Genomic DNA, 576,716 nt, shown 5'->3' on the forward strand with positions numbered 1-576,716 from the left:
AAATCTCATATCCATCCTGAAGGATAGTGACTAGAATTGAATACAATATTCTATGTGGTGCCGTAGTCAGAGCTTTATACAAATTCAGCATAAATTCCCCAAATTTGTACAAAACACTTCTACTTATGAAGTTCAAAGCACAGAAAAGAGCAACAAAATTCAAACACATGACTTATGTTAATAATGGAACTTGTTCAAGGACAATTAATACTCTTTTAACTGAGATCAACCAATTCAGCATAGGCTGGGTACCGAACACGACAGCATCTGGTCCATGGGTCATTGGCACTTGGGTGATCATTGTTGATATGTTTGGTAACTTTAGAGAATTTGCTTGATGTTCATTTCAAGGATGGCTTTACTGAACTTTAGAGGGAATTGCAGTGAAAGTATTTTAAGACCGTAAACCAATAAAACACACAAAGGTTCAGGATAAGAGCTGCTGTACTTAAGAAGCTAAATCCTTTTTATTTTGCTTCTTATGATCAGGGGAGGTCAAGTTAAAATCACAGTGACTTCCAAAGACACTCAGCAGCTATTTACTTCACTAACTGCCGCGCTGAGAGGAAACACAAGGCCCAGAAATATACACCACCATTAAGGAGATAAAAACAGCCATGTTTACATACAGACTATTTTTGGAATGTTTTACATAAGGTATTGGTTGATGAAAGAAATGCAATAAAGGAGTGTGTGCACAGGCTAACGTTTCTGAAGGTGTATTTGGTTCTTGCATAGTGAACACATAACACCATGAATATTAATGCAGTGGGACCATACAACACTCAGCTGCAAGACTCTCCTGCTACTTTGTGATGGCTATTGCTGATTGATGTGGAATTCTTACAGAAATATGATCCGCTTCTGGTTTTGGATGTATATTCTAGCTGTCATCCATTGTTATGACTCTCTGGATGATACAGCAGTGCAACAACAGTATAATTGAAGGATTGTTATGATGCAGAAGGAGGCCATTTGACCCATTGTGTTTACATCAGCTCCCTGAGCATTTCAACATAACACCAATCCCCTACCATTTTCCCATAACCTCCACATTGTTTTTAAACTATGATGATTATGGAGCTTCTGATAGGGCCATACCATAAAATATCCTTAATCTCCACTCAGACCTGAAACTTTACTTAAAGTTATCAAGTTTGAAGATGACACTGGTGTCTACATGGGTATTGTTGTATATTTGATAAGTTGTTTTTCACGGTTGCATTAACAATGCCAGAAGGCAGGATTAAAGAGAGTCAAATAAGTCCTCTCAGTAGCTTTTTAGACTCTTCTCTATAAAATAGCTAGTGCACGGAATTAACTTAAAATCTGTCCACCATGAATGTTCACTTGTTTAATTTTATGGCTCTCCCTATCACTGTGGTGGATATCCTACCCAATTGAGTGGCATTGAAGATAACTTGAAATATGGGACTTTGGTGATTGGAAACCATTGCTGTTCCCCCTCTTTTCGCCACCACCTTTTCAGGAACTAACTGGTGAAATTGTAATTAATCTGTGGGGCAAGTTACATATTTGATAACTTTGTGCATTTTGTCTTTAAAAAGTTGAAAATGTGGTCTTTATTGAACAACAGGAAAAGTGAAGAAAGAAAACCCAAAGGGGTGGTAAACGGTGACTGCTTGTCATTTGTGCAGCAACTCAATTGCCGTGAAGGAATGGCCACTTCTCCCAGCTTGTATCCATGAGAATGAAATCCTGTCTGCTTATTGCATCTTCGGATGGAGTGCTCTTTCATGCAGAAGGTATTGTTCCTTTTGCTTAAAGTTCTCATTTTCTTCCTCACAATATTGCTGCTACTCTCTATTAGCTCTTCAGTATGTCATATCCTTCTTTGGCCTGGACTTGGTGTCTGAAATGTGCTGCAAGGAAGCCCCAGACTGATCCAAAAATCAGAATTTTGTCCTCAAGAGGCCTTTTATTTTCTTCATGATGTTCCTGGTGGAAGAATAGACTGTATTGCATGTACACTTGTCCTCAGTCAGAAGGCTGCATAAGAAATCATCAGTTGTGGGTACAGAGGATAGCACTTGTCCTCCAGTAACCATCCTTTTGTAAGACACTTGGACCTTGAATCAAAGCACGATCATGAGAATTCTCAAGTATATGGGCATCATGACAGTTCCCAAAAGACGTGGACAGACAACTAAGATGTGGTACTTCACAGATGACTTGTATATTGATGATGTTCACCACACATTGTTATACAGCTCTCTCAATGTGATGTGTGTACAGTCTGTAACACCCTCCTCTTTGGGACACCTGCATCAATCAACCACATCGCTCTGTGGCCCAACATTTCAACTCCCACTTGCACTCTGCCGAGGACATGAAGGTCCTGGGCCTCCTTCACCGCCGCTCCCTCACCACCAGATGCCTGGAGGAAGAACGCCTCATCTTCCGCCTCGGAAGACTTCAACTCCAGGGCATCAATGTGGACTTCAACAGTTTCCTCATTTCCCCTTCACCCACCTCATCCCAGTTCCAAACTTCAAGCTCAGCACTGTCTCCATGACTTGTCCTATCTGCCTATCTTCTTTTCCACCTATCCACTCCACCCTCCCCCGCCCCCAACCTATCACCTTCATCCTCTCCCCCACTCACCTATTGTACTCTATGCTACTTTCTCCCCACTCCCACCCTCCTCTCACTTATCTCTCCACCCTTCAGGCTCTCTGCCTTTATTCCTGATGAAGGGCTTTTGCCTGAAACCTCGATTTTACTGCTCCTCGGATGCTGCCTGAACTGCTGTGCTCTTCCAGCACCACTAATCCAGAATCTGGTTTACAGCACCTGCAGTCATTGTTTTTATCTTATATATGTTAGTACCTACCCAGTCTTAGATATCTTTAATCATTAATGCACAGAAATATTACGGTAAACCCCTGGAGCAGGTGGGACTTGATCCCATGCCCACTGGCTGAGAGGGTGGGATATTAGCACTGTGTCATAATGGCCTTTCTCCCACCTTTATGTATAGAACTGCCTACATCACGAATATTGTCCCTTCTGCTTCCTAGTATGCTGTCTCCAAACCCTATAGTTGACTTCTCCACAGCAGTGGCTTCTGATAATTCTCCTTGACTTTCAGTGAGTAGAGCCCTTGGACTGACAATGGTCCAGGTCCATGATGCTCTTAGAAGTACATCCTCGACTGACACAGTGACCAGAGCTCTGATTGATCTCTCTGCATATTCCTGGCTAACTTGCTGCTAAGCTGCAGGCTATTTTCCTTGGACCTTCAGTACTGACTGTGTCCCACTCCCCGGATTCAATGATATGGAATCCCTGACCCAAGATGCCCAAGTACTGACTGACTATGTTCAAACCCAATGGATGCTGCCCTTGACTGGAACTGTGATGACAGTTCCTCCTGACTGAGGTCATCTCCCCATAGATTTTGATGCACACGCAGAATGTTTGCTGTGTAAGTTGTTGACACATGCTGTGGGTGTGATGTTGATGTGGCAACATGAAGTATAACAATACGTCCACTACCTTGATTGATCACAAAAATGAAGAAAAGCCACCTGGTGTTTTGTCTGTACTAAAAGGCAAGGCAAGACAGATTTACAGTGAGCCTGCAAGTTTTGAAAGATGTATTACAGTCCATAAAGGCAAGACATGGAAAAGCAGAGATGCTGTGATTATCCAAATAGTTGTAAAGTGAGAGACTGCAAAGAGAGCTTGCGAAGAGTGCTGAGATACATTTTGCTCCCATGCATGAGATAGGTCCCAATCCCAGTACACAAAGTGCCCTGGCAACAGCAGCACAATGGAAGGTGACGGTGGACTCCGAAGTGCAGCATGAAGTGGAGAACTATATTGTAAGTGAGTTGGAAATGTACCATGAGAATGTTGGGAGGCTAATGCATGTTTGCTTCCAGTGTCTGTGGATGGGAGGTACAAGCAATCGCTATCCTGGAGTGTTCCCTGAAATGTTGAGACTGCTGCCAAGATGGATGTCTGGAGGAATAAACTCTGACTTTCTCTGTATTGCGTGGGAGAATAGCAATTTACATATAATGAAACAAGAGTATGTCATAGTGAAGTGTCAAAGAATAGGAATGGGTTTCTCACTGCTCAATCACAAAACTCTTGCCACCTTAGGTGGAAAATCAGACTTATTTTTCTTAATGTCGAAAGTTTCATTTTCTTGATCTTCCTATGTTTTTTCAGTTGACTCATTATTGCCCACATTATGTCAGAGGTTGGGAAAGTTCAGCCCTAGTGTTTCATTGTGTCTAACATTTCCTGGGTAACTACCAGGGTACACACGTTAGAACTGTCTGAAGTCTTTAAATCTAATTCAGATTCTGAGATATTCGCAGGAAGCATAAGACCATAAGACATAGGAACGGAAGTAAGGCCATTCGGCCCATCGAGTCCACTCCGCCATTCAATCATGGCTGATGAGCATTTCAACTCCACTTACCCGCATTCTCCCCGTAGTCCTTAATTCCTTGTGACATCAAGAATTTATCAATTTCTGCCTTGAAGACATTTAGCGTCCCAGCCTCCACTGCATTCAGCAGGGAAATTACCCTTTAAAAGTTGAAACTTTGTGGACAGTACTCAGAGAGATCAATGTGGACGGACTCTCACAGGGTCCCAATGTGCAAATTCATTCATACATCCTGTTTCTGATGATTCAGAGACTGGATATTTGGCCATCCTATTATTTTACTGCAAGGTACATGCAGTATCCCAAGTATCCACAAGAATGCAATGTTGAGCTACCTTTGGCATTGATGACTTGATGCAAAATTACACTGCAATACCATAAGAAAATGTTTTACACCTTTAAAATAATGAATAGATGAATTTCCAATACTGGCATTAATACTTTTTTTTACAAATATTCTATAATTTGATTTAAAAGATTTTTGTGAAATAGTGATATATTTAAACCAGGACAATAATCCTAATTTTGATACCAATTTGGGTATTATTTTACAAAGCACTCAAATAGGGTTGTTTATTGAGTTTGCCTAAGTGTTCTAAAGCATATGTTGAGTAGGTATAGAAAGGATGAAGAGAGAAAGACTGCCTACTCCATTTTTGCAGATTACATATATATGAATAGCACAAATCAGTAATTCTATGCACAATCGCCAACATTTTCTATTGATTTTGTCAGTATTTAAATGATGAATTGTTAGACTTGTATTACTTCCCTTTCTGCTCATCTTATATTTTTTCATCATCAGTTTACTTAATATCAGTAAGTCCTGTAGTGTAGTTGCACCATTTTGGCATATAGTTTACCAAATTTTGTCACAGCACATTGATTGACTTCAGCCCACAATTTAATTTAATGACCTGAGTCACTTTTCTGAAAAGTCACCTACTGGTCATCTCCATAATAGCTCTTTCTGTGCCTGAAGAACATTTTTCTCCATATGACTCTGTTATGCAGCTGTAGATGAATGGGTTAATGCTTAATTTTCAGTACAATAAATAATAAGCACGGGGAAGAACAAAAGGACTGTTTAGAAGAAGGAAGAAGACATATTGTTTAACATGAGATTTTTATTGTGTTAAATATAAAACAAAATGATCAAAGAAAACATTACTCCAACCTATATCCAAACCAATCATGATAGAACCTAATTGAGCTATAACACACAGATAATATGAGGGAAACAATCCCAAAACAATAACATCGACTGTTCTTTCCTAATATAACCCACCACCAAATTACCCATTTCACCAATTAAGCAAATAAATCAGATTAGATTTTTATTTAGCTAATCAACCTGTTCAGAGATATTATTTCACAGGGACTTGAACCCTGGCTTCCTGGCAAGGGACACTACATTCTTCGTTGCATCATTATACAGGGGCTGAATCTCCCTTTGATTAGTACAAGTAGTGCTGAGGCTTTTTAGAGGAATTGTTGCTGTGAGGCCTCATTCACCTCATGAACTAACTATTCGGCCCCCATGGTGTCCCCCATGTCTGATTTCATCTTCATCTTATCACATGCTGTTCCAGAGTAACTTGCTACTCAGCAGAGATCTGCTGAAAGACTGATATCAGTTACCATTTTTGAAAGGCCTCTGTGCGCTGGACAAGTGCAGTCTGACATTGTCCCTCATTGCCAACTTAATGGCACAGCAGCCACCAATTCACATTGCTCATGGCACATAACTGGCATGGCTGGCACTCCCTCACATGTACAACTCCATTGTCTCACCCTAGTCACTGTTTAACCACCAGGCCACACAGTTTATCTGTCCTCAGCTACACCCAATCTAAACATCCTCTCCAGGTCGCTGCTAATCTGTCCCCATTATCCACTGGACACACATCTTGTCATTGTCTAGTATGGGAACATCACATAAAGGCAAACAATTGAACAATTCCAAACATGAAATTTTATTCACAGGCGGCAAAATCAAACACAAACAAAATGAATAACTCATCCCCACAATGCTAACCGAATACTGGCATGATGGTAGGTTGGTTATGGTAGGGGATTTTAACTTTCCAAACATAGACTGGGACTGCCATAGTGTTAAGGGTTTAGATGGAGAGGAATTTGTTAAGTGCATACAAGACAATTTTCTGATTCAGTATGTGGATATTATTAGAGAAGGTGCAAGACCTACTCTTGGGAAATAAGGCAGGGCAGCTGACTGAGGTGTTAGTGGGGTAGCACTTTGGGGCCAGCAACTATAATTCTATTAGATTTAAAATAGAGATGAAAAAGGATAGATCAGACCTAAAAGTTGAAGTTGTAAATTGGAGAAAGGCCAATTTTGACCGTATTAAGCAAAAACTTTCAAATGGTGATTGGAGGCAAATGTTCGCAGGTAAAGGGATGGCTAGAAAATGGGAAGCCTTCAGAAATGAGATAATGAGAATCTAGAGAAAGTATATTCCTGTCAGAGTGAAAGGAAAGGCTGGTAAGTATAGGGAATGCTGGATGACTAAAGTAATTGAGAGTTTGGTTGAGAAAACGAGGATGCATATGCCAGGCATAGACAGGATAGATTGAGTGAATCCTTAGAAGAGTATAAAGGCTGTAAGAGTATACTTATGAGGGAAATCAGGAGGACAAAAAGGGGACATGAGATAGCTTTGGCAAATAGAATTAAGGAGAATCCAAAGGGTTTTTACAAATGCATTAATGACAAAAGGGTAACTAGGGAGAGAATAGGGCCCCTCAAAGATCAGCAAGGTGGCCTTTGTGTGGAGCCGCAGAAAATGGGAGAGATACTAAATGAATATTTTGCATCAGTATTCACTTTGGAAAAGGACATGGAAGATATAGAATGTAGGGAAATGGATGTTGACATCTTGAAAAATGTCCATATTACAGAGGAGGAAGTTCTGGATATCTTGAAACGCATAAAAGTGGATAGATCCCCCAGGACCTGATCCGGTGTATCCGAGAACTCTGTGGGAAGCTAGGGAAGTGATTGCTGGGCCTCTTGCTGAGATATTTGTATCATCGATAGCCACAGCCGGAAGACTGGAGGTTGGCTAACATGGTGCCACTGTTTAAGAAGGGTAGTAAGGACAAGCCAGGGAACTATAGACCTGTGAACCTGACATCGATGGTGGGCAAGTTGGTGGAGGGAATCCTGAGGGACAGGATGTACATGTATTTGGAAAGGCAAGGACTGATTAGGATAGTCAACATGGCTTTGTGCGTGGGAAATTATGTCTCACAAACATGATTGAGTTTTTTGAAGAAATAACAAAGAGGATTGATGAGGGTAGAGCAGTAGATGTGATTGACAAGGTTCCCCATGGGAGACTGGTTAGCAATGTTAGATCTCACAGAATACAGGGAGAACTAGCCATTTGAATACCTTTGGCTCAAAGGTAGAAGACAGTGGGTGATGGTGGAGGTTTGTTTTTCAGACTGGAGGCCTGTGACCAGTGGAGTGCCACAAGGATCGGTGCTGCATCCTCTAATAAATGATTTGGATGTGAGCATAAGAGGTACAATTAGTAAGTTTGCAGGTGACACCAAAATTGGAGGTGTCGTGAACAGCGAAGAAGGTTACCTCAGATTACAACAGGAACTTGACTAGATGGGTCAATGGGCTGAGAAATGGCAGATGGAGTTTAATTCAGACAAATGTGAGGTGCTGCATTTTGGGAAAGCAAATCTTAACAGGACTTATACACTTAATGGTAAGGTCCTAGGGAGTGTTGCTGAACAAAGAGACCTTGGAGTGCAGGTTCATTGCTCCTTGAAAACGGAGTCACAGGTAGATAGGATAGTGAAGAAGGCGTTTGGTATGCTTTCCTTTATTGGTCAGAGTATTGAGTACAGGAGTTGGGAGGTCATGTTGCGGCTGTACAGGACATTGGTTAGGCCACTGTTGGAATATTGCATGCAAGTCTGGTCTCCTTCCTATTGGAAAGATGTTGTGAAACTTGAAAGGATTCAGAAAAGATTTACAAGGATGTTGCCAGGGTTGGAGGATTTGAGCTACAGGGAGAGGCTGAACAGGCTGGGGCTGTTTTCCCTGGATCGTTGGAGGCTGAGGGGTGACCTTATAGAGGTTGACAAAATTATGAGTGACATGGACAGGGCAAATAGGCAAAGACTTTTCCCTGTGGGCGGGGAGTCCAGAACTAGAGGGCATAGGTTTAGGGTGAGAGGGGAAAGATATAAAATAGACCTAAGAGACAACTTTTTCATGCAGAGGGTGGTACATGTATGGAATGAGCTGCCAGACGAAGTGGTGGAGGCTGGTACAATTGCAACATTTAAAAGGCATTTGGATGGGTATATGAATAGCAAGGGTTTGGAGGGATTTGGGCCGGGTGTGGCAGGTGGGACTAGATTGGGTTGGGATATCTGGTCGGCTTGGATGGGTTGGACATTGTGCTGTACAGCTTCTGTGCTGTATATCTCTATGACTCTATGACCCACGACTATTCTTCATTTCATGATGGTCTGCTGCACCCAGAGCTGCATCTACTGGAACCGCGTATCAGTCAGGTCCTGTCTGGTTTGTACTGCCCAATGAAACTGAGTTTGCGATAGACAAAGACAGCTTCCTCCTCAACCAATATCCTTCCCCTACTCCTCAGAAGATTGCTTCTGTTCTCTCAGTTCCTCAGCATCCAGAATGTCGCCCCATTGCCAGCTCCAACTGTACAGAGTGCAGCATGCCACGATGATGTGGCACACTCTCTTTAGACTATACTGGATTAGGAGAAAGGATTAAGAAGGGCTCATGCCTGAAACATCGATTCTCCTGCTCCTTGGATGCTGCCTGACCTGCTGTACTTTTCCAGTGCCACCCTTTTCAACTTGTACGGCGGAGAGTTTCCACACAGGTCCCCATCGCTTCCTGGAAGGGGTCAGAGTGACAGCCACTGGGAGAGGATGGCCTCTCTCTCCTGCAGCCCTCAGGTCCTCCTCCAGCATTTGGCAATGTCCCATCTGTGTCCTGGGACAAACACAGCCTGCATCAACACTGCATCATGCCCATCCCCAGGAAATAGTATCAGGGTCAGAAAACTCTGATCCTTCGGTGGACCCCACAAATGTGAGGGTCCCCGCGGCAGTGACCTCTCCCTGAGCTGGGTGATTCTTAGCCTCTGTGGTGGCCCTGCTACTGCTCCTGGGTTTGTCATTGGCACTCGTCCTTTTGCATCTGGTCAGGTAGGCAGCCACAGGGGCCAGCATACCCTGCAGGTAAGGGTGGCATAGACCCAAGATAGTGAGGAATGCTGCATCATGGAAACAAGGAACCCGTCTCCAGCTTTGGCCTCAGCATGTGAGATCAATACACGACATCAAGAGAGTTTGCCTGTTGTGCTTTAAACCCCTTCCTATTGCAGACCTACATCCACCCGACAACTTTTCATTGAACTCAGTACAAATCATTATTGAACTTGCATGACAGATGATGGGACAATTGTACGCACACCTCCACAGCTCCCTTTCAAGTTGCACAAATAATGGTTCTTCTTTGGTCAACATTGGTCTCTTTTGAAGTACTTGCTGCTAACCTCAGCATCATTGAGATGTCAGTGTTCTGTTTGTAATCTCAGATGGTGTAATGTAAGTTGCCTTTGACCAGCATTTGAAGCCTAAGCACCTTCAATCTGCGTGCGTAACAAATGGACAATGAAATAAATGATAATTAAATGCAGCTGTAGTTTGCAAATTCCTGTATCATGTATTTGTGCCTTCAACATCCTAATGTCCATCAGATGTGGATCCTACGCTTCCCCCCATCAAACTGTCACTGACTGCACCCATCCTGGGCATTGTTCCAGCCATTTTCTGTTATATTTCATATCGAGAGAACAGCAAGTGATGACAGGAAACTCAGCTCATGGTGGACACCAGCAGTACCTTGTCACTAGATACACCCCCTCCATGTCCCTTTTACCTGTACTGCCCTGACAGCCCATTTCCACACTGAACACAACTTTTCCATCCATGTGGAGACCTAACATATTAAATTTTGCCTCCAGTGTTCCTCCCTGCCCCCGAGCACTGCCACTAAAGTTTAATGGTCTCAACCTGGTCCTGTACATTCCCCTGTGGAGGCCACAGTGGTGGTCACTACCATGGCCATGCCCTGCCCTGTTGTGGTCTACCATGCCCTCTGATGCTGCTCTGCCTACACGTCCCACGTACCTGGAGATTCCAACCTGTCCTTGTCCCCACCTCTACACGTGCCTCTACTTTCCCATTTTAGCCTTGACCTCCCCCCACCCCAACCTTTTTTTAATCAGTGATGCTCCGGCTATGCCTACAGGTCTCCCTTTCAACCTCATGAATGATCAATGGACAAGCCCCTACCTAACGCGCATGTACACAATGTAAACTGAAAATCAAACCTGACTTTATTAGAAAAGTGGAATGTTTTAATGGTGTTATGTTGTCACAATTACGTGTGTTGTTTCATGTGCCTATGAGAATCATATATTATACTACAGAACGGCTGAGGTTTAATATCAACACAGTCACCTTACCTTTGCTGTAGTCACTGGAAGATACTCAAAACTGGGTATATTTGGAAAAATACATACCTTACTATATGCATTGTGACACTGGGGTTATTAAAGGTAGTGAGTTCCATAAAATATAATTATGCAGTAACTTTATTAAATGCAAGTCAAAGATTCATAGACTGTTCAGATAAAAACATACATAACTCTTACGAGCATAAGGACACAAGGTAAATGAGCAGAATTCGCCCAGCCAGCCTGCACCTCCATTCAATAGGACCATGGATGTTCTTGAGCTTCAATGCCACTTTTCCTCCTGCTCCCCATTTCTCAAGATTTCCCGATGGATCAAAAATTTCTCTGTCGTAGTTTAAAACATAGCCAATGATGCAGATTCCACAACTCTCTTGAGCAGATAAAACAAAGATTATAACCTTAAATAGTTGCTCCCTTATCCTGAGATTACATCCCCATGTTTTACATTCCTTAACAAGTGGAAATGATTTCTCAGGATCTGCTATATAAGCTGTTTCAGAAATGTTCATGTTTCAATATAATTGCTGCTCATTCTTCTAAGCACTGGAGAATATTGATCCTGTTCTCATCTCAGCCACCTTGGAGGGTCTTTATGTTTCAAACTGGGGAGATATGGTGGTATACTGGTAATATCAATGGGCTATTAATCCAGAAACATAGGTTTGAATCCCAACATTGCAGCTGATGAAGTTTGAATTCAATTTTTAAAAATCTGGAATTAAAATAACTGGCCTAATGGCAGCCATAAAACGACTGTTAATTGTTTTAAAATCCCATCTGGTTCACCAATGTCCTTATCTGGTCAAATGTGACTCCAGACCTATAGCAGTGTGATTGATTTTTAACTGCCTACTGAAATTGCCTATAAAGCCATCAACATCCTGGGCAATTAGTGGTAGGCAATACATTCTGGCCAACCCATCAATGCCCATGTCCCATGAACAAATTAAAAAATAAACAAAGTATTTGGTGAAAATTGCACTTGTGATGATAGCCAGAGATGAGGTGAAGGTGCTGTTTTTTTGTTCCTATATATTTAGATTGATGAATGTGGGCAGGCATTTAATTGCATTAAGGGAGTTTTAATAATACAAGTTGATGATACAGGTCAATGTTGTTGTGAAGGTAGTTCCAGTTAGGAATGAGTGCTAACTCATCACTTGGCAATTTGGATCCAGAAGCTATTGTTTAATGGGTTCCTTTAACTTCTTGCATTGATCATTTATTGCAGGCTTCCCCTTTCCTCTTCTGAAGGCATCAATACTGATTTTCTTATTTTCTTTTCTGTTTTGGAGCATGCGTGGGCAACTGGAGATTGAAATGGGTCCATTTTGCATCATATTTCTGATCTCAGTTCACATTTCCCTTGTGAAGTCAGGTTGGAAACTAGATGCACCCACGCAAATACTGCCAGTCACATGCTATTCTACTTAGAGACTACTGTCACATAAGATATCCAGTCCCTTTTGGTTGTTTTCTATGCTCTTCCCATCATGAAGAATGTGGTATAATATTCAGTTGTGCTAGGCAGTAGCTGACAAATGAAATGGGATTTGAGGAGACCCTAAAGAGTGCACTGTAATTATCATAACTTTCCATCAGACTAATCACTGGAAGTACTGTAACATACTTCCAAAAGAACCTTGATGACAGACTTAACATTCATTTTGTGTTTTGAGATTTCCCTTCTCTATCATGAACTGCTCAATGAGGAGGTAATGGGGCTTCCCTCAGGATTTAACATTACTGCTGCTAGGCAGATAAAGAAGAGAATGAAAAGGAACAAAACATTCAGGGAAATCATAGCATATGTTAGAAAGCCATTGGCAAATCTGTATTACTGACCAAGGGTACTCAATTCCTGACTGAAGCATTGCATTAGAAGGCAGTAATCCCTCCTGGAGATGATGTAGGACCTGTGGCATTTAGCACTTGGCTTGAACGTGAAGCTCAACTCCATTAGACATGCGCCATTTTCTGTGCCTGTCAAAGTAAAATTTCAACATTTATATCAATGCAGCATTTGACATAGTTTGAATCAAGGAACATAAGCAGAATTGGAGTCAATGTAAATCAGGAGGAAGGTTTTCCACTCGATGCAGTCAGACCTAGCACAAAGGAAGTTGGCTTTGGCTTTTAAAGGTTAATCACTTTAGTGCCAGGACACCTTTGGAGGTGTTCCTCAGGATAGTGACCTAGGCTCAACCATCTTAGGTTATTTCATCAATGACATTCCCTTCATTGTAAGGTCAGGAATGTGGATGGTCACAGATGATTGCATTACATTCAGCACCATTTGCCACTTCTCAGACATTGGAACAGTCCAAGTCCATATGCAGCAAGAAATGAACAATATCCAGGCTTGGACTGATGAGTAGCAAGAAACATTCATGGAGAAGGCAATGGCCTCGCGGACTGTTAATCCAGAGACCCAGCCAATGTTTTAGGAACCCCGATTTGAATCTCATCATGGCAGATGGTGAAGTTTGAATTCAATTAAAATCTGGAATTAAGGGTCTAATGATGACTATGAAACCATGTCGATTATTGGAAAAACCCATCTGTTTCACTAATGTCATTTAGCGAAGGAAACTACCATCCTTACCTTGTCTGGCCTATAAGTCATTCTAGACCCACAGCAGACTGTAACTTGCCCACTGGACAATTAAGGATGGGTAATAAATGCTGGTGCAAACAGTGATGCCCTCATTCTGTGAATGAACAATAAAAAACAAGTGCCAGGTAATGATCATTTCCAACAAGTAAGAATCTTAATATGTGCCTTTGGCATTACCATTGCTGAATCTTCTATTATCAATATCTTGAGGGTTACCAGGAGTAAAAACAGAACTCAACCAGCCTTATGAATAAAGTGCTGAAAATGTGTTGCTGGAAAAGCGCAGCAGGTCAGGCAGCATCCAAGGAGCAGGAGAATCAATGTTTCGGGCATGAGCCCTTCTTCAGGAATGCCAGAAACGTCGATTCTCCTGCTCCTTGGATGCTGCCTGACCTGCTGTGCTTTTCCAGCAACACATTTTCAGCTCTGATCTCCAGCATCTGCAGTCCTCACTTTCCCCTTATGAATAAAGTGAGCATGTGAACAGCTCGGGATTCTGGCACGAGTAATGCATCTAGTGCCTATACTCCATTTACAAAGCATAAGTTCAGGGGTGTGACAGAATACACTCCACTTGCCTGGATGGATGTAGCTCCAACAATATACAAGAAGCTTGATGACGCCTAGAACAAAGCAGCCAAAGCAGCACCCCATCCACTACTTTCAACATTCATTCCCTCCACCACCGATACACAGTGTGTACCATCCAGATACATACTGCAGCAACTCATTCAGACTCTCGTGACTGCACACCCAATCCTGCAAACTCCATGACTTTGACAAGGGCATTATCTGCATGGGAACACCACCACCATCTCCAAGTCACACACTATTCTGACTTGGATTATGTTGCCATTCCTTCACTATTCTTAATCAAAACTGCCATAGTTCTTACTTTGTAAACAGTTAGCAATTCTATGGTTACTCCCCATCCCCAATTTTTCACTCTGGTGGGAGAGCATCGTCTCTGCCTACCTTGTTGAGTTTGATTAGAGCTAAGATCTCATGGAAATTCTAGTAATAGGCAGGAAGCTTTTTATGGATCCAGAAAGAGCATTTCTGCTCCTCATAATTCCTGTTATAAAGCACTTTGTAAGTATAGTTTGGACAGATTGTAGCTGGCCCATTAAGTACTGCTCCTATTGGCCATCCTTCCTTTTGTTCCACTAGGTTGCCATTTTGATCAGGCATGACCTGAAACATTTGGCTGGGCGTTACTTTTCTGGGTTAAGTGTGAGTTGAGTTAAGTTGTTTTTGGAGGTTTTCTGGCTATGTGGCCCAGCGACATTTCTCATTGTATCTTAACAAACTCTTCTCAGTAACTACCTACCTGACCCTTTTGGTGAGCCTCCAATTCTGTTTCCATCTTCCCACATGCCACTCAGTGGATAGCTGCCGAGAGACTGGTATCACTGTTGTTTGTCATTTGTATATAAATGATTTGGATGAGAATATAGGAGGTATGGTTAGTAAGTTTGTGGAAAACACCAAAATTGGTGATGTAGTAGACTATGAAGAAGCTGAAAATGTGTTGCTGGAAAAGCGCAGCAGGTCAGACAGCATCCAAGGAACAGGAGAATCGACGTTTCGGGCATAAGCCCTTCTTCGGGAATGAGGAAAGAGTGTCCAGCAAATAAGAAAAAAGGGAGGGAGGAGGGACTTGGGGGAGGGGCCTTGGAAATGCGTGTGGAGAGGCCCTGCATGGTTTTACACATTTACCGCAGATATAGTAGACAAGGGAAATGTGGGAATGGTGGTGCAGAAATGGACATTCTCTTCCACCAGGGCCAGCAGTGGAGGCCATGATGCTAAACCATATCGGCCTAGTCTGAGGTTGCCAGCTATATCAGTCAAGTCTCAGTTGTCTGGAGGAATAACCAGCAATGTAGGAAGAAGGCCAATGACCCTCACTATTCTGCCTATGTAACTGTCACTATGTTATCTCTGATACCTCACACTCACTCTATCTCTGCTACAGTACCCACCTTCACCAAGGCTCACACTTGACACTCTCACTACTATTTGTAACATTTTTCCTTACTTGCTGCCACCTACCTCAACACCTGACACGACTAACCCTGCATGCCCTCTGCACTACCTACTCACCCTGGATCTGAATCAAAAGTAATGGCTCTGCAACGCACTTTCATCTCTTTTAATATCTGCCTCTCTCTCAGTTCTAGAGGAAAATAGCCTTCAATAGGTCTGAAACTGTCAAGGAGAGATGGCACCTTTCTAATGTTCAGTTCCTCAATCTTCATGTGGACAGCATCTTGACTTACAGTCCTGAGGCCCCCTGAGCAAAGGGTTTCTCCCTTGACTTGATGGAAAACTGCTAACAACATGAGAAGCTTCCTGGCTTTGTCTCTGTGCTAAATTTCAAGGCAGGATGGAAGTTAAAGGAGCCTGTTACCTCTGGCTGAAGGGCTAAAGTGGAAAAATTCAAGGTAAGTCAATGCAAGTTAGGAATGCTGTGAACATCCAAGTAGGCTCAGAATGAGTGAGCACTATGTAAACAGTCTGGAGATGTGGCCTGGCTCAGTCCATGAACTGGGTATCTGTCCCTGGGAGCACAGTGTCTTTGCTGCACCATTGCAGTGAGGGTTGCCAATGCAGCCCAAGGACAGCATTGAAGTACAGAAGCATCCTGTAAGTGGATTGAAAATATATCATGAGGGTTCTTAGAGACTGGTTCATATCAGATGCCAATATCTACAGATTTGGCATGTATTTAGCTGGAGCTTGCAGAGCATGCTCTGAGATGTTAGTGCCGAGGTCCAACATGAAGGTCCTTTTGAGTAAGGAGTGAGATGAGGCTGCCAAGTACCCGCTGTGACTTCCATGTGGAGAACCCTTGATGGTTAGCTTGTTCAGCACGTTTGGTAAAATAAGAAGCTGAATACTAATGAAGTGAGTTGGGCTGTTACCAATGTGTTTTAACAAGTGATACTCCCCTTTAATTCGTAACTCACTGCTGCCGAGCAAGAAACTTGCTTCCCTGCTTGACAGATGCAGAAAAGATGCCCTGAGTTGTTCCCGATGTTGAGATAGGCCTCCATGGGTTTCTCGCCTGCTCCTGCCACAAATCTCACCAAAGCACACATCACTCAGTCCCCTGAAGGATTCTGCCCACTGGGTTTTGATGAAACAAAAAAATCACATAAGGAGACATTCATTGGAATGCAATGGCCTTGAGGTATTATTACTTGACTATTAATCCAGAAGCTCAGCTAATATTCCAGGAGTCTGAGTTCAATTCCTACCATGGCAGATGTCAGCATTTTAATTCAATAAATAGAGTCTGGAATTAAGGTCAAGTGATTATCATAAAACCATTGTCGATTGTCAGGAAAAGCCCAATTGGTTCACTAATGTCCTTTAGGGAAGGAAATCTGCTACCTTACCTGGTGTGGCCTACATGTGACTCCAGACCCACAGCAATGACTGTTTAAATGTCCTCTAGGCAGTTTGGGACATTTGCCTTTTGGACTTGTAACTGCCTTCTGGGCAATTAGGGATGGGCAATAAACATTGCCCAAGATAAAGTGAATAAAAAAAAGTCACAGTATGTGTGATCCTAATTACCCAACGTCTATGTACACGACTCATTAGGTAACATCGGGATTGCCAATTTTTCTTGATTTTCTCCTCTTAAGCTTCTAAAAATTTATAAAGCTGAATGAAAAATCTGTTTATCTGAAGTAAGAAATTAACATTGGGGTATTTTAGCTCCAGAAAGTGAGCCAACATGCAGAGATCAGTTGCTGAAGACCTTGTCAACAGTTTACAATTATATTTTTGATACACGTTCAGATTTTTGCATTGCTGAATAAGATACTGTAAAAAGTAATCCACAATCATAGCCTGGATTGTGTATACTCATGCTCACTTTGTTATATGTATCTTAAGGCATTGTTCTATTAAACACAGTTTTTGTATTTCCTTCTGTTGCAAGCTTAGAAAATAAACCATTCATGGACATGACAGGATGTATTAAACTTGAGACTCTGCTATCAGGCTATAGGAAGAGGTGTTTCTGGTCCTAAGAGACCAGATTTCTTTCTGTTGTAGACATTTTGTTCTAAGTATAAATTGTAAACAGAATTTTAAAGCATTTTAGTTTGAAGATTGAAGCTCCTTCCAATGAGCAACACATGCCAGGAAGTAATAGCTACTTTTGCTTTGTTTTGGCACTGTTCAACATCTACAAGCAATAAGTCAAAGCCTTTGCTCTGAGCAGTGTTGAGCATTGAGCCTGTCTGCTGAAATTTTTTATGGGCCAGGAACAGTTAAATGCAGTATTTTGATGTAACTTGCATTTATAAAAAGTTGCCGACATCCTTTGGAAACATCTGTGCAACAATGGTGTGTATCTTTAAAATGTTTGGACATTTGGCCAACAGGAATAAAGTTACAAAAAAACAAATGGTTTCATTGGCAATTTTCACGAATTCACTTGACAGAATCTTACTCACAGCTATGATCCATTGTGGCTTCATCATGGTCATTAAGGTGTGCCTGTGCAGTACCATCCCAGTGCAGCAGGCAGAGCAAGTCCAAATGGCTTCTCAAACGAAGATGATCAGACTTTTCTTTGAGCTACAAGTCAGGAACCTTACAGTCCCAAATCTTTCTTTCATGATACTTGGCACCACTATTGGTCATTCTGCTTGTGGGGAGCTGATGTGAGCATTGATTCCAAAGTCCTTCATAGCCAGGACTGATCAACAGTGCAGAAAGACATAGAGTCATAGAGTCATAGAGATGTACAGCATGGAAACAGACCCTTCGGTCCAACCTGTCTATGACAACCAGGTATCCCAACCCAATCTAGTCCCACATGCCAGCACCTGGCCCATATCCCTCCAAACCCTTCCTATTCATATACCCATCCAAATGCTTCTTAAATGTTGCAATTGTACCAGCCTCCACCACTTCCTCTGGCAGCTGATTCCATATACGTACCACCCTCTGTGTGAAAAGGTTGCCCCGTAGATCTCTTTTATATTTTTCCCCTCTCACCCTAAACCTATGCTCTCTAGCTCTGGACTCCCTGACCTCAGGGAAAAGACTTTGCCTATTTACCCTATCCATGCCCCTCATAATTTTGTCAACCTCTATAAGGTCACCCCTCAGCCTCCGACGATCCAGGAAAAACAGCCCCAGCCTGTTCAGCCTCTCCTTGTAGCTCAAATCCTCCAACCCTGGCAACATCCTTGTAAATCTTTTCTGAATCCTTTCAAGTTTCACAACATCTTTCAAATAGGAAGGAGACCAGACTTGCATGCAATATTCCAACAGTGGCCTAACCAATGTCCTCTACAGCTGCAACATGACCTCCCAACTCCTGTACTCAATACTCTGACCAATAAAGGAAAGCATACCAAACGCCTTCTTCACTATCCTATCTACCTGTGACTCCGTTTTCAAGGAGCAATGAACCTACACTCCAAGGTCTCTTTGTTCAGCAACAGTCCCTAGGACCTTACCATTAAGTGTGTAAGTCCTGCTAAGATTTGCTTTCCCAAAATGCGGCACCTCGCATTTATCTGAATTAAACTCCATCTGCCACGTCTCAGCCCATTGGCCCATCTGGTCAAGTTCCTGTTGTAATCTGAGGTAACAATCATCTCTGTCCACTACACCTCCAATTTTGGTGTCATCTACAAACTTACTAACTGTACCTCTTATGCTCACATCCAAATCATTTATGTAAATGACACAAAGTAGAGGATCCAGCACTGATCCTTGTGGCACTCCACTGGTCACAGGCCTCCAGTCTGAAAAACAACCCTCCACCACCACCGTCTGTCTTCTACCTTTGAGCCAGTTCTGTATCCAAATGGCTAGTTCTCCCTGTATTCCATGAGATCTAACCTTGCTAACTAGTCTCCCACGGGAACCTTGTCGAACGCCTTACTGATGTCCATATAGATCACATCTACTGCTCTGCCCTCCAATCCTCTTTGTTACTACCTCAAAAAACTCAATCACTTTTGTGAGAATATGATTTCCCATGCACAAAGCCATGTTGACTATCCTAATCAGTCCTTGCCTTTCCAAATATATGTACATCCTGTCCCTCAGGATTACCTCCAACAACTTGCCCACCGCCGACGTCAGGCTCACTGGTCTGTAGTTCCCTGGCTTGTCCTTACCACCCTTCTTAAACAGTGGCACCATGTTAGCCAACCTCCAGTCTTCCGGCACCTACTTGTGACTACTCAAAGTGACAGACAAGGGTGGCATCTCACTGCAATCTCCCTCAGTTCTCTTTCTCTATCCTGGGTGCTACCAAATCCCCTAGCATCTAAAAGTGGAAGTAGAATTACTGCATCTTCAAAATATTCATGCCACTTGTCTTGTTCAACCCCGGAACATCTTCTTCCCATTGCATTCACACATATTTGACTTCACACAAACAAATACAATGACCACACCATCCCTATGTACATAACCTTCCACCCTGATATTTTGCAATAAAAGGCATATCGTTTTGAAGTACATTGGAAACTTGTCTTGCCAGTTGTTAATTTATGAACAATACAGCAGATCAGGAAATACACCATCATATGTGCTCTTCATACAGCTGAAACTTGTTGGGTGCCGTTCTGCTGAAACAAACCAATCTTTTTTGGTGCCATGTTTTCCACGGAAGAAGGCAAGGGTAAAGTTTTGCCATTAGAGTTGATCAGTTAATGAGGCCATCCTGCAAGATCTGTTTTATGATATCCCTTGCAGTGGTGTGCCAAAATGTGACATGATTTGTAAAACAGCCCAGTTGGACTGGAACCCCATTCTTCTTTGTTTTATTTGTTTGTTCATGGGATATAGGTGTCATATACATTGAGCCCTGGTGTGTTGATCAGTGATGGTAGCATCATTGAATATCAAAATGAAACGCTTGCATCATCTTTGGTGAAGGTGAATATCTGGCACATGTGGGCGGCACGGTGGCACAGTGGTTAGCACTGCTGCCTCACAGCGCCGGAGACCCGGGTTCAATTCCCGCCTCAGGCGACTGACTGTGTGGAGTTTGCACATTCTCCCCGTGTCTGCGTGGGTTTCCTCTGGGTGCTCCGGTTTCCTCCCACACTCCAAAAGTGTGCAGGTTAGGTGAATTGGCCACGCTAAATTGCCTGTAGTGTTAGGTGCAGGGGTAAATGTAGGGGAATGGGTCTGGGTGGGTGCGCTTCGGCGGGTTGGTGTGGACTTGTTGGGCCGAAGGGCCTGTTTCCACACTGTAAAGTAATCTAATCTAAAAAAAATGTGTGCTGTGGATGATACTTTCCGTTTGTAAACCCTATTATGAATGTTTTCCAAGCCTGAGAAGTTGTGGATGGTGTCTTTTTGACATTCTTTCATAAACTGTGGGCATCACTGGCTGGTTAGCGTTTACTTCATTGCTCTTGGGAAAATAGTACTGAAGCATTGTGAACTGTTGCAATCCACCTGTCAATGTACTCACATTGTGATTAGGGAGGTAGTTCCAGGAGTTTGATCCTGTGGTAGTGAAATTACAGCGATATAATTCCAAGTCACTATGTTGTGTGGCCTGAAGGGGAAGTTGCAGATGATGGTGTTCCCAGGCATCTGATGCTCTTGTCCTCCTAGGCAGTACTATTGTGGGATTCGAAGATATTGTTGAGGGAACGTATTCATATCCTTCAATTGGTTGGTGCCTACAAGGTTATGTGTACTACTTCCTGAAAAATCTAGCAATCATATAAAATTGCAAACAGAAAATGCTGGAAATACTCAACAACATTTGGACAATATCAGCCAAGAAAAGGAAATGGAGCACTCAATGAATGGCAGGACATGAGGAAGCTCAAAGGAATAGTGGATCTTGGCTTATCCCTGAAGGCAGCAGAGTATGTTAATAGGGTAGTTAAGAAGGCAAACAGGACATGGTAAAGATTGTAAGACCAGGGAGTTACGCTGGAGGTGCACAAAACTTTGGTTAGGCCACAGCTGGAATACTGTATGCAGTTCTGGTCACCTCACTATAGGAAGGATATAATTGCACTGGAGGGGGTGCAGATGAGATTCACCAGATGCTGCCTGGGTTAGCGCATTTTAACTATGAAGAGCGCCTGGATAAGCTCGGGTTGTGCTTTTTTAGAGCAGAGAAAGCTGAGGATGGATCTGATTGAAGTGTATACGATTATGAGGGCAGGGACAGAGTGGACAGAAAGCAGTTATTTTCTTGAATTGAAAGGTAGGTAATAAGAGGGCATCATTTTCAGGTGAAAGGGAGGAGGATAAAAGCTTTGACAAAGGGTCAGTTAGACTCAAAACGTCAGCTCTTTTCTCTCCTTAAAGATGCTGCCAGACCTGCTGAGAATTTCCTAATTTTCTCGTTTGGAAAGGGAGGAGGATTTAAGATTAGATTAGATTAGTTTCCCTACAGTGTGGAAATTTAAGGACAATATTTTTACCTAGAAGTTTGTGGGAATCTGGAATGCACCATCCAGGAGGGTAGTTGAGGTGAAAATCCTAACAACTTTTTACATGGACTTGGATGATCACCTGAAATGTCATGACATTCAAGGCCATGTGCTGGAAGTGGAATTAGTGCAGGTTTAGAGTTGTTTTGCTGTTGCAGACTTGATGAATTGAATGACCTCTTTTGTACTGTTTGATTTTATGATTCTAGGACAGGCAGCAGCTGTGAGTAGAGAAACAGAATTAACATCCCATGTTGAGGACTTTTCTTCAAACTGCATCTATAGTATTTTGCTTTCATTATCCTGCAGAAATCTCTGGCTCTGGGCTGTGCTGCCTGGGTTGATGCTGCAGTATAGATACATTTGGCTGGCCTGTAAACGATGATACCTATCAATTGGTGGATCTTTGACCCAATAACATCCTGGATAATGTCATAGAAATAAATTGTGGCAGCTAGATCAATCTGGAGCTATAAAAATAAATGAGGACTGCAATCACTTTAATTGTCAAGGAGCAAGTTCAGAGAAGCACAGCCTCAGTATTGTTATGGTGCTGAAGGAAACTGAAGCATTGATACTTTGAGCTGTTCACTTTATCCCAGTCTCCTGCCTTTACCTAGTCCTTTTTCTGTTTTAGTAATCATCCAATGGCCTCTATAATGCCTCCCTGAATCCACCTCCACAACACTTGGAGATAGAATATTCCAGACCTGAACCTCTTACAGTGTCAAAAACGTTTTTTTTCTTCTCGTATTTTCTTCTTTTGATCCATTGATGAATAGTTGAACAGTTTTTCACAATCTACTTTGGCCAACCCTCTTAGAAGTTTGAAAACATTATCAAACCACCTCTCAGCCTACTCTTCTCCATGGAAAACAGTCCCAACTTCTCTAACCTTTCCTCAGAACTGAAATGTCTCGCCTCTGAAACCACTCTCGTTAATTTTTTCTGCACTCTCCAATGTATTTATGTCCTTCCCGTAGTATGGTGCCAGAGTTGCTCAAAATACTTCAGTTGAAGTCTAACCCATATCGTTTATAACTTCATGTAAAATAAAATTGTATAAACTTCTCAGTTCTTATACCCAACGCAATATTTATGAAGTCCAGAAATATTGTACAGGTCATTTTAGTATAACGTGTATTTTGTCAAAGTGAATTGGCTAGAATGTGATTGATGATTGTGGATACAGTTTGCATAACACAAACTTTCTGCTGAACAGGTATACCAATTTTCTATAGCAGTTTTTCAAAGCACAATTTTCTATAGAGCAAGGTTGCAGAGGAACGCAATTTTTGTATTATAGCAGAATGACCTGAACGCTTTATTAACTATTGCCTCTGTTTGTTATCTGTTATCTTCAATGATTAATGTATATATCCACCTAGATCTGTATTGCTGCACACCTTTACCTGTATATTCCTGCACACCTGATGATGATGATGTGGCTTTCTTTGTCCTTTATGTTTGAAGAGAGGTTGTAAGGCAGAGATGACGAGCTATCTCTTAGAAATTTATCTTTTAATGTCATTATGGATCAGACCAGACCCCCTCAAAATATTTAAAGACCAGGCTTTTTAGTTTTTTATTGTTTTTAAGTTTAGCTTTAAGAAGAAGCTATTGAGGTCTCAAAAGAGTTGAAAGCTTCAGGTGAATGTCTCCTGGCTGCCATTCTCTCTGATTTTTCTCTTAATGTTTTTTCCTCTTGGATTGGAGAACAGCATGTGAGAATCTGTGTCTGAATTTGCCTTTTTGCAAAGGGGCGTGTTTATGGGATGTTACTGTATTGAAGCAGTTAATTAGTGATAGTTACTGTATCTATCATTCTGTCAAGTTTCCAATAGTTAGGTTATTCTAATTTCCTCTTTTTTTGGTTGTATTTTAACTGCAGTTTTTAAAAAAATTAGGTTTTGCTTAACATTGAGTCGTTCGACCAGTCACATTGCATCAGGAGCAGACATTTTATGTTTGTCTTTAAATAAGAAAAAGTTAGGGTTTGGGCTGTCTTCTTAAAATATTTTGAGGGAGTCTTGCCTGAACCATCACAACCTATACTATCTCTGTATGTTCCTTGTATTAAGTGCATCACCTTGCACTTCTTCGCATTGAACCTCATCTGACACCTATCCAACCATGCCACCAACTTGTCAATGTCTTTTTGAAAGACTACATTGTACTGTATACAATTCTTCCAAATTTTGTGCCATTTGCCAAGCTTTGATATTGCTTCTGCACACCAAAATCTAGATCATTCATATATATTATCAACAAGTAGCCCCTTGGAAACACCACTCCAAATCATCCTCCAGTCTAAAGAACATCCTCTGATTATTTCTCTTTCCTTTCCATCCCTCAGCCAATGTTGTGTCTTTTTGCTTCTGCCCCTTGTGTTTCAAGATCTAATTGGTGAATCTGATTTACTGCCTGTATGGTAAGTAGATACCAAAGGAGGTTAAAACTGTCCTAATACCCCAGGTCTGTTTTCATCAAGGCTATGTGCAGTTGAAACAAAACACTCTTACACCTATACTCAAATCCTGTTGTGATGAAAGGCAACATACCATTTGGTTTCCTAAGTGTTTGGTGCTTGTTTTTGTGACTCATGAACAAAAAAATCCCAGTCTCTTTTGTCATCAATACTTCCCAATTTCTTATCACTTAAGAAATTATGAATAGGAAGGGTTTGGAGGGATATGGCCGGGTGCTGGCATGTGGGACTACATTGGGTTGGGATATCTGGTTGGCATGGATGGGTTGGACTGAAGGCTCTGTTTCCATGCTGTACATCTCTATGACTATGACTCTATGACCTATTACTTTCTTTACAGGTCTGTTGTGTGGTTCTGTATTGAATGCCTTTGGAAGGCTATGTCATTATGGATCAGACCAGACCCCCTCAAAATATTTTAAGAAAGTATCCTTGACCCTAACTTTTTCTTATTTTAAAAGTAGATATGAAGTGTGTGTTCCAGATGTGATGCAACTATCCAAACTACTCGACATCAAGAAAAACAAATTATTTAAACACTATAGTTAAAGTGCAAACAAAAGAAAGAGGTCTTTAGAATAATTTAACTATTGGAAAACTTAACAGAACAATAGATACAGTATCTATTACTAATTAACTGTTCAAGTATAGCAACATCCCACAAACACACCCCTTGGCAAAAAGATAAATCCAAACACAGATGCTTATAGGCAGGTTTCCAATCCAGAAGGGAACAACATCAAAGGAGATTTCAGAGAAAGTCACACTTAAAAATTACTTACTGAGGCTTGCAATGTTTTTGGGAACCAAAACAGCTTCTGCTGCTACAGTTAAAAGAAAGCGAGAAAGCCTGATCTGGAAGAACTAGCCACTCCCTTTCCATTGTACAACTGTTTTAATAAAATATAAAAGCCTCCTCTGATTGTTAGACTTAGGCAATCTCCCTTCGGCACTTCGGCCTTTACAACCTCTCTTTAAAAAAAGGACAAAATTACCTTTAAAAGTGACAGCATCTTCACAAAGTTCATCACATCAATAGCCTTCCCCTCATCAACCCACTTTGTTATCTCTTTAAAAACCACGAGCAAATTAATTGAACACAATTTTCCCTTTCCAAATCCATGTCAATGCTTCCAAATTAATCCACATATTTGAACTGTGATAGTTCAATGCCCTAGGCATTGTTATTAAGTGATCTCCCATTGAAGTAAAGCTCAGAGTGCATGGGTGCAATGAGTGATGCCATTGAATCTTAGAAGAATATTGCTGCTCTTATGTTACATGTAGAAATGTGTGGGCTTAGGAGAAGGGGTGACATGGACTAACAAAGCCCATTAAAGCTGGTTGGATTTCAAATCAGCACTCGTTATTGTCAGTAATCACTTGTTAATGAACAAGATTGTCCACCTAGGAAATTGCATGTTGTTGGTCATAGGTTTAGTAAGTCCTTGTGTGGCTAATGACCCTGATCCAACAGCCACATCTCTGACCACACATATGACAGACATTTCTGGGAGATGGAATTGGTCCTTAGCCTTGAGATCACTGTCAATTCTTTCTCCATGTTCTTTTCTGTACTTTCTCTAAGCACCATGTGTTCTCAAAGAATTATGTTCCTTCATATCAGAATTTCCTCCAAGTCAGTTTCTTCAGAGTGAGGGTCTCCCATGCACTGAAGTCTATGTTGCAATTCTTGAGGGAAGCCTTCAGAGAGGCTTTGTACTTTTTACTCTCATTAGAGTGCCTTTCTTGAGCTGGGCAAAGAAGATTTTTCTTTGGTTGTCGAAAGTCAGGCATTCTAAACACGTGGCTGGCCCAGCGGTATTGGTTTGGGATGATTATGGCCTTGAAACTGGTCTTGTTGGCTGCTTCAAGGACGTGGATATTAGTAAGCTTATTCTGCCAGCTAATGTGGAGAATCCATCTCAAACGATGTTGGTGGTACCTCTCAAGTATTTTGAGGTGGTGCCTATATATATAGTCCAAGTTTTGGAGCCATATAGGAAAGTTAGAAGATGACTGCCTTATACCTAAGGGTCTTAGCATCAGCACGGGTGTCACTGTTGTTGTGAAGATCTAGACCCCTCCAAAGGGGCCTCTTGGTTTGAGATTGGTTAAAAGAATCACTAGGAGTACAGTCTGCTTGAAGCAAGGTTACCAGTTTAATAAATTAAGGCAGCCTGATGCAGATTTGTCCAGCAACACGGAGGTTAAAAGCTTCTGTGTTCCGTGGAGAAATGGCGCCATTACATTTGAAAATTACACATTATTTATATGTTTTTTAAGAGACAGTACAGCCTTAATTACAAGAAAAGACCAATCAAATGTAATAAGGTGACATGATAGACAGCAGGCTAATCCAATGATATTCCCTGGGAAAGGGGTCTTAATTACATAAATTGTCATGTCATAGTAGCAGTTCAAGCTTAGTTTGAATACCAAATCACTGTCTTATGATTCATTTTATGAAAACTCCATTGTTTTGTCTTATCTCTAAATACAATCAACTTAGCAAAGCATCAGTTCAAATTCACAGAGTCAAATCATTACTTGCAGCCATTTTGTTGTGTTATTTTAAATTGAAGAGCCATTTTGTGGTTAATAAAGATCTACATATACTTGTTGCTTCTAACAACAACCTAAATTCAAATTTTAGATCTTCAGTTGTAGATTATTATCCTTAGTGCTCGGTGATTGGATGCAATGTTAAATATCAGCATTGATGCCAGCCTTAGAAGAGAGCTTCCTAGGTAAGTGAAATGTTCCACGATTGGGAGGATTTCTCCATTAGTCTTAATGGAGGGATGGACCAGAACTTGGCATCGATTGCTAAAAGATTTGAGTCTTCTTGAGCTTGAAGCTGAGACTAATTCTTCAGTATGATTCAACAAAGGCATTAAGTGAGACTTGAAGCTTCTTTTTTGCAAGAGCAGAGATGACATTGCCATTGCATAGTGAAGGTTCACAAATGAAGTCGGTGGTGTTTTCTTTTTGGATTTCAACCAATTAAGATTGAAATGCTTTCCATTGAACTTGTAGACAATGTCCACACCATTGGGAAGTTTGTTCTTAACAAGATGAAGACTGGTGACATTGAAGATGGAGAAAAGTGTGGGGGTGATCATACATCCCTGCTTGACCTCTGTCCTGTCCTCAAATTATTCTATCATATTACCATATGTGAGAATCATTGCTGATATCTTGTCAATGACGGATGGAAGATATTGATGAATTTTCACTTGACAATCAGCCTTTGACAGGCTCTTCTATAATACTTCACAATTTTCTGAATCAAAAGCCTTGGTCAGATCAATGAAGGCCAAACAGCATGGTTGGTGCTATTCTTGGCATTTCTTTTGGAGTGTCCAGCAGTGAGGAGCATGTCCATAGCTCCATAGTTAGGTTGAAAGCTGCACTAGCTTTCAGGAAGGATTTCTTCCATGATTGGGAGAAGGTGCTGAACAAAGATTCAGGTGATGATCTTCCTGGCGATGGAGAGTAGGGAGATTTCCCACAGTTCGCTTTGTTTCTTTTCTTGAAGACGGTGGTAATGGCAGCATCCCTGAGATTGGCAGGGATTTCTTTGTCCCAGATTTGCATGAACAGTTGATGGAGATGATGGCTGAGCTCTGCTCCTGCCAGTTTGAAACTCTCCACTGGAATCTCATCAACTCCTGCAGCTTTTCCATTCTTCATGCGTCTAACAGAGACTTCAGCTTCTGATGGGAGATTTTCTCAAATACATCCTTGTTGGACATCAAAATAACACTACACACTGACAGATGGCACAATCTGCCCGTGCAGACAGAAGCCTATTTCATTGTCTTTCAAATCAAGGTACTGCTGGAGAAAACCCTTTATTTGTTACCCTGTTGTTGTAGTGTTGAAATCTGTGTGGTATGTTGGATTTGAAGTTTATAACCATTGACAGTGCTCAAGATTTTGCTTCAAAGGACACTTACACTTAATTGAGAAAGGAGGACTCCATTTCAGAATTTCCATTGGGTCTGAAGTCAAGTCCTCAAAGTGAGGGGACAAAGCTTCTAATTAGCAGCTGAACTGAGCAAGGGTTAAAAGTAAAAACTGAGTGGAATACATTTCATTAAAAATTGGCCTGGCAATACCAGGACAGGCTTACTTCCAAAAATAACAAACTCAACTGTATGTTGGATGCTGTCAAGTTTATATCAGAGCAGATGGCTTGTCTGCTACATTGTGAACTTTTAAAAAACCTTTTCCACATAGTTTTTCCCCACTCTTTCTTGAATGCTCCAGCTCAAGCTGGGAATGATTCATCATTATGTGGTACCTCACTCAAATATCCTTCTTTCATTTATGAGCACAATGAGTATCAGCAGGTTTTTCATGGCCATCACAGTTCAATTCCATCCTGTCCTCAATTCAAATCTAACCCAACACACTTGCAATCAGGGCTTAAACCAAATCTGAATTATTTCTGATCCCGTACCCAGGGGCTTAGAACCCCATCGTTGTTTCTTTCCTGTTGCTCATTATGAGATAACCTAACACAATGTTAACTAATAAGTGAATGTTGGGGTCTTCCTGATTGCCTTATTGTTCTCACATTTACTCAGACCTTAAAAGTGGCTGAGATTAACCTGTTTTAAATCTCCTTTGTTTTAATTTTAGCAATTCTTAAAAATAGTAAAACATTTATTGTGTCAATATCATTGAAAGTGCAGTGATACAAATTACTTCCATTTCAACAAAATTGCTTTTAAAGTAGAATTTGTAATAGTGACCGCAATTAGCTGAAATTTGGAAAAGAATTGAAGTGGCATGTGGAATGAATTAAAAGCTACATGAACCATTGTTTTTTTTTAATCCATCAATTGGTATTATTTTAAATAGAACTACAGCCATAAAAAAAACACCTTGTGATCAATTAAGACATTGCGGACGTTGATAGATTTCCTTTAATGTCGATGATTGCTTAGGGTCCTAATACGATTTATTTCCGGGGTTTAGTTTATTTAGGTCATTGACTTCTTTTTAACCCTGAATTTTTTAATAGAAGAAATGGTCCCTTGAGACCATTAATTAAATACAAAAACAGTCATTTCCTTCTTTACACAGCAGGCGGGGCCAACATTTCTGCAGATCTGCACGTACCATAGCAATTTCAGACACTGTTTAATACTTGTACATGTAATCTAGATGTTAGCCAGAATTTGTTGATAATCATCATAACAAGACCATACAGGTTGTAGGTTCAGTGTTCGTATCAAGGGTAAAATATGTGACTTCCAGAGATGCGATGCTTGGAAGCAGGGTGGAACATTTAATCAGACAGGCTGATGACTCATCCATAACATGTTTCCTTCCTGCTTCAGCCAGAATTAAGGTTGTCATTTGGAAGTCCTGTGTTCAACGTTCCCACTTCCCACAAAGTGAGGTCTTTAACTCACTAATTCAGGGTGACTTCAGGGTGGCAGACCACTGCTGCTGGGCTTATTCCAGCTGTGGTTTGGCCTCTTGTATTGTGCCAGTCACGATAACTGTTGTCTTGTAGGCAACTCGTCACCTTGGGCATGGCTGAAGCACGGCTAACAAAAAGTGGATGCAGCTTTTCCACTCCCAGCTCCAGCCAAAATTGACAGCTTTTTCATGAGCATTTGCAAATTATGTAATCACAACAGATTGTTTAACAAACCAGCAGAGTTCAGCATCACTATGCTCATCACTTTTGGAAAGAGATGGTTTCAAATTGTATTCCATCTCAAACCTTTCTGAAGAACAGCAGAAGAAAACAGAACACAGAAATTTTGAAAGATTTGACGGCATGCTTTGAATTCTAAGTGAATGTAATTTATGAATGCTACATGTCCAATATTATAGCTCAAGATATAAACAGAGCCGAGTGACTAATATATGATGTCATTAGCTTAGCGCACACGCTCCTGTGAATTTGTACAATTAAAAATGACCTAATTAAGGATTGAGTTGCAGTAGGCACAAGAGATCCCACCAGGCAAAAGTGAGGACTGCAGATGCTGGAAATCAGAGTCTAGATTAAGTGGTGCTGGAAAAGCACAGCAGGTCAGGCAGCATCCGAGGAGAAGGAAAATCAATGCTTCGGGCAAAAGCCCTCCATCAGGAGATCCTACATTGAGAGCATGTCTACTGAGTGAGACAAAGCTCACTATCAGGAAAACAATTGGGGTGCTGAAGTGCTGAGGTTGTGAATAAACAGCTGGAGCATGCTCATGGCAGAACAGATCAAACAGTGCATTATGCTGATTGATCCTCCAGCCCCAACGGACAGAACAAAAACAAACAAAGGGCAGGATGCAAATGTTGCATAGTGCTTCACACAAGAGAGATGAAGGCATGACCAAAATTGGGAAAATTGTTTCTTCACTCCTAAGAACTGAATAATTTTGCACACTAGTGTATAGCTGAAAGGAAACATGACAAAATAAGTCCAGATAACTACTGGAGAAGTATTAGTGAAAGATATTGACAAATCAGTTTACTCTGTATAGCAGTTTGTTTCAGGAGGTCAGGCAGCAACCAAGGAGCAGGAGAATCGATGTTTTGGACAAAAGCCATTCGTCAGCTCCTCGGATGCTGCCTGACCTGCTGTGCTTTTCCAGCACCACTCTCTCGACTCTGCTGTCCAGCATCTGCCGTTCTCACTTTTGTCTAGCAGGTTGGTTCAGTCAGGCTGATAAGGTGATACATAGTTTTTGACTATTGGAATGATGATCACAAAAGGAGAATATACAATAATATCTCTGAGCAGGTTGATTAAAAAAATCTAAATTGTCAGATTGACATCGGTGCATCGCAAACATCATGACTTTCACAGTTTTGTATGCAGTTCATCAACATGCTGATTCAAGAATCAAGCCCTCGAAAGTAAGGTTGATGGCACAAAAATTGTGTTGAGGAACAGATTACACTTTGAGTACAATTCTAAAACAGGATTGAAGATGTGGAGATCTAGATCATAGATAGCAAGTAAACTTATCTCAACTGGATTAAGTTTAAAGATTAGATCGGTAACTCTCAAGGTGTCAAAAGAGATTTCAACATGTAACAGCACACTAAACCATTGACCATGCAACAGATTCTAGAGGAGTACTGATATAACAGTGCCATCCCGTATTCCCAATTCCTCCGCCTCCGCCGGATCTGCTCCCAGGAGGACCAGTTCCACCACAGAACACACCAGATGGCCTCCTTCTTTAGAGACCGCAATTTCCCTTCCCATGTGGTTAAAGATGCTCTCCAGCGCATCTCGTCCACATCCCGCACCTCCGCCCTCAGACCCCACCCCTCCAACCGTAACAAGGACAGAATGCCCCTGGTGCTCACCTTCCACCCTACCAACCTTCGCATAAACCAACATCTGCCGACATTTCCGCCACCTCCAAACAGACCCCACCACCAGGGATATATTTCCCTCCCCACCCCTTTCCACCTTCTGCAAAGACCGTTCCCTCCGTGACTATCTGGTCAGGTCCACGCCCCCCGACAACCCACCCTCCCATCCTGGCACTTTCCCCTGCCACCGCAGGAACTGTAAAACCTGCGCCCATACCTCCTCCCTCACCTCTATCCAAGGCCCTAAAGGAGCCTTCCACATTCATCAAAGTTTTACTTGCACATCCACTAATATCATTTATTGTATCCGTTGCTCCCGTTGCGGTCTCCTGTACATTGGGGAGACTGGGCGCCTCCTAGCAGAGCGCTTTAGGGAACATCTCCGGGACACCCGCACCAATCAACCACACCGCCCCGTGGCCCAACATTTCAACTCCCCCTCCCACTCTGCCAAGGACATGGAGGTCCTGGGCCTCCTTCACCGCCGCTCCCTCACCACCAGATGCCTGGAGGAAGAATGCCTCATCTTCCGTCTCAGAACACTTCAACCCCAGGGCATCAATGTGGACTTCAACAGTTTCCTCATTTCCCCTTCCCCCACCTCACCCTAGTTCTAAACTTCCAGCTCAGCACTGTCCCCATGACTTGTCCGGACTTGTCCTACCTGCCTATCTCCTTTTCCACCTATCCACTCCACCCTCTCCTCCCTGACCTATCACCTTCATCCCCTCCCCCACTCACCCATTGTACTCTATGCTACTTTCTCCCCACCCCCACCCTCCTCTAGCTTATCTCTCCACGCTCCAGGCTCACTGCCTTTATTCCTGATGAAGGGCTTTTGCCCGAAACGTCGATTTCGAAGCATCTTGGATGCTGCCTGAACTGCTGTGCTCTTCCAGCACCACTAATCCAGAATAACAGTGTGTTTACATGGTTATGGGATCATTTAGGATATATGATCTTAAAGATCAATTCAGCATCTGCTGATGAAATTTTCAGTTGCCCTAAGCCCAGCCTGAAAGACAAGATAAATCCTTAGACAGCACCTTCCAAACTCATGACCACTTCCAACTAGAAGGGCAAGGACATAGACATATGGGAACACCATCACCTGCAAGCTCCCTTCCAAGCCAATCACCATTCTGACATGGAAATATATCACTGTTCTTTCACTGTCACTGGGTCAAAACCCTGGAATTGCCTCCCAAGGGCATTGTGGGTCTACCTACAGCACATGGACTGGAATGGTTCAAGAAGACAGCTCACAACCATCTTCTCAAAGGCAGCTAGGGATGGGCAATAAATGCTGGCCACCCATGTTCCACAAGTGAAAGAAACAAACAGGATAGAGAAGAAGGGAATACTCATGAAAATGATAATTGCTACGAAATGGATAAGCAGCATGGTAGCAGTGAAACAGCCTGGAAAGCGGCATGCATGCATCAACCCAAAGGATGTAAATAAATATCTGAAGAGATATCAATTTCCCCTGCCAACTATTGAACAATGTTTTTCCATACCTTGCAAAGGAAAAGTTCTTCTCTGCCCTTGAGGCAAAGGATGGTTATTGGCAAGTGAAGCTGGTCGGATGTAGCAGCTTTCTAATTACACTCTGGATGCTCCAATGATTGTAGGTGCTGTTTAGCATATCCACTGCTCTGGTGGAATATCAATACAGACTACATGAGATAGCTGGACTGAATGGAAGAAACCATGGCTGTCCCCAATCAAAATCCAGTAGGAAGGCTAGACAGAGCTCACCATATGAACCTAAAGCTTAATTAGAAAAATTGTAATCAAAGAAACCCAAAGTCAGGTACACAGGCCTTGTACTGATAGTGAAATGTCTTTGCCCATATTGCAAAAAAGTTAAGGGTTGTAGAAGTAATGCAATGATGAATAGGTGTAAAAACTGTACACCAATTTGTTGGATTCATCAACTAGACAAATTGCTTACCTTATTTGCCTTGTGAGTGTGAACATTACATAAACTCATGGCCAAAGATGTGCGGTGGTCTTGTGTTATGGAACAAGAAATACCATTCATCCAAATTAAACAACTGGCAACAGCAATGCCAGTGCTGATTCACAGATATAAAGGACAATGTCACCCTGCAATGTGATTCCAGTAAGATAGGACTTGGAGCAATTCTAATGCAGCAAGGACAATTGATTGTATTTACATGTAGGGTGTTAACTCAGACTGTAGCCAGTTATCAGAATGACATAAACTTATCATCTGCACAGCCAACAAGTCAATTGTCCACAATGGAGGAGAAAGTGAGGACTGCAGATGATGGAGCTCAGAGTCGAGTGTGTGGTGTTGGAAAAGCACAGCAGGTCAGGCAACATCCGAGGCACAGGAGAATCGACGCTCTGGGCATAAACCCTTCCTGATGAAGGAATGCCCGAAATGTCGATTCTCTTGCTCCTCGGTTGCTGCCTGACCTGCTGTGCTTTTCCAGCACCACACTCTCGAGGTCCACAGCAATGCAACATTGGATGTGGACTATCAGCAATCAAAAACAAATAACACAGGAATGACACTCCCTGGTGAAGAAACATTACCCAGATGAACAGCCAACAACAACATACAAATGTATCACTTACAGACCAGCACACTGATAGAGTCATAGAGTCATAGAGATGTACAGCATGGAAACAGACTCTTCAGTTCAATCTGTTCAACAGACCAGATATCCCAACCCAATCTAGTCCCGCCTGCCAGCACTTGGTCCAAATCCCTCCAAACCCTTCCTATTCATATACCCATCCAAATGCCTCTTAAATGTTGCAATTGTACCAGGTTCAACCACTTCCTCTGGCAGCTCATTCCATACACGTACCACCCTCTGTGTGAGAAAGTTGCCCCATATGTCTCTTTCATATCTTTCTCCTTTCACCCTAAACCTATGCCCTCTATTTCTGGATTTCCTTACCCCAGGGAAAATACTTTGCCTATTTACCCTATCCATGCCCCTCATAATTTTGTAAACCTCTAATAAGGTCGCCCCTCAGTCTCCAACACTCCAGGGAAAACAGCCCCAGCCTGTTCAGCCTTTCCCTGTAGCTCAAATCCTCCAACCCTGGCAACATCCTTGTAAATCTTTTCTGAACCCTTTCAAGTTTCACAACATCTTTCTGATAGGAAGGAGACCAGAATTGCATGCAATATTCCAACAGTGGCCTAACCAATGTCCCGTACAGCCGCAACATGACCTCCCAACTCCTGTACTCAATACTCTGACCAATAAAGGAAAGCATACCAAACGCCTTCTTCACTATCCTATCTACCTGCGACTCCGCTTTCAAGGAGCTATGAACCTGCACTCCAAGGTCTCTTTGTTCAGCAATACTCTCTAGGACCTTACCATTAAGTGTGTAAGTCCTGCTCAGATTTGCTTTCCAAAAATGCAGCATCTCGCATTTATCTGAATTAAACTCCATCTGCCACTTCTCAGCCCATTGGCCCATCTGGTCCAGATCCTGTTGTAATCTGAGGTAACCCTCTTCCCTGTCCACTACACCTCCAATTTTGGTGTCATTTGCAACCTTACTAACTGTACCCAAATCATTTATGTAAATGACACAAAGTAGAGGACCCAGCACTGATCCTTGTGGCACTCCACAGGTCACAGGCCTCCAGTCTGAAAAACAACCCTCCACCACTACCCTCTATCTTCTACCTTTGAGCCAGTTCTGTATCCAAATGACTGGTTCTCCCTGTATTCCATGAAATCTAACCTTGCTAACCAGTCTCCCATGGGGAACCTTGTCGAACGCCTTACTGAAGTCCATATAGATCACATCTACCGCTCTGCCCTCATCAATCCTCTTTGTTACTTCCTCATAAAACTCAATCAAGTTTGTGAGACATGATTTCCCATGCACAAAGCCATGTTGACTATCCCTAACCAGTCCTTGCCTTTCCAAATACATGTACATCCTGTCCCTCAGGATTCCCTCCAACAACTTGCCCACCATCAACGTCAGGCTCACTGGTCTATAGTTCCCTGGCTTGTCCTTACCACCCTTCTTAAACAGTGGCACCATGTTAGTCAACCTCCAATCTTCTGGCACCTCACCTGTGACTATCGATGATATAAATATCACAGCAAGAGGCCCAGCAATCATTTCTCTAGCTTCCCACAGAGTTCTACGGTACACCTGATCAGGTCCTGGGGATTTATCCACCTTTACCCATTTGAAGACATCCAGCACTTCCTCCTCTGTAGTATGGGCATTTTGCAAGATGTCACCATCTATTTCCCTACATTCTATATCTTCCATATCCTTTTCCACAGTAAATACTGATGCAAAATACTCATTTAGTATCTCTCCCATTTTCTGCGGCTCCACACAAAGGCTGCCTTAATGATCTTTGAGGGGTCCTCTTCTCTCCCTAGTTACCCTTTTGTCCTTAATATATTTGTAAAAACCCTTTGGATTCTCCTTAATTCTATTTGCCAAAGCTAAGTAATGTCCCCTTTTTGCCCTCTTGATTTCCCTCTTAAGTATACTCCTACTTCCTTTATACTCTTCTAAGGATTCACTCTATCTATACCTTACAAATGCTTCCTTCTTTTTCTTAACCAAACCCTCAATTTCTTTACTCATCCAGCATGCCCTATACCTACCAGCCTTCCCTTTCACCCTGACAGGAATATACTTTTTCTGGATTCTCGTTTTCTCATTTCTGAAGGCTTCCCATTTTCCAGCCGTTTCTTTACCTGCCCCCAATCAGCTTTTGAAAGTTCTTGCCTAATACCATCAAAATTGGCCTTTTTTCCAATTTACAACTTCAACTTTTAGATGAAGTACAAGGAATTGCTAATGTATGAGAACAGTTGTATGTTTATTTTATCACTTTCTACCTCAAAATGTACAGATATAAAGATGCAATTATTTTGTATAGAAAGGGCCACGTTTGGTTTAAAATGTACATGATTATGTACAAATGTCCTTTCAGGTATTCTGTACTCACATGACTTCCACTGTGAGTGACACATTGCAGTCAACTATCTTACTGACATTGCAATAGAGAATTCACTCTGAACAGATTGCTATATGTCGTGCTCACAACACTGAGGCTACTCTTCCAGTCGTCGCCATGGTCTCCACTGTGGAATTGCTTAGCAAAAGCTGCTGGCATCTGATTGGCTGGCAGCTCCTGTTGGAGGGAGATCAGCCCCTGGTCTGATTCCAGAGGAAGGCCTGCACATAGCCTCACTTCTGCATGATGGACACATAGCCTAGTGGCCTTCTCAGGAAGAGGCAGCAAGGGTCTCTTGTTGGCTCTCCAGCTGGCAGACAAGAATTCCAATGCCTTGGCAAGGTTCTATCCCAAGACTCAAACACAAAAGAACTAATGACATGTTGATGAATGCCACGTTGTTGGGAGTGATAAAGTATGGGTGAGATGTTAAAACCACATTTATGTTTAATTCCAATGGTTCGGATAGAAGTCTAATGGTCTCACCCTATAATTTAAAGGAGGACAGTGCTTTTCCTGTAATCACCACTCCTTCCACAATGCACATCATCAAAAACAAATTAACTTACCATTCATCTTATTGAGGTTTGTGACATATTTCTGACTGGCACACTTACCTGCTTAATAACCGATGCACTTCAAAAGTAATTGATTGTGGGTTCAATCTGATAGAGTGAAGAAAATACATGCATTATTATTATCAGAACAATGTGATCTCTTTTGGACTATCAATGAAAACAGAGTCATTAGGCATTTGGGTTTAAGTAAACTGATTCTACTGACACCTTTGAGTATGTGCCAATATTTGAAAATTCCAGGAGTAATTTTGACTTACTCTGCTTGACAGGAAACTGACAGTTCATTTTACACTGCTCAATTTACATTTATCCAATTTTGATTATATCCCATTTGAAATGCATAAATAAATTTCTTCTAAGATAATTACCATATGAATTACTGCTAGACCATTGCTTTGTTTCAGTGAGATAAAGTCATCATGAATGATATAGTTATGAAATAAATTGAGATCCTTCAAAAACTGACATCCAGTTTTCTTCTCTCCTTAATTAAAGACATTGGTGTTTTCTGGGATTCAATTCCACAGGTGCCAGTTGGATCTTAGTAAGTTAGACATCTGTTCTTAGTCAAAATATCACTTGTAATGGTGTCTCTTTTGCTCTGGCACAATAACTTCTGGATATTTCCATATGGACACTGATGAAAGCCAGCTCTACCCCAACACAAGCGCCCTTCACTCCTTCACGCTCTTTAAATTGTCAAATGCTGGTCCAACACTCAGTTTTGGATTATCAGAAAGTAATTTCCACTCATTAAGTATTGCAAATATTTGGAACACCAAAACATTGATTTCAGAGCCTCTCTGGCCCTCTTACTAGCACCTGATTGAGGTTAAACTATTTAACACCCTGGTGTCATATATCTGAACCTATAGCTTCTAACACACATTCACCAGCTATTTGAATCTTGGAGTAATCTATACAGATTTGGTCCCTTATTAAAGAAAGGATACACTAGTCAAGGAGGCGCTTCACAGAGATTCATTTTTAAGATTCCTTGGAATAAGGGGTGACTTAACAAGAATGGCTAAACAGGTTAGGTCTTTTATCCATTAAAATTTAGAAAAATTAGGAAGATTTTCTTGTAAACGTACAAGATTCTGAGGGACCTTTACAGGGTAGATGGTGAGAAGGATTTTTCGCTAGTCAGGGAACCTCAAACTAGGGAACATAATTACAGAATAAGGAGGCACTCACTTAAAATTGAGATGCAAAGCAATTTTTCTCCCAGATGATAATGAGTATCTGGAATTCTCGACCTTAGACAGCAGTGGAAGCTAAATCACTGAAAGTATTTAAAGAGATCAAGATAGTTATTTAAAATATCAGGGAGTTGAGGGCATGAGGGCATCAGAGATGAACTGGCATGAAAGAACAATTAAGTGCTGGGGCACATCAGTCGTGAATTTATTGAAAGTGTGGCTGCTGGAGGATCCTGCCCCATTTGTCATGTTTTTATGTACTAGTTGTTGTTGTACTTGTGTTTCCCATATGTCTAGATAGTGAGCTCAAGCAGATCATTCTTTCATTAAATCTAATCCTATTCTCAAACTACCATTCACACTATCCATCAGAAATGTTGCAACAGTGGTAAGTCCCTGGTTGATCTTTTGTCCTTATTGCCTGAAGATATTTTTTGGCTTAATGTATCATTTATACCATTTGGCTGAGATTAGTTAATGCAATGTAGACTGCAGCAATAGAGTGAACTGGTCATTTATTTCGTTTGTTGGCTCAGCTTCATACTTTAGTTAAAAAGAAAGTTACCATTATTTATATTGCACTATTAGAGAGCTGTGGAAAAGATGTCCACCGTTCCAATAAGGTTGGATAAAGCAACAGCTGTTGCTAAGATGTAGCTCTATTTTCAGGATAATTAAGAGAAAGATAGGAATAAATGGGACACAACTTAGTGTTCAAAGATATCTAGTGCAGGGATTTTCTTTTTAATAATGCAGCATTTTTTTGATCTTGGGGAATATTACATTGCAATCATTTACTGTACTTATCATACATTGTCAGCACAGAACACTGAGGTCAGACACAAAACAACTGAATGCTATTCTACCTATTCTAATCATGTGCTTTTACCTTAAACTCATTTCTGGCAATTAATTTCTGAATATGGCCAATCCCAAAGAAGATAGCCATGTAGGATAGACGAATCTCACTGAAATGTGGTTAAATCAGAAGATTTGAGCCTTTTTACTACTCTTTTTTCTGACATTTGCATCTCTCTTGAGATGCTGTTCATAAAAAGAACTTAATGTGCATTTGTCTATGAACTTAAATCCATGCTAAAAGATTTACTCCTGTCTATTTCTGCTGCCCCATCATTTCACTGGTCATGAGGGAGCAGGAGCCACATCTTTAAAATTATGAGTTCTAATTGCCTTCGAACTGACCCCAAACAGAGCATTTTCAGATGGCAGGGAAGCACACCATTGAAGGCTGACCTATTTACACAGTACTGATGCAAGCATCTTGAAACAATGGCATCAGATATTTCCAGTGATTATATCATCAGAAGCCCACTCAACTATGTAATGTCAAAATTAATTATCTCATTGGCGAAGCGACATCAGCTGAAAACATTGTCATTTTCCCAAATTAAACTTCAATAAAGCAGCTGGATAAATCCTGGATTAATACCACTTGAAAGGTGGTTGTGAAAGAATCATACATATTCACACAGTCAGTGGAAAAACGTATCTGCGCTCAATGCTCATATTGCTCGCTTTCCACAGTAATTTGCATTGCAGGCTTGGTATGATGTGACTTGTTAGCACTGGAATGGGGAAATATCAGTGGATTTGTTAAGAAGAAAAAAAATTGCATTTATCTGCCTTTCATGACCACTAAATTTCTCAAGCATTTTACAGCTAATGAAGTGTGATCAGTGTTGTAGAAAACATAGCAACTAATTTACACACACAGCACTTTTATAAGCATCAATGTGATAATCACTAGATAATCTGTTTTTGTGATGCTAATTGAAGGATAATCATTATCCAGGATACCAGAGATAAAATCCCTACTGACCTTTAAATTGTGTCTTGAAAACTTTTATGTTCACCCAATTGGATAAATGGGACCTCAATTTAACTTCCCTTAATGCAGTGGCCTGGATTTTTGTGTTTAAGTTCTGCAGTGGGACATGAGCCTATAACTTTCTGGCTCAGATTTAAGAGTATTGCCAACTGAGCCACAGATAGTACCATTTTGCTGACATCTTTATATTATCAAATCAACAAAGCAACATTTTGCAATATTATATGAGATATTTTTGTGTACAGATAATTTTTTATGAAGGTGAAGTATTTGTTCAACATCACTTCAAGTGAACACGAACTGTCAATGGAGTAGTATTTTTGATGGGGTTCTCCAACACGGGCCCCTGCTTTACAGTGACCCCGGATTTGTGTTACATTTCACAGTGAGTATAAAATACACCTTTAGTAGATGTGATCATGTTGTCATCACTGCATCATGGCATATAACCTAATGTATAAAGGTCTCAGTCTCCATCTTACGGATGCCAACATGAGACCTGACAGAAGCGTGTAAGATTTTGTAAAGGAATTGCTCAGTATTAGCCCAGATACATCAGTGTCTCTGACTATAATGATAATTCTAAACATAGACATAATTAACGTCTATTGCTTCTTTCAGTACTACATTACGCATGTTTAGTTCTAATGGGAGCTAACACAACTAATGCCTCATCAGGTACAAATGCCCTGCTCAGGATAAAAAAACTCATCACTGCAATGTCAAATCATGACAGCAGATAAGATCAGAGTCTAGATTAGAGTGGTGCTGGAAAAGCACAGCAGGTCAGGCAGCATCTGAGGAGTAGTAAAATCGACGTTTCAGGTAAAAGTCGATTTTCCTACTCCTCGGATGCTGCCTGACCTGCTGTGCTTTTCCAGCACCACTCTAATCTAGACTCTGATTTCCAGCATCTGCAGTTCTTACTTTTGCCTGGCAGATAAAATCAGCTAATTGATGAAAAATATGCAGACTCATACTGATATACTTCCCGCTGGTTTTTTGTTGGAGTTATTGTGGGAGTTCATTTGCAGAAATTCCAGATAGATTGTTTCTTGTTGGGGATGGTCATGACCTAACATTTGTGTGATGAGATTGTAGTTTGTCACTTGTCACCCCAGGCCTGGATGTTGCCTGGGTTTTGTTGTATTCGGGCATGAACTGTTTCGGTGTCTGGGGGGTTACGAGTGGTGCTGGGCGTTGTGTGGTGTTGGTGAGCAACCCCACAGCTGGCCTTGGGATGGAGGTGGGGATGGTTGGACCTGGGACACAACCTTGAGGAACTCCTACGTGCTGGCAAATGGGACTAGATTAATTTAGGATATCAAGTCAGCATGGACGAGTTGGATTTAAGGGCCTGTTTCCGTGCTGTACAACTCTGTGACTCTATGACTCTATGACAAACCTGCCTTGTTTTGTTCCTTATGGTTTGAAATCAGACAACTTTTCATTGGCTGAGATGTCCATCGTAAGTCGTCTGCTGTTGAGCCTAAGCCTGCAGGAATGATCATCCTCAGAGTATTGCAGAAGACACGTGCCTTACAGATATGATTTATGGTGTCACATGGCTTGTGCAGTTCAGGTACTTCCAGATCAGATTTGGTCAATTCTATACCATCAAAACCATGAAACATTGCATTTGGATGCATATCCAAATCAAACCCCATCATTCATTTTATCTTCAATTGTTACCTGACTATTGAATGTCAGAAATTGAATTCTGACATGCCAGTTCTGTGCAGTTTGCAACTTGATATCTTATAGCTCCCTGGCCTACTGTGATAATTGAAATGGGAAAAATGCTTTTCATGTGTCAATTCTTTTCATCTGGTCCAGTTCTGTACAAATGCTACTCTTGATTCATTTGCAGCTTGATCCTTTTCTGATAACATAGGAGTTAACTTTTTTTTTGTGTGGACAGTTTAATACAAACATGCATTAACAATTAATAATAATTAACGAATGATTATTTAAAATTTGCATTAATAAAGTTCATAAATAATTGGAAGGCACTGAAATGGTGCAGTACATTTGCTATTAACACATCGTAAAAGACTGCTCACTTTAAGAGCTCCATCTCACACGCAGAAGTTTCATCTGTATTCATTCAAAATGGGCTTTGTAGGAATGTTCTCAAATACTCTAGACAAGCAAAATATTAGAGTTTAAATCAGGCATCGTGCTTTGCACAGCTGATAGGAAAATTGCAAGCAAATCCAAGTGTACTTGAATAAGTGAAATTGTTGATAAATAATTTCGCATTCATCCTTGACCCTCCCAGCCACCTAGGGATAGCCACTAGCTGACTGGACAGTGAGGATAATTGTGCTGTATCACAGGCATTCAGCAAATCTTTGTCTTGGCATTCAGTCAATGGTTGTGCACACATCACTACAATGGTGTCAGATTTTCACATCACCATTTTCTACTTCGTCTGTTTCAAGATCAGCTTAATCACAGCATTAATGTGTCACCCTAATCAACCTCAAGCTGAAACTACTCTGCTGACTGCTTAACAGTGTAATTATGACAAAACTTGTGAATACTATTGCACATAGTCCCTTCTTTCTGCTTATACATATTGAATACTTATAGCTGGGCAAAGGGCCATAGCCCTCCAACAGCTGCTTATAAAATCTGCAGCCAACAATGTGGGTTGTCTGTTCCTTTGATGACTTCTAGCTTTTTTTTATAGTTGGCCCTTCTAATAGGGCCTTATTCAGGTCAATTTACCCTCTGGGATGTACAGTGAAACTGGGATGGCCTCTTACTCCATGTGGAAAATCTTTATCATTACTGAGTGGTTGCTGAAAGAGTAGATCATTTAAAATGAGAAGTGTTAGATGGAGTGCAGTGAAGCATTATTTCCTCCTACTTTTCCTTAAACTCACTTGATTGGTGCTGCCCTAACAGAAGACGATCAGGTTATAGACAGAATCTCAGACATTCAGGGTTCCTATCATGGTTATATGTCTACAATCATGTACAATCCCGAAAAGAATAAAACTCCCGGAAGCGATGGCTTACTGGTTGAGCTCTATTCTGGTCTGTGGGACTTGATTGGCCAGGACCTGCTGGAGGTGCATGTCAGTATGTTTCTGGCAGGTACCATGAGTGAATCCATGAGGAAAGGCATCATCACTCTCATCTACAAGCGAGGATCTCAGAAATTGGAGACCAATCTCACTATTGAATGCGGATGATTACAAAATTCTGTCAAAGGTAATCGCCAACCGGGTCAGGTCTGTTCTGGGGTCGGTGATTCACCCTGACCAAACCTGTGCTGTACTGGGCAGGAAGATCGCTGAGAGTCTCGCACTCCTCAGTGATATGATCGCCTACGTGCAGGACAGAGGGTTGGACACCTGCCTGATCAGCCTGGACCAGGAGAAAGCCTTTGACAGGATATCACACAGGTATATGAGAGATGTTCTCTCCAAAATGGGCTTTGGGGAGGGAATCTGCAATTGGATCAGACTGCTTTACACCAACATTGTCAGTGCAATCTCAATCAATGGGTGGGAATCAGATAGCTTCCCAGTCAGATCTGGAGTCAGGCAGGGCTGGCCTCTCTCTCCTGCCTTGTTTGTGTGCTGCATAGAGCCATTTGCTGAGTGCCTGAGAGGGGTGACTATTCCTGGCAGCGGGGGCCTGCAGGTCAAGGCCTCCCTGTGCATGGATGATGTCGCCATTTTCTGCTCAGATCCGCTGTCCGTGCACAGACTGATGTGCATATGTGACCAGTTCGAACGGGCCTCGGGGGTCAAGGTAAACTGAGGCAAGAGCGAGGCCATGCTCTTCGAGAACTGGGCCAACCAATCCTCGATCCCCTTCACCGTCAGGACCGACCACCTGAAGGTGCTGGGTGTTTGGTTTGGGGGGGCTGGGACATGCGCCAAGTCTTGGGAGGAGCGTATCAGCAAAGTGAGGCAGAAACTGGGCAGATGGAAGCTACGGTCACTCTCCATCGCGGGAAAAAACTTGGTCATCAGGTGTGAGGCACTGTCATTGCTGTTATATATGGCACAGGTCTGGCCTATTCCCAGAACCTGTGCCGCTGCAGTCACCCGGGCCATCTTCCAATTTATATGGAGATCAAAGATGGAACGAGTCCAAAGGGACTCGATGTATAAAGATCTGGGCAACGGGGGAAAAAATACACCCAATGCCACCCTCACTCTGATGGCCACCTTTGTATATGGCTGCATCAAGCTGTGTGTGGTTCCCCGGTACGCAAACACCAAGTGTCACTACGTACTGAGGTTCTACCTGTCCCTGGTGTTGCGAAGGATGGGCCTGGCCCTGCTGCCGCGGAACGCTCCGAGTAGTTGGACCGTTCCATATCACCTGTCCTTCGTGGAGAAGTTTATGAAGAAAAGCACCTTTGACCAGAAGTCTATCAAGAAGTGGTCAGCACGTAGTGTTCTTGAGACCCTTCAGGAAAAGGAGAGGGCGGATCCTATTGAGCGGTTCCCTGAGCAGACTGTCAAAGTCATTTGGCAGAATGCCTCATTGCCAGAACTTTCCAACAAGCACCAAGACATGGCTTGACTGGTGGTGAGAAGGGCTCTGCCTGTGAGATCCTTTATGCCCGGACTCTCTCTCGCACCGCATGGTGCCGTCGAAGCGGCTGCGGGGGGGGGGGGGGGGGGGGGGGCAAGACTGTCACACACTTCCTTCTGGAATGTGCCTACGCAGAAGAAGTCTGGAGAGGAATGCAGTGATGTTTATCGAGGTTCGTCCCGAGCAGTTCCGTGACGTGGGACTCCATGCTCTACGGTCTGTTCCCCGGGACGCGCACCGAGACAAACATCAACTGTGCCTGGAGGATCACCAACTCAGTGAAGGACGCTCTATGGTCGGTCCAAAACTTGTTGATCTTCCAGCTGAAGGAGTTGACCCCGACTGAGTGTTGCAGACTGGCACATTCCAAGGTCCAGGACTACATGTTGAGGGACACGCTGAAGCTTGGGGCAGCTGCCGCCAAGGCGCAGTGGGGAAAGACGACCGTGTAACATTTGCCTCCCTAAGCACAGGGGTGCGATGCAGTAAGGGGGCTCCGCTGAAGCCTCAGCTAAATATGTAATCGTACAGACCTGTATATATGAATGATTTCTCTGTCTCTGTATACCAAGAAATGGGATGTTTACGGATGTATGGCATGACCAATTGTAAGATCATCAAAATATTTTATGAATGAAGTATATTTTTGAAATTAAAAAAAGATGTACAATCCTTTTATGCATGCCAGGACTCTCTGCAGCACTGCACTCTGCCCTCGAAGCAGCTGTGGAGGGGATGAGACTGTCACACACCTCCTTCTGGAATGTGCCTATGCAGAAGAAGTCTGGAGAGGAATGCAGTGGTGTTTGTCGAGGTTCGTCCCGAGCAGCTCCGTGAAGCCGGACTCCGTGCTCTACGGTCTGTTCTCCGGGACGGACACCGAGATGAACATCGACTGTGCCTGGAGGATCATCAACTTGGTCAAAGACGCTCTTTGGTCTGTCCGAAACCTGTTGATCTTCCAGCTGAAGGAGTTGACCCCGACTGAGTGTTGCAGACCGACACATTCCATGGTCCAGGACTATGTGTTGAGGGATGCGCTGAAGCTTGGGACAGCTGCCGCCAAGGCGCAGTGGGGAAAGACCACTGTGTAAGGTCTGCTCGCCAAAGAGGAGCAGGGGGCACATTCAGTAAGTGGGCTCCGCTGAAGCCTCAGCTAAATATATGGTTGGTAAATGCACAGACCTGTACATACGAATGATTAATTCCGATCTCTGTATGTAAAAGAATGCAAGGTGTGCTTATGAATGGCACCACCAATTGTACAAATCATCAAAATATTTTATGAATAATGTATATTTTTGAAATAAAAAAAAATCATGTACAATCCCAATGTGGATGGAATCCTTTTTTGGCACATTTTCGTTTTAACATCCAAGCACACAGATAACTAAGATTTCAAAATTCTTCTCTCCAGATAAAGGAGTTAAGATTTGTGACCCTGTTCTATTGAGGCAAATCTGCTGTTTCCTCAATTTAGTGTGTGTAGCTTTCCATGCAGTGGGAACTGTCCTGCTGGCTAGTTTATATGCTATCGGGGACCCAGCAACACGCAAGGTTAGCACATATAGACATTCCTGATGAAGGGCTTATGCTTGAAACATCAACTCTCCTGCTCCTTGGATGCTGTTTGACTTGTTGTCCTTTGCCACTGCCACACTCTTGACTCTAGCACATATACCAGGTGAAGAATCTCTTAAAGGCAGCCTGGTGCCCAAAAAAGGCAACTGCACTCAATGAGGAGAGCTACGATAAACTGTCTGTGGTCGAGTTGGTTGCAAATATAATCTGAACAATTGGAGCAGCAGGGAGGAGTGAAGGGTCTCAGCTTCACGAATGCGACACTGGAGGCTTTAGTCAGGAGTGTGATGAAATATTCCCCATTTACCTGGATGAGTGCAACTCCAACAACACTCAAGAAGCTTGACATTATTCAGGACAAAGTACCCGCTTGGTAGCAATCACAATCCATACACTCACTCATTCCACCACCACTGACTCAGTGGCAGCAATGTGTACCATCTGCTGGCTGCACTGCTGAAATTCAGCAAGGCTTCTTAGACAGCATTGAGTCATAGAGTCATAGAGATGTACAGCATGGAAACAGACCCTTCGGTCCAACCCGTCCATGCCGACCAGATATCCCAACCCAATCTAGTCCCACCTGCCAGCACCCGGTCCATAGCCCTCCAAACCTTCCTATTCATATACCCATCCAAATGCCTCTTAAATGTTGCAATTGTACCAGCCTCCACCACATCCTCTGGCAGCTCATTCCATACACGTACCACCCTCTGCATGAAAAAGTTGCCCCATAGGTCTCTTTTATATCTTTCCCCTCTCACCTTAAACCTATGCCCTCTAGTTCTGGACTCCCCGACCCCAGAGAAAAGACTTTGCCTATTTATCCTATCCATGCCCCTCATAATTTTGTAAACATCTATAAGGTCACACCTCAGCCTCTATGCTCCAGGAAAAACAGCCCCAGCCTGTTCAGCCTCTCCCTGTAGCTCAGATCCTCCAACCCTGGCAACATCCTTGTAAATCTTTTCTGAATCCTTTCAAGTTTCACAACATCTTTCTGATAGGAAGGAGACCAGGATTGCACGCAATATTCCAACAGTGGCCTAACCAATGTCCTGTACTGCCGCAACATGACCTCCCAACTCCTGTACTCAATACTCTGACCAATAAAGGAAAGCATACCAAACGCCTTCTTCACTATCCTATTTACCTGCGACTCCACTTTCAAGGAGTTATGAACCTGCACTCCGAGGTCTCTTTGTTCAGCAACACTCCCTAGGACCTTGCCATTAAGTGTATAAGTCCTGCTCAAATTTGCTTTCCCAACATGCAGCGCCTCGCATTTATCTGAATTTATCTCCATCTGTCACTTCTCAGCCAATTGGCCCATCTGGTCCAGATCCTGTTGTAATCTGAGGTAACCCTCTTCCCTGTCCACTACACCTCCAATTTTGGTGTCATCTGCAAACTTACTAACTGCACCTCTTATGCTCGCATCCAAATCATTTATGTAAATGACAAAAAGTAGACGACCCAGGACCGATCCTTGTGGCACTCCACTGGTCATAGGCCTCCAGTCTGAAAAACAACCCTCCACCACCACTCTCTGTCTTCTACCTTTCAGCCAGTTCTGTATCCAAATGGCTAGTTCTCCCTGTATTCCATGAGATCTAACCTTTCTGATCACTCTCCCATGGGGAACCTTGTCGAGTGCCTTACTGAAGTCCATATAGATCACATCTACTGCTCTGCCCTCATCAATCGTCTTTGTTACTTCTTCAAAAAATACAATCAAGTCTGTGAGACATTAATTCCCACACACAAAGCCATGTTGACTATCCCTAACCAGTCCTTGCCTTTCCAAATACATGTACATCCTGTCCCTCAGGATTCCCTCCAACAACCTGCCCACCACTGAGGTCAGGCTCACTGGTCTATGTTCCCTGGCTTGTTTTTACCACCCTTCTTAAACAGTGGCACCACGTTTGCCAACCTCCAGTCTTCCGGCACCTCACCTGTGACTATCGATGATACAAATATCTCAGCAAGAGGCCCAGCAATCACTTCTCTAGCTTCCCACAGAGTTCTCGGATACACATGATCAGGTACTGGGGATTTATCCACTTTTCATTGTTTCAAGACATCCAGCACTTCCTCCTCTGTAATATGGACATTTTATAAGATGTCACCATCTATTTCCCTACAGTTTATATCTTCCATATCTTTTTCCACAGTAAATACTGATGCAAAATATTCATTTAGTATCTCCCCCATTTTCTGTAGCTCCACACAAAGGCCGCCTTGCTGATCTTTGAGGGGCCCTATTCTTTCCCTAGTTACCCTTTTGTCCTTAATATATTTGTAAAAACCCTTTGGATTCTCCTTAATTCTATTTGCCAAAGCTATCTCATGTCCCCGTTTTGCCCTCCTGATTTCCCTCTTAAGTATACTCCCACTTCCTTTATACTCTTCTAAGGATTCACTCAATCTATCCTGTCTATACCTGACACATGCTTCCTTCTTTTTCTTAACCAAACCCCAATTTCTTTAGTCATCCATCATTTCCTATACCTACCAGCCTTCCCTTTCACCCTGACAGGAATATGCTTTCTCTGCAGTCTTGTTATTTCATTTCTGAAGGCTTACCATTTTCCAGCTGTCCCTTTACCTGCGAACATCTGCCTCCAATCAGCTTTCAAAAGTTCTTGCCTAATACCATCAAAATTGGCCTTTCTCCAATTTAGAACGTCAACTTTTAGATCTGATCTATCCTTTTCCATCACTATTTTAATTAGAATTATGGTCAGTGTGGACTTGGGCCAAATGGCCTGTTTCCACACTGTAGGAATTCTATGATATGAATTTCAAGAGGCAAGGAATGATTACCGATAGCCAGCATGGTTTTGTGCAAGGGAATAATGTCTCACAAGCTTGATTGAGTTTCTTGAGGAAGTAACTAAGAAGATTGATGAGGGCAGAGTGATAGATATTGTTTATTTGGATAAGGATCCATATCTTAGACTAATTAGTAAAGTTAGATCACCTGGGATTCAGGGTGAGTTGCCATTTTGATAGATAATTGGCTTTCAGGTAGGAGGTAGAAGGGTTGTTTTTTTGGACAAGAGGCCTGTAACCAGCGATGTTCCACAGGGATTGGTACTGTGTTCATATTTGTTTATCACTTATATAAATGGGTTAGATGAGAATATGGGAGACATGGTTAGTAAGTTTGTGAATGGCACCAAAATTGGTGGAATCGTGGACAGTGAAGAAGGTTATCTGAGATTACAAAGAGATCTTGATCAATTGGTCAGATAGCTGGGTGTGGCAAATGGACTTTAATTTCAATAAATGCAAGGTATTGCATTTTGGTAAAATAAACAAGGCCAGTGCTTATATGATTAATGGTAGGCCTGTGTAGTGTTGTAGAACAAGGAGACCTAGGGTTCAGATACATAATTCTTTAAAATTTGTGTCACAGGAAGTCAGGGCAGCTTAGAAGGCAATTAGCATGCTTGCCTTCATTGATCAGACCTTTGAGTATAGGAGGTGATGTCATGTTGAGGTTGTACAGGGCATTGGTGAGGCCTCTTCTGGAATTCTAGATGCAGTCCTGTTATAGGAAAGATTGTATTAAACTCAATAGGGTTCAGAAAAGATTTACGAGGATGTTGGCAGGAATGGAGGGTTTGAGTTATAAAAGGAGGCTGGATAGGCTGGATAGGCTGGAAATTTTCACTACAGCATTGGATGGTTGAGGGGTGACCTTATAGAGGTTTTTAAAATGATGACGGGTAAAGATAAAGTGAATTGGTCTTTTCCCTAAGGTGGGGAATTCCAAACTAGGGGCCATATTTTTAAGGTGAGAGGAGAAAGATTTTCAAAAGGACATGAGGGATAACTTTTTTACACAGAGAGTGGTTAGTGTGTGAAATGAACTGCCGGGGAAGTGGTGGATCTGTGTACCATTACAACATTTAAAAGACATTTGCCTAAATACATAAGTTGGAAAGGTTTGGAGGGATATGCATCAAATGGAGATAGGTGGGACTAGGTTAGTTTGGAAGCATGGTCAGTGTGGACTGGTTGGACAGTAGCCTCTGTTTCCATGCTGTACGAATCTATGATTCTATTACTCACATTGTTTTCACCACTACCACCACTCGTGACTGAATTAGTTCTTCATTAGCCACATATTTCAAAATTTATCATTGAGCGTTCTTCACATCCAAGAAGATTCAAGGACTTGTAGTTTCTAAGTCCGTCACCAAAGCATGCTCGATATTTTATTGTGTACAAGCACTCAGAAAATACAATCTCATGAAGACAGGTTGTTGAAGCCTGGTTTGAGAAAGAGTGACGTTTTTCATGAGGTTTTGGTTCCAGTTCTGGGACAAGAATGAGCTGGACCATTGAGTTCAGCTCCACCTGAACCAGAAAGGGGTCTGTGTCCCAGTGTAAACATTAAATAGGGAGGTGATAAAGGATTTAACCTGGTAAGGGAGAAGGAAGAGGGTTAGGAATCTACAAGAAGTAAAAATAGCCTGAATAGAAAAAGAACAGGGTGAAGAGCATAAGCAAAAATAAATTAAGAGAGGACTTTGATGCCTAGGGAATAAGTAAAATGATAAAATACAAGAGGAAATCTTAAAAATTAGTTTAAAAAGCTCAACAGTAGCTCACACAAGTGGTCATGATAAAACGCGGGGCTGGAGGCAATCATGAGTGAGATATGGGATCAAAGAGATAGGGCAACACAAAAATTGGGACTAGGAATTAAACTTTGCAGAGTATAATGTATCTAGAATAGACAGAGTGGAAAAAAGAGAAGCTGTGCATGATGGCACTCATCGAGACTCTTTCAAAAGCACCTTTCAATCCTGTGGCCTCTACCACCTAGAAGGACAAGGATAGCAAATGCATGAGAAAACATAATAACAGTGGAGAAAAAGGAAACAAGTAACAGAAAGACAAAAATATAATCCATATGGAGACAGATAAAAGAAAATAAGTTAGCAATCACACTAGCAGTTGCAGTCTGCAGACCATCTTATCGTGGACAGGAGATGGATGAAGAAATATGAAGACAAATTAGGGAATTAAGTAAGAAGCATAGAATAACAGTCATGGGGATTTCAATTACCCTGATATTAATTGGACAGAAGTCGATGTAAAGGGGATAAAGGAACACATTTCATATAATCTCCGGATTACTGCCCGAGCCACGAGCCAATTGGCATAGGGATAAGAAAATTAGGGAAGTAAACACGTGGCTAAGGGATTGGTGTGGGAAAGAGGGATTCCACTTCATGGGGCATTGGCATCAGTTTTGGAACCGGGGGGATCTGTACCATTGGGACGGTCTCCACCTGAACCGATCAGGTACCAATGTTCTCGCAAAGAGGATAAATAGGGTGGTCAGTAGGACTTTAAACTTCTGAGTTGAGGGGAAGGGAAAGTGAAAGCGACAGGGAGTATGGAGTTAAATGGAAAGATAAGCAGCAGGCAGATTTAAACTTGAGACAGACTGGGAATGCAACAAAAAGGAAGGATAACTTATGACATCTTATGACTTCCAATACCTCTAATGATAAGAAAGTTAACATTAAGGCACTTTACCTGAATGCTCGTAGCATTCATAACAAAGCAGACAAACTAATGGCACAGATCATCGTGAATGATTATGACGTGGTAGGCATCACAGAGACGTGGTTACAGGGGGGTCAGGACTAGCAGTTAAACATCCAAGGGTTTTCAACTTATCAAAAAGACAGGGAGGTGGGCAGAGGGGGCGGGTGGCCTTGTTAGTTAAGAACAAAATTAAATCTATGGTGCTGAATGACATAGCGTCGGATGATGTGGAGTCTGTGTGGGTGGAATTGAGGAACCACAAAGGCAAAAAAACCATAGTGGGAGTTATGTACAGACCTCCTAACAGTGGTCAGGACCAGGGGCGCAACATGTGCCCCTGAAATAGAGAAGGCATGTCAGAAAGGCAAGGTCACAGTGATCATGGGAGACTTCAATGTGCAGGTGGACTGGGTAAATAATGTTGCCAGTGGATCCAAAGAAAGGGAATTCATGAAATACTTACAGGATGGCTTTTTGAAACAGCTTGTCATGGAGCCCACAAGGGAGCAGGCTATTCTGGACCTAGTGCTATGTAATGAACCAGACTTTATAAAAAATCTTAAAGTAAGGGAACACTTGGGAAGCAGCGATCATAATATGGTAGAATTCAGTCTGCAGTTTGAAAGAGAAAAGGCAAAATCGGATGTAATGGTGTTACAGTTAAATAAAGGTAATTATGAGGGCATGAGAGAGGAACTGACGAAAATAGACTGGAAGCAGAGCCGAGCAGGGAAGACAGTAGAGCAAAAATGGCAGGAGTTTGTGGGTAAAATTGAGGACACTGTACAGAGGTTCATCCCCAAGAAGAGAAAGATTATCCGGGAGGGATTAGACAGCCATGGCTGACAAAGGAAGTCAGGGAATCTATCAAAGAAAAAGAGAGAGCCTATAAAGTGGTCAAGAGCACTGGGAAATCAGAAGATTGGGAAGGCTACAAAAACAAACAGAGGATAACAAAGAGAGAAATCAGGAAGGAGAGGATCAAATATGAAGGTAGGCTAGCCAGTAATATTCGAAATGATAGTAAAAGTTTCTTTCAATACATAAGAAACAAACGACAGGCAAGAGTAGACATTGGGCCACTTCAAACTGATGCTGGAAGCCTAGTGATGGGAGATAAGGAAATAGCAGGAGAACTTAATAATTACTTTGCGTCAGTCTTCACAGTGGAAGACATGAGTAATATCCCAATAATTAAAGGGAGTCAGGAGGCTGAGTTGAGTATGGTTGCCATTACAAAAGAGAAAGTGCTAGAAAAGCTATGAGATTTATCAGTGCTACTCACTTTATTCAAAGCAATTCTCTTGTTTACTTGCTGCTTACTTACTCAGAGAGAAGGTTATCAATTTAAAATGGAGGAATAAAGGCCAGCAACCAGTCAAAGGACAAGGAAGCCATGCCGGGAAGAGCAGATGGCATCAGAAGTAGTCTACACACAGTGGTACACCACTATTCATATCTGCACAGCTCAGCACAACTAATTGCCAATGATTGAGAATTGTTTCCACAAGATCAAATTGAGCCAGGAGGCAGTTACAGAGCTGTGTAATTTAAATTAGGGATTTCTATGAAAACATTTAGCCATATGGTAACAGTTGGGGTTGTCTCCTGTATCACACTGGTCCCACCAGATTCATACGAAACAGGAATTTCTATTGTATGAGTTGTTTTTAAAAGAGATCTGAATACCTTGGCCTTTTACTACTCTTTCATTTTCTTAATTATTTTCACAGATACAATTTTGCACATGTTTGTCTGTGGCATTCCATAACGCACCTGCAAGAGGGGAACAATTCCAAAAACGTTTTAATCATATAACGTAGGATTTAGTAAAATAATAAACATCACTAACATTTTAAAAAATCCAGGTCCTTTCAGCATTTTGATGTATAGAGTTGAAATTTAGCAGGCATTTAATAAGGATGATCTATGAACAGTTTCTGGGAATTGATTAGAGCCCGGACACCTGAGCCTTTCCAAACAAAATATAGAAAATACCCAGAATTGTTTTTGACATCATTTTTCTCTTTGTTTGTGAGGTTGTGAAATAAATCACCAACGTAGCATAAAAAGACTAATTAAATGGTATTCAACCCTAAAAGTAAAGAACATTGTGCTGTGATTTATTACTTTGGTTCTTCTGCATGGTTGAAAGAATTGTTTGTTTAGTGTTGGTGCTTGGATTCAAACTCTCTAAAGCACTCCATGATGAATATATAACATAAGTCAGACAAATGGTTACTGGTCTAAGTATTTACCTGCGGAGAACATATTTCACATTGTGATTATGGTGAAGAAATCAGATACTGATTACAGCAATGCTTACTGCAACATTACGGCAGTATCAATTGATTTTAGTGATCTGCTGCCACAATTGTAACAAAGGAGAAAAAGATAAAAAAATTTATTTACTACTGCTTGACCTCTGAAGGTTTAGATAAATGTCTGTTTCCCTTGACCCATGGTCTCATTATCCTATCATCCCTTCTCCATGTATATGTACCTGAATCAGCCCTTTTATTCCCATCCCCATGTCTTCATCTTTGATTCCCTATTTCAGGCTTCTCTATATATTTATCTCTTTCACTGCACATCCTCCTCTCTCCCTCACGAGCATGTTTTCACCTCTCTCAACAGCGCCTCCCTCCCTCCCAATCTCTTCTCTTGCTTGTCTGCACTATACCAACTATTTTGTTGTCTCCCTTTGGATAACCATTTAGAAATCGGCCAATTTTTCACATCTTTCAGGGTCTAGTGGCAGATAAGAGTGCATTCATTTTTTCTGTCATCTCTTCCCAAGCTACCTTTGAGTTGTTCTCTGTAATGGTTGTAATGAGCTCAGCGAGGCCTACCTCAAAGAATATGAGTTCCCTGATTGGGGCTATTGACTTGGTCCAAGCAGAGAGCCCCGGCTGACAGATAAGAACAGGAGAGTCAGACATCCTGCTCTTTCTGAGAGGTGGCTCTGAGGGAGCTGGATCAGTGTCAAGGACTCGCCATATGTAAATAAAGGGGGACTTGGTGATGGGATACTGGCCTCTGTGGCGTTATTTCACTTTCCAAGGGGAATTTACCTCTGTTCAAAATGAATTCACTTTACCTCCCTCATTTGTTACTGCAGGAGCCTTCAGTACTGCAATTGGAGGCGTGTTACATTCATCATTTTAATAGCAAGATTAAGAACTAGAATATGAGAAACATGAGCTGGAGTAGGCCATTCATCTACTCAAGTCTGTCTTGCCATTCAACAAGATCATGGCTGATCTACCTCAGATCTCAACTCGTCTTTGATTCCAGCTCAGCATGGCAGTCAAATCCCTGATATTTCAAAAATCTATCTACCTGCTGCTTAATTGCTTTCAGTGATCCAGTCTCCGCAACTTTCTAGGGTAAACAATTTCCAGACACTTATTACCATCAAGATTTTCCTTTGTATCTCGGTTTTAAATGAATGTTCCCTTTATTCTGTAAATATGTCCCTTTGTTTGAGATTCCCCCACTGACGGAAATATCTTCTCAAAATCTATACTGTCAAACCCTCGTTTGCAGCCCTTTAAAAGCTAGCACGAGATAATGTTGTTTTAGTTTCATACATAGCACTATAACTTCATGCAGCAATTATAGTGGGAAGTCAGCTGATATTACTATTTACATATTGAAGCCAAAGGCAAGTGCTCCGATAAAGCTTGGATCAAAATATTGACCTTTGTATGCATAATTTTCACTGTAGAAATATCCCTGTGTATATTGTAAGTAGTTTTGCTCAGATCCAATATGTTGTCAAATTAAATTAAACCCTATTTAATTAAATTTCTGTTTGATTGTATCTGATCCAATGCAGCCATTCCATTTTCTACTATTTATATAAAATTTAGTGGAGACTAATGGTGCTGAGATATATAAGAGGAGTCTGTTTTCCCTGAATGAGTGCCTTTGAAGATAAAGGTCAGAGATTGAAGATGAATGGCAAAAGAAACTAGCGGAAAATGAGGACAACTCTAAGTGATGCATGGTTATTATTCAGAATGCACTTTTTAAAAGGATGGTGGAAGCAGTTCACTTGTTACTTTTAAAAGGGAATGGATATATAATTGAAAAATAAATGTCATGCTGCAGTCAAAGTGGGCCTAATTGTACAAGTCTTACAAATAACATTGCTCCCAAATAGGCATAATGTGCAAAAACCAACTTCCATGCTGTAAGATTCTATAATTCTGACCATAAAATGTCTTCGCAATTGTCTTTCTTGATGATTAGATTAGATTACATTACATTACAGTGTGGAAACAGGCCCTTCGGCCCAACAAGTCCACACCGACCCGCCGAAGCGCAACCCACCCATACCCCTACATTTACCCCTTACCTAACACTACGGGCAATTTGGCATGGCCAATTCACCTGACCTGCACATCTTTTGGACTGTGGGAGGAAACTGGAGCACCCGGAGGAAACTCACGCAGACACGGAGAGAACGTGCAAACTCCACACAGTCAGTCGCCTGAGGCGGGAATTGAACCCAGGTCTCTGGCGCTGTGAGGCAGCAGTGCTAACCACTGTGCCACCGTGCCGCCCACATGATGTTGTATAGCATCATACTGTTTGAAGCACATGTATTTTAGGAAACCAGAACAACATTTATAATTTAGAACAGTGTAGATTTTCTTTAGTTTTCTTTTTATAGTCTTCAAAAATGCAACTGTGTTAAATAAAGCAAGAAGCAAGTTGTTGTATCTTCAAAGAGTAGGTAGGGCATTAAGTAGTTTAAGGGGGAGGATGCCAAGTGGTCAGGTACCAGGTGGTTAAGGTACCAGGGTGCAAGATAGCACAGGGCCAGATAAATGATGGTAGGTTTATGGTCAGTCAGGAAGGGTGGGTAATCAGTGGAGTATGGGATGGGAGGAGTTGGGTTCCAGGGCTTTTGGGAGAGGATGTCAGGTCCAGTGATGTGGGTAGGTGTGTCGGGTCTGGAGCTTGAGGGAACGATTATGTCTGGCAGTGGAGGAAGATGTTGGATCTGGAGCGGGTGGGGGCTTGGTTCCAGTGGCAGGGGAAGGGGAAAGGGTCAGGTCTGGAGCAGGAAAAGCGAGTATGGATCTTTGGGGTGAAGGGGTGGGGGCTATGTGGGACATCCAAAGTGGGGTAAAGGGTGTGTTGGGTCCAGAGTCGGTTAAGGGGGATAGTGTCCTTTCCAGGGAGGCAGGTGTCATCAGTGGTGAAAGAGGTTTGGTTTAGTTCCAGGGCACAAAGGTTGGATATTGGGTATAGTAGCAGGGTGTTGTCAGGTCCCATTGGTAGAGCAGAAGGTACTGGGTCTGGTGTTAGGGCAGGGTGTTGGGTCGCGATTACTGTGTGGAGAGAAGTTCCGACTTGCTGGTCAGGCTATAAACAGTGAGTTTGGTTCAGCTCTCCCACTCCAGTGGAGTTGCCCTAGTGTGACATTTCGGGTTGTTAAAGTTTTAGAGCCTGCCACAGTGATCAGAGAACCCCAGACACCGGCCCGAGTGTGGAGTAAAGGAAAGAGGCCCTTCCACAGGTCCCATGTGCAACTTGCATCAATGCTATGGAACTGATTATCTAGCTATCAGAAAATTTGGGCTAATATTTCAGAAATTTGCAAAGAAAACCATCAAATTTATCTCAATGGTTTGTGTGCTTATTATTGGGAGGTTCGTAACTTTTATTTAGAAAACTATTTCTGTTTGCAAGGGATCTCCAGATTAGATGTATTTAAAAATGAAATCCTGCCTAAAGTGCATGGACAATACAATAGAACACAGGAAATAATATGAACAAACATAGTCAAGATGTTTTTGTTGACATTTTGCATGATTTGCTTTGTTGAGTGTTTGTCAACTCTTAATAAAGTGCAGTATTTGTTTGAGTTTGTGAGATAAGCTATTATGTCAACAATTTATAAAACAATTTTTATGCAGTCACAACAGAGGGAGGCAAGATGGCCCAGTGGTTAGCATTGCTGCCTCACAGTGCCAGGGATCTGGGTTTGATTCCACTCTTAGGTGACTGTGTGAAGCAGATGCTTCAGTTTCCTCCCACAGTCCAAAGAGGTGCAGATTAAGTGGATTGGCCGTGGAAGTGTGGGGTAATTTATGGGCGGCACGGTGGCTCAGTGGTTAGCACTGCTGCCTCACAGCACTAGGGACCTGGGTTTGATTCCAACCTTGGGTGACTGTCTGTGTGGAGTTTGCACATTCTCCCTGTGTCTGCGTGGGTTTCCTCTGGGTGCTCTGGTTTCCTCCCACAGTCCAACAGATTTGCAGGTTAGGTAAATTGGCCATGTTAAATTGCCCATAGTGTTCAGGGATGTGTAGGTTAGGTGCATTCGTCAGGGGTAAATATAGAATAATAGGATAGGGGAATGGATCTGAGTGGGTTACTCTTCGGAGGGTCAGTGTGGACTTGTTGGACCAAATGGCCTGTTTCCACGGGGATTCTATGATGTGACCATGATTTCACCCAACTTTGAATAAATTCTACATTTAACAGTTTATGGCATTTTTATGAGAGTGCAGATCCATATATGGCTCAGGAATACGCCACACTTGTCACCCTACTCAATCATGCAGTCCACACTATGAAACTGAAATCTTTTTTAGCATACAAAACTAAATCTCGACATTTCCCTAAGATACATACACCTGCTCTATGACGTTGCACATGTAGATAAGCTGAAGGTATTGTTTTGGAAAAAAGAATGTGTGATGTGTTTTCACCACTGCCCATCCTATGCAATGTCTTTATCAATTATCATGTGAGTTTACTGTAGGAATGGCATTTCCAGAAATTTCTAACAATACTTCTAACAACACTTTCTAACAATAATAGGTAACTACAAAGACATGAGGGAGGAGCTGGGGTGAGTTGGTTGGAAGGGGAGCCTAGCAGGGAAGATGGTGGAGCAACAAGGGCAGGAGTTTCTCTGGGTAATTCAGGAGCCACAGCAGAAATTCATCCCAAGGAAGAAGAAACGTACTAAGGAGAGAATGAGGCAACCATGACCGACAGAGGAAGTCACAAACACCATTAAAGCAAAAGAAAAAGCATTCACGTAGTGAACATTAATGGGAAGCCAAAGGATTGAGAGGATGACCAAAAAAAAGCAATAAGGAGGAGACAATGAAATATGAGGGTAATCTGACTAACACAGAGGAACCTCGATTATCCGAAGAACACAGGTGGGAGGTATTTTGTTCGGTTAATCAAATTCTGGATAATTGAATGCCGGATAACATTGTTTAGCCTTGCATTGGGACTTGTGATCTTGCCGGACAATCCAATATTCAGATAATCGAATGCTGGATAATTGAGGTTCTTCTGTAATTTAGAAGAAGGTTACTAGAGTTTTTTTTAAGATATATAAAAGGTAAGACAGAGACAAGATTGAACATTGGACTGATGGAAAATGAGGCTGGAGAAGTATTAATGGGGGGCAAAGAAATGTTGGGTGAACCGAATAGACACTTTGCATCAATCTTCAAGCGGAAGGAACCAACAGCATACCAGAACTTCAAGAGGTCAGGAGAAAGAGATGAATGTAGTGGCCATCACAACACAACAGAAGGTGCTGGGAAAGCTGAAAGGTATGAAGGTGGATAAATCACCCGGACCAGATGACTGGTGCTGAAAAGACACACGGTCAGGCAGCATTTGAGGAGTGGAATATCAACATTTCGGTCATAAGCCCTTCATCAGGAATGTAAGCAGGTCCGAAGGAAATAGCTGAGGAGATTGTAGAGGCATTGCTGTGATCTTCCAGGAATCACTGTAATTAATAAGGGTCCTAGAGGATTGGAAAATGGCTAATGTAACACTCCAGATTAAGAAGGGAAGGACGGGGAAGACAGGAAATTATGGGCTGGTAAAATAGTGCTGAGTCAGCATGGCTTTGATAGTTGGGGGCTGGTCATGTCTGACTAATTTGTTAGCATTCTTTGAGGAGGTAATGAGCAAGTTAGACCAAGAAGAATCAATGAACAAGATCCACTTGGATTTCCAGAAAGCTTTTGACATCCTCATACGATGCTGCTAAATAAAACAAAAGCCCCTAGTGTTAGAGGCAAGGTACTGGCATGGATAGAGGAAAGGTGGCAGACTGGCAGAAGGCAGAGAATGGGATAAAAGGATGGCAACCAGTGACTAGTGGAGTTCTGCAGGAGTCTGTTTTGGGATCACAACTATTCATTATATACATTAATGATCTGGTCAAAGGAACTGAGAGCATTGTTGCTAAGTTTGCAGATGACACAGAGATTGTTGAAGAGACAGCAGAGGAAGTGGGCAGGCTGCAGAAGGACTTGGACAGGCTAAGAGAGTGGGCAAAGAAGTGACAGATGGGATACAGTGTGGGAAAGTATGAGGTTATGCATTTTGATAGGAAGAATAGAGGTGTAGACTATTTTCTACTTGGGGAAAGGCTTCAGAAATCTGAAGCATAAAGGAATGTGGGAGTTCTAGTTCAGCATTCTTTGAAGGTTAACATGCAGGTTCAGTGAGCATCTAAGAAGGCAATGCAATGTTAGTATTCATTTTGAGAGGGTCAGAATACAAGTGCAGGGATGTGCTGCAGAGGTTGTATAAGACTCTGGTCAGACTGCATTTGGAGTATTGTGAGCAGTTTTGGGCCTCGTATCTAAGGAAGGATGTGCTGGCCTTAGAGGGGTTCAGAGGAGGTTTACAAGAACGGAACGAAGACCTTGTCATATGAGGAACTATTGATGACACTGCGTCTGTACTCAATGGAGTTTAGAAGGATGATGAGAGGATCTGATTGAAACTTACAGGATATTGTGAAGCCTCGATAAGTGTGGCTATGGGGAAGATGTTTTCACTAGTAGGAGAAACTAGTGGAATGCATTGACACAGAAAGCTGCGGAGGCAAGACCTTAGAGTGTATTTAAGGCAGAGTTAGATAGGTTTGTTATTCATAAGGGTTACGGGGAGAAGGCAAGACAATGGGGTTGAGAAACATATCAGCCATCATCAAGTCATAGAGTCATGGTGTTTACAGCATGGTGGATTGACATAATTCTGCTCCTATATCTTATGATCTTATTGACTTATACTTCAGCACACCTTTTCATTAAAGTTGTTACTTCTGATAAAAGCAAGCACTTTTCACAAACTCAGGCTAAGCTTTGTGATATGGTAGGATCTAGTGATATTATGATCTTATTAGGTCCAAGAAAGAACCTCAAAGCTCTTGATTGGGAAATATCTTTTCTAATGTTTCATTCATATCACCTGGATTTTCTGGTGGTTACCAACTTCAACCTGGACACAGAATTCGAAGTGTCACTGAGAATGCATGAAGGATACTTTGGTGTTTTCAGTCTTCTTACACGCAAAGTTCTAATACATGCTAAGATTATAACGTACAAAACATTTGCCAAGACAGTTCCATTTCATTGTTGAGATCTTAGCACTCAATACATAGCTTATCTCTGGACTAAGTTCAAGATTGTGTACTGAACTATGAGGTAATATGCATTGAAAGTAGAAGTAATGGTTCCAGACCTCTAGCCTGTATTAGGCTGTTATTGAATTCCATGGAGAACAGTCAAATTCTCATGAGACATACCTTGTGTCTTAATAATAAGGCCTGGAAGAACAGATCTGTTACTGAGGGCCAGATTCTACCCACTTCTTTTTTGATAAATCTATAATTCAGTACTCAGTTGGATAGGGTACAAAGAATGTGCTTTTGATCGGTTAAGTGTCAATAGTGCCCCTGTTCACATATGTTCACATCAAAGTCTCTAAGCTAGGGCAAACGAAATGCTTCTGTATGAGGAGAAACTGCATACTTCATATTGGGCAAACATAAACCATAACACTGTCGATTAGATTTCCCAAGGCTTGAACTGAGAGATTTGAATACATTGACAGGTTCCCAAGGATGTCAGATGTCTGGCAAATGAGACAACAAAGTGTACAGTACGAATGCTATATAAATTTTAAATAACCACAATTTGACAAAACATTAAACACTTACTGACAATGGATTCTGTTAAACTGTGCTCAGTTTACTTATGGTCAAGATTTATTATCAGGGATAAGATCAGTTAAGTCCTCAACTCTCATTTTGCAAAAACTGAAATCCAAGAATGAGATGACAGCTCTGATAGTCCTGTGAGCATGCTGTACTTATGGAAGCAGTATTCCTACATACACCACATTCAAATCCATCACATTACATCACTCCAGTTTCCTCAGAAACTTGAAACAAGCTGAAAGTAGAAAAAGGGATCAATCTTAAATCACTTTAACAGCAGGAATATTGCCAAGAAATGGAATGAATTGAAGCAATGAGAATTAATCTACCAGATCAGATAAACATCTGCTGTACATCTGCCATCCACTTTGAGCAAGTGATTGTTTAAAATAACATATTTTCACTGACACATTTTTAAACTGATGTTTGTTTTTCATTACCTGTTTCTATTTCTGTTCATTGGTGGTTTAGGATTTATTTTTTAATGTGTGATCTTCAAAACATTTATTGATTTATCCATTGCTTGTCCCACCTACAATCAGGAAAACAACCAAATTTGGAGTTGCTATTTATTAATTGAATCACCTGTAAGGAAAATATGCAAGACTGACTTGAACCCTCCATTTGGCACTTTCCAAATTGCACAATTGTGATGGGATTTGGTGTGCTGGGGGAGAATAGTCCTTAGCACAACATGTAATCCTCCTGGCATGAATGGACCGATATACCATATACAGGTGGAAAGTTGGAAATGTTGCAGGGCTAGGATGCAGGTTTGATCAGTGAGAGGAGTTACCACTAAATAAGGATTACCACCCAGGTCCAGTCCAGTTCACAGCCGCATGTGCACAGCAGACCAGCAATGAAAGCCATACTGCCATATGCAAATTTTCAAGGCATACGATTCTCAAGCAAAACTTCTTTTATGAATGACTGGAGGAGTCGGTTTTGAACTGGCATGGACAAAGTTAAAAAATCACACATCACTAGGATAGTCCAACAGGTTTATTTGGAAGCAATAGCTCTTGAAGTGCTGCTTCTTTGTCAGGTGGTTGTGGAGCAGGACCATTTGCAAAAAATTTCATGTCTTACATCCTGCTCCACAACCACCTGATGAAGAAGCAGCACTTCGAAAGCTAGTGTTTCCAAATAAACCTGTTGGACTATAACCTGGTGTTGTGTGACTTTTAACTTCTTTTATGAAGGTTGAAACATGAAGGTGAACTTGTTCTCCTCCATTTTAGCAAACTGCTAACTCTAGCTACATGCTATTTTCTTGGAGAAAATATTATTAAATGATATGATTGGGTAATGTGGTTGGCATAGCTGAGTAGTTGCCAGTTTCAGAGCTGTGTAAAGCTTGTAACAAGCGAGTTTGAGAGTGTGGGGTTGTGTTGTATTAAGCAGTTATCTGCATCCACCTATCGCCTTCCCAGCTACCTTTCCCCCTATCCCCAACCCCACCACAACCCTCCTAGTTACCTCTCAGCCCTCTTCCCCCTCTCCCCACATTCCTGATGAAGAGCGTATGCCCGAGGCATCGACTCTCGGATGCTGCCTGACCTGGTATGCTTTTCCAGTGCCAGGCCTTTCCGACTTTGATGCAGTTCGTTGGCTATTGCTATGAATATATGCTATATCAAGTACAAATTTTTATGGGGTGTAGGTTTGCTCGCTGAGCTGTAGGTTTGATATCCAGACGTTTCATTACCTGGCTAGGTAACATCATCAGTGGCGACCTCCAAGTAAATTTTTATGTTCATCAATTCATTTCACATATTAAACTTTCTAAAATGGACATTATAGGATGGCAACCAGACCTTTTGCAAATTCAAACTTGTAAAATCTCTGAAAGTCCACAGTGTATTGAGAAGGGACAAACCAGACAACCCAGTGTCTTTCCCACTTGCTAATATCAAGAATTACTTCAAGAACAATGTAATTTTCCTGGGTGGCACGGTGGCACAGTGGTTAGCACTCCTGCCTCACAGCACCAGAGACCCGGGTTTAATTCCCGACTCAGGCGATTGACTGTGTGGAGTTTGCACATTCTCCCCGTGTCTGCGTGGGTTTTCTCCGGGTGCTCCAGTTTCCTCCCACAGTCCAAAAGATGTGCAGGTCAGGTGAATTGGCCATGCTAAATTGCCCATAGTGTTAGGTAAGGGGTAAATGTAGGGATATGGGTGGGTTGCGCTTCGGCAGGTCGGTGTGGACTTGTTGGGCCAAAGGGCCTGTTTCCACACTGTAAGTAATCTAATCTTGACTGAATGCTTGTTAGATACAGTGAAAATAAAGATCTACTGACTCCTTCATTTTAAAATGCAAATTTGCCTTACTAAGGAACAGATGATTGGGAAGAACCCAATTACCTGATTGAATGATCATAATAATTTATTTGAGACCATGACTTTGCAGTTTGGAAGCCAGTTACATAACAATTATCTTTACAACCAAGTATAGAAAAGGCAGGTCAAATAACTCTCTTACCAGAAGGTAACTTCAATTTAATATCTAAGCTTTGAGCTTTGTCTGCTGTGTTGTGTCTCATTTTTTCAGGTAGTTCCTTGAGTCCGAGGGTGACCTTCTTGGTCTGCAGAATTGTTGGTCCTGAGGTAACTAAATAGTCTGAAACTGGATCTGCAAACGCTGTTGCAAGTGATGCTTGAAGAGGTGGGTGGGTGGGATTCATGAGCTTTTGCGCACTCCTGTAGTTTGCACTTGATCTCCATCTGAGCTTGTTGGAGATTCCCACATTCATGGATCCTTCTTTTTCAGTTTGCATGGCCTAAAGCAAGAGATTCCCATGGTTCAGTAAAGATGCAGCATTTTATCACGGAGACTTTGAGGAAGACCTTGAAGTGTTTATTTGCCCTCCTGTTAACTGCTTGACATGATGCACTCAGAATAGAGAGCTTGATTTCGGAGAAGTAAAGCCACTTGTTCTTCTTACTGGCAATCTCTACTGCAATGGTTGCAGACTCAGCTATTTATTCCCAGACTGATCAGTATATCTGTTTATTTTTAATTTATCTTCTTGGACTTACCTCTTCTGTCTAATTTCTGTGTTTGTGTGCTGTGTTACTAATTCTTCTCATGTTAGATAATTAATAATATCATTCTTTATTAATTCAAGTATTCTGGTTAAATTGCCTCCTTTTAAACCATAAATTTAGGCGAAGTCTGAGAGGAAGTATCTATGAGTAAAGGGTAAATTAACCTTGTTGCAACCAACTAAAAGGATGCTTGAATAAAGAAATGGAGCCAATTCATTCTCCATTACACAGGAGCTTAACAGTTTGGTGCATCCCATCTGAAATAGTAAAAGACTGGAGAACCTCACCCAGAGTCTGTGGGTATTGCTGTATCTTAGCACGTCACCTGAAAGTATGAAGAGCTTATACTCTGTTGTACCTTGAGATCACTTGAAGCATCACACACCATTGGATACAGCCGCACAGTTGGAATCTATTAGTTTAATTTTGTGCCCTGACACTGTTGCGACTATGAACGTAATATTTCATTGTCTGTTGGATTTTGTAATTCTATGACACTCATGCCTAATTTCCTATATAATGGTGGATAACATAGACATTGCCACATTGGGTAAAATACTCTGCTGGAGGTGAAATGAAACCAATTCCAGCCAAGCTTTGAAACATCAGAACTGTCTTTGAAGTACAATGCAACCAGGATTAACTGAACTAATTATTGTATTTTTATGACACATTTTTGCCAAGTATATGGACAACTAATTTTAATCTATAATCGTTTAAAATACATATGTTGCAGGAGCTACATTAACCATTTAATGTCTTTACCCAGATGTCAGAACCAAAACTTGACCTCTTACTTTGTCTGCCTAACCCTTTACAGTCAGTTAAGTACATAGACTTGAAGGCAAACCCACCCTTCAAACTTTAAACATACTGGTAACAATCAAATGGAGAAGGAAGATGTAAGTGAGCCATTCCTTTCCTCTTCACTTGATCACTACAATACACCACTTTGAAGGTTGAATCTTGGCAACACATGTTCAGTCCGTAAATTTCTTCTTGCACAGCATTCATGTTTTTTTTTCAGATTACATTACAGTGTGGAAACAGACCCTTCAGCCCAACAAGTCCACACTGACCCGCCGAAGCGCAACCCACCCATACCCCCACATTTACCCCTTACCTAACACTACGGGCAAGTTAGCATGGCCAATTCACCTGACCTGCACATCTTTTGGACTGTGGGAGGAAACTGGAGCACCCGGAGGAAACCCACGCAGACACGGGGAGAATGTGCAAACTCCACACAGTTAGTCGCCTGAGGCGGGAATTGAACCCGGGTCTCAGGCGCTGTGAGGCAGCAGTGCTAACCACTGTGCCACCGTGCCGCCCACATGTTCTTGGAGCTACAGTCTTGACATTGATCTCCACCACTACTTTCTGGATTAGTGGTGCTGGAAGAGCACAGCAGTTCAGGCAGCATCCAACTAGGGTGAGGTGGGGGAAAGGGAAATGAGGAAACTGTTGAATCCACATTGATGCCCTGGGGTTGAAGTGTTCTGAGGCGGATGATGAGGCGTTCTTCCTCCAGGTGTCTGGTGGTGAGGGAGCGGGGGTGAAGGAGGCCCAGGACCTCCATGTCCTCGGCACCCTAGTTCCAAACTTCCAGCTCAGCACTGTCCCCATGACTTGACCGGACTTGTCCTACCTGCCTATCTCCTTTTCCACCTATCCACTCCACCCTCTCTTCCCTGACCTATCACCTTCATCCCCTCCCCCACTCACCCATTGTACTCTATGCTACTTTCTCCCCACTCCCACCCTCCTCTAGCTTATCTCTCCACGCTTCAGGCTCACTGCCTTTATTCCTGATGAAGGGCTTTTGCCCGAAACGTCGATTTCGAAGCTCCTTGGATGCTGCCTGAACTGCTGTGCTCTTCCAGCACCACTAATCCAGAATCTGGTTTCCAGCATCTGCAGTCATTGTTTTTACCTCCACCACTACTTGCATGTCTGGAGGATCTCCTGGCCTTCTGCTGATGGCAGATGTCTTTCCTTGTCTCTCCATCTCTTTTGTTTGCAAATACAGATTTGCATGAGCTCAGTTGATGTTGTACAATATCTTGCAAAATAGCAGATTGTCAACCTTTTGTTTAGGGACCTTTGTATAAGGTGTTGCTATCTTAGTTGTCTGTTATTTTGGGTGTGGGGAGAGGCTTGATTCACCTTCCACTTTCAAAAACTGAGCAACTGAAGCTATCTCTACTCCCCTCTTTGCCCTGTCCAGCCTCATAGCAAAGATTTGTTTGTGTCATTTGAATTTTACAGTTGTTACTAAGTCTGCTTTTAAAAGTGAAAATAAATTGCAAATGAGAATGACTTAAGTATATGAATGGGTTTTGATTCATAGTGCCAAATGTACGTTCTGCTGACAGCTTTTTCTGTTTGCATGATTAATCTTGCACTCTGCTGACCACTTGGGAGTGGATGAGAGCAGCCCAGTTAAGTCAATAATTCTTCTCAATAGTCTCTTAATTTGAGTTGTATTGGGAGGCTTGGTCCATTGTATTGATGCTAATCAACTTGAAGCCAAGTAGAACAACATAAAACTCACATCTTAGTTTTGGATAATCATTCTGAGCAGGTGAAAGTAGTATCAATGGGACTGCATTGTGGTAGTAGTGATTATAATTTGGTTAGATTTAGAATGATTAAATAAAAAGAAGATATAACAATCTTTTAAATTGTGAAAAGATCTGTTTTACCAAGCTGAGATGTGATTGGGTAAAAATGTAGAAAATAGCTATTTGAAGGCAAATCAGTATAAGAATAATGACAAGAATTCAATGAGTAGCTAACGAGAGTTCAGAGAGTTATGTCCCCACAAAGAAAAAGGATGGAACACACAATGAGAAAGTTAAAAAAAAGATAAAAATACAGAATGCTATAAATATATGTAAACTTTATTTTTTGTTAATAGCTCCAGTAGAACATAGGCTATATGAAATACAAAGGTTCTCCAGTGCATACATTCTTAAACAGATAATACATTGACATTCTTAATTGCTTTCCCACAGAATAAATGGCAGTTCTCTGCTGTTCCTTAAGGAATAAAATAAAATGCACTGTATGAGCACTTTAAAACAAGTGGTTCTTTGAGAAAAAAGTTGCCTTTACATGAATAGAGGTCCATCTTTAATGCAAAGGATTAGCCCGTCCTGCAAGCATTAGAATAGGAATCAGAAGCAAATCTTTAACTCTGCATCGTATGAAGATAATCTAGAATGTCAAAAAGAATCTTGAGCAACGAGTTTGATACCTTATAGCATAACATCAAGCTTTAGAATAGGGTTCTCTATGAAATACTTGTGTTCCTAATACACAACCTGTTAGTCAATTATGTATGGAAAGGAAATTTTCAGCATTGTTGAAAGACTACATTAGTTTCCTGTAAATTTGTTAAATAGTGTTTTCTAATTTATTATCTTAATATTAATTTTCTCTGACAATTTAAAGATATTTAACAAAAAAAATCTTGTAAGCAAAAAGTGAAAGAAAGAAACAACATCACGTTCTCATGTTAACAACCAAAGTGGTGTAATTCTTTAAGTATGCCATAATACTGCTCCACTTGTGTTGATGAAACATGTACACCCTTGCACTGGCATGAACTAGAACTTAATAAGTAAAGTCTCATCAGGACTAATACATGGAAAATGGATTAAAAGAATACCATTTTAAATTTTGAGTACTAAGACCTTTCTCTCTGAATCTGTGAGAATTACATAAGTTTTAATTTCAGAACACTGGAAGTAACTGAACTGAATACTCAAAATATCTGTGCCAGCAAGATAATTATGCAACTTCAACACCTCGGTGCTGAAACTAGCCATTACATTCTGCAGAGATGCTGTGCAGATATAAAAATATAAAGAAAGCCTTGAGCTGAAGGAGGAACAATGGATTTAGTAATTTAAAGAAGCAAATTGTTATTGGTGCTTTGCATGTGCAAAATAATGTTCATTAATATTAGTTGTTTCATAGAGAAAATGAAATTATCACATTTTGAAAGCATATATGCCACCTTAAGATTATTGATTTTTCAAATAATACTGCCCATTACCTAATGCAAAATGAACATATTTCCAGTTAATTGTAAAAATATAAGCTACAACTAAGTGCAACTGAACATGTAGGATAATCAACAGCTGTCAGGAATCTAGTTACAAATTTATAATGACATTTGAGTATTAATGAATGTTATCTGGATTACAAGTTTAATGCCTTGCCTGAAGCTCATTCAAAGACATTAGATATTCTTTTTATTGCATTGTCTGCAGCTTTAGTTCTAAAATAAAAAATTCTGAGTAAGAATTTTAGAGAAAATATTAACCTGCATCGAGAAACGGCAAGTTAATTCATTGAGCTTACCCTATCTGGAGCCCATGTGTGATTATTTCACCATGGTCATGCACCACCTCTACACTACAACCTTTTGATATTCTGCTTTAATAAAACATATCACAGTCTTGGAAGTACATTATGTGTTAATAGTGCAGTAATGCTTCATAGATTTGTCTAATGTTTTTCTGTCCAATATTTCAACAGTGTCATTGATCTATTGATTTGAAATAGTGGAACATTATGATATTATTGAATAATGTCTGGTAAATGGAGTTGAGGTACATTTCAATCAATGACAGATAGGGTAGAGGTTTTGAATGGTCTATGTTTGTTCTTATAGGCAAAAGTGAGAACTGCGGATACTGGAAACCAGAGTTTAGATCGGAGTGGTGCTGGAAAAACACAGTAGGATTCCTGTTGAAGGGCTTTTGCCCAAAACGTCAATTTTCCTGCTTCTCGGATGCTGCCTGACCTGCTGTGTTTTTCCAGCACCACTCTGATCTAAACTATGTTTGTTCTTATGTCATGCTATGTTCCTTAATGAAATTGTACTATAAAAAAATGCAAGGCAAAATTCCTCATTCTGAATTTACAGTGAAGCAGATTTCTCTGTTCCATTCATTTACTTGGCCATGGTGTGAAGAACGAACAATATGAATTAGATCATAGGAAACTAGAAAATAGATGAGGTGATGAATATCAGATGCCTTTAACTCTTATATTGCAACATAGAATGACTAGATTTGTTACTATATATTATGTAACATAACTCAATAACATTATGCATCTAATTATACTTGTAACATTCACAGTAGATGATATGGAATCTGACCTATTCAAATTGCTCATAGGACATTTTAAGGGGTTGACAGCTCTCTGGGAATTGTCATGAATAATAAACTTCTTCTTATTGTTTCCTCACAGAAACAGAAGTCCAACTCCAGAGTTTTTAAAGAACTGTAAGTTCACAGTAAGCAAAGTATTCCCTGCTTTGACTTGCAACATCTCTTTTTCATTTTAATAAAAGCAAAAATATTAACTACCCATCATCCAGGGACATTTCTTAATATACTTGTAATGGTTTGGACTGTTAACTGCCTTTAGTTTGCTACAGCAAATACCTGCGCAAGATCTAAAATAAATGGATATTTATGAGATTACCTGAGATGTTTATTACTGTAATTACAATGACTGATATAAAGGAGGACGGCGATTAACAACAATAACAGTTCTTCTTAGGCATTCTGGATACATTTTTGTTAACATCCTCATGGTAGACTAGGAAGATGTGAGAACATTAACAGTCTGACTGCTTTATAAAATATATAAATTCAGTTTTAGAAATCATAGGATCAAGCACCCCCACAGTGTGGAAGGAGGCTATTTTGCCCATCAAATCTGCCCCGACCCTCTGAAGAGTATCCCATCCAACCCCTTCTCCTTATCCCACAACCTCATCTACCCTGCCTAATCCACCTAGCCTACACATCCCTGAACACATTGGACAATTTCAGTTTGGCCAATCCCTCTAACTTGCACATCTTTGGACTGTGGGAGGAAACTGGAGCACCCAGAAGAAACCCATGCGGACAGGTAAATGAAATTAATTTTTGCTTTAACAACTATGTTTTTGATATTTTATTTTACTGTCTTATTAAATTCAACAATGAAATTAAACTGGTACAGTCCATTAAATTAGTGTATACTTTGAAATAGATACTGGAAATTGTAGAATATTAGTAAATTGATAAAACCTATCAGCAGAATACAACATGTTTGAATTCAAAAATTCTCCATGAGAAAGGGAAAGTAATGGAATAATTTTCACTTAAACACGTGTTTCTCCCCCAGTCTCCACCAGTGCCCCCATTATGAAAACCTGAAAAATGTTTTCCTATTTTTGCATCAGATTTAATGAAAATTAATCAAAAGATGTGAGATGTTTTGTATCTAAATGTAAAACTCGTGTGCTTTAAGTTAAAGTATGGGTGGGAATGCAGAATCTCAATTTTTGATTAACCTTACAAAATAGTTTGAGTTCCTAAAGTAATTGAAATTGTATTTTATATCATTGCTGATCAGTCACATTCCTGCTATTTTATAGTTGTTGCGTTATTATTGAACATTAGCCATTAATATTTCCAAAACATGATTTCAGACTTGTGACAAAGCTGCTCCTTTAACAAGACTATGCAGTCCTTGGCTTTTTTTTCAGAGGTTGTAAATGACACAGACTCTGAAAAGTCTGGGGTTGAAGGGTTTTAGGGGAAACTTGATAATAACTAACCGATACTGACTCAAGGTTTAAAGAAAACACTTGTCCAATGAAAGGGGAGTGGCCAGTTCTCCCAGCTCAGCTTTTCTCTGGCCTGGTTTGGTTTTAAGCAGTAATGTGAAAAAAGCTGCTGGACCCAAAGAAGCAGGTCCAGGCTGGTACTCTCTGACTTCTCTCCTGTAAGAACCTGTGTTTGATCTTACCTTTTGTGCCAAGGGGTGTTTATGGGGATTGTTGCAAATATTTGGAATAGCATCATTAGATTGGGATGATCTGTTGGGTTTTCATTTTAGGTTAAGTTATTTGGTTTTCTGTTGTTGGTATTTCATTCAGTAATCTTGTAAATTTTGTTTTGCTTAAACTAAGTGGTTTGACCAGTGGCATTTCCCCTGGAATATCTACTATACACCTGCTTCAAACAACCAGCAAAGTTAGGGTCTGGGCTACTTTCTGGAAATGTTTTGAGGGGGTCTGGCCTGGTCAATAACAGACTATTTAGAAGTCATTATTTCTGGAGATTGGATACATTCAATCTTACCTTGAGGGAACAGACTTTTCTCCTTCTTAAAATATATACCCAGTTTCCTCAATAATGGAAATATTTTGTGCCTTGTTAAATGAGAATGTACAATATACAGGGGTATAGGCCAAGAAGTGGCAGATGGAGTTTAATTCAGATAAATGCGAGGTGCTGCATTTTGGGAAAGCAAATCTTAGCAGGACTTATACACTTAATGGTAACATCTTAAGGAGTGTTGCTGAAAAAAGAGACCTTGGAGTTCAGGTTCATAGATCCTTGAAAGTGGAGTCGCAGGTAGATAGGATAGTGAAGAAAGCATTTGGTAAGCTTTCCTTTATTGGTCAGAGTATTGAGTACAGGAGTTGGGAGGTCATGTTGCGGCTGTACAGGGCATTGGTTAGGCCACTGTTGGAATATTGCATGCAATTCTGGTCTCCTTCCTATCGGAAAGATGTTGAGAAACTTGAAAGGGTTCAGAAAAGATTCAGAATGATGTTGCCGGGATTGGAGGATTTGAGCTACAGGGAGAGGCTGAACAGGCTGGGGCTGTTTTCCCTGGAGCATCGGAGGCTGAGAGGTGACCTTATAGAGGTTTACAAAATTATGTGGATAGGGTAAACAGGCAAAGTCTTTTCCCTGGGGTCAGGGAGTCCAGAGCTAGAGAGCATAGGTTTAGGGTGAGAGGGGAAAGATATAAGAGAGATCTACGCGGCAACATTTTCACGCAGAGGGTGGTACGTATATGGAATCAGCTGCCAGAGGAAGTGGTGGAGTCTGGTACAATTGCAACATTTAAGAGGCATTTGAATAGGTATATGAATAGGAAGGGTTTGGAGGGATATGGGCCGGTGCTGGCAGGTGGGACTAGATTGGGTTGGCATATCTGGTCGGCATGGATAAGTTGGAAAGAAGGGTCTGTTTCTGTGCTGTACATCTCTATGACTCGATTGAGATGGGAGACCAATCTAATTATTGTTTAAAATTTTATACTCATCTTCTTGATTTTTGAACACGTCAGTCATTCTTGAGCCTACAATATCAATGCTGTATGTGTCCATATTGTGCGGGGGGTGGGGGTGCAGGTGGTGGGGGTGTGGGTTCAATGGTGGATGTTTTCAGCTTGTCTATCCACAGTGTTACAGGAATGAGTTCTAACAGGGTCACTGACAAGCCAATTCATTGTTTTTCTACTTGCCATTTCTTTCCCTCCACCCTGGCAATCCACCTCTCCATCCACCACCCAACCCCACCAAACCCCCCACCCCTGTGGAAATCAGACTCTCTCTTCCACACTGTGTACAGTTTGCTCCCAGTTATCCATGATATATACTTGCTCTTTTCTACCAGATATATTTCACTTGGTGGGGGGCGGGGCATCCAACTGAAATTCACCTGGCAAAACCCGCAAGTCCTGACATTTGAACTTCTCAGGGAGTTTGTACTGTTACATTGGTCCGACTTCATTATGGTTATATAATTTCACCATCTCTTTAATCAATTTGGAGGTTTAAACAAAAATATGGCACCTTAACTTCTTGTGTTGAGTATCACACAATAGCAACACTAGATCTCCTACTGACTAAATTACGTCAGAGCTGAACATTGGGCAATATGTAACAACATCCTCATTTCAACAAAGGAATCAAAACATTTAAGTAAAAATACTGCAGATGGTAAAATAAGAACAGAAAAGACTGTAAACAAAGAATAAGTCAGTCAGCATTTGTGGAGAGAACAGATAGGTTTACAGTTCAGGCACTGAACCTTCTTCAGAACAGTCAGTTAGCAAATCAGTTGACAAAAATATATTTTATATACTTTTTCCATGACAAGCCCATGATTGGCTAAGATACTTTGGACATATATTTCACTGATACAATTTGAGTCAGAATACACACTACAGCTGTGAGATCCCTCGCTGTACTCACCACCATTCAGCCTGACAGTAGTAATGATTATACAGTGTTTTCCACAGACATCAAGACATTAAAAAAAAATCGACACTTTCATTTTGTAGAGAATGTATAATGGGGTTTTAATATATGTGCTGATGGTAGATTTGACATCCATCCTAATATGGCTTTCTCTATATCTCTTTGCATCATAGAAGAGTTCAACTTACAACATTTGGGATATTGTGCTGTTGTATAATTCCTCATTCAGAAGCACAATTGTGGTGCATTCTCAAAATTCAGATCATTCACACTGGCGGTGTGGTGTAGCGAACAACAGAATTGTAATCTGGTGGTGGGCTGTGGCATTCTAAAGTTTGATCCATTGGTAACAGGACTGAATCTTCCAGAGCAAAATCCAGGCCTTCATCTTCCGTTCCACATACAGCAGGCTGCAGTGGATTAGCATGGTTTTCAGCCTCCGACAATACAGATTCTTTGCTCTTACTCATGGCCCTCATTCTATTTTAAGAAAGAGAACATGGAAAACACAATTTTTATGGAATCTTTTTACCTGAGTTTACTGAAGAGAGACAATGATAAATAGACTTTGTGAAAAATAAAATAATCAGGTAATTGTTACAATTTTTTTAGATAAATTCTAAAAATAAATGTGGTCAGGTAAATAGCATTTCAGGAAGGACATCATTGTAATGTAGAGCACTTTAAATGCAGAGTATATGGAAGTGAAGTGAAAAACTCTCTTCTATATCATGCTGCAAAGATGCACCTCTGAGTGCTCCTTATTTATGGATAGCTTCACTGATCAGTTCTCCCAGCAAGAAATTAAAGTTAAAAGGGGGCATGAGTCAGGGAATCAGTACAATGTTACAAGCAGTCCTCTCTCCAACATGTGTTGTGGGACTGATGAAATTCATCAATAATAAATACTTTTGAATGCAGTGCCTATTATGTAGATTAACATAGCAACTACATTAGACACAAACAAACAGTAATGAGATGAATGATCAATGATTCAATGTAAGAATCATTTTTTGAAGAAGGAATACCTTGGTTAGTTTAACATTCACTGGTATATACTGAGAAGCTAGTATCATGAAAGTGACATCATAGAGGTGGCATAATATTACTTTTGTATTTATCCTGCCATAAAGACTGTCTTTAGTTCAGGCTGCTAATTGCTTTGAATCCAAACCTTCCTCAAAACATGTAATTATAAAACTGCAATTAGAAAATCAGTGCACAAATGATATGTAAATACTGTACAGCGTTATAATACCTTAGAACAATCTAAAGTTCAGCTTGCAGATAAACTGGCAGTTAGGGCAAGAATATCAGGTGACCCTTATTTAGATCCAATGCCTAGTTCCAGAATAATAGTCATAAAACCTGAAAGTATTCTGTTATAAATGCTTCCTGATGAGGTGTGAGAAGGAACAATAAAAGAGAGAAGGTAACCTTTATTAAACTTGAAGAGAAAGGGTGACAAAACTGTACCTTGTAAACAGGGGCAAAAAAAATTTGAAACTTTCACCAAATTCCTTCTCTCAAAAAATCTTTTCTAAATACCTCCAGTGAACTATTCTGAAGTGCTGCGATACATAGAAAAATATGCCACAAATTATGTGCAAGAGTCTAGCATCGAGATGAATAATCAAGTAATTAATTTTGGTGGCAATGGTTGAGAAAGGTATGTTGGCGAGGGTAATCTTTGTGATAAAAACAATGACTGCAGATGCTAGAAACCAGATTCTGGATTAGTGGTGCTGGAAGAGCACAGCAGTTCAGGTAGCATCCGAGGAGCAGTAAAATCGATGTTTCGGGCAAAAGCCCTTCATCAGGAATACAGGCAGACAGCCTGAAGGGTGGAGAGATAAGTGAGAGGAGGGTGGGGGTGGGGAAAAAGTAGCATCTTTGTGTCCATTCAATATTGGTTCAGAAACCTTTTACATACCTATTAGGAAATACAACACCTCTGACATATGGTGCTCCTTTGCACTATACTCTATCGGCCTAAATAATGTGCTCAGGTTTAACACTAAGGCTTTGAACTCACAATATTCTGACCTGAAGTATTACTCATCCAGCTAAGCTGTCAACTGACAAGTTAAAAATAAAGGTGTTGTCAGTGACATTGTAATGATTAACCATTAGCTTTTAATACCTTGTTTTCTTGATAGTGAGCAACAATGAACAAAAGTTTCTCGAGAAAAAGGGACATGCTGTCAAAGCTTTTCTTTGCCTTGCGCTTATGAGAACAGACAAGATTACCAAACTTCAAAGGGAACAACAATTTATACTGCATAAAAAACTGGGAGCTGATTGTTTGTCAAATGGACTCTGATTGGTTGAGGACTTGCCATGGACAATTCACCACGGATCAGTTATCTCAAAACCTGATAGATATTCAAAAAAGAGTGGCTGACTGATTGTTCAGGACAAGCCATGGGGGAAAACATCAAGGAACAAGTTTTGTTTCCTGTAAAAGGCACTATATCTTTCTCTGGCAGAGGATCTGGTCCTACATAAGAATATATTTAGGTTATAGAAAGCATAAATGGGCAAGATTGAGAGTCCCACTGATAATCCTAAATTGATTGTTAGTGAAGTTATTTGCACGTATTACGATTATTCAGTTAGTTTTGTCTAATTGTGGAATATTACCTTTTAAATTTTTCAAGTACATATTGATTAATCACGGTTAGTACTGTAATGATGAGCTGAAGGGATGTGCTATTTGATATATTTTACAAATTTGTGCGGTGTACATCTAACATACCTGACATCACACCCACAATGAAATTTGTGTACCACTGTGAATATGGTAGACAGAACATCTTTTTGGCTTGACAGCAGCATTGTGTTCAGCCATTGAGTGTATTCAAGACATATTAATAGATTTCTAGATATTAAAGATATCAAGAGATATGATAATGTCAGAAAATAGCTTTGAGGTGGGTTCGAATATTGATTTATTGTTGTCACATGTATCGAGGTACATTGAAAAATGTTATTTTGCATGCTGTATAAGCAAATTGTACCAGACAAAATGCATCAGAGTAGCAGAAAAGAATGCAGAATACATTGTTACAGCTGCAGAGGTGCAGAGAGAGATAGAGAGAACAGAATTAACATTTGAAAGGTCTGTTCAAAAGTCTGATAACAGTGGGGAAGAAGCTGTTCTTGAATCTATTCGTATGTGTATTCAAACTTTTATATTTTCTGCTCAACAGAAAAGGGTGGAAGAGAGTATAACCAGGGTCAGAAGGTCTTTGATTATATTGGTCACTTTTCCGAGGCAGTGGGTAATATAGATGGAGTCACTGGATAGAAGGCTGGTTTGCGTAATAAAGTGGGCTGTGTTCACTACTCTCTGTAGTTTCTTGCGATCTTGTGAAGAGCAGCTACCAAATTGTAGTGGAGCAGGTTTTAGGGGCTGAATGGCATACTTTTGCTCTTATTCCCTTTGTTTTAATGTTAGAGGAGCATACCACTTGCATTTCTACGACATAGAAGCATGAAACTAAATTTGTGAACTGATGGCTGACAGGAATCAAATCAAATTGTTCGGAGTACATTCCTTATGGCAATGTGGAACCAATCAGAGCTCACTTGCCAACCAATCTCATAGGTTCATTGCACCCGTTTCTCATAGGTTACATTGTTGTTCCCTTTGAAATTTGGTCTTTGTGTGTCTGTCCTGATAAGTGCAAGATGAAAAGTGTCAGCAGCATGTATCTTTTCCTTTAGCAATACACAAGTTCTATTCTATCAAGCAAATAAATGAGCAACTAGTTTATTTCAATGACCTCACTGAGTCTTAATGTGGTCACATCAGCTTGAAGAAATGCCTGGTCATATATTTATATGATTAATTGTCATGTAGATTATATTATTTCTTGAAGCAGCTTTTAACAGTTGTCAGAGTTCACATATCTAGGCAAAAATCACTAACAGGGCAAAACATGGCAATTCAGATATGAAGTTTATAAAATAATTACTGAATTCATTACTTTCTAATTTGCTTATGAACTTGCAAATATACATCTTCTTGACACAACATTATTACAGTACATTTTCTGCCCTTTAAGTTGAGATGAACGGAAATAGCCAGTGGTCACCCCTGAAAAGATTTTATTTTCTACTTTCTTTCTTTGGCAAATTGGGTTCTATGCAAATTTTTGTTGATTCTCAATAACTCACCTGTTTTTAATTTTCATCTACTAAAGTAGTCAAGCGATTCAAGAGAAAACATTCTCTTTTTCTTGGAAAATATCCAGATTACTGTGGCATGAGATAAAAGACATAACAGTAGGAACAGTTGACCACAAAATAAGAGATTATGTGAGCCTGACAGATATACAGCTAAAAGTCCTAAGGGTAGACATTAGTTGGGAAGGTGTGTCCATCACTTAAATTACACTCCCAACCAAAGTTTAATTGTTGATTTTTGACAGAAAGTTTGTTGCAGCCAAGATTAACTACCAAGTTTAACATCATTTATTCACTTGTGGAATATGGGTATCATGACTGGTCAGCATTTACTGCCCATTCCTAGTCAGAGTTATAGAGATGTACAGCAAGGAAACAGACGCTTCGGTCCAATTCATCCATGCCGACCAGATATCCTAACCTAATCTAGTCCCATTTGCCAGCACTTGGCTCATATCCCTCTAAACCCTTCCAATTCATATATCCATCCAGATGCCCTTTACATGTTGCAATTGTACCAGACTCCACCATTTCCTCTGGCAACTCTTTCCATACATGCACCACCCCCCTGGGTGGAAAAGTTGTCCCTTTTTATATCTTCCCCTCTCACCCTAAACTATGCTGTCTTGTTATGGACTTCCCCACCCAGAGAAAAGACCTTGTCTATTTATCTTATCCATGTCCGTCATGATTTTCGAAACCTCTATAAGGTCACCCTCAGACCTCCGACGGTCCAGGGAAAAACCCCCAGCGTATTCAGCCTCTTCCTATTGCTCAAATCCTCCAACCCTGGCAACATCCTTGTAAATCTTCTCTGAACCCTTTCAAGTTTCACAACATCCTTCCGATAGGAAGGAAACCAGAACTGCAAGCAGTATTCCAAAGGTGGCCTAACCAATGTCCTGTACAGCCGCAACATGACCTCCCAACTCCTGTACTCAATACTCTGACCAATAAAGGAAAGCATACCAAACACCGTCTTTACTATCCTGTCGACTTGTGACTCTACTTTCAAGGAATTATGAACCTGCACTCCAAGGTCTCTTTGTTCAGTAACATGACCCACGACCTTACCATTAAGTGTATAAGTTATGCTCTTATTTGTTTTTCCAAAATGTAGCACCACACATTTACCATGGCCTTGAGAATGCTGTGGTGTGCTGCTTTCATGAACAGCTGCATACACATACAGTAGGTTGAGCCACAATGCCCTTAAGGAGGAAATTCCAGGTTTTTGACCCAGCAACAGTGAAGGAACGACAATATGTTTCCAAGTCAGAATGATGTGTGGTTTGGAGGTGAACTTGCAGATGATGTACCAATTTATCTGCTGCTCTTGCCCTTCCTGACAGGTTGAGGGTTGGGAAGGTACTATCTCAGAATCTTTGAATTTCTGCAGTGTATCTTGTAGATAGAACATACTGCTGCTACTCAGCATCAGTGGAATTGATGCTGGTGGATGTGATACCAATCAAGCAGGCTGCTTTGCCCTGGTTGGCATCAAGCTTCCTGAGTTATGAATACCACAGTAAAATTATTTGTGAAGGAAAATTCAAGGTAGTATTATAGTTACGAATAATTCAATCAAGTAACTCTTTAACCACTGGTACCTATTTGGAAAAAGTACATCCCTCTGGACAAATATCAGCAACAGTGTCATGATACAGTTAGTGGCCAATTAAGGACTAAAGGGTCTCAATTGGCACAGGAGTAGGAAAGCCTCAACCTTCCCCATTTTTGGGTAAGAGTTAGGAAGGCTCTCCACCTCTTACCTTCCCACTTGATTATAAGCCTCCCAAACTGTTTTCATTGGGGGACTGGGGGCATTAAATTCCAGTATTAGTACATATAATGATGCTCAAAATAATAAGTGAGCAGAGTCCGGGCATGGTGGGTGAATGCAATTCAGTGCAGCTTTCAACTTGTGGGTACTTTGTTTCTGGCAAGCTTGTGGAAAATTGAAAGTAGTAGTTATGTTTCAATGGGTTTCACTGCATTTGTTAAAGCAATGGGATCCTCAGTGTTCTGTTCTTATGGAATAATTCTTACAGATTGTGAAGAAGTGTTAAAGAAGAGCTACACACCAGTGTGTACAGAAATGTTTGAAAAAAATTAAAACACCATAAACTCAAGAAATTATTTAAACAAAAAACACACTAAGGTAAATTTCAGTCAGAATCACAACTGAAGAAGCTGCAAAACAACACACAATTCATGGCTGTTAAATCAACAACAACAAAAGCTTTATGCCACTGACCTAGGTAAGGCCAATTAAAAACAGCAACTAATCAACAAGCGAGATTAGAGTTCAGTCCAAATATCCATGGCAACGGTTTATTTGTAAAATACGGTGTGAGTCATTAAATAGTACAATAGAACCATTGTGCCAGAGTCTCACATATCTACACAAGAAGTTAAAGTGATCAGTAATAAGCCAATTGTTGATTTGTGTGGTGAGCAGCACAAAGAAGTCAGGGAGCAGCTTGCCAACACCTAACTCAGAAGGAGAAATTGTATGAAGCATCTTGAGGGAACAGGAGGCATAAATTGACCTTACGGGAGGCATGAATAAAAAAGCTTACACTGAATATCAGCTTCTTTACCCATTGACTTTGCTTGGCTATAAAGCCACCAAGACTTTCTTGCCTAGGCCAGAGGTAAAATTTACTTTTTCAGAAGAAAGAGGGTGTGTTCTGAAGAAGGGCCGCTGGACCTGAAATGTTAACTCTGCTTTCTCTCCACAGATGCTGCCAGACCTGCTGAGTTTTTTACAACAATTTGTGTTTTTGCTTCTGATTTCCAGCGTCTTCCAATTCTTTTTTTTTTGCTTAGTACAAGAACCAGTAGGCTTTGTGATGCAAGACCATTAAGGAATTAGGGGATTTGGGAAAAAAAAATCAGCAATCTGCTTTGGCTTCTAGACAGATGTGATATCCACAACCAAATCAATATATTTGATGCATTTATGTACTGCTGGAAGCTGAGAGGATGGTGTCATCATCTCAGAATGTCAATTAGATATGTGTATAATGAAAGATAAGCAGAATGTTATGAATGCTAGAAATGTCAAAAATAGAAACTGCTGGGAAAATGCAGCAATTTGGGCAGCATCTGTGTGGAGAGTGAGAAAACCAACTTTAAAGTTAATGAAAAGTTGCACATTTGGTAACTAATTTGCTGATTTTTCCAGTTTTTTCTGATGTTATGTTATAACTCAGACCACAACCTCTCTCACTGACCCCTAAGGCACCTGATCCCATCCCCACACATAGAAGGCCAACCTCCCCAAAACCTGAATAACCCAACATTTGATGTCCCCAAATCCATGACCATCACCAATACCTGACCATTCCCAACACACTCGGCGAACTGAAACTCTGATATCCTGACCCACTTCACTCCCTTTCCTACTTACTTACCACCTGTACCCCTTCACCCACCTATCTACCACCCTACCACCTTACCCATCCATCTGCCATCCTCTTTCTTCAGTTATTTACCTACCACTCTACTTTCTGATCCAGCTACCTGTGACCTTCCATTCTTAGTCAAGTAGCTGCCATCCTGCCAATTCACCCACCCACTTGCCACTGTAACCCCCTCTCCCACCCATCTGTCACTCCACTTCCTCACACTGAGAAAGTAAGAGGATAAAGTAAGTGGATAAAGTAAGTTGTCAAAAGAGGTTTAAAACCATAGAATAAAACAGTTATTACAGTGACAGTGTAAAAGGGGGGATATGTTCTGACCCCAGCATTGATCCCAACCTGTGCTGGTAGATTCCCACACCAGCTACACTCTATGTTACTCAAGAGGCTGGAATCAGAAATTCAGGCCTGAAACACAGGCTTCTGGGGCAGGATAAGTTAAAAACGGACCAATGGAATGACAATCTGATTCTGATTTTAATGGTTGGGAGCTTCAAAACTATGTGTAGAATAGACTTTCTGTCATATTGTTTGCCACTTTGCAATTCAGGAGAAAGGGAAGATAGGAGGTCCTGGAGGAAGTGCGAAATTGACTATAATTCAGAATTTCAGTGTGCAAATATGCAATGAATTTTTTAAAAATCAGTTTACTTTTAGAGAACTTTGAACTTAGCTAAATATAATTTTCTGCTGTTCTCTTGCAGTGAATGTATTCTGAAATTTCCAAATACAACATGAATACAAGCCAACAACTTTAGTTATTGATATAGGGAAGGTCTTAATGCATTCTGAAACTTCCACGCAATTCATTTTGAAGAACTGAGTGTACTCACGCTAATGTAATTAGTCCAAAAGGGCGGGATCTAGTTTCTAGACGCTTCAGGGACTTCAGTTCGTCAGAGGGCAGCACCATCCCACTGTCAGTTTCGCTTTCCTGTGGACCAAAGTACACCTATCAGAGACATCCAGGGACACAAAGCCATGCAGGAAGTAGGGTGATGCTAGCCTTTCATTTGTTCTCATCTCCCTTTTTTCTTCTTCGTCCATGGGACAAGATCCTCGCTGGCTGGGCCAGCATTTATTGCCCATCCCAAATTGTTAAGAGTCAACCACATTGCTGTGGGACTAGAGGCACATGTAGGAGAGACCAGGTAAGTTCCTTTCCTAAAGGAAGGGACATCAACGAACCAGATGGGACTTTCCCCAACAATTGGCATTAAATTTATGGTCATCATTACGTTCTTAATTCCAGACTTTTAAAAAAATGTCAAATTTCACCATGAAATGTGGTAGGATTTGAACCTGAGGCACCAGAATGTTACCTGGGTCCCCTGGATTGACAGTCAGGTGATAATGCCATGGGGCTGTCACCTTGCTGTTGATGTGCTTATATTTTATTAGTATATAAATAACACTGAAGTGAAATGTTTACTGATTTCTTGTGCTAACATTTAGTTTGCAACCAGCTAAAACAAGATTTTGAAAACAAGCAAACATATTTTCACAGATCTTATAGACTGTCCAAATCCCAAAAAACCCTTTGTTTCAGGATGAGTCAAACTTTTATTTTCACTATCTTATTGGAGATATTAACATACTTAAATTAAACCAGTTACAAAGAGAGCAGAGAGAAAAATTCATACAAAGTGTTTGTATAATAAGATTCAAGAGTGACTGAGAATAATGTTAATGGTTGTGGATTATTCTTAACAATTATAAACCAGGTGATAACTCAGGGGTCTGTGCGGTGTGGATTGAACGTTAAGCTTGTTCTGCTGCTGGTTTAATTTTAAACAAATAAATAGATTATTCTTACTGTTGGCAAATTTTGAATGAGCAACCCAGACTAGAAGTCTGATCTGGGAATGAGGCTGGGGAATGGGGAAAGGTGATGCCCATAAAGTTTGATAGGAAGGTATATTGGGGATGTGTGGTGTGCTGGTGTCTGGCATTTTCCATACACCCATTGCTTTCCTACATCAACTGGCATTTTACCAGCAGCAGTATGAACAACCAGATGAAGGGCTTTTGCCTGAAATGTCTATTTCCCTGCTCATCGGATGCTATGTGACCGGCTGTGCTCTGGATTTCAGCATCTGCAGTCCTCACTTCTGCCTAGTATAAACGACCAATTGATGGCGACTTATGTGTTTGATTCCACTGCTGCTGGATTCTTTTTTACCAGTCTATCCTCCTTCATTTGCCAGCTTCAAGGGACTGAGTCTAGTCCCAGCAGTACCCACTACTCTTGGGTGCACTGCAGAGACTGAAGAGCCCATAATGTTTTACAACATGGAAAGAAGCATTTTTGTCCATTGTGTACATGCTGGTCATCAAGCATGTATGTTTTCTAGATCCATTTCTAGCATTTGGCCCATAACATTGTTTGCTATGGAGTTTCAAGTGTTCACCTAAATACTTCTTGTGATGGTGTCTGTCCTGACCATCTTTCAAGCAGTAAGTTAGAGGCACCTAAGACACTCTTGTTGAAATTCCTTAAATTTCCTTTAAACTTCCTGACCATTACGGTAAATTTATAGTTGCTGGTTATTGACTCCTCTACTAAGGGGAAATGTTTCTTTCTATCTACTCCATCAATGCCCCTCACTTTTTTTTAACGCTTCAATGAGGAACCCCTCACACGTATCTGCTCTAAGAAAATCAAGCCTATCTCTTCACAGCTGAAACATTGCAGTTCAGGCAATGTCTTGTCAAATTTCCTCTGCGCCACTCTCTAGAGCAATCATTTTCTACCTGTAGCATAGTGATCAAAACTACACATTGTATTCCAGCTGTGGCATAACTAACATCTTACATAACTGCATCATAAACTCCCTGCTCTTGTATTTAATACCTTGAGTAATAAGTATCCTATATCCTGATGGAAAAGATATTTGAATATTTGGAAAAAACAAAGCTCAATTCATCAATTTCAGCATGGTTTTGTGAAGAGCTTGTTGTGCTTGACAAACTTGCTGGAGTTCTTTGAGGATGTAAGCAACATGATGAAAAGTAGGAATCTGGTGGATGTGGTATCTCTAGATGTCCAGAAGGCATTTGACAAGGTGACATAGAGAGTCATAGAGTCATAGAGATGTACAGCATGGAAACAGACCCTTCGGTCCAACTCGTCCATGCCGACCAGATATCCCAATCCAATCTAGTCCCACCTGCCAGCATCCGGCCCATATCCCTCCAAACCCTTCCTATTCATATATCCATCCAAATGCCTCTTAAATGTTGCAATTGTACCAGCCTCCACCACTTCCTCTGGCAGCTCATTCCATACACGTACGACACTCTGTGTGAAAAAGTTGCCCCTTAGGTCTCTTTTATATGTTTCCCCTCTCGCTCTAAACTTATGCCCTCTAGTTCTGGATTCCCCCACCCCAGGGAAAAGACTTTGTCTATGTATCCTATCCTTCCCCCACATGATTTTGTAAACCTCTATGAGGTCCCCCCTCAACCTCTGACACTCCAGGGAAAACAGCCCCAGCCTGTTCAGCCTCTCCCTTTAGCTCAAATCCTCCAAACCTGGCAACATCCTTGTAAATCTTTTCTGAACCCTTTCAAGTTTTACAACATCTTTCCAATAGGAAGGAGACCAGAATTACATGCAATATTCCAACAGTGGCCTAACCAATGTCCTTTACAGCCGCAACATGACCACCCAACTCCTGTACTCAATACTCTAAAAGAATGCATACCAAATGCCTTCTTCACTATCCTATCTACCTGTGACTTCACTTTATAAAAGACTTATCCAGGAGGCTAGATCTCAGGAAAATGGGAAGCAGATTCAAAGTGCGTCAGTGGTAGCTGGGTCTCCTTGTGCACAAATCACAGAAAGTGGGTAAGCAAGTGCAGCGTATATTAAAAAAGGCTATACTCACTGGAGATCAGAAGAATGAGGGGAGATCTGATTGAGGTGTATAAAATGCTAAAGGGAATTGTTAAGGTGCACATTAAACAGATTATCCCGTTGTGGGACAGTCTCAAACAAGAGGTCATACATATAGAGTGAGAGGAGGTACGTTCGAAACTGAGATGGGGAGAAACTGCTTCTTTCAGAGGGTTGTGAGTCTGTGGAACTCACTGCCCCAGACTGCAGTGGAGGCAGAGTCAATTAACAGATTCAAGAAAGAAATAGATATGTTTCTGATGAAAAGCAGGATAAAGGGCGATGGGGAGCATGCAGGAAAGTGGATTTGAGACCAGGATAGGATCATCTTTGATCATATTAAATGGTGGAAAGGGTTCAAACGGCTGAATTGCCTACTTCCGCTCCTAATTTCTATGCTCCCATTCCATTTTAATGACCTTATACACTTCTCGTTCTGCCTTTAAGTGTCAGTGCATGCCAAGGTCCCTCTGATCCTTTGTGTTTCCTCGGACACACCATTCAACATGCGTTGTCTTGCTAGTCCTTCCAAAATGTATCACCTTACTTCTCTGGATTAAATTTCATTTGCCACTGTTCTGATCATCTGACCTGCCTGTTTACATTGTCCTGTAGTTTAAGGCTTTTCCCCTCACAGTGTTTACCACACCATCAACTTTCATGTCATCTGCAATGTTCTGATCAAACCTTCTGCATTCATGTCTAAATCATTAATGTCGACCACAAAGAGGAAACAATCATTGAGCCCTGCCGAGTACCATTGGACACAGATTTCCTGTCACAGAATTAACCTTCGAAATTGGCTTAGTATAGAAAGTAATTTTTGAACTCACTTTGCCAAATTCACCAGTATCCCATGTAACACCTTGTGAAGAGCTTTAATGAAGTTCATGTCGGCTGCATCAACTTGACTACCCTCATCTACGCACATAGTATTCTCCTAAAAAAATTCAGTTAAACCTATCAGTCATGATCTCTCCCTGAGAAGACCATGCTGACTGTCTTTGATTAATCGCAGCCTCTCCTAGTGGTGAGCAATTCTATCCCTCAGAATTTTTCCAAAAGTTTCCTTACTTCTGTGATTAGAGGCATTGGCTGAGTCCCTGGTTTATCCCCATCAATCTTTTTGAATAGTGGTTCCACATTAGCCATCCTCCAGTCCTCTGGCACCTCTTCTGTGGCCAGAGACAATTTAAAAATTAATTACAGAGCCCCCTGCAATCTCTTCCCTTGTCTCCCACAGCAGCCTGGGGTATATCTCACTTGAGTCTAGGAATTTATCCAATTTTAAATCCATTAAAATCTTGAATATCTCCTTCCTGTCAGCTGTAATTTGTTCAGGTATATTATAGTCCTCTTCCTGATTTTTATACCTACATCATTTTTCTCTGTCGTGAATACAGATGCAAAAATATTCAGTTAAAACCTCACCTGCATCTTCTAGCCTCGTACATATAGTTTGCCATTTTGGTCTCTAACAGCCCTACTCAATGCTGGATTATCCTCTTTCTGTAAAATGCCTATGGATTTCTCTTTTATTTCACCTGACAGTGTTGCTTTGTGGCCCAATTTTACTTTCCCAATTTCTTTTTAAGCAAACTCTTGCACTTCCTATATGTCTGTAGGAGTCTGTTGTTCGGAGTCCTCAGTATTTACCATAAGCTTTGTGTTTTTTCCCTCATATGAACCTGTACATTCCTTGATGTCCAGTTTCTTTGGATGCATTGAGCCTGCCCTTCACCCTTACAGAAACATATTGCTCTTCATTCTTACTTTCTCTTTTTGAAAGAGCCCCACAGCTTGAATGCAGACTTTTCTAAGAGTAGTTGCTCCCAGTCCACTTTTTAATATGATAAGACAAGATTTGGAAAATCAGCTTGCCCAATATTGTGATGATCCTTAATTCCAGACACTTACTGAATTCAAATTCTGCAAATCTATGATCTCTGACTGCTTACCCTCCCCTTTCAGAATACCCTGCAGCATTCAGTGACATCTTCTCCCTGGTTCAAGCAGGCAACACACCATCGTTAGGTCACGTCTACAGCCACAGAAACATCTATCAGTACCCCTCACAATTGAGTTTTCTACCATTTTAGCTCTTCCATTCTTTCTCCTCTCCTCCCTCCTTGTGCAGCTGGGTTGTGGCTGCACTCCTCAGAGGGACCATCACTCTCACCATTTTCCAACACAATAAAAATGATTCTTCAGTGAGGCGCACTCTTGGGCTTCCTAACTACTGGTTTACTTCCCTTCTTAGATTAGATTAGATTAGATTACAGTGTGGAAACAGGCCCTTCGGCCCAACAAGTCCACACCGACCCGTCGAAGCGAAACCCACCCATACCCCTAACCTAACACTACGGGCAATTTAGTATGGCCAATTCACCTGACCCTGCACATCTTTGGACTGTGGGAGGAAACCGGAGCACCCGGAGGAAACCCACGCAGACACGGGGAGAACGTGCAAACTCCACACAGTCAGTCGCCTGAGGCGGGAATTGAACCCGGGTCTCTGGCGCAGTGAGGCAGCAGTGCTAACCACTGTGCCACCGTGCCGCCAATTCTGACTGGTCATCCATTCCCTCTTGGACTGCACTTCTTCATGCTGTGGGATGACCACCACTGGAAATGAGATATTTGTAAAGCTTTCGGCCTCAAGGATGCACTGCTGTTAAACTCTATAAACTGGCTCTCAAGCCAATCAACCAAGGATACTTCTGCAGACAGGCCATCCAGAATGCCAGAGTGCCTAATATTTCCACATACTACCACAGGTTGGGGAACACGCACCTCCCCTACCTTCAATTAAACTTTCAATTAAAATATCCTGAACCAAAATTTAAGCTAATTAGAAACAAGTATTTAGGCTTCTTGTATTTGAATGGTAAAATGTCAGATAACCCACACCTCACTATCTCCTCTCAGTGGTACTGACTCCACACCTCACCACCTCCTCTCAGTGATACTGACTGCCTCTCACATAGCCCATACCTCGCCATCTCCTCTCAGTGATACTGACTGCCTCTCACATAGCCCACACCTCACCATCTCCTCTCAGTGGTACTGACTGCCTCTCACATAGCCCACACCTCACCATCTCCTCTCAGTGGTACTGACTGCCTCTCACATAGCCCACACCTCACCTGCTCCTCTTGAGGTTCAGTAGTTTCTGGAGGCAGGAAACCTGCCTCAGTGGGGTAGAAGTCAAGACTGTAGGCAATTAATTACCTGAACAAGTCAAATAAAATTGTTGCCTCCAGGACCAGCTGGGTGGTAATGGGTTACTTGCTACTAACTTTCTGGCCAGCAGTTATGGTTTCTGACTCCACTTAAAAGGACATTCCCAAGTCCCAATTTTCATTAAACTCACTGGGTTCTATATAAAGTGTCAGTCTCTGATGGCCTAATATGTATCACACAGATTAAAAAAAAGGTAACTGAAACACTCATATCGGATAGGACTCTACTTGAGCTTCACCAGTGCCCTGAGCCTGATATAGACATCAGCATGCTTCTGGCTTGACTTAATCACAGTAGAGATTATTTCAAAAGAATGATTCCATTATTTATCCTTTATTGGTGAGGTGGAAAGAATTCTAGTTGCATAACTTATATCAAATTAGTTCAATATTACTATGCCAAACAAACTCTTCTTATCTGATTAAACTTTAACTTCTCTGATGTTATGATCCATTTGTTATTCACATTGGATTATGTCCTACCCAATAACTATTGCACACTTGGATAGTATTTGTTTTGTAAGGTTCTGTGAGGGTAGCTTTTCAAGGAATCCTGACATTGTTTGCATTCTACATGTTACATTAATTAAGAGACTTAGCAGTAAGTAAATAAAGTGCTGTTGAACAGTGAGATTTGTCAAATCTGCTCTTAAATGTGATTTAGTGACAGTAATTCAAAGAGGAGTTTTTATTAATCTCAAAAATATTTTCATGTTACATATTAACAGGATCTACAGATAACATATCCAGCACTCCGTATTTTGATCTCCCTTACCTCCACAATGTGGAGTTAGTTCATTTCAAATGTGTATATATATGTTAATTGCACAATAAATGGAGTTAACTTTTATTCTTTTTGGGTGCTGTTATGTTTTGCAGCAGATGTGTGATTTACCTTTAAGAGCACTGCTCATGATTTCATCACCATTTGATGGCATGTGACCTATTGGTATAAACCTCCACCTTACTGAACTCTGTCCTTTTGCAGCATGACATGCGGAAGGAAATTTGTGAAATTCAAATTGCTTAGCTTGAGACCAAACAAGCAAGTGCCCGTGATTGTAATGTAAATGTATAAATCCAGGTACAGTAATAAAAGTTAATGGAATTCTTCAGTACTACTTGACACATAGCTCACAGTTTATGAAGGCATTTCAGTAAGCAGTCAACCAAATTACTGTGGATCACATATAGACCTGAACAAGGTAGTTAGAATTGCAGATTTCCTTCCCTAAAAGGCACAGGTGAACCCGATAAGTTTATCATGGATGTGACGTATTTGGATTTCTGGAAGGCATTCATTAAGATATCTCACAAAAGATTGAATCATACGACAAGAGCCCACACTTTTGGATGTCGCATTTTGGCATGGATAGAAAGTTGGCTAATTGGCAGGAAACTGTGAGTGGGAATAAGGGGCTCTTTTTCAAATTGGTGGCCTGTGACCAGTGGGGTCCCACAGGGATCAGTGTGTGCAACCACAACTATCTACAGTATGTATTAATATATTGGAGGGAGAAAGTGAATGTAGACAACACAGAAATAGGTGGAAAGATAGGTTGCAAGAGGGCTTCAAGCAGATTACAGAGAGATATTAATAGGTTAAGTAGAATTAGAATCCCTACAGTGTGGAAATAGGCCCTTCGGCCCAACAAGTCCATACTGACCCTCCGAGGAGTAACCCATCCAGACCCATTCCCCTACATTTACCCCTGACTAATGCATCTAACCTACACATTACTGAACCCTCTGGCCAATTTAGCATGGCCAATTCACCCTAACCTACACATCTTTTTGTATTGTGGGAGGAAACCAGAGCACCCAGAAAAAATCCACACAACCACGGAGAACGAGCAAACTCCTCATAGACAGTCGCCCGAGGCTGGAATCGAATCTGCGTCTCTGGTGCTGTGAGGCAGCAGTGCTAACCATGTAGGTAGGCTAAAAGCTGGCAATGGAGTACAATGTGGGAAAAAGTGAAGTTGTTCATTTTGGAAGGGAGAACAAAATATTATTTATTGAAGAAAAACTGCAGAAAGCTGCAACACAAAGCAACTTGGAGAAAAACACAGAAAACTAACACACAGGCACAGCAGTAAGTCTGACTGAAACTGTTCAAGGTGTCGGTGAGACCACACCTAGAGTGCTATGAGCAGTTTTGGTCCTGTTATTTAAAGAAATATCATTTCATTGGAGACAGTTCAGAGAAAGTTCACTCAGATGGTCCCTGGTATGGAGGGATTGTCTTTTGAGCAAAGACTAAATAGATTGGGACCTTACTGGAGTTTAGAAGAATGAGAAATGATCTTATTGAAACAGTTAAGGGGCTTGATAGGATAAATGTTGAGAAGATGTTTCCCCTCACAACAGAATCTAGGATGAGACGGCGTAGTCTCAGAATAAAGGGGTGCCAATTCAGCACTGAGATTAGGGGTCAGCAGGCTGAGAGTCTTTGGAACTCCTTGCCACAGAGAGCTGTTGGGCAGAGACCTTGTGTATTGTTAAGAGTCATAAGAGCCATATGGCACAGAAACAGACCCTTCAGTCCAACCAATCTGTGCTGACCATAATCTCAGACTAAACTAGTCCCTCCTGCCTCTGCTTGGTCCTATCCCTCCAAACATTTCTCATTCACGTACTTATCCAAGGTTGAGATAAAATTGTCGATCAGAGGGGGAATCAAAGGTTATGGGGAAAGGGAAGAAAAGTGGAAGTGAGGAATATTGGATCAGCCATGATCTTATTGAATGGCCGAGGAGGCGCGAGGAGTCGAACAGCCTACTTCTGTTCCAATTTCTTATGTTCTTGTGGTCTTAAGAACAACTGATGATAATCATCATGGTCACCATTACTGAGACTTGCTTTATGTACTAGAATTCAAGTTCCATTGGCTACACTGAATGTTAACCAGATCTGTATATATCAATTGCATTTGGATGCATTAAACAGCTTGAATTCTGAACTCAAGGTGGGTTTAATGTAAGATTTCTCTCACCCCGCCACCTACCCAAGCTAGCCTTTCATTGAACAGTAAACAGAAGAACGCTGGAGACCCGAAACAAATATAAACAGAAATTGCTGGAAAAACTCAGCAGATTTGGCAGCATCTGTGAACAGAAAAAAATTAACGTTTCATGTCCAGTGACAATTCCAGAATCTCAGTTTCCCCAGTGATTTCTGTTTTTTGTTTACGACATTGGACCTGGTGGGGTAGAGGTAATCCCCTGATTCTTCACTCAGTTTCTTTGCTCTTGTTTGTGTGCTTCCTGTGGTGGCACTGGGTAAGATCAGGGGCCTAAACCATCGTAAGAAAATTTGGAAATGACTATCTATGACATAATGGTTCATTAATGTCACCCTGTAATATGTTTAATTCTGTATTTGCAACATTCAATGAAGAGAAGCCAGTGGAAAAACTCGAGGCATTATTCTATAGGATCTCCAGTGTGATGGAATAAGTTAAATCCTGCATTGGAAAAATGAACACACTTCCTGTCAAATTCTTTACTAGGTCCCAGCTGTCACCTCGTAAGTAGATACTACTATTACAATCATGGGACTGTAAAATTAAAAAAAAATAGGTAGTTATCCTTGTAATTTTTTATTGGAGGTGTCTGTCTATCTATTTGATTAACAGTCGGTCAACCATGGCCAGCAGTCTGAAACTTTTGTCAAAATAACCTTCTGGAAAAGAATCAGAGCAAATTTCACTTAATCTGACCTCTACTGACAGTTTCTGCTAACATGGGAATGCATATTAGCATTAGCATTGGAGACTAAGTCGTAGCATTGGAGAAGTGATGTTACCCCAATGATCCCTCCCAGATAAGAAACAGAAAAAATTCCATGTGCCAAACAATGTCCCTTCATAATTCAAATTGTAAAAACCTTTTTTCATAACTTTATACTGTCTTTTAATAGTACCATTATATATTTTGTGTACACATTTATAGGACATAAAAACAGATATATTACCTTGTGCAAAATAATATATGAATGTTTAATAAGGTTGTATAAAATTACACTAAAATTATTGTAGTTGTTAACTAGTTCCTTAAAATGGATTTTAAGGACATCCAAATTAAGACAAAAGACAAAGCATATATACATTAATTATTACACTGTTTAATTTTTTAGGATAATTCATCTAGTAAAAATGCTGTACTTGCTGGCATATTGTCTCAAACTCCAAAAATCAGGACATTTTGATCATGAAGAACAGGAGATGGGTGGAGGTGGCGGATTCTTGAGAATCTGTGACATGTTAGTAGATTGATGCTTTTGTGAAGATGATGTGGTACAAGCCACTTTCAATTGCACCTTTGGAAGGGAACTGGATCAATTCTTGTCAAGAAAATAGCTGCTCGGTCACAGCAAAATTAAAGGGTTAGTTTGATTTAAATGGAGTTTAAAGACAATAAAAAAATCTTTAGTGAGGTGGATTGTTGTGGATTAACCCAGGAATGAGGTCCCACAATGACTGTGGCAGAGCATTTTGCCATTTGACCTGTCAAATGCCCCTCTCGCATTCAAAGCTTCTTTTGTCTGAAATTAAGTGAGTAATTTTAGATGTCATTCAATTCTAGATTGACACGGGCAGAATAAAAACTTACCTCATGTATCACAGTGGTCTTATTTTCTACAGGAACCTCATCAAAAGTTTTTACACTCACTGGCCTCTTCTTTGCATTATTGCTGTTGCATCTATCAGCAAAAAGAAGCAAAGAATAATGACTTAGTGCAAAGCAGATTGGTAATGTGGAACCAGACATGACACAATAGAACAATTATCAGGCTAATTTTCCTCTACAGAGGAAACAAATTTTGTTTTCTTTTGTACAACGTAATGAGCACTTCTTGATTACTATAATAAAATTGACCAACCCGATGACTCCTGTGCAATTGTAATTAACTTTTGGATTTGTTATGTCTTCTGTGAGGTTGGGGTCTGCAGAAAAGTTGGAATCACCATCTGCTGGCAGCATAGTATTCAAAGGAATATAATCCTTTCCATCCTATAAAAAAAAGATCAGAAAGCAAGTAAGAGAATGAAAGAAGGTGCTTAGGACTCAGCACCAGTCAGCTCAAACTGTATTCTCTTAATCGTTTTCATTGCTCATTCATTTAATTTGAACCTTTGCACACAATAACTTAGGTCTAGTTTGGTCTTATTTTTGGAGGAAGAGAAAGCTGAAGTACTTGGACTTGGGAAGACAGGAGGAGCTTGTGGTGAATAATCTTCTAGAGATGGACCCTATTTCTAGATGGAGAATGGACAACACTTTACTTTCACTCTTCCTTCACACTTCTGGATAGACTGAGAAAAAAAAATCAATTTTTTAAAATTAGATTAAAAAATAGTTCACTTTAAATTTAAAGACAGCATCTTATACCAACAAATTGAATTGTAAAATTATTTTTGCACCAACTATTCATAGATGTGGCACTCACAATAAAACCGCAATTGGTGCCTCACCAAAGTTTTGGCAGATTTGATGTGGTGTATTTTTTAATCTCTGTTTATGGCTTATTCAGCCACAATGTGTCTCCAGAACATTCAGAGATGGCAGTCAAGGAGGTGACTGTGGTGCTTGGAATCAGATTGACCTTATTGTTTATGAGGTCATTGATTGGGCTTGTTAACCTGGGTCAATCAGGAAAGCCCTGGCTGACTAATATAACCATATTAGTGTCTCACACCTGCACACACACGACATGGGTGCTGGGGGAAAAAATAAGCACTACCGCAGTGAGGCAATAGTGTGGGGGTAAAAATAAAAAAAAGAGAAAAAAACAAAAAAAAGCTTTTAACAGGGAAAAAAAACATATTAGTGTCTCACACCTGCACACACACAACATGGGTGCTGGGGAAAATATAAGTACTACTGCATTTAGGCAGTACTGTGGGGGTTTAAAAAGTACTGGAAGAGTGGACCTAGCCCCAGGGAAAAAAAAAGAAAATAACCAGGAAATTTAGAATCTCCTCAGTAAAAAAAAAGAGAAAGAAAAAAACATATTAGTCTAATTTTAAACTAATTCAGCAGGGGGATGGGTACCTAAATTGTAGCTCCAGTATACAGGAAGTTGACTGTAGTGAGGTCAGAAATAAGGTTTCAAGGTTACAAAAGTGCACCAGCAAGCAAGAAGGTGATTTGAAGTGTGACTACTTCAAAGCCAGGAGCATCTGGAATAATGTTGGTGAACTTGCAGTGTGGGTTGGTACCTGGAACTTCGATGTTGTGGCCATTTCAGAGACATGGATAGAGCAGGGACAGGAATGGATTGTTTCAGGTTCCAAGATTTAGATGTTTCGATAAGAACAGAGAAGATAGTAAAAGAGGGGGAGGTGTGGCATTGTTAGTCAAAGACAGTATTATGGTGGCAGAAAGGAGGACTTGTCTCCTGAGGCAGTATGGGCTGAGCTTAGAAACAGGAAAGGAGGGGTCACCCTGTTGGGAGTTTTCTATAGGCCTCCAAATAGTTTCAGACATGTAGAGGAAAGGATAGCAAAGATGATTCTGGATAGGAGGGAGAGTAACAGGGTAATTGTTAAGGGGGGCTTTAACTTTACAAGTATTGACTGGAAATATTATAGTTTGAGTACCTTATATGAGACAGTTTTTGTCAAATGTGTGCAGGAGGGTTTCCCGACACAGTATGTATACAGGCCAACAAGGGGCAAGGCCACATTGGATTTGATACTGGGTAATGAACCTGGCCAGGTTTAGATTTGGAGGTAGGTGAGCATTTTGGTGATAGTGACTACAATTCGGTTATGTTTATTTTAGCGATGGAAATGGATAGGTACATACTGCAAGGCAAGAATTATAGTTGGGGGAAAGGCAATTTTGATGCGATTAGGCAAGATTTAGGATGCATAAGATGGGGAAGGAAACTTCAGGGGATGGGCACAATTGAAAAGTGGAGCTTATTCAAGGAACAGCTACTTCATATCCTTGATAAGTATGTGCTTGTCAGGCAGGGAGGAAGTGGTTGAGCAAGGGAACCGTCATTTACTAAAGAAGTTAAATCGCTTTTCAAAAAGAAGAAGAAGGCTTATGTAAGGATGAGATGTGAAGGTTCAGTTAGGGTGCTTGAGAGTTACAAATTAGCCAGGAAAAACTTAAAGATAGATCTAAGAAGACCTAGGAGGGGACATCAACACTCATTGGCAGGTAGGATCATTAAAAACCCCAAAACTTTCTATAAGTATATCAGGAATAAAAGAACGACTAGAGAAAGATTAGGGCCAATCAAGGATTGTAATCGGAAGTTGTGTGCGGCGTCCGAGGAGTTAGGAGAAGTACAAATGAATATGTTTCATCAGTATTCACACTGGAAAAAGACAACATTGTCGAGGAGAATACTGAGAAACAGACTACTAGACTAGGCAGGATTGAGGTTCACAAGGAGGAGGTGTTAGCAATTCTGGAAAGTGTAAAAATAGATTAGACCCCTAGGCTGGATAGGATTTATTCTAGGATTCTCTGGGGAGCCAGGCAGGAGATTGCAGTATTTGGCTTTGATCTTTATGTTATCATTGTCTACAGAAATAGTGCCAGAAGACTGGAGGATCGCAAATGTTGTCCTCTTGTTCAAGAAGAGGAGTAGAGACAACCCTGGAAATTATAGACCAGTGATCCTTACTTCAGTTGTGGGTAAAGTGTTAGAAAGTATTATAAGAGTTAGGATTTATAATCATCTAGAAAGGAATAAATTGATTAGGGGTAGTCAACACGGTTTTGTGAAGGATAGGTTGTGACTCACAAACCTTATTGAGTTCTTTGAGAAGGTAACCAAACAGGTGGATAAGGGTAAAGTGGTTGATATGGATTTTAATAAGGTGTTTGATAAGGTTCCCTACAGTAGGCTATTGCAGAAAATACGGAGACATGGGATTGAGGGTGATTTGCTGGTTCGAGTCAGAATTTGGTTAACTGAAAGAAGACAGAGGGTGGTGGTTGATGGGAAATGTTCATCCATGAGTTCAGTTAATAGTGGTGTGCCGCAACGATGTATTTTGGGGCCACTGCTGTTTGTCATTTTTATAAATGACCTGGATAATGGTGTAGAAGGATGGGTTAGTAAATTTGCAGATGACACTAAGGTCGGTGGAGTTGCAGATAGTGCTGAAGGATGTTGCAAGTTACAGAGGGACATAGATAAGCTACAGAGCTGGGTTGAGAGGTGGCAAATGGAGTTTAATGCAGAAAAGTGTGAGGTGATTCACTTTGGAAGGAGCAATAGGATTAAAAAGTACTGGGCTAATGTAAGATTCTTGGTAGTGTAGATGAGCAGAGAGATGTCTGTGTCCATGTACATAGATCCCTGAATATTGCCACCCAGGTTGATAGGATTAAGAAGGCATATGGTGTGTTAGCTTTTATTGGTAGAGGGATTGAGTTTCAGAGCCATGAGGTCATGTTGCAGCAGTACAAAACTCTGGTGCGGCTGCACTTGGAGTATTACATACAGTTCTGATCACTGCATTATAGGAAGGATGTGGAAGCTTTGGAAAGGGTTCAGATGAGATTTACAAGGATGTTGCCGGGTATGGAGGGAAGGTCTCATGAGGAAAGGTTGAAGGACATGACACTGTTTTCATGAGAGAGAAGTGAGAACCTTTTCCCTCGGATGGTGACGGCTAGCATGAGGGGATATAGCTTTAAATTGAGGGGCAATGGATATAGGTCAGAGATAGTTTCTTTACTCAGAGAATAGTAGGAGTGTGGAATGCACGGCCTGCAAAAGTGGTCATTGGATAAACATATGGATGAAAATGGTATAATGTAGTTTGGTTGGCTTCAGATTGGTTTCACAGGTCGGCGCAACATCAAGGGCTGAAGGGCCAGTACTGTGCTATAATATTCTATGTTCTATAACCAAGAGTTTCTCCTCAAAACAAAGAGATCAGAATCTGCTCAGTTCAGGCGACTGACTCTGAGCTGGCTGGTCGTAGCCAGTGTGTTCCAGCCAGGAGAACTGATTTCTGTGCTGGCTGAGTTACAGCCAGGTATATCCTGTTGTTTGTTAGAACTCGTTCCTGAAATGGCTGGCTAAATGGCCAGTGGTACTATTAAAGACACATGTGAGTTCCAGGATGAGTCGACAATGCGACCCAGCCTTATGTTGTTGGTTTGTGGGCTGCGACTTTCCGCGTAGGGCATTCTCCTATGTGTGTGGACCATGCTTCTGCAGGTGGTATCTGTTCCCGTGCGTGAACTTTGTTTTTGTGAGTGGATTTGCTTTTGTGTGGGGACTCTGCCTTCAGGCGTGGACTCTGACTTTGGGTGTGGACTCTGCCATCGGGTGTGGACCTGCCTTCGGGCATGGACTCTGCCTGAGTGTTGGGAAGTTCTGTTGTGTGAGGCCTTTGTAAATTCTGTTACTGTATGTGGGTCTGTAATTGATTGTGCAAGGGGTTTTTGTGTGTGTAGTTGGGTAGTTAGAGGTTAGAAGGTCGGCTGGTGACCGTGAGGTGTTTGGGGCTCAATGGCCCTCAGGTGGCCTGTGCAATGGAAGGCAGACTACAGGCCAGTTATTGCATGGGGCAGACATGGCGCTGGGTAGCCGATAATTAACCCATGGGATGCGGGCTAGATTGGGCTGGTCAATACATGGGGTGGCTGGGAGCTGGAGGGTTGATAACCAGCCTAGGGGAATGCAAACTGGGGGAGGTCTGTTAGTACACAGGGTGGACGGAGGCCAGGCAGCAGACAACTTACCCGTAGATAGGCTGGCCAGGAAAGGACCAGAAAGTATACGGGCTGGCTGGGGGCCGGAGGGTTGATGACCGGCCAGGGAGTTGTCTGTTAGTACATGGGGTGGTCAGCGGTGGGGCAGCCAGTACACGGGATGTCTGGGGGCTGGAGGGGCGATAACCAGCCTGGAGAAAAGTCGGCCAGGAGGAACCTGTCAGTACGCGGGGTGGGCGAGGCCAGGCAACTGATAATATTCTCGCAGGAAAGTGGGTATAGGGCAGGCAGACAGTACGTGGGGAAGCTGAGCCAGGCAGCCTGTAGGAAGGCTGACCAGGGAAGGAGCGGTCAGTACGCAGGGAGGCTGGGAGCCAGACAGCCGATGGCCGGTCCGTAGGAACACTGGCCAGGGGAAAGGGTCAGTCCGTACGTAGGGAGGTTGGGTGCTGGAAGGCCGACAGCCCGAATGGAGGAAAGCAGGTACGGGTGGTTTGGTTCGAACACGGGGTGACTGGGAGCTGGGGGCCCAATGACCGGGCCAGAGGAAAGCGAGCCTGGGGAGGATCGATTAGTACGTGGGGTGACCGGGAGTTGGGTGGTCGATGACCAGTCTAGAGGAAAGTGGGCCTGGGGAGGGTCGGTCAGTATGCAGGCGGCCAGAGACCAGAAGGCCAACGTCTGTCCTGCAGGAAAGCCAAGGGCAGTCTGGTCAGTAGGTGTTGGTGTTGACTGGTATGTTGTATGTCGGGTACCCAGGCACAGAAGGGTATCAGGGGTGGGGGGGTGGGAGAGTTGGGGGGAGGCGGGTTGAGTTATGTAATCCGTGGTTTGAATTGTTGAAAATTGTTTTGCTGTGTTTTGTGGACGGCTTTTCTTTGTGCCTGGGTGCAGGCGATGTGTAAAGTGTTTGCAGTTATATATCGTGGTCTTCAGTCTGCTGTAAACTTTAACCTTAGGGGCTGAAATGGATTCCTTTCTGGATCTGTCATGGTGGTACCTTTCAGAGGACAGTGACTTGAATGAAAATTCTGAATTTTATGTAGTGCTATTTGTTTTGTGAAATTTCAGGCACCTTATGGTTGTGTCCCTATTTCTCTTGTGTATTGTTATTGTTGTATTGTATTTTGTGTATTAATGAATTAAAAAATATATAATCAAGAGTTTAGAATCTCCTCAGTTCAGGCGACTGACTCTGACTCTGAGCTGGCTGGCTACAGCTGGTGTAATGGTATATAAATAAATAGTGACTTTGTGTCAGGATGCTGGTCTCTGTGCAGATATTTCAGTGACTCGCTGTCATCTTCTCAAAATGGGTAACAAATAGTGTCTTTCCGAGCAATTCCACATCTAATGGAAAAATAACCAAAACACTGAGAGCAGCCGACAAGCAAGCCATTGTACGTGATTGGGAATTCTTATCAACAAGCAAGCAACGCATTCCAGGTGATGCTGACACATGTGTGATGATCTTATGTTGCCAGTTTTCTTATTCTTGAAATTGTTTATGAAAACATGAGCTTCTAATTTCACATATTTCTGCTGAAGCTGTACCAAAGGAGATTTCAGTCAACTACAGAAGTTGTCTGCTGTAACAACAAAGCTGTTGATTTGAAAAATGTTGAAAGGAGTTGAATGTCATTGTTTGATCCTGGTAACTGAAGTGCATATGTATACATATGAAATTCCTTTAGTATTTGATGCAGGCACTAAAACACTTGAAACATTTGGAATAATGTTCCATCTAAAGTAACAGATAATAATCTAATATAGATAACTTTAATACATGTACAAAATCTCAATTTATGAGGGGAAGCTTGACATTTACAAGCAAACATTATTCTGTTTTAACAGTAATATAACAATATCTTGCACTCAACTCTTTTATAAGTTGAGGAGAAAGTGAGGTCTGCAGATGCTGGAGATCAGAGCTGAAAATGTGTTGCTGGAAAAGCGCAGCAGGTCAGGCAGCATCCAGGGAACAGGAGAATCGACGTTTCGGGCATAAGCCTGAAGAAGGGCTTATGCCCGAAATGTCGATTCTCCTGTTCCCTGGATGCTGCCTGACCTGCTGCGCTTTTCCAGCAACACATTTTCAGCTCTTTTATAAGTTGCCCAGGCTAATTTTGAGGAATTTTGAGGAATTTTGAGGAATTCTGGTCTTTTTCAGAGAAAGGGAAACCAAGAAAGTTTGATAATCCATTTATAAAATAGGATTTTTGGCAAACAACAACATATGGGCTCTTTGTTAAAAGTATTTTCATAAATCATGTTGATGAGGTTTACAGCATATGGACATGTTCTGCTTGCAAAGCAGTAGATTGTAAGTAGAATCTCAAGCACAGTTTAAATATCACGGTTCATATCATCACAATCTCCAATTATGGATCAAGAGTTCTGTGAACAATGTGCACAGAAGTTTTATTTTACAGAAAACTGACCAAATAATATGCAATTCTGCAAATAACCAAGATGATTTTTTTCAGACAGGAGAAGATTCTATGTTGTATTAATTGGATGTGAGGGTTATAGTGGTGTTTGGTAATGCTTTTGGGGAAGATGGTGGATTACTGATAATGTCACTGAATGAGCAATCCTTTAGGATAGATTAATGATCTGACAATAAAATTCAAAACCCACCATGACAGCTGGTAGAATTTAAGTTCAATAAATATGGAAGTAAAGGATAGTCTCAATAATGGTAATGAATAAAGCATCACTGATTTATAGTAAAACCCCATAATTTCCTTTAGGGAAGGAAATTTGCCATCCTTACCAGTATGGCAAACATGTGACAGCAACTTGGTTGAATCCTAATTGTCCTTTGAAATGATTTGCAAGCCACACAGTTCAAAGAGAGTTAAAGATAGGCAATAAACTTTGACCTTGCCAGATATGTTTGCATTTCATTAGAGAAAAAAATACTAAACCACATATTTAGAGTTAGCTGAATGCAAATATTTTTGGAGGTGCCAACTTCTGTAAAATTGTTTTTCTGCTCACTAACCTGATAATGTTTTACAAATTATTACATTACACACTGACAGAGTCATCTGTGAAAAATAAAATATTTTTCTTCCAAAAGTCCCACTGTTCTTGGAAATATAAATCACTTTTAAGAAATATATTTACTTTCAGAATTAGTTTACCCAGGGATTAGCCATGTTATTGAGATTTGAACCCCACCATTTTCACAGCAGCATGTATCAATTAGAATCCCCACAATTTTTTTATGCACACAGTTGCATGCTGCATATCTGAATTACTGAACATTTCATCAATTCAGCCAGTTATTCAGTTATGTAGTAAGAGAAATGTTATAAGATCAGAATTACAGGTCTGGTTTTATAGTTTAATTTCAAGTTTTCTTTTAAACAATGTCTGCCATTAAATTTGCATGTCAGGACAACATGAAATGACAATCTTACAATAAAGGGTCATCCTTGGAGAATTAAAAAAAGTTAAATCCTTGTTGGTAAGGTCATGAATTAGGTTGAAACTTTATTGCTGGAACAGCACAGCAGGTCAGGCAGCATCCAGGGAACAGGAGATTCGACGTTTCGGGCACAGGCCCTTCTTCAGGAATGAGCAGAGAGTGTTCAGCAGGAGAAGATAAAAGGTAGGGAGGAGGGACTTGGAGGAGGGGAGTTGGAAATGTGATAGGTGGAAGGAGGTCAAGGTGAGGGTGATAGGTCGGAGTAGGATGGAGGCGGAGAGGTCAAGAAGAAGACTGCAGGTCAGGAAGGCGGTGCCGGGCTGGAGGGATCCGGCTGAGACAAGGTGGGGGGAGGGGGGATGAAGAAACTGGTGAAGTCCAAGTTCATCCCCTGCGGTTGGAGGGTTCCCAGTCGGAAGATAAGACGCTCCTCCTCCGACCGTCGGGTTGTTGTGGTTTGGCGGTGGATGAGTCCAATGACCTGCATATCCTCGGTGGAGTGGGAGGGGGAGTTGAAATGCTGTGCCACAGGTTGGTTGGGTTGGTTCGTCCGGGTGGCCCAGAGGTGCTCTCTGAGGTCGGCGTGGGGGCGGAGTTGGACATGGTGATGGAGACCGGCGGGGGGGCGGGGTTAGGCGCGGTGACGGAACGCGGCGTGGGGGCGGGGTTAGGCGCGGTGACGGAACTCGGCCGGGGGGCGGGGTTAGGCGCGGTGACGGAACGCGGCGTGGGGGCGGGGTTAGGCGCGGTGACGGAACTTGGCCGGGGGGCGGAGTTAGGCGTGGTGGCGGAATGCGGCGTGGGGCGGGGTTAGGCGCGGTGACGGAACTCGGCCGGGGGGCGGAGTTAGGCGTGGTGGCGGAACGCGGCAGTGGGGCTGGGTTAGGCGTGGTGACGGAACGCGGCGGGGGGGCGGGGTTAGGCGTGGTGACGGAACGCGGCGGGGGGGCGGGGTTAGGCGTGGTGACGGAACGCGGCGGGGGGGCGGAGACACATGCGGCGATGTGGTCCAAATGCCGAGTTCCGTCACCGCGCCTAACCCCGCCCCCCGGCCAAGTTCCGTCACCGCGCCTAACCCCGCCCCCACGCCGCGTTCCGTCACCGCGCCTAACCCCGCCCCCCGGCCGAGTTCCGTCACCGCGCCTAACCCCGCCCCCCCGCCGGTCTCCATCACCATGTCCAACTCCGCCCCCACGCCGACCTCAGAGAGCACCTCTGGGCCACCCGGACGAACCAACCCAATCAACCTGTGGCACAGCATTTCAACTCCCCCTCCCACTCCACCGAGGATATGCAGGTCATTGGACTCATCCACCGCCAAACCACAACAACCCGACGGTCGGAGGAGGAGCGTCTTATCTTCCGACTGGGAACCCTCCAACCGCAGGGGATGAACTTGGACTTCACCAGTTTCTTCATCCCCCCTCCCCCCACCTTGTCTCAGCCGGATCCCTCCAGCCCGGCACCGCCTTCCTGACCTGCAGTCTTCTTCTTGACCTCTCCGCCTCCATCCTACTCCGACCTATCACCCTCACCTTGACCTCCTTCCACCTATCACATTTCCAACTCCCCTCCTCCAAGTCCCTCCTCCCTACCTTTTATCTTCTCCTGCTGAACACTCCTTGCTCATTCCTGAAGAAGGGCCTGTGCCCGAAACGTCGAATCTCCTGTTCCCTGGATGCTGCCTGACCTGCTGTGCTGTTCCAGCAATAAAGTTTCAACTTTGATCTCCAGCATCTGCAGACCTCACTTTCTCCTCATGAATTAGGTGCTTTGTTATTTGCAAAGTAATGCTGACTAAACTCCAAGTACATCAATTGAATATAATCATCTTCAAATGAATAAAAACTCAAACTTGGATTCCATATTTGCAGCTGATAGTGCTCAGAACAATGAACATGTGGGAGTTGGACTTCTAATTGGAGCAACAACTAGATTATCTTAACTGGAGATGAATTTGGTGTGAGCCTTACTTTAAAGTAAGCATAAAGGTTTAACCATGAAAAGATAATCTCTGAAGGTAACATTCTCACTGTATTTACTCATTGTTTTCATCAACTAACTTCCATGTTAGTTCAGGGATATATGAAATACACGTGCTGATACATCTGAACCTGTTCCAAAATATTAGGAACAAGGTTGGGGCATGTTACAATGTTTTCAACAGGTCATTCAAAATGGTTCAGGGGTCACTGAATTATTTAGTTGAAATAGCACTCAAACTAAAGATCTCTTTCCATACAAAACATACTAATAATGGGCAGTAAGAGAGCACATACATTTCATCTGTGGTAAACCCCAATGATTGAATATTAAACCGAATTATTCAGTCCCTCTGACACTTCTACTTTTGACAATTGTTGATTTTATTTCATCTCCTTCCCCAACTTCCCTGATGACCTCCAACCTGCTTGGTTCTCCTACCTGCTGAACATTGGCTTGTAAAAGGTCTCCCAACTGTTCCACCAACTCATTGAAGGTCGGCCTTTCTCCAGGCTCCCCATGCCAACAGTCTAACATTGTTTGATAACTAAAACAGAAACGTAACAAGAGTATTAGCTGACTGGATTAGTAATATATCAAATCTATTTACCCAGGTCTAACAAGTTTGGACTTTGTGCAGCGTTTGCTGTGTAATCTACCGTAGCTGATTTATTTGCATATCATTAGTTTTATTTGTGTAAAAAGGAGTTTTAGGAACACTGTGTTTGAAGTGATATCTTTGGATTCCCATCATACTGGCAGCTGGTAAAGGCATGTGTAATTGAATTGTAAAATGGCCAAAAAAAGAACCTAATGCTTCTATCTTTTATTGTGGACGCTTGAGTGATGAAGTTTATTTCAAATTTAATGCCTATGTTCTGCTGACAGTGAATATTGCAAAGCACAGTTCATCCACCAGAGGGCAGAAATCACAGAACCATTCAAGCTGTTGGAAGATTGAGACAGGAAATGCTTCAGCCATGACACTCAACCAGTTATTGACAGTTGCTCACTGTCCTGACAGAGATGAACCTTATAAAAATGGTGAATCAGGGAGCAGAACTGCAGTATTATTAGAAGCGTATAAAACAGGTCAAATGCTGAAGAGACCACCTTTTAAAAAATACTTTAATGAAGCCAAAAACAACAAATCCTGGAAATCACAATGGGTCAGGCAGCATCCATGGCGACAGAGAGCAAGCTAACGTTTTGAATCTAGATGACTCTTTATCACTGTCATGTAATTGAATAAACCTTTCTTTGACCTGGATTTTACCTTTCAGCTTCAGGCCCAAATTCAGGTTAACAATTGAGTTCAGCTCTCAACAGGTATTGGTCTCAGTGGCTAGGAGTCTTGGAGGAGATACGGAGCAAACTAGGAACTCTTCTGCCATTTCATCAAACTGTAGGGGTTGGGCTGGGTAGATTAATAACCCACCTCTTTAATGTAAAATCACAACCTCATTTATTAACCAGTGAAGTATAAACTTGGTGGTATGGATTCTGCCATAGATTATTTCACCCTCCTGCAACTTTTTTGTGCTTCACATTTCACTTCCATGAGATCATATTTTATTTAAGGTTATCTCCAGTCTTGCCAACGTATCTTCAAAAGCTCACCTAAACAATGGAATTTCGTTATTTATAATTACTATTACAGTTGGAACAGTTCTGCTCCAAAAAGAAGAGATTGGTAGATAAATCTTACACTTCTGATGTGGAATATTCAGGGGGCTTCATCCTTGTTCCTTCTTTTAACTTGTGGCAAAATTCTTCATCTATTTGTACTCCTGGGTATGGAGAAGCACCTACAGCCGAGGAACACAACAGACAACATTCAGTTATTTTACTAGAAACCTTCTCCCATTCATAGGCTCAACAAGTATTGTGATTTTTAAACATCTTTTCCAAATGATCATTGTGAGCATGTGCGCTTTAACAATCGCTATCGGCAGATCACTTTGCCACGATAGAAGATGCAATCTGGCCCATTGTTGTCCTTCATGAACTTTTCCTCCACACCTTTAGAAGGCAGGGACATCAGTAATGCTCCATGCAGCCTGTTTTATATTGAAATCAATGAATATGTGACAGATAGGCAATTGAATCTAAACTATCCAGATTGGTCATGCACTAAGTAGCTGGAGATAGTAGCGCCTGCGTGGTGGGTAGCATTCAAGGTCCTGAGCTCATCTGTACCAGGCCAGCGGCATCTTTCTCTCTCTCTCTCTTTTTTTGTTTTTTTTTTTGCTTTTCTTTCTTCATCTTTGAGGCTGGAGCGGTGTCTTCGGGGCAGTAGCTGCATGGATTGGGATTCCTGGTGGCAGTGGCAGTGTGCGGAGTAGAGACTCTTGGTGGTGCCTGGAGCAGGGATTTCTGGTGGTGTTAGGCCTGGAGCCCAGACTCTTGGTGGTGCCTGGAGACTGGAATCTTGGTGGTGGCAGTGCCAGAGCTGGACTCTGGGCAGTGGTAGGCCCGGTGCCTGAACTCTTGGTTATGGCGATACCTGGAGCAGGGACTCTTAGTGGCAGTAGGCCTGGTACCTGGATTCCTGGTGGCAAAACAGGGTACCAGCTGTGGGGGATGGCAGTGCCTGCAGTGGGAATTCATGGCAGTCTTGATGAGGTGGTGGCAGCAGCAAAGCCAGGGTCTCCTGGGGCATCAGTGTTGTTGCTGTACCTAGGGCAGGAACATCTTGAAGCCCAGAACACCTTGCAGAGACTTTGTAGAAGCTCTGAAGCTGTGCTTGAGATCCAATTTGAACAGGAGATGAACTCTAATTAAGTACTTTCCTTTTGTAACTCAAAACGGCGCCATATTATGGCATCAAAACACATTTGACTGTATCTTCCTACATATGTGACAATAAAATCATTCTTTCAGCCATTCAGTCATTCATATCAGGATTATTATAGCAATTCCTGTTATATCACTCCTTGACCTATAAAACCTGTATCTATAAAGGAAATTTCAATGGAAGTCAAAAGGAAGTTAAATATCTATCTACAAAGGTGTCATTCTCATCATCCTAATCCCACCTGGGACACAGCTGGGAAGTTAGTACTGTCTGCCAATATCATTAAAGATGAAAATCGTTATTTCTAATATTTAAATGTTACTAAACACAGAGTGCTGGGGAATAAAGTAAAAGATGCCATGATCAAATTTCTTTCTAGTGTCCTGCAAATTAGAATTCCTACAGGGTGGAAACAGGCTCTTCAGCCCAACCAGTCCACACCGCCCCTCCGAAAACTATCCCACCCGGACCCATTACCCTACATTTCCCCTGACTAATGCACCTGAACATCATGAGCAACATAGCTTGGCCAATTCATCTAACCTGCACATCTTTGGACCGTGAGAGGAAACCCACACAGACACTGGGAGAATGTACAAATTCCACACAGACAGTAGACCGAGGCTGGAATCGAACCTGGGCCCCTTGTGCTGTAACAGGGTGGCAGGGTACTGCCTAGGTAAGCCAGTGCTGAATCTAGGGAACTGCGAATAAATTTTGTTCTCACTAAATTTCAAAGTAATATACCAAAGGAAGAATGAAAACCCCTTTGGAGTCATTACCCTCCCTAACACATTTGAAAATGATTGAGCTGATTCATTTCTGCTGTGATTCATTTGTGAAACAAAGAGTTCTGCACTGTTGACTCATTATTCTTCTTCACTTCAATTGCAGTACACAGAGGTTTAGCTTTCTACATTTTTCAGCTACATAATATGAAATAACAAACAGATCAATAATTGAGAAATTTGTGGGTGAGCCACATGTCAGGGAATGGAGAAATATCGAAGATTGATACCCATGATCAGTGATATCAAGGGGTAGGTTTGGGCAAAGGCCACTTTGTCCCTTGAGTCCATTCTATCATACAACTGGATCCTAACTGATCTAACCTTTTATAATAACTAGATTTAGCTAAGAAAGGTTGCTGTATCTGTTTTATGGACTAGGGAGATGAGAAACAAATCTCCCACTCCATAATCACAGAGAAAAGATCTTCAGGGTGACAATGTGTTTATTATATACATTGTGGTCCCTTCCTCCATCCATCAATCCTACCACCTACCCCCATATAAATCCTCTTCACTCCTCGATAAATAATAGATTATGTTTTTATTTATGCTATTTACAGAACAATATGAAGGTAAAATGTAGGAATTTGGATCATCATAATTTTTTCAAATTGCCAGAAATCTGATCAACCAACACTTCCATTTCATAAAATATGAAAATATGTGGAAATAATAAACTTCTGTTTAAAATATTTCTCATTCAGAGTTTAGAATTTTCCCAGTCTGTTTCTAAACCAGGCCACAGTTGTAACTGTTTAATTCATTCAGCACATGCAAAATAACTACAACAGCAAATACACTCCCACATTTCTTCCTGGCATTAATTTTCCATGATTTGTAGTTTAATATGTTACAGCCAAACCATCTTACAGAATGACAGAGTTTAACAAAACTGGAAAACAGGCCAACTATGTGTGTTATTAAAATGAGACAGATTTTCCTTTGGGTCACCTAAATCAACAAGATAAGGACATTAACTGCGAGACATTGAAAACCAATCACAGACATTCTCTACCCATATTTATCCAGCCTCACTAAGGTATCCCAGTGCTGAGAAGCTTGGCTGAATTTGATAATATTCTTTGCCAGTCCTTCCTTTACACTCAAAGTGATGTTTTGATTGTCTTTCTAATATTGCTGCATGATACTCTGATTTATTGCCTCCTTTAAATTCTCGCTGATGAGCTTGGGAATTGTCATTTAATGGGAGACGTCTCACTACTCTCACATATTTATTTTTCACTTTATCGTCTCTTACAGACAAGACTGAAAATCTATCGTTCTCACTGCTAAAAAAGTAAGAATCTGTATGACTCTAATCTTAGAATGTCCCCATGAAGTGTCTATTATTGAACACTGTTAGTTATGGGAGCTGTGATCAATGACACTGTTAAGCAAAATTGGCTTGATGTGTGAACGTCTATTTTCATAATATAAACTGAAAACCTCACTGTGACCGACACCTGCACACACAACATGGGTGCTGGGGAAAAATAAGCACTACCGCTATTAGGCAGTAGTGTGGGGGAAAATAGAAAAGAAATATAAACTGAAAACCACAGACAATCTCTGATTTGATGGAAGGATTTTCTTTTCAGATCATAATAACAGAGACCAATGATAAATGTTCAGCTCACCTCATCTGTCTGCCATAAGTAGGATTCTGCACCTGTTAGTTAGTTATTTTCTGAATGTGTGTGCTTTACTAAGGCTGCAACAAAGATTATTCAATTTGTATTTACATTAAAGGTCTCCCTCATGAAACAACACTGTGCCTGTAGCTCCCTGGTGTCATTGACTCACTGTTTACTTTGTGTGATAGATTTCCCCGAACAAGAGCGCAACAAAAAAAAACTTGTATTTTAAAGTTGAAATTTGCAACACTCTCTCCAACTACTTAATGTTCTCCAGTATTTGGTGTCAATGGTAGTGCTTTAGGGTTAGTGGAACATTTACATAGCAAAACAGCGAGAAGTTTTGAATACTTGCTCACCCACTTTACTCACTAACATTTGTGAATAATCACAAACCTCTGTCCTGACTCTAAATTCCATCTCATGAGAAAAGAACAACAATTTCACCACAGGAGCTGGACATTCCACCATAGTTAATATTGAAATTGCTGCTCAGTTATCTGAATGAATAAAGACAACTTTGTTGGCAATTAGATAGTACAGCTATCGTTTCACAATTCCATGATTTATTTGGATACTTATCCTATTATTGAACATGACATTTAAGATTGGTTGGGCGTAATGCATTAAACTGGGTGGGAAGGATTGCTCATAATGAAGCTTGTCTAATTTTCCATCCTTCACAGGTGTGGAATCCTGCTTTGTGGAATTTCCTCTCTGTGCAATTCTTCATGCCAAATACAAGAAAAAAATATGTTCGACTGTTTTCATACCAGACTGGCATTTTCATTATTCTACAAAGTTATCTTACAAAATTATTTTTAGATGCTGTAGACCTCAGGAAAATTGTGGCAGATGAATTTTCATTTAATTATAACCAATATCACAATCATTGTTTGCTTAGTTTTGTCACCATGTAGCTGTGCAAGAAACAGTACATAAGGATCTATGAGGTCAATAAAAAAGCCTTCAGACTGAAGAAACCAGTCTGGATGTGAACATAGGAGGTACAGTTAGTAAGTTTGCAGATGACTCCAGAACTGGAGGTGTAGTGGACAGTGAAGAAAGTTATCTCAGGTTACTTCGGGATCTTGACCAGATGGGCCAATGGGCTGAGGAGTGGCAGATGGAATTTAATTTAGATAAATGTGAGGTGCTGCATTTTGGGAAAGCACATCTGAGCGAGACTTATACACTTAATGATAAGGCGAAAGTGAGGACTGCAGATACTGGAGATCAGAGCCTAGATTAGAGTGGTGCTAGAAAAGCACAGGAGGTCAAGCAGCATCCGAGGAGTAGGAAAATCGATGTTTCGGGCAGAAGCCCTTCATCAGGAATGAGGCTGGGAGCCTTACCCCCCTCCCATATATCTCTCCACCCTGGAGGCTACCAGCTTCATTCCTGAAGAAGGGCTCCTGCCCGAAACTTCAATTTTCCTACTCCTCTGATATTTAATGGTAAGGTCACTGGGAGTGTTGCTGAACAATGAGACCTTGGAGTGCAGGTTCATGGCTCCTTGAAAATGGAGTCACAGGTAGATAGGATAATGAAGAAGGCACTTGTTATGCTTTCCTTTTTGGTCAGAGTATTGAATACAGGAGTTGGGAGGTCATGTTGCGACTGTAGAGGACATTGGTTTGGGCACTGTTGGAATATTGCATGCAATTCTGGTCTCCTTCCTATCGGAAGGAAGTTGTGAAACTTGAGAGGGTTCAGAAAAAATTTACAAGGATGTTGCAAGGGTTGGGGGATTTGAGATATAGGGAGAGGCTGAATAGGCCGGGGCTGATTTCACTGGAGTGTTGGCGGCTGAGGGGTGACCTTATAGAGGTTTATAAAATCATGAGGTGCACAAATAGGTCTTTTCTCTGGGGTGGGGAGTCCATAACTAGAGGGCATAGGTTTGGGGTGAGAGGGGAAAGATATAAAAAGAAGCTAAAGGGCAACGTTTTCACTCAGAGGGTGGTGCATGTATGGAATGAGCTGCCAGAGGAAGTGGTAGAGGCTGGTACAATTGCAACATTTAAAAGGTATCTAGATGAATAGGAAGGATTTAGAGGGATATGGGCAAAGTGCTGGAAAATTGGACTAGATTAGTTTGGGATATCTGGTCAGTGTGGATGAATTTGACCGAAGGGTCTGTTTCCGTGCTGTACATCTCTATGACTCTATGACTCTAAATCATTCCTTCTATCTCTTTCTGAAAGACAGTTCTTAAATTTTCATTCTAGCTTTATTTCACAAGGTAAAAATTATGGTTAATACTTCTGCTAAATCAAATTAATCCACTCTATTGTGACATTTGATGCAGACGGTGTTTATGAGCTCTATATACATTTAACTAGAGTTGGAAAGAGGGCTTGATTGGGTGGCCAATTTGCTGTGGTACATTTCTCATTCTGTTATTTATTTTTTAGAATTGCATACAATGCCTCTCCCTCACTGCTTATTATGCAGTAACATGATCCTTTTTTCCAATAATACTCACACCTCACATTAAATCAATTCAAAATATTGCCCATTCTGCAGTGCCAATCGTTTCATCATGCAACAGAGCTAAAGGAAGAAATATTATACTAAACAGTAGTGCATATAAGATCTTTATAGCCATAAAACCTATTTTACTTTGGGTTTACTCACTAAAAGGAGCATTTCACTGAATCAGAAGGATTTTTCTTTGTATGGAAGGAGTTGAAAAGCTGAACGTTGGTAGGACACTCAAACAATACTCACACTAGCCAAACGAAGGTTATTTTACTGCCAGTGATGGTCATGAATGAAAGGAATTTGCAAGAATTCAGTAAATATTCATCAACACTTGGGTATTAAATTGCACCAGTCAAGAAGATAACAGATCTAGTTTCCATGAACGTGCCAAGCTGAATTGACTGACACCAGTTGAAGGCACTAAATATATTGAATGGACCAAATTCATCTCCAGAATCTTTTACCCACTTCTCTTTTTCAGTTGCTTAGTGATAATCGGCAAATAAGTATTTCATAATATTCAAATGGTTTGCACTAGTTAGAGATTCATTTGGTGCTCCTATAAACTGGAACAAATTGAAAATGTGGTTGCTGAGTTAGGAGGTGTATATTTGTAATGCAGTTCTCCGTATGTAAAAGCTTATAAAGTGTGTAAATGTTAGGCTGATCTTCCATGTGTTGTTGTCTGGATTTATGGAATGGAACATTCTGTTCCTGCATGGAATTTTGAAATGGGAATAACAAGGACAGTTTATTGGCCAATCATGGTTAATTTTTCAGGCAATGAAATTCCTGGATATTGTAGATTAATAACATCAACCAAGCAGGGAAGTAAGATTCTTTACTACATGCTAAGGGTAATGAAAATCTTTCTTATTTCAAGTAAAATTATAAAAGCATTGCAAAAGAAATTCGGAAATCTTCCTACTACATCAGTAAGGTATAATGCCAGATTTTCTAAGGAGAGGCAGCCATATTTAGATTGCTACTCTGCTCCTTTTTTATGCTAAGAAAGAGCTTCACATTGCTGAGAGGAGATTCTGATCAAGGCTCCTTTAGAAACTCAGGCAGAACTTAAATCTGCCAAGCTCCTCATAGTCTGTGGTTGTGGACGTGGAGGGTGGGGGGAGTGTAAACTATGACCCACTTTTTACAGTAGTCAGTTGGCGCATTTGGGATTTACTGGTCTGGTATCAGAAATAACTGCTGTGACAGCTCTTGTAAAAGAGCAAGTACACCGCAAGGTGATTGTGAGGTCAGGGTTCTAGGTGGGTAGATGCCAGTTATGTAGGGTGCCTGGTAGATGTTGGTGAGGATTTTTGTATTAGAGCTAGTTGAAGAGATGGGTTCAGATCCAATAGTGGTTGGGAGGGTGATGTCAGTTTCTGGGGATAGGGAAGCCCAGTGCGTGGTGCAGGGGATATGTATAAAGTGCTAAGTCTGGGACGGGGTAGTGGGGTGGATGTCAGATCGAGGCCAAGGGGTTGTCATGTCTCGGGGTAAAGGGGTGTTGTCTGCTCAAGGTCTGAGGGGTTGAAGGGGTCCTGGGGAGATGCAGTTTTGTGCGATTAATTTGGGAGAGAGCAGTCGATTATTTCTTAAGAGTTGGACTAGATTTTTAACAGCTCATCTCAGTTATTATTTAATTAACTTCAGTGGAACCCTCTCAATTCTCTGATTTTAACTGAAAACTTTTGTTTGGTTCCGAATACCAGGGCAAAGCCCAGTGAAGTCTTTAATTTCCAAGGCAATTCCATTAGAATCTGCTATGTTTGAGATTCTACGATGGTCTGACCAATGGAAAATCTGAAGAGAGCATCCACTAGTTCGATTTTTTACTTTATATAATCATGCAGTTGATATAGATTTTCATACTTTTGAGAATCTTTCAACTAAGATGCTATGCAGAAATCATCAATTCAGATTAAGTGAGCAACTTCACGTTTCAACAATGTCAATGGCAATGATTTATGACAAAATCATATATTCCATATAATGGTGGATTCAGATTTGCTAAAATCATAAACAATGGAATTCAAGCTGAAGACATTAACTGCTGTCATTACTGCACAAAACAATTTCAAGCCATCATAGTATTACAATATATCATTTGAATCCATTGTGTTGTTATTTCCTGATGTATGAACTGACCCCAAAGGCACACAGATCCGTTTACAATTGAATCATGCATAAAGTTTAAATAGAAACTGGATGCATCTACTAAAGATGGCCTAATAATTTCAAAATTATTTAACCTTAGTTTTTTTCGACATGCAACCTCAAGCAACATTTAAAGGTAAACCTTTGGCTTCCCAATTTTAATTATTTCTTTTTTTGTCAGGCTTTACCTAAGGAAAATATTTCCCACAGCAACACTCCAAAAGACCAGACATCACTCTGAGTTGAGTAGATTTTATCAAATATGGATTCTGGTGCCATCCACTTGAGTGGGAGTCGAGCCTGCAAAGATGAACAAGACTTTATCAGCCACTGGGCCACTGAGAAAAAGTCAGGAACTAATATTTCAGCATCTATAAATGAAAGCTGTCATTCTTACACACTTACATCTCCTTTCCGTACATAATCTGGGTCTTTGTAAATGTCACGAGCCAGCCCAAAATCACAAATTTTCACAACGTTGCTCTCAGACAAGAGGATATTCCGTGCTGCCAAGTCTCGATGGATGCACTGGAATTGCAATGGAATATTAAGAAGCTTAGAAACCAAGCCTACTATGTTCTTTTGATTGCAATTCTTAAAACCAAACATTGATATTCATTTCTTGATAATTGGGATGCGACCTTCGCTGAAAATGGGAGTGAAAGACCATGTTTCCAGGTCTTTGTCAATGCTAACACACACTTGGCCTGCAAAAAGAATGCAATAGTAGCATAACTTGCTTTGCATTATGACGTTTCCTCCCTATAAGAAATACTAGTGTTTGCTTTGTGCCTTTTCACTGGCGCTTCATTCCAATTGAGAACTTTGGCATGCTAACTCGCAGAGGTACCCTACCAAGGGTCATTTCTCTCCTCAGGTAGAAAACTGCAGATCAGAGTGGGAATCATTTGACTTCTTGCCCTCTAGCTATGATATCATGGAGCAATTGCTTGGTGCGTGCAGCCTGCCAATGGTATGTACTATGTAAAGTAGGGAGCACAGAAATGCCCTTCAACCCATCTAATCAGAGTTTATACTCCATGTGTCTTCTTTAAATCTGTTTACCTCATTATAGACTTGCAGCATATCTTTTTGTTTCTTTTCTCTCATGTGCTAATCTGGGGTTTTCTTCTGAAAGGATGCAAACTATATTTTTTTTAATCACTTCCAGCAGTAGTGTCCAATTTTACATTTAAATCTGGCTCACGCCTCAAAATGACTTGGACATCATGCCTGCAAGAATGAGTTGGTGCTCCATTTTACACCTGATGTTAAAGGCTGGTCTTAGATGGTGTAGACATTTTTCATAATATGTGGACATCACAGGCTAGGCCAGTATTTATTGCCCATCGCCTTTTGCCCAGAGGGCAATTGAGAGTCAACTACATGGCTGTGGGTCTGGAGTCATATGTAGGCCGAAACAAGTAAAGATGTGTTTTTCTAACAATCTGAACTAAATGGGGTTTTCCAACAATCATCAATGGTTTCATGGACATCATTAGACTCTTAACCCCAGATGTTTTAAAAAAATTTGAAGTCAAATTCTCCAATTTTTTTTGAGAGTTAAACCTGGGTCCTCAGGACATTATTTGGGTCTCTGGATTGGTAACCTAGTGATAATACCACCAGGCTGTTGTCTTCCCTAGTCTTGAGCACAGAGTGTTGAACTCCAATGATTTCCACCAGCTTTACTTTTAAGACTACTTTGCCCACTGATGCTAGATATGAAGGTTTGAGTCAGTAGCAGGAGTGAAAATTAATTCTTTTTTTTAATTAAGCATAAAAATCTGTGGTTTGCAAGAGTTGGGAATCAACTTACTTTCCTTGAAGCCAAAAATTCCATGCCTTTGGCTACTTGGAAGCTGTAACAAATCAGGTCTTCCATACCTAGTGGTCGTTTATACAGATCTTCTGTATCTGCAAAACAGGTCAATCATTACTAACAGCAGAATGGATGTAAATGTATCATAACAGCAAGCAACTCCTATATAGAATTGCCCCCTCTATATTGTCGGGGGAAATTCAGAATATTAGAGCAACTTCACATTCTTTGGATTGTCCTCGGGGCAATTGTTCAGAAGTTTTGACTGCTGCTTTAAGCATATTCTGCGAATGGAATCTCACAGGTGTGCAGTTGCTTTTGACTCTGTCATAGTGCTTTGATGATGGATCTCTTTCAGAGACAAAGGAAGGTCAGAATGGGCCATCAATGAAAGACTGTCATTCCTGACTGTTAGGTTCAGAGGGTAAGACTAGAAATATTATAATATGTGTGCTATGGGCAGCAGGAACTTTGCATATTTATCGATAGTAGCAGAGTGTCTAAATGAGTGCGGAAATCAGTTACACGTTATTGGATGAAAATCATCTCTGCCTGCCTGCCAAGAAGTTTCTGCTTGAAATATAATGTTGGCAGTGAACGTTGGTCCTCTGCAGTAAACTGGTATTATTCTGCACATTACAGTGTTGTGACTGACATTCAAGTGCTTATAGAATTCCCTACAATGTGGGAACAGGCCATTTGGCCCAACATGTCTACATTGACCCTCTGAAGAGTAATCCACCAAGACCCAGTCCCCAATATTTGCCCATGACTAATGCACCTAACTTACACATCTCTGAACACTATTGACAATTTAACATGACCAATTCACGTAACGTGCACATCTTTGAGGAAACCGGAGTACCCGGAGGAAACCCACACAGACATGGGAGTATGTGCAAACTCTACACAGACAGTCACTCGAGGCTGAAATTGAACCCAGGTCCCTACTGTTGTGAGGCAGCAGTGCTAACCACTGAGCCACTATGCCACCCTAATGATGATATTGGAGGCATCTTCCATTCCCAGTCATTGGCTTCCCTTTGTGCTGAGGATACAAATGAGATTGTTGAAATGAGTGTGCAGCTATCAAAGGACAAACTTTTGTATGGATTTCTAAGACAGCATATCAGTTTGTAACCTTATTGGGGTTGTTTACTTCTGATACCATTAATTCTACTGATAACACTAATGTGATTGCTAATGATAACAAAGTACACAATGCAACTGGATTTATCTGAGCAGTTTAATGATATTGTAAAACCCAACAGGATGATTCGATCCTTTGGCGGGCCTATTTTGAGCCTTTGAGGGTCAATAGAATTTAGCTTAACAGGAAATTCCCTATTCATATAATTTATTACTCTTGTTATAGATTTCTAATAATCTTGTTACGTTAGTGGAAACAATCATGCAATTCAGTTATTCTCAATGTAGTACGCACAAGGAAGGAAGATGAACATACCTTCCTCTTCCTCTTCTGTGTCACTGTAACTCTTATCTTCCACAAAGCCTGAACTTGTTGAGCTTCCTGTACTTGCCACGCTTTCCAGTCTTCGTTTTATGCCTTCCATTACTTCGGGACTGGTCTCATCAATATGTGTTTCAGGCTGGTCAATATTTTTCTGGCACTGGAGATAGACAGCAAGTTTTATGATTTATAGATACTGGAGGAAGGCAGGTGTATGCAATAGATGGTACCATGTGTGTTCATGGACAATGGCAAAGAGTTAAACCACAGTGAACAGACACCATTCAGATTGTAACATGTGAAATATTCTTATGTGTGGCAACTGCTTGACTTTAGTGGCACAGTGATGTAGACAAAACAAAAGCTTTAAGTGCCAGGCTCTAATTCAGATGCATAAACTATTTCAATTTTGATTTTCCCCCCCTGGTTTTATGATTTTATAATATTCCATGTGGTGTGTTTATATTTCTGTTTGACTCCCTTTTCAAATAAGGATTTTAGGAGAAGTTTCATGGTCTCTGATGGTACAATAATTAATTCATTCAGTTAAAATTCCTTTGCAAGTTATTTCAATGTAGTTATTAAACTATTTTACTTCAAACCATTTTGTGACTGCATTAGAATACTGTTGAATGCAAATAAATTAGCCAGCACACTGCGAGACTAAATTATACTCCTAAGGGTATAACAAAAGATGATATATTGATTCTGTTTTTGAATTTTTAGTTAGCCCAGTATCCCCAGGTTACTAAAATAACAGTGACCATGCTCTGTTTTAGCTCATACCTTGACTAAAATGAAGTCATTCCTCTTGCTCCTGAGGTAATTGGACAAGTTGCCATACTTGCAATATTCTACAATTACCATCAGAGGGCCTGGTTTTAAAAAAAAACAAATAAAACAATTTGTTAGAGAACAGTGAGTGATTGCCTACCTCATGGGAACTTATTTTCATTTGCATAGAACACTGTGCTTCTTTGTAACAGCACACCAACAAAAGGAACATTTGCGAAAAACTGGTGATTTAACCATAAAGTTAATTTTGATAAATCATCTATCATACATCAAAACATTTCTTTCCTCCTAAATGGACAGGCTGTGCTTGAGGAAAGAACCACAAGAACATACTATTCATGATGCTGATGGCGTGCTATATGTGAGGAATTGTTTTTCTGAATTCATCAATCAGAATATCAGGAGTATATGTTTGACAATGAGTAATTACTAGTAGTCTCTGACCTCATCATTCAATTGCAGACCAGAAACCTTTAATATTGACAGAGGTTGTACAAAAACGTACACGAGAATGAAATGATCTCTACATGATAGGTTTTCTTTCTTTTTCCAACTTGATTGTGGTAAACACTACAGAAGGTTACTCCCATTCCCAAATGGCAGAAAGAAAATATTAGGCAGCATGTTGAAGGTTGGTGAGCAGGTGGATTGCTCATCTGTTCCCAAAGTAAAAATCTGCAGTTAACAGAAATCTGCAATGAAAACAGAAAATGCTGGAAATTCTCAGCAGATCAGAGGCATCACTGGAGAGCGAAATAGAGTTAACATTTAAAGGTGATGACCTTTTTGTCAGAACTCAAAAATAATTCTATTTTATATGGGTGGTTGAGGACAAGCCAATAGGGAGGTAATAATCAAGATAAATCCTTTTCTCTCTTAATGCTGCACACAAGCATTTTACAGCTGAGATTTCCTGATAATGATCGGGAGTAAGGAATTCAAACTGATTTTCCCCTCTTTAGTTTTAGCTCTTTGACCAGTTGTAACATTCTTACTAACACACTGAGGCGAGCAAACAGAGTGGAAATGAAACCTCAAACTTTCCTGGTCCATGTGCCTTCCTGCCAAAACTCAGCAGACTCATTTTGTGAAATATATAATAACTTACTAATTTTTTTGGTTTGTTTTTGACATCTTAATCACACAAAAAGCCCATGTCAGAAAAGTTTGACATTTAATAAAAATAAACTTTAAGTATAGTGATTGATTGCAATTTGATTACACCTATAAAATAAACAGGAAAGAAAACAAAATAATGGAAAGAACTGTTGATGCTGGAAATCCAAAACAAAAACAGAGATTGCTGGAAAAGTTCAACTGGTTTGGCAGCATCTGTAGGGAGAAATCAGAATTAGTATTTCGGGTCCAGTGACCCTACCTCAGATGCTGCTGAGCTTTTCCAAGAAAGAAAACATGGTTGTTGTTATTCAATTGATATTAAAAGAAATGTGCTCCATGTCATTTTGAAGGGTCAAAATGGTCTCCTCTGTCCTGTGACCATAACGTCATGCTATAATTCTCTTGTGCAGTTCAACAAAATTCCTTGGCATTCATTTTCAGACATAAATTTGGGCTTGTGGAGACTGCCTGCAGCTAAAGCAAAAAGACCATGGGTTGACATGAGTTGATTCTCAGGCCTCATCTGAATGAGGTCTCTTTGCCTCCTCACTTTGGCAATTTAGGCAAATTCCTAGCATAAGAATGAAAATTATAGGAGGGTGGTGAGGATGACTGTGACTCTTGTGGAACGATAGATGAATAACTCCGCAGAGGCCAGTAACCCTTCACCAAGTCACCCTTTATTTAGATGTGCATTGTATTTGACACTGGTCTGGCATCCTCAGAGCCAGCTTTCAGAGTGACCAGAACCATACACATTCCTATTTATCTCTGTCAACCAAGATTTCTGATTGGATCAGATTAACAGCTCCAATCAGGGAACTCACATTTTATGAACACACCAGAGCTTTGCATTCATTTGTGCTAGTGCCTTCTGTTAAAGAGTGAGGTTCAAGTGAATTTATAGAATAAGAAATGCATTGTTTGATCGGATTACAAAGCAGGGTTTAAAAAGCCAAGGTTACAATTCTATTCTTAGAATGAAAACAGAACAAGGAAATGATAAAGTTTAGTTTTACTCAAGTGTAGTTGGCTGACCTCGTTACAATCACTGCAGTGGAGGAGTACTCCACTCCCTCTGCTTCAATAAGAAGGTGCTTTTGATAAAGAGTGTCAAAAGCATATTACTGGATGGTGGCTGGAAGAGCTATTGGAAAACACTAAGCATAGTAGGTTCAATGTGTGCGCTGCTCATGTGGTGACCAACTGTGTAAGCAATATCTGGAAAAGGTTTGATAGTGCAGTTTTGACAGTGCGCTTAGTCCCTGCAAAGGTTGGGTACAATTTATTCCACATCTAAACTGATAGGTTTGTAGGTGTATTGCAACAATTTTTGTTCCATTATCTCTGCTATTCTTGGTAAACTGCATGATGAAAATGTAGCATGGATTCTCCTTTTGAATTTTACTCCTCACAAATCCTAAAATGAACATTGGAGCCAAAGGTTTAGAAATTGATGTTGTGAAGCTGAATATGAAACTTAACTGGAGATCTGTTGTTGTGCACAAATACTATATTGAATTTTGTTAAATTTTAATTGTTTGGCTGTGAAGTAGGTCAGGGTCACCAATTATCTGGAACTACGGTGAAGCAAACAATTTATATAATTGATTAACCTCACCTTCATGAGAAAGAAAGCCCATGTCTCATTTCAAGTTAGAAAACAAACACTGAAGAAAATAGGTAGTTTTTTTTTGTTTAGAATTAAATGAATAAACTTGTGGAGTACGTTAGAAGGAATCTTATTCACATCTTCATTACTAATTGCCCCAAGTCAAAAGTGGAAGTTTGTCTATAGAAAGGAGGGCTATTTCATCTAAGTGAGTAGCTCTGGGAAGCCAACAAACTTTTTGTGTGCTTTAGCATACAAGGGGTCTTTAGTCCTTACCTCCAGGCTTGGTACAGGCTCCCAGCATGTTCACCACGTTCAGATGATGGCCAATGTGAATAAGAATTTTCAGCTCTGACATGAGAGCTTTGCATTCATTTGTGCTAGCGCCTTCTGTTAAAGAATGAGGTTGAATGAATTCATAGACTAGGAAACGTGTTGTTTGATCTGTCTTCAAAGCAAGGTTAAAAAGCCAAGGTTGCAATTCTGTTTTTAGAATGATAACAGAACCAGGAAATGATAAAGTTTAGATTTACTCAAGATTTAGCCTTGATCTCATTTCTTCTAAATATAAATATCGAGATACTTTTATGAACAGTAATAAATTCCAAACAATATATTAACAATACATGGTTAATAAGTTAACATTCAAATATGGAATGGCCAGAATATGTTTTCTAATTTGTCGTGAAGAAAAGTTGATGGTTTAAATTCCACAATTCTCTCTGTCTCTCGACTGTATGAAGCATCCACTTCTCATCTGTCGTCAGGCTTGCCTTAATCAGAGAGTGATCTGGAAATAACTGATCCATTGATCTATTTTCATTTTCCTCTATAGCAGGATGACATTCCTCACCACCTGCATAGTGAGTTGGTGCATTCTTGTTGAGGTATCAGGGCTTTAGCCTGCAAGCTGGAGAGTGGATGAGAGAGTCACATTGCTTTTTTTAGGGATAGCTTGCTGAATCACATTCCAGTCTGGCACTGGAGAGGTCACTGATATATGGGCCTTCCCCTCTAATCAAGACCCTGGCGGTGGAGCCCTACTTACAGAGAGTTGCAGGTAAACCAAAGGCTGGAAGCTCTTGAGAGCAACAGTAACAGCATGGCTGATGCCAGAAGGACAGGCCTGAAGGCAGGCATGGATCAGTAATATGGGTAGTCGTGGGGTGGGTGGTTGCAAGGAGAGAGGCACAGTGACTTGGGGGAGGTTGTTCTCAATGGATCTCCTCATTCCCAATGCCCAGTTTCTCAATTGTAAACTGAATGCATTTTTAAAATGGAGAATTGTTTCCTACTCCCCACTTCACCTCATTTCATCCTACACCCCAAATTCTTCCACATCCAGAGGTGACCAGCCCTCTGCATATGTTGAGCTTCTCTCTATGCTGCACAGCAACAACTGGTTCATTCCCTGTGGAGGTGGGAGGAGACATTTAAATGGTCAACTGGAGGCCACAGTTGGTGGTGGGCTAGAATGTTGTCTGTGAGTCTTCCAGAACTGGATCACCATGTGTGGAACCTTGGCATGGCTGCGTGTGAGGGCAGTGATGCAGCTTGAAGGAAATGTTACTCCCAATACACCTCCCTGTTGGAGGTGTAAAAGTGGCATCATTACAGTACAATAACAACCCACAGAAACAAAACCCTTCCTGCTTCTCAGTTCACCACCAACAAGGATAGAAGTCACGAGCTAATGTGTCTGATACATGAAAGATTGCTGCAAGTCAGGATAGGGGAGGGTGCTATGGATCAATTTTCTGCTCTGCATTGATATATCACTAATCATTGATACTGGAAAATTCAGTGTCACCTTGCCACTGAAAAAAATCCTTATTACAGGAATGAATTTAGCTAATATCTAAAAGCTATTTTTTAAAAAAACTTTAACCCTATACTCCTAGTTTCCACCACTTTACTGGTATAAAGTCAATTTTTAGATGCATCTAAAACTTACTATCTGTGACACACTTCAGTTAAGTTATTGGATTAGATTCCCCTCTAGAGAATCTGGGATGTGACCATAAGATACAGGAGCAGAATTAGGCCATTCAGCCCATCAGTCTGCTCCACGATTCAATCATAAGATGTATTTCTCAACCCCATTCTCCTGACTTCTCTCTATAGTCCTTAATTCTGTCACTAATCAAGAACCTATCTAACTCTGTTTTAAACACACTCAATGACTTGACCTCCACAACCCTCTGCAGCAATGAATACCACAGATTGCTCACCCTCTGGCTGAAGAAATTCCTCCCGATCTCAGTTCTAAAGGATCATCCCTTCACTCTGAGGCTGTGCCCTTGGGCCCTAGTGCCTCCTCCTAGTGGAAACATCTACTCCACATCCACTCTATCCAGGCCTCTTGGTATCCTGTAAATTTCAATGAGATTCACCCTCAGCCTTCTAAACTCCATCAAGTACACACCCAGAGTTCTCAACCACTCCTCAAATGATAAGCCCTTTATCCTCAGGATTATTCTTTTAAAAAATGTCCTCTGGAGCAACAAATCCTTCATTAGATACAGAGCCCAGTGCTACTCACAATATTCCAAATGCAGTCTGACCAGAGCCTTATACATCTCTGCTGTTGTATGGAAACCTTCTTGAAACAAATTCTAACATTGCATTTGCTTTTCTGACTTCCAGCTGAACCTGTATGTTAACCTCAAGAGATCCATGAACTTGGACTCCCATGTCATGCTACAAACTCCTAAAGCCTTTCCCCATTTCGGAAAATAATGTATGCCTCTATTCTTCTTACCTAAGTTTATAATCTCACACTTCCCCACATTGTATTCCATCTACGACTTCTTTGTCCAGTCTCCTCACCTGAACATTTGAGGACTCTGGGACTATACTCAATGGAGTTTGGAAGGATGAGGAGGGATCTAATTGAAACTTACAGAATACTGAATTGTCTGGACAGAGTGGATGTTGGGAAGATGTTTCCATTGACAGGAGAGACAAGGGCCCAAGGGTACAGCCTTCGAGTAAAGGGAAAACCCTTTAGATCAGAGATAAAGAGAAACTTCTTTACCAGAGAGTGGTGAGGAGTTAATTGCCAGAGAGATCTGTCGAGGCCAGTTATTGAATATATTTAAGATACAGATAGACAAGCTCTTGCTTGCCAAAGGGATCAAAAGGTACAGGGAGAAAGTGGGAAAATGGAATTGAAAAACCTATCAGCCATGATCAAATGGCAGAGCAGACTTGATGGGCCAAATGGCTGAATTTCTGCTCTTATGGTCTTAAGTCCTTCTGCAACCTTCCCAATTCTGCAATTCCATCTGTCCCTCCACCTCTCTTTGTGTGATCTTCAAACTTAGCAACAATACCCCTAGTTCCTTTGTCTGGATTGTAAATATATAAAATGAATAATTGTTGGCTCAAAACTGACCCTTATGGAAATCCACTAGTCACTGGCTGCCATCCAGAAAAAGACCCCTTTTATACCCATTCTCTGCCAGGTCAGCCAATCCTTTATGCATGCGAATACCTTGTCCCTATCATCATGACCTCTTATTTTATTTAGTAGCTTCCTGTGCAGCACGTTATCAAAGGCCTTTTAGAAATCTAAATAAATTACATCCATTGGCTCTCCTTTTTCTCAATTGTTTGTTACCTCCTCCAAGAATTCTGATAGAGTTGTCAGGTATGTCGTCTCCTTCATGAAGCCATGCTGACTCAGTCCTATTTTATAATGTACTTCTAAGTACTCCATAACCTCTTCCTAAGTAATGGACTCTAAAATATTACCAAAGACTGAGGTCAGGCTAACCCATAGTTTCCTGACACCTGCCTCCCTCCTTTCTTAAACAGGGATGTAATATTATTCATTATCCAGTCCTCTGGAATCCTCACTGACTCCAATGATTCCTGAAAAATCAGCTGCACAATTTCCTCAGCTTTCCCCTTCAGAACCTTGGGGTGTAGCCAACTAGGCTGGGTGATTATACAACTTCAGACCTTTTCTGCTCACTTTTCAGTGGTTTAATGTCCATTCCTGCCTCTCTCTTATCTTCTAGATATCTAAAAAATCTCTTGCAATTTTCTTTTATAGTACTAGCTAACTTACTCTCATACTTCATCTTCTTCCCCCATATAGCTTTTTTAATTGTCGTCTGTTGGTTTTTAAAAGCTTTCCTCACTAATCTTCACCACGTTGTATGCTTTTCCTTTTACTTTTATGATGTCCCTGAATTCCTTTGTCAGCCATGGTTGCCTCATCCTCCCCTCAGTATGCTTCTTCTTCTGTGAGATGAATTTCTGCTGCTCCTTCCGAATTATTCCCAGAAAACTTGCAATTGCTGTTCTACCATCATCCCTGTGAAGCTCCTCTTCCAATCTACCCTAGCCAGCTCCTTCCTCATCTTTGTAGTTACCTATATTTCAACTGTAATGTTGTTACATCTGAATCAATGTTTTCTCTCTCAAACTGTAGGATGAATTCTATTATATTGTGGTGACTTTACCCTCATGGTTCCTTTACCTTAAGCTCCCTCATTAAGTCTGCCTCATTGCACATCACCAAATCCTGAATTTCCTGTTCCCGAGTGGGATCTACCATAAGCTGCTCCAAATAAAAAGATCTGGTAAACATTCCATGAATTACTTTTCTTGTGATGCAACCAACCTTATTTTCCCAGTCCACCTGCATAATGAAGTCCCCCATGATTATCGTAATAGTGCCTTTCTTAAATGTCTTTTCTATCTCCTGATTTATTTGCTTCCCCAACATCCTGACTACTTATAGGATGCTTGTGCATAACTCCCATCAGGATCTTTTTTGCCGTTGCAGTTTCTCAGCTCTACGCACACAGATTCTATAGATTCCACCTTTTATGTCACTTCTTGTTATTGATTTAATTTCATTTCTTACTGACAAGAAAACCCCACCTCCTCTGCCATCTGTTCTATCAGTAGGGCATGTATCCTTGGACATTTAGTTCCCACCCCAATCACCTTGCAGCCACATCTCTGTCATTCTCAAAACATCATATCTCCCAATTTCAATCTTATCTGCAAGCTCATTTATCTTGTTTCATATACTGAATGCATTCAAGTATGTGACAAAAAAGCAATTGCACTGGCAAGGTGGCTCAGTGATTAGCACTACAGTCGCATAGCGCCAGGGATCCAGGTTTGGTTCCAGCCTCAGGCGAACGTCTGTGTGGAGTTTGCGCATTCTGTGAGGGTTTCCTCCAGGTGCTCTGGTTTTCTCCCTCAATCCAAAAATGTGCAAGTTAGGTGAATTGGCCATGCTAAGTTCCCCATAGTTTTCAGGGATGTATAGGTTAGGTGCGTAAGTCAGGGGCAAATATAGGATAATAGGGTATGGGAATGAGTCTGGGTGGGTTACTCTTCAGAGGGTCACTGTGGACTTGTTAGGCTGAAGGGCCTATTTCCACACTGCAGGGAGTCTATGCAAGAATTTGCCTATAGCTATCCTCCGGGCTATTAATTATATCCTTTCGGTGACCACAATCTCTGAATCTTATGGCATCCTGACATTCAAATCTTGCTCTCACCTCTTCTAAATAAACAAGTTGCAGATACATGGAGGTTACATGGAGGTTAGATGTACTGCCGGCTAAGTTCCACAACCTTGTGAAAAAAAACTCCTGCAAATTGTCCAAATAAAAAATAATTGATTCTCCTTCAATTCCAATGCAGCAAGGAAATCTCCAATTCTCTGCCGTCCCTATGTCCACAGATATTTTTGCTCAGCTCCTAATTCTCCATCAGTGAGTTAGTTGAGAAGGATGCAGTAGGAGACTGGAAGCTGGGACAGCCCAATGCCCAGTTAAACTTACAGAAAATGTTTGTTGTTACATGGAGACTACTTTGTAGGCAGCTGATGTTAATACCTGCAATGTCTGCATTAAATCCATAATTAACGAGGAAGCAGAAATGTACCTTTCAGCATTTTTACAGCCACTGTTTTACAGGTTGAAGACTTGTCAATCCCAAAAGCAGATGCCTCTACCACTTTGCCAAATGCACCAAGTCCCAGTGTTTTGCCTGTGTAAAGAGAAACAGGTTCAGTTCACAATAGATATATCCTTAGATCAATGTGTACACTTGTACCAGCAGAAAAATACAATTCAATGTAAAAGATTTGGAAATATTAAAAAATGAAGTAAAGTCAATAAAGATGCTAAGTTCCTAAAATTGATTAGACATAAAAATGATTCATTAATTAGTTGACCTAAACAATGAAGTGTACATGCTGCTTTGCCTTATTGAAGATAAAGTAAAGCCCAAGGAATTCGGGTGCATGTTCCTGTGAACCTGGGACCAGGATCCTAGCGGAAAGACTAAATAGGGCGGTCACAAGTTAAAAGGGTGGAAAGGTTATTAAAGCTTCCATAATGAGTAATAGGACAGAGTGTGATAGGAGTCAAGAATCTAATTTGAGGCACAGCAGATCAGGGACAACTATGAGAAGAGGCGTGGTACATACAGGACTGTGTGTGTTGTATTTAAATGCATCCAGTATATGAAGCAAGATAAATGAGCTTGTAGTGCAGATTGAAATTGGTGAGAACAATGTTATGGATATCACAGAGAAGTGGCAGTAAGGGGATTAGGGCAGGGAATTAAAAAGTCCAGTATTTAAGTAGGCTTCAATCCAATAGCAATGAGATTAGCTCTTAACTGTTGTTTGGGCAATTAGGGATGGACAAATAAAATGTTGGCTTAGCATCCATCTTGTGAACAAGTTTACAGCATAAATTCCCAGTAGCTGTCGAGTACATTCTGAAGCTGAGACTTCTGCCTCAAGGGTCTTGATTCTGGAGAATGGCCTGCTGGTGACTTCACTTGCCAAACTGATGTATGGCTCAGTAAACCTTCTTGAAGCCCTTCTTGGCCTTTTGGCTAAGATCAAGTGTAGAAGAGGTCACACAGGCCTCTTACCAGCTCTGCAGCAGAAAGATGAGACCTTGACCCCCTCAACAAGATTCCACCTATTAGATCAGCCCATTTGCTCCATTTCGCTATGTGACCAAGTTCATTAGTTCCATCCCAATAAGTTAGAGGAGGAAATGTTGAGCTGAGTCCAGAAGTCAATGCCACTACTGAAGCAAGAATTGCTCTGGGTGAATGTTTTGAAGTAGTGAACTCTGATTGAAATGTAAATGTCAAAAACAAACTGATGCTTGGTCTCAAGAATATTTCCTTCCCTAAATTATATTATTGCATCTTTCAGAAGATCCTGTCTGTAAGTGTGTTGTACTTACCAAGCCTGAGTCTGTCCCTAGGAAACTCCCATTTACTGCTATCATATGCTAGATGCTCACACTGCTCATCCAGTGGTACTTCATCCGGATCCATTATGATGGACAGATATCCAGATTTAACATCCCCAGAACTTGGCTGCAAAGATATTATGAACTATTGTCAATCAGTGTTTTAGCAAGTAAAGACTCCACTGAACAGTATTAGTGAACAGTTCAGTTTCTGGAAAATGCTGGCTTTGACCTCTGATCCATGTTGAGTTAAAGTTATGATGTGGAGAAGTTGGTGTTGGACTGGGGTGGACAGTCAAAATTCACACAACCCCAGTTATAGTCCAATAGGTTTATCTGGAAGCACTAGCTTTCAGAGTGCTGATCCTTCACCAGTCGCCTGATGAAAGATCAGCGCTTCAAAAGCTAGTGCTTCCAATTAAACCAGTTGAACTATAACCTTGTGTTGTGTGATTTTTAACTGAGTTAAAGTTAAGCCAGGTTAGCAGTGGGGTCACCATAACCATGGTTTTGGCATACCTGCACTATAAAAAGTTAGCCTGGAATTGCCGTATTGAATTAATGAATCCCATTGGAAGTTTGTACACCTGTGAATGTGAGTAAGCCTTGCCCATGTAGTTGAATAGGCTGTCAACATCTGCAGAAATATATTTTCTCTGATTTATAACCAAATTGAAGTGGGCAGTGGTAGTGGCCTTTCAAATTACTGCTGAAAGTAGAGGTTGATATGAAATTTCCATTCACTTTATGGGTTACGTACATACTAGAAAAAAGGCATCTGTTGTGTTTTCCATGATCTATGCTGCAATAAAACTGAACTTCAAAATTCTGTTTAATGTGAAGAGTTGAGAGATGAGAAGATGCTGTAGAAGCCGCCCTCCTCTCCCACCAACAAATACCACGTGAGATATCTAAAATAATACATTTCAAATTTCAAGGCATTGCAAGAGGTGCTGCAATGTTATACTATGGCAGACTTATCGCAGTCAATCACCTGCTATTTGGACCGCGTAGTGTCATGTTGGAGATGAACAAGCCTACGAAAAATGTTTCACTGACTGAGCCTAGAAAACCTGTAAGATCGGGGCATATCTTATGGAAGTTTAAAGATCGGGTGTGTAGAAGTGAACCTTGTTCCAGCAAAATGAACCACAATGTATTAGTTAAGGTTAGATGAGTGATCATTTGGAATTTAGTACCTGAGGGAACCCAGCCACTATAGGAAGGAATAACCTGTATTATATAGTGTTTGTCACAACATCAGGACACTCCAAAGTGTTTACAGCCAAACAAGCATCTGTGAAATGTAGTCACAGAGTCCTAGAGATGTACAGCATGGAAACACACCCTTGGGTCCAACTCGTCCATGCCAAACAGATATCCTAAATTAATCTAGTCCCATTTGGCCATATTCCCCCAAACCTTTCCTATTCAAATACCTACCCAGATGCCTTTTAAATTATGTAATTGTATCAGCCTTCCCCACTTCCTCTGTCAGCTCATTTCATACACACACCACCCTCTGCGTGAAAAAGTCCCCTAGGTCCCTTTTAAATCATTCCCCTCTCAACTTAAACCTATGTCCTCTAGTTCTGGACTCTCCCACCCCAGGGAAAAGACCTTGTCTATTTTATCCGATACATGCCTCTCATGATTTTATAAACCTCTCTAAGTTCACTTCTCAGCTTCCAACGCTCCAGGGAAAACAGCCCCAGCCTATTCAGCCTCTTCCTATAGCTCAAATCCTCCAACCTTGGCAACATCCTTGTAAACCTTTTCTGAATCCTTTCAAGTTTCACAACATCCTTCATTGCTATAAAAAAGGAAAGAGGCAAATGATTTGTGCAATTATCCATAATCAACATCTAAAATAATTATTTTTAAAAAAATTAATTCTTGGCACTGATTGAGGGATAAATGCTGGCTGGGATACTAGAGAGGGGTCCATTTTCCTCCCTAGAATACTTTCACAGCATCTTAGATGAGGTAGACCTTCAATGTTTAAACCAAAAGATGGCTTCTCCAAAAGTGGAGTGTTAGCCTGGTTTACATTCTGCAGAATGACTTGAATGCAAAATATTCTCAGTCAGATGTGAGTATTATAAGCAAATTTCCAGATACGTGGAGACCAGTGCCACACTCTTAAGAAATAAAGGGAGAAAGTGGAACAAATAGAGAAGAATATTTCTATTTTACTAAGTACAACACATAAAATACTGTGTTGGAACTTGTAATTCACTAACAAATTAGTAGTGTATGTATAGGTCTTGGGAAAGTTTCAGATGTTGTTTTCTGGAACTGATCGCAGTTTGAAGCAATTGCACCTCCAACCAGTCATAATTCTGTGCATGTTTTCCTCATCTAACATTTTAATCCTTTGTTTCATGATGCAAAATAAATGCGGCAACTAGAAAAATTACTTATACCCTTACCTTTTTGAGTTTACGTATAAAAAGTGTGAGCAAAAGCCAGAAGAGTGTGGCTGCTACCCCAGTACAGACCAAAATGATCAGTTCCAGGTTGGATTTCTCCTCAGACCCTGAAAAAAGGAGTCAAAAAGTTGCCATTGTCAATGGATTAAGTTTTAATATAGCCCAGCATTAAGTTATTAATGGTTACAGACACAGTTCTGAATCTACTGTCATGTGAACCCAAAATGTAGCATAGAACAGTCTTTAACTTAATTTAGTGATAACTTCTTCCCTTTGAATGTGAGCATTTGTTGTAAGAGAAGCTTTAACTATTAAATGTAACTATTAAATCTTGCTAATTATTTAAAGTTTTCATTGCAAAAGCAGCATTACCAAGACACCTAAAGACACTTTTTAAAAAGAATAGAAACAGAATGCATATGTGTGCAAATTCTAGGATGATGCAAAGCACAAAATATACGGGTCATTTGTTAACAGTGACTGAATACATCACATTCTTTATTTATTTCTGAGATTCTGAAAAAAATTACTTGTAGACTGGTGTCAACTTTTGAGGTTTTGGCGATCTTTAAATGAAGTTCATAAAATAGTGGCTTTAGTTATAATTATAGGAAAACTATTGTGATACTAGAGTGTAGATTAGCATTCTTTGCAAAAGCTTTGGATGTGCGCTTGAGCGTACCATATGCGAGTTTGTGTATATGTGAGCATTATTCCCCCTTTTCACCATTTAAATTATGTGAACATAATGAAAGAGGAACATTTCACTGCCATGGTCTAACATCCACATTTTGCTCAAACAGAGAAAGAACATGCTTGCAGATCCGTACCTAGGACTGATACATATGCTGAGGTTTCAACACTTCCCTGCTCATTGGTGGCCTTGCATTTGTATTCTCCTTCATCATCATATCTGACTCTTTCAATGATTAAAGTTTTGTTTCCTGATTCCAAAAAAATACCTAAGTTTAGGAAAGAAATCACATTTTTTGATATTAGTATTTAAAGATGTCTTGCAACTGTCAGTCTTCATAAGTGGTACGTAAACAGTCACAAATAAAATTTTCATTCTTGTTTCAAACCATGGAACTTGATTCCATAGCTATTTATAATATAAATAAAACAATGTTAGAGTCATAGAATAATTCTAAGCTCTAAATAAATAATGATATTTTCTGCAGGTATTCTATACATATACTGAAATATAATTGCTATTCATTTACATTACCTTGTCTAAATTTCCCAAAAGGCTTTAATTTCTCAATAGACATGAGCCTGGAAATTGCAGAACGTAATACTCTGTCTAACCATGTCGTCTTGTAGTGATGCCTTCCTTAAATTTTCTGATGCCTTCCCTAAATGTCTATTGTTTATATTACTGACCTTGGCAATGACTATGAAACTATAAGGCAACATTGCAGCCAACTCTAATCGTATTCTCACTTGATATTTGCTCACAAGGCAAGTATATTTTGTGTTCTTATGACATTCCCTTGTCTATTAGTTTAACAGAGGACAATTAATTTATTTATTTTAACCAGATCAGTGCATCCATAGTTCACAACCTGGGTGCTCTATTAAACCATGGGTTAAGTATCAATATCATATTTTCTCCATCACAAAGTCACCCTCCAATATAAAGAAGATTTTCATCCTTGTGTGTAAGCTTCTCTAATCTTGCCTATTCCCAATTCCATAAGCACGTCCAATGGTACAACTCATGCAAAATCTCTGTTCTTTGACTCCAGCCTCTTCTGCCTATTGCTCCATCATTAGCACATTTGCTTTTAGTTGTTTAGATCCCACTCTCCAGGATTGCAATTTTGGCTTGCCCTGCCTCTCAACCAGATCTCTTACTTCAAGAATCCTCCAAAACCCATAATATTCATCATTGTCATCTTTCCTTATGTCTCATAAAGCTCAAAATCACTATTATTCACTAACACTTCTATGTCTGCGGCCATTTTTATAAATTTAATTAAAATTATAGATGCAGGAATACCAAATGAATGCATTGTACTGTATGCTTATATTAATAGTGGTATTTTGTAAACTGTGGTCCTATAATGTTTTACTCAAGTGCTCACTTGCAGACCACACTGTTATAGATCAGTCTTATTTTCTTCATCCATAATTTATCGCTACTAAACGTCTACTATCTTTTCCTGATTAGCATTTGTCCTTGTTGGTTACACTTTCCGATGCCTTCCTCAAATAGCTATTATTTACACATCGATCTTGATAGTCAATATTGAGTGTGATTAACTCTGATCATGTTCTCATCTGATGCTTGCTTTTCCAATACATGGGAGCAACAGTTGCTGAAGAAGAATTAGTATTGGGAATCTGATGTCCTTCATATCATGTCAACATGGAATTTTTAGGCACCAAAAAAATTGGTCACATGATTGAGTGACGAGGGGACTGAAGTGCATCTGGAAGAAAATGTATCCTAACATACAGAAGAGTGTGGAAATAGGCCAATTGGCTGCCTCATATCTACATTTTACATCCTGGGGCAAACATGATGCTTCTTGATAAAAGTATCAGTGCTTAATATTAAGGGAAGCCAATTAAATATCCTTGATAATTATACAGGCATCTGATATTTTAATGTAGTGTCTAAAAAACTCTTTCCTACTTATTTTCTGTCATGATTTATTGCACTATGAAGACTGCATGGCATTTTCATAACATCTTATTAAGGTGCTACATAAAAGGAAATTATTTGAGAGAAAACACATATAGAGCTGAGGTGAGTGTGAAAACCAAACCGTGTCTGTGATTCAAATGTTTTTATACTGTTCATTAATTATGTCTTAAAATAATCATTAAAACATTCCGTGGCTAGGACAGAATCCCAGCATAATTTTTAAAAAATAGCATTGCTGCACAGTTTCACCATCAGCAAACCTCCTCCTCTTGTCCATTTTTTCTTTCCACTTCTCCAGAATGCACTGAACCCAGCTAATGGCAGTTCCACAGTTAGAGGGTTTTTTTTGTGTTGGAGACTGGACAGTGATTACAATATAATCTAAGCAATTTAACTAAAGAAGGCCTCATAGCGCAGTTGATTTCTAGTTCTGAGCTGGCCTCCAAACAACCATACTACCCAGCCATCAATCATAGGGATGTTTACTAATGTTTCCTTCCTCCAACCCTGAACTGTTGAGGCAACTTATTGCATCTGTGCTCGAAGTCTGGCTGAAGTCAGGTACGTTGGTAGAAATTGAGGATTTAATCAAAGGCCTTCCTTATTGTTATGCCACAGTACAACATAAACCTTTGGCTTGCAAGGGGAGGTAATGGCCTAATGGTATTGTTGCTTGACTATTAATCCAGAGATTTATATAATATTCTGGGGCCCTAGGCTCAAATCTGACTGTGGTAGATGGTGGAATTGCTGTGGTTCTGTTCGCCGAGCTGGAAGTTTTTGTTGCAAACATTTCGTCCCCTGTCTAGGTGACATCCTCAGTGCTTGGGAGCCTCCTGTGAAGCGCTTCTGTTGACAACCGGAAGCGGCAGGGATAGGCCACTATAAATGCCGGAGGAAACACCACAGAAGCGCTTCACAGGAGGCTCCCAAGCACTGAGGATGTCACCTAGACAGGGGACGGAACGTTTGCAACAAAAACTTCCAGCTCGGCGAACAGAACCACAGCAACGAGCACCCGAGCTACAAATCTTCTCACAAATGGTGGAATTTGAATTCAATGAAAATCTAGAATTAATGATGATTAAACCATTGTTAACTGTTGGGGAAAAAATACACAGGTTCACTAATTACCTTTAAGAAAGGATGTTGTCTGGTCTGCATGTGACTTCAGTCACAGAGCAATGTAAACTGCCCTCTCGGCCATTAAGTTGGACAATAAATGCTGGTCTAGCTGGCGTAACTTACATCTCATGAATGAATTAAAAAACAAGCTAATTGTATCTGTTTTCAGGCAACCACAGCTCAATCTGGTTTATATACTGCACCCTATACTTTATGGTTGCCCATAAACCAGATTTATTTATAAGGTACATGTTAGAAGACATAAAAATTGGCATAAGATACAATTTATGGACTTGACACATTTATCTTGAGAGTATGATGTGTTTCCTTTGTTAGAAACTCAGTAAACATCTTTGCAATGCTGCTGCTCATTGTAAGTGCACTGATTCACCCCCAGATGTTATTGAACAGAGGACATATGAGTAAAAATTATTGATAGAAATTTAAACAAAACTGAAGAAAATCCATAAAGGCGAAAATGAATAAAAATTGATTGACAGGAATAAAATAATCAAGGTCAAATTGTTGGGAATTATGCAACTTTTTCTGACTTTGAATTTTTGTGTACATTGAAATATTGAAATTTAAATGAATGTGATATTTTGTGCATTATTATGCTTTGAAATTGTATAAAAATACCGTGACTAATACCTGTATTTCTTCAGCATCCATCACATCAAAAGATTTGAAAGCTTTTTGTGCAAAATGAAATACAGTGACTATTGTTACGTAGACAGATGGGAATGTTTCTCAAAGTTCAAGGTGAATATGACATTGGAATATAAACCATCAGCAATAAGGCAACTGTCTGAACTTTAAAGCTTTAAAAAATTTGCCAGGCTCTGTTGTCTATACATTTCACATGTGAAAGGGCAGTTATTCTCTTGACAACTGCTCCACATGCCTTGAATACCACTTCCAGATGGACAGAAGATAGATGTTTAAAAGAAGCTAATACTGTTTAGCGATACACATAAAAACAAGTGAGTACATGTAACTTTAAAAAGTATCAGCTTTGAAATCTCTTTTTATTATTTTGGAGTTTGTTTTTCCTTACCAAGGAAGGTGAAGCACCAAGGCCCAATGTATAAGAAAATTATCATGTTTGAAAAGACCATTAGCTTTCAGATTAATAAGGTTACACTCCTATTAGCTTTAGCACTTTGTTCAGAAAAAGAAAAAGAGATGGAAAATATCATGTAATTCACCTGAAGCTGGAAGAACCTGTTGTTCATTTTTGTACCAGGTGATGCTGGGAGGTGGTCGTCCACTGACATCGCAAGTCAGGATCACAGTGCCACTGCTGTTGACCTCCTGCCCTGTCAGGTTTTTTTGAAGAATCGGGATGGTCTTAGCTGCAATGATAGAGAAAAAAAAAGAACCATTTTCAACTGTTAATTTAACACTTTTTTTCAGTTCTCTTCTCTTTTCCTGACTGAAGTGATTTCAATGAGGTTTCCTAAACTGGTTTTGATCACTGGAGGAGATAAAAGCAGAGATTTTTCTCTTTATTGGATGCATTTTGGTTAATTCCAGGAGATTTCTGAAGCTCCAACTAGGTTCTATATTTAAGAAGGGAAGGCAAAATGAAAAAGAGACGGGAACGCACTCCTAAGAAGAAATGACACCAGTACATTAATAAGCAATGATCTTTGATTCAAGAATCAAATTGTAGAATCTGTGTGGATGGAGCTGAAGGGAAACAAACATTGCTGGGAGTTGTTTATAGAAAACTAAACTTCAATATGGATGTTGGGCTCACTATAAACTATGCAATTAGAGATGCATTTCATGTGGGCAACATAATAATACTGGATGACTAATTTACATGTAGCTTAAGTTCACCAAATCAGCACTAATGCTGCAGAGGATGATTTCCTGCACTGTTTATGAGATGCAATTCAGGTACAGTGTGTTGAGGAGCTAACTAGGCATCAGTCTGTTTTGGATTTGGTAGTGTGTAATGGGAAAAATCTAAATAGAAACTTTGCTGTAAAGAAGCCTTTATAGTGACCATTTTACATGAAACTTGAATGCAACAAAGCTCATGGTGAAACTAGGAACTTAAATCCAGGCAAATGAAGCTATGAGGTTATTAGAAGTGTGATGACTGGGGTGGTTTAGGAAAATATACAAAAACATTTGATGGCAGACGGGCAATGACTAGTATGTGAATAAACACTGTAAAACCACAAATACACATTCCGCTAAGTATGACCACCTAAAGGGAAATGTGAAATATGTGCAAGATTTCATTAGATCAAAAGAGGTGTCTAATAAGACTGTCAGAAAAAGTGGGAAGGCTTGGGAGCAATTTATAATCTTTCAAAGGGAGGTCAAAAAGCTGACAAGGAAAAGGAAAGGAAGAATACAAGTGCATGCTAGGCAGAGACATAAATCTTCTATTGACTGGTGAAAAGAAAAAAAAATTACCAAAGATAAATATGCACTCATTGCTGTGGGGGTGGGAGGAGGGGAGCAAGAGAATTTATAGTGGAGAACAGGGAAATGGTGGAGATACGAAATAATTACTTTGTGCCTGCTTTGTGCAAGTTAGTATAGAAAATCTCTCTGAAATATTTAGAGATCAAGGGTAATTAAAGAGCTAAATGATATTAGTTTTAGTACAGAGGTAGCAGTTGAAAAAAATGGCTGGATTGAAGATTGCTATATCTCCTGGACCAGATGAACTGCATACTTGATTGTTGAAGGAAATAGCAGTAGAGATATTGGATGCATGGATGGTTATTCTTCATATTTCTACAGATGCTGGAAATGTTCCTGCTAACTGTAAGGTCAAAAATATAAGTTCACTATTTAAGAAGGGAGGACAAGAAAGAATGGAGAACTACAGATCTGTTAACTTGACCTCTGCTCTGGAGAAAATGTTAGAATCTATTTACCAATGACAACTGGTAAAATTAGGTAGTGTCAAGTAGTATTTATGAAAGGGAAATCATATTTGTCAAACTTGTTGGAGATTTTCAAAGCGGTTATTTGTAACATGGACAAAGGAGAACTGGTGAATGTCGAATATTTGGTTATTTAGAATGGTTTTTGCTAAGGTCCAACACATTTTGAGGGCATTGTACTGGGGGAAAATATATTAATACAGACTCAATATTGCTTAATAGGCAGAAAACAGAAAGTAGCAATAAACAGATCAAGAAGGCAAGCTATTACGAGTGTGGTATCAAAAGGGTCAGTGTTAGGTCCAGGAAAGCGCGAGTAAGGAAATAATATACTGAGGCTTGATCCTGTGCCGAACTATTGTATTGGAAAGCAGGGGCAGGCTGTTATAACAATTGAACAGCATTATGGTTAGTTCTTAATAATACCAGCTTTTACTAAACCAAATTCAGATTTTTAAGCTTTATATGATAACATTTTGATTTACATTATTATTTGGACAGTTCTACATCGTGAGCTCAAAACTACACTACACTACCCTTAATCTATTCTGCACTTATTACTAATGGAAAATTACTAATGGCTTTGCAAATATTTTTATTGTAATTGAATTTCAATTTAAAACATTAATATTATCTATAATCCTATTGAACGGCACAGGAGCTGAATACACTACTCCTTTTTTCCTTTTGGTCTTTTGGTGTGAAGCTAAAATGTAATTAGGATGGCCAACATGAGACCACTTAATATTTGACACAAGAATGCACTCACCAGTTTTGCTTTTGCATTTATTTGGTAAAGAATATGACAGTTTGACTATCCTCTGAAAGAAGAAATTCCTTCATATCTCTGTCTTATATAAATGACTTCCTGCCTCTGGTCCTAGACTCTCAAGTCTCTTGAGAGTCTTATATGTTTCAATAAGGTTTTCTCTCATTCTTCCAAACTTCATTGAGTACAGGCCCACCTACTCAACCTCTTCTCAGTGGAACAATCCTGTTAAGGAACTATAAAAATTTCTATGTCCCTTATCCAGAGGAACTCATGTAAATGATGGGTTCTTGACCGTGGAGATCAGCTAACTCAAGACAGACCTGGCATCAATCAGGTAAATGTCAAGAATGGTACAGTACAGTACAGATACTAAAGTGATTTAGTAAGCAGCTAAGCTGATGGGTCAGATTTGAAATGTTCAGGACTGGGACCTCTAAATAACTAAAATTGTAAAGATGTTTTGAGAGACTCACGCTTTATGAAGACCATAGTGTATTTCTCGTACTGCTCTTTGGAAGCGTTGTTCATTGTTTTGCATTTGTAAATTCCGGTGTTGTTTTCAGTCACATTTTTCATACTGAGAAATAATGTTTTGGAGTAGTTTCCATGCACTTTCTGAGTGTATTGGTTCAGTTTAACTTCTGATAAATTCGGTGAGGACTGGTAATACCATGCAGGTTCATGCATTAAGAAATTTCGAACAAGACAGGTGAGATTTAGGTCATCTCCCTCAGTTCGAGATTCATTGGCATTTGCTTTGAGGTGCAAGTCATCTGGCTGATCTAATCGAAAACAGACAAAAGCAGTAAACAAAACTGACACATTGAATCCTATAGGCATTTCTGTAAAATATTTCCAGTAATTCTTAACAAGAGGAAATGTTTCAGCAACACAGTATGAGGAACAAACTCATACAGCAGATTTGACTTTATTGCCAGTTGATAATTCAAACGCAATATTTCACTTCTTTGTCTTCCAAAGAAGAATTATCAGTAGCAAGGACAGAGACAATGCTATGTCACCAGTAACCCTCTAGTAATACAAGCGTGTCAACTTCATTAAACAAAATTCAGCCATTTCATCCCATTAATTTAAGGAGTCCCCTTAAGAGCCTAATTCTTAATGATTACAAAACGTTTATCACTTACAATTACTAATTTCAATGCAGGTTTACAGTCAGGATGCTGAATTACTTTTTAACATAATTGAACTGAATTTGAACCTCTAATATTGAAAACTATTTAGAAAAGATTTGTGCATTAAACATTTACATTTGAATTCTAAGGTTAATACACAATGTTTGGTAGCTCATTGTGCAGTGTAGCCTTTAAGCTAGAAGCTGAGTTGACTCCCATTTTACAACGCGATGGTCAAAGAACATGCATTCATAATGTATTGAAAAAAGTTGAGGGTTAACTTGTCAATACTTCCAACATATGACAATGACAAGTCGTAAGACTGAAAGAGATCTTTGGTCAACCATATGATGGAAAGGATTTGGTAACTCTACCATCACCACCCATAGTTTTGATTTACAATATACATGTAAAACAGGATGTTGCCATAGCAACTCAGATTTCCTAGGGAATTGGGAGGGGTTCATTTGTGGATTAGGTTGGTGTCTACAGGTATTCAATTACCATTCTGTCTGAATTTGTGATCTGTCTCCTTTCCCTACCCATGGTGGAGGTTATGGTACTGAAGGTTTCACCGACATACCACGTGGATGAATATTTTAGAGGGCCAGGCCAAAACTTTGAGTACATGGGTTCAAATTCCACTATGACACTTGATGGAGCTTAAATTCAAATAATGAGACCTGGAATTGAAAGCTAATCTCAGTTGCATCAACCATAGAGCTTTCACTGATCTGTTTTTAAAAAATTATTTGGTTCAACGTTGAAGGATGCTGTTGATGTGAGTGACCCCTTCTACACCACCGCTCCTGAGGTCTGAGTAGGGGTACTTTCTTGGCATACTGAACATCTGCTATTCACCTGAAAATTTAGGGTGGGCAAGAAACAGGAGTAGCTCTAATTGCCATGTTGAATGCTTTAATTAGGGATAGGCACGTTGGCCAGCTCAGCCTGCTCCAGTCTGACCATAAAATTATAGAGACATGTAGGAAGATCAGAAGGTAGTGGGATGACCATTCAAGAAATTTTATAAGCCCCTCCCTCCACTCAATCCCCCACAAGTAAACCTGTAAAATTCTGCCGAAGAGGTTTCATTGTTAGTGGGACAGGATAGACAGGTTTTTATTCTTTATGCAACCCTTGCAGGAACAAATAAGTCTCGGCAGAAATCCTCGAACTGCTTTCTGTTATGAACAGAAGAAACTAACCTTAGCTTTGAGTTTCTTTACTGCTGTTATTAACAGAGAGTAAATGAACTGAGATAACAGCAAAAATGGTGTATTACAGTTTCCTCAGAAAATCCTGTTGCTGTGATAATGAACACTTTTACGTGCATGCATTAGTTTGGAACTATGAAGAGTGATAATAAAAGTTCCAACATTTTTTCTCTTGTTCTTACAACTTGTCATTGTCTTATGTTGTAACCAACTTGCTTGACTGCACTTCTAATGCACCTTCCTTGGCCATCAAATCATAGAATCCCTATAGTGCAGAAAGAGACTATGTAGCTCATCAAGTCTGTACCAACGCTCCAAAGAGCATCCCACCCAAACACAGCCCCTTACCCTATCCCCGTAACCCTGTATTTATTATCCAGTTAGGCTGCACATCTTTGGACTGTGGGAGGAAACAGAAGTATTCGGCAGAATTGCATGCAGAGAATGTGCAATCTCCACACAGTCACCCAAGGCTGGAATTGAACCAGATCTCTGGCCTTGTGAGGTAGAAGTGCTAACCAGTGAGCCTCCATGTTGCCCAATAAGTTCTGGAATGAGACTCAAACCCATAGCTTCCTACTCTGAAGCAGGAAGCAACGATGCTCTCCATTGTGCCGTAAGACTGCATAGAGCAAATGTGCCACCAACAAATGTCAACATTGTTGTGGAAAAATCAAATTATAGTTCGACTTGTACATAGAGAAGCACAGAACTTAGAAGTAGGAGAAGACCATTCAGTCCTTCAAACCTGCTCAGCCAGTCTATAAGATCTTGGCTAATCTGGTTGTGGTCTCAACTCCACTTGCCTGTTTGCCCTCCATACTTGTCTGTCAAAAATCTATCTGACTCAGCCTTGAATAAATGCATTTGGAATAAAAATTCCAGTCTAACAACTCTGAAAGATTTTTTTTCATTTCCATCTTGAAAAGGAGATCACTTATTCTCAAACTGTGTTCACCAGTTCTAGTCTCTGCCAAAAATAGGAAACATACTCCCGTTGTCCACCTAATCATGTTACCTCAGGTTCTTCTCATCACTGCTCATTCTTCAAAGCTCCAACACATACAGGGTCAACTTGTTCCACCTTTCTTTATCAGATAAACTCTTCACCTCAGAAATGAATTAAGTGAAACTTTTCTGAACTGCTTCTGATAAAATTAAATTAAATTTCAAATAAAAAGACCAGAATTCCAGATGTGGTTTTACTAAGATCCTATACAACTGTAGTAAAATTTCTCTCCTTTTATATTCTGCTCTCATGCAATAAATGCCACCATTCCATTTGCCTTTCTAACACATACTAGATGTTAAGGGAATGATGCAAAAACATGTTGGAAATTAATCAGTTATAATGCAGTGATAATGCACCCATCTCTGAGCCAAGAGGCCTGGGTTCAAGTACCACCTACTGCAAAGGTGTGTCATAACTATCTCTGAACAGGTTGTTCAGAAATTGTCTATTAAAACTAACATGGGTTGTTTGTGGTACAGTGATAGTATTTCTACTTCCAGACATGAAGCTGATCTTCCTGATGGTTATTCAAGCACAGCAGGATTTATTATAGTTTTAGTGGGAAGAATGACAAATGACAAATGAAAATTATAATGAATCCTGCTGCACTTGATGACAAATATAATTTCTTCTGATGAAGGGTCACTGGTTTTGAAACGTTAGCTCTGTTTTTCTCCCTATTGATGCTGCCAGAACTGTCATATTTCTCCAGCAATTTTTGTTTTAAATGACAAATGTTGTTCATTAGCTTGGGAATAAAAAAAAACAAAATAAATGGAATAATTAAAAGCAGCTTAGGTGCTTGGACACTTGCACTGGGAGAAGCAACAGGTCTGTCTAGGTCTTCAAATATTTTAAAGGCACTCCTATATACAGTAATGGGCAATCATGAAAAAGAAACATGGTAATTGTTCTCTGTGAAACAATGTCTAATTGATGAAGAATGTCACAGAAAAGAGACTAAGGATTGATCTGGTGAGTATAAAAGAGATGCTGGAAAGAAATGAGATTTCAAATATTGAATGAGTCAATGCAACTTGTCAGCTATCAAATTTTCTTCAAAAAAGAAGTGCTTTTCCAAAAGTAATAATTGTATACCTTGAAAGAGGCATGCCTTGTGTTATAATGGATGATGAAAACAAAGAAATACTCACTTTGTAATCTTATTGACTTCTACTGTTTTCAAGATGGGGGTGAGATATACAATTTAATACTGATTGTAGTAGTATTAGTGCCACTTGACTAGAAAGTTTGGGTTCAACTCTCACTGGCTCCAGATATGTGTCTTGGCACATCTGAACAGATTGATTTTAAGAAACAGGTCAGACTTAGTCCTCATCATCTCCACTTTCATTGCTATAGCAATTTGGATTTTATCTGAAATGCCAGAAAAAGAATACAAGGTCTTGTGGTGCAGTGATGGTGATCTTATTCCAGGGCCAGTAGCTCTGAATTAAAGTCGAGAGTGTGGTGCTGGAAAAGCACAGCAGATCAGGCAGCATCCGAGGAGTAGGAGAATTGATGTTTTGGCCAAGAGCCCTTCATCAGAAAGGGCTGATGAAGAGCAATGCCTGAAACATTGACTCTTCTGCTCCTCACATGCTGCCCAACCTGCTGTGCTTTTCCAGCACCCCATTCTCAACTCTGATCTCCAGCATCTACAGTCCTCTTTCTCCTAGGTCTAGATTAAAGTCCTACCTGCCCTGAACAAGTGGATTAAAAATAATTAAGGCTCTTGTGGTGTACTTGTAGTGTTCCTGTCTCTGAGTTAAAAGGCCTGGGTGCAAATCTCTCCTGCTCATAGATGTTTTATAACTTGTCTGAACATTGTGATTAAAACAAAAATTATAAAAAGAAGAATCAACTAGAAGGAGGGAGAATGTGTATTTGAATAGTGAAGTAAGCTCTGTGTGAAGCAATAAAGGTATTTTGATCTCTGTATGTTTTCACAAATAGGCCCAAGGATTCATCTGCATGCTAACCTTTTGTCATTTAGGTACCAGAGCACCCAGATTCATCTATATAATGAGTTCTGCAATCTGTCTCGATTTAAATACTGCTTCTCTATTTTTCCTGCTAATATTGATGAGTTCATATTTTCCAAAATTTTACAGCAGCTGTCAACTTTTTTGCACAGTCATTTAACTCTGTATCTCTTTGCAGACTGTTTACCTCCTCCAGAAAGACTATTTTTCTCCTTACCCTGGTGTCATTGCAAATTCAACTTCCATAGTAAATTCATTCCAGTCCCAGAAAGTGAATAGTTGACTCCCCAGCACTGATCTGGTAGTAACACCTTGGCAAACTGGGAAAGGCCTTTATCCCTACTCCCTGCAGCCTGTTACCAAACCAAATATCCCCTTGTTTATGTATTATCCCCTTCACCATAAGCTCTCATAGTGCTGTGTTTTTTTGTTTCCCTCTTTTGTTGAACAAAGGTGCAACATTTGCTGTTTTCGTCAGCTGTGATATTTGGGGGCAATGTGATTTGCTGCTCAAAATATAATTAAGGATGTATCTTCACATGTGTGTACTTAATGTGGAAAATATTATTTATGGTCTTTGTGGCATGCCTTTGGATTGTGTTTACATTTATATTACAACCTCAAAGCTCTCAGATTGTGATGGACAAATAGGCTTCTATCAGTTTCTTTCTGATTATTTTCTTCAAATCTAACTTCCTGGTTTATGTAGAGATAATTCAGAATAGGAAAAGAAAAGCTAAATGCAAACAAATCTTTTTTATATTATTTTTCTTTGCCAATGTTCAGTCCTTAGGTTGTTGCCTTTTTTAAGGCTATGGTTCTAAAGGTGTTAGTAAAGCATCCAAACTAAACAAAAATAGGCTGCTTCATCATGCTGACAATTATGCCTCATCCATTTGACTGTTATTTTCCAAAATTGGTTACTGGATTATGATAGGTCACGGGACCTTTCAATCCTATTTTTCTCTTTCACCATCTCTTGATTCATGAACAATTTGCAGCATCTCAGCTGTTCCCCAAGTCCAGCTAATGTAACACAATTCAAGAACTGAATCTGGAACTTCCTGGCTTGAATAGTTTAATGTTGAAAGTGAGGGGGTTACTTGCTTTGGATTTTTCATGCAAAGGAAGCAGATTAGCATTAATTCAGTTGAGTAGTCCTTTTCAGGTCTGATCAGGATCTGAAGTTTAAGATACCTAACAGTACTACCTTGGAAAAATACTGCAATTCCTCATATAGAAGAATAAAATTAGAACCAGCAACAGAAAGTAGAATTTCTCAATTACAATGCCAGTCACTATCTTGCTTTGCAAGTAACGTTTTTGAACAGTGTCCAACAGGATAACAATGGAACACATCAGCAGAGAAGTCAATCTCTTTAAGCCTGTAAAGGACTATGTCACAGAATTGTATAATAGGAAATCCCACAAGTCTGAAGACAGTTTTGATTCAATTGAAAATACCATTTCAAATGTTGTTTTAAATATATGAACAATAAATAATCTTTATATGGGGCATAGGCGTGCACAGGATGTTTGAGAATGGGGAGGGCACCTACCAAACAAAAACTTACTCCCATCAACCAGGGCAGACAGGATGAAATTCCTGTTTTTATAGTGTGGCAAGGACAATGTGTATAAATGAGTATTAAATGTGCATTGATCTCTGCACCCCAAAGCTTAATGGTTGTAATAGGATTGAAAGATGGTTAAAAATGTTTTAAATCAGTGAATTTGCCCCCAATCTGCTTCTGATATGCCTTCTGCTATTTTGATATTGGCAAGCTGCATGCTTCATCAGGATAATGCACTACTATTAAATGGTGCGGTTGGTAGCCTCATTTATATTTATCAGCTGCTGGCTGTTCTGAGCAGGTCTTGGTAAATCCTGCAGAGAGAGAGATGCTTTTTGGAACATTCCTAATGGGCCAGGTGGAGCAAGATTGCTTTTCTATTCTATTGCACCTCTGACCCCTGCAGCATTCCTTCTGATAATCATGCAAATAGCTCCAAAACTTTGAAATAAAGCTAAACTTTCAAACAGTTGTGCCTTATTAGCAGAGTACTCATAAAAGCCTGTATTTGTTACACTTTCCCTAAACAACCCCATTAGTGATGCATTTCTTAGGATACAAGCCAAAACAATTGTTGCTTAAAAAAGTGTGGCCCAATTAGTGTTCAAAAAGCATGTGTGCTAAAAAGAAATTGGAATAGAAAATTAATGCTTCCCATATTTTCTATTTTGAGCAAAAATGAAACATTTTAAAGGACCATACTACAAATAGGGCCACCTGACTATCAGTCTGACTATCTGAAATACCTGAGGCTGGTAAACATATGAGTGAAAACATTAGTCACTTTGAAACACGGGGGAGTGGTGAGAGAATATTCTCCAAAGCAGCTACTGACTAGTAAAAACACAGCTGGTTCTCTGGTACAGGTTGTCTGTATTATGGAGAGGCTTGGGCTTTTTATCCATGAAAGGAAACATGATTGGCACGAGGTAGCAAGATATATAGAAGTATAATATTCATTAACATTTTGGAAGTAGGAGAACAGGAGTCATGTTAAAATTAGTCAAAGTAGTCATAACACTTGTTCCAAAATTTTACTTCGTGCTGAAGATTATCAGAATGAGGAAAGAACTTTGTAGGGTAGTGGTAGAGGCAAATATCAAGGGTACATCGAAGAGATGAATGCTGTCATGGGAGGGGATTGCAAAATATCTCTAATTAGGTATGCTGGCAAGAAATTCCTCATTCATATTTATCTGGAAATCTTGTGATTTTCAGAAAATCTATATAAGAACACAATGTAGCCAAGAAGCAGGCAGATTTAGTGATTGATTGTGCTAAACTAATTTCAAGAATTACTTTGTTTTCTGAAAATCTCTCACATTTCCCGCATATTTCTAAGCCCTAGTTGCTTTCTAAACTGATAGATCTTTCTGCTTGTAAAGCCACAATACATGCCTGCAGAACATTGGCTGTCTTCCAACTTGCTGGTTGTGTTAGGCATATCCACTGTAGTGGCATCACAAAATAATTTTTAGTCTAAAGAGTTAATTGAAGCTGTGTGAAGCAGTTAATTTGTCATGTGGCTTTCAGGAGCAGAGACAAGACAATTATGGGCCAGGTTTTCATGGGATTGTGAGTGCTCTGTGGACATTCAATGTCTGGCAGTGCCCGGATGTGCAACTCTCGTTTCTAACATTGGTCAGTAGAGGAGAGTGGGCAAGGTGTGAAACACATGGGAGGGTACCCAAATTCACCAGGACCATTTAAGCTTCATGTTAAGTTAATATAGAATGCACTTTTTTGCTGTTATAAGGGTCGTAATCTGCAGTGCGGAATTTGCAAAAGGATTGTGTAGACATAAATAATCAAAATGGGTGGACAAAGTCCATTTAATCTCCCTAAGCTAATGTTTTCAAAACTCGTGCTCTTTAAATTGTCAAACTAAAAGCTGCCAGGGATGTAAAAATAGCCCTGTGGAAATACTTCGATTGACAATCCAGTTGGTGGAACATCTTTTTGTGAAATTTTAATGCAATTTTTTATTAATATCTCCCTATTAATTGTGAATGCCTGGCTGGTTTCAAAAGGGACAGCTTCTTTAAACTGTTCACATGAACAGCTTAAAGAAACTGTTAAAAGAGTTGATGTTTAAAGAGACGTTTGCTTATAAGTGATTGCCCTGTGAGCATATTTTATGTTTTTAAGAATAGGAGTTTATTCCACTACTGACTGTGTGTGAGTCAGAGTAGTTTAGATTTTTGGACATGTATTTTTTTTTCATCTATATAAATCCTGAGATCTTACCATGATAGATATTAGGTGAGCTAGCATGGGGCCATAGAAAGGGGCATAAGTTTGAACTGATTTGTTATAGAGTATGTGAGAGTCATGGGATATGTGTGTATGGGGGATGAGGGGATGTGAGAGATGAGGAATTGATGGTCTAAAATCTTATAAAACAACTGGACAAATTTGCACAATATTGAGGAAGGCCATGTAACTTGTCTCCCCTTCCTTGTGCCTTCCTAACATCTACTTCTGGATTTTGCCTGACTTCATCCTGAACTACCCCAGAAGTGATAATCTTGTGATTCAGGCCATTTCTTACTCTGAAAGATCTGGTGAGTTGCAATGTTTCCAACTCACTCTGGCCCTGTGTCTCAGAAGTAATCTGTTCATTTTAAAACTTTTTGATCTAACATTTGTGTATTGCCAACAGTGCAAGAAAGTCATGACTGATTGATGTTCTGATGAAGAGTTACCGGACTCGAAATGTTAACATTGCTTTCTTCCCACAGATGCTGCCAGACCTGCTGAGTTTCTCCAGCAATTTCTGTTTTTGTTTCAGATTTTCAGCACCTGCAGTTCTTTGCCCTGCGCAAAATATTAACAAGCTGGCAAATAGATTGAATTGAATCAAGGCTTTTGGATAATGGATAAGTTCTTACCTGTGATGTAAAAGTTAATTCTTTTGTGGTCTTCACCATAATCATTTGTAGCAATGCAGTAGTAAATCCCTGACACCTTGGCTTCAGCCACAGTTAGAGTGCTTACAGTCTAAAACAACAGAAAGAGGTTTCACACATTAGATGAATACCGGAAATGCACTCTTTGAAATGTCAATAAAATTGATGTCATGTCTTATGTTAATGGAAGACACAATTGGATGGCAGAGATCCTGCCAAGTTGATGCACTTTTGTGGGATATTTTAAAAGTTCAGTGAAAGTAGATGTATGAGAAAAGGGTGATTTGCAGTCATAAACCAGCTCAGAGAACTCTAGATGTCTAAGAATATTCAGGACTAGATAAGAAGGAAAAGAGAAGCTTCTAACAAATACAAAGGGAACAAATCAACAGAATCTGAGTGGTGTGTGAAACATGGGGTGGGGGGAGAGGCTTAAGAAAACAGTTAGGAGTGTAAAGAGGGGGTATGAGAAAACACTGGCAGGTAACATTAGTGAGAATCCCAAAATATTCTACAAATATATCCAGCGGAAAGAGGATAGCCAGGGAAAGAGTAGCGTCTATTAGAGACCAATCTGCAAGTGAAGCTGGAGGACATTGACAAGGTATTAAATGAGTACTTCACATCTGTCTTCACACTGGTGAAGGAGGATGCAAGTACAGAATTTGGGAAGCAAGATGTGAAGGTCTTGAGTAGCTTTACATAGTGAGTGAATAGTTATTGAAGGTTTTGGCAGACTTAAAAGTAGACAAATCCCCAGGTCTGGATGAGTTATATCCCAAGTTGCTGCGGGAGGTGAGGGAGAAAATTATAGTGTTTCCGATGCAAAATTTCAATTCCTCTCTGGCCACAGGGAAGGTGCCAGAGATTTAGAGGACAGCTAATGTGGTTCTACTTTTCATCAAGGGTGGAAGAGATAAACCAAAGAATTACAGATCAGTGAGTCTTACATCAGTGGTGGGGTACTACTGGAGAAAATTCTGAAGGAAAGAATTAATCTCTATTTGAAGGTTTGATCAGAGACAGTCAGCATAGCTTTGTCAAAGGGAGTTCTAATTTACAAATTAGATTTTTTTTAGATGACCAGGTGTGTAGATGATAAAGAAGGTAAAAAGTGCCTAGGATTCCAGGTAACTTGGCAAGTTGGATCCAAAATTGGCTTGCTGATAGTAGATAGGAGGTGGTAGAGAAAGGCTGTTTGTATGACAGCAGCCCAATGATGTAGCATACAGATCAGTGTTGTTCTCTTATTGTTTGTGATATGAATAAAAATAGAATGGTAGATTTATGATAAGTAAGTTTGTGGATGGCATAAAAGTTGGTCAGCTGATTGACAGTGAAGGAGGTGGTCTTACGTTACAGGAAGGTGGTGGGGATCTGGAACTCACTGCCTGTAAGAGTGGTAAAGGCAGAATCCCTCATCATATTTAAGAAATATTTTGATGTTACTCCTGCAATGCCACAGTATACATGGCTCTGTGCCAAATGCTGGAAAATGGGATTAGAATGGTTTGGTGTTGTTTTTGTCTGGTGTAGAATTAATGGTTCAAAGGGCCTTTTTCTTTGCTGTATGCCTCTATGACTCTGACTCTGACTCTATGTGGATATGAAAAGATTGGTCAGATGGGAGATCAGAGGCAGATGGAATCTAATCCTAATGATTGTGAAGTGTTGCACTTTGGGAGAAATAACATTGAATAACTCTACTCAGTGAATGGCAGGATGTTAGGAAGTTCAGAGGAACAGAGGGATGCATGAAGGTGACAGGCAGATTAATAGATTATTTAAGAAGGCACATAGGATACTTAAAATTATTATTTGACACATAGACAAAAAGAACAGGGAGATTATGTTGGAGCTGTACAAAACTTTGGTTTGGCCACAGCTAGTACGCTGTGTGCAGTTCTGGTCACCACTCTATAAGAAGAATGTGATTGGACTGCAGAGGGGCAGAAGAAATTCACCGGATTTGCCTGGTGTGGAGCTGTTTACCTCTGAAGAGAGGCCGGATAAGCTCTGGTTGTTGTTGTTTAGCGCAGTGGGGGCTGAGTGGGGCCCTTATTGAGGTGTATAAGATTATGAGGGGCATGGAGAGGGTGGATAGGAAGTAGCTGCTACCCCCTACCCCAAGATGAAGAGTCAATAACAAGCAGGCATAAATTTAAAGCAAATAGCTGGAGTCTTAGAAGTGATTTGAGGATTTTTGTTTTACCCAGAGGTTGGTGGGAGTGCATTGCCTGGGAGGGTGGTTCAGTTGGAAGCCTACTAAAAAGTCCTTGGATGAGCACTTGAAATGTCATAACATTCAGGACTATGTGCCAAATTCTGCAAGGTGTGACTAGTGTAAGTTTGGAGTAGTTTTTGTCTACTTGATAGAAGGGTCCCTTCCGAAGCGTATGCTTCTATGATTCTACAATTTGGCAATCATTGCACAGGAGGCAATTCCCATCTAACACCTCCCTTCTGCACAAAAAGGACATCTATCTAATGCCAATTACTTGAAGTTTCTGTGTGAATAATGGACAGAAACTAAACCAGGCTAAATTCTCATGTTACCAATGGTGAGAATGACATATTGACAAGGTTCATATGTGAAGAATGGCATTTTTGGCTGCCAAGAACTGCATCATTTGTAACAAGCTAGGGGTCATTGCCTTCAAAATTGAGGACAACAAATAACTGGATAGAGGAAATGTTGTACTTCATTCTGATAATTTGAATACCTTCAAGGATCTTTTCAACATTGAGGCAGACAGAAACACCCCACCATCTGTGCGATGTTATCATTATGCAAAGTGTGTAACCTGCTATTAGATTCATTCTTTTAAAAGATAGTTTGCTTAAGTCAGTAAATAGATTGGCCAAATTTAGTGGAGTATGCCCCACAGAAGGATTGAATAAAAAGGGTGTAATTACTTTGTAAAACATCCATTAATAAAGCACATTGAAGATAGTAAAACCTCAACATTAATTGGGCGGCACGGTGGCACAGTGGTTAGCACTGCTGCCTCGCAGCGCCAGAGACCCGGGTTCAATTCCCGCCTCAGGCGACTGACTGTGTGGAGTTTGCACGTTCTCCCCGTGTCTGCGTGGGTTTCCTCCGGGTGCTCCGGTTTCCTCCCACAGTCCAAAGATGTGCAGGTCAGGTGAATTGGCCATGCTAAATTGCCCGTAGTGTTAGGTAAGGGGTAAATGTAGGGGTATGGGTGGGTTACGCTTCGGCGGGTCGGTGTGGACTTGTTGGGCCGAAGGGCCTGTTTCCACACTGTAAAGTAATCTTAATTAACATTAACCAAAGGCCTTAACATGAACATTTTTAAAACAAAGTTGACATAATATCCTATGAGGATGCCTGTAGGATTGACAACCAAAATTCTTTGCCAAAGAGATATGTTTGAGAGCATGCCTTCTGTTATGAGATATTGGTGGTAAAGCAGGAAGGCTTAGGGAGACACTTGCAAAGCTTCGGGTCTAAAGGTGTAGCCACCAATGATGGAGCACGTGGAATAAGGATAAACATAAACAGAGTGTCAAGCTTAAATGCATCGTATTTAAACCAACACAAGTTGGTTAAGTTAAAATGCTAAAGTCCATGATTAAAGAGAAAATAGCAGGGCATTTAAAAAATACTTAACACAACCAAACAGAGCTAACATGGTTTTGAGAAGGGGAACACATGCTCGACAAATTTGTGGAGTGTTTTGAGGATATAACAGGCAGAATTGACAAAGGAGAGTCAGTATATGTACTTGGATTTCCAGAATTCATTCAATAAGAGCCACATAAGAGGTTATTGCACAAGATCATTCATAGTATTTGGGATAATGTGTTAACATAGATTGTGGATTAGTTAACACACAAAAGACAGACAGTCAGGATTAATGGATATTTTTCAGGTGGGAAATTGGAATAATACAAGGATCAATCCGAGGGCAGTAATTATTTATGATCCATATTAATGTGAAGGAGGCAGAGTGTAATGTATCCAAATTTTTTGATGATTCAAAAAATAAGTGGGTGGACATGTTATGACAGAATAAATCTGCAAGCGGGTGTAGGTAGGTTACATAAGAGGACAAAAACGTGGTAGGTGGAGTTTAACATAGGAAAGTATGAGGTGATGTACTGTGGTAAGAAGAATCAAAGGCAGATGATTAATTCCAAAAAGATACAGCACGGAGGGATTTGGAAACACAAAATGTTAGCTGCAGATGCAGTAAATAATTAAGAAGGGAAATGGAATTCTGACCTTTACTGATAGGGGTTAGATTTAAAAAAAAAAGAGAATTCTTGATATAACTGTACAGAGTGTTGGTGAGGTTGCACTTGGAGTACTGTGTACAGTTTTGGTCCCTGTATTTGAAAAGGATTTACTGGCCTTGGAAGCAGCTGAAAAGAAAGTTATGAAGCTGATTTCCAGAAAGAAAGGCTTGATTAATCAAGAATAGCTAAACAGATTGGTTCTATGTTCATAACGATTTAGGAGAATGTGAGGGTTGATCTTATTGAAACATACAAGATTCTGAAGAAGGTTGACAGGGTGGATTTTGAAGATATTTCCACTAGTTTGGGAATATCAAACTAGGGGATACAGATACAAAATAAGAGGCATTATTTAAATCTGGGGTGTGAAGCAACTTTTTTCTCTCAAAGAAAAGTGAAGGTCTGGAATTTTGTACTCCAGGGAGTTCTGGAAATTAGATCACTGAATGTATTCAAAGAAGAGATAGGTGGATTTTAGAATTATCAAGGAGGTGAGGGTTATGAGGTGTTGGCATGAAACTGGAGCTGAAGCTGGACAAATCAGCCAAAATCTTATTAGGACGTCAGGGTAGGTTTGAGGGTCTGAATAGCCTACTCCTGTTCCTATTTCTTATGTTCTGACATTCTTAAAATGTAATTATCTCTGGTAACTGATAGCAAAAGTTCTGCAGAGTCGACAAAGGTATACAAAACATGCTTTGATCAATTTCTTAAAGTCAAGTGACTGAAAGTCTTTTGCCCTCACTTTCTACCTTTTGTAGAAAACTGTATCCCATCTTAAATAGAACTGCTTGCAGGCACTGCAGACTGATCTTACATTAGGTGCTGACCCACAAAAAGTGCTTAGTGTAAATGGCAAGAACCAGTTTAATTTGAGCTTAGTTTAAGAATCAAGAGACAAAGTTCTTTTTGCTGGCTTGCACAGGCTGCCTTTTACAACTAATAATTAAATGACTCTCTGCACTGAAGTCAGAAACTAAGTACCGTCATGTCTATAGAAAATAATCAGTTTAGTCCATCCTTAACTATCAAGTAATTTTCTGATGTGAACTCCCCTGTTCTTGGTTTATAATGAGATCAATATTGTTCCATAACACCATCAATCTTCAAGGGAAAAAAAAACTCCAATTGTATTCAATTTCTTTATCAGTATGATTGCTCAATGTTTGCAAAAAAATCACAATAAAATGCATACTATCATTAAAAGGTACCTGTAAACTTGTGCGTGTGACAGAAGTTTCTGAACGGAGGATGAATAACAGTTTCACAAACAGTCATGAGAAAAAGATCTTCGAGTCATAGTGACATAGGGCGATTGGAGCTCGGTTATTAAAACTAGTTTGTAAATGGTTTCAAAATTGTTTTATATCCTTGTCTCAGTGACTTGGCTAATTCATTTCTTCTTTAAAAACACCTTGGAATTCTACTGTGGGAATTTTTGTTCTCACCAAGGTGCCTCATGGTAGGGTTCTGGGGAGAGTTGCTGAACAAAGAGACCTTGAGGAGCAGGTTCATAGTTCCTTGAAGTTGGAATTACAAGTAGGCAGGATATTGAAGAAGGTGTTTAGTACACTTGCCTTTATTGGTCAGTGCATTGAGTATAGGAGTTGGGATTTCATGTTGTGACTATACAGGACATTGGTTAAGCCACTTTTGGAATACTGTGTTCAGTTCTGGTCTCCCTGCCACAGGAAAGATGTTAAACTTGAAATGATGCAGAACAAATTTACAAGGAATTTGCCAGGATAGGAGAATTTGAGCCTCAGGGAGAGGCTGAATAGGCTGGGCTACTTTCCCTGGAGTGGTGGAGGTTGGGGGGTCATCTTATAAAGGTTTATAAAATCATGAAGGGCTTGGATAGGGTGAGTTGCCAACATTTTTTTCCCAGGCATAATTCTAAGGTGAGAGGGGAAAGATATAAAAGGGATCTAAGGGGCAACTTTTCACACAGAGAGTGGTGCGTGTATGGAATGAACTGCCAGAGGAAGTGGTGGAGGCTGGTATAATTACAATATTTAAAAGACATCTGAGTGGTTACACGAATAGGAAGAGTTTAGAGGGAAATGGGCCAAATGCTGGCAAATGAGACAAAATTAATTTAGGATATCTCGTCAGCATGGACGAGTTGGACTGAAAGGTCCGTTTCCGTGCTGTACATGTTTATGACTCTATGGTATCATAGGAAGTTCACCCGCTGTGGCCTTTCATTCCCGAGAACAGGAGCCAGCCCATCAATGGATTGGAGGTGGATGTGACATTTCTTTCCTTCCAAAAATGTGGACAAACAAACACGGGCATTAAAATTCATCCTGCCCATATCCAGTTGACTTATATGATTAGTTGATACGCAGTTTGGATGGAGTTTGTTAACCTTGAATTTCTGAGAAGAAAATGATTTAGAATATTGGACAACTCAATGCATCTTAATTTCAAAAATGTGATGTTGGAAGGAAGGGGGAATGCAAATACGATGCATTTAAAATTTAAGAGGAACAGATAGGAAAGTTCACATTACCACAGTGATATTTATAAGAATGTTTGAGATGGAGAGAATTTGAAGTTTAGAGGTAAGGAAAGGATCATTCTTCACTACTGATAATCTTTCCTAAATTCTATATCAGAATGTTATAGAACACATAGAGGTAAACCATGCAAGGCACCTTGCACAGCTAAAATCCATCTGTCTACTGTTAATAGGGCAGAGTTTCCACTCTGCTAAACCGGTTCTTTCAGTGTAATACTCTTGTACTGTGTGAAGCTCTCACAGAGAGAACACTGAAGTTTAAGTGCATATCATGTAGAGTGCCCATTGAGTTATTGGGTCTTTCACATAACTTTAAAAATGTTGTGCTGAAAGCCATCCTCACGGACAAGATTGTCCACAGCTCCAAGATGAATGAATCACTATTTGGAGATTCTGCTAATTGCACTGCAGAGCATCAAGAGCCCCAAATGTTTAAGCTGGGCGCAAGGACACTGCTCAGACCATTTTAAAAGTATTTTAATTACTTCTGTTTACTTAGAGATGGACAACATTATAATGAGCAAATGATTCTGATTACTTTTTAAGTCATTTTCAGTAAATGCGAGTTTAACAGCGAGTGAAGTAGAAAACAGAAAATAGGAGCAGGAGGAGGATATTTGGCTCTTCAGACCGACTCTACCATTCAATGTGATCATGGCTGATCATCCAACTCAGTACCCTGATCCAACTTTCTCCTTATTCCCTTTGATTTCTTTAGCTCCAAGAAACGTATTTAACTCCTTCTTAAAAATATTCAATTGCTTTCTGTGGCAGAGAATTCCACAGACTCACCCCTGCGTGAGTAAAGAAATTCCTTCTCATTTCTGTCCTGAACAGCCTATCCTATATCCTTAGACTGTGTCCCCTGGTTCTGGATTGACTTTGTGATTAAATATTCACTATTTGGTAATTAAAACACTTTAGCTGTATTAATCAAATTGCACCACATTACCGTAACTTTTTAAGCTGTCAAGGATTTTCTTCATGCAAAACACATTTTTTAAGAACCGAGGTTTTAAAATGTTGTCCAATTATGCTGATTTTCCAATCTGATATGCGAAAATGTTTGAAATAAAAGTCAACACAATAAAACTTTTGTCAAATGAGTGCAATTGCTTTTTAAATTTGTGGCTACTTTGCCATTTATGTCCAAAGTAGAAACTAAACCCTAGTTTAATTTACACTCTCAAATGGTTTCACACACAGATTGTGTACAGTACTGATTGCAGAAGCTGTGAATCGATCAAAAAGTGGGTTCAGAGTGCTAAGGCTGGTAGTACATAATATGGTATTTAAGTGTTCTAGATTATGAGCTGATGATGGAATTTGATATATACTTGGTATTGATTAAAAGAGAAAAGGTAAATATTGACTCAAATAATATTCTCGAAGTATACATTTCAATCACACTCAAAAAAAAATGTTTGGCATGAGATGCCAGATTTGGCATATATTTCCACACAAACATTAATCCATTTTTATCTTTAAACCTGCTGTGCATTTTGTGCAATATGTGATATTGATTTATATAGTATCTCAAAGGACCAAAGAAACTACATAAATGTGACTCACCAACTGTGCAAACCACATGTTTCCCATATAAATCTCTGTGTTTCCTTTCTTATGCAACATAATTAATGGCTTACAAATGTTCCTGGAGTTGTTCAAAATATTTCGGTGACATTTTGAGATAACTAATACAATGGTACCTGTTGAGTCAATCTTTCAGAAGTTTTGATTTTGGATTGTTTGCTATATTTTAAAGATATATAAATTAACATGGAATTCAAAACATTCAAGCTATAGGTACTGAAATTCTTCAATTTGGAGTGGTGTATTGGTAATATCACTGGACTGGCAAACTAGAAAGCCCAGGCTAATGATCTGGGGACATGAGTTTGAATTGACCATGGCAAACGTTGAAATTTGAATTTTAAAACAAAATCTGGAATTTAAAGGTGATGGCATATTCACTGACAATTGTTGTAAAGACATATCTGGTTCACAGTTAAAAATCACACAACACCAGATTATAGTCCAACAGGTATAATTGGAAGCACTAGCTTTCGGAGTGCCGCTCCTTCATCAGGTGGTTGTGGAGGACACAATTGTAAGGCACAGAATTTATAGCAAAAAATTTACAGTGTGATGTAACTGAAATTATACATTGAAAAATACCTTGACAATATGTTGAAGGTGTTAGCCCCCTGTGTTCTTTGCTTGTGTCATAATGTTTAGACTGATTCTAATCTAAAAAGTGAGATAACAGAGTCTTACATGAATTCATGCAGTTTTTGAGCAAAGTACAATATAACTCTGCAAGTACAAATTCACCCCACAAATGTATTTGTATATGTGTGCATGTGGGTCTTTGTGTGTGTTGAAACCTTATTGCTGGAACAGCGCAGCAGGTCAGGCAGCATCCAGGGAACAGGAGATTCGACGTTTCGGGCACAGGCCCTTCTTCAGGAATGAGCAGAGAGTGTTCAGCAGGACAAGATAAAAGGTAGGGAGGAGGGACTTGGAGGAGGGGCGTTGGAAATGTGATAGGTGGAAAGAGGTCAAGGTGAGGGTGATAGGTCGGAGTAGGATGGAGGCGGAGAGGTCAAGAAGAAGACTGCAGGTCAGGAAGGCGGTGCCGGGCTGGAGGGATTCGGCTGAGACAAGGTGGGGGGAGGGGGGATGAAGAAACTGGTGAAGTCCAAGTTCATCCCCTGTGGTTGGAGGGTTCCCAGTCGGAAGATAAGACGCTCCTCCTCCGACCGTCGCGTTGTTGTGGTTTGGCGGTGGATGAGTCCAATGACCTGCATATCCTCGGTGGAGTGGGAGGGGGAGTTGAAATGCTGTGCTACAGGGTGGTTGGGTTGGTTCGTCCGGGTGGCCCAGTGTGTGTTTATCTGTCTGTCTGGGCTGGGTAGTTGTGAATGTGAGAGAGAGTGTATATGTGTGTTTGTGAGTGTCTGTGTGCATCTGTGTATACGTGTGTCCGTGTGTATGCGTGTGTACAGGAGTGCCTGTGTGTGCGTGTGTGTGTGTATGTGTGTCTGTGCGTGTATGTCTGTAGGAGTGTGTGTGTGTATGTCTGGGATGGGGGGTTGTGAGTGTCTGTGAGAGAGAGTGTATATGTGTGTGTGAGTGTAGAGTGGTCTAAGTCTGTGAGAGGATACATGTGTGAGTGTGGGAGTGTGTGTGTGTGTCTGTGTATATGTGTGTTAATGTGCATGTGTGTGTATCGGTGTGTGTGTGTGTAGGTGTGTAGGAGTGTCTGTGTGTGTGTATAGTGCAATGGTGGTCACCTGTAGTGTGACATGAACCTAAGGTCCCGGTTGAGGCCCTCCCTATGGGTATGGAACTTAGCTATCAGCCTCTGCTCGGCCACTTTTCGCTGCTGCCTGTCCCGAAGTCCGCCTTGGAGGATGGTTACCCGAAGGTCCGCAGTCGAATGTCCTGGACCACTGAAGTGTTCCCCAACTGGGTTGGAACACTCCTGTCTATTGATTGTTGTGTGGTGCCCATTCATCCGTTGCCGTAGCCTTTGCTCGGTTTCTCTAATATATCATGCCTAAGGGTATCCTTGCCTGCAACGTATGGAGGAAGGGCCTCAACTGGGACCTTGGGTTCATGTCACACTACAGGTGACCACCATTGCACTATACACACACACAGACACTTCTACACACTCACACACACAGGCACTCCTGTACACACACATACACACGGACACACATATACACAGACAAGCACACAGACACTCACACACACCCTTACAGACACACACACATCCTCTCACAGACCTAAACCACTCTACACTCACGCACACACATATGCACTCTCTCTCACAGACACTCACAACCCCCCACCCCAGATACACACACTCCCACACTCACACATGCACCCTCTCACAGACTTAAGACTCTCTACATTCACATGCACACACACACACACATTTGTGGGGTGAATTTTTACTTGCAGAGTTACATTGTACTTTGCTCAAAAACTTCATGAATTCATGTAAGACTCTGTTATCTCACTTTTTAGATTAGAATCAGTCTAAACATTATGACACAAGCAAAGAACACAGGGGGCTAACACCTTCAACATATTGTCTGGCTAACACCAATTGTACAGTTAACCTGAGAATGTAACTTTTAAAAACGTTTTGTGATTTACACAGGAAAGAATGAAACTATCATGGTATTCTAACAGATGAAAGACTCAACAAACAATCAAGGTGTTTTTCAATGTATAATTTCAGTTACATCACACTGTAAACTTTTGCTATAAATTCTGTGCCTTACAATTGTGTCCTCCACAACCACCTGATGATGGAGCGGTGCTCCGAAAGCTAGTGCTTCCAATTAAACCTGTTGGACTATAACCTGGTATTGTGTGATTTTTAACTTTGTACACCCCAGTTCAACACCGGCATCTCCAAATCATATCTGGTTCACATTAGGAAAGTAAATATGCCATACTTATGTGGTCTACATGTAATTGTAGACCCACACTCTTAAATGAAGTGGTTAGCTCCACTCAGTGTATCAAGCCATTTAGAACTGTGGTATCTAAGGACTTCAATTGTTCACAAATGTGACTCACCACTACATTCTCCAGGGCAATTAGTGATGGGCAATAAATGCTGGCCTAGCCAATGATGCTCACATAAGATGAGCAAATAAAGGAAAAGCAAGATGACTTATTTAGGAGTATCATTTCATACAAATACTAAGGGTCAATTATCTTATTTGCAACCCAGTAACAAGATGACCTTCATTCATGTTAAAACATTATGGAAGAATTTACCTGCTCCCAGGTAAATAGTGCAGTGAGGAAGGCATATGGCGTACTGGCTTTTATTGGTAGAGGAATTGAGTTCCGGAGTCCTGAGGTCATGATGCAGTTGTATAAGACTCTGGTGCGGCCGCATCTGGAATATTGTGTGCAGTTTTGGTCGCCATACTATAGGAAGGATGTGGAGGCACTGGAACGGGTGCAGAGGAGGTTTACCAGGATGTTGCCTGGTATGGAAGGAAGATCGTATGAGGAAAGACTGAGACACTTGGGGCTGTTTTCATTAGAGAAAAGAAGGTTTAGGGGTGACTTGATTGAGGTGTACAAGATGATTAGGGGGTTAGATAGGGTTGACAGTGTGAACCTTTTCCCGCGTATGGAGTCGGGTATTACAAGGGGGCATAGCTTTAAATTAAGGGGGGGTAGATATAGGACTGAAGTTAGGGGTAGGTTCTTCACTCAGCGAGTCGTAAGTTCATGGAATGCCCTGCCAGTAGCAGTGGTGGACTCTCCCTCTTTATGGGCATTTAAGCGGGCATTGGATAGGTATATGGAGGATAGTGGGTTAGTATAGGTTAGGTGGGCTTGGATCGGCGCAACATCGAGGGCAAAAGGGCCTGTACTGCGCTGTATTCTTCTATGTTCTATGTAGAACTAAGAATCAATGTTTAAAAGCTAGGGGCTGCCCATTTGAAAGAGAAGAGCAAATTGTTTTCTCTAAATATTGTAAATCTTTAGAACCCACTTCCAGAAAGGACCAAGGAAGCAGAGACTCTGAATATCTTTAAGGTAAGCAATAGGCTGAAAGATTATCAGGAGTAGGCTGGATATGGATTTAAGATTATGACCAGTTCAGCCATGATAGTATTAAATGGGGAAGCAGTCTCAGGGGGCTGAGTGGCCTACTCCTGCTCCTTGTTCATTTGTTTGTAATTAACTCATTTTAAAAAATAGCTTCCAATGTCTTTCATTGATCTTTTGAAATGCAATCCTGGCATCCCTGCAGTTTTTCAAACTCAAGTGCACAAAAATTACTAAATATGAAGTGTCTTCATAACAAATTAACCACGAATAATCGAATTAGATACAAGAAGAGTTTGCAGTCAGAAATGGTATCAGTCTGTTTTCAAAGGCTGAAATATGCATTTTTTGAAATCAAGTTATCGTGTTTCAGATCAAAGAAGGTTTTAACACTGACACTTGAGATCTGTTTTCAATTAATTTAGAATGGTTTTGGAATTGATGGACGGAAAGTTTATCTGCTTTGTCAAATATCAGTGCTTTTGAGGTAGAGAAACATACAGAGACTTCAAACTTATACTTAGTCTTATCGAGTTTGGAAAAAGTGTTGGTTACGCCTTCAGTGCTCTAAATTAAATAATGTTTGCGGTTGAACTGTCCCAAGTTGAAGAATGAACAAAAGTTGCTTGTAGTAGCAAATACCTGATTAAAATATTCAGTAATTGATTCCTTACGTCCAGGTGAGAAATGATGGAATGGCTGACTGCTTTTCCCACACCTTATTTAACTGGAACAGTTTTGTTTAAATGAAGAGTATGCTTGTTTCTACAGTGAGTATTTAACTCTTTAAGTGTTGTGTTGGAAAAGAGTCATTTGTATTGTGCTCAACACCTGATTTAAATGAAAATAATACAAGTGCTCTGACTCAGAAATGTGTACGTTAAAGAGTTCACACTCTCTCTCTTTCACACATACAAATTAAGTCTTTTTTTAAAAGTTGAAAACATCGGTTATCTATGGGTTTGGTAGATTGATGCCTTGAGTGGTTTAAAATTGGGCTCAAGTGTCGTTCTGCATTAGATGAGTTGCAGATGTTGTTGGAGGAGTAATATCTTTTTATCTTCTGGAGTGAACAGCTGAATTTGATTCTTAAAACACTGCCTGAGGTGCGAGAATGGCCAAGGAAGGGAAGGGTCGAGCTTCCAGGATTGATTGTGAGGGAGAGAGAGAACAATGACTCAGGGACCTTCCTGTTTGGCATCTCTTCTGATCTGATGAAAAGCAGCTTCTTAAATGTGAGATGGTAAGTGGGCTTTGTCACGTGATTTCCTCTCAGCTAATAATTACATAGCAGGTTGATTCCAGGTCTGTGGTTTAGCTGCGCTTAGGTTTGAGTTGGAAGAGTTCCCTCCGTACCCAAGATTCATTGCCCAAAGTGGTTACATCTAATGACTTGCTCCACAGCCCAGTTGAATAAGCTGGTACTGTCTTGATGTTTTGTGAATGGGTCAGGAGATGTGATTATTTGGATTCCTTTAAAGTGATTGTCTCTAATGGGTTCCTATAGACAGCTTGACTACTATTAATGACTTTGGAATTTTTAGGGTACAATGATGCAAATATATAACTGTCTTAGAAGCTGGTTGTTAAGCCATTTCTAAACAATTGTTGTTGGTGTTCAGTATTTTTAAAAGTGGTTTCAGTCTAATAAATCAATAATCTTCAATTGGAAACATGACTTTGTAACAATATCACGTTTCCACTCAACAGTGTAAATAAAAAAAAACTAGGACGACATATGGACAATGTCACAAAACTCCAGAAGTTGAACATTGGGGTTTCATCACAAAATTGACTAGAAACTTTCAACCATAAACAAACCCACTCAATGCTTTGCTTTGTACTCAGTTTCCTTGAATGGATCTTTTGTCCTATTTTTCATAATATAGGATTGTTTTCATATATTGTCATTGCTGATTCTTATCTAATACATCATGTGGGAAAATCAATTGCACTTTTGCATAGGATCAAACAAAAAAAAAGTCAACTTTAGAAACAATGTTCTTGAAATATAGGGCTTGTAACATTTAGTTTATTGTCTTTCCCTATTGGCTTCCATGAGGTGGTGGTGTATGTTTGTAAAACTAAGTGTCATATAGAAAATTAAAAGTCAGTTAAAAAAATCACCTCTAATGGTCAGTTGGGAGGCAGGTTCTTTTCCTGAAGGATTGCTGGGTCCCTTGCTGACGTATTTGTATCATCAATAGTCACAGGTGAGGTGCTGGATGGCTGGAGATTGGCTAACAAGGTACCACTATTTAAGAAAGGTGGTAAGGACAAGCCAAGGAACTATAGACAGGTAAGCCTGACATCAGTGGAGGGCAAGTTGTTGGAGGGAATCCTGGGGGACAGGATTTACATTTATTTGGAAGGGCAAGGACTGATTAGGGATAGTCAACAAGGCTTTGTGCGTAGGAAATCATGTCTCACAAACTTGATTGAGCTTTTTGAAGAAGTGACAAAGAAGATTGATGAGGGCCTAGCAATGGACGTGATTTATATGGACTACAGTAAGGTGTTCAACAAGTTTCCCTATAGAAGACTGGTTAGCAAGGTTAGATCTCATGGAATACATGGAGAACTAACCATTTGGATACAGAACTGGCTTGAAGGTAGAAGACAGAGGGTGGTGATGGAGGGCTGCTTTTCAGACTGGAGGCCTGTGACCAGGGTGAGAGGGAAAGATATCAAAGGGACCTAAGGGGCAACTTTTTCATGCAGAGAGTGGTGCTGCCAGAGGAAGTGGTGGAGCCTGGTACAATTGCAACATTTAAAAGGCATCTGGATGGATATATGAATAGGAAGGGTTGAGAGGTATAAGGGCCAAGTGCTGGCAAATGGGGCTAGATTAGGTTAGGATATCTGGTTGGCATGGGTGAGTTGGACTGAAGGGTCTGTTTCCATGCAGTACATCTCCATGTGTCTATGACAGTAATGAACAAATCAGGACTATATGACAATCAGGCATCTTTTTTGCATGCTTTTCCTTTTCTGTTACTAGTCCACAAATTTTATCAGATTTATTAATTTCAATATAACAATGTGACATGGGGGGATTTAATCTCAAAGAAGCCAGTTTCTGCAAGGATGGAGGTAGGGGGTAACAGAGGACAAGTTATTTTTGTTTTGGCTATTTATGAGAAGTTGGTTGGTGCACAGCAGCTCCCGCATTTTACCATTTAGAAAAGAAGATAATTTTGTTCTTGAAAAACTTCAAAATGGAAGGATCTTGTTTGATGTTGGTATGAAATTATGTTTGTATCTAAAATGACTCATCCTGTAGCTCAGTCCACTCAGCAAAGTTTTAAAAAGAGTTACAAGAATATTTGCAAGTGACCTAAAGAGCAGCTCTTAAAATGGCTAAGCATTTACATATCTTCACTTTGCAAATTACAAAGCTTTCAAAACAGTTCCTCTTGGCTGAAAGCAGACAATCAAGGTAATCAACTTAGATGAAAGTGAATGATCCATTCTCTAAACTCCTAACAGATATAATCACTTTATTCAGGTAGGCGCAGAAAGGGCTGCTAAGCTCAATCACTTGAAACAATGGATGATGGGTAAGAAGAGAGCTCCCTGACTATATTTCATGATTGCTAAATTGTGAATGTAAATCATCTGATAACAAATCAATACTTGGTGTTTAAAAAAGACACTACTTTTGCAGAATGAGAATTAAACAGGCCATGGGTGAGTTACTGTGAAAGGAGAGCTTGCAATCCCTCTCACTCACTCTTGAATCATTCTGCAAGCGTGTGTCCTGCCTTTATGTGACCAACCAAGCACCACAGGCAGTGACTCAAAGTAAACCCAATCGCTGCTAACTTAAAAAATACAGATATTTTCTGTCAAGACTTGAAATTGTCTCTGCACACAATCTGGAAAAATCAACAAACACCTGAAACCATCCAAAGCATCAGTCTGAACATCCAGATATGCTGACTTACTTTTGGAATCTGTTAACTTAGCTTCCCTTCTTATAATCTGTGATATGTCATTGTCTTGATGCAATTGAAAGTGTGAGATGAAACATTTTGTTTTTATTAGAAGACAAAAAACACTATGTTCTTCTCTTTTAACAACATAATAGAAAACCTCTTTACATGAGTAATTTATAGTCAGAGCACTCACTGAATTGACAAACCTATTCATTTAAACCACTACTTGTGGTTACCTGAAAGATGGAAAGAGAGGGAGTCATTCCATTACTTTGCAGCTGGCTGTAACAGGGCTATATAAATGGTGCTCAATCTGTAATCACCAGTTTCCCTCCGTGCTCACAATGAAAATTACACAACACAGCTTCTAGTTCAATATCTAAATCACCATCCTACCATCTTCTGTGTTAGATGTCCTGCATTGTAACGTCCTTTGATTTGTTACGTGTGGGTTTTGGCAATGGCATTAATCCTATAATGCAAACACACAAAATCCAAATAGATAGCATACATACACTGTTTCTATCCTCATGTTGTTCTGTTTTGTTATTAATTTTTTCAATCCTGTTGCCGTGGTTTGACTGTAAACTTGTCATATATTCTGAAATGTTAATTTTCAGATCATCGTTTGTTTCACACCTGTCAATAGATGATAAAGAATAGTTACAAACAGATCTGGATGGCTTCAAAGGAAAGTGCGTGCAATTGACTAATAGCGCTTTCAGAGAGAGTGTCCAGTGTTGAAAGAAAATTCGCTTGTAAATTATACTTAAAGAAACGTATGTTGACAGAAGCTAAAAGAGAAGAGAATGTTTTTCTCCATGTTTGATTACAGTCTCCTGAACTAGATGTCGGTGAGAGATTAGACAGGCAATGCAAGTCTGAAACCTAGAGGAAACTAGCCACACTGCAGTCCTGGGGAAAGGAACAATTGGGTTACTGGGAATGCCTTTTCACGAGGGAGGAAGCCAGACAACAACAGGAAAGCAAATCATGCGTCATTTCACACAGGAAAGTGCTTCACCTTCTGTTAGGCCAAGATAAGAATGCTCTCAAGGCCCTCAAAGATGAAGGCCAGTGCTATCACAGTCCACTCTAATGTCTCTTTCTGAGCACATCTATCATGTAAACAAAATAAAGGTGATTGACTGCAATGAGGATCTGCAAGAAATGTGATAGCAATGAAGGATTAGAGATTAAAAGACAGGCAGAGAATATCGATATACTTCATAAGGAGACTTTACATCCTTGTTGACAAAATACTAGAACCACTTCCTTTGACCCAGTTTAAGTAGAAACTCTTGGACTGGAATAAAAAGATCAGAAATAGAATGATATTTATATAAATCTTGTGAAGTATACACAGAAATATGTTTGCTAGTTCCTGAGTATGTCAGATAAATAGCCTTTATTCAGCCCATTCCTCCCTTTGTATCCAGAGCCAATGTATTGCCTTCAGCTGATATCTATGTGGGAAAGCAGGGCCAGTAAGTCTTACTTTTTATCGGACTTGCTGATGATGCAGGGCTGCCATTCCCAGTGAAAACTTGGAGATGGAATTCCAAAGGCAGTACAGGTCAACTTGTGTTTCTTCCCAAGCTGATAAAACATTTTGTCTTGGAGTCCTGCTCCTTTGTCATAGATCTGTGGTTTCTCTGAAAGAGAAAATGGTAGAAGGTGGGATTTTAACACTGGAGTGGAGAAAATAGTACCTTGCTGAACAACATGATGATGATTTATACTACAAGTTGTTCTGCTATAATGTGACAGTTGCATTCCACTACAACCTTGAAGTATAGAAAATTGCGCAATGGAAAACCACCATAGAAAATCACGATGTAGAAGATCGCTATAGAAAATCGCAATACCCATTCAGTAGAAAGTTCACATTATCCAAACAATGTTCAAAATTTGTCAATCACATAATAGCCAATGCATGCTGACAAAATGTGCATTATGGCAGAATGACCTGTCCAATAATGTTAAGGACATGGTGGAAAGAATTGTATTAAAAATCATTCCTAGAATTTGTGAGCATTGTTGGCGAGGTCAACATACATTGACTATCCATAGTTGTCTTAGAGAAGTCAGTGGTGAACAACTTTCTTGAACAATCAAGGTGCATGTGTCTTAGATAATCCCATACAGCTCTTAGAAAGGGAGTTCTGGATTTTTGATGCAGTGTGAATGAAGGAACAGCCAACATTCCCACAACAGGATGGTGCACGCAGATGATGGTTGTCCCATACATCAGTTGCCCTTCTTTTTCCAGGTGGGAGAGGTCATATGTTTGGAAGGTGCTGTTGAAGTAGCATAATTGTTGAAACAAATTGTTGGACAGTTTTCCAATGTGACCATCAGTCCCTCCAAACTGTGCTGACAACTAAAGTATTGATAAAGCCCCAAATAGAACTGGAGTCAGTATGCCTGTCATAATGTCTTCCATTCATAAGTTAAATCAACACAAAAAGAGCTATGCAATGATGATCTGCAATAAATTCTTTCATTCGTCTTAAAATGCATAAAGGTGGATAAATCCCCGGGACCAGATCAGGAGTACCCTAGAACTCTGTGGGAGGCTAGGGAAGTGATTGATGGGCCCCTTTGCTGAGATATTTGTAGCATTGATAGCCACAGGCGAGGTGCTGGAAAACTGGAGGTAGGCTAACGTTGTGCCACTAATTAAGATGGTAAGGAAAAGCCAGGGAACAATAGATTGGTAAGCCTAACATTGGTGGTGGGCAAATTATTGGAGGGAATTCTGAGGGATAGGATTTACATGTACTTAGAAATGCAAGATTAGGGATAGCCAACATGGCTTTGTGCATGGGAAATCAAGTCTCACAAACTTGATTGCCTTTTTTGAAGAAGTAACATAGAGGATTGATGAGAAAGGGTGGTGGACATGATCTATATGGACTTCAGTAAGGCGTTCGACAAGTTTCCTCATGGTAGACTGGTTAGCAAGGTTAGATCATGCAGAATAGAGGGAGAACTAGCTATTTGGATGTAGAACTGGCTCAAAGGTAGAAGGTAGAAGGCAGAAGGTGGTGGAGGGTTACTTTTCACACTGGAGGAGTGTGTTGTGCCACAAGGATTGGTGCTGGGTCCACTACTTTTTGTTATTAATATAAATGATTTGGAAGTGAACATAGGAGGTGTGGTTAATAAGTTTGCAGATGACACCAAATTTGGAGGTGTAGTGGACCATGAAGAAGGTTACTTCACAGTACAACGGGATCTTAATAAGATGGGCCAATGGGCTGAGGAATAGCAGATGGACTTTAACTTAGATAAATGTAAGCTGTTGAATTTGGTAAAGCAAATCACGGCAGAACTTATACATTCAATGGTAAGGTCCTGGGGAGTGTTGCTGAACAAAGAGGCCTTGGAGTGCAGGTTCATAGTTCCTTGAAAGAGGAGTCGCAGGTAGATAGGATAGTGAAGAAGGCATTTGGTATGCTTTCTTTTATTGGTCAGTGAATTAAGTATAGGACTTGCTAGGTCATGTTGCGAGGACATTGGTTAGGTTGCTATTGGAATTCCACATGCAAATCTGGTCTCCCTGCTATCGGAAGGATGTTGAGAAACTTAAAAGGGTTCAGAAAAGATTTACAAGGATATTGCCAGAGTTGGAGGGTTTGAGATATAGAGAGAGGCTGAATAGGCTGGGGCTATTTTTCCAAGGAACATCGGAGGCTGAGGCGTGACCTTATAGCGGTTTATAAAATCATGAGGGGCATGGATTGGGTAAATAGTCAAAGTCTTTTCCCCGGGGTGAGGGAGTCTAAAACTAGAAGGCATAGATTTAAGGCGAGAGGAGAAAGATTTAAAATGGTCTTCAGGGGCAACGTTTTCACACAGAGGGTGGGGAGTGTATGGAATGAGCTGCCAGAGGAAACGGTAGAGGCTGGTACAATTACAACATTTAAAAGGCATCTTGATGGATAAATGAATAAGAAGGATTACAAGGGAAAAATGGCCAAATGCTGGCAAATGGAACTAGATTTATTTAGAATATCTGGTTGGCATGGATGAGTTTCCATGCTGTATATTCCATGACTCTATGACTCTACATGGAATTAGTTCTCGAAGTAGATTGCTTCAGTCTTTTGTGATACCATCTTTATAATTTACAGTACGATAGAACAAAAGCAGTAAATGCAAGTATTTTAATTGTCTGATCACACATCAAAGATCATTTGGATTCTTGGGCTGACTCTTGATCTCCATGCTTATCAAAGGAGCAATCCCACCATGCCAACACTAAAACTCATTTGGAGGTGGGATCAAGATGTGCGATCAAGCCTCATTAGAATAACATTGGTGAGCCACCACCATTGTTGAATAAGTACTGAAAAGGAGATCTCTGCTCTACACATTCATGTGTATACAATGAATCTATTGTAAAATTAAGGATGCACTTTATGATCATGTTCTGTTATCCAATCATTCTTGGAGACAATTAGGTGCGATCAGAGAAGCAAGTTCTCCCAATAATAATTACCTTGGTAGTAGATGCATGGAGATACATTCCTTTGATGGGACATATAATCATACGTGCACAAGGACATGTGACAAATGCCAAATGGAATGCTTTTGTGTCTCTTTTTGAGGTGTATGGCCCATTAACAGGATAATTAGTGCAGGCTGCAAGCTACAAACATGGCATAAAGTTGATGTGCCTCCTGGTATGGTTAATTACTCATTGTAAGACCCAGTCCAATTCAGTCTGTTTGATTCTCAGTGTTGGTCTCGGGTAGAAATAAGGCAATTAGCCCTCTCATGCCCGTTTTTTAATGTAGTCAACAAGACTTTGTGCATGGGAAATCATGTCTCAGTAACTAGATTGAGTCTTTTGAAGAGGTGACAAAGAAGACTGATGAAGACAGAGCGGTAGATGTCTAAATGGATTTCAGCAAATTGTTTGGCAAGCTTCCACATGGTAGACTGGTTAGTAAAGATAGATCACATGGGATACAGGGTGAGCTAGCCAATCAGATACAACATTGGCTTAAGGTGAGAGACGGAGGGTGGTGGTGGAGGATTGGTCTTCGGACTGGAGGCCTATGACCTGTGCTGTGTCAACAGAATTGATGCTGGGCTGACTGCTTTTCATCATTTATAGAAATGGTTTGGAATTAAGTATAGATGGTATGGTTAGTAAGTTTTCAGATGATACCAAAATTGGTGGTGTAGTGGACAGTAAAGAAGATTATCTAAGATTACAACAGGACGTTGTTCAGATGGGCCATTGGATCAAGGATTGGCAGATGGACTTTAATTTAGATAATTGTGAGGTGTTGCGTTGTGGTAAGGCAAATCAGGGCAGGACTTGCACAATTAATGGTAGGGCCCTGGGGAGTGTTGCTGAACAAAGAGACTGAGGGGTGCAGATGCATAGTAACCTGAAAGTGGAGTCGCTGGTAAATAGGGTGGTGAAGAAGGCATTTGGCAAGCTTGCCTTCATTGGTCAGTGAAAGGCAGCACCTTCAATTCCTGCCAGCATTAGTTACATGTTCAAGTCTCTAAAGTTGGGTTTTAATCCTCAAGTGTCTGACTTTGAGAGATGAATTCTCATAGATGCCAGGCTGAAGCTCAACAGAAGGAGGAAAGACTGAAGGAGGTAAGGAATTGCAGAGTTTTGAATTCCTAGTGAAGAGTGATGTAGGATATAATCTGCTAAATTGTGATAAAAGTAGTAATTATATTTCACTGTAAACCTTTTTTATTTGGATGGAAGCAAGGTTGCTTAAATTGTGGATGTTTATCATTGTGGTCAAAACTTTCAAAGAGCTATTGAGCTCAACAGCATGGACACGAGATGCTGAAAACACATTAGACTAAAATTTGTAATTGAACTAACACACATCTTTGATTGTGTGATGGGCTGGTAATCTATCTACCAGATAATCAGTTGGTGAAATAGACATCTACCCTAGGAACTAAGCTATAAGTATTTGATATTGTAACAGGAAAATTGTTGTCAGCAACAAAGTGGGTGACACGGTGGCTCAGTGGTTAGCACTGCTGCCTCCCAGTGCCAGGGACCTGGGTTTGATTCCCGTCTCGGGCAACCGTCTGTGTGGAGTTTGCACATTCTCCCCGTGTCTGCGTGGGTTTCCTCCGGGTGCTCCAGTTTTCTCCCACAATCCAAAGATGTGCAGGTCAGGTGAATTGGCCATGCTGAATTGCCCATAGTGTTAGGTGCATTAATCAGGGGTAAATATAGGGTAGTGGAATGGGTCTGGGTGGGTTACTCTTCAGAGGGTTGGTGTGGACTTGTTTGGCCCAAGGGCCTGTTTCCATACTGTAGGGAATCTAATCTTGTCATGTTCTTTTCTCAGTCTTTCCTAAATGTGCCAACTTGCTGGGTAATATCTCTATAGATTCTTGCGTGAACATTGGCAAGCTACTTCACCTTAAAGTTAATCATAATGCTGCCCCCAATGATATGACGTTAGATAACTTCCTGAATAGTATTACTGTGCAGTAATCTCATTAGCATTATCAGTATTAACCAGGCTTTGGATCTTTGAATTCCTGATCTCTAATCTTCAGGCTTAGGCTCTCCAGTGCAATTACCAGCATGAACCACTAGAAACAACTACCTCTGATTAAATTTTTATACTATGTTTATCTTGAATATTTCTATTCATAGTCTCATTAATTGTCCATTTTAGGCAGTTTGGTAGATTCTAGGTCATGCTATTAAATAGCTCAGCATTATTCATTTATAGCTGATCTTTACTTCTCTTCCCTGGCTAGACAAACGTCCAATTTAATGTCTGTATTAGTTGGGTTAGGGTTAGGGTTAGGAAGTTAGGCACACAATACTAAAAGTGAAATCTTGCCAATGGTTTCACAGCAAGGGCATTAAACTTGGGAGCAATCAGATCTGTTTGTCCAGACTTCTACCACTGCCCTACAAAAAGAAAAGAATGGTGCTTTTCACAAGCTATCACCTCATGTTTTTCTTAAATTCCCTTGACAGCCAATTGCTCTTGTAGTCATGGAGCTTTCTATTAAGCTGACTTCAAAAGAAATTTTGGTGGTGGAAGTACTGCTAATAATTATTACCAGCATTCCTTTGCTGTAAAGCTGTTGAACTTTTTTTACTTGTGTCTGGCTTAGCTTTTTCTTCATGAAAACTGCTTTGACAAGAATGCATAGAAAAACTTAACATAACACAACGTGCAAACAATAAATCATTTACAGCCTACAAGGGAACTCTGCTGTACAACAAAAAGAACTGCAATGCATGCTCTGAATTTTTTGGCAAAAACTCTGACTCCCAAAGGAATGCTTGCTACATCTAATGAAATTGAAATAGTTTGGGTGATTTTTTTTGCATTACACATACTCCCCCTGAGGTTTTCTAGCTGACCAGACCATTATGTACACTGAAATCAAAACAGAAAAGTTGGAAATGCACAGCAGATTCATTTGAAATACAAAAATAAATGAATGCAGGGGGATGTTCTGAGTGTGGTTAGATGACGAGTTCTAATAGAGACTATATACTCGGAATATTTACCGTACTTCTCTTTATTCCTTTCAGGCCACAATTACTCTGTGCATTGTGAGGATTTTATATTTTCATTTCAGTTTTGTAACACCTGCAACATCCTACTATCTGCTGATAGACATAAATGAATTGTAATTGACTTACCATTTCTAAGCACTCTTAATGTGAAGGTGAGGTTCTTCTGTAGATTATGTAGCTTGTTGTTCATTGAAATAGTGTAATTCCCTTCCTCATCTTTTGTTACACGCATTATTTTTAATGAATAGCGGTTTCGGATATAGCAAGTCTGATTCTGTGCAATGAGTTTTCCGTTTTTGTACCTGTTACACAAAACTACAAATTAGATAGATGAAATAAAGATTAACATTCCTTGCGTATTTTATCCCAATTGCAACATTCAATATTTGCATGGTCATTTTTATCAACTTAATCCAACCATTTGGTGTCACTTGTAGTTCTAAATCGGAATTTCATGCTGCAGGATCTGAGTTTACCATTTCTGCCCACAATTCAGTGCAATACAGAAGGGTTGTTATATTACCAGTCAGTGCCATCCTTCAGATAAGATGTTTCACCATTATACTTTTCTCTGATCATCAGATGTCAATGATCCAACAACATGGTTTGAAGAAGAGCAGTCTCTCAAAGTTCTCGCCAACCTTTCTCATCACCAGAAGCAAGTAAATTTATTATACATCACATTGGTATTTGTGGTGTTCTCTAATGAACAACATAAAAACACCAACGAGAAGCAGGAGTCGGGAATTCACCTCATCAAGCCTGCTCTGCCATATATTACAATCATGGCTGATCCCATTTCAGTGTCAATTTGATTTTCCTGCCTGCTCTCCATAGCTCTTTAACCCATTACAAATTTAAACCTGTCATTCACTTCCTTAAATGTATTCAGTACCCTGGCATTGACTGCAGTCTGAGATAGTGAATTCTGCAGATTAGAGAATTCCTTCACAAATCTATTTTAGATCTGCTACCCCTTATCCTAAGGTGAGAGGAGAAAAATGTAATAAAGACATGAGGGGCATTGTTTTTTAACACAGAGTGGTTTGTGTGTGGAGTGAACTTCCAGAGGAAGTGGTGGATGCAGATACAATTACAACATTTAAAAGACATTTAGATTAGTAGAAATGTTTGGAGGGATATGGGCCAAGCACAACAGGTTGGAACTAATTTTGTTTTGGATTATGGTCAGCATGAACAGGTTGGACTGAAGCATCTGTTTCTGTGCTGTATGACTCTATGGTTCTAGATGGGTGCTACATTTGTTTACTGGGAGCAGCTATTGCACTTCAAAGTAATTCATTGTGTGAACAAAAGATTTGAAGTGACTCTAAGCAATATGCAAGACATCATATTACTACTCTTTCTTCTTTTTCATCTAGAAGTGAAACAATAGCTAGTGGTAGAGGGTTAGAGGGATAAGCAGTACCAGCCACAATTAAAGTTTTGATATTAGGTTTTCCCTACCTTTCATGCTCAAATTACTGTCACTAATGGCTATCAAAAAGAGACTGAAGATCATTTAAATGTGATACTAAGCTTTTCCAATCAATGCCAGAGTAGGCTTAAATGTGGACTTGTGTTGAATGAGCTGCTTTTTTGTCTGTTCAGTGATGGGGTGCCATGATGTGGAGGTGTTGGTGTTGGACTGGGGTGGGCAAACTAGGAAATCACATGACACCAGGTTATAGTTCAACAGATTTATTTGAAATCACAAGCTTTCAGATCGCTTCTCCTTCGTCAGGTGAAGCCACTTCACCTGACGACGGAACAGTGCTCCCAAAGCTTGGGATTTCAAATAAACTTGTTGGACTATAGGCTGGTGTCATGTGACTTTAAACAATGATAGGGTGAACTATTAAGACAACAGTTCCTCTAAACCAAGCTCAGATTACAGTCTAAAGTTTCTGCCCAATTGCATTGTTCTTCGCAATGCAAATTGTCCACTACATGGCATAATTAGTACAAGAGACTGGAATGTTTAAGAGAAAATTTCATTTTGTGTTATCTTCCACTGTTTTTCCACTAATAGAAAAACCATTATAGTAGAAAAAGGTTCCACCGACAAAACTGCACAACCACTTCAAAGTAAATTAATCAGCTTTCGTAGTTTCCATAATTTACACACATTTGCATATTTGTATTGTCTTTGAGGAGGCTGTAAAGGTTAAGCTGGATCATTTATGGACATAAATGGATATATTTTGAATGCGTGTCTTTTAAATGATTGTTAATGGTCCTTGATAATGTATGAAGAAACTATCTAACTATAATCAATTTTACAAAGACATAGCTTTGAAAGTGTTTTAAATGCCATTTACAAGTAATTTAACATCTAGTTACTGAGCGATGGATTGACATTGTAATTTAGCTTTATTCCTATTATTCCTTTGTTTATCTGTGAGAGAAGTAACAACTGAACCAAGCTGACACCCAACTTTAATAAATATTTATTACAGCTGCTTGACTGTCTTTCTTACAGTTCACTGACTGGAAAATATTTGCAATATTAACTGAAATATCTTGGAGTCAGTCTTGTTTTAGTACATAAATAGCAGCATGACTGTGCACATGGAGTTATAATAACTGTAATACTGAATAGTGCTTTAAAGGATCTACTGTAACTTCTAAAGTACAATTCCTGTTTTTATTAACTGATACTGTTTTATTTCTGATTTTCAAAGCTATTATGTCTAATCTCTGGAGCCTACTTGTATACAGGAAACTGACTTCAAATAGCAATTTCCTTACATAGACTTCAGCTAAAGTGCTGGTCCCATTCATTTAGGATGTTTCTTGCAGCAACAATAACCTTTCACTTGGAAGTGTGCACTACATAGTGGTAGGGAAGTCATGCTGGAACACATGTCCTGTTTGTATTTTCATGTTCTTCTTGTACAAAACAGTACCAATGCCTCAGTGTCCTAAAAAGACTGTGATCCTGACTTAGGATGGCAACTGCCATAAATACAGTTTTGTGATGCAGAGTGAACCCTCTCATCTGGGTTCAATTCCCATAACAGCATAACCATGAAGGTCCTGCCTTCTCAATCTTGCCCCTTACCTGGGGTGTGGTGATGCTCAGATTAAGTTTACCACCAGTTGCATCTCTCTAATGAAAGGGTGGGACACTATCAATGTAACTTTTTTTTAAACCTCTATGACCATACCATGTGCAATCACAAAGTTGCTCTGATAAGATGCTTATTACAAGATGGCACGATCTTTTCTGCTTAGTAAAGTCATATGAGGGATGCGATTGATTGCTTAGTGGTGAAAACCTCAGAGAAAAAGACGTCTTTAAAAAATATTTATTAATTTTCAATAGATGGACTATAACTTTGTCAGATGTTTAGTAAGTATGATCAACATTTTAGCAGTAATTTTCACTGTATTTAAATGTTCCACTTTATCTATAACTGGAATGATGGTAAATCTGGTAGAATTTCCTTCGCTAGTTGTCAGATTACTGCGCTCCTTGTTTGAAAATTAATAGACCATTTATCTTTTGAGCAGACTGTCAGCTCTCTAACAGATCTTCTTTTAAAAACAAACAAAATCTATTTTTGCAGAATGTGGAGACATTAATGACCCCATTAACTTTCTGATGAATTCTTATTATCAACAAAGCAAGCATCAGAAGTCATGATCCTTCTTAAATGGCTCCCAAAGCAGATTGCAAAGAATAAAAAGTGAAGCCAATCCTTTTCCTTGATAACAGGTTTATTTACAAAATGCAACATAAGATATGTCTGTCTTCTACTTACCAGTCTGAATGTCCCAGCTGTCTGTCTTTACAAATGCTCAGGTTACTAGGTTAAACAATGCTGTTCATTTGTTCATTTTAACAATACAATTAATATATCTTTAACAGTTCTATCGCCGTATACTTATCTCATATTAGGGTTTGAAAAAAAGTGGTTAGGCTACCAAGAACACTTTGAATCAGAAAATAAATATACAGACAACTTGAGCAATTTAGTGATCAACTCCCTTAGTTTTGACATGGTTTCCCTGTTTTGGATGACACCTTAGTTTCAATTGTCTCAGTTGGTAGCATTCCCACCTCATTGAGAGATTGTGCATTCAAATCTTAATTCAAAGACTGACAGCACAAATCTAGGCCGATGCTGCAGTGTAGTAGGTTAGATTCCCTACAGTATGGAAACAGGACATTTGGCCCAACTAGTCCACACCGACCCTCTGAAGAGTAACCCACCCAGACCTATTTCCCTCTGACTAATGCACCTCGCACTTTGGGCAATTTAGCATGGCCAATTCACCTGACCTGCACATCTTTGGATTGTGAGAGGAAACTGGAGCACCCAAAGGAAACCCACACAAACACAGGGAGAATGTGCAAACTCCACACAGACAGTCACTTGAGGCAGGAATTGAATCCAGGTCCCTGGTGCTGTGAGGCAGCAGTGCTAACCACTGAGCCACTGTGCCACCCCATTGTACTGAAAGGATATTGTATTGGGGGAGGTGCAGTCATTTGGATGAGATGTCAAGGCCCAGTCTGCCCTCACAGAGGAATGTACAGGATATAATTGCACTACTTTGAAGAAAAATGGGATGGGAGGGTGGTAATCCCTGATATCCTAGCAAATGCTTATCCTTGAATAAATATAATTAGAAAACAACTATCTGGTCATTATTACATTGTTGTTTATGGAAGATGGCTGTGCAGAAATTGACTGCCACATTTCCTATGTTGCAACATTGATGACTATTAGAACTCTTGCTGAGTTTTCAAAAACTTAATTCGGCATAAAACACTTTGGAACATTTGGAGGTCATAACAGCTTTTTGCAAGTTTTTGTTTCTGTCACCTTTGGCAAACTCTCAGCGAAATGGTTTTGCAATTACTTTTAGCCAGAGGTTATCTCAATCATGCATTGGGAAAAGTATCATGTATAGTTGCCAGATCTCATCCTATTTGGCTGGCTTTGCAACTTTTCAAGTAAAATTCATAATTCAGGGTAAATTTGTTGAAGACAAAGCTGAGGCTGCTGCTTTGTTGATTGTGGTGAGACAGTGTGTTTCAATAACATGAGAAATAAAAGCTTCAGTAGGCTTTTTGGCCTTTTGAGCCTGCTCGACAATTCAACAAGACCATTGCTGACCTTCTAACTTCCTGCATGGTTGCTGGATCCTTTAATTATTTTAGTACCCAATAATCTATTGACCTGACTTGAATATACTCAATACTGAACCTTTAAGTAAAGGTTCCTACCTTTACCTTTACTTTACTATGCTACCTTTAAGTAAAGATGAGGGAAAGTTAGTGAAGTAAAAACAGGATTTTTAAAAAAATGAACTCATTAAAAAGTAGGATTTGTGGAAGAATCAAATGGATGGACTTTACCAGGACACCTCCGGCGCTGGGAAAGCATTCACTTTTGCAGATAGTTTCACAGACTTTTCTCCATCCATTACTTTCAAAATGTTGCTTGTTTTTACCCTTGCTCTAATGAAAGGCTTATCTGCAATCAGAATAGAAAAATAAAACTATTAGGAAACTAGTGATATGATATAAAATCACACTGAATAAATACAGTTTAGGCCAAAACCAGTTTTACTTAGATGCAAGTGAGGTTGAATTGACACTGTCATTTTATGGTTTATGCTTATGTTATGTAGGACACCCAGACAAACCTCAGGAATTTGAGAGATTTATATTTCGTTTTATAGTAATTTGCTAAAATCCTTTTTCTTCTTTTCAGCAATATGCATTAAAGTGTCTTCAATATAAAGACGTAAAAGTGTACTAAGGAATTGAATTTTTAAAATAATTCATCTTAAATGTTAACGTATTGAAAGTGAAGATGATGTATCTATATCATCTCAGCAGTAATCTCCACATTAAAATGAAAGCAAAAATACTGCGAATGCTGGATATCTGAGCAAGAAATAGGAAGTGCTGGAAAAACTCAGCAGGTCTGGTGGCACCTGTGGTATGAGAAATAAAGTTAATGATTTCTGCTGAGTCAGGTTGATACCGGAGTCCTGTAAAATGGTGGTGGCTACCTGATACCAGGATTCCTGACTCCATTTTTGTGTTTTCCAATTTTTAGGAGTGTCTTTTAGGAGTGTGGTTGGTTTTAGTTGTGAGTTTGCACCTCCCACCCCCAATTTTGCTGACCCCATTGTGCAGATTGGCAAGTCTTACTTCACTGTCTTTTTAATAGAGTCGGGACAGACTTTTTAAGGATCATGGTTCATGGCACATCAGAGGGTAATTGACCAGATTCTCCATGGGGGAATCTTTTGAAAGGCAAGGACAAAACGTTCTCTTTATGTTCCCCCTGTGTCAAAGTATGCTCTGTCCAGCCCTTCCCTTGGCTTCTTATGCTCCCCATGCCAAGGTTAATATTCAAATATGATCCATGATCCATCATAAATCCCATGTGAAGCCATGGCACTTCCATACCCATTCATCTACCATACATTGCATTTTTAAAAAAAATCTATTATAACGTTTCAATGCATAACAAAATTTTTTTAAAAAGGGAACCTCCCACAACATTAAAAACATTGCATTTTAATTTAAAAGGTTCACTGTGTCCTAATGTCAGTGTCAATCATCCAGACCCTTTAAAGTTTCAATATCTCAAATCACAAGGCACTTGTAACACTTGTGTAAATAAATATTGAGAAATTGTCAGGGATCAGACAGCTAGAGCTGTCAAGCAGAAGCTCAGATGTTTCAACAAGCTAATGGATGTCAGGGTTGTAAACCAAGACAACATCATGAGGCTTGGTTGACAGCCCAGACAACTGTTGGAGAGTTTAAACAGCTCTACTCCAGCATGATTGACAGCTTCAGCTGTCTGATTTCTGGGCTGTCCCCTGATCAAGAATGAAAATACTGCCCACAATTTGAGTAGAGTGTGGCTCTTCCCCAGAGAGTTCTACACCTCTGGTATTTTGTTTCTGTTTCTCTATCCACAGTAGCTACCAGACTTGTTGAGAATTTCCAGCAATTGGAGCTGTTCCAACATGATGATGAAACTGACAGTAGATGTGAACCCAGGCACATGGGTGGACATGGCCCCAACCAATAAGTCTACATTGAATAAACATATATTTCACTATATTTTCCACAGATTCCATTTTGCCTGGAATTTTTTTTTCTTTCTCGTTAATTTACCCATTGTAAATACATCTTTTAAATGCTGTTTATAGGTTATAGAACTTTACAATCTACAGTTTCCAGCTTGAGGTTGGGGGATGAGTGGTTGTCTTGTGGGAAGCTGTACCATTGCTCAGTTGGACTTCCCATTGGACTTCAATCTGCCCCGAACTCTCTCCAATTTTATGATGGAACAGGTGAGGTCTAGGCTGACACCCTGGCCTTTTCCCAATCAAGGCCCAAAAGTGGCCAATTACTGATCACTTATAGTGACCGTACTTGCTGTGGTGAAAAGATGACTGATCTTCCAATTTGGAAAGATACGCTATCCAACACAAAGAAGAAAAGTGGACTTAAAATTTCTCAGTCAATAAAGCTATAGTTAGCTACAACACAATTCGAAAAATGCTGATTTTAAGCCAAGTAAGGATTTTTCATAATTAAGATAGTTCCATTGATCCTGCAAATTTATTCAGAACTTATAAAGTAATAGAGTCATAGAGATGTAGAGCACAGAAACAGACCCTTCGATCCAACTTGTTCATGCCGACCAAATATCCCAACCTAAGCTAATCCCATTTGCCAGTACTTGGCCCGTATCCCTCTAAACACTTCCTATTCATATACCCATCCAGATACCTCTTAAATGCTATAATTGTACCAGCCTCCACCACTTCCTCTGGCAGCTCATTCCATACAAGCACCACCCTCTGCGTGAAAAAGTTGCCCTTAGGTCCCCTTTATATCTTTCCCCTCTTACCTAAACCTATGCCCTCTAGTTCTGGACTCCCCTAGGGAAAAGACCTTGTTTATTTATCCTATCCATGCCCCTCATGATTTTGTAAACCTCTATAAGGTCACCCCTCAGCCTTTGACGGTGCAGGGAAAACAGCCCCAGTCTATTCAGCTTATCCCTATAGCTTAAATCCTCCAACCCTGACAACATCCTTGTAAATCTTTTCTGAACACTTTCAGGTTTCACAATATCATTCTGATAGGAAGGGGACCAGAATTGCACGCAATATTCCAAAAGTGGCCTAATCAGTGTTCTGTACAGCCACAACATGACCTCCTTTACTCAATGCTCTGACCAATAAACTGATGTGTGTTTCAATTTTATATTTAGAGTGTTGCTTGATTCAAACCCTGAATACATACTACATGTGGTACCTCTTAGGACCCTAGTGATCTATCACTAAACTAAATGTTGTCCTCTAGCAACACCATCCACAAGCATAGTGTGTAAACTGCTGACACTCACTCCTACTCCATTACTACCTCTCAACTCCCTCATTGTTTCTAATTAGTTGTATTATTTGAACACAGAATTACCAACATTTACTCGAGGTAAATGTTCAGAAAACTTAAGCCATTGACTTTGGGCCCTGAAATAAACTTCAAAAATAGCCAACAACGCCATCCCTTTCCCTGGCACCAAACTCAGAGCTGAACCAGACTGTTCATTATTAAGTCAACTTATTTCCACTTCCATAACATTGAGCAATTTTATCCCATCTTGGTTGTTGTGGTATTAAAATCCTTATCAAGGCCTTTCTTACCTTATTCAATTAAAATACATTTTAATTGAGCTTCCCATCATTGGTCTTATGTAAATTTGCTCATTGTAAGCTCTGCTGCCTTTGTCCTGATTCATAGTTAGTTCTGTTCACCCATCAGCCCTTTGCTCACTGTGGTGCCCAGTCAACCTGAACTTCAAACATTGAATCTTCTAGCCATTTTTCTCAAATGACATTTCCTTCCTGTCTTTGTAAGCTTTTCCAACTCTACAGGTCATTGGAATCCTTGCATTCCTCCAAATCTATATGATTCCCAATTTTTACAATTGCCAAAGCTGAGTCTCCGGAATTCCCTTCCTCCTTTCCTCTCTCCCACTCTCCTGTTCTAAGACATTCCTTAAAACATACTACTTTTCCAAAATTTTAATCTTGTGTCCTTAAAGCTCCTTATGCGGTTTGGTGTCAAATTGTTGTCCGTGAAGTTCCTTGCGGATGTTTTGCTGTATAACTTCAAGCTGTTGTTTTGTTCTTATTATATTGACTGCCTCTAATAACAAGTTGCGAAATTGAACTGAAGTCATTCAAAATAATACAGAATAATAAAGTAAGTAGACAAGCTGCCTTGAGTCTTTAGAAGATATAGAAAATTATTGCAGTAGCAAATTCCCCAAATCTGAATGAGATCGAAGAATAGATTTAATTTGAAATGTTAGCTTATTGTATACCCAGTAATCAGGACACAACTATCCGATATGGTGCAGGTTGACTTTCTGCACTCCTATAAATGCTATCCCAGGTCATATAAATGAAATGTGTTAGTAGCTCTACAATAGCTTACCATAGACAGTAACGGTAGTCCAGTTTTGCAACATATTTTTATTCAATACTTGGCATTTGTAAGTTCCTTCATCAGTTCGTTGAATGTCTTTCAGAGTTAGAATACTGTAAAACACAGTTGTGATTTCACGTGCTTTGTAAATAATGGTTTTCCGATTAGACTGTGAATAAATAAAAAAAAAATTATGCTTTGCAATTCTGCTTTCCAATACAAAACAAGAGTTCCTTACCTGAACAACACCTTTAAAAATTTAAGCCAATCATTGGCTTCCTATCTTTGCCACATTTTAAACAGTGAAGTATCAATTGATATTCAATTACTTTTAATTGTTGCTTTTGAACACTTAAACATTCCCCTGAAAACGAGTATTGCATGGTACTGTGGTACATAATTACCTTATGTCCATTGGTTCTGGTGCAGGCAATGTGCCAGCTAAATGCTGCTTGTCAAATTGCAGCAAGTCTTAAATGAAGAAGCAATTTGCCTGGAGCAGGAGCTGAAAGTAGTTAGGAGAGAAAAACTGAGCAGAAACAAGAGTGAATGAAGGTTCGAAGGAGGAGTAAATGTTTCTCCAAGTTTCTCTGTCACTGTTATAGATGTCTTTGCAGAGAAGGTGGTAGGGAGGAGCATTGTGACCTATGCACAGGAGTCAGGAGGCTATCCAGGCAAACCTTGCAAAGGCAATGCAACCAAATAGGGGGTCATTGTCAGCACAAGAAGTCAAGCCCCAAAGACTTGGATGCCATGCCACAAAAAAAAATCAATGACTTTACAAAAGTGGTTAAGGTCATGAAGGTATCTTCAAGTGCTGTATCATATCAACAGCCATCAGCGGTTTCATACTCATTCAATACACTTCATCTATATTCACTCACCTATCAACAAATCTCTATCAATCAGAAGGTGTACATCATATTCAGAACTTCACTTATCCCTCACACACTTAGCATTGCTACCAGCCTCAAATCCGCATCCTACAGCTTGCACTTGTGACAGGATATTTGGCATGACAGCAATATCAGCCAAAAAAAGTATACCACACTTACTGACATATCTCCCAAACTGATACATGAGCGGACAATTGCACCCAGAATTGATGGAAGGCCTGCAAAATTACCAAAGTCATGAGTTTGCTTTGCCTATTTCCCTCTGGAAAGAGAAAGTGAAACATATTCAGCTCTCTTGGAATACAGAGCTCTATGGACAGCCTTTATGCTCCAGTGGATGATAAACTGGAACAAGTTGCAAATATTATCTGTTCTAGTCCAGGAGAAGAATAGCATCTAGTAATCTATAACCATGGTCACCATCATAGCCAATGGAAATGCTATTCTCATCTACTCTAAGATTGCAGGTTTGGCAGTTGTAGTTGGAAAATTTCAATTAGGAGATCCTCAGTGAAATGCAAGTGTCTTACTCATCATTTCATACTGAGGTTCAGACAGGAGAGTTGATCCTTGTATACCCTGGGCAAATATAACCTCCTGCAGTGAAAACATATTCAACTTCTCCTTCTTCCTCTTCCAGCAGTTTTTCCAGGTTTGTCTCACTTCTGATCCTTCTTTCTGAAATGCTATGATCCAAGGAGAATGTATTCAGGTATGTCCATGTCAGGGAACAAGTGGCAGCATCATTGAAGTCAGGACAAAGTCCTTCAGCAAATGCTTTCTGTTGACCTAGCAACTTTAAACAACTTGAGAAACTAATAGATACTACAAAAACAGAAGTGACAACTGACAGAAATCTCTCAGCAAGAAAGCAGCTTATTCAGTTAATTCATTTAACAGCATTGTTGGGAGAGACTTCCTGCTGCTGAATAAATGTTCAGCTGTGTGAGTATCAGAGACATTGTCAGTTAGACCATTGCGCTCCAAACTGGCTGTGTGCTTTCCTCAAATAAGTGTTATTCATTGGTTAACATCATGTTTGCCTCCTCTATGTTCACCTGGTGAATGTTCCCTTATTGACATCCTCAAAAAAATGACATTTAGTGCATCTTGTACCACAAATATGAGTATACAGTACCCTTCCTTCTTTATGGTCTGATCAACTTATCAGTACAAATTCTAGTAACATGAGAAAGACTTCTGATAACAAAATTGAATTAAATTTTGGGCAAGTATACGGTTTTTAGATTGCTTGGAACTGAAGATTTTTAAACTCAGAAATTAGTGTTGACCTTGGTAGTGAATGAAAGTTCAACATGTTCATACGGCATTCCTTTGATATTTTGGTGCGGGTATGAACACGCTTATTTTAAATGGATTATCTGTTCACTGAACTACCAGACATAAGAATGTCAAACAGACATGTTAAAGTATTAGTCTATAAGTTGCACTGGCAATACGTTTGAAACTTTTGTGTCAAAATATTAATAAAAGCTTTTAGAAAATATCGTTAATGTACATCAAGACAACCAAAGTCAGAACTTACTGCTTTGCCGGGATACTCCCACTGAAATTTAGGTCTGGCATTCAAAGGCATTTTTGCTGTGCATTTGATGGACAGTGTATCTCCAGACAACACCTTGAGTTTTTCACTGGTATTAAGGTGCACAGAGTTTATCCCTTCAACTGAGAATAAAAGGTAAAATATAATCTACTGCAATGAACAATGTTAATAAAACACAATAATCAAACAGTTGCTCATTGGTCAAAACACAAATGCCAAAGTAGTAATGCAGTACATATTGTAAATAGCACTAAAGGTTGAGAAGATTGAGAACTGACCTGTGATACCTAAATGAAGAATGGCAGTTAAAATCAACCAAACTCATGCTAATGACTCTGATGGAACAACTGACCATTCATTTTGATTTCCTACAGAGGGTTGAAATCAATTCAGAAAGAAAGAAAACACTTACCTTCCTTGGATATCATAAAACAAGATTCAAAATGTTGTTTATTGACTATGGTTTTGCATCGCAACATGCCAGGAATATATTCCAGGTTTCGAAGAATAAAACCTTGCTTAGGATCCCATTTGTTATTTATCCCATCAATTTCAAAGATTGAATGGTCCTGTATCAGACAGAAATTATCATTGGTTACATTAATACACGTAATAAGCATTATCTCTCAATGTTAGGTTATGTTAGGATATCCACTATAAAGTTGTAATGTCTTAATGTTTCAATATTTTTAATCAAATAAAAAGAAAGAGGAAATATAAAAAGTTCCAAACTTCATTTGATGCTCAGTTTCATTGCAGCATTGTGACAAGTGAGACTGTTTCTTCCCTTGAAACTAGAATTCATAAATGCAGATTATGGTTAAAGGTTCACTCTTTGAAAATGGACGTGACAACAATTTTTTTCTTCTCAGGAGTCACTAGTGTTAGGAATTCTCTTCCACAGTTTACAGCCAGGGTGAAGCCATTGAATATATTCAAAGTTGAGTTAGACATATTTTATGTTCACTGTGGAGTCGAGGATTATGGAATACATGCAATAAATGAAGTTCGGGCCACAATCAAGCGAGCATAATCTTATAAATTGGCAGAGAGGTTTCAAGGGACCAAATGGTGTATTCTCCTTTTTCTTATGCGGGACCTTGTCGAACACCTTATGAAAATACGAGTAAAACACATCCACTGGCTCTGTCTTATGCATTCTACTTGGTACATTCTCAAAACATTTTAGCAGATTGGTCAAGCACAACTTGGGCAGCACGGTGGCACAGTGGTTAGCACTGCTGCCTCGCAGCGCCAGAGACCCGGGTTCAATTCCCGACTCAGGCGACTGACTGTGTGGAGTTTGCACGTTCTCCCCGTGTCTGCGTGGGTTTCCTCCGGGGGCTCCGGTTTCCTCCCACAGTCCAAAGATGTGCAAGTCAGGTGAATTGGCCATGCTAAATTGCCCGTAGTGTTAGGTAAAGGGGTAAATGTAGGGGTATGGGTGGGTTACGCTTCGGCGGGTCGGTGTGGACTTGTTGGGCCGAAGGGCCTGTTTCCACACTGTAAGTAATCTAATCTAATCTAAAAAAACTTCCCTTTCATAAACCTGATTGTGTCCAATCCTGTCATTATCATCCAAGTGCTCTGCTTTTACCTCTTTTATAATGGACTCTATCATTTTTCCCACTACTAATGCCAAAGTAACTGGTCTATAACCTGGTGTTGTGTGATTTTTAACTTCATACTTGGCACACCCTGCATTACTTGAAGGTGAGGACAACTTAAGGTGGAGCTTCAGGAAGTAAATGGAGTATTTTTGGAGGTGCTGATGTTGGACTGGGTTGTGCAAAGTTAAAAATCATACAACACCAGATTTTGGTCCAACAGGTTTATTTGGAAGCACAAGCTTTTGGACCTCTGCTCCTTCATCAGGTGGTTGTCACTTGAGAATGTAACTTCAAGAAAGATTTACATATGAAAAAACTGAAACCAATGTGCCCATTCTAAAAGATGAGAGACTTAACAAACAATCCAGGTCTTTTTCAACATATCATTTCAGTTACATCACACTGTAGACTTTTGCTATAAATTCTGTGTCCTACAATTGTATACTCCACAACCACCTGACGAAGGAGCAGCACTCCAAAGTTAGTGCTTCCAAATAAACCCGTTGCACTATAACCTGGTGTTGTGTGATTTTCAACTTCATACTTGGCACACCCTGCAGTACTTGAAGGTGAGGACAACTTAAGGTGGAGTTTCGGGAAGAAAATGGAATATTTTTAATAATTTGAGTTTGGAAAATTACCTGGAGGGGTGTCTTTTGCTTGCTGTGTAGGTTCAGAAAAAGAAACTTTGCATGCATCATAGACGGATGTAAGTATGTTTATGTGCACTCCTGTGTAACCATGAACATGATATTTCATACAGATATCCTGCTCTGAGTTCATTCAAATACCTGCTTTATTCAGTGACACAAATTATTTCTGAATGGCCAGGCCACCATTGTCAAGTTAACCATTGTACTGAAATGCTGCTATACCAGAAAACAGATAGTTTGATAAGCCAAAAGTCTTGGCTATAATGTAAAAACAAATCTGAACAGAATTACGTAAGTTTAAAGAGAACAGTCACATTTTAACCAACCTCTTTTTGTTTTAATTTGAAATGAGGGTGCAAATGTAGATATTTTATTTTGCCTTTTCTTGAAAAATGAATAAAAAAAGGATATTTTCATTATTTGCTTTTATAATGTTTCTGCAAGTAACTGGAAGAAACTTATTTGTATTCTACCAAGATTAGAATGGCTGACACATTTAGAATTTTTAGTGAAAACAAAGAAATTTAAAATAGAAAAAAATTGACTGAATTTAAACTTGTTTGTTTCTCTTACAGATGTTTACAATTTAATGTAACTGAGTTTCTGCTTAGCACAGTAATTTCAGGATTTTTATTCATATCTTCGCATCATTTCCATAGCTTCCTTTAAACTTGAGTAATGGAAATACAATCCAGAATATCACACTTTCTGACAGTAACTTTTCAGATATACACGTACTCAAAAGCAGTTGTTCCAACCATTCACAATTCAAAACTATACAATTATGAAACAATCACAAAATTATCTTGATTGCACTTATAGTTTGGATATACAATTGTGGTTGCTGAAATCTTTAGATCGGTAAAATGAGAGCTGGAAAGTGAAATTGGGAAGGATAGTTATTGATCCACAAATATGCAGGCTGAATGGTCTCCATCGTGCCCTATTTGTATATACTTTTCTCTTGCATGGCCATCCAACAAATAACAAGAGGGGAATCAAAGCTAAACAATGAAAAGTTGGGCCCTGAGCTCCCAAACAAGGATAAATCCTTGCAGTCAGAACTGAAAGGAAATATTTTCATGAGAACATGGACTATTCTATGAATAAATATGAAGATATCTGTGAACTATGTTTTTTGATATGTTAAAAGTCTATTTCAATGTAATTTCTTCTGATACTGATGCGGATAGGACAGATAAGATCATAGAATAACAGAAAATTGTTTCTAGGCCATTCTGGTATAATACTGTTTCATCAACATGATTTGGCTGTAACATGTTTGCCGAATTGTGGATGATATTTGGATAATGTGAACTTTCTACTGAATGCGTATAGCGATTTTCTTGAGCAATCTTCTACAGCACTATTTTCAACAGCGATTTCCCATAGCTCAGTTTTCTACTGCACATGGTTGCAGAGGAATGCAGCTAATACGTTATATCAGAACCACCTGTAAGTGAATGAGATGGTTTGGCCCAGCGTGAATATCTGAACAAGCATTCATGCATAGTCCCACATCTCATGCATTTTTCCACAACATTGTCAGTATTTTGTGCTAGAAACCAGTTGCCAAAGTATTTTGAGCGATTTCATTGATTCCCTTTCTCTGTCGCATTGGTTGTTTTGCAGGAACACTTTGTTAATTTTTGAATCAACATGGTAAGTAGGAAGCAAACTACCAATTTGTAATTTTTGCATAAGCTTCAATTGTTCATCAGTACATTTGTAAACTTTTTAGTTCAAATTGGTAATTTCTAATAAATATGACATTTGAACCAACCAGGTGCATGTCTGGCAGACACTTAGACAAGCAAACATTTACATGATACGTTCTAGTCTGATATTTTAAAAGATGTGGTAAATTGATACTTCATGAAGGCACGGACGTCCACTTTATAAGAGGATTGTTTCAGGTTTCCTAAGAATCCTATGTTGAAAAATAGAGCAAGAACAAGTGGGCTTATTGTTGGTATCAAATTTACATTCAGGAACTGTTTAATAATGCAATCCTATTAATAATTTGCATTGTGTAAAGTTGACCTTTTTTCAAGTTATTCTTATCCAGTTATGTTAATTGAAATATAGAGAATACAGTTGAAATGAAAAATAATAATTCATTATTCTGGAGTGATGAGAACATTGATAAATTTGGATTACAGATTTACGGAATATTATGTACATAACTTTGTTTTATTCTCCATCTGGTTGATTTCATTAACAGTTTCATATTTTGTTTTACTCCATACAACCATGTCATAGTGAATCTACATTAGCACTTAAATCATCAGCATGTGTCACAGTTTCTTTACAAACTTCTGGCATCTCCAGGCACACCAACTGGTATATTTTCAAACAGAATCCAAGTTTGGTCAGTCACTGTCTATGTTGTCACTGTCTTGGATTTAAGGTTTACTCAGTTAAATCTCTTGATTTGTAAAGGAAGTGACTGAACTAATTCAATCAGATGACATATTGGCTGGGAACCACAAGCAGTCTTCATATTAGACCAAATCCAATAACTTCCTAGATCATGATGAATAATACAAAATTAGCCTCTACCGCACCCCCCCCCCCACAAAATAGCAACCAAGTAAAACTGCAATCGATACCCAACTAAAGTTCTAACTCTCAGTCTTATACTTTGCATTTTACAAATCACATGTTTCTACTGCAGCAATACACAGTCCTCATTACTCGAAATTTTGTTCGCTTTCTACTAACTTATCACTGAAATATTATATTCTATTCAAATAAAGTCAAGCGTTCAGCTAAGAATTAGTTACATTAATTCGAAATCTATTTTGTACATCTGCTATTATTGCGAATAAATTATCACCCCATCCTCATTTAATGCTTGTTAATTTTCTACATGACTACTCAAGTGCTACATTTATAGCCAAGTTGTACAGACCATTTTCATCAATGCCATCTTCACCATTTATCACTCAAAAAATCTATATCACATTACCCATGGCTTACTAATATAATATACTCTTTTTGTTTCTACCACTGATTTCAGTTACTGGAAATAAAAATTGCTAGGCTATTGGTTAACAACAAAAAAGCGCTTGCTGAATAAATATGGGAAGATAAAGCTAAATATATCAAATGCTTCTTTACAAATCAGGGTTTATTATCAAGGAGCAAAGGTACACAAATGAAAAATTTTCGGTTGCCTGCTTAGGATTGGCAGTCATCAATTGTTAAATTGATGCATGAGAGGCAATACATATCTGAATATCAAAATGTAATGAATAGTGGGTTCCCTCTTTATGATAAAATTAATTTCCTGTCACATTAAAAAGTGCTGAATTTTTTGTTATTTCATTTTGCCAAAAGAGGGACAGTTTGTGCCCTATTATGATTCAAAAATATGTTGGACATCAAAATAAACAACTTTCATAAAAGATACATCATTGCTGAAAAGATAGTTGACAGAATAATGACCCAATCTGACACTGGTTCTTTTTTGATGGGTTTTCATTATTCTTTCAACAGCTGTGCATGGTAAGCCATGGGGAACAATAAGCAAACAATCTGGATGCACGGCAGAGTGCCTGCTTAAATCAACAAATCCTGTAGCACTGCAAGTCACTTTGGAATAGATTCATATTAGTTCCGAAGATAATGAGAAAGCTATTTCCATTTCCGATAATTACACATCTTTACAAACTAAGTTGCCCACCTAAAAAAAAGTCGTAGAACATCCTGGCAAGTTTTACTCCTGGTCGACGTTTGTAAGGTGCCAATCCGACTGCAATAAGAGGGCACAGAATAGTTGCCTGCAGGGTATATTGGATGGACTTTTGCCCATTCTGTCCCCATTGGTTTCAAGACAAATAGCAGGTATAGGGTTTTGGGATTGACTTGTGAAAGGGAAGAGTGAGAGCTCAGGGCAGAGGAACTCCTGAAACACTCCTGAACACACAATGGAATTTCTTCCTGAGACTTGTGCACTCAATCTGGTGTAGTGTAAAAGGAGTGCTGCACTGCAGAACATCTCTGCTATTTGAAATCATCTTAAGTAGATGTAGAAACTTCTACTTTAAAGAAAAGCAAGAGAAATCCCCCAGTTTTCCAGACATTCACTATCTCTCAACTACCATTACTGAAAGTTTAGACAAATTACTTAGTCATGTGTCACATTATTGTTTTTAGAAATTTGCTATGTACAAATTGCCTGTCATATTTATCTTTCTGTACCTTCACATACATTAAACATTGCCTGTAAAGCATTGTGCAACGTCAAAGGTGATGTAAGGTGTTTTAGAAAAGCTATTCTTTTTGATTCCTGGAATGACCTCGTCATCTTTCCCACCAGCTGCTGACCTGCTGTAGCTTGGCAGGACAGCTGTGATGTAAACACTGTTTAGGGACCAGTTAAAATGACAGTGTGAGGCCTTGGGCATAAAATAACCCTGTCGCGTATAAATTTGTCAAACCCCATTTACTTCATGAGGATACCTCATTCAGCTTGCAGAGTTATGATGTTTATAATGGCAAGTGTTCAATCTTCAATAGATAATTCAGTTATTTACAGGCCAAGCAAATCAGGTTCAAATCCACGAGTTTGGTCTATCACTCCCCTCCCCCAAGTCTGACCAAACATCTGCCAGAAAAGGCACAATTTGTCAATAAGGGGTAGTCCGTGTCAGACTGTAAAGTACTTGTTCCATGGAGGCATAAGCATTTAGTAGTATGACAACAGATTGAAGTGTTCTAGTCATGGAGGATTTAGATTAAATTAGATTCCCTACAGTATGGAAACAGGCTATTTGGCCCAACAAGTTCATACCAACACTTCGAGGAGCAACCTACCCAGACCCATTCCCCTACCTAATGCACATATCAGTATCGGCAATTTAGCATGGCCAATTCACCTGACCTGCACATCTTTGGATTGTGGGAGAAAACCGGAGCACCTGGAGGAATTCCACACAGACACGGGGAGAATGTGCAAACTCCACACAGACAGTCATCCAAGGCTGGAATCGAATCTGGGTCCCTGGCACTGTGAGGCAGCAGTGCTAACCACTGAGCCACTGTATCGCCCCATTTACTCCTACTCAAATAATTTAAAAAGACATTTTATAAGATTCCTTTAGTGCAATATGAGATGGAAATCTTGTCCATTTTGTGAGAGTTTGCTATGTAATGAGGGATGGATTGAAATTAAATAAGATGGAAGAAAATTGCATCAACTGCATAATGAATTATTTGAATGAGTCTGACAAAATGGAACTCACTATTCTGCCACTGGTGACTGCATGCTCCACATGGCTAACACTTTTCAGTTCATTTATCTGGCTCATAGGCTGAATCAGCCAACAGGAAATTAGAATCAAAGGGGAGATTTGATTTGCTCTTTCTGACCCCAGGAAAATAATTTATTACTCACAGTTTCTGAGCATCTTCCACTTCATCACCTAGTCATCCTTCTAAAGTACAATTGGTGCTTATGCGTATCAGAGGACATCAATTTGCATGAATATTGAAGCTTCTGTAGCAAGGTACAGGGTCTGCCAAATATGGTAGCAGTAAGTGGTGCCTAGCAGTTTGAACCCTGCCACAGGCAATTACTGCAGGGTGTCCCATGGCAAGATTGAACCTCGTATCTCTTGGGTAATAACTAGTGATTAGCTGAGCTGGATTCTTAAACAGTCTTGCTTTCTATCAACACTGCAATCTATATCAACCCACCCACCAAAATAAATCCATTCACTGAGCTTTTGAAAGGTTGTTGTAGTGGTTGTAACAAAGTTAGCCTGGTGGACCGCATAGGTAATGAGTTCCCTGATTGGAGCTGTTAATCTGGTCCAGTTAGGGAGCCCTCGCCTGACAGATAAAAAGAAGAATGTCAGACATCCTGTTCGTTCTGAGAACTGGCTTTTGAGGGAGCTGGATCAAGGTGAAGGACTCTCCACTCAGAAATAAAGGGAAACATGGTGACAGGATATTAGCGTCTATGGAGTTATTTCAGTTTTCATTTGTAGACGTGGTGTGGGAACAGGTCTAACTTTCTTCTCGCACAAACAGCTCACAAGTTTATTAAAATCAGTCACACCTTTGAATAACTAAACGCCGAAAGAACTGCGGATGCTGTGAATCAGAAACAAAATCAGAAGTTGCTGGAAAAACTCAGCACGTGTGGGAGAATGCGTGAAGAGAAATCAAAGGTACACTTTGCACAGTGACCTTCCTCAGAATTGATGGTAGCTAGGAAAATGTTGGTTTAGATGCAGAAGATACGGTGGGGGAAGGGGGGAAGGAACAAACGATAGACAGACTCAGTCTTTTCTCTCCTGGTCCAGTCCCTGCCCACGTACGTTGATGATTCTTCTGACGCTCTACACCAGTTTCAGAATTTTCAGTTTGCGGATTCCAGCAGCCTCCTTTTTATCATGGATGTGCAATCCCTTTACACATCCATCCCCCACCAGGATTGTCTCAGGACTCTCTACTTCTTCCTGGAGTAAAGGCCTGAACCATTTCTACCAACTACCACCCTCCTCCGCTTGGCCGAGCTCATCCTCACCCTCAACAACTTTTCTTTTAACTCTTCTCATTTTCTTCAGGTCAGAGGGGTAGCCATGAGTACCCGTATGGGCCCAAGTTATGCCTATCCCTCCATGGGATACATGGAACATTCCTTGTTCCAGTCCTATTCTGGCTCCCACCCACAACTCTTTCTCCAATATATCGATGATATCATCATTGCTGCTTCCCTCACTCATCCGGAATTGGAAAAAGTTCATTGATTTCGCTTCCAATTTCAAATCTTACTCTCATTTCCATCTGGTCTATCTCTGACTTGTTCCCCTTCCCTTCCTCGACGTCTCTGTTTCCATTTCAAGGGATAGATTGGCCACCTACCAGGACTATACATCTTCGCAACCTATTTCCTGTAAAGATTCCATTCTATTCTCCCAGTTCCTCCATCTTCATTGCATATGTTCCGATGAGGCCAACTTTTACAATGGAGTCTCAAAAATGTCCACCTTCTTCTTCAACCAAGGAGTCCCCAGCACTGTTGTTGTCAGGGCCTTCAACTGGGTCTGACCCATCTCCCACACTTTCGCCATCACCCCCTCTCTTCACTCCGCAACAGCGATAATGTCCCCCTTGTCTTCACCTATCATCCAACCAGCATCTCATCCTGAAGATTATCAGCCACCATTTTTGCCACCTCCAGGAAGATGCCATCACCAGACACATGTTCCCTCCCCGCCTTTGTCTATCTTTTGCAGGGACCATCCCGCTGGCCCACTCTTCCTTCATTCCTAGCAGCTCCCCACAGCCCCACGGCACCTTTCCCTGTTACCTCCGAAGGTGTAATACCTGTCCATTTACCTCTTCCTTTCTCAGTATCCAAGGACCCAAACATACCTTTCAGGTAAAACAATGCTTTACCTGCACTTCACACAATCTAGTCTACTGCATTCGCTGCTCACAATGTCATCTCCTGTATATTGGGGAAACGAAGCGTAGACTGGGTGACCACATTCTGTCCACAAAAAAGACCCTGAGCCTCCAGTTGCCTGCCACTTTAACACACCACCCTGTTCCCTGGCCAACATTTTTGTCTCAGGCATACTGTAGTGCTCCATTGAAGCTCTGTGCAAGCTGGAGCAAGAACACTTCATTTTCTATCTGGGGACTCTGCAGCTGTCTGGACTCAATATTGAGTTCACTAATCTTAGGGCCTGAACTCCTCCATTTCCTAGCCCCCTATCCCACAAACCAGTCTTGTTATCACATAGTCTGCCATTACACACTGCCTATTGTTAGTCACTAACAGTCCCCATTAACAGTTATTCACCTTCCCAGCCAGATCATTATTGATTCCTTTGACTGTTCTTCTCTCTCTTTTGGCTCTGTCCCTCCCTATTGTTTACTCCTTACCTCCTCCCCACACCTTTGAGAAAAGCTATTTTTGAAGAGCTGAAGCCATGTAGTTTTCATATGAAAGCTTTTCTGGAGGCTGAGCCATTTTCTGTTGTCTGCCAAATTTATTTAGATGACCTCATCATCCACATTCAACGAAATGGATGCTACTTCAATTCGGAGTTTTAGATTTGGATTCCAATTAGATATAGGAATTCAGAGGAAGATTTAGATTTGGCTTGCAGGGTTGACCATTTTTCTTTATTTATGCCTAAAGTTATTCCAGGCTTGGGGCCTATGAGCAGAAACAGACCTCTGTACCTCAGTCAAACTGTAGCCCTTCGTTGAATATTAGGTCCCTGTGTTTTTTCTTTCATTCATGGGTTGCGGGGCCTCCCAGTATTTATTGCCCACACCTATTTATCAATCACATTGCTGTGGGTGTGGAGTCACATGTAGGCCAGACGAGTCAGAGATGGCAGTTTCCTTCTCTAAAGGACATTAGTGAACCAGATGGGTTTCTCCAACAATCGACAATGGATTCAAGGTGATCATTAGACTCTTAATTCCAGATATATGTGTGTGTGTGTGTGTTGGGTGTGTTGGATGTGGTATGAGATGTCCTGCTTTATAGTGTCATCATATCCTCCTCTATTACACTCATAGAAGCAACTTACAGCAGAAATCCCCCATTTTAAAATGATCAATAGTAGATGACAAAAATGTAACTTATCTGGTTCTGGTGGAGTTAATTCTTATGCAAGCTGGGGTCAGCTAATCTACAAAGATGGGGAGTCATATCCAACACTTGTTCATTGTTGTGATTTACAGTGCTGAATGGGCACCAGGCAATATTACCGGCATTACTTCTCAATACTTTGGGAAATATTCACAAAAGGAAAAGGTCAGTAGAACATAAACACAGTTTCCTGCTTTCCTGGAATAGAAGTTCGTAAAACTTTAAGGCTTGACGGAGGATGTTTGTAAATGGGACTACAAAACTCTCCTGTCGCTTCCTCTTACGAAGCAGGAAGCAGACAGCTTGTCTCTGCAGCATTCAGACAGTGGGACCTGGGAACCAGCTCAAATGTATCAATTACTCAGATACAAGCTGCCACAGAAGAGGTAGAACATAATGAGAGCAGTTTAAGAACAAATATTATGACACATATTAATCACGTTTAAAAATAATTTCTGTCATTTGCTGTACAGGTCAGAAGACAGCCATTCCACCTCATGCACATTTATGATGTCAGTACTGTACTTTGGCCAGAATTGTAGTAAGTTTCCCCCCTATAACTATCTCCCAACATCAATAAATATTTGAAGCCCTATTCAGATGCCTGGGAAAAAAATAAGGAAATGTTAAAAATTCTAAGAATTAATATCTAGGTGGGATGGAGTTGTTGATGTCATTAAAAAAGGCACCAATCCTGCATGGATTGCAATAGGATAATTAATGTAGTTGCTAATTAAATCAATTGAAAGGTGGTGGGTCATTGTTAGGGAATGATTTGAAACAGGAATGGTGTGGAAACATTTCAATAAATTGGGGAATATAACAGGGTGAGGCTGATACATGTAGCACAAGGAGTTCTGACCGGGGGAATAATGAATTACTTGTAGGAATATGGAATAACAAGAGATCAGTTTGACTTGTGTGCAGGGAATGGGAAGCAATTGGTTGAGATGGATTCAGGTTTTCAAAATCTTGTGGAGTGTGTGGAATTGGGAATGAAGTACATTATAAATTTTAATGAACCGAGTTGACCCAATGGGGAAGCTTCTGATGCAGCTGCATCGGAGAAAATTGTTTCTCAAGAGAAAGAGGGATCAATCATTGCGACATCATTTTTCACAGTGATCGATTAAGAGCTTTCATTGACAAATGGGAAGTTCTATTTAATGTGGATAGAAGTGAAATGATGAGAACATGGACAGATAGTAGGATCTTGTCTATAGGTCTATTGCACTGTGTGTAGAAATAATTAACATTGCAAAGAAATAAAAACTTGCATTTATATAGTATCTTTCAGTGTCTGAGGACAACTACATGTCTTACAGCGAATAGATTATATTTTGAAAAGTAACCACTTTCATTTGTGGATACAAAGAACAGCCAATGAACACATAAGAAACTACAAGAAAAAGCAATTAATTAGTTTTGATAGTCTTGCTTGAGGGCAGGATGTTAACTAAGAAGTGCTGCCATAAAATTTTGTTTGTCGTCACATGTAGGTGAGATTTCAAATTAATGTTTCAAACAAAAGATGTCTCATCAAACACTAGTCTAGAGTTACTTGAAGTGTTATGCTGATCACTATACCCTTTTGAAATGATGTGATAATTTGGGAGAATACACTCACAGGCGTCAGCATTGGTATTTTGATTTAGCATTGAAAAGAATGTGCAGAAATGAAAAATACTAATCTGAAGAGAAAAAAGGAAACTATCAGTATATTCAAAATTGTAGAGGATTATAGGTAGCTTGAAAACCTTGTTTTCTGTAATCATAAACTTTGTAAGAAGTTTGAATTCAAGTTCAGAAAAGAGGAAGTGAACAATGCTGAGATTTCATTGTTACTCTCAGAGGTTGGTGAATACATGGAACAGCTTGTGTCTCTCAGGAGACACTGGAGGTGAAAAATGTTGGCAAAGTTTAGAAGGAACCTGATAGAAATTTGGCAGAGTGAGGGATTGAGCAGTAAAGGATTGAAAAGTATGACAGAGATTGTGGTGCACCTCATTTTTCAAATGTTCACATAGCCGTGGGACTACAACAATCTTTTCCAATGCTTTCAAATAATCAGAATTCACAACTAATTTATTTGCATAATCAATGCATAAAATCAGAGATTTTATCATATTAAATATCTATTCTTTCTCAATGTAAAGTTTGCATTATATTGTAATTTCTCCTCTTTGTTTGCATTTCCTCTTCTCCAGACCTAAAGATGATGGCGCGTCAGAATATTTCATCATGAGCATATTCAGCCCACCACAACATTGTACACAAGCTTAGATAGTGAGTGTTACAAAGCTACTTGACTATAGAAAGCATTACAATGAAGCCCAATCATGTTCACACCCTCATTATCCACCTGGGGTGATTGCCTAGAGGAGGAAGGGTTCCCTCCTCTAGACAAGGGAATTGAGGTCAATTCTAATCACAGTTGTCAACTCTTAAGTGTTATTAGCTATGTGCTTGTGATAAAACAGTGAATTTGACTGAAATTGTCAGACCATAGCTGAGATATAGACAACAGAGGATGACCATATAATGTTTATGGATTTTTTTCTTCTTTTGTCCATTCAGTTTCTATCTCTTTCGCTGTATCTGCTGCTCCCATTTTTTCTTATTATTTTATCCACTTCCTTCACAACTCACTGGGCTGATGGATTTGTAGTTACTTTCTCCTGCTATAGAATGAGATTATGAAAATACAGCCATGGAAGCAGAAGGATCCCACTATTCATTGTGCAAGCGAATGTTCTCCACTAATACCACAGGACCCAGTATTTAATACAAGTATTCACAAATACCTATGAATTTTGGGGCCTATTCAACACCTTACTTTCTCCCAACCTTCAGACAGTTAAATTAAGAAAAATCTTAGGCATTGTGAATATATGCATGCATGACAACTTAATGCAAACTCTTGCCCGACTCAGGCGAGGTGGCATATCAGATTTATAGTCCCATCTCATTTGCCAATTCAGAGTTCAGTTAAATTAGTACAGACTATGAACCATGAAACTTTGTGTTTCCCAGGGACAAATATTGGAATGTTATAATTTCAAAAAGGTTGTTACTTTCCCAGTGGATAACTACTTGGGGGTGATCATAAAGCAAAATGTTAAGTGGTACAAAACAATCTACATTTATGGAGAAACAGTTAATGTTAGAAATCTGGAATAAAATCAGAAAATGTCAAAATTACGCAGTCTGGATTTGAAAAGAGGAATGGCAGATAATGATTTAGTCCACACCCAATTTGTTATTATTCTTTAATCTTTTTAAAAGTGTTGTTGGACTTACTTTCCAACCTTTTCAGCTTTTACATAATATTTCTTGGAAGGACATTTTACATTATATAACTTGTTTGTGTGTGGATCTGTTGAAGCACTTACAGGTTTTTTTTGTTTGTGTCTTACCATCAGCAGGGTGACCTGCAGGTTTGGTTCTGTAACACGGCATGGAATCACAATCTCACTGCTTCCATTGAACTTTATCACTTCAGGATGTTCTGTATGAGGTTCCACAAATGGACTCTGATGATCTTTTTTTGAGAAAAAGCACATGAACAAAACACACCGTAAGGTTTTGTGAGGTACTAATTTATGACATTTTAAAATCACAGATGTTTCTTGAAACAGTTCAATGCAGGATTGCCGTTAGTTTATGAAATAAATTTTTAACCTTTTAAATGGCAAATCCATTTTGGACCTTTCACAATTCCACCTCGATCTCAGTAATCACATACGTGAATTATCGTTCTGTTGTGTAGGCTGGAAGCTCTTCAACATAAGCTCATGGAGTGGAAACAAACAGTACCTAGACTTGACCTCATCTTCTTTTCTAGATTGTTCACACTACTACTGTATTAGAGCTTTACGTACAAAGTATTATACAGGGGAACTTCGATTATCCGAACAAGATGGGCAGGCACTATTTAGTTCGGATAATCGATTATTGGGTTAATCGATTAAATGCCTTTCCTCTGGGCTTGGAGTTTTTAAAGTCTGCTCCCCATTCAGGAGACTGCAGAAGTACACATCGCGTGAGACCCTGACCCCCAACCCTGTCCAGCGCTACCCCCCGCGCACCCCATACCCCAACCAAGTCCAGCACCGCCCTCCACCTGTCCCCACCCCACCCCCCAACCAGGTCCAGCACAGCCCACCACCTGCCCCCGCCCCCCCCGCCCCACCCCCCATCCAGGTCCAGCATCGCCCTCCACCTGCCCCTGGCCCCGCCCACCCCCACCCACCAACCAAGTCCAACACCGCCCATCCGCTTGCCCCTGCCCCCAACACTGTCCAACACCATCTCCCACCCCCAACCACGTCCAACACCGACCCAATCCCTGCACCCCAACCCCATCCAACACCCCCGTCCCCAACCCCATCTAACCCTGCCCCCTGCCCAACCATGTCCAATACCGACCCCCGCCCCCAACCCCTGCACCTCAACCCCATCCAAGACCGCCCCGCTGCTCCCAACCCCTGGACCCCAATCCCGTCAACACTGCCCCTGCCCCCAACCCCATCCAACACCACACCCTGCCCTGAACCCCTGCACCCCAATCCCATCCAACACCGTCCCCCGCCCCCAACCCTGTCCAACACCACCCCCTGCCCCAACCCCTGCACCCCAATCCGGTCCAACACCATCCCCCCGCCCCCAACCCTGTCCAACACCACACCCCGCCCCCAACCCTGCACCCCAATCCTGTCCAACACCGCCGTCCTGCCCCCAACCCCGTCCAACAACGCCCCCCGCCCCCAACCGCTGCATCCCAATCCCGTCCAACACCGTACCCCGCCCCCAACCCTTTCCAACACCAACCCCTGCCCAAACCCTCCGCCCCAACCCTGTCCAACACCATCCCCCTGCCCCCAACCCCGTCCAACACCACACCCCACCCCCAACCCCTGCATCCCATTCCCGTCCAACACCGTACCCCCACCCCCAACCCTTTCCAAGACCAACCCCCTGCCCAACCCCTCCGCCCATCAACCCTGTCCAACACTATCCCCCTGCCCCCAACCCCATCCAACACCACACCCCGCCCCAACCCCTGCAGCCCAATCCCGTCCAACACCGCCCTCCCGACCCCCACCCCGTCCAACACCACACCCCACCCCAACCCATGCACCCCAATCCCGTCCAACACCACTCCTCCGCCCCAACCCGGTGCAAGCCCACCTGCTCGCCTGCCCCGCCCCTAACCACATCCAACACCACTCCCCCTACCCCCAACCTCATCCAATACCACCCGCCCACCTGCTCCCGCCCCCAACTCCTGCACCCCAATCCGGTCCAACTCCATCCCCCCGCCCCCAACCCCGTCCAACACCACACCCCGCCCCAACCCCTGCACCCCAATCTCGTCCAACATCGCCCTCCCAACCCCCACCCCATCCAACACCACTCCCCGCCCCCAACCCCTGCACCCCAATCCCGTCCAATACCGTACCCCTGCCCCCAACCCTTTCCAACACCAACCCCCCACCCAACCCCTCCACTCCAACCCCGTCCGACACCGCCCTCCCAACCCCCACCCCGTCCAACACCACCCCCCGTACCCAACCCCTCCGCCCCAACCCTGTCCAACAACACCCGCTCGCCTGTCTTGCCCCCAACCCTGTCCAACACCACTCCTCCTACCCCCAACCTCGTCCAATACCACCCGTCCACCTGCCCCCACTCCAACCCCATCCAACACCACTCCCCGCCCCAACCCCTGCACCCCAATCCCATCCAACACAGCCCCCCCGCCCCAACCCTGTCCACCACCGCCCCACCCAACCCTCCCGCCCCCAACCCCGTCCAATAACCCCCCTACCCCCAACCCCGCCCAACACCACCTCCCCCCCCCGCCTGACCCCGAAACCCCTTCCAACACTGCCCGCTCCCAATCCCGTCGAACACTGCCACCTAACCTCCCCATCCAGCCTGGCCTCCTCTCCTGGGGCAGCCGGATTGTATTCCAACAACAAGACTGCTGCTGCTGTAGCTGCCTTTTTCGGGTAAGTCTCCAAATAACGCATGCACGCACAGCCATAGCCACACACACAATGTTTTACTGCAATTTTTTGACACATTCCACATTTCCCCTGTACAGGACAATGTTGGAGAGGTTACCAAGAGATGGGGTTTAGGGTACACCCCTCTGTAGAACTCCAGGGAAAGTGTGGGGACAGAGAGAGAGTGCGGGAGGTCAGTCATTTGGAGATGGTGCCAGTTTATTCACTGTAAACAAAAGACGCGATCACTGGGACCTAGAATCAGGGGATGTAAAGTCAGTATGGATAGAGCTGAGAAATTCCAAGGGTAAAAAGACCCTCTTGGGAGTTATCTACAGGTCCCCAAACTGTAGTCTGGATGTCGGATGTAAGTTGAATCAGGAGCTGAAATTGGACTGTCGCAAAGATGTTACTACAGTTGTTATGGGGGATTTCAACATGCAGGTAGACTGGGAGAATCAGGATGGTATTGGACCTCAAGAAAGAGACTTTGTGGAGTGTCTTCGAGATGGATTCTTAGAACAGCTGGTGCTGGAGCCTACCAGCGAGAAGGCAATTCTGGATCTGGTGTTGTGCAACAAACCAGAATTGATCAGGGACCTCGAAGTGAAGGAGCCATTGGGAAGTAGTGACCATAATACAATAAGCTTCAATCTGCAATTTGAGAAGGAGAGGGTACAATCGGAAGTGACAATATTTCTGTTGAATAAAGGGAACAATGGAGCTATGAGGAGGGGCTGGCCAAAGTTCAATGGTGCAATACCTTAGCAGGGATGACAGTGGAGGAACAATGGCAGATATTTCTGTGTATAATGCAGAAGATGCAAGATCAATTCATTCCAAAAAGGAAGAAAGATCCTAGGACGAGGCATGGGTGGCCGTGGCTGACGAGGGAAGTTAAGAAACATATAAAGTTAAAAGAGAAAAAGTATAACATAGCAAAGATAAGTGGGAAAACGGAGGACTGGGAAGCTTTTAAAGAACAACAGAGGATTACTAAGAAGGAAATACGCAGAGAAAAAATGAGGTACGAAGGTAACCTGGCCAAAAATATAAAGGAGGATAGTAAAAGCTTTTTAGGTATGTGAAAGGCAAAAAGATGGTTAAGACAAAAATTGGGCCCTTGAAGACAGAAACAGGGGAATATATTATGGGGAACAAAGAAATGGCAGAAGAATTGAATTGGTACTTCAGATCTGTGTTCACTGGGGAAGACACAAGCAATCTCCCTGAGGTAACAGTGGCTGAAGGACCTGAACTGAAGGGAATTTATATTTGCCAGGAATTGGTGTTGGAGAGACTGTTAGGTCTGAAGGCTGATAAGTCCCCGGGGCCTGATGGTCCACATCCCAGGGTACTGAAGGAGGTGGCTCGAGAAATCGTGGATGCGTTGGTGATTATTTTCCAGAGTTCGATAGATTCAGGATCAGTTCCTGCGGATTGGAGGGTGGCGAATGTTGTACCACATTTTAAGAAAGGTGGGAGAGAGAAAGCAGGAAATTATAGACCAGTTAGTCTGACCTCAGTGGTGGGAAAGATGCTGGAGTCTATTATAAAGGATGAAATTACGACACATCTGGATAGTAGTAACAGGATAAGTCAGAGTCAGTATGGATTTATGAAGGGGAAATCATGCTTGACTAATCTTCTGGAATTTTTTGAGAATGTAACTCTGAAGATGGATGAGAGAGATCCAGTAGATGTAGTGTACCTGGACTTGCAGAAAGCTTTTGATAAAGTCCCACATAGGAGGTTAGTGAGTAAAATTAGGGTGCATGGTATTGGGGGCAAAGTAATAACTTGGATTGAAAGTTGGTTGGCTGATAGGAAACAAAGAATAGTGATAAACGGCTCCATTTCGGAATGGCAGGCAGTGACCAGTGGGGTACCGCAGGGATCAGTGCTGGGACCACAGCTTTTTACATATATATATATTAATGACATAGAAGATGCTATTCGTAATAATATTAGCAAATTTGCTGATGATACTAAGCTGGGTGGCAGGGTGAAATGTGAGGAGAATGTTAGGAGATTACAGGGTGACCTGGACAGGTTAGGTAAGTGGTCAGATGCATGGCAGATGCAGTTTAATGTGGATAAATGTATGGTTATCCACTTTGGTGGCAAGAACAAGAAGGCAGATTACTACCTCAATGGAATCAAGTTAGGTAAAGGGGCAGTACAAAGAGATCTGGGTGTTCTTGTACACCAGTCAATGAAGGTACAGCATGCAGGTACAGCAGGTAGTGAAGAAGGCTAATAGCATGCTGGCCTTTATAACAAGAGGGATTGAGTATAGAAGCAAAGAGATTCTTCTGCAGCTGTACAGGGCCCTGGCGAGACCGCACCTGGAGTATTGTTTGCAGTTCTGGTCTCCAAATTTGAGGAAAGACATTCTGGCTATTGAGGGAGTGCAGCGTAAGTTCACTAGGTCAATTCCTGGAATGGCGGGACTACCTTACGCTGAAAGACTGGAGCGACAGGGCTTGTATACCCTTGAGTTTAGAAGACTGAGAGGGGATTTGATTGAGACATATAAGATTATTAATGGATTAGACACTCTGGAGGCAGGAAACGTGTTTCCGCTGATGGGTGAGTCCTGAACCAGAGGACACAGCTTAAAAATACGGGGTAGACCATTTAGGACAGAGATGAGGAGAAACTTCTTCACCCAGAGAGTGGTGGCTGTGTGGATGCTCTTCCCCAGAGGGCAGTGGAGGCCCAGTCTCTGGATTCATTTAAGAAAGAGTTGGATAGAGCTCTCAAGGATAGTGGAATCAAGGGTTATGGAGATAAGGCAGGAACAGGATACTGATTAAGGATGATCAGCCATAATCATATTGAATGGTGGTGCAGGCTCAAAGGGCAGAATGGGCTACTCCTGCACCTATTGTCTATTGTCTATTGTCTATTGTCGGAAACACGTCTTTGATGTAATGTTTCTATCGGGACCTCGAGATCTCCTTCAGATAATCCGATGTTCGGATAACTGGTGTTCAAATAATTGAGGTTCCTCTGCAATCAGTCAAGGACCAAAATGACACCACATAGGCAACAACCAGGGGTGATCCAGGCAACAGTATGTTAGAGAGAGGATATATCGATAGTTGTAACTGCAAGTCATCAGCTTATTTATTAAGCACACTTTTCTGAGATTTTAAAGTAGGTTTTGTCTTTTACCCATGCTGAGTGAGAGTGGTTAGTTTAAATAACACAAGTATGGAAAAGTTAGATCTTCCAATATGTTGTTGTGTTGCCATAGTCTTACCTGACCATTGAGGCTGCTCTGTCATTTGAGAGAGAAGCAGCCGGTGGTGATTTAATCTGAGGGCCACCAGACATCAGGTGAGGGAAGAGATTGAGAAGGACAGTCCTTCACAGTAACCTCAAACTAGTGACAGGAATTGAACCCACACTGTTAGCAACCTACTGCTCTGTAAACCTACAATCCTGCCAACTGAACTAAACTGATTCCCTCAGCTTCATTATTGATGGTAATTTAAACTACTCATCGCATTTTTTTTCTTTCCACAGTAAATGTGTTCATAAAATTATAGCTTTGAATTCAAAAGTAAACTTGACAGGCCATGCATGGAGTTTGATAGGAAGTGCAGAAGCAAGAAAAGTGATTGCACAATGTTGCCAATATTAAATACAGTAGAACACACAGATTCACAGTGAACAAAACTATTCAGTATTTTAACAACTTTGAATGTTCTGCACCTTGGAATTGCTCTAAATAATATAATCCTGTGTTCCCAAAAGTGAATTGTGTTGTCAGGGAATATGTAAAGTGTTGTAGTCCTGTCTCCCACTCGTATCTATCTTCAAATTCATGTTTTGTGCTCAGAGTGCTTAGCATCAACTGTTTGTATTAAAAATCAATATTTGTACCAGTCTGAAATTGCTAAAATTATGTTTTTTATTCATTCATGGGATGGGGACATCACTGGTTAGGCCAGCAGTTATTGCCCGTCCCTAATTGCCCAGACAGCAGTAAGATACAATCACATTGCTGTGGGTCTGGAGTCAAATGTAGGCTAGACCAGGTAAGGATGGCACCTTCCTTCCCTAAAGGATGTTAGTGAACCAGATGCGTTTTTCCAACAATCGGCAATGGATTCATGGTCATCATTTAGACTCTTAATTCCAGATTTTTAAATTAAGTACAAATTCCACCATCTGTTATGGCAGAACATTACTTGGGCTTAACAGTCCAGCAAAAATACTACTAGGTCATTAGATTCCCAATGGATTATACTCTGAAGCAAAGGCAGTTATGCGAAAAATCATATCGAAGATTTTTCCTTTTAGTAAATACAATTTATTGAGTAATAAAAAAATTATTCTGAAATCCAAATGAATAAACATTGAGAAATAAGTTCCATTATATAAGAACTGAGAGGGGGGTTAATCCTGTGTTCCCAAAAGTGAATTGTGTTGTCAGGGAATATGTAAAGTGTTGTAGTCCTGTCTCCCACTCGTATCTATCTTCAAATTCACGTTTTGTGCTCAGAGTGCTTAGCATCAACTGTTTGTATTAAAAATTAATATTTGTACCAGTCTGAAATTGCTAAAATTATGTTTTTTATTCATTCATGGGATGGGGACATCACTGGTTAGGCCAGCAGTTATTGCCCGTCCCTAATTGCCCAGACAGCAGTAAGATACAATCACATTGCTGTGGGTCTGGAGTCAAATGTAGGCTAGACCAGGTAAGGATGGCACCTTCCTTCCCTAAAGGATGTTAGTGAACCAGATGCGTTTTTCCAACAATCGGCAATGGATTCATGGTCATCATTTAGACTCTTAATTCCAGATTTTTAAATTATGTACAAATTCCACCATCTGTTATGGCAGAACATTATTTGGGCTTAACAGTCCAGCAATAATACTACTAGGTCATTAGATTCCCAATGGATTATACTCTGAAGCAAAGGCAGTTATGCGAAAAATCATATCGAAGATTTTTCCTTTTAGTAAATACAATTTATTGAGTAATAAAAAAATTTTTTTGAAATCCAAATGAATAAACATTGAGAAATAAGTTCCATTATATAAGAACTGAGAGGGGGGTTAATTTTTTTTCTCAGGAATGGAAAATACTTTCAAATGATGTCTTTGAGTTATTGATGCTTGACGTGAAATAAAGAAGAGAGTCCTTCTTGATATTTAAAAGATCCTTTGTGGATAAAAATCAGTTAGAATACATTGCAAGAAGTATGTGAATGTGAAAGACCTAAGCAAAGGCCCAAATAGACTGCTAGTCAGCAGATACCAATTCAGCACCCAATCAAAGTATCAGCATAGTGGACATAACTTGCACCTAATTCCATCCCATGCCTTCTCTCTTTTTTTCAGGCTGTAATAGCTCTTGATGAATGGAGGTTGGTCAGCATGATCTTGGTTCATGGCTATGAAATAGCGTGTAAAGATCGATTACAAATTGCATTTGGAACAATTTGGAACAATTGTACTGAAGTCTTAATGGTACTTGACACAGCCAATCCTACAGCACCTGATTGCACCAAGTTGAGTGACTGACATGAGAAAGATCACAGGGTAGCAAGATGAGTAGGTAGATGGAGATGGTATTGTTTCTGCAGTTTTTGAAATACAACAGTGTGAGCAGATGTGTCATGCTACAGTACAATTTATATTTGGTGGGAAGGGAGTTGTAAGTACTGACCCTATTGAGCAATGCATCAGTCACATGTCTGACATATCTGGAGCTATGTTGAAAGGAAGCAGACAATTGAGGAAGGTTTGGTTGCCCCTGGAAATGTCATCCATGCTGTGGAATTTGACTCTGGTCTCCTTACAGGAGATGGTACAGTTCTGTAACAATCTATGTACTATACAGGCATGGGTTGCCCCCTCAGTCATTGACAGAGAAATGTACCACAGTTATGCTTGACAGAATAAAAGTGAGTAGGTAAAAACAATGACTGTAGATGCTGGAAACCAGATTCTGGATTAGTGGTGCTGAAAGAGCACAACAGTTCAGGCAGCATCCGAGGAGCAGTAAAATCGACGATTTGGGCAAAAGCCCTTCATCAGGAATAAAGGCAGAGAGCCTGAAGCGTGGAGAGATAAGCTAGAGGTGGGTGGGGGTGGGGAGAAAGTAGCATAGAGTATAATAGGTGAGTGGGGGAGGGGATGAAGGTGATAGGTCAGATAGGAGGGTGGAGTGGATAGATGGAAAAGAAGATAGGCAGGTAGGACAAGTCATGGGGACAGTGCTGAGTTGGAAGTTTGGAACTAGGGTAAGGTGGGGGAAGGGGAAATGAGGAAACTGTTGAAGTCCACATTGATGCCCTGGGGTTGAAGTGTTCTGAGGCGAAAGATGAGGCATTCTTCCTCCAGGCGTCTGGTGGTGAGGGAGCGGCGGTGAAGGAGGCCCAGGACCTCCATGTCCTCGACAGAATGGGAGGGGGAGTTGAAATGTTGGGCCACAGGGCAGTGTGGTTGATTGGTGCGGGTGTCCCAGAGATGCTCCCTAAAGTGCTCTGCTAGGTGGCGTCCAGTCTCCCCAATGTAGAGGACGCCGCATCGGGAGCAATGGATACAATAACTAATATTAGTGGATGTGCAGGTAAAGCTTTGATGGATGTGTCAGGCTCCTTTAGGGCCTTGGATGGAGGTGAGGGAGGAGGTGTGGGCACAGGTTTTGCAGTTCCTGCGGTGGCAGGGGAAGATGCCAGGACTGGAGGGTGGGTTGTAGGGGGCCGTGGACCTGACCAAGTAGTCACGGAGGGAATGGTCTTTGCGGAAGATCCATAAGCCTGACCACCCTGGCCGACCCATTGTCTCAGCATGCTCCTGCCCCACTGAACTCATCTTTACCTACCTCGACACTGTCCTATCCTCCCTAGTCCAGGAACTCCCCACATACGTACGAGACACCACCCACGCCCTCCACCTCCTCCAAGACTTCCGTTTCCCCGGCCCCCAACACCTCATCATCACCATGGATATCCAAACCCTCTACACCTTCATCCACTATGACCAGGGCCTCCAAGCCCTCCGTTTTTTCCTCTCCCGATGTCCCCAACAGTACACTTCCACCGACACTCTCATTCGTTTGGCCGAACTGGTCCTCACCCTTCACAATTTCTCCTGCGAATCCTCCCACTTCCTCCAGACCAAAGGGATAGCCATGGGCACATGTATGGGCCCCAGATATGCCTGTCTCTTTGTTGGCTACATAGAACAGTCGATCTTCCATAATTACACTGGCACCACTCCACACCTCTTCCTCCACTACATTGATGACTACATTGGCGCCACCTCATGCTTTCGCGAGGAGGTTGAGCAATTCATCAACTTCACCAACACATTCCACCCTGACCTTAAATTTACCTGGACCATCTCTGACACCTCCCTCCCCTTCCTGGACCTCTCCATCTCCGTTAATGACGACCGACTTGACACTGACATTTTTTACAAACCCACCGACTCCCACAGCTACCTGGATTACACCTCTTCCCACCCTAACTCTTGCAAAAATGCCATCCTGTATTTCCAATTCCTCCACCTCCGCCGTATCTGCTCCCAGGAGGACTAGTTTCACCACAGAACACACCAGATGGCCTCCTTCTTTAGAGAACGCAATTTCCCTTCCCACGTGGTTAAAGATGCCCTCCAATGCATCTCGTCCACATCCTTCACCTCCACCCTCAGACCCCACCCCTCCAACTGTAACAAGGACAGAACGCCCCTGGTGCTCACCTTCCACTCTACCAACTTTCGCATAAACCAAATCATCCGCCTACATTTCCGCCACCTCCAAAAAGACCCCACCACCAGGGATATATTTCCCTCCCCACCCTTTCCGCCTTCTGCAAAGACCATTCCCTCTGTGACTACCTGGTCAGGTCCACGCCCCCTAACAACCCACCTTCCCTTCCTGGCACCTTCCCCTGCCACCGCAGGAACTGCAAAACCTACGCCCACACCTCCTCCCTCACTTCCATCCAAGGCCCTAAAGGAGCCTTCCACATCCATCAAAGTTTTACCTGCACATCCACTAATATCATTTATTGTATCCGTTGCTCCCGATGCGGCCTCCTCTACATTAGGAAGACTGGACACCTCCTAGCAGAGCGCTTTAGGGAACATCTCTGGGACACCCGCACCAATCAACCACACTGCCCTGTGGCCCAACATTTCAACTCCCCCTCCCACTCTGCCGAGGACATGGAGGTCCTGGGCTTCCTTCACCGCCGCTCCCTCACCACCAGACGCCTGGAGGAAGAACGCCTCATCTTCCGCCTCAGAACACTTCAACCCCAGGGCATCAATGTGGACTTCAACAGTTTCCTCATTTCCCCTTCCCCCACCTCACTCTAGTTTCAAACTTCCAGCTCAGCACTGTCACCATGACTTGCCCTACCTGCCTATCTTCTTTTCCAACTATCCACTCCACCCTCCTCTCTGACCTATCACCTTCATCTCCTCCCCCACTCACCTATTGTACTCTATGCTACTTTCTCCCCACCCCCACCCTCCTCTAGCTTATCTCTCCATGCTTCAGGCTCACTGCCTTTATTCCTGATGAAGGGCTTTGGCCTGAAACGTCGATTTCGAAGCTCCTTGGATGCTGCCTGAACTGCTGTGCTCTTCCAGCACCACTAATCCAGAATAAAAGTGAGTAACCCAGTCAAGTTCAGCTCTTAGTTGATCTCCTTAGAATATCTTCATGACCTTCTTTGTTTTCAAACACGGAAATTCATGGATTAGACAGTGAAGTTAACATGACATTAACAAAAAAAAGCTTCTTCACCAACACAAAAATGTAATCAGCCTTTAATTATTTTACTCAATTTAAACATCCACGTGTGATATATTTGACAGAACTATAACTGAAAAAACTTTTATGGAAAAATGAGTGAAATTAGTAAATGTGCTATATTCTAATTTGACAGGTTGGCATTTGTAGAAAGAATGTTTTCTTCCTCCTTACCAACCATGATTGATTGGTGATAGTTATTTCAACTTAATTCCAGAGAAAACTGGTTGAGGGTATAGCTGAACATAGCTTGGTATTCAATGATTTCGGTGGCACATAATTTACTTCACAGATAAGCCATAGGCACTTTTAATGATTTTGAGAATTTGCACTTGTTCTGAGAATTTGTGTTTCTTTTACAGAATATTAGATATAGAAAGAACTATTCCCTTATGTTTAATCAGAAACATGCGTGAAGAAAGTTGTGTACTGTTATGATTTTGTAAGGGCCTGCTAACATTCAAAAAAGAAATCCAAACATCTATCAGTCAAACTTATGGAATCACCTCTCAAGGTTTCATCTTTTTGAAACAAAGACAAACTTTGTTGTGTATAAAGAGAAATTATACAAAGCAAGCTTAACTTAATACTGCAGCTTGCAAAGGCATATGCTAGAAACCTAGTTTTTTTTTAACTACTCCCCCACCCAATGTGCCACAAGAGATATCTTGAAAGTTCATTGAGTTTTCCTGGGCCAAACTCAAAGTAAGCCTGGAATTCACATTGATTTTCCTTAGTGTTCCAGTGATCCTCTAGGGCCAGATTTTATTGGGGTCTCTTTTGACTATTCGAGACACCACCATTTCTTTTCAGATCTTGCAACTCTCAATATCTCCACTCCTGATTCAGGGGACTAGCAAATACCGACTGCTTTCCCACAGCTTTCCAAGTTAACTCTTTTCATTTCTTTCTGTAGCAAGGCTCTATGAGTACCATGCAGGTTTTTTCCACAAGCTGCAACTGAGAGGAAATTTTCAGCTGTTATTTGCTCATGGAAACCAAACTGAGATGAAATTAGTTAAAAATCATACAACATCAGGTTATAGTCCAACAGGTTTATTTGGAAGCACTAGTTTTCTGAGCGCTGCTCCTTCATCACGTGGTTGTGGAGTCTAAGATCGTAGGACACAGAATTTATAGCAAAGTTTACTGTGTAATTTAACTGAAATTATATATTGAAAAAGACCTGGATTGTTGTTAAGTCTCATCTTTTGGAACGGGCATGTTGGTTTCAGTTCTTTTATATGTAAATTCCAGAACTTTCTTAAAGTTACATTCTCAAGTGAACTTTAACAATCGGTGCCATGTTGACAGACAGCCTCACACAGGGCACCGCCTCCAAATGACTGACTGCCCGCCGTCTCTCTCTTCCCACACTTTCCCTGGAGTTCTACACAGAGGAGTTACCTAAACCCCTTCTTCCCCAGATAATCTCTCCAACATTGTCCTGTACAGAACCTGTCCAAAAGTCGCAATAAAAAGTTGTGTGTGTGTGTATGTGTGTGCACACTACTTGGAGACTTACTTCACAATGGCAACTGCAGCAGTCGTGTTGGTGTACAGTCCAGCTGCCCTGGAGAGAGGACTGGTGTGTACGGGGTTAGGGGGCAGGTGGGGGTAGTGTTGGGGGCAGGGATGGGGTTGGGCGGGATTGGGGGCAGGGCAGGGTTGGAGGCTGGGAGCGGGGTTGGGTTCGGGGCGGTGTTGCACGGGACCGGGTTGATGGAGGTGGTGTTGGGGTCAGGGGGGCGGTGTTGCACAGGAGCGGGGGGGTGGTGTTGGGGTTGGGGGCAGTTTTGGATGGGATTGGGGGTGGGGTTGGGTTCGGGGCGTTGTTGCATGGGAGCGGCAGTGCAGGGGTGGTGTTGGGGTCAGGGGGCAGTGTTGCACGGGGTTGTTGGTAGGGGGCAGTGTTGGGGTCAGGGGGCGGTGTTGGTGTTGGGGGCTGGTGTTGCACGGGGTTGGGGGTGGTGAGCGGTGTTGCTGTGGAGCAGGAAGGAGAGGGTGTTGGGGGCTGGGGGCTGATGTTGAGGGTGGAATCTCACATGTGATGTGCTGCTGCTAGTCTCCTGAATGGGGAGCAGACTTTAAAAACTCCAAGCTCCAGAGGTAAGGCATTTCATCAATTAACTGAATAATCAATTATCCGAACAAAATAGTGCCCGCCCATCTCGTTCAGATAATCGAAATTCCCCTGTAGTCACAAAATAGTGACTCATGGGGTACAGATTTTTTTTCCAAACGCTGTCACTTTTAGAATGTTCAAACTTGTGTTGGAGCATAATCTTGAATGCCCCTTAACTTGCTAAAGTTACAAAATGTGCGGTTCTGGGATAAGGAAGTGGTTGAAAGGCAAGGAACACCAATTGCTTTAATATAATTACGCTGACCTAACAAAATAATTACACACTTGTTATTGTTTATCAATGTAACATACTTTTTCCACTTTCTCATCAGCCATAATCTTGATGAAGCATCAGAGTTTTTGCGACAAATCTTGCAAAATGAAATATCATCAAATAGCATAGGCTACTATTATTTGTTTCTTTATTTGTATTTCATCTTTCTTCCCATTTCTCTTTAATACCTCAATTGAATCAATTTTCATAAGTCCTCATAAATTTGAAGGATTTTCATTACTACTTAAATAGCGCGATATAAAATTTTTCTCAATGCTCCTGTGAAGTGCTTTGAGATGTAAATGTTGTAAATTAACCTGATCAGATGTAATATAACAAAGTTCAGGTGGGACTTCAATCTAGACCTTCTAGCTCAGAGGGAGGGACACCACTGCTGCACCCTAATGGCCCTTTCATGACATATATTACCATACAAAATTTTGCTGCTTTCCTGGTGAGAAAATTGCCATAATATTTCTTTGTGATTTGTACTATACACATCCTCATTTCTGTGCAGTTCTGCTCCATTGGAGCGAGAATAAAATTTGAGATATGAAATTTGCAGCTGAATGGATAAATCAACTGTGATGTAATTGCTTCATGTCATTTTCAGTTCAACCTGCTTTACTCTCTGGCTATATGACAGAAAAGCAGAAGGAGGCCATTTGGCTATTCAGCACTGCCATTCAGTAAGATTATGGCTGATCTGATAATCCCCAGCTCCACTTTCTTGCCTTTTCTGCTTGATTCCCTTACCAAGTAAAAATTTATCTCAGCCCTAAATATATTTAATGATACAACCTCTACAGCCCGATGCTATCTGTGGTAAGAATTCCACAGATTCACTCATTTCTGATTGAAGAAATTCCTTGTGATCTTGATTTAAATGGGTGACCCTTTAGTCTGAGATGATGCTCTCTGGTCCTAGACTCTCCCACAAGGGGAGACAACCTCTTAGCATTGACCCTGTCACACTCCCTAAGAATCTTGCATGTTTCAATAAGGTCACCTTTCATTCTTCTTTGCTAGTGCAAGCCCAATCTGCTCAACCTCTCCTCATAAGAAAATCCCTTCATGCCTGAGATCATCCAGTGAACCTTCTCTGGACTGCCTTCAATTCCAATACATCTTTCCTTAGATAAGGGGACCTGTGAACAGGACACTATCTGAGAGCTAACTCGTGTCTTGTGTTAGCTAATTTGAACAAGACTTGACTATTTTCGTACTGCATTCTCTTTGGAATATCGGCCAATATTCCACATGCCTTTCCCATTACCTGCTGAATGTGGATGCTATTTTTTGTGAGTTCTACACAAGGACTCCCAAATCTGTCAGCTTTCTTCAGTCTTTCTCAATTTCCATAATATTCCGCTCTTCAATTCTTCCTTCTACTTTGCCACATTATGTCCATCTGTTATGACAATCATTGTGCACTCGCTAATCATGCCTATATCCCTCTTGAGACTCTGTGTTATCCTGATCATTTGATTTTCCATCTATTTTTGTGACATCCGCAAATTTGACTAATACATCCATTTCCCTCTACAGAAATTTGGCAGGATAATCTCGGCGAATTACAACAATCAGCTTACGACAGTTACTGAGAAGACGGTATGCTCAAATTATACCTGAAATCGATGAGTATAAACTGGCTCATTTGGAACCAATTCTGCTGGTTAGCAATTCCATGTTGTGCTGACATTTTACACTTGGTTATATATCGTAAAAGAAAGCACACATAACTGAATAGAATTGAGCATGGGGTAAGGGTGCATCTATTTAAGACAGAAATGAGGATGAGTTTCTTCTCTGAAGATAATGAATCTGTGGAATTATTTACTGCAGAAGGATGTCAAGGCTAGGTCATTAAATATATTCAAGGAGGCGATAGACTGATTAAAATAAGAGAATCAAGGTTTACAGGGAAAAGTTAGGAAAGTGGAGCTGAGAATTATCAGAAGAGGCATGATCTTATTAAATGGTTGAACAGACTCGATGGTCAGAATGGCCAACTTCTCTGGCTACGTCTTGTGGTCATAAAACAATAAAGGTTGAAGTAAGTTACAGCATATTTTAATAATCTATTAGTGTCTAATTGTGCTTCCCCAATGTTTTTTCTTGCTTTGACCTATACAGTTCTTGAACTGCAATTTCCTTTCAAATCTGGGTCTTGGATTGAAATGTACATTCAGTCTGATGGGATGACTCGTTTCTCTGTCTACTAATGAAGAGCAGACCTTTCTAAAATAGTCTATCTAAATTCTGCTCTTAGTGAGGTCAGTGGGAGCACTGTGTTGTGGGTCACAATTGCACTCCAGGGCATGATCACAAAATCCAAATTGGCACATCAATAATAATAAGGGAGTACTGCAATGTCAGATGTACCTTCCTTCAGTTAAGGTGTTAAACTGAGGCTCTACCTGCCTCCTCAAATGGATTTTAAAGATCCTATAACACTATTTTGAAGAAAAACAAGGGAGAGCTATCTCCTGTGTCTTGGTCAACATTTATCCTTAATCATCACCCAGGAGACATTATGTGGTCATTAAAACAAAACTGTTTGTGAGAGTTTGCTGTATACATATTGTCAGTTATGTGTTCTTCATTACGGCAGTAAAGTATTTTATAATATCTTAGAAATTTGCAAAAGATTAAATGTAAATGCAAGTCATGCATTTTCTTTCAGTACTGTGCTAAATTGTCATTTATTCAACATTAAACCTGCCACTCTGGAACATTCATATTCTTCAGGCTGCTGAGTGTCAGGTTGATTAGAAAAAAAGAAACAAACAGCTGAGCTGCAAAAATTAAACTCTTCTCCTTTCACTTGTAGGAGAACTGCCCAAAAATCGATCATAATTGTGACCTCAAAATACGTGAGAACCCAAAACACTGAGAAAGGATTAATGCCAGTTTAAACGTGATGATTTATGCAAACACTATATTCCTTCCCATTGACAAAACAAACAATCAAAACCATAAGCCCTGATTATTGAGAAAATAAAGATGTTTGGATGCATGATCTCTTTGTAAGAAAAGACCAAAGCTAAAAGCTAACTGAGTGATTTAACATGTCTAGTTTCATCCAAACTTCATCTGAATGCCATCTAAAAGTTTGCTGGTGACACCACGTTGTAGGCCGGATATCAAACAATGTCGAGACAGAATACAGGAAGGAAATAGATTGCTTGGTATTGTGCTGCAAAGATAACAATCTCTCCCTCAATGTCAGCAAAACTAAAGAGCTGATCGTCGACGACAGGAAGAAAGGTGGAGGACATGCCCTATCTACATCAACAGAGCTAAGGTGGAGAGGGTTGACAGTGTCAAGTTCCTGGGAATTATAATAACCAACAATCTGTCCTGGACCACCCATGTAGATGCAACAGTCAAGAAGGTACAACAATGCCTCTTCTTCCTCAGGACGCTACGGAAATTTGACATGTCCATAAGGACCCTCACCAACATTCACAGATGCACCATAGAAAGTATTTTATTTGGATGCATCACAGGTTGGTATGGCAACTGCTCTGCCCAGGATTATAAGAAGCTACAGAGAGTTGTGAACACAGCCCAGAACATCAAGTAAGCCAACTTCCCATTCATTGACTCCATCTATACTTCTCATTGCTGTGGAAAAGCAGCAACATCATTAAACATCCCTCCCACCCTGGTTATAATTTCTTCAACCTCTTCTGAAAGGCAGAAAACACAAAAGCTTAAACACACGTGCCAATGGGTTCAAGAATGGTCTCTTCCTTGTAGTTATTAGACTGCTAAATGGACATCTCAGATTTCAAATGCTTTTGTACACCTCCTACACAGCCATAACTCTGTTCAATCACCCTATGATCTGTATGTCCTTGTATATTATGATCTGCATGTATTGCATGCAAAACAAAACTTTTTACTGAATGTCGATACTTGTGACAACAATAAATCAAATCAAATGAAGCATATTGACTTAGAGGTCATGAAGGCTGTCAACCAAGTTGTAGTAATGTAAGAGTATTTTATGTTAGAATTAGGATCAGAAATAGAGCAGTTAGCACCAGGAGCCTTAACTCTGTTATTGAAGGAGATCATGACTGATCTGATTTGGCCTCAGCTCCACTTTACTGACTGCTCCTCATTACCTTCAAGTCCATTGCATATCAACAATCTGTCTAACTTGGCCTTCTGTAAGCTGGTTAGTACTATAAAAGCCAAACTCTACAGTGGACTTTGAGGTTGGGGGTGTGTGAGTCCTGAAACATTGCTAACTACAAGCAAATTAATTTTATTTAGTTAACTAAAAGAAGAGGAAAACTTGCATTTATAAAACATTTTTCAACATTGGATGTCTCAACACACTTTAGAAATTATGAATTATTTTGGAAGTGTCATCACTGTTGTAATTTAGGGCCAGCTATCTAACATTAATTTTCAGCCTTCTAACTTTAAAGTACTTTACCAATGCATTTTAATCTGTACCATGGATTGCAAATATGACATTATTATCAGAAAACAGTTAATGCTCAGTTTGTGTTTCTCTTTTTTTCATAAATGAACCATATCTACTCATTATTTACATATTAATGTTTAAGGCTAGTTACTGCTAACTGTGAGGGCTGATAAATTTAGTGCTAATAAATTATTGTTAGTTTATGACTGTAGTTTGACATCTTATTTGATAGTTTGACTAGAAGAAGTTAATTCGGTTACTTGGTAGCTTGGACACATTCTGATGGAAGGTAGTAATGTAAATGCTGATTTAACCTGAGCCTATTAATGCGGGACAGTTCAGCAAGCCAATGTTTGCATTCCTAGGCATAGAATAGGTGGAAAAGTTTCTTGTCAAGGAGTTATGGTGAAGACATTTGGGGTTCTCGCAATGCCCAATACTCCTCTTAGGATACCAGTTCCATTATTCCCACAATTCAGCCATTTTCAGTTACAGTTAGCAACAATAGAATCCAAAATCATATTCCCAATGAAACAATATCATTCCATTTTTTTTCCAGACAATTCATGACATATTGGACTTATTTTATGCTGTCCCTGGGTTTGGAATTCTGTAGATCTGTACTGAGCACATTTACTTCATACATAAATCTGTCCATTGTGGAATGTATTTGATTCATTTTAAAACTGCCAACCTGTTTTTCATCACCTCACATCTACAAGAACAGCACACTGCTAAGTCATTTGGGTGCTCGCTATTCTAAGGAAAGATGGCGAAGGTCACAACAGATGTATTGTAAACTATAAAATTCTTTCTTTAGGCTTGATGCAAAATGCTCATTAATCCTGCAAGGGTGAAATCAAATAAGTAATCTGGTCATGCATAGAATGAAATGGTTTTACAATGTGAACACATTGAAGTCATTTTGAATTCCTCTTGGGAGTTTTTAAAGGTAAGCTCGGGTCTTTGGATACTGTGAATACTTTGTATCGAAACCATGCATGGCAAATAATTCTATCTTGATAATATTGGATTACCATTCATGCTGATAATGATCCTAAGTATTCATCCAGAGAAAGGCCCAATGCACCTATTGTGCATCAGCAAGATTTTATTCATTATGAGCGTGATAAATATTTGACTCTTTAAAGTGCAAGTTGGGCAGTAATTTAAAGTTGGTTTTGCAAACCAAACATTTGCAAGTATCTACTCGCCATGGGACCTCTCTCCACTTACAATATAGCATATGTATCTTTACTAAGACTGAGATGCATATAGCTAGAGGTACTTAATATCATGAAGGATCTGGACAAATTAGATGGGGAGAAATTGTTCTCACTTGTGAAAGGATCAAGAACAAGAGGGTACAGATTTAATGTAAATGGCAAAAGAAACAAAAGTGATAGGGAATAAGCTTTTTTTTGCACAGTGAGTGGTTAAATATTTGGAATGTGCTTGACAATGTGGTGGAGGCAGGTTCACTTGAAGCATTCAAGAGGGAATTAGACTGTTACCTGAAAAGGCGCAACAATCAATGTTATGGAGGGAAGGCAGGAGAATGACACTAAGTGAGTTGCTCTTTGTACTTCGATACAAAGTATTCACAGTATCCAAAGACCCAGCTTACCTTTAAAAACTCCCAAGAGGAATTCAAAATGACTTCAATGTGTTCACATTGTAAAACCATTTCATTCTATGCATGACCAGATTACTTATTTGATTTCACCCTTGCAGGATTATTGAGCATTTTGCATCAAGCCTAATGCAGATACAACAGGCTGAATAGCCTCCTCTGCACTATAATAATTCTGTGATTCTGTGAATATAACTGCAATTAAAACGAATGGGCCAAATTTACACTCTTACACATTAACAGCAATGTAACATTGCACATTTCATGGCATTAATCTCCTGATATTATTAAATAGTATTATTACCTGAATTATGATGAGCAAATCACCAGAAATTCAATAGTTTATTAAAACAAATTGAGGTTCTGCAATTCTTTGCTGGCTAATGCAATAGAAATGAATACTGATACATTTAGAACATTTGTTATCAGCATCAAGCACATCCAGATTGGATATAGAGTGATCAGATGCACGCTATATCTTCTTTCTTCCAGAGGAAGATTTCTCAATGCAAAAGTGTGACACTATTTCGTAACCCAATTACCCCATAGCCTCTGTGAATGCAATTATAAAGTTAACTAATGCAATGTTATACTGCAGGCTTATGACAACTAAATTGTATTATAGGTGATACTGCCCAAACTCACTGTAGAATGAACCATTAGAAACATCACAGAAGCGAAACCATGATCCCAGTGTTTGGGATGACAGTACATTGCAGATACAACTTGCTTGAGTTTTTGTTCCAGGGTATAACTTAGACACCAGTCTGGCCACACCTTAATTTTAAAGTTCTCTTAGTTGCATTCAATTCCCTTCATGGCCGCACCTTTCCTTATTCTTGTAGCTTCCTTTAGCTCAACAATTATTTGGACGGTCTGTTTTCCTCCAATTCTGGCCTCCTCTTCATCCATGATTGTTTTAATTGGCTCCATTGTTGATGGCTATGCTTTCAGATGCCCAAAAACAAATCTCTAGAATTTTCTACCTAACATCTTTGTCTCTCTACCACCCTCTCCTTCTTTAAGACACTGTTTAAAATCTTCTAACCCATTCACATATCTCTGCTGAATGTGTAAAACCAATGTATGAAACTGTGAAGTACCTTGGAATGTTTTATTACTTTAAAGAGATTATTGAAACTTGTTGCTGTTGCACAGGGTAGAGCCCCACTCCTGAGGGCTTTGTTCTCAGAGATTTGCATCTTGGCAATTTTGTTTTTCGCTTTTGTATGGTTATGTCATTAACAGTTTAGCTCTATGCAAATTGTTTGTGAAATCCATCCAAAATGATTCTTTCATGTTTGGAAACATTTATTTTTGGGAGTGTGTTGCAATTGCTATAAAACGATTTTTGAATTTCCTTCCTAATTCTTAAATGGCTTCTACTAAAGTAAAACAGGATAAAGAAAGATTGACTTCTAGTGAGCAACTGTACAATTAAATTAGTTTATGTAGTATCATTTCTTTTGGAACATCTTAGTCACTGACTAGTTTTCAAAGATCCTGACACCGATGCATCATATTAAATCAGGAACTTAAAAACAAAGGCGAATCAGGAAATAATTGCAAATGAGCAGCTTTTCCGAAAACTTCAGAATCTATTTCCAAACCAGAAGAGAATACAAAGGGGCACCAAACACTTCCCTTTCAGTAAACTGCACTCACATTGACTCAACTCAGCATACCTCCATCTCAGTATCGCTTGCTGCATTTTGTTGAATATGTTCCCGTATTTCTATTTAAAACTGTCATGCAATGAGAAGTAGTGGCTTTAAGTCTAGACTGTGTGACCCTCATCACACATCCTTTACGTCTAAACCTAGTAAAGATTAAGACTTCAATTTTTATTTGGTTTGCATATTCAACTATGTATGATTGTCAAGTTATGAGGGATTTTTTTAAAAGCTAGAGTCAAATAACTCCAGGTTGATGAGTTGACTTGCAATACTTTGCAGTAATTCACATCTACATGTGTTACTATGAAGTTATCTAGAGGATGCATCTGAATGTAGATCAGGATGAGAGAACGAGAGGAATAAGTGACATAACTTTGGGTGTTTTAATAGACTCATCTGCTCAAGTCACAGAACTAGCCATAATACAGGGCAGCTCGGAGATTGATTCAGAAAGCTTGGTGTGGAAAATTGATGAAAACACTTTGCCGCTTTATTGAGGGAAACCAATGAAAACTTTTATTGTCTCTTCCTTCTCCTGCTATACCTGACCACGAGTGCCTTACATTCATATTGTTTGCCAAAATTGGAATAACTTTTATTTTGTCAGCTTTAATGGGTTTTGTTGCGGATAGAGAGTGAAATTGAGAAAAGAATTGAGTGCAGTGGATAATTCTGTTTCAATTCACCAACTTTCATATATACCAGTGTGTTAGGCTGTTTGTGTATGAGGGACAATTAACATTTCGATTGTCAATTTCAATATGTTAATCACTCGACTAAACAATATTTGCCTGTGTTTGGCTTCCTGGGTTTCCCAAGTTTAAAACTCACTAGTGAAAGCAAAGTGAGAAGATTGTGGTAACTGAGGCAGCTGGAGCTATGATGAGAGAAATGCACTGAGGTGAGAGTTGACCTTGCACATTTTTATGAAGTTATCAACACTTTGGAAGTGCTCTGTTCCTTGGACCTCTGATCTACTATTTATCAGCCATAATCGAATGGAGGAGCAGACTGGATGGGCCAAATGGCCTAATTCAGTTCCTATATCTTATGGTAGGAGTCTTACAGGTGGGGAACAAGATAATCATGAGTAACAGGAGAAGCAGCAGGACGGGCTCTGATACAGATTGCAGTTCCACAGCAGGACTTATCCTGTACATAGAGTCTACAAGCAGAGGATAGACATCATTGAAATGTTGGAGCAGCAGTGTCTGAGGAGATTCGGGTTGTCACATGAGGTGGTAGGAGTTATTTGAAGCCAATTGGAACAAAACCTGTTGTCAACAGGACCTGCTGGCCACAAGTGGCTGTCAATATCACCACGGTTTTCAACTTTCTTTGTGCCTTTGAATCCTTTTAGAAATCTGCAAGAGACATCTGTTGCATAGTGTGGTAAGATATGTTACTGAATAATACTCTGCAAGGCTGACAATTTTACCAAACTTGCCTGTGGTGACACCAGGAGAAAATGAGGACTGCAGATGCTGGAGATCAGAGTCGAAAAGTGTGGTGCTGGAAAAGCACAGCAGGTCAGGTAGCAACTGAGGAGCAGGAAAGTTGACATTTTGGGCATAAGCCCTTCATCAGGTAACACCAGTCAGAAAGACTGCTCAGGTTTGCCTGGTTTCCATCAGTGCGTGATGCACTGAAATGTTGCAGTGAAACTCCGTAAATCATTGAACAGAGTTTGTTAGCTTCAAAGATTTGAACTCCACCTGCAGTGTACAACCACAAGAAGATCTTTATGCAGATCTATGCGAGATTCTCAGGCAATTGTCATCATGTTTTCATCCTGCAGCAGTCACCCGGCCAGGTGTCATTGTGCCTGGTCGAGAGTTACCCACAAGGGATACTGACTGAAAACCTGCTTGGTGCCATTTCTTCAATTCTTGGGGAATGAGCCCTGTTATAATCTAGTGAGAAGGGGTGAACTGGCTTTTCATGGTTGAATCTTCTTGGTTGGTCACAAGGGTTATTTTTGATGAGGCTATGTCTCCCTCCATTTAAAATATACTTAACTAATTTTCTTTTATGGTAAGCAATAGGGAGTAAATCATAAGGTTTCATTGAGTTAAAGAAGTAAAATATTGATTACCTGGTTGATCCAAGAAAAGGAGCAAAGATGCAACATTAAGCAAATGGCCTTTGTGCAGTCACTTGGGCCCTTACACGTACGTACACAGGTACAAAGTTTATGAGGCACTTGAGATGTTGGGGATGACAGAGTGGACCAGAGTATCATGGGGAGAAAGGACTCTCTGGAATGCTAACAGAGATTTCATCACACTCAGGGAAAAAAAAATTCCAGGAGCGTTCCAGCAGTTTAGGAAATTGGTGCTGGGACACCCCTGTTCAGGAATGGAAGGAGACTGAAAGCAGGAAATTCTAGGTCACTTTGATTGCAGACTATCCTGGGGAAAATTTTAGATGCCATTATTAAGGAAGCAAAAAAAAAGCTTAACAGAATGAGGCAGAGTCAACATGAATTTATGATAAGGAAACCATGTTTGACTAGTTTGCAAGAGTTCTTTCAGGATATGATGAGCATAGTGATAAAGGAGAACTGGTTCATGTAGTACATTTGGATTTTCAGAAAGCATTTGATAAGGTTCCGCATAATAGGTTTTTGCGCAAGATGGTATGGGGATAATATATTAGCATGGATTGAGGATTAGTTACCATGCAGACAACAGAATTGGGATTAATAAATCTTTTTCTGGGTGTATGCATGTAACTAGAGGCATATCATAGGGTCAGTCTTTGGGTTTCAATTATTTATTGTCTAGACTAATGACTTGGAGGAGTCATTGTCAGACATTCCTCATAACTAGGCTTCATGTTGAGTAGTGGAGCCAGGATCCAGGGCGGAGGTAGGTGCTTGTCTGAGAGTTGGTGCGTAGGTTTAGTGAATTTGAGAGGATACTGCTGAGAGGAATAACATGTGTCAAACAGATGGATGGAGACAATTTACTGGGAGTGACTTTGAAGGTTGAGTATGGTATTGTAAAAACAAAAGGGTGAATGTCGGCGCAGGATGGATACACGAAGATGTGAGAGGTACGTAGTCAGGGAGGAGGGATTGGCGCAACTTAAGTTGATATAATCAGCATTGCACTGGAATAAGCTTGAGAGGGTATAGTGAAGAGATTGTGCTCATCAGGATGTAGATGAATAGATCATTGTTGTCCTTTTCTTGCCCTGCCTCAGTTATTGAACCACTTGTGATATTGTGACCAGCAGTGACATTTCCTTTGCCACCTCTCATATATGCCTCCTCAGTATTCCCAGCTGGCTTCTGTCTTTAATTTTTAAGGAAGGAAATATTCTTCAAGGTGATCATAATCCCCAGTAGCATGCCTAGGAAGGCACCAATGAAATGAGGGCGGCACGGTGGCTCAGTGATCAGTAAATGTAAATTTAAAAAAGGTTTTGCGATTTACATATGAAAGAACTGAAACCAACATAGTCATTCTAAAAGATGAGAGACTTAACAAACAATCCAGGTCTTTTTCAATATATAATTTAAGTCACATCACACTGTCAACTTTTACTATAAATTATGTGTCTTACAATCTTATTCTCCACAACAACCTGATGAAGGAGCAGCGTTCCAAAAGCTAGCACTTCCAAATAAACCTGTGGGACTATAACCTGGTATTGTGTGATTTTTAACTTTCTCTGTGTGGAGTTTGCATGTTCTCCCCGTGTTTGTATGGGTTTCCTCCAAGTGCTCCAGTTTCCTCCCACAGTCCTAAGCTGTGCAGGTTAGATGAATTGGCCATGCTAAATTCTCCATAATGTTCAGGGATGTGTAGGTTAGGTGCATTAGTCAGGGGAGATGTAGAGTAGGGGAATGGGTCTGGGTGGGATACTCTTCGGAGGGTCGGTGTGGACTTGTTGGGCCAAATGGCTTGTTTGCACACAGTAGGGATTCTATGACATTTGACCTTCTAGTTTCCATTCTTCCTCATCTTTGGATTCAAATTATGTTTGAATTAGAATTGGAGTTGAAATCACAACATCTGGGTCATCGTCACTTCTACTGATAGTAAGTGGCTGGAATGTTCAGGAATCATGTGATAATACAGTGGCTCAATAAAAAGCAACTGATCGATGCACTGAGCTCCAGATTTCCCATGTATTACCAGATTCCCCAGTTCCCATCATTTGTACAATCTTAACATCCACCCCTATATATTTCACAGCATGAAAATCCATCAAAAACTTTGAATATCTATTTTTGTGGGAAGCAAACACATTGAGTGCTGATGTGATAACCAGGCAAGTTATATTAAACTGAGAACAACTATAAACAAGATAAAGCAAACTGAATTATGCATAACATATTGTTATTATTAGAAATTAAAATCTCCTTCATTCAATTAATTATTTTTCACATGTTCATTTTGCCATTCTGCCTGCTATGTGGTGAGGGAAAGACAGTTTTGAACATACAGAAGAAAGGTCTGGGATAACCAGTCCACTGCTGCATCCTTCCTCTCAGTAAGTGATTAGAGTTTCTTGTCTGCACTTTTTCCTGAACTACATGTTGCAAAATATGCACCAATCCTCCACACCACAGTACCCCAGAAAGCATGCATATCAATTCAACCTTCTTGTTTGTAGGAACGTTGATTGTGAATAAGTTAGTTATTTAATCACTTTACCTTTCAGCGTGTTAGGCTGTGCTACCTCAATTAAACTATTATTATTTGAGTTAATGGGGCAACAGTCACACTGTATCACACTTGGGGTTTTCTGTGGTAGGATTATTGTTTAGAGCACATTCAGATAGAAAAGGCCACAAAAGGAGACTTTAAACTGATTTCCTTACCTTTGACAAATACATAGATCTGGGATTTAAGATTTCCATTGTCTGCAGAAATGGCATATTTACAAATGTAGTTCCCAGTGTCACTGTGTTGAGCCTTCCTTAAAGTTATGGTACTGCAAAAATACTTCTGCTTGTCATCACACCTGTAGTTGATTATGTTAAATCTGTTTTTTGCAGAATTAGATAGGTTGGGTCCAGACCAGTTCAAAGATGCTTGACCCCTGTTGATAAACCATAATAGTCAAAATTAGTAAGGTGCTTTATACTGGATGTGGCTCTTGGTTGTCTCTTTACAAAACCTCAAAGTCACAATAAAAAATAACAGGTCATGTGACACACGGCCAAGGTCTTGTACAAAGAAAAAAATAGCATCCCTTGTCTGAAACAAAAACAGAAATTACTGGAAAAGCTCTGCAGGTCTGGCAGCATCCGTGAAGAGAAATCAGATTTAATGCCAAGAGTTGCAGGACCCGAAATATTAAATCTGATTTCTTCTCACAGATACTGCCAAACCTGCTGAGTTTTTAAAATAATTTATGTTTTTGTTTCAGATTTACAGCATCCACAGCTCCGTTTGGGTTTTATTCCTTGCCTTATACTCATTATCTGGTCATTATCACATTCCTGTTTGTGGGAGTTTGCTCAGTTCAAATTGACTGTCACACTTCCTAATGTTCAACAGAACTCCACTGGCTGTAAAGCACTTTGAGATATACGATGGTCATGAGAACATGGTATGAGTACAAGTCCTTTATATTTTAAATATCTCATTTGCACAGACCTCAGTATTGACTGCAACTATTCATACAAGAAGTAAAATTACATCACCGTGGGCCTGGTTTACTGGTCCACATTCCCTGAAAGTTTTGATCCCTGCTAGAAGAATAGGTTTGGGAAATTGCCATCATACATTTTGGAATGCATTTTTGACATGCAGGCATTCTGGTCTAGCAGTGCCCCACAAGTTTCAGAGGTGAATCATTATTAATCTAATAATTAAGAAAGAAATGTCATCAGATCATTGGGAGTGCTTCTTAGTGTTCTCTAAATAGAACCACAGCATCTTTAATATTCAGTTGAATACCAAACAAGAGCTTGATTTAATAGCTCCATGAAATAATGGAGCACACCCTCAGTGTTGAGAGTGTGGTGCTGGAAAAGCACAGCAGGTCAGGCAGCATGGAAAGAGCAGGAGAATTGACGTTTCCGGCATTAGCCCTTCACCTGGAAAGGGTCTGATTCCTGATGAAGGGCTTATGCCCAAAACGTTGATTTTCCTGCTCCTTGGATACTGCCTGACCTACTGTGCTTTTCCAGCACAACACTCGACTCTGATCTCTAGCATTTGCAGTCCTCCCTTTCTCCCAGCACACCCGCAGTGTCATGTAAGATTTCAGCCATTGTTACGCATCCAGTTGTCATAGATGTCTTGCAGGTTTCTAGGACTGGAGAAGATTACAGACTTGGGGAGGATGTGTGACCATGGAACTATTGAAAACAAAGGAGAAAATTTTAGGAAACACTTGCCTGTTTACTTCCTTCCACTTCACTATCCAAAGCAGTAGACACACTTTCCATGTGAAGCAGCAATTTACCTACGCTTCATTCAATCTAGTCTACTGTATTTACTGCTCACAATATGGTCTCCTCAACATTGGAAAAACAAAATGCATTCTGAGTGCCTGCCTTGCTGAACATCTACATTCTGTCTGCAAAAAAAAGGCCCTGAGCTTCCTGCTGCCTACCATTTCAAAGCACCACCATGTTCCCTGGCCAACATCTCTGTCTTGAATTTGCTGCTGTGCTCCATACAGCATCAGCACAAGCTGGAAGAACAGTATCTCATTTTCCACTTGGTGACCCTGCAGCGTTCAGAACTCAATATTGAGTCCAATAATTTTAGGGTTTGAACACTTTCCATGTCCTTTACCCACCCCTGCACACCAGGTATTGTCATCACATGGGCCTCTTTCACCACAGCCAATCCATTTCACCCACTAATGGCCCCCTTCAGCAGTTTTTGTTTCTCCCCAGATTTCCATATCTATTCCCTCATTTACTCAACTGCTATTCTCTCTCTCTCTCTCCCTCTATCTCTCTCTCTCTCTCTTACTCTGGGCTCCATCTCCACCCATTGTTTACTCCTCTGCCCACCATGCCCCTCCCCCAAAGTCAGTTCTGAAGGGCCACTAGAACAAAAATGTTGGTTTATTGTAAGTTAAGACTCAGGCAACAGTGTTTTGAATGATCTTAATTGCATTAAAATAGTTCGGATTAAAGACAACAAAGGTGTGAGTAAGCTTTCAGCAGCAGCTAAGTGATCAAGTCCTGACCTACAAAATTGACCAAACTGTTAGAGATGGCAATAGTGAAGTGGAAGTGTGATGGAGATGGAGGGTTAGAATCATGCCCTGCCCAGCTTTGACCCCTGGTGCAGATCATACCTACAAGATCATTTAAAGGGAAAATTGTTAATAACTGAGCTAAACTGGTACAGTGACTTTATATCAAATTTAGCTCAGCTCTCTGTCATCCATAATTGAAAAAAGACTAAAATCCAACTCTGTGAAGATGTTGGAAAGTAATAATGTAATAAGAGTGGTGCAATAATGCAAATTATATCCACAATATTTGGATTTATTTATGGTAAACGGTAAGTATAATTTACAATGTAAGTGCAGTGGAACCTCAATTGTCCAGCACTCGATTGTCTGAATTTCAGATTATCCGACATGATTGCAAGGTCCCAATGCTTTGCTAAACTGTGATATCCTGCATTCGATTATCTGAACATTTGATTATCCGAACAAAACACTCCTCGTCCGTGTCGCTCAGATAATTGAGGTTCCTCTGTATGTAAAGCAAAAATAAACAATTGCACTCCTTTGATAATGTTGTATTGAATGTATTTCCTTCTGACTAAATTAACATTTTTTCACTTACTGTGTAAACTGCACTGACAAAACCAGGATTTGTATTTATGGTATAGAATAGCATTCGGCTATTACATGCACTAAGATGTATTTTCCAGAATCGGAAATATTGAGACAAGAACCAATGAATCTGGGAGTGGGTGACGTTTAGGGCAAAAAGTTGGTTTAATGATCAGTGCAGTTTTATTTTAAAATCAATGAAAATTCCCAGCAAGTTTGAAAAGCTTGAAAGAGATGAAGCAAATTATAAAGTAGTGGAAGATGATGCAAAGCTAACATTTAAAAGCCTGCAGCATAGAATGATGGATACAAAATATTGACTTCAACAAAAAGGCTGAATGAAAAGGAAGAAAATGGTGAAACCTAAACATAGTGATATCGTGAATGAATGGTGGATGCTCAGATGAAAAATAACAGTTATTATCAATGGTTGTTAATATGCTATCACCATTCATCTTAAAAAAAATTGATTTTTTTTTCAACATTTGTAGTGTAGTATAATTTTGAAAGTTGTGCTTTTTTTGGTGTCACTTCTATTGTTCTATCTTTGGTTACATTGGAAAATAAAAAGATAGAATGGCTTAAGTGGCCTTCTTAAAAATATATTTCTCAGGTCTTTTTAAAGTTGCTTGTTTAAATTAGAATCATAGAATCCCTACAGTGCAGTAAAAGACCATTCAACTCATCAAGTCTGCACTGATCTTCTGAAAAACATTTCATTCAGACCCGGCCCCTATTTATTCCTATAACCCCACATTTCCCATGGCTAATCCATCTAACCTGTGTACTCCTGGACACTAAGGCCAATTTACCTAACCTGCACAGCTTTGGACTGTGGGATGAAGCTGGAGCATCTGGTAGAAACCCATGTAGATACGGGGATGAACATACAAAATCCATACAGACAATCATTGCAGCTGCAATTAAACCTGGGTCCCTGGCACTGTGAGGCAGTAGTGCTAATCACTGAGCCACCATGCCATCCCTCTGAGCCATTGCTGAGTAAGTGTGAGGCCCAGTCTGATGTTTGGACTCACAATTGGACAAATCCAAACATAAGTGTGAACTTTTATTTCTGGAATGAAAATTATTCCCAGTATGGAGGGATTGTCTTATGAGCAAACACAAAACAGATTAGTACTCTACTCACTGTCTAGAAGAATGATCTCATTGAAACTGCAAGGATTCTTGATAGGTAAATGCTGAGAGGATGCTTCATCTCATGGGAGAGTCTAGAACCACAGGGCATAGTCTCAGTATTAAGAGGTGCCAATTTAAGACTGAGATAGCAAGAATTTCTTCTGTCAGAGGGTTGTGAATCTTTAGAACTCATGGGCACAGACAGCTATGGAGGCAGAGTCCTTGTGCATATTTAAGGCTGAGATAGATTTTTCATCAGTAGTAGAATGAAGGGTTATGGAGAAATGCAGGATAGTGGGTGGGAAGAATGTAGGATCGGCCATGATCCTCTTGAATGGTAGAGCAGGTTTGAGGGGCTGAACGACCTACTCCTGTTCCTGTTTCTTGTGGTTTTATGGGAACAGAAATGAGACATAAGAATTAGAATTAAAATCCCTACAGTGTGGAAAGAGGCCCTTCGGCCCAACAAATCCATACTGACCCTCCAAAGAGTAACCCAGGGCTGTGATGAAGCAGACGGTAGGGCCCCTACCCTATTCTTGCCACTGAATAATGCACCTAAGCTACACATTCTTGAATAATCTAAGCATGGCCAATTCACCTAACTTGCACATCTTTGGATAGTGAGAGGAAACCGGAGCACCTGAAGGAAACCCACACAGACATGGGGAGAATGTGCAAACTCCACACATACAGTCACCCGATGCTGGAATTGAACCCAGGTCCCTGGCACTGTAAGGCAGCAGTGCTAACCACTGAGCCACTGTGCTGCCCAAGCTGAACAACATCCCCAAAACACCAACCAGATTTCAGCATCATGATTAAAAATGTCACAATTAACAATTGTCTGCTGCACCTAGTTCTTGCTTCTTAGAAGCGGCTGTCATTGAAGTTCTGCCTGGCTTGTAATGCCTGTCACAAATGCCTACAACAACTTCCTCCCCTTGTCCTCCTACTCAGAAGACTGCTCCTGCTCCCTCAGTTTCTCTGCTTCCAATATATCACCCCATTGCATGCTTCAGTTGGATGGAGTACAGCACACCAAGATGATGCAGAACATTCCGGTACAACAACCCCCATCCCCCCAAGCTACAGACTGATCCAATGGTGGAGCAGCATCTTCAGGAGCCCTACTGTCTGCTTCATCACAGCCCTGGTTAAAGGATGGGCTGCATTGTAACTGTATTCTGCATTAATCAGGGGTTTGCACTGTGGTATAATGAGCCATGGTTACTGTGGATAGCCCTTTACCACCATTAGCCAGCCATGTAATGTCCTGGACCATCAAAGACACCAGATATATGAGAGTGTACCTGAACACTAATGGATTGGAACCCTTCTTGGTGATGAACTCTGCAATGTTGTGATATGGCTCTATCAGTGCCATGTGTGTACAGTCAATAGCACCCTGCATATAGAGAAATCCAGCTACGTTACTGAATCCCACTGGCTGGGTTGTAGCAATGACCTCATTTTGGGTGAGAGTTATGACCCAGTGTGACCTTGTAGAGACACAATGATCGCTTTACTGATGGATTTCTATGTATATAATTGAGCGATCCTACACAGGTCTACCATTCCCTGGAAGGAGCTAGTTGCATGTCGTGAACTTTATGACTGGTGGGAGAATATAGCACCCTCATTCCTGCAGACTTTAGTCCGGTTCTAACATCTGGCATAGTTTTGTCACCATGTATCAGGACATAGGGAGCCTGTGTTGGCATTCTGCCTTGTTCATGCCCAGGAAAAGGAGTCAAGGCCAAAAAGCTCTCATTCTCCTGCACACTCCATGTATCCTGACGGACCCTGAGGCCGTGGCCTTTTGTTGAACTGGATGTTCCTTGTCCCTTCCTGCTGCTTGCTGTTAGTCCTGCTCCTCCTGCATCCATCTTTGCCTTCTTGGGAAATCAGCCACAGCAACCTCACCAACAAGACCCACCACTCCCACTGGAAAGGAACAACGTTGGGCACAGAAAAAAAATCTAAAGAATTTCTTAGATCTCAGGACAGTAATTGATGGCATACCCTGTAGATGTAACCTGCAAACTCATCATTAAGTGCTGTACCCTGATAGTAAGGGACATAACTGCATTGGACATCCACATTTTGCCTTAGCATGGTGCAGTCACTTGCTGAAGATTGCCATGCCAGTTAAGATCATGTGCCAGAGACGTTGGACTGCTTGCAGCACACACTAATCTCTAAGCACTCTCTTTTTTAGGATGTATGGGTGATGCAATGATTATAAATCTGATATAGCTGCAATTTGCAAATGGCCACTACATGTTTGAGTTGGTGCAATGTCATGGAGTCCAGCACACACAGATCCCATGCTTTTGGCCATCCAAGTGATTCTTACCTCACCAATCCTGAGTGTTGTTCCAGCTATTTTTTGGAGCACTCTGCACCTTGAGAAGGGTGCATAACTTGTGTTGGAAACCATCAACGCTGGGATCCACCTGGTCACCAGGTACTACCCCTGAAACAGACTATCCGTCCCCTGTTATATTACACTTTCCTGGCACCCCATTTCTACTCATCCCTCACTCCCCCCAATAAAATTAGCTTTGTCTACAACTGTACTCCCTGCCCTATGTAACTTGGCATTATATGTTGCTGATACCTACCCTACTCCTTTGTGCTCCCTCTGTGGAGGTCACAGTGGTGTTCACAGTCAACAACAACCCATCTCGTAGCCTTGTATGTCCTCCAATACTGCTTATTAAACCGGAGCATCCCCCCATCACCATTCTCAATCCCACTACTATAAATGTCTCTGCTTACCCCACAGCCTTGATTTACCATCACTAATCCCCCAATGGTCCATACAAGCACTCCCATGAACCATCTGAAAGATCAATGGATGGACCCCTCCAGACTGCAGTCATCCCAGACCGACTTTGCATTGGTCTCTTGTCATGACTGAATAGACCCCTCACCATTATGTTTGCAGCTTCCAAACTAATGATCATGATTCCCCTGACTGGCGCTGTAGGATTGACTGCTGACCACTATCTAGTTAATAATCACACAACACCAGTTTATAGTCCAACAGGTTTATTTGGATGTGCAAGCTTTTGGAGTACAGCTCCTTCGTCAGGTAGCTAGCATGACCACTACCTAGGTAGTACTGGGATGGATCTCCTGATCTTAAGCATCCAAAATGGGTGCTTTGCCATGTTAAAGCCCCTCGACTATATGTAGACTGTGCCCCTGACAGGCACTACTTTGGCCCCTTTACCAAAAGCAGTCCCCCAAGACTGGATTGACATCTAGTCACCATCAGTTCCTGACATGGCCGGTTGGTTGCATGAACATGCAGTGTGTTAGCTGCATAGACAGCTGGCATATGTTGTCGGTGTTACATTGCTGTCTCAGAGAATCACACCAAGTCACTTGTGGAAAGCATTTGAAATGGAGGTGGCAAGATCTGGATGGCAAGGTGGGATATAACTGCACTTGTCAACTGATTCTGTCACATACCTCACCACAGCCTGTGTCGCTCGGACCACAATAAGATTCCATCCTTTGTGTTTTTTTCTATCTCTTTAGTCCAGTTGTTCTTTGGCCTGCCTTATTTATCTTTCTGTACTAATTCTTCATTTACCTTTGCCACTCCAAATCTCTTCCTCCAATCTTTAATCTTATTTACTGTTCATCAAACTTGAAATGCCCTTACTCTCAAATGCCACGATCAGGTTAGTTCAACCTCTTGACAATTTACAGGGCTGAAGGGTAAGGGAAAGGCCTAACGAATGAAAATCTACTTCTGATGTCCCTCTCTCTTAAAAAAAATGGATTATATATATTGACATCAATTTAATTAATTATCCGTTAACTGTAGTCAGTGGGTTTTGTTAAATTTTCAACATGTCATAAAAGACACATGAATAAATAAAAGAAAGAAACAAATAATGAGGGATCAGAGATGGTGGAATTAGTGCAGACTGCTGCTTTGTCTCTCAACTCACCAGAGTATGGTAAATAATTTCTCCCAATAGTCTGAGAAGTGGAATTTTCCAAGCAATTGAATATTGTGCCCATTCTTACTCACAAAAGCTCCACTTCAGAGAAACTGTCCACCCTCAGGAGGATCATGCAGTGTGAAGTGACTTATATGCTTTGGCAAATGATTCTATGTAAAATGAAATATGAAGACGGCTATTTAAAAATATCAATAAAACTATGTTCCACATTGCAGTGAATTCCCTGAGCTAAGTTGAACATTCCATTCTATTCCTTTTATACCATCTATCTGTATTATTTGGTCTGGTTTAGGGTTATGCTTATTTAAAACGCATGCAGAACTTATTGACCATTCTTAAGATGTCAGGGATGAAATCTTTTTGACTGCAAAAATCACATTTCACTAATTATTCATTCTCAGGCTAAACCTATGCTTGGAGGAAAGTATAAGCAAAATAAGTAAGAAAGGTAATTTTGTAGAATAAGAATAATTTTCGAAGTGGACTATTTGCTTATCACATGACAATACCAGACTCTTTAATTTCCAATATAAACCTGGTGGATTTTTATGTTACGAAGGTGGGTGGCCATTTCAAGCTACTGACCAGCCTGTCTTGCTTCTACTGGGGTTACAGCTAACTGCCCATCGGTAGTCATTAAGTTCAAGTAAAATCTGTTGAGGAAACTCAACACTAGCCATTTCAAGTTGAGAGTGTGGTGCTGGAAAAAAACAGCAGGTCAGGCAGCTTCCGAGGAGCAGGAGGGCAAAAGCCCTTCAGAAATTTCTAGATTAGCCATTTCTAGATTAGCGTTAAGGAAGAAGGTGGACATTTTGGAGGCCCTATTGTAGAAGCTGGCATTATCAGAACAGATGCAGTAAAGATGGAGAAACTGGGAGAAGTTCTGGGACAAAGATTCCCCACCACCATAGTTGACAGAGTCCTCAGCCACATCTAAACCATCTCCCACACTTCAGCTCTCATCCTTTATCTCCCATCCTGCAACAGAGAGAGGGGTCCCCCTGGTCTTTTCTTACTATTCCCCCAGCAATAGGTAGACAAAGGTGGGAGGTGATGGAAATAAGTAGGTGGGAAGTATGGAGTGGATAGGTGAGAAGGAAAATGGACAGGTAGGTCAGGTCAAGAGGGCAGATCTGAGTCAGAGAGTTGGATATGGAAATGGGGTGAAGGGAGGGGAGATTTACAAACTGGTGAATTCAATGTTAATGTCTTGAGGTTGTAGGCTCCTGAGGCAGAAGATGAAGTGTTCCTCCTCCAGTTTGCGGATGGCCTTGTGTAGGCGGTGGACTAGGCCCAGAATGGATACGTCGTCAGGAGAGCGGGAGCGGGCGTTGAAGTGGATGACCAAAGGAAGGTGGGGTTGGTTGGTGCATATGGACAGAGGTGTTCCCTTAATTATTCTGTGAGTTTGCACTCAGTCTATTCGATGTAGAGGAGACCACATCAAGAAAAATGGATGCAATAAATGAGGTTGGAGGATGTACAAGTAAATCTCTGCTGGGTTTGAAATGATCTTTTGAGGCCTTGGACTGAGATGAGGAGGAAGGTGTGGGCACAGGTTTTACATCTCTTACGGCAGCAAGGGAATATACCAGGTGTGGAAAGGGGGCTGGTGGGGAGTGTGGACTTAATGACAACTAACTACAATCAGCTCTGAAGAAGGGTCAGTGGATCCAAAATGTTAACGCTCCTTTCTCTCCACAGATGCTGTCAGACCTGCTGAGATTTTCCAACAATTTCTGTTTTCGTTATTTTTCTTAGTTGTCCTTGAGAAGGTGGTGGTGAGCTGCCTTCTTGAACTGCTACAGTCCATTTTATGTCAGAAGACCCACAATGCCATTAGGGAGGAGTTTCCCGCATTGTAAACCAGTAATGTAGAAAGAACTGCACTATATTTCCAAGATAGGTTGGTGTGTGGCTTGGAGACAAACGTGCAGGTGGCGGTGTTCCAATGTATCTGTGGTCCCTATCCCTCTAGATGGTAATGGCTTGGAAGGTGCTATCTAAACAACCTTGGTGAATTCTTGAAATCCATGAGGTCAGAGTATTTGCAGCAATGCTTGTATCCACGAGCAGCAAGAGTGTTTCCTCTAAGTTCAAAAATCTACCTAGGAAAGCTCCCTCGAGGAGATTTGTCTGATCCAGCTCTTAACATTAGACCCCTGGGTAATCATGGACATCTTTCACAATCACTGGTAACCATCCAACATCTCTTATAGCCATTACTATGACTGGTACCACTTGCAGAATGATGGAATTGGCTTCACCACATTTGGGATCACAGTGCACTATCTGATACCCACAACTCTCCCACCCTGCGCAGTTGGAAGTCTCATGTCCCCGATGAGGGACCCCCATGCTATGATCCAGGCCTTACTTCCCACAATGTGTTCCTGGGATCTTATTGGGATTCATTTCAGCTCTCACCTGATATGATTTCCATGACATGACATGATCTTGCAGTGAAGAATTCTAGGAGTGGATAAAGAACTTCTTTTATTTGTCAGACTGATAGTGTTGTGAGTCATAACAGCCAAAAGGAGGCATGTCTGCCTTAACCCATAAGAAAATGAGGCATAGTTAAATTTCAACAAAAAAACATGACTTGAATATTGTTGTCAGTAAATCACTCTGGATGTGTATGTATTGTATGGGTCTGTTTGAAAATTCACATTTTTTGATGATCCTACCATTCATGAAAGACGGTTTGTCATAGAGCGATAGAGTCAGACAGCTGCACAGCATGGAAACAGACCCTTCCTTCCAACTCATCCATGCCAACCTGATATCCTAATCTAATCTAGTCCAATATTTGGCCCATATCCTTCTAAACCCTTCCTATTCCTATGCCTTTTAATGCTGCAATTGTACGAACTCCACCATTTCCTCTGGCAGTTCATTCCATACGTGCACCATCCTCTGCATGAAAAGGTTGCCCCTTAGGTCGCTTTTTAAACTTTCCCCTCTCACCTTAAACCTATGACCTCTAATTTTGGACTCACCACCCTAGGGAAAAGACCTTGTCTATTTATCCTCTCCATGCCCCTCATGATTTTATAAACCTTTATAAGGTCACCCCTCAGCTTCTGACGCTCAAGAGAAAACAGCCCCAGCCTATTCAGTCTCTCCGTATAGCTCAAACCCTCCAACCCTGGCTGACAACTTCATAAATCTTTTCCAAACCCTTTCAAGTTTCACAACATCCTTCCTATAGCAAGGAGACCAGAATTGCACACAGTATTCCAAAAGTGGCCGAACCTATGCCCTACACAAGACCTCCCAACTTCTATACACAATGCACTGACCAATAAAAGAAAGCATACCAAATGCCTTCTTCACTCTTCCATCTACTTGTGACTCCACTTTCAAGGAACTGTGAACCTGCACTCCACTGTTTCTTTGTTCAGCAACACTTCCCAGGACCTTACCATTAAGTCTGTAAGTCCTGCGCTGCTTTGCCTGTCCAAAATGTAGCACCTCATATTTATCCAAATTAAACTCTATCGGCCACTTCTCGGCTCATTGGCCTATCTGATCAAAGTCTTGTTATACTCTGAGTAACCTTCTTCACTGTTCACTACACCTCCAATTTTGGTGTAATCTTCAAACTTACTAACCATACTTCCTATGTTCAGATTCAAATCATTTATATAAATGACAAAAAGCAGTAAGGGAAGGGGGAAAAGAATGGGTTGCTCCAAATGTACAAAAAAAAATTGTGATGCTGGAAGAGCACAGCAATTCAGGCAGCATCCGAGGACAGGCAAAGTCGACGTTTCGGGCAAAAGCCCTTCATCAGGAATAAAAGATGAAGGGCTTTTGCCCGAAACGTCGATTTTGCCTGTCCTCGGATGCTGCCTGAATTGCTGTGCTCTTCCAGCACCACTAATCCAGAATCTGGTTTCCAGCATCTGCAGTCATTGTTTTTACCCCAAAAAAAAATTGTGCACATGCTAATAAAGATTAGTGTTAGGAACAGGAGTATGCCATTCAGCCCCCTTGGGTCCGTTCCGCCATTTAATAAGATCACGGCTGATCTGTAGCTTTACTCCATATGGCCCATATCCCTTAATATTTTGCTTAATCTTATGCTAAACATGTATCTGTCTTAAATTTAAATTGCCTAGAGGAGATTTACTTGAGGAGTATTAAATTCTGATGGTGACATTTTGCCTTCACAGAGAGGTCAGTAACTGAGGGGTGCATAGATTTAGAGTGACAGATTTTAGATTTTTATTATCACATGCACTCAAGTACAGGAGAACAGTGAAAAGTGTATAATTTTGCCACACATGTCGCCATCTCAGGTTCCAAAGTACCTAGGTACAAAACAAGCTTAGGTACGAAATAGGAAGAGAAATGAGAGTTATAAAGCAGATAAAATGAAGTGCAAATTGCTATAGAATTGCTTTTCATTCTCAAAAGATGTGGACATTGCTGGCAAGGCCAACATTTGTTTTACATCTTTACTTGCCTTTGAGTCCAATTAAGAAACAACCACATTGCTGTGGGTCGGGATTAAGTTATCAGAGAGCAGGTAAGAATGGCTGATTTTCTTGCTTCATAAATCAGATGCGTTTTTACAACAATTGATGAAAATTCCATGGTCATCATTACTGAGATTAGCATTCAATTCAATTTTTAAATAACTAGTTGAATTTAAATTTCACAAAGGTTAGCCTGGTCATCAGTATTACTAGACCAATGGCATGACCAAAATTTGGATGGTATTCATAAACCAGACTTCATTATTGCAGCTCTCAGTTTCCCCATGATCCTTTGATGTGTTGATATCAATGTAATTTGACTAATTTTAGATAATTTCTATATATTTCATTTGATCCATATTTTTCCATGACTGAAATACTTGCTTCAAATATTTATTTACCATGAATTGCAACCAAATATATTTCAGCAGTATATTTATAATTCAACATGGATGTGTAACTGCCATTAAAAGCAAGATGATATAATGACAGCCTGATAGAAATATATTGGGTTATATTCCAGAAACAGCATAAAACATAGATAACTAATTTATAAAATAGTCAGTTTTAGCTTTTCTAAGAGACACCTAGAATGATTATGCTGGGAATAGTCTGAGGTTCTGATTAACAACTCCATTGGACAGTTAAATATTTGCTTTGTGGGTTTGAAAAGATATTGCAGGTTTAAATCAAGTCAGGTTACACATATGTAGGTAGTTAATCAGTCTGTTTTTAAGATATATCATTTGTCCCATCCTTCTCCCTGTTATATTAAGGTCTTCCCACCCTGTCCCAGTCATGTACATTGTTTGTTTAACCCTGCCCTTTCCTCAGTCTTTTCTTAAAAGCTTCAAATTGTCAAATTATAATGGTAAAAGTTCAACTGCAGTTTGAGTTTTTAAAAAGGTTAACTAAAAGTCATTGGCCAGCCTCTTAAATAATGAATTGACTTTCCTTTAATTCTTGAATGCTGCTTTTACATGCTGAGAGAAGTATTTTGTGTAAAGTATCACTTATCTGACAGGATCTCCCAGAATAATGCACTTTTCAGTTCATTTTGAACAGTGGTAAGCATTGCTTGGCATAAAACAAATAAGTTGACATTCAAGTGATGACAAAACGCTCAACACTGCAACTGACCAATTAAGTGGAACAGGCACTGATTTATTCACAATACCTTCAACTGCAATTGCTGAAAGATCATTGCCTCATGAACCAAACTGATTTCAGGAAAGGTTATGAAGGTTTTGGTGCCTTCTTTTTGGGAAATAGCAAACATTGAAATTACCCAACTAAAGTTTACATGCTTATAAATGGATTGTTGAGATGATTCAGAAATGTTTTCCTCTTTGATGATGTGTCACAAAACAGGAAACAAAGTCAAAAATAAGTTAATTCACATTCCTCAAAGTAAAAACCAGCAGATGATGTGAATTTTCAATGCAATATTCATATGTGGAATTGATAAAGTGAACATAAAATGTACAATCTTTTGAGGCAAAAATACTTTATAGGAAAATAGAGTGAGCCCTGATAAACATGAGAAGTTAAAGATAGATTAGATCAAAGGACATGACTTGCAAAGTTGCCAGAAAATGTTGTGGATTAGGAAAATTTTAGAATTTAGCAAAGGGGGACCAAGAAACTGACAAAGAGTGAGGGAATAGATTATTAATGCAAAATGGAGAAAATGAGGATTGCAGATGCTGGAGAATCAGAGTCAAAAAGTGTGGGGCTGGAAAAAGTGTGGAGCCAGATGAAGGACTTATGCCTGAAATGTCGATTCTCCTGCTTCTCCTGTGCTGCCTGACCTGCTGTGCTTTCCCAGCACCACACTTTTTGACTCTATTAATGCAAACTAGCAAGAAAAGTTAAAAATAGTGAAAGCTTCTGTAGATATGCAGAAAGGAAAATATTAGCAAATATAAATGTGAACCTATTACAAACAGAGACAGGAGAATTTTTGATCGGAAATAGAGAAATGGCAGAGAAGCTAAAAAAGTATGTTGTATGTGTGTCATCTTCTTTATGTCTGTCTTAATAAAAGAAGACATGACATTTCTACAAAAAAATTAAGTTCTAGTGAGAATATGGAACTGACAAAAATTCATATTAGTTAAAAAAGTGATATTTGAGAAATGAATTGTAATAAATGTTAACAATTTCTCATGACGTGATAACCTTTATCTGAGAGTCCTGAAAGGGATGCCTGCAGCGGTAATAGATGCCTTGGCTTATAGAATCTTTCAAAATTCTATAAACTCAAAAATTGTGCCTGCAGATTGGAAGGTTGAAAATATAATGCAACCATTAAGAAAGAGTTGGAGAGAGAAAATAGGAATCTACAGACCTGTTAGCTAAAAGGGAAAATACTAGAATCTTTTATAAAGGATTACTTTACCTAGTGATTACTAGGTAATTAGAATATAATTGTCTGATTGGACAGAGTCAAGATGAACTTTTGAAGAGGATTTCATGTTAACAAACCTGATCAAGTTCATTGAGGATGTCATGAGCAGAAACAATACGGGAAACCAGTGGGTCTGATGTTTTTGGATCTGCAGAAGGTTTTTAATAAAGTCTCACACAGAAAGTTGCTAAGCAAAAGTAAGGGGCATAGGATTAAGGGAACTATATTAGCATGGACTGGGAATTGGTTAATAGGCAAAATCAGAAAGGGCATAAATGGGTCATTCTCATCTTGACAGACTGGGACCAATGGATACCACAAAAATCAATGCTTGGGGCCCAACTGTTCACCATCTTTATGGAGCTTCTTGGAGCTGAAGGACAAATGTATTATTTCTAAATTTGAAAATGATGCCTGGGTTTCCTCCAGGTGCCCTCCTATAGTCCAAATATGTATAGGTCAGGTGAATTGGCCATGCTAAATTTCCCGTAGTGTTAGGTGCTTTAGTGAGAGTGAGATGGGCTGGGTGGGTTGCTCTTCGGAGGGTCGTGTGGACTGGTTGGGCCGAAGGGCTTGTTTCCACACTGTAGGGAATCTAATCTAATCTGCCATGGTAGGAATCTAAAATAAAACTTGTGACAAATGTGATTTGTGAGGAGAATACAAAGATACTTTAAACAAAAACAGCAAGGCCTGAAGAAACTCAGCATATCTAATATGATCAGTCTTCAAAACTGGAAGGGGTTAGAAAATGTGGTTTTAGTACTATTGAAGGAGAGGAAAGATAAGTGAATGGAACAAATGGTGAGACAAGGAGTGTATTAATAATATTAAAGAAAGTATTGAGACTTGAAATAAGTGTAAAGGATAGATGTGAAAAGGAGAAAATGCTTCTGTTCTGATCAGAGTAAAGTCAACAGGACACAAAGTAGACACCTGGGTGGAGGCAGAGTGAATGGGTTGCAATCAAAATGGAGTACAGAGGTCATGCTTTGAAATTGTTGCACTCAATGTTGGATTTTAAATTAGTATTTAGCAGCAATAAGCAGAAAATGAAATACTGCTCTTCCATCTTATATTGAGCTTCATAAGAATAGGCCCAAGATGGAAATATTAGCATGTGAGCAAGATCGTTAATTGAAGTAGCAAGCACTGGGGTCATTCTTATGGACAGAATTAAGGTTACCAGTACCTACCCATTCTGCAACTGGTGTCGTCAGTGTTAAGGGACTAGCATTATGAGCAGGTGAATACTGTAGTAAGAAGTACAAATAAAATTCTGCTTCAACTAGAAACTGTATTTAGGGCCTTGGATAATGAGGAGTGAAGAGATGAAAGGGCGAGTAGAATATTGTTTACAATTGCATGGGAAGGTGCCAATTGGAGGTGGGTCTCAGGCAGGATTGTTAGGAATGATGAAGGAGTTGGCTAGGTTGGGCTTGTTTCTTACTTCCAGTCACTTCTATCCATGCCTCCTTTATTAACATCTTTCTTCTGTCTTTGAGAGAACTCACCTCAGTGCAGCTCCTGAAATCTCACAGAAGAACATCCAGATAAAAAGCTGAGAGACCTGGGGAGCAGTATTTCCTCTTTTAATCTCAATTCTTGCTTTTACTGCAACCTTGAAAACAACATGATACTATTCACTTTCCCTGACTGGTCAGGGTAGCTGAGGTGGGATGCTGTGGTTCTGGGAAAGATCCTTGACAAAGGCTGTTCCTTCACCACTCAGATTTCTGACCAGCAAATGGTCTCACAAGTTTGACAGCTCTTTGACAGCAATTTTAACCCTCTTTCTTTCTTCACAAATGCATTTGTGCACACACACACACACACAAACACAATCTGCATTTTTGCAGATTTATATTTGCAGATACATTCTATTTTGTTCAAAAAGCACACAATCTGTAGACAGTCAGTCAGTGTAATATTTTATAAATTCCAGTCAGCCTCCAGGCTGAGATACAAACAGACTTTAAACTGTCCTCACATTGAAATGAGGTATCATGCTTATTTTGATAAAACCTGAAGTTATCTTGGGGCAGTGACTTAAAAGAAATTCTGGGATTTACATATTAATCAATTGAAACCTGCACCTCCATTTTAACTGATTAAGCACTTAATAGCCATCTAGATTTAGAGTCACAGTGTCGTAGAGATGTACAGCATGGGAACAGACTCTTCAGTCCATGCTGACTATATATCCTAAATTAATCTAGTCCCATTTGCCAGCACTTGGCCAATATCACTCTCAATCCTTCCTATTCATGTACCCATCCAGATGCCTTTTAAATGTTGTAATTGTACCAGCCTCCACCACTTCCTCTGGCAGTTCATTCCATACATACACCACCACCCTTTGCACGAAAAAGTTGGCCCTTAGGTCCTTTGTAAATCTATCCTCTCTCAGCCCAAAACTATGCCCTCTAGTTCTGGACTCACCCAACTCAGGGAAAAGGTCTTGTCTATTTATTCGATCCACAGCACTTATTTCAAAAACCTCTATAAGGTCACCTTTCAGCCTCTGATGCTCCAGAGAAAACAGGCCCAGCCTATTCAGCCTCTCCCTGTAACTCAAACCTTCCAACCCTAGCAAACATCTTTGTAAATCTTTTCCGAACACTTTCAAGTTTCACAGCATCTTTCCTATAGGATGGAGACCAGAATTGCACATAATATTTCAAAAGTGGCCTAACCAATGTCCTATACTGCTGCAACATGACCTCCTAACTTCTATACTCAATGCTCTGAACAATAAAGGAAGGCATTCTAAACACCTTCTTCCCTATTCTATCTACATGATTCACTTTCAAGGAACTATGAACCTGCATTCCAAGATCTCTTTGTTCAGCAACACTCCCCAGGACCTTACCATTAAGTGTATTAGTCCTGCCGTGATTTGCCTTTCCAAAATGCAGCACCTCACATTTAATTAAATTAAACTCTATCTGCCATTCCTCTGACCATTAGCCCATCTGATCAAGATCCCATTATGCTCTGAAGTAACCTTCTTCACTGTTCACTAAACCTCCAATTTGGTGTAATCTGCAAACTTGCTAACTAACAAACTACATCCAAATTGTTTATATAAAAGACGAAAAGCAGTGGATCCAGCACTGATCCTTGCGGCAAATCTCTGGTCACAGGCCTCCAGTCTGAAAAGCAACCCTCCACCACCAGTCTCTATCTTCTTACCATCGAGCTAGTTCTGTATGCAAATGGCTAGCTCTCCCTCTGTTCCATGTGATCTAACCTTGCTAATCAGTCTACCATGACAAACGTTCACATAAGTTGTCGGACCCTTTTATCTTTTACTTAGAAATACTGTGTCCTATGTATTCTCTCTCACTAGCTGTCTGAAGAAGGAGCGAGGGCTCCAAAAGCTTGCTCTTTCAAATAATCCTATTGGACTATAACCCGGTGTCATGTGACTTTAGACTGATCTGCGAAGTATTTCCTGGTTATGTGTTTTATTTTCTTTTACTAGCATGTCCAGCATTTTGATTTTCTAATAGTGTTTGTAACAAGTTGGCTTTAATTCATATCCACAATAGTGTTTAAGAGTTTACTTAATGCTGGTTATGAGTGGAGACAAGGGAGTTTTCACTTCTGCAATTTGTATGACATATTCAATCAGGTTGCAAGATTAGATGTACCACAGTGATAAAACTAGTGACCTAGTTACAAAACTTACTTTGATGCATTATTGATCTATTTGAATCACCAATGGAATCGCTGTAGTATGATTTAAAAGGATTGTACTTTGTAAGGAGCCAAAGTAAATACAAATAGACAGAAGGAGACAGAAAGAAGTACCTTAAAAATAAGTGCAACTTTACCTGCAAGTGACTGAGAGTGTTCCATTTACTTCAATGATCAGTTGCTGGTCAGAAATAGTTAGTTCTGGCACAATCAGATTGACTTGAGGAACTGAATCTGAAATTTAAAAACAAAAGCAAGAAAAAGGTTGGTTATATAGTAGTTACTTTGTAGTCCAAAAAAGACAAACTCCGTTGAAGCACTGCTTAACAAGGCTGGTGTGGTGGCTCAGTGGGTAACATTGCTACCTCACACTGCCAGGGGCCTGTGTACGATTCCAGCCTCAGGCGACTGCCTGTGTGGAGTTTGTACATTCTCCCTGGATCTGTGTGGGGTTTCCTCCCACAATCCAAAAATGTGCAGGGAATTAGCCGTGCTAAACTGCCTGTAGTGATGTGTAGGTTAGGTGCATCAGTCAGGGGAAATAGGTCTGGGTGGGTTACTCTTCGGAGGAGAAAGTGAGGGCTGCAGATGCTGGAGATCAGAGCTGAAAATGTGTTGCTGGAAAAGCGCAGCAGGTCAGGCAGCATCCAAGGAACAGGAGAATCGACTTTTCGGGCATAAGCCCTTCTTCAGGAATGAGGAAAGTGTGTCCAGCAGGCTAAGATAAAAGGTAGGGAGGAGGGACTTGGGGGAGGGGTGTTGGAATTGCGATAGGTGGAGGGAGAACGTGGCTGAAGAGCTTCTGTGCAGAGGAGATGACCTGGGGTGTGCAGTGAGAGAGGGACTCACTGAAATCCGTGCAGAGGGAGGAAGAGAGCTTCTTCAAGGAAGGCATCCTTGTAAGAGGATTCGCAGTAGGTTAAAATCTTCGAGGAGAAAGTGAGGACTGCAGATGCTGGAGATCAGAGCTGAAAATGTGTTGCTGGAAAAGCGCAGCAGGTCAGGCAGCATCCAAGGAACAGGAGAATCGACGTTTCGGGCATAAGCCCTTCTTCAGGAATGAGGAAAGTGTGTCCATCAGGCTAAGATAAAAGGTAAGGAGGAGGGACTTGGGGGAGGGGCGTTGGAATTGCGATAGGTGGAGGGAGAACGGCCAGTGTGGACTTGTTGGGCCAAATGGCCTGTTTCCACACTGTAATCATTCTAGTTCTATCATGAGATGTTAATGTTGATACTGTTTGTGTGATTGAAGTTCATATGTTTCATCAATACTTTACATTGATCATCTATATAAGCAGGCAAAATAAATTCTGCATGACTGATTTTGAATAGCCCGAAACCAGCATAAAACTAGCAGTAACAAAGCACAATCAAGTAGATGAAGCAATAAAAATTCTAAACAATCATCTTAATGTTAAAACTAGAACATCAACCCTGTAAAGCCCTTTCCATTATTCCTTCTGTCTTCACTAACCCTCAATGATGTTGCTTGTACATATGTATTTCTTTTAGTTATGTGATTAAACTGTGCTCTGTGCTGTGAATTCCTGGCCATTATCAATTAACTTCTGTGAAGTATCATCAGTTGGCATACTTCAAACAGAGAGTACTGGTTGGTTTTGTTTTAACTGAACAAGACATGTTTCATCATGTGGTCCACCATTTATGATATATAGCTGTAAACATATGGAATTTATTAGACTAAATCAGGGAGAAATTGAGTACTATCCTGCCAATTTTGTGCCTGACAAAATGGGCACCTGCCTGCAGTTGGCAATTTTTGAGCAACTTTAGCTGCTCCTATTTTTCAGGGGCTGTAAATGCAAGAGCAGCCTACAAGCCTGAAACAAACCTAAGACAGTGTAAACATGCAAACCTGAACCTCAAGAGCAAAATTCATGTATAAATGGATGGAACATACTCTAAATCAAAGTACTGAATGTCTGATACAACTAATTAACAATGCTTACAGTAATCACAGGATGTTACACAAAAGAAGGGCTCTCGAAAGTTCGAGAAATAATCCTTCTGGACTCAAGAAAGGCAGTTCCATCCCATCACAAGCATACAGAGGGTCCTGTCCTCGGGATAATTTCCTTTCGTGTAGGCATGAGTTTTATTTTTTTCATCTATAGCCCAAAAGTCTTTCATCATTATCCAACTAATTAGTTTCCATCTTTACAAAACCTAGGTACATGAATGCTATATTTAAAAACAAATCATCTTATAAACTGTAACAACTACAGGCATCGAAGGTATCTTTTCAAGTTGTGTTGAAAAATGTGGCCCAAGGCATTTTAGTTTTCTGCTTAGATGTCAAGAAGCATGATGAGTTTCTTTTGCACACTGCTACTTGTTTAACATTTAACGAGTATTTTCCTTTGGCATTACTTAACCTCTATCTTTGATATACAAGTGCATTTAAATATAAGTGTACGTGAAACATCAAATATGCATTTAACTAATGTTTATCATTATCGCTTAGATTTTACAACTGAAAGGTAGGAATTACACTTGATGATTTTGGCAATTTAATGCTTAACACGTTGGTGACATTCTATCTTCAAATTCAGAAGTCACATGATTTCCCATTATAGTTCAACAGGTTTATTTATCTGTTTTGTCAGATGAAATAACTTCACCTGACGAAGGAGCAGTGCTCCAAAAGCTAGTGATTTTAAATAAAACTCGTCTAATCGCAGAATCAATAGAATTCATAGAATCATAGAAATGGCCTTGCCAATTTAAAGTATGATAAAAAAAATTCACATTATATTTTGACACTCTCTTCCTGTCTGCATTGTACTTTCAAGGCAGCGGGTGTATTTTAGTAGCTGGATGTGAAGGTATGCAAAATATTGCCATAAACAGATGGCAAAATCAATTTAAAAAATTTACTTATCATTTTCTTTGCAAGTTTTTTGGTAACAAGTTTTTAAATACAATTATATGGAAGATATAAATGAAGTGTTCACCGTTGTGCAAATCATCACCTTTACAAGATGGAAACCTGCATGTACAGATGCTCCACGTGAGGAATGACAAACCGAGAGGATTAATGAAGAGGCTATGTTTGACAAGATGAACTTTAGGTCATAGAGCACAAAAAACAGCACCCATCCCTTTAATTGTTTTGTGGCAGGCCTGAACAGAAATGAGACACATTCTATAAGATTGCTGTAACTTCATCTCTTACACATGTATTCTTTCTGTATCCTTTCATTACTGTTTGAAGTGCTTGGAATGCACTTTAAGCAAAATTTCAAGCAAATGTTACGCTTTGATGAACAAACACTATTTAGATAAAGTGTAACCTATAATCATGGCCTGAGCTCTTAAACACTTCTCAAGACAAAGAGTGAGGAGAGAATCTAAACTTTCAAAGCCGAAGCAGAAAATGCTTTTTTTTGCACTGATACCGAATGCAAATTTTATTCATTAAAGTCATGCTATTACTTAATCTTCAAATTTGTATTGTGCATGAATTATTTATATTTCATATAGTTTTAGCCATCACAAATCTTTCCTAAAGGCATTGCCAATTTAAATTTATCACTAAAGTTGTTATGAGGTGAGGAGAAAGTGAAGACTGCAGATGCTGGAGTTCAGAGTCGAGAGTGCGGTGCTGAAAAAGCACAGCAGGTCAGGCAGCATCCAAGGAGCAGGAGAATTGATGCTTCCAAACTCATGTTTCAGGAACCCTGCACTGGTCAGTTCTACCTCCTACCTGAGATTCACAAGCCTGACTGCCCCAGCCGATCCATTGTCTCGGCCTGCTCCTGCTCCACTGAACTTATTTCCACATAACTTGATACTGTTCTACCATGCACCCCCCCCAACCCAGCCCAGGAATTCCCCACATACGTTAGGGACACCACCCATGCTCTCCACCTCTTCCAAGACTTTCATTTCCTTGCCCCCCAACGCCTCATCTTCACTATGGATATCCAGTCCCTATATACCTCCATGTCAGGGCCTCCAAGCCCTCCGTGTCTTCCTCTCCCAGCATCCCCAGCAGTACCCTTCCACTGACACCATCATTTGTTTGGCTGAACTGGTCCTCACCGTCAATAATTTCTCCTTTGAATCCTCCAACTTCCTCCAGATGAAAGGAGTAGTCATGGGCACCCGCATGGGCACCAGCTATGCCTATCCTTTTGTTGGTTACATGGAACAGTCCATCTTCCGCAGTTACATAGACACCACTCCCCACCTTTTCCTCTGCTACATTAATGACTGTATCGGCAGCACCTCGTGCTCCCACGAGGGCAGGTTGAACAGTTCATCAACTTCACCAGCACATTCCACCCTCACCTTAGTTCAACTGGATCATCTCAGATACCTCCCACACTTTCCTGGACCTCTCCATCTCCATCAACGGGGTTGACTCAACATGGACATCTTCTACAACCCACCGACTCCCACACCTACCTGGACTACACCTCTTCCCACCCTGCTTCCTGTAAAAAGGTATCCCTTCCTCCGCCTCCACCACATCTGCTCCCAGGAGAACTAGTTCCACCACAGAACACACCAAATGACTTCCTTCTTCAAAGACCGCAATTTCTCCTCCCACGTGGTCGATAATGCCCCCAGTGCATCTCATCCATTTCCCATATCTCCGCCCTCAAACCCCATACCTCCAACCACAACAAGGACAGAATGCCCACCCCCACGGTCCGCACCATCTATCCTACCATCATATGTATACATCGCATCATCCTCTGCCATTTCTGCCACCTACAAATGGACCCCATCACCAGAGATATATTTCCCTCACCACCGCTATCCACTTTCCAGAAAGATTATTCCCTCCACGACTCTCTTGTCAGTCCTCCTCCACCCCCAACCAACCCACCCTCCCTTCCCGGCACTTTCCCCTGCTACCGGAGGAATTGCAAAACCTGTGCCCACACCTCCCTCCTCACCTCCGTCCAAGGCCCCAGAGGAGTCTTCCACATCCATCAGAGTTTTACCATTACTTCCACACATGTCATTTACTGTATCCATTGCTCCTGATGTGGGGGAGATAGGACTCGTACTTGCAGAATGCTTCAGCAAACATCTCTAAGACACCCGCACCAACTAACCCCTCTGCCCTGTGGCTGAACACTTCAACTCCCCATCCCACTTTGCCAAGGACATGCAGGTCCTGGGCCTCCTCCAGCGCCACTCCCTAACCAACAAATGCCTGGAAGAAGAACGCCTTATCTTCCGTCTTTGGACCCTCCAACCACACGGCATCAATGTGGACTTCACCCCTCCCCCCACCTTATCCCAGTTCCAATCTTCCGATGCAGCACCGCCCTCATGACCTGTTCTACCTGTCTGTCTTCCTTCCCACCTATTCCACTCCACCCTCCTCTCCGACCTATCACCATTATCCCCACCTCCATCTATCTAGCGCATCCCAGCTACCTTCACCCCAGACCCACACCCCTTCTATTTATCTCTGCATTGGCTCAGTCCCAACGAAGGGTTTTGCCTAAAATGACAATTCTCCTGCTCCTCAGATGCTGCCTGACCTGCTGTGCTTTTCCAGCACCACACTCTCATCTCTGGTTATGTGGTAAGTGTAGAGAAATGGCTTTACATAGAAGGTTTGTGAAGTATGGAAGGCAGCAGTTGAAGGAGGAATTATTGGATACTTTAAAAGGAAAATTAGATAGAAAAGTGAAATCCAAGAGAACTACAAAGTCAAGTGGATAAAACAGAGTGACCGGATCAGTTTTGAATAAATCAAGAGAAGAAATGGCTCAGTGAAGTAAATGTTGTTGCTTTAAAGTTAATAATATTCTATTCATATTTGAAGAAACCATTCCTTCTTCACTGGAGTGCTTCTATTATTAAGGAAAAAGTGAGGTCTGCAGATGCTGGAGATCAGAGATGGAAATGTGTTGCTGGAAAAGCGCAGCAGGTCAGGCAGCATCTAGGGAACAGGAGAATCGACGTTTCGGGCATTAGCCCTTCTTCAGGAATGAGGAAAGTTGGTCCAGCAGGCTAAGATAAAAGATAGGGAGGAGGGACTTGGGGGAGGGGCGTCGGAAATGTGATAGGTGGAAAGAGGTCAAGGTGAGGGTGATAGGTCAGACTGGGGTGGGGCGGAGAGGTCGGGAAGAAGATTGCAGGTTAGGAAGGCGGTGCTGAATTTGATGGATTTGACTGAGACAGGCTGGGGGGAGGGGAAATGAGGAAACTGGTGAAATCCGAGTTCATCCCTTGTGGTTGGAGGGTTCCTAGCCGGAAGATGAGGCGTTCTTCCTCCAACCGTCGTTTCGCTGTGGTCTGACGATGGAGGAGTCCAAAGACCTGCATATCCTTGGTGGAGTGGGAGGGGGAATTGAAATGTTGAGCTACAGGGTGGTTGGGTTGGTTGGTCCGGGTGTCCCAGAGGTGTTCCCTGAAACGCTCCGCAAGTAGGCGGCCCGTCTCCCCAATATAGAGGAGGCCACATCGGGTGCAAAGGATGCAATAGATGATATGTGTGGAGGTACAGGTGAATCTGTGGCGGATATGGAAGTTTCCTTTGGGGCCTTGGAGGGAGGTGAGGGGGGAGGTGTGGGCGCAAGTCTTGCACCTCCTGCGGTTGCAGGGGAAGGTGCCGGGAGTGGAGGTTGGGTTGGTGGGGGGTGTGGATCTGACGAGGGAGTCACGGAGGGAGTGGTCTTTACGGAATGCTGATAGGGGAGGGGAGGGAAATATATCCTTGGTGGTGGGGTCCGTTTGGAGGTGGCGGAAATGGCGGCGGATGATGCGCTGTACATGGAGGTTAGTGGGGTGGTAGGTGAGGACCAGTGGGGTTCTGTCCTGGTGGCGGTTGGAGGGGCAGGGTTCAAGGGCGGAGGATCGGGAAGTGGAAGAGATGCGGTGGAGGGCATCGTCGACCACGTCGGGGGGGAAATTGCGGTCCTTGAAGAAGGAGGCCATCTGGGATATGCGTTTTTGGAACTGGTCCTCCTGGGAGCAGATGCGGCGGAGTCGAAGGAATTGGGAGAATGGGATGGCGTTTTTACAGGGGCAGGATGGGAGGAGGTGTAGTCCAGGTAGCTGTGGGAGTCGGTTGGTTTGTAGTAGATGTCCGTGTTGATTCGGTCGCCTGAGATAGAAATAGAAAGGTCGAGGAAGGGGACGGAGGAATCTGAGACTGTCCAAGTGAATTTGAGGTCGGGGTGGAAGGTGTTGGTGAAGTGGATGAACTGTTCAACCTCCTCGTGGGAGCACGAGGCGGCGCCGATACAGTCATCGATGTAGCGGAGGAAAAGGTGGGGGGTGGGGCCAGTGTAGTTGCGGAAGATGGATTGTTCCACATATCCTACGAAGAGGCAGGCATAGCTGGGGCCCATGTGGGTGCCCATGGCTACTCCTTTCGTTTGGAGGAAGTGGGAGGATTGGAAAGAGAAGTTGTTCAGGGTGAGGACCAGTTCAGTCAGTCGAAGGAGGGTGTCTGTGGAAGGGTACTGGTCGGTACGGCGGGAAAGAAAGAAGCGGAGGGCTTTGAATCCTTCGTGATGGGGGATGGAGGTGTACAGGGACTGGATGTCCATGGTGAAAATCAGGCGTTGGGGACCGGGGAAGCGAAAATCATGGAGCAGGTGGAGAGCATGGGTGGTGTCCCGAACATAGGTGGGGAGTTCTTGGACTAAGGGGGACAGGACGGTGTCAAGGTATGCGGAGATGAGTTCGGTGGGGCAGGAGCAGGCGGAGACAATGGGTCGGCCGGGGCAGTCAGGTTTGTGGATTTTGGGCAGGAGGTAGAAGCGGGAGGTGCGGGGTTGTGGGACTATGAGGTTGGAGGCGGTGGATGGGAGATCCCCCGAGGTGATGAGGTTATGGACGGTCTGGGAGATGATGGTTTGGTGGTGGGGTCATGGTCAAGGGGGCAGTAGGAGGAGGTATCTGCGAGCTGGCGTTTGGCCTCAGCGGTGTAGAGGTCGGTGCGCCTCCCTTGTCTGCTGGTTTGATAGTGAGGTTGGGTTGCAACGGAGTGAGTGGAGGGCTGCGCGTTCCGAGGGTGAGAGGTTGGAGTGGGTGAGAGGGGTGGGGGAGTTCAGGTGGCGGTTAATATCGCGGCGGCAGTTGGCTATGCAGAGGTCGAGGGCAGATAGGAGGCCAGCACGGGGTGTCCAGGTGGATGGGGTGTGTTGGAGGCGGGAGAAGGGGTCGTCAGAGGGTGGGCGAGAGTCTTGGTTAAAGAAGTAGGCGCGGAGGCGAAGGCGGCGGAAGAATTGTTCGACGTCCACCTGGACACCCCGTGCTGGCCTCCTATCGCCCTCGACCTCTGCATAGCCAACTGCCGCCGCGATATTAACCGCGACCTGAACTCCCCCACCCCTCTCACCCACTCCAACCTCTCACCCTCGGAACGCGCAGCCCTCCACTCACACCTTTTCCTCCGCTACATCGATGACTGTATCGGCGCCGCCTCGTGCTCCCACGAGGAGGTTGAACAGTTCATCCACTTCACCAACACCTTCCACCCCGACCTCAAATTCACCTGGACAGTCTCAGATTCCTCCCTCCCCTTCCTCGACCTTTCTATTTCTATCTCAGGCGACCGAATCAACACGGACATCTACTACAAACCAACCGACTCCCACAGCTACCTGGACTACACCTCCTCCCATCCTGCCCCCTGTAAAAACGCCATCCCATTCTCCCAATTCCTTCGACTCCGCCGCATCTGCTCCCAGGAGGACCAGTTCCAAAAACGCATATCCCAGATGGCCTCCTTCTTCAAGGACCGCAATTTCCCCCCCGACGTGGTCGACGATGCCCTCCACCGCATCTCTTCCACTTCCCGATCCTCCGCCCTTGAACCCTGCCCCTCCAACCGCCACCAGGACAGAACCCCATTGGTCCTCACCTACCACCCCACTAACCTCCATGTACAGCGCATCATCCGCCGCCATTTCCGCCACCTCCAAACGGACCCCACCACCAAGGATATATTTCCCTCCCCTCCCCTATCAGCATTCCGTAAAGACCACTCCCTCCGTGACTCCCTCGTCAGATCCACACCCTCCACCAACCCAACCTCCACTCCCAGCACCTTCCCCTGCAACCGCAGGAGGTGCAAGACTTGCGCCCACACCTCCCCCCTCACCTCCCTCCAAGGCCCCAAAGGAAACTTCCATATCCGCCACAGATTCACCTGTACCTCCACACATATCATCTATTGCATCCTTTGCACCCGATGTGGCCTCCTCTATATTGGGGAGACGGGCCGCCTACTTGCGGAGCGTTTCAGGGAACACCTCTGGGACACCCGGACCAACCAACCCAACCACCCTGTAGCTCAACATTTCAATTCCCCCTCCCACTCCACCAAGGATATGCAGGTCTTTGGACTCCTCCATCGTCAGACCACAGCGAAACGACGGTTGGAGGAAGAACGCCTCATCTTCCGGCTAGGAACCCTCCAACCACAAGGGATGAACTCGGATTTCACCAGTTTCCTCATTTCCCCTCCCCCCAGCCTGTCTCAGTCAAATCCATCAAATTCAGCACCGCCTTCCTAACCTGCAATCTTCTTCCCGACCTCTCCGCCCCCACCCCAGTCTGACCTATCACCCTCACCTTGACCTCTTTCCACCTATCACATTTCCGACGCCCCTCCCCCAAGTCCCTCCTCCCTATCTTTTATCTTAGCCTGCTGGACCAACTTTCCTCATTCCTGAAGAAGGGCTAATGCCCGAAACGTCAATTCTCCTGTTCCCTAGATGCTGCCTGACCTGCTGCGCTTTTCCAGCAACACATTTCCATCTCTGCTTCTATTATTATCACATTTTCAAGCTCTGTAATAAAGGATTACAACTAAATAGGCAAATATCAAGCATAGTAAGTGTTATTCAACGAATCATGGAGAAGCTGAAAAGATTTAGGAGAGATGACATTGACATTCAGTGAGCATGAAGCAGCAATTTAATGCTGCACATGAACTTCTAAGAGTAAGATAATGATCCTAAAGCCAGGCATCTGTAGTTGTTTCTGTGCCATTACTCATCATATGCTGATCTAGCTGAAACCATGTGGAATCAAAATAAACCTTTGAATGCAAAATGGCAAGTTGCTTTTATTTTTCGTTGCCCAATTTGCTAATTAAACTGACTTTCAGAAATCCCTCATTTAAAAGTGCTTCATTAATTTTGTTTAAAGTAAACTAAATACTTTCCTCTAGCTTTCTTCTATTGTCACATTTTAAGCATAACCTTGCTTAAATCATATCAAATATCGGGACACTATTTGGAGTAACAAAATTAATGAATATTTGGGTTGACCAAATTATTTCAACTTCCTTTAGTTTCTGTGGGAACTGTAACATCTGCTTTTTTAAGGATTTTCAGGGGGAAGAGGACAGCTAATTTCTGCAAGGAAACTAGAATTCTTTCTCATCTGTCTTGTGCATTACAGACAGAGAATAATAGTTCTGCTGCTCTGCAATCTGGAATCATCATCTTGGATATTAAAAGCACTTAATATGATAATTAAATAATGTTTCCAATCTGAATATAAAGCATCACTAAACAGCACTCATTTGTCTCACTGCTGTATTTGGCAAGTTGAGGAAGGCAGGTTGGGTGGTCAGTATTTTAGCGGATTTAGAGTTCAGAGAAGATGAATTGAATGTCATTGACACAATGAATCTAAAAGAAAATGAAAACAAATAAGGGAGGAATCGAACAAAGGCAAAGTTCAGTCCCAAAATTGGCATTAGGTGAGGGGGAAAGTTGAGGGCTGGTAGTGGTGATGGTTGCTTGGCTTGACAGACAAAGGAAAGAGAGGAAAGCAGCACTTAGTGTAGAGTGAGGGTTTCACAGCTCTGTTAACTTTAGAATAGAACCAACTACAGTATTAGTTTGAAGTTGTTCCTTTTTCATCCCACAGTGGTAGTACAGATAGGCTTTGGCTGAAGCACCAGTGTGCTAATCGGTATAGCATTGCATGGCAAGGCATCTCAAGACATGGATGGAGAAAGCACTCAGGTAGGAACTTAGTGAGAGAGTGCTAATAGAACAAGTGAGCAACTCTGATTTAGGTGTCTGTTCAATTGTACAAAATGTTCCTGTTGCAGCCTTTCATTGAAAGTTGCCTATGCACCTTTATAATAAGAATCTGTATTTTCTAAGTGGCCTGCAAGTGTATCCAAGAGGTGCATGATGGTAATGAGGAGGTTGGCATATGCCTGATGCTAATGTCCATGGGTGGGAGGTGAGTGTGTCTGGTGCCTGTGTATTGTGCCCTCCGATGCAGTTTGTTCATATGCAGCAAGAACGTCATTTGGGAAAAATGTCAAGTTCCCATTCTGGCCTCCACATTGAGTTTTCTCAATGTCTAGCTTATTCCACATGTTTGGGAAGATAGAAAGCTGAATACTAATGAGGCGAGTTGGGAACTCAACAAAGTGGTTAACAAGCAACAATTTCCTTTAGTTGGCAACTCAACGTTTTTTGCCTAGTGTAAATTGGCCACTGCGCATGTGAAAAGGCATTAAAGATGGGGCAAGATGCTCCCACCATCGAGATGAGCCTCACCAGACCTCTTTTGTGATTCTGCCACATGTCTTGCCATCACCCACATTGCTTAGATCCCTATTACATTCCACCCAAGATTTCAGTTTACCATCCAAAAGATACTGCCTCCAATATTACAGAGTTACTTCATTATGGCTTGGAATGACAGCCTAGATTTTGTGCTAAAGTATCAAGCGTGGACCTTCAACTCAAAACTTCTAATTTGGAAGCAAAGGTATTACCACTGAGTTAAACTAAGTACTGACAATTGCTCAGAATTGAGAAGAGTTTACTGACACACCTATTGAGGATTGAGACTATCCAAGTTCATTTGATGATGAATCCTTTTAATGAATAGGCAGAAGTTACTTCATTTCATCAGTGTGAGATTTGGCTAGATTTTGTGTATCATTTGCAAAGTATAAGAGAATGTCCATTTCACTGCATCACATTGTCCAACAGTTTGTTTTCAAAAGTACAGAACTAATTTATGAAAGACACTATATTTATCTTGACTTTCATGTCTAAAGAGAAGACTTTTCTTTGTGTGACAAAACTCAGGTTGAAGTAAAAGTTTTACCTAACCATGTGAATACATATTAAGGGGAAGTATGTGTGTTTTTGAGTGACTTAAATGAGGGAAAGGAAAGAGCATCTACTTTGAATATTCTAGAAAAGAATGCATCATGAAGTTTTCATGGGCTTCTTCCAATCAGCCACCATGATTTAGATTGTAATCAGTGGAGCAGTCTAATTGAAAATATCAATCCTTCATTCTAACAGAATCATTGGACAGTTAATGGCACCTGGTTTATTACTAAACCCCTCTGCATCTTCTTTTCTGATGCCTATTTTCACCAAGAGAGCATGTTGGAGAGATTTCCAGCTGTGGCAACATGTACAGTATTATTTATTTTTTGGCAGCTCAGGATCCTTCCATATGGAACTTTTAGCGAAAACAATATGCTTTCAATTTAAATTTCTTGTCTAATTTATGCACTATGAAAGGGAAATGGCCAAGCAAAATAGCACACAATACTCTTGACCTTGAAGAGGTTCGACTCATTATAAAAAGCATTTCCCCTTTTCAGGGTCAACAGTCAGACAGACAAGGTGCAAACCTCCTGCTTTGTACCTCCAGAAAACGGAAAGCTGGGAATCATCCAGCTTTACACACAATTAGATGGCAATGATTTAAAGCATCTACTTTATTTAAAGGAAACTTCAGTGAAGTGACATATTTTATCAGCAATGGTGCATTTCAGGCTATGGCTTGCTGATACTAGACTGTGTGGTGGACAAGCAGGAAGCTGGAAGAATGCAGTGAGCCAGACAGCATCAGGGAGTGGAGAAGTCAATATTTTGGGTATAACCTTTCTTCAGGACTAGGGGTGTAAGGGGAGCTGCAGATAAAGGGAGAGGTGGGAGCAGGGTGGTGAGGTAGGGATAGGTGAGCACAGGTAGAGGGTATGACCTGGTTGGTCGATGGGAGGAATGAATCCGGTTGGTGGCTGGAAGGAAGGGTCGATCAGAAGAATAGAAGGGTGAGGGAGGGGCTGGGAAGGCAGTCGGGGATGAGAAGGGAGGTTATTTGAAATTGGAAAACTTGATGTTGAGTCCTCCGGGCTGTAGGCTGCCCAGGTGGAAGATGAGGTGTTGTTCCTCCAATTTGCGGTCTGATTCGCTGTGGCAATGGAGGAGGCCAAGGATGGTGATGTTGGAAAGGGTGTGGGAAGGGGAAATTAAAATAGCTGGTGACTGAGAGGTCAGGTCAGCCCCTGTGGGCCCGACTGAGATGCTCGGTGAAATATGCCCTGAGTTTACGTTTGGTCTCCCTGATGCAAAGAAGACCACATTGGGAGCAGTAAACCAGGTTGCACGAGAGGCAGGTGAACCTCTGTCTCATCTGGAAGGACTTTTTGGGGTCCTGGATGGAGGTGAGGGAGGGTGGTGTGCCAGCAGGCTTGGCATCTTTTACAGTTGCAGGGAAAGATGTTTGACTGCATGGCATTGGAAGAGGTAAATGAAGATGGCATTACATTCACTTCTAAGTGTGCAGAATTAGCAGACAATACTCTAGTTTCACACTAGATGCCTTACCAGGCATGGTGGGTATTAGTTTTCTAGATGTGGCAAGGACATGGACAGTGGGACCAACTGAGTATTAATATTGCTCATGGATGTTAGCCATTTCAATGATGAAACATGTGGATTTAGAGATGCAAAGTTACCTTGAATATGTATCATATAATGGAGGAAATTTGGCTGTGTTTGAAATGACGGTGATTATATTGTGCAAATACAAAATACATTAAAGTTGTTCCTAATCCTTTGAAAACATGTGCTTTCCTACACAAAATACTGTTTCTTCAGCTCAAGCCACTAGCTGTAAACTAACTTTTCTTTTGACATAAGTAATAGCAGTGGAGTTGTTTTTCTACGAAGTAACCATATTCATGAAACTGACACAAATTTCTTCCCTGTAATTAAGCTGCATTTGTCTGACAGTTTTTTTTAAAGTGAATTGTTAATTATTATCAGGTTGATTTAGTTAGGAAGAGTTAATGATTATTGCAGCTTATCTTAAGTCACAATAATGTCTTATTAATACACTTAATGCCTGAGCCTCAGGGTAAGGCAGAGATGTATGGAACAGGAGTGAATGGTTAATTAATGCTATTTTTAAAGTCAGAAACAAAGGTAGACAAGGTAATTGATAGCTGTTCAGAAGTGGGATCAGCTGTTGCTAAGTGTCTTCATATGTATTTTTAGTTGGCTGATGATAAAATCAGTGTTTGGCATAATAGCATGCCACGTGGACGAAACTGATTTGGTTCTTGGTTTACAGTGAGTTAGCGGAGCTAACATCTTGGTAGCAACAATTGACCTCTGTACTTCTTCATTATGAAAATGAAAATCAACCAGAGTTGACTGTCAGAGTTCTTTAAAAATGAATGATTTTCTAGTGTCAAATGAGCATAAAAAAGACCTTGATTTTGGACTTTAGAGTTCAAAATAGTGTCCAGATTCAGATGTTCTCATTGCTTAGCATTGAAGACTGGGCATTTGGGTTAGTTGATTGATGATAGGTGCAATTCCATTGATAGATCTTCAATACTTCATGCAAACAATTGATCTTTATGTGTGAACTTCATTCGTGCTAGATATCATAACCAAGTCTGATTTTTACTGGGTGCACACACAAGCACACTTTCTTCAGAGGGCATTGGGTTGAAATTAGTAACGGAAAACTCATTCACCCTTCCATACATCTGAGTACAATTGATTGCGATCAGCTAACTCAATGTTGACTGAGGATTAGAATGTGGGGCTGGACAATCAGTCTGTCATTGGATTGGTCTCCAACCAGGTAGCATTTATACCATTGATACATTGAGAAATTTTCATTTTGGTGAGCAGGCTTCAGGTCCAGTCAATGAAGAGGCAGTACTAGATCCCTCAAGTCAAAATTGAATCTCTCCTCCATGTAACCTCAAAAGCCCTTGTGCCTAGTCATTTCTAAGAAAACAAATCTGTAGGTCTTTCAATATTTTTCATGTTTTATGTCAACAAGGAAGAGTCACAGATTGGTACTTGATGGGAATGATGACTACATTTTAAGAAGGAGACTAATTATCATGGAATTATGGAATAATTGAATGGTTACATTGAAGAATTTGACCCCTTGTATCTGTGGACCTGATCCTACACAAGACCACATCAGCTTATACCCCACCTTCCTCTTTTGCCTTTCATCCTTTTGCTTTATTCTCTTCAAATAACCATTCAATTCTCTTTTGAAAGCAAGAATTGAATCTGTCTCCACTCAGGTAGTGCATTTCAGATCCAAACATGCTTCATGAATGTTTTTCCACCTGCTACCTTTGGTTCTTCTGTCATTCACCTCAAATAGGTGTCCCCTGCTTCTTGATCCTTCAGTGGGTACAATTTACCTTATCCACTCTGCCCAGACCCTTCATGACTTCGAATACCTCTATTGAAATGTCTTCTGAATCTTCTCTAGCTTCTTTATGCACCCACACACCTCATCTCTGAAACAATTTACCATAAACCTTTTTGTATTCTGTCCTATGCCTTCATATACTTCCTAACTCCAAAGCTCAGAATTGTATCAGTATTCCAATTGAGTCTGAATCAGAATTTTTAAATGTTTCTCCATAGCTTGTCTTGCTTTTTGTGCTTTTTGTTTTGATTTATGAATCTCAAATACTTTTTATTATTGCTATAATAATAAAACATGGACTATTGATTTCTTAATCCCATCGACTGATTTAATACTTGGAACTTTCAAGAACTGGAATAACTTTTAAAAAAGGACAAAAACAACTGGCTTAAAATGGTAACTGGCATCTTTTGACACATACACATTGGTATGCTTTATGCATCCAATGTGTATCAAATAAAAGATGGTCTGAGCTGTAAATATCATGAACCAGTCAGCCAATCCATACATGGGAGACATGAAAGTGTTCTTCTGTTTTGAAATACACCATTTTGAAAATCTTCAGATACTAGCGACTATGTATTACCTACAGTTATCAAACTTAGATGCAGCAAACTCAGCAGGTGGGGTGGGGGGATGGGGGGAATGTGTAACCAAGCTGCAGTTCCAAAAAGGGTTGCCTTTGGCAAAGCAAATAGGATGAATTTTATCTGCAGAGCTGAAGTCAGGATGGAGAAGGCTCTTACTCCATTTCTTCAGAAGAAAATGTTTTGGCCAAAAGCAACATTTGGAAACCACAAACTTAAAAAGATTATTGTTATACTCCCTACTGCTGATGATGCAAGAACAACCAACCACTTGTGATCTCAGGACAAAACTTTATGCCTTACGCACACCTAAATAGCTCTAGAATGCATTTGATTTTAACTTCCCTCTATACTGGGTGCTATCTTGTTTTAACTTTTTATGTTTGTGTCCATCTGACCTTCTCCAAGTGGCTGACAGAGGCAGTATGCTTGACATTTATTTTTCTCCAGTTTAGCAGGTTTATTCTTTTTTAACTCAAGAAACCCCTGACTGGTCCAGTAAAAAATAATGAACCATATGTTTAATTTGATAAAGATACAGCCCCATGTTAAAAAGAACTTAACCCTTTTCCGTGACCAACTGAGAAGGTTGGAAGGAGGGGAACCAGTTCATTTTTTCAGCATTCATGGGCACCTTCAGTGTTGTCTGCACATACATACCCAATATCCCTTTGTTTTTTGAACCCACTTTAGAAATGTACTCCTTAATTTGTTTTGTCACTTTTTGTTCCTCCTACCAAAATAAGGCACTTCTCATTTCTCTCTAAGAAATTTCATCTGCTATAAGTTCTTCCATTTCACCAGACTATTTTCTCTTGAAGTCTATCACTATCCTCCTTCCAGATGCCAATACTTTGCTGATTTAGCTTTTCACTTCCCCTCTGAACTTTTATACATTCAGCGCCTGGTTCTCCCTTCTATTATTAACCTGCAATCTGTCATGTGTACCTTGTTTCTGCTTTATCTTATTCTCTATTCCCTATATTGGGGAAGTACAGTCAAGAAGCAACTTTGAATTAAGTTCAAGATCAAATAGGAGGACATCATAGAAGAAGTGTTTGGCTACTGAGAGGAAAGCATTCGTCACAAGAGGGGGAATTAAGCAGGATTGGGTCTGCAAACTATATCTAGTATTCCTTAAACACATTTCACAGTGAAAGTCATCACAATCGGTCTTGGAAATGCAATTAGGAGGAGAAAGTAACTTGGAGGACTCAAATATGTAAAATGAATTGATAAGCGTCAGTGTGATAGAAACAGCGTGTTGGAAAAAAAAATAACTGAATGCAATTTGGCAGAAAAATGTTGTAGAACTTAACAGGAATGTACTTATGCACAAACACACAAAGCGTTAACAACCAAAAGCTGCAAATGTTGCATAATTTTATATATGTTGCATAATCTTTGTCCTGCAGTAATCTACTGAGGCCACAGTTGGCTTCTAAACCCCAGCACTGACAACCACTGTGTGAAAGGCAATATTGTGGTCATGTGTTTATAAATCATTTGGGATTTCAAGCTATGATTAACTAAACTATTTGAGAAAGATTATATCACATAATAATTTTGCACAGAGGCATCCATTTGACCTGCAATGTCAAAATGTAACAGAAATTTCCAACCTCTTTCATATTATTGCCTGTGGTTCTACAAAGCAGACAGAAAAAAAAGTGGAATCAACGACTTTCTGTGATATTGCTAATGAAATATCATTGAGCAAAATGGCACCGATTTAAGGTAGATGGCATGAGAAAAAATCTTTTCATGCAATCAGTGGTTACAATCTGGATTACACTGGCTGAGTTTAATGGAGACAGAATTCAAAAGGGAATTGTACATTTATCTGAAAAGGAAGAATGTGCAGGACCAAGGGGAAAAGGTGGGCAGTAGCCTAATTGAATGCCTCGAACTGCTGAAGAAATGACAAACCAAATTGCTGCTTCTAGTATGCTGTAATAATGCTGTGATAATGACTTACATTTTAAAGCAAAACAAATCATTTAGTTCAAGTATGTGAAGTTAGTTACAAATGTGTTAATGAGCTTCCACTGTTAGATAAAGAGTTTATATCGTGCTATAACACATCCTCAGGATGTCCCAAAGTACTTCACAGCCATAAAATTACTTCTGAAATAAATTCACTGGCATGTACACAAATCTAGCAGCCAATTTGCACTTAAGGTTCCACAAAAACAACAATTTGCATTTATATAGCACTTCTATTATAACAAATCATCTTGGGCTCTTTTGCAGGAGCATTATCACAAAATTTGGTCCTCAAACGCCACAAGAAAATGTTAGAGTTCGTGACCAAGTACTTGAAGAAGTACATTTCAAAGGATTATCTTAAAGATGGAGAATGCTGGAGCTGCTGAGAGTGTTCGAGGAGGAATTTTAGACATTAGCTGGCTGCTAATGCTGGAGCAGTAACAATTAGGATTTACACAAGCCATGTTTGGAGGAGCACAAAGTTTTCAATTGGTTGTAAGATTGGACAATATTACAGGGATAAGGATGTGTGAGGCCACAGAGGAATTTGAAAACAAGAGTAAGAAAGCAGGCATCAGTGTAGGTCAACAATATATGATTAATTGTTGAACAGGAGCTGCACATTGGAGGGTGTAAAATGGGAGGCTGACCAAGAGAGCATGGCAATAGTCAATTTTAGATGGAGCTAAAGCATGGATGAGGGTTTTGATGGCAGAAACTCTGAAGTAGGCTCAAGACGGGCAAGTTGGAATTCTGTGGTGATGCAGATGTAAAAGGATTGGTTGCATTTAAGTGAGGTCTTTCACAAAAAAAAGGATGCCCCAAATACTTTATCTCCAGTAGAGAATAAAACGTGTAGTCACATTATAATGTAGGAAATAAGGTAACAATTTGTATTTGGAAAATGCCACAAGCAGAAATTTGATAATGAGTGAATAAGCTGTTGTTGTGATATTGATTGAAGGATGTAGTTTGATCAGGACATTGGGATAACCCTTGCACTTTTGCAATATAGTAGACATGGGATCTCCTCTGTCAACCTGACAAGCGCAATGGGACTAGGGTCAACCGAAACTTTTGCATTCAAATTCTGAAATGGGCACCTCAATCTTCCAAGTCACAGGGGAGAGCAAAGGGATATCATTGAACCTTTGTAGGTTTGAATTGGAAATGCATCTCACTGTCAAATATACCACCAAGATTCTGGGTATTCTTGCTCAGCCCAGACAGTGTCAGGTAGCGAGACAGATTCAGTGTTCAGAGTATCGATTTTATGGCAGGGGCTGAACAAAATGGGCAAATTACATTGGAACCTGTTGGAGTGGCAGGATGGTGGGCAGTCCACACATTTGGATAGGTGTCATTCTGATTGTGAAACTTAATGGGTTGGTTCACCTTTGTGGAGATTTTAAACAAATGGTAAACCATTTCTTGTAGCTGGATAAATACCCAATCCCTCACATAGATTAAACACAAAACTGGTGGGGAGTTCTGGGGTTGATTGGGGTGGTGGGGATGTGTTAGGGGTCGTATTTGGGCTGTCCTTCACGAAATGGGGCATGAGCCATGCGTACTTGGAATTGTGGTAAGATAAGGATTCCCAGAAGTATGCTACAATTAGAACCCAAAAGGTTTTGACCCATTAATTGAGACTGTGGTTTAGGATATTGTGAGCCTGTGCAATCTTTCAGTGGACAATGAAAAACATTTTACAAGGTCTACCCCAGGTCAGCACTAATCTAGATGATGAGCTAATGGCAGGGAAGAGCAATGAGGAGCACTTAGAGAGCTCCTTAGATGTTTCACATCTCCCTTAGAAAGGAAAAATGTGTTCCAGGCACCCGAAATGACCTACCTGGGCTACCGAGTTGACATGACTGGGTTATTTCCGTTGGAGGATAAAGTGAGAACATTCAATGGTGCACTGGCTCCCATATCTGTACCGGAGTTTTGGTTTTTCCTTCGGCTGGTGCATTATTATGGAAAGTTTATACAAAACCTAGCCTCCATCCTGGCACATTTGCAACAACTCTTAAAGAAAGATTCAGCCTTGAAAATGGTCGCATAGCCAAACCATAACCTTTAGCGAAGTGAAGAAACAGCTATCATCCTCTAAAGTGTTGGCACATTATGATCCCAAGTGAGATCTGGTATTGATACCTCTTTCCGGCATCGGGGTACTATTAGCTCATTGGTGGTCGAATGGAGAGGAACATCCAATAGCATCTGCATCCGAGGGGAACTTTGGTAAATGCAGAGCATAAATATGTCCAGATAAAGGAAGGAAGATTTGACGGTCATGTTTGGAGTCAGGAAGTTCCACTAATACCTTTACAGGAGTAAATTTGCAATAATAACAGACCGCAAATCCCTGCTAGGTCTACTTAAAGAAGACAAGGCAGAGCTGCCCATAATTTTAGGTCAATTTGGCAGAGAGCTCTAATGGTAAGTGTTTACAATTACAAGTTGGAACGTCATCGAGGAGGCCAAGTTGCAAATGCAGACACACTGTTAGTGGTGTCTCCACTGGGGGAGTCTGTAACAGTTTTAAATTTTCTGCATACACTTCCAGTCACAGCTGACAGTATCAGATTTTGGACACAGAAATATCCAGTTTGCTAAAACTGAAACAGTGGGTGGTGATGGGGAGACCAAAGGGCCATCACAACCAGAACTGAAACCTTTTTGAACTCAGAGACCAGATCATGGTAGAAAATGGTATATTATTTTGGGGAACAAGAGTGATTGTCCCGAGCAAAGGACACTGCCAGATACTGGCTGAACTCCACCAGGATCATTGAGGGGTTTTCAAAATAAAGATGTTGGTGAGAAGTTATGTCTGGTGGTCAGGATTGAATGCTGACATAGCTGCATTGATGGGGCAGTGCCCAGAGTGCCAACAAGGACAAAAAGTACTTAGATTAGATTACTTACAGTGTGGAAACAGGCCCTTCGGCCCAACAAGTCCACACCGACCCGCCGAAGCACAACCCACCCATACCCCTACATTTACCCCTTACCTAACACTGCCGGCAATTTAGCATGGCCAATTCACCTGACCTGCACATCTTTTGGACTGTGGGAGGAAACTGGAGCACCCGGAGGAAACCCACGCAGACACGGGGAGAATTGCAAACTCCACACAGTCAATCGCCTGAGTCGGGAATTGAACCCGGGTCTCTGGCGCTGTGAGGCAGCAGTGCTAACAACTGTGCCACCGTGCCGCCCACCACATTTGTGGGACTGGCTGGGCAAACTCTGGATTCAGTTACACATCGACTGTGCAGGTCCTTTCATGAGCAGAATGTTCTTAGTCATTATGGGTGTCCAGACAAAATGGCTGGATGTGCACAGAGTTTATTTGTCCAACACTGGACAATGAGAGGAACACTGTGCATCTTTTGCAATACATGGTCGTATGGAAGCATTGGTCACAGATAACAGGTCATCATTCACCAGCAGGGAGCTTCTGTATTTTCTAAACTTGAATGGTATTTGTTATATAAGGATAGCTCCATACCATCCATCATCTAATGGTCTGGCAGAAAAAGCAGTCCAAACTTTTAAAGCAAACTTAAAGAAACAGCTTACAGTTTCACTTGATACCAAACTGTCCCGGTTCCTGTTTTATAATAGGACCACTCCTCATGCAACTACAGGGATAGCTCCAGCAGAGTTGTTAATGGGAGAAGACTCCACACCAGGTTAAATTTGATCTTCCCGGACCTGGCATGGAGGGTGAAATAGTATGAGGAATGCCAATGCCGGACCCAAGACTCCACAAAGTGAGAGAGACAGTTTACTCCAGGAGACGATATTTGGTGTCGGAACCATAGGAATGGTCCTGCATGGGTAAGAGGTATGGAGGATGCGAGGTCAGGCTCAGTGATATATAAAGTTCAGGTAGGTGCGAAGGTCCTGAACATGCAATTGGACCACATGACAGCTGAAAACCTGCAAACACTGTGGGAGCTATATGTGCCTGGCTACTTGACAGCCTTTCCGACTCTTCCAGAACCTGTGGGGTCTCCCTGTCTGTCAAGCATTGAAGGTACCTTGGAATCTGAGATGGATGCCTTTGCCTTCTGAAGAGGAGAATGAATTTCTTCTGAGATGCTCTGGGCACAAAAGGTGTGCTACTGTGTGTTACATGCCACGCGTATCAGAGGCAGAGTTGGAGGAACCTGACCCAGTGTTAAGATGTCCCAGGGGGAGCTCCAAAAAAGAACCAGCATGTGTCCTAGGATTTGGAGGGAGGGGGATGTAATGATGGCAATGGGATCAGACAGGTGGCCCTCATAGAATATGAGTTCCCTGAATGGGGCCGTTAATTTGGTCCAAACAGGAAGCCCTGGCTGACAAATATAAACAGGAATGTCGTGCACTTTGTGTCTCTCACTGTGTCTCCCACCTGCGCACACACACCATGGGTGCTGGGGATAAAATAAGAGAAAAAAAAACAGGAATGTCAGAGGTTTTGTTCACTGAGAGCTGGCTCTGGGGAAGCTCGATCAGTGTCAAGGACTCTCCACATGTAAGTAAAGAGTGAACTAATGATGAGCTACCAATCTCTGTGGAGTTATTTCAGATTAAGCCGTGCTAGACAGGGCGCTGAAGAGATTTACCAGGGTGCTGCCTAGGGTGGAAGATATGAACTATGAGGAAAGATCGGATGGGCAGGGATTGTTTGCTTTGCAGCAAAGAAATTTGAGATTAGCCCAGGAGCCATTAAATGAACTGCGATAAACTTTGCCTTAGTTTTCCTTTTTTTAGTTATTGTGTATGACTTCTGTCATTAATGTAGGTGCTGTGGTGGGGTGATTTATAAAACTTTTCTTTGTATTTTTTATGTAAAAGTGACAATAAATTTCTATTTTATTCTATTCTATTTTAAATATGTGTAAGATTATGAGGGATATCCATAGGACAGTTATGAAGACAATTTTCTATTGGTAGAGGAGTCAATAACCAGGGTGTATAGATTTAATGTAAGAAATAGAAGGCTAAGTTGTGATTTTAGGATACCTTTTCTCACTTAACGTTTGGAACTGGGTAGAAAGTCTGGATCTGTCTGTAACACTTTGTAACAATTAAGAAATATTTAGATATTCACTTACATTGCCATAGCTGAGGGCCAAGAGCTGTAAAATTTGATTAGTGTAGTCAGATCTTTGTTGACCGATATGGACATGATGGGCTGAATGGTCTCCTTCAGTTCTGTAGCTGTCCGAGTCTGAGAGTCAGTGAAGTTGTTTTTAGTGCTATTGTTTGGCTTGGAGTCTTGGCTCATAAACTGGCAGAATCCCTGTTCAAAACATGCTGCAAGAGGTCTTTTTACTTGCCTGTTCTCCCAGACCATCCCTGGGTTTAAAGTCTCTATCAATTCCAGTACCAATGGAAATGTTGAAAGATCAGTCTGGATTATATATTCAAATCATGGGATGGCGTGGGACTTTAACTCATGACTTTCTGGCTCACACAAGCAAGTGCCACTAATTGAGCCAATTTGACACTTGCAGTTAAAGCAAACATGTTTGTGCCTTTGTTAAATCAACAGGCCAAGTGAATTTCACACAAAACATTAACATAAATGTTGCTAAAGGCTCACAACCTGATTTCAAACCCTTTGAGTTCATAGTTTACACTTGCCGAGAAAGATCAGTTCACCAAGAATGTGGACTTCCTGGTTTAAAACAGGGAGGTGACAAGGATATGAGTTTTTATCCCATAAGTATTTTCAGTTTAAGTTCCTCAGTTCTTTGATGTCGTGCAGCATTATTGTTGATTAGCAATCATTGTTATTTATATCAGTTTTGAGAATTTACATTTTAACTTGAAACAGAATAAAACATTTGTACTGACATCACTTCGAACAGACATACATTTTAAATTTTCTGTTGAACTTCTGCAAGAAATATGATATATTTAAGGAAACACTAAATTAAAAGTTAAGTAAATTTTTGACAAAACTACTACAAACCTTGTAAGATGTTGAGTTCTGACCAACAATCTATTGAACACTTAAGAAGGAAATCCTTTGTCACAACTTGAGAGCGGTAGGAATAATTTGCGGAATTCCCTTATCTATGGTGCAGACTGGCCACAGACTATTTCCTGTCTCTAAAGCTTAATCATTACATGCCACAATAGTAATTTCATTTTGAGTTGAAATAGTATTGCTACACCACAAGGAATGACAATGGGCTTTGTTCCTAAAATGTACTTTTAACTTATAAATCAGAGATGACTTTTTTTTCTTCATTTATTGCTTAACCACGCCTCCAGCTGAGTTGTTCCTGTGCAGCTGCAAAACTACCCGACAATGTGGAAAGCTGCTCAATATGTTCTGTCCGTAGAAATCAGGACTCTGAATTATCACCAAAACAATAGGAAATATCATCAACACTGCAATTAAATCAAATTTACTTACCTATGCATCAATGAGCATTTGGTTCTGGACCTCATACAGCATTGGACAAAGATGTGAAAGAGTGAGAGTGACTGCTCTTGATAGCAAGGCAGCATATGAACACATGTGGCATTAAAGAGTCCTTGTAAAATTAAAGTCAATGTGAATGGAAGGGGAATTCTCCATGAAGTGGAGTGATGCCCAGCAAAGGTGTATGTTTGTATTTATTGAAAGCTATTAAGGCAATGAAGTAGTTCATGTTAATATGCTGCAAGATCTTGACAACATTCAGATTTAGGCTAATAAGTAGAGAGTGACATTTATGTCAGAAAATACTAGTCTTTGATATACATCTATTTGAAGTAGATATTTAAGAGAATTTCAAGTTGTGACAATTTTCTGTACAACGTTTTTGAGCTCTATTTTACTTTTGTGATTAGCTCTCTTACTGACCCACTCACCCGTTGTAGCAATTTATGACTATTTACCTCAACACTGTATTTCACATGTAAGACATATATTGGGTCACTCCTCAATCTCTGCTTCTTCAATGACAGAAGCTCTAACATCTCAAGGTCCATCCAACAATGCCCTTGTCAATGATAACATCTTATAAATCTATGCACTTCTTTTTCCATTACTTCCATACCTTTCATATTTTGTGCCCAAGTGTACATGCAATACACTAACTTGGTTTAACTAAGATTTATCTATTTGATTTTACATATTAAATATGTTTTTACAAAAATATCTATGTATGGCATTGCCAACTATAATTATCTTTGAATGACAAATCAAAATCCTACTACGCTTTTACTAATTAAACGGCATGGTGGCACAGTGGTTAGCACTGCTGCCTCGCAGCGCCAGAGACCCGGGTTCAATTCCCGACTCAGGCGACTGACTGTGTGGAGTTTGCACGTTCTCCCCGTGTCTGCGTGGGTTTCCTCCGGGTGCTCCGGTTTCCTCCCACAGTCCAAAGATGTGCAGGTTAGGTGAATTGGCCATACTAAATTGCCCGTAGTGTTAGGTAAGGGGTAAATGTAGGGGTATGGGTGGGTTTCGCTTCGGCGGGTCGGTGTGGACTTGTTGGGCCGAAGGGCCTGTTTCCACACTGTAGTCTAATCTAATCTAAACTCTTAATATACCATGATAAGATGTGTCAACCTGGATAGTAGTTCTACTACATTTTGAACAGTAAAGAGCAATTTCCAAATGATAGTTAAACCTTATAATATCAATTATATCGTTCATTTATAACTTTGCAGTCCTGCCATCAGGTCAAAAACACTAGACAGTTTTGAATGTTCTGATTTGTTCTCCTGTTTCCAAAGAACAACCTCTCATTGTTTTGAACACTATTGATCCAAGGATCTTAGTTGTTTTGCTCAAATGACAAAATCTCTTTCGATAAATGCTGTCAAGATATTTTACTCTCATGTCAGTATCAATTTCAAGCAAGTTCTGACCTAGAGCTGAAAGATTTGAGTCAAAACAATTTTTTTCATTCTCATGCTGTTATTTTGTTGACAGTCCACAGAAGCTACAGAAACAAAATTTGGAATGGTACTCTTCACCAGATTACATTGTTATTGCTTAGTGCTGAAACTGGAAATGTGAATGAAATAACATTCAGCCTCGAGCTTGGTGACCAGTGGTGTTCCGCATGGATCTGTTCTGGGACCGCTGCCCTTTGTGATTTATGTAAATGACTTGGATGAGGAAGTGGAAGAGTGAGTTAGTCAGTTTGTCAATGATATGAAGGTTGGTGGAGTTGTAGATAGTGTGGACGGCTGCGGTAAGTTGCAACAAAACATTGACAGGATATAGAGCTGGGCTGAGAAGTAGCAGATGAAGTTGAACCCGGAAAAGTATGAAATGATTCATTTTGGAAGGTCAAATTTGAATACTTGGCAGTGTGGAAGAACAGAGAGATCTGGGGGGTCCGTGTCGATAGATCCCTCAAAGTTGCCACCAAGTTAATAGGGTTGTTAAGAAAGCGTATGGCATGTTGGCTTTCAATAACAGGGGGATTGAGTTTAAGAGGTGCAAGGTTATGTTGCAACTCCATAGAGTCCTGGTTAGGCCATTTTTGGGATATTGTGTTCAGTTTTGGTCACTTCATTATAGGAAGGATGTAGAAGCTTTCGAAAGGGTGCAGAGGAGATTTACCAGGTTGCGGCCTGGACTGGAGGGCATGTCTTATGAAGAAAGGTTGAGGGAGTTAGGGCTTTTCTCACTGGAGTGAAGAAGGATAAGAGGTGACTTGATAGAGGTTTACAAGATGATGAGAGACATAGACAGAGCGGATAGTCAGAGCCTTTTTCTGAGGGTGGAAATGTGTATCACAAGGGGGCACAATTTTAAGGTAATTGGATGGAAGGTTTAGGGGAGATGTCAGAGATAGGTTCTTTACACAGAGTGGTGGATGCTTGGAATGCACTACCAGCAGTGGTAGTAGAGTCAAATACATTAGGGACATTAAGCAACTCTTGGATAGGCACATGGATGATAGTAAAATGAAGAGTATGTAAGTTAGTTTGATCTTAGAATAGGATAAAAGGTCAGTACAATATTGAGGGCTGAAGGCACTGTATTGTGCTCTATTGCTCTAAGTTCTATATTCTATGTTCTAACATTTCTAAGTAAATTTTGATCTTAATCGTTCATAGAATCCCAACAATGTGAAAACAGGCCATTCAACCCAACAAATCCACAGGGATTCCCAGAAGAACATCCCATCCAGATTTACCATCACCCGATCCCTGTATAACCTTGCATTTCCCATCAATGATCCACCTAAACTACACATTCCTGGACACTAGCCAATCCACCTAACCCACTCATCTTTGGACTGTGGAAGGAAACCAGAGCACCCAGAGGGAATGGATGTGCACTCACCCACAGGGAGAATGTGCAAAGTCCACACAGTCACACCTGGGCAGAATCAGATCCATGGCACTGTGAGGTAGCAATGTTAACTACTGAGCCACCATGCCTCCTGGTTAATTCCTATTAATTCATTTTCTGTTCTGCTGTTACTTCACTACAAATCATGTAGTCTCTGCAGTCAGTGTTTGGGGGGGGGGGTTTCCGTAGACTATTCATAATTTTTTGTAATTGTACTGTTTGGTATTTTCATTTTAATTTTGTTCTTCCACGTTTTTTTCTTGCTGTGCCATTTCATGATAAGAGTTTTTTAAAGATAAGTCTGATCTTTTGCAAATAGAATACATAGTGTGCAGTATTTCTGACAGCTTGTCCTGTTGAAAAATATATTTTTCTGAGTAACAAAACCTTCTGCATGCTAAATTTTCAAAAATATTTTACATGTTAAGTGCAGAAAAGTGATTTGCACCTGAGAATAATGATAATCTTTTTAATGCTCAATAAGAATAAAGCAACTTGTATTTATACATTGGCTTCCTAGAAATTAATATTTTTCAACAACACTTGTGTTGAATTTGATTGCAGAATGGGAAGTGAGCATGGAGAGTGTATTCTCCACCCACCAATTGTTGTTGAGCAACTTGGAAGTCTAAGCCTCACTAGCATGGATCTTGCAAATTGTGGGTACTGATATGGTTGTGGACAGGAACTTGGCCACGTCTTTTGTGAATTAAGCTCAGTGCTGATGACTGACTGGTTGCTGGGAAGTTCATGGAGATAAAGAGACCCATAGAGGGGCTGCTGGAGATGTGTATTCTTTGGTAGGGGCAGGAGAAACATTCCTCACACTTGCAATGATACTTCAATGTATATCATTGGATTCCTGTTTGGATATTAAGAGTGGCCTCTCATTTAAAACAGTAGATCTAAATGTTGATACCTTCCAATGCTAAACCAATACAACCTATCAATGCTACAAAGCAGAATTAAAGAAATTTGCAGTACAGAAGGAAGTCAAGCAGAGTTAATGTTTTGGATTCAGTAACGCTACTTCAGAACAGATTGTAGCTAGGAAACGGTTTGTATTTATGCTAAAGGTAGGGTGAGGGGGGAGACGGGTAAGGGAGTGTGGGGAGGAATAAATGATAGACTGAGATGAGAGAGAACAATGGCTGTACAGACAAAGGAATGGGTAAAGGTCAGCTTGAGGGAATCAAGAACAACTAATTTGGACCATTCGTAGCTGACAATGGGATGGTTGTCGTAGCAGCCCATGTGATGACAAGGCCTAGTGTGTGGAGATTGGCATAAGGGCCTAACATTATTGAACTTGCTATTGAATCCTGAAGGCTGCAGGGTCCCCAAGTGGGAAATGAGATGCTGATCTTCCAGTTTGTGCTGAACCTCGCTGGAGTATTGCAGCAAGCCTGAGACAGATATGTTGATCAGAGAACACAGTGGTGCACTGAAGTGGCAGGCAACAGAAAGCTCAGAGTTATTGATGAGAGCATCACATAGCTATTCAGCAAAACAGTTGTCTTATCTGCATTTCATCATCCTAAGGAGAGCACATTGTGAGCAGTGAATACAGTGGACTAGTTTGAGTGCAGAGTCAAGATTAGAGTGGTGCTGGAAAAGCATAGCAGGTCAGGCAGCATCCAGGGAGCAGAAAAACTGACATTTTGGGCAAAAGCCCTTACTGATGAAGGGCTTTTGCCCGAAACGTCAATTTTCCTGCTTCTCGGATGCAGCCTGACCTGTTGTGCTTTTCTAACACTACTCTAATCTTGACTCTAATCTCCAGCATCTGCAGTCCTCACTTTCACCTAGATTGAGCGCAGTGCAGGTAAGTCGGTACTTCATCTGAAAGGTGTGATGGGCCTTGGATAGTGAAGAAGGAGGAAGTAAATTGGCAGGTGTTATACCTTCTGTGGTTGTAGGGGAAGGTTTAGGGTATGGAGGAGGAGTTGACCAGAGTGTCTCAGAGGGAACAGGCCCCGTGAAAGGATGACAAGGGAGGGGAGGGGAATATGTGACTGGTGGTGGCATCCCGCTGGGTGTGGCGGAAATGGCCGCTTATGATCCTTTGGATATGGATGCTGCTGGGGTGGTAGGTGAGGACCGGGGGACCATATCGCTGTTCTGTGAGGGAAAAGAAGGGGTGAGGGCTAAAGAGAGGGACATGGATCGGACACAGCTGAGAAAGAAGGTGAACATTTCAGAGACTCCCTAGTAGAAGCTGGCATTATTGGATCAGGTGCAACAGAGATGGAGAGACTGAGAAACTACTGCAGTTGTTTATTTATTTTATCTGGCTGATCATGTTTGAGCAAAATGAAAAGGCTTTAATGACCCTAATTCCATTTTCCACCACTTGGTCCAAAGCCTTGTGAGTTACTACACTCTAAATTTGCAGCACGTACTCAAAATTATGGTAAAATCTTTTGCTTTTTCTGCCCTTTCAAGTTCCAGATTTCCTACACCCAAACCCTTCTGCATCCTCTGGATGAAAACATTTCTCATCAACTTCTTTCTGAACCTTCCACTTTAATTCTATGTCTCCCAGTTATTGAGTCCACTGTTATAGAAGGTCGATCATACACAGACACACTTTGCTTCCATTAAGTGCACAGTCTTATTAACTAACTCATGGCAGAAACCTACTCTTCTTGACCACAGTGCAATCAAATTGTTCAATAATTACATATAATATATGTATGCAGATCTTTTTTAAAATCAAAAACACAAAACCATGATAAGTACTTCTTAATAGAAACACTTTGGTGGCAGACAAAGTTCCCTTAATTCAATCACTTTTACTAAGCAAACATTACATGAGTCACAAGGAACGAATCAATGAATGTTCTTTAAATGGTCATTTCCACTAGCACTGTGTAAATGAACTGGCGCATACTACGAAATGTGTGTTCCAAAAGTTTCAAACAAAATAGTTAGTCTGGGTTAAGGTACAAATCTTTACAGAAACTGGAACAATACCTCTGTTAACTTTTAACTTTCAGGTTGTTTTTGGTATAATTTTAGCATGATTATTGCAATTCATTGTCGCAGTACTATGGTGAGTCATGCAGAGAGCATTTGAATTGGAAATTTCTTTAAGCTAGAACAGTTCTGCATTAGTTTTATGATCGTGGACATCAATCTGTCAGGTCTATTAGAAAACCTAATCCCATCAACATAAAATAATGCAACTTTTTGATCGAAGAAGTATCAGATTCTTTTAGCAAAACTTTAGAACTCCCCATGTAGTTACACTCTAAAAAGTTGTTGACTTCTATCTACACTCATCATTTATTTAGCTCTGTTTCTTGGCTCAGATGCTGGAAGTGGTCTGGCACATTCTATCACTATTAGCATTGCCATTTAAGACATAGTTTTACAAGAAAGTCATCACATTTTATGACAAATATAAAACTGTTTACAGAGTTAACAAAGTTGGAGGCTGGTAAAGTGGGCAGTCTGAGATTAACCTTTATGGATGGCCACACAGCAAGTAGAAAAGTACAAGTGGAATCAGTATCTATGCTGTAAATGAATAGAGGAAGGCATCTAGTGGATTTTTCTTTTCAAAGGCTACTGCCTTAATGTAACCTCAAAAGGGCACACACTCATACCACAAATGTATTAGCAATGTCAGAACTAGTGAACATTCTGCATGCTTTGCACAGTTCAAAAAGGATTGAAAGCAGGTTAAAACATGTTTAGTTTTTTCTACTCGTTCCAAATACTTCTCCAAGTTTTCATTGCTGCTAATTATGGACAGTTTTGCTTTGTAATTTAAACATTCTTTGTCTTTTCATCTCTCTGGTTACTGGTTTGGTAACCTTCCTTCCTCTTCTCACTGTTCACGCTATAAGGTACTTCTTCTGCCACTGAAAGTGGCTTACACCCTTTGTAGCCTGTCCATCTGTAAACAATTTACTTCAAAAACTGACATATGGATTTTAATAAAACCCCATATAGAAACAGGCTATGGTTGACTAAAGGAAAATTAGGTTTTGATGAATGTGCAGATCCCGGAATGCACTAATATTAGAAAAATTAATCTTTTATTTCAGAATGTTGTAGGTTGTTTTAATTAGGAGGTTTTTTTTTACACTGTTCTTGATTGTGTCAGCACCTGTGATGCAATTTTCATAGCAGTCAAAATGTGAGCAGGGTTTTCAGAGCAGATTGTTGGATGTGCAAGAACCTGAACACTCTAAAAAGATTTAACATGTTATGTTTGTAGTTACAGTGCATTAATCTGGCAGGGAAAAGCTATCACCATTGTCTTCTCCAGAGTAATTAGAGATGGGCAGTAATTGATGGCTGAGTCAGAGATACCCACATTCCATAAATGAATAAAAATAAATTATAATGACATTAAATTAACAGTCATGATTTGGAGATGCCAGTGTTGGACTGGGGTGTACAAAGTTAAAAATCACACAACACCAGGTTATAGTCCAACAGGTTTAATTGGAAGCACTAGCTTTTGGAGCGCTGCTCCTTCATCAGGTGAAGGAGCACCACTCTGAAAGCTAGTGCTTCCAATTAAACCTGTTGGACTATACCCTGGTGTTGTGTGATTTTTAACTTAAATTAACAGTGCAGTCGACATATACACTCTTCTAATATAGTACTTGGTACCTAGGTTATGGCGTGGTTCTATGGACATTAGTAAGCTTAGATGCCTCTCCAACATACTTATTATTCAGGTGCCCACATAAATAAAGACTATCAACAGTTATTGAGATAGGGTACAGAGACATCATAGCTGATTAGATATGTTCCTCACCTGGTGTCCATTCCGTATGAGCATTACCTGGATATATGTTAGCAGGCTTTGGTTCATATTTAGCAGTTTGACAGAATGTGCAGTGACTATATATTAAGAGCAGTTTATCAATTTGTTCAACAGGTGGAATTTTCCTATCCTTGAGCGGGGTAGACAATGGTAAAAATTTTGGGAAAATGCAAGCAAGAAAGGAAAATCTGGGATCTTGATGTCAGGAAAAAAAATTCTCAACTTTCCCCTTAAGATTTAGATTCTAGATTCAAAATCCTGCAATTGAGTGGAGGTATACTTATTTCCTTGCATCTGCACCATATTATTTGTTGAACTCATCTCATTTCAACATTCCTCTCCTTCCTTGAAACTACATGGTACTAGTTCTGACATGAAGGTCAAAGCAGGTACCTCACAGTAGCAGCTCACCAGTCCCTTGTTCCAGACTTCATCCAATTTTGTCTTCAGCACAATGTCCCTGCACATTCCACGGGCTAACATTATTCTCAAATCTTTGTCCACACAACTTGGCATCAGCAAGCCACCAGCCTGAATACACCATCATTCCTGCTGTTGGTCCAATTCTTACACTAGTTCAGCCCTTCAACACTTCCCTGTCGATCTCAGGGACACCTACAATGTAGATACTTCTGCCAGTCACTTTGCACACAGGGACAGACCTGCATCTCAAGCATTTACCCGAATACTTTTACGGCTTTTAGCGTACTTTCTTAGTGCTTACTCTAGACCTGCATTTATATTATTTGGAATTTGCAAGCCTCTGAAATACCTATCTTTTCAATATGCTATCCTCATTAATTTAGTAAAGCCACCCAAAATCAATAGAGGTAATCAGAAACAGTCAGTTGCTTACGTGATAGGAATTCTAGCATTTTTCAGTTTCATGTTTAATCAAGTCACTCTGATGCAATTTCGAAAATCTACAGTTTCTGAAGAGTCCAGAAATTGAACTCGTCCTCCTGAAGCATATGAGAGTTACCCTTTTAGATATGTGTTTCTCTTGGCATCTTGATTCAGCAAGAATCACTGCTAGTGGAATGGAGAATAGAGGGAAGGAGTTATGTTTCAGAATGGACTTGTGCTGCACAGTCCTGAACAAGAACCAGCTGTAGGTTCACAAAATTCCCATTAATTCATTTCAGAAATGTATCTGAAATTAAATAAAACTGATTTCATTTGTTTTGTTTATTCCAGTTGTACTGCATCAGCAAGCAGAGAGGTGAAACTTTCTTTTTGAATTATGTAATGCATAAAAGCTTTCAAAATTATGGTCGAGCAATTATTTTGTTGAATTAATCGCAAATATATGCTCAACATGGGTTTGAAATTATTTTGTCTATTATTTTAGTGGAGGTGTTAACCATTTAGTTAAAAAAAAGTTTGAAGCTCAAATGAAAGCAGCAGAAAGAAGAATTTCAGACTGATGCATATGTTATTGATCTATAGTATAACTTCAAGCCCAAGAAAGCAAATTGTTATCTGTCTTAGGCATTTAATAAGGGAGGGTAACAGACGTTTGTGACGACAGCTCCTGATGGTGGTTTTCATTGTGAAGGGAATACAAAATAGCATTAACATACTTAATTTAATGCTGACTCAAATTCAAATTGTTCATAGGTTTATCAGCTTATCTGACTTCTCTACTCATGCAAGTGCTTTAGAAAGATATTAAAGCTCCCAGTATTCAATATAGAGGAAGAGAGAAGAGCTCCTAAAGTTTTAATATTTCTCGACCAACAAATATTGAAATCACATGAAGTCTTAATGTTACAGGTGCAGAATGGCTAATGTGCTCAACTACTTAACAAGAATTATGCAACTCCAGAAACTCTTTTATTATCCTTCATGATGTTTCAACACATTGTACAAATATAAACATTGTTATAACTAATATAGAAAATAAAAGCAAAATATTTTGCTTTTAAATGTTAAATATCTATGCAGTGATATGGCATGGTATGGTAGCTCAGTGTTTAGCACCACTGATTCATAGCGCCAGGGACCTGGGTTTGATTCTAGCTTCAGACAACTGTCTGTGTGAAGTTTGCACATTCTCCTTGTGTCTGTGTGGGTTTCTTCGGGTGCTCTGTTTTCCTCCTACAACCCAAAGATGTGCAGGTTAGGTGAATTGACCATGCTAAATTGCCCATAGTGTTCAGGGATGTGTAGGTTAGGTGCATTAGTCTACATTTAGGTAAATGTAGAGGAATGGGGAATGGGTTTGGGTGGGATACACTTCAGATGGTCAGTGTGGACATGTTGGGCAAGGGCCTATTTCCACACTATGAATAGATACTCTCAGATTGATGGAGACCTGAGCAAGGCTTTTACTAACTAAAGCATTAATGACAATGGACTTATTTTACCTTTGTGTCATATTTCTTAATTATTTGTGACTATTGTTATCTAATTACTGATGCATACTCACATTAATTGTATCTACCTTTAAATCTCTTACATCATGCCTACAATCAGATTCCTTACTTTTTTAGAGCTGACCTTTTATTTCCTGAATTTCAAGAAAAAACAACTATCTGAATCATGTTATAGCGGTTTGAACCATTCTTTCAGGCCCAATCTATGCTTCTTATGTCCAACTTGTTTTGACATAAGCAAAACATATTTGAATGAAAGTAGTTGTCTTACCTCTTATTGTTGATACTTAATTGAAATTCAACACAGAAAAAGAGATAGCTCTTGTGCGACTTACTGTTATGACTCACATTATCCTTCAATTCAGCAATATATAGGTATAATCAAACAATCTAATAGACCTGAGGTTTACGTTTTTCATGAACCTGTTACATTATTCTTTTCAGACTGAGAAGTTGTGTTTTAAAGATTACAAGTTTTAGGTATTTGAAAAAAAAGAGTAGCAAGTTTTCAAAATTTCAATGTAACACTATAAGTATGCCAGTCACAATATATTTGCTTAGTTAACTGGATTACTGCCCCGCTTGTTTAGTAAGTTAAGGGTTAAACAGAAACTAACCTTTTGGATAAATAGACCTGGTTGGTCTGAAAGTTGGTAAAGGCAGAAAAGCACGCAGGAACTTTTTATCAAGCTTCATTTTTGTTTATATAAGTACATGTATTGTGAGTTTAATTGTATTGTGCAATATTTCACAAATACTCTCACCACTGAAAGAATGCCAAGGTGAATATGTCTGAAAAATTCATCACTTCAGCCAAGAGGTTGAGTTGTGTTTACATACCATTATTAACTAGCGATTCAATAATAAGTAAATAAATAAGCACAATGAATTCTTATTAATATATCATTAATAATCAGTTAATTGTTTCTGTATTTTCTTACCTTGGGTCAAAATGAATCTCCATTGAATTAAAAAAACTGCTGCCGTGAAAAATCCAGAATACATTTTCAATCCAGTTGAAATGGATATTCCTATCCTGGGTCTGTTCTATCTTCAATTCCAAGAAGAATCCTGCCGAAATGTCAGTGCAATGTAGATTGTGCACTTAAAAAGATCCCAAGAGGCAGGTGCTGTGTCTTTTTTTTGTCTCAGGTCTTGAGTTTTTCACTTTATGAAACTTTCAGTTTCCTATAGCTCTGAAAACTCCCAAATGCTTCATCATAATTCCACCACAAAGTCAATTCCACTGAGGGATAGGAACATTGTTAAAAGATACTTGGTTGTTTCCTATCTGACTGCACAGTGCAATGAAATCTGAGCTGAGTTTAGGTGGTGCTGGACTATTTTTCAGCCTCCAGATCCTTTATAGTGTAAAACAGCGGAAAGCAGCTACGTCAGCCACTGCCAGAGGGAGCCCATTTACTGTTAGAACTTAAACAGCAATGTAAGCTACTATTATTAAATGCATTGCAGTTATATTTGGATACTTTCATTTAAAACTCAAAGGGACTGAAGTATAACTCCCAAGATCTTCTGCATTATTTATAATGTGTTTTCATTTCTTTCTTAAATCCACTTTGTTAGACCCAAAAATCAGATTTATTTAGAAAATATTCTTTATTCATAAAAATATATATACGTAATCACAAATGCAATTTGGTTCTCTACAGTAGCATGTCAAGGAAACAAACAAATAAGTTTGTTTGACTATACCCAAAAATCAGTTACCTTGCTTAAATTTCTAAGTAAGGCTTGAAGTGGTTGATGTGATTGTGTAACATAAACTTATTTTCACTATGGTAGCATTTTTTCTTCACGGTGGCTTTTATATTTTATTTTACTTCTTCTCACCTCAGTTCAAGTTGAGTTTATTTTCTATTCTTACACTTTGTTTCCTCTCACCTTTTTAGAAGTTATTTTTCATGCACATTTTGCAGTATTTTAATTACAGAAGTTATCTATTCTCACCCTAACTCTAAACCTATCACTAGTGCACATGCCTGTGGCATGGGTACTTTTAAGAGTGGAGAAAGAAAGGAATTCTTGCATTTATTGTTATACATTACCTTATCAGACCAGCGAAAGCAGTCAGAGATTTGGATGCAGTGTATTCCTTAAACTTCAGTGACTATTGTTGTGTCAAGAAGCAAGGTGGTTAAATTGTATCAGAATCATTTATCACAGAAATAAAATTCATAGTTTATTAATCAGTTTTTTATGACTGACATTGCTGGCTTGATGTTAGGACAACTCCCTGTTCTTCATCTTATGAGTCATGTTATCGGTTCTTAGAGAACAAGAAAATGTCTAATATAAAGTGTGTTGGCTTTAACGATACAGTATTCCTTTGCTACTGAACTTAAATATCAGTTTAGATTATGATCTCCAGTCGTGTTATGAAGCTCAAATTCACAAACCCGTGATCCAGAAGTAAGAGTATTCTTAATTGTGTCAAGCTGGCATTTTGAGGCCATTTCAACTATTATACACGTACTGATGGTAAATATTACTTCCTAACTTTGAGTTCTTCACCATCTATAACATGCCGTGTTTCATTCATTAATACTTTGTAACTTTTCCTTCATTCGTATGTAATCCATAATTTTAATTTTCCTATATTGTCAATCCTTCCTTGCTCTTCTCTTTGCATTCAGGATTTATCTTTTTCAAAATTTTTCTTTTTTAATTTGTTTACTTCGTCCCTTTTACTTGTTGGCTGTTTATGTTTTACTTTATGGGATGTATTTCCCATTTATTCATTTTTTTGGTTCCTTTGTTCCCTTCCTTAACAAAGTTATAAATTGAATGATTTTCATCACCTTGAATTCAATTTCAATATTCCTATCAATGGCGTGGCTAAGATCAGTTAGCTCAGCATAGACTATAAATTGAAACTAGGCTATTTCTGACCTTGATGTTTTAACCATTCATTTTGCAATTTTTCATAATTCATTCAGCACCAGCAGTGCATATAAATGTGAATGGTGATACACAGGTGTGAATACAATTTATTTCTGTGTGCCTAAGATAGAGCAATGTAGATAGTCATTTGGTAGAACAGAACTTGAGTACTGCTAATCAGGACAATTTAGAAGAATCTTCGAAGGGCTTATGCCCGAAACGTCGATTCTCCTGATCCCTGGATGCTGCCTGACCTGCTGCGCTTTTCCAGCAACACATTTTCAGCAATTTAGAAGAATGCCAATGTAAAGAGAAAGCAACATTTACACTGTTTGAGAGAAGAGTGCTGATTGGTTGGCAAGTGGGCCTTTGTTTGCAGCGATGTTGACATGAAGTGTACATCAGTTAGATTATGACTAACAGTTAATTGCCAAGCTTTGTTTGAAGCTTAAAGCATGTTGATTCTGATTGATCAAGGCATTGTCCTGAATATGCAAAGAATTATGCTCACAACCAGTTTAAGACAGCCATTTGGGTTTGTATTGGGACTTGTGCTGACTGGAAACTCCGTATACTAATCCATAGGTGCCTTTTCTTTGTAGACAGAAAGAACTTGTACAAGCCCTGTGCCTGTAATGCAACAAAATATATGGCAGCCACTCTCATATCAGAGAATAATTATGACAATTTCATTGGACAAGTATAGAACCGGCAAAAAGAACATTGTCTGCATTATCATAAATGTCTAAATCTACTTGACAAATGAGGAATGATTTACATACATTATAATTAAGCACATCTCCAATTTGGTATGCTTATTGGGAGTTAAGACCAAGTGTAATTGTTGGGACGCAAACAGTGGAATATAATATTTCCAGCAAGCTTGGATGAAATTCAATTCCCATTTTTTAGTATTATACTTTGTTGTTATTTTTAAACAATACTTTAATTTTACATTATATTCTATGGTTAAAACAATCAAGTAAATAGAAATATTTACTATAGAATATTCTTTGCACTACAGATCAAAGAGCTGGGCGATCCATGACTGAGGTGATCCAGTGGCACCACTAGAGAACTATTATAATTACAAGTTTATAGTACAGTTTCCAGTGCAAATGTTAATATCAGAATTTAGACTAGAAAATGGTAATGAGAAAGATGTGTGATAGAAAATTGAAGATAAATATGTACATCAAATATTTCAATGTATTGTAGACTTGTTAAAAAATATTCTAGAAAACAAAATACGTGATTTGCAATATGCCAACCTCTAAAATTAAAATTCTTGCTGCACTACTGCTGCACTATGATTATTATTTATGCTGTATGCTATTCAAAAACAGAAAGTGCTCAGGAAACTCAGCAGGTCTGGCAGCATCTGTGGAGAGACAAATACAGTTAACATTTTGAGTCCAGTGACCCTTCATCAGAGTGGACTCTTGTTGCTAGAGAAAACAGACCAGAATAGGACAAGATTACTGGTGGTGTGGCCTGACATTTATCTCTTCACTGAGAGAGCTTACTCATGTAGTGATGCAGAGACCTCCATGTCTCTGTAAACAAGAATCTTTGTAACTGACTGTGCTGCACTCCTATTAGCAGCACTGTAATTGTATTCTGAACATGCCCAAGCTTCTAACCTTATTTTCCTACACATTCCCTATCTTGTCTTCTGTGGGCACCAGTGGAAGTTGCACAGTTTGTGTCATCAAGAGAACAGCCCTTCAGCCAACATCTTCTTGTCCATCTCTGAGGAAGAGGTAATAGATTTCTCAGAGGAACTGCTGGCAAAGCCCTCCACCAGCTCATATGCGTCAATGGGTATATTAGCTGGAGAACAGTTAGAAGCACATTCTGGTGAGCACATTGCTGCCACATCTTAACAGCTGGCTGAGGAAGGAGGTTATTAGCATTCGTGGACTGCTGGAGATCATATACTTGCTCAGCCTGGGCAGGAGAGGGTGCCATAGTTTTGGCCATCAAATTTGACTTAGGAGCAGCACACAGGTTTGTTGGAGGCACTGAGGAAACTGGATTGAAGGCTGCAAAACCCTGCCCAATACTGTCTGCACCATGCTGGCTTTGGCCATACATATCTAACTATCTCCATAGATAGGTTGTGACTGTCCTGGCGACCAGTGCATTCAGTGTCTGTCAGATGTGTGCACCAACGGCAAGGTGACAGGAGGATGAGGGACCTTGACCTCAGTCTAGGAATCCCCTCCTCTCAAGGTGATGATGCTAATATCACCCAGCAGGAAGAAGAAGCACACATAGGTCCCAGATGTCTCCTCTTGGAACATTTTAGGGAACCTGACCCCTCCACTACCACCTCCACCCTTACCTCTCTGAGCGTTCAAGCCAAGGAGGGTGAGCTTGTAGGTGGGTAGAGCACTCTTATCATGCTTGGTCCCTCCCTACAAAAACTCTTGGGATTGCACACCCAAAACTCCAATGTTAACAGACTCCACTATAGGGTAAGCTTCTTCCAACCCACCTATGGAGCCTGGGACTGCACCTAAATGCAGTGGATGGGAAAAATAAAAGAAAACTTTCTGCGGCACCAAGTTGGCAAAAGGGGAGCTTTGTTGTAAATATGTGGCTGTACGTATAAGTATATATTCATCAGCTTGTGAGTGACTGTGCTTTTAGCTGCAGCTACAAGAATAAAGATAGAGAGAGTAGCATCCTCAATACTACACGGTACTCTAACTCTCTCTGTAGGATAGCTATACTTTCCATAGTGCTCATACTACCATGAAACTTGGTTATGATTGAATGAGGGAGTGTCATATATTGTGAAGGCTGCCATCATTTTATAACATTAGCACTTTTTGAACAAAATTGTAAAAAGATCAATCCATAAATTTCATTTGGAGTTGGGATTAAATAGGGGATAATGGCCCCTACACATCAAAGCTTCAGTTAACAAAGGATGACTTCATGCAACACTTTCAGGTGAAAGGCAACGATATTGTGGCAAAGTGAAAAAAGACAACAGTTTACTCACACCTTCCACCCCAACCTTTAAGACCTTCGTTTTGAGAGATAGACTGCTAAAGGTTAATTCTTCAAGAGAAAGAGGTGAACCTCACAATTTCTCCAAAGTATTATAATAATTGTCAACATGGATGAGTTATTTGGATAGGCTTAACATGATAGGCTGAGCTGAACTGATTTGGTAGGAAACCAGATAGGGATTAAAAATAGTGAAGTAAAAATAAAAATGGATTATGTTTGGCAAGTGACAGATGAAACCCATGAATATTAATAAAGTTAGTTTATTCCAAACTGTCAGTTTCTGGGAAACAAACAATAATATAATAGACGCATATATATGACTACAGCCATGTGCCACATTTGAAACCAGACAGATTTATATCTTAGATTAGATTAGATTAGATTACAGTGTGGAAACAGGCCCTTCGGCCCAACAAGTCCACACCGACCCGCCGAAGCGAAACCCACCCCATACCCCTACATTTACTCCTTACCTAACACTACGGGCAATTTAGTATGGCCAATTCACCTGACCCTGCACATCTTTGGACTGTGGGAGGAAACCGGAGCACCCGGAGGAAATCCACGCAGACACGGGGAGAACGTGCAAACTCCACACAGTCAGTCGCCTGAGGTGGGAATTGAACCCGGGTCTTTGACGCTGTGAGACAGCAGTGCTAACCACTGTGCCACCGTGCCGCCCATATCTGATATCCTTTGGGAAATTAATGATTAGAAGTTGGGCCAGAAACTAATGTTTTTCTTTCTTTTCCTAAGTCAGCCACTTGTAGCTCCCTTACCATGGCCTCAGCCACAATCAGCTAACTCAGCATCGATCAAAAATTAAAATTTTGCCTTTCTTGGGCAGAGCAATTGATAACACATGACACCTCTGATGGATGCTTTTAAACTCATTATATTACATGCAAGTATTAATCAAACACAAGCATTATCATTTTAGTCATGGTAACAGTACTCTTTTATCATCAAACATACCAACATGAAATAAAATTTAAAGAATACATGAACCTAGTTGACGATGAATGGAAGTCACATTTGACTTGTCAAATCGGATGTCTCTTCAATAAACCTTGCTGTTGGGGTTGGGACTTCACCACCTAATGATGAATAATACATAAAAAGAAAATTAAGCTCTCGAGGTTAACAAAACCAGACATAGGTTAAGGCACGTCATGGCATTGCTCAAACAGTGTCTATGACATAATGGTAGAACATGGGCATTTGTACATTTTACAAGAATTCCCCACATTAGCCATATCAGCAAAAGCAGGGAGAGTATCACTTTCCACCATGAGGGAACACAAAGTCATATGAGAAAACAGAAAAGTATGTAGTGATTGTAAAAAGATCAGTCAGCTGGACAACATAGAATTTGAATTCCCTGATTGAGATCCAATCAGGGAGCCTTGGCTGACAGATAAAAAGACGAGTGCCAGACATTGGAGGCAGCCCAGAGAAGGTTCACTATGCTGATAACAGGTGGACAGAGTTTCTTAAGAGAGCATGAATAGGTAAGGTTTAGAGGAATATAGGCCAAATGCAGGCTAGTGGGGCTAGTTTAAGTTTTGGGAAAATTGGTTGGCATGAGCTAGTTGGACTGAAGGATCTTTTTCTGCGCTGTATGACTTTATGACATCCTGTCACTCTTTACTGCCTTTCCAGAGACAGCTCTCAGAGTCATGAAGTCTTCATGTTTAAATAAAGGATGAGTTGATGACGGATACCAACCTCTGTGGAGTTATTTCAAAATTAAATAATATGACATGTCTTTAAAATAGAGATGGAAAAATACTGACACCTTATTTTAATATGGAACCTGGCCACCAGTGGGAACAGGATGAATATTACATTCCCAACAATATTTTTAAACTTGCTTCAAATAATAAACTAACTCTCTTAACTTGTGTGCACAACCAGAAATATATTGTTTAAAGAATATGATGCATTGAAACTGATAAAAAGAACACAAATAAATAAAGCTTCCTGTCGTGCTTTGGACATCAAATCTGTCGACTATTTTCTTAAGGTTGTGGTAGGAAAACAGTTTCAGCAAAATCAATCTTCAATTCAGTAACCTCAGTCAATTTGTGATGGATTAAAGATTGCCAGATGCTGTATATATGTATAAATGTGCATTTGATTGAGACTCCACATTAATTTTAACAAGGAAAGAGTTTGGAATTAATTTCAATGCAAACTTGTCTCAATAACTACCATCCTGTTGCGCTTACACCCATCATCATGAAGTACTTTGAGAGGCTTGTGATGAGGCATATGAAGACCCTGCTGTCCCCCTCACTGGACACCCTGCAGTTCGCGTATTGACCAACCCTTCAACAGATGATGCCATTTCCACCATCCTCCATCTGGCCCTCACCCATCTGGAGAAGAAAGACACCTACGTTAAAATACTGTTCATAGACTTCAGTTCTGCACTTAACACTATCATTCTTCAGCACTTGATTGGAAGGCTGAGTCTGCTGGCCCTAAGTGCCACCTTTTGTAACTGGATCCTGGACTTTCTGACTGGGAGACCCCAGTCAGTCCGGATCAGGAACAGCATCTCCAACACCATCACACTGAGCACGGGGGCCTACCAGGGCTGTGTGCTCAGTCCATTGCTGTTCACATTGCTGACACATGACTGCGCAGCAATGCACAGGTCGAGTCACATCAACAAGTTCACTGATGACATGACTGTAGAGGTTTCATCAGCAGGAATGACGAGTCAGCATACAGAGAGGAGGTGCAGTGGCTAATGGACTGGTGTAAAACCAACAACCTGTCTCTGAACGTGGACAAAACAAAAGAGATGGTTGTTAACTTCAGGAGAGCACAGAGCAACCACTTTGTACTGGACATCGACACTCCCCCATGATCATTGTGAAGAACACCAAATTTCTTGGCATCCACCTGGCAGAGAATCTCACCTGGATCCTCAACACTAGCTCCATAGCTAAGAAGGCCCAGCAGTGTCTCTACTTTATTCTAAGGCTGAGGAAAGGCCACCTCCCTCCATTCACAATCCCCCCGCCTCCACCATCCCCCACCTCCCCCCCAAACCCCCATCCCCCATCCTCACTACATTCTACAGAAAGTTCATTGAGAGTACTCTGAGCTGGTGAATCACTGCCTGGTTCGGGAATTGCACTGCCTCGGATCGTAAAACCCTACAACGGATAGTGAGGGCAGCTGAGAAGATCTCTCTTCCCTCCATTACAGGCATTTACTTCACACGCTGCATCCGAAAGGCTTAGAGCATTGTGGAAGACCCCACACACTCCTCACTCAAACTCTTCTCCCTCTTGCCATACCAGAGCATATGGTCTCTTGCCGCCAGACTGTGCAACAATTTCTTCCCCAGCCATCAGGTTCCTTAACACTATATGATCGAACTCTAATCCATCTGAAATTCTTTGCACAACTTTGAATTGCTGCTAGAAAAATGTCTGTTATTTGTCATTCTTTTATTACACTGTAACTTGCATGTTTTGCACTTCTTATGCACTTTATGCTGCCCTGTGTATGATTGTGTAGTTTTTGCTGTCCATGTAGCACCCTTGGTCCTGGAGGAAGGCTGATTCATTTTTACTGTATCAGTTGTATATGGTAGAAATGACAAATAAAAGCTATTCTACTCTAAACCACAACATATTCTTTTTGTTCTCTGGTTATAGATAATGAGAGAAAAGTCATATTGTATTGTCCATTCCTAATTGTTCTGTCAACTGTTGGTGAGCCTTCTCGAACCATTGCAATTCTTGATGTGACATGATGATGTTTGGCAATTCCTGGATTTTCACCACAATGGCCAAGTATTTCAGTCAGGATGGTATATACCTTGGTGGGAATCTTAAAAACGATGACGAGCTGAACCCACAGAACTGTTACACAAAGGTTTTGAGGGAGTGATATTGAAGGAATGGTAATGTAGTTCCACGTTAAGCTGTCATGTGGTTTGGATAGGAATTTGCAGGTGGTGGTATTTCCCTGCATCACACCCTTGTCCTTCTAGATTGTGGATTCTACAGAGTTCTAAAGAAGGACACTTGGTGCATTGCTGTTGCGCATGTTGTAGATGGATCATGCTGCGGCAATGGGATGCAGTATTTGACCTGGTGCATGGCTGGACTTTCAATATGCCGTCAATGACGCCAATCCCCGAGGCTCTTGGTAATGGTGAGCACTTCCACTGCTGCTGGGTGCACGGCAGCACCAGAGAGGCATGTTGTTTACGTAATGAGATCATTCTCTAGGGTTCACAAAAGGAAATCCTCCATGGACAGCAGTAATTCAAGCAGGAAACTCAACACCATCTTCTCAAAAGATTGGCTTTGCCAGCATTACCTAACCACGAATTAAATAAATATTCAAAAGTACCACATCAGAGATTAGATTTCACTGCTTCTAGCATTATGCACACAAAAGGTATTTTGTTACTTATCTTGTCAGTTGATTTATTTCAGTGGGCAAATGCTTCAGTTGTGGATTTATTTTTATTTAAAACAAAAGATTAACACTTAAGTTGTGGAACAATGTATTGGTTTTTCTTAGTATGGTGGAGGAAGGATCAGAGTCAGCTGTACCTGCAATTCTGTTCTCCTTGTCTACATGCTTAGCCACCAGCAGCTTCCTGCCTCTGGGCTATTTCACATGTGGCTGCCTCTTGGAAATGATAGCTAAACCATGAATGCCAATGAAAGCATCATTTTTCACATGCCATGTTATCATGTGGATGGAGGTGGCCTCCCAGTAGCAGACCAAAGACCAACAGTATCTCACCTAATTTCACCACCAAGACCCACCCCAGTCTTCTGGGACAGGGTTAAAACTGAAGCCATGTAGCTATTGACCATCCTACAGTGATGTTCACCCCCTCACAATGCTTGCCCTGCATTGTGGTCAACATTTTGTTTTTCAAAATGTTTCATAGAGTACCACCCTCTCTTCCCTGTTATATTGGCAGTGCCCTCTTCAACTGATATAGCTGCCAACTGCCCAGAGCAATAGGCAGACCAACTGAATCGCCCGATTGCAGAGCTTGCCCACCATTCTCAATGGAATGGGTCGTCCATACCCTGACTTTTAAACTGAACAAATCTATTAATGTTAAGTATCACACAACATCAGGTTATAATCCAACAGATTTATTTGGAAGTACAAACTTTCGGGTCGCTGCTCCTTCTTCCGGTAGCTACTTACCTGATGAAGGAGCAGTGCTCTGAAAGCTTGTACTGCGAAATAGACCTGTTGGACCATAAGTTGGTGCCGTGTGATTTGTAACTTTGTCCACCCCAGTCCAATACCAGAACCTCCACATCCTGGAAATCCATAAAGTCAATGTTAACATCCCATTCCTGACAATTGCTGATCTCTGTCCTACTTTTCATCCCATTGGCAGTGTTAGGCATGATAATCTAGTTGAATATGTACAGAACCATTGTAATTCTGAGGCCAGCATCATCAACTAATCCAACCACACATGAGAATACTGTGACTGGTCATTTGGGTTTTGATGCCGTTAGTGCTCATACACTACAGGTGCTGGAAGCACATAACACTACGCTTTCTCCAGGGAGAAACTGAGGAATTCAGATGCTGGAGATCAGAGTCAAAATGTGTGGTGCTGGAAATGCACAGCTGGTCAGGCAGCATCCGAGGAAGAGGAGAGTTGAAGTTTCGAGCATAAGCTCTTCATCAGAAAGGGAGCTGAGAGATAAATGGGAGGGGAGTGGGTTTGGGGGGAAGGTAGCTAGGAATGCGATAGGTAGATGAAGGTGGGGTGTGATGGTGATAGTTCGGAGGGGAGGTTGGAGTGGATGGGTGGGAAGGAAAATGGACAGATAGGACAGTTCAAGAGGGTGTTGCTGAGTTGGAGGGTTGAATCTGGGATAAGGTGGGAGGGGAAGAGGAGATGAGGAAACTGGCGAAATCAACATTGATCCCGTGTGGTTGGAGGGTCCCAAGACGGAAGATGAGGCATTCTTCCTCCAGTCATTGGGTGGCTAGGATTTGGCAGTGGAGGAGGTCCAGGACTTGCATGTCCTTGACGGAGTGGAAGGTGAAGTAAAGTGTTCGGCCACAGCATTGATTGGTGCGTGTGTCCCAGAGAAGGATTCTTTGGGGCCTTAGATGGAGGTGAAGGGGGGAGATGTGGGCGCATGTTATAAACCTCTTGCCGTAGCAAGGGAAGGTGGCGGGAGTGGAGGATGGGTTGGGGGTGTGGACCTAATGAGGGAGTCGCAGAGGGAATGGTCTATGTGGAATGCTGAAAGGGGTGGGGAGGGAAATATATCTCTGGTGGTGGGGTCTGACTGTAGGTGGCAGAAATGGTGGGGCCAAGGCCCCAACGCATCCTTCCCCATCTAGCAGAGATTTTCCTGTCCCTCCAAACACCTGTTATACTGTATCCACATTGCTCTCAATGTGGTCTCCTCCACATTGGGGAGACAGGATGCCAACTTGTGGAACATTTCAGAGAACATCTGCGGGGCACATACACACCAATCAACCCCACTGCCCTGTGGCCAAACACTTCAATTCCCCCTCCCACTTCACTAAGGACATGCATGTCCTGGGCCTCCTCCACCGCAAAATCTAAGCCAGCTGACACCTGGAGGAAGAAAGTCTCATCTTCTGCCTTGGGACCCTCCAACCACACGGGATCAATGTCAATTTCACCAGTTTCCTCATCTCCCCTCCCCCCACCTTATCCCAGTCCCAAGCCTCTAACTCAGCACTGCCCTCTTAACCTTTCCATCTATCCGCTCCAGCCTCCTTTCTGATCTATCATCTTCTCCCTCACCCATCTACTTATTGCATTCTCAGCTACCTTACCCCCAGTCCCCCCTCCCCCCCCCCCCCCCCCCCCCCCCCCCCCTCCCATTTATCTCTCAGCCCCCAAGCTCACAAGCCTCATTCATGATGAAGGGCTTATACCCGAAACGTCGATTCTCCTGCCCCATGCTTCCTGACCTGCTGTGCTTTTCCGCACCACACTCTCGACTTGTATAACTCTATGACTGTATGACTTCTTTAGATTTTAACAAAAACAACATCAAGGACAACTTTTGTTTCGAATAAACATTTAAGAAAGTTAAGTGCCCAAAAGCATTTCACATGAATGTTAACAAACAAATTTTGAGAACAAGCTGCTTGAGCAATATTGAGGCAGGTAACAAAATCTTATTTTTAAAAATTCTCTTATGGGATGTGGGCATCTCTGGCTAGGTCAGCATTTACTTCCCTATTCTAGTTGAGAAGGTGGTGGTGAGCTGCCTTTTTTAATGCTGCAGTCCAGTGGAGTCGGATGAACCTCAATGTCATTAGGAGGGGCTGTTCCATGATTTTGATCCAGTGACACTGAAGGAATGGGAATATTTTTTTCAAGCCTGGATACTGAATGGTTTGGAGGGAAACCTGCAGGTTGTGATATTCCCATATATTTGTTGTGCTAGTATTTCTATATGTTAGTGGGTGTTGGTTTGGAAAGTTCTGTGGGGATCCTTGGTGAACTTTTGCAGTGTACCTTCTAGATGTTACACACTGCTGATATGAGTGCTGGTGGTGGAGAGACTGAATGTTTCAAGCGGGCTGCTTTATTCTGGATGGTGTCAAGCTTCTTGAATATTGTTGGAGCTGCACTCATCTTGGTAAGTGGGAAGTATTCCTTCACACCTCTGACTTGTGCTTTGTAGATGGTAGTTAGGCTTGGAGAGTCAGGAGGTGAGTTACTTGCAGTAACATTTGTAGCTTCTGACTTGCTGTTGTAGCCACTGCCCTATAGGGCTAAACCACTTCAGTTTCTAATTGTTGGTAACCTGCAGGATTTTGATATTAGGGTACTTAGTGATGGTGATACCATTAAATGTTAAGGAGTGATGGTTAGATTCTCTCATGATGGAAAGTTTCATTATTTGGCATTTGTAAGGTATGAATGTTACTTGTCACTTTTCAGCCTAAGCCTGGACATTAGAGTGGTGCTGGAAAAGCACAGCAGGTAAGGCAGCATCTGAAGAGCAGGAAAATTGACGTTTTGGGCAAAAGCCCTTCATCAGGAATGAAAGCAGGGAGCCTCCAGGGTGGAGGGATAAGTAGTGGGGGGGTTGCCTCTCCACCCTGGAGGTTCCCTGCCTCCATTCCTGATGAAGGGCTTTTGCCCAAAATGTCGATTTTCCTGCTCTTCGGATGCTGCCCGACCTGCTGTGCTTTTCCAGCACCACTCTAATGTCCAGTCTTAGGCTGAAAAGTGACAAGTAACATTCATACCTTACAAATGCCAAATAATGAAACTTTCCATCATGAGAGAATCTAACCATCACTCCTTAACATTTAATGGTATCAGCATCACTAAGTACCGTAATATCAAAATCCTGCAGGTTACCAACAATTAGAAACTGAAGTGGTTTAGCCCTATAAGGGCAGTGGCTACAACAGCAAGTCAGCAGCTACAAATGTTACTGCAAGTATCTGAGGAGGCACAAAGGGTGCTGAACATGGTGCAGTCATCAGTAAACATGCCCACTTCTGACCTTATGATGGAGGGAACGTCACTGATGAAGCAGGTGAAGATGGTTAGCCCTAGGATACCCCTCTGAAGAACTCTTGCAGAGATGTCCTGGAGCTGAGATAACTGACCTCCAACCATCAAATATGTGGCAGGTGTGACTCCAACTCATGGAGAATTCCCACCCCATCCAATTCCCATTGACTCAATTTTTACTTGAGATTCTTGATGCCACACTCAGTCAAATGTGGCCTTGATTTCAAAAACTGTCACTCTCACCTCCGCTCATGATTTCAGCTCTTTCTTTTGAACCAAGGCTGTAATGAGGTCAGGAGCTGAGTGTCCATGGTGGAACTCAAACTTGGTGCATCAGTGAGCAGCTTATTGCTGAGCAGATGCTACTTGATAGCACTGTTGATGACACCTTCCATCAATTCACTGATGATTGAGGGTAGTCTGATGGGATGGTAATTGGCTGGTTTGGATTTGTCCTGCTTTTTGTGTACAGGACATACCTGGGCAATTGAGCACATGGTTGGGTAAATGCTGGTATCGTAGCTATAATGGAACAACTTGGTTAAGAGTGCAGCAAGTTCTGAAGCACAGGTCTTCAGTACTATTGCTGAATGTTGTTAGGACCAATAGCCTTTTTCTGTATCCAGTATCTCCAACCTTCTCTTAATTTCATGTGCAGTGAATTGAATTGATTGAAGACTAGCATCTCTGATGCTGGGGACCCCTGGATGAGGCCAAGATGGATCATCCACTCAGCACTTCTGGCTTATACCTTTTGCACCGATGTGCTGGGCTCCCCATTATTGAGAATGGGAATGTTTGTTGAGACTTCACCATCAGTGAGCTGTTCAATCATCCTCACTATTCACAATGAGATATGGCAGAACTGCAGAGCTTTGATCTTATCCATTGGTTGTGGAATCATTTGGTTCTTTCTATCAGTTGCTGCTAATGTTTTGATAGCTTCATCAAGCTGACAGGTCTTTGAGTGTATTTAAGACAGCATAGATATGTTCTTGATTTGTTATGGGGAGAAGGTAGGAGAATAGGGTTGAGAAACACAGCAAAAATGATAAAATGGCTGAGTAGACACGATGGGCTGAATGGCCTATTTCTGCTCCTCTATCTTACGGACACCTCATATTTAAGTATGCCTTGTACTGTTCCTGGCATGTACTCCTGCACTCTTCACTGAATCAAGATTGATCCCATGACTGGATGGTAATGGTTGAGTTGGCAATAAGCCAGGCGATGAGTTTTCAGATTGTGTTGGACTGCAATTCTGCTACTTATAGCCGACAGCATCTCATGGGTGTTAGATCTGTTTGAAATATATGCCATTAAACACAGCGATAGTGCTGCACAACATGATGCAGGGTGTATCAGTACGAAGATGGAACTTTGTCTCCTGAAGGACTGTGTGGTGGTTAGTCTTACCAATATGGTTATGAGCTGTTACATTTATGGCAGGCAAATTGGTGAACATGAGGTCAAGTATGTTTTTCCTTCTTGTTGGTTCCCTCCCCTGTGCAGGAGACCAACTCCAGCATCTATGTACTTTGGGACTTGACTAGCTCAGCCAGTGATGGTGTGAACCACTCTTGGTGGAGGACATTTAAGTCCCTCACCCAGAGTACATTTTGCACTCTTGCCACCCTCATTGTTTCCTCCAAGTTTTGATCATTACTGAGGAGTACTGATTTATCAACTGATTTGTGGGGTGGGATGCAGTACATGATACTGAGCAGCTGGTTTTCTTGTCCATGTTTGACCTGATACAATGAGACTTTATGGGGTCTGGAGTCAATGTTGAGGACTTCTGGGGCAACACCCTCCTCACTGTATACCACTACGCCACTACCTCTGCTGGAGTTGTCCTGCTAATTGGACAGAACATACCCAAGAATGGTGATGGTATTGTCTGATATGTATGATTCCATGAGTAAGCCTAGAATGTGAGTCAGTTCTCCCAGTGTTGGTACTAACTCCCATATATTACGAAGGAGGACCGTGAGAGCCAACAGGATTGTGTTGATCATTGTCATTTCTGGTGCCTTCGTGGAAGGTAGTTCATCCATCTGTTTTGATTCCTTTTTCTTTTTCTGGTAGTTGGTTTGCTGGGCCATCACATAGGGAAGTTTGGATTCAACAATGTTGCTGTAGATCGAGAATCACATGTACACTGACCAAGTAAGGATGGCAGTTTTCTCCCTTAAAGAACATTAACTATTTATTTTTAACTATGTTATTAAAGAAGTATATTTTAAAAAGCCTTTTAGAATAAAAGAATGGCAAAGAGATAGTAATAAGGGAATTTGAGAATTATGAGTCTTGGAAATTGATATCATGGCTGCAATCATCTAAAATAGGAATCATTTAGAAGGATAATTCTCTTTCTTTGAACGCAGAAAAAAAAATGTTCAGGCAACTAATCTCTGAAAGATGTTCATTATGAAAATTAAGTCAGCATAAATAATATCAGATATATTGGGAATACATTACAAAATTATAATTCATTTAAGGAGCTGTAATTTGATGGTTGTGTGATTTCAAGCTGGTGACTGAAGCCCGAACATTTGTTACTTCAGTTCATTTGTTCTACAATTTCCATTAAAATGAAAAGAAAATGGGTGCCTTTATTTTTACACAAGAGAAAATCAAGCCAAGGGTAATAGGATGTTAAATACTGAACTTGAAGGTTCATATGTGGAGCAGGGAAATGAATGATGAATCAAGGACTGGAAATAATAAAGTAAACATGCAAATGAAAATAGTATTGAGAAAATGTTGATAGACTATATTAGACAAAGATGGTATCTTTTTATTTTTCTGTACTTTAGATCGTGTATTGAAACTGGAAAAGAACAGTTTGAAATACTGTTTGAAACTTTGTTGAAGGATTGATGCACTTGTTAAAAGCAAGTAGCCTGACACTCATTATAAGTGCTGTGTACACAGCTGATGTTGAAACAGTAGTGCAAGCTTGGTTACAGCAAAGTTGGAGCCAGAGGGCTGTGTACAAATGTAGTTTTGGCCAGCAAAAGGTAGTTGATTACTGACGAGTGACCAGTTATCAATGACAAAGACTTCTTGACTCTCAACAATTATGTGATGGCTCCCAAGTAGCTGAACAGCTTGGGCGTGTGAACGTTTGGCAATTGCACTTTCTGAAAAAAGAAAGAGCTGTGTTTCAGCTCTGCAGTAAAAGAAACCTTAACTTGGAAGAAAGCCAAGTTTATTTGTCCCTCAGCAGTTGCTATAAGCTATGGCTTTCAACCAATAAGCCAGAAACTTTGTAAGTGTAAATCAGCCATTCCGCACCTTCTCCAATCAAGTGTAAATATCTAGAGAAGGAGAGTCATGCCAAACTTAATATACCAAAAGGGCCATTCCCTATGAACCCTGTAAAAATGCACCATTGAACTACTTTCCTGTGTTTGTTTTCCTCTGTATGCCTGTCTGTATATCTGTGTAGGAAGGAGTTTACAGGAGATTAGAGTTTAACAAGCAGAGTTATATTGGTAGCTGGAATCTACATAGTATGTCATAGTCATTCTTGCTAAGTACAGAAACATGGTTGGCGCTTTCTGTCAACCTGTATCTAAAAGACAGGTAAACTGGGAAATGTTGCATACATTTACAAAATCTTTAACTTTAGTGACGACTGTGGGAAAGCAGGGCATGGTTTCCAATGCTCCAGTGAAGCATTTCAATTAGAAGAACCCAGGGCCTGAAGTTTCTCACAGGGGGATCTTAACCAAAGTAGATGAGAAATTCCAATTTAAATTTTTGAGGAAGTGATTAATATAGAACAGGAGAATGACTGGGCGTGGGTTGCTTTGACTTCCAGAAGATACTTGGTAAGTTTCCATCGGCCTGTCTGCGATCTAAAATTAAAAGTACAGGAATTGAAAGAAATTGTTGATCTGTTTTAGAGTGTCTCCTACATTCCGACAGTGACTGCATTTCAAAAGTGCTTAAATGGAATATCCAGAGAATGTAAAAAGTGCTATATAAATTCTTTCCTCCTTCCTTTCTTGTCTGGAGGAGATTTTTGATGAAACAACCAATGATAAGACTGCCTCAGGATTGATAAGTGTGATTGTGATGGGCGTACTCAAGGGTCAATGATGGCAAAGTGATTTAGTTGTTAGATTATTAATTTAGAGACCTTGTAATGTTCTGGGAATCTGCGTTCAAATCTTGCCATCGCAGATGGTGAAATTTAACTTCAATGTATATCTGGAATTAGGAGACTAATGATGACCATTGTTGATTGTTGGAAAAATACTATCTGGTTCACTTATGCCCTCGAGGGGAGGAAACTGCTGTTCCCACCTGGTTAGGTCTACATGTGACTTCAAACCCACAGCAATGTAGTTGACATTTAACTGCCCTCTGGGCAATTAGGAATGGGTAATAAATGTTAGCTTGGTCAGTATGCCCACATCTTGAATGAATTAAAAAAAACCTGGGTAGATGCCAACACCACAAGGAGAGGTGGGCATTATTGATGTAGATGGGAGAACCCAAGGTCACTTCAAGATGGAGGCATAAAATCTGTTGTGACTACAGGTCCCTCATTATTGCGGAGAATCCTCTTGAGATGACCTGTGGCTCTTAGGTCAGTGCATCCATGCTAGACCACATTATACAATGTTCCTCTAGACCCACCCCTCCCTTCCCCTGGCCTTGCATTTTGAGGCTCTGGTCCAGACTACAAGGGAATTTTATCTGCTGTCTGAAAAGTACAGATGATGCATGAAAAGAATGCCCTCAGTTGTTACTCTGGTAGATAGCCATGCATCCATCTTTGAGCAGCTGCCTCTCTGAAAATCTGTTTAAAATAGAGACTGCGAAATCCTTGCAGCCCAGCTCAGTGATCAGTCATCAGAAATTGTTGACACACCTTCCTTCAGACTTGCCTCTGCATATGTCTCAAATTGGAAAAAAGTAACTCGTGGTGTCACATGAGAATCTACATTCCCCAGACCATGACTCATCTGCCGAACTAAAAATTTCATCACCAGAACTGACACTGGTTTCATCTCCTCTGGGATATCTTTTTTCCACAGCCTCCAACAATAGTCCTCAACCCAAGCAGCACACTTCCACCTCCTTTTTAAACCCCATTAGCAAGACTGCCCTGGTTGACATCTCAACCATTTTTCTCCTCTTTTCCGGTCTCTTCCAACTTATATCTAGGACTCTCCAGTTCTCTTCATCATTTAGATAGTCTCCAATTTTGTTGCTCTACCCATTTCCTCTTCTTTATGGGTGTGAAATCCCTCTATGCTTTGATCAACTACTAGGACAGTCGAAAGGCTTTCTATTTAAACCTTGAATTGAAGCCCAACCAATCCCATTCACCACTAACCTCCTCCAACCAGATAAGCTTGTATTCTCTTATTGAACAAATTATTCTCCAACTCCACTTGACTTCCTACAAATAAAAGATGAAACTATGGTTGCACACATGATTCCTAGTTATGCCAGGAGCACAGGAATCCTTTCCTGCTGCCACCTGAGACTGGAGAATTTCATTGCATTTCTTTTATCTTCATCTAGTCTATCTCTGACTTTTTGCTGCTTCCCTTCCTTGACTTAGAATGATACATAATACCCCTGCAGTGTGGAAGCAGGCTGTTGGTTCATCAAGTCCACATTGATTGTCTGAAGACCATTCCACGCAGACCCTATCCCTGTCACCCTGCATTTCCTATAGCTAATCCACACCATGGATATTTCAACATGGACAATCTACCTAACCTTCAATCTTTGTACTGTGGGGGTAAATTGGAGCACTCAGAGGAAACCCACGCAAACATGGGGAGAACATGTGAATTCTACACAGACAGTTGCCCAAGGCTGAAATCGACCCTAGATTAATGCTGAGACACTGTGCTGCCCAAACGTCTATGTCTCTTTTCTGGAGTTAGGCTATCATCTAAAACGGTTCCGTAGGATTTCACCAGTTTCCTCATTTCCCCTCCCCCCACCTTGTCTCAGTCAAATCCATCGAACTCAGCACCGCCTTCCTAACCTGCAATCTTCTTCCTGACCTCTCCGCCTCCACCCCAGTCTGACCTATCACCCTCACCTTGACCTCTTTCCACCTATCGCATTTCCAATGCCCCTCCCCCAAGTCCCTCCTCCCTACCTTTTATCTTAGCCTGCTGGACAAACTTTCCTCATTCCTGAAGAAGGGCTTATGCCCGAAACGTCGATTCTCCTGTTCCCTGGATGCTGCCTGACCTGCTGCGCTGTTCCAGCAACACATTTTCAGCTATCATCTAAAACGCACAGCTACTTTGACTACACTTCCTCACACTAATTTCTTGTAAGAACTCAAAGTGATTCCCTCAGTTTCTATAGCTGCATGTCACTTCTCCAGATATTAAAAACTAGAGAAACAATATTGTAGATTAAGTGACTGATGGATTTTAATGCAGATTAGTGCGAGGTCCATTCATTTGGGATCCAAAAAATGGTTTATCCAAGTAGTTTTTACTTCATGCAAAGTTATAAATTGTGGATGCCCAAAGAAATTTAGGGGTATATGTACACAAACAGATAAAAGGCTAATATAATGTTAACTTCATATAAATAGACAGCTGGAATATAAAAATGAAAAAGATTTGCTACAGCTATACAAACCCTGGCTAAACAATATGTGGAGTACAATGAAACCACAATTCTTAGCACTGCAACTTTGAAAGGAAATTAACTATGGAAGGAAAACAAAGCAGATTTGCCAGAATGTTATCTAGGAGTAAGAGTTGGATTATGATCAGAAATGACATGAACTAATGCCCTTTAGGGGATGAAATCTGTTGGTTTTGTGTGGTCTAGCCAACAGTTGACACCTGAATGAAAACAATGTGATTGACTCTTAGCAGCCCTTTGAAATGGTCTAGCAAGTCATTGAGACAGCAATTAAGGATGGGTAAGACATGCTGACTTTGATTGCCAGAGTTGAGACACTTCCTAGCTCTAAAAACCCAATGCTGGAAAAGAGGCCTGAAAGTTCAGATCCCTCTTTTAGAGGGGCCAGTTTCCCTGGGAGGCAAATCAGGTGACTGTTGAACGCGAGTGGAGGCTGCTGGCTGCAGATATGTGCTGGGTGCAAGACTTGCCTCTTAGTACCCACCATGTATTACAAGTTAATTTAAAGAAATGAAACCAAAGATATTTCTTTAGTCCTCAGCCCCTACACCCCCTACACTCACATATTCCCAATGCACCTTCCGTGCCAGCCTCATGTACCTTATATCTCCTTTCCACTCTTGAACTCCCTACTCATCCTTATGGATTCTTGTACTTACTATGCTACCCTATGCTCCTCTATTTCATCTCTATGAGCTTAAATACCTGAACACTTTTCTCCCTATTCCCATATGCCCACCCCAGCCTATGATCCTGGACCCCCCACTGTGATCCTATGGCAACTAATTGTTTTTAAAAAAAATCAATACATTGAAATTCCTTAATTAATTTATTATGAGAACAAATATTTGTATTTTAAGTTGTTTGACAGGTTTGACAGATTTTTGACAACTTTTACAGTTCCATTGTTTTGTGTAGTTTTTAGACATATTCTAATTTTTACAGTCCCAGTATATATGGAAATTGCTGGCCTGCATTCAATGCAGATATTAAGGTTAGTGCTAACACCATTAGTGCTAACATTAATTGGCAAAGGAATTTCACATTCTGTATCAATGAAGGCAATTTCATTCCAACTTTGTGAGGTTAACAGTTGAAACAGCTCTAACATCATTATAAAGCAATATATAAATTGAAATACTTCTTAGTTTTTTGGATCTTACTAAAATTAATTTCAATCTCTTCATTCAGATTTTGATTTCCTCTCCAAATTAAGCACTTCAAGTTGTTCAACCTTTTCAAAAACATTGTAACATCAAAGATTTTACTGCAATCTTGCTTTTAAAAATGTGGCCAAAGTTAAAGATCACACAACCCTAGGTTGTAGTCCAACAAGGTTATTTGAAAGTATAAGCTTTTGGCGCACTCACTCTCAGACTTTGTCACATAGCGCCAATTGTACTACATGTTTCTGTTCAGTGAATAGTCATTTACTGAGTTCATATATTTTTCAGTTCATAACACTCAAAAAAATGGTAATTTGTTCTGCATTTTAACTTTTTACTTTATAATAATAAATTATCTTCGGGAATTCTCGAACAAACGTTTCCTTACTGTTGCATACATAACTTCTCAATGTGAAACTATGTAAGTGCCAGGAGAATTTTAGAGAGTGCCTTCTACAGGTGAAAATTGACACAATGGGAAATTGTACAAAATTGTTTCCACAAAGCAAGTTTTGTTTATACGTTTGTGTTCAACACTGAAATCTGACTGCTTTCTGTACGAGACCTCAGAACAGAAGCAGATCAGAAAGCAGACAAGATTTGGAAATGGGATTGCAAGTATACACATATGAAATAACTCTTAACACACATCAAGAATGAAGTTCAAATATGTTGTGGTTGTAACTGACGCTACTATCTTTGAGGGACTTGGTGGTCAGACAGACAGAATGAAGAAAAACCACATCTGCAATCCAGCTGCTTTGGTCTTTTTGAGTGGTGAGATGAATTCTGGCACCAGCAGACACTTACAAATGGAAAGGTATAGAATTGACAAATGCAGGTCCTCCTTAATATCATTTCTAATTTGCTGGTCAAAATCTGTGATTGAATTACATCACTGACTATAGCTCATGTGAAATTATTTAAGCTGACAATAGTTCTAAATAACACCAAAGCATAACTTCTGTTGGTTTAATTTCATTCTTTACATTTGTTCACGTGCTTGACTTAACTTAGATGGCTTCAGAAAGGTTAACTGTTCAATTAATTGTTCCATATTCAATAAAAATCTGGAACTAAAAGTGTAATGATGACTGTGAAACCATTTTGAATTGTTGGAAAACCCCATCTGGTTCACTAATGTCCTTTATGGAAGGAAACTGCCATTCCTATCTGGTCTGGCCAACATTTGACTCACAGCAATGTGGTTGCTGTTGGCACTTAGGGAGGGGAGATAAATACTGGCCTAGTCAGCAACACCCTCATCCCATGAATGAATTGAAAAAAAATATTGGTGAGTTGTAAAGCAATGATACTTGCAGCTGATGGCAAAGAAAACTGCTTACAAAGATCCAGTGACCTCTGCTATGGATTTTCCTTGTCTCAATGTCAGTTTGAATGTGATGTAATGACAAAGGGATACTGGGTGTCCAGCAATAGTGATGACAGCTCCTCACATTAAAGTATTCTAATAAATAGCAGACCAGGAAGTAAAAACTAACCAAATCTTTTTTGTTATAGTTTTAAATTTTACAGATAACAAGTTGAGAGATTGAGAGATATCCATGATATTAAGGCAGAAAATAAAATATTACAAACATTAAAAAATATAAATATATTTGGATATTTTTCAGGATTGATCAGCAGCAGTTATGAAGTTCATATGCTGATGAAGGCACTTATACCTTGTTCAGTAAGGTGTCCCTTTTTAAAGGTTTTAACAATGATGATACTTTAATTTCTCATCAGTTCAATGCTTACCAACTTACATTTGTGGGGAATTCCAGCAGTGCACTACCGGAATCATTGACACAACTCCAGACATTGTTATTGGCTTTAATGGAGTAATATCAACAAATACTACCAGTATCGCAGGCACTGTGGTCATAAAATCCAGGCTTTCCAACTAACAACACCACCATGTCTGAAAGGAGCAAGACCGGGAAAGTTCACAGTTTGATGGCTGGTCTGTGCTGATTGACTGACGTCAGTTACTAAACTCAACATTATTTTCCCAGCAATTTCTGGAGGATTGCAACATATTTTAACCTCTTACATAGCTTTCATTCTATTGGTGATATATTCATATGTACAAATGAATTATGAGTAGACGTAGGTCATTCAGACCCTCAAGCCTGCTCTGTCATTCACAAAGGTGATGGCTGATCTCGTGTTTCAAATACCACTTTCGTATTTATTCAAGTAACCTTAGATTTTCTTCCTTAAGGAATCTATCTACCTTTATTTTGAAGATATTCAATAACCCTGACCCATCACTTTTGGAGGTTGATAGTGCCAAAGCTGCACAAGACTTTTCAGAGAAAAATAAAGTGTCTGTCCAAACTAACTTGTTGATGATTCATGACTACAACACCTAAACCTAGCTGCACAATGGAATTCTGCAATCATTCTTAATTTAGGTAATATTCTTTTTTATTCTTCCTGCCAAATAAAGAACTACACATTTTCCCACATTATGCACCATCTGCCAAATTTTTGTCCACTCACTCAACCTATCTACATTAATCTTTCTCCTCCATATGTCCATTTCATAGCATGCTTACCTACCCATATTTTTGTCATCCGCGAATTTAGCTACTGTGTCTTTGCTTCCCTTATCTAAGTTATTGATATAAATTGTAAAAGGTTGAAGCTCCAGCACTGACCCTTGCAGGACCACAATTATCACAAGCTGTCAATCAGAAAAAGACCCATTTACGCGTACTCTCAGTTTTCAGCTTGCTAGTAATGGATTCCCCTTGCCCTTCTATCCACTGAGTTTCAGCTATTGATGGAATGCTTTTGTATTTTCTTATAGTGAAGACAGATGTGAAATCTTTATTCATTTCTTTGCCATTTATATTATTGAGTTATTATATTATTATTATTCTCACTCTTTAGAGAGCTAAAAACTCACTACATTTACTCTTTTCTATGCTATCTTGCTATTAATTTTTTTTTTGCATTTTTAGTGAGCTAACTCTCATATGGCTGGATGCTTCAGTAAGCATTACTCTCCCTATTCATAATTGTCTACTTACTCAATTCTAGATGGAGAGTATCACCAAAATTCTAGCTCTACTTGTGACCGTTTTGTGACATGAGAAACTTTTTATTATACATGGTTAACGGAATCTTCCGAGATTGTTGGAGGCTGATTCAACCATGGCTTTCCACAAAATAATGTCAGCATTTTGGGGGAATGGCTGAGTAGTGAGATCAGCTAAATTGACCTTGAAGAGAACAATTATGCAGCAGCTGAATGACCTTCTTGGAATAATTCTATGATTCTATGCATGTATCTGTAGACCTTATTGGAATAATATTAAACTTTATTAAAAAAATAGGCATGAAAGTGAGGGTTTGATTTCAATCAATGTATGTTGTTAGTTTTTATTGTTAAGTTCAGTCACATTTTAATGCATGCAAATATCATGCCCCAATTTCAGCACAGTGTATCCAATGTACCATAGTATATTTTCAGCCTTTGGTAACAAGCTGACCATTTATTCTACCATTCTTTTTTCAAAAGCATCTCCATGGTTGCTATTCCCACATTACATTGTAGATGCAGAGATGAATGGGAGTGTCAAAGAGTCACAATTTTAAATGTCATCACCTATTACAAACACACTTATTTTTCATTTTTAAACAAGATGAAGTGAATTAGTACCAAGCGTTCATGCCACTGACAATAAATCTTTGAGTGTGACATTTAGTATCTTGCCGTATTTAATATTTTAAGCTTGCTCACCTTTTGTCACTTTATACATGTATGCAACTTGTATAAAAACAAATGTTGATTATGTTTCATATTGTATGCACACCATACATTAGAAGGAGCTTTGACCCTTCATCTGGGCAGGAATAGTTTGATCAGGGGATTGCTCTGTGTTCATGTCCTTTGCCATTTTAATTAGTCGAGAATAATATAGTTGAAAGCCCTCCACCCTGGACTAAATGACCAAGTTATGTCAGTCACTGTGATGTATTTGTTATTTTAACCATGGATTTGACTAAGAACTGCACAGCTTCACCCCACCAATGAAAGCTCATGGATCTCCATTTGATGAGGTCCAGGTATATGCATGGTGAAGGATGCCACTGATAAAAGCTTCCTCTATCAAGATTTCCTGGTTGCATATCCCCTCTGCGCTAAATCTCCCCATTCCTGATTAATCTGGCTAGTGACCATTTCTAAAGATCATCATCGACAGCCTGACATTCTGCCAACTTCGACTCCTCACTGCGTGACAACTTTCTCATAAGCTTCAGCCAGAAATCACCATTGCAGCATTGAAATGGAACTGGAATGTTAGAAACTCTGGGATTGCAAGCACTGCTTTGGTTAGTAACACCCTCAATCCCTACAAATTTAAAATTTTAGCCTGGGTGTTGCTATGATGGTAAATAAAAAGCTGAAGTGAAATTTTCACTGCAGCATTTACTAAATCTCTCTACATACTTGGAAGCATTCAACTCTGACACTGCGCAAATTAACAATACACTTCTTTTCCATGTGATTTAGCAAATACAATCAATGAACATTTCCCTTTTGCTGAAATCTGTACAAAAAATTTAAGAATGTATCAAAATATAATATAATGCTGGCAAAAGGAATTCCTTGGGTACATAATTTATGTTCAGATTTAAGACTGTTCAAGCATGTGATACAATTAGAATTGATCAGACCTTTTGGAGGATGTTGTCCCTTAAAGCGACAGCCATCTGCTCAAGTAGAATAATCAGCTCGTGCACAGCAATAGTCCCTCCCTCCCCCCTTAAAGGTACAGACATCTGCTCAACCAAAACACTCTGATATGTAAAAATAATCCCTTCCTTAAAGGCATAACCATCTGCTGAAGTAAATGGACACATCAATGTTTAATAATAGTTTAGCTCTTAAAGGCATTGCCATCTGCACAAGCAATGTCACAGTGTATCAACAGTCTATCCCTTAAAGGTAAATCATTTACCAAACCAGATTAATGTCAATACACCACAATACACATTGTTGTATCTCTCTATCAAACAATTTGCTATGGGAGGTCACTTGAATTGTTCAGAAGAAGCCTGAGGACAAATTGCTTTAAATTCACAAATCTCTTGGTGCAGGTCTGCCATGGGCCCAGGCTAATTTGTACCCCTTCATACCTTGACATTCACTTCACACATGCTGACTGACTACTTTTACAATATGTTCTGTTGCGTCAAAGTTGGATGCTCACTTATAACAAATTTATCTTTTGGATACCTTAATAAGAGTATTGAACCAAAAGCAGCTTTTGATTATTTTATCAACAGTAATATAATTGAATCAATTAGGAAAAGGGCTGAGCATGATGCTTTGTGTGGGAAACTTGTGTTCCTGTTCAGTGGCTGAGTAAATCTTGATATTAACTATCAATGCAAACGGATGTGACTGGCTCCAGACAACTAAACCTTGCATAACACTCACAGGCTCAGACAAATTGGCTCCAATGGATGAGAAAGCTCCTGTATTTATCATTAGCTTCACTTGATGAAGGAAGTGTAAATCTGCCTTTAAATAACTCTCTGAAAGCATTGTAAACTACCCGAAGCTATTATTTATCTTGTGCCAAAACAATTTCCTCACTGTTGTCACTAACAATGAAAGGTCATGCAAAATCCGCTAAGTATTTCAGTGAGGTATCATCAGTTCCTGCATTGCTTTCTCTCAATATGGCAATGTAATCCAAACATCACCCTGGGAATTGGTAGAATCGTGTCAGTGTCATTCTGTTGAATGCATAATTTTATGTACAATTGGAATTGTCTTTATAACAAATTGTACTTTCCCCTGTTGTCTTTTAATCTTTTTAAATTAACACAATTATATTTTATAGATATTTCACGTTTTGGAATATAATCTAAGATTATTTGATTTAGCAGTAAAGCAAACTCTCGCTATGGAACTCCCTCAGAGCAATGGCATGGAGTCCAACCCATGGCAAGAAATTGGGCATGTTGTCTTCTTACATGGGCAACCTGCAGCTACCTTTATGATTCTGGCTGACCAAGAGATTCTCCCACTCTTGATGTCTGTCATTGGAAGGATCTGGAGGTTGATAATCTACCTGTTTGATTGTGTCATGAACATACCTACGATGGCCACTAAGTTCCACAGTGGAATTGGAACCTAGAGGTCCTGACTCAGAGGTAGGGATACTACCCACTCCTCCGCAGGACCTCATATGATGCATTCAGTCATCTGAGATTTATTTTATTGAGAAAACCCCATTGCAGGAGGAAAAATACCTTGTTGCAGACACTATACTGGAAGAAATTAAAGAAACGACAAAGTAAATCAGGAAGTAGTGAGCAGAACATGCCAAGTTTTAGTCAGAAGCTGGTTGATTGGAGGATGAAGGAAAGAAATAGAGATTTGCACAGTTAGCAGTTGCTGGGAAAGAATATGCTAAAGAGAGAGAGATTTGGATTAATATCATGCTTTTCATGATCTCAGCACATCTATAAATACATTTGCAGATAGTTAAGCCCTTTTGAAGGATATTTACTATTATGATGCAGAGAACATGAAAGCCATTTTGTACACAGCAAGATTCAATAATTGAAGTAAGTAAAATGATTAGAGGATTTGTTTCAGTAATGCTAGCCAGAATACCAGGAGAATTCTCTGCACTTCAAATAGTGCAAGGAAGTTGTTGCTGCCATTGGTGCGCAGATGAGATCTTGCTTTGATTTCCTGTCCAAAGATATCACTTCTGACCTATCAGCACTCCCTCAACACAGCACTGAAAGTCATCTAAGATTATATTTCGAAGGCTGAAGAACCCACAATTTTCTGATTTAGAGGTGAGAATTTTACAAATGCAGCCATCACTTCCCCTTTCACATTATTCTGTAGTACTTACAGATGTTTTCACCTTGATATTTTTCTGCTTATAGATCTCTGATTTGACTTTCCTCCTGTTCTATTATTTCGAAATTTACATCTTCTGTTTTTAACTTCTCTAACCACTCTATCCGTTTGATTTTGCTTGACCTCTTGTCCTTTCTTCCTAAGTTTAAATGATTTTTACTATCCTATTTATGCTGCACATTGGCACCCCTCCAGTTCTAATGGAGCCCATTTTTGCTGAATAATTCCCAACTTCCCAGACTTTGTGCCATTATCCAATAAAATGAAAGCATTCATCCTGACCCCACCCTGTATCAACCACTAGCCCCCATTCCGCTTCCCACAGCATTTTGCCACGTGTTTAATTCCTTAACATTTCTACCCTTTTCAATTTTGATACATGGCTAGAAAAGTAATCTCAGGGTACTGGGGCCTCATTAAGAGTTTAATGAATGGAATCCTATCAGCCAACATAGAGGCAACTTTGGAGGCAGGAGAGTGGCTATTGTCTAAATGTTGGATTGTCCAACTGGTGACTTGCTGCTGCTGGAAGTGGGACCTGACTTAACAGCAGCTACTTGCCCAATAGCAGCAAGCAACTAGTTAGAATGAGCTCAGTGTCCACTTGCCAGCAAATTGCTGATGCTGCCAAAATTTTCTGGTGACAACCAAAATGAGGCTGAGGCCAGCTGGAGGTGACCTCCCAGGTATTATTGTCAATAGTACCTCCTTCAAATCCACATCTTTCCTGGGGTTATGAAGGGGACCAGAGGGCCACAGCTGTGGTTGCAGGCTATGCTGAAATTCCTGAGATTCCCCTCCATAACAATAGCCTGGCAATTATCGCCATGCTTACCAGCTTTAAAAATCATGAAAGTTCACAATTTCTTTGAGGCACTTCATGGTCTTCTTCCATCAGTACCCCCGCCCCCCCCACCTTTCCTGGTGAAGTTATTGGCTTTCTAGTGCCTCAGTTGCACTTGTGCCCTCTGTTATTAAATGGTAGTGCCAGTGACGACCTGGTAATCGACCACCTCAGGAAAATTGGGGCATGTAGACAGAGCTTAAACATCATCAATGGCAAAACCTGGAAGTGGTCATAGCCCATGTTTTCTGAGGAGTGGCAATCAGATTGTGTCATATAATGCAGTCCAAAGATTGTGACAAGTCCCTCATCACAGGAGATCCCTTGAAGACAATCTTGAAGACAAAGTATCAAACCTTTTTCAAAGCAAAGAGTTGTTGTGTTCTGTGATTTAAAGGTTCAACTTCACAAGCAGCCTCTTTAACAGTTTCTATGATAGGGTAAATACATAAAGGAAAGTATGATGTTAACGGCTGGGAGGATAAAATGCCAGATGGATAAGGGATAGAATGCCAGATCGGCAAGTGTGAAATAGCTCAAAGTGGCAAAGGGTCAGATAAGTAATGAAGTGGTTATGGTAACTTGTGGGATGGGGAATTTGGATCTGGCGCTTGGGGTTTGGAGTCCCTTGGTGGAGGAAGGAGGTATAGGGGTGTCAGTTCCCAGGGGATGGTGGGGGAAGGTGAGTCGGGTCTGGTGGTTGTGGTGGTGGGGATCAGGTCCAATAGTACAGGAAGCAGAGGTTAGGTCTGGTGGCGGGAGATGGGAGGGACCTCTGGTCTGCTAATGGGGTGTTTCAAGTCCGCGTGGGCAGAAGGACTGGGGTAAAGGTCCCAGAAGTAAAATGGGGATTTCTGGCCAGGGCTTGGGGGCTGTGTAAGGCATCTGAGGGAGGTATATTTGCGGGTGTGAATAAAGTTGGGGCAATGGTTTAATATTTACTCAGGAATTTTAATGCCGTTTCTTTCCCTGAGTAACTGTTTACTAAATACAGTGGGGCCCTCTGAATTCTCCAGTTTAATTAGATACTTTTGAAGAGATTCAGAAATTGGGGCATTAACTATTAGAATCTTCAATTTCCCAGAAAGTTCCTACCAAGTTTGCCATGTCAGCAATTCCGAAAGGACCCTATGCACAATTCCCAACTTCGCTGTAGAAATGACTGTCTAGACATCAGAAAATCTGGGCCAAAATCATTGGTAAGATTCTGTCCAATAGGTTATGCCAGCTAACAGTAATACTATCACAGGCAGGGTGACATTGATGATACCTGATGTTATATTCTGCAAAATTCCCTCTGTCAATTTTAAAGATCAATTTAATGCATCTGCGTTTGCAATGGAGACCTGTACCCGAAGTGATCACAGGTCGGCATATCAAGGTTTCGGTGTGATTTTGGTGGTTTGTCATTTTGGGATTGATCTCGGCATTTCATCTGCAGAAGTACAAGTCTGGAGTTTGTTCAAAGGCTCATCTAATTTCCAAGTGCTATACTGTACTCATTCAACACCCTTTGTGCTTTTAAGCTGATGGGATGGGAACGAACTATGAACAGCTTCAAGAAAGAACTGGCAGAGCCCTAATAAAGTTGACAACTCAAAAAATAATCTGCAGCTGAAAAACAGCTCAGAATAAAGGACAACAATAAAGATGGCTGAATACGATCAATTCTTTTTGATTTACATTAAAGTGCAAGATTTTTATTGTTGTTTCGGGATTGCATTCTGCAGTTTAGTAGGTTTCAATGTGAAAACTGAAACCCAGCTGTCTCACACATGACCTGTAAAAGAAATAGTTAGGATGAGATTTGTGACAACTTAAGTTGCAATTGCAGCCACTATCCCATCAATTTTATCATGGAAGAATAAAACAATACATTGAAGGGCATAAAATTGCAACTTTGTTAGACTTAGAGATGTTTCATAAGGATGTGGAGAAAGATTTCCTGTCTACCACATACTGAGGTAACACAGGGAATTGAAGTGATAGGTAATGAGTAGGAGAGTGAGAGGACATTGCTGTCTACTGTGTTAACCACTGAATTTGGGATACAATCACTCAAGTAAATTAAGCGAAAGCTGTTAGACTCCAGGTGCAACTGTGATTTTGGTACCTGCTCTAGGCCATGCAAGGCAACTGCCCCAAGTTAAACTACTCAATCTCCAGTTGTATTATCTCTCTCAAGCTGGCACGTGGTTTACTATTAAGAGTAATTTTCATTGCATCATAGCATGTGCCCTTAAGAGAAAAGGTCTCAGGCAATATCTTAAGAGGAGTCATTTGAAACATGGTACAATGATGAACATAAGTTACTCTTTGTAATCAAATAGCTTAATGTTAGTCCAGACACTTAAGTGTCCATCATTGTAATATTTGTGATATTTGTATATATTAGGAGCTGTAATATATATCGGTAGAATCTTTCATTACCTAGTTCTTGTGTTGTGAGAGCTAATGTAAGCATTGCCACATCCAGTAAAATGTCCTGCTGGAGGCAAAGTGATCACCACTGTGGCAGTTCATGGTAAGTAGTGTTGGCCATTTTTAAAGAGTCTGAATTTTTAGTGATAGACACTTGGAAACGTCATTCAACATTAACTAGACTATAACCCTAGAATTCAAAGCATTTTGAAAACTAACATACAAATCTACAAACAAGGGGTAGATGCATGCCATTTAGCCCCTCAAGCCTGCTCTGCCATTCAATGAGATTATGTTGATCTGACTGTAACCTTAAGTCCACACTCCTGTCCCCGATAACTTTTCAACTTCTTGCTTAACAGCACTAATTTTTGTGAGCACAGACCTTAAATTGATCAGCCAGAAGTCAAACTATCTTCTTTCTGCTTAAAATTTAAGTTAAACCTGTTCTCGATTAAACAAGTCACCATTGGTCTGTTTTCCAATCCAAACTTTTTAAAGAAGTTGTCAAATGTCCATTCACAGCATAGAAACAGAGCTCATCTGAATGAAAATGCCGCTTTTAAACCATAAAAAGAATCAGTTTTATACTTTGATCTGCATGTAGTGGTCATTTGGATCCATCATTTTCTCTCTCCAATGCACCATGACTTGGAGGGAAGCCCCCATCTTTGCTCCTTATTTGGTACGAACACCACCTAGTGGCTGGAACCCAGACAGACAGCCTGCAGGTTGGGTTACAAGGTGATATTTACTAACTGAGCAGGTTCGAAAGTGACTAGAGCCACAATAAGTGCAAAGCAATGAGAAAAATAAAGTAAAATGGAAACCAAAAAGGAAAAATAAAAGGGGAGTGAAGCAAAGCAAACAAGGAAAGGAACAAACACTGCTTGCTACTTTTAAAAAAGCAAGAACAGACCTTCCATGGAAGGCATGCAATTATGCATTGGACAGCCAATGGTACTTTTACTGAATTATAGCTATTCAAACAATATACGTAGCATCAGTTTACAGATCAAGAGATAAATGATCCTGAAAAGTGATCGCTGAAACTCTTGCTTGCTATTGGCAAGCACAGGTTTCACAGAATTAATACATTTGGATTTTCTGTGAGTGGTCAGAAAGATTGAAAAAGATTTGGAGGACACCCAAAGACCAACGCAAAGGAAGGATTGGCATCAGCATGAACAAATTCCAACTCATGTCATCCAGGTAGAAACCTCCAGACCCTATTGACAGGTTTCTCACAAGATGCTGCAGCAAAGGACATGAGTGAAATTTCACCAAAGAACTTGCAGAGGGGCTTGTTGATTTAGTAACCACCTGTACACCAACTAAAACCTGCAAGAAGGGCCTTCTGGTTAAGAAACAGGACCTTCAAGAAGGGAGGAAGGCAGAAAGCTGGAAACCATTGTCTAATTAGTTTGACATCTGGGGACTGTGCTGCAGTCAAAGCACTGTAGGTTACATAAAGACATTGTAACTCTGCAGTTAGTGAAGCTCAAGGTAACTGGGACGAAGCAGCATTGATTAGCCATGGCTAATCCATTTATTAAGTTTTGTTGAAGGAATAACATGCTGTTGGTAAAGTAGAGTATGTAAATGTAATGTACTTGGATTTTCAGAAGGCATAAGGTGGTATGTCAAAGATTATTGCAGAAAATAAAACCTCGTGTTGGGGGTAGTGTATTTCTATGGATATAGGATTGGTTTCTTGGCAGAAAGTGGACAGTAGACATAAAAAGGTCCTTATCAGATTGTCACAAGGTGATATATGGAGTCCAGGGGGGCCTGTGCTGGGACATCAAACTTTACAATTATTGTCAATGATGAAGATGAGCAGAGTGAAGGCGACACAAAAATAGGTTGGAAAATATGTTGTGAAAATGACTTGGGGTTGACTCTTACATTTATTTTGGCTAAAGGTCTGTTTCATTGTGTTTCATGGAGGGTTTCTCTCCATGAGACTTTATGGTTTTTCCTCTCATATCTTACCAAACTCACCTCATTAATTACACGCCCTCGTCTTGAAAAGCTGATAGGCAGAATGAAACTTCCCCTTTAGAGTGTGGGATCATCATTTATTCCATACTGTCATTCACAAGGTGAGTGTAAGTGTGCATGAGGTGTGCTCAGATCATTGTTATTCATATTTATGTACAAAGCCTTAGCTGTAGTTATCAACGTCATGGTTTAAGGATTCATGACATCTGAGATTACCTGCAGACATGGAATTTGTTGCTTGTGAAAAATGAGCAATACTTCGTCATTTCAACTTCTTTCATCCTTGGGATGTTTGAAGAGGCGACCCATCTGATTGGATTCTTGCACCATCTATTTTGTTCCTTTTCAGCACTTGTTTCCCCTCCTTGGTGAATATGTACACTTATATCATTGAAGAGCCTCAGTAAATGCCCTCTGCTTTACCGCCAGATGTTGGTGTTGTTAATCTTCTTAACATTTGGGATTGTTAACCTGGGTAATCTCCAGGATACTACCCAAATCCCAAGGGGACAATAAAATTGTCAGTTTTCCATTTCATTTGAAAATCTTTGACTGATTGCAGTCATTATCAAAATATCCATCACTTTCAAATAAAGTTGATTTTCTCTTTGCACAACACAGGAATGGGATTTGAACCATTTTCTGCATTTAAGAAAATACATTTATGGGTATTGGATTAGGAACTGATAACAGATTTTTAAGAGATATCTAAAGAATTGAAGACAATTTGCATCCTACAGAGGTTTTAGCAGATTATAATCCAGGTTTATTCCTTATAGTAGCCACAGGTGCATTGTCCACAGAAATAGGAATAGTCTTTATTCAAGTGTAAACTGTCAGAGCACAAAAAATAGGTCTAATTTATGTTAAGACTTTGATGGAACCTGAACAGTACTATGCAACCATAGAGAAGGAACGTAAGAACTAGGTGCAGGAGTAGGCCATTTGGTCTTTCAAGCCTGCTCCACCGCTCAATAAGTCATGGCCAATCTTTTTGTGGACTCAGCTCCACTTACCCGCATTTTCACCATTTCCCTTAATTCCTTTATTTTTCAAAAAAGTATATACCTTAGCTTTAAAAGCGATTACTGAAGTAGCATCAACTATTTCCCTGGGCAAGGAATTCCATCGATTAACAACCCTCTGGGTGAAGACGTTCCTTCTCAGTTCAATTCTAAACCTGCTTCCTCTAATCTTGAGGCCATGCCCTCTTGTTCTAGTCTCACCCACCCGTGGAAACATCCTATCTATTTCTATTTTATCGATTCCCTTCATAATTTTATATGTTTCTATAAGATTCCCCCTTCATTCTTCTGAACTCCAATGAATATAATCCCAATCTACTGAGCATCTCCACATCAGCCAACCCCCTCAACTTCAGGAATCAACCTAATGAACCTCCTCTGCACCCCCTCCAGTGCCAGTACACTCTTTCTGAAGTAAGGAGATCAAATCTGCACACGGTACTCCAGGTGTGGCCTCACCAGCACATTGCAGCTGTAACATTACCTCTCTGCTTTTAAACTCAACTCTTTTAGCAATGAAAGACAAAATTCCATTTGCCTTCCTAATTACTTGTTGTACCTGCAGACCAACCTTCTGTGATTCATGCACAAGGACACCCAGGTCCCTCTGCAAATCAGCATGCTGCAACCTTTTACATTCAAGGAGTAATGTATTTTGCTGTTGCTCCTACCAAAATATATGACTTCACATTTACTGACATTGTATTCCATCTGCCAGACCTTTGCCCACTGACTCAATGTATCTATGTTCCTCCGCAAAACTTCACAGTCCTCTGTGCACTTTGATCTGCCACTAATCTTAGTGTCATCAGCAAAGTTTGACACCATACATGTGGCCCCCAACTCCAAATCATCTAAATAAATTGTAAGTAATTGTGGTCCCAAGACTGATCCCTGAGGCACGCCACTAGTCATTGATTGCCAGCCAGAATAGCACTCATTTATCTCCACTCTTTGCTTCCTGTCAGTCAACCAATCCTCTATCCACGCTAATACTCTACCCCTAACACCATACATTCTTATCTTATGCAGTAGCCTCATGCTTTCGCATCTTGTCAAAGGCTTTTTGGAAATCTAGGTACACCACATCCACTGAGACCCTGTTGTCCACCTTGCTTGAAAGGTCTTCATAGAATTCCAAAAGATTTGTGAAGCATAACCTGCCCTTCATGAACCCATGCTGTGTCTATACAATGGGACAATTTCTTTTGAGATGCCCTGCTATTCCTTCCTTGATAATAGACTCAAGCATCTTCTCGACTACAGAGGTTAAGCTCACTGGTCTATAATTCCCCATCTTTTGTCTACCTCCATTTTTAAACAGTAGTATCACATTTGCTATTTTCCAACCTGCTGGGACTGCCCTAACGTCCAGAGAATTTTGGAAAATTACCACCAGTCCACCTGTTATTTCTCCCACCATTTCTTTTAGTACCCTGGGATGCATTCCATCAGGGCCAGGAGGCTTATCTATCCTTAGCTCCATTAGCTGACCCAACACTAACTCTTCTGTAATAACTATTGTTTCCAGGTCCTCACTTACCTTCATCTCTTCATAACTTACTGGTATATTATTAGTATCCTCCACTTTGAAGACCGATGCAGAGTACCTGTTCAATGCCTCAGCCATTTCATCGTATCCCATAACTAACTGCCCCTTCTCATCCTCTAATCGACCAACGTTTACTTTAGTCAGTTGTCTTCATTTTATATACTTATAGAAACTTTTGCTATCTGTCTTTATATTCTGTGCTGGGTTTTTTTCTCATATTCTATCTTACTTTATAGCTCTTTTTTGTGGCTTTCTGTTGGCTTTTAAAGTTTTCCTAATCTTCTAGATTCCTGTTGCTTTTGGCCACTTTGTATGCCTTCTCTTTCACTTAGATAGCCTGCCTTATTTCCCTGGACACCCATGGCAAATTATCCCCCCGCTTACAGTTCTTCATTCTCACAGGAATAGACTTTTGCTGAACACTTTGAAAAATGCTTTTGAAGATCCTTCACTGCTTGTCAACTGTCTCACCATAAAGTCTCTGTTTCCAGTCTACTTTAGCCAGGTCCTCCCTCATTCTATCATAGCTCCCCATGTTCAAGCACAGGACCCTGGTATTGGATTTTATCTTCACACTATCCAGCTTTATTTTAAATTCAACCATAATGTGATCACTCCTTCCAAGAGGATCCCGGTCTATGAGGTCTTTAATTATTCCTGTCTCATTACACTGGACCAGATCTAGCTTGCTCCCTCATCAGTTCCATTACATATTTTCAAGAAAATAATATGGATACAGTCAACAAACTCCTCCTTAAGGTTACCTTGACCTAGCTGGTTCGACTAATCTACATGCAGATTAAAATCTTCTATGATAATAGCCGTACCAGTTTTGCAGGCATTAGTTATTTCCTTGTTTATTGCCCGCCCCAATGCAATGTTATTATCTGGTGGCCGAGAGACTATGCCTATCAGTGACTTTTTCTTCCAGTTTCCACCCAATTGGATTCAACCTCATGCTCCATAGAACCTATATCATTTCTCAGCACCACCCTGATATTGTCCTTGAATATCAGAGCCACATCACATCTGTTGCATTCCTGTCTATTCTTCTGAATAGTCTGGTGTCCCTGGATATTTAATTCCCAGTCATGGCCATTCTGCAACCATGTCTCCGTGATGGCTATCAAATCATATTCATTCACAATGATTTGTGCTGTTAACTCTTCAACCTTATTACGAACGCTACCAGCATTGAGGTAAAATGCTTTTATGCTAACTTTCTTACCATCATGATTCACAACATCTCTAATATCCCCTGAGTTACCCTTCAGTTTTGCTTCTTTCATAGTCTGCCTTGAACTTAAACCCTCCTGCATACATACTAACTCGCTGTTTACCTTTCCATTTATCACCATCTTTCCTGAGTTGCTTTCCCTTTCCCTTTCCCTTCCCCGACTCACAAGTTTAAAGTCCTACTGACCACTCTATTTATATTTTTCACTAGAACACTGGTTCCAGATCGGTTCAGTTGGAGACCTGCCCATCGGTACAGATCCCCCTGGTTCCAAAACTGATGCCAATGCCTCATGAAATGGAACCCCTCTTTCCCACGTCAGTCCCTTAGCCATGTGTTTACTTTCCTAATTTTCTTGTCCCTAAACCAATTTGCACGTGGCTCGAGCAGTAATCTGGACATTATAATCCTTGAGGACCTGTTCCTTAATTTCGTTCCTCGTGCTCAATAATCCCCAAACAGGTCCTCCATCCTACCCTTGCCTATGTTGTTAGTCCCAACGTGGACCACAACAACTGAATCTTCCCCCTCCCGCTCCAGTATCCTTTCAAGCCGGTCAGAGATGTCCTGCACCCTGGCTCCGGGCAAGCAACACACCATGCGGGACTCCCGATCCGGTTTGCAAACAATACTATCTGTCCCCTAATTATAGAATCCCTTACTTGGCTTTTTTCTCCCCCCTTTTGAATGACCTTCTGCACCATGGTGCCATGGTTAGCTGGCTCATCCTGTCCACAGCCCTTTTCCTCATCCAGACAAGGAGTAAGAATCTCATACCTGTTGGAAAAGGTCAAAAGCTGAGGCTCCTCTACTCCTGAACTCAGGATCCCCTTACCTGCCCCACTTGCAACCACACCCTGTTGTCTCTGATCACTAACTGAATCTGAATTACTTAATCTACCTGGTGTGACTGCCACCTGAAACAAAGCATCCAGGTAACTCTCCCCCTCTCAGATTAGCAGCTACTCGAGTATGTGAAATATTCACAGATTATCTCATAGGACTGAAATTCTAGGTCAGTATAGACCTCAAGCCTTCAGTAGTGTTAGTGGGGTGAACAGAGATCTTAAAAATACTTCTCGCATCCAAATGGTCAGGCTTTTGCTGATGCAATACAACAATGGAATAGTCTATACTCCAGAGGAAGTGCAAATAATGGCAGGTAACTCTAGAGAGTAGCAGTGAATCAAGCAGAAAAAGAGGACCTTAACTTGTAGAAGAAAGTAAGTCTTAATGTAGGCCATAAGCAACACTTTACTGGTAACTAAGGAAAAATTCAAAGTTAGGTGTCACAAAAATGGGTTGAGGAGTGACCAAAAATGTCTGGGCAAGGGTCATCAAGTTATAAGTGCCGAAAAAGTATTGTGAGCAAAATGACAAAAAAGATAAAGTTGCCATATTCGGATAGGACTATAGAGCTGCTCTTTCATTAGAGAAAGACAGATGACTGGTGATCCTTTAATCTTAGGGTCAACAGATTTTGGGCATGGGAAGATATTGAGACTGTGAGTTCTTCATGGTAATCTCAGCTGGTACAGGAATTGGACCCACCCTGTTGGCATCACAGTGAATCACAAATAAGTCACCCAGCCAACTAAGCACACTAACCTTCCATAATGGGAAATTTATGGTGACTCACCAAAGAATGGTTACACCGGCTTGAAAGGATGTCAAAAGAAATGCTACAGAAACTTCATGGGGGAAAGTTAAGTATCACAAAGTGCAGAGTAAGAGTACATTTCATTGTATCACGCACACCCAAGATCCTGCACAGCTGATGATTTTATCACGATTTCTGGAAACACCATGAGAAAGACAAGCAATGGACCTACTCAAATTTGCAGGGAAGATATAATTAGTCCGAGTAGACTACTATTCAAGTTAATGTTAACTCTGAGTTCTCTCCACAGATGCTGCCTGACCAGATGAGCTTTTCCAGCAATGTCCATTTTTTTTTCCTGATTTACAGCATCTACAGTTTTTTTGTTTTTTTTTAAAGATTCTTACTCAAGATGGATTGAAGTATAAAAACATCACTGCAGACTCAGTTATCAGAGAACTGAAAAGGAATTTGGGATACACATTTTCCTGGAAGATTTTATATCAGACAGTGGACCTCAGTTTGTGAACAGGGATTTCTATAGGTTTGTTTGGAGGTAGACATGTACCATGATCTTCCCTCCATTGTCAGTCGAATGAAAAGGCAAAATGAACATTCAAGATTGTGAAGTTCCTAGATAAGGATCCAGTCTAGACTCAGTTAGAGAGTAATACAACTGGTATTTCCCAGTGGAATTGTTCATGAGAAGAGCAGATGTATAGGTGTATTATTTTTAGGATTCAAGTACAAGCCAAACATCTCATTGCAAGTCAAGCAGTGAGAGCAAGTATGATTATTACAGAATATCATACCTATACTACATCAGACATTGTACAGATTGACATGATAATCCCAGAATCTGTACAACACTATCAACCAAGTGTGAAACTCAAGCAAGCCAGATTGGGATATGCAGTCAGAAGCTCTAGATTGTGTCAATTTGTGAGATTTGAACTTTGAAGATGGTGTTATAGGGAAGATGGTGATAATAGTAATAACAATGATTAGGTTGATGATAATAAGATCATATAAGTAAGTACAAGTAGACTACTGGAAGAATGCAGACCAAATTGAGAGAAATTTAGAGGCCGGATAATGTGATATATTGAGATTCATGTAAATCATGATGATGTGACAGGTCACTTGATTAAAAATAAGTGGAAGAAAGAAATAAGAATGTGTGCAGATGGGTTTTCATGAGGAGGGAATTTTGCTCTCTCATGCTGCATATTTTAAAAAGTCTTATTTGTGCTGTACTTGTATGTAATTCCTACAAAGCTCTTCATAAAATTTGACAAAGGAAAGCTCTGGGAAGTATTTTTCCAATAGGCAGAGGTTACATTCAATGTTGGTTAAAGATTATGCTCCAGAGTACTGTTATTTTTGGCTCAGGAGATAAGCTTTTTTTTTTTGTTACCTATAAATGGTATGTCTCACTTCAGGGATAAAACATCTGAAATAAAAACAAAAATTGCTGGAGAAACTCAGCAGGTCTGGCAGCATCGGTGGAAAGAAAGCAGAGTTAATGTTTCAAGTCTGGTACTCTTCTTCAGAATTTTTAATAGCTAGTGAAAGGTGGTAAATTTGCTGAAGACTGCGATAGAGGAGGAAATGATGTAAGCAGATTGGTGGAGATGGAGTCCAGAGAGAAATATAATTGGGCAGACAAAGGGATGGATAAAATATCTGAATGTGATCTGTAAAAAAAGGAAAAGAAACTCCATACATGCTACAGTGAAGTATAGTCTGATAGACATTCCCAGTGCAAATGATTTACAAAAGTCTCTTGGTTTAGAGACACTAAACCTGAAAATAGGAACAAATGGCAGAATTTTCCACTTTCCTATGATAATGTGTATAGGTGGGATGTTAAATTATCACTGAGCTGCCATCCATATTGCCAAGATTACTTACCTGGTCCGATTGTGTGCCAATCAGCTCATTTAAGAGTAGATGGTTGAGCTTGTGTGAAGCTCAGATGCCTCCACATTATCATCTCAGTTTGCCAGAGGCTGGGTCCTAAAGACCACCTACTTCTCATGAAAACCAGCAAACAGAAATATAGTAATTTTTAACTTCTTGTCATGAGGTAGGGTCACGAGGATTGTAGCCTAATAGTGTCAGAGAAAGGGCCAGATGTTTTTCACAGACTATTTTTTTACCCTACATCCATAGCTCTGCTTGACCCTGGAATCTGCAATATGGAAGCCCCCCACCCTAATCTATTTGGATACTAGTCATCTTTTTGACTTTCCAGAAAGAAAATCAGGGAGGGATGAGTTTGAAGACCTTAAGTGGGCATTCAATAACACTTAAGGAACTTAACTGTTGATAGGCTGAGAAAGTTGCCCATTGATCTTCTTGCCCAGACCTAATTGGTGAGAAGCAGATGAATAGCATTTTCCAGTGCGAGCAGCAGCGAAGGTAAGACCGTTTGGTTTTAAAAGTGCTTACCGGTAGCGGGCAGCGGTGTTTTTTTTTTCTCTTTCACTCTCTCTTCACAGAAAGAGCGGGAGCACCAGGGGGAAGTGACGACGACCAGAGGGGCAGCCGTGAAGGAAAGCGGTGAGTATTTATACTCACCCTTCGAAGCCGTCGGTCATTTCCAGTGCGAGCAGCAGCGAAGGTAAGACCGTTTGGTTTTAAAAGTGCTTACCGGTAGCGGGCAGCGGTGTTTTTTTTTTCTCTTTCACTCTCTCTTCACAGAAAGAGCGGGAGCACCAGCGGCAAGTGACGACGACCAGAGGGGCAGCCGAGACCCGGAAGCAGTTAGTGTAAGCTTACCTGGGTAGGTTTTTTCCCCCTTTAAAAGCGCGAAGGAGAGGAACCCGAGGCACTACACGGGTAGTGCCTCCCACCCGCCCTCCTCCTCTAACCTAATAATAACATCTGTTGTGGTAAGTAGGTAAGTGCTGAATTTTGCTTGTTGTATTCTTTAGACCCAGTTTTTTTTAAAATAAAAGTTAGCTTTAGAGGGATGGCAGTGAAGGCAGTGCAATGTTCCTCCTGCAACATGTATGAGGTGAGGGATGCCATCGACGTCCCTGCCGATTACACTTGCAGGAAGTGCACCCATCTCCAGCTCCTCCAAGACCGTGTTAGGGAACTGGAGCTGGAGTTGGATGAACTTCGGATCATTCGGGAGGCAGAGGGGGTCATAGATCAGAGTTATAGGGAAGTAGTAACTCCAAAGATGGCAGATAGATGGGTGACAGTGAGGGGGACTGGGAGGAAGCAGCCAGTGCAGGGACCCCCTGCGGCCGTTCCCCTCAAGAACAAGTATACCGTTTTGGATACTTGTGGGGGGGACGACTTACCAGGGGTAAGTAATGGGGCTCAGGTCTCTGGCACGGAGCCTGTCCCCGTTACTCAGAAGGGAAGGGTGAAGAAGAGCAGAGCAGTAGTAATTGGGGACTCGATAGTTCGGGGCACAGATAGGCGGTTTTGTGGGAACGAGAGAGACTCACGTTTGGTATGTTGCCTCCCAGGTGCAAGGGTACGTGATGTCTCTGATCGTGTTTTCCGGGTCCTGGAGGGGGAGGGGGAGCAGCCCGAAGTCGTGGTCCATATTGGCACCAACGACATAGGTAGGAGGAGTGCCGAGGATGTTAGACAGGCTTTCAGGGAGCTAGGTTGGAAGCTCAGAGTTAGAACGAACAGAGTTGTTGTCTCTGGTTTGTTACCCGTGCCACGTGATAGAGATTCGAGGAATAGGGAAAGAGAACACTTAAATGCGTGGCTACAGGGATGGTGCAGGAGGGAGGGATTCCGGTTTTTGGATAACTGGGGTTCTTTCTGGGGACGGTGGGACCTCTATAAACAGGATGGTTTACACCTGAACCTGAGGGGCACCAGTATCCTTGGGGGGAGGTTTGCTAGTGCTCTTGGGGGGGGTTTAAACTAACTCTGCAGGGGCATGGGAACCCAGATTGTAGCTTCAGGGTGCAGGGCCTGGAGTGTAGGGAGGTTAGGAACATGGCATCAATTTCCAAGGAGGGTGCCTGTAAACAGGAAAGTGGCTTGAATTGTGTATACTTCAATGCAAGAAGTATACGAAATAAGGTAGGTGAACTTGCAGCGTGGGTTGGTACCTGGGACTTCGATGTTGTGGCTATTACGGAGACATGGCTAGAACAGGGACAGGATTGGCTGTTGCAGGTTCCAGGATTTAAATGTTTTAGTAGGGTCAGAGGTGGGGGTAAAAGAGGGGGAGGTGTGGCATTGCTTGTCAAAGATAGTATTACAGTGGTGGAAAGGACGATGGATGAGGACTTGCCATCTGAGGTAGTTTGGGCTGAGGTTAGGAATAGGAAAGGTGAGGTCACCCTGTTAGGAGTCTTTTACAGGCCTCCTAATAGTCCTAGAATCATTGAAGAAAGGATAGGGAAGGTGATTCAGGAGATGAGTGACAGTAATAGGGTGGTTGTTATGGGGGACTTTAACTTTCCTGATATTGATTGGGAAAGCTATAGCTCAAGTTCGTTAGATGGGTCAGTGTTTGTTCAATGTGTGCAGGAGAGTTTCCTGACACAATATGTAGACAGGCCAACAAGAGGTGAGGCCATACTGGATTTGGTTCTGGGTAACGAACCAGGCCAGGTGTTAGAATTAGAGGTAGGTGAGCACTTTGGGGATAGTGACCATAATTCGGTGATTTTTACTCTCGTGATGGAGAGGGATAAGTGTGTACTACAGGGCAAGAGTTATAGCTGGGGTCAGGGAAATTATGATGCGGTGAGGCATGACTTAGGATGTGTGGCTTGGAAAAGTAGACTCCAAGGCAAGAGTGTAAATGATATGTGGAGCTTGTTCAAGGAGCAACTATTGAGTGTCCTTGATAATTATGTACCTGTCAGGCAGGGAGGAAAGGGTCGTGCGAGGGAGCCGTGGTTTAATAAGGAATTGGAATCCCTTGTTAAATGGAAGAGGGCGGCCTATCTCAAGATGAGACGTGAAGGTTCAATTGGGGTGATTGAGAGTTATAGGGTAGCCAGGAAGGACCTGAAGAGAGAGCTAAGAGCAGCAAGGAGGGGACATGAAAGGTCCTTAGTCGGTAGGATTAGGGAAAACCCTAAGGCTTTCTATAGGTATGTTAGGAATAAAAGAATGACTAGGGTAGGAATAGGTCCAGTCAAGGATAGTAGTGGGAAGTTGCGTGTGGAGGCGGAAGAGATTGGGGAGACACTGAATGAATACTTTTCTTCAGTATTTACTCAGGAACAGGGCATTGTCGTCGATGCGAATACTGAGTCACAAATAAGTAGAATGGATGGCTTTGAGGTATGTAGAGAAGAGGTGTTGGAAATCCTGGAAAAGGTGAAAATAGATAAGTCCCCTGGGCCTGATGGCATTTATCCTAGGATTCTCTGGGAAGCAAGGGAGGAGATTGCAGAGCCATTGGCCTTGATTTTTATGTCCTCTTTGTCTACAGGAGTAGTGCCAGAAGACTGGAGGATAGCAAATGTGGTTCCCTTGTTCAAAAAGGGGAGTAGGGATAACCCTAGTAACTATAGGCCGGTGAGTCTCACTTCTGTTGTGGGCAAAGTCTTAGAGAGAATTGTAAGGGATAGGATTTATGCACATCTGGATAGGAATAATGTGATCAAGGATAGTCAGCATGGTTTTGTGAAGGGCAGGTCGTGCCTCACAAACCTTATTGAATTCTTTGAAAAGGTGACGAAGGAGGTTGATGAGGGGAAAGCGGTAGATGTGGTATATATGGATTTTAGTAAGGCGTTTGATAAGGTTCCCCATGGTAGGCTACTGCAGAAAATACGGAGATATGGCATTGAGGGTGAGTTGGAGGTTTGGATTAGGAATTGGCTGGATGGAAGAAGACAGAGGGTAGTAGTTGATGGCAAAGTTTCTTCATGGAGTGCCGTCACTAGCGGTGTTCCGCAAGGATCTGTTTTGGGACCATTGCTGTTTGTCATTTTTATAAATGACCTGGAAGAGGGGTTAGAAGGTTGGGTGAGCAAGTTTGCGGATGATACGAAAGTCGGAGGAGTTGTTGACAGTGAGGAAGGATGTGGCAGGTTACAGCAGGATATAGAGAAGCTGCAGAGCTGGGCAGAAAGGCGGCAAATGGAATTCAATGTAGCTAAGTGTGAGGTGATTCACTTTGGGAAGAATAACAAAAAGATGGGGTACTGGGCTAATGGTCGGATACTTGGTAGTGTGGATGAGCAGAGGGATCTTGGTGTCCATGTACACAGATCTCTGAAAGTTGCCACCCAGGTAAATAGTGCGGTGAGGAAGGCATATGGCGTACTGGCTTTTATTGGTAGAGGAATTGAGTTCCGGAGTCCTGAGGTCATGATGCAGTTGTATAAGACTCTGGTGCGGCCGCATCTGGAATATTGTGTGCAGTTTTGGTCGCCATACTATAGGAAGGATGTGGAGGCACTGGAACGGGTGCAGAGGAGGTTTACCAGGATGTTGCCTGGTATGGAAGGAAGATCGTATGAGGAAAGACTGAGACACTTGGGGCTGTTTTCATTAGAGAAAAGAAGGTTTAGGGGTGACTTGATTGAGGTGTACAAGATGATTAGGGGGTTAGATAGGGTTGACAGTGTGAACCTTTTCCCGCGTATGGAGTCGGGTATTACAAGGGGGCATAGCTTTAAATTAAGGGGGGGTAGATATAGGACTGAAGTTAGGGGTAGGTTCTTCACTCAGCGAGTCGTAAGTTCATGGAATGCCCTGCCAGTAGCAGTGGTGGACTCTCCCTCTTTATGGGCATTTAAGCGGGCATTGGATAGGTATATGGAGGATAGTGGGTTAGTATAGGTTAGGTGGGCTTGGATCGGCGCAACATCGAGGGCCAAAGGGCCTGTACTGCGCTGTATTCTTCTATGTTCTATGTTCTATGTAATATCCCATCTGGGCCAACCCACCGAATTATTTTCCTTTCTCACCACCTCCTGAAAGGAAAACTTGCTGCCCAACGTCTTTTAAGGCAGCTGCATTTCAACGAGCTTGTTTAATTAAAGGAATGTTAATGTTATGGTAGTAAGTAGTTCAGCCACTTAATTATGCTTGTGTGTGGAGCAGAAAATGGCAAGGTGATTGACGATTGCACTGTTATTGTGCTGCTGACTGCAGGTATTATTAAAAATAAGTAGTGCTGTCACTGTTTTTGTCACCCTTTTTATTTTGTCTCTTCTCTTACTGCAGCAGGATTCTGTTAGTCTTTAGTTCCTGCCATCTGCTGCAGGTCTTATCGGTTTTCCTTTGGCAAATGTGGTCAGTTGATGACTGGTTTCTGTGGTTGTAGCCATTATGTCTCCTCCCACTGTAGCTGCTTCATGAGATATTGAGGCTCCGGGGTCATTTCATTGTTTCTCCCTTCCCTGCATTGCTCCCTCATCCCAGTGTTCCCAAAGGCTCAGGAATATTCTTCCTCTGCAGCCAACTTCCAGAGCTCGATTTATGTGTTATCAAACTTGAGGTCACCCAGCTCCCCCTGTGTTGCATCTGACCCATGGTGAGCAATACAAAATATTAATAAATGTTGTTCATGTTTTCAGTTTGTAGAATAGGAAGCTTTTTTATGTGAAGTTATTTTACTGTGCTGTGCGATACAAAGTTTCTCTGTTGTTGGTGATTGATTAGTTATCTGTATTACAAAGCATACACCACCCTAACAATTCTGTCCTGGATTGTTTCCATCTGCAGATTGCTACGGGGACTTCAATTGAACAAGCAAATATGTTTTCACAGACAAACTGGGAGGTGTGCAAGGCAGAACTGATCTTTAAGGACATTAGTGTAAGAATTATGTGAATATATTGAAAAAGCAAACAAAGCAACCTTTTGTTATAGAAAAAGACCACAAAGTCACAAGTTACAACCTTCTCCACCCTAACCTTCCAGCTGTTTGACTTTGTCCTTTCAGGAAATGTGGGGATTAAATTTGATAACCACCTAAAATGGGTATGGGGATCACAGGATGTGATCAACTAGAGACCTATTGCATGTATCAGCTCAACAAGTCTGCATTGTTGCACAAGATTTCTACTCTACTTGTGCTGATCATTGGCTACACACATTGGCTTGGGAGGCAGTTAACTCCCTCTTGGGGGTTAGGGTGACTTAAGGCATCCTTCAATTCTTAAAAGGAAGGTGCATTGTGGTGCAAGAAATAGTGGACATACTTTATGAACTGAAACCATGTTCTGACTTTTTACAAAATGGCCGAACACACAGAAGAACCAAATTTCAAGACAAATGTCAGAAACATCTAAAAATGAAACAAAAATAGCCAGAAGAAATAAGTCAATAATTACCGGCAAGAACAGGATATATTTAAACGGGTAATTGAGAGGGGTCTTTTAGTCATTATAATGTTGGGTTCAACTCTGCAAAGTTCAGACCCTGACTGATATATGTAAATATAAAGTAACTTTGAGGTTTTCAAATCAGCTTTCTACAGTGATGTGTACTATCAGTCCATTGTTGGGCCTGTTGCCGAAGGTGATTCAGTATGTGCGCAAATCCCTTTTCTAAAATGTCATCCAGAAATACGTGTGTGCCTCACAGACCCCTTTAACAAGTCATAGTTGACTGGTAACATCTATATAGGGGATGCTGCACAACTCAATTAATTCCTGCATGAATTTTCTTTTATAGACCGCTGTTGATTCTTAAATGAGATCAAGTCTTTGCTCTCAAACATCTTTAAATGATAATTTACAGCAAATGTAATGGTAATTTCCAGAATAGAATGTGCGTTGTTAGATCATGTTGATTTGAAGGTCAGGAACAAACACAGACATCACTAGCAAAACTCAGCAGGTCTGGCAGTATCTGTGGGGAGAAAACAGAGTTAAAGTAGGACTCATTGTTTCCTATTCTCAGCTCTCATTATCACTTATTCAGCTTCTCTTCTGTTCTCGCTTACTATCAATAATTGTGTTGTTTCCCGATCCCTTTAGTATGTCTCTCTCTCTCTCTCTCTGGGCTGCACCTATCTGCTCACCTCCACCACCCCAACCCCCGACACATCTTCAGCATTAATACCACCATTTCCTAGCTGCTATCACTTCTGAAGAAGAGTCATCGGACTCAGATCTCCAGCACCCATAGTTTTTTGTTTTATATTATTGACTTGGTGGTCAGTTGTATGGATTGATACAAACAATTGTCATTTAAATGCTGGTGAACTGCGGATTGAAATTTGAAGTGGTACTTCATTATGTTAGGGAATGTAAAATTTTAGCATGTGGTGAGAACATGATTGATATTTTATATCATCCTTTTTCTCATCTGCTATTGAACAAGTGAACATCAGGTGACTGACTTCAGTTTGTGGTATTTGATGATCTGGAGTGTGGGTGCCTTCATGACAATTATTCAAATCCTTTCAGGACAACTCTGTGACTGGTCAGCAGAAGATATTAAAGTGCATCAAAATGATTAACATCTTTATTCAAAAGCCTTTGCTTTGTTTTTAATTAAAGTTCTTTTGCTTAAGCTTTTCAGTAATGGCTTGCGAAAGAGAGCCTAAACATTTGTACTTTTTGTACTCCATCTCAAGCTGAAAAATTGACTACAGTAAAGTGCACCATTGCATCAAATAACTAAACCAGAACCTCTCTCTACCTGTAGCAGCAGGAACATTTGATTGATGGAAAAACCTTAGAATAGATAAATTAGTTAACCAAAACACATTTCAACACTTTGTACAGTAAGAATTTATTATAATAATTCACAGAAAGCAAAATCTTAGCAAAAGGCCACTTAAAATCGATGTTAATATCGAAGAAAACAATTGAACACAGAATATAATGCTGTTAGACTCTATCAGATCTGAAGTATTCTTCCAGGCATCTTTCTACATCCACCTTGCAGCAAAATAAGTCTCAGTGATTTCTGAGAGCCTCTTGGATCGACATTTTGCGGTCTTCTACTCAATGGTTTTCTTTTGAGTTTAACATTATGCCAAGTTGTTGGCGTTCAAAATTGATAGAAAACTGGCGGTTCAGAATGTATCGACACTGAGATCGCAGCTCTGTGTTTATGCAGAAAAGGATGATGGGATTGAATAGGACTGGAAGTTCAAAAAAGAATTCAGCCATCGTTTCAAGGCAAGTACTCTGATCTGTAATAACGGTTAGAACTGCTCCTATCAAAAAAAGAATGGAAATATCCTTGAGTTGCAAAGCAATGTTACAGTTAGGAATGTGATTAAAGTTGCATACTTTGATTCTTCATTCAGCAACTGCCATTCTCTATAATTGCAAAATTGATTTTAACACTGTCAAAACTCACTGAAGTAGTGTACTGGAAATCATGCCCCACTATTCACTGAGTTGTCACAAATATGAAAAGATTTAATTAAGTTATCCAAAGTCTCCAATTTACCTGACTGACAAACTCCGTTTAAAAGAAAACACGTAGCAGGTGTCTGTACTTGACAAGAAAATAAGTGTTTATTATAAAGAGAACTAATTTTACGAATGGCAAGTAGGAAATATGAATTGTTAACTTTTACAACTCTATAACTTAAACTCTATCCCTTCTTAAATTTATCACCGCCTTCACAAACTGACAAGAATACAAAGACAGACAAGATATGGATTGGTTTCCCTTAGTTCAGAACCCATAGGCTTCATGTTGTCTGCTTCTGCTGTCTCTTTTGTGAAAATATGCATCTTTGTCCAACTCTCAATATATCCCAGTAAACGTGATTGGCTTGCATTTTCCAATGGATGTTCAGTCATTATTACAGTTTAGAAGGGAGTTCTAGCTTCCCATAGGGAGCTATGCCTCACCCATATCCTCCCCCACACCCTGACCCAACATACCCTAAGATTGACAGACCAAGTCACTCCAGACTGTCTATCTCCATCGTTCCATATCCCCTGCTTTGGACCCGACTCCTGTTCACCCTGGACCTAACCCACTCCTTCGCAGCCTCCATCCTCTCCAACACAGATGTGGGCCTGACCTCCCTTTGCCCATTCCAGTCCTGACCTCTGCCTCACATCCTGGTCCCTGCTTTGGACCAGACACTCTCTTTAACCTCCCGAGGGCTGAATCCCTTTCATCTGCTCCGAACCCACTTCTCCTTTTCCCTATTCTGGACCCTCGCCTTGTTTTCCCTAAACCCCTTTCCCTGCTCCAGACCCAATCTGCCTCCACTGCCCAGATGCTAATCCCAGATGCTTCCATTTTGGATCCAATGTGCCACTGCCAGAGCTCAACATCCTTGCGCCATTTTGGAAACAACCCCTTCACTTGCTGTGGACCCAAATGTCCTTCCTCTCCTCTGAAATTAATGCCTCTTCATTCCCCAACAGCCAATTCCCCCTTCACCCTGCTACCAGATCCAATACCACCCCTCCAAATACCTATTCTGTCCCATTCCTGTCATACCCAATTTCTTCCACCCACCCTGATTTACCCTAAACACTGCATCACTTACCTGGACACATTGACACCTTGTAACTCAGCACCCTACTCACTTGTACCCTATCCCCTTCCCACTTGGCATCCTACTTGCCTGGCAGCCTGCCCTATTCACCTTCTGGAATCCAAACCTCATACTTACCTTATGTATTCGCTTTTTGGCAGTGGCTGCTTGTGATTCTGGACCTTGACATTTCGGAATACAGCAGCTGACTGCTGGGAAAAGGGGGTGTGATTTACAGTGCTCCACAACAAGAGAACTGTCCACATTTTTGAAGAAACTCTGATTAAAATCTCATGTCAGAAATGCAGAGCTTTCTGCTTCTGTTGGAAAGAAATGATAGTGACATTCTGAGAGAGATTGCCACTCCTCAGAAAATCAGACCTATGGCTTTAAAATTGCAGCCAGCTCTTTGTCTAGTCTCCTTGGATTAAAGCAGGATCTTCCTTTCTTTATAATCCACAGTCCCAAATACAGAAAATAAAAAGACGTGGTCTTTACAATAGCAAAGGTCACTAAAGTACAAAATATGTGCACCAGCTCATTTTTATTTTTATTTTCAGAAGTGCGGACATTCCCTTCTAATATAATGTGCACATTCTTAGTGAAGGTTTTATGAAACTCTATTTATCTTATATACAAAAGCAGAAAGGCTTCTGCTTTATGTCAACATCTTAAACAATCATCCAAAAAGAAACGTTACAGAGGTATTTCAGTGGTTTACAGTTATAGAATCATTATGGCACCAGAGAATAGTGTACAATAGGAGGTGGGCATTTGGCCTCTGGAGTTTGAATTGATTTATTTCAATAGTTGTACCCGATGTTTCCTATTGTATTCAGTTTTCTGCTTCAGTTGTGTCCAAAAGCAAAACACTCTAAGCATAAACGATTTTTTCTCATGTCATCTCTTGTTCTTTTACTTGTCACCTTAAATCTGTGCTGTCTAATTATAAGTCCTTTAATCATTGAAAACAGTTTATTTTTGATACCTCTGTTCAAACCTTTCATGAACACCTCTGTCAAATCCCCTCTTTACTTTTGTTGCTCAGCATCACACTGACTTCTCGAGGTTATCCAATAATTGTAATTCCTGATCGCTTCTCGTATTTCTTTCCTCTCCAAAATCTCTACCACACTGTCTGTCATCTCATCAAGAAACTTAGTCAAGTGACTCATCCACAATATTCCCTCAACAAATGTGTGCTAATTCTCCTTTATTAGTCCAAGCATCCAAATGTCTGTTGACTTTCCACATGATAATTGATTCCGGAAACTTCCTTACCACCAATGTTCAACTCACTGGTCTGTAACTGTTAGTTAATCCTTCTCCCCTTTCTTTAACATTTGTCATCCTTCATTCCAGTGACAGCTAGTTTTTATTTCAAAAAGGATTTAGAAAGAGTGGCAGATGGAGTTTCATTTAGATACATATGAGGTTCTGTGTCTTAGAAAGGCAAATAAGGCCAAGACTTATACACTTCCTGGGAAGGTCTGGGGAGATTGCTGAACAAAGAGACCATGGAATGCAGGTTCATAGTTCCTTGAAAGTGGAGTATCAGATAAATTGGAAAGTGAAGAATGCATTTTGTACACTTGCCTTTATTGGTCAGTGCATTGAGTATAGGAGTTGGGAGGTTATGTTGCAGCTGTACAGGACATTGGTTAGGCTACTTTTGGAATATGGTGCCCAATTTTGGTCTCCCTGCTATGGAAAGGATGTTGTGAAACTTGAAAGGGTTAAGAAAAGATTTACAAAGTTGTTGCCAGGGTTGGAGGATTTGAGCTATAGGGAGAGGCTGAATAGGCTGGGGCTATTTTCCCTGGAGCATCGGAGGCTGAGGGTGACCTTATGAGAGATTTATAAAATCATGAAGGGCATGGATAGGATAAATAGACAAGGTCTTTTCCCTCGGGTGGGGGAGTCCAAAACTGAAGGGCATAGGTTTAAGGTGAGAAGGGAGACATTTAAAAGGGATCTAAGGGGTAACTTCTCCAGGCAGAGAGTGGTGCGTGTATGGAAGAGCTGCCAGAGGGAGTGGTGGAGGCTGGTACAACTACAACATTTAAAAGGCATCTGGATGGGTAAATGGATAGGAAGGGTTTGGAAAGATATGGGCTAAGTGTTATCAAAGGGACTAGATTAATTTAAGATATCTGGTCAGCATGGGCAAGTTGGACCAAAGGGTCTGTTTCCGTGCTGTACATCCCTATGACTCTTGGTGTAATAGAGCTGTATTTGTATGAATTTTTTCTTTGAGAACATTTAAGCTCTATAGCACAATGGCAGCAACTCCAAATAGAAAATGACTGAATGAAAATGAAAATAGCTGGCTTTAATGTCAGCAGCATCTTAAGTCAACAGTCTGCCATGGGAGGAAGCTAGCAAGAATGCAACATTGTGATGCTAATTAATAAGCCTAGGAACTGAGGAAGCGTGTGAGAGGATGTGAAACCTCAATACAGAAATTGGAAGGGGTGTACTCATTTAAGTCTTTTCTTCATTTTATTCCAGGTTGCATTCCATAAAGGTGGACTGTATGGGAAAGAAGGGACTTGGTTTGGGAGAGCCCAAGCTATTGATGGCCTCGTAGTTATTAGATTAGATTCTCTACAGCATGGAAACAGGCCCTTTGGCACAACAAGCCCACACTGACCCTCCGGAGAGTAGCCCACCCAGACCCATTTCCCCTAACTAATGCACCTAACACTATGGGTAAATTAGCATGGCCAATTCACCTGACCTGCACATCTTTGGATTGTGGGAGGAAACCAGAGCACACTGAGGAAACCCGTGCAGACATGGGGAGAATGTGCAGACTCCACACAGACAGTCATCTGAGGCAGGAATTGATCCCAGGTCCCTGGCGCTGGTAGGCAGCAGTGCTAACCATTGAACTACCATGCCACTCTATTGGTATAGCTTGTTTGGCTACAAGTAGAATCATAGAGTCATAGAGATCTACAGCACAGAAACAGACCCTTCAGTCCAACTCATCCATGCTGACCAGATATCCTAACCTAATCCAGTCCCTTTGCCAGCACTTGGCCCATATCCCTCTAAACCCTTCCTTTTCATATACCTATCCAGATGTCTCTTAAAAGTTATACTTGTACCAGCCTCCACCACTTCTTCTGGCAGCTCATTCCATACATGCACCACCCTTTGTGTGAAAACATTGCCCCTTTTAAATTTATCCCTCTCACCCTAAACCTATGCTCTCTAGTTCTGTAATCTCATCACAAAGGACAGAATCTTCGTCACTAAATGTAAAAGGCTAAGAGCAGTGAGGAAGAGTGATTTGCAACACTAAGCCATTTGTTTATTCAAGAGGTCAAAAATAGGAACTCCTCTTAACAACAAGCAATAACAACTAACAACAGTAACAGCAAAACAATTTGGGAATCAGTTTTTTTTGCAAGAAGTTTTCTTCTGCTCTGCGCCCTGGCCAATTAGTAGAAATCTGTGTGAAAAGTCTATGATGTATTTATTTTGTGCTATTTGTTGCTGCATCTTTGGATGCAGTCACCAGAAATTCTGCAGAGAGCAAGATTAAAGATACCTAAAGTATAACAAATTTCCCTTTCTATTGTACTCCTATCTCATACAGAACTTTAAAGAAATACATCGGAAGACTGGTTCCTCTGTTATTAAGTTCTATTTTAGATGAGGAATAAACTCATAACTTTCTAGATAACTTTGTTGTCAACAAGATGCACTGCAGGAGCTTTGAGCATAAGTATTCCTATGCTCCAGACAATCTGTGCTATGATATTAAATGCCATCTGTTTTCCTACAGCCTTGATCTCTCTTACATCAAAATTTCATTTTTTTTATATCTTCTCCCCTTAAAAGACAGAGTTCCTCCCACCTTAAGCAATCCCAGTGGCAAAGTTTCCCATGCTTGAGCAACTCACTGCAAAAAGTTCTCTCTCCCAACCTTGCCTTTCACTGTCTTCACTTTTTTAAAGTGACAAGCCCCTGGTATGGATTCTACAAACAGAGAGAAATAAAATTTACTCCTGTACATCAGAAAAAAAAATCACTTCATATTATTCGAAAACTTCTTTTAATTTTTTTCATAATCTTCTCTCTTTCAGTTGAAATATTCCCAGTATCTCCCATTTCCAATTGTTCAATCCTGGTATCATCCTAGTAAAATGTCAGTGGAATTGTTTCCCACTTTACTCCTCTTCTGAAAGCATAGAGATTTAACTTCATAATGCACCAGCTGTACCCGGTTAACACTTGTAAGAATAGATCACTGCTGTACAAATCAAAAAGAATTCTGATTATTCTAGTTGTTAGCCCAGAAGTGCTCCTGTAGTACTTCTGCTGCAACATTCAATGAAAATCAATTAACTCAGTACAGATCTAGAAATGGAATCTTAGATCTGCATGGTGGCTTTAGTTCAAGTTAACTGACCAACATTGCAATTCTTTAATAAATACATCTGCCCATTTATGACTTACCTGGCATACATGCAATAAAAGTTATTAAAAAGATTAGAATAAACGTTAGTGCAAGCTTTTTGTTGGTAGCTTGGCTTCTCTGTATTTCCCGAGCACTTTGGAAGATTGTAAACAGGATATGAAGATACAAGTACAATGTCAGAGAGAGCCACACAATTGTCATTATCACAAATTTCAGCTTCATGTTGTCATAGTTTATGGTTGTAAAACATGTCTGGTTCTCACTGTTAAAATGAGGCTGCTTCCCATTCCAGAAATGCTCAAAAAGTTCTTTGGCAAGGATGACCACACAAGGAAGGACCACCTGGCAAGTTACAAATACATTATGTTCGGCAATTTTGCAGCCACATACAATCGTGAGATAGATGGAGAAGGTTATGCAGAACACGTAGTAGAAAGAAAGAATGTTTGCCATTTGTTTCACATGGATGATTAACTCACAGATAGAAGAACTAAAGCGCCACTTGTTATGGAGGCACCAGTCGATCAACAGAGGCCATGACAGCAGAACGCTGATGTTGCAGATTGTGCTTCCTACAATGTAAACCACAATGCTCTTCTTTATGCAGGTTTTGTTCTTCTTCAGGCACATGATGGTAGCTACAAGAACAAGGGTATTCATGCCAAATCCAGGTAGGAGCAACAAACTTCTTATAAAAGCACAGAATTTGAAATACATGTTCATATTACAGTTTTGAGTAAACATTGTAACCTTGCTATATTTATTGCATAGAATGCAAAACACCTCATCTGGAAGTCTTTCGCTCCTGGCTTGAAGGTCTCTTGTTACTACTAATTTATAACGCTTTTTGCAGTTTGTGGTGTCTCACCGGGACCAATTATTAAAGATTTTTGACTGATAATCTTCCTTTTGACAAGGCCATAGCTCTAATTAAAATAATAATTAGTCCTTATCAAACCAAAGCAAATCTTTAAAATCTTGCTAATGATGCAACTATCATTACGCTTAACCTATGCAGACAGTACCTGTTGAAACTGGTATTTGCACACGTTCATTTGCAACAACATTGTTTTAAGGTTGATACTGCAAGACTCACTAAAATGTCTTGTTTGAGTTTATTTTAGCTTTCTAGCTCATTCTTGAACTGTAGAATTTGTTCATGAAAATTCTATATATTTAATAGTTTCGCAACATATTAATGACATTTTCGGATGACCTAAACCGAAAAAGAATATTACAAGCATTCAAGATAATTTCCAATGCAGAGTTTCAATATATCTTATGGTGAGGATAAGATCGCCTAGTACCAATTCTATAACCTCTTCCTTGTCTCAGCTCATCCCTGCTGAAACCCTCATCCACGCCTTTGTCACCTCTAGACTTATCAATTCCAATTGATAATTGTAATTCTTGTTGGGTATTCCTCCCTTGGTAAACCTGAGGCCATCCAAATCAGTGGTCATTAATTTGCTGCTTAAACGTTTCAATTGGTTGAACATGGACCTTTTCCACTCAGAACATAACCCTGGGGGAGGAGGGAAGACAAAGGTACACCATTTGTTTGCCTAATTAAATGTCTTTCCTGCCTTCAAGCTCATCACCAGCAAGAAGAAAATATTCTACCCATTATCCTTTAATAGTTTCTTGGTAAAGTTTTGACTTAAGTTTAGAAGGATCTTTGGCATTATAGTTCTTTCTAATATATGTCCGCAGACATGGACAACTTTCCACTTCTAAGTATTAATATGAGATAATGATGGGCTGATGAACCCTGGTTGATCTTTTCTGTGACTAACCCATGAATTCTGAAAGAGTTTTGTTTCTTTGAAATCACTTCAAAAGTCAGATCTTGTTTTCCACTTGTAGAAAGCAGTTCAGACTCAACTTCTTTGTTATTTTTCCGGAGTCAGATGCAAGCTACATGAGGCAAGATTTTCTTCGAGAGACCATTAGTGAAGTAGATGGGTTTTTATGACTAGCTCTCAATTCCAAATTTTAATAAAAGTATTTTTATTTAATTCCACCAATTGGAATGGTAGAATTTAAACTCATGTTCTCAGAGCATTAGCACAAACCTCTGGATGTTATTAGTCTAGTGAGATTACCCATCTAATTAAAGTCTTCTTCAAGGTTAGATTTGCTAACTCAACAGAAACCAATAGCTTAATGTTGTCTTTGAGATGCACTGCAGAAACTTGTCAAAGATCCTTAGACAGCATCTTCCAAAACCATGACCATTGCCATCAAGATGAACAAGGGCAGCAGATACATAGGAACACCACCACCTGCAAGTTCCCCACCAAGCCACTCATTATCCTGGATTGAAAATATATTGCTGCTCCTTCAATGTTACTGGGTCAAAACCCTGGAATTCTCTCCTTAATGGGTCCACCTACAGCACAGTAGTCCAAGAAGGCAGCTCACCACCACCTTCTCAAGGGCAGCTAGGGATGTTAATAAATGCTGGCCAGCCAGTGATTCCCAAATCCTTTGGGTTCCCAAACTGAGATTCTCCTGGGAAGACTGAGCAGGAATAATTAAAATCAAATCACTGCCAGAGTAGCAAACAGTACAGTCTCATTTACACACAAAAATCAAAGTTGCCTTGGTGGAGTAGGCTACTCAGACAATCTAACCCCAGCTATGGTTAAAACCAAAGTGAGTACATATGCGATGGGCTCATGTAGGCTTTTTGATTTTTGAAATGCAACAAGTTTATTCAAACCCAAAAAACACCTCATGCCACTTTCTCATCCTTTCTTGTCTGGCATGGGGCTGGAGACTGAAAGTTTTCCCATTTCCTGTTCAGTTTGATGAGTAGATTTAGTGCTAGCATCACAATGTAAGATTTTTAGATGTGCCTATGCTGCATGTCAGCTGTCATATATGTAAGTTTATGAGTCACACTTCAAAAAACATGAAAAGTCATCTCCAGACATTTTAATTTATAAGTGAAAAAAAATCTCAGATAAAACAAACCTTTTCATTGGCTTCAGATAAGGAGAGTCAGCTCGACTTCTAGTTGAAACAACAAGGCACTGAAATGACACATTGTGATCTTAAAACAGCTCACTAACATACAAACAGATGCATTTTAGCAGCAGAGTGATACATGATATAATATTCCTGTTGTCAAAAAAACAGCCTATCCTCTGATCCACATTGATGCTGCGTGGGAGATCTGCATGTATGTTGCTCAAATAAAGAGGACCAGAATAGATCACTTACGAATTATGTCAAAATTCCTGATTTGGATTGTCATGGAGATTGGTTTACTGCCTCAGTTTGTTTTCCTTCTCTTTGACTGGCAATTGAAACTTGTCAGGAATATTACCCTGTGAGGACACAAGTTGTCTCTTCCTATGTTACATTGCATCAATGCAGAACACAGCACAGCACGGTATAATTTATGGGGTAGAAGTTCTTTTTGCGGGTTATTTTTAGTGCATCAGTTAATCTGTTTAAAATAAATTCCCATACCTTCTATTTTATCAGTGTTGTTAACCTTAATTTAGTGGGTTAACAACCTTGTAAAAAGGTTGCACATTGAAATACAAACTCATTAACCACTAGGCTGAAAATAGAGGAATCCCAATTATTTAAAATATGAGATTTAAAAAAACATTGTTGAAAAAATGTGTGCATCACTGGCGAGGTCAGCATTCGTTGCCTATCTCTAATTGCCCAGAGGGCAGTTAAGAGACAACCACATTGCTGTGGGTCTGGAGTCACATGTAGGCTAGACCAGGTAAGAATGACAGGTTTTCTTTCTTACAAAACATTAGTGAACCATATGGGTTTTGACAAAAACTTTTGCTTGGCCACCATCAATTTTAAAAAAAATCGAATTCAAATCTCACCATTTCCCATGGTGTGATACAAATTCATGTCCCCAGAACTTTAGCCTGAGGTTCTCGATTGCAAAGTTTTTTAAAAAGATCATTCAAGGATGTGGGCATCGCTGGCTAGGCTAGAATTCATGGCTTGAGGGCAGTTGAGAGTCAATCACATTGATGTGGGTCCGGAGTCACATATAGTTTAAACCAGGTAAGAATGGCAATTTCTTCCCCAAAGGATGTTAATGATCCAAACGTTTTTTTCCTGACAATTGATATAGAGTCATACAGCATGGAAACAGAACCTTTGGTCCAACCAGTCCATGCTGACATAATCCCAAACTAATCTAGTCCCACCTGCCTGCACTTGGCCCATATCCAGATATTTCTGATTCATGTATCTATCTAAATGTCTTTTAAATGTTGTTTCTATACCCATATCTACCAATTCCTGTCGAAGTTCATTCCACACTCGAACCACTGCCTGTGTAAAAAAAAAGTGCCTGTCAGTTTAAAATCTTTCTTCTCTCACTCTTAAAAATTTGCCACTTAGTCTTGAAATCCTCCACCCCAGGGAAAAGACACCGGCTATTCTTATCATTGGACTTTTAGTTCCAGATTTTTATGGAATTCAAATACCACAATCTGTCATGATGGGACTCCGGCCCAGGTCCCCAGAACATTACCTGGGTCTCCTAGGTTAACAATCTAGCAATAATACCACTAGACCATCACCACCCCTCACTGACATTACCGTCATCTTCCCCTGCTTTTGCTGATAACATATTTTAATCCACTTATCTTAAAAAGGCTAAAACAATCCTGAAACTACAGAAAAATTACCATAGGAAAATTCAACACCTCATCTTACCCTCAGAACTTATTTTGTGGGTGAAATAATTCCTCATCAATAAATGTTAATGGAAACCTTCCTTCCTTCCTTCTTTTCTCTTTTGGCTTTTCTCGCTTCAATGCTGGTTCATGACCTTCATATTATTTTTTATTTCCTCATGGGACATGGCCATCAATGGCTGGTCAGCATTTATTAACAGTTGCTAATTGCCCTTGAGAAGATGAGGCTGAGCTAACTTCTTGAGTCACTGCAATCCATAGGTAGACAGAATCTAAGGTCTTTGACTCAATGGCACTGAACGAACGACGGTATATTTCCAAGTCAGGATGGTGGATGTGTTAGAGAGGAACTTGGAGGCTTTGGTGTTCCCATGTATCTGCTGCCCTTGTCTTTCAAGCTGGAAGTGATCGTGGATTTGGAAAGTTCTGTCTGAGGAGCTTTAGTGAATTTGTGCAGTGCATTTTGTAGATCGTACTCACTGCTGCCACTGAGGGTCTGTGATGGAGACAATGAATGTTTGTGGATGTGGTGTCAGTTAAGCAGGTTGCTTTATGCTAGATAGTGTGAAGCATTTTGAGTTTTGTTGGGGCTACTTTCATCCAGGCAAATTGGGAATATTCCATCATTCCCTGACTTGTGCCTTCTGGATGGAGGACAGGATTTGAGGAGTCAGGTGGTGAGTTACTCACTGTAGGATTCCTAGCCTCTGACCTGTTCTTGTAATGTTTGCATTTAGATGGCTAGTCCAGTTGAATTTCTTATCAATTATAACCTCCAGGATGTTGACAGTGGGGGACTCAGTGATGGGTCTGCCATTGAATATCAAGAGCAATGGTTATTCCTGATTGAAGATGATCAATGTCTGACATTTCAGTAGCTTGAATGTTATTTTCTACTTGTCAGCATAAGCCTGGATATTGCACAGATCTGGCGGCATTTACTCATGGACTACTTCAGTATTCAAGGAGTTCTGAATGATGTTGATCATTGTACAATCATTATCGAGTAGAGTCATAGAGTCATAAACATGTACAACATGGAAACAGACCCGTCAGTCCAACTTGTCTATGCCGAGCAGATATCCTAACTTAATCTCGTCCCATTTGCCAGCACTTGGCCCATATCACTCTAAACCCTTCCTATTCATGTACCCTTCCAGATGTCTTTTAAATGCTGTAATTGTACCAGTCTTTTGCAAGCTCATTCCATACACGCACCACCCTCTGCATGAAAAAGTTGCCCCTTAGGTCCCTTTTTATATCTTTACCCTCTCATCCTAAACCAATGCCCTCTAGTTCTGGGCTCCCCCCAACTCAGGGAAAAGACCTTGTCTATTTACCCTATCCATGCCCCTCATGATTTTATAAACCTCTATAAGATTACCTCTTAGCCTCTGATGCTCCAAGGAAAACAGCCCCAGCCTATTCAGCCTCTCCCTATAGGTCAAACCCTTGTGAGGTCAGGTTGCAGCTGTACAGTACATTGGTTCGGCCACTTTTGAAATATTGTGTGCAATTCTGGTCTCCCTCCTATAGGAAAGATGTTGTGAAATTTGAAAAGGTTTAAAGAATATTTACAAGGAACACCCTCCACTTCTGACCTTATGATGGAGGGAAGGTCATTGATGAAGCAGCTGAAGATGTTGGGCCTAAGACACTACCCTGAAGATGTCCTCCAGAGGTGTCTTGGAGCTGAGATGACTGACCTCCAACAACCATAACCATCTTCCTCTAGCCAGGTATGACTCCAACCAGTGGAGAGTTTTCCCTTGATTCCCATTGACTCCAGTTTTACTAGGGCTCCTTAATGCCACACCCGCTTAAAAACAGCCTTGCCGTCAAGGCGTCTCTCTCTTCCCTCCCCTCTGGAATTTAGCTCTTTTAACCACCTTTGGACAAAAGTTATAATGTGGTCAGGAGCTGAGTGGCCCTAGCAGAACACAAACTGGGTGTCACTGAGCAGATTATTGCTGAACAGGTGCTGTTTGATAATACTGCTGATGACACCTTCCATCACTTTCCTGATGATCAAGAGTGGATAGGTGGGATAGTAATTAGCTGGTTTGGAATGATAGTGTGCTTTTGTACGCTGGACATATCTAGTTAATTTTCCACATTGTTGGGTCGATACCAGTGTTGTAGCTGTACTTGAACAGCTTGGCTAAGTGTGTAGCAGGTTCTGGAGCACACATCTGAAATGCTGTCAAGGCCGTACCGTTTGCAGCATCAAGTGCCTCCAATAATTTCCTAGTGAATCAAAGAGGCTGACGACTGATATCTGTGATGCTGGGGCCACTGGAGGCAGCTAAGATGGATCATTCATTCAGCACTTATTGCAAAGGCTTCAGCCTTATCTTCTGCACTGATGTGCTGGTCTCCCCCATCATTGACAATGAGGTACTTTGTGCAGCCTTCTCCTCTAGTGAGTTGTTTAATCTTCCACCACCATTTATAATTAGGTGTAGCAGGTCTGCAGAGCTGAGATTGGATCTGCTGATGGTTGAATCACTTGTTGCTTGTTCCGTTTGGCATTCAACTAGTCCTATTTTGTAGCTTCACCAGATTGACACCTCGTTTTTAGGTATGCCTGGTGCTGCTGCTTATACATGCATCTCTTGGATACTCAGTTATGAGTCACTAGATCTGTTCTGAAGAAATAATGTTGGCCTTGAAACATAAACCCTGGATCACAAGTTTAATTGGCCAAATTATCAACGTTTCTCTGCTCAACATTCTTATAGGAGTGGAAAAAGTGAGTTGAATTGAATTGAATTGAATTTGCATCGAATTATCTTTACTGTCATATGTACTCAATGAGTACAGGGAAAAGTTTATACATCACCACTTACAGCACCTTCTTGGGTATAATGGTACCTAGATACAGTTTCTTTAGTTATAAGATCTTAGAAAATAGAGAAATAAAATGTCTAGCATTGCAGAAACAAAAATCCAGAACAGCGATCGGGAGGCTGCATCTGATCCTTGAAAGTACATTGATCTGAATTCATCTGTACAGACAGTAACAACTCCTTACTGACATGAAAGAGCAACATTTGATATTCAATTTACTGACAGTGGTTTTAATTCAACGTTTACTTCAGCACTAAAGAAGCTGGATCATCCAATAAAGACTCGCACATCAATATTCTGCTGTGAGAACTTCTTTTTCCTTTGGCTTGCTGGCTGACTACATCATATTTCCACAGCGTCATGGCTTAGTTGGGTAAAGCGCCTTAGGTTAGCTTAGGTTCAAATCCCAGTGGTGCCTGTACCTTACTTTAAGAGTATGGTGGCTCAGTGGTTAGCACCACTACCTCACAACAGCAAGGACCTGGGTTCATTTCCACCCCTGGGTGACTGTGTGGAGTTTGTATATTCTCCTTGTGTCTGTGTGGGATGTGGTTTCCTCCCACAGTATAATGATATGTGGATTAGCCATAGGAAATGTAGGGTGGGTGTGGGTGGGATGTTCTTTGGAGGCTTGGCGTGGACTTAATGGGCAGAATGGCCAGCATCTACATTGAAGCGATTCTATTTTTCACTATACTGAAATATGCAGGTCAGAATTTCCAGGTTTGAATTCACGTTTGTACTGAAAAACAAACTGAAAACAGCCAGGAGACAATTGGACTACTCAATTGGAATAAAGCACTTCTTGACTAGGTGGAGGAATAAACAAGGCTGTATTCTCTAACTGCCTTTCACTGATCTGAAGGATGTGCACCTATGTTTTTATTGGATGGAGATAGTATTTGACTGAGCTGTAATATCTGCCAATATTCAACATCCAATCACTATACATGACACATAGTTTAACTACTGCCAAATGCTTCTGAATGTGAACCCATGAGGAGTTAGGCCTTCAGCCAAGGAGGATAGATAACAACATACAGTATTTAAACTTGGAAGTTACTAATGGCAACATTATAAAATAAATACTTAGCGTGCTCATATGGCACACTATGTTAGTTGAGACATTAATTTATTTAAAATGCAATCTATCCAGTTTTGGGATTAAGTCATTTCTGGAATTTAGAATTTTATTGAATTACATTAGAATCCCTAATTGCAAGTATGTGAGCTGGAAAACACTGTAGATATGATATTACCTGAAACATAAAACAGAGATAAAATGTAATAAAGCAATCATAGAAGCTGTTTGACTTGTCTTCTGTGATTCTATTTCCAATGTGCTGTACGAAAAAGATGCTAAACAGTCAAACAGTGAGTTTATGAGTCATTTGGTTCTGCTCAAAAAAAAATCACAATTACTGGTGTTTGTGACGAATAGATTTCTGGACTGGAGAGGTTGGAGTGTGCATGAATTGATACTTCTGTTCAAAATGCAGAAATTAATTTGTAGTTGCAATTATTTTCAAACAGCTAGTTATTGCAGTTAGTGTAGAATAGAATGTTTATTTTAGAAGTTATGAAATAAAAATGTCACTGGCCATTTAGAAAATGAAGATCTACCAAAGATGAAAACAATTTTGAGAAGAAGGCATTGCTCACAAAATGATCTCCTTAATAAACTGTAAGCAGTCATTCACTGCATTGTTATTAAAAAAATGCCTCGGATTTCAAAGAGAAGCATGAGGTCAAATTGGGATCATTCCCATTCATACAAAACTGACTTGGGAGAAAGAAGGTTGGAATTTTGTTGGATTCTGGAGTGGGGTGAAGTGGGATGGGGAAGGTGTTGGCTTTCCTGGGAATCTTTATGGGTGACCTTTGAAGCAGTGTGGATGCTGCCAGGTGGGTGGAAAGTCTGCTTAAGTGCACCAGCATATTATAGTTTCCTTTTTGTTTTGTTTCAAGCCAGCCCTCAAGCCCGCAAACTTCACATCCTCTAAACAGGCTCTTTGCCTGACACATTTTTAGGCAAATCCCCTTGATCCAATCTCCTATTGTTTGCACACCAATTTGTTGCAAACTCGTGCAACCCATGGCCCACACTATCCTTTGCTCTTACACCTTTCATACTAACTCATTCAGCGTTTGCTGTAGAAAGGCTTAAGTTTGATGGTGTGATATACAAATGAGACAGTAATCATCACAGGAAATGATGCAATGTCATGAAAAAAAACGACTTGACCTCATACTCACCAATTTACCTGCCCCTAATGCATAATATTCATGATAATATTGAAAGGAACAAAAACTGCAGAGATGCTGTCGAGACAGATTTTATTCTTTACATTGAGGATACCTCTGGGAAGAATAACAGGAAGGCAGAATACTGAGTCACTAGAAAAATTCTTGGTGGTGTTGATGTACGGAGGGATCCCTGAAAGTTGCCACCCAGGTTGATAGCGCTGTTAAGAAGGCATACGGTGTGTTAGGTTTTATTGGTAGAGGGATTGAGTTTCAGAGCTGTGATGTCATCCTGCAACTGTACAAAACGCTAGTGCGGCCCCACTTGGAATATTGTGTACAGTTCTGGTCGCCCCATTACAGGAAGGATGTGGAAGCATTGGAGAAGGTGCAGAAGAGATTTACCAGGATGTTGCCTGGACTGGAGTGAAGGTCTTAAGAGGAAAAGCTGAAGGACTCAGGTCTGTTCTCATTGGAGAGAAGAAGGCTAAGAGGGGATTTAATAGGGGCATACAAGATGATCAGATGAATAGATAGTCTTTTTCCTAGGATGATGATGTCGGCTTATACGAGGGGGCATAGCTGCAAATTGAGGGGTGATAGATTTAAGACAGATGTCTGGGGCAGGTTCTTTACTCAGAGAGTGGTAAGGACGTGAAATGTAGTTAACTCAGCAACATTAAGGGCATTTAAAAAATCCTTGTATAAGCATATGGATGATGATAGGATAGTGTACGGGGGTGGGCTTAGATTAGATTAGATTAGATTACTTACAGTGTGGAAACAGGCCCTTCGGCCCAACAAGTCCACACCGACCCGCCGAAGCGTAACCCACCCATACCCCTACATTTACCCCTTTACCTAACACTACGGGCAATTTAGCATGGCCAATTCACCTGACTTGCACATCTTTGGAGTGTGGGAGGAAACCGGAGCACCCGGAGGAAACCCACGCAGACACGGGGAGAATGTGCAAACTCCACACAGTCAGTCGCCTGAGGCGGGAATTGAACCCGGGTCTCTGGCGCTGCGAGGCAGCAGTGCTAACCACTGTGCCACCGTGCCGCCCACAAAGTTAGTTCACAGATCGGCGCAACATTCAGGGCTGAAAGGCCTGTTCTGCAATGTACTGTTCTATGTTCTATGTTCTATTATCATGTTGTGTAGTGCCATTGTGACTCCAAATGGGATAGATTTAGATCAGATCTAGCAGCCCTATGGAACTCTGTAGTCCATCAACAGCAGAAGAATTGTATTCACCCATAATCTATAATCTCACGGTCCACCACATTCCCCATTCTATCATTACTATCAGGATTGGGGATCAATGAAGAATTCTGGAAGACATGCAAGAAACAGCACCTGGCATATCTAAAGTGGTGTCCACTTTGTAAAGTTATAACCAGCACTGCCTGAATGCTAAAAAAAAACAGAAATAGCATGAGGTAGACCGAAGTAAGTGATCCCAAAAGCATTTGCAAGAATCTACAGCCAGAATTACCTAGTGCACTGACCATCTTAGCTGCCTCCTGAGATTCTCAGCATCACAGATGACAGTCTTCAGTCAATTCAATTCATTCTATGTGATATCAGGAAATGGTTGAAGGCAGTGACTACCATAAAGGATCTGGGTCCTGACAAAATTTCAGCAAGGCTAATAAAGAGTTGTGATTCAGAATTAGCTGCTCACCTAACCAAGTACAACTACAATAGAACATTGATGCAGAAATGAGCAAAAATGTCCAACCAGAGACAAATTTAACCCAACTATGATGTCACCAGTCTATTCTCACTCATAATCAAAATAGCAGTCATGACCGTGTTATCAAACAACTCTTTCTCAGCAATGATCTCCATCAGTGCCACTCAGCCCCTATCACTTTTACAGCCTTGGTCCAGACATGGACAGGAGAACTGAACTTCTGAGGTGAGATGAGAGTGACAGCTTTTGAAATCAAGGTTGCATTGGACTGAGTGGAGGCTGAAGATACTAGCTTCCACATGCTCTGATATCCTGAATGTCCTGGAACACTAGCACTCAGCTGTTTTGAGGAGTAATGTTTATCCAGGGCCCTGAAGATTGTACATTATCTTCCATCCATGTCATGCACATTGCTTAACATTTATACAGATTCTGAAATGTATATTTGTGATTGTGGTGTGGTTACTTCTTTTTGTGAAATTTACTGGGCATTTTGTTGTTACCTCTCACACACCTCCCAAATCCTTGACTTGATACATCTGTGGTGATAGGTGGATAAATCAGGTGTATGACAAAGTATGAATTACTTGAGGTAAATATGGTGCTTTTCTCTGCCAGCTTCCATTAGATCAGAGATTTCATTGATCTGGTTGTAAGCACTGAATAAGCACTGTACACACTGGTTGTAAGCACTGAATTCCCATAGTGTGGGAATTGGGTGAAGGTGGAATTGCTTGGTGTTACACTGCCAGTGGTGCTTGATATTGTTTCAATGGAGTAGACAGTTCTTGCTGTAAGGAAGATGAGGTGATGGCAGTTGTGATGGATAGGACCTGCAGTCATATCTGAAAACTACCACCAGTGCTGCCCAGCATTTAGTATCTGACAGTGTTTATTCTATTGAGGTTCCTTATCTATTACATGTCCAAGTTCCAAAGTTGACAATGCAGTCATGTTTATTTTTTCTGCGTCTGCCGACTGTAGAATTGGAATTCCCTTGGGAAGCAACCTGATTGGTTCTACTATTACACTTTGGAAGCAAATTTTGTTAGCAACATCACAAATTGAGTTCTTAATCTACACTTTATCAATATTTCTGATGAGGACAGTCCTAAGGAGAGCTTGGTGGAACAATAAAATGAAGTTGTATAGAAAGAAAACTGGAATTTTTTTTACAGATGTTTTGCTTTCTGAACTGCTCATTCTACCTCTCTATTGGACTGAGGATATCTGCTATTAAAGCATGATCTTGTCAGTGTCTTAATTGTTCTCAAAGCGAAATATTGATTACAATTTGTTATGGGGTTGTCAAAACATAATTTGATTCTTTTCAATCTGTTTTCTGTGTAATGCATGGCCTGATGTTATTCCCACATGGTAATATTAAACATTTTGTTTTGTGTCGAGAGCTGAAGCTATTTGAATTATTAGGAATTGTGCTCTCCACATTTGCCAATTTGCTGATTTAACAAATGGGTCTGATTGCTTGATTTTTTCTGGTAAATGTTTTGCATTGACTGGTTATCAATAGGCACTTTGTTGAGTATTTTCTTAATTTGTAAATTGAAGATTAGAATTTTGATCTCCATGTTTGATCTCCATGATCTCTTGTAGTTTGCATTTTGTTACCTTATTGAATAAAGTTGTTCTCAAATCTTTGTTGTTTTAGAGATTTTTGTGTCGTATTAACACTGAAAGCTATGTAGGATTGAACAACAATCCCCATTATCTAAAATACTGGGCAAAACCCTGGATTACAGCTAGACTGGAGCTGCAGCAAATACACAAGACAATCAGCAGAATGGAGAGTGCTGTCTGGGACTATTGAATTCCAATTTACACCTTCTCTCTAAAAGGACAATCAAATGAAACTAACAAACCCTAGCCTAAGACAAAGTTAAAAATCACACAACACCAAGTTACAGCCCAACAGTTAAAAATCACACAACACCAGGTTATAGTCCAACAGGTTTAATTGGAAGCACTAGCTTTCGGAGCACCGCTCCATCATCAGGTGGTTGTACTTCAAAATCACCTGAGGAAGGAGCAGCTCTCCAAAAGCTAGTGCTTCCAATTAGACCAGGTGGACTATAACCTGGTGTTGTGTGATTTTTAACTTTGTACACCCCAGTCCAACACTGGCATCTCCAAATCACAGTCCAAGTGGTTTATTTGGAAGCACTAGTTTTTGGAGCACAGCTCCTTCATCAGGTGGTTGTGGAATATAAAATCGTAACACAGAATTTATAGCAAAAGTTTACAGTGTGATGCAACTGAAATTCTACAGTGAAATTGACCTGGATTGTTTGTTAAGTCTCTCATCTTTTAGAATGACCATGTTGGTTTCAGTTCTTTTATATGTAAATCTTAGAACTTTTTTTAAGGTTACATTCTTAAGAGAACTTTAACAATAGGTGCCATGTCGTCTCAGATAATGGATTGAAGGTGTAAGGTTAAAGTCTATCTGTCTATGCCCCAATGTTCAAACTGATTCTAGTTCTAAAAAAAGGGATTTACAGAATTTACATGGATTCATGCAGCTTTTGAGCAAGATAAAATGTAATTTTGTAAGCACAAATTCACTCCACAACTTATATGTGTGTGCATGCATGTGGGTAGGTGTGTGTGCATGTGGGGCGATGTGTGAGTGTCTGTGAGAGAGTATGTGTATGTCTATGTGCGTGAGTGTAAAGGGGTATAAATCTGTGAGAGGGTGTGTGTGTGTGTGTATGAGAGAGAGCTTGTGTATGAAAGAGGGTCTGTGTGAGTGTATAGGTCTGTAGGTGTGTGTGGATCATCTGTAGTGTGACATGAACCCAAGGACCCGGTTGAGGCTATCGCCATGGGTACTGAACTTGACTATCAGCCTCTGCTTGCTAACATTGTGTTGTTGCCTGTCCTGAAGTCTGCCTTGGAGGATGGTCACCTGGAGGTCGATTGTCCTGGACCACTGAAGTGTTCCGAACTGGGAGGGGACACTCCTGGCTGTTGATTGTTAAGGGTGCCCATTCATCCGCTGGCATAGCCTCTGCTTGGTCTCACCAATGTACCATGCCTCAGGGCTTCCTTGCCTGCAGCGTATGAGATAGGCAATGCTGGCTGAGTCAACCTCAGGGCATCAATGTGGATTTCAACAGTTTCCTCATTTCCCCTTCCCCCACTTCACCCCAGTTCCAAACTTCCAGCTCAGCACTGTCCCCATGACTTCTCCTACCTGCCTATCTTCCTTTCCACCTATCCACTCCACCCTCCTCCCTGACCTATCACCTTCATCCACTCCCCCACTCACCTATTGTACTCTATGCTACTTTCTCCCCACCCCCACCGTCCTCTCATTTATCTCTCCACTCTTCAGGCACTCTGCCTGCATTCATGATGAAGGGCTTTTGCCTGAAACGTCGATTTTACTGCTCCTCGGATGCTGCCTGAATTGCTGTGCTTTTCCAGCACCTCTAATCCAGAATCTGGTTTCCAGCATCTGCAGTCATTGCTTTTACCTACTCACATGAGTACCTGCCATGTACATGGCGGGTGGCATCCCTATGTGTAATCTTTGAGGAGAAAGTGAGGTCTGCAGATGCTGGAGATCAGAGCTGGAAATGTGTTGCTGGAAAAGCGCAGCAAGTCAGGCAGCATCCAGGGAACAGGAGAATCGACGTTTCGGGCATAAGCCCTTCTTCAGGAATCCCTATGTGTAAAGGTGGTTTCCGTGCCAACACACTGACCTGTCCTGCAGCGTCTGTCATATATGGTGCTGTCTTAAAGACGAGGCAGTTTGCTGCAAGCAATGATTTGTTTGAGGTTTGGTGGTTGTTTAAAAGTGAGAAGTGGAGGTGTGGGGAAGGTCTTGGCAAGGTGCTCATCCTGATTGATACGGTGTTGCAGATCACAAAGAACATGGCATAGTTTTTTGGCTCCTGGGAAGTACTGGGCAACGAAGGGTACCCTGTCGGTTGCAGCTCGTGTGTGTCTCCTGAGGAGATCATTATGGTTTCTCGCTGTGGCACATTGGAATTGGTGATCGATGAGTTGAGCATCATACCCTGTTCTTATGAGGGCCCCAGCTTCCACCCAAAACATATTAAAACTGCCTTCCCCTACAGACAAGCCCTAAGCATATACAGGATCCTTTCAGATGAGGAGGAATGTGACGGGCACTTGGAAGTACTTATATGAACTTTTGCGATAAATTCTGTGTGTTATGATCTTATGCTCCACAACCACCTGATGAAGGAGCAGCACTCTGAAAGCTAGCGCTTCCAAATAAAGCTATTGGACTATAATCTGGTGTTAAAAGGGAAAAAGTGAGCACCTGCAGATGCTGGTGAACAGAGTTAAGAGTGTGGTGCTGGAAAAGCACAGCAGGTCAGGCAGCAGCCGAGGAGTAGGAGAATCAATGTTTCAGGCATAAGCCCTTCATCAGGAACACCGCCCGATTCTACCTCCTTTCCAAGATCTACAAACCTGACCACCCTGGCTGACCCATTGTCTCAGCCTGCTCCTGCCCCATCGAACTCATCTCCACCGACCTTGACACTGTCCTATCCCCCCTAGTCCAGGAACTCCCCACATACGTTCGAGACACCACCCACGCCCTCCACCTCCTCCAAGACTTCCGTTTCCCCGGCCCACAATGCCTCATCTTCACCATAGATATCCAATCCCTCTACACATCCATCTGCCATGACCAGGGCCTCCAAGTCCTCCGTTTCTTCCTCTCCTGATGTCCCGAACGGTACCCTTCCACTGATACTCTCATTCTTTTGGCTGAACTGGTCCTTCCCCTCAACAATTTCTCCTTTGAATCCTTCCACTTCCTCCATCCAAAGGGATACCCATGGGCACCCGTATGGGCACCAGCTATGCCTGTCTCTTTGTCAGCTACGTAGAACAGTCCATCTTCTGTAATTACACTGGCACCACTCCCCACCTCTTCCTCCGCTACATTGATGACTGCATCAGCGCCATCTCATGCTCCCGTGAGGAAGTTGAGCAGTTCAGCAAGTTCACCAACACATTCCATCCTGACCTTAAATTCACATGGACCATTTCTGACACCTCCCTCCCCTTCCTGGACCTCTCCATCTTCATTAGTGATGACCATCTTAACACTGACATATTTTACAAACCCACCGACTCCCACTGCTACCTGGATTACACCTCTCCCCACCCTACCTCCTGCAAAAATGCCATCCCATATTCCCAATTCCTCTGCCTCGGTCGTATCTGCTCCCAGGAAGACCAGTTCCACCACAGAACACACCAGATGGCCTCCTTCTTTAAAGACCATAATTTCCCTTCCCATGTGATTGAAGATGCCCTCCAACGCATCTCATCCACATCCCGCACCTCCACCCTCAAACCGCATCCCTCCAACCACAACAAGGACAGAAGACTCTACCAACATCCGCATAAATCGCACCATCTGCCGACATTTCTGCCACCTCCAAACGGACCCCACCACCAGGGATATATTTCCCTCCCCACCCCTTTCTGCTTTCCGCAAAGACCGTTCCCTCCGTGACTACCTGCTCAGGTCCACATCCCCCAATAACCCACCTCCCCTCCTGGCACCTTCCCCTGCCACCACAGGAATTGCAAAACCTGCGCCCACACCTCCTCCCTCATCTCCATCCAAGGCCCCAAAGGAGCCTCTACATCCATCAAAGTTTTACCTGCACATCTACCAATATCATTTATTGTATCCGTTGCTCCTGATGCAGCCTCCTTTACATTGGGGAGACTGGACGCCTTCTCACAGAGCGCTTTAGGAAACATCTCTGGGACACCCACACCAATCAACTCCACCGCCCTGTGGCCCAACATTTCAATTCCCTTCCAATTCTGTCGAGGACCTGGGCCTGGGCCTCCTTCACCGCTGCTGTCTCACCACCTGATGCCTGCAGGAAGAACACCTCATCTTCCGCCTTGGAACACTTCAACCCCAGTGCATCAATGTGGACTTCACCAGTTTCCTTATTTCCCCTTCCCTACCTTACCCCAATTCAATCCTTCCAGCTCAGCACCATCCTCATGACCTGTCCTACCTGCAAATCTCCCTTCCCACTCCACCCTCCTCTCTGACCTATCACATTCATCTCCACCTCCATCCACCTATTGTACTCGTGGCTACTGTCTCCCCAGTCCAATCCCCCTCCCATTTATCTCTCCACCCCGGAGGCTCCCTGCCTCATTCCTGATGATGAGCTTTTGCCCGAAGCATTGACTTTCCTGCTCCTCGGATGCTGCCTGACCTGCTGTGCTTTTCCAGCGCCACTCTAATATAGGCAGTATGGGCCTACCGAGATAGCAGACATTTCAATTCAATGGAAATCCATTCACAGAGATACAAGCCATTCAGCCTCAATCAAAATCCATTCACAAATACTCTGACAATCTGAAAACCAATTAACTTCAGAAGAAAATAGAAAGCACAGATTTGGCACAAAGGTAAGGGGTATCGGTATAATTGCAGGGCCCGATCTCACCTGGGAGAACTATTTGAGAGCTTTCGAACAAGAGTTACCAGACACAGGCCAAACTAGGAGAACCAACTGCAACCGACCACAACCAGCAGAAGCAAGAACTGACAAACTCTGCAAACCAATTGACTCGACTGACATCAGAAGGCCTCAGACACATCCTGAGGTGAATACTGGGCCTCAGACACATCCTGAGGTGAATACTGGGCCTCAGACACATCCTGAGGTGAAAACAGCAGAATGTAAAGAAATGCAGGTACTTAGACAATCGATCCATTATGTATCTCACTGCATCAGCGGACTCAACCTGCACTGAAAAGCCTGTGTAATCCAAAGTCTTCATCCAGGCTCCGGGTACAGGTGGGAATAGCCAGGCACATTTCAAAACTACGTTTTCTCAGTTGTGAGCTTAATTTTCCGAGACCCCAAAGATCGAAATTTTCCAGCAGGGAGGGGAAGGTGGGTGGTGACAATGCATTGGGACCCCAGGGTAGGAGTTCTGATTAAAGACTCTGTAATTAAAACTGTTGGTTTCTGTGTGTGTCAGTGGGATAAAGTTATAATTGTGTTAATCTAGCAAATAGTGTTTTAGTTGTATTACTGTTCTCTGTATAATTAATTGTGTGAATTTCCTTGTTTTTTGCATTTATCTATTTTTCTTATATTAGAGTTACCTTTTTATATTGTAAATAAACACACAGATGCTTTTGCCCTGAAACATCTGTCTCCTGCCGCCTGCATTTCACATTCCTTAAGTAAGTCTAGTGTCAGAACTGAGGATCTGGGGGTGATTTGAATTACTTAAAAATCAGCAAATAACTGATTGCCAACTAGAACTCTACAGCTATTAAAACTTCTCTTGATTATATTGCTGTTTTTAATTCAAAATCTGGGTTTCCTTTACCGATATGGTGTCTTAGTAAAGATGAATAAAAATACTTATTTTCCAAAATATCTAAGGGATTTCTGGTAGAAACCTTCTTAAAATGACTTCAATCCATAAGTATCATTGATCTTTTTGACAGTATCAGAGATATATCTTGTTGCATTTGTACTGATATTTTTCTGTCCAATATATTTTCACACTGAATTCAACACCACGTGATCAGATTTGAGCTATTTTCTTTTTCTTCAATGCCCCTCTTTAACAGAAATAAAATTCCATTGTTACTGAAACAAAAATTCTTCCATGTGCCATTGAAATAATGGAGATTCAATTAATTCAGTATTAGAGCTCTGAAACAATTCTTAATCCTGACTTTTCTTTCAACTAATCGATGTGACTGAAAATGCGTTCTTAACTTTTTATTGATAAATTTTACATCAAATAAATATTCTAAGACTGCTAAATCTCTGCCAGAATTCTTAACTTTGTTTTTCAGTCTAGTCTTTTGGGAGTTTTGAAAGAATCAAATCTGTCCAGTAATTGGCTTGTTTTTGCGGGTGCTTGATACAGAGTTAACTCATTGGCTGCTTGTAGGCTTTTATTGTCCTCACTGCTTTATTTTCCTTAAAAGTAGGTTTCCCCTATTACTAGCTCTGACAGATTTATATTGCTTTACAGTTGTCTTTGATGATTTCTCTGCAGGAGTTTACTGTTCAGATATTTTTTCTTTCACAGTAACTGTTCAGCTGTACGGCTCTTCCGACTAATCCATGGTCTTGAAGTTGTATGAATTTTTCTTCTTGGAAAAGTGATTTTAAAAAATTCTTCTCTTCTCCAGATGATTTTAGATCCGTTTCATTATCTTTGCTGCTGCCACAATTTTATAGGCAGTGGTCCCATCTCTGCTATTACCCTTTGTCATACAGTTTTAGGGCCATACCTGAGAGTTTGGTTCAAGACAGGACTGATTGAGCAGAAGACAAAAAGAGAATCTTCAACTTATGCTTCTTCAGCATTTAATTTGATTGCATATTATAACAATGTATAATGCACATGGTAATCTGAACTTATTGTTACATTTTTATGAGATTATTATCTACACACACTTCTCTCTTTAAATTTTTGTTAATTCCTCCCACACTGCACTATTTATGCTTTTATGAAGCAGCTCTGTGACATTATTGTAAGGTTGCTCCAAGATCCTAAAGCTGTCACAGACCATTCACACCCAATGTTGCACCAAAAGGCATTGTGGGTCAACCCACAGCAGGTGTACTGCAGATGTTCAAGAAGGGAGCTCATCACCACCTTCTCAAAGGCACCCAGGCATGGACATTAAATGTTGGCCAGCCAGCAACATTCACAACCCACAAATGAATAAATAAAAACAATCATCATGCCATCCCTTAATGTCAATTATGAGTTTTACTGGGTACCAAACAGTCCCTTGATACCCAAAAACCTTCTCGAAGTTTCCCGAAGGGTGCTGGTAAGAGATATGTGAGTTCTGGGAGTTCCAAGTATTCTGGGCTTCATTTTGTGGAGAGTTAAATTGTTTGCCATCTGCCTTGTGTTTTCCTAACGAATGTAATATTCCCAGTGGTAGAATTATAACCATAGTGTGCTGTGTGTATTAAAACCACAAAGCTGTATATTAAGATACATTTATTAGACAAAGTGGATGAATAGATCTTTATTCCCTGTAGATTGGAGAGACAGGCAATGACAGTTGCCTTTAGTTTTCTGTGTGTTCTTGCGTTGCTTGCTTTCTATGGAATAGTTTTCAGTACAAATAAGTTATTGTTTAACGTTGAAAGTAAAATGTTTTTATTATGTTTTACAGTGCTTGCCAACAATGAGGCAATGTTAATCAATTAATTTATGGTTTGAAAGTAACAGAGCATTTATTTTCATTCCTGATTTAATGTTCTGTGGATTGTTATGTTTATTTGCTTCAAAACAAATACTGATAAGTGGAAGAAAGAACTTGCACATAAATATTTCCCTGTTACATCCTCTGGATGTTCTTCGCACTTCATAGCCAATTAATTATCAACCATTATTGTCACTGATATGTCACCAACTGATCTATGTACAGTATGATTCAATATAAAATAATGAGCAGATTGTCTATGCTGAGGTTGCCTGTCACATAAACTGCATGCACTGGTTGGGCTGATTGGTCAGTTTGCATGTATACCAATGTATGTAATAATTAGCCAGGACAACAGAACACCCCTTGTAGTTTGTGAAATGATTCTATTGCAGCTTTTTAATTAATCTCAATAGGCATTTTATACCACTATTTGACGTAGCACCTCTGACAATGTATCGCAAACTGATTTATCAATCAAAATTACATACTCAAGCTGCAGAGTGGAAATTGATCCCATGACCATATAAATTCACAGACTCGAGTGCTATTACTGAACCAAACAGGAACATTAAGAGTTTAAAATCTTTGAGTTTGCAACAGATTTTCCTGACTATTATTGATAGAATTAAACTTGATGAATATTACAAACCAATTATGACACATTAGTTTGGACAGCTATTGCTATATTCTGGTAGATAGAATGAAGGTTTAAAACGTGTATGGTGATTATAATACAGAACATCACGTGCAACAGCATGGTGATTGCCTTGATGGAAATTTCAATAATGTAATTTCATATTTACAGAAGAGGAAGAAGTCATTAACTGCAATGACAACATTCCATGTACATGTAACAGTGTTTACAGGATTTGCACGAAATATAGAATGACTGAATTTATTACACCTAACTTTTGTTATACTTAACAAGTGTGTAGCAAAGATTTACCTAAATGCAAGGAGAAATAAAAATTTTGGAAAGGACTTAACAGGACTTAGACACTTAATGGTAACATCCTGGGGAGTGTTGCTGAACAAAGAGATCTTGGAGTGCAGGTTCATAGTTCCTTGAAAGTGGAGTCACAGATAGATAGGATAGTGAAGAAGGCACTTGATATGCTTTCCTTTATGGGTCAGAATATTGAGTACAGGAGTTAGGAGGTCATGCTGCAGTTGTACAGGACATTGGTTAGGCCACTGTTGGAATATTGCATGCATTTCTGGTCTCCTTACTATCGGAAGGATATTGTGAAACTTGAAAGGGTTCAGAAAAGATTTACAAGGATGTTGCCAGGATTGGAGGATTTGAGCTCTAGGCAGTGGTTGACTAGCCTAGGGCTGGAGTGTCGGAGGCTGAGGGGTGACCTTATAGAAGTTTATAAAGTCATGAGGGGCATGGATAGGATAAATAGACAAAGTCTTTTCCCTAGGGTGGGGGAGTCCAGAACTAGAGGGCATAGGTTTAGGGTAAGAGGGGAAAGATATAAAAGAGACCTAAGGGGCAACTTTTTCATGCAGAGGGTGGTCCGTGTATGGAATGAGCTGCCAGAGTAAATGGTGGAGGCTAGTACAATTGCAACATTTAAAAGGCATCTGGATGGGTATATGAATAGGAAAGGTTTGGAGAGATATGGACCGGGTGCTGGCAGGTGGGACTAGATTGGGTTGGGATATCTGTTCGGCTTGGACGAGTTGGACCGAAGGGTCTGTTTCCATGCTGTACATCTCTATGACTCTATGACTCTATGAACTGGGATACCTAGAAAAACAACGAAGACCTAAATAATTTGATGCAAAAAGGGAGTATCAAAATGTTAAGTTTTAAAACAAAGTGTTAATATTTTAATAGATATATCAAGAGAAAGAGTATTTGAACACGTTAATTTTAGACGCAGTCAATAATACAATGGACAACTAGGAAATGGTAGACCAGTTAAATGGATGTTTTTGCATCTGTTTGCATAGATGAGGAAGTTGAAAAACTGCTGCTAATACATGGGGACCTAACATTAACTGTTTGGGAGATACTTTTTTTTTATTCCAGCATGGGACGTGGGTGTTACTGGCCAGGCTGGGAATTATCACCTGTCTCGAGCTGCCCTTGAGAAGCTTTGGTGAGCTGCCTTCTTGAATCACTGAGTATGACCCATAATGCCATAATGGAGGGAATGGCGATATATTTCCAATTGAGGAATGTGGGTGGCTTGGAGAGGTGTTGGTATTCCCATGTATCTGCTGTTCTTGTCCTTCTAAATGGAAGTGGTCTTGGGTTTTCAGGATCTTTGGTGAATTTCTGCAATGCATCTTGCAGATAGAACACATTGTTGCTACTGAGCATTGGTGGTGGAGGGAGTGGATGTTATGGATGTAGTGCAAATCAAGCAGGCTGTTTTGTCCTAGATGGTGCCATGCTTCTTTAGTGTTATTGGAGCTCATCTAGGCAAGTGGGAAGTATTCCATCACACTCTTGACTTGTGCCTTGCAGATGATAGACAAGTTTTGGGGAGTTAGGGGGTGAATTACTCACTGCAGTAGTCATAGCCTCTGACTTGCTCTTGTAGCCAATGTGCTTATGTGATGAGTCCGATTGAATTTCTGGTCAATGTTGATCATGAGGGAGTTCAGTGATGGTAACATTATTGAATGTCAAGGGGTAGTGGTTAAATTCTCTCTTATTGGTGATGGTCATTTCCGGGCATTTGTGTGGCACAAATGATATTTGCAACTTGTCAGTGCAAGCCTGGATATTGACCAGCTCTTCATCAATTTTATGTTTAAATACTTTTTCTAAAAGTGGACAATTAATCTAGCTATTTGCACACAACCACTAACCATAAGACCATAAGACATAGGAGTGGAAGTAAGGCCATTCGGCCCATCGAGTCCACTCCGCCATTCAATCATGGCTGATGGGCATTTCAACTCCACTTACCCGCATTCTCCCCGTAGCCCTTAATTTCTTGTGACATCAAGAATTTATCAATCTCTGCCTTGAAGACATTTAGCGTCCCGGCCTCCACTGCACTCCGCGGCAATGAATTCCACAGGCCCACCACTCTCTGGCTGAAGAAATGTCTCCGCATTTCTGTTCTGAATTGACCCCCCTCTAATTCTAAGGCTGTGCCCACGGGTCCTAGTCTCCTCGCCTAACGGAAACAATTTCTTAGTGTCCACCCTTTCCAAGCCATGTATTATCTTGTAAGTTTCTATTAGATCTCCCCTTAACCTTCTAAACTCCAATGAGTACAATCCCAGGATCCTCAGCCGTTCCTCGTATGTTAGACCTACCATTCCAGGGATCATCCGTGTGAATCTCCGCTGGACATGCTCCAGTGCCATTATGTCCCTCCTGAGGTGTGGGGCCCAAAACTGGACACAGTACTCCAAATGGGGCCTAACCAGAGCTTTATAAAGTCTCAGTAGCACATCGCTGCATTTATATTCCAACCCTTTTGAGATAAATGACAACATTGCATTCGCTTTCTTAATCACGGATTCAACCTGCATGTTTACCTTTAGAGAATCCTCGACTAGCACTCCCAGATCCCTTTGTACTTTGGCTTTATGAATTTTCTTACTGTTTAGAAAGTAGTCCATGCTTGTATTCTTTTTTCCAAAGTGCAAGACCTCGCATTTGCTCACATTGAACTTAATCAGCCATTTCCTGGACCACTCTCCCAAACTGTCTAGATCCTTCTGCAGCCTCCCCACCTCCTCAGTACTACCTGCCTGTCCACCTATCTTCGTATCATCGGCAAACCTTGCTAGAATGCCCTCAGTCCCTTCATCCAGATCATTAATATATAACGTGAATAGCTGCGGCCCCAACATTGAACCCTGTGGGACACCGCTTGTCACCGGCTGCCATTCCGAAAAAGAACCTCTTATCCCAACTCTCTGCCTTCTATCAGACAGCCAATCCTCAATCCATGCCAGTAGCTCACCTCGAACACCATGGGCCCTCACCTTACTCAGCAGCCTCCCGTTTGGCACCTTATCAAAGGCCTTTTGGAAGTCTAGATAGACCACATCCACTGGGTTTCCCTGGTCTAACCTACTTGTCACCTCTTCAAAGAATTCTAACAGGTTTGTCAGGCACGACCTCCCCTTACTAAATCCATGTTGACTTGTTCTAATCCGACCCTGCTCTTCCAAGAATTTAGAAACCTCATCCTTAACGATGGATTTTAGAATTTTACCAACAACCGAGGTTAGGCTAATTGGCTTATAATTTTCCATCTTTTGTCTTGATCCTTTCTTGAACAATGGGGTTACAACAGCGATCTTCCAATCATCCGGGACTTTCCCTGACTCTAGTGACTTTTGAAAGATCTCAACCAAAGCCTCCGCTATTTCCTCAGCCACCTCCCTCAGAACTCTAGAATGTAGCCCATCGGGGCCAGGAGATTTGTCAATTTTAAGACATTTTAGCGTTTCTAGCACTATCTCTTTTGTAATGGCAACCGTACTCAACTCAGCCCCCTGATTCCCTTTAATTGTTGGGATATTACTCATGTCCTTCACTGTGAAGACTGACGCAAAGTACTTATTAAGTTCTCCAGCTACTAACAGTAGATATCCACTGACCAATCAATTTCAGGTTCAGTGACCCTGCCACATGGTGTGGAATTGAACCTGGGTCCCTGGTGCTGTGCGGAGAAAGTGAGGACTGCAGATGCTGGAGGTCAGAGTAAAAGAGTGTGGTGCTGGAAGAGCACAGCCGGTCAGGCAACATCCGAGGAGCAGGAGAATCGATGTTTCAGGCATAAGCCCTGGTGCTACCTGACCGGCTGTGCTTTTCCAGCACACTCTTCGACTCTGGTGCTGTGAGGAACAGTGCTAACCACTGAGCCACTGTGCCACCCAAGTACTAAGTGGTCAAGTACAAAAAGTATTTTAAATGTTTTTTCGAACATTTGCTTTTGTCTTAAGGAATCAGGAATACAAAAGGGAAAAAGTGATGTTTCAGCTGTAAAACAATCTTGGTTAGATCACCACGTGGAACATCCCAGGCAACATATTTCAAGAGTGATTCATTGGCTTCGGGGGGCAATTGGTAAAGATTTATCATAATGACACTAAGGCTAAATGAGTCACTGTTTGAGAGTGGCTATACAATATTCCTTTAAATTCAGAAGGTTGAAGTGTGATTTAATTGAGGTTTTCAAAATGATCAAAGGAATTAACAGGCAAGAGAGAAGCTATTTCCTCTTGATGGGAAAGTTTAGAACAATGTGGTATAACCCCAAGATTAGAGCTTGTCAGATCAGGAATTAAATCAGGAAGCACTCTCTTCAGACAAAAGTTAGTGGAAATTGGATATTTCCTCTTCCAAAAAGGCTCTGATTGCAGTGACAGTTAAATTTTTCAATATCAAGATTGTCAATTTTTATTATAAGGAAAGGGTATATGGGATTACGAGGAGATTTTATGTCACAGTGGGTAGCATTCTTGCCTCTGAACTAGACATTCTGGAGGTAAGCCCTGTTCAGGACGTGATGTCAAAGGAAGATGTGGCTAACAAGTTGAGTATCAATCTGTAGCATATGCCAATGGCAGTATGTTAGAGCAGGAAAAGTTCTGGTCAGTCATATATTGGAGTCTCTACCAACAATATTCATATCTGCATACTCCAAAATGCATCTAAGAAGTGTGTGTTTCTACAGCAAATTAGACTCTCTGAGCGATATCTAATGTACCATCACATTCATGGTTGAGCGGATGTGGGGAACAGACAAGCTTGAGAGTTCAATGATCTCTTCTGTTCTTATTTTATACACTTTCAACAAAGCAATTCTTTCCCTGGAACTGATCAGTGTTGATACATAGATGATTGCTAAAGCTATCTCTAGCCTCCGTCAGACAGTATATGCCCACTTTGCATTGTGGATTTGTAGAAAGGATGATAAACATCTGCATCCACTTGTGTAGTATATAGCATAACGTATCCCTTTTACTTAGGTCAGAGGTTAATATGGACATTAAAAACTCAAGACTCCAAAATTACTGTTTATACACAATGCATTTATTTGGCACTCAAAAAGAAACTTTAACTCAGTAAGATTTAAACTCCTATGTCCATAAATGCAAAGTTGCTTGGATTTGTCCAAGCCATGGAGCAGAGGGAGTGAGGAGTTCTCTCCTTCTCAACTTCAAGCACTTGATCTTTCTCTTGAGCTAGCTAGCTCTCCACCTGGAACACAGTTCCATATACTTTGCTCAGTGCTTGCTACCTGCATGCTTGATTCCAGATAGGCTGAAACAGAGGCTCAGCAATTGGCCTGTTATATTTTGGCAGCCTCAACAATTGTTTGATCATTTTATTGAGACAATTCTCTGTTCTCCATTCCTCGTATGATTAAAGCAACAACAATCTTATCTCCGCTGAATTTTCAATTTTCAAGCAACCAGCCCATATGGTACATCAGTTATAAATTTAACAATAATTTTAATCATATCAACTTAATATATAATTTTATTCAGAGCACCAGATAACAGATTTCCACCTGTTCAGTTCCTTTAACAATAGCATAAATATACCATGTTAATGAGAGGCTGTAGATTACTGATGATGTCATAGAATCCCAGGCTAAGGTACTGGGGACATGGGTTCGAATTGTACCGTGGCAGATGGTGAAATTTGATTTAGGTAAAATTTAGATTGATTAAAGCCTATCTTAATGGTGTCCATTGTCATAAAAAAAGATCTAGATTAGAGTGGTGCTGGAAAAGCACAGCAGTTCAGGCAGCATCCGAGGAGCAGTAAAATTGACGTTTCGGGCAAAAGCCCTTCATCAGGAATACAGGCAGAGAGCCTGAAGTGTGGAGAGATAAGTGAGAGGAGGGTGGGGGGTGGGGAGGATGCCTGCCTTGAAGACGTTTTCCTCCTCTCTAATCTAGACTCTGGTTTCCAGCATCTGCAGTCATTGTTTTTACCCATAAAAAATGATCTGACTTGCCAATGTCCTTCAGGGAAGAAAATCTGCCATCCTTACACAGTCTGCCTTGCATGTAGATCCACAGCAATGGGTTAACTCTGAACTACCCTCTGGCAATTTGGGATGGGCAAAATATGCTAGTCTAGCTAGCAATCCCATGTCCGATGAACAAATTAGAAAAGTATGTTACAAGCTTGGAATCAAAATAGCCAGACCTGCAGAGGTGAAAAAATCTCTTAAACTAAGAACTTGTTTAGTAAAGGGACCAATGGTTATGAGGAAAAGGAAGGAGATTAGGGCTGAAAAACATCTCAGCCATGATCAAACAGCACAGCAAATTAATGGGTTAAATGGTCCAATTCTGCTCCGATATTATGGTCTAACTTTTGATTATGGCAAAAAAAATAAAAGTTACAAGGATCAGATGAACTCCACAAAAAGACTCAACATTTTCCATCTCTTGTCCCTCTGCCTTTTCAGTTTTGTTATAGTTATTTGTTGTTTATGTTCACTACTTCCTTGACAAATGTTCACAGGGTAAATGGAATAAAAGTTGGGAAGGGGAATCACCTACATTTTTATCTATATTAACTAGGCAATTCTTAAAGACTTCTGAAAAATTACAAGACAGTGATAATGTGAAACTTTAATTGGACTTCAATTATCCTAATATGGATTAGGAGTGCAGCATTTTAAAATAGCAGGAAAGGGAGGAATTTGTGAAATGTACAAAAAAAAACTTTTTTGATCAATGTGTTCCAGTCACATGGAAGGACACAATGCAGAACCGCTCACAAGAAATGAATTGGTTCACGTTGAGCATGATTCAGACCTTTCAGAAACAGTAAGCACAATATTTTCTAGTTTAGAATAATTATGGAAAAAAATGCAAGACTCAATCTAACATAAAAATACTAACTGGAGGAGGATTAACTTTAATGAGTTGTAAAAGGATCAAAATGTGATGGTAAAAAATGTAATTGAACAATTGTAGACCTTCAAAGAGGAGTGGTTTAGGTACAAAGTTGTCGCATTCCTATTAAGGGAAAGTAAGGAACTTAAGTCTTTGTATAGCAACCTATATAGAAATTAAAGTAAGATCAACAAATAAAGGTTATGATCAATGTAAGGTTCATGATGCAGTAGACAACCAAGTTTAAAAAAAGAAGGATAGAGGAGAATTAAAAAAGGAAAAAGATGGGAAAAGATGGAGTACGGAAATAGATTATTGGCGAAAACAAAAGGGAATCTAAAAGCTTATATGATCACATAAATAAGAATAATAATAGTCAAAGAATGCACCCTAGATCACTGAGAAGATTAAGAAAAAAATTAGTTAAAGTTGTGTTGCGCCAGACCATAATTTTCTTTCATCCTCATATATGGTGATGATATCAGAGGATGAATGACTTCAAATGTTCCATCCCTGTTTAATAAAGAGAAGAGGGATAAAATACTGGACAATCAGCCTAACATTGAGGAAATGTTCAGAGACAATAATCCAGGGCAAAATTTAGTGGTATTTGAAAACACTTCACTTAACAAGTGACAGTCAGCATGAATTTGTTCAAAGAAAATTGTGCTTGACCAACTTGATTGAGTACTTCAATTATATAGCAGAAAGGAGTATTGTGAATCATGCAGCTAATTTTGTGTATATTGCTTTTCAAAAGACATTTGACAAAACAGCACATAATAGAATTGTATGATAAATTAAAGACCACTGGATTAAAAAGGGAGACACATTGGTTGTGGACAAAAAGTAGAGAACAGTGGTGAATGACTGTTCTTCATACAGGAAGGAACTATATATTGGTACCCCAGGGGTCAGTATTAGGACCACCACTGTTTTTGATATATACTAATATTCAGGACATGAGTACACAGGTGTCTTTTCAATACTTACAGATGATATGAAGATTACAAATGTAGTAAACAGTGAAAAACAGACTCCAACAGGGCACTAATGAAATGGATACACACATGTCAGATTAAATTTAATCCATAACAGTGTGAAATGATTAATTTTAAATTAGAAGAGAGGTGAAATAAATGGTACAATTATCAATGGGGTGCAGGAGCAGAGAGATCTATGTTTGCATGTATACAAATGTGAAGGTAGAAGGATAATTTGAAAAGACTGTTTAAAAAACATACTGAATCTTTGACTTTATTAACTGGAGAATGCAATTCCAAGAAAGTTAAACCATATTTTCTGAAATAAATGGTTAATTCTCTAAGGGAGGATGTCTAAGCCTTAGAGAGGGTGCAGAACATGTTTACCAAAATGGTACCACTGATAAGGTATTTCAGTATGTCAGAGAATAAGTGGAACTGAGGTTATATTCCTTAGAGTAGGGAAGACAAGATGAGGTTTGATACGGATGTTGAAATTGATGAATGGCTTTGATCGAGTAAATAGGGAGAAACTATTTTGAGTAGCAAAAGTGTTGTTAGTCAGAGGTTACAGATTTAAGGGCACAAGGATCTGATATGAGACAAAGTAATAATATTTCCATAATTATAATCTGGAACACACAGCATTATAGGATGTTGGAAGAGGATTTGAAGATAATATTCAAAAGAGAATTGTGTGAATATGTGAAAGAAAATAATTTACAGTAATATGAGGAAAAGTGTGTGGGAAAATGATTATTTGGCAATTCTACCAAAGGGCTAGCATTGGCACAATGTGCTGAATAGCCTCCTGCAGCATGAGTGCCTGAAGGAGAGGGACATGGCAAATAAAGTGTTAATACAGTAAAAACTGCAAATAAAAAAAATAAAAGAAAGTAAATCAAAAGAAACCAGATGAATCATGAAAAATGGCTGGAAACAGTCAGAGACACTTAACCAAATTGCATAATGTTCCTGAATGTTGAACAGATAAATGAAAGACAAACTGTGGGAAGTAAGGCAGATAAGCAGTGAAAACAAAACCAATATATTGAATCAGAGTGTGGTCACCAGCTCCATCAGCAGTTAAATATCACATTTGCAGATAATGAAAAGAAATAATGAAGGATTGTGAGTCCATTGAAATTTTATTCATTTTGGCATTACAAGATTTTCATTTCCAATCATTTGACACAGTCCTGCAGTTGGTTGGCTGTCAGTGCAGAGGATACAAGAAACATCACAAAAGTACCTGTAAATGACAAAGTGGGAGGGAAGGAGCGAGCAATTCAGGGAAATCACAATCACCAAAGAAATGGCACTGAGTAAATGATCAGAGTTGTGGACTGACAAGTCAAGGAATCCTGATGGATTTTATCTTCAAGCCTTAAATAAAATGGTCACTGAGATTTTTTTTAAATTTTCCAAAATTCCTTAGATTTGTGGAAGGTTCCATTAGACTGGAAAATAGCAAGCGTAGCTCTTTTATTCAAAACATAAGACAGAAAGATGAAAACTACAGGCCGGTTAGCTTAACATCAGTGATAGGGAAAATGTTAGAAGCCATTAATAAAGACATAATAACTAAACACATAGAAAACTCAAGATAATCAGTCAACATTGTTAAAGGAAAATCACATTTAAATCAATTTGTTGGGAGTGTTTTGAGGAAGTAGTTGTTTTGCGGATAAAAGAGAACCAGTGCAAGTACTGTATTTGATTTCCAGCAGACAAATCAAAGGTTACTGTGAAAAATGAAGGCTTATAATTCAGGGGGTTACATATCCCTTAGCTAGAAGATTAGCTAACTAGCAGGAAACAAAGAGAAAGAATAAATGAAAAACCAAAGAACTGCAGATGCTGGAAATCAGAAACAAAATCAGAAATTGCTGAAGCAGTTCTGAAGAAGGGTCACTGGACCCAAAACATTAACTCTGCTTTGTCTCCATAGATGCTGCTGGACCTGCTGTGTTTTTCAAGAGAGTTCTGAGAGAGCATAAATGGGTCATTTTCTGGTTGGCAAATGCAATGAGGGGTGTGTGACAGGAATCAGCGTTGGGGCTTATACTGAGGAAAGAGATCAATCTGAGACTGGTACAGTTGGGAAAAGAGGTGAGCCAAATAGTCAGGGCAAGCAGGAACATAGCAGAGAATAAGGTAGGACTGATAAACTAAACTGCATTTATTTCAATGCAAGAGGCCTAACAGGGAAGGCAGATGAACTGAGGGCATCGTGAGGAACATGGGACTGGGATATCATAGCAATTACAGAAACGTGGCTCAGGGATGGACAGGACTGGCAGCTTAATGTTCCAGGATACAAATGCTACAGGAAGGATAGAAAGGGAGGCAAGAGCAGAGGGTAGTAGCATTTTTGATAAGAGATAGCATTACAGCTGTACTTAGGGAGGATATTCCCAAACATACATTCAGGGAAGTTATTTGCGTGGAACTGAGAAATAAGAAAGGGATGATCATCTTATTGGGATTTTATTATAGACCCCTAATAGTCAGAAACAAATTTGTAAGGAGATTTCAGTTATCTGTAAGAATAATAGGATGGTTATGGTAGAGGATTTTACCTTTCCAAACATAGACTGGAACTGCCATAGTGTTAAGGATTTAGATGGAGAGGAATTTGTTAAATGTGTACAAGAAAATTTTCTGAGTCAGTCTGGTGCAAAACTTGACCAACTCTTGGGAAATAAGGCAGGGCAGGTGACTGAGGTGTCAGTCACTTTGGGGCCAGTGAGCATAATTCTATTAGTTTTAAAATAATGATGGAAAAGAATAGACCAGATCTAAAAGTTGAAGTTTTAAATTGGAGGAAGGCTAATTTTGATGGTATTAGACAAGAACTTTCAAAAGCTGATTGGGGGCAGATATTCGCAGGTAAAGGGAAGGTTGGAAAATGGGAAGCCTTCAGAAATGAGAGTATGAGAGTCCAGAGATTGTATATTCTTGTTAGAGTGAAAGGAAAGGCTGGTAGGTGTAGGGAATGCTGGATGACTTGAGAACTTGTGGGTTTGGTTAAGAAAAAGAAGGAAGAATATGTCAAATATAGACAGCAGAGATTGAATGAATCCTTAGAAGAGTATAAAAGCAGTAGGAGTATACTGAAGAGGGAAATCAGGAGGGCAAAAAGGGGACATGAGATATCTTTGGCAAATAGGATTAAAGAGAATCCAAAGGGTTTTTATAAATACATTAAGGACAAAAGGGTAACTCGGGAGTGAATAGGGTCCCACAATGATCAGCAAGGCGGCCTTTGTGTGGAGCTGCAGAAGATGGGGGAGATAGTAAATGAGTATTTTGCATTAGTGTTTACTGTGAAGAAGGACATGGAAGCTATAGAATGTAGGGAAATAGATGGTGACATCTTAAAATGTCTATATTACAGAGGAGGAAGTGCTGAATGTCCTGAAATGCATAAAAATAGATAAATCCCCAGGATTTATGTCCTAAAGTCTGCCTTCGGGACAGTCAGCAGTGAAAAGTGGCCGAGCAGAGGCTGATAGCTAAGTTCCGTACCCATAGAGAGGGCCTCAACCGGGACCTTGGGTTCATGTCACACTACAGGTGATCACCATTGCACTATACATACACACAGACACTCCTACACACACACACACACATACACAGACACTCACACACACCCTTACAGACATACACACTCCCACACTCATACGGGCATCCTCTCAGAGACTTAGACCATTCTATACTCATGCACACACACATATACACAGACACTCACACACACCCTTCCAGACACACACACTCCCACACTCATACGGGCATCCTCTCAGAGACTTAGACCATTCTATACTCATGCACACACACATATACACTCTCTCACAGACACTCACAACCTCCCACACCAGACACACTCCCACACTCACACGTGCACCCCCTCACAGACTTAAGACACTCTACACTCACTACACACACATACATATACACTGTCTCTCACACTCACAACCCCCAACCCAGACAGACACATACACAGACATACACAAAGACCCACATGCACACATATATTTTGTGGAGTGAATTTGTACTTGCAGAGTTACATTGTACTTTGCTCAAAAACTGCATGAATTCATGTAAAACTCTGTTATCTCACTTTTTAGATTAGAATCAATCTAAACATCATGGCATAGACAGAGAACACAGGGGGCTAACACCTTCAACATATTGTCTAACTATCACCCATTGTTACAGCTAACCTTAGAATGCAACTTTTAAAAAAAGGTTTTGTGATTTACACATGAAAGAAGTGAAATTACCACGGTATTCAAACAGATGAAAGACTCAACAGACAATCAAGGTATTTTTCAATGTATAATTTCAGTTACATCACACTGTAAATTTTTGCTACAAATTCTGTGCCTTACAATTGTGTCCTCCACAATCACCTGATGAAGGAGCGGCGTTCCGAAAGCTAGTGTGCTTCCAATTAAACCTGTTGGACTATAATCTTGTGTTGTGTGATTTTTAACTTTGTACACCCCAGTCCAACACCGGCATCGCCAAATTATGTAAGGAATAGATGTGAAGGCTCAGTTAGGGCACTTGAGAGTTACAAGTTAGCCAGGTGACGCCTAAAGAGGGACCTAAGAGCCAGGTGGGGACATGAGGGGTCGTTGGCAGATAGGATCAAGGAAAAGCCTAAGGCTTTCTATAGATATGCCAGGAATAAAAGAATGACTAGAGTAAGGTTAGGGCATATCAAGGATAGCAGTGCGAAGTTGTGCGTGGTGTCTGAGGAGATGGGGAAGCACTAAATGAATATTTTTCATCAGTATTCACACTGGAAAAAGAAAATACTGAGATACAGGCGACTAAAATAGATGGGATTGTGGCTCACAAGGTAGAGGTATTAGCAATCCTGGAAAGTGTGAAAATAGATAAGTTCCCTGGGCCAGATGGAGTTTATCCTAGGATTCTCTGGAAAGCCAGGGAGGAGATTGCAAAGCCTTTGGCTTTGATCTTTATGTCATCATTGTCTACAGGAATAGTGCCAGAAGACAGGAGGAACATAAATATTGTCCTCTTGTTCAAGAAGGGGAGTAGAGACAATCCTGGTAATTATAGACCAATGAGCTTTACTTCAGTTGTAGATAAAGTGTTAGAAAAGGTTATAAGACATAGAATTTGTAATCATTGAGAAATGATTAGGAATAGTCAACATGATTTTGTGAAGGGTATGTCATGCCTCACAAACCTTACTGAGGTTTTTTGAGAAGGTGACCAAACAGGTGGATGAGGGTAGAGTGTTTGATGTGGTATATATGGATTTCAGTAAGGCGTATGATAAAGTTCCCCATGATAGGCTATTGCACAAAATATGGAGGCATGGGATTGAGGGTGATTTCGCGGTTTGGATCTGAAATTGGCTAGCTGAAAGAAGACAGAGATGGTGGTTTTTGGGAAATGTTCATCCTTGAGTTCAGTTACTAGTGGGTACCACAAGGATCTGTTTTGGGACCACTGCTTTTGTCATTTTTATAAATGATCTGGATGAAGACTTAGAAATGGGTTAGTAAATTTGTGGATGATACTAAGGTCAGTGGAGTTGTGGATAGTGCCAAAGGATGTTGTAGGTTACAGAGGGACACAGATAAGCTGCAGAGCTGGGCTGAAGGGTGGCAAATGGAGTTTAATGCGGAAAAATGTGAGGTTTTTCACTTTGGAATGAGCAACAGAAATAAAGAGTACTGGGCTAATGGTAAAATTCTTGGTGTAGATGAACAGAGAAATCTTAGTGTCCATGTACATAGATCCCTGAAGGTTGCCACCCAAAGTTGTTAAGAAGGCATATGATGTGTTAGCTTTTGTTAGTAGAGGGTTTGAGTTTTGGTGCCATGTGGTCATGTTGCAGTTGTACAAAACTCTGGTACGGCCGCACTTGGAGTACTGCATTCAGTTCTGATCACCGCATTATTGGAAGGATGTGAAAGCTTTGGAAAGAGGAGATTTACTAGGATGTTGCCTGGTATGGAGGGAAGGTCTTACGGCAAAAGGCTGGGGGACTTGAGGTTGTTTTCATTCGAGAGAAGGTTGAGAGGTGTCTTAATTGAGACATGTAAGATAATAAGAGTTAGATAGGTTGGACAGTGAGAGCCTTTTTCCTCGGATGGTGATGGCTAGCATAAGGGGACATAGCTTTTAATTGAGGGGTGATAGATATAAGACAAATGTCAGAGGTAGTTTCTTTATTAGAGAGTAGTAGGGGCGTGGAAAAACTTGCCTGCAACAGTGGTAGTCTCTCCAACTTTAAGGGCATTTAAATTGTCATTAGATAGACATATGGATAAACATGGAATAGTGTAGGTTTAGATGGGCTTTAGAGTGATTTCACAGGTCAGCGCAACATCAAGGGCCGAAGGGCCTGTACTGTGCTGTAATGTTCTTTCTTCTATGTTCTATGTTCTAAGTATTTTTCAAGTGTGGTCACTTTTGGCATTTAGGATATATCAGTGCAGTCCAGCCCTCTTGCCCTTTGTGAGATCTGGAGAGGAATTGCTATCATTATTTTGAAATACAGAGGGCACTGATTGTAAACATAAATGATCAAAGCCTAGTTGCAGTTTGTGATTTTAGAAAGTGAATGTACATCAAGCAGAAAGCTTTATCTTTAAAATGGCTACCTTTCCTACTCTTAATTATTTGTTTAGAACGAGGACATAGGAGATGCTTGAACACTGCCTCCCACTTTATGTGCACATATAATTGCTTCTTTTATTCTACCTATGTACTGGAAAGTCATCTAAAAGAGCTTTCAGTCTGTCATTCAGTTATATTTAGTGCACGTCATGAAATCATTTATTTACAGTCAGATTCTAAGAAGATTTCAGAAGGGTGATACTTGAACTTTGAATCTAATGTCTGGATAATTGTTGAGTCCCATCCCTGGGCTGCACTTGTGTTTGACACAATACTGATAATGCATGAAGTGGGCTGAAGGTGGCCTCAACGTTCAGTTAGTTGGTTGAACTTAGCAGGGGCAAAAGTTGGGACGTGAGATTTTGCAGCTGTTCATAATTACTGAGGAGATAAACTAGTCAGCATTGTTATTCCGGATTGTGAGCAAATAATTCCTAGTCAAAATCTATTTGTTTGTGTGTACAGAGATGCTGATAATTAATTTCCTATTCTGCAATTCAATGGGCTTGTGGCATTCGCTATTTAAGTAGAAGAAAAAATGATAGAAAAGGAGCTTTAAGGTGAATAATAAGCTGTCTAAAGGAGGAAGCTGAAAACAACATTAATTGCCCTCACATACAAAAATTCCTTGAACATGTCAAGAATTAAAAACCTTCTGCCATGTATGAGGAACATCTGCACTGTTAAAAAGGCAGAACTAAAAAATAAATCTTCAGAAGTAGACAAACAAGCGATGTCACTGAATTATATTTGTCTGTTGAGACAGGATAGTCAAAGATAGAGAAACAAACAACATCACTGAGGTCTGCATGGCTTGGCCCGTTGAGACAGGAAGGTTAAAGGCAGAAGCCAGCCGAGCTGGAGCCTGCTGCTCCCTTACACAAGAGAGGAAGCAGCAATTCAAAAGGACAGAATAAGACTGCGTCTGTTCGCACAGCAAAACACCTGTTGGCAAAAATAAAACTTGTTTTAAAAATAAAATGTGCAGCAGATTGCTGGGATTTGGTGTTTTCCAAATTGGAAATCACCAGTTGGCCCCCTTTAGAGTGTGAACAAATGCCTTAAGGAACTTAACATGTTAACTGGTGGCAAGTGTTGTTAGAAGTGGTTAATGTTCATGTTCCATTGGCTTTATCCAATTTACAGATAACACACACTCTCTGGATGGAGGCAAGGAATTCCATCCTAGATTACAGTGGGAGCAAATATATCTGTACCAGCTCCCCAAGGTACTAGTAATCATGTCTGACCAAATTGTTGTTGTACTTATTGGTATCCTGCAATATATGCTTTTATTATGAGCAAGCATGTAGATGAGGGTAGGGCAGTTGATGTGGTATACATGGACTTCAGTAAAGCCTTTGATCAGTCTTTGATATTGTAGGCTGCTGGAGAAAATGCAGAGCCATGGAATTGAGGCTGATTTCGCAGTTTGGATTAGAAACAGGCTTTTTGAAAGAAGGCTGCAGGTAGTGCTTGGTGGAAAATATTCAGACTGGAGTCTGGTTACTAGTGGTGGGCCACAAGGATCTGTTTTGGGACCACTATTGTTATTTTTATAATGACTTAGACGCAGGCATAGGTGGATTGATTAGTAAATTTGCAGATGACAATAAAGTCGGTGGAGTAGTGGACAGTTTGGAAGAATGTTAAAGGTTGCAGGGGGACTTGGATAAACTGCAGAATTGGACTGAGAGGTGGCAAATGGAGTTCAATGCAGATAAATGTGAGGTGATGCACTTTGGGAAGAATAACAGGAAGGCAGAGTACTGGGTCAATGGAAAGATTCTTGGTAGTGTGGATGTGCAGAGGGATCTTAGAGTCCATGTACACAGATCCCTGAAAGTTGCCACCCAGGTTGATAGTGCTGTTAAGAAGGCATACAGTGTGTTAGGTTTCATTGGTAGAGGGATTGAGTTCCGGAGCCGCAATATCATGCTGTAACTGTACAAAACGCTAGTGTGACCGCATGTGGAATATTATGTACAATTCTGGTTACCCAATTACAGAAAGGATGTGGAAGCATTGGAAAAGATGCAGAGGAGATTTACCAGGATGTTGCCTAGTCTAGAGGGAAGGTCTTATGAGGAAAGGCTAAGAGGAAAGGTCTGTTCTCATTGAAAAGAAGAAGGCTAAGAGGGGATTTGATAGAGGCATACAAGATGATCAGATTAGATTGGGTAGACGGAGGAAGTCTTTTTCCTAGGATGATGATGTCAGCTTGTAGGAGGGGGCATAACTACAAATTGAGGGGTGATAGATTTAAGACAGATGTCAGAGGCAGGTTCTTTACTCAGAGAGTGGTAAGGGCGTGGAATGCCCTACCTGCCAACATAGTTAACTCAGCCACATTGGGGCGATTTAAACAATCCTTGGATAGGCACATGGATGATGATGGGATAGTGTAGGGGGACGAGCTGAGAATAGTTCACGGGTCGACACAACATTGAGGGCCGAAGGGCCTGTTCTGCGCTGTATTGTTATATGTTCTATGTTCTATGAAAGCAGGAGAATGGGGTTGAAAAATCTATCACTCATGATTAAATAGTGGAGCAGACCTGATGGGCTGTATGGCCTGATTTCTGCTCGTATGTCTAATGGTCTTACCACCAGATAGACCCAAAATAAAGATGAAGAAGGCAGGGAGCAACATGAAACACCCCTTGCACAGTACCACATACTGGTAGAAGTGGCAAATACAAATTACTAAGATTGGTTAGCTGGCTAAATATCACAAATGTCTTCCTGGATCCTCTCCCCAGCTTTTTCTTTAAAATTTTCCTTACAATTTGGAAGCATCAGGATCCTGTGGAGATTTCCAGGAATGCATTAGTCAATAAATGTCACAGCCATACTCAGTGGCTCCTGCAATTGAAAAACTGACCCAATCAATTTTCATGAACAAGACTCTTGCTTGGGTGTTTGAAATGTACATGTGGGATTTAATTTAACATTTGAGTCTTACAGTTTCAGTTTAAATAGTAGAATTGCATCATTTGCTTTAGGTTGTACACAGAGTTATTGTGCTACCATTTAAATTGGATACAAATGAGCCATTCTATAATTCCAAACATAGTCAGATACTTCTAGGACTTTTTCCTCCATTAAAAGCAATACCAGGTGTGAAAATGACAATAATCAATGCATATTGTACAGTGTAAGCTTTGTACAAAGAAAGAAGAAAATATGTTCAGTTACCAGATAAATTATTTAACTGATGAGAATAATTCAATGCAGATTGATGATAATTTTGGCTTTTCAATTTCTGTTGACTTCACAAAGTGTCTTATACAGTATATAATGTTTTCACTCAGTTGAATGTACAACATTCCTGATTAGTACTGACTATCATTTACATGCACTGAAAGGACCACCTTGGTAATGTATTACTGCTAGCATCTATTACTAAAAGTTTATATTTAGGCAATCACTACAATGTAAGAGAAGAATCCCTGGGAACCTTCAAAACAGCAAAGGGATAGCAAAGACTGAGCAAGAGCTTTTTAGCAAGGACAAATTTAATGGGTGTTATAAAGAGCATTTCTGTACTTTCTCACTCTACAGTTACATTTGTAATAACATTATCACACAGCTTTCAAGTTATCGACCTTTAGCATTCTTTTTAAGGGCCTTAGGTTTGGTTCTTGCGGTCTAATGTTTCGATCACAACATGTATTGTGTACAAAAACCTCAGCTTTTGTATAAGTGAAGGTCTGAATGCTTTTTGTTTCAGATTTGTGCCTACAGAAAAATTCTAGTCAACATAAAGGGCCTGGTGTATGTGGCGCAGAATGACCTTACAGAGGATGCCAATGTTATCGGACCCAAGATGGCCTTTTTACATCATGAAAGGTTATCTGCTGATAAAAGTTAGTGTATGCATAGTGAGGGCAAGGATTGCTAGCATGGTTGTTGGGGCAGCAAGGTAGTTTGTGAGTAGATGACCCATGTGAAGGGTCCTGACAACTATTGTGGCATAGAAAAGTAAGAACACTTGGGTTACACTGATGCCATCATCAGAATAGATGTGATGGACAAACTGAAGAAAAGGAATAAAGTCCCTAACGTAAGCAAGATGGTAAAATACAGAGGAACCTCGATTATCCAAATACCAATTATCCGAAAATCGGATTATCCAAAGGAGATCTCGAGGTCCCGATTAGAAACATTACATCAAAGACGTGTTTCCTGCAGTGATCGTGTCTTTTGTTTACAGTGATTAACCAGGCACCATCTCCAAATGACTGACCTCCCGCCCTGTCTCTCTCCACACACTTTCCCTCGAGTTCAACAGAGGGATGTACCCTAACCACCCCGCCCTTCCCTAGATAATCTCTCAAACACTGTCCGGTACAGGGCAAAAGGGGAACCTGTCAAAAGGTTGCAGTACAAAGATTTGTGTGTGTGTTGGTGTACAGTCTGGCTAAACCGGAGGTGCGGCGTGGAAATGGGTGGGGAGGGGCGGTGTTGGGTGGTTTTGGGGGGGCAGGAGGAGGGGTTGGGTGGCAGGTGAGGGTAGTGTTGGATGGGGTTGGGGGCAGGGGGAGTTGTTGGATGCGGGGTTGGATGCAGTTGAGGCAGGGGACAGTATTGGACGGGGTTAGATGCGGTTGGGGGGACGGTGTTGGACCAGGTTGGGGGACAGGTGGTTGTTGGAAGGGGTTTGGGGTTCAGGGGCTGGTGGGTGGGCCGTGTTGGGGGTGGGGTCTTGCACGCTGTGTGCTGCTGCAGTCTCCTGAATGGGGAGCAGACTAAAAACTCCGATCCCCAGAGGAAAGGCATTTAATCGATTAACTGAATAACCAATTATCCACACGATACTTAGCTAGTTGGCCAATCGTTCGGACAATCAAGGTTCCCCTGTATATAAACCAGGTCACCACATGATCGTGCAGAACTTAAGTATTTCCAAAAAATGACATATTGTTTTTGTTTTGCACTTAACCAAACAGACACAAAAAAGCAAAATTTCAAAAAGAGTGAGAGTTTATACTGGATGAGAAAATTGTGCTGATTGGCTGGAAATGCATCTCTAATTGGTTGAGATATTGCAAGGTATTGGATAATGTACCAGGGCACTAATGTATCTCATAAAAGAAGTACCAGAATGGAACATGTGTTATTGAGCATTGAGAAGATTTTTAGCTCAGTTTGAGGTTCTGGATGTAGGTTTGCTCACTGAGCTGGGTGGTGATATCACCATAGGAAATGATATCACCAACCCCAAGAAACCCAAATATATAAATAGAAAGCAGGAATCATCAACAGTGCTTCGCCTGGAGGTCCACTGAAGATGTTACCTAATAGGGTGACGAAACGTTTAGAAATGAACCTTCCAGCTCAGCGAGCAAACCTACATCTTGAACATGTGTTTTTTTTTCCTTTGGCAGACAAGTCTGTGCACATGATATGTAGCTTCAAACAAATATTCAGAGCTTAAATTAGTGGTGAAATTCTTGACACATTCAAATTATTCAGCAAGTGTTGCCCAATAACAAGATCAGATTTCATGTTTGACATTGTATTCTAAGTTTTGCAAATACTGGCTAGTTGCATATGGTCAGTACTCTGGCTAAACTTTCTTCTGGAAGTGGGCCTGCCAGCATATTAATGGCAGAATACCTGTATATCTGTGACTTGTGGGTGAGGAAGCCTGTTTCTGCTTATTTGTCTCCATTTTCTGATCTTCATTTCATTTGTGCTTCATCCTGTGTTTTCTTCATAAATTCATTGTTTGTGATGCTGCACGTGAAAGATTAAATAATGGATGTAGGTTTGCTTGCTGAGCTGAAAGGTTTGTTTTCAGACATTTCGTCACCCTGCTAGGTAACATCATCAGTGAGCCTCTGGATGATGCACTGGTGACATGGCCCTCTTTCTATTTATGTGTTTCGGTTTCCATGGGCTGGTGATGTCATTTCCTATGGTGATGTCATTTCCTGTTCTTTTTCTGAAGGGGTGGTAAATGGGATCCAAGTCAATATGTTTGTTGATAGAGTTCTGGTTGGAATGCCATGATTCTAGGAATTCTGTGCATGTCTCTGTTTGGCTTATCTTAGGATGGATGTGTTGTTCCAGTTGAAGGGTCATGTCTTTTTGTGGCTAGTTGATGTCCATGTATCCTGGTGGTTGGTTTTCTGCCTGGTCGTCCAATGTAGTGTTTGTTACAGTTCTAGCAAAGTATTTTGTCAATGTCATTACTTTTGCTTGTTGTCTGTTTATGGTCTTTCAAGTTCATTAGCTGCTGTTTAAGTGTGTTGGTAGGTTTGTGGGCTACCATGATGCCAAGAGTCTGATTAGTCTGGCAGTCATTTCCAAAATGTCTTTGATGTGGGGGGAACTGGCTAGGGTTTCTGAATGTGTTTTGTCTGCTTGTTGGAGTTTGTTGCTGAGAACTTGGTGGACTGTGTTCATTGGGTACCTGTTCTTTTTGAATACACTGTATTGGTGATTTTCCTCTGCTCTGCGTAGTTCCTCTATGCTGCAGTGGCTCGTTGAAATGACGTTCTAATGCAGCTTCATTTGTGGATGTTGGGATAATTGCTTCTCATCTTCTCAAATCTTCTCAAAACTCCCTAACAGATGAAATAAATTAAAGAGATGCCTCACAGGGAATAAAAAAGCCTCACAAAAGAGCCAATGTGGTTTGTGCCAGTCTACTCCTGCATAATCTGTGTGTTCCTGAACAAGTATAAAAATGAAAGAAGGAGAAGGATACTTGTAAAACACCTTTGAACCCTGCCACTTCTATCTTTCCATAAACTTGGGCCAAATATACTAAGAATTACCCTTTATATTGGGCCGAATGGTTGAAATATGGCTGTCTATTGCCTGTATACATTCATTCACAGTAGTAGTTTGCAGCCATTTCCTGGAAGCGTGCAAAGAATATTCAACGTTTAAAAATTAGCAGAGTATCTAGACAGCCATCTCTGAGCCCATTCCACAGAACTGTTTACTGGCAGCAGAGCCCATCTTTCAAACTTTATATGTCATAGGAAACTTATTCATGCACCTCATCCAGTACATGTGTCCTGCAGTTTCTGCAATTGTAAAAGGGAAATTATTATTTTGATGCTTTCCATGGTACCTCCTCGGAAGTTTCTTCGTTCATGCCAGGAATACCCTACTTCAATATTTAGAAAATATGAAAATGTCAATAACTCTCTGGCAAACTTTCTGTTTCCAATAAAACTCTCTTTCTTGTGCACAGATCCTGTGAACTGAAGAGGCCCTGGTCACTTTGCTACTACTGTATATGCATTCACATAGCTTTTGCATATGCATTTAGAAGATAACCTGCTACTCCAAGGAGTGCTACTCTTCTTTGTTGAATTTTCTACGTATAAACTTCTGTGTCTTGAACATGGTAGTTATCCACATATAGTCCCTGCATCCCATTACAGATTCAACAAGAATAAAAATCCAAACACTGGAAGAAGGCTTGCTTTTTAAAAACAAGCACCAATAATTTGCAAACCAATGTTTGGCCAAAAATCCCATCCCCTAAGGTAATTTTATTGCTGGCATGGCTCCCAACACCTGTTCTTCAAGTCATTGGAGCTTACTACACAGCATGGGGAAGCCTGCTTTGTAAATGACACAATACTTCTGGCATCAATACCCAGATGGAAGGGCATGTTATTTATGTCAGGTTTAGTACAAAATGATCAGATACAGAGTAAAGCTCCCTTTGTGGTATCATTTTCACGTGCTATTGTCTGAACTACTGGAAAACGATAGATTTCTACTACTGGGATGCTGTCTTTTGCCACACTGTCTCACTCTTATGTCTGTTCTGCTCATCTAGATATCGTATTGCGATACATTAATTTACGTGTTCGCAAAACCATTCCAGAGGGTAAGTCCTTCTGATGGAGCGACAGGGTAGAGGGAGGAGGAAGCAGGGATTTCCACAACACCATTAGTGTGCTGGGGCTGTCAGCACTTTAATTAAATGATGGGGTAGAACATTATAGGAGCCTGATTGATGTGGGCTATGGAGCAAAATGTGGCAACAAGTCCAATGAAGCTGACCTTGAAGTTGGGAGCAATTCATTGCATCTTTTGAGCAAGTTCTGGGTGCTGAAGTAAGATTTCTGCTAGAAACATCGAAGCATAAAATATAGGAACAGGACTAAGCCATTCAACCCTTTGAGCCTGTTCAGCCATTTAATATGAAGATGTTTGATCATCCGATTCATTACCCTGCTCCCACTTTCACCCCATACCTTTTGATCCTTCAGCCCGAAGAAAGATATCTATTTTCTTCTCCTCCTAGGGAATGGCAAGTTGTTGACAAGAGGGATTGTTGCGTGCTAATGACCTTATTAATTGCACATCTCACCTCACTAATATGCACCTTCCATCCTCCCACCTGCCATGAGCAAACTAGATGCCAAGAATTCTTGATATGGACGATAGAACAGTTACCTGGTGACTTCAGCTCACCACTGGCTGTGAAGGAACTCCATGTTGTTCAGAATGAAATAGAATCTCATAACAGTCATACAATCCATAGACATTAGTTACCCACACTGCTCATCCGCTGGTTGGCATCTGATATTTGCCAATTCCTCAGATTCCTCAAGGCACCTCTGCAGTAGATTTATAAGAACTTTGGAAACACAGACCTGCATTACAAAATAAAACAGCAACTGGCATTGAAAGGCTGCTTCAAGGACACTGCAGACAAACAGACACTCAGCTGATGGATTGGACCAGGCTGCACCTCAGGGCTGCCAGCTTGCTCTCTTAGCATTCACTCACTTTGCATTAAACTGCAAGCCTGCAGCATCCCTGCCTTGCATGCCAAGTCAATTGATGCAGTCACACAACCAGGTAGCTTGCCTTGCCTGGTCTCAGACAAAGGGGAGTGCATCTTGCTGTATGGCACCACGCTACATCGATCTCACACCTACGCCGTGTCTAAGCAGCTTGAACAGCAAACCACACAACATGTGCAACAAGTAGCAGCTGTATCTGAAAGCTTTTGGAGAGTATTCCTCATTAATATCAATGGAGGCACCCATCAGTCAGGAAGGTCCTGGCACTGTAAGCCAAGGGCAGTATCCAATACCAATCCAAGTGAATAGCTATCACCAACAATCCAGAAGAGAGGGTTCTGGGTCAAGATGGCTGTGCCTCTGCAATCTGTGGAGCGGGTCACAGTATGTTGACTGACTCCTTTGCAGTGAGTCTCGGAGGGGAAGAGCCATCATGGTTTGGGAGGCACGCAGCCATCAGTCCGGGGGCCTCTTGTGTCTAGATTAGAGTGGTGCTGGAAAAGCACAGCAGGTCAGGCAGCATCCGAGGAGCAGGCAAATCGACGTTTCAGACAGGAGCCCTCATGATTCCTGATGAAGGGTTCCTGCCTGAAACGTCAATTTTCCTGCTCCTTGGATGCTGCCTGACCTGCTGTGCATTTCCGGCACCACTCTAATCTTGATTCTAATCTCCAGTATCTGCTGTCTTCACTTTCACCTCTTCTGTCTGGTTAAGCTGCTTAAGGAGGTGGACTGTAGTAAGTCCATTAGTCTGTCCAGAAGTACCAAAGGGAAAGACTAGTGGGCACAGAGGACAAGGGGGTGGGGTTGGTGGGGTGGGGGTGGGGGGTGGGAGATGGGGAAGGAGTGCTTCCACAAGAACAATACACAGGAACCTATTTGTGGAGATGGGAAAGCTGTGGTCTGGTGTGTGGGGAGAGATAATGACAGTGGTGAAGCGATGGGGTGGAGAGATGAATTTGTACAAAAGGGAAATGGCAAAGCACAAATGGGAAGGGGAACACGCAGGAAAGGGGTTAGTTCATGGGTGAGAAGAAAAATGGCTTTAAGAGGGGGACGATATGACCACACCTAGCATGGTGAGGTGTTGATGGGAAAGGTGGGTAGGTGCAGCCTCATGTAGATGGATTAGTTGGGGACCATATGAAGGGCTACTAGGAAGGGGACCAAGATGTTGGGGACCTCACTGACACATAGAGATGGAGGATGGAAATCACTGGCCAAAGACTCTCTGCTGCCACCTTCCATTGTGCCCGAAATCAAATGTATGCAATGGGGAAGAAAATGGCTATGACCACTCCCAAAGTGGATGTGTTAAATGTTTCAAACTGTGAGGGAGAGGGCTGCAAGATTGAACAATGCAAGGCTCTTTTGAGGTCAACAACAAGAATCACTCATCTGTGGGCCCCTGAATCTCTGGCAATCTGAGTGCATTGGCTTCCTGTCAGCTATATACCTTCCTCCTCACACATCACTGACCACTTCATTCACTGCAATGCCTTTGCACACAGAGACCAGGGAAACCAAAAGGGATCTTTAACTACAAGAAGCAATTGTTCCAGTAAAACCCATTCTCTTGAATATGCCTTGTTAATCTTGCTGCAGCAGACTCAACACAAATATTGACCCATGGACATTATATAAGGCATCATGCTGGCACAGTTACATTTGGGGTTACACAGAGATTTAAACAAATGGGTGTAATGAAAAATCAATTAACTGTATTCAAACATAATACCTTATACACAATATGTTCTCTCCTGTGCTACCAAAGCACCAGCTAAAGTTTTGATTTCCCTTCTTCACCCCCTCACTACATCTTACTGTTCGCCCAGTTTCCACACTGGGGTGGTCAGGCAACTGGGGCATTTGTATATGACGCGAGTGTACTCTGGCAAGAGGCAAAAGGATCATCCTTACTGTCAATTTCCAACGTTTGAAGGTGGGGGGGGTGGATAGTGGGGGGGTTGTGTGTGTGTGCAGGCAGTGTGGAAATGGAGCTCCTGCCCATCTCTGCAGTGTCCTGAGAGAAGACTTTTGAGGAACCGGTGTCTACTTCCTCTTGGCATCGCCCTGTCTCTGTGTGAGGGAGCGCATGTCATGATCCCATCACCCTGTCATCATGGCTTGCAGCCTGAGGAAGAATGCTGTGGTAACGAGTGCAGGAGTGTGAGTCTCTCAAGCAGATCCTGGAGGGCTGGACTTGACTCTTCAACCCACCCACAATTATGTCCCACATATTTGCCTGTGCTCCTGTTCCTCCCTGTGCATATGGACAAAGTCCCTGCTTGCCAACACCATAGTATCTCTCCTACCTGGGGTAGAACAGATACCTGCTTTCCAGCAAGCGTGGCTTGGACACTCCTCATGGTTGGAGAGTGAGTTATGGTGGAGCAGTATGTTTCTCTACTGATGTCATCGTTATCACACTAGTACCTGCAAGACATAAGGGAGAGAATGTGTCACAGTCAATGGTTAGAATTGGTGTGCACTGAAGGACACTGACAGCAGGGTTAACTGTGACAACTGCCGCACTGCTCTTGGTGGGACATGAATGTCTTGGCATTCCTACAGAAGTAGTCCCAATTATTTTCTGCAAGAGCCTGGATCCATAGTGGGTGAGGAGCCTGATATTGGGCACCCCTGAACCCATCAGGGTTCTTCCTGCCTTATTGTGGGATGTTCTCTCCTGGCCTAAGAGAAAGGGAGGGATTGAGTGACATGAAAATGGGTGGTGCAGCTGTTTGTGCTGGTGCAGAGGACCAATAGGTGGTGAGGAGTCCCAAAAAGGGAGTAGGCAGCACAGAGACTAAGCATGGCTTGTGATGTGAGATGTTGTGAGGAAGTGAGAACAATTTGAGGAATGTTTTAAAGGCAATAGTGAGAATGACAGAAAAAGAGCCCTGGTGTGTGCAAGAGCAGAGACAGAGTGAGTGTGAGGAAGAAGATCTGTATGCAGTAAAGCATGATGAGAAAAAAATTATAAAAATGTTTCAGGATAGTAATGAAAACAATGCGATAAGACAACATCTCCTAATTTCCTTTTGATGGAACATTTCGGACTGCTCCACTGAGATAAAAATTGATTAATTACATAATAACAATTTCAACATCAGAGATGAATTCACCAGCAAGAAGCAAAGGAAAGGATTGTGAAAACATGAGTTTTACCAGTTCTTCCACACATATCAGCTCTATTTTGCCCTGGACTACCAAGGCAAAGTTTATTCAAAGGACATCCATTTATCAAGATGTTGAAAGGCCGGAATTTACTCCAGACAAGTAATAAGTAATTAAGGATGGAATGCCTTCCTACCACTGAGAGAATTTATCATGGACCATACCTCCAACATAAGGTCAGAAATGGAAATATCCACTGATGGTGAAACAGGAGTTTGTACAGTTAGCAACTCCTCAGATGGTGAAGCGGTCATCTCCATTTGTCTAGGATACAGGGCCTGGGAGTGGGGTGGATGCAAGAAGGAGTGCATAAGCTGATAATAACAGGCCCTAGCCTTTGTCAGGCATGGGATCAGGCTGCACTGGATTCTATCTCAGTGGGCTCAACATGCTCACAAACAAGTGCAAGGTGGGTGCACTGCTCCAGGGCATTAACCAATGCTCATGATCTGATTGTGTGGTGGGGGAGCCTGAGTACCTGTGTCCATTGCTTCTGACAATCAGGGTGCAAGTTGTCTTTGTTATTTCCCTTGACCATGCACCATCCCTCCCATGGAGTTGGTATTCCACTAAAGGAGTACAGGAGTCACCAATGGCTCAAAATACATGCAAGGCCCCAAACCCTAGGATTTGTAAAATTCAGTCACGGGGGTGACCAATTAGTGAAAAGTTACCTCCATGAGTAGAATCAGTGAAAGATAACTCCTCTGGCCACAGGATATTTCTCTCATGTAGTTGTTGCTGTGAGATTCACTAGTGAGCCTATCAGCAGTAAACATAGGAAAGAAACTGTAGGAAAGCAATGGTAGCAGTGAGGGGATTGTTGGAGTAGATTGAGCCTGGGCCATTTTTCGCTGCGGGCTAGAAGCCTTGAACTTGGAGCATTTTGCTCAACACCAGGGCTTGGCAAGGGCTGCCTTTTTCTGAGGCTGCAGTGCAGGAACTGAAACTAGGAGAAGGCACCTTTTGCTGAGGCTGGTGTGGTGCATGTGTAAGTAGTGAAGGAGGCTACAAGAGAGATAGGAATTGTGAAGAAGAAGCCTAGAAGTGAGTGGAAGAAGTGATGGAGACTGAAAGTGCGATTGATTGGATTGAAGGAGAATGCAATAGGCTTCGAGATGGAAAGGAAGGCTGCAAGGGATGTATAGTGGGATGGGGGGTTGCAAGAGATTGGTGTAAAGGGAAGTTGCAGGGTGGTTGGGGAGGGTAATAGAGAGGCTGTAAAGTGGGGAGTAGAAGGAGGCTTCAAGATTAGAGAGAAAGAAAATGATCACTATTTATAGCAGCTGTTGGAAGAAAAAGTAAATTGGTTCTCTTCAGGCTTGAAGTGACTTTCTCTGCAGAGAACAGAGAGGTATCCTCAGCTGGTGGTGCTCCAAGCTGTTCAGCTGCCTGCAAACCAATAAGGAGCAATGTAGGGTCCAGAAGCAGATGAAGCAGATGGGCCCATAGTCTCTCTCCCTGGCCTTGTCTGGATGAGTGCAGCTTCAACAACATTCAAAAGGCTCAATGCCATTCAGGCAAAACAGTATGCTTGATTGGTATCCCAACCACATACTTTGATATTCACCCCTTCGCTTCAAATGAATGGTGCCTGTAGTGCAGACCATGTACGAATCCACTGTCACTGCGATAGGTCACTAAGCTTCCTTCAACAGCACTTTGCAACTCCACAACTTCTACCACCTAGGAGGACAAGGCCTCACAATTATGAGGTTTATAAAACAATATGCTTTGGGACAGTGTTTTTAATGTTGGGTAAATTGAAAAGGGGACAGGCATTTGAAGTCTGCCTGAAACCAAACCGGGGTGGCTGGATTGTTTGAGATTAGAGGAAGCCAGGTTACTTTACTGGAAAGCAAGTTCAAGAGGCTGGATTTTTCCAATTTTAGTGAACCTCCACCAGGACAAACACTGCCCTGGAAACCCACAGCAGCAACTCTCAGAGGAAGAAGCTAATAAAGTCTCAGAGGATTTACCAGCAAAGTATTCACCTGCAGCCTCCATCAGCTCTGTAATTTTCACTTTGGTGGATATTCTGTCTGGATTAGATTTGGAGACACAATCTGGTGAGCACATCACTGACACATCTCTTCAGAGAACTGCTGGAGACTCACTCAGCCCCTTGCAGATGACACATCTCTGCTGTCAGTGAAAAGTGATCTGGTCAACCTGCAGAGACAGGTACAGGAACATTGGGAGGTTTGCCAGGGGCAGTTGGCAAGCTGGAATGAAAGATGGAAGAAATCACCAATGCATCAGTTCTAGTTCCTTGGCTATCTCTATGGAAAAGGTTGGCTTCTGTTTTGGGGATTCAGGTCATTCAAAATACTCAGTATCTACCAGATGTATGCACGGATGTGCACTCCACCACTATAGCCTTGGGTGCTCAGCATCAGGTGAAAGGAGCATGAGGGAGTTGACAACACTTCAGGTATTCCTTCCTCTTGGGAGACAGAGTAGTACATGTCGGCAACCACAGGATTAAAAAGTGACACACATTCTCTGGATAGGCTTATTCTTGTAATTCCCTATCTAACAGTCTCTGGGTGTGCCTGCATCACATGGATGGCAACGATTAAGAAGGTGGTGATGGGTCACCATCACCTTCTTGAGAGCAATCAGGAATGGGTAATAAATGCTGGCCTCTCCAGTTATCCTCATATCTCAAGAACAAATATTAAAAAATGTCGATGAGGTTTCAAGATACTGTTGAAGCTCTTCAACTCCAATTCAGCACAATGCTAGGTGGACTGGAAACCTAACATAGCTGTAGGTAGTCAGCTCTGTGAGGGAGTAATGGTGCAGAGAGAAGCCACTGATAGCACTAGCCTTCTGTCTTTGTGCTGAGTGAGAGGTGGACGCTTCCTGCTTTAACCATTTTTGGCATTTTCAGCTTCATCATTCAGTAAAACCAGATGGGATCATGCACAGTGCATACTCTGTCAGTTGCCCTTTGAAACTTGCAGTTCTTAATAAGCCAACAGCTGAATCAGATGGTTACGTGTTAAAATCAGCCTTGTTGAATCACAAGTTTATCTTTACTTGTTTGCAGCATTTGGTTGTCAGATTAAATTAGTTAACACATATAATCTTTGTGCTCACTAAACAAATCTGTATACAGTATAACATATTTGACTTCTCTTATTAACCTTTTAGACATTAAATGTCATTTGCTATTTTTCAACTCTGTCAAAAGAGGTTCTCTGTATGCGAATGTTTTGAGAGGACAGACGCAAGCTTGCTTGAATGTTTTTGTGGTTAATAGCAGATTAAAGTTAACTTCCTAGCTGCGTGCATACTACCTTGGTAAGGTGCTAGAGGGTTTCTACAGTTCAGGAAACAAGAGTTAGTACCTTCATGATTGAGAGCAACAATGTAAGTGAGAAATCCCCATTTTTTTCTTTGTTAAATAATGGATGTACTGTTATGATTTTACTTCCAAGATTTCAGGTGACCAGATTTTCATATTTCTATAAACTTTTATATAGATTTTATGAAGATAATTATTACTGCTTGTTGTGATTACTTGCAACTCAGTACCTATAGCTTCCACTATGTTTTTAAGGCTATAGAAATTGAAATATCTCCACACAGGCTGATATCCCGTCACCTAGTCACACTTTACTTACACATGAACAGTCCTGACTTTAATATTACCTCATACAGAGTCTGGTGCTAGAATGTCGGTATCTCTGATACTCAAGCTTTTAATGTCAGCCAGGGCTCCCTGAATGGACTAGGTTAACAGTCCCAATCAGAGAACATGTATTCTATGATATCCAGCTGGCTGATCTCATTACAATCACAATAGATCTATTCCCAAGGGTCTTCTTGTAATGCAGTGCAGACCTGGGTTCAATTCCCACCTGTTCTAGAGGTGTGTCATATCATCTCTGAACAGGTTGATTAGAAAAATAGGTGAAATAAAAAAATGATTAGAACAATTCCCTCTTATTACTAGTTCCAGACAGTCCATTTAGGTGCCGGGTTCGCATTTTGTTGTGGGGAAGTAGAATCTTTTCCTTGGTTACTGAATATTTGTTTTTTTTTGTTATGTTATGTTCTTTTATAGCTAGAGATTGCATTCAACCATTACGACATCTTTTATGTTAAGAATTCTAAGTCTACTTCCAAATTCAAGACAGTCCTGCCCATTGAATTCTCCAAGATGAAATCAATATGATTTTCATATATTATTGTCCTGTGTGCAATGATTCTCAGCTGGTTAATTGTGATTGTTGCTGTTGGTGATTTGAATGATTTAATGCACTATTTGCATTTAGAAGCGGTGAATTGAAAGGTGCAATGTTAATGGCTAACTAGAAACGTACATGGTTAATGCCACTACATTTGGCAATGTACTATTTTACATACAGGTCAGAATATAAAATCTGTCATGTAGAGAGTATAGCTAACATGTCTAACTCCATATAATGTTATCTTAAATAGTGACTGATCATGATCAAACTTTTAAGCTATTCAGTATAATTCTCGAGATAGAAATGTTTTTACATCTTGATTTACTGCCAAGATGTTCCCCTTCAGGTAGGTGCATGCAACCATCATCCAACCCACTAACAGCTGTCTTTTTATTCCCACTGGTGATTTTCAGCTTGTCCCTTACTTCTATCGATCAGTTCCCCCTGTTGCAGCTAATCTCAGTGAAATCCCCCAAGACAGCCTACCCTCTGAAAACACCAATATCAGTCCAGACAGACCAAGGTCAGCCCATGCAGCCACTCATCATATAATGTCACAGCATGCACTGACATCATTTAATTTATAGCTGTCAAGTTAACTGTAGCTTAGTTCCTTGTATGTGAAAGTCATTGACGGATTCTTCCCATCAGGAACTTTCAAAAATGAGAGTCCAGATGAAAAAAAAAGGTTATTCTTCAAATCAGGGAAAACTGGATTTCAGATGGAATGACAGCTGCAAAATCAGTCAGTTAGAACTGGAGTGAGCAGCCTCCAGAGATCGCTGGTGGTTCCACAAGAATAAGAATGACAAAAATTTAATAATGATTCTCAATTTTGTCACAACCCACTTGGGAAAATGCACTACCCCACTAACCCTAGGATTGCCACAGAAGTTAAAGGTTTAATTAAAGTACTTAAGGTCCTTAATTTAGCTGCCTGATGGACTCAGGTTATCAATGAGGATATGGAGGTGCTGGGCCTCCTCCACCGCCGCTCCCTCACCACCAGACGCCTGGAGGAAGAACGCCTCATCTTCCGCCTCGGAACACTTCAACCCCAGGGCATCAATGTGGATTTCAACAGTTTCCTCATTTCCCCTTCCCCCACCTCATCCTAGTTTCTAACCTCCAGCAACTTGACTTGTCCGGACTTGTCCGACCTGCCCAGCTCCTTTTCCACCTATCCACTCCACCCTCTCTTCCCTGACCTATCACCTTCATCTCCTTCCCCACTGACCTATTGTACTCTATGCTACTCTCTCTCCACCCCGACCCTCCTCTAGCTTATCTCTCCATGCTTCAGGCTCTCTGCCTTTATTCCTGATGAAGGGCTTTTGCCCGAAACGTCGATTTTGCCTGTCCTCGGATGCTGCCTGAATTGCTGTGCTCTTCCAGCACCACTAATCCAGAATCTGGTTTCCAGCATCTGCAGTCATTGTTTTTACCTTATCAATAATGCTAGTCAGTCCCTGGACTTAACAAGAATTACTATTTATTACAAACAAATAAGTTTTAACCACAGATAAATGGCTTGAACTAACAACATATTATTCTCGTTAAGACTGTAACAATCTTTAAAATTTCGATACATCGATAAAGACCAACAAAAAAATGTGTTAAAAAGTTATATAATATTACAAAAGATTTCTGGGGATGTTATGAGGTATTCTTTTCTCTTTAGTTCTTTTCTTTTCTCTAGACTTTGTCCGATCTCTTTTTGGTTCTTCGTTCTTTGTTAAAAGTACGGAGGATAATGAGCTATTGGATACTGGTGAAGCTGTTAAGAGGATTGGCAGAAGCTTCTCAATAATATATATTACAACATATCAAAAGCTGCAGAGATGTCTAGTTGCCCATTTTCTTTCAAATTAATAGTAATCTTTTTAGAGTTGATGCAAGCTAAATGGCCTCCTCTGTGCTGTACCAGTCTATGATTCCAGACATGAACAAAATACATGTGGCAGATTTTGGTCTTTACTATCTGAAAGATTAGGGAAAGAGGAAAATCTGACAGGAATCTGGCACATCAGTAACAGAAGTCAACTGAATTTCCTTCTAGGTTTTATAGCTGCTATGCAATTTCACCTTAAAGATTTTCCTTTTTGAGTTTTGTCTATGTCCCTCTTCTTCCAATTGCATCAGTATTTCAGAAAAGCTCAACAAGTACTTCACCAACATTAACAACCAGTCAACAAGAATTAATAAGCTGTTTCTCTGGATGCTTTTGTTACTTACACCTCAGCATTTCACACATGAGAAAAAAATCTCAGTTATGGAATAAGTATGCATTTAATGAAGCTTTTACGGAAAACATTAGGGCCAAGAAATTGAATCACAGCCAAAGCACAGAGCAATCTGCTGCACATCTTATTGATGCCAGAAGCAAAACCACAAATGGTGGTATACTGGACATGATTATTCATTAGAAAGAATCATAGAATCCCTACAGTGTGGAAACAGACACTTCAGCCCAACAAGTCCACACCGACCCTCCAAAGAGGGTCCTACGCAAACCAATTCCCCATTACTCTACATTTACCCCTGACTAATGCACGTAACCTACACATCCTTGAACACTGTGGGCAACTTATCATGGCCAATTCACCTAATCTGTGCATCTTTGGACTGTGGGAGGAAACTGGAGCACCTGGAGGAAACCCATGCAGATACGGGGAGAATTTGGAAACTCCACACAGACAGTCACCCGAGGCTGGAATCTGAACCCGGGTCCCTGGTGCTGTGAGGCAGCAGTGCTAAACACTGAACCACCATGCCACCCTGTGGGTAATTGCCATGGTACAAAAACCAGATCGTACTGGTCTCCATGAGCAGCAAATTCATTTCAGTCAGATGCAAACAAAGCTCCTGAACAGTGTACATGCTGAAGCAATCTGTGATTGAGGCTGGTGTGAGTGCAGTTTGGTGGAGTCACCAGTGGTCACTGGCAATGATCTTCAGTTTTAAAGTGGGGCTGGGAAGAGCACTTTTTCCAGTGGCAGTCTCCTGTGCTGTCTTTAAGAATGGTAGAGAAATATGTCCTGCAGGCTTTTGAAATCCATTTTCACAACTGGACCTGCGGTATAATAATTGACATAGATACATTAGATCTTTATTTACATATGCGACAGGCTTAATACATGTTTCAGGTTGTGCCTTAGTCACCCATTAAAGAACTGTAAGTGATTTACTGGGTTGTGCCCAACGGTGGTAAGTGAATACATATATCTATCCTGCCACATTGGGCCACAGAACAAGTATATTTTGCCATTTTGTTTTCATTATGTTTGAAATGAAAAATCAGGCAGGATACATAACTGATTGTCAGTCTGCTATTGTCCATTTTGTGACTATTCAACCAATATTGAATTTTGCCCTCATCGTATCTTTCCTGACATATTCTTACCATTTAAAACTTGATGTTTACACTTTGTTGAAGCTGTTTTTCGAATATTTTCTGTTTGTAAATTTTTTTAAAAATCACTAGCATAATATTGCTGTCATATGTTCTCCATTCACATAAAGATTTTCAATTTTCTCTGCTTCACCTAATTATACTGCACACCAGTAATTCTGTATATCCCTATGTAAATTGGAAGTGTAAATCTTTTTCCAATGAGTGTGCAATCAGGTGAGAATAAAGCTTTTAATAAGAGCTCAAAAATGAATATTTGCGGCTTTCATTGATGCCATACATAAACATCATAGACAGAGTTTAATAAAAATGGAGAATGACATTGAGTTTGAATGAATGGTTTCCTTCTGGAACATTAACTATTTATTTCGGAGCCTACTGCATATATATACTCCGTCTTTTAAAGAGTTTACCTTTAGGGACTCCATGTGCTACATATGCACAGTGTTGCAAATCTGCCTGCATACAGATATCAGTTGGTTAGCTATAACACTGCTTTTTAACTTGTATTGTGTTTTACGATTCTAAATAAACTATCCCACACAGTTAATCAATCCTTGATGAGAAATTCATCCTGAGAAAATAAACGTTGACTGACAGACAGTGACAAACTAGTGACTTATGCAGACACAGTGCTGATGAAATTTAACACAAGGATATGAGAAATAGATATTACATGAGGTAGAAGAGGCAATACAAATTAAATAGTATAATTTTAAAGAGAGTGCAGGAAGAAAGAGAACTGGAGATTTGTTTACACAAACTATTCAAGATGGCAGAACAAGTTGAGAAAACACTTAAGAGGCATGTGCTTTCCTTTGCATTATTCACAATGGCATACATTTCAAACTGATGAAATTATGTTAATTTTTTAAAAGCAATGGATTAGCCCTGGAAGTATTGTGGCCAGTTTGAAAATCATATTTCAGGAAGAATCTCTGAGCCTCAGAAAAAGGATGCAGAAGGATTCACCAGAACGGCACAACAGATTCAATATTTCAGTTATTTGAAGATAGTAAAGAAACTGGGTTGATTTCTAGAACTGGCCTTGCTCCTGTGCAAGCTGTTCGAGTACAGCTCCAACACTGGCATTTAATTGACAATGTGGAAAATTGTGCAGATATCGGAAGGATATTGTGAAACTTGAAAGGGTTCAGAAATGGATGTTGCCAGGGTTGGAGAATGTGAGCTATAGGGAGAAGTTGAATAGGCTGGAGCTGTTTTCCCCAGAGCATTGGATGCTAAGAGGAGAGCTTATAAAGGTTTATAAAATCATGAAGTGCATGGATAGGATAAATAGAGAAGGCCTTTTCCCTGAGGTGAGGGAGTCCAGAACTATAAGGTGCGTGTATGGAAGTGGTGGAGGCTGGTACAATTCCAACATTTAAAAGACATCTAGACCGGTATATGAATAGGCGGCACGGTGGGGGCTCAGTGGTTATTACTGCTGCCTCACAGCTCCAGGGACCTTGGTTCAATTTCCATCTTGGGTGAATGTCTGTGTGGAGTTTGCACATTTTCCCCATATCTGCATGGGTTTCCTCCGGGTGCTCCGGTCTCCTCCCACAATCCAAAGATGTGCCGGCCAGATGAATTGGCCATGCTAAATTGCCCATAGTAGAGTAGAGGAATGGGTCCGGGTGGGTTACTCTTTGGGGAGGGTCCTTGTAAAATTGTTGGGCCGAAAGGTCTGTTTCCATACTGAAAGGAATCCAATCTAATAGGAAGTGATTGGAGGGTGCTGGCAAGTGGGACTAGGTTAGGTTAGGATATCTGGTCGGCATGGACGCGTTGGACTGAAGGTTCTGGTTCCGTGCTGTACATTCTATGTCGCTGTGACTCAATTTCCTGCACAAAAAGCAGGAAAAATCCAAAGCAGATTATTGCCACCCTGTCAGTCTACTTTGAACATCATCAAAATGACAGAACAGAACCTTGACTGCATTGATGAGCAATGCTACCTTATAGCTCTGGTGTCATACCTACAAACGAAAATGACTGTGCCAATCATCTCAGCCTCAGGACATTTCTGAATTAAGGAGAATTAAGGAGAGCAGAATTAAGGAGAACCCCAAGGCCTTTTATTCTTATATAAGAAACAAGAGGGTAACTAGAAAGGGTTGGTCTACTAAAGGATAAGGAAGGAAGGTGGTGTGTCGAACCTGAGAAAATGGGTGAGTTTCTCAGTGATTACTTTGCATCAGTGTTCACTGAGGAACAAGAGGTGATGAATGCTGAGATTAGAGATAGAAGTTTGCTTACTCTGGATCACATTGACATAAGGAGAGAAGATGTGTTGGGTAGGCTAAAGGATATTATGGTAGACAAATCCCCAGGTCTGGATGGGATCTAACTCAGGTTGCTGAGGGAGGCGAGAGAGGAAATAGCTGGGGCCCTGACAGATATCTTTGTAGCATCTTAAAACACAGGTGAGGTGCCGGAGGACTGGAGGGTTGCTCATATTATCCCCTTGTATAAGAAGGGTAGTAGGGATATTTCAGGTAACTACAGACCAGTGAGTCTGACATCAGTGATGGGAAAGTTGCTGGAGAAGGTACTGAGGGATAAAATCTATTTATATTTGGAAAAGAATGGGCTTATCAGTGATAGGCAACATGGTTTTGTGTGGGATAGATCGTGCCTTACCAACTTAACAGAGTTCTTTGAGGAGGTGACCAAGTTGATAGATGAAGGAAAGGCTGTAGATGTCATATACATGGACTTTAGTAAGGCGTTTGAAAAGTTTCCCTTATCTAATTAATGATAAACTAATGGAGAAAGTGAAGTCACATGGTGTGCAGGGTGTTCTAGCTAGGTGGATAAAGAACTGGTTGAGCAACAGGAGACAGAGAGTAGTAGTTGAAGGGAGTTTCTCAAAATGGAGGAAGGTGACCAGTGATGTTCCACAAGGATCAGTGCTGGGGCCACTGTTGTTTGTAATATACATAAATGATCTGGAAGAGGGTATTGTTGGTCTGATCAGTAAGTTTGCAGATGACACGAAGATTGGTGGAGTAGCAGAAAGCATAGGGGACTGTCAAAGTATACAGGAGAATATAGATAGACTGGAGAATTGGGCAGAGAAGTGGCAGATGGAGTTCAATCCAGGCAAAGGTGAGGTGATGCATTTTTGGAAGTCCAATTCTATAGCCAACTATACTGTAAATGGAAGAGCCTTGGGAAAAGTTGATGAGCAGAGAGATCTGGGAGTTCCGGTCCATTGTACCCTGAAGGTGGCTGTACAGGTGGATAGAGTGGTCAAGAAGGCATATGATATGTTTGCCTTCATTGGACGGGGCACTGAGTATAAGAGCTGGCAGGTTATGTTAAAATTGTGCAAGACATTGGTTCGGCCACATTTAGAATACTGTGTACAGTTCTGGTCACCACATTACCAAAAGGATGTGGACGCTTTGGAGAGGGTGCAGAGAAGGTTTATGAGGATGCTGCCTGGTATGGAAGGTGATAGCTAAGAAGAGAGGTTGAGTAGGTTGGAATTGAGTAGGTAAAAACAAGGGCTGCAGATGCTGGAAACCAAATTCGAGATTAGAGTGGTGCTGGAAAAGCACAGCAGTTCAGGCAGCATCCAATGAGCAGGAAAATCGATGTTTCGGGCAAAAGCCCTTCATCAGGAATACAGGCAGAGTGCCTGCAGGATGGAGAGGTAAATGAGAGGAGGGTGGGGGTGGGGAGAAAGTAGCATAGAGTACAATAGGTGAATGGGGGTGGGGATGGAGATGATATGTCAGGGAGGAGGGTGGGAGAAGGTAGCAAAGAGTACAATGGGTGAATGGGGAGGGGATGAAGATGATAGGTCAGAGAGGAGGGTGGAGTGGATAGGTGGAAAGGAAGATAGGCAGGTAGGACAAGTCATGGGGATAGTGCTGAGCTGGAAGTTTGGAGCTGGGGTGAGGTGGGGGAAGGGGAAATGAGGAAACTGGTGAAGTCCACATTGATGCCCTGGGGTTGAAGTGTTCCGAGGCGGAAGATGAGGCGTTCTTCCTGCAGGCGTCGCGTGGTGAGGGAGCAGCGGTGAAGGAGGCCCAGGACCTGCATGTCCTCGGCTGATTGGGAGGGAGAGTTAAAATGTTGGGCCACAGGGCTGTGTGGTTAATTGGTGCAGGTGTCCCAGAGATGTTCCCTAAAGCGCTCTGTTAGGAGGCGTCCAGTCTCCCCAATGCAGAGGAGACCGCGTCAGGAGCAACAAATACAAGAAATGATATTGGTGGATGTGCAGGTAAAACTTTCATGGATGTGGAAGGCTCCTTTAGGGCCTTGGATGGAGGTGAGGGAGGAGGTGTGGGCGCAGGTTTTGCAATTCCTGTGGTGGCAGGAGAAGGTGCCAGGACGGGAGGGTGGGTTGTTGGGGGGCGTGGACCTGACCAGGTAGTCACGGACGGAACAGTCTTTGCGGAAGGTGGAAAGGGGTGGGGAGGGAAATATATCCCTGGTGGTGGGGTCCGTTTGGAGGTGGTGGAAATGTCATCGGATGATTTGGATTATGCAAAGGTTGGTAGGGTGGAAGGTGAGCACCGGGGGGGGGTTCTGTCCTTGTTACGGTTAAAGGGGTGGGGTCTGGGGGCGGAGGTGCGGAATGTGGACAAGATGAGTCGGAGGGCATCTTTGACCACGTGGGAAGGGAAATTGCGGTCTCTAAAGAAGGAGGCCATCTGGTGTGTTCTGTGGTGGTTGTCATTAGAAAAAAGGAGATTGAGGGGATACTTAATTGAGGTCTACAAAATCATGAAGGGTATAGACAGGGTAGCTAGAGATAAGCTTTTTCCCAGGGTGGGGGATGCAATAATGAGAGATCCTGCGTTCAAGGTGAGAGGTGAAAAGTTTAAGGGGGATATATGCGGCAAGTACTTTACACAGAGGGTGGTAGTGCCTGGAACGCATTGTCAGCAGAGGTTGTAGAGGCAGGCATTTACGGTGCGTCTGGACAGATGCATGAGTAAGTGGGGAGCAGAGGGATACAGATGCTTAGGAATTGGGTGACAGGTTTAGACAGTGGATTTGGATCGGCTCAGGCTTGGAGGGCCGAAAGGCCTGCTCCTGGACTGTAAATTTTCTTTGTTCTTTGTTCTCTGCAAAAGTTCATCATGTAGTATCCCAGATGCCAACCATCTTCAACTGCTTTATCAATGACCTTTCTTCCAACATAAAGCCAGAAGTGGGCATTTTCACTGATGATTGCACAATATTCAGCACTATTCAAGATACCTGGCACACTGATGTCGATGGTAAGTAGCAATACCTGGACAGCATCCTGGCTTGGATTGTTAAGCAGTATGTAACATGCACTTCGGACAAGTGCCAGGGAATAACCAGTTCCAAGAAAAGGGAACCTAACCATCTTCCTTTGATGTTCCATTGCATTACCATTGTTGAAACCCAGACTATCAACATCCTAGGGATTAACATTGTCTAAAAACTAATATGGACCCACCATTGAAATACTGCGGCTACAGGATCAGGTCAGAGGCTCGGAATTCTGTCTTGCATATGATACCTTTTGACTCCTCAAAGCTTGTCCACCATCCATAAGGCACATATCAGAAACATAATCAAATATTTTACACTTGTCTGGAGAGATAAAGCTCCATCAACACTGAAGAAGGTTAATATCATTCAGGACAAAGCAGTATGATTGTTTGGAGCCCCATCCACCACTGTCAGCATGCACTCTCTTCATCACTGACACATAGTGACAACAGTATGCACTATCTCCAAGATGCACTGCAGTAACTCATCAAGGGTCCTTCAATAAGACCTTCCTAATTGGCCTATCTACCATCTCAATGGATAAAGGCAGCAGATGTAAGGGCCTATTACCAATAGGAAGTTCTCCTCCAACTCACACATCATTTTGACTTGAACTCATATTGCTGTTCCTTCACTGTTGCTGGGTCAAAATCCTGGAACTCCCTTCCTAACAGCATGTGGCTATCCCTACTCTCTAATGACTACAGAGCCAAAGTTTAAGAAGGCAACTCATCACCACCTTCTTGGGGCAACTAAGCTGGTCAGTGATAACACTGGCCTAACCAGCAATGTCCACAAGTCCATGAATAAAGAAAAAATACTTATCTCACTTGCTATATCCACTTGCCTCACCACGCTATCCATTTATTATTTCCCTCAAACACCTACTGATCCAACCATTTTACCCATTCATACATTCAAACATTTGGCATTTCATGAAAATTCATCTGTCAGACATTCACACTGGACATTTAAATTTACTTTCTGGCAGGTGGTGCCATAAAAAGTCGGTATATATTTTGCATGGGATTCTCTTCACTGCTCTTAGCATGGATTCCTGTACTGAGAATGAATCATGCATTAAAAGTCAGACCTTTTGGCAACCCCTATTGAGGCAAGTGGATAATTTTCTGTCTGATCAGTGTCAGAATTAATGACTTTCATGCCCATTGGAAGATTTGGACCTTATTTCTCAAACTGGCAAGACTTCTAATTGTCAATGTATTCCAATAATAACTTGATTAGATCATGTCCGTGAAACTCCCTGAGCCACAATTCCTTTGTCTATGTGATTAGGCTTAATAGTTTTTGTTCAACCATTGAAAACCTCAGGATGATTATCTTACTTGTCTTTGTCATTGTCTTTGGTAGTTTTCACAGATGTGCTGCCCTCCATTCTAATGGATCAGAATGGGGAATGTACAGTAATGTAATCTTTGGCAGTGAGCTGAAGTTCCTTTTAGTTTCTCAGGGGTTTCTTTAAAGTTTCTGTTGTTAAAAGCCAATTCAGATTAACATGCAATGGATTAAAAATCATTATTTGACGTAAAGCATACTTGCATGACAGTGGAGACAGTGAGGTCTGCAGATGCTGGAGATCAGAGTTGAGAGTGTGTCGCTGGAAAAGCACAGCAGGTCAGGCAGCATCCGAGGAGCAGGAAAATACTTTGTAGAGAGAGGAGGAGAACTTCTTCAAGGTAGGCATTGCATGACAGTGGGCGAGTCCTCAGCTCTGGAAGGAAGTCCGAGACAACAATCAAGATGTTGAGGGTGGGTGTGATGGTGGAACAGTAATTGTGTAGAGTTCTGTGATTAGGAAGCTTAATAAAAGATGAGGTTTGAGAAAACTGAAGGCTTCTTTGAGTGAGCTGGGAAGAATGCTCCTATTACCTCTAGTCCACAAGTATTCTGAAACTACAACTTGGGAGGGAAACAGCTCCCATTATATTTCAGCTGCAGTGAATCGCACAGCTCAGGTTTCTTACATGATCTGGGGTACGTTTAAAAGTTTAAATGACTGTCCATGAGGTGGATTTCCTACTGCAAGCATTGTTTCCCCCAAAACCAGCTTCTGCGTTTGGGGTGGTGTCAGGGATGAAAAGGAGATATAGAATGTTGTGGTGAGGATTAAGAATCAAATGGGTTAAAATCAAGGCTTATGTTTCAAGCTTGCACATATGTAATTATTTTCATGGTATCATAACCCTTACCAACATAAATGAAAAAGAATTTTGTTCTAGGTCACATTAAAACTGGAATCATTACCCAGATACACCTTACTGTATCAGGAAAGGAAGTGAAGCAGGATTCCTAAGTAATGTGGAAAAAAAGAATGTTCTACAAGTCTTGATACATTGACTATGATATATTGTTTCCTTTTCCTGATCTGGAAATTTTCAGGAATTTAAAATCTGTTCCATGCATGTGCAGGAGATGTTAATCTTTTATCTCATCCTCTTCCATTGGTTAAACTCCAAACACTCCTTTAGTGTGAAACAGTTTATATACTTGATTTGATTTAGTATACTGCATTCACTGCTCAGGACACAGCCACCTCTACATTGAAAAGTATGTGATAGCCTTGTGGAACACCTAGATCCAGTGCATAAGCTTAAGCACAGCTTCCAGGCATCTGTCATTTTAATTCTGTAGCTTGCTGTCACAGTGACCTCTTTGTCCTCGATCTCATGTGTTAAAATAAAACTCCAAACCATCTAATCTTTCAACTGAACTCTTTCTAGACTTAACAGTGAGGTTAGCAATTCCAGATTGTAATTTCTACTGTCATTTGTTTCCTTTCTCTTCACTGATTGTAGTTTACTAATTTTTTTCTTGTTTTTGAGTATGGGTGGCAGATCTTCATCAATCTGCTATTTATACCTTATTTATAAACAGCTTTAGTTTCTTCGCTTGTTCCCTTACTACTCTCTTTGGCCTTGCAGCACCAACTCTTTAGTCCTTTCTCTCATCTCTCACTCTGACACAAACCTTTCCATTTCATCTTTTTCTAGCCTCTCAAAACCCATTACATTTCTATCTTGTTCCCAGTTCTGAGGAGAATCATTAACTTGAAACATTAACTCTGTCTCTTCACAGATGCCGTCTGGCCTGCTGAGTATTTCCAGTTTTTTCAGGTTCTTATGCCTCTGTAGTGATTGGAACCAGGTTGACCTTGTTGACTACAATGTCCTTGATTGGGGTTATTAACCTGGGTCAATCAGGAAAGCCTTGGCTGACCTTTATACCCAGGTGATTAGAATCTCCTCAGTTTAGGGGATTGACTCTGAGCTGGTTGGGAGTCAGTGTACTGTAGAGGAGGAAGAAGAAGCTTTACTGTGCTGTCAACTTGACTCTTTTCTGGCAGTGTAAGCCTCAAAACAAAATAACCAAGAGATTAGAATCTCCTCAGTTCAGGTGACTGGCTCTGTGCTGGCTGCACTGCCAGTGTACTGTGCACAAGTAAATAAAATGTGATTTGGTGATAGGATACTGGCCTCTGTGCAATTATTTCAATTTCTAAATACAGTTTTGTTTTTGTCTTGTCCAATTACCTATACTTGCCTGCCTGCAACTATTATCTCTATTGTCATTTAATATCATTTTACCTTGCACCTTTAGCAGACCTTGTCTTTTGTTGCTTCCTTCCTCCTTCACATTTCCTGCCTTAATTAGAAATTATAATACCTCCAAGTTTTCCCAGTTCAGTGGAAGAGGTTATTTTCTCTGCAGTTGCTGACTGACCTGTTAAATATTCACAGAATATTCTGCTTTTGTTTCTGATTTCCAAAATCCTCAATATTTTGCTCTTTAACAATATTATGCCACTGTATGTGCTGATGTGTGGATTTTGGATGTGGTATATATTCAACTCTCAAATGGCTGACCGAACAAAATGTAGTTCAGCTGAAGTTGGCAAACAGAGCTGATTCTGTGCACATCTCGGAGTTCAGCATATGTTTTCCTGCTCCACCATCTGTGTAGCAAAGAACAAATTCCAGCTCTTGTCATTCATCTTCAACTTCCATTGAAGTATACAGAGAAAAAGAAGTGACACATAAAGAACGCAGAAATAAATGATAAAGATGATTGCAGTTAATTTCAATTGTTGCAAATTTCTACTGTACATTGTTCAAGGGGAGATTATCGAACATAATCTATTTTTTTTCCTAACCTTTTTTAAATGCCACTCTTTAACTTTATCTTCTGATGTGTGGTGGCTACTGTTTCCTGAATGCCTCTGGCTCACCCAAACCTCATCCCAAGTGACTACTTCTTCACATGTGACGAAGTAGTTAAAAACGGCATCTTATCAGAGCACAGTCTAATGCTGACTCCACCAAATAACCACATGTGCATAGTTACCAGCAGAAGTGACTGGCTGGTGATCCAAAATAGGAGCCCAAGCTGCTTATTTCATTTACTTATCCAAGCATATTGTAGACAGTTCTTATTGACTAGTGGCCCTGCTTGCATCTTGTCTGGTATCAGCAAATCCTGCACAGACCAAGGGTTCAACCTGGGGTCATCTTTACATGTAGTCAGGGTCCACGCGGAGCGGCAAACTTAGCAAATAAATCAACACATACTCTAAAACATAAATTTAAAGGTGAAATGAGTTAGCTTCTTTGATAACTAGTTCAACCACTAAAAATATCACTATTAAAAGGTTTTCTTGGCTTTATGAACTGAAAGAGAAATGCAAAACTTATTTTAACTTGTTGGAAGAGAAAAACCTTAAAAGTATCTAGTTGGATTACTGTAATTATTCTTACCCCTGAATGATAGATTCACATTTACTATGTGATCCGAATACACAAACTAGGTTGACACATTAGTGTGAAGTTTTGTACTGTGGGAAACTTTCATTTGGAAAAGACAGTAAACATAAATTTGCAGATGCAACAAATCATGTGGGACATTTTTTAAACTACATGGAATTCTCCCAGTGTTTTGGATGAAATTCATCCCTCAAACAACACTCCTAAGACTATTTAACAGGTCATTCATCTCATCGCTGTCTAAAAGACTTCTGAATGGGCAACTTTGTTTCTATATTTGTTCATATAAACAGAAGTCACTACTCTTCAAAACAATTAATAAGCTGTGAACTTGTTTGAAGATGTTCTGAAAATATGAAAATCACTTTACTGAAGTATTTCATTGACAACAAATTTCTATTGGTAATTTTAGTTTCTTCACTAGGCTTTTTCAAATTAACAATACATAGTTAACGTAGTGGTTCTAACAATCTATGAAGGTCCTACAGGTCTTCTGCTGTAATTCAAGCAGCAGAACCTGAATGGAATCAGAAAAGATCTAGTTAATGGGCTATTTAACACAATTTTGGGTGTTCAAACCATACAGACTTGTAAAGAACAAAACTTACACCAACTACCTACAAAGCAGGTAATGAGCTGCTTTGGGAATGGCACTCTGAGGTGGTCTTGGTGGTTAGTATATTGAGAAAAAGAAGAGATGCCAATCTCCACATAGGTGCACATGTGATCCAGCAGGGGTTACTATGCTTGCCAATTGGTCTTGATCTGAAAGTATAAGTTTCTCAATCACAAATAGTTTATGAATCACTCTTTCCCAGAGATACTTGGATCCATTTGCCCACTGTAAACACTACACCTTCCAACAGACCCTGGCAAGTTCCAGCACTAACAATTGGCAGATGGCACCAGCAGGTGGAATTCCCTTTTTTTTAATTTCAAAATATACTTTATTCATAGAAATAAATCTTTGGTGCTTGTACAATTTGTCATGTCGTTCATAGATATATACATTGCATGTCTTAACATTACAAAGAACAGATTGAATTAATCTAATTTACAGTTATCCTATTTACAGTTCCCTTTATTAACCATCCAGTCTCTTATTATTCAGCTGTGGCTTCAGCAGAACCTACCTACTGAGTGGGTGCCCTGTTATACGATAGCAAATGAACCTTCTTTAACCCCCAGTTTATGGGGTTACCGTTGTCCATTTGACTGTCCTGTCTCTGGAGTAGCTGTCTGCATTCCTATGTTGAGCACGAACTGCTGGACCCTTGCTGGGCTGAGGTAGCTATCCAGGCTCTCACTGGGGTCATTTACCTGCTCTGGAGTCATTGAGCCAAGGCAAGGGTCCGCATTGTCCAGTTCTGTGTCTGACAATGGGACTGTCAGCGGATCACAGCTCTCAGTTGTCTGTAGTTGTGGGGCAGTGGGTACCCCCTGGTTCTCACTGGGTGGAGGGTGGACTTCGGGGGATCCGTTGTTTCCTGATTGGGAGGAAATGCCCTCCTCATTATCTACAGCGCTCTGTCTCTTCTTCTGGTAGTGATGACATTCTTTGCGCCCGTCTTCACGATCCGAAGAGCTGGCCGTCCCTCCCTCGTGCAGCTGTCTTTTCCCTCTTTGCTGGGAGGCTTTGGGGGCCTGGCCGGATTTTCTCTTCCTGTTTTTAACTGGTATCCACTCCTCTGTCTGCTCAATTACCTTCTCCTCCACTTCTTCCATCTGCCCAGCTAGAGCTAGGATCAGCTGTTGTGTCTCTCCGCTGGCTGCCACCTCTTCCACTCCAGCCTGTTCTTCTTTCTGGGTGCCACCAGACTCTGTTTCCCAGGTGGAATTCCCTTTGCCATGAGAACAGCTCATTGCTTAGCCAGTGAAGAGGCATCTCAAACAGAAATAGATTGTTAATCCTCCTCACCACCTTTTAACATTGTGGTACTTTGAATTATCTCAAAATCTAAGAATTCTGAGGGAAACATTCATCTTAGACTCCATGACTAAAATTATACTGACTACTTGTTATACGTCTCAACTGAGAGCGGAATATGAGGGTTATTGAATAGATGACTAATGCCAGATCAAACATTTACATTATTGCCAATGATAAACGTCTTCCCTCTTGAATTCCATTTGGTGACAGGAATTTATCCAGTCCCATTTGAACAGCATAATAATCCATCACACAGTGATAATCTATTCCACATCTGTTCCTCTTTTACTGGTAAAATATTGGCTGATTTTCCAATATTTTTGTTTTCCTTATTTTGCAACTCAATAATTCATTCAATAATTCTGCACATAGTAAAAAATAAAAGTCTTGCAGAAAGTTCTGAGGGCTTAGCAGAAAAATCCAGACCAATGGAAAATATTTATTTACTTAAGCATTGCTTGACTTTCAATAATCCACAGGTCAAGGTGAAATGGCACCATCCATTCCTACGTGGGCTTTAAACAGTCAATCCGTTAGACACTATGATTGTTTATATCTCTCAAAATTGTCCTGTGTAGTTGTTAGTTTATCAATGTGCCTTCTTTCATGGGGCTGCAAGGTAGAGGCATGACCATACATTGTCATCAGCTAATTTACACATTTTCTATCATAGAATTCAATTCCTCCCTCCTTCCTTTTGGTCTTTCATTGTTTCCAGTAAATCTTCAAAATTTTATGATTTGGAGATGCCGGTGTTGGACTGGGGTGTACACAACACCAGGTTATAGTCCAACAGGTTTAATTGGAAGCACTAGCTTTCGGAGCACCACTCCTTCATCAGGTGATTGTGGAGGACACAATTGTAAGGCACAGAATTTATAGCAAAAATGTACAGTGTGATGTAACTGAAATTATACATGGAAAAATACCTTGATTGTTGAGTCTCTCATCTGTTCGAATACCATGATAGTTTCACTTCTTTCATGTGTAAATCATAAAACCTTTTTTTAAAGTTGCATTCTCAGGTTAACTGTAACAATTGGTGATAGTTAGACAATATGTTGAAGGTGTTAGCCCTCTGTGTTCTCTGTCTATGCCGTGATGTTTAGATTGACTCTAATCTAAAAAGTGAGATAACAGGGTTTTACATGAATTCATGCAGTTTTAGAGCAAAGAACAAAGTAAGTCTGCAAGTACAAATTCACCCCACAAAATATATGTGTGCATGTGGGTCTTTGTCTGTCTGTGTGTTTATGTGTCTTTCTGGGTTGGGGGTTGTGAATGTGAGAGAGTGTATGTGTATGTGTGTAGTGAGTTTGGAGTGTCTTAAGTCTGTGAGGGGGTGCATGTGTGAGTGTGGGAGTGTGTGCGCATGTCTGGGGTGGAGTGTTGTGAGTGTCTGTGAGAGAGACTGTATATGTGTGTGCATGAGTGTAGAGTGGTCTAAGTCTCTGAGAGGATGTGTGTATGTGTATGTGTGTGTGTGTGTGTGTAGAAGTGTCTGTGTGTGTGTGTATAGTACAATAGTTGTCACCTGTAATGTGACATGAATCCAAGGTCCTGGTTGAGGCCTTCCCTATGGGTACCGTACTTAGCTATCAGCCTCTGCTTGGCCACTTTTCACTGCTGCCTGTCCCGAAGTCCGCCTTGGAGGGTGGTCACCCAAAGGTCCGAGTTCAAATGTCTTGGACCACTGAAGTGTTCCCCAACTGGGAGGGAACATTCCTGTCTGTTGATTGTTGTGTGGTGCCCATTCATCCGTTGCCATAGCCTTTGCTCGGTTTTCCCAACATACCATGCCTCAGGGCATCCTTGTCTGCAACATATAAGGTAGACAACATTGGCTGAGTCACATGACGACCTGCCATGTACATGGTGGGAGGTGTCCCCACATGTAATGGTGGTATCTATGTCCACACTCTGACATGTCTTGCAGCGCCTACCGTGACAGAGTTGTATGGAGCTTTCCTGAGAACTGGGCAGTTTGCTACAAACAATGATCTGTTTGAGGTTTGGTGGTTGTTTAAAGGTAAGCAGTGGAGATGTGGGGAAGGTCTTGGTGAGGTGGTCATTCTCATTGATAATGTGTTGCAGGTCACGAAGAACATGGCTTATTTTTTCAGCTCCTGGGAAATACTGAACAATGAAGGGTACCCTGTCGGTTGCAGCACGAGTCTGTCTCCTGAGGAGGTCATTATGGTTCCTTGCTGTGGCACGTTGGAACTGGCGGTCGATGAGTTGGGCATCGTACCCCATTCTTGTGAGGGCATCCCTGAGTACTTCCAGGTGCCTGTCTTGTTCCTCCTCATCTGAGCAGATCCTGTGTACACGTGGAGATTGTCCATAGGGGATGGCTGTTTTAATATGTTTTGGGTGAAAGCTGGAGAAGTGTAGCATTGTGAGGTTGTCTGTGGGTTTGCGGTAGAGTGCGGTGCTGAGGTGTCCATCCAAGAATGAGACAGATAGTCAAGAGTAGTCCATGGTGAGTTTGCTGGTGGGATGAAACTTGTTGATGTCACTGTGTAGTTTTATCAGCGACTCCTCGCCGTGGGTCTAGAGGAAGAAAATGTAGTCAATGTACCTGGTTTATAATGTTGGTTGGAGATCCTGCATAGAGAAGAAGTCTTGTTCGAACCTGTGCATAAAAATGTTGGCATATTGGGGTGCAAATTTGGTTCCCATGGCTGTCCAATGTGTCTGGATGAAGAACTAATTGTTAAAGGTGAAGATGTTGTGATCGAGGATAAAGCGGATGAGTTGTCAGACGGTGTTTGGAGATTGGCAGTTGTTGGTGTTGAGTACTGAGGCTGTTGCCGCGATGCCATCATTGTGGGGGATGCTGGTGGAGAGTGCTGAAACATCCATTGTGACGAGCAATGTTCCCGGTTCGACTGGTCCGTGGGTGCTGAGCTTCTGTAAGAAATCCGTAGTGTCGCGACAGAAGCTGGGGATCCCCTGTACAATAGGTTTCGAGATGCCTTCAACATAGGCCATCTAAACATCATGGCATAGACAGAGAACACAAAGGGAGCTAACACCTTCAACCTATTGTCTAGCTATCACCCATTGTTACAGTTAACCTTAGAATGCAACTTTAAAAAAAAAGGTTTTGTGATTTACACATGAAAGAAGTGAAACTATCATGGTATTCAAACAGATGAAAGTCTCAACAGACAATCAAGGTATTTTTCCATGTATAATTTCAGTTACATCACACTGTAAATTTTTGCTATAAATTCTGTGCCTTAGAATTGTGTCTTCCACGATCACCTGATGAAGGACTGGCGCTCCGAAAGCTACTTTGCTTCCAATTAAACCTGTTGGACTTTAACCTGGTGTTGTGTAGTTTTTAATTTCAAAATTTTATTCATTGATTTCAAACACAATACAAATGCAAATAAATCTCCCCAAATACATATAACTTTAATCATTAAATACTTTAATGGCACAGATATTGAATTGCCTGTGATATGTAAGTTGAAGCAGTATAAAAGGATTTACTGTGTCCTCTGAGTTGCCTTACGTGTAGGCAGAATTAAATACTGAGGAATGAGATGCAGGTATCATCTCACTGAGATTAGATTAGATTACTTTACAGTGTGGAAACAGGCCCTTCGGCCCAACGAGTCCACACCGACCCGCCGAAGCGTAACCCACCCAGACCCATTCCCCTACATTTACCCCTGCACCTAACACTACGGGCAATTTAGCATGGCCAATTCACCTGACCTGCACATTTTTTGGATTGTGGGAGGAAACCGGAGCACCCGGAGGAAACCCACGCAGACACGGGGAGAATGTGCAAACTCCAGACAGTCGGTCGCCTGAGACGGGAATGGAACCCGGGTCTCTGGCGCTGTGAGGCAGCAGTGCTAACCACTGTGCCACCGTGCCGCCCACAAATTGGAGTAATGAGTTCCCCAAAGTTGATAAATCACAAAGTTTCTTGTTCCTTTACTTAAGGACATTTTGAAATTAGCTTCATAATTTTGACGGAGAAAGTGAGGACTGCAGATGCTGGAGATCAGGAGAATCCTGAAGAAGGGCTCATGCCCGAAACGTTGATTCTCCTGCTCCTTGGATTCTGCCTGACCTGCTGCGTTTTTCCAGCAACACATTTTCAGTTCATAATTTTGACTCCTACTGTGTTCTATTTGAAATATGACACAGCTCTGTGCTGAAAAGAATTTAAAAAATATATTTCTTGTGGCCAACTGATGGGTAATTAAAAGAAGGGAGCTAATCAATTGTAACATGATCACATCTGTAGGAATACATCCAACTATGGATAATGATCCTATAGTGAGTGCATTCAACAGTTAGATAAAAATATTGTAATCATGCTATTGTGCAATTTTGAATATTGATCTGAAATAATTGGAGATTAAATCCAATTCAAAATAAGTGCACACTATTTTGCTGTGAAGAAATTCATTACTTATGATGACAGTCCTACCAATTTGATTTTTTTAATTGCTAGTCATGGAACAGTCATACTGGTATCTATCTAAGGCATTCATTGATTTTACCACATGGAGTCAGTAAAACTGCTTAACATTCTAAGTACAACAGAAAAGTTCCAAAAGCAATTCTGCTCAGTAAATCTGACAAAACCACTGTAAAGTTTAATCCAGGTGAATATATGGATGATAATTTTGATTTGAATCCCAAACCTTTCCATGTTGTTGACTGATGCTCCTGCAGATTTGTTCCAGGCGCAGTAGGAATCCAGTGCACATGGAATTGCTTAAATAGGGTTGGGTTTTTTGCATTTACATTATACATTATAAGTTTACTATCTGAGCTTTATCATGTTATGAGAAAATGAGTAGTGTGTTTGTGGGGGAAAATGTTGAATGGGTGAGACTGACACATGTAATTATGGGTCAAGTATTTAAAAATTTGTTAACAGAGTGGAACAAGTGATATTAATCTCATCACTCCAGGTAGCTCTAATAAATTGCCAATATTACTTGCCATCACACTGTGCATTCCTCCCTTACTTTGAGTCTACACTTTCCTTATGAATGTGGATCTTTAGTTGGACTTCACAACTTTTCCTGCACACATATCTCTGTTTCTAAATCCCAGGAAAAAGAAACTGGGTCACATTAATCAGATGAGAGTCAATATGTCTGTCCTGGCATATCAGCCACCAAAATTATCATGATGAGCATCTTCCCAATTAAAAATCTGTTCATGATAATGTCATCCTGTTTATCGAGGTACTGATCAATGAGATCTGTTTCCTGTGTGGCATTTAAAAGGAACATGAGAGATCAAATCCCAGTTGGTTAGGATGATCGGTTCTGTTTATCTTCCTGGTTTCTGTTCCCTCCAACACCCACTATTCCAAGCAATCTTTGATACTTACAGTTCACAAAGCAATATTTGAGGCCTTCAGCACAGAGGGTATGGGTTAATGTTTTGAACCTCTGGGAGGTGAAGGGTTTGAACAGTGTGCTAGTGACATTACTGACAGATTCTCTACTGTGAGGCTCCCTGATTGACAGACTTGGATTCTATTTGGGCCAGGAAATGCTGGAGAAGAGACCAGAGAAACAAGTAGGCCCGTACCCTGACTTTAGGCAATATTGTTGGTTCTTGGCCTCATGCTGGGCCGAGGTGTAGATGGTGGGGTTTGGGAATGTGGCATTGATGATGAATCCTGTGGAGGAAAGTTCTAATCCTGTGACGAGGTGGGGGTCCTTTGGGGTTGGAGTCTCTGGGATGGAGGTGGCATTGGGTGTTGGATGCCCAAGGGACTGGAGGCTGATGGTCAGTGTTTGGAGACAAGAGACCTGTTATGGAAGTGAATGCAAGAAGAAATTGGACTCCTTGTGGTGAGAAGGGGTGGTGGTAGAACAGGGCAGGATGGAGATCGGAATGGTCAGGGGTTATCCCATCAAGGACGTTGGCAAGACAGCTAGATAAATGGAAAGGCACTTACATTCTGCTTCCCTTAGCTGTTGCCTCCAAGCAGCTGGGTATTTTCTGAGGCTTGGGAAACCCAGCTGAATAAAGTTAAATTTAAATAGTAGATAAATATAAACATGCAGTCTTTTTATAATGTTTAAATTGCCAACCTGTCTCCTGGGAAAATCTTGGTTGGCTGCATTCATTCAATCTTCATTAAAATAAAGTCACCGCACTCAGAGAGGTCTGTTCTCTCATTAGAGAGTGACAACTGGTGGTGATTTAACCTGAGGGTCACCAAGCCTCAGGCAGCTAGCAGTTGAGAAAGAAGGACTTTTATGAGAACCTCAGCTGGTACAGGAATTGAACCCATGTTATTAGCATCACTCTACTTCCCACACCGTTTGTCCAGCCAACTAAGCTAACTTACCCTCTGGGAAGGGTCTTTATTCGACCCTAAGTGGACAGTTTGAATGCAAGCTGGGGTCAGCATTCTGATTTTTAATATTTCAATCTCTAAACTCACATGCACTTGCCCCGTTTTGGGTATGAATATCCCCTTCCCACCCCACCCCACCAAAATATGGTTGGTGCCAGCCTTAACGATCTAACTGTCCTGGCTAATCTCCAAAAGAGGTGGCGTAGGTGGGGTAGAAAAGTAGACATTTAGCAGAAGATCAAGCACAATCTAGTTAAATGGCAGAGCTGGCCTGAAGGGACTGTATAACTAGTTGTCTTTTGATTTTTTTTTACCTAGGTGAAGAGATATGCTTATTGGACAACAGCTTCAGGACGTCATGAATTTCTGACTCGTTATAATAATTTTTAGGTTTAAGTGTTAGCACTCCAAAATGATTCACAATCTGGATGGTATATTTGACCAAATACGTTACATCAATTTTGCTCCTATAAGCAATGTTCTTCCAAACTGCCCTGAACTTATCTGTCCATTGTTACAGTGACCACTGAGAACCAACACTCAGCTGATTTCAGCAAAAACTACATTGTTCTTTTTTCCATACAAAACATGATGGTTTTGATGTGCAATTAATGACACATTTAATCTTCAACTCCTCTGCTAGCAAACATGCAAGTTTAACTATAATACTGAACATTTTACCTAATGTTGATCAAGTAATGCCTATAGAAAAACATACATATCTTTTTGACATACCCGTCCACATTCACTTAATTATCCTGGCTGACTGTGCCTGTCTTACCTTTATAGAATACAACTAAATTGTTCCAGGCTGATGATCCAGTGTGGCTGATGCATTAGTGACATTTTATTTTATAGCAATAATTTTTTTTAACAACATCATATTTTGTAACCACAAGGAGGTGCCATTTACCAAACCTTCCCTACTGCTGGTCAATAGATTTTTACGCCTCTTTACTTCAATGGTAAAAAGAATTGGAAGCAATATTTATGTTGCATATAAACAGGCAGGCAGAGTGTGCAATGTCTCTGCCCCATGATATTGACAGGAAGCCTGAATCACCCCTGCGGTAACACCACTTTCAAATTCATGGCGAGCTGCCGGTAGCATTCATACTACTGATATGCAGCTCGTCCATGAGGGACAAGGGGAAATCTTTTAGGGGTGCCACTTTTTAGTGCCAGCTGGCATCTCTCAAGGGGAAGGGCACTTTTCAGTAGACGAAGTTTGCAGCTAGGTTTTCACATGAAGAAGAGAAGATGACAGGCCTTCCTATTGGCCCTACAAATTGCAACAGCCGGTGCTGCAGTTGTGATCCTGTTGCTAGGATAAAGCTAATGGAAGTTTGCCGACAACAACCAGTGATGTTAAACAGGAGCAGGCTCTTGGTGTTTCTTCCAAGTGCACTTCAATTTATTTCTAATTCTAAGAAACTTAGGGATGGAAGTCATCTTAGACCCCAGCACCAAATGCTCTCATATCAGCCACTTGTTATACACCTCAATTGAGAACTGACAGTGTAGAGTAGGCAACCAGTGCAAGGCCTGAAAGCTGCACTATTATAAACTGAATTATTTTGTGAATCCCATTTGCAGACACTAACCTTTTTTAGTGCGATCAAAATTGACCTTTTTTTCTGAAATAACAGAAAAAGAGAGCTATTCAAATAACACATTTCCATTTTAATTGCAAGTCTTTACTTGCTGTTAAAGAGGATGACTAGATGCAAAGCCTCAGATGATGCTTTGAAGACACTGTTCAGCAGCAAGGAGAGCCTCTTGGCCAGTCATCTTCAAAGAGCACAGCAGCAGAAGCTGCCAGAGTCATTTCAGGTACCATTACTCGTTGGATTTTGTAGCATTATCACAAAATGTTGACTTCGCCAAAGTTGTTAAGATAAAAGGTAGGTAAGATTACATTTGTATTCCACATTTCACAATATGAAATTAATTAGACAACTGTTTTAGATATTGGTTGATCGACATTGGGCATCCTTGGTTAATGCTTTAACAGCCTTGGTTTAATGCCTCATCCAAAATACATCATACAACTTTTAAAATGCAGCATTCCCACAGTACTGATTGAGAATGGCAGCCTAGATAATGTGCTTATATCTTTGAAGTAGAGCGAACACACAAATTTCAAACTTGGTGGTGAGAGTTATGTCAAAGGATCCACTGCTGATTTCTATTTGCATCTCCCTTACACTTTAAACATCATCAATTCAGCCTAGACATGAGCAATTCTCTCCTCCAAAAACAGCAACAAACTTCATTGTACTTCCTTCAGCTTACACCTTCAAACTCAACACTAACTGCTTCCTTGGAGAAAGTGAGGTCTGCAGATGCTGGAGATCAAAGTTGAAACTTTATTGCTGGAACAGCACAGCAGGTCAGGCAGCATCCAGGGAACAGGAGATTCGACGTTTCGGGCACAGGCCCTTCTTCAGGAATGAGCAGAGAGTGTTCAGCAGGAGAAGATAAAAGGTAGGGAGGAGGGACTTGGAGGAGGTGCGTTGGAAATGTGATAGGTGGAAAGAGGTCAAGGTGAGGGTGATAGGTCGGAGTAGGATGGAGGCGGAGAGGTCAAGAAGAAGACTGCAGGTCAGGAAGGCGGTGCCGGGCTGGAGGGATCCGGCTGAGACAAGGTGGGGGGAGGGGGGATGAAGAAACTGGTGAAGTCCAAGTTCATCCCCTGCGGTTGGAGGGTTCCCAGTCGGAAGATAAGACGCTCCTCCTCCGACCGTCGGGTTGTTGTGGTTTGGCGGTGGATGAGTCCAATGACCTGCATATCCTCGGTGGAGTGGGAGGGGGAGTTGAAATGCTGTGCTACAGGTTGGTTGGGTTGGTTCGTCCGGCCCAGAGGTGCTCTCTGAATCGCTCCGCAAGTAGGCGGCCTGTCTCCCCAATATAGAGGAGGCCACACCGGCTGCAGCGGATGCAGTAGATGATGTGGGTGGAGGTGCAGGTGAATCTGTGGCGGATATGGAAGTTTCCTTTGGGGCCTTGGAGAGAAGTGAGGGGGGAGGTGTGGGCGCAAGTGTTGCACCTCCTGCGGTTGCAAGGGAAGGTGCCGGGAGTGGAGGTTGGGTCGGTGGGGGGTGTGGACTTCACCAGTTTCTTCATCCCCCCTCCCCCCACCTTGTCTCAGCCGGATCCCTCCAGCCCGGCACCGCCTTCCTGACCTGCAGTCTTCTTCTTGACCTCTCCGCCTCCATCCTACTCCGACCTATCACCCTCACCTTGACCTCTTTCCACCTATCACATTTCCAACGCCCCTCCTCCAAGTCCCTCCTCCCTACCTTTTATCTTCTCCTGCTGAACACTCTCTGCTCATTCCTGAAGAAGGGCCTGTGCCCGAATCTCCAGCAATAAAGTTTCAACTAACTGCTTCCTTCCCAACAACTTCTCTTTATCCCCCAAATCCATTACTTCTTTGTCTCGGTATGCACATATCTCCGGAACAAAGCACATATTAATCTGGTACTGTTCCCATTCCAGGTAAGGTTGGAAGAAAGCAGGAGCGAGATGGCAAGATCTGAAGAAGGGTAATTGTCGTTGCATGTTTTCACATGAATAGGAGCATGATCTGAAATACAGGTTGAACAAAATCAAGTGATTATTGGCCTTTTATATCTCTTTTTTTCTCTTTTGTGAGCAGATTGACTCATGCTGCAACTGCAGTTTGTATTCAAGTATTTCACCCAAGCGCCCATTCTTTACGCTTGATTCTCGATAATAAATGTTGACAAGTCTTTGAATTGTGCAAAGCTTAAGGTCAATCCTTTCTTCGCTCTATCCCACAGGAATCAGTAAATAGCAACCTGAAATAGGAAGCCTGGCTTAACTCTCCCCTCCTAATCAACAAGTTCTCCAGCCAGTGGTAACACTCTGAATGCTATTGGCAGAAGTGACTTATTTTAACATAAAGTTAAAAATCACACAACACCAGGTTATAGTCTAACAGGTTTAATTGGAAGCACACTAGCTTTTGGAGCGATGCTCCTTCATCAGGTGATAGTGGAGGGCTCAATCCTAACACAGAATTTATGGCAAAAATTTACAGTGTGATGTACCTGAAATTATACATTGAAAAATTGTCTGTTAAGCCTTTCATCTGTTTCACTTCTTTCATGTGTAAATCACAAAACCTTTTTTTTAAAGTTGCATTCTCGGGTTAGCTGTTAACAATGGTGATAGCTAGACAATATGTTGAAGGTGTTGGCCCCCTGTGTTCTCTGTCTATGCCATGATGTTTAGATTGATTCTAATCTAAAAAGTGAGATAACAGAGTTTTACATAAATTCATGCAGTTTTTGAGCTCAGAGTTCTACATGAATGCATGTAGTTTTTGAGCAAAGTACAATGTAACCTTGCAAGTACAAATTCACCCCACAAAATATATTGTGCATGTGGGTCTTTGTCTGTGTGTCTGTCTGGGGTTGGGGTTGTGAGTGTGAGAAGGTGTATGTGTGTGTGTAGTGAGTGCAGAGTGTCTTAAATCTGTGAGGGGGTGCATGTGTGAGTGTGGGAGTGTGTACGACTGTAAGGGTGTGTGTGGGTGTCTGTGTGCACATCTGTGTGTATGTGTGTCCATGTGTATATGTGTATAGGAGTGCCTGTGTGTGTGTGAGAGTATGTGTGTGTAGGAGTATCTGTGTGTGTGTATAGTGCAGTAGTGGTCACCATTGATATTTTAGCATGGATTGAGAATTCACTGTTAAACCTTGCAAGATGTATAGTGTGGTTACAATTGAATTCTCAATAATGCTAAATAACTGAATAAAAAAAAATATAAAATGCTATTCTTCATGTTTCTAAATCTGGATGTTAAGTACAACCTTTTAAGCTGCTGACGTCTTTTGAATTATCTACACTCAGTTGAATCCTTTAATTGCTGATTATCCTTCACTGCTCCTAAGACACGCATTTGTCATTTGTTATTGTCTAGTATGTACTATCTGGAAAAGCTGGGCTTGGGTAGATTTATATTGCCAAATGTTTTGAAGTAGAATTAAAAGAGACAGCTTGCAAGCAAACACTTTTCTATCGTATTGTTTCTTATTGCTTATTTATTCATACCTCTGTTTGGACTGCTCTTTGATCTTTCCTTTCTTCATCTTGCTAAGTTCTGAACAGACTGTAATGGATACAGTACTTCCTCCTCTACATTCTCACACTGTGAAAAATTGGACTTATTGACCCATTTCCTACACTTAAGTCATTCCTTCTTAGAACATTAAAACTATGGAAGTCCATGCTTCACTTAGACTTCTTCTGACCGACAAATTTTCAACATGCGTTTAACCAGAAATGGTAGGTATGATCAGCGTCAAAAGAGTGCAAAATCCCAAATTAGGAGGAAGATGCAACTACCTGGTGTCCAGAACTGAGCAGGTGTCAACTCTCTGATAAAAAAAAACAAGATAAGATGGGAGAGCATGGCCCACAGCATGGCAGTCTCGTCTTTCTCATAGACCCAGTAGAATCACCCATGCTCCTGTTGGTTCCACAAGGAATATCACACACAACACTAAAGTAGAGGCTGCAAGGTCTGTCTCCTCAGTGCCACTGATTTCAGAGTTATGGAAGCTTGGAGGAAAAATAACCAGCTGATAGATGATTTCCCTCTTATTCTTTCACAGATGTGGGTGTTGCTGGTAAGCCAGCATTTGTGGTCTTTCACTAAAGTTAGTCTCCTAGTTAGTGGCTAGTGCTAAGTGCTAGTCCATTTCATAGGACAAGTAAGAGTCAACCACATTGCTGTGTGTCTGGAGTCAGATCTAGGACAGATAGAGAAGAATGGAGATTTCCTTCTCTAAATGGCTTTAGTGAATCAGAGTTTATTTTTCTAACAATGGCTTCATTGTCAGCATTACTGAGGCCAGCTTTCAACTTCAGATTTATTAAATTAATTTAAATTAATGTAGCCATTTGCTACAGTGGAATTTGAACCTAGTACAGTAGACAAAGCCTCTGGATTGTTAGCCCAATTCGATTACCATGCTATACCTCCCCACAAAGCCCAATTATCAAGTTAGGAAGTGAATGCCCCAGAAGCATGCAAACCAAATAGATCTTGATGTCAGTAAGCATCCTAACGCTAATTTGGTACCAACCTGCCATTTTGAGCTTCACAGACTGTTAAAGGATCTGTCTTGAGTATGCAGAACTGCAAAAGGGATGTCCCATGAGTGTAATTTAAAGGGATAACTATGCAATGTTTAGATGAAGTGCTTTTGAATTTTATTTGCTAATGCAGAATTAGTGGAAGTATTGGGTCCTATCTTGTTGGAGGACCTTACATTGGTTCTTTCAGTCAGAATGAAGTAGTGCTTTCTCTACACAGATACTGCCAAACCTGCTGAGGTTCTCTCGTGATTTCCATTTTTTGGTTCAGTCCTTCTCTGCACATTTCCCCATTAACCTTGAGCTGTTTGTGATCACCCCTGGAGAGTAGGCAAATGTGATATCTTTAGCCCATCGGATTTACTACAGCTCGTGTTGTGTTATCTCACCTTTCAGATATTTGAAATGTCAGTATCTGAGTTAGTGGCTGCAATTGTCAGATCAAGTTAAGTTGATTGTTGCTAATTGTGAATAATGTTTGTGTGATGTATTGAACAATATATGATTACTGTGATGGCAGCAGTTGCCATTTGAAGTTGCATTCACTGACCTTGAACATTCTTACGAGATCATTGAACTAATTCTGGGGGGACCTCCTGGTTCACAGTGGAAAGATGACCCCGTTTCTCCTTCCTTCTCACCACCTGCACTGTGGCATCCAGCGCTACATTGGAGAAATTTAGATACCGTTCTCTGCCTCTCCAATCTTGCTTAGAACCTCTTTCTCAGCCACTTCTAGATCTGCTGCAGCCAAAATGCCACTTTTCTTTAAGAGGAGAGCAAAATAATATGGATGCTGGAAATCTGAAATAAAAACAGAAGTTACTGGAAATATTTGGAAGTGCTGGCAGAAGTATAAAGAAATAAACAAAAATAATGGATAGCATTTGGACTAAGGACCCAATATCATGTGAAAAGTGGATCTCGAGTCCACGCTGTGTGGGAATAGTAACTCAGTAGTGAGTTGTCATGAATTAGCCGATTAGTGGCCAGATGATGTGCTCAGTGACCAGTTAAAGATGGTAGGTAGGCATTTTGAAGCTGAATATCCAGGAAGACATTTTACAGGAAGGAGAGGTCTGGAGCCCAGCATCTCAAGTTAAGAATGAAGATATTGAGCTGCCCTCACCGCTACTTCAATGAATGTAGAGTTAAAAAGTGATCATACTAACTGACTACCAGCTCTGAAATGTAGGTAAATACCCTTCCAAAGGCATTTTGAGGTGTACCTACATCCAAGTACAGTGTACAGGTGGGCTTGGACTTTCAGTCCCATTTGTCTACTGTTGGGAGGCATGCTCCAGGCAGCTCATGTGTTCTTGGTGCAGTTGTGAGAGTTGGGGGGGGAGTGATGATGTCAAAAGTGTGTGAAAATGTCCATGACCAATTTCTTGGAGGCCTTAACTGATATCAATTATATTGATCTTTTATTGTATCCTTTGTGTTTCATATTCAAATTTCAAAAGTGTGAGCACATTTCCCTCTCACATTTTGAATAACAGATCAATTGCTTTCTTCCAGCACCACAGCATGGACCTGAGTAGATTGTCCCTGTGAACTGGTCCTTCCACAAACTTTGGTAGCCAATGTAAGTTTGACAGCCTGAGCCCTCGGTCACTCTGTGATGGCAGTGACTTCATTAGCTGTCTCTGCATCTTAATTGTCTCCCTACGATAGGTCATCTTTGTGCCAAATACCACTTTTAGAAAATTACCTGAAGGTGCCAGCAACTGGAACACTGGCCAGTGGTGCAGAATCACATGCCAGGTATCTCTATACATGGCCATATATTGGGGTGAAAATCTGCTCACTGTTGCAGGTACATGACCAGTTTGATCCTAGTTCTGATAACAGTCCATTCACATGAAATGTTAACTCTGTTACTCTCTCCATTGATGTATCTAGATCTGCTTCACAGTCTTTAAGAGATGCAAGCTAGCTTTAAGGAAAGAGCTGTATAGCCTTAATTTTTGCTAACCTCTCTTGAGAGAGCACACACATGTGCAGATTGTGGTGCCACACATCAGCATGTTTAGCGGCTAAACTGCATGCCATAATGTTTATTGACATATGTGCCACTTCTATCAGCTGTGGGGTTATCATGCACCATCATCCCTATGTCCATGAACAAGCCTGATCTATTTTTTTGCCCATGGTGCCCAAATGAAGAGTCTTCACTTTTCCACACCTCTGGGTTACTGAACAATTTAACAAAGTACAACTCAAAAATAATTCTGGTGCAGAAGAACTACTGCCAACTACAAAATGTATTGTATTTTTAACTTTCAAATGTGTAAGTTAATCATACACCATAAGTCTTTTTCTTCATCTTTTAGCGAATTGTTGAAGCACTTCAGAATAAAGTACATTGAGATTAGAATGGCAGAACAATCTCAGAAAAACAGCCAGGACCAGTTATGCTCATCCATGTTGCAGCACAGGCTATGAGATTAAAATGGAAAGCAGGCCTACAGAAGTTACATTATTAGTTATACATGAACACATACTTTTCATTCAGAGCATGTTTGAAGATGCTACTTGGTATTGCAGCACTCTGAAAAATCTATAAGTACATGTCAGATGTCATGAGTCTTAAGAGACTGTTTGTGCACTAACATTTAATAATATTTCTGCATCTTAATTTTCTTTTGGATTATGTCTTGGTTCAGTGAACTTTCCCTTGAGCAAAATGTAAACTGCAAATGGGACCAATTCATTAATCTACTCAGCAAGGTTATTGCTTTAATACACTATGGAAATATGATTTTCTTGTGACAGCATCATTGTTCAAGAAGACTTGATGTTTGATGCACGTCAAGATTTTGAGGAAATACAAGTGAAAACTGTTGACCTTTATTGATGCAAGTATGTCAAATACAGCTAGAGTACTACCTTTATGAAGGGAATTATTCAGGACAGGTAGCAAGTGGTCATTCATTCTGAACTTACTTTCAATGTATTATTAATTGGTGAATAGAATGAAAAGATTGAATTTTTGCTGCTGGTTCAGGAGCACAGAGTTGAGGCAGATTTCATGTTTGCAAAGTAGGCCGGGGTAAAAATGCCCCAGAGGTTTGTTCTTATAAAGGTTAGGGGCTCTGGTGAGTGGAAATGAAGTCATGGCCACTGCCCCCAGAAAGTGCTCAGAGATTTCCAAATGCAAATGGCATCTGGACAATATGCCTGTCTGGGAACTCAGGCACTTTGTTGCAGCTATGAATATCGAATAAAACATAAAACAATCTCCATCCCTTGTCCCACACTTCCCTCCCCATGTGACTTCATGCTCCTCTAACTCCCCAAGTCCCTCCATGCTAATCCATGCCCCTCTAACCTTCCCATCCCCCATTGCTCCTTATTATCTCCTGCCAATACATGTTCTCTATTCACCTCCTCACTTCCCTCTATAACCTCCATGCCACTTATGCACCTCTACCCAACCCCTCAAGGACCCATACACCTTCCATTTCCGCAAATGCCACTCAATGCCCTGATGACCCCTCATGCTTTCCATGCCAATCCATGTTCTTTCATGCACCATCAATGGCTATAAGCTAATTTAGTGCCAACTCATCATAATTAAGTCTCCCGTTCACTGCCATTTCCCCTGGACACTCCATGTTAAATTGCACAAGATTTACTATGGACAGACTCCAGGTTGAAGCTGAGATGGGTGGCACAGTGGCTCACGGTTAGCATTGCTGCCTCACTGCATCAAGGACCCCGGTTCAACTCCAGCCTCAGGTGACAATCTGCGAGGAGTTTGCACATCCTCCCCGTGTTGGCATAGGTTTCCTTTCAGTGGTCTGGTTAGTTGCCATAGTCCAAAGATGTGCAGGTTCGGTGATTAGATTAGATTACATTACAGTGTGGAAACAGGCCCTTCAGCCCAACAAGTCCACACCGACCCGCCGAAGCGTAACCCACCCATACCCCCACATTTAGCCCTTACCTAACACTACGGGCAATTTAGCATGGCCAATTCACCTGACCTGCACATCTTTGGACTGTGGGAGGAAACCGGAGCACCCAGAGGAAACCCACGCAGACACGGGGAGAACGTGCAAACTCCACACAGTCAGTCGCCTGAGGTGGGAATTGAACCCGGGTCTCAGGCGCTGTGAGGCAGCAGTGCTAACCACTGTGCCACCGTGCCGCCCACACGGTGAATTTGCCATACTAAATTTCCCTGTAGTGTCCAGTATTGCAAAGGCTAAGTAGATTAGCCACGGGAAATACAGGGTTATGGGATTTGGTTTGTGGGGTGCAGAGCAGCTGGGATGCTCTTCAGAAGGTCAGTGAAGACTCAATGGGGCAAATGGCCTCTATGTACACTGTAGTAGTTCTATTATTTAATAAAGTCTTTACATGTCAATTGATGACCACCATTTAATAAAAATAACTTTCATTGATATAAACACATTAATGACATTTACCTTCTGTTATTCCATTAAAAAAAACAAATACCTGTATTTGTATTCACAGTCCCACTTCAAAGATTCTATAAGCACCAGAAGCAGTCAATAAAACTGCAAACTGTCAGCAACCCTGCTGTAATGATGACATATTACAAAGTTTGACACAGAGCAACCATTTTATAACCTCTTCTGTGTATATCAAAAGATAGAATGAAATAGCAACCACTGAGTCCTTTTTAACTGCAGACATTTCTTTTGAACTATTTAAAGAGTTAAATGCCCTGACAGTTCTCTTGCTAGTTCCCTTAACATCTCTGATGAGCCTTATTGTTCAAATCAGTTTATTCATTTGTTCTGCCCAATGATATCTGCTTTAATAATCCCAAAGGCCACCCTATCTCCTTAATGGATACCTGACCTCTGTTAACCATGCACTGGTACCCTGCTTCTCCAAAGCACTCCCAGTAAGTTTATACTCTCTCTAAGCTGGAGCTTATGGGTTTTTTTGGGGATGGTGTTGAAAATGTGGGCATCTCACACCTGACTAAAAGGAAATCGGTCTGCAATCAAACAACAATAGAAAAGTCTGCCTCACCAAAGCATGCTGTAGGTGTCAATAAGAGAGACTAAGTGGAAATTCTAGCCCTGTCCAGGGAGGATTTCTGGTCTTGGGAGCAGCCAGTCATAGAGATGTACAGCACGGAAACAAACCCTTCAGTACAACTCATCCATGCCGACCTGACTTCCCAACCTAATCTAGTCCCATTTGCCAGCATTTGACCCACATCCCACTAAACCCTTCCTATTCATATACTCATGCAGATGCGTTTTAAATGTTGTAATTGTTCCAGCCTCCACTCTGGCAGCTCAGTCCATACACATACCACCCTTTGTGTGAGAAAGTTGCCCCTTAGGTCCCTTTTATATCTTTCCCCTCTCACCTTAAACCTATGCCCTCTAGTTCTGGACTCCCCCAGGGAAGAGACTTTGTCTATTTACCCTATCCATGACCGTTATCATTTTATAAACCTCTATGAGGTCACTTCGAAGCCTCCAGCACCAGAGGGAAATCAGCCCCAGCTATGCAGCCTCTTCTTAGATTTTTTTTTTAGATTAGATTACAATGTGGAAACAGGCCCTTCGGCCCAACAAGTCCACACCGAGCCGCCGAAGCGAAACCCACCCATACCCCTATATTTACCCCTTACCTAACACTACGGGCAATTTAGCATGGCCAATTCACCTGACCCTGCGCATCTTTGGACTGTGGGAGGAAACCGGAGCACCCGGAGGAAACCCACGCAGACACAGGGAGAACGTGCAAACTCCACACAGTCAGTCGCCTGAGGCGGGAATTGAACCCGGGTCTCTGGCGCTGTGAGGCAGCAGTGCTAACCACTGTGCCACCGTGCCGCCTCTACAATTTGCCTCTTCCTATACCTTTAACCCGCCAATCCTGGCATCATCCTTGTAAGTCCTATCTGAACCCTTTCAAGTTTTGCAACATCCTTCCAATAGGTCAGAGAACAGAATTGCCTACAGTATTCCAAAAGTGGCCTAATCAATGTCCTATACAGCGCAAATGACTTGCTGACTCCTATACTCAGTGCTCTGACCAATAAAGGAAAGCATATCAAATGCCTTTTTCACGTTCCTATCTACTTGCGATGCCATTTTCAAGGAACAGTGATCAGCTGGCAGTTTCAGTAGTCTTGGCATTGCCAAGTGCTGGGACCGCAGGTAAACCCATGAGGAAGGCAGCTATGGATTTTGGACCAAGGTAAATTAAAGGTATTCAGTGAAGAGACTTTGACCACCTCTTGAGGAGCTCAATACACCCTTAGTTACTTATTTACAATGATTAGGCCGCCTGACTATTTGGCAACCATCCAACCACTATACAGTGGAAGTGAGTTTGTGGGTAGGATGGTGGTGATTTGGCCAGTCACCCTAATTTAAAGGGCCCCCTCTGCTAAACAAACACCTGGTCAGGGTATGTATTATCCAACCCATTATGTTTTGATCATTCTACTTGTGAAAATCAGATCTACCTGATTTTATTTTAACATGTGCAATTGCCTTCATGAAGAATGGCTATGCCAATTACAATTTGCCTCCATTAGTGCTTCCTTCATCTATGAAAGTTGGTGAGGACTGGGTTCAGTCGCAGGACACCTAAATTGGGCCTCTAGGCCCATTTCAATGCACAAATGTTCAGGCCAAGATGTAGGCTCCTTTCACCACACAAAAGCAGTTACTTAGATGCATCCAGAAGAGAGGGAGCATCTTCCTATTCCATAGTCAATTGACAGAAAGGCTGAAGTATGAACTTCTTTCATCTGTTATGTATCTATGAATAATAGACTTGAGAACCAGAAATCAATGTTGTCTGTTACACAGAACATTTTGAAAGTCTGTATTTATATTCATCAGTTTGTTGCTTTACAAATCCAACAGAATGAGAAGTTGATCCAATAAGAAAGTGTCAAGAATGACAGCAGTGAAATCTAATTTGTTATGCTTAAAGGTTACCAAAAAGGTTGCTGCAACTTTGTAGGAATAGAAAATGTAACCAGATAACAATGGAGAACAAATCTGAAATGTAATTGTTCATGCTCAAGAGATTTTAGACTAGACTTGATTCAGCGTTAGATTTTGAGATGCAGTTTCTGTGTATACCTGAGAGGGTTAGGACAGACTGATATGTGCATCTATTTTCTTGGTTGCTGGCTTAAAAGCATGACATCACTTAGTCCAAGATATTTTGATATCTCTACTAATTAGTGAAGTTGTTCCACAGTCAGTTGGTTGTCTTACTTCACATTTTATAAATTTCATTAACATGCACATTACAACTTTAGTTTCAGAAAGTCAACTTACACATTGTTCCACTAAATTTCCGCATATGATGAATCTGTTCATTTAAACCCTTGAGCTAGAAAATTACTCTCAAGATATTTTAATTTACAGTATCAATCATTTTTAAGATAACCATAACCTATTTAGCGACAGGTATTTCTCCTTCTTATCTTAACCATTCTGTTCGTGAGAAGCATGAAATCATGTAGTGATATACTTGTCCACGACTGCTATCTAAGCTGTTATGTTGTCACAAGATGAAGTAAAATTCAAGTATGGTATGTTGAACATTGACCCAAAACAGCAAATTACTCTCCCTCTCTCTATCTCAGAACTTTCTATTATTAAAATCTACTGTCTCATTTGTAACCTCCCTTTCCTGTCTAAAATCCATGAAAATATTATTGTGTCATGCCCAGAAAGAATGAAGAAAGACACTTTTCTTTAAAGAAAGCTACATTATCTTGTTTAAATTATTTTTTAAAAAGAATAAGGAGTCTTGCTGAATTTAAAAAAGGTTGCCACCCAATCACCTCCTCTAACCTTAAACACTAGGGACATATCAGGTAAGCTTCTCTTTTTTACATTCTGATAAGGGGACTTGCGGGGATGGCAGTGCAGGGAGAGGAATGTTCCTCCTGCATGACATTTGAGGTGAGGGGGGCCATTAGTGTCCCATCCATGTACATCTGCAGGAAGTGCGCCCAATGCTCACTCCTCCAAGACCGTGTTAAGGAACTGGAGCAGGAGATGGATGAACTTTGGATCATTCGGGAGGCAGAGGCTGTGATAGATAAGAGTTACAGGAAAGCAGTTACTCCTAGGCACTAAGAACGCTGGGTAACTGTTTGAAGGGGGAAAGAAACAGTCAGTGAAGGGAATTCCCTCTGGTCGTTCCCCTGAAAAACAAGTATACCGTTTTGGATACTGTTGGGAGGAAGACTTTCTAGGGGCATGCAGTGGGGTCCAGGTCTTTGGCACAGAGTGTCCTGTTGCACAGAAAGGAAGGAGGGAAAAGAGGAGAGTGTTAGTCATTGGTGGTGCAATAGTTAGAGGGTCAGATAGAAGGTTTGTTGGGAACGAACAAGACTCATGGTTGGTGTATTACCTCTCAGATGCCAGGGTCCGTGATGTATCAGATTGTGTCTTTGGGGTCCTGAAGATAGAGGGTGACCAGCCCCACGTCGTGGTCCATGTAGGTACCAATGACATAGGTAGAAAGAGGGATAGGGATGTAAGGCAGGATTTCAGGGAGTGAGGGTGGATGCTGAGAGCTAAAACAAACAGAGTTGTTATCTCTGGTTTGTTATCCATGCCACGTGATAGTGAGGAATAGGGAGAGATATCAGCTGAACACATGGCTGCAGGAGAGAGGGTTTCAGGTACTTGGATAATTGAGGCTGATTCTAGGGAAGGTTTGACCTCTACCAACAGGACGGTCTTCACTTGAACCAGAGGGGTACTAATATCCTGGGTGGGAAATTTGCTGGTGCTATTCAGGTGGGTTTAAACTAGCTCAGCAGGGGGATGGGAACCTGGGGTCTATTTTCAGTACCGCAGGAGGATGACAGTAAGGAGGGCAATGGCAGGATTTCATGGTCACAGGAATGTGCTGGCAGACAGCAAGCTGGTTTAAAGTGTGTCTACTTCAAAGCCAGAAGTATCTGAAATAAGATAGGTGAGCTTGCAGCTTGGATAGATACCTGGGACTTCGCTGTTGTGGCCATTTTAGAGACAAAGCCAGATCAGGAATGGATGTTGCAGGTTAGGGTGTGTAGATCTTTCATTAAGAACAGACAAGGCAGTAAAAGAGGGGGAGGTATAGACTTGTTAGTCAAGGATAGTATAATGGTAGCTGAAAGAACTTTTGATGAGGACTCATCTACTGAGGTAGAATGGGCTGAGATTATAAACAGGAAAGGAATGGCCACACTGCTGGGAGTTGTTTTATAGGCCTCCACAGAGTTCCAGGGAGGTGGAGGAGAGGATTGACAAAATGATTCTGGGTAGGACTGGAAAGAACAGGGTGGTCATTATGGGGGACTTTAACTTCCACAACATTGACTGCAAATGTACTTGAGTACGTCGGATGGATCAGTTTTTGTCCAATGTGTATAGGAGGGTTTCCTGACACAGTATGTCAAAAGGCCGACAAGAGGGGAGGCCACACTGGATCTCGGGCTTGGTAATGAACCAGGCCAGGTGTTTGATTTAGTGGAAGGTGAGCACTTTGGAGAAAGTGACAATAAATCAAATACATTTAGTTTAACAATGGAAAGGGATAGGTACATGCCACAGGGCAAGAGTTATCAATGGGACAAGGGCAATTACAATGCGATCAGGCAAGACTTAGGATGCATCGAATGGATGAGCAAAATGCAGGGGATGGGGTCAATCGAAATGTGGAGCTAGTTTAAGAAACAGATATTGAGTGTCCTTGAAAGATATGTCCCGGTCAGGCAGGGAGGAAATGATAAGATAAGGGAATCATGGTTTGCTACAGAAATTGCATCTCTTGTTAAGCAGAAGGAGGTGGCTTATGTGACGATGAGACGAGATGGTTCAGATGACATGATGGAATGTTACAGATTATCTAGGACAAATTTAAAGTGAGAGTTAAGAAGAGCAAAGAGACAACACGAGCAGTTTTTAGCAGGTAGAATAAAGGACAACCCTAGAGCTTTCAATAGGTATATGAAGAATAAAAGGGTGACTAGGCTAGGAATAGGGCCAGTCAAAGACAGAAGTGGAAAATTGTGTGTGGATTAGATAGGGTAGACAGTAAAAATCTTTTTCCTAGGATGATGACGTCAGCTTGTACGAGGGGGCATAACTACAAATTGAAGGGTGATAGATTTAAGACAGATGTCAGAGGCAGGTTCTTTACTCAGAGAGTGGTAAGGGCGTGGAATGCCATGCCTGCCAATGTAGTTAACCCAGCCACATTAGGGATATTTAAACAATCCCTGGATAAGCACATGGTTGAAGGGATGATGTAGGGGGATGAGCTTAGATTAGTTCACAGGTCGGAGCAACATCAAGGACCGAAGGCCTGTTCTCCGCTGTATTGTTCTATGTTCCTATGTTCTATGTTCTAATGGGTCAGTTGGTTGCTTTTAGATTTTTCCAGCAATTAACATGGTTAAAGTTTGCATTATCCTCTCTGCAATGTCACATCTCACATTTGATTGATCATTTCAGTAAAACCAGCACAAAGGAACCATAGACATGATGTCCACTTTAGCCTGTTCAGAACAAAGGATAGTGTGTAGTGATTGGAACTTGGCCATGTGGATCTCATTGACTATGAGATTCTTGATTGGGGTTGCTAATCAGGGAGCCCAGGCTGACAGATATAACCAGAAGATTGATCACGAAACATTGCCCTTTGATGTGAAGGGCACTGCTTGTCACTGGCTACTTGGGTGTTTCTTTTCTTCCTGCTGGTGGAAACTGAATAAAGATTCATGCACCTTGTGTCTTTCACTGTGTCTCACACCTGCACACACACAACATGGGTGCTGGGGGGAAAAAAAAAGCACTATCGCAGTTAGGCGGGAGTGTGGGGGTAAAAAAAGAAGGAAAAAAAAGAAAAAGAAAAGAAAAAAAACCAGAAGATTGATCATGCAACATTGCCCTTTGATGTGAAGGGCACTGCTTGTCACTGGCCACCTTAGTGTTTCCTTTCTTCCTTGTGGTGGAAATTGAGTAAAGATTTATAAACAGAAGATTCAGAAGGTTTCCTCAGTTTGACTGGTCACAGCCAATGTACAGTGCACATGTAAATAAAAGGTGACTTGGTGATAAAATACTGGCCTCTGTGCAGTTATTTCACATTTGATTGATTGATTTATTGTCACGTGTACCAAAGTATGGTGAAAAGCTTTGATTACGAGCAGTACAGGCAGATCATTGTAAACAGTGATGTACAGATCTAAAGTTGTTAAAAAATAACTTATTGTGCTAGCAACCCCATAGTATAGGACACGAAACATGGGTTTTGATGAAGAATGTTGAACTTACCTTGTTAACTGAAGAGGCATAACATGAAACCCCAGTCATGTGACTGAAACAGTTGAGTTTTGAACAGCTTTAATTGTACTTTTTTATATGTCTGCTTGTAACAACAGAACAGAACACATCACAAACAGCTCCAGGTTTAGCTAACACTTGTCTCTGATCTTGCTCTCTTTCAAAAGCCAGAATCCAATGTACAACTGCTGCACTTTCACCGATAATTTGGCTGCATCTGAGCTCTGGCAAAAGTGATGTTGGTGTAGATCATTACTGGACATTGAATTATTGAAAGGCTGCAGGCCTTTCAATGCAAGTACTCCTACAATGTTGTTAGGAAATGATTTCCAGGAATGTAGTCCAGCAGTTATGAAAGAATACTGGAATAGCTCCAAGTCAGGATGGTATTGGGCTTGGAGGGGATCTTACAGGTTGCTAGTGTTCCCATGTTTCTTCTGCCAATGTTCTTCAAGGTGGTAGATGTCACAGGCTTGGAAGGTAGTATGGAGAAGCTTGGGTGAGTTGATGAAGTGCAAAGGGAAAAGGGTACTGAGCTGGATGATCAGTCTTAATCATAACAATTGGTGAATCAACCTCAAAGTACATTCTATGAGCAGGTGAGCTGCCTGATGCCTTATACGCTCTATTGTAATATGGATGACAGGTTGGGATGGGTGTAAAATCTATGGATGGCCATCTGCTTTATTTTGCATGACCTCCACCTCCAAATGCACTAGTTGGGTGCAGGTGGAGAATGGGATATTATTGCATAAACCTCCACAATTAGGCTGATGATTAATCTTGGCTAAAGCTTTGAGAAACATTCTCTAGTTGGGTGATAATTGGTGGACAGGATAAGACTCAACTGTTGTGCTCTCCATTAATATTACCAGTATAATTATACTGGTGAAAATTGGACACGATGACAATGCAGTGATGGTGTTAATTCCCAGTGTGTGACCAGAAGCCAATTGCAATCACCATTTTCTGTAATGAAGTGGGTGGAAAATTGGCAAACTAAAAAGCCAGAAGGTCAATCTGGCCACGATGCTAGTGCTAGGAATATTTTACATCAAGATTACTCAATGACGCATTTGAAGTCATGGTTTGAACAGTGAAGTTCTTTGCCAGGACTTTCTGAAGTAAATTTTCATGTTCCTAAATTGGATTTAATACAATTAGTGAAAAATTGAATGAGGCAAATATTAGTTTTATAATGGATTTAGTTCAATTCTTCTGTCAGGTTATGAAAGATTTTGATAAAGTGGGCAGGGAGTTAGTTTCCATGGGCACAAACACTGGTGGCCAAAAAGCACTGATTTAAAGATAGACCAAATGTTTGAGTATTGAACATGTTCAGTTAGAAAACCACCTGTTAAACTGAATAACAGATTTTTGATTGACAGTGAAGGACAACCTTGTCAACTCACAAAGCGATGCAGATAACATTGAAGAGAATCACCATAGAATTCTCAATCACTAGTTGCAGTGTAATAAGTCCAAATGTTTTTTATGGATGAGTGGATAGATAGATGTACAATTGTATAGGCAGGGTATTTGGATGAGGTAAGGAGGTAAGCTGGGTGAGGTAATTTGGTGAATAAGTAAAGGAGAGGGTTGGTGAGATAGTAGGTAGGCATTAGTGTAGTGTGACAAGAGGGTGATTGACATATTGGTGAGGTGGTTGGGAGCAGATGGGTTAGATGACAGCATGGTAGGTGAATAGGCTGGCAGGTGTGTGAGCTGACAAGTGGATAGTGTCATAGGTGAATAAGATGACTGGCAAGTGAGGTGGTTGATGACTGGTGGAAGGTGTGTGAGCTGGCACCGTGGGTGAGATGGTAGCTTGACAGGTGGGTTGTGATACGGTTAGCTAAAGTGATAAGTGAATCGGAATAATCAGGTTAGATCGGGTTGTCATTTTAGGTGCTAGTCAGACTGGGTGAGTTGATGGGGACTTGGACTATTCAGGCATTGATAGTTGCAGTGGAGTCTCTGTTCACATCAAAGGAGTTTGGTGGAGACAGATTTGGAGGGGTAGTTGTGTTAGGCAGGAAACTGGGGAGACAGAGATTGGTCACAGTAGCTGGGTTATTGAATATGGAGTTGGTTGGTATCAGTGACAGTAATTAGTGTGGGGGCATTAATTCTACAGTTACTCAAGAATTAGAAGAGGAACATTTTATCTAACATTCCCTGGATAACAATTCAGATACCTGTTTCAAAACTGTCTCCAACACTAACAAAGAATTGAAGACTGTTCAGAGAGTTCCAGCGAGCAGTGGAATTGCCAGTTAGAATTTTAAATGGCCTAGGAAATTGCCATGGAGTCTTGCCATGCATCTTGACTCTGATGATCTGTGGACCAGAAGATCTGGGTCAAAGTAATTCGGAAAAGAGCTAGAAGGGACTTGGAAACAAGTCTTCTGCACACTGATCAGATGTTGTGTGGTATATACCCATGGAAAGGCTGGTAGAACCGATTCAATACTAACCTACAAAAGAGTGTGGCTAAGCAGTTGAAGGGAAGAAACAGAATATGGGAATAGAACAGAGTAGTAGTAATTGAACAGCTCTTTTAAATAACTGATAGAGTGAACAGCCTTTTCTTTGCTCTATGATTCTAATGTTTGCCCAATCTTTCATTGCCCATACAAAACTGCAAAAAGATTCACATTACACAATATCATACTGTTAGAGACTACTAGTGATATTGAAGCAAACAATGTACACACAATCCATCTTCTTTCATCCTATTTCTCTCATGTCCCTCAATCTTTTCTGATATAGCAATTGCAGACAGGGCAAACAAGTGATTCAATTGTATTGTTTTATCAGTCAGCTGCTTGTCCCTCTAAAACCATACCAATCCCAATTGGTCCCTGTAATAAAGCAGTGATGCAACTATACTCTATATGTATCATTTTACTTATTGCTATACTGGCTGGAACACAGCTGGACACTAAACAAATTTAATGGGTAAGTGAGATTGTGGAAATAAGCCCAATAATGGTTTCTGCATGATGGTTAAGTTCTGTTATTGATAACTCACATTTTTGAAAAGAGTACAGGGCCTAAACATTTCTATAATTACAATCCTACAATGATATTAATTGACTTTCTCGTGCACTGGCAAGTGAGTTAAAGCTTCAGTCTTCACCTTTTATGACAGGGTGAATAGTTTATTGCCAGTAAAGTACAAATGTATTTTTATCACGTCTCACGTTCATCTATTGATCCTCTATTCTCAAAATTACACTCTATAGTGGAATTATACTGGTAATGGCAAACCTTTTCAGTAATTTAGTTTAGACTGAGCTCGAGAACTCAGGCCAATAGATTTAACTTACGTTAGTTTTAAAGGACAAATCCTGCAAATAGAATTTATGATTTGGACTTTATGAGGTAACAGAAAGTCAGGGTAAACCCTTGGGCTTATGATGAAAGGCTTTTGCCTGAAACATGGATTCTCCTGCTCCTCAGATGCTGTCTGACCTGATGTGCTTTTCCAGGACAACACTTCTGACTCTGATCTCCAGGATTTACGGTCCTCATGTTCTTCTAAACCCTTCAAACCCCAGGTGACTGTGGGAGCTTGTTTTTTTGTGCATCAAGCATCTAACTGCCTGCAGTTAGATGCTTGCCTTCATCCTTTTAAGGAACTAGATTCTGCATCAAGAATTGCTGGTCAATTGCATGACTAGCTGAAGCTCTTCAGTCCCAGCAATGCCACTGAGATTAATAGTCATTGGTTTAACTGCAACCGGGCAACAACACTAACAATGGAGGAGCCCCCAAGGTGGAGAAAAATGAATTTGGGCTTGTGAAGACCAGTTAGACAGATGTTGGTGGAGGGAGAGAAAGTGGTGTTGGCAGTTGTCTAGCTAGTGATGTGACGTGATTTAAACTAAAAACAAAGGAAACTGTAATTTATTGGCCTGTCTTCCAATAGGATCTGCAGAACTAATGCAGAATTCATCAATCCCCAAAAGGAATAGTGCAGATAATCTCCATACAAGGCACTACAATGTTTTTATGGCACAAACTGCTGTATTCTGGTATGTAAAAGACTTAAATCTGCAAAGGCCTGTTTGAGAATTCACACAGAGTATGAAATGTTTGGGGGACAGTGGCAGGTGTATAAGGGGTTAGGGTGGCAGGTGGGTGGGTATTTATTATAGTTGGGGTACATTAAGTTGGAACTTTTAAATAATGAGTCACATGAATCACACTGGTGAGTCATCAGCCAGGTTCCTGGGCTTTGTCAGACTTGGTCCAAGCTCTTATAATGTGCACAGCATCGGAATAACCCTTCCCTGTTGGGTACAGCAAACAACAAGCTTTGTGTCTTCTTCAGTTCTGACTAGACCCTAGTAACTGCTAGTACAGAATATGGGGCCATGAGGGGTAGGATGGTAGGCAAGGGATGGGTGGTAGGCATGGGTATGAGAGAGTAACATATCAGGTATGTGGGCTCATTGGTCCCACACATGAGCTGATGTCAACTGTCCTATCTCTAATCAGAGGAGAAAGTGAGGTCTGCAGATGCTGGAGATCAGAGCTGAAAATGTGTTGCTGGAAAAGTGCAGCAGGTCAGGCAGCATCCAGGGAACAGGAGAATCGACGTTTCGGGCATAAGCCCTTCTCCTGAAACGTCGATTCTCCTGTTCCCTGGATGCTGCCTGACCTGCTGCGCTTTTCCAGCAACACATTTTCAGCTCTACCTCTAATCAGAACACAACAACAGTCCCACTTTCAGTTGCCAAGCACTGTGAGCTCCCAGAAATCCAGGCTTGGTGTTTGGACCTTGGTGAATGCTTCATCTCAGGCCCTGTCTCCTAATCAATATTTTTTCCTCAGTCATTAAAACAGATTGCCTAAGCTTCAGCAGGTGTTGTAGGAAATTGGCTGCTGCTTTTCCTACATTACATAGTGATTATACTTGTGCAAGTATTGCTCTGTTATATACTTTGAGATGTTCTGAGAATTGAAGGGGACTGGACTGTTGCAAATCTTTCTAAGTGAGAAAGAATGGAATACTGAGTTGTCAAGATATGGTGCGAAGGCATAATTAGTCTGGAGGTGGCTTCTGCGAAGTGTAAAAGCTGACATACATTAGTTGTTCTGGGCAATCAATTTTTGATTTGTGAATTCTCAATACTTCCATGTAATTTCTGTCATGTTTGAATCTTCACAGATTTGGACAATGACAAGAGAATGCAGTATTATGGAGGCAATGTTCATAACTCTCCAAGATTGCAGATTCAATATTTATTGATAATGTCTCGAGTGAAAGTTCTTCCTCTGAATGAAACTGAAAGGCTTGTAATTCAAGACTTGCAATACCACTGATGTGCTGGTAATTTCTCCATCTGTGGGATACCTGACAATCTCTATAATTAGAGTGTTGACACTTCGTACTTCACAGGTTTTTTTGAGAATTTAATAAACTGTAAGGTATGTCTGAAGGGAGCATATTGATGTTCAGTATATAATGGTGTGATACTACCTTACTAATCAGACAAAGGTCATCCAAGACTGCATGAAATGAGCTATTATCAAGACAGTTTGTGCATCTTGTCATTGTATGCAGACTGATGGCTCTCTAGTTCCATTATATCTTCTTCATCATCAGCCCCTTCACTTTTCAATGTAAACTAACTTTCCAAATAGCGACATCATGAAAATGCATTAATCAATAATTCTATTGACACCTCTTGCTGGATTATACTGCATTGGTATATCCAATTTAACTAATCTTCAAAATGCCTATGTCTGCTGTATTAAAATTCTTGTCATCCCTTGAGTCTCATTATACTTGCTCTTCTCCTCTGCCTGCAGATGCATTACTGCAACCAGGCGCCATCACTGCAGGGGATATGCCTGATCAGCTATCAACCAGTCTGAAACTTGGCTCTGAATCATCAAGATCGTTATGGTAGATTCTCATCTGATAATAGTCTCAACCAGGTAATGTGCAAAACAAGATGAATAATAGCCATCATTGGCTGCAGATTTATTAAATGAAATTATTTTTATGAATACAATTGTAGAAAGTGAAACATGGAACTTGCAATGCCACTGATGCATTGCTAATTGCTCCTTGCATCTGTGGGAACCCTGACAGTCTCCATGATTAGATTATACACACTTGTTGCTTCATAGATTCCATGGAAAATTTAATGAAGTGCAAGGTCTGGCTGAAAGGACCATATTGATGCTCAGTATATAATGGTATGTTATTACCCAACTAATCAGTCCAAAGTCACCCAAGGCTACATGGAAGGACTCAGTCTAACAAAGTCAAGGTTTTAGTCAACTTAGGACAGCATGTTGCTTTTTGTGGAAGAGAATTGCAGATCTTCAGTCAGCGCTGACATAACTTCATCCAAATAGTCCCTTGGGGAAAATTCAGCCTTTTCAGCTACTGATGGGCAAACAAATTGAAATAAGACTTTCCATGTCTGTAAACTTTATAGAGTGGATACCAGCATGCAGAAAACAAATGTTTCAATAAAACTTGATTTTGTCTGTCACAAGTCCCACTTCTTTAAAATTCTCATCCTCATCTGCTTCGTAGCTCCAGGCACAGAGATATTCACAAGGGAAACTCACTTCCCCAGTCCAGAAATAGGCTTTCTCAAGTACTCTCCAAAGCTATCATTGGAAATCTGCAGTAAAATTGCGCAGCGAGTCAACAAAGCTTTTGCACCCTACAATGAAAAAATCAAGTGAAGTGAAGTGGTATCCATCACAAAGTGTTGTGCTACTTATGCTGCTCTTACACAAGGGCTGTATTCTCAGTAATTCAGATATGGGATGGAGTAGGTCTCAGGATTTTACGGTAAAGAGAGGTGGCAATAATATGGTGCAGTGAAATGATTAACAGGAATATTTAGATTGGTTTCCTCTCTATCAATCTTCATTTGGATGGAATCTAGGGAGAATGATGCAGAAACACATGTCTCCTAAAGACAGGTTGACACACCTTGAAAGTCAAAATTGATACAGGAACTAGAATTGATATATTACCATTATCAATATATTACGCTATGGCCATGCACAAAAAGGCATGCATCCCATCAAACGTTGCTCCATGATATGGCCTACAAAAGACACTCTCACAATGTATAATGGAGTCATCAATTCAATGCAATGGCCCAATTACACTGCAGTGCCGATATGCAAGTTCAATTTGGATACCTTGTTGATAACAATAGTCCAGCAGCAGCAAGATTTCCAGTCTGCACAGATCTCAACATTATAACCGGTGATGTGATGCAAACAACACCCATGATGGTGAGAATGAAAGAGCCACAAAACTTTCCCTCACAATGACAGAGATTGCTGTGCATGAATGCAAATACCAGGATCTGTAGTATAGGTTCATTGAATTTTTCAGTATTCTGTGATCCATGTCATGGAAACTAATATAAGTATCACAGGGTGATAGTTGTGGATCGTTAACTATGACACCCTTGCTATCACACCAGTTTTCAATTTGAAGGATGCGAAGGATTTCTCACTGGATAATATCGTGTAAAACCCTGTGATTTTTAAAAAATTTTCTGTATTTTTGATCACAGATTTTAATGGGAAAAGGATTGTTCCAAAAAGAAAACATTGATTGTGGAAGGAGTACTCCACTTTTTAAAAACAAGCTACTAGCATTTATCACAAGTGCTGTGTGCATTGTCAATTGTTCAAACAGGAGGAGTAGATGAGAAAGCCCCTAATGTGATGGCACTGTTCAAGAAGGAAGGGAGACAGAAAACTATAGATCAGTTGGTCTAACATCTATTGTTGGCAAATGTTAGAGTCCTTTACTCAGGAAAAAGTAGCGGGACATTTAGAAAACCTTAACCCAATCAAACAGAGTCAGAATGGTTTTGTGGAAAGGAAATCAAGGTTTACAAATTTGCTAGAGTTCTTTGAGGACATAACATGCAGAGTTGATAAAGGGGAACCAGTAGATGTAGTGTATTCGATAATGTGTCACTTAGAAAAGTTTTAGGGGCAATGTATTACTGTGTCTTGAGGATTGGTTAAGAGAAGAGAGAGTTGGGATTTTTTTTTAGAATGGAATAATGTAATTAGTGGAGTGCCAAAAGCAATAGTCCTAAGGCCTCAATTATTTATTGTCTATGTTAATGACTTAGAGGAGGGGGCCGAGTGTAATGTATCCAAATTTACTGCTAACACAAAACTAGTAGAAGGACATAAAGTATGAGGGGATATTTTGCTGTATTGGGCAAGTACTTGCAAAAGCTGATTGGGCACAGATGTTCGCAGGTAAACGGACGGCTGGAAAATGGGAAGCCTTCAGAAATGAGATAATGAGAGTCCAGAGAAAGTATATTCCTGTTAGGGTGAAAGGAAAGGCTGATAGGAATAAGGAATGCTGGATGACTAAAGAAATTGAGAGTTTGGTTAAGAAAAAGAAGGAAAGCATATGTCAGGTATAGACAGGATAGATCGAGTGAATCTTTAGAAAAGTATAAAGGAAGTTGGAGAATACTTCAGAGAGAAAACAGGAGGGCAAAAAGGGGACATGAGATAGCTTTGGCAAATAGAGTTAAGGAGAATCCAAAGGGTTTTTGCAAATACATTAAGGACAAAAGGATAACGAGGGAGAGAATAGGTCCCCTCAAAGATCAGCAAGGTGGCCTTTGTGTGGAGCCGCAGGTGATGGGGCAGATACTAAACGAGTATTTTGCATCAGTATTTACTGTGGAAAAGGACATGGAAGATATAGACTGTAGGGAAATAGATGGTGACATCTTGAAAAATATCCATAATACAGAGGAGGAAGTGCTGGATGCCTTGAAATGCTTAAAAGTGGATAAATCTCCAAGACCTGATCAGGTGTACCCGGGAACTCTGTGGGAAGCTAGGGAAGCGATTGCAGGGCCTCTTACTGAGATATTTGTATCATCAATAGTCACAGGTGAGGTACCAGAAGACTGGAGGTTGGCTAACCTGGCGCCACTGTTTAAGAAAGGTGGTAAGGACAAGCCAGGGTATTAAAGATCAGTGAGCCTGACGTCGGTGGTGGGCAAGTTGTTGGAGGGAATCCTGAGGGACAGGATGTGCATGTATTTGGAAAGACAAGGACTGATTAGGAATAGTAAACATGGCTTTGTGTGTGGGAAGTCATGTCTCACAAACTTGATTGAACTTTTTGAACAAGTTGCAAAGAGGATTGATGAGGGCAGAGTGGTAGATTTGATCTATATGAACTTCACTAAGGCATTTGACAAGGTTTCCCATGGGAGACTGATTAACAAGGTTAAATATTATGGAATACAAGGAGACCTCGCCATTTGGATTTATAACTGGCTCAAAGGTGGAAGACAGAGGTTGGTCATGGAGGGTTGTTTTTCAGACTGAAGGCCTGTGACCAGTGGAGTGCAACAAGGATCAGCGCTGGATCCACTACTTTTCATCATTTATATAAATGATTTGGATGTGAGCATAAGAGGTATAGTTAGTAAGTTTGCAGATGACACCAAAATTGGAGGTGTAATGGACAGTGAAGAAGGTTATCTCAGATTACAATGGGATCTTGATCAGATGAGCCAATGGACTGAGAAGTGGCAGATAGAGTTTAATTTAGATAAATGCAAGATGCTGCATTTTGGGAAAGCAAATCTTAGCAGGACTTATACACTTAATGGTAAGGTCCTCGGGAGTGTTGCTGAACAAAGAGACGTTGGAGTGCAGGTTCATAGCTCCTTGAAAGTGGAGTCGCAGGTAGATAGGATAGTGAGGAAGGCATTTGGCATGCTTTCCTTTATTGGTCAGAGTATTGAGTAAGGAGTTGTGAGGTCATGTTGTGGCTGTACAGGACATTGGTTAGGTCACTGTTGGAATATTGCATGCAATTCTGGTCTCCTTCCTATCGGAAAGATGTTGTGAAACTTGAAAGGATTCAGAAAAGATTTACAAGGATGTTCCCAGGGTTGGAGGATTTGAATGAGAGGGAGAGGTTGAATAGGCTAGGGCTGTTTTCCCTGGAGTGTCAGAGACTGAAGGGTGACCTTATAGAGGCTTATAAAATCATGAGGGACATGGATAAGATAAATATTCAAAGTATTTTCCCTGAAGTGGGGGAGTCCAGAACTAGAAAGCATAGGTTTAGGGTGTGAGAGGGGAAAGATATAAAAGAGACCTAAGAGGCAAGTTTTTCCACTCACAAGGTGGTACATGTATGGAATGCGCTGTCAGAAGAAGTGGTGGAGGCTGGTACAATTGCAACATTTAAAAGGCGTCTGGATGGGTATATGAATAGGAAGAGTTGGGAGGGTTATGGGCCAGGTGCTGCCAGGTGGGACTAGATTGGGTTGGGATATCTGGTCGACATGGACAAGTTGGACCGAAGGGTCTGTTTCCATGCTGTACATCTCTATGACTCTATAAGGGTTCTGCAAAGGAATATTGGTAAATTGAGTGAATGGGCAAAAGAACTTCACAGATCGAGTTGAATGCAGGCAAGTACTTTTGTCACAAAGTATTTGGAGTATGAGAATCAGGAAATTGTTCTAAAATTATGTAGGTCTTTGAGGAGGTTAAACCTTGGTTACATTTTGGTCTCCATAACAATGGAATTTGAAATCACATTGGAAGCAGCACAGCTAGATTGATTCATGGAATGTGACATGCCGCTGTGAGAAGCTGAGTACATTGGATACATTCTCTCAGATCCATTTAGAAGAATGAAAGGTAATCTTATTGAAATATGCAAAATGCTTTAGGAACATGCCAGGGTGGATGCAGAGAGTTTATTTCCTCTTGCTGATGAATCTAGAGCATGGAAATAAAACCTTAGGATTGTGTTCAATTATTCAGGATTGAGCTGATCATAGGATTATCAGCTCTTCACCGATAATATCAAGCATCTTTGAAATTGACTGTGTGAGAGGTTTGTGAATGTTCCTTTCTTGAATTTATTCAAGGCTGAAATAAATTGATTTTTGATCAGTCAAGGGATCAAGGGATATGAGGAAGAAGCAAGGAGATGTGATTGTGGTAGAAGATCAGCGATGATTGTATTGATTATTGAATGACTATGTGGGCTTAAGGGCTGCATGATCTACTTCTGCTTCCTATTTCTCATTATGACATCCTAGATCCATATGGTGAGGGAAGGAGTGAAGGAGATAGATTGCTGTCTGTAGAAATAAGATTTCCTTTCCACTTCCCTTTATAGTTTATAAGATGTCAAATGGTTAGGGTGTTTGGAAATCGTTAGGGTCCTATAACCTTTACTCTCTGTATTTTGGATTTCAATATAAAGTTCAAAATAAAAAAAAACTAATAAAATCCAATAGATTTTTCAAATGTATTTAACCCCTACTTGCCTCTCCATTCCTCCCAAATCTCTGGTTATCACATATGTAATTCTAATTTTAAAGCTTGCCATATTTTAATAATGCCTACTATCTTTATTTCATGAATAAGACTTTATAAACCAGCAATAAAGTAAGTGGTGGAATCAGATCAATGCTATGTCTTTCCAAGATTTCCAGCTGGAAACTGCACCATCTCATACAGAAACTATATGATTATTTCTAGCTGTGCTATCGTCAGTTCTGTTTCTTCAGCTATTGGCGTCATTTATAGAGTGAACCATTCTGCTTTGTGAGAGAATCAAATGCTCAAATAGATTGTGAATGTTATCGTTTTTTGTTAACAGTTCTGAGCTATTTTCTTCAAATTATAAAACACTACCTGTTTTCAAACACAGCGTGAACTATGCAATCTATTTCCCAGTGGTTCTAGACACACTATCTCTACTGCATCCTGCTGAATCATAGTTCTATAATTTTCAACACATGCTGAGAATTTTCAGATGGCGTGAGAAACAGTTGATTCCAGCCCTCCAATTAAACTCAGCATCACCTGGATTTGAGAGCAACTAAGGTGTTCATGTTTGATTGTTATCCCTACTGGAAATACATTGGATGCTTCTGATGCAAAGTTCTGCATTGATACACTTGTGAATTTACTACATGAAGTAACTTGAGATATTGGTGATGGATTGATTCTTTGGAACCAGCAAAGGTCATTGCTGTCAGACAATGAAGGAAGACTGGAAGGAAATAAAACAAACAAGACATAGTGTGATGAGAGTCTTGAAACCTTGATTTAGCTCAAGATGACTGATGCCGCATTTTTTAAAATGCCAGATGAAACAAAGGCAGAAGTTGAAATCTTGCTTTGCAAAACTAACATAACATGAAAAGTTCACCTCTGGACTACAAAGGTCATTAAAATGAACAGATTAACATCCTCACATAAATTGTAGAAAATATTAATTTGCAAATCCCATAATGCTCATATTTTGGTTTGTAATTTCCTTCCCACACCCCTAAATCTTAAAACAATTTTTGTCATGTTAACACAAATGTATTGATAAAAACACAATGGAAATCTTAACATAGTGTATACTTAATTTCATAAATCATCTTATTAAAGATATTAGGAGAAAGTGAGCACTGCAGATGCTGGAGATCAGAGTCGAAGAGTGTGGTGCTGGAAAAGCACAGCAGGTCAGGCAGCATCCAAGGACCAGGAGAATTGACATTTTGGGCATAAACTCTTCATCAGAAATGAGGGTATTCCTGATGAACTGCTTATACCTGAAACATCGACTCTCCTGCTCCTCGAATGCTGCCTGACCTGCTGTGCTTTTCCAGCACCACACTCTTTGACTCTTATTCAAGATATTGCCTCTGCTACATAGGAAAGACACTCCATTAATGTTTAGTATGACACCATTTTGGTGGCTGTAATTGTGGCAATCTGATCCTTCCTTAGAATAAGTGGATCTTGTCCCAACTAAATATTATCTCTGCATCCCTTCAAGTCACTTTACATAAAACTGAAGTTTGCTTAAATTAAGGTATGGGCAGCATTGTGGCTCAGTAGTTAGCACTCCTGCCTTACAATGCCAGGGACCCAGGTTCAATTCCAGCCTTACTTGACTGTTTTGTGTGGAGAGTTTGCATGTTTCCCCTGTGTCTGGTTTACCTCCAGGTGTTCCAGTTTCATCGTACAGTCCAAAGATGTGCAGGTTAGATGGATTGGTGGTGCTGGGCTGTGCTGGCTAGGTGGGTTAGCCATGGTAATTGGGGGAGGGGGGGTGTTAAGGGGATTAGGTGGGATAGTCTTGATGGGTCAAATGGTTTCTTTCTGCACTGTAGAGACTCTATGAATCTTTGACAATAAATTTGTAGAAAATATGGCAACAAATTTGTAGAAAAGCAAGACTTTGAATTCTCTGTAAATCTCTCTCCATAGATGCTGGGTGACCTGTTGAGTGTCTCCATACCTTTACTGTTTTATTAGTTATTTTCGTTCTTCTACATCATGCACTGAGCCACTTTTAATCCCCTGTCTTAATGTAATGGTAGTGGGAGATGTATACCAGATAATGTGGTTATTGAATATGGTTGAATGTAGTTCTGTTGCTGCTGATGACATACAGCATCTCAAGGAAGCCCAGGTTTTACTAATATACCTACTCTGGATCCGTAACATTGACCTACTCTGGATGGTGTGCTATTGCCTGTTTTGATTTCTCAAACATTGTGAGGTGGTCCATTCAGTTTTATTCTTGTTGTGCTGCAATTTGATTGACCACTTCTGACGGAAGCTAAGAGTTAACTATATTGCTGTGGGTGTCAGTAACATAACTTGTAATCACATATTTATTAACTAATTGGATTTAAATTCCATGAACTGTTATAGTGGGAATTATGCATTGCTCTCTTAATAGTAACCTGGATCAATGGATTAATAATCCAGTAATATTGTCACTATATCACCATCCTGTACCTTTACTGTGATTGATAGATGCAGCAAACTTACAATCAAGTAAAATCGTGTTGATACGATCTGACTAATTGTGAGTTCTCTTATCTGTCATAAACCTTTGCCGTGCTTGTGGTCACGGCTTGGTTTGTTCTCTGAGTGAGTGCTGGAATTTGATTACACAGAACATCCTCAGTGTGCAGCAGCTTCTCCTGGCAGAATTCCTGCTGCCAGGAAGAAACCTAGTCATAAAACCTTGGCAAAACTCCAGCAGCTCCATCTTAAAAGCAGTGAGCAGCTAAAGGCATAAAAGTACCATGGTGATTTGAGACTTCAAAATAAAAATACAGATAAAGGGTCATTGATCTGAAATGTTAACTGGTTTTCTCTGTAAATACTGCATGAATTGCTGAGTAATTCTAACATTTTCTGTTTATGATGTGAAAATTCACCTCGGCAGAGACAAAACTAAGTTGTATCTGGACTGAGGTAAGAAGAGATGGCTACATTATGGAAACTAGGAGCAAGGGTGGGCCATTTGATCATTATGGGAAGTCCCAGCTCTGTTAGTACCACATCTGATGTGTCTTTTATTGCATTTCATATGGAAGTACCAGGAATATGAAGGAAGGAAGGACACATAACGGAAATCCTAACATATGGGAAGGAACAGAAAGGAGCAGAACTGGAATTGTCCAGTAAGAATATTGAGATCATAGCATTTCAGTTATTTTCCATCATGATTTCAGGTAGTGATGCAGTGAAATAAAAACAGCCCAGATGTCACAGAGCTCTATATTCATTAGTTGCAGCATAACACAGGAGATTCTTCATAGATACTTCCTGTAATTTCAAAGAGAGATAGTGGAAGAAAGAAAGCATATACATGATATGATCATTTGCTAAGATTTAGATTTGGATTTTGATTGGATTTTGATTTTATTGTCACATGTACGCAAATACATAATTACAATGAAAAGTGTATAATATTGCCACACAAGGCACCTTCTTAGCTTCATGTACCTGGGCACAGAACCTTAAGAACAAGGTAGAAAGAAAGAGCAATGTTAAAAGTTAAACATTGCAAGAATTATAGTATAGCATAAAATATACAAAATAAGATTAAAAATTACACATTACAGACCCTCTCAGGTTTAAGTAGAAAATAAAGAAGCTGAAAATGTGTTGCTGGAAAAGCGCAGCAGGTCAGGCAGCATCCAGGGAACAGGAGAATCGACGTTTCGGGCATAAGCCCTTCTTCAGGAATGCGGAAAGTTTGTCCAGCAGGCTAAGATAGAAGGTAGGGAGGAGGGACTTGGGGGAGGGGCGTCGGAAATGTGATAGGTGGAAAGAGGTCAAGGTGAGGGTGATAGGTCAGACTGGGGTGGGGGCGGAGAGGTCAGGAAGAAGATTGCAGGTTAGGAAGGCGGTGCTGAATTCAATGGATTTGACTGAGACAAGGTGGGGGGAGGGGAAATGAGGAAACTGGTGAAATCCGAGTTCATCCCTTGTGGTTGGAGGGTTCCTAGGCGGAAGATGAGGCGCTCTTCCTCCAACCGTTGTGTTGTTGTTGTCTGGCGATGGAGGAGTCCAAAGACCTGCATATCCTTGGTGGAGTGGGAGGGGGAGTTGAAGTGTTGAGCCACAGGGTGGTTGGATTGGTTGGTCCGGGTGTCCCAGAGGTGTTCTCTGAAACGCTCCGCAAGTAGCCGGCCTGTCTCCCCAATATAGAGGAGGCCACATCGGGTGCAGAGGATGCAATAGATGATATGTGTGGAGGTGCAGGTGAATCTGTGGCAGATATGGAAGTTTCCTTTGGGGCTTTGGAGGGAGGTGAGAGGGGAGGTGTGGGCGCAAGTCTTGCACCTCCTGCGGTTGCAGGGGAAGGTGCCGGGAGTGGAGGTTGGGTTGGTGGGGGGTGTGGATCTGACGAGGGAGTCACAGAGGGAATGGTCTTTATGGAATGCTGATAGGGGAGGGGAGGGAAATATATCCTTGGTGGTGGAGTCCGTTTGGAGGTGGTGGAAATGACGGCGGATGATGCGCTGTACATGGAGATTGGTGGGGTGGTAGGTGAGGACCAGTGGGGTTCTGTCCTGGTGGCGGTTGGAGGGGCAGGGCTCAAGGGCGGAGGAGCGGGAAGTGGAAGAGATGCGGTGGAGGGCATCGTCGACCACGTCGGGGGGGAAATTGCGGTCCGTGAAGAAGGAGGCAATCTGGGTTGTACGTTTTTGGAACTGGTCCTCTTGGGAGCAGATGCGGCGGAGACGAAGGAATTGGGAGAATGGGATGGCGTTTTTACAGGGGGCAGGGTGGCACCTGTACAACCCAGATGGCCTCCTTCTTCAAGGACCGCAATTTCACCCCCGACGTGGTCGACGATACCCTCCACCGCACCTCTTCCACTTCCCGCTCCTCCGCCCTTGAGCCCCGCCCCTCCAACCGCCACCAGGACAGAACCCCACTGGTCCTCACCTACCACCCCACCAATCTCCATGTACAGCGCATCATCCGCCGTCATTTCCGCCACCTCCAAACGGACTCCACCACCAAGGATATATTTCCCTCCCCTCCCCTATCAGCATTCCGTAAAGACCACTCCCTCCGTGACTCCCTCGTCAGATCCACACCCCCCACCAACCCAACCTCCACTCCCAGCCCCTTCCCCTGCAACCGCAGGAGATGCAAGACTTGCACCCACACCTCCCCCCTCACCTCCCTCCAAGGCCCCAAAGGAAACTTCCATATCCGCCACAGATTCACCTGCACCTCCACACACATCATCTATTGCATCCTCTGCACCCGATGTGGCTTCCTCTATATTGGGGAGACAGGCCGCCTACTTGCGGAGCGTTTCAGAGAATACCTCTGGGACACCCAGACCAACCAACCCAACCACCCTGTGGCTCAACACTTCAACTCCCCCTCCCACTCCACCAAGGATATGCAGGTCTTTGGACTCCTCCATCGCCAGACCACAACAACACGACAGTTGGAGGAAGAGCGCCTCATCTTCCGCCTAGGAACTCTCCAACCACAAGGGATGAACTCGGATTTCACCAGTTTCCTCATTTCCCCTCCCCCCACCTTGTCTCAGTCAAATCCATTGAATTCAGCACCGCCTTCCTAACCTGCAATCTTCTTCCTGACCTCTCCGCCCTCACCCCAGTCTGACCTATCACCCTCACCTTGACCTCTTTCCACCTATCACATTTCCGACGCCCCTCCCCCAAGTCCCTCCTCCCTACCTTTTATCTTAGCCTGCTGGACAAACTTTCCTCATTCCTGAAGAAGGGCTTATACCCGAAACGTCGATTCTCCTGTTCCCTGGATGCTGCCTGACCTGCTGCGCTTTTCCAGCAACACATTTTCAGCTCTGATCTCCAGCATCTGCAGACCTCACTTTCTCCTCCTAGAAAATAAAGAAATAAAGCTGAAAGTTCAAACATTACAGTCTTTCTTAAGTGCTTAGCCATGATAGAATGGCACTTCGAGGAATCACCTCAAGACCACAAGTCTATGCTGAGGTCACACTGGGCCAAGAGACCACCATATACTGCTGAAAGACTACCATGTCAGGCTGAGAGACTGCCACGCTGAGCTACTGAGAGATTGCCACGCCAGGCTGAGAGACTGCCATGCTGGGTCACTGAGAGACAGCTATGCCAGGCTCAGAGTCTGCTATGCCAAGCGGAGAGATTGCCATACTGGGCCTAAACTCAGCCACACCAGATAGCCCATTAGAAGAGCCTCTGAGAAGATTGGTACTGTAACTGTTTCAACATTTCGATGTTTTGGCCAGGACTTCCTATTTGGAATGATGGTAAGAATGTCAACCTGTCAAACTGACAGAAACTTCTGATACCTGCTCTTGCACAATTAAGGATATAAATCCAGATGTGCCATTAATGATTCTATGCTTCTTTATCGAGTCTGCTGTTGAATACGCAAATTTGGAAGGGCACTGATTAGATGTGAACTTTCATTTTTAGTTTATATTATTTGACTCAAATTTTCAACATACAAAAATGACAGCAGCAGACTGAAATCGGAAGTCTATCCCATACAGAGCACACTCTTATTTTTGCAGAATGGGAGTTAGGTCAGGTTTGACTTGGATACATTTTAAAGAAGCAGCAGACCTTTTTAAATTACCAACTGCATCCACCGAAGTGGGATTTTGGCATTCTTGTAATATGGAGCCAGACATGTGAACATTAGACCTGCTAAAGGAAGATATAATGTTGGGACACCTTTGGTAGGGGTCAAATACACCAGAAAGGGGATCTATTCCCCTACAAGTGTCAGTGTCCCAGTATCCTTTTGGATCTTAATAATAGACAATATTATCCTGAAAAGGTGCATAAACCCTTGCAATCGTCAAGATATAAAAGAAGTTTACATCATATTGCAGCTATACAGGATCATTGTGAGGCGACTTTTAAAATACTGTATACAGTCTGGTCATGCTTCTGTAGGAAGGATATTGTTAAACTTGATAGGGTGCAGAAAAGATTTACAAGAGTATAGCCGGGACTAGAGGGTTTGAGTTATAGGAAGAGACTGAATAACTGTGGCCTTATTCCCTGGAGGGTTGGAGGCTGAGGGGTGACCGTATAGATGTTTATAAAATCATGAGGGGCATGGATAGGGTGGATTGCCAAGGTTTATTTCCTAGAGTGGGTGAGTCTAAAACTAGGGGGCATAGGTTTAAGGTGAGGGGGGGCAAGATTTAAAAAGGACCTAAGGTGTAATGTATTCACACATACGATGGTGCATGCATGGAATGAGCTGCCAAGTAAGTGATGTAGGTAGATACAATTATAACATCTAAAAAGTATCTGGATGGGTAGATGAATAGGAAGGCTTTAGAGGGATGTGGGCCAGATGCTGGCAAGTCATATTAGGGAAGAGTGGCATGTCTGGTTGGCATGGGTAAGTTGGGCTGAAGGGTTTGTTTCTGAGCGGTATGATCCTCTGTCTCAAAGACTCTGTCAAATCTCTCAAAAAATGTCAAATTGATCAAAGCTTATCAAATGTGTCAAGAAGTGCCAGCTCTGTCAAGTACTCTCAAAATGTATTTTTATGCTTGAGAGTTTTGTTTTCTAAATGAAATGTAGTATTCAATACATAATATTAATTAACAGACATTTATTTCCTCTCCGGATCTATTGGTACTAATGGATACCCAGTGAGTTAGCCTGATAGATGAAAGGGAATGGGATAGTGAGGATTGAGTTGGCATTTAGGATATGAGGTTACATCGAGGTACAGTGTGGTATGGGAGTTTGAACAGCTGCAGGGGATTGGTAAAGGATTTCCAAAGGGCAGAGTGGATATGGTTACAAACAGAATCATAAAAGGGCATATAGTAATCCATGGGAGGGCATTAGGTTACATCGATGGAACACGTGAATGATGTCATAACCTGCACCAGAATTAAACGCAAAGTAAGGCCAAGGTGAATATCTCTGAAAGTGTTTTTTTTTAAAAAGGTATAGTATAAAAACAAACTGACAACATGCAACTGAAAACAGTTTCTATTTCTAAAGCGAGAAAGTGTGTGTTTTTCTTATGCATCATTTCCAAAATATACTGGAAGCAATCTGTTACAACCCAAATAGTCCTGAACTATAGTTCACTATTAAGTTTGATTCAGATTGAAATTCTAACACACCTACTTATTTTTATGAATGATTGTACAGTTTATGTTGAGATTCTAACACAAGAATATTTTATCAGACAGTATAAAATGTCATCTGTTTATGGTGACAAAGACTCTGAAACCTACTTGATATTTAATGACCAGTTAAAACCATTCATTTTGGATGGACATAAATTAGTTTCAACTTCATGACAATATAATAATTGCACTAAAATTTAAGTACCAATCCCCTGTAATGCAATTGAAGCAAATTGTCTAAGACCACTTTGTCGATAGGCTCATAATCCTTCAGGTTTGGGCCAGTTGCAGTAGAACGAGAACCAGCATGAAATGAATACTAAAATAATCCAAGGCAGCCTACTGGCCACCTGCTTTGAGAAATATCTATCCTGATGGCTCTTCACAATACGACATAACAGATTTGAATACGGTTAGACTCTGTTTATCCTAGGCACTGGTTGCATAACATGGATTGTACTTATGTCACTACTGGAATGGAATCTTGTGCTGCTCGTAGGAATGGAAAGCAAGGTGGAAGCAATCAGAAGACCTCCATCACGTGAGAATTCAAAAGTCTGACAGTGTGATGAAAGGATGTAATCAAGTTATTTGAGTTTGATAAACATGTCCAGCTTTTCAAAAGTAAAAAATCAGGCAACCTTTTGAATTTAAGTGCATCCATGATAATTACTAGGCCAGTTCACCCGAATTAGCATATCCTTCTCAATTAAGTGAGCAATTCATGTTTTTTTTTTCCATTTCTGACTCAGTAAGTTGTATGTACCAGAAACAATATTGTATTTCTGGACTTTGGAGTGAGCAGCCACTGCTATATCCTCTTTGGGGAATGTTCGATGCTGTCATATGATCGAGATTGGGTGGTGCTAGTCTAAGTTGCATAGGGCACGGAGGAGGACAATGGGAGGGATGCTGGAAGGTAATGGGCATGGTCAAGAAGGTTAGTCATGGTGGAAATCTGTTTAGCCAAGGGAGCAGGCTGATTGGGGAAGAGTGGAAGAGACAGAGGCACAATATGGCACCAGGGTGTTTGACACCCTCAGGTAAAGTTGCTGCCCATTCTTGGCCCTAAATTCATTGAGTGACTTGTGCATGCCATGTAATGTGTTGGAACTGCCTAATCGCCTGAGAAAAACTGAAAAACTAGACAAAGAAATACATAATAAATGAAACAATACTGTGCATGTCAAGAATTGATGGAATTCAAAGTGCACTTCCACAGATCTCTGACAATAGCAAGACAAATTGATAAGATGGTTAAGAAGGCGTCCTGGATACTTCTCTTTATTAATATAGGCTTAGGATAAAGGAGCAGGGACATTATGCTAGAACCGTATAAAAATATTTATTAGGCCACAGTTAGAGTACTGCATGTTGTCACAAAGCTGATCTGTTTTTTCTAAAAAGCTGTTTCTTTTCTCAAGGATACTGTGTCCTTGGTTTGCTTTAGAAGTATCATCAAAACCTCCCGGCTCCGAGGTGGCTAGTTTGGCACAGAAATGAAAAAAGGTTTTGAGAAGCCTTTTGTTTACAGAGGAACCTCGATTATCCAAATACCGATTATCTGAAAATCAGATTATCTGAAGGAGATCTTGAAGTCCAGATAGAAACATTACATCAATGATGTGTTTCCAACAGTGATCGCATATTTTGTTTACATTGATTAAATAGGCACCATCTCCAAATGACTGACCTCCTGCCCTCTCTCTCTCTCCACACTTTCCCTGGAGTTCTACAGAGGGGTGTTCGCTAATACCACCCTTCCCCAGATAATCTCTCCAACATTGTCCTGTACAGGGCAAAGGTGGAACCTATCAAAAGTTGCAGTAAAATGTTGTGTGTGTGCGCTATTTGGAGACTTACCCCACAAAGGCAGCAGCAGTCTTTTTGGTGGTGTACAGTCCGGCTGCCCCGGAGAGGGGCCGGGGGTGGATGACGTTGGGGGACGGGGTGGCAGTGTTGGGTGTTCGATGGAGTTGGAAGTGGGAGGATGGGGTTTGGGGGCAGGGTTGGACAGGGTTGGGGGCGGGGAGCTGTGTTGGATAAGGGCGGGGGGCTAAGTTGAACGGGGCGGGAGGCAGTGTTCGACAGGGTTGGGGAGTGGGGGGCAGTGTTGGACGGAATTATGGGGCGGAGCAGGTGGGGCATGGTGTTGGATGGGTTTGTAGGGTGGGGCAGGGTTTGGAGGGGGTTGTTGGGTGGGGACAGTATTGGACGGGATTGCAGGCGAGGCGCTGGGTTGGACGGGGTTGGGGGTGGGGTTGGACAGGGTTCTGGGGGTAGGGGTGGTGTTGGACGGGATGGGGGTGGGGTTGGATGGGATTGGGGGATTGGAAGTGGTTCTGCGGGCGGAGGCTCGCGAGCTTTGTGCTAGTTGTCGGGGGGTGCTGTTGTATGGGGTTGGGGTGGGGCCTCGCATGCTATGTGCTGCTGCAGTCTACTGAATTGGGAGCAGACGTTAAAAACTCTGAGCCCCAGAGGAAAGGCATTTAATTGATTAACAGAATAATCGATTATTCTAACAAAATAGTGCCCGCCCATCTCGTTCAGTTAATCGAGGTTCACCTGTATATGTAAACAGATGAGACTTTAGGCAAAAGTGGTCATGTTTTAGAAGTGACCTATATAATGAAAGGGGAGTGGTTAGTTCTCAAACTGAGCAAACTGAACTACCTAGGAGTTCAGCTGTGTGGGAACAGACTGCTAGACTCTCTCTCCTTCTGCTCTTCTAACTTCAACCTGTAAGCATTTGTTTCATTTTTACTGTGTTTGCTTATTGGGACTATTGTATATATTCAGAACAGCACAATTAAGTCTAGTGTGGATAGACTGAGTTCTGTAGGGGTTGTTTATTCAATTCCTTGTGTTTCAATGTGTAATTTTGTGAATAAATTTTGGTCTTTTTTAAAACCTGACGGTCAATCTAGCTAACTTACTCCATGTAATTTTCACTCTACACTTAGCAAAAGAAATTGCAAAGTTATGGTCTGGGCTGCCTGCTTAAGAATGTTTTGAGTGGTCCAGCCTAGTCCATAACAGATTAGTCCTTTGCAGGATTTTAAACAGTGAGTGGTAGGTGCTAGCATCTTTATTTTGGCTGTTGGTTTAGTTGGGTAGACAAAGCTTTGGATAACAATGGCTCTTTCAGTCGCCAAATGTTTTCTGGAAGTGGATGCGATGACTTTGGAAGTTTTGCAAATGGTGAAAAAGACGAAGCTGCAGGAATTAGCAGACCAGCTGGGATTGGACCTGCCTGCTTCTGTGAGGAAAGGAGAGATAATTACAGCAGTAGCTCAGCATTTAAACTTGCTGGAGAAACCATCAGATTCTGTAGAGATGGCAAAAATTCAATTGCAAACGAAGCAGCTTGAGTTAGAGGCGAGAGATAAGGAAAAGGGCAGCAGAAATGAAACAGTTTGAGTTATGATTAAAAGCAGAAGATAGGGAAAAAGAACATTTGAACTTCAAAAACTGACACTTAAAAAGGAAAGTCAGCGTAAAAGGCTGAGGGTAGGCTTAGTGAGGAAGAGAGTGAGGATAAGCAATCCCCTGGTAGTCAGAAGCCTAGTGTGAAACTGTTTAAGTATGTTCAAGCATTGCCTAAATTTGATGAGAAGAATTTGGAAGCCTTTTTCATCTCATTTGAAAAGGTGGCTAAAAAAGAAACCCTTGAGGGGAACAAAGAAGTTAATACACTCTAGTGTTTTCATTGAAATAAAGTGGACTGCGGCAGTGTGAGTTTGTTGATCCAAACAAAACTTGTAGGTGGGGCTGTTGAGGTCTTTGTATCATTACCAGAGGAGGTATCTGGGGAGATGAAAAAAGCCATCCTAAGTGTATATGAGCTTGTACCAGAAGACTTTAGACAACGTTTCAGGAATCTAAGGAGGGAACCTGGTCAAACCCATATTGAGTTTGGAAGGGTCAAACAGATTAATTTCGATAGATGGATAAGATCTTTAAAAATTAAGCAAACCTATGACGTCCTTAGAGAGGTAATTATTTTGGAGGAATTCAAAAATTCACTGCCTGAAGTAGTGCAAAATCATGTGGAAGAGCAAAGTGATAAAACAGCAAGGTTAGCAGCTGAAGTGGCTGATGATTATGACCTGGTCCATAAAACACGGTTTGGTTTCCAGAATCAATTTCAGTCCATGAGGGATAGAAATTGGGCAAAGAGAAACCGTCATGTGGAAAGGGAAAGGTAGATCTCAACAGAAGATCATAAGGAGGACTTACCACAGGGTAAAAATGAAAGCATTGAGGGGGACAAAGAAGTTAAAAACTCTGATGTTTTCATTGTAATAAAGTGGGCCACACAAAATCACAGTGTTGGTGGACTAGGAGAAAGCCAGATGTAGGAAAACCGCACAAGCCTGGGAGTTTTGTTGGACCAGTAACAAAAAAGCACAAGGGAGGTTAGACCATTGCCTCAGAGTGTACAAGATGATCAGAGGTTGGTTAAGAAGGAAGTGCCAGATCTGCTTAAAAAATATACATGCAAGGGTAAAGTTTATTCACATAGGCCAGGAGTAGCAGATAATGAGGTTGCAATATTAAGGGACACAGGATCCTCTCAGTTTTCAATGTTGAAGGATAAGGAGAAACGTACTTCAGAAGGACTATTGCCAGAAAACGTTGTGGTAACAGGAATTCATGGTGAGATAAAGAGCGCTCACTTATGTAAAGTGAGGCTAGTGAAGTGGATGAAAAATCAGAAATTTGCAATTTTGCAATTGGGGATAAGGTATTGATGTTACTTCCAGTAACAGGTGACCCTTCAAAGCAAGGTTTGGTGGACCTTATCAAATCGAGGGGAAATTGAGTGAGGTGAACTACTCGATAAGGACTCCAGACAGGAACGAATCTCAAAGAGTATATCATGTGAATATGCTCAAAAGGTACTTTGATAGGGAAGCAAAGCAAGAGGAGAAGGTGTTAATGATTACAGCACAGAAGGAAGAACCAAGTTCAGGGGATTCTGATTTGGACATTCTGCAAATTAAATTGGATAATGAGGAAGTTGTCAAAAATTTGGATAAATTATTGAGAATTATTGAGGAAAAAAATCAAAATGACCTGAAAGAATTATTTCTATTGCATGGGGAGATATGTGGAAATAAACTAGGAAGTACTAAGCTAATTGTGTATGATGTAGATGTAGGCGATGCTATTCTGATTAAGCAACATCCTTATAGGCATAATCCCCTATAAGATAGAGTGCATGCTCCAAGATGGCATAATCAATGTGAGTTACAGTGACTAGAGCTCACCCATAGTCATGGTGCCAAAGCCAGATGGTTACGTGTGAACTATTGCAATGTCAACACCGTTACAAAGACTGATGCATATCCAATTCCATGGTTGGAGGACTGTATCGAAAAAGTGGGACAAGCAACTTACATTTCTAAGTTGGACTTGCTCAGAGGTTACTGGCAAGTACCTCTGTCAGAGAGAGCAAAGGCAATTTTGGCTTTTGTAACACCAAATGGATAATATCAGTTCATAGTCATGTGATTTGGTTTGAAAAGCACTCCAGCCACATTTCAGAGATTAACTAATAAGGTCATTGTCGGATTACCCAACTGTGTTGTTTACATTGATGACCTGGTGATTTTTACTCACTCATGGCAGGAATATCTACAGCATTTATCGGACTTGTTTGATTGACTTCAGAAGACAGGCTTGGTGGTAAACCTAATTAAAAGTGAATTTGCCAAAGCCCAAGTCATGTTCCTGGGCCATGTTATTGGCCATGGACAAGTGGCCCCATGAGATGCGAAAACAAGAGTACTTGGGGAATTTCCCACACTGTTGATGAAAAGTGCAGTACTATGGTTCCTGGGAATGAATGAATTTCACCAAAACTTTATGCCAAACTTTAGCAGTGTGGCTGCTCCACTCACCAAATTGTTAAAAATGGGCAAGAAATTTCAGTGGACAGTAGACTGTCACCAGGCATTTGACAGCATAAAAATGGTGTGAAGCACTGCCCCAGTATTAGTCACACCGGATAACACGTGCCTTTCATGTTGGCGACTGGTGCCAGTAATGTGGGTGTCGGTGTGATGCTCCTGCAGGAGGGTGATGAGGGGATAGAAAGACCAATCGAGTATTTTTCCAGGAAGTTGAATGTTCATCAACGGAAATATTCAACAGTGGAGATAGAGACTTTGATCTTGGTGTTGGCATTACAACATTTCAGTGTTTATATTACCAGCAACACATCTGAGGCAATCATATACATAACCAATATATACATAATCATAACCGATTGACATTTATGGAAAAATTCAAGGACAAAAATGTCAGACTGTTTAGATGGAGCTTGTTGTTGTAGCCATTCAATTTGACAATTATGCACATTGCAGGTCGTGAAAATATGATTGCCAACGCATTATCGAGACTCAAATGAGATACAGAGGAGTTTGGTGGTGAGTGTGCCAAGGCCTGAATTCACATGTGGTTGTGCATGTTCACAAGTGTATAGTCAGTACAGTGTTAATGGGTGTTTCAGATTACTAAACAATTTGTTTTTGAAGCGTTTTAAAAATGAAACCATCTTTTGATATTGCTTGTTTTTTTAAGGGGAGGTGGTGTCACAAAGCTGGTCCTTTTTTTCCTAAAAGCTGTTCCAATTCTCAAGGATACTGTGTCCTTTGTTTTTTTACAGAGGGGTTCATAAAACCCTCCCAGCTCCAAGATGGCTAGTTTGATATAGAAATGAAAAAGGATTTTGAGGGGCCTTTTATGTACAGTATATGTAAACAGATGAAACTTCAGGCAAAAGTGGTCATGTTTTAGAAGTGACCTGTATAATGAAAGGGAAGTGCTCAGCTTTCTAGCTGAGCAGTTCAGTCCAGAACTAGTTAGGAGTTCAGCTGTGTAGAAACAGGCTGCTAGACTCTCTCTCCTTCTGCCCTTCTAAGTCCACAATCTGTAAGCATTTGTTTCATTTTTACTGTGTTTCAGGGAGTTTGCTTATTGGGGCTGTTGTGTCTATTCGGTACAGCATAATTAAGTCAAGTTTGGACAGACTGAGCTCTGTAGGGATTCTTTATTCTGTTCTTTATGTTTCATTATGTAATCTTGTGAATAAATCTTTGTCTGTTTTAAACCTGTTAGTCAACCAAGCTAACTTTGGGTAATTTTCACTGTACACCTAATGAAACAAATTGCAAAGTTATGCTCTGGGCTGCCTGCGTAAGAATGTTTTGAGTGGTCTGGCCTAGTCCATAACAGTACCATCTTGCTGACCATATTATGAGAAGGTTGTGATTACATAAGAGACAATATAGAGAAGACTCACAAGAATGTTTCCAGGATGTTAATTTTGAGGAAAGATTGAATAGATCTGGTAGCGAATGGTTCACAAAATGGCAGTCCAATGTGAGGTTGGTTTAAAAAAAGTATGTAAAAATATACTTTTCAAAATGTGTGAAGTTTTTAAATGTTCATGTACCAGTAACTATACATGTATTAGTGTCATAGAGATGTACAGCATGGAAACAGACCCTTTGGTCCAAATCGTCTATGCTGACCAGATATCTTAATCTAACCTAGTCCCATTTGCCAGCATTTGATCCATATCCCTCTAAACACTTCATATTCATATACCCATCCAGATGCTATTGAAATGTTGTAATTGTACCAGCCTCCACCACTTCCTCTGGCAGCTCATTCCATACATGCACCAACCTTTGCATGAAAAAGTTGCCTCTTAGGTCCCATTTAAAATTTTCCCCTCTCGCCATAAACCTATGCCCTCTAGTTTTGGACTCCCGCACCCCAGGAAAAAACCCTTGTCTATTTACCCTGTCCATGCCCCTCATTATTCATATAAGAAACACAGCAAGTTAGTAAGCAGGCTCAGCAAACATAAAGTCATTGAGTCATTCAGCATGGAAATAGGCCCTTTGATTCAACTTGTCCATGCTGACCATGTTTCCTAAATCAAACTAATCCCATTTGCCTCTCAACCTTTTTGCCAATATCTCTCTGAACCTTTCCTATTCATGTTCCTGTCCAAATGTCTTTTAAGTGTTGTAACAGTGCCTCTGCCAGTTCATTCACCACTTCCTCTGCCAGCTCATTCCATATACAACCATCCTCTGTGTGAAATATTTGTCGAAGGACGGTTACGTTAAGGTGGTATAATAAAGATTCTCGTGCTTCCTGTGATGAAGAGTTGTCCTATGATGGGCAGCATGTTGGCACAGTGGTTAACACTGCTGCCTCACAGTGCCAGGGACTAGGGTTTGATTCCAACCTTAAGTGACTACCTGTGTGGAGTTTGCATGTTCCCCACATGTCTGCGTTGATTTCTGTTGGGTGCTCTGATTTGCTCCCGCTCTACAGTCCAAAGATGTGCAGATTAGGTGGATTGACCATGCTAAATTACACATCATGTTCAGGGATATATAGATTAGGTGCATTAGCCATAGGAAATGCAAACTTACAGGGATCGGGTAAGGGATGATTCTGGATAGGATGCTCTTCAGAGGGTTGGTATGGACTCATTGGGTCGAATGTCCATTTCCACACTGTGGGGATTCTATTGAACAGCTGAGTAAATTGCACCCACACTGTCTGGGGTTTTGTGGAATCAGGGTTGATCTCATTGAAACATGCAAGATTGTGAAGGAAAACCAAACGAATTGCGGATGCTGTCAATCAAAAACAAAAACCAAAGTTGTTGGAAAAGCTCAGCAGGTCTGGCAGCATCTGTGAAGAGAAATCAGAGTTAATGTTTTAGGTCTGGTGACCCTTCTTCAGAACTGATGTTAGTTGGGAAAATGTTGGTTTATGTGTGGATGATAGGGTGGGGGAGGGGGTAAGGAGTAAATAACAGGTGGAGATAGAGCTCAAAGAGATAGAAGGCAGTTGGACAGACAAAGGAGCCGATAATGATCTGGCTGGGGGGGGGGGGGGGGGTGCAGCGGTGAATAGATGTTAATGGAAACTGTTAGTGGCTAACAATAGGTAGTGTGTAATGGCAGACTATGTGAAAACAAGGCCTGATGTGTGGGGTTGTGGACTAGGGCATGGGAGAGGTCAGGCCCTAAAATTATTGAACTCAATATTGTGTCTGTAAGGTTGCAGGGTTCTCAGGTAGAAAATGAGGTGTTGCTGTTCCAGCTTGTGCTGAGCTTCAATGGAACACTGCAGCAAGCCTGAGACAGAGATGTTGGCCAGGGAACAGGGTGGTGTTTTAAAGTGGCAGGCAACTGGAGACTCAGGGTCTTTATTGTGGGCAGAACGTAGATGTTCTGCGAAGTGATCACTCAGTCTATGTTTCGTTTCCCCAATGTAGAGAAGACAATAGACAATAGACAATAGGTGCAGGAGTAGGCCATTCTGCCCTTCGAGCCTGCACCACCATTCAATATGATCATGGCTGATCATCCTTAATCAGTATCCTGTTCCTACCTTATCTCCATAACCCTTGATTCCACAATCCTTGAGAGCTCTATCCAACTCTTTCTTAAATGAATCCAGAGACTAGGCCTCCATTGCCCACTGGGGCAGAGCATTCCACACAGCCACCACTCTCCTCATCTCTGTCCTAAATGGTCTACCCCGTATTTTTAAGCTGTGTCCTCTGGTTCGGCACTCATCCATCAGCGGAAACATGTTTCCTGTCTCCAGAGTGTCCAATCCTTTAATAATCTTATATGTCTCAATCAGATCCCCTCTCAGTCTTCTAAACTCAAGGGTATACAAGCCCAGTCGCTCCAGTCTTTCAGTGTAAGGTAATCCCTCCATTCCGGGAATTGACCTCGTGAACCTACGCTGCACTCCCTCAATAGCTAGAATGTCCTTCCTCAAATTTGGAGACCAGAACCGCACACAATATTCTACATGCAGTCTCACCAGGACCCTGTACAGCTGCAGAAGAACCTCTTTGCTTTTATACTCAATCCCTCTTGTTATGAAGGCCAGCATGCTATTAGCTTTCTTCACTACCTGCTGTACCTGCATGAAGATGACATTATAAGCGATGAATGCAGTAGACCAGATTGTGTGAAGGAGGAGAAAGTGAGGACTGCAAAAGCTGGAAATCAGAGTCGAAGAGTGTGGTGCTGGAAAAGCACAGCCGGTCAGGCAGCAATTGAGGAGCAGGAGAGTCAACGTTTTGAGCATGAGCTCTTCACCAGGAAGTGCAGGTAAAGTGCTGCTTCATCTGGATGGCATGTTTGGGCCTTTGGATGCTGAGGAGGGAGGAGGTAAATGGGCAGGTGTTACATTTTTGGTGGCTGCAGGGGAAGGTGCCATAGGTCTGTGGTTGGCTGTTGGGAGTGAAGGAAGAGTGGTCCAGTGTGTTCTGGAGGGAATGGTCCCTCCAGAAGCTGGACAAGAGAGGGGAGGGGAATATTTGTCCAGTGGTGGCATCTCATTGGACGTGGCGGAAATGGTGGCTGATGATCTTCTGGATGTGGATTCTTGTGGGATGGTCGGTAAGGATCAGGGGAACCCTATCATGGTTGTGGGAGGGAAGATAAGGGGTAAAGGTCAAAGTGTGGAAGGGTCAGACCCAGATGAGGGCCCTCTCAACAGCAGTGCTGGGGAATCCTCGGCTGAGGAAGAAGCTGGATATTTCAGGGGCTCGCTTATCGAAGTAGGCCTCGTCAGAACATATGCAACAGAAACAGAAGATCTGGGACAATAGAATAGAGTGTTTACAGGAATAAAGGTGCGAGGATATATAGTCTAGGTAGCTGTGAGAGTTGGTGGGTTAATAGTGGATATTAGTGGCCAGTCTATCATCAGAAATGGAAACAGAGACATTGTGGAAGATAAGGGAGGAGTCAGAGATAGACAAGTGAAACTGAGGGTGGGATGGAAATTGAAAGCGAAATTGATTAACATTTTCAATTTCGGATGAGAGAGGGAAGCAGTACTGATATTATCATTGATATATTGGAGGAAGAGTTGTGGGTGGGTACCAGAATAGGACTGGAATAAGAATGTTCCACGTACCCCAGAGACAGGCAGGCATAACTGGGGCCCATGTGGGTACCAAAGGCCACCCCTCTGACCTGAAGAAAATGAGAGGAATTAAAAGAGTTGTTGAAGGTGAGGACTAGTTTTTGAAGGCTTTTGCCTGAAATGTCAATTTTCCTGCTCCTTGGATGCTGCCTGACCTGCTGTGTTTTTCCAGCACCACTCTAATCTTGACTCTAATCTCTAGCATCTGCAGTACCCACTCCTGCCATTATAAACTACCTATTGTTAGTCACCAACAGTCTCCATTAACAACTATTCACCCCCCACCCAGAATATTATCGATTCCTTTGTCTGACCAACTCCTCTTCTCTCTCTTTGGGCTCTATCCCCACCTATCATTTACTCCATCCTATCATCTGTGTATAAATTGACATTTTCCTAGTTACCATCAGTTCTAAGAAAGGGTTACCAGACATGAAATGTCAACTCTGATTTCTCTTCACAGCTGCTGCCAGACCTGCTGAGCTTTTCTAGCAAGATCCTGAAAGGGCTTGTCATTACAGTTACTGAGGTAATTCCCCATCTGACTGGAAACCAAATATATGTTTCAGGCTGGCAACTAAGCTGGAAACCTGTAATGGCCGAAAAAAACATACCGTGGGCTTAAAACTCCAGACCATGAAGAGAACCTCCAAATCTTTTTTTATTCACTTGTGGGACATAGGAATCATTGGCTTGGCCAGTATTGAATGCCTGTCTGTCATTAACCTTGAGAAGGTGGTAGTGAAATGACTTCTGGAACTGCTGCAGTCAATCTGCTGTAGGTAGACTTACATTCCAGGATCTTGCCCGATGAAAGAATGGCGATATATTTCCAGGTTCCCTCAACTGAACCTCCAGTTTCCTGTCTTTCCCTTCTGAAACACTTCCCCACTTCCCCGGCCCATCCAGTCTGCTCCACCATTTAATATGATTAGGGCTGTTCTTCTCTCTCAATTCCACATTCCTGCTTTTATGCTGATGTCCTTTCATTTCCTGAGAGATCAAAATCTGTCAATTTCTATCTGAAATATACTCAACAATGACATCAAATGAAGATGGCAAATAATGGTGAGTTTGTTAATGGCAGATGCCACTGCTCCTGATGGTGTTGACAGCAATGAAGAGTTTCTAACATTTGGACAGCAGTTCTCAGGGGTAGGATTTCTGTTCCTAGGCTTTTAAATTCTGGGCCAGACCTGCTGCTGACAAACTGACAGGCACTTAATATAGCAGGCCTCCCAGTGAGGTGACAAAGTGTTCATGCAAGTTCTCCAGCTGACAGCCATGAACCTTATCAGGTCGGCTGACTTTTGCCCAGTGGTTTTGATAATTACTGTTATCCTGACTTCTTTATTCCCTTCACCACCTTTGATGAATGTATTTCCTCTTTTGAGACAGAGGAACAAAGCACTGACAATGTTACCTAATGGCCAGCGGGCAAGTGGTGCCATCACCTTTTAATAGTTTGACAATATTGACCTGACACGTACGTGTGTGTTATTGCTGGTCCTAGGAAGCCTGACATTCACGTACGTAGTTCTAAATTTCTGATCAGCTGCACATGCAGTGAGTAAAATAATTTCTGATTAATGCATCCGAAGCCTAGTGTCTAAAGGGCAGTACAGTGTTAGCCTGGTGTCGAAAGGGTGGCACAGTGGTTAGCACTGCTGCCTCACAGCACCAGGGACCCAGGTTTGATTCCAGCCTCGGGCGACTGTCTGTCTGATGTTTGCACATTCTCTCTGTGTCTGTGTGGGTTTCCTCCCACAGTCCAAAGATGTGCAGGTTAGGTGAATTGGCCATGTGAAATTGCTCATAATGTTCGGGGTTGTGTAGGTTAGGTGCATTAGTCAGGGGAAATGTAAAGTAATAGGGTAGGGGAATGGATACTCTTCGGAGGTCCATGTGGACTTGTTGGGCCAAATGGCCTGTTTCCACACTGTAGGGATTCTATATATTTGCACAACTGATAATCGCCTAAGGACGACAGACTTCAGAAATGTGATTTTACTACTGCTGTATTTCCAAATGCTGCTTGTTATTCTTACCGGAGCACATTGATTTATAAGCGTGACTAAAGAGCGCTTTTGTAACATGATGGACACTTCGGTGTACTGAGTATTGACTTATTGCTGTTATGTTCCTGTTGGTGATTGAAAGCCACCTAAAGAATAATAATTAGGTGCTGTAGAAATTTTCAGTGGCTCAGAAAGTGCGGCACTCTGCAACTCATCATGCAGCAGATCAGAGAATTCTGTTACCACCCTCCCGGAAAGGCTCAACCTCAGAATGCATTGCTGTAGAATTAAACAGATGAAGCATGTCATAAACTTGTACTCACATTCCCCAGAGTAGTTATTCTTCAGTGAAGCCTGCAGTTCCACTCCGCCTAGCAGTTAGCCTGGTGTGGTAATGCAGAACATATACAAGAAGGTCTGCACTTGTATTGCAGCCATTTGATTACATTATAACTTGTGGTGCACGGTGCACTATGCAGACCTTTTTTTAACACCCAGTGGAGCATACCACATCTAAAATCAAACTGATTGCAAAAATGGTACATGAACAAATCCTAGATGCAATTGCATTAGTGAAAATGATGCCTGATTGGATGGCGTGGATATTACAGAATATCAATAATAATAGTTAACATATTTTTTCCATTGGCTTTAACAGGAATCTCCAATGGAGGCCATTTAATTGAGCTACTGTGTAGAAAATCTGTTCTCCCAGCCTTTTCAACTGTGCGTTATTTATTCACTCTTACTTGTTCACAGCATTCTGAACATATGAAATAATTTGATCAAAAGAGAATTTCAAATACTTACTGTGCTTTGAAGTCGAGACAGAACAGATTTCCTTTACTGGTGAATTACTACTGAATGACCCAGTTTTCATTTGCTTGATTAATATGGATTTTTTTATTTCAAAAGGACAAATTAGCATGTCTACATTTTATGAGAAATATCAAAAAGGGGAAATAGCACATTTGTAATGCCTGACAATGATGTGTTTAGTTTAATTTAGATGGGCCAGTTAACACTAAACATTCCCAATACCCTGTTTTTGAAGCACATCAGTGTTTTATTCAAGCTGTGTCCTTACTTTAAAATTGGAGTTTCTTCCATTTTTTCACCAGTTCCTCTGCCAATTTTCAGCCGGTTTCATAAATTTCCAATTGGCCACCGATACTCTCTGCACTGACAGTTTCAGAAGCTGAGCTGGGAGTGAGCAGAACGCTGCAATGAAAACTAAATGACTTTGATCATAAAAATCATTGTACTGAAATAGTTTCAGAAATTGAAACAGGAATAAGTTACTTCTAATTTACAGTTCTGAAATAGTCCATAAATGACCCAGATGAAGAGCCTGGGGTAGTTAAAAGCTGATGAGAATCTGAATTGAAACTTGGATAATAAAGTTATTAAAGTTACATGCTCGAATGTGAAGATATGAGGGTTGCTATACCAGAAGTTGAAGATCAATTGAGCGAAGAGCTTTTCTCATTCAAACTTACCTTGATCTCAAGGTATTTTTGTGCTGACAATACATCAACCTTAGGATGAGAAAGTCACATTCCTTGCTGTCACCAGACTCATAGAACATAGAACATAGAACAATACAGCACAGAACAGGCCCTTCGGCCCAAGATGTTGTGCCGAACATTTGTCCTAGCTTAAGCACCTATCCATGTACCTATCCAATTGCCGCTTAAAGGTCACCAATGATTCTGACTCTGCCACTCCCACAGACAGCGCACTCCATGTCCCCACCACTCTCTGGGTAAAGAACCTACCCCTGACATCCCCCCTATACCTTCCACCCTTCACCTTAAATTTATGTCCCCTTGTAACACTCTGTTGTACCCGGGGAAAAACGTTCTGACTGTCTACTCTATCTATTCCTCTGATCATCTTATAAACCTCTATCAAGTCACCCCTCATCCTTCGCCGTTCCAATGAGAAAAGGCCTAGCACTCTCAACCTGTCCTCGTATGACCTATTCTCCATTCCAGGCAACATCCTGGTAAATCTCCTCTGCACCCTCTCCAAAGCTTCCACATCTTTCCTAAAATGAGGTGACCAGAACTGCACACAGTACTCCAAATGTAGCCTTACCAAGGACCTATACAGCTGCAACATCACCTCACAACTCTTGAATTCAATTTGTCTGCTAATGAACGCTAATACACCATAGGCCTTCTTACAAGCTCTATCCACCTGAGTGGCAAATTTCAAAGATCTATGAACATAGACTCCAAGATCCCTCTGTTCCTCCACCTCACTAAGAACCCTACCATTAACCGTGTATTCCACATTTTTATTTGTCCTTCCAAAATGGACAACCTCACACTTGACAGGGTTGAACTCCATCTGCCACTCCTCAGCCCAGCTCTGCATCATATCTAAGTTCCTTTGCAGCCGACAACAGCCCTCCTCACTATCCACAACTCCACCAATCTTCGTATCATCTGTAAATTTACTGATCCACCCTTCGACTCCATCTTCCAAGTTATTAATAAAAATTACAAACAGCAGAGGACCCAGAACTGATCCCTGTGGAACTCCACTTGTAACTGGGCTCCAGGCTGAATATTTACCATCTACCACCACTCTCTGACTTTGACCAGTTAGCCAGTTCTCTGTCCAACTGGCCAAACGTCCCATTATCCCATGCCACCTGACTTTCCGCATAAGCCTACCATGGGGAACCTTATCAAATGCCTTACTAAAGTCCATGTACACTACATCCACTGCTCTACCCTCATCCACATGCTTGGTCACCTCCTCAAAGAATTCAATAAGACTTGTAAGGCAAGACCTACCCCTCACAAATCCGTGCTGCCTGTCCCTAATCAAGCAGTGTCTTTCCAGATACTCATAAATCCTATCCCTCAGTACCCTTTCCATTACTTTGCCTACCACTGAAGTAAGACTAGCTGGCCTGTAATTCCCGGGGTTATCCCTATTCCCTTTTTTGAACAGGGGCACAACATTCTCCAGTCCCCTGGCACCACCCCCATTGACAGTGAAGACGAAAAGATCATTGCCAACGGTTCTGCAATTTCCTCTCTTGCTTCCTACATAATCCTAGGATATATCCCGTCAGGCCCGGGGGACTTGTCTATCCTCAAGTTTTTCAAAATGCCCAACACATCTTCCTTCCTAACAAGTATCTCCTCTAGCTTACCAGTCCGTTTCATACTCTCCTCTTCAACAATACGGTCCCTCTCATTTGTAAATACTGAAGAAAAGTACTCACTGAAGACCTCTCCTATCTCTTCCGACTCAATACACAGTCTCCCACTACTGTCCTTGATCGGGCCTACCCTTGTTCTCGTCATTCTCATGTTTCTCACATATGCATAAAAGGCCTTGGGGTTATCCTTGATCCTACCCGCCAAAGATTTTTCATGCCCTCTCTTAGCTCTCCTAATCCCTTTCTTCAGCTCCCTCCTGGCTATCCTGTATCCTTCCAATGCTCTGTCTGAACCTTGTTTCTTTAACCTTATGTAAGCCTCCTTCTTCCTCCTTACAAAACATTCAACATCCCTCGTCAACCAAGGTTCCCTCACACGACCATCTCTTTCCTGCCTGATATGGTATATACATATCAAGGACACGTCGTATCTGTTCCTTGAAAAAGTTCCACATTTCAACAACATCCTTCCCTGACAGCCTGTGCTCCCAATTTATGCTCCTCAGATCCTGTCTTGCAGCATTGTATTTACCCTTCCCTCAATTGTAAAACCTGCCCTGTTGTACGCACCTATCTCTCTCCATAACCAAGGTGAAAGTCACAGAATTGTGGCCAAGCCCATCACTTGTCACGGTTCGTTACCAAGTACCAAATCCAATATGGCCTCCCCTCTGGTTGGACAATCTACATACTGAGCTAGAAAAGCTTCCTGGACACACTGCATAAACACTGCGCCGTCCAATCTACTTGATCTAAAGAGCTTCCAATCAATATTTGGGAAGTTGAAATTGCCCATGACTACTACCCTGTGGCTTCTGCACCTTCCCAAAGTCTGTTTCCCAATCTGTTTCCCCACATCTCTGCTGCTATTGGGGGGCCTATAGTAAACACCCAACAAGGAGACTGCTCCTTTCCTATTTCTGACTTCAGCCCATACTACATTCAAAGGCACATCCCCCTCGAACTGCCTTTCTGCAGCCGTTATACCATTTCTAATTAGCAACGTCACCCCCCCTCCTTTTTTACCACCCCCCCATAATCTTACTGAAACATCTGTAACCAGGAACCTCCAACAACCATTCCTGTCCCTCTTCTATCCACGTTTCCGTGATGGCCACAACATCGTAGTCCCAAGTACCGATCCACGCCTTAAGTTCAACCACCTTATTTCTGATATTTCTTGCGTTGAAGTATACACACTTGAGCCCATCTCTGTGTCCGCAAGTATTCCCTGTCAGTGCTATCTTCTCCACAGCCTCCCTACATTCTTGGACATCCTGAAAAACAGCTAACCTACTTGCTGGACTACAAGTCCGGATCCCATCCCCCTGCCAAATTAGTTTAAACCCCCCCGAAGTGTGCTAGCAAACCTACCTCCCAGGATATTGGTGCCCTTCTGGTTCAGGTGCAATCCGTCCTGCTTGTCCAGGTCCCACCTTTCCCAGAATGCAGTCCAATTGTCCAAATACCTGAAGCCCTCCCTCCTACACCATCCTTGCAGCCATGTGTTCAACTGCACTCTCTCCCTATTCCTTGCCTCACTGTCACGTGGCACCGGCAACAACCCAGAGATGACGACTCTGTCCGTCCTAGCTTTTAGCTTCCAGCCTAACTCCCTGAGCTCCTGAATGACCTCACCACCCCTCTTCCTACCTATGTCGTTGGTGCCAATGTGTACCATGACTTCTGGCTGCACACCCTCCCCTTAAGGATTCTGAAGACACGGTCCGAGACGTCTCGGATCCTGGCACCCGGGAGGCAACAAACCATTCGAGAGTCTCGCCCATGTCCACAGAACCGCCTGTCTGTCCCTCTAACTATAGAGTCTCCTATAACTAGCGCTCTCCTCCTCTCCCGCTTTCCTTTCTGGGCCTCGTGCCAGAGACCTGGTCACTGCAGCTTACCCCTGCTAGGCAGTCCCCCCCCAACAGTATCCAAAGCGGTATACTTATTGTTGAGGGGAACGACCACAGGGGATCCTTGCACTTCCTGCTTCCTCCCGTTCCCACCTCTAACTGTTACCCAGCTACCTCTGTTCTCTGGCGTAACTATGTACCTGTAGCTTCTATCTATCACCCTCTCAGCCTCTCGAATAATCCTCAGTTCATCCAACTCCAGCTCCAGTTCCCTAACGCGGTCTCCACTCAAACTTCTTACCTTCCCAGAAGCCTCTGTTGACGACTTCCGGGTTCCCGCTCCTAGTTGAAAAAAAACACAGCCTGCAAAAAGAAAAACGTTAATTTAAACTGGTCTCCGCTTACCTTCCGGCTCCCCTCTCTGAGCGCCCGCTGACTCATGCATTAATGACTAGTCAGCTGAATTAGATATTCATAGTGAGCTCATGGTTTTGATGGAGACTATTGAAGTAAATTCATGTCACAAATTGTACACAAATGTCAAATGTCGCTGAAATGACAATTTAAGGGGTTGTGCTTCTTGGTGACCAGAGAATCAATCATTGAACAATCACAAAAATATTTACATTTATACAGCCTCTTCCGTGTCTTCAGAATGTCCCAAGCCACTTCACAACTAATGGAGTTATTTTGAAACATAGGGTTGTATTTAAGTAAAATGTCAATGTAGGAGAGTTTCAGAGACAGTTTCCAGTTCTATTGAGTTACCTTATGTAATTCTACACTGCTCAGCTCATTATGTGGGCACGGTGCTTCTGTAGCACAACACTTGCAAGCAGCGGAAGAGCTTGCTGCTGCCTGAACCTTGCAAGATTCATTCTGCTCGTGCCTTCATAACAGAAGTATAACATAAAAGCAAAGCTTCTGAGGTCACATCGGGAGCACAGATGACACTTCATCGAAGAGCATCACATTCGTAAATCTATTGTTACTTTATTTCATCACCTGTCCGATTGACTGTCATAATAATTGCAGCTACAAGAATAAAACTACAGGGTTACCCATCCTCAGCCCATAGCATGTAAGAACCCTCCCTATTGGACTATTTTTTAGCAAATGGCCAGCATGACAAATTGTCTTGTTATTGTTCAATATTGGACCATGAAATGTTTTAAAGGCTTGAAACAGTTGCCAATGTAAACCTTAATTGTACAACAGAACATGTGAGAGAAGGACAAACAAAGAAACTACATTCACTTCTGAGACTAAAGAGGGTTCCTTGCCTTACAACCAACAACAAATTCACAACCAATGAAGGATTACTTTGCCTAACTCAAATCTTTTTGAAACGTATCTCAATTAAGTCCTTTCTGACTTTTGCTCATGATACTACACGGGACTATCAGGGTGAAGATCCTGCTCAAAGTTCTCATTTTTCTCCTTAGAAGGCTGTTGCCACTCTCCCAACTCTTGACTATCCATCATGGCTCTTCTTTGCCAGCTTCAAGTGTGGAGGACACAGCATTCAAGGATTATGTAGCAGACTATGTTTGGAGTGTACTACAAGGCCGTGTCTCCCCCAGACTGAACCAAACACAGGAAGTTTCTTGCCAAGAGGCCTATATCTGTTCCCTGAAGGCCCTGATGGAAGAATGGGCTTCAGGGTCAGAGTCATCAGCCCCAGTTATAAAGGGTGGTCCTAGTCTCTCAGCAGCCATCGTCATAAGGCATCAAGTTTTTCAAATGCAGTAGGAGCCTTAGAGTTATCAAGAACAAAGGCATCATGACAGTTTCTCAGATACCTGCCTCAAACTTCTATGATGTCATGATGATTATAGATGACGTGTTCATTAACCAAATAGTACCCCATTCTATTGACCAAGTGAGTCATGTTATGGTGTTATGCTCTCAATACGATGTGAGTACTGTCTATCACATTTTACACCTGCAGGAAGCCAGCTAACTATGTGGCAAACTGCCAGGCTGCTGCAATAACCATATCGTGGGAAATAAGATAAAATGGTGGCATCTGGCATGAATTGCATTAGTAACAAGCTTGGTTCATTTTTGCCTTGAAGATTGCGAGGTCCCCACACAGGTCCCCACTGAATCCTTAGAAGTATCCCATTTCATAAATCAGAAATCAGTGTGGCTATCACCTCGATGGACACTGGCATAGAATGGACACCCATCCCTTTCAGGTCGTACGTCCAGCTCCAGGAGCACCATAATGAAAAGGCAGTACCGCACCAGGTCAGAAGTCCTGCTCCAGGGGCACCATAACTCATATGGTCTGAGGTTGCACCTGAACTGGAGGGGCACAAATACCCTAGGTGGGAGATTTGGTCATATGGTTCAAGATTGATGGAGTTGATTTGCTGGAAATTTTGGCAAGCATCAAGATTGATAAGTCCCCAGGGCCAGACCAGATTTATCCTAGGTTGATCCAGGAAGCAAGAAAGGAGGTTGCTAAGCTGCTGGCGAAGGCCTTTTCTTCCTTACTCTCCACGGGAGTTGTACCAGAGGATTGGAAGGAGGCGAATGTCTTCCACTTTTTAAGAAGGGGAATAGGGAAATCCCTGCAGGTCAGGCAGCATCTGAGGAGCAGGAAAATCGACATTTTGGGCAAAAGCCCTTCATCAAATCAGCCCCTCATTCCTGATGAAGGGCCTTTGCCCAAAATGTTGATTTTCCTGCTCCTTGGATGCTGCCTGACCTGCTGTATTTTTCCAGCGCCACTTTAATCTTGAAACTCTGATCTTCAGCATCTGTAGTCCTCGCCTAATAGGGAAATCCCTGGCAATTACAGACCAGTCAGTCTTATGTCTGTGGTCAGCAAGGTTTTGGAAAGAATTCTGAGGGATAGGATTTATGACTATTTGGAAAAGCATAGCATGATTAAAGGCAGTCAGCATGGCTTTGAGAGGGGCAGGTCATGCCTCATAAATCTTTTTGAGTTCTTTGAGGATATGACAAGAAAAGTCGACGAAGGTCGAGCAGTGGATGTGGTATATGGACTTCAGCAAGGCATTTGATAAGGTTTCCCATGGTAGGCTCATTCATAAAGTCAGGAGGTATGGGATATAGGGAGATTTGGCTATCTGGATTCAGAATTGGTTAGCTGACAGAAGGCAGAAAGTGGTTGTAGATGTAAAGTATTCTGCCTGGAAGTCAGTGGTGAGTGGTGTCCCACAGGGCTCTGTTCTTGGGCCTCTGCTCTTTGTAGTTTCTATAAATGACTTGGATGAGGAGATTGAGGGGTGGTTTAGTAAATTTGTCAATGACACAAAGGTTGGAGGTACTGTTGATAGTATCGAGGGCTATTGCAGGCTGCAGCATGACATAGACAGGATGCAGAACTGGACTGAGAAATGGCAGATGGAGTTCAACCTGGATAAATGCGAAGTGATGCATTTTGGAAGCTGAAACCTGAATGCTGATTATAGGCTTAAAGACAGGATTCTTAACAGTGTGGAGGAACAGAGGACCTTGTTGTTCAAGTGCATAGATCCCTCAAAGTTGCCACCCAAGTGAATAGGGTTGTTAAGAAAGCATATGGTGTTTTGGCTTTCATTAACACGGGATCGAGTTTAAGAGCCGTGAGGTTTTGCAGCAACTCTAGAAGACCCTGGTGAGACCACACTTGGAATATTGCGTCCAGTTCTGGTTGCCCTATTATAGGAAAGATACGGAGGCTTTGGAGAGCGTACAAAGAAAGTTTACCAGGATGCTACCTGTACTGGAGGGCTTGTCTTACGAAGAGAGGTTGACTAAGCTCAGACTTTCCTCTCTGGAGAGAAGGAGGAAGAGACGTGATCTGATCAAGGTATGCAAGGTAATGAGAGGCATGGATAGAGTCAATAGCCATAGGCTTTTCCCTAGGGCAGGATTGACTGGCACGAGGGATCATCATTTTAAGATATTAGGAGGAAGGTATCGAGGAGACACCAGAGGTAGGTTCCTTACGTAGAGATTTGTGAATGCATGGAATGCGTTGCCAGTGGTGGTGGTGGAAGCAGAGTCATTAGGGACATTTAAGTGACTGCTGAACATGCACATGGATAGCAGTGAATTGAGGGGTGCATAGGTTAGGTTATTTTATTTTAGATTAGGAATAATCCTTGGCACAACATCATTGGCCGAAGGGCCTGTTCTGTGCTGTACTTTTCTATGTTATATGTTCTTTAACGAAAAGGCAGTACTGCACCTAGTACAAGTCCTGCTCCATGAGCACCATAACGAAAAGGCAGTATTGCACCAGGTCATGTGCGAGCACCAGCTTTACAGACAGGGACCTGAAGGTATTGATTGATAGAGGAAAGCTATCCACTTCTCCTTGGACCAGGAGAGGAGAATACGACTTCAGACCCTGCCAGTCTCTTCCAAGTTTGCAATTTTGGTCAGTGCAGAAGTGGTCAACAGTTCAGAGGAACACCCAATAATGCAAGAAGAAGGTCAATGATTTTCTTTATTCTAACACTGCCCTGCCTCTGCAGCTGGCCAAGGATGATATACTCCAGATCAGAGGACAGCCAGATACCATGTAGCTGTTCTGCCTCAGACAGGAGAGGACCCCATGGAGTCAGTGAATAACCTGACTCCCTAAAACCCGTGCACCATCTACTAGACATGAGTCAGGAGTAAAATGGAATATATTTCAATTGGATGAATGCAGCTCCAACCAGCAATCAAAGTGCTTGACATCATCCAGGACAAAGCGGCCCATTGATTAACACCACATCCACAAGCATCCACTCCTTTCATCTCTGACATCATTCACTAGCTGCAGTGTGAACTATTCATGAGAAGCACTGTAGGAATTCATCAAGATTCCTTAGACAGCACCTTCCAAGACTACCAACGAGAAGGACAGGGTACCAGATACACCGCCCATCTGCAAGTCTCTCTCCAAGCCACTCACCATCGATTTTTGGGGAGGTGTCACTGTTTATTCACTGTCACTGGATCACAATCCTGAAATTCCCTTCCTAACTGCATTGTGGATCTGTACACTTCACACGAAGTGCAGTATTTCAAGAATGCAACTTACCACCTTCCTAAGGGCAACTGGGAATGGGCAATAAATGCTAGCCCAGGCAGCAACATCCATTAGTGTCTGTTCCATTTAGCACAGTGATAGTGCCATAAAACGTGATGGAAGGATTTCTCAATGTAAAGGTGGGACTTTGTGATCATCAGTTTTACCAATATTGTCATGGACAGATGCATTTGCAGATAGGTGAGGATGAGGTTAAGCATGGTTTTTCCTCTTATTGGGTCTGTCACCATGTGACAGTCTGGCAGCTATGTCCTTCAGAATCTGACAAGCTTGATCAGTTAAACTGCTGCTAAACCACTTGTGGAAGTACTTGGCAAATTGCTGCATGATTGGTTACTTGACTAAGCGAAAAGGTATCTTGGCTCTCAGGTTCACAGCTTTAGTGGAAAAATACTGCGAGAGATAAAGACTGAGGTTGTGTAATTATAATTTGACGAAATATAGGGAGTGTATCTTGACCTCGTTATTTTCTCTGTCCTTGAGCAACAATAAAGAACAAAGGTGATAGCTACACTGTGCTGATCTTTATCTTGAATTATTGTAAAGTGCAGAATGTAAGCACAGTTGTTTTTATCATTGTATAAGTATAGGCTGACTGTTTAGTTCAAAAGTGTACTGAGACAGTGATGACTGTAGCGACCTTTCCATGAACTCACGGAAAATAAAGCTTCTTGAACCAGGACTCAAAGTCTCAGACTAAGTAACTTCCTCAACACTACTCTAGGTGATAGACATTGAACTCCCCAACCCAATGTGCATTCTGTGCCCTTGCCTTCCTCATTGTTTCTTCCAAGTATTGTTCAACTTGGAGGAGTACTGATTCATCAGCCGAGGAAGGATACATGCTGATCATCAGGAGGTGTTGTTGCTCGTGTTTAACCTGAAGCCACGAGACTTCATGCAATCCAGAGTTACTGTTGAGGACTCCCTAGGCAACTCTGTCCTACTGTAGAGCATGTGCCACCATCTCTGTTGGGATTATGATAGTGGTGTCTGGGGCATTGTCTGCAAGGAATGATTCCATCAGTATGTGTTTATCAGGCTGTTGCTTGACTAGTCTGTGAGAAAGCTCTCCCAATGTTGGCACTGGCCCCTAGATGTTAAGAAGGAGGACTTCGCAGTTTTGACAGGGCTGTTTTTGTCATTACCATTTCTGGTGTCCAGGTGGTCCATTCGTATTTTTGTTGAGACTTCATTGCAATTGATGCAACTGAGGTGCTTGCTAGACCATTTCACAGGGAAGTTGATAGTCAACCACATTGCTATGGGCCTGGAGTCACCTATAAGCCAGACAAGGTCCGTATGGCAGATTCCCTTCTCTGGAAGACATTTATGAACCAGATGGGTTCACCGACATCATTAGATTTTCAATTTCAGATATTTTAATGAATTCAAATTCCACCATATGCCATGGCAGAATTTGAACCCGGCTTCCCAGAACATGTATGTTATGACCATAAATAAACATTCATACACATTGACCATAATGCCTTGGCTTTTGTAGAGAAATGTAACCTGCAAAATGTACCATTATTTTGATGACTCTCATTAATTCAATCTTACAATATAATAATCATTCATAATGCTAGAAAGGATACTGTAATTGCAGAGTATTGTCAAGAATGTAATATGAGAAGGGGAAGTTGACACAAAATTCTACAAATCCTGCATAAAGGATAAATGAGGATGAATGCATACAATTTTCTTCGGTGTCATTGTATGTATACCATGTTTGCCTTGAGACAAAACATGTTTTGGAAAAGAAATCTTAGACATTGCTCGGTTGCAGAAAAGGGACTAATATAAGTCAAGCAGTGTGATATTCACTTATTGTTTCATAATGATGTCTAATTTTTGGAGAAGGTGGATTTGATTCTTTTGTGAGACACTTAGGCACGATGTATCTTTTATTTTAAAATCTGCTTAGCAAAGGATCTCTCTCTCTCTCCTTTGTAAGTAGAAGAGAAACTGCATTCAAAGACCCTGAGCTGAATTCTGTATTTTTGGCTAAGTCCACAGTGCGTTGAGTTTTTTGGAGTCATTTCCACCTGCACCTGCGAGTTGCTATTCCTTTATCCTGTACCCTTAAACAGTCTGGTAATGTGGACCCAGTATGATACCAAATGAAAGATAACCGTGACCGCAGTGGAGCGTTGCAAGTGCTGAAACGTCTGTTAAAGTCTCAATGGATTAATGTTTTGTTTCTTCATTCATATGGTCTGCTATTATGTTGGCAGTTTTCAATCCTCTGGGACTTTTCCAAAACCTATTATTAAATGACTGATGGAAGTCTTCTCTATCTGTTAGCTTTAAGGTGCAATGTAAGTTGAATTTGGCAGTGTTAATACAAGAGACTCATGGGGCTAAAGACCAAAAATCTCATTGACATGATGGGATGCATTCTATAATAGTAAAGGAAGTAGCTATGGAGATAATGATTGCACTGATAATAATCTCCGGGGAATCCTTAGATTCTGGAAAAGTACCAGAAGATTGGAGAATTGCCAATGCAACACCTCTATTTAAAAAAGGAAGGAATCAAAAACAGGTAGCTATTGGCCAGCTTACTGTTTGTTATTGGGAAAGTGTTAGAGTCTGTTATAGCATGCAATAGCAGAGGCTGTAATAACAGAGCATTTAGAAATGCATTATATGATCAAGTAGATTCAACATGGCTTGGTGAAGGGTATATTATGTCCAAAAACTTTACTCGAGTTCTTTGAGAATGATACAAGCAGGGTAGATTAAGGGGAAGCTGTGGTTATACGATAATTGAATTTTCAGGAGGTGTTTGATAAGATACCAAACATTAGGCTACTTAATAAGAGCCCATGTTATTGAAGGTAGTGTTTTGAAATGGATAGAAGATTGGCACACTAATTAGAAGCTGGGATAAGGGATCGGGGTGAGCAGCATTTTCAAAATAGCAACTTGTAGCTAATGGTGTGCCACAGAGCTCAATGGTGAGATGACAATTATTTACAATGTATGTTAATGACTTATAAGCAGAAAGTGAATATATTATGGCCAAGTTTACAACATAGATGGGAAGGTAAGGATGACCTAAAGAGTCTGCAGAGCGATATAGACAGGTTAAGCAAGTGGGCAAAAAATGGCAGATGGAAGATAATGTGCAATATGTTTTGGCAAGAGGAAAAGAAGAACTGAATATTATTTAAATGGAGGAAAAAACACAGAAAGTTTTGGAACAGCAAGATTTGGGAATCCTCATCCGTGAATCAAAAAAAACTAACATCCAAGTTTAGCAGAAAATAGGAAGATAAATGGAATTTTGGCCTTTTTATTTCAAAGGGAATAGAATATAGAGTAGGGAGATTTGCTAGAATTGTATAAAGCATTAGTCAGACCACAGCTGGAATGCAGTGAACAGATTTTGACCCCTAATCTAACCAAAGGTCTATTGGCATTGGAGGCAGTTCAAAGAAAGTTCGCTCAGCTGATACTGGGTATGGAGGGAGTGTTTTATGAGGAAAGGTTGAGTAGATTGGGGTTGTATGTGTAGGGCAATAGAAGAATGAGCGGTGACCTTATTGAAACATGTAAGATACTTAGAGGACTTGACAGGGTGGATGCAGAATGGTTGTTTCCCCTTGTGGGACCAAAAGGCATAATCTTAGAATAAGGAATCACACATTTAAGACAGAGATGAGGAGGACTTTTTTCTCTCACAAGGTTGTAAATCCATGGAATTTATTACTGCACAAGGCCATTGAGGCTTCATCATTAAATGTATTCACGGCTGAAATAAGCAGATTTTTAAGCAGAAAGGGAATCAAGGATTATTAGGAAAAGGCAGGAAAGTGGGGGTAAGGGTGATCAGATCAGCCATGACTTAACTGAATGGCGTAGGAGACTCCATCGGCTAAACAACCTATTTCCACTTCTATGTTTAATGCCCTTAATAAGGTCCTAATAGATGGCCTGACAATACACAAACACTGTGGCACTGGAAAAGCACAGCAGGTGATGTTCTAGACTTGCTGTGCTTTTCCAGCATTACACTTTTTGACTCTGATCTCCAACATCTTCAGTCCTCACTTTCTCCCAATATACAAAATCTCCCAATTTGACACAAAGTGGTGACGTGCCTCAACCAAATTTAATGATATCTAATGAAAAATAGAAAAATGTCTTACTGGCAGGAGAGGAAGTTCTCTTTGCTGTTTAATTTTGAAATGTTTTATTTAGATAGTTAAAAATCACACAACACCAGGTTATAGTCCAACAGGTTTAATTGGAAGCACACTAGCTTTCGGAATGCCGCTCCTTCATCACAACCACCTGATGAAGGAGCGGCTCTCCGAAAGCTAGTGTGCTTCCAATTAAACCTGTTGGACTATAACCTGGTGTTGTGTGATTTTTAACTTTGTACATCTCAGTCCAACGCCAGCATCTCCAAATCATTTCTTTCAATGGAATGAAAGGAGTTCTGCATCTCGTTCTGCCATATATGATTTAAAATGTTTGGTTTTGGGTATATAAATCAAAACCTGTTGGTTCTCCAGCATTGATAACCCTCATCTTAGTTTAATGCATGTGCTTTTTGTTTAAAATAAGTATATATCTGGCTTGGGAGCAGATATGCAATGACATACTTCCACATTGAGCAAATAAAGAATAAAGGAACAGATGAGAGAAATATTTCCAGGTCTCAAGATGTCTCCCTAAGTAATGGGCACCAGTCTTATCTGTATTAGGCAGATGATCAAAGTATGCATGGAATAAAGAAGTCCCTCCAAATTTGTTGCATCATTACTGTGATTGCATTCCATGTCTTCTGAAACTAAAATTAATTGGTAAAATTTAGTCTGAGTTCTTTACAACATGAAACTAATTGGCAGTTGTAACTTGAAGAAAGCATTCCTGTGGGAAATGGGTGAGTGGGATTGGGAAATCTACCATTTATTTGTTGTGTGGTACCATTAGATCTTTTTTACATGACTCACACATACCATATTTTAAAGGGTATGATTTGCATGGCCACTTTTGGTTTCCTGTTCATGGACCTAAAACAGTGGAAGAAAGTTGCACATTTTTTTTTCCAGATTGACCTTCAATAAGTGCATTTCATTGGGCTGCTCACAGCTGAGAGAAATGGGTGTGCATTTATGGCACACATATTACAATCAAAGAATGATCATCTGGAAAAAGAAAGTTCCATTTGGGAAAACTTGATGTGTTTTATAAATTTACATGAACATTTGGATTAAAACAATTATTTTCTGAGATAGAACAGAACAAAAAAGGTAGCATGAAGTGGTATGACAACATTCAAGTCCAACAAGCACTCAATATGTCTGGAGAGTTCAAAGTTACGAATCATTCTGCTGATTTTGCTGGCATTCCAAGCTATTTCATCTGTCACTGCTCCATCTGGACGAATGGGTTTCTGCACTCCGTACTTCAGTAAAATTGTGGGTCAGCAAAAGTCTGACAAATTACTTCCAGTCTTTGCAGCTCATCTATGTGGATAAGTGCCAGAAAATCTTGATTAGAAGCCCTGGCTTTCTCTAATGGCTTGTGAGGAAGAATAAAACTGGTGCATGAGAAGGTTCCTTCTAAAAATCACTCAGCACACACAGACACATACACACAGAGATACGCACAGAGACACACAGACTCGCACACACAATCCATTTGCCCTGTCGATGGTGCAAAGCCTGCACTAATTATTCATTGTAGCATTTCACGCATCCATTTTTGAATTTACACATTGTTCAGTCATATCATTTGATTTGCACAAACCTTTCCTTTTATTAACATGTCTTTGGATTAGCAATAAATTTATACCCAGTCACTCCTGCCTCCAGAAGGACGCTAACGTACACAGAGGCAGTGACAAAACATGCAATCCTGTAGATCATGACAGCAGCTGTTCTGTTTAAGAAAAAAAACTATGCAGGAGTCAGGAAAATAGCTGAGATAAGCATATCCACCATTAAAAAAAACATATCTACCATTCAGTTACTATTATTATACAGACGTGATAAATGCAGACAATAATTCTCTTCCTACTGTGCAGTATCACAAAGACAACAAGCATGTATATCTCAGGTGATAAATGACCTGATTTACAAAGATAAGGGATTAAAATTCATCTTAAACAGTAGCTATAATTGAGTAATAACAGACTTGTGTCCAGTCATGCACTCTATCTGATTTTTGTATCCATCAAAGGAAAATGAAATTGGCCATGCATAAAACCAGCCATCATCTCCATAATGTATTTTATGTCATTTTCCAAGATAAATATCTTCCCCATATTTGCCCACATTGGTTGCAGGGTGTGCTTTGTTGCTAGTGCAGTTATTGCAAAATGGAATAATTAATGCTTCAATACAAATCAATAAACCAACTGCATCTTCCATGTTAATGGACACATCAGCTGGCAGGGAGTCTGGCTATGTGGTTGACACCAGTTCTGATTTTTCTAATTTCAATATATGTTCCTTTTTATTTACAGAAGAAATTTGCACATCATTAGCATGAAGATCACAGGGGGCCTCCTTATCTAGGGTGATTGATATTCAATGTGAATAATGCTTATCAAACTGTGGGGGTGGGGCTATGCATGGGGATAGGGTGAAGTATGAAATCTTTTCCAATCTCATTGTTGTACTGTCCTTAGCTTTTGTTGCAGATCATGTTACAGACTAACTTCATTTGCAGACAAAGGCAAAAATTACATCACAAAAACCAGAACGCAAAATAGCCTGAGTCAATATGAGTCAATAGTAAATTTTTTGACGTCAAGACTTTGGTTGTCATGGAAACCATGATAACCACACTGCTGAAACTACTGTTCATTTTTTTCCATAAAACATTGCCATTGTTTCATTCTCTCATTGGAGATAGACAACTAGTGGTGGCTGAACATGAGGCTAATCATATTTCAGGTGAAGGGCAGTGTCAAGAAGGAGGGACCTTCATGGTCAACTCAGCTGGTATGGGAATTGAACCTGCACTGTCAGCATTGCAAGTCATCCATCCAATCTAACCAACACTCATTCCTTTGTTGCACCTTACATTGACCTGCATCGCGTACTCCAAAAGTATCAAGCACCAGATAATTGCTGATTCTAGGGATTCTACCAATAGTTGGAAGACGGAACAAATGATAAATTATTGACCATACACAAGGAGGAACAGATGGAGATGAAAATGCAGTTTGTGTTCAGATCAATTCCAGTGTTCCTTTGAATTCCAAGCCCAAGAATTCAGACTTTCCAGGACTTGTCAACAAAGGTGTATATTTGTCCATCGGGTGAGAGACAATTACCCGATGTCCTGTAGTCTGAAAACCATCAGAGAAAATATGCAGAGTTCAATCACTGAATGCCCTATGATACCTAAGTAAGCTGTGGAATACTGAGCAGGAGACAGTGTAATTTCTAGACCTGCTGAAATGTAACTGCTTTGAAGGAGATCCTAAGCACAACCTCTTTAATGGATTTTGACTAATGTTCTAGAATCCTTTGATTCTAAAGGACATTTATCTTATCCACATTCAGTACACTGGAGTATTAAATATAATGCCATATGATAGGCCTTCAAAAAGCTCATAACTATACAATTGTATACTCCTCAGTGGGTCAGTTATGAAGCTGAGATTATTCCCAAAAGCAATTAAAGTCAGGATTGGAATGAACAAAGGAAGCCAGGCCTTCTTTACCACTATCTCTTTGACGGTGTCTCTGGTAGCAAAGTTGGGCAAGAGGCACCACACTACAAGCACGGTGAAAAATTCTGTTGGGTCATACCACAGTACTCCTTTCTCTGTCAAGGACACATAGCTTACACGATTCTGCCAGGTTGATTTGCTTGCAGCGACGCGTAGGCATCTCATGTACTTATTGCTTTTTAATCAGTAGAGGAATCAAGATTAGGGAAAGGGTAGCAAAATGTATCAGATCAGCCATGATCTCATTCAGTGGCAGAACAGATTCGATGGCTAAATGGTCCACTTCTGCTGCTATGAATTATAGCCTAACCTGCATCGAGGATGAATGAGTTAGTTTTGGGCTTCTTTTCATTATTCAACTTTTATTTGATATAAAGCAAGCAGTCCTTGGTCAGTGCAAAATACATATGAACCTGATTATTTCTGAAGTCCTTGAACTTTTTTGATGCTGAATAAATGTTTTCTTATTCATTTGACTGTATGCTTGGTATGTCTGGGTGACTCCACTTTCAAGTATCTACACTTTACAGATCCTTTCTCACCATTAGCACTAAAATTGCAAGGCTTTCAAGTTAGGTTGCTGTCAAAGTTTTAGTCAACGTCTGAGTGTTGTGCTGTGACAGGCAGCAGGTTGGGAACAAGCTTAAGGCAATCCTTTTTGCCTATACATTATCAGTTAGCTTTCAGAGTTCACATAAACTGTAAAATTGTTGAGAAAAGCTTGAGCATTGCCTATTTAATGTAAGAGAGAAAGAGAGAACTGTTTAATGTAAGAGAGAAAGTATTTTATATAGTTTCTTTGAGCAGACCACTGCACTATGAGAGAGTGTGAGCATGTAAACTGCTCATTGTACAATCCCAGCCTTGAAAGACAATTCTGTCCCTTGTAAAGTTCATAGAACGAAACTTTGTCTCCAGAGAAGTGTGGAACAATCATTGATTCCATCCCCTCACTCATAAGGTGGGTGAAAGTATGCAGGATTTATGCAAAACCAGCCCTAGCTCCATCCCTGCATGTTGTTTTTGGCCTCAGTGTTGCCCACAATAAAATGCAACACTTTGGTTGTAGTCATCATGTCGTAGTTTAAGGATCCACATTGTCTGAGGGTACCTACAGTGGTTGTTTTGTGAAAGATTCTTGACCATTACAACTTCTTTCATGTCTCATATCGGTGTGACTTCCCCAGGATTGAGAGTGACAGGTACATTCGAGCAGACATTTTAAGAGTGCAAGAAAACACAGATTTACAAAAGTGCAAGAAACTTTACAATGATGCTTCAGCTGTGTGACCAATGTGTCCTGTGTAGGTTTTTGTACTTAATTTCCCTGCCACTATGTCGACGGACAGTTCTGTGTCTGCAGCTGGGGTGTAGGGAGACTGCTCTATAGCTGGCCTTATTGGTCTGAAGCACTTGGTCGTTTTTTTTCTAGATTTGGTCCTAATGGGTCCAAGCCAGCTTAGAATGTCCTGGACAGGGACAGGCTCATCCTCAGCTTCGATGTCTACAAGCTTTGGCATCACAGGAAGTTGGGAGGTCGATGGGGCTGGTTACCATGGGTGGGATAATGATTCCCAGAAACCCACTGTGCTCAATTCATGGACATGGTTCCGGTGTTTGTTTTGGGAGATAGGGGTGGAACTGGAGCCCAGGTTAGGAGCAATTTTGGAGCATGTGGTTTCTTCTGGCACTTCTGTATTGTCCTGAGATAAATCTTCTGGGGATCCCATTAGTGGATCCTCCTCCCTATAGTTGCCTGCTGTCACCACCCTGTATCCCCGAGAGGAAGACATTCTCAAAGTCAAGGTCACTCATCCACCTCTCACTTTGTCATTGGTGTTGCACACCTAAATCTGGAGTTCAGGTCCATTCACATATCTGGCAGACACTGTGTGTGCTGGACTTGGGCCTCCATTGTAGTAGCCAGGCGCATGCATGTCAGAGCCAGTGCAGTCCTGATAGCATTGGTAGACTCCTCCAATTCAGGTCAGACAACTACTTCTGACAAACCATCCTGCTGATCCATTGCCTATCTGCGTATTTCAACAGGAATTAAGGGCTAAAACCAGGATCATCTTCTGCCTGGGGCTGAGTCCATGTCTGGTCTCTAGCTGTCATAGAACATAGAACATAAAGAGAGAACATTACAACGCAGTACAGGCCCTTATGCCCTCGTTGTTGCACCAACCTGTGAAATTAATCTGATGCCCATCTAACCTACTGTGCGCCATTATTATCCATATGTATGTCCAGTGTCCATTTAAATGCCCTTAACATCTATGAGTCTACTACTGTTGGAGGCAGGCCACTACTAGTCTCTGAGTAAAGAAACTATCTCTGATGTCTGTCCTAAATCTATCACCCCTCAGTTTAAAGCTATGTCCCCGCATGTTAGCCTTCACCATCCAAGGAAAAAGGCTCTCACTGTCCACTCTATCTAACCCTTTGATTGTCTTATACCTCTTGATTTAGTCACCTCTCAATCTTCTTCTCTCCAATGAAAACAGCCTCAGTTCCCTCAGCCTTTCCTTGTATGACATTCATTCCATACCAGGTAATATCCTGGTAAATCTCCTCTGAACTCTTTCCAAAGCTTGCACATCCTTCCTATAATGCGATGGCCAGAACTGTACGCAATACTTCATGTGCAGCCTAACCAGTGTCTTGTACAGCTGAAGCGTGACTTCGTGGCTCCGAAACTCAGTCCCCCTACCAATAAATGCCAACACACCATAAGCCTTCTTAACAACCTTGGGTGGCAACTTTCAAGGATTTATGTACCTGGACACCAAGATCTCTCTGAGAGAAAGTGAGGGCTGCAGATGCTGGAGATCAGAGCTGAAAATGTGTTGCTGGAAAAGTGCAGCAGATCAGGCAGCATCCAAGGAACAGGAGAATCGACGTTTTGGGCATAAGCCCTTCTTCAGGAAGGGCTTATGCCTGAAACGTCAATTCTCCTGTTCCTTGGATGCTGCCTGAACTGCTGCGCTTTTCCAGTAACACATTTTCACCAAGATCTCTCTGCTCATCCACACTGCCGAGAATTTTACCATTAGCCCAGTACTCTGCATTCCTGTTACTTCTTCCGAAGTGAACTACCTCACACTTGTCTGTAATAAACTCCATTTGCCACTTCTTAGCTCAGCTCTATATCTACATCCATCTGCAACCCATAACATCCTTTGACACTATTCACAACTCTGCCTACCTTAGTGCCATCTGCAAATTTACTAACCCATCCTTCTATGCCCACATCCAGATCATTTATAAAAATGACAAACAGCAGTTGCCCCAAAACAGATTCTTGCGGCACATCACTGGTAACTGAGCTCGAGGATGAACATTTCTCATCATCCACCACCATCTGTCTTCTTTCAGCTAGCCAATTTCTGATCCAAACGGCTAAATCACCTTCAATCCCAAAACTCTGCATTTTGTGCAATTGCCTACTGTGTGGAACCTTATCAAATGCCTTACTGAAGTACATATGCACCACATTAACCACTTTACCATCATCTACCTCTTTTGTCACCCTCTCGAAGAACTCAATAAGCTGTCCACTAACATTTCTTCCTTCGCCAGCTGCGGAGATGTATCAGCGATGTGCTGACTGATTGTACTCCCAAGTCTAACCTTGATAGAGAATGCATTGAGTTGAGAGTCACTGAGCTGGTGGAGGGTGCAAATGAAAGCCCTTCAGAGGTGGAAATTCAGCTGATGGTCACCTCCTTTAGAGCAGATGTTCACTGAGTGCTATTAGTGCCTGCAAAAGAGAAGAGCGGCAATTAGTGTTAGTGCTAGAGTGACAATGAGTTAGATTCATGGATATAACAAAGCTCACTGGCCTTATTGCTCATGAAGGTTTATGTCTCCTCATGAGTGGTTACACTCTTCTCCCATCAAGTCCAAGATATTTTCATTAAGTAGCATGAGGAGTCCCATATGTCTCCCCATCACTATGTCACCACAGGTCTTCATCCTTTCAATATATTTTTTCCTGCCATAAGACAAAGGAAGGGATCGAGTCTGATTGATATGGATAGGAGATCCATTGGTGGTGAAACAGGTGCAGCAGACATGGGTGAGGTATTACCAACTCAGGTGTCATGAGTGCGTAAGAGGCACAATATGTCAGCTTTATTCCAAATGCTGTGAGCATTCAGATGCAGAGCTCTGACTTCAAGTGTTTTCACTGGCATGCTCTCAATGTTACAATGCCATACCTTGCTGCAATATCATGATTACTATTAGCTTCGTTGCTACCTTGATCTGTGGTTTTGTTATTTCCCTCTGGTTCATGCAATAGTCCCTCCAAGATCTTTCCTCCCTTTATTTAGTCTGAAATCCTCTCTACTTTCATTGTTGTGGAACTATCTAAAGCACTGGCCCCAGCATGGCTCCGTTAAACTCCATCCCACCAATAAACCCACACATTTTTCAATGTTTGGTTCTAATGCCTAATGAACCAGAACCTACTTCTTTCACACCGATCTTTGAGCCACACATTCATGTTTTTAATCTTAGTTACCCTGTGCCAATTTGCATGTGATTTAGATGATAATCTAGAGGTTGTCACTTTTGAGTTCTGCTTTTTACTTAGTCTCCAACTCCTCACCTCCTTAAAAAAATCCTTTTTCCTAGTCTTGCTTTTTTTTTGTACTCATATAGACCACAACAAAAGGATCCTCCTCTTCCCATAAGACCATAACATACAGGAGCAAAATTCGACCATTTGGCTCATTGACCCTGCTCTTCCATTTGATCATCACTGATATGTCTCTATCCCATTGACTTGCCTTCTCCCTATAATCCTTGTTCCCTTTACTAAACAAAAATCTGTCTATCTCCATCTTAAATACACTCAATGACTTGGCCTCGATAGCGTTCTTTGGCTATGAATTCAATCCCCGCTGGCTGAAAAAGTTCCTCTTCATCTCAGTTCTCAGTCCCTTCACTCTGAGGCTGTGCCCTTGGGTCCTAATCGCTCCAGTTAGTTGAAATATCTTCTCCACATTCACTCTATCCAGGCCTCTCAGTATTTGTAAGTTTCATTGAGATCCCACTTCATCATTAAACTCCATTGAATACAGATGCAGAGACCTCATATGACAAGCCCTTCATCCCTGAAATTATTCTTATAAACCTCCCCTGGATGCTCTCCAGTGTCAGTACATCCTTCCTTAGATATGGAGCCAAACATTGCTCACAATATACCAAACGCAGTCTGACCAGAGACTCATATAGCCTCAGTAATACATTTTTGCTCTTGGATTCTAGACCTCTTGAAATGAATGCAAACATTGCGCTTGCCTTCCTACTAGTCAACTGAATCCACATGTTAACCTTTAGAAAATCCTGAATGAATACACTTTGTGCTTCAGTTTCGAAAGCCTCTCTCCATTAATAAATACTCTGCATCGCTATTCTTCCTACCAGAGTGTATGACCTCACATTTTCCCACATTGTATTCCACCTGTCACTTCTTTGTCCACTCTCCTGACTGTCTTAATCCTTCTGCAGCCTCCCCACTTCCTCACCATGACCTGCCCCGCATCTATCTTTGTGTCATCTGCAAATTTAGCAAAAATGTCCGTGATTCTTTCATTCTGATTGTTAATGTTCCACGTGAATGATTGTGGTTCCAAAACTGACCCCTACGGAATTCCACTAGTCACTAGCTGCCATAAAAAAAAACCTTTTATCCCCAATTTCTGCTTTTTACCAGTTAGCCAATCCTCTATCCATGCCTCTACCTTGCCCGAACACCAGAGGCTCTTATCTTATTTAGCAGCTTCCTGTGTGGCCCCTTGTGGCCTTCTGGAAATGTAAATCTCATTGCTAGTTCCTCTCCAGCCCTGTGCAGAAATCCTAAACTCTAACTGAGCAAGCAATACATTGGAATTCTTGGAATTCACATTGTCAGCTTCAGAAAAAATTGGTTACAGCCTGACCAAACTGCCTCCTCTTACTTTTCTTTAAACTCTCCCCTTCAAATGGCTTCCTGAATTCCAGAAGTGAGGTAAGAGTGACGTCAAGGCAGCTTTGAACGAGTGTAGCATCAAGGAGCCCTGGCAAAATTGGAGTCAATAGGAATCAGAGGGAAAGCTCTTTGCAAGTTGGTGTCATTCCTCGCATTAAGGATGACAGTTGTAGTCAATCCTCTCAGTTATAAGATATCACTGCATGAGTTCCTTACGGTAATTTTCCGACCCAGACCATATTCAACCTTTTTTGCCAATGACCAATGTAATGTCAGAGGTGGGGATGATTGCTGATGATTGTCTCATTTTCAGTACTATTTGTAATACATGTTCCCCCTAATTTTCTTCCTGGCTGCACAGGCCTCCCAGGTCCTTGCACAGTAGTGACTTCAGAAATGGCTGTCAATGCCATGATTGGCATGCTGACTCGAATCGCTGTGCATAGAACCTTGGAGTGGCCGCGCACACAAGCTTCTTTAATGTTACAGCATCTTCTTCCCCTGACAGAAACTGTACAAATGACAAGTTACACCAGCGTGAAGATTACAAAAGATACATGATGCAGCAGGTCAAAATCAACTATGATTAAATCATTGACATTCATTTGAAATAGATAAGACGAAATCGCTAATGTCCTGTCAGGCAGTATAGAAATTACTCCCTTTCTTCTCTATAAAGCTCAGAATGCACATAGAAGATGACGTATCGGTAGATTAAATGGCTACGCTCAGGGACCAACTTCCAAAGATAAAATTAAATGACTGTGACAATTCCTAATGGTACATTTCTGCTTTCTTTATAAAGTGTGTTGTAACCAAACAAGGAAATACTATAACAAAAACAGAAAGCACTGGAAAACTGGTCTGGCTGCATCTGTAGAAAGGGAAAAGTAGTTAATATTTTGAATCCAATGTCACTCGACTTTGATTCCTGGATATTCCAGGAGCTAAGATGATTCATGTCCAACAGACACAACAAAGTGTCTTGTTCCAGGTATGACTCCATCCAGTCGAACTATTTCCCCCAATTCCCATTGACTCGAGTTCCATAGGGTTCCTTAATAGGAGAAAGTGAGGACTACAGATGCTGGAGTGTCAGTGTTGAAAAGGGTGGCATTGGAAAAAGCACAGCGAGCCAAGCAGCAATGGAGGAGCAGGAGAATCAACGTTTCAGGCATTAGCCCTTCATCAGAAATGTTCCTTGATGTCACATTTGGCCAAATGATGCCAAGGGCAGTCACTCTCTCCTTTGCTCTGGAAATTCAGTTCCTTTGCCCATGTTTGAACCAAAATTTCAATGTGGTCAGGAATTGAGCGGCCCTGGTGGAATGCAAACTGAGTATCAGTGTTCAGGTTATTGCTAAGCATGTGTTGCTTCATAACACAGTTAACGATCAGCACCATCACTGACAATCGAGTGTAGACAGTCAGGGCAGTGATTGGCTGGGTTGGATTTTTCATGCCCTTTGTGTACAGAACATATCTGGGCATTTCCTACCATGGTGGATAGATCTCAGTGTGGTAGTTGTACTGGAACAGCTCAGCTAGGGGTGCAGCAGGCTCTGATGCACTCATCTACAGTACTATTGTGTGAATGCTGGCAGGGCCCATACACTTTACAAGATTCAGCGACTTCAGCCATTTCGTGATATAGTTAACGTGAATTGAATTGGTTTAAGACAATGTTGAAGACATCCACTCAACACTTCTGGCTGACGATTGGTACAAATGCTATAACCTTCTCCTTTGAATTGACGTGTTTGTCTCCTCCATCATTGAGTTTGGGGTGATTTTTTGGTTTCTGACTCCAACCATGCAACCACATCGACACGATGCTACAGTTAAGAAAGTACTCCAATGCCTCTACTTCCTCAGAAAGCTAAGGAAATTCAGTATGTCCATAATGACACTGACCAATTTTTATAGATGCACCAGAGAGCATCCTATCTGGATGCAGCATAACTTGGTTTGACAACTGAGGTGTCCAAGTTTGCAAAAAATTAGAGAGTTGTGAATGTGGCCCAGTCCATCACGAAAACCAACCTTCTTATTATTGACTTCCGTCTACACTTCCTGCTGCCTTGGAAAAGCAGCTAAAATAATAAAAGATCCCTCCCACCCTGCTTATACTCTCTTACATTCTCCTCTGTTGGTCAGAAGATACAAAGTTTGAAACCATGTCGCAACAGATTCAAGAAACGTTTCTTTCCTGCTGTTATCAGACTTATGAACAGATCTCTCACATATTAGAGTTGATCTTTCTCTGCACCTTATCTGTAGTTGTAACACTACATTCTGCATTCTGTTCTATTACCCTGATGTACTTATACAAGGTATGACTTGTCTGGTTAGTACACAATACAATACTTTTCATTATATATCATTACTTGAGACAATAATAAATTAAATCATATAAAATTAATCTCTGCATTCTCCAGAGAGTCTGGGAAAGCTAGAAGTTTGTCTAACCTTTGTGTATTTACCAAGAGGCTTATGGTGATCAAAATGCTATTTTACTTACCAGCACCTTTTCAGCTTTGATATGAAGTTTCCCCCTCTCCAAACTAGTGTGTGGATACTCTATCTTGTGTGGTGTAAAGCTTTCTGACCTACGGGAACTTATTATTCGTAGTGGTTGATTGACATTTTATCTTGTTCTTCTGTATTTTCTGCTGTGATTGTCCTTTTATGCTTTTTCAGCTTTTGCATGGGCTTCCCCTCTCTGTAATTCAGTACTGAGATGTGTCTTGAAGCCACAGTTCTTCTGTTAAAAATCACACAACACAAGGTTATAGTCCAACGGGTTTAATTGAAGCATTAGCTTTCGGAACGGTGCTCCTTCATCAGATGGTTGTGGAGTACACAATTGGAAGTCACAGAATGTTTAGCAAAAGTTTACAGTGTGAGGTAACTGAAATTATACATTGAAAAATGCCTTGATTGCTTGTTAAGTCTCTCATCTGTTAAAATGACCATGTTAGTTTCACTTCTTTCATATGTAAATCACAAAACTTTTTTAAAAAGTTACATTCTCAGGTTAACTTTAACAATTATTGTCAACTCAGATAATATGTTGAAGGTGTTTGCCTTCTGTGTGCTGTTGTCTGTGCTGTTAATGTTTAGACTGATTCTAATCTAAAAAATGAGTTAACAGTCTTACATGGATTCATGCAGTTTTTGAGCAAAGTACAATGTAACTCTGCAAGTACAAATTCACCCTACAAACATATGTTGGTGTGTGTGTGTGTGTGTCTCTGGGGTGGGGGGTTGTGAGTGTCCGTGAGAGAGAGTGTATATGTGTGTGTGTGTAGAGGGGTCTAAGTCTGTGAGAGGGTGCATGTGTGAGTGTGTGTATGTGTGTGTGCGTGTCTGTATATGGGAGTGTCTGTGTCTGTGTGTGTATATATAGTACAACGGTGATCACCTATAGTGTGACATGAGCCCAAGGTTGAGGCCCTCCCTATGGGTACAAACTTAGCTATCAGCCTCTGCTCAGCCACTTTTCGCTGCTGCCTGTCCCAAAGTTTGCCTTGGAGGATGCTCACCCGTAGGTCCGAGGTTGAATGTCCCAGACCGCTGGAGTGTTCTCCAACTGGGAGGGAACGCTCCTATCTGTTGATTGTTGTATGGTATCCACTCATCCACTGTTGTAGCCTCTGCTCAGTTTCCCCAATGTACCATGCCTCAGGGCATCCTTGCCTGCAGTATATGAGATAGACAATGTTGGCTGAATCGCATGAGTACCTGCCATGTACTTGGTGGGAGGTGTCCCCACGCGTAATGGTGGTATCCATGTCCACACTCTGACATGTCTTGCAGAGCTTACCATGACAGAGTTGTATGGAGTTGTCCTGAGAGCCAGGCAGTTTTCTACGAACAATGATCTGTTTGAGGTTTGGTGGATGTTTAAAGGTGAGTAGTGGAGGTGTGGGGAAGGTCTTGGCAAGGTGCTCATCCTCATTGATAATGTGTTGCAGGCCGCAAAGAATATGGCGTAGGTTTTCGGCTGCAGGTAAGTACTGGACAACGAAGGGTACCCTGTCGATTGCAGCACGTGCCTGTCTCCTGAGGAGATCATTATGGTTCCTTGATGTGGCACATCGGAACTGGCAGGCACCACACAACAATCAATAGACAGGAGTGTTCTCTCCCAGTTGGAGAACACTTCAGTGGTCCAGGACATTCGACCTCGGATCTTTGGGTGACCATCCTCCTAGGCGGACTTTGGGACAGGCAGCAGTAAAACGTAGCCGAGCAGAGGCTGATAGCTAAGTTTGGTACCAATGGGGAGGGCCTCAACCAGGACCTTGGGTTCATGTCACACTACAGTTGACCACTGTTGCATTATACACACACAGAGACACTCCTATACACACACACACACGCACACATACACACACACACACACTCCTATACACACACACACGCACTCCTATGCACACCCACACAGACACCCCTATACACAGACACACACACAGACACTCACACACACTCATACAAACACACACACTCCCACATTCACACATGCAACCTCTTACAGACTTAGACCCCTTTAAAATCACACACACACATGCACACACTCTCTCACAGACACTGACAACCCCCCATCCCAGGCACACACACACACGTGCACACACACACACCCCTATACACAGACACACACACTCCTACAAACACACACACTCCTACATTCACACACGCAACTTCTTACGGACTTAGACCTCTTTGCATTCACACACACACATATATACTTTGTCTCACAGACGTGCACAACCCCCCACCCCAGACACACACACACAGACACCCCAATACACAGACATTCACACAAACTCCTACAAACACACACACTCCCACATTCACACATGCCCCCTCTTACAGACTTAGACCCCTTTACACACACACACACACACATATACACTCTCTCTCACAACCCCCCACCCCAGACACACACACACACATAAACCCATATGCACAATTACATATATATATTTGTGGGGTGAATTTGTACTTGCAGAGTTACATTGTAGTTTGCTCAAAAACTGCATGAATCCATGTAAGACTCTGTTAACTCATTTTTTTAGATTAGAATCAGTCTAAACATTATGGCACAGACAGCAGCACACAGGGGGCAAACACCTTCAACATTTTATCTGGGCTGACACCAATTGTTAAAGTTAATCTGAGAATGTAACTTTTTAAAAAAAGTTTTGTGATTTACATATGAAAGAAGTGAAACTAACATGGTCATTCTAACAGATGAGAGACTTAACAAGCAATCAAGGTATTTTTCAATGTATAATTTCAGTTACAACACTCTGTAAACTTTTGCTAAACATTCTGTGTTTTCCAATTGTGTACTCCACAACCACCTGATGAAGGAATACCGCTCCAAAAGCTAATGCTACCAATTAAACCTGTTGGACTATAACCTTGTGTTGTGTGATTTTTAACTTTGTACACCCCAGTCCAACACCGGCATCTCCAAATCATGACAGTTCTTCTGCTTCTTGTCATGGTTACACTTCTTCTCAGGTCTTTCTACACTTATAGGGTTAGATTAATGGGCTGCATGTGCTTCTCACCTGTAGAATTGTGCTCTCTGTTGGTTTCACTTTTGATTTTGCTTGCCATTGGCTTTCAGTTCCATGGATCTGGTCACCATCTGCCTCTATGTAATAACATTAGATCGAAACACTTGTGAATATTTGTAGGCTTTATTAAACACAAATATGTTACAGGGATTTTAGAAGAGCACATCTTTTTGGATCCCTTGAGTTTCAGTCTCCAGTTTCATGTGATCTTACATCACTCTAGCATTTTATTTCACTTGCTCAGTAGCCGTTCATAGAGTAAAAGTACAACTATCCAGAACTCCATCCTTAAAGCAAAGTTAAATATGCATTGCAGGGGCAGCTCCGAGGACATTCCAAGTGATTATATAGAAATTACACCATAGAACTAAAAATCGATTGGTCCAAAAGCCCCTGCACCTGGTGAATAGTTTTAATCACATCCACTTGTCTGGTTCTCGTTCCCACAGCCATTCAGTACTGTTTCCTTTTTCCACCTGTCCAATGTAGCCTTGAATATTGACAAAGTTAACGCCTCAACTACAAATACTGGAAGTGAATTCCTCGTCTCCACAATGCACTGTGTGAAGATACAACCCTGTTTTCTCTTCTAAATCTCTTCTATATGGGCTTCTGCTTTTGATGTCTCAATTAATGCGAAGTTTGCTTCGATGTCCTTTATCTATTTTTCACAATTTTAAAAGCCAGTATCTTATTTCCCTGTGGTTAGTAGCATGCACCAATTGGAGACTGATGAAATTGGCTGTAGGCATGGACCAAACTCCCACATCATGCATTTCTCATTTAAATGTTCATACCCTGGAACTAGTCAGATCCTGCAAAAGGGGAGAAGATCTGGTGTAATGTGCCTTAGCTCATTCTAACTCTGCTTTATATTCAGGAAATACATTTGTTCTGACCCAAGATCTCCATCACTCATCCACGCAAATGATAGAGTGAAATATTTAATCACACATTTAGATTTCAAACTAAGTGACAGACTCTTGACAAGATCTATGCTTGTAAGTGTTGATCAACCACTAAAGTAAAACTACAACTACACTTCCCATACCTCTGAAAGTCAAGTAAGCTTCACAGACACAACACACCTTCTATTGACTCAATGTGTGCTCCAAAAATCTGAACAGATTTCAGACAGATGCCACCTGCTTATATCATGCTTTTTTTATAGCAGTACACAGGAATTTTGTATGAATTAATAACAATAAATTTGAGGAGTAAGTCCAATTAATCTAAATTACTGTTCTATCATGGCATATTAAATCCTATTCAGTTGTGTTTCCCTTTTTGTATTTTATCCCAAAGTTTTCATCTGACTGGCAGCAGAATTATAGTTAACATGACTAAGGATTGACCTCAGACCACTGTCAATATGTTCTGGAACTTGTTGCCTTAAGATGCCAGGGATTATGTAAGGATACAATTCACTCACTTTTCCATAACTGCTGATGGGTGACAGTGTTAAATATTCTACCCCGTCATTTCACTCAGCACAGCATTTAATAGAACTTTAAAGAACAGGACTGGGAGCACATGGACAAGTACTGGAGGTTAGAAAGCACCTATGTTTTAATTCCTATAGCACCTCAGTACCTCCAAATACTGCAGCAGCCTTTCATCTCAAAGATAATGGTTTGTGCTGTGGTGGTCAACTTGGCATGAAGCATTGCCTTGTGTGGGTCAGGAACAACAGTCTGGCATGGCAGTCTCAGGATACTGTACCTCTGGATATTGTTTTTCCTAAACCCACAGATGTCTCTGGTGTAACAATATGCCAATGGGATCTCATTGCAGTGTATGTTTTAAATAGCATTACGTTATCCACAAGATACTGGTTAGGCCAATTTTGGAATGCTGTGTGCAGTTCTGGTCTCCCTCCTATTGGAAGGATGTTATCTAGCTTGAAAGGGTTCAGAAATGATTTACAAAGATGTTGCCAGGGTTGGAGGTTTTGTGCTATATGAAGAGGTTCAATAGGCTGGGGCTGTTTTCCCTGGAGCATCGGAGGCTGATGGGTAACCTTATGGAGGTTTATAAAATCACGAGGAACATGGATAGCATAAATAAACATAGTCTTTTCCCTGGTGTGGGCATAGGTTTAAGGTGAGAGGGGCAAGATATAAAAGGGACCTAAGGGGCAACTTTTTCATGCAGAGGGCGGTGCGTGTATGGAATGAGCTGCCAGAGGAAATGCTGGAGACTGATGTAATTACAACATTTAAAAGTTATTTTGATGGGTATATGAATAGGAAGAGTTTATAGGGGTACGGGCCAAGTGCAGACAAATGGGACTAGATTAGTTAGGCATATCAGGTCAGCGTGGACATGTTTGACTGAAGAGTCTGTTTCTTTGCTGTCAATCTTTATGATTCTGTGACTCTATACTTACATTATATATTTCACTTTTAAAATTTCCCATTACGTACTATCACAGCCATGTTTATTCATAAGGTAAAGCTAACTGCTATACAAACAGATCCATTATAAAACACCAAGAGATGTCAACAAAAGATAAACATCCCATCTTCGACAAACTGCTTAACGTGTGGGACCTGAGTAATGCTTTTCCCTGAAGCTGGTGCCGAATATTTTATAGTTCATGTAGGGTGACTTACATTACCTCATTTGTAAAAATCAAGTAATTTTTTCAGCATGCCAGCTCCTTCATTATTTACTCAAATGAATTATTAATCTGCAAGCATGTAACTTGTTATTTCTTACAGTCATTCAAAAAGTGTTAGTTTTATAACCTGAGGATCATCTTCTGAGAAACAAAATTTAGAATTCAGAAAATATAGCACAGTGTCAGCATGTAGTAATTTCAAGAACCAATTATAATGAGAAATGCTCTATTGCTTCTTTTCCTCTAAAGCCTTCACAAAATGCTAATTTATTTTAAAAATGTGTTTTTTTACTGCAATGTAAACAAGAAGCTTTAAAAAAATTCATTATCGAATTATAAGACTAGATTTTCAAGCAGGTCTTGGGATTTTGATTTTAGGCCTGTCTGCATATCATGATCCTACCAATGATGTCACTGTGCCTACTGGCATAATCTTCTAGGAGTTGGCATCCTAAGTTGCTTCAACCATGCTTACCACCATATTAAAGCCATACATAGAGATGGGTACTGCAGGAATAGTAAAGTGATTGCAAGAATGCCTTAACATGGAGGCACCCCTGTCTTCCTGCATTTGAATAATCAAATTACGAGATTTTAAAACGTAAGCGTATCAATATGGAGGGGAAGCCATCTACAGTAGTAGTAATGTATGGTTGTGGTTTCTACTTCCCATGATCCTGTCATTGTGGCCTGGAACCTCCACTTCCAATCCTCTGCCACTGGGAGGACACCTTAATTGAAACTGCAATCTGTGTACATGACAGTTGTTGCAGTTTAGAAAAGCAAATCAGCCCAGAACTTATACACTTAATGGTAAGGTCCTGGGGAGTGTTGCTGAACAAAGAGACCTTGCAATGCAGGTTCATTGTTCCATGAAAATAGAGTTGCATGTAGATAGGATAGTGCAGAAGGTGTCTGGTATGCTTTCCTTTATTGGACAAAGCATTTGAATATAAGAGTTGTGATATCATGTTGCGACTGTACAGGACATTGGTTAGGCCACTTTTAGAAAATTATGTGCAATTCTGGTCTCCTTCCTATTGAAAGCATGTTGTGAAACTTGAAGGGATTCAGAAAAGATTTACAAGGATGTTGCCAGGGTCGGAGCATTTGAGTTGCAGGGAGAGGCTGAATAGGCTGGGGCTATTTTTCTTGGAGTGTCAAAGAGTGATCTTTTAGAGGTTTATAAAATCATGAGGAGCATGGATAGAGTAAATAGACAAGGTCTTTTCTCTGACTTGGGGGAGTCCAGAACCAGAGGGCATAGGTTTAGGGTGAGAGGGGAAAGATATAAAAGGGACCTAAGGGGGTACGTTTTCACACAGAGGGTGGTGTATGTATGGAATGAGCTGCTAGAGGAAGTGGTGGTGGCAGGTACAATTGCAACATTAAAAAGGCATCTGGATGGGTATATGAATAGGAAGGGTTTGGAGAGAAATGGGCCAAGTGCTGGCACTTCGACTAGATTAGATTAGGATATCTGGTCAACATGGACGAGTTGGACCGAAGGGTCTGTTTCCTTGCTGTACATGTCCATCACTCTATGTATAGAGGATTGGCTGACTGGCAGAAGGCTGAGGTTAGGGATACTTAAGTCTTTTTTCGGCTGGCAGCTGGTGACTAGGGGAATTCTACAGGGGTCAGTTTTGGGGCCATAATTATTCATAGTAGACATTAACAATCTGGATGAAGGAACTGAAGCCAGTGTAGCTAAGTTAGCAGATGACACAGCCAGTTGTAGGGACAGGTGGAGTTGAGGAAGTGGGAGGCTGCAGAAGGACTTGGACAGGCTATGAAAATTGGCAGAGAAGTGGCAGATGGAATACAGTGTGGGAAAGTGTGAGGTTATACACTTTGGTAGAAAGAATAGAGGCGTAGGCTGATTGTTAAATGGGGAAAGGCTTCAGAATTCTGAACCCACAATGAGACTTAGGAATCTTCATTCAGGATTCTCTTCAGGTTGGCATACAGGTTCAGCTGACAAATTGGAAGGCAAATGCGATGTTAGTATACATTCAAGAGGACTAGAATAAAAGAGCAGGAATTTACTGCTGAGATTCTGATCAGACTGCATTTGGAATGTTGTGATCAGTTTTGAGCCATGTATCTCAGGAAAGATGTGTTGGTGTTTGAGAGGGTCCAGAGGAGGTTTATAAGAATGACCCTGGGATAAAGTGCTTGTCATATGAGGAGCAATTGAGGATTCTGGTGTGTACTTGATGACATTTAGAAGGATGGGGGGGAGGGGGGGTGGGGGTTGGGGGGTTCTGATTATAACTAACAGAATGCTGGGAGGCCAGGATAGAGTGGACATGGAGAAGATGTTTACACTCGCAGGCAAGACTAGGACCTGAGGATGCAGCCTCAGAATGAAGGGATGATCGTTGTGAAATGAGATGAGAAGGGATTTCTCTATTCTTTGATAGAGTTACCTAATTCTTTCCATATACATTCTCTTATCTTTAAACTATGCCTTTTCTTTTTAACCCATATCAGTTCATTTTAAAAATTTAAAGAACCCCGCATCTGGAGAAACAAGCGAGGAGTTGACTTTTTGCCATTCAATTGTTCCCTAAAGGCTCATTCGCCCTGATATGGGTGAACAGGCTTTGGTGTCCAAAGTAGGAAGCAAGGGTGGACCCTTTTGATTTTTAATTACAATTATGATAATAATTAACTTCCATTATTTTTAACTGATTCCAATTTAAATCTGGGTGGGATGAGATCTGCCTAGAGAAATATTGAACATCTTCCATTCTCAGAATTGCAAAATATGTTAGTTCAGAGATGTGCCAGGGAGTGTATCAGAGGGGTTTGGTGATGTGTGCTAGTGGAAGGAGGGCATGACAAAACTAGCTGATCAAATGAGCTTGAACGTAGTGACAAAACTCCATGGGCTGATTACATTTACTGTTGGGGCTGAGGTTGGAGGGGATATGGAAAAGGGGCGTAATCTATGAAAGGACTTTGCGTATGGGAAATGAAATTTAATATGTCTTATATCTAAGTATATTTCAAAATATGCATCAATAGTAAATTAAAAGAAAAACGTTTCCAGGCAGTGCCTTATTTCTCCACTCAGTAACTCAGGAGGTTATTGAACTGACTGTCAAACCTGACAATTCACTGTAAGCTTTTCACAATATGTAAAAGTATGAGCAAAGAAATAACTCTTATATTTGTGCACATTTTGCAACTATAAACTTAAAATCTTGGCATCACATTTTTCTTTCACTTGTATGCAAGCCTTTCCCATTATAAATTTTGCTGCTCGTATTTACAGTGTTACAGTAACTGGCGATGGAAAATGTCATCCTGTAATTACACCCTCCTGTCACAGGTGGTGCTGTAGTACCTCTGTTCAACATCTTTGCGATCCTCAAACTGAACAATTAATATTTGTTCACCTAAATCTACTTCTCAACATTGCCCCAGTTTTGCCTATTTTATTGCACAGAGGATTTAAATTAAAGAATAAAAATGTCAAACTATTTGCATGAAGTCAGGTCAGCATGCCTGATTGTCAAATGAGGGCAATATTTGTTTTATTCATTCATGGAATATGGGCTTTGCTGACTGGTGGCCTAACAATTATCGTCCATGACCAAATTGCCATTGAACAAGTGGTGATGTGCTGCATTGCATTCCATTTTGCTGTAGGTACACCTACATTGCTAATAGGAGAGGAGTTCCAGACTTTTGACCCAGCAACACTGAAGGAATGGCGATGTCTTTCCAAATCAGGATGGTGAGTGGCTTGATGAGAACTTGGAGGTGGTGGTGTTCTCATGTCCCTGCTGCCCTTGTTCTTCTTTATGCTAACGGATTTTGGTTTGGTTTGAATGGACCTTGGTAAATTTCTGCAGTGCATCTTGTAGTTGGTAAGAATTGGTGGTGGAGGGAATGGATGTTCATGGATGTGGTGCCAATCAAGTGCGTTGCTTTGTCTTGGCTGATGTCAGATTTCTTGAATGTTGTTGGAGCTGCAATGAAATAGGTAAGTGAGAGATATTAGTATAAAGTGAGGACTGCAGATTCTGGAGATCAGAATCGAGAGTGTGGTGCTGGAAAAGCGCAGTCGATCAGTCAGGTAGCATCTGAGGAGCAGGTGAATCGACGTTTCAGGCATAAGCCTTTCAGCAGGAAAGATTCCAGCACCATACTAAGTGAGAGATATTCCAGCACAATCCTGACTTGTGCCTTGTAGATAGTGGAAAAGCTTTGGGGTGTCAGTAGATGATTCCTAGCCTCTGACCTGCTGTGATAACTGTTCTATTTATATGGCTAATTCAGTTCAATTTCTGGTCAACAATAACCCCTAGGATGCTGATAGTAAGGGATTCAGCAATGGAACTCCAATGCACGTCAAGAGGCAATGTTTAGATTCTCTTGTGATGGAGATGGTCATGGCTTGGAATTTGAGTCGTGTGAATGAATCATTGAGTCATACAGGCACAGAAGAGACCCCTTGGCCTATTTACACTAATCTCACTTTCCAGCACTTGGCCCATAGCTTCAAATGTAAGACATTTCAAGTTCTGATCCATGTACCTTTTAAAGATTATGAGGTTTCCGACCTCTACTACCCTCCCATGCATTCCAGATTTTCAACCACTCTCAGGGTAAAAAGGATTGTGCTCAAATTTCCTGTAAACTTCCTGCCCTTTATTTTGACATTGTGCTACCTCACTATTGGCCTTACAACTAAGGGGGAACAGCTGCTTCCTATCCACCCTGTCCAGGCCCCTTATAATCCTGTACACTTCAACAAAAACCCCCACCGCCTTCCCTGCTCTGAAGAAAACAACCCAAGACTATCCAGCTTCTCTTCGTAGTTAAAATTCTCCAAACCAGGCAATATCCTGGTGAGTCTCCTCTGCTTGGGTTGAAACATCTGTGAACTGCCCCCTCTAACATCATGATGAAGGGAAAGGCATTGGTAAAGCAGTTGAAGATGGTGCGCCTGAAGAAATCCTGTAGCAATGTCCTGGAGCTGAAATGACTGACTGCCAACAACTGCAGATACTTTCCTCTCTGCCGGGATAGTTCCAACAAGTGAGGATTTCCTCCTGTCTCCAATTGAATTCAGTTTTTTTTAGGGTTCCTTGATGGCACATTATGAATTGCAGCCTTGATGTCAAAGGGTAGTCACTCTCTCCTTTGCTCTGCAGCTCAGTCGCTTTGTGCATGTTTGAGCCAAGGTTTTAATGAGATCAGGGACAGAGTAGCCATGAGGGGATCGGAATTGAATCCCATTGGGTAGTTTATTGTCAAAATTTTTGATGACATCTTCCGCCATTTTACTGATGCTAATGATGATGATGATGCAATAATTGGTTGGATTAGAATTGTTCTGTTTTGTGCACGGAATATAGCTGGACAATTTTCCGTATTGTTGCTGAGATGCCAATGTTGTAACTGTACTGGAACAGCTTGTCTAGGAGGTAGTGCAGGTACTGGAGCATCCACCATTGCCAGATTGTTGTTAGGGCCCATAACCTTTGCAGTATCGAGTTCCCATGCCATTTCTAGTGTCACGTGATAAAGACTTTGGTTTATGATGCCGGGGACCTCTGAAGAGGCTAAGGTGAATCAACCACTCAACTCTTCTGGTTGCTGAAGATTGTTACAGGTGCTTGGTAGCCGCATACCTTCTTCCAGTTACACAGCTAGCCTCTAATTCTACTTCAGCCAAATATGATACTTTGTCTTGACTCCCAGAGCAAAATTCCACCAGGAATTTGTCCCTCCTGCCCAAAAGTGTGAGATATTTTTATGCTACCCAACACCTACCATCTCTGTGGGGAAACTTTGTTCCTCATATGCAAGAAAATCTGCATGAGACTGAAGATGTCCCGGAGGGCACTGTTATAAGAATATGCAAAAGCAACTTCACTAAAGTCATTAAATTTAGGAATGCACTTTCAAGGACCATTTTGATAATGCTGAAGTGATTATTACCAATGAAATTTATAAGATGTTGATTTAAAATATGCAAAAAACTTTAATATTCTGCTGAATTATTTGTCATGCTTTTTCAGATGATGATTGAACCATTATGCACAGGCAGCATTTGCTTTGTGATTCCAGCTTTAAACTTAGTTGACTTTAGTACAGTATCCATTTTTCCTCGCTTGTTGTTGGCCTGTGTCTGAACAACCAATAAAACTCAGTTGGCACCTGGAATAAATGGGAATAAAACATAAAGACCCCTTGCTTACACTAAATGAGGAAGGAACATTAATATCGAGAGGCACATTATCTCATGATATATTACTTCATTTAAGCCTGCTACTGATTGATGTGAGATACATGTACAGGGAAAAATGTAATTCATCAAGGAAACTTCATTGCATATTTCCATTATTTTGTGCTCCTAATGGTGCAATAAGTCAATTATTTACATCAGACAAGTGCAACTGAACTGATTGGAGACAATCATTTTCTGATACAAATAAGCATATTTAGCTTATGTCTTTCAGTCACTGATGTCTGTGCTAGGAACTAGGAAGAGACAATTTGGATGGATTTTTTGGCTCGTCAGTGAACCTACAGTTGAGTGGTCCCAAAGTTAAATAAGAACTATTCATGCAAAAGCATCTGTCTGTATATTGCAGAATAGTGGAGTTGGTTAGTTTATTGTATCATTAGGAGTCATTGAAATCATATTTTTCCTTCATTTCCTTCATTCTTTCTTTTTAATTACAACTTCCCTATTTATCCTGTTGCAATGAAAGACAAATGCTGTTGAATTGTTGGCACGAAAATGAAGTGTTCTTGAAATGTTGAATGAGGTTGCATGACGCAAGAGGGGCTTGCATTTTCCATTAATGCATCATGGAACTCAACAAGACAGATTGTAAATTTGTTAAGTCTGTACTTACAGCAAGATAGCATACACGTTGAGATTAATGATTATAATGCAAAATAACTAGTTGTGCGTAAGTTCACATTGGTTCATATGATTTTTGGTAGTTATTTCAAAGCCACATTCAAATGTTATAGAGCACTGCTAAGTATATCATCTGTCCAATGATGTTGCCAGAATAGTTAAACCAGATTTTTGCTTTATCTGTTTGTGGAGTGTGGGTAAACAGAAACATCACATTTGCGTCATCATAGTCAGACATTATGTGCCAAACCTGGTGCAGGATATTGGACAGGGTGGAGTTGGCTGTCATGCCAGTGATGCCATTCTCAGCACCATCTTACCTCTCCTGCAGCAATTTTCTTAGAAGCATGGGACATGAAGGGCAATTTGCTCACCCCTAGACCAAGGAAGTTCTTATGTGGCCAATTAGTGATTGGTGGACTGTTGTTGGGACTTTACAAGAAGCAGGCCAGGCTAGCATTAAGTGATCAACTCAGTAGACGAAATCTGGTGCACCGGTAGCCTAGCAAGGCAGGTGTGCCTCCTTGAAAGCATACTGTGCTCAGTTAAGTCCCCTGCAAAGTATTTCACCTCCTTGTGTTTCTATCTCTTCAACCCTTACTCCTCGCAAGCTTCTGCCTGGCCTTGCTGAGACCCCAGGTTCACTTTGTTGCAGGTTCTTGGCTCCTCTTATTCAGCAGACTCACTGCTGCTTCGACAATGGCCACTACTCATGGTGGCACTGCTGGGATTGGAGAGCTGCATGACTCACATTAAAAAAAAAACATAATAACAACATAAGATCCTGGAGCAGGAGTAAGCCATCTGGCTCTTCAAGCCCGCTCCACCATTTAGTAAGATTATGGCTGATCTTCTCATGGCCTTAGCTCCACTTACCCACCCTCTCACCTTAACTTTTAATTCTTTTACTGTTCAAAATGTTATCTATCTTAGCTTTAAAAGCATTCAATGAGGAAGCCTCAACTGCTTCACTCGCCAGGGAATGCCAGAAAGTTACAATCTTCTGGATGAAGAAGTTTCTTCTCAATTCAGTCCTAAATCTGTTCCCCTAATTTTGAGGCTATGCCTCTTTGTTCTAGTTTCACCTGCCAGTGGAAACATCCTCTCTACTTCTATCCTATCGATTCCCTTATAATTTTATATATTTCTATAAGATCACCGCGCCCCCACCACCACTCCTCTAAATTCCAATGAATATAATTCCAATCTACTCAGTCTCTCCTCATAAGCCTCAATTCTGGAATCAACCTTGTGAACCTCCTCTGTACTTCCATTAGTGCCAGTACACCCTTTCTCAAGTAAGGAGACCACAAATGCACACAATACTCCAGGTGTGGCCTCATCAGCACCCTGTACAGCTGTAACATAACCTCCCTGCTTTTAAGCTCAATCCCTTTAGCATTGAAAGACAAAATTTAATTTGCCTTCCCACTTATCTGTTGAGACCGCAGACCAACTTTCTGTGATTCTAGCACAAGGACATCCAGGTCCATCTGCACAGTAGCATGCTGCAACTTTTTATCATTCAAGTAATAGTCCTTTTTACTGTTAGTTCCACCAAAATGGATGACTTCACATTTATTAACATTGTATTCCATCTGCCTGATCTTTGCCCACTCACTTAAAGTATCTGCAAAGTTTCACTGTCCTCTGCACACTTTGCTCTACCATTCATCTTAGTATCATCCACAGACCTTGACGCACTACATGTGTCAAGGCACTACTCGAAATCATCTATGTAAATTGTGAATAGTTGTGGCCCCAGCACTGATCCCTGAGGCACACTACTAATTACTGTCAAAAACTGTGGTGCTGGAAAAGCACAGCTGGTCAGGCAGCAACCGAGGAGCAGGTGAGTCGATGTTTTGAGCATAATCGGAATGTATGGGGTGGGGAAAGGGGTGGAGGGGAGCAAGAGGGGACTGAGAGATTACTGGGAGCGGGGTGGGGCTGGGAGTGCGATAGGTAGGTGGACATGAGGGGTGATGGTGATAGATCGAAGTGGAGGGTGGAGTGGAGAGGTGGGAAGGGTGGTAGGACAGTTCAAGAGGTGCTAAGTGGGAGGGTTGGATTTGGGATAAGATAGGTGGAGTGGAGATGAGGAAATTGATGAAATTGACATTGAACCTGTATGGTTGAAGCTCCCAAGGAGGAAGATGAGGTGTTCTTCCCCTCCAGGCATTAGGTGGCTAGAAGTTGGTAGTGAAGGAGGCCCAGGACTTACATGTCCTTGGTGGAGTGGAAGAGGAAGTTGAAGTGTTTTCCATAGGATGGTGGGGTTGATTGGTGCTTGTGTCCCGGAGATGATCTCTGAAATGTTCCGCAAGTTGACATCCTGTATCCCCAGTGTAGAGGAGACCACATCGAGAGCAACGGACACAGTAGATGAGGTGTTTGGAAGTGTCGGGAAAATCTCTGCCAGATGTGGAAGGATCCTTTAGTGCCTTGGGTGGAGGTGAGGGGGAAGGTGTGGACACAGGTTTTACACCTCTTGTGGTGGTGAGAGAAAGTGCTGGGAGTGGAGGACGGGTTGGTGGGGGCTGTGAACCTAAAGTGGGAGTTATAGAGTCATAGAGTCATAGAGATGTACAGCATGGAAACAGACCCTTTGGTCCAACCCGTCCATGCCGACCAGATATTCCAACCCCACCTGCCAACACCTGGCCCATATCCCTCCAAACTCTTCCTATTCATATACCCATCCAAATGCCTCTTAAATGTTCCAACTGTACCAGCCTCCACCACATCCTCTGGCAGCTCATTCCATACACGTGCCATTCTCTGCATGAAAACGTTGCCCCTTAGGTCTCTTTTTTATCTTTCCCCTCTCACCCTTAACATATGCCCTCTAGTTCTGGACTCCCCTACCTCAGGGAAATGATTTTATCTATTTATTCTATATGTGCCCCTTATGATTATATAAACCTCTGTAAGGTCACCCCTGAGCCTCCAATGCTCCAGGGGAAACAGCCCCAGCCTATTCAACATCTCCCTATAGCTCACATCCTCCAACCCTGGCAACATCTTTGTAAATCTTTTCTGAACCCTTTCAAGTTTCACAACATCTTTCCCATAGGAAGATCAGAATTGCATGCAATATTCCAACAGTGGCCTAACCAATGTCCTGTACAGCCGCAACATGACCTCCCAGCTCCTGTACTCAACATTCTGACCAATAAAGGAAAGCATACCAAACATCTTCTTCACTATCCTATCTACCTGTGACTCCACTTTCAAGGAGCTATGAACCTGCACCCCAAGGTCTCTTTGTTCAGCAATACTCCCGAGGACCTTACCATTAAGTGTATAAGTCCTACTAAGATTTGCTTTCCCAAAATGCAGCACCTCGCATTTATCTCAATTAAACTCCATCTGCTCCTTCTCAGCCCATTGGCCCATCTGAACAAAATCCCATTGTGCTCTGAGCTAACCTTCTTTGCTGTCCACTACACCTCCAATGTTGGTGTCATCTGCAAACTTACTAACTATAATTTTTATGCAAATCATTTACATAAATGATGAAATGTAGGGAGCGTCGGAGGCTGAGGGGTGACCTTATAGAGGCTTACAAAATCATGAGGGACATGGATAGGATAAATAGACAAAGTCTTTTCCCTAGGAATGGGAGTCCAGAGCTAGAGGGCATAGGTTTAGGGTGAGAGAGGAAAGATATAAAAGAGACCTATGGGGCAACTTTTCACGCAGAAGGTGGTGCGTGTATGGAATGAGCTGCCAGAGGAAGTGGTGGAGACTATTACATTTAAAAGGCATCTGGATGGGTATATAAATAGGAAGGATTTGGAGGGATATGGGCCAGGTACTGGCAGGTGGGACCAGATTGGGTCAGGACATCTGGTCGGCATGGACAAGTTGGATTAAAAGGGTCTGTTTCCGTGCTGTACATCTCTATGACTCTATGATACCTTTTCTGTGATAATGATTGTTTCCAGGTTCTTACCTACCTTCATCTCTTTGTCAATTATTCATGTCCTCCACTGTGAAGACTGACACAAAATGCCTCGGCCATTTCATCATATCCCATGACTTACCATTCAAAGTATAGTCTTTTATACTGTTACTCCTACCAAAATGGAAGACAGAGACACTGATGATTCTCATGACTCAATGAATTTGTCCATTGAATAGATGAAATTTGTGGACAAGAGGAAACATGGGCTTAATTCATATGCAAGTGATTTTATGTCTCAAGGTGTTGATGGTTCCGACTCCCTAGGTGCTGAAGGGATAACTAATTATCCAATTGTAATCCCCGCTGGAAGTGTGCTTTGGGCAAGACATTAGATGATTTATATAAATGGAACCATATGCCTGCACTGAGTCAACAATTTAAGGGCACATAAAATGGAGGAAACTAGTGAAGGAATCTGAATGATTAAAAAAAAAGGCAGAAGAGTACCCTGGGGCACAGGCAGCTCACTCACTCAGTGTCATTACCACGTTGACTTGGAAGTGAGAGTTATAAAGGTGGCAGGTTTGCTGTTTCGGCACTAAGTATGCAAGTGTTTAAAAGTACATCAAGGAATACATTCATAACTACATCTGTACTCTGAATAAATGCTTTGTTCCTTCCCCTTTCTGCATTTCAATGGTGCAAAGAAGCTCAAAATGTAAAAAAGCAGTTTCATGTGGATTTACAATATCAATTCCACAGTTAACATTGGAGTAGGGAATGAGATTCATAACATCATTGTAATTTGAGGTGTTGCCAAAGTCTCTATTTTGTGTACAAAATTAGAGAACTCTCCATAGATTTAAATTGGGAGTGTAGAGGAATTGCTGACCATCCTTATTTCTGAGAAATGACCCTCTATTTAACAATCAAAGGGAAATCATTAAAATCATATTATAGAGCACCAGGGTTGTGAATAATTTATTAAAAGCATCAGGCACAATCAAACTGTCAGCTTTTCATAGCTTTAAGATGTTTCTAGATACACATCAGTAAACCCTTCTGGATTCCAATTTATCGCCTACACAGAGTGCAATCTTTTCTTGATATAGTTCAGTTGAGTTGATCTCATTGGAGGGTTTACACAAAATGGTACCAAAATATAATAAAATAGAGACTATGAAATGTGTGACTAAATATTGTAAAATTACCATCAAATCTCTTGTGAGACGAGATAGGAAAAGATTCCAAATAGAAAAGGCAATAAAAAAGAGACGCTTGAGAAATTCCATTTAATAACAAGTGTTATTGTTTAATCATTATTAATTTGCATTGTTATTCACTGAGACTATTTTCATAAATTAACCAAAAGTTTGATTAATACTTAAGGTTACTGATTTTTTTTTAAAAAGGGACATTTTAATCAGAAGCATGAATTATGCATGAAAACAATATTTTTAATGAACCAGTCAAGGGTGTTATAGTATAAGGCAGTTATTGGGAATCGTTATTAGGAAATGGCCTAACAAGGAGCACCGTGAAGGGGAATGCTTTAATGCATTTTACTTTTAATGAGGGGACATGCTGTAGCAGAAGTTGCACTATTCCAGAGAGTTTCAATACAATGGCCATCTTAGATTTCAAACTGTGCCATTTCTATTTAAAAAGATAGGTTTATTTATGCAAAAGAAAGTAAATTCATTCTAGTAGACTAATTGTTTAATTCAACGAGGAGACATCATAATGAACACAGTCTTCCCCATCCAAGCGATCGCAAGAGAGGTGATGAAAATGAGAAATAATTGGGTGAGTTGGCCCTCAAGAGATGTTTTTCCCCTTTAGCATTAACTCACTGATTAATTTCTGGGTATTCATGGATGACCTTCTTCATCCACCACAAATTAAAGTCTTTACATGGTTAATTAATGGCCCCTTTAGAATCTTAACCTCTTTGCTTTCCCTTTGGAGAATCCAAAGGGGTTTTACAAATATGTTAAGGACAAAAGGGTAACTAGGGAGAGAATAGGGCCCCTCAAAGATCAGCAAGGCGGCTTTTGTATGGAGCCACAGAAAATGGGGGCGATAGTAAATGAATATTTTGCATTAGTATTTACTGTGGAAAAAGATATGGAAGATATAGACTGTAGGGAAATAGATGGTGACATCTTGCAAAATGTCCAGATTACAGAGGAGGAAGTGCTGGATGTCTTGAAACGGTTAAAGGTGGATAAATCCCCAGGACCTGATCAGGTGTACCCGAGAACTCTGTGGGAAGCTAGAGAAGTGATTGCTGGGCCTCTTATTGAGATATTTGTTTCATCGATAGTCACAGGTGAGGTGCCGGAAGACTGGAGGTTGGCAAACGTGGTGCCACTGCTTAAGAAGGGCGATAAAGACAAGCCAGGGAACTATAGACCGGTGAGCCTGACCTCGGTGGTGGGCAAGTTGTTGGAAGGAATCCTGAGGGACAGGATGAACATGTATTTGGAAAGGCAAAGACTGATTAGGGATAGTCAACATGGCTTTGGCTTTGTGCGTGGGAAATCATGTCTCACAAATTTGATTGAGTTTTTTGAAGAAGTAACAAAGAAGATTGATGAGGGCAGAGCAGTAGATGTGATTTATATGGACTTCAGTAAGGTGTTCGACAAGGTTCCCCATGGGAGATTGATTAGCAAGGTTAGATCTCATGGAATATAGGGAGAACTAGCCATTTGGATACAGAACTGGCTCAAAGGTGGAAGACAGCGGTGGAGGTGGAGGGTTGTTTTTCAGACTGGAGGCCCGTGACCAGTGGAGTGCCACAAGGATCGGTGCTGGGCCCTCTACTTTTTGTCATTTACATAAATGATATGGATGCGAGCATAAGAGGTATAGTTAGTAAGTTTGCAGATGACACCAAAATTGGCGGTGTAGTGGACAGCGAAGAGGGTTACCTCAAATTACAACAGGATCTGGACCAGATGGGCCAATGGGCTGAGAAGTGGCAAATGGAGTTTAATTCAGATAAATGCGAGGTGCTGCATTTTGGGAAAGCAAATCTTAGCAGGACTTATACACTTAATGGTAAGGTCCTAGGGACTGTTGCTGAACAAAGAGACCTTGGACTGCAGGTTCATAGCTCCTTGAAAGTGGAGTCGCAGGTAGATAGGACAGTAAAGAAGGCATTTGGTATGCTTTCCTTTATTGGTCAGAGTATTGAGTACAGGAGTTGGGAGGTCATGTTGCAGCTGTACAGGTCATTGGTTAGGCCACTGTTGGAATATTGCGTGCAATTCTGGTCTCCTTCCTATCGGAAAAATGTTGTGAAACTTGAAAGGATTCAGAAAAGATTTACAAGGATGTTCCCAGGGTTGAAGGATCTGAGCTACAGGGAGAGGCTGAACAAGCTGGGGCTGTTTTCTCTGGAGCGTCGGAGGCTGAGGGGTGACCTTATAGAGGTTTACAAAATTATGAGGGGCATAGATAGGATAAATAGACAAAGTCTTTTCTCTGGGGTCGGGGAGTCCAGAACTAGAGGGCATAGGTTTAGGGTGAGAGGGGAAAGATATAAAAGAGACCTAAGAGGCAACTATTTCACGCACAAGGTGGTACGTGTATGGAATGAACTGCCAGAGGATGGGGTGGAGGCTGGTACAATTGCAACATTTAAGAGGCATTTGGATGGGTATATGAATAGGAAGAGTTTGGAGGGATATGGGCCGGGCGCTGGCAGGTGGGACTAGATTGGGTCGGGATATCTAGTCGGCATGGATGGTTTGGACTGAAGGATCTGTTTCCATGCTGTACATCTCTATGACTCTATGACTCTAATTACCTGCCTTCCGGGAAAGCGAGAAATTCCCAACTAGGAAATCAGGACAATCTACCTACTGGTTTGGGAAGCAGGGGGAGCGGAGTGGCGAGGTGGTGGGGATGTGGATGGTGTTCCTCCAGTTATCCCACTCTGGGAGAAATCAGAGCTGAAGAAGAAGAGCTTACTCTTGCTTCCAACCCCTGACCACAACCTGGAGGAGAGTATAAAAATGACATAACGTATTGATTCCAGTATAACTGTTCTTCAGAATGAGTCTTACTGGACTTGAAATGTTAACTTTGTCTCTTTCCACTGATATTGAGTTTCTCCAGCATTTTCTGTGTTTATTTCAGATTTCCAGCATCTGCAGTATTCGCTTCTGTAAAAATTACTTAACTATTTGCTGCTGGATCCATTGAGACTCAATCTTGACTGGCAGCCCTTGGGACTCAGAAGTTGTCTATCTTCCATTGGCAGAAAAAGTTACACAATGCCAGGTTACAGTCCAACAGGTTTATTTAAAATCACAAACTGTTGGAGTGATGCTCCTTTGTCAGGTGAAGTAACCTGATGAAGGAGTAGCACTCTGAAAGTTTGTGATTTCAAATAAACCTGTTGGACTATAACTTGGTGGCATGTGACTACTGACCTTTTCCACCCCAATCCAACACTGGCACCTCCACACTATATCCTTCATTGGCCAGCAGCTTCTGATCACCCAGGACATCGATGTCAAAGCTTGTGTTTCAATAAGAAACTCACCCAGACTTACCTGTTATCTCTTAAGAAGCTGATTGGTATGTGATAGGCCAGATTTTCTTGGCAGTGGGGGTAACTTGAAGAAAATGGGAAAAGGGCAGCCATACATTAAAAAGCTAAAATAACATTATATTTATTAGCTTTTCAGTGAAGATAATGGGATCTCATATGTATTTTATGTGAACATTTTAATGTCAACATTACAAACATTGCACAGCTATCTTGCAGGAAATGAACCTCCTAACATAGATAGGCTCATAGTACTCATAGCTCATTTTATAGATCTGTGCATTACAGAATAGATTGCTAGTTTAATATATGACACTGACTATAGAACCAAAGGGTGCTGAATGTGAAAAATGAAATGTTTTTTGATCCTGAATGCTATGACAGAAATGATTTTTTTCTTGCTCTTACTGAGAATAAACTTTTAATGGCACCATTATACTGTTTGAAGTTACTGCTTTGATTTTGATATGTATTTAGAGTATTAAAGAAGCTGCGAATCCGAGTTGGAAAATGGAACTTTGCACAGAGTCCTGCTCACTGTCTTCCAAATGGAAACTGACACTGATGGATTGAAACCTTGGAAAACAAAACCCCTTTAGATTTTGCTTTCCTTAAGTTCTATATATACTAGACCTGATGGTATTCAGGGCAATGCTTGAGATCTTTTAGCAGTTATTAAAGTGTGAAGTTCTGCTGGTTCAGTGACTTCATAATTACATTCCTATCCTTTGCAGCAATGCAGCCTGAAAGTGATTTTACAAAATGTGAGACATACCTGGTCAGAAGACTCCAAACACATGTAAAACTAATCATAATGACAGAATACAGTGATGCACTGATGAGAGTCTTCATTGTTCTTTGAGAAGCACAAAGCCATTGACGATCCAAGCAAAGTTATTGTAACTGTATTAAGTGTGTGACTGATGTGTGTAATTAATGCAATAATACAAACTTCCTGGATTTATATTGTTCCTTTACAGCAAAGTATTATCAAAAGTTTCACAGGAATGTTGTAAACAAAAATTTGATACAGCCATTTAAGGAGATTTCAGGACTGATGGGCAAAGCTTTGTAGATTATAAGGAGCATTTTGAAGGGGTTAAGAGAAGTGGAGAGGACTGGGAAGGGATCCCAAATCTTCAGGCCATGGCAGTTAATGTTTGATTGCTAGAAGAGGAAAAATGTTATTTTTATTCATTAATGGATTGTGGGCATTTCTGACAAGGCAAGCATTTATTGCCAATCTCTATAAGAAAGTAAACAACCTTCTACTTTTTTATTATTACTTAAATACCAAACATATATTTCTTCTCAAAAGCTTTCATACCATAATAAAATTTACTCCATACTTGATAAATTCAAGTGGGAATATTTTTGCCTATAATAATAAAACATTATCCTCAACAGCTAGATCCTAATGAATCTAAACATCATATAGGAGAAGAAAATGACAGAAGTTAAAGTGCTTTCATTAAAGGTAGATGAAATTACAATAAAGTTGATGTGAAATGATTGGTGAGCATACATTAGCACTGCAAGTTTATTTCAGAATGTATGTTAATGTGTTTGACATCTGCTGTGGAAAAATTGGAGAGACGAGTGAAGTGGGGGGTCTCCTGCGAGAAAGGTGGCGACAAATCTACTGATCCATCAAAATGTCAGGCTGGAAGATTGTTCATTGTTCTCCATCCCTAAGGTTATCGTCCTCAGGTTTGGTACCATTTCTGTAATAGGTGTCACTACCCAGTGCTCTGAATGCTGCTCATTGCATTGAACATAATATCATGCTTATTCAAAAGAAATTTATGGAACCAATAGGGAGATGTTCACTGTTCTAATTAGACATGATGTAGAGGTGCCAGTGGTGGACAAAGTTAAAACTCACACAACACCAGGTTATAGTCCAACAGGTTTATTTCAAAGTACTAGCTTTCAGAAGGCTGATCCTTCATCAGGTTGCCAAATGTAGGAACAGGACTCTGAAAGCTAGTACTTTCAAATAAACCTGTTGGACTATAACCTGGCGTTGGGTGAGTTTTAACCTAGCTAGACATGTTCAAGAGTATTTTTTGCAATGTTTTTTTCACATTGTACACAGGAAGCATCTGTATAATTGAAATATAAATGTAAATAGAAAATATGGGAATTGTATAGCACCTAAAAGTGAAATATAGGATAACCTTTGTACAGAGTCAATCTGCTATTCATTAACCCACCATTTCAAACCACCGTTGTCTTCTGTTTTGAATTCAGCATTTGTTAATGCTCATCTTGTCTTTTCATAAACTGAAGAAGACCTGGTTATCATGAACAGCAGTATCCTTACCAGTACTGATGGATGTCAGGCGAGCAATACACTTCAAGCAAAATGTGAGGTTCTGATAATGGGAATAGCTGTCTTTATTGTGAAATGTTTGTACAAAATTTCCGTGCAAAGTAGTTCTTAAGACATAATGGCATTGCAGTGTAATGCATTGCTCGGTTAATTTACCGTGAAAGTAATGCAGCACTATGGCGTTCAAGAATGATGAAGTTGAAATGGCAGGGGGCCTCCTGTGGATACACTGATAAGTGCCTGTTATAAGTTTTTTTTGAGTTAGAAGCTTCAGTGAAAAGTGTGGCTCAGGCTTTTGGTTAATGTTGCAGCACTCACAAAGAGACATGGAATGCTTCTATTTGAGGTTGACAGAGACATCAGGAAAATTAGCAGAAGGGAAAAGAGCAAATGGCTGTTGAACTTAGAGGGAAAGTCATGGGGTGAAGAGCACAGCTATAAGGCAGGCAATGATACAGAGTTTTCATTTCTCTTCACTGAAAACAGGACATTTGCTCCAGACATTATTACATATACCACAAATCACAACAGCAATCAAGTTGGAAGCTTCCCATACATTGTCTTAGCACATCTATTTTTCTCAACTGAATTCGTTTCACTGAATGTGGTTGGTGCGAGGTTAAATGAAATAACTGAGATGCATTTTTTACAAAAAAATGTTCCTGCATCACAAATATGTTGGAAAGTATATTGTCAAACCTTTAATATGTTAATTGGTACTATATGGAGCGGAACTAAAGTGAGCCCTCTGTCAAGGTCGTTTTAAACAATACATAAGCACCTGCTGGCAAGTACTGTTAGCAGAAGGGTCCAATCTAAATGTGACTTGAGACACACAGCAGTGTGGTTGACTTTTTACTTCTCTCCGGGTGTGAGAAACAAAACTCACATATTAATAAATTTCAGTCCGAGTCAAATTCTGAAGCAGCAAATTTTATTGATACGAACTTGCAAGAGCGGGTCCCTAACGAGTAAGCACCTCGATCTGAGGGTTACATTCTGATTTATGCTGTTCAGCTGCGTCTCTCGGTCCTCCCCTTTCACCCTATTGGTTACTTTTACTGTAGCGTGTAGTCTATCACAAGCTCTAGCTTCACTCCACCTTTGTCTAGCTTCTCTCCACCTCTGTTTACTTCTCCCATTACTCTAAGCCTGTCGCCCCTTACTCTTATTTATCTCATTCCTTATATGTGACTATCCTGGCATAGTTTTCTATCTTCGTGTGATCATCCTGCCAAACTAAATTCCATCTGTTGGCCACATCTCTCCTGCGACTGGCACACTATTCTCCTGTTACTGGTATATCCCACTACACGGTCGCTCTACCCTATTAGTCATAGATAATTCTACCTGTTTTCGCTTCTTCTGTTTTCCTATGCCTGGTACGTCCTGCTACACGGTTGCTCTGCCCTATTAGTCATAGGTAATTCTACCTGTTTTCACTTCTCATTGTTAAGTATTGGTATGCGCAGCCTAATTTTATAATGTAAACTTTTGCAGAAGCAACACCTGTTCCCCTATTCTGCACAATTTTAACCCTATACCTTACACCAGGCAATTCGGGATGGGCAATAAATTCTGGCCTAGCTAGTGATGCCCTCATCCTGAGATTAAATAGAAAAAGAGGAATCAGATAACAATGTTGTCAATGTCACGTAATTATATAGAGAGAACAGGAAGGAAGCAGAAATTCTTCCAGAGGGAATGTAAGAATGTATTAGGCTGTGATTAAGGAAAATGTACACAAGTGAATTAAGAGCAGGAGTAGGCCACTTGGATCTGCTCCACCATTCAATCAAATCAGGGCTGACCTGAATTCTCCCCATTCCAACCAACTCATGATAATCCTTCACCTCCTCACTTACTCCCTCTCCCATTCATTACTTCCCTCCCTCTCTCCATCATTGCCTTTCTCTCTCTTTCCCTCTTCTGATTGTTGTCTGTCTCCCTTGTCATCTCCCAATTGGGCACTCTCATTATGTTTTATATTTATTGGCAGGATGTGGCATCGCTGGCTGGGCCAACATTTTTGATCCATTACTAATTGCCTTTGAGAAGGTGATGGTGAACTTCCTTCTTAATTGTAGAAGTTCATATGGTGTAGTTAGACCTATAGTACTGTTAAGGAGGAGGTTCAGGATTTTGAACCAGGAATACTGAAGCAAGGGCAATATATTTCCAAGACAGGATGGTGAGTGGCTTACAGTTTTAGTGTTCCCATGTATCAGCTGCCTTTGCTCTGCTGGGTAATAGCATTCATGAATTTGGAAAGTGCTTTGCTGAATTTCTGCACTACATCTTGTAAATTTGATACACTGCTGCTACAATTCATTGGTCATGGAGTGAGTGAATGTTTGTAAATATTGTGCCAATGAAGTAAGCTGCTTAATCTTGAACAATGTCAAGCTTCATGAGTGTTGCTGGAGCTGTACTCATCCAGGCAAGTGGCAAGTATTCCATCACGCTCCTGATATGTGCCTTGTAGATAGACTTTGGGGATTTAGGAAGTGAGTAAACGTCATGGGAGCTTAACAGAGTAAATGCAAGGAAGTTGTTTCTCCTTTGTTTTCTACAGCTTCCTCTATGCCCAGGCATCCTTAGAAAGGGAACATGCATTATCCACCAGTAACCCTGAAGCTTTCAAGAATAGATGGGCACTATGGGGAATGAATGCCCTATCACCCTATTGCTTCCTCCGCTTTTGTTGATTTTAGAATCTAAAAAACCAAGCTGTGATTTTCCCTGGTGGATGGATGGCTACTGGGCATGGAAAGATCCCAGAGGAGAAAAGTGGAAATTTGCGTAAACTATACTTTTATAATAAAACCCTTGTAAACCTCTGGAATTCTTTCCCACTTAATTCTTCACAAGGATATCAGTCTGTTAAAGACATAGGCCATTTCAGAGGGCAGATAAGAGTCAAGCATAGTCTTCATATTGCTAGCTCCAATTTGAAATATAAACTACCCGATTTACCTTACTTTTGGCAAGGCTTGTCAATTGCTAGTAGATTCCCTGAGGACTGTATTGTATAAGGCAATGGTTCTAACTTTGGAAATTGTTTTAGGCTCCACCCTATCCGATTATATCCCATTGCCCTGCGCGGGGAACTAAAAGTCTAACATTAGCTTCTGACAGAGACAGATATGTCATCTCTGCTCCCAGAAGGTTTTAATATTGTGCCTAACCAGTCAATGTAACTTGTACAAATAGTTATCATGCAATAAACTATATCTTGTTGTGTAAGATAAGTCTTCCTCTCATTAAAGACCCAACAGTGGTTTATGACTAATCTTCTATCACTACTAATTAGATAGGCCCTTACACTGAGTATAGCACAAAGGACAGCCCCAACATGGACTGTCTAACCTGATTAAAGTTTTACTTTGAAAGAATAGAAAGGACAATTGGTGGTAGTACTGTATCCTAACCATAAGCCACTAGTAGTTGGTACAATATACAATAGGCCTGAGCAATGATTGACATAAGTCATTGTCTTATACAACCTGAGGAAAATAGCATATAAAGCCAACACAGTGTCTGTCTCCCAGAACTGTGCCTACAAGTGCTAGAAATACTCAACAGGACTGATAGTATGTCTGGAGAGAAAGCGTTAACAGTTGAACTGAATATGAATCTTTATCAGAATTAAGAGGAAAAGTTTTGAAGAAGAAATATGTGCAAATGAAAGCATTAAATCTGGTTCTGTCTCCCCATGGGCTGCCAGATCTGTTGAATATTTTCAACAATTTCTGTTTTTCTTTCAGAGTTCCAGAATTTTCAGTATTTTGCTTTTACATTAATGCAGCTTATTTGATATTGATGTGATAGAAACAAATAGTACATTCAGCCCAATAGCATGTATAAAGCTACTCAGTTTGCAGAAGCTAAAGTTTTGGTGTGACTTGTAAAAAATGTACTGCTGTGTCCTTGGCAATTGTGTTGGGATCTCCAGGAATTAAAAACTCATTTACAAACAAGCATGGGAGGAAAATCATTATGATATTTTAGAAATCTCGTGTTTTTAAAAACAAAATATTTAAACACTTTGATTATAGGTTGTAAAAATATATAAAGAGGGATAAAAGACTATTTCACTAACCATCAAAAAAAGGTCCAATCAGGAAATGAAAACTGCATTTGATTTTCTATTGACAGTTGCAAGGTGAACATGTTGGAAGATCGCTGGTAGTAAGGTGGAGGCAGAATGACATGTTCATTCCACATATAGGGCCAAACAGAGTTAGCAACTCTATGTATGACAAGTGGCTGCTTGTGACAGTATTTTACAAAAAGACTGGATTAATGCCACACTTACATTGTTCTCATATATTTCTAAAATGGGCTGTATTAATGTTTAGGAGAAAGTGAGGACTGCAGATGCTGGAGATCAGAGCTGAAAAATGTGTTGCTGGAAAAGCGCAGCAGGTCAGGCAGCATCTAAGGAGCAGGAGAATCGATGTTTCGGGCATAAGCCCTTCTTCAGGAATGTTTGTCTAACTCACAACTATGTTATCTTGGAGTGGATTGGGAGACTAAGAATCATTGAGAACTTGCATGAGTTGTTGTTGTTGTTTTAAAGCCACATTCTTACCCTTTTAATTTTGTCAGTATTGGAGGAAAAGTAAATATTTGCCAGAGATTTGGAAGCTTTATTGCCGTCTGAGAGCTCAACTTTGCCTCTACCACAAATCTGATTGCAAACTGGGGCATAGTTGGAAATCTCCAATTGCTACTAGAGCTAATTTACCTTTAGAGATTGAGGTCATGTTGTGAAGTGCTCCCTGGCACCAGGGGCATTTGTGATAGCCCATTTAGATTACGGAAATGATAACTTATTTCAAGTCACATTGAGATAAACGTCTCTTCTTGTTAGGCCTGAATAGTGGCTGATTCTCTATCACTGCAAACCAATAAAATCTTTAGACCCCATTGAAAGAAAGAGGTTTGGGACCAGCATTCTACTACCAACAAAAAGCAAAAACAAACTCGAGAAGGGGTTGCCCTGTTGCACTGCCAATTCAACTGGAACAATCAAAATATAGTCAGATTTCTCATCAGGTTATTTTGCAATACAGATTTCTTCAGGGTAAAAGATCAATACCTAGGGATCTATCAGAGCTATATTTATTAATATTTACCTTACAACAATTTAGTAACCATGATTCGCTTAGTGATGGTAATGCTCTTCCTAACAGCATGGTGAATGAATGGACTCCACATGAACCGTAATAGTTCAAGAAGGTGTCTCGACATTACTGTCTCAGCAGCACTTAAGGATGGTTAATAAATGCTGACATAGCCAAAAATGCCCACATCCTGTGATAGAATAAAAGCAAATACCATTTTTAAAAGTACAACCCAGATCTTCTTCAGTGATTAAGTTGAGTTGGTGCATCTCCAACCTTGAAGGCTGTAAATGTTCTGTGCTGAATTGGTCAATCATGTGTTAATAGTTAATCATGTGGAGTGGGTGTTCAGGGAAATGTTACAAAAGTTAGAAGTCTATGGTGTTCTGAGTTAGAGAAGCATCTGATAAATGTCTGGTGATAACAGTATCACATTCTTTGATCAAATAATCTGTTACCGATAACTAACTACCAAATAATGTGTTATAGATAATGAAATGTCGCTTGATTAAGTTGCTGGAGAGTGACTGTTACTCACGGAAGCATATGAGAGGAATGTAATCATTGTCATTGGAAGATGAGTTCATCTTCAGGCTCAGAACTGATTGTTTATAATCTGCTTCAGTGTTGTCTTTTGTGGCTGTAGCTCTCCAATCTGTCAAGCCTGGTTCAAGACAAATGATACCCTATACAGTAGCTGATTATTAGAGATAATGGGACAAACCAACCTGCACAATTCAGGATCAATAATATTCAACAAAGATTCACATAGATTTTCTGAACTAATGGAGGAAGAGGAAAAGGATCAAAACATTTGGGAAGGAGAAAAGATTGATACAAAGAGTTTACCATAGAAAATCCTCAAAACAGATTCCTGAAGGGGCACGGCTTGTCATTAATTTGCAAGCTCCTATCTTGCTAAGTATGCTGAACCAGAATTCACAACATGAGAGTCAGAGCAGGTACCTGGTGACTTTAGCACACAGATGGCTTCGAAGAGCTTCGATGCAGCTCAGCACACAACAGCATTTCAGGCCATGATCCATGGGTGTCGAGAGTGTGGTGCTGGAAAAGCACAGCTGGTCAGGTAGCGTCCGAGGAGCAGGAGAATCGGCTTTTGGGCATAAGCCCATCATCAGGAAGGGTCTTTTCCTGATGAAGGGCTTATGCCCAAAACGTCAATTCTTCCCGATAATCCTGCATTTCCCGTGGCTAATCCACCTAGCCTGCACCTCCCTGGACACTATGGACAATTTAGCATAGCTGTTCCATCAACCTGCATATCTTTGGACTGTTGGAGGAAATTCACACAGGCATGGGGAGAATGTGGAAATTCTACACAGACAGTCACCAAAGATTAGAATTGAACCTGGATCCTTAGCGCCGTGAGGCACCGATGCTAACCACAAAGCCACTGTGCTGCTCCCCTCCAGATATGGCTGGGTGTCTAGGTGGGTAAGCATCTCCAGCAGATCCTCAGGGTACTGGACTGGCTCTTCATGGCAGCTGCCAACTAGTGCCAACTATGGAGACAGTGAAATGGTCACATGCTTGAGGCAGTTAGGTCCTCAGCAGTCGAGGAAATGGCTTCTGAGACCATGAATACACAATTGATACCTGCAAGACACAAGGGAGTGAAGATGTGATGGCCAGTGGTTGGACTAGGTGTGCAACTGTGAGAGTTGCATTGGAATGAAGAATAGTACACACTCTTTTGGTGAGACATTAAAGTCTCAGCACCTCTGCAGATGTGGGTCCCAGTCTGCTCCTGTGAGGGAGTAGATTCTGTACTTGTAGTGAGTGAGTGGGTGGGCACACCTTTATATGTCTCGGCCCTTTCTATCCTATCACGGGCTGTTTTCCCCTGGAATGAGAGGAAGGGAGAGATTGAGTGAGATGGAAGTGATTGACATAGCTGTAATGCTGGTGCAGGTGGTAGAAAGATGGTGAGGTGTTCCAAGATAGTAATAAGCATTGCAGAGGGCATGCAGGGTTATTAGTGTAGAGAGTTGGGAATGAGTAGGGAGAGGAGAAATTGAGGACTGCAGATGCTGGAGATCGGAGTCAAAAAGTGTGGTGCTGGAAAAGCATAAAGTTCGAAACATTGACTCTGCTGCTCCTCGGATGCTGCTTGAGCTGCTGTGCTTTTTCAGCGACACACGTTTTGACAATGAATAGGGAGAGTTGAGGAAGGAAGGTGTTGCAGGCAAGAATGAGAGGGAAGAGCATGGGAATGGGAGGTAGTTGGTGCAGTTATGGATGTAGAGTGACTCTGAGGTACTGGACAAAACACAGTGGCATTTACTTAGCTCAGTGGGACAGAGAAGTTAATTGATCTTCTTGCTGCACTGCTGGCTGTTCCTCCACACTGTGGAGATGACACTGGTTTGGACGGCTTCCTCAGACCTGGTGTTGTGTGTCCTCTGTTAGTCCTCTGAGAAGTGCATACTCTCCCTCTGCACCATTTCCTCCAAGTGCCTGTCTGAGAATAATAGCACCAGCTTCCCTTTCTCTGACACCTTCTGACTGAATGTTTGTCACTGAGCAGGGGAACTTCAGAATTCCAGGGCTTGTCCGGGAGCATACTGGAATTTTAAATGGTGCATTTGCCATAGATGCTGGGTTTTCATCTGCTGAGTAGTGAGTTGTTCTAGGAAGGCCACGTGGAAAGCTGGAGTTGTACATGTAAATTAGTCCATAAATAATATTTGCATAATAGGGTGAGATTTCAGCTCATTCAAAACTCACTCGACTTACATGGATTTATGTTGGACTGATAATATGCCTGAACATTGTATCATTGAGTGTCATGAAGTTGAATTTTATCGATCTTGTGTCTATCATGAAATCCATTATTTCAGTCAATTTAGTGTTTTACATCAAATGGTAAGCCATTGTTACATTTAGGCTTCATTGGGTCTGTAGTTAATGTAAGAAAGTAAACTCTAGACTCTGCACTGTAGGAGGTCTACCAGTTCAATGCATATTTTTCATAAAAACTTCTGTGAATCAAAGACCATACTGACTGCAACTGATATAACAGCAAAGGACAGATTCTGTACTATCAATTTTTCAGAATACTCTTTGGAGGAGAAATCTAGCAAATGAAGCAATTCAGGCATGATATTGTGTTCTTTTCCTGCTTGACTTACCATACAATATTATTTTTAGAAAATGCCATTGTTCTACATAAAAGACTGTAACCATAGATGTGTGCAATTTATGTTCTCTGGGAATAGATATATCCATCATCTTTCTGAAGTGCCAATAAAGCAATTCAGCTTTGAAGTGCTTTTCACATTCACTTCATGTTTCAGTCTTCTGATGTCACAAGAAAAAATTCAATGTTATTTTTAATGATTTTGTACAAGGCTGTAAAATACAGTTGCAGTTGTTATCAGGCAAATGCTTTATATGTTCATACCTCACAGCACAAAGCTTCTTAATTCCATTCTCAGGGAACAGCCACACTGCGAGTCAGAGAGAGAGAGAGACATTGAGCGCAAAAGACCACTCCTTAAGTCTTTGGAATGGAGGAGATATCAATCAAGCCACATCTACTGGGGAATTAAAAGTAAGTGTCAAATCAATCTTGTACGTTAAAAAAATCAATTTTGTACTATTACTGTCTTATGACAAAGGTTGTATTAGATCAGGTTATAGGTTTGAAGGAATTTTGACTGAAAATAGAATGCAGTTTTGGATCTCTGCGGTGTTTCCTGTCCTAAAACCATCTGCCAACTCATCCACTTCTAACTTTACCTGAGGCTGGGAGACTGTGGATGCGGGTGAAAGTATTGCATGGCTGTGGAGGGGTAGAGGGGTCACAGACACAACAGACAACACATGCGAAGGAGGTGTGTTTGGAATTTTAAACATAATAAGACCCTCTTTTAGGTTTCAGGAAAGTTTGCAGTTTCATCGTCCAAGCACTTCTTTCTCAATCTGAGGTACTTTCTGTAAAGGTAGAACAGTATTGTTGCTAAATGTTTAAATTCATTCATGGGATATTAGTATTTATTGTCTACAGAGCAGTTAAGAGTCAACCACATGATGAAGGAGCGGCGCTCCGAAAGCTAGTGTGCTTTCAATTATTGGACCATGACCTGGTGTTGTGTGATTTTTAACTTTGTGATATTTAAGTTATGCAGTGGACATGAGGAGACCACAAAGAGATGTAGGCAGTTTAGCAAGTGGGCAAAATCTGGCAAATAGAGAATAATGTGGGAAAATGTGACTGTATTCATTTTGGCAGGAAGAATATCAAAGAAGCATTTACCCAAATGCTGAGAGATATGGAGTCCTGAGATTGAGAGGGAATCTACATGTCCTGGTCCATGAATCACAAAAGGTTATTATACAGCTACAGCAAATAATTGGGATGGTAATAGAATGTCATGGTTCATTGTGAAGGGAACAGAATACAAAAATAGAAAAGGTATATCTTAGTTGTGCAGAGCAGCGGTAAGAGCATGTCTGGAGTACTGCACACACTATTGGTCACCTAATTTAAGGTAAAAATGTAAATGTCTTGGTAACAGCTCAGAGACCAGTTGCTAATCTAACATGTGGGATGAGCAGCTAAGAAAAGTTGGACAGGCTAGACTTGTATTTGCTGGAGTTCAGAGGAGAAAGAGGCAACTTCTTTAAAACAAACCTAGTTTTGTGGGGTCTTCGCTGGGTGCATGTGGAATGGATGTTTCCACTTGTGGGAAAATCTAGAATTGGGGGAAACTGTTTAAAAATAAGAGTTCACCCATTGGAGGCAGAGATGAGGAGAGAATTATTTTTCACAGATGTCTTTGGATATGTCTTTGGAGGTCTCTTCCTCAAAAGGTGAGAGCTGAGTCCGTGAATATTTTGAAAGAAGAAGTGAATAGATTTTTGATAAGCACGAGGAGGTGACTGCTTATTGGAGTAGCTAGGAATGTGAAGCAATTGGATCTTGAATGGCAGAGCAGGCTTGACAGGCTTACACTGTCTAATTCATATGTCCATGTGGTAAAATAACATCTGGTAGGAACCAATGGGAAACCCATCAAGTTCATGTGAAGTATTATGCATGGAAAGAGACAAAAATGGCAGAGCTAGAAAATGCAAAGATGTTTTATATTGAATTGATTGATTGCCACTAATTACAAGTTATGTAATCGCAAGTATAGAGGAAAATGTGGGCCAGATCTCTTCTTGAAAACATTCTGCCAAAGTGAAGACCTGCTCGCCAACAACAGAATTCTCTATCTTTCTGACAATTCAAATCTGTGCCTGTGCATTATATTGATAAAAGATGTAAAACCAAGATTAGGAATCCTGATAACCATATTGAGGCTGTTGTATATAACAGAAAGAAACACCAGAAGGGAATATTGTTGAAAAGAAAAGCTAAAGGAGGAACTCAGAAGAGAGATTGGTTATAATGAGAGCTGGAACCGATAGATATTATTTTAAAAAATGATCTGCATATTTAAAGGAGTCCAGCTCCACTTCCAACTTTATATAGATGGCTACCCTGCATCGCTGTATGCCTCGATAAACATTGTGGTTAGTGTAATCTGGGAAGTTTTTTGTAGTTCAAGCAATACAGAACATTTTATCTTATAAAATCATGTTATAAAATACACTGATGTGACCAGTGGTACATACCAAGCAGTGCTTGATGGAAATGCTGATGCCTGAACTGAAAAATGATCCACGTCCATGCTTTAACATCTCTGACTTGATAAAGTCAAACATTGCACATTGCATATTTAGTAAAAAAAAAATTATTGGCATCAATTTTATGTCAGCAATTCAATCTGGATGTTCTGCTGACATTACAAACCACACAGTACAGTTCAATCTTTCAGTCAACGAGACATATGATTCAACTATTGCCTGTGAACTGACATCTGTTATTCTCTATGCAATCACCATTTTGTTATCCTGTAAAGTATTTTAAACAGGCAGGCAATTTTACATCATCATATCTTATAACAAATTTAAAATGTGTCAAAGGAGTAAGATCATAGGAAATAGTAATAGGAGAATGCTATTCAACCAGGCTCCACCATTCAACAGGAATGTGGCTGATCTGATATTCCTCATGTCCACTTTCCTCTGTTTTCCCCATTACCCTAATTCCCCTACCAATCAAAAATCACTCAGCATTAAATATGTACAAAACTCTGCCCTCACAGTTCTCTGTGGCAAGGAGTTCCAGAGTCTTACCCCCCTCTGAGAGAAGAAATTCCTTCTTATTTCAGCCTTAAATTGGTGTCCCTTTATAGAGTCATGGGGTCATAGAGTCATACAACCCCCATGGAAACAGACCCTTTGGCCCAATTTATTCATGCTGACCATATTTCCCAAACTGAACTAGTCCCATTTGCCTATGTTTGGCCCATATCCCTCTAAACCTTTCCTATCTGTGTACCTGTGCAAATGTCCTTTAACTATTGTAGTTGATCCCCCCCCCCAACACTTCCTCTGAGAGCTCTTTGTGAAAAATTGCCCCTCAGGTCCCTTTTAAAATTTTCTCCTTATATTTAAAAAATGCCCTCTAGCTTGGACTTACCTAACAGGGGGAAAAGACCTTGGCTATTCACCTTATCTATGATTTTATGAGCCTCTATAAGGTCACCCTTCAGCCTCCTATGCTCCAACGAAAAAGTCCCAGTCTATCTAGCCAATCCTTATAATTAAAACCTTCTAGTCTTGGTAATATCCTTGCAAATCATTTTTGCTCCCTTTCCAATTTAATAAAATCCTTTCCATAGCAGATTGACCAGAAGTGTGTGCAGTTCTTCAAATATGGCCCTACTAATGTCTTGTACAGCTTAATATGACATACCAATTTGTGTATTCGAAGTTCTGACTGATAACAGCAAGTGTGCCAAATGCCTTCTTCACCAAAAAAAAATTGAAAGAACTGTGGATGCTAAAAACAAATGCTGCTGGAAAAACTCAGCAGGTCTGGTAGCGGTGAAGAGAAATCAGAGTTAATGTTTCGGGTCCAATGACCCATCCTCAGAACCCTGCCTTCTTCACCATCCTGTCTACCTACGGCACCACTTTCAAGGAACTAGGTACCTGCACCACTAGGTCTCTCTGTTTGCCAACACTCCCCAGGGCCCAAGCATTAACTGTGTAAGCCCAGTCATGGACTTACAAAATGTAGCATCTCTCATTTATCTGCATTAAACTCCATTGGCAATACCTCGACCGACTGGCCCAGTTGATCAAGATTCTGTTGTACTCTGAGGTAACCTTCTTTACCATCCACTATACCACCAATATTGGTGTCATCCGCAAACTTACGAACTATGCCTCATATTAGATTAGATTACATAGAGTGTGGAAACAGGCCCTTCGGCCCAATAAATCCACACCGACCCGCCGAAGCATAACCCACCCAGACCCATTCCCCTACATTTACCCCTTAACCTAACACTACGGGCAATTTAGCATGGCCAATCCACCTAACCTGCACATTTTTGGATTGTGGGAGGAAACCAGAGCACATGGAGGAAACCTATGCAGAGAATGTGCAAACTCCACACAGAACTCGGCTGAGGCGGGAATTGAACCCGGGTCTCTGGTGCTGTGAGGCAGCAGTGCTAACCACTGTGCCACCGTGCCGCTCATCTTTTCATCCAAATTGTTTATGTAAATGACAAACAACAGTATACCCAGCACCAATCCTTGCTGAACACCACTGGTCACAGGCCTCCAGTCTGAATTCTGAAACTATGCCCTTTGGTGTTAAATTCTCCCATGAGGGGAATCATCCTCTCACTATTTACACTGGCAAGTACCCTAAGAATCCAATATGTTTCAGTGAGATCATCTTTCATTCTTCTGAACTCTGATGAGTAGAGTCTCAACCTTTAGCTTTTACTCATGACACAATTCCTCCTTGTCAGTGAAATTTGCCCAGTAGGATAGAGATCACAAAAACACAGCCTGAAGTGAAATTGACAAACAGATTTTTGCAAGGTATGGCTGGGAGAGAAACTGACTAGGCTGACACAGAACTGACAGTCTGCACAGTTAGATCAGAATTTCTCTTCCCAGAGCAGAGAATGAAACCAGTTTTTATAATAATGCTGCACAATAAGGCTGATTAAGAAATGGGGAAACTACAATGTATCTGGAAATGGGGGGTAATCTAGTTACAAGGATGCTAATTGGAAAACAGTTATTGGAGGAATGTCCTGTTCCTTCACACAATGCAACATCCTGACAGTATCGATGATTCCATTCCTCTTCACAGGTAGGTGTTAATGTCTCTTCTGAAGTGGTGAGGTATTTCCGTTGTCCTGTTCTGAAGTGGTGAGGTATTTCCGTTGTCCATGTTCTTGCTGGTGCCTCTCTATCTGACCTGCTCTTTGTGTGGCTTTGATATTGCTGGTTTGTGAAACTGCCCTTGGGGCTTTGAGATATCTATGGTGCTCTGTCATTGTTAGTGAGCTTAAAGTGTATTCCCTTGTCTGTGTGAGCTCTCTGATTTGGCTTGTGAGCCTGCTTGAGAATTCTGGATGTTTTTGGTACAGTTTGGCCAATTTTGCTTTTGTGGGCCTATCATGGTTTGGCAGATCTTTTCCTACACTCCTAAGGAACTTTCTTTGAACTGTCTGCAATGAAATGATATATTTCCTGAAATAGGGGAACCAAAATTGCTCACAGTATTCCAGATGTGGTCTCCAGCACCTTGTACAGCTTAGCAAGACTTCCCCACTCTTCCCAACTCTCTTAATTGAAGGCCAACATTCCATTTGCCTTCTTGATGACCTGCTGCACCTGTGTGCTAGCTTTCTATGTTCTGAGTCCCTTTGTGTTGCAGCTTTCTGTAGTTTTTCTCCATTCAACTAATATTTTGTTGTTTTGTTCTTCCTTCTAAAGTGAATAACTTCATATTTTCCCACATTATACATCAGTTCTGTCCACTTATTTAACCTATCAATCAATATCCCTCTGTAAACTGCTTGTATCTCTCTCACAACCTACCATTCCACCTATCTTTGTGTCATCTGCAAATTTGGCTATGGTGCATTTGCTTCCTTCCTCCAAGTCATATTATAAACATTTGTGGTTCCAGCACTGATCCCTGTGGAGCCTCACAGGTCACAAGTCACCAACCTGACAAAGAACCTCTTAGCTCCCTCACTGTTTTGTGCCAATGGATTGCTTTTTTATCCAATAACAGCTACACATTGGTTGTGCAATCTCTTCTCCAGAAACCAAATTTCCCAAGACTCCTGTGACTGCTCTGAAGTACAACTTTTGCTTTAATCAAAGATATCATTTTACTATGTTGCAGCTGAACTTCTGTAATTTCCAATCCTAATCAGCTGCATCAAGCAAATACAGCTTGTGAATTCTCTTCATTCCAATTTTCACTACACCAAATTGTCAATAGCTCAGAGAATTTCTTTTTTGCCCTAAACCATTTTAATGGCATGGAGCCAACATGGCATGGGAATTCCTGCTGGAATTACTTATTTTAATTCAGCACTCATCCAAATTACAACTAATTTCTCCCAGCAAATGGAAAGATAAATTGAAACCAGAGTACCTTCGCACCTCTGCATTTTCTCCAGGATGTCATAGCCTACTCTGAGCTATCCTTAACTTGACTTTTAGGTTAAGTATCCCTCAATTACAACTGTTCTTTAATTTGATGAAGTAAATGAGCTTTGCAGCCTTTCAGAGACCATTAAGTAGTTTTAGTTAATTTAGCTTTAACTCCAAAAAAAATCTCTCTCGACAGGTATGACTACCAGAAGATGTGGTAGTCATCTCCAATTCAGTAAATACCCTTGTCATTCCTGATCCGGCCTTTCAAGCCATTAACTCTTAATGGAAAATGACTCCAACCTTTTAAGTGCACGTATCTTCAAGTTGCATCATTTGCTTTGTACCATTTTCTCCAACTGAATTTAATTCATAAGAAAAAAAACACATGAACTAGACTGTTGCAAAAAAAATGGAATTAGAGTTTAATGTTGGTTGACAATTTGATGAAGTGTTCCAAGAACATTAGCTCAATTTTTCAAGGTGATTCAGAATCCAATTATGAGTTTTAATTCTGGCTTTGAAACCCAGTAGTGACCAATATTGTGACATTGATTGCAATTTTCCTGGAGGTGATCAGTTGAGAAGTCACCTCTGGGAATACTGTCCAATGAAGAACAGTAGGAGGATCAGGAAATCAGCAGGCCCAATCAGAGTGCCTATAATAATGTTAGGCTGCCGGTCCCCACAATCAGAGTGGGCCAGCCAAGACAGGCAGATATGTGTTGGAGTCCTTGTTTGTGCAAGTGCTGTGGGCTGCAATCATTGAAGTTATTAATTAAAAGTCGCAAAGCCAACTTCTGCTTTGACATCCATATACTAACCAGCTCAAAATGACGTGTAAGTGGAGCCTTAATTGGATTAATTGTTTTCGCAGTTTCATGGATCAGGCAACTGACCTGTTTCCCAGCATACCCAGAAAAAAAATCGCCTGAATCAGGGGGAATGCATTTGGAAGCCACCTGAAAGCATTTCATTCAAATATTTCTTTTCATAGAACCAAATACGTTTCCAGCTCTCACGTTCAGCCCAGTCTCCAGAGCAATCTGTGGGGATTTCCTCCGGGTACCTCAGCTGCCTCCCACAGTCCAAAGATGCACAGGTTCAATGGATTGGTCATGCTAAATTGCCTCGTAGACATCTAGGGGTGTGCAGGGTAAGTGGATTAGCCATGGGAAATGCAGCATTACAGGGATAGGTGGGTGGGTCTAGGTAGGATGCTGTTTGGAAGGTTGGTGTGGACCCAGTGGGTCAAATGGCCTGCTTCCATACTATAGGGATTATAGAACATAGAACATAGAACATAGAACAATACAGCACAGAACAGGCCCTTCGGCCCACGATGTTGTGCCGAACATTTGTCCTAGCTTAAGCACCCATCCATGTACCTATCCAATTGCCGCTTAAAGGTCACCAAAGATTCTGACTCTACCACTCCCACAGGCAGCGCATTCCATGCCCCCACCACTCTCTGGGTAAAGAACCCACCCCTGACATCTCCCCTATACCCTCCACCCTTTACCTTAAATTTATGTCCCCTTGTAACACTCTGTTGTACCCGGGGAAAAAGTTTCTGATTGTCTACTCTATCTATTCCTCTGATCATCTTATAAACCTCAATCAAGTCACCCCTCATCCTTCGCCGTTCCAATGAGAAAAGGCCTAGCACTCTCAACCTATCCTCGTACGACCTATTCTCCATTCCAGGCAACATCCTGGTAAATCTTCTCTGCACCCTCTCCAAAGCTTCCACATCCTTCCTAAAGTGAGGCGACCAGAACTGCACACAGTACTCCAAATGTGGCCTAACCAAAGTCCTGTACAGTTGCAACATCACATCACGACTCTTGAATTCAATCCCTCTGCTAATGAACGCTAATACACCATAGGCCTTCTTACAAGCTCTATCCACCTGAGTAGCAACTTTCAAAGACCTATGAACATAGACCCCAAGATCCCTCTGTTCCACCACCTCACTAAGAACCCTACCGTTAACCCTGTATTCCGCATTCTTATTTGTCTTTCCAAAATGGACAACCTCACACTTGGCAGGGTTGAACTCCATCTGCCACTCCTCAGCCCAGCTCTGCATCATATCCAAGTCCCTTTGCAGCCGACAAGAGCCCTCCTCACTATCCACAAGTCCACCAATCTTCGTATCATCTGCAAATTTACTGACCCACCCTTCGACTCCCTCATCCAAGTCATTAATAAAAATTATGAACAGCAGAGGACCCAGAACTGATCCCTGCGGAACTCCACTTGTAACTGGGCTCCAGGCTGAATATTTACCATCTACCACCACTCTCTGACTTCGACCGGTTAGCCAGTTTTCTATCCAATTGGCCAAATTTCCCTCTATCCCATGCCTCCTGACTTTCCGCATAAGCCTACCATGGGGAACCTTTTCAAATGCCTTACTAAAATCCATGTATACTACATCCACTGCTCTACCCTCCTCCACATGCTTGGTCACCTCCTCAAAGAATTCAATCAGGCTTGTAAGGCAAGACCTACACTTCACAAATCCGTGCTGGCTGTCCCTAATCAAGCAGTGCCTTTCCAGATACTCATAAATCCTATCCCTCAGTACCCTTTCCATTACTTTACCTACCACCGAAGTAAGACTAACTGGCCTGTAATTCCCGGGGTTATCCCTATTCCCTTTTTTGAACAGGGGCACAACATTCGCCACTCTCCAGTCCCCTGGTACCACCCCCGTTGACAGTGAAGATGAAAAGATCATTGCCAACAGTACTGCAATTTCCTCTCTTGCTTCCCACATAATCCTAGGATATATCCCATCAGGCCCGGGGGACTTGTCTATCCTCAAGTTGTTCAAAATGTCCAACACATCTTCCTTCCTAACATGTATCTCCTCTAGCTTACCAGTCCATTTCACACTCTCCTCTTCAACAATACGGTTCCTCTCTTTCGTAAATACTGAAGAAAAGATTATATGATTCCATGATTCTAATCTAAACCATTATTTAAGTAAATTGATTAATCAGGGAGGTGTTCATTGAGCACCAATTTTCAGAAGTTTTTAAAACCTATCTAAGTATACAGTCAATGTCAGGATCCTGAACAGCTTTGATGTTCAGAGAGGGTCTAGTCCGTAGTCTCTGAAAGTGACCACACCAGTAGATAGGTTGACAAAGAAGGTGTATGGCATGCTTGCCTTTATTGGTCAGGGAATTGAGTACAAGAGTCAGCATGCTCGTCACAAAACAGGAAAGATGTGGAGGCTTTGGAGAAGATGCAGAGGAGGTTTATCAGTATGTCGCCTGGATTTGATGGTATGAGCTATAACAAGAGGCTAGAAAAGCTCACGTTGTAGCCTCTTGAACAGCGGGGGCTGAGGGGAGACTTGATAGAAATCTATAAAACTATGAGATGCATAGATAGGGTTGGTGGTTAGAATCTTTTTCCCAGAGTTGATGTGTTTAATCCTCACGGAATACATTTAAGGTGAGAGGGGGACAGTTCAAAGAAGATGTGAGTCACAAGTGTTTTTACACAAAGTGTAGGAGTTTGGAATGCACTTGCAGGGGTTGTGATGGCAGCAGATACAATAGGGGGCATTTAAGAGACTTTTAGATATGCAATATGGCGTGATGCTGAACAAGGAGGGGTAGAATGGATTACATTAGTTTGGTGTCATGCCCGTTCCAATGCTGTACTATTCTACGTTCTATGTAATTGACCTTACTTCTGCTCTTCTCCCCTATTATCTTCATTATTAGCTCAGTATTAAATCAGATTTGATAACGTTCTATGAATATACTTTGGGCATTTTACTACACTAGACGAATTATAGATGTGCAAATTGTCATTGTTATGACCTTATATTCTTAAATAAAGCACTGCTTGTAGGACTATGCTTTTGTGCTTCTTTTAGGTATTGAATTAGTTTGTGTGTTCCTGAGAATAAGGAGTTTGAAAACTTAACTCTCATTTCAAGTCCTATTTTTGTTTATTTGTCGTTTATTACCATCTTAGTTTTTACACAATCTGGAAGCCCAAGGCTTTGTGTTTAAGTTCAATGACAATTTATTTTATTGTGTAGTATTTTACATAGGCAAACATTGCTTTACACTCGTAGACGTGTATCTATACAGCTATTGATGTTCGACAGAATGAGTTGTCCTGATGAGGAAAATAGGCAATTTATAACAGGATTTTTACACCATGTATAAATGAAGAGACAGTTGCAAAATTAGCAATCCCAAAACTACCAACTTGCGTTTTGTGGCATCAGTTGTCCCATAAGTAAATCCCAAGACAATGATTGAAACATAATGATTGACTTTTTCTAGCCCTGATTGACTTTGGTAATGGTGAGTCAATTGAGAAAATATGGCTTCCAAGGTTTGAAAGGCGAGATGAGAATCTTGCGGGTGAGCTGTAAGACGCCTATTTGCAAGCTGTTGCATGCTAGTTCTTAGCTTCCCCCATTGACAGAGAGTTTACTGTTCACCCACATGCTGGATGAAACTAGATTGTGACATTTCACAACATGAGGCCCAAAATGGTACCTGATGGCTGCACCTTGCTGCTTGCTCTTCCAGTCCTCCATCTTGGACACCAGTCCCCAACATTTCATGACACGCTCCATGGGCAATGACCATTGACATCAGATACATACTAACCTCAGTTCATTCACATGGCACATCTCAAACCCACCTAAAAGTCAGTCTCAATGGAGCAATTTTCATTGTAATGCAGCTGCCAGATCACTTTGTGCTCAGAGATAAGAACCCACTTAATGAATGGGACCAGATGCATCTCAGGATTCCTCATTTGATTTCTCAGTGCTCACTTACTTTGCATCTATTTGGATTGCCACAGCATCCCTGCCTTGTCTTTCCTTTCTCTTCCTTTTTGCACTTTGTTCCCTCAGTCGGAACTTAAAAGCTCACTATACTTTGTTAGCACAGACAGAAAGCTAAGCAGATTGTCATGGTTGTTGGCAGTGATCCATCAAGGAAGTGGACATATTGCTGTAATACACTGCACTACATCAATGCCACACCTACAGCATGTGCCAGCAGCTAACACAGCAGACAGACTCATGGTTCAAGGTCTTCAGTTTTGCATCAGTGAATGGAACCCACCACAGTCAGTCAAGGGAAGCACATGATCTCATTGCAGGGGGCTTGAACATAGTCAGTCAATGGCTTGGACAGTCAGGGTCAATGTTTCTCTATCATCACAGCTCAGGTCAGTACTGCAGATTTAGTGCAACAAGTCCTGGATACACAGTAAGACAGTCAGAGAGCTGCAAAGAGATGGGTCGGGGGCTGGTCACTTATCCGTCAGAATGTCTGGCCAAGTTGGTCAGTTCTGATGTCAGCTCAATTAAAGTTGGGGGTTCTACTGCTGGGTGGGTGGGGAACACTGTGGAGATTGGAGGCAACATGCTGGAATTCAAGGGGACAATAATGGTGCAGGGGGGATACTCAACACATAACGGTGATAGACACAATGATTTGGAGCATGTAGGTTACTGTGGGAGAGGTGTTTATTTATGGTAACAGCCACCAGGGCTTTGATAGGGGGATAGTGCAGCATGGCTAAGTTGTAGGACTAGGGGTCATGGGTTAATGTCAACAGATTAAAACATAACTGCAAAACATAGTTGGGAATATGGGTAAGCTCAGTCCTGATAGGGTTGGCACATCTTAAGGAAAGAAGTGCACAGCAAATAGGGAGAATCAGGGGACAATGGATTATGATAGCCAAGGTTAGTGACATTGTGAGTCTGTGTCTGTGTGTAATGCTCTTTCCCCTGAAAGTCCTAAAATCAGTGCATCCTGCAGCCCCTTTCCCAACAGACTGAGTCACTTAGCCCACCCACTCTGAGTAAGGTCACAGTCTTTCTCTTCATCATTGCACTCTTTTAATTTCCAACATGATAGAAGGTGTGAATAAGCAGTTTTTGGCCAATAGCTTACAGTCTCTGCCTCTGTATGTTGGTAAGGCCCAATCTTCCAATTCTCCTTCCTGTAAACTCCATTGGATTTGCACTTCCCCAGACCCTCACCAAAACCCTGGAATGTGTTGTGACCAGAGCAAGTATACACTATCATATACTGTCACCACCATGAAGCTAGAGTGCTCCTGACTGTGCAAGAATTCCCTCCCATCTGAGAATTACTGTGGCCCCCTTTTGTCATTACTGTTGCCCATTCATACTTGTTGATTGTCATCTCTCCTTTCCCACAGTCTACAGTACCCTCCTCCATTCTGAAGAACAGGTTTCCAAGTCTCTTTCCTGTGGCAGCAGCCTCCCTGATTCCCACCACTAAATCCCTTTCCCCTTAGTTTCTGAGGATGGATTGACAACTCAATGTGGCTTCCTCCCTTGACGAACCTGAGCAGATAGCTCTGGACACAAAATACCCCTGTATGGTGGCTGTACATTTCCTTGACTGTTTTAGCCTTACTCCCAATTGGCCATTGGTCAAAGGACTGACCCTGATCCAGATTTGCTGAGTCATAGATTCCTTGACCTTGACTGGACAATTGGCCATGCCTAATCCCGTGGATTTGTACAGAAACTGCCATTGACTTACTGTGTGAGGACCCCTAAATGATTTGATATGATCCTAGGAGGTATAGTTAGTAGGTTTGAAAATAGCATTAAAATTGGAGGTGTAGTGGACATTGAAGAAAGTAACCTGAAAGAACAATGGGATCTTGATCAGATGGGCCAATTGACTGAGGAGTGGCAGATAGAGTTTAATTTAAATAAATGTGAGGGTGCTGCATTTTGGAAAGGCAAATCAGAGCAGGACATGTATACTTAATGGTAAGGTCCTGGGGAATGTTGCTGAACAAAGAGACCCTATAATGTAAGTTCATAGTTCCTTGGAAGTGAAGTCGCAGGTAAATAGGATAGTGAAGAAGGCATTTGGTATGCTTGCCTTTATTAGTAAGTGCATTGAGTATAGGAATTGGAAGGTCATATTGTGGTTTTACAGGCTATTAGTTTGGCCACTTTTTGAGTATTCTGTGCATTTCAGGTCTCCCTCCTGTAGGAAGCATGTTGTGAAACTTGAAAGGGTTCCAAAAAAAATTTATAATGATGTTGCCAAGGTTGGAGGGTTTGAGCTATAGGGAGAGGCTGCATATGCTAGGGCTTTTTGGAAGCACTAGCTTTCAGAGCACTGCTCCTTCACCAAAGCTCCGCAAGCTAGTGCTTCCAAATAAACCTGTTGGACTATAACCTAGTATTGTGTGACTTTTAAATTTGTACACCCCAGTCCAACACTGGCACCTCCAAATTATGTTAGGTTGTTTCCCTGGAGTGTCAGAGGCTGAGGGGTGACCTTATAGAAGTTTATAAAATCATGAGGGCCATGGATAAGGTAAATAGACAAGGTCTTTTCCCTGGGGTCAGGGAGTCCAAAACTAGATGGCATAGGTTTAAGGTGAGACGAGAAAGACATAAAAAGGACCTCAGGGGCAACTTTTTTACACAGAGGGTGATGTGTATACAGAATGAGCTGCCAGAGGAAGTGGTGGAGACTGGTACAGCTACAACATTTAAAAGGCATCTAGATGGGTACATGAATAGGAAGGGTTTAGAAGGATATAGGCCAAATGCTGGGAAATGGGACGTGATTAGGTTAGGATATCTGATCGGCCTGGATGAGTTGGACCAAAGAGTCTGTTTCTGTACTGTATATCTGTATGACTCTATGACTGACAGATGCCTCTGTAGACTTCAGTGAAGACTATTCTGCTAAGGCTTTGAGGAATACTTGCTGCATGTACAATGTGTTTGCCTTGTCAGCATCTGGTACATGATGCAGATCTGTGTTTGATGTAGCACACTGTCGTAAGGCAAGATGTGTCTCCTTGACTGAGGCCTGATGACCAGCAAGACAAGCTGCCTCATCATGTGGGTAAAAACAATGACTGCAGATGCTGGAAACCAGATTCTGGATCAGTGGTGCTGGAAGAGCACAACAATTCAGGCAGCATCCGACGAGCAGCAGATTTTGCTGCTCATCGGATGCTGCCTGAATTGCTGTGCTCTTCCAGCACCACTGATCCAGAATGCCTCATCATGTGACTATACTAATTGTCATGGCAAAGCAATTCAAGACATGGATGGTGAGGCACGTTGGTAATTATCAAATGAGTGAGCTCTAAGGGAGCAAGCAAGCAGTTCTGAGTTGCAGCCCTTGTCCAACCTGTGAGCTAGGTAACTGCCTCTGAGTGCAACGTGTCCATCCTGAAACCTTGCAATGTTAGTTGCTGATGCAAGTCAGTGCTTCCATAGTGCTCTAACAGTGTACTGAAGAGTCACCATAATGTCATGAGGGTTGGCAAATGCTGAATACCATGGATGAGGGGTGCACCTGGTTGATGCCTGTGGATCGTACCCTGTTGCTGTTTCTCAATGACTAACTTGTTATGTGCATTTTGTAAGGTAGGAAGCTGAATATTAAAGAGACAATTCAGCATGGTGCTTGTCAAAAGCAAGATGTCCCTGACATCAAGATAAGAATCAGAGTATTTCTCATCTGATTCGACCTCAAATCTCAGCATCACCCATGTCTTTCAGAGACTTCTCAGGTTCGGTCCTCAGTTTTTCACCAGAGATGCTGTCTGGTCTGCTGAGTTTTTCAATGTTTTGTATTTTCATTTGAGATTTCAAGAATTTGCGGTATTTTGCTCGTGTTTAAATTAAAACTTATTAAGGCAAGGCTTGATATTACTTGCTGAGTTGCTTGATAGCACAGGCAGCTGGTAAACATAAACAGCAACAATTATGATCAGTTTTAATTATTTTAATTGGCCAATTGTGTCTTCAAATAATGATACAAAATAACGAACATGGCTTGTTTTCATAACAGTATAATCAGCAGTGGAGAAGTAGGTCATTTACTCCCTTAATCTTACTCTGGCACTCAATAAAATATGGCTGATCTGAGCATGGTCTGAACTCTACTTTCTGTCCTATGCCACCATAACTCTTGACATATTTGTAGATCAAAAATCTGTCTACCTTTCCAGTAGATTTGACTTAGATAAAAATCACTTCTAAATTTGACTGTATTCCCATCATTTCTCAACTTCTACAGGACTTGACTGGCAATTTACTGTCTCAAACTCAAGGCTGCATGTTATCTACGTCTCTTCATTTGTAATCTCCTTGCATTCATAACTTGAGGAGAATGATCTTGGCTGAACTGTGTATGCTGAATGCCTGCAATCAGGAACCTCTCCACACGGTAAATGTGACCTGTATATTGATTAATAAACCAGGCTACTGGGCTGCTTATTGTTTACAGTCCTTTGGGAAACAACTTCAAAGCCTAGTATTAACAAGGCATTAGCATTCTGCAAAATATTTATAGAATGGAAACTAGCCATTCACTGAAATGGGTCCATTTTATCAACCTTTTTGTTTCATAATTAAATCAGTGCTTTGAGAAAATGAACTGTTACTCAGGTAAAACTGTGTGTAGCCTGCCTTTTCGTTCAGCCTGAGGTCAAATCTGATATTGCTGAAATAAATTTGTTTGCAGACAGTCAGTTGTCTGAGATTCGCTGCTCCCTTTGGATAAAGCTAGTTAATCAAGGTTACCTTTTTAAAAAGTTTATTTCAAATATGTTTCTTAATCATTGATATATTGACACCTCTGTTCAACTGTGATTTGTCACATTTTCGGAATAGTACTTTAGCAAATTATGTGCAAGTGAGACAAGTTTTAGTTTATGAAGCGTGAAGGGAATATTTGACAGAATACAATACTTTCCCGTTTCTGTCCAAGTTAATGATTTTGTAGAATGATAGGGTTTTCTACAGTTGGAGAAAGTGAGGACTTGCAAATACTAGAGATCAGAGTCGAGAGTGTGGTGCTGGAAAAGCTCAGCAGGTCAGGCAGCATCCGAGGAGCAGGAGAATCGACATTTTGGGCATAAGCCTGGCTTTTGATAAAATTTTATCTCTTAAAACACAGGAGAAATAAAGATTTCTCACAGAATAGAATAAAATTTACTGCTGAAGTGGCCTTTTTATTGAGAACTCAGATACCCGAGTCTGATTTCGCAGTTAAAATCACACAACACCAGGTTATAGTCCAACAGGTTTATTTGGAAGCACTAGCTTTTGGAGCACTGCTCCTTCATCAGGTGGTTGTCACAACCACCTGATGAAGGAGCAGTGCTCCGAAAGCTAGTGCTTCCAATCAAACCTGTTGAACTATAACCTGGTGTTGTGTGATTTTTAACTTTGTACACCCCAGTCCAACACCAGCATCTCCAACTTCTGAATTCACAAGTTTCATTCCTTTTGCATTCAAACATCACAGTTAATTTTTGTGTTAAAATAACACATAATGTCTTAAGCGTGCTTTTAAGAAGTTTATCAGCTAGTGTTGCAAACTGTATGTTAAGCGTTAATCTTCTGGGGTCAAACAGGAAAAAGTAATAGGAGCATAGGGACATATAATTACACCAGAAGCCTGAAGGTTTCCTATTATTTCATTTTAATATATAGTGATGAGGTGCCTAGTCAAAGCTCAGTGAAGTGAACCCCTGAAAACAAAAAATTATTTTGCTGGTTCTGTACATTTGTAATAATGATATTTGATTAATGCTGCTTGTCCAGTTAATATATTGCATTACATTCCTTTCCCCAAGGTATCGGAATTTTTCATCTCACTATTATATTGAATGTTGACTATAGCTGCTATTTCATGAAGGAATAATCCTTCTCACTGTAACTGAGTATATCACTGAACTTTAGATGAGACTTGGCAAATACACCATTTGATGGGATGTGCAATCCCATGAGTGGAAAACAGGCTACATTAATCTAGCAATGTTGGTCCAGTGCTGTAACTCTCACATTTTATGTTGTTTAGCCTGTGCTTGAATACAGCATTTTATGTATAAAGCCTTTTTTAATGTACGTGCAGCTAGGTAAATTCAAAGATTGCAGGCATTTAAATGGAAGATGCCAGCTTTTTTCTTGAATCTTGGAGCTATTGGTTTGATGGAGTTGCTATATGACCTTTGGCTTTTCCTAAAAGCCCAGGTCTAATAACTAACATCAGCAAATGTCAGATGGAACCATTATTCACAAAATACTACAACGTAGATACAGGCCACTCAACATGTCAGGTTTGTACTGGGTTTTTTTCTACATAAGCCAGTAGTTTAATCACACACTGCTATTTGTTCCCATTATACCCAATACTTGAATTTAGTTCTGGAATGCTGGGGTGTACACAGATCAATTAAACTCATATTTAAAGAATGACTATGAGCATTTTAAGCATTTTTTTAAATAAACATAATTCAAAACTGTCTAAGGTATCAAATGATTTAAGTTTAATTATTTTATTATGCATATATATGCAACTCTAATTACTAAATTAAGCAACGTTGGCCTCAATTTAATTAATACATTAAATTAGCAAACCAATTACCCTTTGTCAAACTCATTGGGTCGTAATCTCAGAAAAGTATATAATGTGCTATGCTAGGACTTTGCGCACATAATTGAGGTAGACCCTACCATGCAACACTGAGCAAGTGTTGCACTTCGACTAAGACCTTGAAGTCCCAGTTGCCTCCTCCAGTGGTTCAAGTGGACAATAAAATGCTCCTGGTGTTATCTAACACATTACATACATTGGAGCTAAAACAGAGAACTGACTTTTAATTCTAATTAGCCTATGTTGCTGTTCATGCCCAACAACAACAACTTCTACAGCGAACACAACAACAATAGCTTATATAACAAACAAAAACAAAAATTGCTTGCACAAGTCAGCAGATCTGGCTGCATTTGTGGGATGAAAGCAATGCTAACGTTTCGAATCCGGTGACTCTCATCAGAACTGATTCTGAATCTTGTCAGCAGTTTCTGTTTCCTGTTTCAGATTTTCAGCACCTGAAATTCTTTGTTTAATTTTATTAACTGGTATGGTACCTTTATGTAATGAAACATCCCAAGCTGCTTTACAGAAGGAAAGTAAGCATAGCACCAAGCCATACCACACGAAAGGGAACTTGGTATTAACACTACCAAGGGACCATTTGAGAGGGTTCATTCATGTCAATTAAACCCAAATCAAAAGTTAAAAGTCACACAACACCACCTTATAGTCCAACAGGTTTATCTGGAAGTACAAGCTTTTAGAGTGCTGTTCCTTCATCAGGTAGCTAGTGGGGTAGAATCATAGGACACAGAATTTATTGTAAAAGATCAAAGTATCATACAACTGATGTGATGTATTGAACAAACCTAGATTGCTGATAAGTCTTTAATCACTTAGAATGGGAATGCAGGTTTCGATTCACTATTATGCCAATCCCAGAAATACCTTCAAGTCACATTCCTGAGATAATTTAAAGATTTATACAAAACAAGTGACATGTCAGCTCAGACAACACATTAAAGATGTGGGGTTAGAGTGTGTCTGTATCCCAACCTTGAGTCAGACCTGTTCTATTTCCAACGTAGGAATTTATGAAATGTCGCATGAACTGACTGCCTACAGATTGTGTGCTCATTGAACAAAATAGAATGTATCTGCAAATACAAATCTGCAAATGCACATTCACCCCATAGACCTACGTGTGTGTGCATGCATGTGAGGGAGAAAGAGACAGAGTGAGAGAGAGATAGAGAATGTTTGTGTGTGAGTGAGAGAGAGAGGGAGAGAGAGTGTGTGTGTATGCATGTGTGCATGCTTGATAGAGTGTGCGCATGGGTGTGACGGAGTATATGCCCTTGAGAGGTTGTGCACGTGAGTGTGAGTGTGAGGAGGTGTGTGTGTCTAAGAGAGAGAGAGGGTCTGTGTGAGTGTGATCATGTGTAAGAGTGTGTATGCGATTGTGTATACGTGTGCTTGTGTGTGAGCGTGTGTGTGAGAGTGTATAGTGTAGCGGGTCATCTATTGCGTGACATGAACCCAAGGTCCCAGTTGAGACCATACTCATGGGTATTGAACTTGGCTATCAGCTCTGCTTGGTGACTCTGTGTTGTTGTGTATCCTGAAGTCCACCTTGGAGGATGGTCACCCAAAGATCCAAGGCCGAATGTCCTTGACCACTAAAGTATTCCCACACACAGAGTCAGACACACACGCACGCACACACTCTCATTCACACACAAACGTACAAACACACATAAATCTATGGGGTGAATTTGCATTTGCAGATTTGTATTTGCAGATACATTCTGTTTTGTTCAAAAAGCACACAATCTGTAGGCAGTCAGTCCGTGTGGCATTTTATAAATTCCTACGTTGGAAATAGAACAAGTCTGACTCAAGTTTGGGATGCAGACAGATTCTAACTCCCCACTTTAATGTGTTGTCTGAACTGACATGTCACCTTTTTTGCATAAAACCTTAAGTTATCTCAGGAATGTGGTTTACAAGTATTTCTGGGATTTACATATGAATGAATTGAAACCTGCAACCCCATTCTAAGTGATTAAAGACTTATTAGCAATCCAGGTTTGTTCAATGCATCGCAACAGTTGAATGACACTTTGATCATTTACTATAAATTCGGTGTCCTACGATCTTACCCCAATAGCTACTTGACAAAGGAACAGAGCTCCGAAAGCTAGTACTTCCAAATAAATCTGTTGGATTATAACCTGATATTGTTTGATTTTTAACTTTGTCCACTCCTGTCCAACACCAGCACCTCCACATCAGATTATAAATGTGATTGTCGACAAGTTTTTTTAATAAAGATATTTCAAACATTTTCAAGATCTTGACTAACTAAGTTGAATGAGTTTATGGAGAGTTGATGCCATTCTGAGCCCCGTAACTTGATTTAACACCAGTCAGATAGCTGTACGGTGGCTTTGTCAGTCTTTGTTGTGATCAAAGGAAATTCTCAGGAGCTGTGGGCTGTCAGAAGCTGACAGCTCTCCAATATTGGCAATGCTGCTGGCAGTGGTGACACTATTAATTATTCATGTGGCCAGAACTGCAAGATCATCACTAGATCTTGAAATTAAGTTAGTAAAGGTACATTCACCGGAGCCACTTGGGGAGGGGTTGAGGAGGATCAGTTTAAAATGCAGTCAGGGACTGTCATGTCTGAGAGGCCCATGTCACTGACGAGTCTTTTAGGTTACAAGCATCCCATTAGCATGTATCTGATGGTTTGGCTTCTGTTTGCAACCGCTTAAATAACAATGGCAGCAGGATACAGATCTCAAATGGTGTTTAAGTGGCCATTTATGGGCCTCAGTTAATTTCGGGTGGAGGTTTGTCCTCAACATTTCCAGTGCCAGACTTAACCGCTGGGGAGTCAGCTGGGCCTCTATCACATGCCTTCACACCAAATTATATAAACCTTCAGCTACCTGCCCACTTTTAGGAAACATTAAATTCTGCCAGTTTGGTCAGATGATCAAAAGCCTGGCAGAAGAGTTTTTTTTGAAGGAGTATCCTTAAGGAGGAAAGTGAGGTAAAGCGTGAAAAATGTCTTGGGTGGATACAGAGACCTTGGAGCCAAGGCATATGAGGGATCAGTAATGAATTGCGACTGCACAAGCAGCTAATTTACGGATTGGGAACGCAAAAGCAGCCAGAATTAGAGGAATGTAGATATCTCAGCAGGTTGTGGAGTTGGAGGAGATAACAGTGATAGCGAGAGGCAAAGCATTAACAGATTTGAAAATGTTGCATCAGGAGCTGACCCTACAAGCAGTGATCATATCTGTAAATGCACATTCTGTTCCAGTATCCCTTTGTTCCCTTTAATTCAACCACCTATCTAATCTGTTCCGAAAAGGTGATAGAACTTCTACATCCATTATTAAGTCTGGTAGATTTACATTGGCACAACTCTGTATAAAATTAATTCTTCTTCTATGATTTAAATCTCTTACATAATCTCATATCCTTCAAAATTCTATATATTTTATATGATTCCTGTAGTTTGAAATGTGTGTTATCTACTGTTTAGGAAGAGATAGAGAGAGAAGTTAGAGAATTACAGCTCTGTTAACCTTCTATCAGCAGTAGGGAAAATGTTAGAGGATGTGATAAATAAACATTTGGAATATCATGATCTGATTCAATTTGCAAATGAGATATTGTGTTTGATGAACTTACTAGAATTTTTTTGAAGATGTTTACCAATAAAATTGATAACTGAGAGCTGATGGATGCAGCAGATTTGGATTTTCAGAAGCTTTTGATAAAGTCTTCCTCAGGAACTGGTTAGAAAAATTAAAGCACCTGGAACAGGAGGTAATGTACAAGCATGGAATAATGATTGCTAACAGAGAGAAGGAATAAATGGGTCATTAACATAAATTTGCAGGCTGAAACCAGTGGGGTACCTTAAAGATCAATGCATGGACCCTAACTGTTCATGATATAGATCAATGATTTGAGAGTAGGGACCAAATGTAATGTTTTCAAATTTGTAGATGAATGGGAAAGCAAGACCATAAGACCATAAGACATAAGAGCAGTAATTAGGCCATTTAGCCCATCAAGTCTGCTCCACCAGGGAGAACAGAGTCAAAACGTGTGGCGCTAGAAAAGCACAGCAGGTCAAGTAGCATCCGAGGAGAATAAGTGTCAATGTTTCGGGCAGAAATCCTTCATCAGGAGTCTGCTCAGCCATTCCATTATGGCCGATAAGTTTCTCAACCCCATTCTCCTGCTTTCTCCCCATAACCCTTGATCCTCTTGATACTCAAGAACCTATCTATCTCGGTCTTAAATATACTCAATGACCTGGCCTCCACAACCTTCTGTGGCAATGAATTCCACAGATTCACCACTCTCTGGCTGAAGATGTTTCTCCTTATCACTGATTTTTAAGTGGGAATGTGTGTTGTGAGGAAGGCCTAGAGAGACTTCAGGAGGATTTGGGCAGGCTTAGTAAATAGGCAAGAGCATGGGTAATGGAACATACTGTAAGAAGATGTGAAGGCATCCACTTTAGTAGGAACGGATGTGCAGAGTATTTCCTAAATGGTATGAGGCTGGAAAGTGTAAATATACACAGGGATCTGGGTGTCCTTGTCGACAAGTCACTCAAGGCTAACAACTAGCTTTTAGGAATGCTAATGGAATGTGAGCCTATATCACAAGTGGATTTGAATGCAGGAGTAATGAAGTTTTGCTTCAGTTGCTTGGCTAGACTGTACCTGGAGAACTGTGTGCAATTTTCATCTCCTTATCTCAAAAATGTGTTTATTATCATAGAGGGAGGGCAACAGAGGTTTCCTAGATTTTTGACAGGGTGGCTGGACTGTCCCGTGAAGACAGCTTGAGTAAACCAGGCCTGTACTGTCGAGAGTTTTGAAAAATGAAAGATGATCTCATTGTAACTTGCGAAATACTTAAATGGATAGATAGAGTAGATGCTGGTAAGGTGTTTCCCATGCTTGGGGCATTTAGAATCAAGGGGCACAATTTAAAAATAAAGAGAATGCCACTTAGCTCTGAGGAGAAACTTTTTAACTCAAAGACTTGCAAACCAAGGATCTCGCTACCACAGGAGGGTGTGGTAGGTTAGTCTTTGAGTATGCTTAAGGTAGAGATTGATAAATTTACGACTTCCAAAGGCTGACAGTGTTATGGGATAGTGTAGGTAACAGGCATTGTACTGTTCGATTAGTCAAATCACTATCAAATCCTCTAGTTGTGTTATTTTGCATTAATAAATAGGATCTAGATATTGCTGACTGGGCCAGCATTTCTAATGTGCATAATTGCCCCAGAGAGGGGTATGGCGAGTTGCCTTCTTGAGTCACTGCAGTCCTTGATATATGGAGACACTTGTTCCAGCAGAAGTAGCGGAGAACCCTGCTAGTGAACTTTTTCAAGCATCCTGGCAAACAACCTTTTCTTCCAAAAACACCACCATGAACAACTAAACTGATTTCATCCTCTCATTATTATCCATGAAATCTTGCTATGTGAAAAATAGCTGCCTTTTATTTTATCTTGTGTTGTAGGGTGTGAATTTTCTTTATTTTCACCATTGGGAGGTAAAAATTGTTATTACAAAGCAGAAAATTTTAACTAAGTTTTCAACTGCAAAGCACAATCAAACCTCTGAATTGAAATGACACATATTAGTATTGAAAATGTTATTAATTTTTCCAGAACTTTAAGAAGCTCAACACACTTTGTTGCAGAGTGCAATATTTACACTATTGTGAGATATTACTGCCTGGTAGTTGTCTATTTTGCTTTTAATAGAAACACATCTCTAGTCTACCGGGAGGCATAGAAATAGAATTAGAATCCCTTTAGTGTGGAAACAGGCCCTTTGGCCCAACAAATCCACACTGACCCTCCGAAGAGTAACCCCCCCATCCCATTCCCCAACCTTATGTTTACCCCTGACTAATGCACCTAGCCTACACAATCCTGAACACTATGGGCAACTTAGCATGGCCAATTCACCTGACCTGCACATCTTTGGATTGTGGGAGGAAACTGGAGCACCCAGTGGAAACCCACACCAATACAGGGAGAATGTACAAATTCCACACAGTCGCCCGAGGCTGGAATCAAATCCAGGTCTCTAGCGCTGGGAGACAGCAGTGCTATGCCTCACTGTAGGCTAGAGATGTGTTTCTATTAAAAGCAAAGTAGGCAACTATCAGGCAGTAATAGTTCACAATAGTGTAAATATTACAGTTTGCAACAAACTTTGTTGAAGCTTCTTAAAGTGTTGGAAAAATTAATAATATTTTCAGTAGAGCTGGCAAAAAAAATCCTCTAAGGAATTGTGAATATTGTAGGCAACACAGATTCAAGTGACTTTGAAATGGAAAAAAAGGGAAAAAAATGAGCAAAGGGATTTGATTGTGAGAGTTTGATTTTAATGGAAGCTATGTTTCTGTCAGTAACAAAATATTAAAAAGTAACATCTCAACAAAGAATCTGATTTATGCCATTAATATGTCCTGGGTCTCAGCAGGATACCCACCGATCTAGAAAGTATCTTTCTACGTTTTTACTGTTCACCAGTGAGTCAATTATAAGGATTAAATTGTTGAAAAGCATAACCAATCAAACTTGATGACCTTAGTTTTCAAAGTAGGGTGTTGCGTCCCACTTTAATCAGGAAATATTGTTAGCATGAGGTGCAAAGAGCCCTCTTTTAACTTTCTAACAGCATTACTCATTTACTTTGTGCATTGCTCAGAATTGTCTCCTGCCTATGAATTCAAGATTACTTCTTGATTTAGAATGTTAAGAAGTCCACAAGAGACAGTTATCCACCTGAGAATGATAATTGACCATGACTGTTGATGTTATGTTCGGGTAATGTAATGGTTGGATGATTGTAATGACTATATGACTGTATTTAATACATTTTGAGATAAAGGATCAACAATTTTAAAGGTCAGACTGAATGTGAACAATTGATTATGAGAGCCACAATACACGACAAATGAAATAACTTCTAAGATGTATCAGGAAAAGTGTAAGACAAACACTTACTACTGATTAACTTAAGCGTACATTCATAAAACAACAGTCTAAATGAATTCCTTATAAAATCAGAACTGAAATAAGGGAGAAAAATGAGCTTCATAAAGCAGGCATAGACAAGATAGGAGGATGAACCAGAATAATGATACAGAAATGTAAGGAGAATGTCAAAAGATAATCAGTCATGCACACAGGAAATGTAAATGGATGCAGAGAGTAAACAAAACAACAAGAAATTTTACCACCAAGAGAAAAGTCAAGGAGAAGATAATAACCTGAAAGAACACAATTAAGAATAAATTAGGGAAGTGCAAAGGACATTTCATATATTTGTGTGATTCATTCACTGGGGAAGACTACAAGAACACAAGCTACAATTACACAAACATTAGTCTTACAGCCAAATCTATGAAATAATAATGTTGATTATTAGGTGCACATTTGAGTGCTACCTTCTTGGGAATAATATAAAAGATAAAAGTCAGTTGATTTTAATTCAGAAAGATTCACTCTCTTGACATTTTTATGAGGAACCAACATCATGAGTAGACGGTGGAAAATCGTATGAAATGCTGCACATAGATTTTGAAAATTGACTCAAAAGCAAAGTGCAATTGAACAGAAACAGTGGAGATTCATAATAAAATGGTGTTGATAAGGGATTGATTGAAGAGGATAAACCCACAGGTGCCTGATAAGGAAATGCTGTCAGCGTGTCAGAGGTTGACAGCTATCCAGGAGTGTCTTATAGTCCCATGAAATAGAACATCAATCTCCTGTTGTGAGCTATCCAGAAAAAAAAAATCAGTTTCTCTTTCTACTGGTTTGAAGATTTTGATTTATTGGTTATTGAAAGATTGGAGACAGAGAAAAGAATTGTTTGGTTGGAGTCAGGATCTTACATTGATGATATTTAATTAAAATTGGCAACCAAAGTGACTGCACATGAATATAATTAATTGGCTGTGAAGCATTTTGGAGTGTTGTGAGGATGTAGATGGTGCATTGTTACAGGATACAAATATGTTGATCAAAATGTAAATTATGATGTTACTGTTGTATAGTATCTCACAGTTTAGAATACAGTTTACCTTTAAGAGACAATCTCGCTGTATATGACCCAAGGATTTCTTACACCACCTTAACTTGAGCCACTGGATTCATAACATGCTGATGAAAGTGTGCTGTTGTTTATAACTGAATAAATTAACATTAGCCAAGACAATGAAATGCCCATGATTGTAAGGTATGGATGTATCAGGAGCTGTAATACTGTATATGTTTGATGTGTCATTCATTACTGCATTACTCAGGTCTAGTTCAGAAGCTAACTTAAGCATGGCCACATCAAATGGCCATGAGATGAAGTAAAATGTTATCATTAAGAAGATTGATCACCATGTAGAGTAGTATGGCTCCATCATTTGTATCTTAAAGAAAAGAAGCAGCACAAGAATAACCTAGATTCAAGGTGTCTGAACAATTCATTGCAAAGGTGTCCATGTAAAATTCTGATGTTGGAAGACTTGATTGTCAACACTCGTCAGATAAATGGTTTTTGGTGCCCATCTAGTCCAGTCTGGAGTTTTTCCCATTCCAGTGTAGGGGCTTCAATGTTTTACAATTAATATAAATGACTCGGATGAAACAATGGAAGATATAGTTGCTAAATTTGCTGATGGCACAAAGATTGGTAGAAAGTAAATTTTGAGAAGGATATAAGGATGCTGCATCAGAATATAGCTAGGTTAAGTGACTAAAGATTGTAATGTTAGACACGTGGTGCCTATATTTAATGGAGTTTAGAGACATGTAAGGTGATGTTATTGAAACAATGAAGATCCTACTGGGATGTCTCTGGTGGACTGTCACTTTAAGAGTTTGATCATGTGTTTTAATGATGATGTTATCAGCCATTTTTGGTGGGAAACAGCTTAGTCTATCCTTGCTACTTATAAACTAAACACCTCCATAATAAAGTTCCTGCTGTTGATACTCAGGCCTCTGGGCCTCCTTGGCCTGCTTGGAACTTATCAGGGAACCTGACAGCATGGATGCTGAGGAGAATATTTATCCCTTATGGGAGAGAATAGAAGGAGTGGATAGAACTTAAAATAAGGGGTCTCCCATTTCAAATGGAGGTGATGAGAATATTTATCAGACCATCATTGTTCTGTGCATACAGCATTACTGAATATTTTCAAGGCTGAGTTTGATAGATTCTTGAATGACAAGTCAAAGAGTTAAGTTGTAAACAAGAAAGTGGAGCTGAGGTTACATGCTGTCAGATCAACCATAGTCTTATAAAATGGCAGAAAAGGCTCAGAGGACTAAATAGCTTTCTCCTGCTTCTCCATATAATAAGAAGTGGCATTACATCAACAGTTGGAGAACAAACACAATGGTGCTTAGAACTGACAACAATTCCTATTGCCGGGCTTTAGTTCGCAGAGGGGAGACTTCTGTCCTCATCCGGATAGGAAGGCATGCTTTAGAAAACTGAAGATCAGTTGGACTAGCTGGTAGCCTTGTAATCAAATCATGTTTTATTTGTGACTACTGTCAAGACAATGGACAAAACCTAGAAAAGAGGAATATGCAGAAGCTGGATTTCAGGTAGGACAAGGGTATTGGTGGGGCATGATCAGTAGGGTTCAGAGAGTGGGGTGAAGTTGAACAGGGATGGTGCTGGGGGGTGTGGAAGGGAGAGCAGAATTTGTGGTGTACTGGATTTGAGAGGGTAGGAGTCACAGAATCACAGCTGTTTTACAGTATAGAAGAAGCTGAACAAAAATCTTGACACCATCCAGGACAAAGCAGTCCATTTGATTGGTACCACATCTACAAAAACCCACTCCCTCCATCACCAATGCTCAGGAGCAGCAATGTGTATCACCTATAAGATGTACTGCGAAAATGCATCAAAGGACATTGGATAGCACCATCCAAACCAATGAGCAATTTCATTTCAAAATGGAACAGGAGAATCGATGTTTTGGGCATCAGGAATGAAGGGCTTATGCCTGAAATGTTGAATCTCCTACTCCTCAGATGCTGCCTGACATGCTGTGCTTTTCCAGCACCACAATCTCTTACTGACCTATCTATCCAGCTACTTTCGATGATTTGTGCCATAAAACACCCAGGTCCCTGTGTCCCTGAACTGGATTCCTCTGCTTAGAATTGTACTTCTTATTTAATTTTGTCTTTCAATGTTCATCCTTCCAAAATTCAGACATTGAACTTCATGTGCCAATTTTCCAGCAATTTCTATCCTTGTTTCTGATATTTGGCATCCGCAGTTCTTTCATTTTTTTTGACAAATCTTTCAAGTTTGGTGTCATTTGCAAACTTTGAAATTGTCCTCGCTCATTGAAATTATGCCAGTTTGTGCATTAAAACCTGCTAACCTACCTGCTTGGCCTGGGATTCATACTGTGTAAAGAAGTGGCATATCAAGATGAATCATTTAAATTGCCATTACTTGGCTGTGTAAGGGCCTCAATAGGACCAAGGGTGAAAAGGCTACAATGTGTCTCCACTGCCCAGCATAATATGAAAGGGAAGTGGTTCTATTGGTGACTCAGTGGTAGAAGACTTGTCTGTTGCACAAGAGGTCTGTGTTTGATTCCTAGCCAATGCACAGCGGTACTCCCATATGATCCAGAGGTGTGTTATTACATGTCTGAATGGATTGATTAACAACATCCAAAATGGGTGCCATTTGGATAGGCAGAAAGAGTGGAGGCAAGTTTTCAAAGTCATCATCATAAGGTTGTAAAGTACTACCCTATGTTTCACTCGCTGGTGTAATCAACCTGTGTTGCTCTTTTTAATGATTTATATATCTGCATTGCCAGATCTGTTGTCACTTCAACACATTTAGTTTCATACCTTCCAAGAATTAAGTAGCCCATTTATTCCTTTTATCAAAATGATCCACAGAACACTTTAGTGTGCCAATTTTAATTTGCTCTTTATCTGTAAATTCTGCAAGATGTTTTTCCTCCTGTATTTTGATGCACCCTTTTATGCCAGTAGCTATTCTGCAGTTGTAATATTATCTGTAAATTCTAATAATATTTGACCTCCAATTTCTGACACCAACCCAGTTACGCACATGATAAAGGATAGTAGTGCCATCATGACATTCTATTTGTTTCTCCCTCATGCAATTATCTAGCTTTCCTTTTGTAAGTTCACAGTAGATCAACACTGAACATATAGAAGTATGATGACACTGGGGAGCCCAAGGGACCCTAGTTTGAAAACTGGATTTATGGAACTGTTTAGGTGAACGTATTCAGAGAACTGGTCCTTTTAGACACAGAAAGAAAAGTTATAGAGTAACAGCAAATACAAGCCATAACACTCAAACAGAAAAAAGATTAATAATTTGCAAAACAGTTTAAAACATAGCCATTTTACAAAAACATCTTGTCTGTACCAGTTGTCATCAAAGCTATTTTCAGATGACTGTTGCCATCATTTCTCCAAGTATTATTAACACAAATGCTTTCTTTATTGGAAGCAAATAGTGCCTTGTGCCTACCACAACTCTGCACATTTAATAGGATGGAAAGTGAGCTGCACCTCCAGTAGCAAATTGCCAGATCCACAGAATTATTGGTATCTGCTATTGAAGATTAGTTAATTTATCTGGAGAGAAGAACAATACATTTGTCACCAGCTGCAGTTGTCTTACTGGAAAGCGACTGAAACAAGGGTTTGCTGTTTGGGCATTGTTATTATCCTTGCATTGCATCAGATTTTAGAGAAAACAATGGATAATAAAAATATACTTACAAATAAGTTCCAAAAAACAAACACAATAAATGCTCTATTTCTTTGAAATTATTGAAAAGAAAACTGTTTTGGTTTTTAGAAAAACAAAATAGGCGCAGAACTAACATTTCTCCCAACACAACCCTTCAACTGACTGATGTATGCCTACCAGTTACTTATTAAAGCTTCGTTTGAATTTTAAATTGATGTTAACAGAATTGGCGAAAGAATTAGCAGTATTGTGAATATAGACGCCTTGACATTGTTATGGCTGCATAAGAAGGCATTGAAAAGCACCATCTTTTTCCTCTGTTTGACTGCACAAGCTTTTATTTTATCTTGAAAAAAGTATAATGATAAACTGAGGGAAAGTTTAACTGTCTAATGTGATCAGGAATAAACAATCAAATATGTTTTCAGTAGTTTAACAAAAAATGGTTAACTTTAATATAGTCATGGAGTCATAGAGATGTACAGTACGGAAACAGACCCTTTGGTCCAACTCATCCATGCCAACCAGATATTCTAATCTAGTCCCATTTGTCACCACTTGGCCCATATCCCTCTAAATCCTTCCTATTCATATGGCCACCCAGATGCCTTTTAAATGCTGTAATTGTACCAGCCTCCACCACTTCCTCTGGCAGTTCATTCCATACATGCACCACCCTCTGTGTGAAAATGTTGCCCCTTTGGTTCCTTTTAAATCTTTCCCCTCTCACTCCAAACCTATGCCTTCTAATTCTGGACTCCCCCACCCTGGGGAAAAGACCTAGTTTATTTATGATTCGGAGATGCCGGTGTTGGACTGGGGTGTACAAAGTTAAAAATCACACAACACCAGGTTATAGTCCAACAGGTTTAATTGGAAGCACACTAGCTTTCGGAGCGACGCTCCGAAATCACCTGATGAAGGAGCGTCGCTCCGAAAGCTAGTGTGCTTCCAATTAAACCTGTTGGACTATAACCTGGTGTTGTGTGATTTTTAGTTTATTTATCTTATCCATATCCCTTATGATTTATAAACCTCTATAAACTTAAATTATTCTCAGAAAATAATGAAAGACAGTCACATTTTCATGCACACACTTAAAGTTCACGTGCAGACAAATAGATTATAGAGTAGGGAAGGATAAGTTGGTTAAAAATCACACAATGGGAAGGCCTATCACAGTCATTGTCCAGTGATGCAAAGACCATGACAAGTTGTGTATTCGCCATTACACCTTAAATCAGTTCATGAGTGGGATCTCTTCGAACAAGTCTTGGTGAAGTTGTTAGACATAATATTTTGTCTTCAGAAGTTGAATACCTGAGATGGTTGCTTAATGCATTGCTAATAGGAATCATATATGTCTATTACTGATGTCAACCCCGATTTATTGTCCTTGATGAATCTTTGGAGGCAAGTGACTCCATCCCAATGAAGTGAAGTATGAAATGTCCAATGATGCAAATTGAGGTGGTCATCATTAGCTTTATGCTCAAGTCACTTTTAGCTTCAAATGTTTAAAAACTCTTTTTCTTAAATATCAATTTAATTTTCCAGTCAGTGAAATATAAAAAAAATGACAGAACACATGTTTTCATGACAGCATGTGGCTCAGGTTCAGCAGATCGTATGGAAATCTGAGCAGTTGACCATAACAGAATATCCTTTGGAAACAACTGGGAGATATAAGGGAATCATGCAACTGTAGCTCAGAAACAAACACAAAGAATGCTGGGGAAACTCAGCAGGGTTGGCAGTTTTTGTGAAGAAAGAAATAGAGTTAATATTTCATGCCTGGTGTTCCTCTTCAGTTTTGCCACCTTATATGATGCTGGGGGTGAATAAGAATCAAACCAGAACCTCTGTTTGCTTTAACTCGACACTTATAATGCACCATTGTGCAATTTGAACTGAGGTGTGCAATGAAATACAGTCATCTCACAACACCTAAAATCTTATAACTGAACAGTAGAAAATGATGATTATGTCCTTGCTGCATGGACATGTTTTATATGCCTCACTGTATCCCAGGCTTCTGTTGTCTGAAAATTATGAAATGAATTAGCAAATGTTTGGACTATTGTTTGTTTTTCATGTGTGAATTTTGGGACATTTGCTGCCACACAACGTTAATAAAAGCTAAAAATAATTTTATTTATATCTTATAAATAGCGTTTAGTGCTAATGTTTTGAGCTTCCTCCATGTGTCACAATAAACAAAACCATAAGCAGGGCTGCAATCTGTAGTTTGACTGATCCTGGTTTAAATGGATGTATCATGAAGATTTTCTCATCAAAGGTTTTGAAATATAATGTCCCAAACAATAATTAAGTCAATTTTAATTGAGTCAAAATCCATTCATTTGTGCAGGTAAAATCAGACCGAATATATTGGTCACAAGCCTTGCTGGTGTTTCTTGATGTTGAAGTATCCAAAGTTTGCATGTGCTGCTACATCCATTGCGCAGGCACAGTTTGTGCTTGTGCCAATGTGATTATGTGTTTGGCACCAGCCTAATCCATTCTGCCTGAAACTCCGTTCTCTGTCTAGAATTGACTAGAAATGTCCTGGGTTCTATGCAGTGACTCTGCCTCTATCCAATTTATTCTAACAATGTGTGGCTGTTCTGGTCAACACTTTCATGTCCTGGTCTTTCTGCCAGCCTTTCAAAACAAACATGTGGGAGTCCTGCACAATACAGCAGGAAATTCCATTTTTCAATTAATAAAGATGAAAGTGTGCAAGGGTGGAATTTTCTGGTGCCAGAAGAGGTGGAGAAATGCCAGCCATGTGAACTTAACTGGGTGTGTATCAAAAAATCTGATTCATGCTTTTGTGATAAAGTTTTGAGGATATCTTCACAGCCTGCAAATGTTGACCTTCTCACCTTTGGATCTTGAGATATTTATCTGCATGCATTAACATCTCAGCAAAAGCACAACAGTCTGGAGTTAAGTGAGCCTTCACTCAATCGAGAAAGCCACCTCTTTCGATATCTGAGCCAAAAAGTGTGGCGCTGGAAAAGCGCAGCAGGTCAGGCAGCATCCAAGGAACAGGAGAGTCAGCATTTTGGGCATCAGCCCTTCATCAGGAATGTGGAGGGGGTGGGGGCTGAGAGATAAATAGGAGGGTGGGGTGGGGCTGGGGGAAAGGTAGCTGGGAAGGCGATAGGTAGATGCAGATGGGGGGTGATTGTGATAGGTCGGTGGGGAGGGTGGAGCGGATGGGTGGGAAAGAAGATAGACAGGTAGGAAATGTCAAGAGGGCAGTGCTGAGTTTGAGTATTGGATCTGAGCTGAGGTGGAGGGAGGGGAGATTTGGAAACTGGTGAAGTCAATGTTGATGCTTCCTAAGGAAATGAGAACAATTCAGGCACGTGGGTTGCTGATGATGTGAGATAATATAACGTTTGCTGATGTGGAAGACCAGTATCACCAACTGATGGGGGAAGATGCCCAGCTCCACTTAGTTCCAATGAAAAGTCAAATTGAACTCGAAATATTTACTCTGTTTTTTGCTACCCAGGTAATGCCAGACCTGTTGGGCTTCTATAGCATTTTCTGTTTTTATTTCAGACCTCAGTATCCACAGTACTGTATTTTTATATAACTTACAGTTCCTGGATCCCTGTGTTTTAGGGATGTTCATTTGGCAGCAGGCACAGCCTTCTCTGTGGCACTGCCAACCACAGGAGCGACACTTCACTGATTGACAATCAGTTCCTGACATTTGCAATCTTATCCCCTGGGAACTAAGTGAAAAGGAATGCCTTTGCTGGTTCCACAGCTCTCAGTTTGACAGAAGATATGATAAGCTATCTTAAGAAGAGGCAACATGGGTCTCTCATTGTTTCTCCAACCAGCAGTTGAAACTAGCAAATGGAAAATTCATGTTACACTCTCTCTTCAAAACTATGGTTTTTGCTCTTTCAGTTGATTTCTGATCAGCTTCCAGTGAACTTCATGTTATTACAATGATATATTGACCCTACCTGCTGTGGCCATTATCTCTAGCAACCTCCTCCATCTGTACACCACCATCAATGTGTATACTGTATGAAAACTCATGCTGTTGCATTCCCTGGGCACTTGAGCTGCTGATCAATGCACAGTTACCAACTTAGATTGAAAAGATAAATCAAAACTACATAAGGCTCATGCTTTCAAGCACTGCAGCATGCTCAAGTGGAGTGCCCCCTGTGGCTGCAAGATATGTGCGATTCATGAAATGATCTTGCACAAAATTATAAGATCAGAGCATATTCATATGGAAATTCTTTGCTATTTTAATGAAGGTACTAAATCGTTTAAAATAACCATTTGACATCACCATTTTAATAGTAGAAAAATAAATATTATCAAGATGTTTTGAACTCATAAACTGACATTTAGTTTATGAATTCCTCTAGTTTTTCTTTTTCCTCAATGGACTGTAAATCTACAAGTCTTTATGTTGCCCATAAGACTTAGCAGAACAAATTTCCAAGGAAATCAACTGTGAAAACCCATGAGCCCAAGATTTCTGGATCTGCAGTTTGTAGAATAGAAGTCAACACCTTGATTGGCACTAAAATTCCAGAAACATCCATTCAAACTGCTATGTGCCCTCAGAAAACCCTTGACTATGGATTCTCCTCTGTACTTTAGATGCCAAAAGGTTTCCAACATTGCCAAGGTGCAAGCTTGGTAACCTCCCTTTGGTGCAAGATATCATCTTATGAAAGGAGTTCAAAAGCACACTATGAACAGATGCTTAAGGATCATTCAGGCATTGATGTCCAATTAAAGTATCTCCTTAAGCTTGTTAAAGATGTCCCACACCATTTTTCTGGCTTGAGCTGTAATTAATGACTCTCTTAACAGCGACTAGGCAGTAATTTTGTGGGCAGCATGGTGGCTGAGTTGTTAACATTTTACCTCAGAGTGTCAGCGTCAGGTTCAATTCCAGTCTTGGGTGACAGTCTTTGTGGAGTTTGCACATTCTCCCGTGTCTGTGTGGGTTTCCTCCAGGTGCTATGATTTCCTCCCACAGTCCAAAGGTGTGCAGGTTAGGCGGATTGGCCATGCTAAATTGCCATTGTGTCCTGGGACGTGCAGGCTATGTGGATTAGCCATGGGAAATGGAGGGGTACAGGGATGGGGGAGGGGGTGTGGGTCTGGATGGGATGGTCTTCAAAGGGTCGTTGTGGACTTGATGGGCCAAATGACCCACTTCCACACTGTAGGGATCCTTTGAATCTATGAGTTGATGAGGATTTCAAACATGACTTAGAACCAATCTTCTACTCTTTACTTGTTGCTCGAGATCAAATGACCAAACTGTGCTTGAAGAGTACTTTTGATACACATCAGAAGTCTACCTGGGATGCTGTTGGTTGAATTCAGTTTAGGTGATGGGCATAACCCACTGATTCAAGTGCCGATGCAAGCCTCACAACATCTCCTTTGGGCAAAGCCTGCCAGCCAGAGACTCTAGTGGCCAGCAATGGGGTCAAGGGCACTTGGATTAGAAGTCTCTTCCCTGCCCACTGAGGACTACTGGACAACCAGAGGCTGGCAGCTTTTTGTTGCAGGCAATGACACGAGGGAATCATTGATAGCACACTCTTTGTCAAGGCTTCACTAATATTCTACCAACATTTACCTTCCTGATTCTCTTAAGGATTTTGCCTAAAAGGTGCAAGTCTTCAGCTACTGTGCATCAGTGGTCACCAGAAGAAAGGGAGACATGGGCAACATTGTTATAATCCACCTTGGATTATACTGTTGCTTGTCTCACTGTATGGTCTCAATGGAAGTTATTCCAATCAACTTCTGAATACTTAACATATGAGTAGCTGTTTAAGAATCTTCAGGTAGGTTTATCATGGCAATGATCAATTAACCCTTGAAATTATGTGCTAATGGCAGACTTTTCAATAGGTAGTCTTTGTCAACACAGCATCCAAAGGCAAGGCAATAGTGGGACCAAGGATTTTGACTTCCTTGCAGGTGTTACTTTGCCATAAGGGGATAGGGTGGTGCCAGCCTCCTCTCAAAAGACTTCAAAGGTGCGTGGACCCTCCACCTGTGAACCTTAGTCTGTGAAGATGAAGAAGGTGAGCCTGTGTCTGACCCAGACTCTCAGCATCACCCTATATTCCAAGATCTTCTCCTCTTGAGCTCCAGAACCCACGACTAAACTGAGTAAGAGAGAAAGGAAAAGAAATTACATGGGTGACACTTCATTGTAAATAGAATATCACATTTGTAAATGTCATCACCTGGGTGATTGACTGTCATTTTAGCTACAGCTATAAAAAGGAAGGTAGAGAGACTTGCCCTCCTTAGTACCACACAATGTTCTATCCCTACTTGAAGGATAGCTATGCTTTCCCTAGCACTCATACCAGCACTAACACATTGTCATAATTAAACAGTTGAGCTTCAAATGTTGCAAAGTCTTCCATCAGTTTGTTACATTAATTTTTATTAAACAACAGGGAAGGTGAAGAAAGGACAAACCAGTAAACTGCATTTTCCTTTGGGATTAAAGGGATTGCTTGCCTTTCCAGCATAACCATTTTTATAGTCAGTGAGTGATGTCTTGACCCAAATCAGTTCATTTGAAAGTGGTTGTGAAAGAAGCACTGTCATGATTGTTGCAGCCAATGCTGCTGTGATGCAGCACAGCGAAAGTAATGTTCCTTCTCATCAATGATCTCATTTTCTTATTTGGAACAATGCTGAGGCTCTGCAGATCCTCATTGTCCCCCCAGATCCACCCAATCTACGCTCCAGTTGTCCAGAGCATAGCATGCAAGTATAATGAGTGCACTGTGATTGTTATGTACTGCAATGAACCCTCAGATATGTGAAAGCCTGGGAACATCATCTTGAGGAGATATTGTCTATCTATTGATGGCCTTGGTAGAAGAAGGCATTAAAGTCCGCAAAAATGATCCTGAATTTCCTGTTGCCTGCCACTTCAATGTACCATCATGTTCCCTGTCCAACAGTTCTGTTTTGAGCCTGTTGCAGTACTCCAGTAAAATTCAATGCAAGCTGGAAGAACAGCATCCTCAAATCATGAGAAACCCTTCTATTCACCTTTTATTCCATTAAAACATACAGACCAGGTTGCTTTCTGGTGAAACAGGAGAGATAGTCAGCTCTCTTATTATTTCATCCCATTACATCTTATATTTTCTCTCTCTCTGTGTGTGATGTTTCCCTGACTCATCAGAAATGTGACATTACATAGAAATCACATAGTACTTACCCAAAGAGCACTGAATTTAATCTGCAGTTGATTTTTGTCATTGCAATGTCTTTTAAAAAAATTGGAATTAAAATATAAAAATTTCCATCTTACTTTGGGGCTCTGATCTTTTGTCATGATATTACTCTCAAGTATTTCCATGATTCCATGATCCCTTATTTAACCATAGGTTTCATATTGATGCTTAGCTTATTGAATTAACACGTTTGAGCAGCAGCACATATATTTTCTAGCAAGGAGCACTACGTGATGATCCAAAAGAGGAAGCCAGGCTGATTATCCAATCAACGTACCTCCTCAACCACATGACTGCACACATTTCACCAACCCACCTCAATCTCATGTCAATTTACCCTAGCTGTTTCAAACTGGTTGTTACATATTCAGCACTCCACTCAACTAACTGTAATGCAATGTGGAAGTAAACGTTATCATGATAAGCAAGTTCCCATTTTACATAAATATTCCATTGCATTTAATGGTGCGGACAATCTTTCTGCAGAAACTAACATGTTTAGTCAGTAGTTCCATTTCACTGCCATGCCACTTTTTTCTCATATGGTATCAGGCAGATTTGTGAAGAGATCAAATGATATATTGTAACATGACATTCTGTACCAAATCCAGTAAATTTCTACAGTTACTGCATGCAGTGTGATTCGCTGCCCAAATACTCCAGTTCTACTTAGAATTTCCCAGGGGGTGCTCTAAATGTGAATTTCTGAACAGGTCAGACTTATAAGAAATCACTTGCTACAACAAATCACTGTCCAACCCTCGTATGATTAATCTGATTGAGAGGCTTAAGAGCATGGAGATTGTAAGATTTATATCCACGATTACGTATGTGTAACTGTAAAGCCACTGTATTCACTCAGTGTGTTCCTTTTATTAACATTCCCACTGAAATCTTGGAATAGCTTACTCATTCCTTTACTCATTCAAACACTTAGCCACTCACTCATTAATTCACTCACTTGTTTGCTCACTTATTCTCAAACTAAAGATGACAGCAATCTTTTCAAGAACTTGATTGTCTAGAAAATAGAGTCCTCTTTCCTCTACAAATCAACAAACCTGCTAATCTCAGCCAAACATTTTCAATGTCAAATTTATAGGCACCCATTCTGAAGCACTGAGTTCTAAATTTATAAAACTCAATTAGTGATAGTGATTTTTATCCCCATGTTGAATAACAGTGAGCGATAGTACAACTAAATAGTCACTGCTATTTCCACAGATGCCAACAATACTGCCATTTTATTTGGGACCTAAAAAATGGGTAACCCATGCATTCACAGGTAGGTGCATTATCAGACATGCAAATCAGGGTTCAATAAACTTCAATAAAATCACTGTGTAATTTGAAGTTCCAATGGACACAGCATGCATTTTACATGATACCTGGCAGCATGAAGCCAACCTTGCAGTGGGTTGGTGGGTTATATTTCTGGTATTAGAAGGAACAGTAATGATTTTCAGCTGCAAAAAAAGTCCAAAATCTGCACTATCTATGCTCTGTTTTACCCCGGTTCTCTGCAAAAAAGGTTTCGGTTTCTCACGTGGATGAACAATTTATTGATGAAATAGCAACAAGTACCATCTATAAAAATCAGACTGCTTCCAATGGATGGGAGCTATACTTCCTTTGCTCACTTTGCATTCAGTGAAAATGGTGACATGAAACTGATTGAAATAACAGTGTTTGGTCATTTGGTTGAGGAAAGCACATTAACTGAGCAATTGTTGCAAAGAGTTGGAGGAAAATTCCTGGGTTATTTGGAAATTTTATGCATATGGTAAGAATTCTTTGTGCTCAACTTTATTGCTCCAATGATCTTTAAATATACATTTTAATAGAATTTTTAAACATTCATGTTGTTTTCTCCACCATTTTCTTCTTCTTCTACAGTCTGCATCCTTGATTATTTAAGGTCACTTAACCATGGTTTATGTAGTAATTTTAATGTTCGGCAATATGCGGAGGCAGACTTTTGATCTACATCAGCCGTAAGAAGTATAAAGCCTATGCTGTTTGTGCTATTTGGAACCACATGCTAGATGTATAGCTAACTTAACTAACTGGACCATTGCGCGCGCGCGCACATACACACACACACACACACACACACACACACACACACACACCTCCTTTCTCACCACCATTTTCAATCAAATTAATGCATTGGTCAAAATCCTGGAACTCCCTCCCCAATGACATTATGGGTCTACCTGCATCAAATGGACTGCAGCAATTCAAGAAATAGGGATTGCCAACAAATGCTCAGCCAGCTCTACCCACTTCATGAGTGAATTAAACAGAAGATGGCATTTGGAATCAGTTATTCTTTTCATGTTAAGTTAATGTTGAAATAACTTTACATAACCTCTTAAAGCAAAGCATCGATATGTCAAATTAATCACATGAAGCTAAGTTAACTTAGTTCAGAAAAAGTAAGTTCAGCCTGACTATGTGGCATAGATTCACTGAGAGTATAATTGTCATCGTGGTGTCAATTAACTTCAGGCTTACTTGAAGTTGCTGACTGTGCATGAATCTCACAGAGGGGTTTATTTTCACAATATTTAGAAATGTTACAAATATAAACAGTCTAAATTGTATAATCTAGTCAAACATTTCCAATTTACCAACCATCTAACTTTGCTGATCTAATCTCATTTTATGACTGTATCAGTTATGACCAGAGCTGCACAGCTAGGTATTAAAACCACATCTACTCTGATGCAAAGAAACTAGTCAAAGTTTTTGATCCTAAGGTACTAATATTCCAGATATATTATGTCTGAGCCATCATATTGATATTCATCAAGCTGACAATAAGAGTTCAGTTTGATTTCATTCTGGTTACTTGGAGGAATGTAGTCAACTCATGTTATAGGGTCAATAACATTTCATTGTTAATTTTGTAAGAAACCGTGGTCTGGACCCATTCTATCAGTATCTGTAGAGTGGAGTGGGAAGCCTGCTCATCTTCCATATAGACTGAGGATTTCATTTTAAATCTTCAAGACACAACTATTCCACAGCTTGATGCATGCTAACCTGGACAATTAGAAAATACTCTTCTCAAATGGACTAAACTAAAAGTAGAACTCTCCCAGCCCCTGAACAATATGCACAAGGGCAAGGTGGTTGGCATAATATGGTGAGAATGGAAAACTAAGATTCTTAATGTTGAGACCACGATCTGTTTTCTACATAAAGTTTCAACAACTAGATACCACTGGAAAGCAGTGAAGGGTCTATTTGCATGCAATTTTGTCTCATTAATACCTCATTTACATAGAGGCTGTTGTTTTCCCAGGTAGGTAGAAATTCTCAACATCAATGTCAGAATGGTCACCTAACAGCTGCAGATTGCTGGCATCCTCTTCAATGTGGCCAGAATTCCCAAACATCTCAGGGAATGATCCAAGGAAGCAACCACCTTCACCTTCCATTCACAGAGGCTGGCATTAGCAAAGCACCACCCTCACCACACCGTAAAGGCACGTCTCCAACTCATTTATACTGTGGCTCATCAGTTCAAAACAGAATTTTAGAGCTCACTAGCACCTTTCATTGCAATGCTGCTGGCAGGCCACTGTGTGTAGGGGCAGGCACCCATCTTGGACATCAATAGATGATGCATCTCTGAGCTGTATGTTTTCTCAATGCTGACTCACTCTGTGTTTACATGGATGCTCACAGCATCTGCCTTGTGTTGTGTCTCCTTTTTACACATCACCACCCCTTTAAAATCTTAAGGACTCACAATACTTCTGTATTTTTCCATTCACTCATGTGACATGGGCATTATTGGCTGGCCAGCATTTATTGCCTGACCTAGTTGCTAAGGTGCTGCTTAGCTGCCTTCTTGAACCACTGCAGTCCATGTGCTCTAGGTTGACCCACAATGTCCTGAGGGAAGGAATTCCAGAATTTTGACCCAGTGACAGTGAAGGAATTCCGATATATTACAAGTCAGGATGGTGAGTGGCTGGGAGAGGAACTTGTCGGTCATGGTATTCCCATGTATCTGCTGCCCTTCTCCTTCCAGGTGCAAGTGGTTGTGGGTTTGGAAGGCACTCTCAAAAGACTTTCTGCAGTACATCTTGTAGATGGTACATACAGCTGCTGCTACTGAGTATCAACGGTGGAAAGAGTGGATGCACTTGGAAGTGGTGCCAATCAAGTGGACTGTTTTCTCCTGGGTGGTGTCAAGCTTCTTGAGTGTTATTGGAGCCACGCTCATCCAGGCAAGTGGGGAGTATTCCTGTCACAATCCTGATTGTTGACAGCAGTTCATTGGGCAGTGTAACCTCTGTGTTTTTATTTTCTTCCTTTTGCTTCCATGTGTTAAAATTTTGGAAGGTTAAGTACTGCTGTAATAGCTATTAAATGAAATCTCATACTGCACAATAAATACTTGGAAAATTCCTTTTTATGGAACCACAACAATCAGAGCAGCTTTGCCCAGTGATAGACTTTTGATTGATTTTTCAATCAGGATCAGTAAATATGTTCAGGAACTCATAATATTGTAGCTGTAATGTGCTCCTGCATGAATAGCTGCAGCTTTGTGTTTGGGCTCTAGAGCAGAAACATTCAGCCTGTGAAGAAGGAAGCAACTCTCTCTTTGTCTCTCCCTTCTGTGAGTGAAGACGGAAAGAACATTGCAAGCAGTTAGCTCATCACTCTCTCTCTCTGAAAATCACCTTCAGAGAGGGTCAACCTCAAACAGTGAACAGAAGTGTGAGACTTATTGTGTCCACAACCTCACATCCTCGTCAAAATGTTAAAAGGAAACTGAAGACTTTTTCTTTGTTCCTTCCTTTGTATCGTACCTTGTCTCTTTGTGTTTCTTCTTGTATGTGTATGTATTTTTTTAAAAGAGGTGCAGCGTATGTTATAGAGAATTATAGGGTAGTAATTCATGTTTCTTTCCTGTTAAAAAAACAATCTGTCTGGAATCAATGGATTTTTCTTGTTAAGTACTGAAATCTAATGAATGTTTTCTTTTAATCTAGGTTCATCAGTCTTGAAAGTTGAGAACTTTGGGCAGCTTGATTAAATCGTATCACATTTGGGACACTGCAGGATAATAGGACTTGATTTCTAACTCAGTAAATTAAAGTTAAAAATCACACAACACCAGGTTACAGTCCAATAGGTTTATTTGGAAGCACTAGCTTTCACAGCACTGCTCCTTCGTCAGGTGGCACCTCCAAATCATCAATAAATTGTGACACTAATAATTTGCCCAATCTCAGCGAAAACAGTTATCAGAAATTCACAATTAAAATGATAATTAACAGTACGGCCTGTGGTTGAGCGTTAGAAGATCAGCTAATGTTATGATTGCAGGTGGAAAATTCTTTTGGATCATAAATTTCTATTCAGGTTGTTGAGACAATCATGTTAGTTATACTCTTAATAGGAATAAACTGGAAACTAACCTGACATGCAATCAATCATAATGAGAAATCCCACTGAGTGTGCAAAATAAACTGTCACTAGTAATATTTTATAGGACACATTGCTGGGTTTCCAGCACTGGAATTTGAACAAAAAGAATATCAGGCCAATCCTTCATACATTCTGATCCCAACCGATCTTACATCATGCTTTTAGGTGACCCTGTGTGACAGGATGCAGACAAAGGAACATTTTCAGTTTTATCTTCTGCTTTTTAAAACTTCATTTTATGTAAATTCAACAAATGCCTGACAAATTGATTTTTTTGTGAGCATGTGGTAATATGATTTTAAATGTTGTTGTTTACAGATTAATGTCTGTAAACTGTCCAGTTGAATCTCTGGAGAGGATGCCACAAGCCATTCTTCATTGCTAACTATTAATATTTTGATAGTTTGACTGCTGCAAAGAAATTGTATGCATTTCACACATAGTTCCATAGCAAACCCAGCTATTTGAAATCAAACTACATATGTAAGGCAAAGGGCTAATCTTTGTATTCTGAAAAACTAAACTCAGACAATAGACCTGTACATCCTATTGTTACCTCAGTTTTGATGGAAGGGACAAAACCTGACTGAATATAAATGAGAGCACCCAAGTTATGGACCAGGTCAGTGTGTAATGTGCAAAGACACAGCAACGTCTCTTCTTCCTCTGGCAGCTGAGAAAATTTGGCATGACGGTGAATACCCTTGCCAACCTTTTTGTTGCACCATTGAGAGCATTCTGTCTGGATGTATCACTACCTGTACCATTCAAGATCGGAGAGTGGTGAACTCTGCCCGGACAATCACAAAGGCCAACCTCCCATCTATAGAATCCATCTACCCGGCCTGCTGTCAAGGAAAGGCTGCCAGCATTCTCAAAGATCCATCCCACCCTGGCAATGCTTTTCCACAACCTCTACCATTGGGGAGAAGGTACAGAAGCCTGAGCACATGTACCAGCAAAATGGTTTCTACCCTACTGTTGTTAGAATACTGAATGGACTCACAAACCCTTAGCATTTGCCTGTACTTGTGTGTTTTGTTTTTGCTTCTGTTTACCTATTATTTGCTTATCTATGCTATTTAACTAGGTGATCTACCTGTCTTGCTCCTAAGACAAAGCTTTTCACTGTGCCTCGGTACACGTGACAATAAATTCAATTAAATTCAAATTCAAATTCAAACTGGGTTCAAAACTAATGAGCAGGAACATTTGTGAAGTGGTTGAGGTCTGTGCAACAATGTCATAGTCTTGATTGAACAGTATAATGGTATGGTACTGTTCTTGTAACAAGAAGATTAATAAACAGGAAGAGCTCTAGACAATTAACAAACCATGATCAAAACACGAGCAAAAAAATGTCTAGTACCTGGCTATTGTCAAATTAACTCCCGTGTAAGGATCATAGACTCTTATACTTGTCTGTCCAGTTGAATGAAACCTTTATAATGTGTATCTGTATTACCATACTTAAGAATTCTAATATTTGTGGCCAGAAATAATTTCTAATTTGTTGTGCTTCAACTGATATAAGTTGATGGATAACTAGCAGAAACCTTGCTAAAAAAGCATGTATCTTATTCAAATTAAGTGGAAACAGCACTGGAAAAATCAATAAATTCCAGCTCCAAACTACTCCTGCAGATGTACACTGGCCAGCTAAATCCCATTTATGATAATATGGGATCGTGAAGGATGGGATCTTAGCTAAGTTGAATATAACCTGAGCAGCACTGTAGTAAGCTGTGCTTTGTCCATCTTAACACATGCGTACAATAACTAGATGAAAATGTGTCATATTTTCATCTCACAATTGACCATTAATATAAATCTTCAAGTTGATGGGTACATCTGGGTGGGATGCTCTTTGGAGGGTTGGTGTGGCTGTGTTGGACTGATGACTACTTCCACACTGTATGGATTCTAAGATTCTGTATGGTGAGTATCATAGCTTGAGTCAGCATTCATATGAGAAAATGGGAAAAAAAGATGAAAACTCAAATCTAGTAGAAGGCTCCTTCACTAATGATTTGCTCTCTGTGCGAGCATTGGTCTGTCCTACTTAAGAGGTGGCTGAGGGTGAGAATGTTTTCAGAGTCTGCCATATGTTTGCTTCTATCAATGATACTTTGGTCCAAGTAAACATCTATCTGCAATATCGCTGGTGGATTGAAGGTGAAGGCTGACAGAGATGACCCCTTCCCATCTGTTGCCATGTTGGATGCTAAAGACATGTCCCAGAGAGGCATCATTGCCCTACATATTGAGCTACATGCCACTGGAGGCAACAGGACCAAGACCCCAGACATGTTGCCCCCTCCTCTTTGAGAGCTCTGGATCGCTCTGAGATGAAAATCGGCCAGATTGAAGACGTTACTCCCATTGGATAGCACTTGCAGAAAGAGAGGTTGCAGAAGTTGCTGTTTGTAATCATTTTCTGTCTGTGCCAATGTAACGAATAAAAAGAGCTCTGCTGAAAATAAAATAGACAAAGACAAGGCTGGGGAAGTAATAATGGGAAACCAGCAAGTGGCAGAGGGTTGGATAAATACATTGCATCAGTCTACACAGTAGTAGAGATTAATAATATTCCAAAATTGCTGAATAATCAAGGGGCAAAAGAACAGGAAATAAATACAACAACCGTTAATGTCAAAACAGTACTAGGGAAACTAATGGCGTGAAAGACTGTAAGTCCCCTGGACCTGGTGGGGTGCATCCAAAGATATTAAAGAAGGTAGTTTCTGGATAGTGGATGCCCGAGCAATACTTTTCTAGGACTCCTTAGATTCTGGAAAAGTAGAGTGGATTGGAAAAGTGCTGATATAATATCTTTATTTAAGAAAGGAAAAAGAGACAAAAAGCAGTTCTCGATAAGTCCATTAGTTTAATATCTGTTATTGGGAAAACACCAGAATCTATAATAAAGAAAGTAATAGAAAGTATGATCAATCTGAGTCAACCTTGCGTCATGAAGGGGAAATCTTGGCTGGAATCCTTTGAAAGGAATAGATAAAGAGAAAGCCGTGACTGTAATATATTTGGACTTTCAGAAAGTATTTGATAAAGTGCCAACCATGAATTGACTTAATAAGGTGAAAACCCATGGTCTTGGAGGTGGTGTATTAGCATGGATAGAGGATTGACTAATTAATAGAAGACACCGAATAAGATTAGAGGGTCTTTTTTTAAGGCTGGCAACCAGTAACCAGTGGAGTGTCATAGAATCAATGTTAAGGCCACAATTACTTACAATAGATATTAATTGCTTAGATAAAAAAAATGATTATATTATAGCCAAGCTTCTGGATGACACAAAAATAAGTGGCAAGGCAGTTGATGAAGATGACACAAAGAGACTGCAGACTAGTTAAGTGTGTGGCTGAAAATTTGACAGATGGAACGTAAGGTGGGTTATGCATTTTAGCAAGAAGATCTTAGATTAGATAAAGCTTAGAATGCCCCAATTTGAGGTCAATTACATTAAATTTAACTTTAAGTGTCCATGAATTGTGAGAAAATCGAGGTCTACATGTAATCAGTCTTCTGGATTTTCACTGACCAAGCAGCCATTATGCAAACCCAAAGTAAGTGGCAAAGTAAATTGCAATAAAAAAAGAGTTTTACAAATGGATAGGTTAAGTGAATGGGCCAAAATTTGGCAGATGGAGTTTAATGTGGATAAGTGTAAGGCTATCCATTTTATTCGGAAGAATCGAAAGATAACCTATAAGCTAAATGAAGAGAAACTTCAAAGTGCTTTAGTGCAGAGAACTTTGGATGTCTTCATACATGAAATGCAGAAAGCCAGAATGCAGGTACAGCAGGTAGTACGGAAGGAAAATGGAATTTTGTTAGTTGACTTGAAAGGAATAGAGCATAAACTAAGGAAGCATTGCTGCAACTGTACAAGGCATTAGTCAGATCCCGTACCTGAATTATTGCTGACAGTTTTGGTCCCTTGAGGAGGGATGTAGTTGCATTGAAGGCAGTTCAGAGCAGGTTCACTAGATTGATTCCAATGATGAGGGGCTTATTTTATGAAGAGAGATTGAGAAGTTCAGACCAATACTCTCTGCAGTTTAGAAGAGTGAGAGGAGATCTAATTGAGGTACATAAAATGCTAATGGGGATTGACAAAGTAGATGTAGAAAAGATGTTTCACCATGTGGAACAATTAGAATAAGAGGTCATAGTTTTAAGATAAGAGATAGTAGATTTAAAACAGAGATGAGGAGAAGTTGCACCACTCAAGGGTTGTGAATCTGTGGAATTCATTACTCAATACTGCACTGGACCATGAGTAATCTTAAAGAGGAGCTATATAGATTTTTAATTAGTATTGGGTTAAAGGGTTATTGAGAGCAGGCAGGAAAATGAGGTTGAGGCCAAGATGAGATCAGCCACAATTGTATTAAGTGGCAGAGCATGCAAAAGAAACTGAATTGCTTGATCCTGCTCCGAGTTCTTGTGTTGTTATGTTTTTATAAGAGCTAAACGCGGGGATCCTGCAGAATCCAAAGGAAGTTGTTTTACTTTGCGGTCAGGGTCCTTGTGACCAACATGAAGATGAAGAGTTAATATTACATGTCAATTATGACTCTTCTCCAAAAACTATATTCAAAAAGTCATATTTAACTAAAAAAAAACTTTGTTTTTCTCTCGCTGCAGATACTACCAGACCTGCTGAGTATTTCTAGCACTTATGTATTTATTTCAAATTTCCTCCATCTCAACATTTTCCCATTTTTTATTCATATCTGTAGAATGAACAAAACTGAATAATTACAAACAGAAGGGAAGAATATAATAATGTATTGCACAAAATAACCATTAATTGTAAAACCTGCAATGCAAACATTAGCTGTTGTATGCAAGAGAAGTCAATAGGATTCACTCATCCATTCATCACTGGAAGTTCTGGATGTCTAGAAGAGATCTTCATACTTATTCTGAATGCAGGAAGGTCAATCAATGGAAAGTTTTGTGACCTCATTCCAAGTCTTAAATTATTTCTTCCTTTAAAAGATTCCAAATCTGTTTTCTGTCCCCATAATAGATAGTTGTATTACCTAAGATGTATGCGATCCAAATGAACTTGAAATAATTAGGCATGGTTGGCTGTATAATGATTTTGAAAGGTAGATTCTTCCCTTAGGAAATGGAAAAAGAGAAAGAAATGTTATTGATCATTCTAAGTGTACACCAGAGGCTATTGATATGCAAATTAGAACAGCTAAACACTTGCTTGATGTCACTTTCATAGACAACAGAACCTTATTTTAAATGCAATTGGAAGTCCTGTCAATCAAGAGATTACATATATTAACCTGTATGAACAGACTGTTAGTTGTGTGGGATAGGTATGGTGGCTTTTGTTTTCGAGAAATGTAATTAAGACCTGAAGAAATTGGAAAAAAAACAAGTACCTCCTGTGACAAAGTGAAGCCATTAAAGACAGCTAACATGCCTGATGTAAAACACACATTTGCACCAAGCAGCAATTCTTATCCAAATGCACAAATCACCAGCAGACTCATTAAATTGGACACAAAAAACTTTATTATGAGTCATTTAATAATTGGCAACTGACCCATGGAAGACAGTAAAGGAGTAAATCAAAATCTTTGATCTTGTGAACAACATTGAGTTGATTAATGATAATGGAGTTAAATTTTACTTCTGAGCCATCTTCTAAGGTAATCAGCTGTACATGAGTCCAAACCATCTAAACCCTGCTGGTGACTATAACAATGGTAATTATTTCGAAGCTAATAAGGTGTGTAGTTATATTTCACATAAATATATCAATGTTATTTATATATACATATATATATAGAGAGAGAGAGAGGAGAGAGAGAATTGATTTCTGTAATAATAGAATTTGTAAATTGGTTGTTATTTTATAGGGGATTGTGACAGATGCTCAGTTCTGATACAGTGGAACCTCATTAACCTCAATCCAATTATTTGCCTTCCTGATGATTTACTGGAATTTCACAAGATAATACCTTCTGCAAGACTTCACTTTGTTCCACGGCTTCTGTTATTTGCATTTCATTTCCTTTGTGAATTAAACTACTTTACAGCCGTGAAATCAGTGGTAGCAGTATTAGCCAATGAACTTAACACATTTATGTGGCTTTTTTTTCAGTTAACTGAGTGAAGTAGTTCATCTATTTAAAATAAATTAATTAATGTCTTTGACAGAAGGCTTCCATATAAACCTATTCCAAATTTCAAGAATCAAGCAGGAGCCTCGCTCCAAATTAGCAAACAAGATGAATTTGCATTTCCTCCATTCCCTTTTGTGGTGCAAGTTAAGAAGCACTGTCATTGTACCCCACCAGCTGTCGCAGTCTTTGGGAACATAAGCCAACTATACTTCTCCCTTTCATGTAAAGGACAGCAACACTCTCCAGCAAATCTAAATACTCTGGACAAAAGACCTCCAAAACTCCCCAAAGTACAGGCATTTCTGCCATAACGCATTTTTGCGAATTGGCTGTAACACAATTGGGTGATTTGGGAACACTGTTTCTAAAGTGCATTCTTTTAAAGTGTGCGTTGCCTATAAGGTGATTAGGTCACCAACACTTTAAGTGTTGTTTATGTGATTAGATTAGATTTCCTACAGTATGGAAACAGGCCCTTCGGCCCAACAAGTCCACACTGACCCTCCAAAGAGCAACCCACCCAGAACCATTCCCATGACTAATCCACCGAACACTACGGGCAATTTAGCATGGTCAATTCACCTAACCTGCACATCTTTCGACTGTGGGAGGAAACCGGAGCACCCGGAGGAAACCCACGCAGACACAGGGAGAATGTGCAATCTCCACACAGACAGTTGCCCGAAGTGGGAATTGAATGCGGATCCCCGGCGCTGTGAGGCAGCAATGCTAACCACTGAGCCACCGTGCCGCCATTTTTGTATACAGGGTTTTTGTCACACAAGAATGCCACTATTGCATTCTGGAATAATTGTTTGTACTTCTAATTACTTTACTATAGAAACGGTTGTCAAAAAAACCTGCCTGCGATTTGAATCTCTGACCTTTTAAGTAATGAAGCTTCCATCTTGCAGATTCATGGTTGATTTTTGCACAAAAATACATACATTTGTTGCTAGGATGAACATTGATCAAATTCAAAATTGTGGTATTGCATCAACTGGTTAAGTTTTGCAACAGTAGGTTAATGTTTCTTCACAGGCTACATTGTATGCACTATGGATGCCTGTGCAGACACCACTTTGATTAGGGCTCACCATGCGGGCGGCACTGGAAGCCACTGACACAAGGGACCCTCTGAAAGGTGGTACTGTGCCTCCAGTGGTGCAACGTAACCAAATTTCTTTCTCTTTAAATCACTTTTCTTCAATCCTAGATTGTGTGTTCTAATAGCTTCCTTTATTGAGCAATTATAAAGAGTGGAATTGGATACTAAAGCAGGCCTACAAAAGGTATTCATTAAGATCCAGATTAAATGCTTAATCAAGTAACAACTCAAAGGAAAATGGAAATGACGAACAGAAATATGCAGTAGGCACCTTTTCACTAGGATGCTAACCATAAAATTTTCATTTTTGGTCTTTCCCATAATTTTTAATTAGATTTCTAAGATCTGATATCTTAAATTGATCTACAAATTGAACCAAATGCCTATGTATTTTAGGGAGCCTTTACTATTGAGCTGAAATGTCTAAATGATGAATAGCATATTCAGGATAACAATAAGAAAACTCTGCCTGTTAATTACCTTTGTGGTTACTGGAATATTATTTTATCTCCAAAATATCTCAGTCCAGAAGCATCACTCAGATGTTTTTCCATTTCTAATGCTTTGGATGTATTTATTGAACAAAAATGTGCAAAAACACATAATATTGTAACTATTTACAAAATGTAGGTAATAGAAAATCATTATCTATGTCTTTGAAACACTATTATCTATCTCCTTGAATCTGTATCATCTACCTTCTTTACAATGAAAAAATAAAAAACTGCAACAACAAACTGTTTATGAATAAATAAATAGCTACATCTAAAATTCTTTCTGTGAAAATGTGAATTTGTTCTCACACATTTTATCGAAAAAGACTTTTAAAATTATATTTCTAGTTGCTGCTTGCAAATATGGTCTGCTGCATTTAGTGAGGATACCAATATCAGTTTTTGGTCTCATAATTTCGAGTAGTTTCCCATTTGTTTCTTGATGTATCTGGAAATGTAATTCACAGAAGGAGAGGCTTTCTTTTTCTTCTTCTCCCTCCCTTCCCAACTTGAAATCAAATTCATTAACTGGTTGAGGAGTAAACTTACTAAAATCTCAATTTGCAATATATCTCTATGAGCTGAAATTCAGAATGGTTGTTCCAACACTTGTTGGAAATTTACAACTGTTAGGTTCAACTAACCTGATGTTATATTTACAAATAATTAAATCCTTATACATTTGAGATTGTAAGTTTGATAATTATCCTGGCCTATCTGGTAACAGGCTTGAGGGACAAATTTGCATGCTATATAACAAAAAAGTCTTGGGCAGTCCTGGTATCTTTTCCATTTTTTTGTACTCTATAGGTAGTTCTCCTGTAATGCAAGTTTCGTAAACATGATTTGGCTGTAACAAGATTTATGAATTGCAGATTTTTTTTGATAAAACCAGCTCCTGTTCATTATTACATGATTTCATTCCCTGTATTTCCAGCTTGCTGTAATTTATTCCGCTGGCACATCTCTTGTAACAGGTTGTTGTCTGTGTGTATGTCATTTTTTATTTTTGTCTGCATCTAAGGTAGGGGAAGCGAACATTGGAATATTTTGCTGGAATGCTTACTGGGATCATGCACAGAGTTGGGAGGTTGGGGGTCGAGGAGTGGGAAGAGAGAGAGAGATAGGGAGTGGAAGAAGGTGCAGGTACGGTGATGGGCAGCATGGTGGCTGAGTGTTTAGCACTGGTGTCTCACAGCACTAGGGACCTGGGTTCAATTCCAGCCTTGGGCAACTGTCTGTGTGGAGTTTGCCCATTCACCTGGTGTCTGCATGGGTTTCCTCCGGGTACTCCGGTTTCCTCCCACAATCCAAAGATGTGCAGGTTAGGAGAATTGGCCATGCTAAATTGCCTGTAGTGTTCAGTGATGTGTAGGTTAGGTGCATTAGTCAAAGGTAAATATCGGGTAGGGGAATGGGTCTGGGTGGGTTACTCTTCAGAGTCGGTGTGGACTTGTTGGGCCAAAGGCCTTCTTTCCACACTGTAGGGACTCTGAATCTAATGTCCAGCAAGTGTTGCAGAGTTAGCAGTGCCTTTTTTTTAAGCAGAGGCTCAGTAGCTGGCTATCTGAAGCTTCAACACATGCCAATTTTACAAGAGAGGGTGTATGTGTGTGGAAGGGGGGGTGGTGTGAAACTAAGAATGGACCACTGGTGATCCTCATTTCTCCCCACGCTACCCATCCCCAAGTTATGCCTGATCCAAGTTCACCCTGTCTCCATTTGAAAAGTGGGGGGAGAGGTGAGAGGATCTCAGAGTTTCTGCCCCTCATTCTCCCTGAAACCAGAGACGCAGCAAACCCTCCAGCTATTCGGAGCATTCCAGACCTTTAGAGACCCCCTCAAAAAAAAAGATTTTACTTGCACCAAAAATAACTTCTGGAAGTTTCACAAAGTTTAATGGCACAGAGTTGTGTTCTGGATAAGTTCCACTCCACAATGATCCAGGAATACAATACATTAGGAAATTTCACTTGTGACAACTTGGCATTTCTGTAACTGACCAGAAATGGACAAGTTTGCTAAACTGGAGTCCCTAACTCCAATTTTTTCTATATACCCCATTACTTCTATTGCACAATTTTCTATAACATGACATCACACAGGAACACAACTACAGCATTATAGGAGAACTACCTGTACCTGTTAAAAAGGGACAGATGCCAGATAGGACCACTTAGTTTTTGTCACAATGACGATACCTAGTGTGACATTTGCCCAATATGTTGGTGACAACTGGTAATTGGTTAAAGGCTTCTTGTAGTCAAATAATCTTCTATTCACATGCATTTGGCACATACCAAACATATGATTTGAATTGAAGTTGTATCAAAATTGGCAGGCCAAGTTATAAAATGGGCTCAGGTTACCTTTACCTGAGTATTTATAGGGTGTACAGATTATTGATACTTAGCTGATCACTTCAATCCAATTGAACATTTTGCAAAGAAGCAGTCTATTTTTCAAATGAATTAAGACACATTATAAAAGTAATTTCCCATGGTGAGTGTTTGGTTTACTTACATGACAGACAGTGAAACAATATTGTAATTGTATTCTGAAACACAAAAAAATTAATCCTGTTAAAAGACGTCTAAAGGACCACACCCCAGCTTTGTTTAGTCTTTTGTGAACAGCTTCCAGGATTTGAGATTCCGTATTGAACTGTTTAATGTCTCTCACCAGAATACCTACTATTGTAAGAAATGCTAATGTAAAAATGGTTAAAAGTTTAACCTATTGTAAAAATGTTGGGTATGACTGATCTTTTCAGAAGTAGTGAAGCCTACTTATTATCCCAGAACAAATTTGCAAAAAAGTAGGATGATTTATTCTGCAGCAGCTATACACAGGGGTTCATTTTCAGGTCATGTGGGCTCATGCATGGGGATTATTATGTTTTGTGAATATAAAACTGCATTGGGAGCAAATCCAAGTCAAAACAATGGACCCTTCCTGATGTCTTAAGCCTTGAGTTGCACTGGCTGAGTGTGGGAGGAATTCAACATTCACCCAGAATGCATGCATTATCAAGTAAGTCACCTTTATGCTGCCACAAAGCCTGAGCAAAATTCAACTTTTCACCTCAGTCAAGCATGGAATGTTGCCTTTTGTGCCTCAGTGATATCCAGAAATGACACCATGAGTTTTGTTCACCATGAGTATTTAAAAGGTCTGCTTCCTTTAGCTTGGTTTCTGTTTCTCTCCACGCCTTGGCTTGACCGATTGCATGTAGTGACAGACGCATAGAATCAAGCACCAAACAATTGAACATAACAGTCAGAAGCTTAAACAATGTGGGCTATTGTCAGAAATGTTGCAGAATTGCATGAGAATTCCAGTGAAAGTCCTACCACAATTGCAGGAACACCTTGTTGCAACTTTTAACTAAGTTCGAGGCACTGAGGTGAGATTCTTGCTAGGGAATGGCGAGTCACCTATTAAGGGGAATTATTATTTGTTAATGACCTTACTAAGTGTACATCTCATTGAATTAATATGCAGTTTCCTATCCTATCACCAGCTGTGAACAAATTAGATGCAGAGAATTCTCGACATAGACATCAGAGGAGATAAGTGGCAACTAGATTTCACTGCTTTTTCGAAAGAATGTCCATGTAATACACCATGCATTCACAGCCATGGTGCCACCTTTAAACGTCGTTGTGCAGTCAGAGAAGTATGGTCAGCTTGGACATATCCTGCACAATTCCTGACATTTGCTCGGGATATGGAAGATAAGGGGAAATTGATTTTGTGTTTTGCAGGGATCTGAAGGCCTTGGTGCAGGCCATCATCTTCACCAAGGATGAGTAGGCATCAGGCCATCCCAACCTGGTCCAAGGTTGCCACTAAATCAGGGCAGCTTCAGCTATTTGAAAAAATAAACAGCAATATAGGAAAAGGGTCAATGATATTCTCCATTCTGCTAGCAAAAGACCAACTGCCTACTCCCCCATAAATCGCACTCACTCTATTTCTGCTGAGGTTCCCATCTTCAACCAAAGGACTATCATTATTGCTACATTCCAAGGACTTAGTTGTTTAAGAAGGCCGCTTGCCATTCTCTTCTTCAGAGCAATTAACAATGGGCAATAAAAATTGGCCTAACCAGTGATGTTCACATCCAATGAATGACTATATAACTTACAATTGTATTGTGAAATAGAATAAGTCGACACAGAGATCAAGGGCAGTCTGAGAGCTCATACTCGATGCAGCCTGAATTGCTGTGCTCTTCCAGCACCATTGATCCAGAATCTGAGAGCTCATACATCAGAGTGGCTACTTTGCGCATATTGATCCATCTCACATTCTCTAACCAGAACAATGCTGGCCAAACTCATGGTGAGTCATAAATTTCAACTGATGCTGACCATTCTTAATCCATCTCTGCTTTCCAGTGGGTATGCCAGAATCATGAAACAGAATTAATAACAAAGTCACACAGCAAAACAAAATTATATTTTACTGAATGAACATGCACTCAGGAACCATAATGTGAAGTTGGAGTTTGACTTTGCATTAAACAGTCAAAACATGACAAACTCATGTTATCTCTATAGGACCAAATCAGAATAAGAAGGTGGTGAAAAGCTGCCTTCTTAAACTGTTAAGTCCTTGGAATGCGGGTATAATCTGTTTGGGAGGGGTTTCCAGGATTTTGATCTACAAACAGTGATAGGATGTCAGTATGGTTCCAAATCAGGATGGTGCATGGATTGAAGGGACCTTACTGATGTAAGCACTACCAAACGACTGCTGATGCTGTCCTTCAAGAAGCTGGAAATCACAGGTATGGAAGCTGTTGTTGAAGGATACTGGGTGAATTATCACAGGGCATCTTGCAGATGGTACATACCACTGCCACTGTACATCAATAGTGGAGAGAGTGAATGTTAAGATAGAGGGATTGCATGCTGATCAAACCGTGGATAGTGTTGAGGTTTTTTGAGAATAATTGGGGCTGCACCCATACATGTCATTGAAAAGTAGTCCATCAGCCCCTTGACTGGTACCTTGTAGATGGTGGCAGACCTTTGGGAGACAGGTGTGTGTGACTCACTGCACTATTCCTAACTGTTGACCTGCTTTTGTAACCAGAGTGTTTATACATTTGGCCTATATTTCTGGCCAATAGTAACCTCCAGTATTTTGATCTTGGAGATTCAGTCATGATAATTCTATTGGCTGTCAAGGGGAGATTTTTAGATTTTCTCTTGTTGAAGGTGACCATTCCTTGGCACTTGTGCGAATGAATGTTATTTGATGCTCATGAGGCTAAGCCTGGATGTTGTCCAGATGTGCTCCATGTGGACATGTATACTACAGTATCTGAAACATCATCATTTCAGAATGGTGCTGAACATTGTGCAATCATCAGTGAACCATCACCACATCTGACATGTGGATGAAAGGTTATTAATGAAGTAGCTGAAAAGGTTTGAGCTAAGGACATTACCATAAGGAAGTCCTGGAGAGATATCCTGGAGTTGAGATGATTGACTTACAAAAACAAAACCACCTTCTATTTGGCTAGGTCTGAACAACCAATGGGAGGTTTTCCCTATTTCCCACTGACTCCAGTTTTTCTCGGGCTCCTTAATACCACATACCATTAAGTATTGCATTGATGTTAAGGGTAGTCACCTGAGGAACAATAGACCTGGTGATCTATTGTTGACAACCAGTTTGCTTAATGTACACTCTGTTTCATCTTGACAAAGCACAGATGTTATTCATGAGCAAGATGCACCAAATGTCACTGCAATACTTTCAGGATAACTACCTGAATTCCACTTGTGATGTAGTTGGCTTCAAACACACAAGTTCATTGAATACTCTACAATACAAGATTAGTTCTTTTATCTGCTACATGATGCCACATGGTTTCAAGGGACTAACTTACTTTCTGCAATACACGCAATCATTGATTCTGCTTTCAACATCTTTTCTGTAACAAGATTTTCAGTCATGTGCAAAATCACTGTGATCATGTCATCTTCAATGTGATCCATCGCATTGTCATCAAGTATGCTGTCTGTGATAGTTTAACATCAGCTATTCATTTATCTGCAAGACATTCAACATGGAAGTTGTACTGAAGAAAACTATTTGTAGATATGGAGAGGCAGATGACCAGATCCAGACATGATTACCAATTTTGTCATCATTTACTGATAAGTGGAGACAGTGAACTTTCTGTGATGATATAAACGTATCAATATTCGCAGACATTGCTAGTGGTTGGTACTTTGCACTTTCCACTCTCGTATCTGTGTCTAGTTTCCAATAATCGGTATGGCACATAAGTAATTGGTTATTCTCTCCTTCAATGCACTCTGAGAATACAGCTCCAGTTATATTTCCTGACATATCAGGACATAATTTTCCATATGTGGATTGAAATGTAGGGGACTGGCAGAGGTGTTATCTTCAGCTTTTGACATGTCAAATACTATTTTTTGTGTGATTGTCCATTGCCATTTTGTGTCTTTCTACAGTTACTCTTCTAAACAGTCCATGAACTCAATATAGTTAGGAGCAAATTTGTGATATAAGTTCATAGTACCAACAAGCAATGCAAAGTATTTTAGACAAAGGGAATCAAAAGTCCATGAATGGACAGGAATTTGCTGTATGTAGGCCTCACTGCTAACTGCACTGTATATGTGCCATAGAAAGTTGTTCTCCAAAGCTACGATTGTGCATTTGTCACTATTGAACTTGTGTTGTGTGGGTTGATTGATAACCTATTTCTGAATCATTCAGATCCAGTATGGGTATGAGACCAAATCAAAAGATCCAATATTCTTTGAGAGTTGAAATACCTACCAGCAATTTAAATGGATCTGAAATTGCTTAATCACTAACTGTGCAAGAAACTATCAAAATTTCAACTGGGATATGGGGTGAGAACTGGCAAGGATATATGTACCTTCGAAGTGCTGTCTATCGAGGGCCAGTTTTTGGGCCTGTTTGAGTGAATTCCCAGGATTCCAGTCAACATGACATTATTAGACTCAGGAGATAAGAGAAAACATAGTTCCATATCAAGCCTTAAGCAGCTTTGGTGACAGTAATTCTAGGAAATCTAAGAGATCAAAGGTAAAAATCACACAACACCAGGTTATAGTCCAACAGGTTTATTTGGAAGCACTAGCTTTCAGAGTGCTGCTTCTTTGTCAGGTGGTTGTGGAAAGCCAGTAATTCCAAATAAACCGATTGGACTATAACCTGGTGTTGTGTGATTTTTAACTATGTTCACCCCAGTCCAACACTGGCACCTCCAAATCGTAAGAGAGGATTGATTACCTCTTAATAACCAACATCATTCCTCTTGAAAGAAGAAATAACCTTTTACACTTTATTTTCAGTTAAATAGCAACTTTAATTCTCTCTGCTGAAATGGTGGAGCATTCTTCCAATTTGCCAGAAACTCATGTGGCTAGGCCCCCATATGACCCTTTGACAGATGCAGGCATGAACCCTGGTTTCTTAAATATCCCCATGCTTTGGAACATGGTCTATGTTCTACAGTGCAACTAGTGTAGAACTCCAAACAACTGCAATGTTGGCAGTGGAATGGAGATTTTGCAATTTTGCATCCATGTGTTTTGTTTGGCTAACTTGATACACAATAATGACTTCCTGACTTGAGACCTGTCTTAGCAACTTTAATTATCGGGAACACTTGTTCCCTTCACGTTCATTTTAGTTGTCAGTAACCAGCACCAAGTTTCGTTGCCATTTTGGTTAGCTGTTTACTTAGTCATAGCCATAGTCAGAGTGTACACTCATACAGCACAGAAACAGTTGCTTCGATCCAACCAGTCCATACCAAGCTTACTCCCAAACTAAACTAGTCCTATCTGCCTGCTCCTGGCCCAAATCACTCCAAACCTTTCCTATTCATGTACTTATCTAAGTGTCTTTTAAATGTTGTACCTGTGCCTGCATCCACCATTTGCTCAGGAAGTTCATTCCACACGTGAACCATCCTCTGTGTAAAAAATCTGTCCCTCATGGCTTTTTGAAATCTTTCTCCTCTCATTTTTAAAGTATGCTTGCATCTGCTTTTGAATCTTATTAACATCCAGAGAGGAAAATCATTCTCATAAATGATTAGGAAATAGCTGATGTATTTTCCAATTTGCTTGCATTTTTAAAATGCCTAAACTTGACTCAGTAGCTCGAGGAAGTCTTATTGATAGCGTAGAGGCACATGATATCTCAGCCTCAATATCTGTAATGTTTATATTCAAAAATGAACTTGACACAGTAAACATTATTCAAAAGAGTACACACCTCCCACTATTACTGATTAAAGAACTGTTATATGAGATTGCAAAGTATTAACTTCTATTAAATAATTGATACAAGCCTCACGTCACAGGATGGCGGATCTGTTTGGCACAATGTAATGGAGGGACAAGGAAAAGCATGCAATAAAAAATGGCACATCATTCAAAGTATATTATTGCGTGTAATATGCAGCATCATAATGAGGAATATCAGTGCTCATGAAAGGAGCACGTTTTAAACCAAAATTTCCATTATCAATAGACGATACTATATGCCCTTGAAAATGCAGGTCAGCGCTATCTCAGATGAAACCTTATGGAGAGAAATTAATATTTTTTGTCTCCATTTTCTGTTAAATTTAGTTCCTTTCAATTTTGTGAACAAAATGTCAGAGCTTAAGTGATGATCAAGCACAAAAACTAAAGATATGCAGCATTGCAGCTCTGCAGCTCTGCAGTTGAAATAACAGCTTCCACAGTTAATTGTAAAGGTAGGTTTGACTGTAGCCATGGAGAAATTATTTGCTGCATTAGCCTACCATTTATGGAGCCGGTAGAAAGATAATCAATTTAGTGAAAGCATAAAATAGAAAATGATTCAGAGAGTGGGAGGCACTGATTTTTGTCGTTAAAATATTATTCCCAAATCATGTTTACCATTAGTTTTCTATTTTGCGATTCAGATGACAAATCTCTACAATTTGGATTTTACTGATGGCTCCTGGAATAAACTTCTTTGATTAATATTTCAATTGTGTAGTAAGATGCTTTAGAAATGGTGCAGGAACACAGTTTAATGAATGAAGCCAAACAACTGAGGTTGTACTTAATTAAAGTTCATTTCCATAAACTGTGCACTTACAATGATTAACCGAAACATTTTCAGACCGAGCTCTTTGAAAGATACAGTGGCACAGTGGTTACATAATTGTACTAGTAGACTGGATGTCTGATCGGAAATGACATGCCTGAAGTCTACACTGCCTTTCCCTTGTGACAAGCTGAGACCATTTTCAGGTTTCCAAACTGATTTCATATGCAGTAAGAGCAGCAGTTGCTCTTTAGCGCATCAATCCAGTTCATGTCTTGTCAATGGTCTCCTGAACACTTGGGGAGGGAAAGCTGGATGACATGTCTATTCTGTCAAAGGAAGGATTTTGAATTAAAGGACAAGGGATCATAGCATATATCGGGCAAGTTTAAAAACTGTCAGATATCTGAGACTGCAGTAACACAGGAATGGGGAAGAGATGGGATGCCTGTCACCCGTTCATCTTATTCTAATCTGGAGGTCATGATGAAGGACATGAGGGATGAGAGTAATGTGGGCTCTCTCAAGGTTGGATGGAAGAGGACTGTCTTTTCAACAAAACAGAAATAGATTGAAGTGATCAAGGAAATGAATTGCAAAAGTGAGGTCTCTCCACTCTGAAGACACCATGATGACAGATGAACAGCACTTTCAGATATCAAGGCTCAAACATGAACCTTTCTGGCATTCTCCTGCACAAAATACAACTTAGAGCTTCACTTACCCATCTCCCTGCAGGCAACTCACATCCGTATCTGAGCAGCAAATAATGGTCTTCCTCCCATTGCTCTCTTGCAATGTCTGTCACAGGAACCTACAAGAAATTATGTCCTTGCCTCTATTTGATTTAGGAATAGATTCCAAATCAGTCAAGTTTGTACCTTCCAGACAATTTTACAATATCACGACCTGTGACATTCCAGTATAAAGGCATCCATTATTTCTTCAGTCACCGTTTGTGTGATGGAGTTAGCCAGGTCAGTCAGCTATGTGTATGCAATGTCCAGTAACATCAGTAAGCATCAAACACTGACTGTGTGTGTAAGTTTCTGATATTGTAACTGTGTAGCCTTGTTAATAATCTTCAGGTCATCTGTTTCAACAAGAGGCTGACTCTCTGTGGTCTATGTTACAATGGTTAACAAACGAAAAGCACAAGGTGGATCACTATCCTAGAAAAGAGGGTAAAAGACAGAGAGCAGCAAGGTGAAGGGGTCCCTCTTGTATGACTTAGACATTACTGGCAATTCTTGCCTACCCAGTCTTCTGTGAAGGATATTTTGTTCCAGGAGACTGAAAATAACAACCATGAGGGCTGATCATCCTGAGGTGCTGGTGCTCAGGAATATTGAGTGAGTTTTTACCCTGCCTGTAGACCTTGTGTTGGGTATCTCACCTCCGTCCAGCTGAATCTCTGTGTCCTTCCCTTCCACCCAATTGTGGGGCATGCAATTGAGGAGGGATTGTTGTGGTTGATAGCACCTTTTAGGAATCACCAGGGGATGCAGAGAATTGCTCAAGATAATAAGCCTTTACTTGCAAACAAAAGCTGTGGCCATCTGAGAAGCCAACTCCGAAAGCCCCCGAACAGCGTGAGTACTCTAAAGTTATGTTGATCTAAAAGCCATGCCCTACCCCGTTACATTAGCATAACCAATCACACTAAGCCGATATTATATTCCCTTAACCAATCAGGTTCTGCCCCTATTGTCTTCTGGACGTTGTGCCGTGGTCATCTTTCTTCATTCACCTTTTGCCACCTGACAGGCTACAATCACACAAGGCTGACTCAAGCACACAACCCAGATCTTACACTTGCGTGACATCCCAATATATATTACTTTGTAGTTATATATTCATATTTACCATAGGACCAGCTGATGGTGTTGTTCGTGGTGCTGTTGGTACAACTGGCAGTGATTTGCTTTCTTCTCCTGCACCTTGCGGACATGGAAGAATAGAATTACTTCATCTATACCATGATGAAGACTGGCAGCTGGAAATGCAACTGAAGGTGAGTGAAGTGTTAGATAGGTGAAGTTCCTTCTGAAAAATTGGCAATTACCTGTCAAGAAGTTATTGCACTTCTGAGCGAAGGAGTTCTTTGAAC

General features: G+C 40.9%; 1 protein-coding gene and 1 pseudogene across 3 annotated transcripts; both read right to left on the reverse strand.

The window, feature by feature from the left end:
- Nucleotides 1-13,640: 13,640 nt before the first annotated feature.
- Nucleotides 13,641-278,932, reverse strand: kdrl (kinase insert domain receptor like). 3 transcript variants are annotated; one of them, XM_087991964.1, is made up of 31 exons: nucleotides 278,533-278,932; nucleotides 243,196-243,292; nucleotides 224,401-224,621; nucleotides 198,029-198,153; nucleotides 184,136-184,292; nucleotides 183,706-183,845; nucleotides 181,273-181,432; nucleotides 177,151-177,268; nucleotides 171,906-172,081; nucleotides 165,732-165,888; nucleotides 164,749-164,872; nucleotides 147,899-148,007; nucleotides 138,557-138,865; nucleotides 135,608-135,754; nucleotides 131,452-131,583; nucleotides 130,622-130,728; nucleotides 128,181-128,316; nucleotides 126,856-126,960; nucleotides 121,216-121,329; nucleotides 118,200-118,288; nucleotides 117,408-117,573; nucleotides 115,940-116,037; nucleotides 114,526-114,648; nucleotides 114,309-114,420; nucleotides 105,960-106,059; nucleotides 104,693-104,798; nucleotides 94,022-94,152; nucleotides 93,751-93,841; nucleotides 82,828-82,928; nucleotides 37,511-37,558; nucleotides 13,641-13,706 (listed from the first exon to the last, which is right to left on the reverse strand). In XM_087991964.1, exons 1-31 carry the CDS (start codon nucleotides 278,594-278,596, stop codon nucleotides 13,661-13,663), a joined length of 3,909 nt encoding a protein of 1,302 aa, XP_087848090.1. In that variant the 5' UTR covers nucleotides 278,597-278,932; the 3' UTR covers nucleotides 13,641-13,660. The 3 variants fall into 3 exon arrangements, with proteins under 3 accessions (XP_087848090.1, XP_043560835.2, XP_087848091.1); XM_043704900.2 differs by lacking the exons at nucleotides 13,641-13,706; nucleotides 37,511-37,558 and adding an exon at nucleotides 68,185-74,855; XM_087991965.1 differs by lacking the exons at nucleotides 13,641-13,706; nucleotides 37,511-37,558 and adding an exon at nucleotides 78,562-78,638.
- A 123,680-nt stretch (nucleotides 278,933-402,612) lies between these two features.
- On the reverse strand, nucleotides 402,613-404,001 carry LOC148148777 (uncharacterized; annotated as a pseudogene).
- Nucleotides 404,002-576,716: the final 172,715 nt, after the last annotated feature.

Source organism: Chiloscyllium plagiosum, unplaced genomic scaffold (assembly GCF_037043375.1).
Source record: "Chiloscyllium plagiosum isolate Xiang-an unplaced genomic scaffold, Cpla_swu_hap1 HiC_scaffold_11, whole genome shotgun sequence".
NCBI lineage: Eukaryota > Metazoa > Chordata > Chondrichthyes > Orectolobiformes > Hemiscylliidae > Chiloscyllium > Chiloscyllium plagiosum.

Coding starts and splice junctions, on each gene's coding strand:
- kdrl (XM_043704900.2), bottom strand. CDS start 278,596: ATGTATTCTGGATTTTTCACGGCAGCAGTTTTTTTAATTCAATGGAGA. Junction 148,008..164,748: donor AACATGAGGATAGAAACAGT/GTATGTATGCTA, acceptor CTGTTGTTTTAG/ACTGTAAGCACTCTAACTGT. Junction 121,330..126,855: donor GGCTGTAAAAATGCTGAAAG/GTACATTTCTGC, acceptor ATTCTTTAACAG/AAGGCGCTAGCACAAATGAA.